The following is a 576,716-nucleotide window of genomic DNA, read 5'->3' on the forward strand; positions in this document are numbered from 1 at the left end:
TTTGGCGAGTCAAAAGTCCGTTGCAGCCCACACACGATCGAATAGTCTGACGGACTCAGTCCGTCGGACTTTGGATGTTGAAAAGTCCGCTCGTGTGTACGGGGCTTAAGACATTGGCAGAGCTCCTGACACTGTTAGAGGGTCACTTCCAGCCTAAACCACTAGATTGCAGAAAGATTTCGTTTTTATCAGAGGCAGCAGCAGCCAGGTGAAGAAATTAAAGCTTATGTGCTCGCCCTTCGCAGACTAGCCTCTACCTGTTCTTTTGGGGAGTACCTACCTACTGCAGTGAGAGATAAGTTTGTCATGGGACTGAATTGTGACTCTAGCCAAAAGAGACTGTTAACAGAGAAAGACCTTACCCTTGCAAAGGCAATTGATATAGCTTCAATGATGGAAATGGCTGTGAAAGATACAGAGGAATTGAACCCCCAGGGCAGAAGAGAAGAGGTGAAACAAGAAGTTTTCAGAACAGCAGTCAAGCCCACAGTCGCAAACTGGAAATACAGACCTCCACCAAGCCGGGGGTCAGCTTGCTACCGTTGTGGGAATACAGACCATGATCACAAAGTCTGCAGGTTTAAGGATCAGACCTGTCATAATTGTGGTAAAACAGGACATCTGAAACGAGTTTGCCGGAGCAAGAAGGTGCGAGATAAACAACCTCTGAACCCCAAGACAAAGACCTATATGGTGGGAAGATATACATCATCATCTGAGTCAGAGGATGAGGAAGTGCTCCACAGTTTAGACATACATCATATGCATTCAGCACCCTCTGCAATGACTGTAGAGGTAACCATTGAGGGAAAGAAACTAAAGATGGATGTAGACACAGGAGCAGCAGTTTCAGTTATCACTGAGAAACAATGGAGACAACTTCAGACCCGAACAACTGTCTGCCCAACGCCAATCAAACTGCAGACATACTCAAAGCAGATACTCCACCCACTGGGTTATGCAAAAGTGCAGGTATTGTACAAGGGTCAGACAAAGAGACTGCCATTATATATACTAGAGAATGGGGGACCCCCTCTCTTTGGGAGAGACTGGATTGCTCACTTTGGTATGCCAGACATCGCCATAAATCCCTGTAACACTGTGACAATTCCATTAGGAGATAATGAGGGATGGGTGGTGTCCCTGAAGCAGAGGTTCCCAAAGATCTTTGATGACCAGTTGGGGAAAATAAAGCATGACTGTGTGAGACTCAAGCTGAAACCCAACGCCCAGCCTAAGTTCTTCAAAGCTCGCACAGTACCTTTCGCACTCCGAGCAGGAGTGGAAGCAGAACTAAGTCGGCTGGAGGAACAAGGTGTCATCTCAAAGGTAGAGCACAGCGAGTGGGCATCACCTGTTGTACCAGTGAAGAAAGCGAATGGGGACTTGCGCATTTGTGGCGATTTCCACATGGCACTGAACTCCCAACTGGAAATAGACCTGTATCCTCTACCCAGAGTAGATGACATTTTTGCCTCTCTTGCAGGGGGTCAAAAGTTCACCAAGCTTGATCTCAAACAAGCATATTTACAGTTTGAGGTCCATCCTTCTTCCCGCAAGTTTCTGACCATCAACACCCACAAGGGACTGTATGAGTACAATCGGATGGTGTTTGGTGTAGCCTCTGCCCCAGCCATTTGGCAACGGAAGATGGATGAGATTTTGGCGGACATTCCTTTCACTCAGTGCCTGTTAGATGACATGCTCATCATGGGACGGACGGACCAGGAACACAAGCAAAACGTGGAGCTTGTGTTGGAAAGACTCCAAGAGCAGGGTCTGAAAGTGAACTTAGCAAAACGCCAATTCATGATGCCGAAATTGGAGTTTTGTGGCCACCTTGTGGATGCAGACGGTATACACACCACAGAAGCCAAGGTTGATGCCTTAGTCAAAGCTCCTGCCCCAACCAATGTCCAGCAGCTGCGATCATACCTTGGCTTGCTGAACTATTACCACAAATTTCTGCAAGATCTGGCACACACCTTGTTTCTGTTGAACAAGCTTTTGGAGAAACACTCCAGATGGGACTGGTCGGCTGCATGCCAACGCGCTTTTGAAGTCTCTAAGCGGAAGCTGTTGGCGTCACGCATGCTTGTTCACTATGACCTCCAGAAGCCTCTGACCTTGGCTTGTGATGCCTCACCCTATGGTCTGGGGGCGGTACTGTCTCACATCTTACCTGATGGGTCAGAAAAACCAGTGGCATTTGCCACCAGGTCTTTGACAAAAGCAGAAAGCAATTACTCTCACATTGACAAAGAGGCTCTTGCGCTGATATGGGCAATTAAGAAGTTTCATCTTTACCTGTATGGTAGGGAATTCACCATACTGACAGACCATAAACCACTCCTTCAGATCTTTAGCCCTGACAAAGGCATCTCTCAGACTACTGCGGCCCGCCTCCAACGCTATGCCCTGTTCTTGGGAGCGTACAGTTATAAAATCCAGTATCGCGGTCATGATGCCAATGCTAATGCGGACACAATGTCCCGACTGACAGGGAGGTCAATGGACTCCTCTCCACCGGTCAAGAGTTGTCGTTACACCAGCCTGTCCTTCTTGTCTTCTGGGGAGATAGCAGCCCATACAGCCAAGGATACCTTTCTGAAAACAATACTCTCCTGGGTACGGTCCGGTTGGCCTGCAACCGTCACACAGGATTATGAACCTTATTTCCGTAGGCGTATGGAATTAACTGTGGCTGGTAACTGTGTTTTATGGGGAGACCGAGTGATCATTCCACAGACCCTCCGGAGACACATTCTGGACTTGCTACATACTGGTCATCCCGGGGGCACACGTATGAAACAAAAGGCACGAGGCTATGTGTGGTGGCCAAACTTAGACTCGGATATCACAACATATGTGAATGCTTGTGCTGGATGTGCACAAACTGCAAGAGACCCTCCTCGAGGGTGCGTCCAGCCCTGGACTTGGCCCACGGTTCCTTGGTTTCGACCACACACGGACTTTGCAGGTCCGATCAGAGGACACACCTTCTTGATCATAGTGGACACCCATTCAAAGTGGTCTGAGGTCATTCCTGTTACTCAGCCAACAACTAAGGCAACAGTTTCCATACTGTTACATCTCGCTGCTACATTTGGATACCCCAGAGAAATCGTCACAGACAACGGTGCACAATTCACCAGTCAGGAGTTTGAGCGTTTCTTGACTGCCCACAACATCAAGCACAAGTTGACCGCACCTTACCACCCAGCTACAAATGGTCAAGCAGAGCGGTTTGTGCAGACTTAAACGCTATTTCAAAGCTACAGTGGCTACAAGTAAACAGCAGTCCCTGTCACCCCAGCAGCTGGACTCCTTCCTTTCTGCTTACAGAAACACACCACATGCAACCACTGGGAAAACTCCAGCAGAACTCCTTCTGGGTCGGCAGCCATGGACTGTTTTGGACATGCTCCGCCCACAAACAGTCCAGGAACATGTACTGCAGTCCCAAGACAAGATGGACAAACACCATGAGATCCCCCGATTCACAGCCCAACAAAAGGTATGGGCCCGATCTTATGGGGCTTCCAACACCCGTTGGCTTCCTGCTGTCATTGCAGAGACTTTGGGACCCAAGATGTATAGGGTCTGCCTGGAAGATGGTTCCATTTGCAGAAGGCATGCGGACCAACTGCGCCCTCGTTTTCAACTGCATGAATCCCTGACGCCGGCTGAACCACCAGTGTTGCAAGGAACTGCTCCCAGCGGATCAGGATGCATGGGAACTGATGATTGGGGGGACTCTGATCTTTTGAACTCAGCTCCAACAGAGCCCTCCAGCCCTGGTCCGGAGGTTGGTTCACCCACTGAGCTGGGGGATCCCTTCTTGGCACCGCCAGTGCCCATTCCAGTCGACCCTGTTTCCTCCGATCCCGAGTCGATGGGTGCCCGCCCTCAACGACACTGTCGCCATCCTGACCGGTTTCAGCTTCAAGACCGGTTACGAGACTTTCAACGGGGCCGCCGAAAGTGATCCAATGACATTGTATCCCCGCAACTGTCCCTGGAATCTTGCTCTCACATCTGGATGCAGGAAAAGTCCTGTGCATCTCCTGTGTTTGGAGGACTGTTATTGGACAGTTATTAGTTAATGTTTTGTGCCTTTTCTCGTTTTGTTTTGTTTTTTTTTTGTTTGTTTTTTTAGGGATGGATGGAAGGTGTTATACCTAAAGGGTTTCACATGTACTGCCACTTTAAGGCTGGCTCCACCCAGGAGTGATGCCAAGGGTCAAGGGGTATAGTAGCCATCTTGGACACATGTAAGCAGCCTAATAAGATGTACTGTCCTGAGATGCATGTTGCAGTGTACAGTGAGTACTGGAAATAAACTTCCATTGTTCCAGACCAGAGTCTTGTGTCTCTCACAACACAGAGGATATAACACACTGAGGGAGGTTGGGGGCAGTGTGGGGGAAGTAGGGGCACTGAGGGAGGTTGGGGGTCAGTGTGGGGAAGTAGGGGCACTGAGGGAGGTTGAGGGGGCAGTGTGGGGAAGTAGGGGCACTGAGGGAGGTTGGGGTCAGTGTGGGGAAGTAGGGGCACTGAGGGAGGTAGGGGCAGTGTGGGGAAGTAGGGGCACTGAGGGAGGTAGGGGGCAGTGTGGGGAAGTAGGGGCACTGAGGGAGGTTGGGGTCGTGTGGGGAAGTAGGGGCACTGAGGGAGGTTGGGGGCAGTGTGGGTAAGTAGAGGCACTGAGGAGGTTTTGAGTCAGTGTGGGAAGTAGGGGCACTGTGTTATACCTAAAGGGTGTCACACGTACTGCCAATTTAAGGTTGGCTCCACCCAGGAGTGAGGCCAAGGGTCAAGGGGTATAGTAGCCATCTTGGACACATGTAAGCAGCCTAATAAGATGTACTGTCCTGAGATGCATGTTGCAGTGTACAGTGAGTACTGGAAATAAACTTCCATTGTTCCAGACCAGAGTCTTGTGTCTCTCACAACACAGAGGATATAACAGTGGCGACGAGGGTGGGATTTACAAAGTGTCTATCAGTCTGAGAGAGAGACAAAGACATTGTGGATTGTTACCTGGATAAAAGCAATCACAGATCCCAGCAGGAAAATGTCATTGATCGGGACATTAAGTGAATTTGATGGAGAACAGACATCCTGGAGTTCCTGGGTGGAGAGACTGGAACAGTATTTCAGTGCAAATGCCATCCCAGGTGAAAGGCAAGTAGCAGTATTTCTGACAGTGGTCGGTGCTCAGACATATGACACTCTCAGGGATCTTCTTTTTCCTGTAAAACCAGCAACGAAAGCCCCGTACACACGAGAGGACTTATGTCCGACAGACTTCCGAAGGAGTTCCGTCGGAGTTCTGCCGGAGTTCCGACGGAGTTCTGACTGACTTTTCGGCTGAGCGGACTTGGCCACACACAATCACACTAAACTCCGACGGATTCGAACGTGATGACGTACGACTGGATTCGAATAAGGAAGTTCATAGCCAGTAGCCAATAGCTGCCCTAGCGTCGGTTTTAGTCCGTCAGAATAGCATACACACGAGCAAATTTTTCGAAGGGACCGGGTCCGGCGGAGTTCCTTCGGAAAAATTTGAAGCATGTTCCATATTCTAAAGTCCTTTGGACTTTGGCGAGTCAAAAGTCCGTTGCAGCCCACACACGATCGAATAGTCTGACGGACTCAGTCCGTCGGACTTTGGATGTTGAAAAGTCCGCTCGTGTGTACGGGGCTTAAGACATTGGCAGAGCTCCTGACACTGTTAGAGGGTCACTTCCAGCCTAAACCACTAGATTGCAGAAAGATTTCGTTTTTATCAGAGGCAGCAGCAGCCAGGTGAAGAAATTAAAGCTTATGTGCTCGCCCTTCGCAGACTAGCCTCTACCTGTTCTTTTGGGGAGTACCTACCTACTGCAGTGAGAGATAAGTTTGTCATGGGACTGAATTGTGACTCTAGCCAAAAGAGACTGTTAACAGAGAAAGACCTTACCCTTGCAAAGGCAATTGATATAGCTTCAATGATGGAAATGGCTGTGAAAGATACAGAGGAATTGAACCCCCAGGGCAGAAGAGAAGAGGTGAAACAAGAAGTTTTCAGAACAGCAGTCAAGCCCACAGTCGCAAACTGGAAATACAGACCTCCACCAAGCCGGGGGTCAGCTTGCTACCGTTGTGGGAATACAGACCATGATCACAAAGTCTGCAGGTTTAAGGATCAGACCTGTCATAATTGTGGTAAAACAGGACATCTGAAACGAGTTTGCCGGAGCAAGAAGGTGCGAGATAAACAACCTCTGAACCCCAAGACAAAGACCTATATGGTGGGAAGATATACATCATCATCTGAGTCAGAGGATGAGGAAGTGCTCCACAGTTTAGACATACATCATATGCATTCAGCACCCTCTGCAATGACTGTAGAGGTAACCATTGAGGGAAAGAAACTAAAGATGGATGTAGACACAGGAGCAGCAGTTTCAGTTATCACTGAGAAACAATGGAGACAACTTCAGACCCGAACAACTGTCTGCCCAACGCCAATCAAACTGCAGACATACTCAAAGCAGATACTCCACCCACTGGGTTATGCAAAAGTGCAGGTATTGTACAAGGGTCAGACAAAGAGACTGCCATTATATATACTAGAGAATGGGGGACCCCCTCTCTTTGGGAGAGACTGGATTGCTCACTTTGGTATGCCAGACATCGCCATAAATCCCTGTAACACTGTGACAATTCCATTAGGAGATAATGAGGGATGGGTGGTGTCCCTGAAGCAGAGGTTCCCAAAGATCTTTGATGACCAGTTGGGGAAAATAAAGCATGACTGTGTGAGACTCAAGCTGAAACCCAACGCCCAGCCTAAGTTCTTCAAAGCTCGCACAGTACCTTTCGCACTCCGAGCAGGAGTGGAAGCAGAACTAAGTCGGCTGGAGGAACAAGGTGTCATCTCAAAGGTAGAGCACAGCGAGTGGGCATCACCTGTTGTACCAGTGAAGAAAGCGAATGGGGACTTGCGCATTTGTGGCGATTTCCACATGGCACTGAACTCCCAACTGGAAATAGACCTGTATCCTCTACCCAGAGTAGATGACATTTTTGCCTCTCTTGCAGGGGGTCAAAAGTTCACCAAGCTTGATCTCAAACAAGCATATTTACAGTTTGAGGTCCATCCTTCTTCCCGCAAGTTTCTGACCATCAACACCCACAAGGGACTGTATGAGTACAATCGGATGGTGTTTGGTGTAGCCTCTGCCCCAGCCATTTGGCAACGGAAGATGGATGAGATTTTGGCGGACATTCCTTTCACTCAGTGCCTGTTAGATGACATGCTCATCATGGGACGGACGGACCAGGAACACAAGCAAAACGTGGAGCTTGTGTTGGAAAGACTCCAAGAGCAGGGTCTGAAAGTGAACTTAGCAAAACGCCAATTCATGATGCCGAAATTGGAGTTTTGTGGCCACCTTGTGGATGCAGACGGTATACACACCACAGAAGCCAAGGTTGATGCCTTAGTCAAAGCTCCTGCCCCAACCAATGTCCAGCAGCTGCGATCATACCTTGGCTTGCTGAACTATTACCACAAATTTCTGCAAGATCTGGCACACACCTTGTTTCTGTTGAACAAGCTTTTGGAGAAACACTCCAGATGGGACTGGTCGGCTGCATGCCAACGCGCTTTTGAAGTCTCTAAGCGGAAGCTGTTGGCGTCACGCATGCTTGTTCACTATGACCTCCAGAAGCCTCTGACCTTGGCTTGTGATGCCTCACCCTATGGTCTGGGGGCGGTACTGTCTCACATCTTACCTGATGGGTCAGAAAAACCAGTGGCATTTGCCACCAGGTCTTTGACAAAAGCAGAAAGCAATTACTCTCACATTGACAAAGAGGCTCTTGCGCTGATATGGGCAATTAAGAAGTTTCATCTTTACCTGTATGGTAGGGAATTCACCATACTGACAGACCATAAACCACTCCTTCAGATCTTTAGCCCTGACAAAGGCATCTCTCAGACTACTGCGGCCCGCCTCCAACGCTATGCCCTGTTCTTGGGAGCGTACAGTTATAAAATCCAGTATCGCGGTCATGATGCCAATGCTAATGCGGACACAATGTCCCGACTGACAGGGAGGTCAATGGACTCCTCTCCACCGGTCAAGAGTTGTCGTTACACCAGCCTGTCCTTCTTGTCTTCTGGGGAGATAGCAGCCCATACAGCCAAGGATACCTTTCTGAAAACAATACTCTCCTGGGTACGGTCCGGTTGGCCTGCAACCGTCACACAGGATTATGAACCTTATTTCCGTAGGCGTATGGAATTAACTGTGGCTGGTAACTGTGTTTTATGGGGAGACCGAGTGATCATTCCACAGACCCTCCGGAGACACATTCTGGACTTGCTACATACTGGTCATCCCGGGGGCACACGTATGAAACAAAAGGCACGAGGCTATGTGTGGTGGCCAAACTTAGACTCGGATATCACAACATATGTGAATGCTTGTGCTGGATGTGCACAAACTGCAAGAGACCCTCCTCGAGGGTGCGTCCAGCCCTGGACTTGGCCCACGGTTCCTTGGTTTCGACCACACACGGACTTTGCAGGTCCGATCAGAGGACACACCTTCTTGATCATAGTGGACACCCATTCAAAGTGGTCTGAGGTCATTCCTGTTACTCAGCCAACAACTAAGGCAACAGTTTCCATACTGTTACATCTCGCTGCTACATTTGGATACCCCAGAGAAATCGTCACAGACAACGGTGCACAATTCACCAGTCAGGAGTTTGAGCGTTTCTTGACTGCCCACAACATCAAGCACAAGTTGACCGCACCTTACCACCCAGCTACAAATGGTCAAGCAGAGCGGTTTGTGCAGACTTAAACGCTATTTCAAAGCTACAGTGGCTACAAGTAAACAGCAGTCCCTGTCACCCCAGCAGCTGGACTCCTTCCTTTCTGCTTACAGAAACACACCACATGCAACCACTGGGAAAACTCCAGCAGAACTCCTTCTGGGTCGGCAGCCATGGACTGTTTTGGACATGCTCCGCCCACAAACAGTCCAGGAACATGTACTGCAGTCCCAAGACAAGATGGACAAACACCATGAGATCCCCCGATTCACAGCCCAACAAAAGGTATGGGCCCGATCTTATGGGGCTTCCAACACCCGTTGGCTTCCTGCTGTCATTGCAGAGACTTTGGGACCCAAGATGTATAGGGTCTGCCTGGAAGATGGTTCCATTTGCAGAAGGCATGCGGACCAACTGCGCCCTCGTTTTCAACTGCATGAATCCCTGACGCCGGCTGAACCACCAGTGTTGCAAGGAACTGCTCCCAGCGGATCAGGATGCATGGGAACTGATGATTGGGGGGACTCTGATCTTTTGAACTCAGCTCCAACAGAGCCCTCCAGCCCTGGTCCGGAGGTTGGTTCACCCACTGAGCTGGGGGATCCCTTCTTGGCACCGCCAGTGCCCATTCCAGTCGACCCTGTTTCCTCCGATCCCGAGTCGATGGGTGCCCGCCCTCAACGACACTGTCGCCATCCTGACCGGTTTCAGCTTCAAGACCGGTTACGAGACTTTCAACGGGGCCGCCGAAAGTGATCCAATGACATTGTATCCCCGCAACTGTCCCTGGAATCTTGCTCTCACATCTGGATGCAGGAAAAGTCCTGTGCATCTCCTGTGTTTGGAGGACTGTTATTGGACAGTTATTAGTTAATGTTTTGTGCCTTTTCTCGTTTTGTTTTGTTTTTGTTTGTTTTTTTAGGGATGGATGGAAGGTGTTATACCTAAAGGGTTTCACATGTACTGCCACTTTAAGGCTGGCTCCACCCAGGAGTGATGCCAAGGGTCAAGGGGTATAGTAGCCATCTTGGACACATGTAAGCAGCCTAATAAGATGTACTGTCCTGAGATGCATGTTGCAGTGTACAGTGAGTACTGGAAATAAACTTCCATTGTTCCAGACCAGAGTCTTGTGTCTCTCACAACACAGAGGATATAACACACTGAGGGAGGTTGGGGGCAGTGTGGGGGAAGTAGGGGCACTGAGGGAGGTTGGGGGTCAGTGTGGGGAAGTAGGGGCACTGAGGGAGGTTGAGGGGGCAGTGTGGGGAAGTAGGGGCACTGAGGGAGGTTGGGGTAAGTGTGGGGAAGTAGGGGCACTGAGGGAGGTTGAGGGGGCAGTGTGGGGAAGTAGGGGCACTGAGGGAGGTTGGGGGTCAGTGTGGGAAGTAGGGGTCAGTGTGGGGAAGTAGGGGCACTGAGGGAGGTAGGGGGCAGTGTGGGGAAGTAGGGGCACTGAGGGAGGTTGGGGTCAGTGTGGGGAAGCAGGGGCACTGAGGGAGGTTGGGGTCAGTGTGGGGAAGTAGGGGTCAGTGTGGGGAAGTAGGGGCACTGAGGGAGGTTGGGGTCAGTGTGGGGAAGTAGGGGCACTGAGGGAGGTAGGGGCACTGAGGGAGGTAGGGGGAAGTGTGGGGAAGTAGGGGCACTGAGGGAGGTTGGGGTCAGTGTGGGGAAGTAGGGGCACTGAGGGAGGTAGGGGGCAGTGTGGGGAAGTAGGGGCACTGAGGGAGGTTGGGGTCAGTGTGGGGAAGTAGGGGCACTGAGGGAGGTTGGGGTCAGTGTGGGGAAGTAGGGGCACTGAGGATGGTAGGGGCACTGAGGGAGGTAGGGGGCAGTGTGGGGAAGTAGAGGCACTGAGGGAGGTTGGGGGTCAGTGTGGGGAAGTAGGGGCACTGAGGAAGGTTGGGGTCAGTGTGGGGAAGTAGGGGCACTGAGGGAGGTTGGGGGTCAGTGTGGGAAGTAGGGGCACTGAGGGAGGTTGAGGGGGCAGTGTGGGGAAGTAGGGGCACTGAGGGAGGTTGGGGTAAAAGTGGGGAAGTAGGGGCACTGAGGGAGGTTGGGGGGCAGTGTGGGGAAGTAGGGGCACTGAGAGAGGTTGGGGGGCAGTGTGGGGAAGTAGGGGCACTGAGAGAGGTAGGGGGCAGTGTGGGGAAGTAGAAGCACTGAGGGAGGTTGGGGGACAATGTGGGGAAGTAGGGGCACTGAGGGAGGTTGGGGGACAATGTGGGGAAGTAGGGGCACTGAGGGAGGTTGGGGGACAATGTGGGGAAGCAGGGGCACTGAGGGAGGTTGGGGGCAGTGTGGGGAAGTAGGGGCACTGAGGGAGATAGGGGGCAGTGTGGGGAAGTAGGGGCACTGAGGGAGGTAGGGGTCAGTGTGGGGAAGTAGGGGCACTGAGGGAGGTTGGGGTCAGTGTGGGGAAGTAGGGGCACTGAGGGAGGTAGGGGTCAGTGTGGGGAAGTAGGGGCACTGAGGGAGGTTGGGGGTCAATGTGGGGAAGTAGGGGCACTGAGGGAGGTTGGGGTCAGTGTGGGGAAGTAGGGGCACTGAGGGAGGCTGCGGGTCAGTGTGGGGAAGTAGGGGCACTGAGGGAGGTTGGGGGTCAGTGTGGGAAGTAGGGGCACTGAGGGAGGTTGGGGGTCAGTGTGGGAAGTAGGGGCACTGAGGGAGGTTGAGGGGGCAGTGTGGGGAAGTAGGGGCACTGAGGGAGGTAGGGGGCAGTGTGGGGAAGTAGGGGCACTGAGGGAGGTTGGGGTCAGTGTGGGGAAGCAGGGGCACTGAGGGAGGTTGGGGTCAGTGTGGGGAAGCAGGGGCACTGAGGGAGGTTGGGGTCAGTGTGGGGAAGCAGGGGCACTGAGGGAGGTTGGGGTCAGTGTGGGGAAGCAGGGGCACTGAGGGAGGTTGGGGTCAGTGTGGGGAAGCAGGGGCACTGAGGGAGGTTGGGGTCAGTGTGGGGAAGCAGGGGCACTGAGGGAGGTTGGGGTCAGTGTGGGGAGGCAGGGGCACTGAGGGAGGTTGGGGGCAGTGTGGGGAAGTAGGGGCACTGAGGGAGGTTGGGGTCAGTGTGGGGAAGTAGGGGCACTGAGGGAGGTAGGGGGCAGTGTGGGGAAGTAGGGGCACTGAGGGAGGTTGGGGTCAGTGTGGGGAAGTAGGGGCACTGAGGATGGTAGGGGCACTGAGGGAGGTAGGGGTCAGTGTGGGGAAGTAGGGGCACTGAGGGAGGTTGGGGTCAGTGTGGGGAAGTAGGGGCACTGAGGATGGTAGGGGCACTGAGGGAGGTAGGGGTCAGTGTGGGGAAGTAGGGGCACTGAGGGAGGTAGGGGGCAGTGTGGGGAAGTAGGGGCACTGAGGGAGGTAGGGGCAGTGTGGGGAAGTAGGGGCACTGAGGGAGGTTGGGGTCAGTGTGGGGAAGTAGAGGCACTGAGGGAGGTTGGGGGCAGTGTGGGTAAGTAGAGGCACTGAGGGAGGTTGTGAGTCAGTGTGGGAAGTAGGGGCACTGAGGGAGGTTGGGGGCAGTGTGGGGAAGTAGGGGCACTGAGGGAGGTTGGGGGTCAGTGTGGGGAAGCAGGGGCGCTGAGGGAGGTTGGGGGTCAGTGTGGGGAAGTAGGGGCACTGAGGGAGGTTGGGGGGCAGGGTGGGAAGTAGGGGTCAGTGTGGGGAAGTAGGGGCACTGAGGGAGTTTGGGGTCAGTGTGGGGAAGTAGGGGCACTGAGGGAGGTAGGGGGCAGTGTGGGGAAGCAGGGGCACTGAGGGAGCTTGGGGTCAGTGTGGGGAAGCAGGGGCACTGAGGGAGCTTGGGGTCAGTGTGGGGAAGCAGGGGCACTGAGGGAGCTTGGGGTCAGTGTGGGGAAGCAGGGGCACTGAGGGAGCTTGGGGTCAGTGTGGGGAAGCAGGGGCACTGAGGGAGGTTGGGGTCAGTGTGGGGAGGTAGGGGCACTGAGGGAGGTAGGGGGCAGTGTGGGGAAGTAGGGGCACTGAGGGAGGTAGGGGGCAGTGTGGGGAAGTAGGGGCACTGAGGGAGGTTGGGGTCAGTGTGGGGAAGTAGGGGCACTGAGGGAGGTTGGGGTCAGTGTGGGGAAGTAGGGGGAAGTGTGGGGAAGTAGGGGCACTGAGGGAGGTTGGGGTCAGTGTGGGGAAGTAGGGGCACTGAGGGAGGTAGGGGGCAGTGTGGGGAAGTAGGGGCACTGAGGGAGGTAGGGGGCAGTGTGGGGAAGTAGGGGCACTGAGGGAGGTTGGGGGTCAATGTGGGGAAGTAGGGGCACTGAGGGAGGTTGGGGTCAGTGTGGGGAAGTAGGGGCACTGAGGGAGGCTGCGGGTCAGTGTGGGGAAGTAGGGGCACTGAGGGAGGTTGGGGGTCAGTGTGGGAAGTAGGGGCACTGAGGGAGGTTGAGGGGGCAGTGTGGGGAAGTAGGGGCACTGAGGGAGGTTGGGGTAAAAGTGGGGAAGTAGGGGCACTGAGGGAGGTTGGGGGGCAGTGTGGGGAAGTAGGGGGCAGTGTGGGGAAGTAGGGGCACTGAGGGAGGTTGGGGGTCAATGTGGGAAAGTAGGGGCACTGAGGGGCAGTGTGGGGAAGTAGGGGCACTGAGGGAGGTTGGGGGTCAGTGTGGGAAGTAGGGGCACTGAGGGAGGTTGGGGGGGCAGTGTGGGGAAGTAGGGGCACTGAGGGAGGTTGGGCTCAGTGTGGGGAAGTAGGGGCACTGAGGGAGGCTGCGGGTCAGTGTGGGGAAGTAGGGGCACTGAGGGAGGTTGGGGGTCAGTGTGGGAAGTAGGGGCACTGAGGGAGGTTGGGGGTCAGTGTGGGAAGTAGGGGCACTGAGGGAGGTTGAGGGGGCAGTGTGGGGAAGTAGGGGCACTGAGGGAGGTTGGGGTAAAAGTGGGGAAGTAGGGGCACTGAGGGAGGTTGGGGGGCAGTGTGGGGAAGTAGGGGCACTGAGAGAGGTTGGGGGGCAGTGTGGGGAAGTAGGGGCACTGAGGGAGGTTGGGGGCAGTGTGGGGAAGTAGGGGCACTGAGGGAGGTTGGGGGCAGTGTGGGGAAGTAGGGGCACTGAGGGAGGTAGGGGGCAGTGTGGGGAAGTAGGGGTCAGTGTGGGGAAGTAGGGGCACTGAGGGAGGTTGGGGTCAGTGTGGGGAAGTAGGGGCACTGAGGGAGGTAGGGGCACTGAGGGAGGTAGGGGGCAGTGTGGGGAAGTAAGGGCACTGAGGGAGGTAGGGGGCAGTGTGGGGAAGTAGGGGCACTGAGGGAGGTTGGGGGCAGTGTGGGGGAAGTAGGGGCACTGAGGGAGGTTGGGGTCAGTGTGGGGAAGTAGGGGGCAGTGTGGGGAAGTAGGGGCACTGAGGGAGGTTGGGGGTCAATGTGGGGAAGTAGGGGCACTGAGGGGCAGTGTGGGGAAGTAGGGGCACTGAGGGAGGTTGGGGGTCAGTGTGGGAAGTAGGGGCACTGAGGGAGGTTGAGGGGGCAGTGTGGGGAAGTAGGGGCACTGAGGGAGGTTGGGCTCAGTGTGGGGAAGTAGGGGCACTGAGGGAGGCTGCGGGTCAGTGTGGGGAAGTAGGGGCACTGAGGGAGGTTGGGGGTCAGTGTGGGAAGTAGGGGCACTGAGGGAGGTTGGGGGTCAGTGTGGGAAGTAGGGGCACTGAGGGAGGTTGAGGGGGCAGTGTGGGGAAGTAGGGGCACTGAGGGAGGTTGGGGTAAAAGTGGGGAAGTAGGGGCACTGAGGGAGGTTGGGGGGCAGTGTGGGGAAGTAGGGGCACTGTGGGAGGTAGGGGGCAGTGTGGGGAAGTAGGAGCACTGAGGGAGGTTGGGGGACAATGTGGGGAAGTAGGGGCACTGAGGGAGGTTGGGGGACAATGTGGGGAAGTAGGGGCACTGAGGGAGGTTGGGGGACAATGTGGGGAAGTAGGGGCACTGAGGGAGGTTGGGGGTCAGTGTCGGGAAGTAGGGGTACTGAGGGAGGTTGGGGGTCAATGTCGGGAAGTAGGGGCACAGAGGGAGGTAGAGGGCAGTGTGGGGAAGTAGGGACACCCAGGGAGGTTGGGGGCAGTGTGGGGAAGTAGAGGCACAGAGGGAGGTTGTGAGTCAGTGTGGGAAGTAGGGGCACTGAGGGAGGTTGGGGGTCAGTGTGGGGAAGTAGGGGCACTGAGGGAGGTAGGGGGCAGGGTGGGGAAGTAGGGGCACTGAGGGAGGTAGGGGGCAGGGTGGGGAAGTAGGGGCACTGAGGGAGGTAGGGGGCAGTGTGGGGAAGTAGGAGCACTGAGGGAGGTAGGGGGCAGTGTGGGGAAGTAGGAGCACTGAGGGAGGTAGGGGGCAGTGTGGGGAAGTAGGAGCACTGAGGGAGGTTGGGGGCAGTGTGGGGAAGTAGGGGCACTGAGGGAGGTTGAGGGGGCAGTGTGGGGAAGTAGGGGCACTGAGGGAGGTTGGGGGTCAGTGTGGGAAGTAGGGGTCAGTGTGGGGAAGTAGGGGCACTGAGGGAGGTTGGGGTCAGTGTGGGGAAGTAGGGGCACTGAGGGAGGTAGGGGGCAGTGTGGGGAAGTAGGGGTCAGTGTGGGGAAGTAGGGGCACTGAGGGAGGTTGGGGTCAGTGTGGGGAAGTAGGGGCACTGAGGGAGGTTGGGGTCAGTGTGGGGAAGTAGGGGCACTGAGGGAGGTAGGGGGCAGTGTGGGGAAGTAGGGGCACTGAGGGAGGTTGGGGGTCAATGTGGGGAAGTAGGGGCACTGAGGGAGGTTGGGGTCAGTGTGGGGAAGTAGGGGCACTGAGGGAGGCTGTGGGTCAGTGTGGGGAAGTAGGGGCACTGAGGGAGGTTGGGGGTCAGTGTGGGAAGTAGGGGCACTGAGGGAGGTTGAGGGTCAGTGTGGGAAGTAGGGGCACTGAGGGAGGTTGAGGGGGCAGTGTGGGGAAGTAGGGGCACTGAGGGAGGTTGGGTTAAAAGTGGGGAAGTAGGGGCACTGAGGGAGGTTGGGAGGCAGTGTGGGGAAGTAGGGGCACAGAGAGGTTGGGGGGCAGTGTGGGGAAGTAGGGGCACTGAGGGAGGTTGGGGTCAGTGTGGGGAAGTAGGGGCACTGAGGGAGGTAGGGGGCAGTGTGGGGAAGTAGGGGCACTGAGGGAGGTAGGGGGCAGTGTGGGGAAGTAGGGGCACTGAGGGAGGTAGGGGCACTGAGGGAGGTAGGGGGCAGTGTGGGGAAGTAGGGGTCAGTGTGGGGGAAGTAGGGGCACTGAGGGAGTTTGGGGTCAGTGTGGGGAAGTAGGGGCACTGAGGGAGGTAGGGGGCAGTGTGGGGAAGTAGGGGTCAGTGTGGGGAAGTAGGGGCACTGAGGGAGGTTGGGGTCAGTGTGGGGAAGTAGGGGCACTGAGGGAGGTTGGGGTCAGTGTGGGGAAGTAGGGGCACTGAGGGAGGTTGGGGTCAGTGTGGGGAAGTAGGGGCACTGAGGGAGGTAGGGGGCAGTGTGGGGAAGTAGGGGCACTGAGGGAGGTTGGGGGTCAATGTGGGGAAGTAGGGGCACTGAGGGAGGTTGGGGTCAGTGTGGGGAAGTAGGGGCACTGAGGGAGGCTGTGGGTCAGTGTGGGGAAGTAGGGGCACTGAGGGAGGTTGGGGGTCAGTGTGGGAAGTAGGGGCACTGAGGGAGGTTGAGGGGGCAGTGTGGGGAAGTAGGGGCACTGAGGGAGGTTGGGTTAAAAGTGGGGAAGTAGGGGCACTGAGGGAGGTTGGGAGGCAGTGTGGGGAAGTAGGGGCACAGAGAGGTTGGGGGGCAGTGTGGGGAAGTAGGGGCACTGAGGGAGGTTGGGGTCAGTGTGGGGAAGTAGGGGCACTGAGGGAGGTAGGGGGCAGTGTGGGGAAGTAGGGGCACTGAGGGAGGTAGGGGCACTGAGGGAGGTAGGGGGCAGTGTGGGGAAGTAGGGGTCAGTGTGGGGGAAGTAGGGGCAGTGAGGGAGTTTGGGGTCAGTGTGGGGAAGTAGGGGCACTGAGGGAGGTAGGGGGCAGTGTGGGGAAGTAAGGGCACTGAGGGAGGTAGGGGGCAGTGTGGGGAAGTAGGGGCACTGAGGGAGGTTGGGGGCAGTGTGGGGAAGTAGGGGCACTGAGGGAGGTTGGGGTCAGTGTGGGGAAGTAGGGGCACTGAGGGAGGTAGGGGGTCAATGTGGGGAAGTAGGGGCACTGAGGGGCAGTGTGGGGAAGTAGGGGCACTGAGGGAGGTTGGGGGTCAATGTCGGGAAGTAGGGGCACTGAGGGAGGTTGGGGGCAGTGTGGGGAAGAAGGGACACTGAGGGAGGTAGGGGGCAGTGTGGGGAAGAAGGGACACTGAGGGAGGTAGGGGGCAGTGTGGGGAAGAAGGGACACTGAGGGAGGTAGGGGGCAGTGTGGGGAAGAAGGGGCACCGAGGGAGGTAGAGGGCAGTGTGGGGAAGTAGGGGCACCGAGGGAGGTAGGGGGCAGTGTGGGGAAGTAGGGACACCCAGGGAGGTTGGGGGCAGTGTGGGGAAGTAGAGGCACAGAGGGAGGTTGTGAGTCAGTGTGGGAAGTAGGGGCACTGAGGGAGGTTGGGGGTCAGTGTGGGGAAGTAGGGGCACTGAGGGAGGTTGGGGGTCAGTGTGGGAAGTAGGAACACTGAGGGAGGTTGAGGGGCAGTGTGGGGAAGTAGGGGCACTGAGGGAGGTTGGGGTAAAAGTGGGGAAGTAGGGGCACTGAGGGAGGTTGGGGGGCAGTGTGGGGAAGTAGGGGCACTGAGAGAGGTTGGGGGGCAGTGTGGGGAAGTAGGGGCACTGAGAGAGGTTGGGGGGCAGTGTGGGGAAGTAGGGGCACTGAGGGAGGTTGGGGGGCAGTGTGGGGAAGTAGGGGCACTGAGGGAGGTTGGGGGGCAGTGTGGGGAAGTAGGGGCTCTGAGAGGTTGGGGGGCAGTTTGGGGAAGTAGGGGCACTGGGGGAGGTTGGGGTCAGTGTGGGGAAGTAGGGGCACTGAGGGAGGTAGGGGTCAGGGTGGGGAAGTAGGGGCACTGAGGGAGGTAGGGGTCAGGGTGGGGAAGTAGGGGCACTGAGGGAGGTAGGGGGCAGTGTGGGGAAGTAGGGGCACTGAGGGAGGTAGGGGGCAGTGTGGGGAAGTAGGAGCACTGAGGGAGGTAGGGGGCAGTGTGGGGAAGTAGGAGCACTGAGGGAGGTAGGGGGCAGTGTGGGGAAGTAGGAGCACTGAGGGAGGTTGGGGGCAGTGTGGGGAAGTAGGGGCACTGAGGGAGGTTGGGGGTCAATGTGGGGAAGGAAGGGCACTGAGGGAGGTAGGGGGCAGTGTGGGGAAGTAGGGGCACTGAGGGAGGTTGGGGGTCAATGTGGGGAAGTAAGGGCACTGAGGGAGGTAGGGGGCAGTGTGGGGAAGTAGGGGCACTGAGGGAGGTAGGGGGCAGTGTGGGGAAGTAGGGGCACTGAGGGAGGCAGGGGGCAGTGTGGGGAAGTAGGGGCACTGTGGGAGGTAGGGGGCAGTGTGGGGAAGTAGGGGCACTGAGGGGGGCAGTGTGGGGAAGCAGGGGCACTGAGGGAGGTTGAGGGCAGTGTGGGAAGTAGTGAGGTCCACCATGGAAGGTTGGTGGGCACTATGGCAGCTGGGTGGAGGGGCCCCTGTTGGAGGCCGTTAGAAGCGAGGCAGGCCATGGTCCTGGTTCCGCTCATGTTGGAGATACGGTCGGGTCAGCCCAGGTGTATATTGATCCTCAGATCAGACCCGTGTCCCGCCTACATGCTCTCAGCCCCGGCCGGTGGACGTGTCTCGGTGGTCCATGGTGGGATCCGTATCCACACATCTCTAGATATTCACGGAGGACCCACCACACCTGGACAGAGGAGATCCATGGACCAGAAGTGGGCGGAGGAGATGGGCGGGGTCACAGGCAGATGATTTGTCCTTCCCGCCCCTCCGTATCGCCCCCGTTGGTCACATCTCAGAGTGCGCAGGCGTGGTGTGTGTACGCTCCATCTGCCCCCCCCCGCCCTGTCCTCTTCCTCCTGTGCTGGGGAAGTGTGGCTCCGTTCTTCGCCTCAGGCTGTGTCGGAGAGGGGGGGTAGCTCCTCTCACCGGTGCCGGAGATATCAGGATTGGACGGTAGGTGTGTGTTAGTGATGCCGGGCTGTGTGACGTGTTGGATACGGTCGGCTGGTTGTGGAGGGGAGTCCTCCTGACATCTGATCGGAGGAGGGATGTTGTCGGGGATCAGGCCGTGTGTATGATGTGTCCTCCCCATGGATGGACTGTGGTGTCTTCTATAGATGGTCAGTGACCGTTCTGGTGATGGGTATGTATTGGGCCAGCTTGGCCCGCCGTCATTCTCTATGTATTGTATGAGGGATCTGATCCCACCAGGAGCTGTCACTGCACTGGGCCAATCAGAGTAGGTGTTTTCATCCGGGTGTCATGTGAGGGTCATGCTACCCACATGGGGGGTGTACAGGTGGTCCAGGCATCCTGTCCCATTCATGTCCATTGGGGCATAGCGTCTGCCCAGAAACGACCACCCTGCCATTGTGACATCTGTAACCTGCGTGCGTCCGGGGATGTGCACCTGTATGGATGTCACATTGTGTCCCCATTGACATTCGTAGGTTGGGATGGACCAGCGGTGTGGACACACATGGGAGCCGGGCACACGTGTCCCATATGAATGAGGCCTCATCTGTATATGTGAGGCGAGGAGTCTCCGGGGCTCTTAGGATTGGCGGTGAAGTGATAGCTTGCAGGTGATCCGCGCAATTTAATAAAGCCAACACAACCGGTTGTCTTCCATGGATTGTGATCTTTATTGGCAACCTGGTAAGTTTCAGCACCAACTGCCTAACATGTTTTGGCTACAGAGTCTTTAAATGGAATTTAATATCAATTTTAATAGTTGGAAGGCAGTGTGGGAAAGTGGGGGGCACTGTGGGAAGTAGTGAGGTCCACCACGGAAGGTTGGTGGACAATATGGAAGCTGGGTGGAGGGTTCCCTGTGGGAGGTCAGGAAATGTACAGCTAATTGGAGGCCGGTAGGAGCGAGGCCATGGTCTGGTGGATGAGCTTCAATGGTTCAGCTTATGTTGGAGATGGAAAATATGGTTGGGGTCAGTCCAGGTTTATAGTGAGCTCCATCCTCAGCCCAGACTTTTGTGCACTCCTACACTCACTGCTAAGGGTGAGCTCAGGCCTCTTTGCAACTCCACGCGCCCGCCAGGAAGCTGACATTCTGCAGCGCTAATCACGGGCATTGAAACATTTCCGGCTTCCTGGTGGGCGAGGGCACGTGGACGCTTGAGCTCATCCCTACTCACTGCAGTCCCGACCATGTGGACATGTCTCGGTCTATGTACCATGGAGGGATCTCCATGTCCACCCATCCCTCTCTATCTATACACGCCAGACCCACCACACAGTTCTATTCCCAGCATGCCAGAAATGCTAACTGTCACATTGACTGAGCTCTCAACCAAATTGTTAAACCATCCAATGACTGTTGTCATAACTGATCACATGTGTAGCATCATGGCAGTTGAAGACTAAGAGGAGGCCAAGATTGTAGCTTCCTTGGCTGAAAACAATGAAAATCGCTTGATTCCCCATTAACACAGGGGTGATGAGGGATTGGCCCCCACAACTTTATTGCATTCTGCTAGTGCAGGGGGACAAAGGGAGCCTTCCTGGCCAGCAGAACCCAATTATTACTGTTAGTGGCTATAACCACCAGCAGTAATCAAATGTAAAAGAATCTGACAGGCTGGTTTTACTTGTACTTGGGTACAATCAGCCTGCCCATAGATGGATCAAGTCTTGGCTGGTCCCTGCTGAGCCAGTTGATTTTCAATCTATGTATATCTGGCTTTACTCAGGGCACTGTGCTATGTGTAATACCGTGTACGCACGGGCAGACTTTTCGACAGCAAAGGTCAGCCAGAACGAATCCGTCAGACAATTTGACGGTGTGTGGGCTTCATTGGACCTTTGCTGTCGAAAAATCAGACGGACTTTTGATTTAGAACATGTTTCAAATCTTTCTGACAGACTTGAGCCCGGTCAAAAAAATCTGTCTGTATGCTAGTCCGACGGACGAAAATCAACACTAGGGCAGCTATTGGCTACTAGCTATGAACTACCTTATTCTAGTCCGGCTGTATGTCATTACAGTCAAATCTGTCAGTCTTTGGAGTGATTGTGTGTGTGTGTGTGTGGCCAAGTCTGTTCATTCGGAAAGTCCGTCTGGAAGACCGTCGGACCTAGGCTGCCCGGCAAATCTGGTCGTGTGTACACAGAATAAGGCTCTGTAGTTGAAACGCGTTAGCATGTTTGTGTTGTCACCTTGTAGCCAATAAAGATTTTTGAGCCGACTTTACTAGGTTGCATGGAATACTGTCAGAGTGTGGAGGCACTTCAGCCAATGCACAGGTCTTTCCAACTCTGAGAGGTTCATATGGTTGAGTAGCTATTTTCTATATCCTTATTGGGATCACTCAGGTGGGTTTGGAAAATGGCTGTAGGAGGCACTGCTACTCCATTCATCTCAACTAGCTTCCAGGTCCCATGATAAGCATCTACATTCTGAACATAGTTAGTCTGGTTGAAAGAAGACGCTAGTCCATCTAGGTCCCTGGTGCCCAACCTGCGACCCTGTGGTATATGATGTGTGGTCCTCAAGCCTTAGCAGTCCGTGGTGGGAACATTGATCTCTATTAGCCTCATGTAACATGTTCCCAGTTTCTATTGTCTTCTCTAGCATATGCCCAATCGTAAAAGTAGCCTGTCCAAACCCTCGTTTCCTTTATCAGTTGCTGAAAGCCCTCTCAAGCATTATATAGATATATAACATTTTTGAGGGGCCTTTTGGTGACGCCAGGGGCTGAGTTTGAGGCCCCATGTAACGCATAAGTTGGCGACCACTGATCTAGGTCAACCAATAGGAAAAAATGAAACCTCAAATAAAAAACCGGATACTCAGTCCTCTTGGATACTCTTATGAACCCACATAGGTGAACTCGCCAGGAAGCTGTCGCTTATTATGGGCTAATCGCCTGCGGCGGGTCTCTCAAAACGCAGGTTCAGGTGTCAGTATTTTCCATGGCACTTGAAATGCAGTACGGTTTTTGCTGCAATTGTCACGTGATTTACTGCACAGCAAATCGCATTATGTGCAGCTTGTCATCTAAAGAGGTGCAGGAGCTTCTTTTTGGCGACAAGCTTCATGACGTGCGAGTTGCTGCATGACAATCACGGCAAAACCGCAGAATGTTTTAGGTGCCACCCGAACCTGCATTATGTGATCGTTGGTAAAATCACAGCAATTCTGCCACGATCCCAAAACGCGCAGGTGTAAATGGAGCCGACCTGGTTCACAAATATGCAATTCTGGATGCGGTTTCAAACTCAATTTGCATGACAGGCTAAATATCATTCAATATTCCAGACCTTTGTTTTCTTTTGGTTACTGTAAAATTGTGTGAATGCATCAATGCAGTGCATGTTATATCAGCTTGCAGAGCTTGGATTCATTGAAGGAGTTTACCAAAAATTTAAATATTGCAGAATATACAGCCTTATTTTACATAAGTAAGCGCTATTTCATGCTGAATAACCTAAATTATTAATGTATCTTAAACAGAAAACTATCTTTACATACATTTTTACTCCAAAAGCATTTTATTAAAATTTGATAAAAAAAAATAAAAAAAAAAAATCCTTTTTTAAATAAAAAAAAATCAGATTTAGCCACTTGCCGACCAGCCACCACAGTTATACTGTGGCAAGTTGGCTCTATTGCGCGAATCGCCCTACCAGTACAACACTTAATTTAATAGATACAGTGGGCGCACCCTGATGTGTGTGGCTGCGATGTCTGCTGGCCACCTGCGAGTGCTTCACAGAGAGGCATAATGGGGTTCTGCCAGTGTAAACAAAGCAGATCCCCATTCTGACAGGACAGTCAGTACACTCCCCTTACAGTTAGAAACGCCTCCTAGGACACAGTTAATGCTTTGATCGCCCCCTAGTGTTAACCCCTTCCCTGCCGGTGTTGTTTATACAGTAATTCGGAGCATTTTTAAAGCACTGATTGCTGTATAAATGTCACTGGTCCCAAAAAAGTGTCTGATCTGTCCGCCACAATGTTGCAGTTCCGCTAAAAATTGCTGATCACTGCCATTGCTAGTAAAAATTAAAAAAAAAAAAATGCCAGAAATCTATCCCCTATTTTGTAGACACTGTGACTTTTGTGCAGACCAATCAATATATGCTTATTGCGATTATTTTTGGTAAAAAAAAAAAAAAAAGAAAATGTAGAAGAATATATAAGTTGTTAAATTAAAAAAACTGATTTTCATTTTATTATCATTGCTTTTTATGCACCCTGCCTTCAAGTGATAGAGTAGAGTGGCATGTAGAGATAAGTGTTTACATAGAATTAGAGATAGATATCTATCACGCCTGTACTGAAATCTCACTGAAACTGGAATGGCTTTGCAATTTCAGTACACACAGGATGCAATTTCTAATCGGAATGGTGACCTGGTGCCTGGTGGGATTTGTCAAGCCCAAAGAAAGTGGATTGACTCTTTAAGTCTGGGTCCATTGCCACTTGGCAGATCTGTTTAGGTGTCTGTAAGAGGGGCATTCTGCTTTAACCCCCACACATGTTCGTTGAATGGGTTTTGTTCGATGGGGGTCTAATTTCTTCCATGGCTGTACATAGCATTGTGGCTGTGGCATGTGTACACCCCCCTATCCACTACCTTTGTTGCTAAAGGGCGGGGGGGGGGGGTTGTGGTTTAATTGGTGGTAAAAGCGCGGCTCAACTGTGCAGGTTTACCGTCTCCAACCTTGTTTGACTGAGTGGATTGTTCATGCGACTGGAGCTGCCTGTTACTCTAAGGCAGGGTTCTCCAAACTTTCTAAATAAAAGCCAGTTTACAGTTCTCCAGGCTTTACAAGGGCCACACTGTGGCCATTGGGAGTGTAAATTATTCTGTCATTAGTGGTATTAAAGAATGCATTGTTGGCGTCAGTGGGAGCAGTAGTGCCCCATTGTTGGCGTCAGTGGGAGCAGTAGTGCCCCATTGTTGGCGTCAGTGGGAGCAGTAGTGCCCCATTGTTGGCGTCAGTGGGAGCAGTAGTGCCCCATTGTTGGCGTCAGTGGGAGCAGTAGTGCCCCATTGTTGGCGTCAGTGGGAGCAGTAGTGCCCCATTGTTGGCGTCAGTGGGAGCAGTAGTGCCCCATTGTTGGCGTCAGTGGGAGCAGTAGTGCCCCATTGTTGGCGTCAGTGGGAGCAGTAGTGCCCCATTGTTGGCGTCAGTGGGAGCAGTAGTGCCCCATTGTTGGCGTCAGTGGGAGCAGTAGTGCCCCATTGTTGGCGTCAGTGGGAGCAGTAGTGCCCCATTGGCGTCAGTGGGAGCAGTAGTGCCCCATTGTTGGCGTCAGTGGGAGCAGTAGTGCCCCATTGGCGTCAGTGGGAGCAGTAGTGCCCCATTGGCGTCAGTGGGAGCAGTAGTGCCCCATTGTTGGAGTCAGTGGGGGGGGGGGGAAGAGTGGCCCATCGATGGCATCAGTGGAAGAAATAGTGTCTTGTATCAGTGGAAGGTGAAGTGCCCCAAGGGCCGGATAAAGGCAAGCAAAAGGCCATAGTTTGGAGAACCCTGCTTTTATGGGGAAGCAGCGTCTGTACAAACAGATGCAGGTCTTAATTTGACAGGTAGGTCTCATGAGGGGCCTTACACCTACACCCACATGCCTTTCAAATTAGGACCTGCGGCTGTGTTTGTAGAGTTGCTATGACCCCATAGTGTAATGTAGGCTGTCTGTACATCGCTCCAGCCACATACAAAACTGATTCCCATGGTACCCATGTGAATGAGCCCCAAGACCTCATTCACACACAGAGCTTTATTAACTCCGTACAGTTTAATCTTTTAGATCTATTTGCAGTTACCGTATATACTCGAGTATAAGCCGAGATTTTCAGCCTCTTTTTTGAGGCTGAAAGTGCCCCCTCGGCTTATACTCGAGTCGCCGCTGTCTGACTGCTCGATCAGCGTATCGAGCAGACAGACGGCGGACATTAATTTTCAAAAGCCGCGCCTCCTTCTCCGCCTCCGCCTGTGATAGGCGGAACACTGAATTTCCCAGCAGTCAGTGTTCCGCCTATCACGGACATCCGCTCATTCTCATACTACGGACGAGTATGAGAGGATGTCTGTGATAGGCGGAACACAGGCTGCTGGGAAATTGAGTGTTCCGCCTATCACAGGCGGAGGCGGAATTTTGAATTGTAGAATGGCCGCCGAGAAGAGCGGCGATCCATCGGCACGGGACGGAGGAGGCACGGCACGGCACGGGACGGAGGAGACACGGGACGGAGGAGGCACGGCACGGGGGAGGCACGGCACGGGACGGAGGAGGCACGGCACGGGACGGAGGAGGCTTGGGACGACGGCGGCTCGGGACGGAGGCTTGGGACACAGGTAGGCCGGACACACACACAAGGCTGCACGGACACACACACGGACACACACACACACACACACACACACACACACACACACACACACACACACACACACACACACACACACACACACACACACACACACACACACACACACACACACACACACACACACACACACACACGGATGGATGGATGGATGGATGGATGGATACACACACACACACACACACACACAGGGATGGATGGATGGATGGATACACACACACACACACACACACACAGGGATGGATGGATGGATGGACACACACACAGGGATGGATGGACGGACACACACACAGGGATGGACGGACACACAGGGATGGACAGCCATGTCTCACCCTCGGCTTATACACGAGTCAATAAGTTTTCCAGTTTTTTGGGGGTAAATTGGGGGCCTCGGCTTATACTCGGGTCGGCCTATACTCGAGTATATACGGTATGTTGTGCTTAGGCCTCATGCACACTGGACTTTATAAAAATGCTAGTAGCGTTGGCTGTAGAAAGCTGTAGCTGTAGAATGAATCTGTGGCCTTTTTTAGCTTTTGTTAATGAAATTATACTCCCACAAATGCTCACGGCATAAAAACGCTGATAAATGCCTAATAGCCAAGTTTTTCACTTTTTTTTTTTTTTTTGGTGCTTTTTTACAGCTGGAAAAAACTCCTTAAGATTAGTTCTCTTTTTTTTTTCCAGCCAAAAAACATCCCTGCAAAAACGATGATAATAGGATAACATGCTGGGGAGTTTACTGGCTGCAGAAACAATATGTCTGGAGCCAAAAACAGCAGCTGTAAAAATGCCCAGTGTGCTTGAGGCTAATGATTTTGGTGTACAGTGGTGTGAAAAAGTGTTTGCCCCCTTCCTCATTTCCCGTTCCTTTGCATGTTTGTCACACTTAAGTGTTTCGGAACATCAAACCAATTTAAACAATAGTCAAGGACAACACAAGTAAACACAAAATGCAATTTGTAAATGAAGGTGTTTATTATTAAAGGTGAAAAAAAATCCAAACCATCATGGCCCTGTGTGAAAAAGTGATTGCCCCCTAAACCTAATAACTGGTTGGGCCACCCTTAGCAGCAACAACTGCAACCAAGTGTTTGCGATAACGTGCAATGAGGCTTTTACAGCGTCCTGGAGGAATTTTGGCCCACTCATCTTTGCAGAATTGTCCTAATTCAGTTACATTAGAGGGTTTTCGAGCATGAACAGCCTTTTTAAGGTCATACCACAACATCTCAATAGGATTCAGGTCAGGACTTTGGCTAGGTCACTCCAAAGTCTTCATTTTGTTTTTCTTCAGCCATTCGGTGGTGGACTTGCTGGTGTGTTTAGGATCATTGTCCTGCTGCAGAACCCAAGTTCGTTTCAGCTTGAGTACACGAACAGATGGTCGGACATTCTCCTTCAGGATCTCTTGGTAGACAGCAGAATTCATAGTTCCTTTTATCACGGCAAGTCTTCCAGGTCCTGAAGCAGCAAAACAGCCCCAGACCATCACACTACCACCACCATATTTTACTGTTAGTATAATGTTCTTTTTATGAAATGCAGTGTTCCTTCTACGCCAGATATACTTGGACACACACCTTCCAAAGAGTTCCACTTTTGTCTCATCGGTCCACAGAATGTTGTCCCAAAAGTCTTGGGGATCATCAAGATGTGTTGTGGAGAAATTGAGACGAGCTTTGATGTTGTTTTTGCTCAGCAGTGGTTTTCTCCTTGGAACTCTGCCATGCAGGCCATTTTTGCCCAGTCTTTTCCTGATGGTGGAGGCATGAACGCTGACCTTAACTGAGGCAAGTGAGGCCTGCAGTTCCTTGGACGTTGTTGTGGGGTCTTTTGTGACCTCTTGGATGAGTCGTCGCTGCGCTCTTGGGGTAATTTTGGGCGGCCGGCCACTCCTGGGAAGGTTCACCACTGTTTCATGTCTTCGCCATTTGTGGATAATGGCTCTCACTGTGGTTCGCTGGATTCCCAAAGCTTTGGAAATGGCTTTATAACCCTTTCCAGACTGATAGATCTCAATTACTTTCTTTCTCAATTGTTCCTGAATTTCTTTGGGTCTCGGCATGATGTGTAGCTTTTAAGGATCTTCTGGTGGACCTTACTGTGTCAAGCAGCTCCTATTTAAGTGATGCCTTGATTGTGAACAGGTGTGGCAATAATCAGGCCTGGGTGTGGCTAGAGAAATTGAACTCAGGTGTGGACAACCACAGTTATAGTATGTTTTAAGAAGGGGGGCAATCACTTTTTCACACAGGGCCATGATGGTTTGGATTTTTTTTTCACCTTTTAATTATAAACACCTTCATTTACAAATTGCATTTTGTGTTTGTGTTGTCCTTGACTATTGTTTAAATTGGTTTGATGTTCCAAAACACTTAAATGTGACAAACATGCAAAGGAACAGGAAATGAGGAAGGGGGCAAACACTTTTTCACACCACTGTATATTTGGTGAAAATTTTTTTTTATATTTTTGGGGGGTGGTCAGGAAAGCTGTACGGGTTCCTGTGATTGCTTACAGTAGCCCTCATCACAGTCATTTGATATCTGTTCAGAAGACAATTCAGAATACGTCCATATCATAAATTCAGCTAGTATACGGTGAAAGATAGGGGGATACTTTACACATTTTCAGGAAAAAAGCCGCTTCATGTGCTTGATGGGTACAAACTATAACAATATAAATCTCAATAAAAAAAAAAAAACCTTGTAAATGTATACTTATATTGGCAATGTTCTTCATTGCAAACTAGGTCTCCTTTTTATAAGTCCATAGCAAGCTCCCATAAAAAGACAAGTGTCGGGACTTGCCTAATGTAACTTTAGTTAGCTTAGCTGCATTATAAATATGTATGACTGACCATTATTAAAATGGCTTATATCCATTTATATCCTGTGACTACTGGCTGGAGTGAAAGCCTCTGGTATGGATGCATCCCCTGGGGCCATAACTATGGAGAGCATCCTCCTCCACCTATGTCTACTTGACCAGAGCCTGTATAATGGCTTTTAGTCACCCTAACACATGGGTCTTCAAACTATGGCCCTCCAGTTGTTCAGGAACTAAAATTCCCATCATGCCTGTCTGTGAATGTCAGAGTTTTACAATGCCTCATGGGATGTGTAGTTTCGCAACAGCTGGAGGGCCGTAGTTTGAGGATCCCTGTCCTAACACACATTGCTCTACATCTCCTATAGAAAATTTGTGGATATCGTTATAAAGTATTTTCCATAAGTATCACTGTTAAGTAAATATCAGTATTTCTGTATAACTTCATAGTTTAGCATGTTGTTGCAAAAATCTTGGTATGAACTACAAATACTGTAGACTTTTCTCGAATCGGCTTTCCGGAGCTGCCACTGCCATCTTGGCTAAGGGAAACTGGCAGTGAGGCTTTGCGGCTTCACAGCCGGTTTACTTCTGTGCATGCATGAATCACACTGCGCTTTTTCAATGGACCGGCTGCTGGGGGTGTAGGGGGGGGGGGGTTAGAAGAGGGTCCGAACTTGTGGCGAACTGAGCCAGAAGTGGGAGCGGGTACCTGTCAAAAAACAGGTAACTGCTCTGCATGAAAAGGTGCCAAATGTGGCAGTGGAGGTGGAGAGGAGGCAGACAGGTGGAGCTTCCCCTTTTAGGTGGAGCTCCGCTTTAAATGGTATTGCACAGAGCAGCCCTGAACCTCCTTTTCTTTGGTCCTCCACCAACACTCGGCTACTCCTCTTTTCCGAGCACCCAATAGAATGTTGCTTCCTATAAGGGGGCACCTGTGGGCTCACTCCTTTTTTGTGCAGTTTCATTTCAATTTCAATAGAAATCTGCTTGGTTTTGCCTTGCAACACATGTTTATCAAAATCGCCTCCCCTGGAATCTTCATAACTAGTATCAAGAGCCATAAATGTAATCCAGGTTGTCTCATGATTATATCGAAGATCACTGGAGTGCTGAGTTTACCATTGCTGGTAAAAAAAATATGTGGAGCTGCGCTTTTTAAAAAAAAAAAATTATTTCACGTAACTTGTTATTTCCCCCGCAACCGCAGCTCATAAAATAGACAATCCCGGTTGTGTTGCAAATTAGGGTTAAATGGTACTCTGTTTCGTAGCATCGGAATTGAGGTATAGTGTATCCTTGTTCATTGTAGGCATTGTCAACAGTTAAAAGTTCCCTCCTATTTACTACATATTTCTCCTTCACTAGAACCTGTTTAATGGCTTTTAGTCCCCTTATCACATATGTATGTACAGCCGTGACCAAAAGGTGTGTGTGTTTTTTTTAAATTTTATTTTATTTTTTTATTTTTTTGATGAATGGCACAAATAATTTCACAAAGGCTTCTGCTTCAGTGTTTTTGATCTTTTTTGTAAGATGTTACTATTATATACTGAAGTATAATTACAAGTAATTCATAAGTTTCAAAGGCCGCCATTGACAATTATATTCAGTTTATGCAAAGAGTCAATATTTGCAGTGTTGACCCTTCCTTCTTTTTCAAGACCTCTATAATTCACCCCGGCATGCTGTCAACCAACTTTTGGGCCACATCCTGACTGATGACAGCCCATTATTGCATAATCCATGTTTGTCGTTTGTCAGAATTTTGTGGGGTTTTTAAAAAAAAAAATTTTTATTTTTTTTTAGTTCATCCACCTCTTGATTGATCACAAGTTCTCAACTGGTTTAAGGTCTGGGTCTGTTGCTCCACAACTATTTATTGTTTACATATGTTTTTTGACTTGATGTGTCTTTACATACACCTTGATGTCTTCATATAACATAATTTGTGCCCAATAATGGTGTATGTATGTATGTATGTATGTATATATGAATTTACTCTGTGTCCTATATTATTATGAATTCAATTAAATTACCTTTTTCTCCAGTCATCTTCCAGGACGGCACACCTGAGAGATGACTGGTCCACCTGACAGGAAACACAATCAACAACAACTTTAAAAGTCCCCACCCCTCCCTCAGACCCTCAGTTCTTGATTGTGTTTCCCACAGGATGGCAGCGAAACCAAGTTTCCTTTTTAATCTTTTCATTATGGGGTCTGGGACCCCGTTTTTTCCTGGTGAGGCTTTTTTCCTGGGACCCAGCAGACAGGGTCTGTGGTGCTCCCTTGTACCCCCAGGGAAAACCTGGGGGGTTACCCTCACTCAAGGCCTCCTTAGGGAGCCCTGTAAGAGCCTCGTGGGACAGGGGAGTTGTCCCAGTAGTGCTATTTCCCCTTTTGTCTTGTCTTAGTTCCTACCTTCAACCATTTCGTTGGTGGTGTGGGGTGAGCTGCTGTTTCCTGTAGTGCGGAACGCGAGTGGCGTGCGTTCCAGCACCACAGTGCATGTCCGGAAGTCCAAGGACGTCACTTCCGGGTATCGACTTCCGGAAGCCGGGGCGGCTGGATGCACTGGCGTGCGTTCCAGCCTCAGAGCGCAGGACCGGAAGAGGCCGTACGTCATTTCCGGACGACGGACCTCCTTAAAGATGGCGCCGATCGGCGCGTTTTTTAAACAGAGCGGGTGTAATGTATGCACCCAGTCTCTTCGGCCGGCAAAAAAAGTTTTTTTCCGCAGCACAGATAGAAAAGACAAGAAGGGGATGCTCAAGACTATACCTGATCCAGCGATCCTGCAGGGCAGCAAATCGCTATGGAAGAGGAAGGTCAGTCTGAGCAGACAACCGTTGAGGTCGCCACTGGGCGTGAGTGATCCAACTTTATTTAGGGGCAGGTTTCTCTGGGGAAGAGCTCCTGTGCCCCTTTTAGGACATGTCTAGCTAAATTGTCTAATTTTGTTTTTGACTATTCCCAGGGACCGAAAGCTCTGCCCAGGGGTCAGCTGCTAGGTCTAAGGGAAAGGCTACTTCAAAGTCCAGGCGTTGTGGTTACTGTAACTCTAAGTTAGCACAAGACCACACCAAACCTTTCTGCGATCGATGTATCATCAAGCTCGCAGGCAAGGAGACCACCCAGGTCGTGAAAGAATGTAGGGCCTTACAAGCAGAAATGTTGGCTACCCTTCAATCTTTTCAATCCACCCTAGTGAAGGGTTTGGAGGAAGTACCATCCGAGAGAAAGACTCCTCAGTTACAAGAGAATTTTTCCACATCTTATGCGGAAAGTTCTCAGGGCCAAGTCTCCCTTTTATCTGAGGTGGAGGAAGGTCAGGTCCCAGACTGTAGTTCTGGAGAGGAAGATTCAGACCAAGATAGCCAGGGGGAGGCTAAACTTGGGGGATTTTTGTTCTCGAGTGAGGACATGGAAGGTTTATTAAAAGCCATTTACACCTCAGAAGATATCCAGGTTCCCTCTGCTCAAGTCTCAGCACAGGATAGAGTATATAGAGGTTTAGGAAGGTTACAGACCAGAACCTTTCCCATCCACCAGTCTCTCAAGGAGATAATCCTCAGAGAATGGAAGGAACCTGAACGCAAGCTTCTCAGGCTGAAGGCTTGGAAAAGGAGGTGTCCCTTTAAAGATGAGGAGGAGGAAAAATTTTTTAAGGCTCCTCGCTTGGATGCAGCCTTAGCGCAGGTATCCAAGAGGTCCGATTTATCCTTTGAAGATTCTGGAAATATCCAGGATCAGATGGATAGAAAGTCGGAAACCTTACTCAAAAGAGCCTGGGAGGCGAATGCGGCAGCAATGGCGCCTGCTCTAGCTTCCGCCTGTGTAGCCAGGAATGCTGACACCTGGCTTGGCAAATTAATGGATCACGTTTCCCGCAGTAGGGAGACTAAAGAAATCGTAGACTCGCTGGAGGTAATCAGTCGAGCAGTAGCATATGTGGCAGATGCAGCGGTGGAGACTGTTAGGACCACAGCTAAAGCAGCAGCACTTTTGAACTCTGCCAGGAGGGCACTATGGGTCAAGACCTGGGATGGAGATAAGAAAGGGTAAGAAATTCCCGGTAAGGCCCAAGAAGGAAAGGGGTAAGAAATTTTTTCGAGGCCCCTATTCAAAGACCCATCATAAGGGGAAAGCTGAACAAAGGAGGAAATGGAACTTGGGAAAAGGAAAAGAAAAAAGTGTATTTCTTTTCTCCAGTTCTGGAGCCTCTCAGAAAGAAGGCAAATGACGCCACCGTAAAGGTAGGCGCAAGACTCAGCGACTTCCTTCCCCAGTGGGAAAGGATTACGCAGAGTCCATACATTTTAAACCTTTTAGAAGTGGGGTACAGACTGGAATTTCAGACTCATCCCCCACAGGAGTTTCTGGTTACTTTTCCTCCCAGGGACCCAACCAAGGCAGAAGGGTTACTGAAAAATCTAAGGGAGCTAGCAGAGCAAGGAGTCATTGGCCAGTACCAACCAATCAGCTTACACAGGGTTTTTACTCACACGTATTTGTGGTTCCAAAACCCTCAGGCAAATTTCGGTTGATAATAAATTTGAGAAGACTCAACCGTTACCTACTTCACAAAAAGTTCAGGATGGAGAGTATTTACTCATTAAGAAAACATCTGCAGAGAGGAGTCTTTATGGTCACCCTGGACCTAAAAGACGCTTATCTACACATACCCATTGCTCCCGAACACCAGAAGTACCTACGCTTCGCAGTTTGCATACAGCAGAAGGTACAACACTGGCAGTTCAGGGCTCTTCCCTTTGGGCTGGCGGCAAGTCCAAGGATATTCCCAAAGGTGTTAGCCGAAGTAGTAGCATATCTACATCTGCAGGGGATAGGGTTAATACCCTATCTGGACGACTTGCTGATCTACAGTGTGGATCAGAGGCAAGACAAGCAGTAAAAGACAGAGACATCGTGTTAGAAACTCTGAAGACCTTGGGCTGGATGGTCAGTCGGGAGAAGTCCTCACTGACTCCATCTCAGTCCAAACTATACCTAGGCTACCTGTTAGACTCGCAGGCACAGAAGGTATTCTTACCAACAGAGAAGGTAACGAAGGTCCAGAATGCGGTTGTCACCCTTCTCGAAGGAGGAGAGGCCTCTCTGAGATATATAATGAGACTGCTCGGTCTCATGACGGCCTGCATTCCGGCAGTAACCTGGGCACAACTCCATTCTCGGGAGCTTCAGTCTTTCCTACTTGCCTCATGGGGAGGAAGAAGAGAAACATTAGAGAACAGAGTACCCATCACAGAGGAGGTATCTCGTTCTCTGCGGTGGTGGCTCGACCCACAGAATTTGTTGAATGGTCGCCCCTGGTCTCAGGTAAACCCTTTGGTCTTAACCACGGACGCCAGCGCTTGGGGTTGGGGGGCTCATCTGGGAGACCGATATACCCAGGGGTCCTGGAACCACAGCCAAGCCAGGGAGTCTTCCAATTTCAGGGAGCTTCTGGCAGTAGGCAAAGCCCTAGACTATTTCCGAGAGGAACTACAGGACAGGGAGGTTCAGGTCCTCTCGGACAACCTGGTCACGGTGGCATACCTAAACCACCAAGGGGGGACAAGATCGGACAAACTAAGACGGTTAGCACTACAGATCCTTGTGAAAGCAGAAAAGAGGGTCCTTTCACTGTCAGCGATTCATATAAAGGGCTCACTCAATCTGCAAGCAGACTTTCTAAGCAGACAGCCCATCCTTCAAGGGGAATGGGGATTGAGCAAAGAAATCTTCTTCCTGGTGTGCAGTCATTTTGGCAAGCCAGAAATAGATTTGTTCGCTTCCCGGGAGAATGCGAAGGTTCTCAGGTTTTTCTCCCTTTACAAGGATCAAGAAGCAGAAGGGATAGACGCTCTGGTACAGGTGTGGGATTTCAGGCTGGCTTATGCCTTTCCCCCATTGGTGCTCCTTCCCAGAGTCCTACAGAAATGAACCTACTCAAGGTCAGACCTGATACTGATAGCACCCTGGTGGCCCAAGAGAGTTTGGTTTCCCACCATTCAGAGTCTCATGATAGCTCCCCCGCTGCGTCTGCCGGTACAACGAGACCTACTCAGTCAGGGTCCAATCTTTCACCCCGACCCGGGTCGTCTCTCTCTGACAGCATGGCTATTGAGAGGGAAATACTCCGAGGCAGGGGCTGTTCGGAAAGAGTGATAGATACTCTTCTCCTCAGTAGGAAGGGTGTCACCAGAAAAATTTATGCAAAGGTCTGGAAAGTCTTCTCCCACTGGTTACAGTCTAAGGAGGGAGCTCTCCAGATGATACCTACCATCCTAGACTTTCTTCAGGAGGGGGTGGACCAGGGTTTGGCAGTTAGCACCCTAAAGGTCCAGGTGGCAGCCCTGTCCGTGTTTTTTGATAAGAAGCTAGGACAGGAGCCGCTGATAAAAAGATTTTTGTCGGCCAGGGAAAGGGTAGTTCCAGTTAGGTCGGTCAGTTGCCCTCCATGGGACCTGTCCCTGGTATTAGATGCCCTAACAAGGGGGCCTTTTGAGCCGGTGGCTCAAACTTCGGTTAAACTCTTATCATTTAAGTTGGCCTTCCTCCTGGCTATCACTACGGCCAGAAGGGTGGGTGATATACAGGCTCTGTCGATTAAAGAGCCGTTTTTGCGCATCCTAGAGGATAGGGTAATCCTCACTCAGGATCCTCTTTATTTACCAAAGGTAGCTTCATTATTTCATAGAACACAGGAGATTATTCTCCCGTCCTTTTGCCAGAATCCTAAGAATAAGGAAGAGGAAAGATTCCATTTCTTAGATGTCAGGCGTTGTCTCCTAGTCTATCTAGAAAGGGTGAGAGACTTTAGGAGATCCAGTCATTTATTGATCACCTTCTCAGGGAAGAGAAAGGGTCTACAAGCTTCTAAAACAACGATAGCTAGATGGGTTAGACAAACCATATCCATCGCTTATAGACAGGCAGGTAAACCAGTACCAACCCGCCTTAAGGCGCATTCAGCCAGATCCCTAGCGACCTCCTGGGCAGAAAGGGCAGGCGCCTCAATGGACCAGATCTGCAGAGCAGCAACATGGACGAGCCATAGAACCTTTCTGAGGCACTACAGAGTGGAGCTGTTGTCCCCTCAGGATTTGGCATTTGGCAGGAAGGTCCTACCAGCGGTTGTCCCGCCCTAAAGGTAGGCCTGAACTTCTTGCTTATCCTCTCAGGTGTGCCGTCCTGGAAGATGACTGGAGAAAATGACCAGTTACACTTACCGGTAACGTCTTTTCTAGGAAATCTTCCAGGACGGCAGGCCTACTTCCCTACCCTTGTTTTATTGGTGTGGTATATTGATTCCTCACAGAATGTTCCCTCTGACACTGGTGTGGGATTTTCTTTACCATAACTGAGGGTCTGAGGGAGGGGTGGGGACTTTTAAAGTTGTTGTTGATTGTGTTTCCTGTCAGGTGGACCAGTCATCTCTCAGGTGTGCCGTCCTGGAAGATTTCCTAGAAAAGACGTTACCGGTAAGTGTAACTGGTCATTTTCTTGACCTCCACACTTCAGCCGCTTAATTTTAAAGTCCCAATTTCCTTTCTATTGTGCTAAGGTCTGGGGAGTTTCCTGGCCATTGACCCAATATTTTTCGATGTTTTGTTCCCCAAGCCACTTGGTTATCACCTTTTTCTTTATGGCAAGATGCTCCATCATGCTGGAAAAGGCGTTGTTCGTCACCAAGCTGTTCTTGGATGGTTGGGAGAAGTTGCTCTCAGAGGATTTCTCTGTACTATTCTTTATACATGGCTGTGTTTTTAGACAAAATTGTGAGTGAGACAGCTCCATTGGCTGAGAAGCATTCCCACACATGAATGGTCTCGGTAAACTTTACTGTTGGCATGACACAGGACTGATGGTAGCGCTCACCTTTTTTTCTCCGGGCAAGGTATTTTCCGGATGCCCCAAACAATTGGAAAGGGGATTTCTCAGAGAAAATTACTTTACTCCAGTTATCAGCAGTCCAATCCCTGTACCTTTTTCAGAATACCAGTCTGTTCTTGATGATTTTTCTGGAGAGAAGTGGCTTCTTTACTGCCCTTCATGTCATCAGGCCATCCTCCAAAAGTCTTCAGCTCACTGTGCATGAAGATGCACTTCACTCCTGCCTGCTGCCATTCCTGAGCAAGCTCTGCACTGTGCCCAGATCTCTCAGCTCAATCAACTCTAGTAGACAGTCCTAGAACTTGCTGGACTTTCTTGGGCACCCTGAATGAAGCCTTCTTCACAAATGCAATGGAAATATTTTTTTTATGGGGTTAAGTTAATTTTCATGGCAAAGAGGGACTTTGCAATTTATTGCAATTCATCTGATCACTCTTCATAACATTCTGGAGTATATGCAAATTGTCATCACAAAAACTGAGGTAGGCGACTTTGTGAAAATTTGTATTTGTGTCATTCTCAACTTTTGGCCACAGTTGTACATCTCATATCGACATTTTCCGGATATCTGTTTAACATATTTTCCAATAGTCTCATAATTGCTAAGTAAATACCAGTGTTTCTGTATAACCTTATGCACTTTAGCATGTTGTTGCGAAAATGTGCTTCTAAACTTACTGTAACTATCTCACTTAGTTCTTTACAACATTTATTAAAGCTCAAGCTAGTTCTTTCTAGTTCTTTTTTTTTTTTTTTTTTTTAACTATGGCCACATGCTAACAACCTGTCTCTGTTGCCTCTCTTGGTTAATCTTTGGTCTTTTGTGAGTTTAGTTTCAGGCTTAGGTATTGGCTGTATGGAATACTTCTGGTTATTGCCCGCGGATGGGCACTATTAGCATGTGGTATTGTACTTAATTTCCCTTACCGTTCCCCCCCCCCCCCTATAAAGTGTCGTAGCCAAGGAACCTTCATCCAATACAAAATTTGCACATCAAGGCAGGAAATCCTTTCTACATCAGATTTTTCATAGTGAACTTCAAATCAAATTGGTTATATCCCAAAGCGTCCTGAGGAGTACTGGTCACCGTAAAAAACAAAAAAAAAAAAAATCTTCTATGTACCTGTGCCACACAAGGATGTCAGAATTCATCTTTCTGGCCCTACCATACGTTTTAGGACAGGTTCATACTATTGCAAATTAAATGCGGGATCCTGGCATCCAATTCCCAAAAGCAGGAGGATGTGCCCGGCTCTCTTTGGAGCTGGTTCACATACCTCTGATGCGGCTCCTGTGTGAATTCGCAGAGAAGCCCTGTGCGTCTTTTGGTCTGTTTCAGGTCTGCAATCAGTCCAAAATTCTGATATTTTACGTTAAAAGGGTTAACCCAGGATGCACAGGACCCCTGCTGGGAGCCACATCGGTGTGAACCGAGTCTGAGGAATGTTATATAAAATGCCCATAGATATGCTGTTTTATTATAGGGGGACTTATTATTGTCCATGTTTATCTATTAAGGCCCTTACTCTAGGATTTGGTGTCTGTTGTTGGATATTGGACAGCTAATATTAATGTAATTTTAATATAATTATCATAGGTCCAGATAGTGGGATGACATTGCTACTGTTAAAGCAATATTAAAGCTTCATTAAAAAAAATTAAAAAAAATTAATTACAAATATGTTCTACTTGCTCTGTGCAATGGTTTTGCACAGAGCAACCCTGATCCTCTTCTCTTCTTTTTGGGTCCCCTGCCTGCGCTCCAGGCTCCTCCTGTTCAGCAGGTGCCCCCATGGAAAGCTGCTTTTCATGGCGGCACCTGTGTGGGTTGGATTCCAGGCCGCCCTGTCTGCACCTATTGACAGAGTAGGCAGCTCGACCCTGCCCCACACTTGCTCAGCGCAACATTTGATTAACAGCCAATAGCTATCAATCGGCTCAGAGAGCAGGGAGACAGTAGCGAGAACGGCTGCTTTCATGTATGTCACCGGATTGGTTTAGACTCATGTAAGAGTAAGTGGGGGCACAGAATGGCTTTCACCTTAATGTTTAACCACTTCCCGACCGCCGCACGACGATGTACGTCGACAGAATGGCACGGGCAGGCATAAGGGCTTACATGTACGTCCTTGCCTGCCCGCGGGTCGGGGGCCCGATCGGGCCCCCGCCCGGTGCCTGCGGCGGTCGGTATTCGTTTCGGGAGCGATCCCGGACGAGGGGACGGCCATTCATTCATGGCCACCCCCTCGCGATCGCTCCCGACGAATGAAAATGCTCCGTGACATCACTTCCTCTCCTGTAATGTAAACACAGGAGAGGAAGTGATGTAATCTCTCCTCCGTGTCGGTATTTTTCGTTCCGACACCGAGGAGAGAGGATCGGTGAGTTGCACCAACACGACACTACACAGTAGAACATGCCAGGCACACTCACACCCCCCGATCACCCCCCCCCAATTACCCCTGCCCCCCAGTCACAGTGACACCAATGTCATTTTTTTTTTATTTTTTTTTATTTTGCATTGGTGTCATTTGTGACTGTAATAACTGTTAGGGCAGTTAGGGTTAGCCCCCTTTAGTTCTAATGTACCCCCCCTAACCCCCCCAATAAAGGTTTAACCCCGTGATCACCCCCCGTCGCCAGTGTCACTAAGACCTGGGTTCACATTGCAGCGGTTTATGAGAACGAATGTGATTCGCACTGCAGTGCAAATCACATCCGATCTCTGTGCGATTCGAGATCAGCCATACAGATAGTATGGCTGAATTCGCATCGCACCCGCCGCAAATTCGCACGGGACCCTTTTTTTGGCCCGCAGCAGAATCGGATCAAATGGGTGTTCACACCATGCGATCCGAGTTTGCAGATCGCACTGCGATTTGCGAACTGATCTGGGGGTGTCATTAACATTTCACTGACACTCCCAGCAGTTCGCATAGGGCAGTGTGAACTGCCGCCGGGAGGCATGCGATGCGGGAACCCGCCGCGGATTCGTGGCGTTCCCGCATCGCTCCAGTGTGAACCCAGCCTAATAAGCGATCGTTTTTCTGATCGCTGTATTAGTGTCACAGGTGACGCTAGTTAGACAGGTAGGTATTTAGGTTCGCCGCAGCTTTTTATAGCGCCAGGGACCCCCATATACTACCGCATAAAGCCCCCTGATTGCCCCCTAGTTAACCCTTTCACCAGTGATCACCATATAACTGTTACAGGTGACGCTGGTTGGTTAGTTATTTTTTTATAGTTTCAGGGCACCCGCCATTTATTACCTAATAAAGGTTTAACCCCCTGATCACCCGGCGGGTGTCATTTGTGACTGTAATAACTGTTAGGGCAGTTAGGGTTAGCCCCCTTTAGTTCTAAGGTACCCCCCTAACCCCCCCAATAAAGGTTTAACCCCGTGATCACCCCCCGTCGCCAGTGTCACTAAGGCTGGGTTCACATTGCAGCAGTTTATGAGAACGGATGTGATTCGCACCGCACTGCAGTGCAAATCACATCCGATCTCTGTGCGATTCGAGTTCAGCCATACAGATAGTATGGCTGAATTTGTGTCGCACCCGCCGCAAACTCGCACGGGACCCTTTTTTTGGTCCGCAGCAGAATCGGATCGCATGGGTGTTCACACCATGCGATCCGAGTTTGCAGATCGCACTGCGATATGCGAACTGATCTGGGGGTGTCATTAACATTTCACTGACACTCCCAGCAGTTCGCATAGGGCAGTGTGAACTGCCGCCGGGAGGCATGTGATGCGGGAACCCGCCGCGGATTCGTGGCGTTCCCGCATCGCTCCAGTGTGAACCCAGCCTAATAAGCGATCGTTTTTCTGATCGCTGTATTAGTGTCACAGGTGACGCTAGTTAGGCAGGTAGGTATTTAGGTTCGCCGCAGCTTTTTATAGCGCCAGGTACCCCCATATACTACCGCATAAAGCCCCCTGATTGCCCCCTAGTTAACCCTTTCACCAGTGATCACCATATAACTGTTACAGGTGACGCTGGTTGGTTAGTTATTTTTTTATAGTTTGAGGGCACCCGCCATTTATTACCTAGTCTCACTAGTGTACCCCTAAATTTAGGGGTGTCTACTTTCCAAAATGGGGTCATTTGGGGGGGGGGGGTTTGTGCCATCTTGGCATTTTATGGCCTTCAAAACTGTAACGCCCTTAGAAAGCCTGAAGGCGGTGCTTGGTTTTCGGGGCCCCATACGCGGCTAGGCTCCCAAAAAGTCCCACATATGTGGTATCCCCGTACTCAGGAGAAGCAGCAGAATTTATTTTGGGGTGTCATTTCACATATGCCCATAGCATGTGTGAGCAATATATCATTTAGTGACAACTTTGTGTAAAAAAAAAAAAAAAAAAAAAAAAAAATTTTTTTTTTTTTTTTTTTTTGTCATTATTCAATCGCTTGAGGCAAAAAAATAAAATATTCAATGGGCTCAACATGCCACTTATCAATTTCCTTAGGGTGTCTACTTTCCAAAATGGGGTCATTTGGGGGGGTTTTGTACTGCCCTGCCATTTTAGCACCTCAAGAAATGAGATAGGCAGTCGTAAACTAAAAGCTGCGTAAATTCCAGAAAACGTACCTTAGTTTGTAGATGTGACAACTTTTGCGCAAACCAATAAATATACAATTATTGACTTTTTTTTTACCAAAGACATGTGGCTGAATACATTTTGGCCTAAATGTATGACTAAAATTGAGTTTATTGGATTTTTCTAATAACAAAAAGTAGAAAATATCATTTTTTTTTCAAAATTTTCGGTCTTTTTACGTTTATATCGCAAAAAATAAAAATCGCAGAGGCAATCAAATACCATCAAAAGAAAGCTCTATTTGTGGGAAGAAAAGGACGCAAATTTTGTTTGGGTACAACATTGCATGACCGCGCAATTACCAGTTAAAGCAGCGCAGTGCCGAATTGTAAAAAGACCTCTGGTCATTTACCAGCAAAATGGTCCGGTCTGAAAGTGGTTAAATGCAAACCTTAAAGCGGAGTTCCACCTTTTTTAGGGCTACAACTAGATTAGTTGGCCGATTTATTGTTTTGATTAATCGGTTAATAACCTTAAAAAAAATAAAAAATAAAAGTGGGTCAAATCTGACCATTTTCAACCACAGTTATGGGAAAATTTGGAAATAGAAAACTGCTTGGTCAAAGGAATTTTCAGACATTGTATGGGATTTTCATTCAGAAATTATATTAATTTTAAAAACCGAATGTTAAAAACAAGTGAAAATTTCAAACAAAGTTCTTTCAGCGAATGTACAAAGATTTTTTGTCTGAAGAGTCTCATCTGAAAGTTGATTTGTGTGGCCAGCATAAGGCTCGGTACACACCTATGCAGTTTTCTTTTGATCTGTTTCTACAGTGCTTTTTGCTGTGCATTTCTGCGCACGTGATTTTACTGAAATTTGCATTTTTGCTTTTGTGTTTTTTAATCTGCCCAAAAAAAAAATTGCTTCAAAAACGCAAAGTATATTGAACCAAAGAAGCACCATTTTGCGTTTAAAAGTCCCTGGCCCTTTCCAAATACGCAGCGGCTGAAAAAAAGCACAGATATGAATGTGTCCCATAGGAAACCATGTAAATTAACTGTAGTGCAGTTCTGCAAGAAGCACCAATAAACACATAGATGTGAACCAGGTCTAAGACATTTAGTAACATAATAGGGTTAAAAAGACTAAAATAAACCCTTTATAGTAAAAAAAAAAAAAAAAAAAAAAAAAGATAATCACTACTTTAAGGGGTTCATTTTTCTTACTGCAGAACTGTGAAAGTAATATTTACAGTAGCGATTATTTGCTCTTTTTATACTATAAAGGGCTAATTTTTTTTTTTTTTGTTTAACCCCATTATGTTACTGGCCGATTCATCGATTATGAAAATCGTAATTGATTAATTTCATTGTTGATTAATCGATTAGTTGTTTCAGCCCTACACCTTTTTAAAAGTCAGTAGCTACAAAAAGTGTAGCTACTGATTTCTAATAACCAGACACTCACCTGTACCACGGTCCAGTGATGTAGGCACATGAAATCTCGCTCCTCTCCACAGCGCCGCCTTTCTAACTGTAGGTGCTTGGCTGTGGCTTCACACACTGCGCATATGCGTGCTGTGCTGAGTGGCTGGGCAATCTTCTGGGACCTGTGACGTTTCCCAGAAGATGGGAGGGAGGGGGAGAGGTGAACTTCCTTCCAGTGCCGTGGAGCCAAAGGAGGAAGAGGGAGCTAGGTGCCCTTAAAAACTGGGTAACCCCTCCCAAAAAAAATAAAAAATAAAAATCGCAAGCCAAATGTGGGGGGTGTGGTGACTTAAAGGCGGAAGTTCAATTTTTGGGTGGAACTCCGCTTTAAGGCTTTGGAACCATTTTAAAGTCCTCTACGTCTGTGGATATATAATGGATATAACCCATGTTACATTGGGTCATGATTTTTTTTATTTTTTGGTGCTGTGTGTTTTTTGTTTATCTTTTTCATCTGCAGATGAAGCACCCAACTTTATGTTTAAGTGTTTTTTCACCTGGTCACCTTTTCCTCCTTTCCACCTTCTTTTTTTATTTTATTTTTTTATGTTCGCCTTACTTCTTCCTGTGAGTCTCGGCACTTTGATCTTTTGGGGGACATTCTGATGTGAGCATCCCCTTGGGGCCATAGCCACAAAAACTTGTTTGTGATGTTGAATACTGCTAATATGGAGATAAATGTATGAGGTTCTTATTGGTGTCTATTGTAATCTTTAGGCCTAAAATTATTTGTGTGCAGAAAATGCAAAAAAACAGCTCAAACAGCGAAAGAGTTTGTGATCTCTGGGTATGAGTATAGTAATAGCCTGGTATAGGAGTATAAGTGGGCAGAAGCTAAGGCCTTCTATAAAATGTTTGCATGATTGATGTTTTTGTCTGCCTGGAAGCATAGGGCCTTATGAGTGCATAGTCTGCCTGAGGAGTTGCCAGCTGTGTGCTTTAATTACTTGGCACTGGCCTCAGGCATTACCCAGTGTCTCTGTTTACTCCAGTTAAAGCTGTGTACATTACGTGCGTAAATTTATTTTTGCTCTATAAAATTTTTTTTTTTATTATTTTTTTTTTTTTGTTTCTTCATTGAAATTTTCTCATAGGTGTACATGGTAGCAAGTGTAAGTTCTGCATTTTGGAATTGCATGTAATGTTTGCATGGTAAATGTTACATAGTTGGTAAGGTTGGAAAAAAGACACATCCACAATTCCAACTAAATGTGATGGTTATCATTTTTATGTGTTTTACATAGAAATATAAATACTGATTAGTAAAGCATACAATGTATCAATTAACATTTTTTGTGAATAGCTGTCAATTGGTGGTGTAGAACTGATGGTACATCAAGAGGTTTGTACTTAACCATTTCAATACAGTGCAGTTACACCCCCTTCCTGACCAGACCAATTTTCAGCTATCAGCGCTCTCACAGTTTGAATGACAATTACTCAGTCATGCAACACTGTACCCATATGAAACTTGCATCCTTTTTGCCACACAAATAGAGCTTTCTTTTAGTGGTATTTAATCACTAGTGAGTTTTTATTTTTTGTGCTATAAATAAAATAAAACGTACATTTTGTGAAAAGAATGCCTTTTTCTTTGTTTTTGTCATAAATTTTTGCTAATTAGTAATTTTTCTTCATACATTTTGGCCAAAATTTATACTGCTACATATCTTTGGTAAAAATAACCCACATTAGTATATATTATTTGGTCTTTGTGAAAGTTATAGAGTCTACAAACTATGGTGCCAATCGCTGAAAATTGATCACATCTGATCAGGCCTTCAGTACATCAGGTGAGTCTCATTTCTTGAGACACTAAATACCCCCCAAATGACCCCTTTTTACAAAGTAGAAATTCGAAGGTATTAAGTAAGTAGCATGATGAGTTTTTTTTTTTTTAAGTTGTCATTTTTTTTTCCCCACAATTCTTTGCAAAATGAAGATATTTTTTTTTTTATTATTTTTTTTTTTTTTTTTTTTTTACAAAATTGTCATATTATCAGGTTATTTCTCACACACAGCATATGCATACAACAAATTACACCCCAAAATACATTCTGCTACTCTTGCCGAGTACGGCGATACCACATGTGTGAGACTTTTACACAGCCTGGCTGCATACAGAACACCAACATTGATGTAGTACCTTCAGACGTTCTACGAGCAAAAATGACGCATCTCATTTCTCAACCACCTATTACACTTTTGAAGGTCCTGGAGTACCAGGACAATGGAATTGCCCATAAAATTACCCCATTTTTGGAAAGCAAACACCCCAACGTATAATCTGTGAGGCATAATGAGTTGTTTTGAATGGTTAATTTTTTTCCAGAAGTTTTTGGAATATGTGGAAAAAAATTAACTCATTTTTTTTGTTATTTTTTTTTACACAAAATTGTCAATTTATGAGATATTTCTAACACATAGCATGTATATAGCAAAAATTACAACCCTAAACACATTCTGCTACTCCTCCCGAGTATGGCGATACCACATGTGTAGGACTTTTACACAGCCTGGCCACATAGAGAGGCCGAACATTGAAGTAGTACGTTCAGGCGTTCTAGGAGCATAAATGACACATCGCATTTCATTCCTACCTATCACACTTTTGAAGGTCCTGGACCACCAGGACAGTGAAATTACCCACAAAATGACCCCATTTTGGAAAGCAAACATCCCAACGTATATTCTATGAGACATGGGCTGCAAATAGGTACTGGGGTACTCTGATGGCCTGGTGACAGGTACTCTGGGGTACTCTGATGGCCTGGTGACAGGTACTCTGGGGTACTCTGATGGCCTGGTGACAGGTACTCTGGGGTACTCTGATGGCCTGGTGACAGGTACTCTGGGGTACTCTGATGGCCTGGTGACTGGTATTTGGGTACTCTGATGGCCTGGTGACTGGTATTTGGGTACTCTGAAGGGCTGTGACAGGTACTCGTATGGGCTGTGACAGGTATTCGTATGGGCTGTGACAGGTACTCGGGTACACTGTTGAACCGTGACAGGTACTCGGGTACTCTGATGTACTGTGATTGACAGGTACTATGAGGGGTGGTGACAGGTCCTCTTTATTGGGGGGGGGGGGCAATCGGTGTGATTGGTGTACACTAGGCGGTAACGAGATGTTACCGCAATCTCCTCCTCACACACGATCGGTGTGTGAGGAGGAGAACAACCCGGTAACATCTCGTTACCGCGGTTTGTTTACATTTTAGTGATCGGCTGTGAAAGGATCACAGCCGATCACGTGGGTAAACAGCCGGCCAATGGCTGTTTACCAGCGTCGGTGACAAGCAGTGTTCCCGGGGAACACGCCGCCATCGACGCGCACTCGCAGCGTGCTCGCGATCGCGCGCATGAGCCGTACACAGCCAGGGCGTGACCATCTGTGATCGGCTGTGACTTCATCACGGCTGACCATGTGGTAAACAGCCATAACTAATGGCTGTTCACCCCCTTCGGTGGCGAGTGGTGTCTCCGTGACACGCCGCCACCGAAGAAACAGGGATGCGCGCGCACAATCGTGCGCATTCCCTGTTTAAACGGGAGGCCGTCATATGACGGCCTCCCGCCATAATAGGTGTGCCGCCTGGCCGTCATTTGACGGCCGGCGGTCAGCAACTAGTTCAGGGCCTTGTGTGGCGTTTTATATAGGGTTTTACCGGTACTAGTATCTGTGCCGATACCGAGCATGCATTTCATTAAGGTGAAAAGAAATAAACCTCAGTATGCCTTAACCACTGTAATTGCAATATTTTTGTGGACGAAGTGGTGTGTTATTTGAGAGAAATGCAGGGGTGACTATATATTTGTCCGTGATTGTATAAGGAAATATTTAGGTACATTACCGTTTCACGTATTCACTTAGATTAAAAGAAATTTACGCCAACTCCCGCTAACGCTTTTTAAGCAGTTACTGCAACAGTTGGTTTAGTTTTTACTTAGATAAAATCTAATCATTGGAAGCGCCCCTGCCAGTGTTAAATGGTTTGTCACATAGTAGGTGAGGTTGAAAAAAGATACAAGTCCATCAAGTCCAACCTATGTGTGTGATTATGTGTCAGTATTACATTGTATATCCCTGTATGTTGCAGTCGTTCAGGTGCTTATCTAATAGTTTTTTTAAACTATTGATGCTCCCCGCTGAGACCACCGCCTGTGGAAGGGAATTCCACATCCTTGACCCTCTTTCCATAAAGAACCCTCTACGTAGTTTAAGGTTAAACCTCTTTTCTTATTTTAGTGAGTGGCCATGAGTCTTGTTAAACTCCCTTTTGCGAAAAAGGTTTATCCCTATTGTGGGGTCACCAGTACGGTATTTGTGTATTGAAATCGCATCCCTTCTCTAGAGAGAATAAGTTCAGTGCTCGCAACCTTTCCTCATAATTAATATTCAGATCCTTTTATTAGTTTTGCTGACCTTCTTTGTACCTTCTCCATTTCCAGTACATCCTCCCTGAGGACTGGTGCCCAGAACTGGACGGCATACTCCAGGTGCGGCCGGACCAGAGTCTTGTAGAGTTGGGAGAATTATCGTTTTATCTCTGGAGTTAATTCCCTTTTTAATGCATGCCAATATTCTGTTTGCTTTATTAGCAGCAGCTTGGCATTGCTTGGCATTGCATGCCATTGCTGAGCCTATCATCTACTAGGACCCCCCAGGTCCTTTTCCATCCTAGATTTATTTTTTTTATTTTTTTTAAAACATTTTTGGGGATGCTTATTATAGTAAAAAAAATATTGTTTTTTTTCTCTCAAAATTGTCGCTTATTTTTTGTACTATAAAACAAAAAAAAACAAAACAAAACGCAGAGGTGATCAAATACCACCAAAAGTAAGCTATTTGTGGGGGGAAAAAAAGGATTTTGTTTGGGTACAACGTCGCACTACCGTGCAGTTGTCCATTAAATTGACGCAAAAAAATGGCCTGTTCATTAAGCGGCCAAATCTTCCAGTCTGTAAGCAGTTAAAAAAAAATAATAAGTTAGCGGCTACAAGTATTAATAAAAGGACACTTGCCTGTCCGGATCCAGTGCTGTCCTCACTCGAGTCAGTTCTTTGCTGGTCTTTGGGTCCCTGGTGCTGCCAATGTTGACTTTGGTAAGCTGGCTGTGACTTCTTGCAGCTTCACAGTAGGCTTCTTCTGAAGTTCTGTTTAATTTATTTGGTGAGCTGCAGTAAAATAATTATTTGCTTTTGAGTTTAATACCACTTTAAGTTGTAGTTCTACAATTGCTGGCATATTTTCTAATATCCTTTGGTAACAACACAGTGATTTAGGGATTAGTAGCCTTCTGACTCATTCTTGTATACCTGAAGGGCAAAGAAATTGGTAGCAGATTTCTTGAAATGCAGGTAAAGCCCCGAGGCTAAAGGTGGGGAATTTGTAAAGGATATCCTACAGAGGAAAGACCTTTTATCTAAAATCTGTTCCAATTTGCTGCATAGTAGACCGCTTGTGACGTTGCTGCCCATTTATGTCAAAGTATTTAATGTACAGCTAAGGTCTTTACGTCCCATTGACAAATGATGTATTTTATAGCCCAGCTAAGCTTCATTGAAATACTTATACTAATAACATGCAAACGTTGCCCGCCTTGCTTTTTTGTGGAAAAACTATTGTATACCTTCATCCAATGCTTTCGCTGCTTGAAGTGTGCGATGGACGGGGGGTTTTGTTTTTGTAAGTCACAGTGCTTTCCATAAGCCTTATAAGCGAATTAGGAAACTACATTTCCCAGCATTCATTGGGGTATTTCTGTGCTGTCAGGTTTAGTGGAAAGTAGTAGATGCTGAGTGTGAACTGCCTGGCATGTGATGGGCAGGTTGATATGCACAGGGATATGATTTGCGACGATTACTGGTTTTATATTTCTTAACTTAAAGACCAGGCCTTCTTCTGACACTTGTCCCATACTGTAAAAGTCTATTTTTGCTAAAAATTTACGTAAAAAATAAATGTAAATACCTCTTTAGATGACAAGCTGCACATAATGCAATTTGTTGTGCCGTAAATCACGTGACAATTGCAGCAAAAACCGTACTGCATTTCAAGTGCCATGAAAAATACTGGCACCTGAACCTGCATTTTGAGAGACCCGCCGCAGGTGATTAGCCCATAACAAGGGACAGCTTCCTGGCGAGTTCACCTATGTGGGCTCATAAGAGTATCCAAGAGGACAGAGTATCCGGTTTTCTATTTGTTTTCATTTTTTTTTTCTATTAGTTGACCTAGATCAGTGGTCGCCAACTTATGCGTTACACGGGGCCTCAAATTCAGCCCCTGGCGTCACCAAAAGGCCCCACAAAAAATTGGTGTGTATAGATGATATATCTTTAGAGCAGCCTTTTTCAAGCAGGGTGCCTTTGGCAAAATGCCAAAAAATTGTATACCATCCAGTAGATGGTTTTGTTTTCCCTTCTCCGTCAGCACTGGGGTCAAAGTAGCTGAGTGAGGAAAAACTGAGGGAGAAGAGAAACACTGGCACACTAGTCGGTACCAGCGGGCAAAGCTTTAGAAGAATGAATAAATCACCTTTTGGGTGCTCTGTGTGTGGTTGTTGCTGCCTTATGTAAAACTATTCGTTTTTAAAATCTTAGAATGGAGTGCATCGAGATAGTACATCATTTTAAAGTCGCCCTGACGTAAAAGAGAGGTTGCGAAACATTGCCCTAGAGAATAAAATGGTGTTGCAATTGTTTGTCACGTGATATTTGCTCAGTGGTTTTTCAAACACACTTATTTTGGGTAAAAATACTTTAATCTTTAATGCACAAAAACACAATACCCAATTATTTGGAACAGTATAAAAGATGTTACGCTGAGTAACACGTCACGCTTTAAAACTACATGCATCGGTGGAACAGCAAAAAATGTACATTATATTCATAGGCAACGCTTTAAAAGCCTTTACAGGTTCCAACTTTCGTATTAGAGGAGGTCTGGTGCTAGAATTATTGCTCTGGCACTGATATTCGTGGTGATACCTCCCATGTGTGGTGCCATCACTGTTTACGTACCGACGCACGACTGATGACTGTTTTTAACTGTGTGTGTGTTGTGTTTTTTTTTTTTTTGTTCCCGATGACCTTTATGGTCAGGTGGGAGAAATGACAGCTGCAGTCCCACATTCCCTGGTTGGACGGGAGAGCTTGGGAAGGCAGTGTGGGGGTGTAAAAGCAATCCAGTAGCTATATAGCCACTAGGATTGATTTTACATGAGTGCTCCACTGGCCAAAAAATCAATACTAGGATGAAATCTGTATCTGCAGTCTCCAAGTCCTGCAATGTAGGGGTACGGCATGGGTCGGCAAGTAGTTAACAAAACAAACAGTCCTTTTCTATTTGGTCCATTGAGTATTTGCACTATTTTGAGTTTTTTGTTTTTATACAATGTAGTGGATGTTCCTTCCTGGATTTAGCAGGGAACCAGTTTGCAGTGGTAGCAGTAGGTAGCATTTTGATACACAGAATGAGCCATTGAGATACTTACTGGAGAGGGAGTTGTTTTAGGTTTGCAGAGAGGCTGATCTGTACCTAGAAAGGGAGTCCGTGTCCAACAGGCAGGGAGTGATCTGGGCAACGATGGATCTGGTGTCTAGTGGCAAGTCTGTTGGCTCCATATAGAATTCTTATTTGTAGAGTGAGTAATAGGGCTTTAAATCATAAGTGTGACTTGACCTCATATATTTGCTGGGGTCAGCAATCCCGGTGGTTTTGTTTGATAAGCTCTGATCACACAGCATTGGAAAGTCACATGTGCAGTTTCTTTGTGATCTTTCTTATCTCAATAGAAACCTTGCATATTGGGTGGTTTTTAATGTACTGGGAGGGTCATACTCCAAGGAACATGGGCAGGTTGTGCTCCCCTCAATGATTGGGGCCAGTGACTACATATGCTATCCAATCAAGCTGTGACAATAATGCATTTGGGGGGTTTAGGAAGTATATGTACCACAATGAAGCAAATAGAATAAACCTAGTTTGGAAGGAATTGTCAGGTTGATAGTAACACGTTACTGTAATTGTCATGTAAACAAACATTGCTGTAGACATTAAATGGTATTGCTGCATTACATTGAATTTGTGAATTTTATCCTTTTTAAGGCTTTAAATTAACCCCTTTTCCAGTGTTTACAGAAATCACTGCTATTCTGAGCAACTGACTAGAGCCTAATTTGACTTGCAGAAGCTCTTCTCCGGTTCATCCCCAGAGACGCATTCGTTCCTTTGGGTTCCTGCATATTGCATAGTGTAGAACAAGTGAGGCCAAGCTGTCAGTCTGTGTACAAATGCCTCTTCTTTTCCAATGATGTCAATAATATATTTGCATTTATCAGCAGTCAGGGGAAATGGCTTGAGAACAGGTATAGAGGATTTGATTAGGACTGTCTGAGAGCAGTGTTTTGGGGGGGGGGGGTGCATATAGAGCATAGTAGAATGGCAGGGGAGATCGCTGTACTAACATTGGATTGTTGGATCAGTGTCTCTTGTGGGAGCATTCGATAGGAGGGAAGGGGGCCAGGAGCAGAAAAGAGGGACCCAAGAAGAGGAGGATCTGGGCTGCCCTGTACAAAACCATCCCACAGAGCAGATGCGTATAATATGTTTGTTTAGAAAAAAGATACCTTACAATCACTTTATGACCCCTTGTACACCGGGGGTGCTTTTTCAGGCGTTTTACCTCTAAAAATAGTGCATATAAAGCACCTGAAAAGTGCCTCTCATGCCTCCCCCAGTGTGAAAGCCCAAGTGCTTTCACACTGGGTTAGTGCACTTGCAAGACAGGGAAAAAAGTCCTGCAAGCAGCACCTTGTATACCCCGCTCCCAAAACGCCCTGCCCATTGAAATGGATGGGCAGTGGTGCTGAAGTGCCTGCAAAGTGATTCAGCAACACGGGCGCTTTTAACCCTTTATTTGCACGCAAGTAGGGGGGGTTAGAAGCACCCCACTAGTGGTCAAAAAGTGTCTAAAACTAGCAGCGCTTTACCGCTAATGCGGGCACTGCCCCAGTGTGAAAGGGGGCTAAGTGTAGAAGAAAAGGGCTTAAAAAGAATAAATGCACTCCTATGTAATGCCTATAGGCACATCCTAAAAGCATTCCAAAGGAACACCACTAAGGGGACCTGAAGTTGGTAGATGGAGTGCGCCGAAAAAGCAACCAGATGATACTTAAGATGTGGAAGCGGCTAACGGTATGGCAGAGTTGTGCCAGGAAGCAGCTGTAGCCTTCCTAGGCTGCTTGTTTGGGCAAATATGGAGTTGTATCAGCTGATGGTGCATATTGTGATAGCATTACTATTTTTTAAATGCTTGGGCATTGGAAAGGTTTGCTTTAACAATGATAACTTGTCTTAGACATTTTAAAACTTTTATCCTTTTTAGCTGGTCATACATGGATCAACATTGTGCTGGTTCACAAGGTGCTGGGTAAGTTTTGATCCGTGTTCGTCAGAAGTTAGATAAACTTTTAACAGTAGATCCCTGTGTACCCAACTTTGTGTAGGAGTAATTGTTTCAAATGTCGCCTGATCCAGTCACTTCACTGGGAATATGTTGGGGTTTAAAGCCACTTAAAGGTGGAAGTCCAGCTGAGCTTCAGCCATACCTCGCTATTTGGTGATGACCAAAGACTTGCACCTTTTGAAAAACACGTTTAGCAATGGTTGCTCCCGTGTTTCTTTCCTGACCATTTTCTTTTTATGTCCTTTAACCACTTGACCACTGGGCACTTAAACCCCCTTCCTACCCAGACCAATTTTCAGCTTTCGGTGCTCTCACACTTTGACTTTTACTCAGTCATGCAACACTGTACCCATATGACTACCACGTGATCGCTCAAATGATGGCGCAAACGCCCGCTACCAGCGGCCATTTACCGTGATCTGTGATGCGCGCAAGAGCAACATTCTGGGAGGACGTGACGCCCCCCCTAGACACCCTCCCAGAATAAGCTGAACGGACCTTAAGCGGCTTTTGGCTATGGCCTGGTCGGCAAGTGGTTAAAGTATAAACCAAACGCAAAACTTTAAAAATTGTATAGAGCAGAGAAGGCCTGGAATGCTGGTCAGGTTTTTATTGCTGTCCATGCATCATTGTGAAGATTCACCCTATTTGTCAATTTTGCAATTAATTCAAAGTGAAGTAAAACCTCACATTTTGGGCTTTGCCCGGAACTTTAATAAAGGGGAAATCCTCCAGTGGGGACACTAATTCTGGTGAACTCGGTGACAACCGGGGATACCCTCCCTCAGTTTTTAGGGCTATCCCCCCACTTATTGTTTTGCAATGGGATAGAAAGTGATGAGAAATCTCTATAAGGGCTCGTTTACACTTGCTTCAAAACATGGCTTCGGACAGGCTTTGTTAAAGCTCTCTTAACGCCAGTCAAAGCCCCTATCACTAAAATGGTTAGCTTACAGTCCTGTTTATACCTTGTGTATGCTTTGCAAAAATAATTTCACTTTAGTGGTGCTTCAAAACCTCCATAGAAGTCTATAGCAAAGCTTGCTTTAAAGCACCTGCAGCTCTTAAAAGGCTTTAATTCAGCTTTAGCATCGCTTTGTTTTGTGGAAATTGCAGGTATGGGGTATAACACACACACACACACACACACACACACACACCTCCCAAGCTACAAAAGAGCTTAAAGGGGTTGTGAAGGTTCACGTTTTTTTCACCTTGCGTTAAGGTGAAAAAGCCTCCAACAATACTGCGCCCCCCCCCCTGTTTTACTTGCCTGAGCCCGTTCACCTGCTGCGCACGCTCCCCGATCTCCCCTTCGCCGCTCAGCCTGGCTGTTGATCGGTTAGAGTGGGTAGATTGAAAGCAGCGCAGCCATTGGCTCGCGCTGCTGTCAATCCCATGATGCGGTGCGCCTGGGGCGGGGCCGAGTGATACAGTGAGCAGCTGTTTTTACGGGAGTTCCCCCACAAGAACTAACCACCATGTGAGACAACTCGCATGAAGGTGCTTAGTCCTTAGTTCTTGCGGGGAGGACCCAAGACAGCTGCCGAGGGACCCCAGAAGAGCAGGTTTGGGACCACTCTGTGCAAAACGAGCTGCACAGTGGAGGTAAGTATAACATGTTTGTTATTTAAAAAAAATAAAAAAAAATAATTACCTTTACAACCCTTTTAATTGAAGCATCAAAAACGCATCATAAAAGCTTTTTGAAGCAGTAGGCGCTTTAATGTGCGTTTTTGAAGCTGAAGCAAGTGTAAATGAGCCCTAAAGGTGTACAAAAGCAAAAAAGTTCTGACTGGGTATAACCCTCCTTTGCTTTATCCAAAATGAAAAAAGCTCCAGCTTCATGAGTGGCCGGGGGGGGTGGGGGGCTGGTTGCTGTCATGCGGGACCTGCCGTTTACTGCTCGGGCTCTAAAGGTCCGTCCCTGTATGCAGTATGTACACATCTCCTAAACAGTACAAGTTTATACTCGCAGCACCTGTAGGTATAAGTTGTATAGCAGAGTTAACTACCACTTTAAAGCAGCAATAAATGCAAAAACTTACTATATGGCCACTTAGCAATTCTTATTTTTAATCTGGCTTTTTTCCGTTATTTTTACCTGTGGGTCTGGCCAGGAAATCTGTTATTTTTCAACTTCCTTCAAAGGGGACCTAAAGTCCGTATTGCTTACCTCTGTTTCAACAGACACCTGGGAGGTCCCTCTGAGTCCATCAGCTTCTCCCTAGTGGCCAGTCTTTGGCGATGTTGATTGACCGTTGCAGGATGATATTACTCAAACACATGCTTTGGAGTTCAGTCATCCCGACATACGGGCATTGTGCTGGATTGTAAACTGAGCTGCCCAACAGGGCTTCCCCTAGGCTATTTATTCCTACCTAACATATTACAAATGTAGGTGGCAATGGCCAACATCTAAAGATCTCAGCTGTGTTCTCCAATAAGCAGCATAGAGATTATTTTAGTGTCTGTGGTTTTGTGTGGCACCATTGGACATAAGCCATACTCTTCACAAGGCAACGTCTATATGTTACTGGGGCATGGGTTTTTTTTTTTCTTTTTGTAAAACCTCAAAAATTGTGAATGATCACTGGTTAATGATTTCTCTCTAGCATTGAAAGTGATGCTTTTGAAATCCAAGGTCTGTGTGAAGATTCTCCACATGTTATTTCAGTGGTTGGACGTCTGTGTGTTGTCATAATGGCGATCACAAAGCTGGAATATCTTGTGTTCTTTTGATTATCTTCCATGAGGGGTCACTTTTTTTCATGTTTCACATTCGGGGTAGACATCACTATGGTGGTTGGTAAGCGTAAGACCTTTTTATATTGTTTAACGGCAATACACTACCAAATAAAAAAAAACGTGATATCATTTAATTTTTTTTTTTTTTTCTGTTGCGTGTTTGGTTTTTTACTTTTTGCTATAGACTAACAAGGTGACAAAAAATAAAAAAATTATATTAGTGTGTGTATGTATGTATATGTGTGTGTATGTGTGTGTATGTATATATATATATATATATATATATATATATATATATATATATATATATATATATATATATATATATTTATAAAAAATTATTTTTCTTCTCTCTCACATGGTAAAAATTAGCATTTTGCACAAAACATTACATACGTTCTAAAATCAAAAACCCTGTAGACTAAGAAATGGCACTTGCTCCCCTTTATGTCACGCAATATTTAAAGTGGAATTAAAGCTCAACACTAACTATTCTTAAACATGTTTGTTCCCCTTCCTCCTCCCTTTTTTTTTCTTTTCCCCTTAGTCCACTCCAGACTTGCCATGTGACCCTGCAGCTCTTGCCTTACTGTGTCTGTGAGTGGCAGCTGCATGGGAGAGGAGATGGTGCCAACATTAGTTGGGCCATAATAGCCTATGGGGGATGTCATTGCTTCTGGAAGTCACAGATGTTAAGCGCTTCATGGCACAGGGAGGTTGAATTTGCAGGATTACATGACCAGATTAAAAAAAAGGTAAGTATACGTTTTATTTTTATTTTTTTCATAGGATGGACTGGTTGGGGCTTCCTTCGTTCCTTCCTTCCTTCCTTCCTTCCCTCCATCCTTCCTTCCAGACTAGTTTGTGTTAGGCTTTAATTCCAATTTAAGCAGTGTTGTTGATTTTATATTTTTGGTACAAAATGCTAATTCATTTTAGTGCAAATACTGTAGTATAATCTACATTTATTTTTATTTTAATTTTTTTTGTAAAGTATAAACTGTGAGCCTGTAGGGGTGGTTCACACCACGACCATACAGGGATGTGTTTTGCATTCCTGCACACGCCTCTGCAGTGCAATTTTTGCAGCCCTTTGATTTGAATAGACTGCAGATCACACCAGAACGCACACAAAGTAGTGTATGCACTACTTTTGAAAAATACACTGCACCAAATCGCTGTATTATGATGCAACCTGGTGCTCACGAATACAGTTTGCAGTCTGTATTTGGGGTGACAATAATAATGTATTGGCACCCACAGCAGATCGCAAAGGCAGTGCGTTATGAACACGATGCAGGAAATGTGAACAGAACATGCCTTTCCCACAACGTGTTCTGCTGTGAACCGGCCGTACATTACCAAAGATGCCAAGGCTAAAAAACTCTATGCATACATAAAACCGCAAAAAATACTGTATCCAAAAATGTAGATGCATCGCTTTTAAAAGCTTCACCAGTGTTTTTTTTTTTTTTTTTTTTTTTTTTACTTTATACTATATTGCTGTCACAAGGCGGACTGTCCACTCAATGATAATAATCTTTGCAGAGGGCACAGCACAGGCTCCTTTAAAATAACTTTGCTATTGTCGCTGGATACTGCTGCATGCACACTATTGATTTGTCCCATGTGCCTCAAATATTTTTCTGTGTTTTTGGCACCTGGGAGGAATAGGTACAGAGCCCAGTCCTGCTGTCAGTAGCCTGTTAAAATCTGACCGTCTGAAATATGCGGCGGCTGGATGGGGTGCAATGCAGAATTCCTGCAGCCCTGATGCACTTGGCTCAAAAGGCAGGTACTGAGAATCTATGAAAATCTTCTTATAGGAACCTGATAGCATGGACAACAGTGTAGCTGTATGGGGTCTGGGTCAGCAGAGGGGCCCAGGCAGCAGCGGGAGGGAATAGGAAATGGGCAGGGAGGGTGATCTTTGCGGCAGTGGGGCAAATACTGGAACCAATCCCCTGTATGGCTCTCTGCAGCAGCTGAAACTCTGCTTCTCCTCCTCTCCCTCCTGCTAGGTTTCCCCAGCTGCATAGAGACCCATACAAAGGATCAGTTCCAGTAATTGATCACCCTCCCTGCACACCATAAGTTTTCCCCTACTGCCCAGGCCCCCGTGTGTGCCCCCTACCCCTGCAGTGTTGCTGGGTTCCTTCCACTTCTTCCCCCTGGTAGCTGAAAGCACACAATAGGATCCTTCAAGATTGAGAGTGGGGGAAGGGTCCGGTAAATATGTCATATTTACCAACCTCCTTTTCCTGAATGAACACAATGGGTGATCAGTACCGCTCACATGTTGTCTGTATGGGGCCCCGTGGCTTCTAACGTTGGTATATATCAGAGGATGAAGGAAAAAGACAATATAAAATGTCCAGACAATGATGGTATCTAGAAATTATTAAAAAATATTTTTCATAGTAGTAATTGGATACAGATTAAATATGTATGTGCTTTGTATAGAAAGGTACAGAGATCCAAGATGTGTCACTGGGTCTAATATAAAGTATGCAATGAAAAGGGAAGGGTTTTATAAAAAAAAAAAGAATTGGCATGTTAATGAAGGGAAAGAGGAGCCAGGTTAGAATTAGCAGATAAAACATCACTTGTAAATTTAAATATCTTAAAACATGTTCCACAATTACCCTGTTAGTGGGTACATATTTTACTATTGCAAAGGCATTGGAGCAGTTGGCGTGCTTTGGGCCCCCAGGCATGCTAAAGTAATGCATCTTTCTCTGTACTGGTGTCAGTTCCAGCATGCCCCTCTGGCCTCCCTCACATTTCTGTACAAGTCCCAGCATACCATATTGGTGTCTTTGTAGATCTACAAGTTGCAGTATACTGCACTGACAGTTTTCTTGTTTTAGTAGAAAGACCAGTCCCTTTACCATACTGTTTTGTAGTATACCCTATAAAGAATGTCCACTGACCTTACTTCTGTGGAAATAAAGGTTTCACCATGACCACTGGTACCACTATCCTCCTTGTAAACCTAAAAAATCCCAACGTTACCACCGTCCTCACACTTTCTCTCTCCCTTCCAGCCTCTAGAATTCAAGTACAAGCATTCCACATTAGTTCTACAGAACCAAGAGAGATCAAATATCCCAGAAAGATCAACGGAAATGGTTTATTTCTATGTAACCGAGGTACTGAATTAATATTTAGAGGTCCGGCCAATAGAATTTTCTTCCAATTGAGGACCAAGTCTCATATTTGTGCTATGATTCAGTTCTTCACATAATATATTATTTTATATATATATATTTTTTTATTCAACTTTATTGAAATGTTGACATTACAATTTAATTCCTTTTTTATGGACCATGGCTCAGTTGTGATGCATAGAAACTGTGCTGGTTTTCTGGCTGTCGTGCTGATCATATGACTTGGTGGTGTTTAAACCACTGAGGAGAAAAATATAACGTGCAAGACAATGGCATAATGTGCTAGTATGCATCGCGCAATATGATATACTTGCCTTTTATAATGAAGCGCCTGGTCACGGCTGAGGGAGCTGACATGTTCCCTCGGCATGCCTTCCAGGAACACTGGCTCCAGCGCTGTGAGTGGCCAGAGCTGCGATGACTGACTGCATGTGCGGGGGTGCCCTTCATTTGCAAAGCCCATGCGCCACTGGTGTCAGCAGCTGCATGCAGGGACAATATCTTTTCTTTGTACCATAGGTAAAAGATTCTGGCCCCTCTTCTAGCCAGATTAAGATCCTAAGGTATAACAATTCTGGTTTACCTGGAGGATCTGTTCTTGATAGTCCAGGTGGTAGCCCGCTTAAACCAAAGTATAGTCCCCACATTCAACTACCTGGAATATCTAGGTCGGTTTCTCAGCCTAGGAGAAACCTTCTTTAAAACCATGAAAAGAGCTATGATACTTGGGTCTGATCATAGGTACACCCAGAAAATGGTATTCTTGCCCCAGGCAAAGATCAGCGCCATAACGAAACTGATTTAGGTGGTCGAAGCAAGAGGAGTTCTTCTATTCAACTTTCCATGAGGTTGTTGGGAATGATGGTGGCTTCATTCAAGGCCATTCCTTATGCTTAGTTTCATTTGAGACTGCTGTAAAACAGTGTCCTATCAGCTTGGAACAAAAGGTTCAAGCTCTAGATTCCCAATGTGTCTGACTCCAAAGCCTAAGGCCACATCACTACAATGTTGTCTCTGACATCCTTGGACAGCTCTTTGGTCTTGGTCATGGTGGGGAGATTGGAAATTGATTGTTTCTGTAGACAGGTGTCTTTTATACAGGTAACAAGCTGAGATTAGGAGCACACCCTTTAAGCCCCTGTACGCACGGTCGGACATTCTGCCAACCAAATCCGTCGGATTTTGTCCGACGGATTGTGTCCGAAACTGTTGCATACACACGGTCGGACCAAGTTGTCTGATTTTGCGGTTGACAAGAACGTGGTGATGTAAGCCGTGTACGGTGGGACTAGAAAAGGGAATTTCAGTACCACGTCCGGCACCCTTTTGCCTCCTTCTGCTGATCTCGTGTTAGTAGAAGTTTGTGGAGAGACGATTCGCGCTTTTCACATTAGTGATTCAGATCGCTACTCTTCTTCAGTTTGTGCTTGCGTATCTGATAATCAGTGCGTGCAGTCATTAAGTATTTGTTTCTCATTGTGGGCTATATCTTGGTATAGTACGCTTTGAAAGGCATTTTTTATTGTCTGCTTGCTTCTGCTATTCAGGTCGTTCTTTCAGGCCTTGCTGTTTATTGGTGCTTTCTGGTGTCCGTTCTGACCAGCCGACCGTTTTCAAACCATGTTTCGTCTACGTACTTGTCGTACAATTTGTGCTGTGCAGGGGCTTCATGTTGGGGTTCTTACTTTGACACAAGCCCGGTCCATGAACAGGGAAGGGAGGCGTTTGTGGACCAAGAATTGGTTGCGCCAGCGTCACCAGTTCTCACACATGCCTTTGCTCCGTGAGATCCGTGAGAATAATCCTGATCATTTCAGGAATTATCTCCGGATGATGGACCCCGTTTTTCACCATCTGCTGGCTTTGCTGACCCCTTATATCAGCAGGCAGGATACCTGCATGTGGCAAGCCATCACTCCGGAGCAAGGCTCATCGCCACGTTGCGCTACTTGGCGACAGGGAGAAGTCTTCAGGACCTTAAGTTCTGTACAGGTTCTGGGGATCATTATTCCAGAGACCTGTTCTGCCATCATTCAGCTCCTGCAGAAGGACTATATTATGTTAAGTTTTATCCTTAAACATCACATTCTATGTATTTCGTGATTGCTAATGTCTTGCATTTCTTTCCTCATTCCCTAATTACCATCATTGCAATATGCTCTAAATTCATATACTCTGACCCTTTGTCCTCATGCATATTTGCCTCACTAACTTCTCCACCATGCTCTTCTTGGCCCATAAAACTATAGTCTAGTCACTTAACAATGTTTTTTCTATTAGAATTTGTTCATTTCTGCCCTGGGGGCCAAAGGCTGCACCAAAGTTAAGTTAAGTTTCTCCAGTGCTGCGTTCCAATTTTTATTTTATAGCGACCAAAATGAAGGTTTTTTTTTTGTTTGCTGAAATACTTGTGTAATGTGTTTTCCTTCCAAAAGGCCAGTTTATTTGTGAGCAGGCAGGTAGATTTCAAAAATACAAAGTGAAATGAATAACAAGGGGTACCAATACTAAACAACCTCCTGTAAATTAAAAAATTGAAAAACCAAAGATAAAAAAATAAAATAATGTTGTTGTGCTAAGTTTACACACAAACACCCCAAAAAAAGGAGAAATGAGCAAACTGTCTTTAAAGGAGATTTTTAGGAATTTAAAAATAAAAAAGCATCCAAAAAAGAATAAACCAAATCTAAAATTGTGTAGATGTGACGCAAACTAAAATTGGATTGCTGAAATGGTTAAAAAAGAGTAATGAAATACGTTCGGGAGAAGTGTATGTGACTATGAGCATCAAAAGAAGTTCGTTCTTGCAGCATTGTAAAGAACAAGAGAATGCGCTTGATGAAAGAATTTTTAACATTGCAGCGTGACGAATGTGTTATATCGCTTACGAGCAGTAGTTTTACCTGAACGAGCGCTTCCGTGTCGGAATTTGAATGTGAGCATGCGTGGCACCTTATCCGTCGGAGTATTCTACACATGATCGGAGTATGTCCGATCGGCCCAGTTGGTCGGGAAATATTTCCAACATGTTGGAAAATTGGGTCCGACGGAATCAGTCCGATGCATACCACACAGTTTGATTATCCGACAACACGGTCCGATAGGACACATTCCGACGGATTCTCCGCCCGTGTATACAAGGGCTAAGAATGCTCCTAATTTTAGCTTGTTACCTGTGTAGAAGACACCTGGGAGCCAGAAATCTTGCTGATTGATAGTGGATCAAATACTTCTTTCACTCCATTAAAATGCAAATCAATTTTATAACTTTTTTGACATGCGTTTTTTTTTCTGGATATTTTTGTTTTATTCTGTCTCACTGTTAAAATAAACCTACCATTACAATTTTATAGACTGGTCATTTCTTTGTCAGTGGGCAAATGTGCAAATTATTCTGTTTTTAAAGTTGCAATAATATATACAACTGGAAAAAAAATAGGAAAATCGTCTGGGGTTTTTTTGCTAGAAAAGGACTTGGAACCCCCAAACATTATCTATATTTTAGCAGAGACCCTAGGGAATGTCAATTGCTGCAATATTTTATGTCACACTGTATTTGCCCAGCGGTCTTTCAAAAGCAATTTTTTGGGGAAAAAATACACTTCATTGAATTAAAAAAAAAACAGTAAAGTTGGCCCAATTTTTTTTCTTTTTTTTTATATGAAAGATGTTACGCCACGAGAATCGTGATCTATCTTCTAAGCAGAAAAATCGGGATTCTCATTTTAGCCAGAACTTGCAGCTCTATGGCTCGCCCGTGAGATCCGCAAACCGGAGAAGGAATCCACCGGTGCCGGAAAATGACCATAGAAATTTCCAGGGAACAGATGGTCTCCAGTCATCTCTGACTCTCAGAGGCCCGGGTGCAATGTTAAGACGTCACACCCAGCCTGGCAGTTGTAATTAATGCCATATACTTGGCTGAAAAGCAGATATCCTCCTGGGGTTATTTTTTTTCTGATCTCTGGCTTACCAGCCTGGAGGAACGATGTGGGGTCTTATTGACTCCGCATCTTTACATAAAGAGGACCTGTTGCGCACTGTTCCTATTACAAGGGATGTTTACATTCCTTTTAATAGGAATAAAAGTGATCAACATTTTTTTTAAAGGGAAAGTGTAAAAATAAAGACATGAAAGTAAAATAAATAATAAAAAAAAAAGTCCCTGCGAGCTCGCGCGCAGAAGCAAGCGCATACCAACATCATAACTGCATGTAAACGGAATTCAAACCACACATGTGAGGTATTGCCTTGAATGTTGGAGTGAGAGCAAAAATTCTATACCAGGACCTCCTCTGTAACACTCTAAACGGGTAATCTCTAAAACTTTTTAGAGCGTTGTCTATGGAGGATTTTGACTACCAAAGTTTGGCACCATTCCACGAGCACGTGAAATGTAAGGTATCTATTTAACATTATCTTTCACTTTATACAAAAAAAAAATTGGGCTAACTTAAGTGGTGGTGTTTCATTTTTTTGAGAAAAAAAAAGTTTGAAAAATTGCTGTGCAAATACCACATGGAATTAAAAGTTGCAACAACATTTTATTCCCTAGTGTCTCTGCTAAAGAAACATATAATGTTTGGGGGTCCTGAGTCAATTTGTACAAAAACATGTAGGAGCGAAGTGCCAGAATTGGCCTGGATGGGAAGTGGTTAATAAATGTTTCAAGGTTTTGTTAATGTAGATAAAATTATTTACAAGCCTAGAATTCTGGTACAAGGCAATGCAATGAAGCTACCTGCCGATGAAATTAATTTTTGTTTTTGTTTGTAATGCAACACAAAAAAAAAAATCAAATATTGTACTAAGCCCCCCCCCCGTACAGTTACTTAGCAAGACATCACGTACAGAGCATATGTTTGTAGCATGCCAAAGCATGCAACTGGTTAGATTCAGAATAGTAATGCAAAGCTATCCTAATCTATGCCTGTGCTTCTGCATTTAGACCCCCTTTCACACTGGAGACGTGAATGTGAAAGGGTTCCTAACGGTTTACTGTACGGATACACACCTCCTAACACTTTGCATTGTGGACAATATAGGAACGTGTCAACATATGTAGGTCTCTTAAAAATGGCGCCTGAAAAATGCCTCATCTGCAGTCCCAATGTAAAAGCCTGAGTGTTTTCACACTGGGACGCTGCTGCTGGCAGGACCTTAAAAAAAAAAAAAAAACTTGCGAGCAGTGTCTTTGGGGCAGTGGATATACACCGCTCCTGTCTATTGAAATGAATGGGCACCACTTCCAAAGCGTGGCTACATGGGTGGCATTAACCCTTTCCTCGGCTGCTAGTGGGGGTTAAAAGCACCCCACTAACTCCCGAAAAGCGCCGCTAAAACTTGCTGGACTTTACTGCAATGTGAAAGGGCTCCTAACTGTTTATTGCACGCGCACACACCTCTTAACACTTTGCATTTTAGGCAATATATGAACATGCAATCATATGTATGTCTTACTTTTTTCTTTTTTTTCTTTTTTTTTTTTTTTTTGTCACCAAACACTTGCTAAATCTATGCTCAATGCAACATACAACACTATATAGTCATGACAAGTCTTCAAAAGTTGCAAAAACTCATACTGTGTGTGTGTTTTTTTTTTTTTTTAGTTTACAAATTAAAAAAATTAAATAAAAAATATCTCGCCTCAGTGGCACCTCGTCCATTGAGGCTCCTTTCCGTTCCCGCCTATGGTTGCAAGAATTGCATGTATATTGTGGTCATGTGGACGGTGCTGTTGAGACAAAAAATCCCAGATGTCTTTGTGCCTGCCGAATCCACTCCACTTGCATCCCCTTATGGGATTAATCTCTGTTCTTTTAAGTGCAAGCTGTGGGTGCCTAGGCACGTATATATGTGTATGTGTGTGTATGTATGTATGTATATATAATATATATTTTATATATATTATATAATATCATATTTTTTTTTTCTTCTTTTTTTTTTCTTTTTTTCCCCCACTAGTGGCGCATAGGTAAAAGAGGACCTTAAGAATCTCTATAAAAGATGTTTTCAGCCAAAAGAAAAAAATGTACAGAAGACCTTTTACCCCGTTTTTATAAAAACGTTTAAGTTTTTTGTGTGTCCTGTTTTATGCTAGCTTCAGCTTTTATAAGAACTGTGTATAGCAAGCTTTTACAGAGCATTTGCAGTGCTTTAAGCAAGCTTAAAGCAGATTTGTTGAAGTCTTTGAAGCTTACCTAAGCTCCAATTTTGGGATGAGCATAGATCATAACCGTTAATACATGTTCCTTAATTCATTAAAGCCAAGCTGCTTCAGCTGAGACTTTTCCAAACAGGACACCTTCCTCAGGAGATGTTTTAAGAAACTTGAATATGTACACTCGTGAGAAGAAAAAAGTGGGGACGTTTTTTTAAATAAATTAACAGTATAGAACTAGTCCAGGAGGGCCGAGCTCATGGTGCCCTAACCTCAAATTAACCAGCTTGAGCTTGTTGTAGGAGTGTTGTGATTCAGCCAACAGCTGGCCAAAGTCCACTGTCGGCTGATGTCAGCCGGTCCAGACTGCAGGAATCCTGACAATAATGTTGGCATCCCCCCAGATGCCTGACTGGCAGCTGTCTCGGCCTCTCTGCTGGAACACTGAGCCAACCGCTTCCATTGAGCGCTGGAGGGACAGGTGAATGTCCGTCGCCGATCTGTGCTCTGAGAAGACCCCAAAACTGAACGATTAGCGGTCTTTGATCTTTCAGTTCGTGGTGTAGAGGTGGCGGGGGACAGATACTGCATTGCATCTATGCTGCGTCTACCTAGGTATATATAAATGTTAAATTTTTATTTTTTTTCAACATTTCAGTGCAAATATACACAAACACAAAACGAACCTACAAGAGTGAAATAAACCAGATGGCACCCACTCAGGGGAGTAAGGCAGGCGATTCAGCATACATGTACAGTAGCAGTTATTGGGAGTAGCGTGTAGAGCTCTAACAAGTATGGAAAAGGAAGAGCCCCGGGGATAACTCCATCAGACGCTTAAAGTCGTTTTTTTTTATTTTTTAAAGCCAGCAGCTACATTTACTGCAGCTGCTGACTTTTAAAATAATGTCACTTACCTGCCCAGCGCGCTCGCTATGTCGGCACCCGAAGCCGATCTCTTGATCGTCTCTCGGGTGCTGCCGCCACCATCTTGGGTATGGGAATCAGGAAGTGGAGCCTTGCGGCTTCATTTCCCGGTTCCCTACTGCGCATGCGCGAGTCGCGCTGCGCAATAAGGTTGTTCCCCGCTGTCTCTGGGATCCGTGTGTTTCCCAGCAGGCAGCGGGGGACCTTCGGAAAGGGGCCTAGATTTTGCGGAAAGGGACGTACCTTCTGCAGATATCTATGCCGGAAGTGGGTGCAGATACCTGTACTGTACAGGTATCTACACCCCCCTCCCCCCTGAAAGGTGCCAATTGTGGCGCCGGAGGGGGGGAGGGTTCCAATGAGTGGAAGCTCCACTTTAGGGTGGACCTCCTCTTTAAAATGATCACACAATCGGCAATACTAAAGGTAAATAGGATAACTATGCAGTGGAAGTTTTATTTATTTATTTTTTTATTTTTTTCAACCATCTTGACCAAATCTGTTCATATTTAGCAAGGCAACCCCTTTTGGCTTAAGTATCTTTATATAATTGGCGATTAATGCTTCCAAAAGTGGATGGATGGGGGGGACTGTGTTTTCCGGTGTAGCTTTATGGCCTTACTGGTATAAAATAACGGGAGACTCCGCTACTCTTGGAATGAGATTTTCTACTAGCCCATGTAGGCACATTTCAATGGTCACAGGAAGATGGGTAGACACCACAGAATTGACACTACAGAGTACCTCATTCCAGTGCCTGGCAATTATGGGACATGTCCAGAAAACGTGGGAGAAATCTCCCAGAACCTGCCCACATCTCCAGCAATCCTGAGAGGTGGGACTGGTTCATTTTATGGAGTCTTGAGGCAGTGTAGTAGGCTCTATGTACTATCTTAAATTGTATCAGTCTGTCACAGGGAAAAAATAGGGCACACAATGCAAAGTCCCAGATATCTTCCCAGTCATCATTGTCCAGTTGCAAAACATCTCTCTGCCACAAGCACTCGGAGACCCCAGATCAGGCAGTGATATAATAATTAGGTGTGTGTAAAGATGGGAGGTGGGCTTCAAAGCAATCTAATCTGAGTACCCGTTAGAGAGATGATTGTACCATTTGGAGAGATGTGGAAGGAAATAAACTGCTGAGGGCATGGGAAAGCTGCATAAAACTGATGTGAAACAAGAAGGGTATATTGAATTAAGAGACCAGTTGGGTAAAGGGCTTCAAGGTATTCCCAGATGAATGTTGGTGTTTTAGTTTTTTTTTTAATTTTTTTTTTTAATGGCACACTTCTTCACTTTTAAATGGCACAGCTACAGTGCCTTTGCGAAAGTATTCGGCCCCCTTGAACTTTTCAACCTTTTGCCACATTTCAGGCTTCAAACATAAAGATATAACATTTTTATTTTTTGTGAAGAATCACCAACAAGTGGGACACAATTGTGAAGTGGAACGAAATCTATTGGATTTTTGAAACTTTTTTAACTAATAAAAAAATGAAAAGTGGGGTGTGCAGAAATATTCGGCCCCCTTGCGTTAATACTTTGTAGAGCCACCTTTTGCTGCGATTACAGATGCAAGTCGATTGGGTTATGTCTCTATCAGTTTTGCACATCGAGAGACTGAAATTCTTGCCCATTCTTCCTTGCAAAACAGCTCGAGCTCACTAAGGTTGGATGGAGAGTGTTTGTGAACAGCAGTTTTCAGCTCTTTCCACAGATTCTCGATTGGATTCAGGTCTGGACTTTGACTTGGCCATTCTAACACCTGGATACGTTTATTTGTGAACCATTCCTTTGTAGATTTTGCTGTATGTTTGGGATCATTGTCTTGTTGGAAGATAAATCTCCGTCCCAGTTTCAGGTCTTTTGCAGACTCCAACAGGTTTTCATCCAGAATGGTCCTGTATTTGGCTGCATCCATCTTCCCCCTCAATTTTAACCATCTTCCCTGTCCCTGCTGAAGAAAAGCAGGCCCAAACCATGATGCTGCCACCACCATGTTTGACAGTGGGGATGGTGTGTTGAGGGTGATAAGCTGTGTTGCTTTTGCGCCAAACATATCGTTTTGCATTGTGGGCAAAAAGTTTGATTTTGGTTTCATCTGACCAGAGCACCTTCTTCCACATGTTTGGTGTGTCTCCCAGGTGGCTTGTGGCAAACTTTAGACGAGACTTTTTATGGATATCTTTGAGAAATGTCTTTATTCTTGCCACTCTTCCATAAAGGCCAGATTTGTGCAGTATACAACTGATTGTTGTCCTATGGACAGACTCTCCCACCTCAGCTGTAGTTCTCTGTAGTTCATCCAGAGTGATCATGGGCCTCTTGGCTGCATCTCTGATCAGTCTTCTCCTTGTCTGAGCTGAAACTTTAGAGGGGCGGCCAGGTCTTGGTAGATTTGCAGTGGTCTGATACTCCTTCCATTTCAAAATGATCCCTTGCACAGTGCTCCTTGGGATGTTTAAAGCTTGGGAAATCTTTTTGTATCCAAATCCGGCTTTAAACTTCTCCACAACAGTATTACGGACCTGCCTGGTGTGTTCCTTGGTCTTCATGATGATCTCTGCGCTTTCAACAGAACCCAGAAACTATCACAGAGCAGGTGCATTTATACAGAGACTTGATTACACACAGGTGGATTCTATTTATCACCATCAGTCATTTAGGACAACATTGGATCATTCAGAGATCCTCGCTGAACTTCTGGAGTGAGTTTGCTGCACTGAAAGTAAAGGGGCCGAATAATTTTGCACGCACTACTTTTCAGTTTTTTTATTTGCTAAAAAAGTTTAAAATATCCAATAGATTTCGTTCCACTTCACAATTGTGTCCCACTTGTTGGTGATTCTTCACAAAAAATAAAAATGTTATATCTTTATGTTTGAAGCCTGAAATGTGGCAAAAGGTTGAAAAGTTCAAGGGGGCCGAATACTTTCGCAAGGCACTGTAGATCTCAGAATCTGATCAGTTGCTTTGGTGGGAAGCAAGAATTTATCTGAATTCCGTGTTTGCTGAAGCTTAAGTCCAAAAGCAGGACTAATGAAAATTGCTAAAGCTCTATAGAAGCTGGTGACAGTACCAGAGATATACATACCCTCTATAAATTAACAGAAAAGGGTACTATTCACTCGCTTTTCCTTTGTTTCTCCAGAGAATTAGCAGAGGGGTTCTCAAATTTTTTTTTTTTTTTTTTTTTTTTTTTATCTATTTACTTGTGCATTTTGCTTTTCAATACAATTCCTAAACATTTTGCTTTTAAAAGTGGTTCTAAAGGTAGAAGGTTTCTTACCTTAATGCAGCCCCCGTTTAACCCTTATATTTACCTAAGCCCTGTCTCCATCCAGCGATGTGCATGGGAGCAGTGGCTCTCCCTGGTCTAGCTATCCTCATTGGCTCACAATATAGTGTGTGTGTGTGTGTGTGTGTGTGTGTGTGTGTGTGTGTGTGGACAATGTCCATTCACAGGAGCGTGGTTCGGACGTGAGCCTGCTCAAGTGCCCCCATTGCAAGAGACTTGCTATTAGGAACAGGATCGGGGCTGCTCTGTACAAAACCATTGTGCAGATGAAAGAAGGATAATGTAATAAAGTTGAATACCTGGGATAATCTGAAACCATAGGCAACCAATTTACAAGGGAGAGAAATCTCTCTATTAATACTTCAATTGTACCAACTGAGGATGATCAGAAATGTTTCCCTAGCCACTCCCCATAATCTTTGGAATCAATGCTATGATGTTCAGGAAACCAACTTCAAAATTAATCTAGCAAGTGTTGTATGCATTGTAGACAGACCAGAATATATTCTGTTTTAAGTAGAGGTCGACCGATATGGTTTTTTTTCTCTGGCCGATGCCGATATTTAGAAATCATGGCGGCCGATAGCCGATGTATAATGCTGATTTTTTTTATTTTTATTTTTTTGGGCCGATATGTTAGGCCGATTTTATTTTATTTTTTTCCTTTTTTATTTTTGAATCCCCCTTGATCTAACACACCTTTCCCACTGGGGCGTTTTTCAGGTGCTTTTGGGCTAAAAATAGCGCCTGTAAAGTGCCTGCAAAATGGCTCCCCTGCAGTCTGTGTGAAAGACGGAGTGCTTTCACACTGAGGCGATGCGCTGGCAGGATCTTAAAAAAAAAAAAAAAAAGTCCTGCAAGCAGCACGTTTGGTGTGGTGTATACCGCTCCTCCACCACTCCTGCCCATTGATATGAATGGGCACCACTGCCGAAGCGCATGCAATGCGATTTGGCAGCAGTGCTTCATGGGCGCATTTAACCTCTTCCATGGCCGCTAGCTGGGTTATATGTGCCCCACTAGCAGCCAAATAGCACAGCTAAAACTTGCGTTTTACCATCAACGCCTGCCCGCTCCAGTGTGAAAGCAGCCTTCATAAGTGATACATAAAATGTCTTATATTTAAACATTTATTAAACAAAACAAACCTCCAATCAGTTTACTTGGATGTATAATTTAGATTTAAAAAAAAAAAAACCTATATATTAAATAAAAACAGGTAGTTAAAACTTTTGGACGAAAAAAAAAATGGGCTAACTTTACTGTTTTTATTTTTATTTTTTAAATAGTGTATTTTTTTTCCCAAAAAAATGCATTTGAAAGACCTCTGTGCAAATGCCGTGTGACATAAAATATTGCAACAACCGCTATTTTATTCCCTAGGATCTCTGCTAAAAATATATATATAATTTTTGGGGGGGGTCTAAGTGATTTTCTGGCAGAAAATACAGGATTTTTACTTGTAAGCAACAAGTGTCAGAAAAGATTTAGTCTTTAAATGGTTAAACTGAGAACTCTACACACTGAGATGATTTCATTCATTCAAGTGTAAACATTGTATCTTTCTGTTCTTTTCTTGGCAGCCTGCCCAGAGAGGAGGAAGACGTTTCTATGAGGACTCAGGCAACTTACACTGACTTCTATTACAGAAGTCTTTCCAAGTCCCGCTGTAGTTCTAAATCGGCTTTTTATCAGCACAATCGGCCGATGCCGATTAATTAAAAAACTGCAAATATCGGCCGGCCGATATATCGGGCAACCTCTAGTTTTAAGTGTGTGATGCACCATATACTGTATAATCCCAGCAAGTAGTACCTTTTTTTTTTTTTTTTTTTTTTTTTTTCATTTTATTAAATGCATCAATGTAAAACATATATTTAAAATTTTTAGAACCATTTTAATTATATTCCACTTTAAAGGGGTTCTGAATAAAGGGAGGTAAAGTTCCTGGTCAGGTGACCACTTTGGCTGTCACATGATTGTGAGCCCCTCCCACCAGCTCTTGATTGTGATCAATGATTTGGACTTGCCAGTGATCTGTGCATGTGTGAGGCACATGGGTATCCATGTTCGCCTGTCCTCCTGCGGGCACATATGCATTAGGCGGTCAGCAACAGGTTAGTCACTCTTGGGCTTCATTCGCGTGACCATAAAAATTTTACTGATATTACATTTGTTTTCTAGGAGAAACGTTCCTGCATAATGATCAGTACAATACTTGTGTATAGATGCTTTTAAATGTGTAGATGCATTAAGATGTATATGCGTACATTTTATTTTTATTCCTATTTTATTTTATTTTTTTATGTATTTTTCCACTTTGTTTAGACTTCATTAATACGCATGCATAAATCTTGAGAGCTTTACCTTTTTAAAGAGTAACTTCAGTCTTTTTGTTTAAATATACGGTAAGTCCATGGCTACAAACTGTCTTCTGTACATTCCAGTGCCTGAGGGTTCAGCTCTGTCCTCCTCCAGCCAATTCCTCTTACTGCTACTACCTCTTCCTGAGGAATCGCAGCCGCCTCCTTGCTGCACATCTACTATTGGAGTAGTAACATGCTGTCTACATTCTATTCACTTCTGCTTTTTAAATGTCAGACAAAGTTGATTTCATGTTCTTTATTTATAACACGTCTTCTGATTCTCTGCCCACAAACCCTCCATGTGTTAACTTTTCAGAATTTAGCAAATATGATGGGCAAAAGGTGGAAACTTTTTTTTTTTTTTTTTTTTTTTTTTTTTTTTTTTTTTTTTTTTATATTGCAGTTTCTAAGTTTGACGTCCCTTGACTTACTATATACCATTGTAGTAAATACACCCCTTATATGTTGAGGCCCCTAGATCTATGATCATATACATATATATATAGATATATATAATATATATAGATATATATAATATATATAATTATATATAATATATATAGATATATATATATATATATATATATATATATATATATAATATATAATCTATCTCTCTTTTGCATTAAATTTGACATCCACTAATTTCAAGTGATCTTAAATGATTCATGTTGTAAAATTCACGTGTGCAAGAAGTTTTGATAGAATCCTGTGGCAGGAAATGTAATTGCCATCATCCCTTGGGATTTTTTAGGCAATACATTTTCAAAGAATGTTAATAAAATCCATTTATTTTACATGTATAGTAAAATATTATATCAATACATAGTGAGAAAAAGGCCTTTGCGCTACTACTCAAAAGTATAAAATTAGAAATAAAAATAAAAAGATCTAGATATCTATATATAGATATATAAGTGAAAAACCTCATACACAAATGCAAAATGAACGGATAATAAATAAACAAGTGTCGCTAAGAAGTGTACACGTGCAAATAGCAACTAAAGTGCTAATAGCTGCAGCTGGACCTAATAGTATTCACATAAAATCAATAATGGTCCTGCGCAAATACAATATGTAATAGTAAAAAGTGCTATGTGCTTAAAATATATAGAAAGCGAGTTCAAAATGTAGTCCATATAGAAAGTCTTTCAGTATAATTCAACGGCACCAGAGGTATTCAGATGGACTTAACTCGGAGGACAAGTAATTAAAAACGTATTTGTGTAAAAAGGAAAAATGGGCTCCCAGAACTCTCACCTCTACTTCAGGAAAAATCGGCACATCAAATAGAATAGGTAGCCTCCGTTCTCTCTTTAACCAGCAGGGGGTCCTCAACAGTGAATATCTCCCAAATTATGAACATTCACAACGGGCCACCAGAGGGCCATTCATTCCTGTAATAACTGTACTGTGGTATAGGCAGCAGTGTCCACAAACAAATGCCACTCCATATAATCACATAAAAGAGAAGAGAAAGCTCCAATAGTGGATGTTTATAATTTGGGAGATATTCACTGTTGAGGACCCCATGCTGGTTAAAGAGAGAACGGAGGCTACCTATTCTATTTGATGTGCCTATTTTTCCTGTAGTAGAGGTGAGAGTTCTGGGAGCCAATATTTTTTTCCTTTGTACACGAATATGTTTTTAATTACTACTTTGAGTTGAGTCCATCTGAATACCTCTGGTGCCGTTGAATTATACTGAAAGACTTGCTATATGGACTAAATTTTGAACTCGCTTTCTATATATTTATTTTAAGCACATAGCACTTTTTACTATTGCATATATGAAGAATTTTTTTTTATATAATTGATACAGCCTACTACAGTTTTTAGTAACCACTGATGTGCAAAAGTGGTGCTGAGTAGCGGTAATCCAACGTGTGTCAATATCTCATGCAAATAATTTTCATCAGGGATATTGTACAATTATCGACACAGAATTTCAGTTACAATGTTATATTATATTTCAGGTATGTTACTGCCTGGGGGAAATTAGAAATATTCAGCACAATAGGTCAGTTTATAACGCAACCCTTCAAACTGCTTGAGGATGCAATACATACTTTAGTGGATTTAGGTCATTCAGACACCAGTAAGACTAAACAATACTAAGAATGCAATGCCAACAGGGCGAGGCAAACGGGAGAGGGTGACTGATCTTTATTGCTGGCTATTTCTTTATTTTTTATTTCTTTCTTTATTTTTTATTTCTTTATTTTTATTTTGGGGGGGGGGGGGGGATTTATTTCCGTGATACCTTTTTAATCACATATGGGTGTTGGAAAATGCAGATTTATTTTGCCTACAACCATGCTTACTTGTCTAAATTGAGATTTTCCATTGTCACTTCAGTGGGTGCATGCAGCTAGACCTGTATATGTGTGTTGTGTTCCTTTATGGATTTTTTTATTTTTTTTTGTAAATTCAATTAAAAATGATATGCAAAAAAATCCTTTGCTTTTGCTGCATGACAAATTTTTAAATTTGGGTGTGAAGAACATTTTTAGCTTTTAGCTACTACAGTTCATAAGGGGGACCCAAAAAATGAAAGTGGGTAGCACAGGCTCCCTCTCTGCGCTGCCCTAGTCTATTTTTTCTATCTGTTCTATGGGGCTATATATTTCACTGTAAAGTAGCACAAGAACCTTTTCCTTGGTTGCATTGAGCTGAGTCTCATAATGAAGAACTGGCACCATGTTTTTTTTCTTTCCCCTCATGGAAAAGGTTAAGTCCTGGAATTCTCACATCTCTGAAAAACCCTGTAAGAAGGTGTATGACAGCCTCAGCCCGGGCTCCAATCGGGCCACGCACCTTAGACATGGCTGAGCTCCATGGGTGGAGTGAAATGCGTTTGGGGGCATGGCCTAGTTGGATCCCTAGCTGAGGCTGTCATACACCACCTCACAGGGTTTTGCAGAGATGTGACTCAGGACTTTTCCATTAGATAGTGAAGTGTGATGTGGGTTAGTGCAGCCTCACAAATACAAATTAAATGCAAATAATGTAAAATAAGTGAATAATAAAATGTAAATGTGAGTTCAATAAAGTAGCTGAACAAAATCCAATCTTCCAACGTGACCGTTGATAACTAAAGATTGGCTCAGGCGTGTCTGCAACTCCGCGTGCCCGCCAGGATGCTCACACTCTGCAGCGCTGATCACAGGTAGTGAGGCGTTTGCCAATCTGTGCGGGTGGGGAAATGTCCCACTTCCTGTGATTAGTGCTGCGGAGTCTCAGCTTCCTGGCAGGCGCCTGGAGTTGCAAACGGGCCTGAGCTCGTCCTTATTGCCAACCGCTTCATATACAAATTGTACATGCGTGTTGTAGTAAACGTAACAGCGCACTTAAACTACTGTGCGGCAATTCTGTGCTCACAGATCTCTCGCCTTTTGATGGATTACTGTAAGCCTTTGATAATAAAGTGAATCTGTTTCCAAGGTACTCCAGTAATCTCCACTTTCCATAGAAAGATACCCAGGGTAACAAGGTGCTGGTCTCTTTAAAACTCCTATGGTCCTTTTGGGGCATCCACATAGAAACATGTTTAAATAAAGCATAATGTGCATTAGATGTCTAGAGCTAGGACGAACTGTCCTTTTCTGCACACTAAATGGTCGCTACATAAAAGGACCCAGTGGAGCCTTGAGTGGTCCTGTCCTTTTTGAGTTTGGGTCACAATATGTTTTCCCTTAGCTTTCGACTTTGGGCTTGATTTACCAAAACCAGAGGGTACAAAATGTGGTACAGCTGTGAATGGTAGCCAATCAGCTTCTAACTTCTGCTTGTTCAATTAAGCTTTGACAATAAAACCTGGAAGATGATGGGTTTCTATACAGAGTTGCACCAGATTTTGCATTCTCAAATTTTAGTAAATCAATCCATATGTGACTCAAGTTACTTCAGAAGTCACACCATTGTGAACCAGCACTTAAATTGTATACGTTTTCTGAAAGCAGGGGCCCTGAAAATAAAATGGCGGTAAGGACTTTTTTCCTTGCCACATATTAACTAAGCTACAGCAGCTGGGAGTTTGAGTTTATTTTTTTTAAACTCTAATAGCGGCCATTTATACACTACACTGGTAGTCAAGTCTTAAAGATAAACCAATACATAGCCTTCACTACCACCCTTCATAGTACTCTATCAAAAAACTTAAAGCAAAGCTAAATGTGTGAATGAGCATATACCACAGTTGCTGATAAACACTGTCATGTATTCCCTCACCCCAATGGATGTAATGTAGAAATGGTGCAGTGCAACTAACGCTAACACACAAATTTGTGGATTGAATGTCAGCCTTGCCCAGCTGTCATTTGCTAAGTACTAAATACTTTTTCTCCTATCCACCAATCGTTTTCTATCTTTACAACTTAGGACACATTATTTTTTTAGTCCAAGATAAGAACTCGGAGGGCTAATTATGGTTAACCACTTGACCACTAGGCACTTAAACGCCCTTAATAACCAGACCAATTTTCAGCTTTCGGTGCTCTCGCATTTTGAATTACTCAGTCATACATCACTGTACCCATATGGATTTTTTGTCCTTCTTTTTTTTTTTTTTTTTTTCACACAAATAGCGCTTTCTTTTGGTGGTATTTAATCACCGCTGTTTTTTTTTTTTTTTATTTTTTTTTTATTTTTTTGTGCTATAAAAGAAAAGACCGAAAATTCTGTTAAAAAAAAAAAAAAAGTCCCTTGTTTCTGTTATAAAATTTAGCAGATTAGTAATTTTTTTCTTCAAGTGGCTGGAAACGTCCCTGGAACCGCAAGCCTGCGAACAAAAGTGCTACCGCATGAAGGTATGCCCCCACCCATTTCTCGGTTGGGTGGGTCGCCTTTGGGAGTTTGCAGCCCAGTGGTCCTCCCGGTTATCCGACCAATGGGTCTGCCATCTGATTTCCACAGGCTACAAGATAGTTTCTCTCTTGGCCGCCAAACAGATTCTTCCCCTCCAGCATACCCGTGTCCCTGGTTCGCCGGGAGGCCCTGTTGGGGGCAGTAAGGGACTTGATAACTCGAGGGGTGATTTTACCAGTTCCGGAATCGGACGCTTCCAGGGATTCTACTCAAATCTGTTCTCCTCCTGAGAGCATCTTCTGCCTCAGAATTAGAGGAGGATGTGGCGATCACCATGCAGACCCTGCAAGAATTCGGGTGGCTGATGAACCTAAAGAAGTCTGTGATTGTGCTGACCCAGCGCCTGGAGTACCTAGGTTTGCTGTTCGACTCCAGGGAAGTGAGAGTTTTTCTCCCTTCAGACAAATTGCAGACTCTCAGGTCCGCGGTAAAACTGCTGATGCACCGCAAGTGGTCGTTGCTCCAGTTTTTCATGCGAGTACTGGGACACATGGTAGCCTCCTTCGCCCAGTTCCACACCAGAATATTGCAGAAGGAGATCTTGTTGAAGTGGGACAAATCTCAGTTGTCCCTGGATCGACAGATCCAGGTGAGCGAGCCAGCCAGGTACTCTCTGATCTGGTGGTTGAGGTCCCCGGTCATTCAGTCCGGAAAATCATTCCTTCTTCTGGCGTCCATAGTGATCACCATCCATTTCAGTCTATCCGGCTGGGGTGGAGTGATGGGGATTCAGTCGGCTCAGGACCTCTGGCCGACGAATGATCGGCAACTCAGATTCTATCTGCTCTCTGAATTGAGAACGATCAGGCTATGCCTCCACGCATGGTCGATGTGTCTTCAAGGGCGTCCGATCAGGATACAGTCGGACAACGCCGCGGTGGTGGCGTAGATAAATCACCAAAGGGGAACAAGAATCTCAGCCGCTGCTTGGGTGGGCAGAACGACACGTATTGACCCTGTCGGCCATTTACATCCCGGGGGTGGAATATTGGCAGGTGGACTATCTGAGCCGACAGATGCTGTACCCAGGAGAATGGGTATTGCATCCGGAGATTTTCAGGCTGCTGTGCCTGAAGTGGGGCACACCAGATGTGGATCTATTGGCCTCCCGTCTCAATCGGAAGGTGCCAAGATTCGTGTCCAGGACAAGAGATCTGTGGGCAGATGGGTCAGACGCGCTGGTGGCTCCGTGGGATCAGTACCAGCTGATCTACACCTTTCCTCCACTGAAGCTGTTGCCACGTCTGCTTCGCTGAGTGGAACCTGAGGGGATTCCAGTAATCCTGGTTGCCCCAGATTGGCCTCAGCAGCCCTGATACGTGGACCTGGTGCGTCTGGTGGTAGACGCTCCCTGGCGATTGCCGTTGCGAGAGGACCTCCTATCTCAAGGTCCAATCTTTCATCCTGCTTTACCATCGACTGCATGGCTATTGAGAGCCAGGTGTTGAGGAACCAGTGTCTGTCGGGCTCGGTGATTCCAACTATGTTGAGGGCACGGAAGTCTTCTTCTAGGAAGATATACCATCGTACCTGGAAGGCCTACATTTCCATGTGTGAGGGGAAAGGGTGGCATCCGCATTCCTTTTCCATAGCAAGGATCCTGCTGTTTCTTCAGCAAGGAGTAGACCAGAGATTGGCATTGAGCACCATCAAGGGGCAGATCTCAGCCTTGGCTGTCTTTTTTTTTTTTTTTTTTTTTTTTTTTTTTTTCCCCCAACCACCCCTGGCATTGCTCTCCTTAGTGGGTACCTTTGTTCAGGGGTTACGACATGTTGTCCCTCTGGTGCGCCCACCGTTACCCCCATGGGATTTGAACCTGCTGTTGGCGCTTCAGAAACCACCATTTGAAAATATCAGGGAGATTGCCCTGTTGACTTTCCCAGAAAGTGGTCTTTCTAGTGGCCATCACATCGGCCAGGAGGGTTTCGGAATTGGCAGCCTTGTCTTGCAAGTCTCCTTATCTGGTCATACACAGGGATAAGGTGGTGTTGCATCCACAACCATCCTTTCTACCGAAGGTGGTCTCGGCTTTTCATATCAATGAGGACATTGTATTACTATCGTTTTGTCCTAAGCCGGAGCACCCCAAAGAGGTGGCCCTTCATGCTCTTGACTTGGTTAGGGCTCTGAAGGTGTATTTGTCTGCCTTGGCTCCCTTTTGGAAGTCAGACTCACGTTTTTTTTTTTTTTCGGTGGCCTGTCCAAAGAAGGGTATGGCGGTCTTGTCGACCAGTTTCCAGGTGGATCGGGCAGATTGTGGTACAAGCGTACCCCTTGAAGGGGCAGGTGCCCCCCTTTCCGGTCACGGCACGCTCTACAAGGGCAATCGGAACGTCTTGGGCCTTCCGACACCAGGCGTCAGTCGTATGGTCGTCTGTCATGCAAACGTTCAAAACTTCAAAAACAATAAACTATACCAGCAATAATATATACTATACCATTCACTGGTGTCGGCAAACGCATTGTTAATCCCCAGCACTGATGTCGGCAGACACATCATTAACCCCCAACGTTAACCCCCCCCCCCCCCCCGACACTGCACACATTTCTACCCCCGTCAGCCCACTAAGGACTTTGCCTCAGTGTGATGGCTCACTCACCTCTCCTGGCAGTCAGGATCATCTAAAAATAATAATAAAAAATCCGCGCTTAGTGAAATAAAATAAAATCAGCAGCTGAACACTAACCCAGATACTGGGCACACAAAAACAGAAAAAGTAAAAATTCAGCGCTTCGCCTATAAATATGAATGTGACTTAATAGAAAAAATATATATGTATAAATAGTGTGAAAAACCTAAATAATGTGAAAAATCATTAGTGAAGCATACTTTCAAAACCCAGATGTCCAATAAAGTCAAAAGACATTTATCTGTAACCCAAATGTCCAATGGAGTAAAAAACAAACTAAAAAGCCAAATAATCATAAAAAATGTGACACAATATAAAGTCCCATGTGAAATATGAAACAAAAAGTGATTAATCTTGTTTGTTCAAAACAACAATACTGATGCTTGACCACGTGGACCCTTCACCTCTGTAAACCAATAGTGAATGGAGGCTTACCAGATCACCAGTGACCCCCTGTTAAGGGAGGTCAATCTGCGCAGATACGATTACATAGACATTTCGATACAGGAAGCCGGAAAACGACCCAATCCTTCGGAAATCACGTAATCTCTAAATCCGCTCGGATCCTCTCATAGGCCTCAAAACATAATTTCACAAGGAAAAACAAAACAAAAATGCGCCCGATGGTGTAATATGGTTTGAGCAGATTTTTATTCAATCGAATAATTTGAGCGCTTAAAAATTTACTCCGAGTCACAAAAAGTAAACATAACGTTTAAAAACGAACAGATTGCTAGCAAAAAAATATATATAAAAAAACATCAACGTGAGTAAAGAACAAATATTAATGCACAAGGCTATGAGCGTGGCTACCCGACGATCGTTTCGTCAAAAGTCTGACGTCATCAGGGGTACCTAGTCGGGATCATCTGCCTCCCGAGTCCTCTCCTCTCCTCCTGGCTTCTACACAGGCCTAGTGACGGGGGACCCAGAGAACATAATCTCCTGCCCTGAGGTCAGTGCCTAGGTAGGCAGGGCGATGGGCGGATCCTTCCTTCTGCTCTGTTCTCTCTGGGCTGCAGCAGCGTGCAACGGAGAGGACAGAGCAGATGGCGAATTAAAGCTCTAAGGCGCCTCCCCCTCTGCGCTCAAGTGCAAAAAGACGTCCTGGATTGGCCCTGCCTGCTGCTGGCCATTTTTAACCGGTCTGTGGGCCGGTACTTTGAGACCCCTGAAGTACACTGTATATGCATATACACCTGTGTACCTCAATAGTTTTAATTTATATTGTATTCCAATTAAAGTATGTTCTTCTAAATAGAAACATTGAAGCTCCTGAAGAAGCGACATTTCAGGTCGCAAAACATGTAGCGCAGGCAATTCTTTTAATCTATAAGAACTTTGGGAACACTCGAGAGGAATACATGCGTCTCAGTGTGGGAATTTTCTTAATATGTCTAGCATTGCCCCACAGGAAGTGTAATGTTTAGTATTGCCTCCAAAAAAAACTGTCCCATATTTTTTTACAAATCGTGTGTGTGTGTGTGTGTGTGTGTGTGTGTGTGTGTATTTTATGTGAACTATTAAAAATGTACTTTTTTTTTTTTTTTTTTTTTTTTTTTTTTTTTTTTTTTTTTTTTGTGGGGGGTTTTATACATATATATTGTCACTGGGGACACCAGACCTTTTTCCTTTTTTCTCTTTTATACGTGCCTACAAAGTAAATTTTTGCTAATTTTAATGTTTAAAAACAAGGGAATGATTTTGTTTCCTGACTCATGGCTAGGGTTAAAAGGGAACTGGAAATGCATAAAGTATTTTATAGGTTTCATATTTGAAAAGAAGAGAGTTGATATGGTCCTCTCCGAGATTAAAGAATAGAGTTGATTAGGGCTGAAACAACTAATTAATTAATTATGAAATCGATTACTATTTTCATAATCGATTAATCGGCCAGTAACATAATGGGGTTTAAAAAAACTAAAATTAGCTCTTTATAGTACAAAAAGAGCAAATAATCACTACTGTAAATATTACTGTCACAGTTCTACAATAAAAATGAACCCCTTGGGGGGGGCGTGGCCTGACCTTGCATGGAGTAGGACGCGTGTCTCCGGAGCTCCGCCGAGGAATCCTGTCTCCCACGCTGATCCTGTGACACCACAGCACCGATACTCACCTAAACACGTCTGGCAGGCGTCCCTCCATTCCGGCACATATGTCTCCCTCGAAATCCCGACAATTGGCGGCGGCGCGGTTGTCACAATACCGCCGACATGTGAGTGAGGAGGGGGAGGAAAATGGCGGCGCGGAGGAGCCGGGAGGGCCGCGTGTGGTGGGAGACACGGACAGGCTTCTTGAAGCCATTACATTGTGCCGCACGTCCCTTACATCCCAAATTGAGGAAGTGCAAACGGACATATCTTTATTGAGGCAGGACTTTCAGAAACTGCGTTACCGGGTAAGGGAGACTGAGACCCGTATCAGTAATATAGAAGACGCTCTCCCACCACTGCAAAATGATGCTGACCACATGCAGAAGCAAATAGATCTCCTGATTACTAAACAGGACGAAATGGAAAATCGCATACGCAGATGCAACATCCGATTGATTGGTCTTCCGGAGGGGGCTGAAGGTAAGGACCCCACAACTTTTCCGGAACAATTGCTGATAAGTACCTATGGTCGAGAATCTTTTTCCCCCCATGCTGGCGGTTGAACGCGCGCATCGTATGCCTGCCAGGCCTCCACCTCAGGGTGCACCTCCACGCACCTTTATTGCAAAACTCCTGAATTATAAGGACAGACGCTGCCCTCCGCATGGCTCGGGAAAAGGGTAATATTCCTGTGGGCAATATTAAAGTTGCAATCTTTCCTGATTTTTCCACGGACGTCCAGAAACGCCGACAGTTTCATGGAGGCCAAAAGATTACTACGTGCACAGCAAGTGAAATACTCTATGCTATTCCCAGCACGCCTCAGGGTGGAGGCAGGAGACCGGGCGATCTTCTTTGAACAACCCAGAGAGGTCATAGCATGGCTGGAACGCAGAGGGCCCCAAGATGGAGCTGCCTGAGACCCTTTGGGACGTGTGAGCTAACAACTTTTTTTTCGTTTCTCCCCTGGTGTCCTGGAAATGTGGCTGGTTGCCTGATCTCTCTTTGCTGCTCTATTATCGCTAAGGTGCTTGCGTCTGAGGCGCATGTTACCTTTATGCCCTTTTCTACTTTGAGATCTGCTGAACTTTCCGATTCTGGGACATTTGCGCCTGCTGATGGTGTCAACGTTACTGGATCAACTTTTTCCCTTTTTTCTTAGTGTCCCTGTTGGGGGACCTTTTCTGCACTACATACCTGTTTGCTTTGTTTCAACAATTTTGGTTTTCCTTTTTTTTCTCTTTCTTCTTTTTTTCTCCCGGAGCAAGGGGAGACATGTTAGGCCTACGGTCTAATTGCACGGTGCAGCGGAACACTGCTCCATTGTCTGCTGGGACTTCTTCTTGTCATGAGGGAGCTGATCACTGGGACTGGACGGCAACTGACACTTTTGCCTATTTACCCGGGTCACCGCTGTGTGCTGTTATACAGGGGGCTCTGCTTTGCCTTGCCGTCTGGTACCGGTGGCCGCGACCTTCTTCCGGACTTATTGTTCTAACCCTTTTTATTGATTTAATGGAACTGGTTTTCCCAGCCAGACATGTTTGGTTTTTCAGGGAACATGCCCGCACAAGTTGGGGTTGGTGCAGGGTAGGGTGGGGGGAGGGGGATGGTTTGGTTAGGGTTTCTATGCAGAAGATTACTATAAATGTATCGAAGTATGTATCTGAACTAAGTGTTGCTTTTACTAAATGTTTTTTACCACTACTGCCTATGCAGCCCCTGTTTAGGCTTGCTCCAACACAACTGTGTTGGGGTGCGTTTATAGGAGGACTGTTGGGAGGTGAGCCGACTGCACCTATTGCTTTATATGAATCTTTATGGCATCTATACGGTTTCTTACCTGGAACGTGAGGGGCCTGCGCGATAAAATTAAGCGCGCGGCAGCCTTCACGTTCCTCAAAAAGCAAAGGGCGGAAGTGATGGTGCTAGTTGAGACGCATGTGGAGGGGGGATTGCAGATGGCCCTTAAACGCCCTTGGATTGGGTGGGCATTTCATTCCACCTACACGTCTCACTCGAGGGGGGTTTCGGTACTTGTAGCTAAGTCTGTCCAATTTGAACTCTGTGAAATTCTTACTGACCCACAGGGCAGGTTTGTTTTTCTACATGCTAAATTGTATGGGGAACCCTACCTTATTATGGCCTTTTATATCCCCCCTCCATTTACCATGACGCTAGTGGTAGAGGGACTGTCTTTTATGTCCAGACATCCGGCGGTTCCTGTTATCTGGCTGGGGGATTTCAACACTACGCTCAACCCTTCCCTGGATAGGCTCAAGCCCCCCGAGTTGATGATGGGGCAAGCTGGGACCACTAGGTTGTCCAGGCTTATAACTACCGTACATCTTGTGGACACTTGGAGACACAAATTCCCTCACAAGGAGTATTCATGCTTCTCACCCACACATGGTTCTCTCTCCCGTATTGATTTTATACTAATATCTAAGCAACTCACTCCCAGACTCAGGGAAGTATTGTTCTGCCCCAGACTACTTTCGGACCACAGCCCCTACTCTGTAGTGCTTGACGTACCCCTGGGTAGGCCTCCGTGGGCGTGGAGGCTAAATCCGTTCTGGCTGACATTATTACCCGAAGATGACACTATTGAGACGGAGTGGATAAAATCTTTTGAGGATAATGACCACACGGCCTCAGTTCCAGCAGTGTGGGATACATTTAAATTGCATGCTCGATCAGTGCTGACTGCCCACATCAATAGGCTCAAAGCTGACTCGGCTGCTGTCATTATGGAGGCTGAGGCAGATTTGAGCTCCAGGGAACGCACCTACGTAGATGACCCGTCTACGGCAAACGCTGACGCACTTAGACTACAGTCGAGAGTGGTTTCCCAGCTACACCAAGACCAGGCCCGACAAACTTTTTTTTACCAAACAAAAACATTTTGAATCTGGGGAGAGAGCTGGTAAGTTGCTAGCATATCTGGTATACAGGGAAGACAGGCCCCCGGTTGTTATTTCTTTGCGGGGTCAGGGTGATACAATGATCACGGACCCTTCCGAGGTGACAGCTAGATTTCGAGACTTTTTTGAGGACTTATACACCACTACAGTCTCAGACGACACCGCTCCGATGGACAGCTTTTTGGTGCAGGTTTCTCTCCCCCAAGTTACGGAGGAACAGGTGCAGGCTCTGGAGGCTCCCCTGACCACCGATGAAATAGTGGGTGCTATTGCGGAATTTGCAAAATCCAAGTCACCGGGGTCAGATGGGCTTCCCATTGAATTTTATTCCCGATACCAAGACGTGCTGGCGCCTAGGCTTCTCGCCCTCTACGGGAATCTTTTTGACACACTCACATTGCCTCCGTCCATTAGAGAGGCAACGATAGTTTTGATTACCAAACCTGGAAAAGATCCGGGTTTCCTGGAATCATACCGCCCAATCTCCCTATTGCAGGTAGATATTAAGATTTTAGCTAAAATACTCGCTACTAGGTTGAACGGAGTGATCCTTAGCCTGATTCAGGCTGACCAGGCGGGCTTTATGCCGGGGCGGAATACGTCGTTCAATCTACGCAGGCTTTACATAAATCTACAGGCAACACATGAGGCGGTGGGTGAGCGTGTGGTAGTGACACTTGACACAGCTAAGGCATTTGACTCAGTGGAATGGGAGTACTTGTGGAAGTGTCTAGCGGGATACGGCTTTGGCCCGAACTTTATCCGGTGGGTGAGGCTGTTGTATCATCGCCCAACGGCTAGGGTGGTGGCGAATGGGTGGTCTTCCCGGGCATTTGGCCTTGGTAGGGGTACCAGACAGGGGTGCCCACTGTCCCCGCTACTATATGCCTTGGCTGCTGAACCCTTAGCGATATCGATTCGTACGGACCCCGCGATTAGGGGACTGACGATGGGTCGACTAACCGAAAAAAATCAGTCAATACGCTGATGACACATTACTATACCTGGCGGACTCTGGCCCTTCCCTCGCAAAGGCCCTACACCTGATAGAGTGGTTTGGTAGCTTTTCCGGTCTCCGTATAAACTGGGAAAAATCCCAAATTTTACCTATTGATAGTTTTCCACAGTCAGAATCTCAGGCCAGCCTGCCTCTACAGCGAGTTGGCACTATTAAGTATCTGGGGGTATATGTCTCTAGGAATCCAGCAGATTACATTGCACTGAATGTAGAACCATTATTCTCCCTGGTGCGCACCAAGATTCAGGCCTGGTCTCGCCTCCCCCTTGGGGTTTGGGGGCGCGTTAATCTGATTAACCACTTAATAACCGCCCAATAGCCATAGCCGAATGACGGCTTTAGGGCGGTTTCTTAACTGTGGGAGGCTGTCATGACGTCCTCCCAGAATTCCGCTCTCGCGCGCCCCCTGGGGCGCGCACTCGAGAGCATCCGTGACCGCCGGGTCCACAGGACCCGGCGCATCACGGATCACGGTAAACGCCCGCTCGTCGCGGCCGTTTACCACGTGATCGCTCCGTCAAATGACGGAGTGATCACTTGTAAACAAACCGGCGTCATGTTATGACGCTGGTTCCTCCCTTCCCCTCTCTGTACCGATCGGAACAGCGGAGGGGGAGGAGATCGGTGTCAGCAGCGATGTGGGCTGCATCTGCAGTGCCCACATCGCTGCTCACCGAAAATTAACCCCTCAATTCCCTGCAAATACTCTGCAATACCCTGCCATTACTCTGCATTACTCTGCAATACCCTGCCATTACCCTGCATTACCCTGCAACGCTCTGCAACGCTCTGCAATGCTCTGCAACACCCACCAATACCCTGCAACACTCTGCAATGCTCTGCAACACCCGCCAATACCGTGCAATGCTCTGCAATGCTCTGCAACACCCTCCAATATCCTGCAACGCTCTGCAACACCCGCCAATACTCTGCAACACCCACCAATACCCTGCAACACTCTGCAATGCTCTGCAACACCCGCCAATACCGTGCAACACTCTGCAATGCTCTGCAACACCCGCCAATACCGTGCAACACTCTGCAATGCTCTGCAACACCCTCCAATATCCTGCAATGCTCTGCAACGCAATACTCTGCAACGCCATACTCTGAGATACCCAGCCATACTCTGATATACCCAGCCATAGTCGGTGATACCCTGCAATACCCAGCCATAGACACCCCCCCCCCCTCCCGCCGCCCTCTGGTGCTTCTACCGACTCGCCAATACTATCAAATCCAGAATCTTTATTTATTTTATTTTATTTTTTTTAATTTTTTTTCAGGCTTCCCAGCTTAGAGGTGAGATGCGGGTTCTTATTGACCCCACATCTCACTGTAAAGAGGACCTGTCATGCCATATTCCTATTACAAGGGATGTTTACATTCCTTGTAATAGGAATAAAAGTGATCAAAAAATTTATTTTTGGGGAAAAAAATGTCAAAGTAAAATGAACAATAAATTTTTTTATTTTTTTTTTAAAGCGCCCCTGTCCCCATGTGCTCGCATGCAGAAGCGAACGCATACGTAAGTCCCGCCCACATATGAAAACGGTGTTCAAACCACACATGTGAGGTATCGCTGCGTACGTTGGAGCGAGAGCAATAATTCTAGCCCTAGACCTCCTCTGTAACTCAAAACGTATCACCAGTAAAAAAAAAATTAAATCGCCGCCTATGGGGATTTTTAAGTAGCGACGTTTGGCGCCATTCCACGAGCCTGTGCAATTTTGAAGAGTGACATGTTAGGTATCGATTTACTCGGTGTAACTTCATCTTTCACATTATGCAAAAATTGGGCTAACTTTACTGTGTTTTTTTTTTTTTTTTTTTTTAAGCACAAAACAGTTTTTTTACCAAAAAAAAGCATTCGAAAAATTGCTGCGCAAATACCGTGCGAGATAAAAAGTTGTAACGACCACCATTGTATTCTCCAGGGTGTTTGCTAAAAAAACATATATAATGTTTTGGGATTCGATGTAATTTTCTAGCAAATAAATGATGATTTTTACATGTAGGAGAGAAATGTCAGAATTGTCCTGGGTGCTCCAGAACGCCTGATGGCGCTCCCTGCATGTTGGGCCTCTGTATGTGGCCACGCTGTGTAAAAGTCTCACATGTGGTATCGCCGTACACGGGAGTAATAGCAGAATGTGTTTTGGGGTGTAATTTGTGGTATGCATATGCTGTGTGAGAAATAAACTGATAACATGACAATTTTGTGAAAAAAAAAAGTAAAAAAAATCTTGATTTTGCAAAGAATTGTGGGAAAAAATGACAACTTCAAAAAACTCATCATGCCTCTTACTAAATACCTTGGAATGTCTTCTTTCCAAAAAGGGGTCATTTGGGGGGTATTTGTACTTTTCTGGCATGTTAGGCCGCGTACACACGCGCGGACTGTTCGCCCAACTTTGTCCGCTGAACAGTGTTTGGGCGGACAGTCCGCTCGTGTGTGGGCTTTCAGCGGACAGTTTCAGCGGACAGTTTGACGGACAAGGTTTTTCGGAAATTCCGTAAAACTGTCCGCTGAAACCTTGTTTCAGCGAACAGTCCGCTCGTGTGTAGGCTTGTTCGTCAAACAAAGTTGCGCGCATGCTCAGAAAGGATTTTCACGCCGAAAGCTATAATGCAGTGTATAGGACGTCGTATTTTTCGTCCCGTCGTACGTGCCGTTCACGTCATCGCGCACGGTTTCAGCAAACTGTTCGTCCGTCGTGTGTGGCCATGTCCGTCCATGCTAAGTTTGAGCGGACTGTTTGCCGAAACTGTTGGACGGACAAAGTTGGGCGAACAGTCCGCGCGTGTGTACGCGGCCTTAGGGTCTCAAGAATTGAAATAGGCCATCAGTACTTCAGGTGTGATCAATTTTCAGATATTGGCACCATAGCTTGTGGACTCTATAACTTTAACAAAGACCAAATAATATCCACCAATTTGTACTTATTTTTACCAAAGATATGTAGTGGTATAAATTTTGGCCAAAATTTATGAAGAAAAAATTACTAATCTGCTAAATTTTATAACAGAAATGAAGAAAAATTCATTTTTTTACAGAATTTTCTGTATTTTTTCTTTTATAGCACAAAAAATAAAAAACCCAGCGGTGATTAAATACCACCAAAAGAAAGCTCCATTTGTGTGAAAAAAAGGACAAAAATGTCATATAGGTCCAGTGTTGCATGACTGAGTAATTGTCATTCAAAATGTAAGAGCAACGAAAGCTGAAAATTGGTCTGGTTATTAACCTCCCTAGCGGTATCCCCGAGCGTGACTCGGGTTAGGTTTTCTATTGTACTATCGGTAACCCCGAGTCACGCTCGGGGTAACATTGCAGAGCGGCGAGCGGAGATCTTACCTTCTCCCTGCGCTCCAGCGATGTTCTCCGCTGTCCTCCGTGTCCTCCCCTGTGATCGCCGACGCGATCGCCGGCGAGGTCACGCCATCCTCACTTCCTGGTTCCGTTCTCTGCGAGCAGCAGCGGCGCACGGGAGCGGAACTGGGAGGGAAATTCAAAAAGTTACACAACACAAACACATAAATAGAGGTGATACATTGTAATCTGAGAGGATTACACTGTATCATCTCTATCTGACAGATAAACCATACAGTGCCCCTTGCCTCCAATAAAAGAATATCTAACATGGCATCAAAAAAGCGCCAATTCGCTAAAAAATCGCCATTGGACCAGCTGAGTGACAGCGATAGCGACACGGAGTTGCTCGCAGAAATTAGCGACAGCGAGTCGGTGGGAGATTTGTCGTCTGACACTGACACGGATCTGACAAGTGACAGCGGTGATGATCCTGCACCTGACCTCAGCGATGTGCGCAATTGGTGCCCTATCGACTGCGATACAGACCAGGTAGCGCCGCCAAGATTCCCTTTCACTGGATCACCTGGGATGAAGGTAGATGTCGAACGTGACAATCCCTGGCATACCCTGGCATACCTGCAATTATTTCTCACTGAGGATGTAATTGAAAAAATTGTCACAGAGACAAATCGCTACCAGGTACAGCAATCCGCTACACTGCATGCCAGGTTTTCCCGAAGCAGAAAGTGGGAACCAGTGACCAAAGAGGACATCTGGCAGTTCCTGGGACTCATCCTTCTTCAGGGAGTGGTGGGGAAACCGCTCCAAAAATGGTACTGGACCACCAATAAATTATTGGCCACTCCATTTTTTGGCACCGTGATGTCGGAATACCGTTTTTCCCTCATCATGAAATATTTTCATTTCACGAACAATGAGGAGTTTGATGAGGCCACGCATCCTGCACCCAAACTCAAAAAAATCTGGGAGGTATCGCAAATTATTGTGAGCAACTTCCAGCGGACCTACATGCCAGAAAGGGACGTCTGCGTGGACGAAAGCTTGATGGCCTACAAGGGACGCCTGAGCTGGATACAATTTATTGCGTCCAAAAGAGCGAGATTTGGAATAAAGTCCTACATGCTCTGCGAGTCATCCACCGGGTACATATGGAATGCGGTCATTTACACCGGTAAAGGCACAAAGTTCAACCCCAGGTACAGCGGCTATGGGATGGCCACATCATCAGTCCTCACACTGCTGGAGCCATTGCTGAACCAGGGATATTGTGTCACCCTGGACAATTTTTATACGTCTCCGGAACTTTTTGATGTTTTGCTAAGAAACAAGACCGATGCATATGGTACGGTTAGGCCCAATCGGCGTGACATGCCATCTCTGTTCTCCCGGAAAAATCTAAAAACCGGAGAAATGGTTGCCTGGCAGAAGGGTAAAATGATGGCAATGCGATGGCGAGATAAGAAGGACGTTTGTCTGATGAGTACCGTGCACAATACCGCCACTGCCATGGTCCACACCAAACGTGGGAAAGATGTGCTGAAGCCGCAAGTCGTCATAGACTACAATTGCACTATGGGAGGCGTGGACAGAGCCGATCAGGCAATGACATTTTATCCTGCTATGCGCAAGCAACAAAAAAAATATTATAAAAAGATTTTCCGGCATCTTCTGGAGCAATGCCTTTGGAACGCATATGTCCTATATAGAGCACAGAGTCGCAAGCCTCTTATTCATGCGGATTTTACCTGGAAGGTGGCGGAGCAGATTTTCCTCCAACACCAGACACCATCAGGATCTGGGATCAGACCTGGACGACATGCTGTTGACGTTGTCAACCCAGAGCGCCTTACAGGTCGTCACTTTGTGGACTATGTACCACCAACCACAAAAAAGGCAGCACCTACCAGGATGTGTGTGGTTTGCTGCTCAAATAGAGATGGCAGTGGGAAAAAAGTCCGAAAAGAAACCCGGTTCTATTGTCCGGATTGTGATGTTGGACTGTGTGCTGTACCCTGCTTCAAAGTGTATCACACTCAGGATGTTTATTGAATTTTCTTTGTTTGACAAATTTCATTATTTCACATTACTTTATTGAATAAAATTATATTATTTATAAGATTATAATTCATGATTTTGTGTTTCTAACTTTATCACATCTGGGATGTCTACTAGAGTCTTGTTTGGTCAGGTTTTAGTAAGTAATTACTAAGAATTACAGGCCTATGATACATAACACCAAATTTTCATGCAAAAGAATTGTACCGCTTTTGGAATGGAATTCCTGACAGAATCATACCGCCAGGGAGGTTAAGGGTGTTTAAGTGCCCAGTGGTCAAGTGGTTAAAATGGTCCTATTACCTAAACTACTGTATGTGTTGTGGCATGCCCCGGTATATTTGCCACTGAAATATTTTAAATCCCTTGAAAGTCTCCTTAGGCCCTTTGTATGGGGGAATAATAGACAAAAGCTTGCTTGGCAGGCTTTGAAAAGCCCGACTGACATGGGGGGCATGGCTCTTCCAGATCTAAATCATTACTATGTTGCCTCACAACTGTCTCAACTTTTTCATGTAGACAAGACTGATAAACAACGTTTTCTTACCCTTCTCTGCCCTACTTGGGCACAAATCGCAGATGATCCGATAGCTGCTGTCTCGACGGGGGCGGGGAGCTCTGTTGGGGAGCCAGGTAAACACTCTATGCTTTTTCATTACAGAAGGATTTGGGATCTGGCATCCACTAAACTGAATGTTACATCACCAAATGACTATACCCCACTTTGGCATAACAAACAACTGCCGGAACTTCAAAAGATCCGGGGTGTTCAGTTATGGGTATCGAGGGGAATATACTACCTGCATCACCTGATTCACCATGGCACTATTAAAACGTTTCACGCACTGCAGGAGGAATTTGATATTCCAAACATTATGCTATATCGATACCTACAGGTTCAGCATGCACTTGGAGCACAGTTTCCGCGGTCATTGCCTCGGCCTGCTCCCAATCCTATTGTCGCCATAGTGAAGGACACTGATCCCAAAAAGCTTATTTCATGCTTTTATGGTATGCTTGCGGCCCCCGTCTCGGCGAGACTAGCGTATGCTTTGAAGTCCCGCTGGGAGGGCGATGTAGGTGAACTGACGGATGAGGAGTGGGAGGAGGCTCTGGAGACGTGCAAGTTGGTGTCCCCTAGGCTCCAAGACAGGCTTTCTCAGATTTACATAGTACATAAAGCATACCTCACCCCCCTCAGGACCGCCAAATATAATACGAATCAATCTGTGCTCTGCCCGATGTGTACTCTGGAGACTGGGACGTTCTTCCATCTTATATGGTCTTGCCCCAAACTACAGGAACTTTGGAAACAAGTAGTATCATTTCTACATGATGTTATGGGCTCGCCCTTGGCTCTCGACCCCAAACCCTGTCTACTAGGGATATTTCCTGACGTATTAGATAAAATTACTAACACTTTCCTGCAGGAAACCTTGTTTTCTGTTCGAAAAGTGATAGCTAGACAGTGGATGAGGCCCCTTCCACCCCGGATAGAGGACTGGAAACGGGAAGTTAATTTTACGCTCCCATACAAAAAATTCTTATATAAAAATAGGGGTTGCCCAGCAAAATATCATAGTATATGGGACAAATGGCTGCAGGAGGCTGCCACGTGTGATGAGGGAATTTGATGTAATATTACAGTAAATAATATGTCAATGTTAGAACTTCTCTTGGCAGTGATACATAATGGCTACTGTAATGGAGAAATGTTTCTTATCTATTCTGGTTATGACGCAACACCTTTTGAATGTTCGGTGTATGCCACTGTGATTGTAATCTCTGCAATGATGTTCAATAAACATTACCTGTTTAAAGTAAAAAAAAAAAAAATGAACCCCTTAAAGTAGTGATTATCTGCTTTTTTTTTTTTTTTTTTTTTTTTTTTTTTTACTATAAAGGGCTCATTTTAGTCTTTTATGTTACTAAATGTCTTAGACCTGGTTCACATCTATATGTTTATTGGTGCATTTTGCAGAAACGCACTACAGTTCATTTACATGGGTTCCTGTGGGACATGTTCATATCTGTGCTTTTTTTTTTTTCAGCCGCTGCGTATTTGGAAAGGGTCAGGGACTTTTAAACGCAAAACAGTGCTTCTTGGAGTCCATATACCTCAATGGAGAAGTTGCAGAAAAGCATGCAATGCGTTTTTGAAGCAATTTGTGTTTTTTTTTTTTTATCTGCCCCCCAAAAAAATGCAAAACAGCAAATTGCAGTAAAATCACATGCACAGAAATTTCAAAACGCACAGCAAAAAAGCACTGCAGAAACCAATCAAAAGCCAACTGCATAGGTGTGTACTGAGCCTTATGCTGGCCACACAGATCAATTTTCAGATGAGAATATACAAACGAAAAATCTTTGTACATTCGCTGAATGAAAGAATTTGTTTGAAATTTTCACTTGTTTTTAAAATGTAATTTCTGAATGAAAACCACCTACTGTCTGAAAATTCCTTTGACCAAGCAGTTTTTTATGATTTGGAAATTTTCCCGTCACTGTGGTTGAAAATGAATGTCAAATTTGACCCCCCCCCCTTTTTTTTTTTTAACCGAAACAATAATCGATTATGAAAATAATCGTTAGTTGCAGCCCTAGAGTTGATCATTTGTTATCCATTACTATATTTGTCTATGGCAGTTGACAATGAAGGAATAGGATAATGCTTTTTTTCTGGGCAGTTTGCTCACTGTTTTATGGACTTTTATATCCAGATACAAATGTTTTTTAATTGGTTAAGCATGTTATATATCATACAAACTATATATATATATATATATATATATATATATATATATATATATATATCTCTATCTCTCTATCTCTCTATCTCTCTATCTCTCTATCTCTCTATCTCTCTATCTCTATATATATATATCTCTATATATATATCTCTATATATATATATATATATATATATATATATATATATATATATATATATATATATATATATATATATATATATATATATATATATATATCTCTATATATATATATCTCTATCTATATATATCTATTTATATATATCTATTTATATATATCTCTATCTATATCTCTATATATCTCTATATATATATATATATCTCTATATATATATATATCTCTATATCTCTATATATATATATATATATATATCTCTATATCTCTCTCTCTCTCTCTCTATATATATATATATATATATATATATATATATATATATATATATATATATATATATATATATATATATATATATATAAAAAAATTTTGCATACAGAGGGTCATTTCTGGTCAATAACTACAATTTTTTTTTTTTATGTCCATAATGTATGTATTGAGGATGGCCAAGCATTGTCTCTCTGCAGTGCTGGAAATTAGATGCATCACTACAATATGATTTTTAACCAGTGGCGGCTGGTGAGGTTTTTGGATGGGGGGGGGGGCGCAAGAACCCGCCTCTCCACATTTGCCCCCCCCACTTCTGATAAGCCACACCCCTTATAGAATCCACATCATATACCAGGCTCTGCGCATTATACACAGGGCTCTGCGCATCATATACCAGGCTGCACATTAAACGTCTGTAGCGCTGCTCAACGTCTGCGTCTGAGTCTATGCACTGCACTCGCTCGGCCAGCCCAAAGGGACATGTTTAAATATTTTTAAATTTTTTTTAACAGTTGATAAGGGGGGTGTGGGGGGAGGGAGGCGGTTGGGTTGGTTGTGTGCTGCTGTCCAAATACCAGGCTGCACTTGAAAAAATGTGAGTTTATAATGGGGTTGTATGCTACCAGGCTGCACATGAGAAAAATTCAAGAGTTGATCAGCTGGGAGGGGGTTGGCTAGTGGACGTGGGGCATGGAGGATTGTGTGCTGCTGTCCAACCTCCACAAATACCAGGCTGCACATGAACATGTAAGCGTTAAGAGGGGTGGGGTGCTGCTGTCCTACCGCCAAAAAAACATTACTGATATATTGATAAGCAGGGAGAGCTGCTGACGTCTAACCTCAAAAGTAGTCTGAAGTCTGTGAAGTCTGCATCAGTTCAGTTATGTACAGTTCGGCTCAGCTCAGCTTCCTCCTCTCATGCTGGACTGAGCAGATGAGTGCCAACGTCACTTCCTTGAGTGATGTCAGTAGCATAGACTCAATGCATCTGAGTCTATGCACTGCACTTGCCCAGCTATCGCCCCGGAAGCTGTGGCACGATCGACCGCGCCACAGAGCTAGTTTTTTGGGGGCGAATGAAGTGCCTCGTCTGCAATCTCATGATTGCATTTACGTGGCGCTTCCCATATTGCACTACGCCGGGACACAGTGCACATAAGGACATTTTTAACTTTATTTTTCTTTTTTAAAGGGACATGTTTAAAAAAAAAATATATATATATATATATATATATATATATATATATATATATATATATATATATATATATATATATATATATATATATATATATATATATATATATATATATATATATATATATATAATATTATAATTTTATAAAAAAAAAAAATTTTTACTGCCCGGGCGCCCTCTATGGACGGGCCGCCACTGATTTTTAACTACTTGTTACTTCAATAGGAAGCTTGTCAGTTCTACATAACAGAAGTGGAACCAAAAGATTTTGTGAAGTTTAGCTTGTTTGGACCTGTTTGGTTCAAACTATATGTAAAGGGTTCACCTTTAGAGAAAAAATATAAAGATGAACTTGCACTGGACACCCTCCCTGCTCCAGCTGTACTTGCCTCCAGGGCTGTCGGCATCCCTGTGGCCGGTCCAGCAGACTGGGGGTTTGAAACTTCCATTCTTCTCCCTGTGCAGTGCTTTCAGGATATGTACCCAATCAATTCACTGTGATGGTTCTGACCAATCCGAATCAGGGGGAGAAGAGCACAAATGTGGCATCCCTCAACAGCTAGATCAGTTGCAGGGGTGCTGACAGCCTGGGGGTAGTCCAGTGTTCACGTTTTACACTTTTTCTGTATAGAGGAACTAAAAACTCTTCAAACTTCACTAAAATCTGGAGATGTGCTTTAATATATTTGCTTGATTTGAATGAATGAAATATTTTTTTCTAAGATTTCAATCCTATGCCAACTATCGTTATACAGATAACGCTGATATTAGGCTCTGCTATTCTGTAATGATTCTAGGGCTAAAATTAACGATTATGAAAATAATAGATTAGTTGGCCAAATTTTTTTTCGATTAATCTGTTAATAACCTTAGAAATAACTGTGGTGTATAATTTAGTTAATATGTAAAGTTTAAAAAAATATATAAAAAAATATTCTTAACCATTTCGCTCCTACGTGTAAAAATCCATATTTTTTGCTAGAAAATTATATAGAACCTCCAAACATTGTTAATTTTTTATTTTCATTTTTATTTTTTATTTATTAATTTTTTTTAAGCAAAGACCCTAGAGAATACAATGGTGGTCATTGCAACTTTTTATCTCACACTGTATTTGTGCAGCAATTTTTCAAACCCTTTTTTTGGGGGAAAAAAACAGTTTCATGCTTTAAAAAAAACAGTAAAGTTGGCCTTTTTTTTTTTTTTTTCTTTACATAATGTGAAAGATGAAGTTACACCAAGTAAATGGATACCTAAGATGTCACGCTTCAAAATGGCACACGCTCTTGGAATAGCGCCAAACTTCAGGACTTCGAAATCCCTATAAGCAACGCTTTAATTTTTTTCTTTTACTTTTTATTCCTATTACAGGGAATGTAAACATCCCTTGTAATAGGAATATGACATGACAGGTCCTCTTTATAGTGAGATATGGGGCTTAATAAGACCCCACATCTCACCTCTAGGCTGGGAAGCCTGAAATGATAATAATAATAATAATAATAAAAAAAAAAAAAAAAAAAATGATCACGGCTTCCCGTGCTGTTTTTTTTTAAATGCAGAATGTAGCTACAGGCATCATTCAGATATCGGCATTTTCATAATCAATTACCTCACGCCCGGCCTCCGACGATCTTAGAGACTCCGGTGACCATCTGGTCAGCAGGAAATCTCTATGCTCAACATCCGGGGCCGGCGGATCCGTTCTGACTCGCCGATTGCAGCGATGAGTCGGTAGAAGCACGGGGGGCGTGTCACGGGACAGCTGCTATGATCGTTCTTATGGTGTAGGGAATCCACGGCTGAAAAAATGCCGATATCTGATGCCTGTAGCTACAGACATCATTCAGATATACCACCACAAAGCTGAGGATGTCCTCTGACGGCCTGCCAACGGCAAGTGGTTAAATATCTCTATGCAGTGGTAAATATAAATAACCAATTGTATGGTTAGGGAGCAAAATATCTAATCCACTCTGAGAATAAGACAGAAGAGATATACTGTATATACTATTAAAGGGTGAAGCTGGTAAATATATAATACTTGATTATGAAAATAGTTATTAATAATCTATTAGTAGTTTCAGCCCTAATTGATTTGATTTCTGTAGAATGGGTGTGTGTGTAAAAACATTACATTGTAATTATTTCTTGGTGACTACTGAGTGAGGTGACGGGGTTAAGTACTTTAGTCCTCCTCCCACACTGTAAATGGGCGTCCTCTGAGCTGTTATCTCAACTTGAGAAAGTGTTCAGGTACTTTTATCAGTTGTATATAATCAGCAGTAAAGGGAAGACAAGGGCGAGTGGTTTTGCGTTCTCTGTGGATGGGATTGTTGCTTATGGAAGTCGGTGAGCCGGTGGTTCAGATTGCACAAACTGTAGATGGTAAAGATCTTTTGTGTTCGCTGATTTTAGAATTTCATAGACCTCTTCCTTGAAAACATTGATATTTCCAGACGAGCCTCCCTCAAATACTTTGTAAGTGTCCTACAGCTTTCTTTATGTTGATATCCATGTCTCTGCTAATAATGCTAATGTTGGTCTGCTCCATCAAACTTCTTATATCTGTTTTCTACTTTACATCAAATAAGGACATCATTTATTTGTGCAGATGTTCTCCCTGCCTCTAATCCTACCTCTAAAATTCGTTTATATTCTGTTGGTTCCTTTATTCTAATCTAGGGCTGCACCTTGTTATAATATATTTTTTATAATTGTTTAGTTAGCCGTTTTTTTTTTTTTTTTTGTTTCGATTAATTGGATAATAACTTAAAAAAAACAAACAAAAACAAACAAACTGTGGCGTATAATTTAGTTTAACATGTAAAGTATAAAATAAAGGCAATTTTATTCTTAAATATAAGTGGTAAATATAAATAAGCAACTATATGGTTAGGGAGCAGAATTTAAGTAATGCTGAAGGCTTTATTTTTATTTTTTTTTCATGGATATACTGTATTGGCATATACTTTTTTCACCCTGAAAATTGGGTGCAAATATTATGTGCGTGTTATACACCAATACTGCAATTTGGGCTGCCTAGGAGGGAACAGGGAGGGGACGGGATGAGAGCTGTCGGATTACATACAGCGAGAATCTCCTGTTTACTCTGCGGCCTCTCCAATAGGAAGTCCCGTCTCCTGGGCCGCCATTGGACCAGTGTTCTGTCTATCATAGAACTTTGTATTAAAGAGGCTGCTGAGTAAATAGGAGATTTACACTGTATGTAATCTGGCGTCGCTCGTCCCGCCCCCCTCCCTGTCCCCTTCAAGGCAGCAGTAATCTGAGGTGAGGCTGCAGATGGGCACTGACCAGGCTGCATTCATGGCAAATGTGAGGCTGTATATGGGCATTGATTAAACTGCATTGATGGGCAATTGTGAGGCTGCAGATGGGCATTCATCAAGCTGCATTGATGGGCAATTGAGGCTAAAGATGGCATTGATCAGGCTATAGATGGGCAATGGTGAGGCTGCATTGATGGACACTGACCCTTATTTTGCTTCAAAGTTCTTCATTAAAAAAAAAAAAATTCCTGAAACTTCCCTCCTAAAATGAAGGTGCGTGTTATACGCCTGTGCATGTTATATGCCAATAAATACGGCAATCATTTTAAAAGGAATAGTCCAGCCAAAGCTCGTTTGGCTGGGCTTCTCCTTTGGCTCACAGGAGTGCAATTGGTTTTGCACTCCTGTGACCCGGTTTCAGCAGAGAGCACCTGGCTCAGCCACTTAGCGAGCCGCTGAGAGCCTGAGATGGTCGCTCCCCGCCCCTCCACAGCTCAGCGACTGACAGTCTACAGCTCTCTGCTCATGGAGCTCTGAAACCAAGTGATCAGCAGTGTTTGATCGCTCAGTTATCAGTGTGGAGGTGCCGGGGGACAGATGCAGCATCAGAACGATGCTATATCCACCTAGGTAAGCATGATTGGGGGGAAAAACAAATTGTCTCTTTTAAATATAATGCTGGTAAACCTTTTTTACTTTAAATGTAATTTTAGTGCCTGTTACCTCCAGTCTATCAGCCTCCAGCTTATCTGAGTTCAGATGCTGATCTTCCCTGCATAGAGTATTTTTAAAATATATATATATATTTTTAAATAAACCTTGTATTCTTGCCTGCTGTGTGTAATGGTTTTGCACAGAGCAGCCCTGATTCTTCTCTTCTGGGGTCCCCCAACAGCACTTCTGGCTCCTGCCTTCAGAGTGCCCCAACAGCAAGCTGCTAAGTGTACTGTAGAGCACCCTTATAGCAAGGTAAAAAAAAAACTGCCTTTAGAACCACTCACACCCAGGACTACATGTACCATGAGGCATTTCTCCTCACATTCACAACTTCTCAGGCACTTACTGACATGGATGGTGTACTGAGCTGTATGTGTGGTACACTGTATTTCCTGATATGTAATTAATGCATTCTGCATGCAGGCCAACTACTCGGCTGGCTGATTAATCAATTATGAAAATAGTTGACAACTATTGTCATAATCGATTAATCGATTAGTTGATTTGTCCCTATTCTAATCCAACCTGGCAGTTCTTATGCATCACAAGAAGCGTCCATGTTGACCTGTGCTGATTGCTATGAGGGTCCAACTTTTCCACTGCTGGGGTGGGGGGGGGCGTGGCTACCGCGCTGCTGGATGGACGTCTGCTAACACAGCTCCGCTCCAGCAACGGGAACCAAAGGACTTACAGACCACATTGCTGATCAGTCGGCCCTTCGCCGATCATCCGAAGCTCCGGCCACCTTAGAGAGATGTCCAGAAAGCGGAGGGGAGCGGCGGCTCCAAAGAAATTGGACGATTTCTTCCGACGGGAAGGCCGTGATCACGCGGCCTCCTCTTCGGACGGCTCTGCAGCATCCAGCCCTGAGAACCGCGAGACAGAATACCGACAATCCCCGGAGGCCTCCACACCACTCTCTCGCAGCCCGGCCAAATCTAAGCCAAGGATGGCTTCAGACACCACCCAGGTGAGCACAGGCCGGGATCCATTAGAGGACACGAGGGAGCTGATTATCCACCACAGATAAACCTATCTCTGACACAACGCTGAAAGAGATGCTTCTCTCCCTCCGCACCTCCCTGTATAATGATATGCTACATTGCCTTAATAATTTTAAGACTGAGATGGGAGAGTTGGGAACGAGAGTTGACCATATTGAATGTAAAATGGGGGAATTTGCCACCTCACACAATACCCTGATTGATGCCCATAGCGATCAAGCTGAGGAAGTCGCATGGCTTAAGGCTAAAGTCGCGGACTTAGAAGACAGGTCGCGAAGAAATGATATTAAGGTGAGGGGGTTCCCGGAAGATGTCCTCCCTGCACAACTTCAGCAGTATGCTCAAGACCTATTGAAGGCCTTTCTCCCCTCCCTGCCCCAAACAGAATTGCAAATTGACCGCATTCATAGGTTGCAAAAACCTACTTTTCTCCCTGATAACATCCCTCGTGATGTCTTAATGAAAGTTCACTTTTTTCAAACGAAGGAGCAACTCATGTCTGCTTTCCGCAAACACCAGAACCCGCCTGCAGAATATGCTCGCATCCAACTCTTTGCAGACCTCTCACAGTTTACCATGCAGAAGCGCAAATCCCTTCTATCTGTAACTAAGGCCCTGCGCAACCACCATGTCCCATACAGGTGGGGTTATCCAGTTAAATTAACGGTCACCCACGAGGGCAAAGCTACTGCTGTTACCTCCATTGAAGAGGGCCTCGCACTGTTGCCGTCATTGGACTTTCTCCCTGCCCTGACTTCAGAGGGTGCCTCCCCCTCCTCCAGTGGACACCTACAGATGGAGTGGCAAAAGGTGGTGCGCAAGAAGAAGCACAAGTAACGTCAGTAATGAATACACATCAGTAGATGCAATTGTATTTTTTTTTTTTTTTTTTTTACAATAATGTTCCTGTTGCACTGAGGACCCCGCTCAGTGTATCTGTTCCCCCCCCCCCCCCCTTACACTATGGGCAGCTATTATGCCTCTGAGTGCAGGATTGCACCTCTTTTTACAGAACTTTGCTTGTTTGTTTTTCGTTTTTTTTTTTTTTTTTTTCCTCTCTCCCCCTCTACAATCCTCTCCTAGAAGGTCTGGTCTTTCCGCACGCCTCCACACTCCTTACTCTGGAAGAATGTTTTCAAGCAGCACCAGGAGACAACCTACAGGAGATTTTGGAAATATACCCGAGGTACCCTCATTATCTTTTTTTCTTCAGTGATTACCTATGGCTATTAATATAGTCTCGTTTAATGTGGTCTCAATCATCCTGCCAAGAGGTCTTCTCTTTGGAAAGAAGCTGTTAAATTGCAGACTGATGTTCTCTGCATCCAGGAGACCCATTTTGCTGTTAACTGCACACCCCAATTTCGCCACAAACTTTCTGCATATTTTCGTGGCATCCTGCGCCAAGAAACAGGACGTACTTATCCCTATTAAAGACTCGGTTGCCTTTACCATGAAGGAACTACGTGCTGACCCGGAGGGTCGTTATCTTATTCTTCTATGTGAGCTTAACAACAAACCCTACACCTTGGTGAACTTGTAAGCACCCAATTCTCACCAACTGCGTTTCCTGAAATGCCTTCACAATACAATCTCTGCCAACAAATGGGGGTCGTTGGTGGTATGTGGAGACCATAATCTGACACCAGAATACATTATAGACACTACCTCTACAGCAAGACAACCACCTTCTCTTCAACCTCTCCTTCATGCAGAGGACTTATATGATGTCTGGAGATGTCAGCACGCAAACTAACGTGATTATACCTACCACTCCTTAAGGCATAACTCATACTCTAGAATTGACTTGATTTTGGTTGATAAACTTCTTCTGCAGGCAGTGTCCTCCTCCACCATACATGATATCACATGGTCTGACCATGCCCCTGTCTCTGTCACGGTGGTGGAGGGGCACACTCCAGGACCTGCATATATTTGGAGGGCTAATGCTCGTATTTTTCAAAATAACGCGCACTCTGCAAATATAGCTGCTAACCTTTTCTGAATTTTTCTCTTTAAATGACCAGTCGGTTTCTGATCCAATGATGTTGTGGTGTGAGCACAAGGCTTATATAAGAGGAGTAATATTACAAATATGTGCCAGAGAAAAAAGGCAGGGGGCACATAAACTCGACCAACTTCTCACTAAGATTAGATCATTAGAGACTCTTAATAAAAAAAAATGTGCTACTTTACAACTTGCTCAAAATCTTGCCCAATATCGCTCTGATCTCAGGCTTCTATTGATAGAACAATATGATAAACATGTCAGATATCTCAAATTGTTCCACTACGCCTCGGGTAATCGGGCAGGCAGATTTCTTGCTCAAAGGCTCAGGGCAGCAAGGATCAAATCAAAAATTTCATACCTTATACATCCTCCAACTAAAAGGAAGCTTTATAATCCCAAGGACATAGCGAACTCCTTTGCCGAGTACTATGCCTTGCTCTACAACCTAAAAACAGATTCTAACACACCTCAACCGAATGAGCAGAATATAAGGGAGTTCTTAGCAAAAATTAACTTACCCTCCCTTACCCCTGACCAACTTAACTCTTTGAACTCCCCTATTACGGAGCCTGAGATCAAAAAACTCATTAGGACCCTCCTTTTGGGAAGGTCTCCAGGCCCAGATGGGCTCCCCAATGATTACTATAGGTCTTTTCAAGAAAAACTTATACCAACACTTCAGCATGTTTATTCAGCAGCAATGTCCTCTGCCTCGTTTCCTGCAGAAATGCTTAAAGCTTATGTGGTCACCATTCCGAAACCAGGGAAAGAACCTACCTCACCAGCCAATTTTAGACCGATTTCCTTGCTTAATTCTGATGTTAAGCTGTTTGCGAAAATCCTTGCACATAGACTGCTCCCGATACTGCCTGGGCTGGTCAACTCTGACCAGGCAGGCTTTACTCCGGGTAGGCAGGCCTCCGATGCCACAAGAAGAGTTATTGGCAATATGCCAGGGCCTGTCGGGTGCCTTCTCTGCTCCTCTCCTTGGATGCGGAGAAGGCATTCGACAGGATCCATTGGGGTTACATGAGACTCACCTTGCAAAAAGTTTGGATTCTCAGGCCCTATCTACTCTGCTATAATGGCCCTCTACTCGTCCCCCTGCGCACAAGTCTATATGTCCAATATGCTGTCCACCACGTTTACTATATCCAATGGTACAAGACAGGGTTGCCCCCTCTCCCCCACCATCTTTAACTTACTCATTGAGCCCCTAGCAGAAAGAATTAGAACTCACCCCCATATTTGTGGCTTTGGCCTTCCAAATAGTTCACATGTTATAAATCTATTCGCAGATGATATCATTCTGTTTCTAACCTCACCACGGACCTCCCTCTCCCACACCCATAGTACACTTACAGAATTTAGCAATATATCCTACTATAAGGTAAATTGTATGAAATCGATTATTCTCCAACTAGGGCCCCCCCCCCTTTGTAAATCACTACAGAACGCCTTCCCCTATACCTGGAGCAAAGACAGTATAACATACATTGGCCTAAAAATTACTGATATTAAGCGGTTAGCAGATGCCAATTACGTGCCACTCATAGACAAACTTAACAAGGAAGCCAAACGATTAGCCAACACTGAACTGACTTGGTCGGGCAGACTTGCTACATTTAAAATGCTACTTCTCCCTCAAGTGCTGTATGTCTTCCGGACCCTACCAATCCCATTAAAATCGAAACATATCAAAGCTCTGAATTCTTTACTTAAGAACTTCATCTGGAAAAATTTGAGGCCTAGATGCGCAAAACCTTTACTAACCAAACACAGATCGGCCGGGGGGATGGGTCTGGGTGACATGCAGGACTATTATAGGGCCTCTATCCTTACACAACTTAAAAAGTGGCTCCATCACTCACTGGACACTCCCTGGTACAGCGTCGAACAAGCCTTAAGCCCGACCAAGGACCTCAAACATCTTTTGATGGTTGACGCTCTTCATCCAATCCCTATTCATAAACTACCTCCCACTCTCCATGCCTCCCTAGATGCCTGGAGAGCTTTTCAGAAGCTCCCTCTTCCATCTGATTAACTGCCATTCCAATACACTTATCGACCCTCCAACAGGCCATTCCCAATATTTCACTCATAAGCTGGCAGGAAAAAGGTATACCACTTATCACCGACTTTTATGATGGGAATTCCCTTATCCCATTTGATGTTCTCCAACTTCGTTTCAACTTACTGTCCTCCGATTAAATACAAATATAACCAAGTCCATCACTTTTGCAGATCCATTAAATCGCCCACCATTCATCTCCCCAGGGAAGCCTGGCAATTCTATAATCTGGCCCCTGCATCTTGCAAAGGTATCACTTTATTTTATAACCTATTCCAACAAAAAATGGAATTTGTCAAATCGCCCCCTTATCAAAAATGGGAAGCTGACCTTAAGACAACTTTTCCTATTTCACAGTGGAAGGAAGCTTTCAGGTGGTTATATAGAGCCTCAAAATGTGTTAACCATTGGGAATTGTCACAAGATTGCCCTTAGGTGGTATCTTACCCCGTATAGGATTGCCAAGTTCAGTAAGGATGGCTCCCCGCTGTGCTGGAGGAACTGTGGATAGGTGGGTAACTTACTACATATGTTTTGGACATGTAAAAATCTTACTAGCTACTGGAATCCCATATTCCGCTCGCTCTCCAGCATCACGGGCATCATCACACCCCCCAGCCCAAACCTGGCCATACTAAACATAGGCATAGACTCCTTCCCACCAGAATTTAGAGTGGTGGTCACGCACGTACTGCTAGTAGCCAGATCTCTGATCACAAGACATTGGAAGCTGGACAAGGCCCCTGCTGTGGCCGAAGTGTTTACTACTACGCAGACCCACTATATCCATGAGTCACTAATAGCGGCAGCAGGAGGAAACAAAAAATAACAAATGGAAATGTTGGACAACTTGGTATAAAAATATGGACTGATCAGTATCCCCATCATTCGGACCAGACCGGACCACCTACACCCTCCCCGCCCCCTCTCTGATCCCCTTCTCTTATAATTTTGCCCTTTATTGCTATTTCTTGTTCACACACTCCTCGATGGTGTACTTTTATAGTTAAATAATTATATGGTATTAGACCCTCTTTAATTGAGTCCTCTGCAGCCCAAGGGAGTCGGATTGACAGTTTTGCAGACTAGTTGATATCATGTATGATATACATCCTAATACTCCCTTGGCTGCTTCTTTGCCGCAATATGTACTTGTTAGTTTACCCACATTACTGTACCTATATCCCGACACTGCTGTTTTTTTGTTTTTTTTTGTTTTCTTTCCTTTTTTCCTTTCCTTTCTTTCCTTTTTTTCCTTTTCCCTTTCTTGCCAATGTGTCTAACTTGTTGTGGAGATGGAAACCTGTCATTTGCAAGAAAAGTGTATTTTCTTTTTCTTCCTATGTATCTTGTCCTTCTATGTATGTTAATACCTTAATAAAGACTATTTACAACTTTTCCACTGCTGGTGTGTGTGTGTTTGTGTTTGTGTGTTGTGTTTTTTTTTTTTATCCATTTCTTAATTATAACACCACTTTTTGTTCTTCGTATTTGACAGTTATATTTTCCCTTTTTTTTTTTTTTTTTTTTTTTTTTTTTTTTTAATCACTTTCTTACTGGGCACTTAAACCCCCTTCCTGCCCAGACCAATTTTCAGTTTTGAATGACAATTGCACGGTATCCAATTTAAAATTTTGATCCTTTATTTTTATTTTTATTTTTTCTCTACACAAATAGAGCTTTCTTTTGGTGGTATTTATTCACTGTTAGATTTTTCATTCTTTGCTGGAAAAAAAAACAAAACACTATTTTTTATTTTTTTTTGAAAAACAGTAATTTTTCTCCTTCATTGTTCTGCGCTGATGGGCACCGATAAGGCAACCGCAGCTTTCTGTGTGAGGGACCGATACTAATGATTTTCCCCTCACGCCTACAGGAAAAAATTATTACCGATCTTCTGTTTTACATCACGTGACCGGCTACCATTGGCTAACGGCTAATCACGTGGTACTAGGCCGGGATTACTCCGATCTGTGATCACAGGGGGCATGCTGGCAGCTCATGCACGGGAGGACGTCTATTGATGCCCTCCTGGCAATTGAAGCCATTGTTTGGCTATAGCGTGGGTGGGAGGTGGTTAAGCACCCTTTTAGTTTGAGCTTCAATTTCAGGTGTGGAGAGGTGTGTGTTTCTGTAACACTTACACGGTTTATTTTTTACACTAAAAACTTTTTTCTTTTTTGAAACTGACTTGGCTCTGTTGGTTACAGTTTTTTTTTTTTTTTATTTTTTTTCTGTACAATCCCTGTGCTCATTGTGTTCTTCCCTTTAAAATAAACCTGTAGTCCTTTACTGTAGAATTATCTTGTGCCATTATTCTATGCCATTTCTGTAGCATTGTTCTGAGACCTCTATAATAAAGTAGTAGACAATACAGTTTTTACAAATATCAGTTTTATTCTGACTTATTAGTTTTAGGTATTTTATCACATACACTTGACATACTTGAAGCTCTTTGCCACAACTACATTATTTAACATTTATTTTTTTTCTCTTTATTTTTCACTGAGGTCTAATAAGATGACAATAAAAAATAATAAAAATGCACTTATGGGGGTCTCTGTAAAATTGTTGTGCTTTTTTATTTTATTATTTTTTTTTTTTTTTAAAGCAATTGTCTGTTCCCTTCAGTTGGATTTCTATTATATAAAATTTTTTGATTTGAAGTCATCGATTTCAAGCAACAAGAAGTAGTTCTCCTGTCAGTTGGAGCCATGTGTCCCCAATTAACACAAAATATGCTTAGTGTTTTGTAAAGGCTCAAGATTTTTTTACCATTATGTATTCTATGCATGAAGGTAAAAAAAAAGCGGTGTGCAGCCCCCACTCCCCCCAAATACCTACTTGAGCCCCATCCAGATAAAGCAATGTGCATGAGAGCTTCGTCTTTCCCAGGTCTTCCCTCCTCATTGGCTGAGACAGCAGTGGGATCTGCTACTGTCATTCTTAGCCAGGGAGCCAGTTGGGAGAGAGCAGTGGACAAGGCCAAGCCCTGACTGTATGTGACTGGACATACAGAGCAGTGGCTTGGTAGCCCCCATAGCAAGCTGCTTCTGTGGGGGCACGTGGCAGGAGGGAGGGGCCAGGAGTGTTGGTGTGGCACCCCAGTAGAGATGAATTGATTCTCTGTGCATTACTTTTGAACAGAGCAGGTAAGTATAACATGTATAGCTATGAATTTACAGGTAAATGTACATTCATTTGACTACAATTCTTGTCATACTACTAACCTAAAGGGTAAAAGATGAGATTCAACTACATTTCCTGAATTCAGTGGCCAGTAATAATCATTGTGATGTATAAGTATTTAGCTACAAATTTAAAGTCTAAAGCAGGGATATGCAATTGGCGGACCTCCAGCTGTTGCAGAACTACAAGTCCCATGAGGCATAGCAAGACTCTGACAGCCACAAGCATGATGCCCAGTGGCAGAGGCATGATGGGACTTGTAGTTTTGCAACAGCTGGAGGTCCGTTAATTGCATATCCCTGGTCTAAAGGATAGAATGTTTAGAAAATAGATCATCCTAAAGTGCAATGGATACACATTATTTAGTAAAGTTGGTTTCACACAGGTGGTGTCCTTAATGGGTGTCCGTGACTTCTCCGTTACACAGAGTGGACACAGGCACAGCCCTGCTGTTCTCTATGGGGCTATTTGGTGGAAACGGTTTGCGTGTCCATTTCTACCTGACTGTCATCCAATCCACCAGACAGATGGAGAATGGTTCCCCTATCCGTCTTTGATATACAGGATCTGATCAGATATAATCTGATATTGGCGGATGTCTGTGGACATGTGTCCAATGACGACCACGACTCCATAAAGGGAAATGGCTGGTCTGATCAGGTCTGCCTGAAAAGCTGACAGTCGTACCTGTTCAGACCACCCATTTGAAACCAGCCTTGGGGAATTCTGCATCGCTGAAATGAAGGCTTCGTGTACACATAATCAAAAAATAAATAATGCCACTTTTACAGGCGTTTGACTTATTTTTTTATTTTCTCCAGCTTCCAAACGTCTGTAGACTTTTACAGGTTTATTAATTTCAATTGCCAGAATAAATGAATTTATTATTAAAATAATTAATAATTAAGGCTTGACCCACATAACTGCATCTGCAAAGCATGTTTTTAGGCACATTTTTAAATGCTTTTCTCCGGCCGGTACAAAAAGCATTCAGAGGAGCTGGGCCAACACCCTGTGTGCGTGAGGCCTAAGAAGTATATCTTGAAAACACATAAGATGTGATAGGATGAGGAAAGGTATAGTGAGGGAGGAGATTGGAAGGAAGACCAAGAAGAAAGGCAGGGAAGGTAGTTTGAAGGAATTTTGGAAGAGGTGACTGCAGGGACTGGGGTTTTTCCTACACCCCAAAGACAACATATTTCATCCAACCATCTGCCAGAATCTACAAAAGTGAAAATACTATTACAACAAGCAAAGACTTCACTGTCCCGAAGCTATTAGAGACAAACAAAGGTAAACCATATGGGAGTTTATTGGTCAGGCTTCAGGGGTGCCAACAGAGGCCTACAGTTGTGCCATTTACATTGCATTGTATTATGCAAAAAGGCACAATTTATTGTAATATACCAGGGCCCCCTGTCTGCATGGATTGCGTGCAGAGGGGGCCCCGGTATAATACAACGATTAATGGTCTGCGTGATCCTAAGTTGGACTGCCTTTAACTACACGTCTTGATCAAATGCAGAACAATAAATGACTTTATCCTTCAATTTCTAAAATGGAGCAAATATGTGTAATGCAAAGTTAACAATGATCTCTAAATATACTAAAGAGCCGCAGGAAATATTTGCCAACAAATTATATCTTCATAAGGAAGCCTTTAAAGCTTTTCACATTTGTACAGGCTCCTTTCATATCCTGAACTTGTTTACTCTAATAGCTCACCAAGCGCTAACCGGTAGATTAAATAAAGCGTAAATGCCCCTGTAAAACAAATAAATGGCTGTATGAAAAGTAATCTGTTAAGGGAAATCTTAGTATCCAACAAAAGCCTTTAAAACCATTTATCTAGTGGTGGAATAATCTGTTTTATAAACTTTTTTTTTTTTTTTTCCATTCCTACAAGGCTTTCTGAATGACATCATTTCGAACCACAAACTATAAAAAATAAAGAATTCATGACAACTTTTAAAATTCAGGTATTAGTGTATAATTTTCTTTTTAATTTCTCCTTTAAAAATAAATAAATAAATAAATATTACTGAATTGTTTTTAAATTCACTCAAAGAGCAACCCCACCGATCAACTGAGCAATACTTGCCTCTCTTCCAGCCACGTTAAGAGCTCCCAAGCCAGCGCTGGCATCTGTGCCTCTTGATTTTATTCTCTGCACTAAACAAAAATTCCTTCTTGCTTTCAAATCTTTTCCTTTAGCCAAAGTTCATGTTTTTCTATAATTAAATCTGACTAGGGCAGCTTAACAGAGGACACTAAGGGCTCATTTACACTTGCTTCGGCTTCAACACACATTAACGGCTAGTTTACACTTGCTTCAAAACAAGACTTCGAACGGGCTTTGTTAAAGCTCTCTGAACGCTATTCAAAGCTCCTGTTACTAAATAAAATGGTTAGCTTGTTTACACCTTGCTTTTGCTTTTTCTGCGTGGGTCGCTTCAAAATTTAAAACCCATGTCCCTTTAGTGGTGCTTCAAAGCGTCTACAAAGCCTTCATAGAAGTCATCAAAAACGCATCATAAAAGCATGTTGAAGCAGTAGGTGCTTTAATGTGTGTTGAAGCCGAAGCAAGTGTAAATGAGCCCTAAATGTTTTCTTCTGAAAGGCTAGAAATCCTTAAAATTTAATTTTAGTTTGATACTGTAGTCGCCAGCCGTGTGCCACGTCCTTGAAACTTTTTTAGACAGAGAGCATGTCACATTTCCCATTTTTCCTAGCGCCACTGCTCAGGCACCCCAATTGGTCATCTCTGGCTCCCTTTACATGTCAGCGCAGGCAGTCTGCTAACCCAGGCTTGTGGTTTCTCTAGCTGGAGTGTGCACACGAGGCAGGACAAGGTGGCTCCACAGCAATTTGTAAGATAAGAAAGCCACCCATGAAGGGGAAAATGCAATGACTTTCAGACCTGCTGATTTAAAAGATAGCAAAGCAAAGGAGACACAGTGGCAAACAAGATAAGTATCTATCTAGATTAGCTTTTGGAACTGCTTATAAAATATTTCAGTTTTAACACTTTAAAGGGTTTGTAACTCTACATTATTATTTTCTGCCAGCCACCCCTCTCTTTTAAGCTTCCATCCTGCGATATGCCATTGTTAGAAACAAAGCCACTAAAGGTGTTTTTTTTTTTTCCCTTGGTGAAGTATCTTCAGCCTATTGATATGCATTGAAAACCTGCCAAAAATGCACTAGTGTTGCATTTTTGATGCACGTTTTTCTGCGGCTATTATCTGTTCTTTATTCTAAACTGAACAGACTGATGACATTAGGTAAATCATATTAGTGAGGCACTGTAATTCACAGGTTCCATAGTTTACTCTGCTGAGCCTGGTGGAATGAATGACTATCTCTAACCCTTGAGCTCCTGGGGCTGGGCGGTGAGCCAAATGGATGCCAGATGGATGGTCATCGCCGCCAGCTGGGGGAAATGCCAGGAGCGGGCGGATGTGCTCCACTATGGGGACAGTACTGTGTGGGCATCCAACGAAGATGCCCGTCATTCCGAAAGTATCAGTTCCGTTATCGGGAGCATTTGAGCAAGTAACGATCTCTGCGCCTTGATAGCAACTGTGGGCACCCGGCCATGACGGCTTACGGCTGGACGGCTGGGCGTACACTGCTCATGCGTGAGTCGCACTGCGCTCTATTTGCCAGCCAATCTTCTGGGATCTGTGTTGTGTCCCAGAAGATCGCTGGCAGGGAGGGGCCACCTAGTGAGAGAGGAGGAGTTGCCTAGGCAGCTGAGAGCAGGAAGGAGAAAGTGGAACAGGAAGTCCTAGTAAAGAGGGTACACGCTCTCCTCCCAAAAAGACATTACAAATGTGGCATGTTGGGGCGAGGAGGGCTTAAAGTGGAAGTTCCACTTTTGAGTGGAACGCTGCTTTAAGGCAGCCCATTCATGTAAATTGTTTGATTACAGTCTAGAAAAAGGTGGGTTATCAACAATATCCCCAGAATGTGTGTTAACCTCTGTGGGGAGATCTCTTCAATTCTGTTGCATGTACTGGTGCCACCTGGGACCAGAAGTGAGTTCAAATCTCTCTAGTGGGGGCACAGCAATATCAACCCGGTGGACTGGTAGATGTAACTTGGCCACACACAATCCAAAGTTAAAAATGTATGTTTTCTATATAGACTGTTATTTTAAAAGTTGTCTGAGTCTCAACAACCATCTGCTAACTGAATTTGTCCTTTTTTTTTTCAGTCAATGCACCCTTTAAAATGATGCACACTCTCAAGACACCCCATTCTGAAATGTTAAAAATGAAACCACTAGCTTTCGGTAATGTCACCACCTCCACACGTGGGCCATCCAACATTGGAGGTGATTTTATTCTTCCGAAGGAAATACACCTTTGTACACTGGTAATAACCACTTGCCGACCGGCTCCTGTACGTATACGTTTGCACTTTGAAGATGGCTATCTCGGTAACGGCAGCAGCTTCTGTCACAACCGATATCCATCTTTGGAGCCGACGGTTCTGTGTACAATAATGGTGGTCTCTGCAGCGAATTTGCAGTGAGATCACTGTTGGCGACGGGAGAGGGGCCACCCCCCCTTTCCTGCCGCTCTCCCACTCCCTCCGACGCTTACCGGAGCTATCGGTGGAGGCAAGTGACCTGTCCGTGGCTGGGTATGGAGACGAGTGAGGCTAAGATGGCAACCACCCATCTCCATACCATAGCAGGGCCATACATCTTAAAGGCACATTTTTTTTTTTTTGTCCTTCTGCTTTATTTTTTTTATTTTTTTATGCCATTTGCCATTTAAGTACAAATATGAGATCTGAGGACTTTTACTTTTAGGCCCCTTTCACACTGACGTCCCGTTCAGGCCCGCCTGTCAGTTTTTCAGGCGGACCTGAACGGGTGCTCCATAGAGCTCTATGGAGCGTCGGATGTCAGCGGTGACATGTCCGCTGACATCCGATCCGAAAAAGTGTAACGGAGGAAAAAGCTATTTTTCCATCCGTCTGCGGATCGGATCGGGTGACGACGGGCACTGCGGTCCGTCGTCATCCGATCTCCCATAGGGGAGAGCGGCGCTGTGACAGGTCCGTCCCTGCGCAGTGTGCGGAGACAGACCCGTCATCTTCCTGCTCAGCGGGGATCGACGGAGTGATCCCCGCTGAGCAAACGGATATCCACGGGGCGGATCAGAACTGATCCGCCCCGTGTGAAAGGACCCTTACTGTGATTTTTGAATAAAAAAAAAGTTAACGTTTCCCCCAAAAAAGTGCACTTGTAAGACCGCTGTGAAAATATGGTGGGACAAAAAGTATTGCAATGACTGCCATTTTATTCTCTAGGGTGTTTAAAAAAAAAAAAAAGTGTAATGTTTGGGGGCTCTTAAGTAATCTTCTAGCAAAAGGAACGTGTTTTTAACTTGTAAACACTGAGTCTGAAGAGGCCTGGTCTTTAAGGATTCCAATGTTTCTTTTCCTGTTTCTCTCCCTAACACAGTATTTGACCCCAGTCCCGATAAAGAGGGACAGGGTAGGGGCAAACGTTGCTATGCAGGCCCCTAATGTTGTTCTTATCAACCGATGAGGTCAGTGTTAGGACACCAGTGGCAGGACGGTTGTAATGGTGCACAATGTAAACCTATGACTTTGTATAACTTAAAAGAAGGGATCCACCTGCGGCCTTGTATAAAAATTTGTGGGGATTTTTGGGCATTTTGCCAAGGCACCCCTAAAAGAATCCTGAAGGCACCACCCTGGTTGAAAGGCTACAGTACAGGTTTAAATTTGTTTTGTGGCTTTAATGCAAAGATGAGCAACAGAAAATTCATCTCAAATCTGCGGTTCTACCACAAAGCCAGTCGGGTTTCTGCAAGGGGTTCTTGGAAACGTAGAAGACCAACAGAACAGAGTTTGACTTTGGCATGTTTTGATTGTTACATGGTTATCATTTTGCATTTTACAGATGGTTCTCGCTTATTGCCTGAAGTTGCTTTTCAAGGCAGAAATTAATACTTGGTCAGGCCTCTGGGACATGCTTGATCATCATAATTACAGCTTGTAAAAAGGAACATTTATTTTTCATGTATCACAGGCACAAAGGGAAGATAGGACACAGCTGCTTTGTATTGCATAATCCTCTCAAGTGTATTTCATCCATTGGAAACTTGAAGTGGGAGCTACACTCAGGCACGTCAGCATCCTGGTAGGTAAGGTTTCTTTGTCTGGTATGTCAGGGTTTTTCTTTCTTTTTTTGTTTTGTGGGGCGATATACTATACTTCAAGTCTCAGTATTTGTTTCTGTGACTATCAGAAAATACTGTGGTGTTTTGTTTTACAAAGATAGTAAGTCGCATTGTAAATTGGCTCGAACACTTAAATGCGTGTACCCCAGTGGGAGGGTCCTGGTGATTAGTTGTGGTAGGCCGCCCCTTTGAAAGCATTTTGGCTGCTAGCTCCCGCAGTAAATGCAGCAATCACCTATGAATGATCAGCCCCCTATGCAGAAAGTCTGACTCCCTATGCCAGGTAATTGTATCAGCGTAGATTTGATTTAAAGTGGTTGTACACACGTACAGACCACTTTGACCTACAGATAAGCCGAGATTAATGGTTACCTGTAGGTGCAAGAAATATCTCCTCAACCTACACGGTTTAGGAGGTATTTGCAAGAGACGGGCACCGCAATGACACGCTCAGTGTGCCTGCTCGCCCAAAACCAATCAAACGCTTTTTGCGATTATTTTTTTATTTTATTTATTTTTTTTACCAAAAATATGTAGAAGAATACATATTGGCCTAAACTGAGGGGAAAAACATATTATTTTTTTAAATATATTTTTGGGGGATATATATTATAGCAAAATGTAAACAATAATGTGCTTTTTTTTTTTTTTTCAAAATGGTTGCTCTTTTTTTTTTTTTTTTTTTTTTTTTTTTGTTTATAGCGCAAAAAATAAAAACCGCAGAGGTGGTCAAATACCACCAAAAGAAAGCTCTATTTGTGAAGGGAAAAAAACATTGATTTTGTTTTGGAGCCACGTCGCACAACCGTGCAATTATTAGTTAAAGTGACGCAGTGCCGAATCGCAAAAAGGGGCTTGGTCCTTTAGCTGGAAAATGATCCGAGGATTAAGTGGTTAAATAGAAAACTAGACTTTTTATTTCAAAAGCATTTTTATTAAAATAAATTTGATAAAAAAAATCAAAATGATTTTAATTAAAATTTCGTTAAAAAAAAATAAAAATAAAAAAAACACTTATATCCACCCTGAATTGTATTCTGACAACACGGTCAGATTACATTGATCAATGGCTACAGCCACAGTCAACTTTGTCTGTTCTAACATTCGACTGGCCACATGGCAAACGTTTCCCTTTAAAATTGAAGCTCTACTATCTGCTAGCCCTAACAAGTTTCTTGACAACCTGCCTGCTGCCCTTTAATCTGCTGAAAGTACCCAGAAAGCAGGAAGCAGTTCTAGACTTTTTGTCTATCGGTGTCAAGGCAAAATCTAATTTTGGGGAGGTTTTTTCCCCAGACATAGAGTACAAAGGATGCTGATGCTGGATACATTTGTATGGGGGTGGTTTTAGAAGACTTACTGGAGAAATAAGTGTTTTTAGATGAATAATAAAGACTGTTACTATTGTGTGGAAATGTCAGTTTTGTCTGTTTTTAGATTGACTTGGCATTGGTGCAGAAAATAGGAACTGAAAGCTGCTGCGTGTTGCATGCCTGCACTTGATACTCACCAGCAGCATTTTGTTTTCCCAATATTATTGTTAAAATGGTTTCTTTTCTTTAAATTGTATATATTTTTTTTATTTTTTATATGAAATAATAATTTTCTCAGTTTTAAAACATTGTAAATCTTAAGCGGTTAATGACTCAAAAATTTGAATTAGAAAAATTTGTGAATCTTAAACCTTTTCTAAAGGTGTGTGTGTGTGTTTGTATTTTTTATTTTTATAAATTAGAGCTTCATTGTTTTTTATCATCTGATAAATCTCATCACACATTTTCTCTCAGAAGTATATCCTTGAAGGAAAAAGTGATAATGTTTCTAACGTGCAGGAAAAAAAATGTCAATGGTAACTTGCAACAAATATAACGTACTAAAAAAAGAATATATATAAAATATATATATATATAAAAAAAAAAAGCCACTCAGGCCAAAGAGAATGAGTTTTAGGATATTAAAGTGCTTAGAAACCCACATGGGGGGAGAGAAGACCTGTAAGACAAAGGCATAATGAGCTAGTATGCACAGCACCATGACCGTTGGGTCTCCCAGACCCGGCGTGTCACGGATTGGGGCAAAGGGCCAATGACAGCGGCCCTTTACCATGAGATCACTCCATCCCAATGATGTGTGAGGGGAGGAGAGAGACGGTGCAGCAGCGCTGTGGGCTGGATCTGAAGTGCCCACAGCGCTGATCTGTTCCCATCCCTGGCTCCTCCATCCATCCATCCCTGGCTCATACATCCACATTCATGCTCTGCCATGCTCCATCCCTGGCTCATCCATGGCTTATGCGTGCCACATCCATGCCACTACAGTGTAATGGGTAGTCAAATTAGGTTTGAAATGTGTTTCCCTAGAACACCTGATGGTGCTCCCTGCATGTTGGGCTTCTGTATGTGGCCAGGATAACAAGTCTCACATGTTATCGCCATTCTCAGGAGGAGTAGTAGAATGTATTTTAGGTTGTAATTTGGGATACGCATATGCTGTTTATGTGAAATAACTGTGGGAAGAAATTACAAGAAATTACAACTTGTAAAAACTCACTATGCCTCTTACTAAATACCTTGGATGGCCTACTTTCTACAAAAAAAAGTCATTTGGAGGGTATTTGTACTTTCCTGACTTGTTGGGATCTCAAAAAATGGTGTGATCAATTTCCAATGATTGGCCCCATAGCTTGTAGAATCTATAACTTTCGCTAAGACCAAATATTTTACGTTTGGGTTATTTTTACCAAAGAATGCTAGTTTGCTAAATTATAGAACGGAAATAAAGAAACATTTTTTTTTTTTTCTACAAAATTTTCTATATTTTTTTCATAGCGCAAAAAAATAAAAAAACACAGCCGTTTTTAAATTGCCACCAAAAGAAAGCTCTATTAGTGTGAAAAAAGGACTGGAATTTCATATGGTACAGTGTTGTATAACTGAGTAATTGTCACTCAAAATGTGAGAGCACTGAAAGCTGAAAATTGGTGTGGTTAAGAAAGGGTTTTAAGTGCCCAGTGGGCAACTGGTTGAAGACAAGCCTTTACTGACCTCTGTGGTTGCAGGCTCTATGGAGAGCATTTCATCCTCAAATTTCCTTTATCGTGAACAGGTGCTTTAAATCAATGTAATGGCTTGGCATTTTGGACAGCTTTTTTATCTAGGAGAAATTCCCAAAACATGGGCTGTTGGGGGTACTTGAGAACCACTGGTTTAGGAGATCTGCTTTGGTGAAACAGAGAATTTAAAACCAAGCAGATTTGTTAAATTGTAAATAAGCAAGTGGTGGAGCCCTTACTCAAGTACCCATTATAGAGGTTGCACTTCAAGCTAAAAATATGAAAAGTAGAAAAGAGTTTGCCTGAAACTGGGCTCAAAAGACAAAGTGCCCACCGTGATGTAATGCTCTGTAACACTGTTTGTGCGCTTCAGTGACAGAGCAGTTGCAGGAGGAGAATGGAGAGAATCAGTTCCTGTATATGCCATCCTTCCAATCACATTGTGTTTTACACTTGGAGAGGGAGGCCCCCTGGAGAATGGGGCAGTGTTGCCACTGCAACCTCTGATGCTACACCAGTGTTTGGGGGTGCCCCCAAACTGTAAATGTAAATATAGTCCTTACTGTCCTGAGCCCATATAAGGCTGCTTTCCCACTGATGCTCTGCCATTTACCCACACCGTGGATGTAGCGCAGTTCACTTGCTGCTTTCCTGCGAATCACCTGTGCTTTGCCATAGACTTCTATTATATCTGGCATGTGCGTGTGTGTATAAAACCACATGCCGACCGGGCCATAGCCGAAAGACGGCTACAGCGTGGTTGGCTTATTCTGGGTGGACGTCTGTGGGATGTCCTCACAGAATCGTGCTCCTGTGTGGCCCCTGGGGCATCAGGAACATCTGGGACCAGGGGACCCGGCGCATCACGGATTGCGGTCAACGGGCGCTGATAGCGGGTGTTTACCATGTGATAGCTCTGTCAAATGGCGGCACATCACTTGTAAACAAACCGGCGTCATGTCGACGCCGGTTCCTCCCCTCTCTGTACCGATCGGTACAGTGAGAGAGGGAGAGATAATTTGCAGTGCTGTGGGCACTACAGATCCAGCCCACAGTGCTGCTCAGTGCCCATATTCTGACACTGCCAGTACTGCCATACTCTGCAGCAATGCAATACTCGCCAATAAATCTTAACAAAAACACATTTTTAAAAGTTTTTTTTTTTACCGAATTTTCAGTCTTTTTTTTTTTTTTTGATTTATAGCACAAAAAATAAACCCAGCGGTGATTAAATACCACCAAAAGAAATCTCTATTTGTGTGAAAAATGGGCCAAACGTTTCATATGGGTACAGAGTTGTATGACATTCAAAGTGTGAGCGCACCGAAAGCTGAAAATTGGTCTGGTTAGGAAGGGGGTTTAAGTGTCCAGGGGGTAAGTGGATAATATATATGATGATATAATATTTTTTTTTAAATCCTCAAAGTATGTTATTCCTGCAGCACGGTTATGTTTTCACATGATCTTTCCCTGTTCTTTGGCATCTGCAGGGAAAGATCTTTGGGCGGAGCTTCTATTACTCTGCTGATGTATGCTCTCTACAGAGTCTGTGTCTGTCCAACCCTGATTCTTGCTGTGCCAGTCACATGACTTAAAGTTTCAAAAGATCCAAAAATGGTTTGATCAGATGCTTGTTTAAACCGGTAACGGCATGTTTAAATTAGACCAAAACCAGAAGTGCCATAATCCTCGGCGGTTTGAGGTGTTGCAGTGGAGGAACAACATAATTCCTTTCACTGTGTCCCAGTAACTGGATGCTGCTAGTCACTTCCTTATTAGACTTCCCAATCACACAGGAGAGCCCGGTAAAGGCAGCGGGAGTGGCGAAGCCCTCTTCGACTGCCTGTAAAAGTAATCCAATGGCTTCTTAGCCACTAGGACTACTTATACCAGGGATCTACGGCCCTCCAGCTGTTGCACAACTACACATCTCATGAGGGATTGTAAAACTCTGACATTTAGACATGACTAGGTATAATTGGAATTGTAGTTCATGAACAACTGGAGGTCCATGCTTTGAAGACCCTTCTACATTGAAGGGAATCGCCAACCCTGAAAAATATCTCGATCAATTCTGCAGTGATGACTAAGATTTCACCCATGCAATACAGTGACGTACGGATACGTCGCTGGTTGGCAAGTGGTTAAACTTCATGCTAATCAAATACTTATTCAATGGAGGACATCAACGATGACATGTGACTGCCCTCTCAAACACTTGTGTTTGGAAAGCTACAGAGGTCAGCGATGGCTTGTTTGAAAACTCATCAACTGCTTGCTAATATGTAAAACGATGGAATGCCAATCTCCTAGCCACAGGATGACTCTTAAAAGGGGGGGCTGACTCAACCCTTGACTGTGTTTAATTTTAAATGGTCCTTATTCTTGGCTCTAAGTCAATAAGGCCTCAACAGGTGGTTGAACTGTGGTTTCACTGCCCCTGGCTGCCTACCTAAAAACTACTATACAGCCAAAGGGGGTGTAAACATAGTTGCATAGGTTGAAAAAAGACACTAATAAACCTGCTTCAATAATTTGCACCAAAATATTTTTTTTAAATGGCTTGCCTCCCAGAACCTCTGATAGTGCTGCTTGAATCTCGGTTCACACAGGGGGCGATGCGAGGCGACACGACTTGCCTCGCCGCAACCTCAGCGGCGACTTGCAAATGACTTCTGTATAGAAGTCAATGCAAGTCGCCCCGAGGTCGCCCAAAAGTAGTACAGGAACCTTTTTTCTAAGTCGGAGCGACTCGAGTCGCTCCTCTTAGAACGGTTCCGTAGTACAGAACGGGGGCGACTTGTCAGGGCACGGCAAGTCGTGTTGCCTCGCGTCGCCCCCTGTGTGAACAGAGCCTAACAACCCTTTAAAATGCCACCCACTTCAGATTGCTTTCCAAGTGTAAACTTAGCCTAATGCTGCGTACACACGTAGCCGACTATCCAGCGGACTTAGTCCGGCGGACTTCCCGCCGGACTTTCCGAACGGGCTACTTGCCCACACACGGCACTTTTCAGCGGACTAATACGGCGTACTAAGTCCGCCGGACTATCCGCCGTACTTTTGAAATTAACAGACTCGCCCACACACGCGGAGGAAAGTCTGCTCATTTTGAGCGCGTCTCCAGGTAGACGGGGCCAGCAAAGGAGGCGTCGCAGGCCCCCGTCACCTAGTATGGACTTAAAGGGGAACCCCAACACTAAAAAAATCGGCGTGGAGGTCCCCCCAGGTCCACATCAGACCCTTGTCCGAGCACACTGGCCGGCCAGGAAAGGGGGGGACGAGCGCCCCCCTCCTCTCCTGAGCCGTACCAGGCCACGTACCCTCAACATGGGGGGTGCCTCTGGGAAGGGGGGCCGCGCGCCCCCCCCACCCCAAAGCACCTTGTCTCCATGTTGATGAGGACAAGGGCCTCTTCCCGACAACCCTGGCCGTTGGTTGTCAGGGTCTGCGGGTAGGGGGCTTATCGGAATCCGGGAGCCCCCTTTAATAAGGGGGCCCCCAGATACCGGCCCCCCACCCTATGTGAATGAGTATGGGGTACAATGCACCCCTACCCATTCACCTGTAAAAAAAAAAGTAAAAAAAAACACAACACACAAGGATTAAAATAGTTTATTGCACAGCTTCGGGGGTCTTCCGCCTTTTGGGGGTCTTCTCGCCGGACTCCTCTGCTATCTTCTGCTAGCTCTTTTGCTAGCGGAGGAGCCCGGCTTTCTTCTTCGCCGCCGCCCTCTTCTTCCGACTTCGAGGGTCTGGGCCACTCTGCCTTCTAGCTCTTTTACAGGAGGTGGCCCGGTCTTCTGTCGCCGCCGCTGTCAACGTCTTCTGTTCTTCTCTTCAGATGTTGCCTCGTCGCTCTCTGCTCACAATGACCGGGACACGGCGAGCGACGACTTATATAGGGACATCACTGGATGATGTCCCCGCCCATTATGATGTCCCAGAGGATATATATATATTTTTTTATAATATAATTTTATTTATTTATTTTTTTCTGTCTGTCGTCACTTTGTCTTGCGTGTAATGTTGTTATGCACATTAATAGCAGCTGCCGTGTTTTTTTTTTTTTTTTTTCCTTTTCTTAATCTTTACTCGCTTTTCTGCTCCCAGGTTGAAATCTATGCTGTAGACTGCTAAACAGAGGCCCCTTCCCTTCCTGGCTGCACAAAAGCTGACTTCCACCACGCCCATTCCTCACGTCTCCAAGCAAGTAGCACAATCCTGTTAAGGGAACAGGCTGTGTCACTTAGGTGAGCAAACAAGGGGTACCTTCAGTGATATGTACTTGTGATAAGATAGGGAGAGGAGCAAAAGTTCAAACCAAGACACAAAAAAAAGCTTCTTAATCTTATAGTACAGGACCCAGGCTTCCATTTAATAAAGACCATGGGTTACATGCTGCCAACTTCAGTTGAAGATGCTGGCAAACAAAGTTATTAGGATAGACAACATGACCCCTCCCAATTCCAGAATTTTATTTTTTTATGTGTCCTCCCTCTACTATAAGCAGGTTCTACCTTTATAACTAGATTTCCTGGATGATTGGCCACTCTCCAAACTGTCTTAATAAGATGTAATTTCTCCACCTAGCTGCATTCACAGCCACTGTGGCTGATTCTTGCTGCTTCTGGATTGATGACTCAAAAGGCTTCCGTTGGTCTTATTTTTTTATTTTTTTTCCATGCAAATAGTGGCCTCAGCTTATTTTGCTTGCTGCGTTGGACAAATTCCTTCAGTCTCTGAATTGGCCCATATGCTTGTCTACTAATGGTAGCACATTACTGACTCAATGGCTGGCGATGAACCAGAGTTGGGAAAGTCTTTTCTCACAGTAACCTAGACCATTTTGGTCTAGTAGGGGTGTGCATCTTCACTGGTCTCACGATTCTATTAAGATTATTTGGTCAACGTTTCGATTCTGCGATGTATCACGATTACCAACGAGCTCCCACTTCCGCTTGGGCCCAATCTTCTGGGACACCTCATGGTTCCCAAAAGATTGCCTGGCTATGCAGGACAGCGCAGTGAGACATGCGCACCCGGCTGTGAAGCTGCAAGCTGACACAGTCTGATGCCCACAGTAGTATTTCCAGCGCCGTGAATAGGCGAAGTAGAGAATGAAGGGTTTGGGTGGCCACGTCGCTTGATTGTGGGACTGAACTTCCCCCATCAAACGCAGCCACTTGTGACCATTAAATGCAGCCAGCGTGAGGTGTAAGTGTACAAACCCATTTGTACTCTACTTACTGTTACTTTCTTTTAATAAATGCCATGTTATAATGACTGATGTGCCCTACTGTATGTGCTTTTTAAAAAATGTCACTTCATATCGAATTTCACAGTAAATACTTCCTGATCATGTGACTGCTCGGCTCGCCACTTGCCTCTCTCCTCTCGAGTCCTGACGTCAGCAGGGAATTCTCGGCCCCTATATAGCTATAGTCGGCGGGAGGGGCTGAGAATTCCCCGCTGATGTCAGGACTCGAGACATGTGAAACGTGCGAAGAGAGAGGCAGGGCAGGGTGGGCCAAGCAGAGCAGTCACATGATCGGGATGTATTTACTGTGAAATTTGGTATGAAGTGACATATTTTTTTCAAAAAGCACATACAGCGGGCACATCAGTCATTGTTAAACAGCATTTATTAAAAGAAAGTAATTTTAAAAATACGCTCTGAGTGTTTTCCCGAGAGGGGCGGGGGAAGTCGGGATGGCATAAACCACAATCTCTTTTCCAGTCCCTATGCATCGCTGCTGCGTCGGGGACACCTGAATTGCAATCCATCAATTCAACGATTAATTTCAGCACCCCTAAATGGTAGTTTATTTATTATTATTTTTTTTTGTGGCCTAGGATACTCTTTCAGAGACCCCTAGATGCTAATTTTTTTGTAAAGGCCTATATTCTAGGAATGGCTCACATAGAGACCCCCCTTTTTACTCTGGAGGTTCATGATAGGAGTCAGCATGGCACATCTTGTCTTGGGAATCTTTGCTAACTTCCTTGCAAAAGAACTCCAAAATCGGTCAGATTGCTAGGCCATCTCCTGTGCGCAGCTCTTCAGGTCAACTCACAGATTTTCAAGTGGTTTCAGGTCTGTGCTCTGGTTAGGCCATTCCAAAACTTTTGATCTTCTGGTGAAGCCATTCTTTTGTCGAATTGTAGGTATACTTTGGGTCTTTGTCATGCTGAAAGGTGAAATTCTTCTTCATCTTAAGATTTGTTTTGTTTTTTATCGGAGACCTGTAGATTTTGTGCTAAACTTTACTGCTCTTTTGAACTTTTCATAAGTCCCTCCACCATTAAGTCGTCCCCTTTTCCAGCTGAAGAAAACTTGTGTTTGCCCTAATGTTGTAAAGCACCGCGTAAACTGTTGGCACTATCTAAATCCTGAATAATAAAGTTTAATACTACTACCACCACTGTGCTTCACTGTGGGTTTGGTATTTTTTGGGGTAACACGCAGTGTTGATATTGCAGCAAACATGCTTTTTGTCATTTATAGTGAAAAGTTCATTCTTGGTTTCATCAGCCATAACACGTTTTTTTTTTCCACAACATTTTCCCAGGACCACGCACCAATTTAATCACAAAATGTCTTTTAGCTGGCTCACCACCCATCAGGAACGACCCTCCAACATGTTTCACCTATATAGGGCTTAACTGCTTCCAGGCTGCCTGCTTGCAATGTACTGTGGATGGGTGGCCTGTGCAGGTACAGTGATGTACTGGTATGTCTCTGCCTGTTTCTGGGTTTAGGGCGCATGTATGCGTGTCCCCCCTCTAATACTTGCTGTGATTGTACACAGGCTGACAATCAACACAGGGTTCTGTACAGAGGGAAGGATTTCTGTTTCTTAACCCTGCAAATCTGGGATAACAAAGATTATTGGCAAAAACAGCACACAGTACGCACATTAGGACACAGTTAGGCACACAATTAACACGTTGCCCCAAGTGTTAACCCCTTGCAAGCCAGTGTCATTAGTACAGTAATAGTATTATCATTGTGTTGGTGATGTCAGTTCCCACCCACTGTAAGTTAGTGTCAGATTGCTTGCCGCACTCAGTCCCATTGTATGTCACTGAAATTCCATTATATATTCTAAAGTTTGTAGACGCTATAACCTTCGCACAAACTAAAGACATGTAACAGAATACATTTTTGATCTAAATTTGGTCCAATTTTTAAAGCAGAAAGTAAAAAATACTTTTTGGTCCGATTTTCATTAAATGAAAAATTTAAAACCCAGTGGTGAAGATCAAATACCACCAAAAGAAAGCTCTATTTTGTGTGGAAAAAAATATACCTTACTTGTTTTCTTTTTTGGAGTGAATACTGACCAGGCGCCACCGCGCCGAGCAGTATGGCTGCATAGATCCAGAGCTCTGCACCGGGGAATCGGCTTTAACATCACAGCCCAGGACCTCTCCAGCAGCGATCTAGCCTCCTGGCGTGCTCATACCTTGCTGCTCATACACTTCTGACCGTCCAGACATGTGGAGACGCCACCAAGAACCGAAATGATTGGCTTTCTACCTGACCATGCAGGACGGACTTCACCAAAATGGAGGTGGAAGTCACAATGTACCGCCAACTGATGGACCTCTAGAGCCTTCCTACTTGGCTCAAGCAGCAAGCACAGGCTCAGAAGAACCTGTTATAGGTGAGAAAATTTCAACCATGCCCTGGAGGTTAACCCCTTATTTTCCTCCAAGCCCAGTGAAATCTAGACCCCCAAATAGATTCTGGGGAGCCAGATGTATTGTCTCCTCTTATGGATGCCTCGCTCCCAGACCCTATTGCACAGTTTCCAACTACAGGCCAGCCCATCTAAGATGTGTCACTATGAAAGACATACTTGTACCATAAAAATCACTTAGATAAATAAATAACCGTATATGTGAACAAATAAATTAAATGTGATTTACATAAATCAATTCTCCATAAATCCACTTTGTACATTAAAATTCCTTAATTGGTACCTTCTGTGCATATATGTATAAATAAATATAAATACAAATTAATATAAATAAATAGTGTTTCTTAATGCCTTCCGTGCCAAAACTCTTCCTGATGGGATAAGTGGATCAGAGTCTGATCACATACAGCTCCTGTGTCTGCACTTTTAACAAAACACTCTCGTGCGCTGATCTCCACAAAACTTCAGATATAGTCTTTAGAATGACTGACTTATCACCCTCAGTCCTTTATATTATGTCCACAACACACTTCTATCCCACTGCAGCACATATAACACTTGTCTCCTTGCTTCTTATCTTTCATTTTGCCATAGGAGACAAAAAAGAGAAGAGAGACACGGGATAGTGTATTGCTGCGTTAAAGGATGAAATTAATATATGCACGTCAATCCACTCACAAAACCAGTTAAAGCATAGGGTATTGGCAGAAAGTCAGATTGTACTCCTCCTCACAGCCTCTCTGTGCTTCTGAACACTGAGCGCAGGTCACGTGACATTCTCAAGGGAAATTACATTGATCACCGCACGGGAGTGTTTTGTTTAAAGTGCAGACACAGGAGCTGTAGGTGATCAGACTCTGATCCACTTATCCCATCAGGAAGAGTTTTTGCACAGAAAGCATTAAGAAACACTATTTATGCATATATGCACAGAAGGTATCAATTAAGGAATTTTAATTTATGTACAAGGTGGATTTATTTATGTTGAATTGATTTATGTAAATCACATTTAATTTGTTTACATATACGGTTATTTATATATATATATATATATATTCACATAATTATTGATTTTTATGGCATAAGTATTATTTGAGTATTGATATTGGCGCACTAATTTTATATAGTTTTTTCACACTTGTACGAGTAAAGGGATCACTGACTTTTTGGTGCAGCTTTTATCATATTTTTTATTAATTTGAGTAATTCTTTGAGTATTTTTACCACACCAGCACTTGAGTATTTTGCACTGTACTATGAAAGACATGCCCATGTTGCAGAGGGCATGTCTTTCTTGCCACTATGTGGCATGTTCACCAATGCCAGGAGCCTGGCCGGTAAGATGGGTAAACTAGAGATACTATTGTACGAGGAGGATTTGGATTTTGTGGGAATTTCAGAGACCTGGTTCAACAGCTCTCATGATTGGCTGGCAAACATTCAAAGGTATACCCTTTATCGCAAAGATAGAGAGGGTAAAAAAGGGGGAGGGGTATGCCTATATATCAAGAATGTACCAGTGAATGTGAGAGATGACATCACTAAGGGAGCTAGGGAGGAGGTGGAATCCTTATGGGTCGAGCTCCAAAGGGATGAAGCTAATGGGGAAAATACTGGGATTATGCTATAGACCGACTAGCATGAGGGAAGAAGGGTTATAATGGGGGATTTTAATTAGATGTAGACTGGGCGGAGGGAACCACGCATTCATCTAAAGCTCACCAGTTCCTAAATGTCTTGCAGGTCAATTTTATGGGTCAGATGGTAGATGCACCAACTAGAAATAAAGTGTTACTGGATCTACTGATTACCAACATTACAGACCTGATCACAGATGTGGAAATATGGGGCAATTTAGGGAACAGCGATCACTGGTCCATTGGCTTCCGTATAAATCACACATATAGGAAACATAAGGGGAATACAAAGACACTGAATTGCAAAAGAGCCAACTTCCCTAAACTACGAACCTTACTAGAAGGCATACATTGGGATTAAATCTTAGGAACAAAGAACGTGAAGGAGAGATATAGGTTTGCTTTAAGAGCATATTAAACAAGGGCATTAGCCAGTGCATCCCATTGGGTAATAAATTTAAAAGGGCGAACAAAAGTCCGGGATGGCTTAACTCCGATGTAAAAATGCATATTAAAGCAAAGGAGAAGGCCTTCAAAAAATACAAGGTTGAGGGATCGTCGTCCGCATTCAGACTTTATAGAGAATGCAGCAAGATATGTAAGGGTGCAATAAGGATGGCTAAGATAGAACATGAGACACATAGCTGAGGAGAGCAAAAAAAAATCCCAAGAAATTCTTGATGTAAACAGTAAAAAAGGGAGGACGGACCATATTGGCCCCATAGAGAATGAGGAAGGACATCTGGTTACAAAGGATGGGGAGATGGCAAAGGTACTGAATTTGTTCTCAGTCTTCACAAGGGAATCGGGGGCGGGGGGGGGGCTTCAGTAACCAAAACTGCAGTGTTTATCCTCATGACCCATCACAGGAAGCACCTCCATGGTTAACAGAGGACAGAATTAAAATTAGGCTTGGGAAACTTAACATTAATAAATCACGGGAACCAGATGGCTTGCACCCGAGGGTACTTGCCGAACTCAGTCAAGTAATTGCCAGACCATTGTTCCTAATTTTTACTGACTGGAACGGTGCCAGCTGATTGGAGAAAAGCCAATGTAGCGCCAATATTTAAAAAGGGCCCAAAATACATCCCTGGGAATTACAGACCAGTTAGACTAACATCAATGGTATGTAAACTCTTGGAGGGGATAATATGGGACTATGTACAAGATTTTAGTAATGAGAACGGTATCATTAGCAGTAATCGGCGTGGATTCATCAAGAATCATTCTTGCCAACCCACTACTAACCTATGAGGAGGTGAGTTGCCTGCTAGATAACGGAAGGCCCGTAGATGTGGTGTATCTGGATTTTGCAAAAGCATTTGACACCGTTTCCCATAAACGTTTACTGTACACAATAAGGTCCGTTGGCATAGACCATAGGGTAAGTACATGGATTGAAAACTGGCTACAAGGAAGAGTTCAGAGGGTGGTGATAAATGGAGTGTACTCAGAATGGTCAGGGTTGGGTAGCGGGGTCCCTCAGGGTTCTGTGCTAGGACTGATCCTATTTAATTTGTCCACCTGGAGGATGGGGTAAACAGTTCAATCTCTGTATTTGCAGACAATACTAAGCTAAGCAGGGCAATAACTTCTCCGCAGGATGTGGAAACCTTGCAAAAAGATCTGAACAAATGAATGGGGTGGGCAACTACATGGCAAATGAGGTTCAATATAGAAAAATTAAAAATTATGCATTTGGGTGTCAAAAAAAATGAATGCAATCTATACACGGGGTGGGGGGGGGGGCCTCATGGGGAATCTAGGATGGAAAACGACCTGGGGGTCCTAGTAGATGGCATGCAATGCCAAGCTGCTGCTAACAAAGCAAACAGAATATTGGCATGCATTAAAAAGGGGATCAACTCCAGAGATAAAACGATAATTCTGCCGCTCTACAAGACACTGGTCCGGCACCTGGGGAATACTGTCCAGAGGGCGTGGCTACGCAACATGTCAATAGAGAATATAATGTAACACTTCCCTGATTGGATAACCCAGCATGTCACTCGCGCTCCAATGGTGAACTTCGGAGCTGTATTGGCACACACGGATTAGCAACCTTAGTGCGGGGGCTAGCAATTCCATGTTAATACATACAAATCTGCATATTGCAAATGCCGAACATACCTTCATGTGCAGTTAATATAAAATTCATATTAGCAGAATGAAAAAAAATGAGTAATATACACTTGATAGACTATTTATAAATTCTATCTAGATCATTATTCATGATCTAAAAGTGCATCAGTTAATATGGTAAAAAATGAAAATCAATAAAAATCTACATATATCTATCAAAATATATAGAAAATATATATTAAGAGCTGATACCAATTATAAATGAATCCTAAAAAGTGTGTGTGTGTGTGTGTGTGTGTATATATTTATAATTGTCAATAAAAGTTTTTATTGTTAACAATCTCAATAGCTGCTTATAAAACAATTGATATCAAGGTCGGCATTTAACCCTTTCGGCAATGTGTCAGCCTGGAAAATCCATTGGGTTTCCCGTTTTGGATAATTCCCTTACTAAATTGGAACCCCTCCACGCAGGCTCAAATGGTCTATCCCCCAAAATTTAAGACCAGAAGGGTCCTGATTGTGGAACATTTTAAAATGTAGGGACACAATGTGGTTCTTAAAGCCTATTTTATTTTATTTTTTTTAATTGTTTATTTATAGCAGGAAATGGGTCCACATAGACCAACAGGTTACATACTTTCCATATATCCTACAGAGAGAAAGGCAGTACAGGTAATACATCATCAATTCTCTGCTAGCCTTATCCTCAAGCGTAAAAAGAAAAAACATCAGCATGTGGAGACGTGAATTCTCGTCATCTCGTGGTCTCACTTCCCAGTTTCTTTTTAACTAACTTGGTATCTACATTGGAACGACTTCCAATATATGGAGGGGGAGATGAAGCATAGGAGTGGGAAAGACAGAGGGGAAAAGAGAAGGGGAAAAATCAGGTATGGGGAGGTACAGGGGGTGGGGGGGGGGGCAGCAAGGTGTGTTACTCGATCATGGAGTGCTCAGATAACCAGTCGGAGTTGCAGTTACGGGGCCTCTATCTATGGCCACCATACTCAACAAGTCTTTGTCCCTGCCTGCGGCATTATGTGTCCATGTCAGATCCTCTCAGGGCCTGGCCCTCAGCCGAGTATAGAAACCCATTTCAGCCCTGCCAGGTTTTAGTGAAGGTCTCCTCTCTTTTTTGTGCTGTGAGGATAAGGTCCTCCGTTTTCCTGATGTCCTCCACCTTACGAAGCCAGAGGTCAGCGGAAGGGGTGATTTCCACTGGAGTGGTATGCAGGCCTTAGCTGCATCAAGTAGGTGGCGAATCACTGATTTCTTGTAGTTCCTGTCAGGGATATCAGAGGCGTGTAAGAGAAAGAATGCTGGGTCGTCTGTGAGGGGCCGGGCCGTGAATTGTTGTACTGTCTCACGTACCACTTTCCAGAAGTGTGTAAGTTTAGGGCAAGACCAGAAAATATGTAGCATGGTCCCTTTGTCAGTGTGACATCTCCAACATAGGTCTGATGTATTCGGGTAGAGCTGGTGGAGTAGCGAAGGGGTCCTATACCACCGTGAGAGAATTTTGTAATTTGTCTTAAAGCCTATTTTTATATTTGCCACATGTTCCGCAATTCTAATCTTTAATGCCCTTTTCATTCGACATATATACATTAATTTGCACAGACGCTCCAATAGGTAAACTACATGAGCAGTGTTGCAATTTAGGAATTCTTCTGTGGTTAACTCTATTATTGAAAGTAGAGACAAAGCTTTCCAGTATAGCGAACTTGTTCATGGCCGAGCGGTAGGATAAAGCTATATTTGTGTAAAGAGAAAAGAATTGGTCCTATATAGAAGGTATATAGATGATCTCTTTCTAATTTGGGCAGGATTATCACTTTCCCTCCAACAATTTTTGAGTGAATTAAACGATAACACTCATAATATTACACTCACCTGTGAATATAATCGGCAAAGTATTCACTTTTTAGACGTTAAGGCTACTTTCGCACTGGGGCGTTGCGTGCACTGGCGGTAAAGTGGCGCTATATTTAGCGGAGCAGTTTAAACCCCCGCTAGCGGCCGAAAAAGGGTTAAAACCGCCCACAAAACACCACTTCAGCGGCGATTTGCAGACGGGTTTGCATCGCTTCCCCATTGTTTTCAATGGGAAGGGGCGCTTTAGGAGCGGTAAATACACTGCTCTTACAGCCCTCCAAAGATGCGGCTTTCAGGATTTTTTTTGACTGCCCTGCAAGCGCACCGCTCCAGTGTGAAAGCCCTTTACTAACAGTGTACATGGTAATGTGGGCTGTATTTGAGGGATTTTTTAAATAAAGCAGGATTACGCTATGTTTCTGCATTCCTGTGTTTTTATGAACACCTTTTTGGAGTACAACTCTTACCTGCCCTCTAATATGATTATGGGAGTTTGAAGGAAAAAGATGACATTAAGGCATAACCTTTTCCTCTGCTGGGGTGAGTTTGAACCCCACTGGGGTGAAGAGTGCTGCACGTGGTGAAAACTGGGAGTTGGTGTAAGGTACACATACAATCCACTGCCTAGGATCGCCCACCTTCATAGACTTTGATACCTCATCATTGTGTATTTATTATGATTGTGTAGTTGGACACTTATCCATCATCAGCTCTCTATACACACACACACTTATATAATTTTTTTTTTTTTTTTGAGACGTGCCCAATTAAGCTGCTCTTTAGGTTGGGAAACCTGTTGCTTGCTTTGGACTGTTGCCATTGTTTTCTGTGCTGCTCACTGTTCAGTTGTATTGCTTAGGGACATCCCATGGTCTTGATAGAAGTTTGTGTCCTGTATTGTATGATCATAAAACAAGGATTTTTTACTTAAATGTAAAATCCTGTACAGTACAGAACACCTCTTTCCACTGTCCTGATAATCTGAAAACTGCCAAAAGTGGGAGGTGTTGCACTAGATTGGCTGTCTGACACGTTTTGTTTGCCGGTAGCCTCACTTGAGGGTGGCTGCATATGACCCATGGCCTTGATTAATATAAGCCTGTGTCTGTGTACTGCACTGTACAGGCAAGCCAAAAAACTATTTTTTTCCCCTAATCTTTGTAACCAGATGTTGCCTCTTGTTTAAGCAGCCATGCAATTTAACCTTCTTCAATATCCATGCTATTCTGATTCTCTAAGGTCTGAGAACATTTTTCTGCAGGATATTTTATGAGCATTGCATACAAAAGGTCTTTTGTTTTTTTATTTTGCCTCAAAACGCAGCTACTATGATTCTACAAAAGTGTGCCCATTGTTGCTGGAGTTGTATATGGCATTCTCTGCACCATCCCACACTGTAAACTTGTAATGGCTCTAACGGCTGCTAGAGGGCATGTGGGAGGAGGCTCTTAGGAAGGCTGCTGTGGCAATTTCAACATATCTGTGTGACAATAACAGTTGCATCTCAGCTAAAACCTAACTATTCATATACATTTTCCTCCTTCTAACACCTTTGCTGACTGACGTGTTTAATAAAATGTATATACTTCTCTTTTCAGCTTGCTCTGGTCTGGTCATGTGATCCTCTACGTCAGCCAACGGCAGCTGCAGGGGAATGGAAAGAGCGCTCGACCATGGATGATTAGGCCTGGTAGCAGTGACATCACCTATAGGCTCCTATAGCCCATATGTTGGCTCTCCCTCCTCTTCCCTACAGCTGCCGCAAGGGAACTAGACCATGTGATTTTGGCCTGGAGTGGACTGAATCAGTACGTATATATTGTACATCTTTTTTACACTGGTTAGTCAGCGTAGATGTTAGGATGGGGGAGGGATCATTTTTAACCACTTGCCGACCATCTCCTGTACATATACGTTGGCACTTTGAAGATCTCGGTACCAACAGCAGCTGCTGCCACAACCGAGGTATCTATCTTTGGACCCGACGGTTCTGTGTATGATAATGATGGCCTCTGCGGCAAATGCGCCCGCAAGATCACCGTTATCAGCGGGGGGAGAGGGGCCGCCCCTCTGCAGCTTACCGGAGCCGTTGGCAGTGGCGGAAGTGAGCGGGACCTGTTCATGGCTGAGGCTAATATGGCCCCCACCCATCTCCATACCATAGCAGTGCGGTAGCGACGTCAAAACGTCACTTCAGCCCATACGTCTTAAAGGGCCATTTTTCTGTTATTTTTTTCAAATGAGAAATATTTTTTTATTTTTTGCATTTAAGTCCAAATATGAGATCTGAGGACTTTTTGACCCCAGATCTCATATTTAAGAGGTCCTGTCATGCTTTTTTTTTCTATTACGAGGGATTTTTACATTCCTTGTAATAGGAATAAAAGTGACCCAATTTTATTTATTTTTTTTAAACTGTGTAAAAATAAATAAAATCAAACAAGAAAAATTTGTATTTTTTTTTTAAAGCGCCCCATCCCGACGAGCTCGCGCGCAGAAGCAAACACATACGTGAGTAGTGCCCGCATATGAAAATGGTGCTCAAACCACACATGTGACATATCGCCGTGATCATTAGTGCAAGAACAATAATTCTAGCCCTAGACCTTCTCTGTAACTTAAAACATGCAACCTGTAGAATTTTTTTAAACGTCGCCTGTGGAGATTTTTAAGGGTAAGAGTTTGACCCCATTTCACGAGCGGGCGCTTTTTTGAAGCGTGACATTTTGTTTATCAATTTACTTGGCGTAACATTAACATAAAAAAATGGTCTAACGTTACTGTGGTCTGATTTTTTTTTTTTTTTTTTTTTTATTAAAAAAAGTGAATTTTTCCCCAAAAAGTAAAAGCGCTTGTAAGACCCCTGCACAAATACGGTGTGACAAAAAGCATTGCAATGACCGCCATTTTATTGTCTAGGGTGTTGGCATTTTTTTTTTTTTTTTTTTTTTTTTTTTTAATAATGTTTGGGGGTTCTAAGTAATTTTCTAGCAAAAAAAGTGTTTTAACTTGTAAACCCTGATTCTGAAAAAGAGGTCTGGTCCTTTTTTTTTCTTTTTATTAAACCTTTTTACCTTACAATATACAATATCCACTGGCTCATGTCAACATAACAGTAACCCAGTGAGACGCCACGCAGGGCCCAACAACATTGTCACAGCTCAGGTGGCCTGTCAGAAAAATTGTCACCTTGTCCTATGCAAACTCCCAAATGCCCAGATTGAAAGAATCTTTATGTATAAATCTATTTTACTCATTCGATTCCATTTGACCTTACTCAGTAGTGTTTTGTTCCACCTCTCATAGCATTTCTATGATGACCTGCCCTTCTGTTAGGTCAAACAAGTCTTCTATCCAACTGTTATGTCTTATCCAGGAGTCTCATACTCCCCCCCCCCCCCCCCCCCCCAACCCACTGTGTTATCGGAATCGCACCATGCCCTTCATACCTTATCAAATTTTCTCCCAGATCCCCCTGCCCTGAATGTTGCTTTGTAGGATGGAAGCATAGCGTTGACCAACTTTTTCCAATAACTAATGTCTGGGGGTTGTTTATTTTTCCATTTGAGCAGAATGGCCTTCTTGCCATAGAATAATAGGATGGTGAGTAGAGTTCTCAGTGCCCCTTGAAGGAACCACCTCCTCCACCAATCCCAGCAAGCACACTCGCACAGTCAGTGGGATAGGTACCACCAACAGGTCCGACATACAGGTCGTGACCTCCCTCCAGAAATAATGAAAGTGTGAGCACTGCCAAAAGATATGGTTGGCATCTGCCGGGGAGAAGGAGCATCTCCAACACTGCATTTCCACACACTCTGGCAAGTCTGGCTGTAGTATAGTAGGTTCTATGTAAAAATTTAAATTGTATCAGTTGGTCTCTGGCTGACACTAAATGCCTAAAAGGCTGGTTCCAGAGGTCATCCCAGCCCTCTCCCTGCAGATTGGGGACTACCATTTCCCATTTGGCTCTACATTTGGTTAATGCTTTCGGTGTGCTTTTAAATAGTTCCTTGTATGCCAAAGAGAGCGTTTTGGTCAGGACCTCGGTGAAAAGCAGAGATTCAAGCGTCAATGATAGACTCCACCCTCAACCCATCAAACTGTGCCTGAAAAGCGTGGCAAAGCTGAAAAAAAAATGAAAGAAATAGGAATTGGGAAGGTCATGTCTTTAGTTGGGGAAAGTTTGTAAGTCCCCCCCCCACCCCCCCCAGTGTGTAATGTCTTTTGAGAGTTTACCCCTTTTACCGCCCATACCACGGGAATCAGGCAAGTTATAGAAATGGGGCAACTTCCGGTTCATCCATAAAGGAGTGGGCGGGGACATTCCCATATAGCTAGGAGATGCTAATTTAACTGCCAGCTCCCACGCTCTAATCGTAGCCGACATTGTTAATGTTATGGGCAAATCTGACTTGGTACCCTAAACAGAGCAAGGTGTAGACTTTCGTAAGATCCAAGATGGGCTGCCTCCAGCACCATGGCCCGAGTCCCCTTCATCTGAAATTGTCCATCTATGGGCAAACACCATTTGCCCCGCAATATAATATTTATGCCAATCTGGCAGTGCTAGCCCTCCTCGATCAGTGGGTTCTTGTAGAACTTTGATCCCTATTCTAGGTGTTTTAGGTGCCCATAGGTATGAACTAATAATGCCGTCTAATTGCTTAAAAAAGGATTTTGGTATCCCTACCGGCGTATGTTTAAGAAAGTAAATTATTACTGGAAGGATTTTCATTTTAAGTAGTCAAATTCTACCTATCAACGATAGAGGTAATTTGACCCAGGCCTGCGTTTTTTGCTTAAGAAGTGACAGCAACGGGAGTAGGTTCAAGGTCCAGTAGTCCTGCACATTTGCTGTAATTTGTACACCCAGATACTTAAGGGAGTCAACCCACTGTAATGGTAGGTCTGGATCTGCTCTGTCCTTAGCCCCGTTATCTAGCCGAAGGATTGACGACTTGCTCCAGTTAAACCTGAGCCCAGAGTATGTGGTAAATTTTCCCAGAGATTTACAGTACCGTCCTTAGGGAGTCTGCCGGGTCATTTAGAAACAAGAGCATGTCGTCCGCATACAGTGCAAGTGTTTCCTTGATTGAGCCCACCCTAATGGCCCTAACCTCCTCTACCGACCTCAGTGCGATGGCCAGGGGCTCCATAACCAGGGTAAAGAGAAAAGGAGATAATGGGCAGCCCTGTCTGGTTCCCCTACCCACCGCAAAAAAAAATCTAACGTCCTTGACCCCATTCTAATGGCCACTTTGGGGTTCTTATATAACATGGAGATCCATTTTCGAAACTGAGGCCCGAAACTCATGACCTCCAGCACCTTAAGCATGTACCCCCAGTCCACGGAGTCTAACGCTTTTTCAATGTCTATGGACACAATTGTTCTGGAGTTCGAGTCTGTGGATGGTAGCTGTAAATGTGTAAAGAGTCTCCTCGAGTTTGTCAACTTCCCTGGCATGAACCCTGTTGGGTCTATATCAACTATCGTTGGTATAACTTTGGCAAGTCTGGTCGCTAGGATTTTGGTTAAAATCTTAAGGTCTTTATTCAAAAGGGCAATGGGGCGATATGATGCACATTCGGACGGGTCTTTCCCTGGTTTCAATATCAAAATCATGTATGCTTCCAACATTGAATTTGGTAGTGAAGAGCTGTTGGTGCAGTGCTCTAGAAGCCAATTGAATCTCTTGGCCAGTTCTACGTTGGCCTTGTAGAAAACCATCCGGTCCTAGAGCTTTGTTAGGTGGGAAGGCAAAAATTGCCGTCTGTATTTCTTTAAGAGTGATCTTGGCTTGCAGCTCACTGAAATCATCCTCAGACAGGTTTGGTATAAGTTCGCCAACAGAAAGTCTAGTGACCCAGGGACATAAACTGGGGTAGGTGAATATAGGGCTGAGAAGAAATCGATAAACTCCTGCATTATGAGTGCCGGATCAGTGACAAGATCGCCCGCTCCGTTATTAATTGCTGGGATATGAGCAACCGGGTTTTGATCTGCCTCTAGCATAGCCAAGAGCTTACCTTTTTCGCCCCCCTCTAGAACTGCACACACAGTGTTCGCAGTAAGTTCCGAGCTTGTCAACCCCTTAACATGGAGAGACAGGAGTCGCTGGGCCTCCAGCAGGGTCTTCGTTCTCATTAACTCGTGCAGTTTTTATCGCAGATATACATTCTCCTCTCATTACCGCCTTGAAGGCGTCCCATACCACTGGTGGTTCAGAGGCGTCTACGTTATCTGACCAGTATGTTCTTAATTCCGACCTCCAGTTGGACAGACACCTGCTCGTTTTGTAACCAGGCCATCCTCGCCATTTCTAAAACCAAAAAAAGGGTCCTGATATGCAGCTTCTTCCCCAAAAAAACTTACGGGGAGTTCCAACCGCATCAATCGAAAGTCTGGCATAGCTTCCTCTGGTATTTCCACATCTTTCCTATGCTCGGACCAATAAAAAACATGCTGGAGCAGTACGTAGGTGAGAAGGATAAAAAGAAGGGGCCTTCACTCTTTCCCTGGGGTCACTATGCAACATTATAACGTCAGGTAGGTAATTGTCGCTGACAAGAGGCATAGCGTCAGAAAATTAGCTGATGCCAGCAAACATCTTGCATGTGAGGGATGTGACCTCTCCAATAGGAAAAATGGTATCCCAGCGAGCAATCTGTAGATCCACAGAGTAGACCCATACCCTGTATTGGTTAATGGTAGGTTCCTGGAGACTCTATACTGGGGACTCAATTTCTAGCACTTTTTCGGTGTTCCTCTGGTACTTGCATCGCTGGATTTCATATGCCCTCAGGCCAGGAGGTTTCCCATCTGTGCCTGCTCACTCTGTGGAGTGGATCACTCAACTATTGTGTGTTGCTCTTATGGCAAATTCTGGATTGACCACCAACCAACCGAACCAGTACAACATTCGGGTAGACATTATTAGCCCGACGTCACTTTTAAGAGAAATGTGCAACAGGCACAACAGGCATTAACAGGAACATGGGTAGACATCCAATGAATTGCAGTTGTTTGTCCATCCAGTCACAGGCCTCTGCAGGGTTGTCAAAGAACTTCACTCTGCCCTTGTATTGAACCCTAAGCCTGCTTGGATAGCGCATGCTGTATTGAATCTCCTTGTCCCGGAGCAGTTTGCGGACATTAAATAAACAAACGGCGTTGTTTGGCAGCTGAAAAGTCTGGAAATAGCATCAACCGAATGTTTTCGTAGTGCAGATCTTGTTTCTTTATAGATTTGGCTAGTATCGTTTCCTTATCTCTGTAGTTCAAACATCTGACGAGGAATGGTCTGGGGAATGCACCTGGTGGTCTACGGCCCGTTTGGGAATCTGTGGGCTCTCTCCACCATTTAGGTGGGGGGTAAATCCTCCAAGGCGAGGAGGTTTTTGAAGAGGGCCTCCGCAAATAGTACTGGTTTATCACCTTCCTTCTGTGCCTTCTGGTAAGCCCACCACCCTAATGTTTCTCCTTTGGCGGTTTTCCGCATCATCAGCCCTCCGCTGAAGAGACTGCACCAGATCCCTGAGCTCAGCTACATGGGTGTCTTGGGAGTGCGTGACATCCTCAACCCCTGAAACTCTGTCCTCCACCGCATTGAGCCTTCCTCTTATTTTGTCCAGATCGTGTCTGATTAGTGTACATTCAGATGATAAAAGATCTATACGTCCCATGATTTCGTACTTTCTAGCATTAATGGCTTCCAGGATGGGTCTAGTGATTGCAGCTGTGTCCACCGTTAAATGCTGTTCATCCGTAGGATCCATGTCAGGGTTCTCCTCCGCCACATCGCCGGCCTGCGCCATCTCTGCTGTGATCATTTTGGCTCGCTGCTCAGCCTTCCGTGAAGAGAAGATGGCGGGGGCGGAGCCTTGATCCGCCTCTCGTGTAGAGCGGGTCTGGCGCTGCTCTTTTGCGGCTTTGTAGGGCTTTTTGGAAGCAGAGGGTGGCATGTCCGGACTCCTCTCACCTTCCTCCGGGAGAGGGGGTGTAATATAGCCGGATTGGTGAGCTCCAAACGAGCGGATCAGTTCAGGATGTATGGCAGACTCGTGTTGCCTCGATCACATCTGGCCACGCCCCTCGAGACCTGGTCTTTAAGTGGTTAACATAGTTGGGTTTGAGATGGAAGTCTTCTTTCGTTTTACCTTTCTACTGTCTGAAATACCTGCAGTGGTCTCAACTTTTTTTGTTTCATAGGTCCGAGTCGGCTAGTGTGAACTGAGCCTAAAGGTAATCTATCAGTTCATATTGATTGGTGCCCGCCACCTTAAAACTAGTTTGTTTCCAGTGCTCTTGAGTCCTGATCCTTATCCTTAGGGAGGTTGTCCCTACAACCAGATGGATGTACTTCAGGTTACAGGTGGGTAACATTGGATGTGGACCCCCCTGGTCTCCAGATCCATCAACATACTGAACAGATGCTTGTCTCCAGGAACAGGGATGCTCTGGGGACTCTGTGGGATCAGTAAAGCCTGCTCTATGCTTTTTCTCCTTTTGAAACTCCTTCCTCATTTACTCTGCGGGAGCACGATGAAGGGCATTCTGGTGATCACCATTGCTCTGAACTGGCCCAAAAACATGTGATCTCTCTCACCTGATCAAGCTTCTGGCAGATACCCTGTGGGCCCTTCCAGATCCTCTAGGTCTCTGGTCTCAAAAATTGGCTCACCAACCTTTTGCATGGTAGCTGTGGACAAGGTAGGATGGGGTTTCCTTGTACCTTTTTTACATGCCAGTTTGTTGCTTGGTGGATCGTTACTTGGATCTTTAGTATGCACAACATTATGTTTTTTGTCATGCAGGACAACATGCGGTGCTGAGCACAGAATGACCTTTGAAGGCATCGGTTATTTGTTCTACACATTGAGTGTTTTTTTTGTTTTTGTTTTTTTTCCCTCTAGCTGTTATTTTCTTGCTTAGTTTGAGCCTATGGGTAACTGTATAATGAAATTTACCTATTTTCTAATGATGTAGTTCTTCGTAGACATGTAACTGCGCACTTCTGGCCACAATTCTCCGGCTCCAACATAAGCTGATTGTTTGCCTAATCACCTGTTGCCTAATACCTCAGAGAAACAGCCACAGGAACTCTGTTAGGGCCTATGTTATTGCAATTCCTTCATACAAGACACACTTAGTTCTTTCAGTCTGCACCCATTCCACAAGTACCCAGCAGAGGTCCTTGCTTGGCACTGGTGGATTAAAGGTGCTTGGGAGTTGCAGCACATAAGACAAATAGAGTTCCTCTGCAGGCCCTGAGGAGTCGCAAAACTACCTCTCAGGTTGATAGCAGTTAATTTGTTTTGCAACAAGAGCTTGCACTGACACTGCTCCAGCCACCTGATTTCAGCTCTCACACAGACACACAACATGAACAGAGAATTCTGCTCTAGTCTCAAAGGCCATGTTTGCTGCATCTATTCCAAAGACTTTTGCCACTGCTGGAAACGGTAGGTGCCAGGAGGTAAAAATGCTCTTCTGCCTCTCCTCCCCCTACTTGCATCACAACCTGAATTTCCTGGCACATTTACATTCGGACCGGTCATTCTTGCACAAAATAATCAATCTACTGTTCTTTTGAGGACATTCCCTCTAAGGATTGGGTTGATGGGCATTGGGCGACATTTTTGTAGTCCTTTGCTCTGGCAGGTCCAGCCCTGTATCTGACTGTTGCCATATTGTCAGTTACCCATACTATGGCACACTGGACTGGAGAACTCAATAGTAAACTCCTCTCCTGATATAGATAATCCTATTCTTTATGCAAGATTACAGCTCTTGCCTTCAGTCCTACATTAATTCTACACGCCATGTCAAATCTCCAGAATATCTTTATTATCTGTTCCTATGCAGAATTGTATGACTTGTAGGTTGGTTAGCTAAACCTCTTTGAGAAAGGGTACCCTTTGCTTGAGATTAGCTCTTCTTTGGAAAACACATCAAGGAATCCACAAGCACAACTCTATTTATTTGTCCTCCTTTTTTACCTTTATTATTCAATCTTTTTTTCCCCCTGCAGCCATCCTCATTTACTGCATCTTTTTGTGGCATACTATCCACATCTAAGCCCGCCAGACCTGCCCAGAAGCCACCTTCTTATTCAATTTTGTCTTTACCTCTGCAGGTAGGAAGAATATGCATTGACGTTTGCCCCAGCTTAGAATAGAAACATCCCAGAATTTTATTTCACGCTATCTTTTGGAGTGGTACACAGAAATCTCTATTGCGCTCTTCTTTCGATTTCCTTTCTAATACACGTTGCTATTGCTGCTTCACGAAAAGCAGGCAGTTTTCATAGTATATCCTTAGAACCCCATGGGGTGGTCATCTCCTTCTCTTTTGTTTAGGGATGTTCAACCACTCCCCTAACAGATGTGTCCTAATTACTGCAGTTGCTAGGCTGCCTGGTCTCCTGTGGACCTGCCACTATATCCCTCATATGGAAGATTTTCTACTTTTGCTAGCAAATACAACATAACTTCTTAAAGTTCTCATTTACGCACACATCAATGTAGTCCTTACATCGCTCAAATCATCATATTATGTGGTGCTGTTTTTTTAGACCACTAATCCCACCCGGCAATTCATATTTTAGGGTGCCTTGGAGACCCTTTATACAGAGGTCTTTCCCTTTTCTATGGTCTTATTTGAAGGTAGCAGCATATAAACCATGGTCTTGGTGGAGGAGTTCTTGTGTCCTTAAAGCTCAGTGTGCAGGTCCCACTCCTCTGCGTTTGTGATCTGTTCCTAATACAAAACTAAAGCATGATTGTAGTGGACGGGTTTTTTTTTTTTTTTTTGCTGGCTTGCTTGTGGCTTTTCTGCTTACCAGTGTCTTATTTACTCCTGAAGGCAGCAATATAACCCTGGTGTATCAGACTGAGTCCTTCGTGCCCAATGAGCTCCAAGAAACTGATTTTATGGTAAGAAGGGCAATCTTGTTTTTTTCAGGGGTTTTTTTCCCCATCTTTGCATCTAGTGATTCTGCCAGTGACACAGTTCCTGCTGACCATGCTCACTCACCCTACTATGAAGAAGCAGAGTTGTCACTCCAAAACATGACTACAAAAGCTTCCACCTTTCCACTTCTCCAAAATATGAGGAGTAGGGGTTTTGTTGTCCTTGGAGATATCTGGGGAAAATGCAGAGTGCATAGGGAGAGGGGGAGGTTGTAAAAAAAAAAAAAAAATAGTGCACTTGTCCTTTAGCTTTTTATTAAAAATATTCTCTTGGGATATGATGTTCCTTAGGATGGTCATAAATCTAACTTTCTTTGAAATATGCAAAAATTATCAATGAAACTTCATAAAAACTCACTGTACTGTGAAGAAAGACAATTGTCACCTCTAGTAGCCTTCACTTCACATCTATGGAACGTGAGGAGCAAGGGTTTGGTTGTTGGCTGGAAACAATGTAAGTGATGATACTGCTGCATAGGCAGTGTTCACACGGAGGGGGAAGTGATGTAGAAAATGCCTACATGAGTTTTACATTTTACTCTTTAGAAAGTGAACTTGTTAGTGATTTCCACGTAGGAAGAGGAAGGAAGGAATGTGCTGTGACTAGACCAGCTCTCTGCTAATCTATTTATAGCACCCACCCTGACACAAATTTTCAGGCTGGTTTTATCTTTGTCGGAAAACTTGTCAAGTTATCATGCTGATTACAGAAGAACAGAGCAGCAGAAAGACATGAGGCTCAGGGCTTTGGAGAGAGATAAAAAAATACTACAGATATACTATGGGGCTTATTTACGAAAGGCAAATCCACTTTGCACGCAAATGCACTTGGAAGTGCAGTCGCTCTAAATCTAAAGGGGTAGATCTGAAATGAGTGGAAGATCTGCTGATTTTATCATCCAATCATGTGCAAGCTAAAATGCTGTTTTTTTTTAATTTTTTTTTTTTTTTTTTTTTTTTTTTTTTTAATTCTTCCTTGCATCTACAGTGACTTTACTTCCAAATGCACTTGCAGTGCAAAGTGTATTTTACTTTAGTAAATAACCCCCTATGTGCTTGGATAAAATTACATGAATCAGGTTTACATCCATTTTAAGTCTAAATATTATCCCAAACTCACACCTACTATTATGGATACAAGCATAGTATTCTAGTGAATATGAGAATAATACCAATGGTTATCATATTAACCACTTCATGAAAAACCTACCTGTAAGTCATTATGTTGAAGTGGTTGTACCGGGGTGATGCCTGCAGCCAGAGGCATCACAACGGTACCGTTTTGTTAGAGCTGGCGGTTGGCTTTCAAGTAATAACTGATGCAGCCAACAAGCCGCTCATTGTTATCACAAGCAGTGGGAGGAGACGACGTCCCCCCTACTCCCGCGACTCTGCCTGGGTCTCCTGTCCCACCAGGAGACCTGAGCGACCAGCCGCCACGTCCGAGGGCTGCCCAAAGACCCGAACAATGCTGGAATCTGCTTCGATCAGGTCTTCAATGTAGTAAAGCGCCTCAACCCAGAGTGCTTGTGCGCCAAAGAAACTGCATATGCAAGTTGTGTCTGCGAATGTAAACAGTGTTCGAATCACACATGTGAGGTATTGCCGCGATCATTGGAGCGAGAGCAATAATTCTGTTAAAAGACCTCCTCAGCAACTCCAAATGGGTAACTGTTACGTTTTTAAACATTGCCTATGGAGATTTTTAAGTACCGTAGTTTGTCTCCATTCCATGAGTGAGTGCAATTTAAAAGCACAACATGTTGAGTATCTGTAACCTCTTCATTCGCAATATGCAAAAAAAGGGATAACGTTAATGTGTTTTTTTAATTCAGACGTGTTTTTTTCCCCCAAAAAATTGTGTTTGAAAGACTGCTGTGCAAAGGCCATGCCACATAAAATATTGCAACGACCGCCATGTTGTTCTCTAGGGTCTTTGCAAAAAAATATATATATGTTTGGGGTTTCGAAGTAATTTTCTAGCAAAAAAAATAGTGATTTTAACTTGTAAACCACAATTGTCAGAAATAGGCTTGGTCTTGAAATGGTTAAAATGTATTTAAATGAAAGTTAGTGTGCAAAATTTCATAAAGAATTCTAAACAAAAACTTTTTCGTAAACTTATTTGATTTGTTGTGCAGAAATCCCTGTTAAGTACAATAAACCTTTACCTGCAGATTTCAAACTCCCACACTATAAAATAGCTAAACCTATTTTTCTTTTACTGTTTCCTTTAGACATATTGAGGGGTGACAGATTTCCTCCGAAGTATGTGGTGATCAGTGAAGGAGAGACAAACTGCCATGTTTTTTTCCTGAGACATCAGACTGTGGCTGGAAGCTGAAGATGCGGTCATGGACAGGCTCCTGGCGTTGGATAATGCTCATTCTTTGTGCCTGGGGCACATTGTTGTTTTACATTGGCGGGCATTTGGTACGAGACAATGATAGCCCTGACCACTCCAGTAGAGAACTGTCTAAAATACTGGCTAAGCTTGAACGATTAAAACAACAAAATGAAGACTTGAGGAGAATGGCGGAATCCCTTAGGTAAGCAGTCCAGAGCTTTAAAGTTGTTTAGGTTATGGCATTTTTAAAGTTTAAATCCTGCTATGAAATAAGCATGCGACTCCCCATGCTCAAATGTCTTTTAAAGGACTAGTTTGCTTTTAGTAATGTTACATGTTACACCCATATTTGGTAACACGTTAAAGGGTTACTAAAGGTTTGGTTTTTTATTTTATTTTTTATTTTTTTAATGACATATCATACTTGCCTCCACTGTGCAGTTGGTTAAGCAGGTTTTTGGTTTTTTACCTTAATACATAGAATACATTAAGGCGAAAAACCATAATGTGCACATCTCTCCACAACTCCTCTTATAGGGTCCCCGGCTGGTGATCTTGGCCTCTCCTCCTTGCTATGGTGGGCGCAGGTGCGTGCACGCTCCCCAGCTGTGTGTGTCTATAGAGCCTTGCCACTCCCACTTCCCCCTTACAGCATTTAATTGACAGCAGTAGGAGCTAATGGCTCCTGCTGCTGCCCAAGTTCCTGGGTGAAGAGACATGTGACAAGCATACAAAGCTTGACAGCAAAATTTTTAAGAGCTTATTTGGCACGTTGTACAATCGAACAGCCCATTGAAGTGAATGGGCTGCCTTATGCACGATGTGTGAAATTCATCATACATATACAATGATGGTACCCTCACTGCTGAGAAGTACAAGTAGTTCCAGACATTGCTTTTGCCAAAATTGAAGCATCACTTGACCCTCTGAGCTCTTAAATTGTAAGCTCTAACAAGCAGGGCCCTCTGATTCCTCCTCTATTGTATTGAATTCTATTGTAACTGTACTGTCTGTCCTCGTGTTGTAAAGCTCTGCTCAAACTATTGGTGCTATATAAATTCTGTATAATCATAATAATATAATAATATAAGAATAGAATGCTCTTAAAGAAATGAAACAAAAATAGTAATACAACTTTCGCCATTCAAAAATTGTAAGCATGCAGCTCAATACCTAAATTACATATAAGCCCAATTACTAACATTTCATATCTTTTAAATGTTCATGTGAAGGCATTTTCAATCTTTTTACACTTGTCATTAACCGCTTCCCGACCGCCTCACAAAGATATACTGCGGCAGAAGGGCATGTACAGGCGGATTAACATACCTGTACGTTGCCCTTTAAAGTGGAAGTAAACCCTCCAACTGTTTTCAGTCAAGGAAGCTGCCATCTTGGCCTCTAATAATTCTTCAACTGCCATAATTCTGCACATGTGATCAGTTATGACACCAGCCATTGGATGGTTTGAAAGTTTGGTTGAGAGCACAACCAATGTGAAAGTTAGCATTTCCGGCATGCCGGGAATGTAAGTGTTTTTTGAAACTGGGTTTACTCCCGCTTTAACCACTTCGCATCCAGGCCAATTCTGACATTTTTCTCCTACATGTAAAATTCATAATTTTTTTGCTAGAAAATTACATAGAACCCCCAAACATTATATATGTTTTTTTTTTTAAGCAAAGACCCTAGAGAATACAATGGTTGCAACTTTTTATCTCGCACAGTATTTGCGCAGCAATTTTTCGAACACGGTTTTTTCTGAAAAAAACTGTTTCATGCTTAAAAAAAAAAGTGTAGTTAGCCCAATTTTTTTTGCATAATGTGAAAGATGAAGATATGCCGAGTAAATACCCAACATTTCATTCTTCAAAATTGCACACGCTCATAGAATGGCGCCAAACTTTGGTATTTAAAAATCCTCATAGGCGACGCTTTAAATTTTTTTACTGGTTACATGTTTTGAGTTAGAGGAGGTCTAGGGCTAGAATTATTGCTCTCGCTCTTCGCAGTGATAACTCACATGTGTGGTTTGAACACCATTTTCATATGTGGGCGGGACTTGCGCATGCGTTAGCTTCTGCGTACGAGCTCATGGTGACAGGGGCGCTTTAAAATTATTTTTTATTTTTTTGTTTGACACTTTAAAAAAATAAAAATAAAAAGATTACTTTTATTCCTATTACAAGGAATGTAAACATCCCTTGTAATAGGAATATGGCATGATCTGACCTATTTACAGTGAGATATGGGGTCAAAAAGACCCCACATCTCACCTCTAGGCTGGGAAGCCTAAAAAAAATGATCACAGCTTCTCAGCCGAGAGCGGGGCCGTTATTTGAATGCAGAGGCCGGGCGTGACGTCATAACATTGCGCCCAGCCTCCGAATGATCATAGAGACTCTGGCGACCATCTGGTCCACCGTAAATCTCTGATTACCATCCGGGGGCCTGCGGATCCTGTGTCCGACCCACCGACGTAAGCGGTGAGTTGGTAGAAGCACCAGAGGGCTGTGGGAGGGGGGGAACGTCCCCTCCCACCGCCCGTAAGAACGATCAAGCAGTAGAACAGCCGCTATGATCATTCTTATGGTGCAGGGAATCGCCGGCTGAAAATGCCGATATCTGAATGATGTCTGTAGCCTCAGGCATCATTCAGATATAACACCACAAAGCCGAGGCCGTCATATGATGTACCTTGGGCGCCAAGTGGTTAAAGCGGGGTTCCACCCTAAAGTGGAACCTCCGCTGATCGGAACCCTCCCCCCCCCCCCCCTCCGGTGTCACAATTGGCACCTTTCAGGGGGGAGGGGGGTGGAGATACCTGTCAAAGACAGGTATTTACACCCACTTCCGGGCATAGACTCCCGTGGGAGTCTACGCCATTTCCTGTCCTGCCGCGCTGTCTGCTGGGACACACAAGGGTCACAGAGACAGCGCGGAGAATTCCTATTGGGCTGCGCGACTCGCGCATGCGCAGTAGGGAACCGGGAAGTGAAGCCGATTCTCTTCACTTCCTGATTCCCTCACCTAGAATGGTGACGGCAGCAGTCGAGAGCCGAGCGATCGATCGACCTCGGCTGCCGGCATCGCTGGAACCCGGGACAGGTGAGTGTCCATTTATTAAAAGTTAGCAGCTGTAGTATTTATATCTGCTGGCTTTTAATAATTTTTTTTTTTTTTTGGTGGAATCCCTCTTTAAGAAGCAACTTGCGATCCTCATGGTGAGGAAGAATGGGGAGGTGCTAATGTAAACAAACATCTCCCCGTTCTGTCTAATGACACTATCACTGATCAGCACTCCCTGTATTTGGGAGCGGTGATAAGTGACATGTCACACACACACAGCCCCCCCCCCAGTTAGAATCACTCCCTAGGACACTGTTAACCCCCGCAGTGCCACCTAGTAGTTAACCCCATCACTGCCAGTGACGTTTTTACAGTAATCAATGCAATTTTTTAGCATTGATCTCTGTATTGATGACAATGGTCCCGAAAATGTGTCAAAATTGTCCGATGTGTCCGCCATAATGTCGCAGTCCCAACTTCAATACAGGGCACTTTCGCCCCCTTCCTTCCCAGCCCAATTTTCAGCTTTCATCGCTCTAGCGCTTTCAGTGACAATTGCGCGGTCATGCTACACTGTACCCAAATGAAATTTTTATATTTTTGTTCGCACAAATTAGATTTATTTTGGTGGTATTTATTCACGACTCCATTTTTTATTTTTTGCGATATAAGCGCAAAAAAAGCGGAAATTTGGAAAAATAACAATATTTTCTTTTTTCTATTTTAAAAGAAATCCAATAAAATCTAATTTTGTCATAAATTTAAGCCAAAATGTATTCTGCTACATGTTTTTGGTAAAAAAAATTCCGTTAAGTGTATAATAATTGGTTTGTGTGATCACGGACATATGTACGCAAATGATCATGTACATATGTGTGCAGGTGATCACGTACATATGTGTGCAGATAATCATTGGGACATGTGATTTTAGTGGGACATATGTGGGGGACATGTTTTTATTATTAGGGACATGTGTATTTAATATTTGGGGACATGTATGTTTTGGGGACATGTGTGGGGACATTGTGTTTATACTGTGTGGTGTGTTTACACTGTGTGTGGTGATTTGTGTTTACACTAGACTGATGATCAGTGAGTAAAAAGCTGTAAAAAACAGCTCATACTCACTGATCATCAGCTGGCTGCAGCGATCTGCTCTCCTCTCCTCAGCGATGACTTCTGTGTGAGGAGAGGAGGAGCCTTGTTTGTTTACATCACATGACGGCCGTGATTGGACACGGCCGTCATGTGATCAGGAAGGCCAATCACAGAGCCCTCCTGCCGATCTGAGATGCGCCGTGTCTGGGTGACACGGGCGCATCGGGATCAGGCCGCTGCACGGGCACGCGCGCGATCCCGCTCCTTCTGATGGACGTTCCTGAACGTCCTATCAGAAGTAGACGGCTCCCACCTGGCCGTATATGTGCATTGGCTGGGTGGGAAGTGGATAAAGATCGCTGCCATTACTAGTAAAAAAAAAAAAAAAATTATAAAAATGCCATAAAACTATCCTCTATTTTGTAAACGCTATAACTTTTGCGCAAACCAATCAATCCCTTATTGCGATTTTTTTTTTTATTTTTTTTTATTTATTTTTTTGCTTTTTTAGCTTTTTTTTTACCCTTTTTAACCATTTTATATGTAGAAGAATATGTAGCGGCCTAAACTGAGGGGAAAAAAAATGTTTTGTATATTTTCTGGGGATATTTATTATAGCAAAAAGTAAGAAATGCTTTTTTTTTTTAATTCTTTAATAATTGTTTGTTTATAGCGAAAAAATAAAAACCGCAGAGATGATCAAATACCACCAAAAGAAAGCTTTATTTGTGGGCAAAAAAGGACATACAGTAAATTTTGTTTGGGAGCCATGTCGCAGGACCGCGCAATTGTCAGTTAAAGCGACGCAGTGCCGAATCACAAAAAGTGATCTGGTCAGGAAGGGGGTCAATTCTTCCAGGGCTGAAGTGGTTAAGGAACATGTTAGTTTTTCCATGAAAGTTCTTTATCAGGCATTTCTGTTAAAGGGTCACTGACTTCCATTTTTTATTTTTTGTTTTAGCCCTTTCTCAAACTTCTATGGGAAGGAAGCAGCACTGAGATGCAAAAAAAGAATAAAAAGATAATTTTCTGAAGCCAAACAGGCAGTTTAAAAAGGTTAGATTTACTCAAGCAAACATAGGGAATGATACTATATAGAAAAAAAATCTGCACTAGTGTGTTATCAAAATAAATACAGCATCTGTGCACTAAAACCTAAATAAAAGATTTAATCAAATATGTATGTCCTAAAAGTGCAGTGCTAAAAAAAATGACCATGTGCAAAACACCACATATGACCTAGTGCAAAACCTTTTTGAAGTGAACAGAAAATCCAATAAAATATTATTCAATCCAAAAATGTATGCTAAAGTAAAAAAGATATTCATATATTCATAAAGTGCAAAGTAAATATATTGATCACTAAAGTGCTCCTATGCAAACAGTTCATGCATGCCAGTGTCCCACACTGGATAGATTGATCCTGACAGACACCTTCACCATAAATCAGATGGGGGGCTTACCAGACCACCAGCGCTCTTACGTAGGAAGATCATTCAGTGCTTATTGGTCTCTGATCTTCAAATGGAAACCCCGAAATGTTCCCCCGCCAGCCTCACTGTGTTCCTCTTATGGTGACAGAATGATCCAGCTCAGTCTCAGATGAGATAGATGGATGAATCCTCAGAGTTAAAATTGGTAAAAAAAACAGGGAGACTCCTCATGGTGTAGTATGGTCTCAACTGTTTTATTTTAAAATCGGCGCACTTGCATATAAAACAAAGATGCTGCTGGCATGGATGCAGGGCTGTTTTTTTCAGTTAACCTATGGTGGAGCTTTTTCTTTCCCAGGAGAATTATCTAAAGTTCAGCCGTGAGCGTAACCCTGATGACGTTGCATATAATGAAACGATCGTAGGGACACGGCACACACTGCTGCACGAGTACTTTTTTTAATTTGACTGTTTGAAGGATAGCACTGGCCATGGTGGACAGATTTACAGCCAGCAGCATATTTGTTATATATGTAAGTGCACTGATTTTAAAATAAGAGACCATACTACACCATGAGGAGTCTCCCTGTTTAACTCTGAAGATTCAGCCATCCATCCCATCTGAGACTGTGAGCTGGATCATCTTGTCACCATAAGAGGAACACAGTGAGGCTGGCGGGGAAACATTTCCAGATTCCCATCTGAGGATCAGAGATCCCAATAAGCGCTGAATGATCTTCCCAAGTAAGGAAGAGCGCTGGTGGTCTGGTAAGCTCCCATCTGATTTATGGAGAAGGTGTCTGTCAGGATTGATTTATCCAGTTTGGGACACTAGCATGCATGAACTGTTCGAGCACTTTAGTGATCAATTTATGAACTTTTCACTTGATGAATACATTTTGCACAAGGACGTTTTTGGTTTGAATAATATTTTGTTTGGATTTTCTGTTCACTTTAAAGGTTTTGCATTAAGTGATGATCATAAATAGCTTAGAGAAATGTGGGTTTATCAAAAATACAAAACAAATCTTCTACTCTTTACAGTGAGAACCGAGTGATCAAGCACTGCTCATAACTCGGTTCTCTCCTCCGCTCTGAGCAAAGAGCTGTGACCCAGTCACCGGCTTTATTCTCTGCCCCTCCATCACTCAGTGGAGCACTGGGCTGGAGAGGGGCCAGCTGGCTGAGTCTCTTAGTGGCGATGCTGAGAGGCTGAGCCAGCTGGCAATCCAGGCATGTGGGTGGATCCCAACTGTAAAGTTGGGATCTTTCCCTAGCCTGAAACAGAGTGACGTGAGCCGACAGTAATCAGCAGTATATAGCAGTCCTATGACTTCTATTAGTGTCCAGCCGAGCATTTCTTAAAGCTTGTAGGAGTTTTCATTCTCCTCTGGCTATTTTATGAGGCAGCATGACCCCTGACCCTCTGTCTGGACAGTGCCCTTTGCTAATCACATGCACCCTCCACGGAAAAAATAAACACCTAGCAATACACACCAAACTGAGTAAGTGCCACCGACGGTTCTATACTATCAGGAGATGGATTTGGGACTATTACAGAAGGAGAGATTCAGAGAAGACAGGATCAAACAGCCTTTTTACCCAGTGCGCAGGATTAACCCCACCGTGAGTATAACAAGCATGCGTTACTGCATATACAGACTGATTTTACTGCTGTGGATTTAGTAACACTTTAAGGTAATTTTGATCTTGTGAAATGTATGGGGCTTGAGAGACAATTCTAAATACCTTGCAGAGCTTAATAGTAACAATCAATTATGATTTGCGCACACACAAGTCACATTTTGCTCTAGATACTGTTTCACGCTTGAATAAGTCATGGCTGGGTTAGGTTACCACTCCACCCTGACCCCTATTCATGTGGGTTAGTGTTACGTTTAGTTGTCTAGTTACTGTTTCACAGGTCTATGTCATTTGAATTCTCATACAACCCCAATTCTAAAAAAGGTTGGAGCATTGTTTGAAATCTACATAAAAACAGAATGCAATGATTTGCAAATCTTATAAACCCATGTTTTAGTCACAATAGAAAATATAAAACGCATCAAGTTTAAACTGAGAAAACTTACAATTTTAGTAAACGAAATAGGAGAATTTTGAAATGAATGGCACCAACATGTCTCAGAAAAGTTTGGACAGGGCAACAAAAAACTGTAAGTAGCACGAACAAAAAAGAGCATTTTGCAACTAATTAGGTTAACTTGCAAAATGTCGGTCACACGGGTATAAAAAGAGTATCTCGGAGAGTAGGAATGCATCAAAAGTAAAGGTGATTCACCAATCTGTGAAAAGCTGTGTCTAAAAATTGTCTAAGGATTTCAGAATATGTTCCTGAATGTAAAATTGCAAAGACTTTATATAATCTACAGTACATAATATCAAGATTCAGAGAAGCTGGAGAAATGTTGTGCGCAAGGGACAAGGCCAAAATACAATATTGGATGCCCATGATCTTTCAGGCCCTCAAACAGCAGTGCAATAAAAATGGGTATAATTCTGTGATCACTTAATCTGCTTAGGAATTCTGTCCACTGGGCCATCCAAAAATACAAAGTGAAGGTCTGTCACATGAAGCCATATCTCAACATGCTCCAGAAAACGCCTCTGTCTTCTCTAGGCCAAATCTCATTTAAAATGGTCTTTTGAAAAGTGGAATACTGTTCTGTGGGTGGATGAATCGAAATCTTACATTCTTTTTTGGTAACCATAGGCACCATATCCTCGGACTAAAGAGGAGATGGACCTTTTTTTTTCTTTTTGGCACTCAATTCAAAAGCCTGCATCTCTGATGAAATGGGGTTGCTGCATATGGAATTGGACAGCTTGCACATCTGCAAAGACACCATCAGAGCAGAAAGATATATCCAGGTTTTAGAGCAGCATATGCTCCTATCTAGATGATGACTTTTTCAGGGATGACATTGCATATTTCAGCAAGACCATGTTTTTTATCCACATACTGCATCTATGACAACAGCATGGCCTTGTAGTGGAACAGTTTGGGTGCTTAACTGACCTACTTGCAGTCCAGACCTTCTGCCAATTTAAAAATATTTGGTGCATATTGAAATGAAAAATATGACAATAAAGACTGAAGACTGTTGAGCAGTTAAAATCTTAGAACAACCTTTCTCCCCCAACACTGCGGCAACTGGTCTTCTCAGTTTCCAGACATTTGTAGAGTGTTAAGAAGGAATCCTATACCCTAGTAAGCATGGCCCTGTTCCAACTTTTTTGAGACCTGTTCCTGCCATCAATTTCAAAATTACCCCCCCCCCCCCCCCCCAAATGGTTTAAACTCAATTTTATCAGTTTAAGTTTTAAACAGTTTAGTAAACTTTTAATCTGTTTTCTCTTTTCTATTGTGAATAAAATATGAGATTTGAAAATCATTGCGTTTTTATTTAGTTTTTACAGAGCATTTCAACGTCTTTGGAATTGGGAGTTGTAGACTCAAATTGATGCAGCTTCAAGATAAAATTTTCTATATGTAAACTCATCTTTCATAGTAGCATACCGTTTCACAAGTGATTGAGGATAAACTAGAAAATCCCAGTTTTAAAGTTGTGGGCTATTAGTTGCTTTAGTAACCATTTCCCAACGAAACAACGTACCCGTACGTCGTTTAACCACTTGCTTACTGGGCACTTAAACCCCCCTCATGCCCAGACCAATTTTCAGCTTTCAGCGCTGATGCACTTTGAATGACAATTGCGCGGGCATACAACACTGTACCCAAATGAAATTTTTATCATTTTTTTTCCCACAAATAGAGCTTTCTTTTGGTGGTATTTAATTACAGCTGGGAGTTTTATTTTTTGCTAAACAAACAAAAAAAGATGCAAAAAATAAAAACAGGTCATTTTTCTCCTTCATTGAAGTGCGCTGATGAGCCGGCACTGATAGGCTGCACTGGTGGGCACTGATGGGCAAAGATGGGCACAGATAAGATGGCACGGATGGGTGGCACTAAGGGGCACTGATAGGTGGCACTGCTGGGCACTGGTAGATGACACTGATGGGCACAGATATGTGGCACTGGGGTGCAGCACTTTTGTTGAGGCAGATTTTGGGCACTGCTGGGTGGCACTGTGGGCACTGCTGGGTGGCACTGTGGGCACTGCTGGGTGGCACTGACAGGGGGGACACATTTTTTATTGATGTGGCACTGGCAGGTGGGCACTGGCAGGGGGCAGGTGGGCACTGGCAGGGCTGGCCGTTGTCGGCTCTTTTTTTTTTTTCTCCTCGCGCTGTCAGCACGAGGAGGAATAATAGCAGATTACCGGCTCGGTTGTATCACATGATCAGCTGTCATTGGCTGACAGCTGATCACGTGATAAGGGGTCGGGGTCGACCCCTTGCTCGGATCAATGATCAGGCGAGTCTCATAGACTCGCCGATCAGAGAGTGCGCCGCGAGGGGCGCGCAAGCCGCTCGTGCACGGGACGACGTCAATAGACGTAGTCCCGGCAAAGGAGATCCGTGATGTAGCCGTCATTCGGCTATAGCGCGGGTCTCAAGTGGTTAAGCATGTGGTTGTACTGGGTTGATGCCTGCATCTGCAGGCTTCACCCTGGTACCAGTTTTTAGAGCTGGCGGTCAGCTTTCTTGTGATAATGACCAATGCGGATTAGCCACTCGGCCATTATCAAAATAAGTGTGAGGGGATGTAGCCTGGAAGTGGCATCACAATGCCACTTTTGATATACTCTTCTGCAAACGGCAGCGATTTAAAAAAAATCCAAAGTATTCAAATGCACAGGTTTTGGCATTTTGAATACTTTTAAGTGCAGTGGAGGAGTTTGGGGTCTTTTAGACCCCAGATTCCTTCATAAAGAGTACCTGTCACTTCCTATTACTGTCGCAAGGGATATTTACATTCCTTGTGACAGCAATAAGTGATCCAATTTTTTCTTTTAACAGTATAATAAATGTAATTTAATAAAGGAAAAATTTCAAGCGCCCCACGTGCTTGCACCCCTAAATATAAACAGCGTTCAATTCACACATGTGAGGTATCGCAACGATCGTCAGAGGGAGAGCAATAATTGTAGCAAAAGACCTCCTCTGTAACTCTAAACTGGTAACCGTTAAAAATGTTTAAAACATCGCCTATGGAGATCTTTAGGTGCCTTCGTTTGTCACCGTTCCACAAGTGTGCGCAATTTTAACATGTTGGGTATCTATTTACTTGGCATGACATCTTTCACAATATACAAAAACATTTAAGTTAATTCAGTGAAGTTTATTTTTTCCAAAAAGTCTTAATATATATATATATATATATATATATATATATATATATATATATATATATATATATATATATATATATTAATATAAAATAATATATATAAAATGTGTGTGTAAATAATATGGACCTTGGGACAGGTAAGTGTGTAAGCCAGCAGTTACAATTTTTGTAGCTGCTGACCTTTAAAAAAAAAAAAATGGAGAAATCACTGTTGCGCTAATTTCTAACACTCCCACCGCATCCCATATTGACAGATTTGTAAAGAAAAGAATTCTCTGCGGGGGATTGTACGGGTGGTGGTATATTTGAGGGAAAAAAAGTGTGAGTATGTAAAAGTTAAAGATGTTATACAAATTGCAGTGTTAAATGTTCATAAAAACATAGGATATAAATTACAAATGCACTTGCTTTTACATTTGCTTTGTTTGTTGAATCACTCATAGACTCCAAAAGGGGTCATATACTAAATGTGATTGTACTAAATCCCAACATGTTTCAGGAAAATGGGGGCAACGGTATTCACTTCCTTCCCCAGGAGTTTAAGCAGCAAAGGCAAGCTGTATAGAGTCTAATAAAGAAAGATTATGTAAATGGATAATAAAATATACTTATTGTATATTATCTCTTTACATAATCTGAACATTTAACACTGTAATTTGTATAATGTGATGTTGTAATAATAAAAATTTAACTTTTACATACTCCAATACTTTTTTTTTTCCCCTCAAATATACCTCCACCCGTGCAATCCCCCGCAGGGCATTCTTTTCTGACTTTTAATAAACACCCATGACGAACTCCGCTTTAGGTGATTAAATTTGTAAAGGCTGAAGTTTTTTTTTTTTTTTTTCACTCTGATGATAAAATAAAGGTAAAAAATACCTTCTGTGTGCAGCCCCCCTCCCCAGCCTCCCAGTACTTACCTTATCCCGATCTCAATCCAGTGATGTGCACAAGAATAGCTACTTTTGTCATTGGCTCAGATACAGACTGGAACAAAGAGTGAACAAAAGAGTACCTGTGGTTGTAGGAATGCAGTTGTGCACAGATTAGACTTTCAGGAATGCAGTCAGTAGGGGACAATCCAGCCAGATGGGTCAGTTGAGGCAGTAGGCAGAGACATGGACAGCAAACAAGCAGTGTATCAGTGCAGGAAGCATACAGAGAGTTTGTCAGTATACAGGCAAAGGATCAGTCCAGGCGACAGGCAGAAGCAACACTGCACTGTTGTGGTAGCGATCAGAACACCGTTTCTGGCTTGCACTGGTGTGGCTAGTTATCAGGAACACTGACTTGCAGTGGTCTGGTGATACTGGAACTGGTGTGGTGCCAATCAAGAACGTTGTTGGTTTACACTAGTCTGGTGACACTTGGAACTGACAATCAGAGCATAGTTACTTACTCTACATTGGTCCGGGGACACAGACTGGTGTGGTGGCAATCGGGAATACTGTTGCTGGCTCACATTGGTCTAGTGACACTTGAGCTGGTGTGGCGGCTATCAGGCACATGGTTGCTTGCTTGCACTGGTGATACTCTACTGATGGGGCACTAATGAAGAACGTCGCTGGATGCACTGGTCTGGTTACACTGAAATGCATGTAGGGGCGATTAGGAACGCTGTGTTGCTGGCTTACACATGTTTGTGTTTTGTTAATTTTAACAGTGTAAAAGAAAAAGAAATCTATGTACTCTGGATGTTGCAGAGTTTTAAACAAAGACTCATACTACAATCTCTGTGATTTATTGCTTACAAAGCACACAAAAGGGTACAAAACCTTTTGTATCTAGTACTGATTCAGTCACTTGTGCTGCATTCACACCTGAGCGTTTTGTTTTCAGGCAGAAAGTCGTGCGTTTTATTTAATTCTTTTTACCATGATTTTGCACAGGTCAAAAGGTTGCCAATGTAAAAAGCAGAAAAATGCCTGTAATCTGCCCAAAAAGAAGCTCATGTACTCTTTTGCACTTCAGGCATTTTATTTCAGTCTACAAAACACTCAGATGTAATCTGGGGCCATTTAAATGAATGGGATTTTGCTTGTTGGGCATTTCACGCATCTTACTAGCTGAAAATGCTCAGATGTGAATGCGGCCTAACGCCTCATACACACGATCGGATTTCTGGCCAGAAAAAGACAGATGAGAGCTTTTCATCGGAAAATGCGACCGTGTGTATGCTCCATCGGAATTTAGCTGTCCGAATTTCTGCCAGCCAAAAATTGATGGCATGTACTCAATTTTCCCGACTGAGAAACTTTCTATCGGTAATTCTGATCATGTGTATGCAATTCCGACACGCCAAAAATCACACATGCTCAGATTCAACTACGAGACAGAAGCTATTGGCTACTGGGTATTGAACTTCCTTTTTCTAGTCCCGTCGTACGTGTTGTACGTCACCGTGTTATAAACTATTGGAATTTGATGTGACCGTGTGTAGGCAAGACAGCTTGAGCCGAATTCCATCGGAATTCCGTCGGGAAAACCATCAGAGCTTTTTCCAATGAGAATTTCGATCATGTGTACGTGGCATTAATCTCTGATAAAACTTTTGGATTTTTTGCAGTCCTTTTAAAGTACCGTATTTATCGGCGTATAACGCGCACCCCAAGTTTAGGAGGGAACTTTAAGGAAAAAAACTTGCATTTAAATGCTCGTCATTGCAGCCTTGTCCGTCATTGCAGCCTTGTCCGTCATTGCAGCCTTGCCATTTGAAAATGGCGCCGCCAAAATACAGAGCCGGATGTCCTGTGTATCTCGGTGGCTTTCGGCCATTATTGGCGGCATTTGCCGGCTCACGCGGGACTGTGAGAGTGGCCGAAAGCCTCCGAGAGCGGCCAAAAGCCGCCAAGAGGCTCACAATCGACGGGTGATAACACGCACCCAAAATTTCCCCCTGATTTTAAGGGGAAAAAAAGTGTGTGTTATACGCAGATAAATACGGTACTTAAAAAATGTATGTAGATACATTATTGATTTTTCTCTTTGAGAATTACAGAAACAAATGAATTTCAAATTGCTTGACATATGGCTACCATGATATGTTAGCTATATGCAAAATGCTTTCTCAAAACTCATTCTTTCACACACACTATATACAGTGCCTTGAAAAAGTATTCATATCACTTGAAAGTTTCCACATTTTGTCATGTTACAACCAAAAACGGAAATGTATTTTATTGGGATTTTATGTGATCAACCAGCACAAAGTGGCACGTCGTTGTGAAGTGGAAGGGAAATGATAAATGGCTTTCATTTTTTTTTTACAAATATCTGAAAAGTGTGGCGTGCATTTTGGTCTCATCTGACCAGAGCACCTCGTCTGTTCCCCAAGTGTTTTTTTGCAAACAGTACTTCTTATGGCTTTCTTTAAACAATGTCTTTCTTCTTGCCACTCCCATAAAGGCCAGATTTGTGGAGTGCATGACGAATAGTTGTCCTGTTGATAGATCCTCCACCTGAGCTGTGGCTCTCTGCAGTTCCTCCAGTTACCATGGGCCTCTTATCTGCTTTTCTGATTAATGCTCTCCTTGCCTGGCCTGTCAGTTTAGGTGGATGGCCATGTCTTGGTAGGTTTGCAGTTGTGTCACACTCTTTCCATTTTTGGATGATGTATTGAACAGGGCTCTTTGAAGGGGAAGGTTTGGGACTTCATATGAGGCGAGTGACAGACAATTGAATAAAAAGTTTGTTTATAAACGATTTATTTTATTTTAGACATGTTTATTGTCATAAATTGTAAACATGGCACATTGCGATAAATACATGTAAAATGCCGGAAAAAAATATGTATGTATGCATGTGTATATATGACACACAATATCTCACAAAAGTGAGTACACCCCTCACATTTTTGTAAATATTTTATTCTTTATCTTTTCACGTGAGAACACTGAAGAAATTACTTTGCTACAATGTAAAGTAGTGAGTGTACAGCCTTTATAACAGTGTAAATTTGCTGCCCCCTCAAAATAACTCCTCACACAACCATTAATGTCTATACCGCTGGCAACAAAAGTAAGTACACCCCTAAGTGAAAATGTCCAAATTGAGCCCAATTAGCCATTTTCCATCGCCAGTGTCATGTGACTTGTTAGTGTTACAAGGTCTCGGGTGTGAATGGGGAGTAGGTGTGTAAATTTGGTGTTATTGGTCTCTCTCTCATACTAGTTACTGGAAGTTCAACATGGCACCTCATGGCAAATTGTGCCCAAAGTGTCAATATTTTGTGTGATCACCATTATTTTCCAGCACTGCCTTAACCCCCTTGACACCGGGGATGAAAAATGGCTAATTGGATCCAATTTGGACATTTTCACTTTGGTACTCGCTTTTGTTGCTAGCAGTTTAGACATTATTGGCTGTGTGAGTTATTTTGAGAACAAATATCTAGCTCGGCATTACTGTGCGAATATGTTGTGCCACATCCTATAAAAACGACAAAAAGGGAGAAAACCCCATATTGGTGGACGTTAAAGGTACGTACAGCAATCGAATAACGTAAGAACTAGTTTTATTATAACAATTTATAAATGTAAAGCAACAAAGAAATATATATCGCAAAGCAATTGAAACACATGCAGCAAATTCTGTGATGCGATATATATAGTGGATATACGTGTCACCCATATAGAGTAAGGTGGACCGAGGTACTCATTATCCGTATTTCGGACATATTCTGGTCTCCATCAGGGGTGGGTATGGGGCATAGGACGTATTTCTAGTGAAGAACACAAATGGCAGGACGTTGGGATATAAAGATGACAGACAAGAAATAAAGATGCATCAACATTTTTTATTTTTTTTGTGACTGCAACATTATTGTGGACAAATCAGACATTTTTGGGACCATTGTCATTTTATACAGCAATCAGTACTATACAAATGCAGTGATTCCTGTGTAAATGACAGTGGCAGCGTAGGGGTTAAGTGTTCCTAGGGGAGTGTTACTAACTGTGGGGGGCTGAGCTTTGTGTTGGTGAACACTGATCTCTGCTCCAATCATATGGAGCAGAGATCAGCGTCACTTGTTGCTAGGCAGAATGGGGAAATGCTGTTTACAAGGGCATCTCCCCGTTCAGCCTCCCCGTGAGACGACCAGACTCACGGGGGTCCTGACCGGCACGCGAGCGCAGGGCGGCATATAAAAATGGACGTACCTGTATGCCAATATGCCTGCCCGTGCCATTCTGCCGACGTGCATCGGCGTGCGCTGATCGGGAACTGGTTAAAAACGCATGGATCAAGCAGGTCTCATATGTGGCTTTCCAGTATACAGGGCTCTCTTGTCTAGATGTATGTACATTAAGGTAGATTTGCTCCAAAAGTAATGGGGGGTCCAAAGGATCCCCTTTCCGATGAAGCGGGAGTGGCACTGGGTGAAAGTCGGGGGAAACACTGAGGCGTCAGTGGCAAAGGATCCTGAGAGAAAGGGAGAGACCGATATAAGCAATGATAAAAAAAAAAAGTACAGCCAGGTGATAGGCCGCACCAATACACGCAATTGGCAAGGAAGGACAGCCAACGGTGTGTAGCCATAGATGAAAGTACTGAGGGCAGTTACCTGAAGAGAGCAAAAGACCACAGAACTGTCCGCTTGGCGTCCCACAGCAATTGGCTGTGGAGTACCGGCGGGTGTTTGGTCTGGGGTTTAAGAAGGAACACCTCTCCAATCAGCTGGCGCAAAGCCGATTGCAGCAGCTGATGGAGAGGGAGGAGACAGAGGATCAGCTGCCGGCACCCCCCCCCCGAGCGGTGTGAGCGGGGCCCCGTCCCTGGCGCGCCTGTCAAAAACACCAGCGCCGGAACGGGGCCATGCCCACTCCACTCACCGACACACCACACCAAGCTTCTCGAGTGGACAGCGCATGTCCACTGGATTCACAAGATGGAGGGCAGTCGGCGCTGGATGCGTCGCCTGCAATCTCCACACACGCCGCAGGTAGAAAAACCCCAGCGGCTTTGTGTGCCGGGTGATCCCTCTGCAAAAACCCAGGCCAAGGGGGAAAAAAAACAATGGAAGACTGGAGCTAGATGGGAGCTAGGGCAATGGGGGGAATATATGCATGAAAGAAGTGCTTTCTAAATCGCAGAAGGGAGAAAAAGGAAGCCAGCAAACAGTACAGCAAAACCACAATACGTGGTTAAATGGAGAAGTAGAGGGAGAATTTCGAAATTAATACAGATGTTAATCAGGAGAGCCTGGGAAGCTGGAAACCCACAGTGCACAAATCCATACAAATACAAACAGACATTGGGAATATGGATATAGGGGCTTGCAATCTTATTAAGGTGAAAAAAAAATTATAATATAATTGGTTCATTTTTCCTGTTGAAAGGCCTTCGAGGAATGGTGTAAGACTTAGTGTTACAAGGTCTCGGGTGTGAATGGGGAGCAGGTGTGTAAATTTGGTGTTATTGGTCTCTCTCTCTCATTAGTCACTGGAAGTTCAACATGGCACCTCATGGCAAATTGTGCCCAAAGTGTCTATTTTGTGTGACCACCATTATTTTCCAGCACTGCCTTAACCCTCTTGACACCGGGGATGAAAAATGGCTAATTGGACCCAATTTGGATATTTTCACTTAGGGGTGTACTCGCTTTTGTATGAGAGAGACCAATAACACCAAATTTACACACCTGCTCCCCATTCACACCCGAGACCTTGTAACACTAACAAGTCACATGACACTGGCGATGGAAAATAGCTAATTGGGCTCAATTTGGACATTTTCACTTAGGGGTGTACTCACTTTTGTTGCCAGCAGTTTAGACAGTAATGGCTGTGTGTTGCCTTATTTTGAGGGGACAGCAAATTTACACTGTTACACAAGCTGTACACTCACTACTTTACATGGTAAGTGTAATTTCTTCAGTGTTGTCACATGAAGATATAATAAAATATTTAGGAAAATGTGAGGTGTGTGCGTGCACGTATCTATATATACACACATGAATATTGAAACGGCACATTCCAGTTACCAATCTGTTAGATAGTAAATGCTCCATGTTGTGGAGTTGTAGGTAATATCAGGAATTGTATGGCATAATCTGGACAGACAGTGATAGCGTGTTATAAACGTGACTGCATCCCATAACGCTCAACGTGTTTCATAGTTAAAGACCACTTCTTCAGGAGCTGGTGCCTCAACATGTCTGAAAAAGACATAAATACCAATAAATCTAGTGTTTGACTCGGACATCAAGAGGGGGATTAAATAAAAAAGCAAAGAAATATCCAATCCTAATCACTTACATAATGTTAGAATTAAATTACATGCGATATTGTAGAGCAGAGGCCACTGGATTAGTTCTCGCTGTGCTCTGTGATATGTTCAAAGCATGGGATATATTTTTTATAACCTAACCCTGCTTTAACCACTTCAATACAGGGCACTTATACACCTTCCTGCCAAGGTCATTTTTGAGCTTTCCGCGTTGTCGCACTGACAATTGCACAGTCATGCTGCACTGTACCCAAACTAATATTTTTTGTTTCCACAAATAGAGCTTTCTTTTGGTGGTATTTGATCACCTCTGCAGTTTTTATTTTTTGAAAAAAAATAAGTTTTGTTTGTTATAAAATTTTGTAAATACGTTTTCTCTTAAACTGATGGCCACTGATAAGGCAGCACCGATGAGCGGGCACCTACGGACACCAACGATGGGCACTGATATGCGGCACTGATGGGTAGCACTGATTGGAATTGATAAGCGGCACTGGTGGGCACTCATGGGTGGCACAGGTGGGCCCTTATTTTTGACACTGGGGCACTGAAAGGCTGAAAAGGTACGTATGGGTGGCACTGATAGGCGGCACTGATGGGCATTGATATGTGGCACAGATACATAGCACTGATATGAGGCACTGATGGGCATCCCTGGTGGCACTGGCAGTGGTAGGCATTGTCAGTGGGCACTGATTGGCAGCTGCCTGGGCACAGATGTGCATTTCTCTGGGGGTCCAGTGTGGATGGCCATCCTGGTGGTCCTGGGCGGCATGAAGGTGGTCCTGGGCAGGATCCGCTGATAAACAGCGCAGACCCCCTGTTAGTGGAGCTGCCGATCGGCTCACGTCTGTCCTATTTACATCGTTATCAGCCGTGATTGGACACTGCCGATCACGTGGTAAAGAGTCTCCGGGGGCGCGGAGGATGTCATGTGACGCCCAGTCAGGATATTGAAACCACTTTGCCAACGTCATTCTGCTATATGGCGGGCAGAAAGTGGTTAAACTTCTCCGCAACTCAGGGGGCTGAATACAAACGCACGCCGCACTTTTCAGATATTTGTAAACATTTTTGAAAACCATTTATCGTTTTCCTTCCACTTCACGATTATGTGCCACTTTGCGTTGGTCTATAACATAAAATCCAATAAAATACATTTCCGTTTTTGGTTGTAACTTGACAAAGTGTGGAAAACTTCAAGGGGTTTGAATACTTTGTCAAGGCACTGTACATATGTTTTTTTATAAACACATTTCTTTGTTGTTATGCTAATCTTTGTTACTCATCCCTAGTGGGTTTATTGCCAATGAAAGTGGAATGCTTACTCAGTATTAAGCTTCCCTGTGTGCTGAATATGTTGCTATGCTACCTAATTTGCACTCAAAGAGTTTGTAATGAGTTTTGATTTTTTGTTTTCTCCTTTCTACTGAGCACAATTTAAATTAATTGCAGCAACCGTAATCTAGAGGTTTCTTTTATTACACGATTTTCACAGGTTACCAGCTAATTCATTTCAACCAACTTAAATGAATTTGGATAAGAGGCATTTTCAACTGTATCCACAGAAAAGAGGCATGGCTTTTTTTTTTTTGTTTTTTTTTTTTTTCTCTCTACAAATGTATATGGGACAGCACAAAGGACTAAAATCGCTATACATAAAGATATAAAATAAAGAGAAACAAACACCATCTTTGTTTTTTGGCAAAAAATGGCCACGGCATTTATTAAGGGGTTACCCAACATAATAATCACTCATAACAAAATCTTTAAACTTAAAATTCATAACCATAAATTATTTAATTTATTAATCTCATAGTCCATCCAGAACTAAACTGGATGACAAACCCCAACCGCTGAAAGCCACTCACAAACTGAGTGGCTGAAGCCCCCAAAATGCCGTGGCCTGCTCAACCATATTCTTTAAACCTAAAAGAAATATATCTAGACCAACTTCGGAAAGATGCACCAAATCAAATCCATATAGACAAGGCAGGAAACCCTCAAGGTCTATATGGCGATAGGAAAAACCGCCCTGTGAAAGAACCAAATTGCGTATAGTTCTATTCACCCATTTCCTAATTTTGTCTAAATAGTGAAGATTGCTTACATCCGACCAAATCAGTCTTGGGACCATTTCGGAAAAAATTTGAACTGTGGAAAGAAAATAGTAACTTAAAGAGGAAGTAAACCCTGATGAGTTTACTTCCTCTTTCATTCCCTGCAAAGCATAATGGACTACTATGCATCGCATAGTAGCCCATTATGTGTCACTTACCTGACACAGGAGCCAGCAAAGTCGCCGCTGTCCCCTGTAGTCCGCCGCATCCATCTTGTTGGTGGGGTCTCGCAGCTCCGCCGCTGTCATTCGGCGAAGCCGCGATGACGTCACTCCCGCGCATGCGCACGGGAGCCGACATGCGCGGCAGCTCCGTCGCTGAGAATGCTCAGTGCGCCTGCGCGCCGCTGTCTACGGCGCATGCGCCGTAGACAGCGGTGCCCGTTTTCGGGCAAATATCTCCTAAACCATATAGGTTTAGGAGATATTGCTTGGACCTACAGGTAAGCCTTAATCTAGGCTTACCTGTAGGTCAAAGTGGTTTGTAAGGGTTTACAACCACTTTAAAGGCAGATAAATCTCTCTTCATCTCAAATAAGATCCCAAGTTTTTATTTTGCCCAGATCATTACCCCCCGGCATGAACTATAATCACGTCAGAAGAAAGCCACTGACCTAACGGATAAATGAATTGATCTTTTACATTTCTCCATCTCAGCCTCCTTATACCCCACCACAAAACCTGAAAACGTCTCTCATCCAAACCCAAATTGGTTCTGCCATTCTTGACGGAAGCTCTCCTTTTGGCCCAAATTATAAAGGAATGTCCTTTTATCCAAATTACACGCTTAGAAGGACCTAAGGAAAGATTAAACAATGATAAGATCAGGACGAACATACAATTTAAATCTATCACTATCCCAATGCCTCAATTGCTTTAAACCATCCTTAGAAAATCCAAGCAAGCGTGCCTCTGTAGCAGCCCCAATTCTAAAAGAATGTGAGGAAAATTGGGAACCAGATAGATTAAGCTGCTTAAGGCAAGAAGACAGGACAGACGAGAACTGAAATCTTGTTAATGGAGATAGAAAAAAAAAATTGGGGTCGAACAGAAAGATATTGAGAAACTCTAAAGATAGGACATATTATCTGAAAAGGGGCTCTATAAAGAGTTAAACAGTGACCCTTGCCTAATTGATCCATCTTAGATCTTCTGAGAAAAATCCTAATCGAATCTTCTGAAACAGTTGTCTGAGAAAACCAAAAAGGAAGAAGAAAATGTATTAGGTGCCGTGAATTCCCCCAACCTAAGAGCCCCAAAAAATGCAATGACAAACGCCGCTCTGAACGGCCAAGTCTCAAAAGGGGAAAAACAAACTGATTCCAAGGAAGACATACATTTTATCAGTAAATCTGAGGAAATGGGGCGTCTACTGTCAACAGCTGGAGAGGATCTTCTAAAACCTTTCAGCATTTGCCTAACTGGAAAAAAGGAATTGAGAGTGGGCTGTCCCGATTAATTTTAAAAAGAATGAGGCCCCTGCTAAGATTTTGCTAACTGAAGCAGGGCTAAGCTTAGCTCGAATCAGGAAAGAAACAAAACATAAAGCCATATTCACACTAACTGTATCAACTGAAAAATTATACTCTGCACAGAAATTACACCACTTAAACCAGGCTTGTGAGTATTCTTCCCAAGTTTTGGGAGCGATGGAATTCCTTCTATATTCTTCAATTACTCCCAAATCAGGCCCCAGAGAAAATCTGGGCAAGGGAAACCTTCTTGATCCACCTCTGGAGCGAGTTCCCGAAACCTTTGGAACTGCGAACGAGATAATGAATCGGCGATCTCATTAGTAATACCAGGAACATGCTTTGCTTTCAGCCAAATGTTAAACGTCATGCATTGCAAAACCAAGAACCGGAGCAATTTTATCACAAATTCTGACTTTGACAACAAACAATTTACTGCAAATAATACTCCTTTATTATCCGTATGCAATATGACTCTTTTTTATTTCTGAAGAATTCTTTCCAAATAGAAATAGCCGCCACTACTGGAAACCATTCTAATACTAAATTCCGGATAATATCCAGAGACCTCCAAGAATTAGGCCATTCCTTAGCACACCAATGGTCATTCAAGAAGGCGACAGAACCGGATGCATCAGTAAACAGGCGAATATCAAAATCTTCAATGAATTCGCTCTGCCACACTGCACATCCATTAAAATTGATCAAAAATTGGTCCCAGACTTTCAAGTCCTCTTTAATGGGTCGAGTAATATTGACATGTGAAAAGGGGTTTTTAAGACCCCTAGTAGCTAGAGCAAATCTACGAGAAAAAATTCTGGCTACTGGGTTTACTCTAGACGCAAAAGCAAAGAGACCCAACAAGGACTGAACCTCCCGTAACAAGACTTTTCTTTTTGACAAAAATGTTTTAATCTCATTTTGATTTTTTTTCCCTTAGCAGTCGGAATTCCATTGCAATTGAATCAATTGTGATGCCCAAGAATTCAATCACCGTCACCAGACCCACTGTTTTTTCATGTGCTAAGGGAATGCCAAAATACTCACACATGTTGAAAAAGCAATTCAACATTTTCATCATCTAAATAATGAATAACTCCACCCTGAGGGGCATTTTGTGACAAGACCCACTGCAAAAAGGTAGAAAATGCCTCAAAATAACTGCAAGACTTGGAAAAACCCATTGGTAAGCACTTATCAAAGTAAAATTGATCTTCAAAGTGGAAACCCAATGAATTAAAGCCTATAGGATTGACTGGCAAAAGTCGAAATGCAGATTTTATATCTGCTTTCGCCATATACGCTGCTTTGCCAAAATGTTTTAGAAGTCAAAGAGCATCATCAAAAAAAAGCATAAGACACTGTCGACTCAAATTCCGCTATCTCATCATTTTAAGAATTCCCATGCGGAAAAGATAAATGATGGATCAGCTGAAAGGAGCCTGGTTCCTTCTTTGGGACTAAGCCCAAAGGAGATAAGCGAAAGTTTAAAAAGGGAAGAGAAGGAAAAGGTCCAGCAATTCTGCCTTCTTGCATTTCCTTCGAAATTTTTTCTTTGACCTATATCCGGGCGTGCAAGAACTGAGCTTAAATTCTTAGTTGCAAGACAACCTTCACCAATAAAAGCAGGTACTAAAAAACCAAACTTAAAACCTTCATAAAGAAGGTCCGCCATCTTGCAGTCTGGATAATGATCTAGTCAGAACTGCATTTTTGACAACTTCACTGGCGTCGATGCCTTTTGAAATATTGTCCCTCGATTGAGATGCGTTAGCTGATTTTTTTGAAACAGCGGGCTGCTGTATGGGTACCTGCGCAAAATGAGTACTCATGTTTATATCTGCAGTTTGATAAGAACCTGCATTGTGAATCGTTGTATGCAAAGCACGCTCCTTTACGAAAAGTTGACTGAACATTCGGAATTGGTGGCCTCTGTGTATATTGAGGTCTTTGCGGCAGCATCGAATTCAGCCACAGACCCACATCCTTAACCCTCCAGCGGAGAGATGGGTGAACTGAAAGCTTCTGTCTGAAGCTCTCATCATAACTAAACCATGCAATGGCACCAAAGTGGCAGTAAGCTTTCGCAACTATATCAAGGTGTTGAAACAAACCTGAGCATTTATCAGGAAAACATTCACCCATGACAGAGGCAAAAATACAAAGCCTGAAGCCAGTTCTGGAAAGTCTGGGGGAATTGCCCTCCTCCTATCTTCTTCAGACCTGTCATCCATTCTTTTTTCAGATTTAAACAAAAATTCTTTAGATGACGGGAGCAATGACAAAATGTCTATGAATTCTCCCCGCCAATTTTTTTCTTTAACTGCTGTGGATAAATGATATTCCAGGGGAGATGATTCACAAGGGAGGGCTTCTTTAAGACAGGATTCAGAAACCATAGTTTTAATAGGTAAAGGTATAGTAGTATCAGACACACGGGTATAGATGAATTTAATAATGTTCTTAACAGGTAACTCATCAATAGAAACATTCTTACTCAAAGGGTTAATACTCACTGCAGTGGCAGGGTTATTCTGTGAAAAAACATCATTAAATGGTACATTCAAACCACTTGCCCCACCGCCACTCCATACATTCCCAATATTAATAGGCTCACCCATTCTTGCAAGTACATTGGCTAAAGAACCAACTACTTTACCCATTTCTAATAAATTCAAATCATTCCTCTCCCCAGAGTTATGGTCCACGCTAACAGGCTGCCCAGATGCTGGTACCTCATTTGATATGCCCGCGGAAGCTAGCTGAGGTGATTCCATCATGGCTCTGTTAGATGAGAGTGACCTTGCCTGTTTCACCTGTTCTCCCACAGGGGAAGAGGGAGAATCTTCCCTTCTCAACCTTTTTCCCTTGTTACCTTTGCGACCTCTCTTCTGGCCAGCAGGGGGGAGTCTTGTGACGGACAGACTCCATTACTTCAATGGGCACAGTCTGAGCATGCTCCATATCAGCCGAAGCTGACACAGAAGGGACAGCATCTTCTAAACACCGCGTCAACCACTCCGCCCCTCCACAGCTCTCCGCCTTGTGGATAAGACGGCACAGCAACTCCTCCATCTTCAGGTAACTGCTTAGAGCAGCGCAGGCTCCATCCTCAGCAGGGTCTCCTCAGGCGGTGAACTGAGCGGTAAAGCTGCCGGCTTATATAGCCACAGCCCGGCTCAATCCCACCCGATTCAGCCAATCGGGACCTGTTGCCATGCCGCTGCACATATCACATCACCTGGGGCAACCTAAAAGAATGAGGGGGGGGGGAACATTCTGTACTATTGCCCTATGTACTGTCCCATGGAGCCCCCCATAAGCGCTAGTGGCTCATTCATTCTGTAGGAGGATATTCTCATTGACATTCATGAAAATGTGTTTGATTTAATGATAATAATAAATGGTGCGCTTTTGCTAATTCTTTTGCCCTCTGTGGAAGCCAACAAAAACAAACTAAATATAAAAAATATGAGTAAGGAACATTAACAAATTGCACTAACCGTCCTTCCTATGCACCTATATACTTTTTTTTTTTTTCTCTCAATAGTGTTTATTCAAGTTTTCACAGTAGAGTAAAGGCCTGGGCATCATAATTTTTTATTTTTTTAAACAGTGTACAGTTTTCATAGTCCATTAAACATACAGTATAGGCAAGGACAATCCACCTCCTGCTCTTTTGAGGCTAGATATCAAAGGTTCTGGTGTCTACATTGCCTTATCTACATTGTCAGTTTTTTGATTTATAGCAGACTATTTGGTGGACTATCTACCTTGAGCTTTACACTATACTCCTATATCCTTATGTCAACGTCATAGTACAGGCCTCAGAGTACGTCCCCTATGTCAGACGCCTGCCCCCAACAATAAGTTTGGGGAAGCCCCGACCCCCAAGTCATGGAGGGACGCAGTCCAGACCCCACAATGCCAGGGTCCCAAAGAAGAAAAGGGAGATAGAAGATGAGAGGAAGAGAAGAGGGAATCGGAGAGTTTGAGGCAGGATTGGGAGAGGAAAGGAGAGAAAGGGGGGAGGAAGGACTCCACGCCCTTTGCTATGTCGTTCAGAAAAGGTCCTAGTTATTTTCCGGGTATCATATATGTATCTGATCCATGGGTCCCATACTTTATTAAACGACTTCATTTTATCCTGCATATTTGCTGTTAGTCTTTCATTTAGCATAAGCCAAAACAGTTTAAGTTGATCAAATGCTATGGCTGCTGACTTCTAGTTCTTAGCTATTGTGATTTTGGCTAATATGAACACAAGAAGCTGTCTATGGGTTTTGGAGGCTTCTTCAACCTTGCTACCCAAAAGTGGGGATTTGGTCAGGCTGATCTGGGTGAGAGTATATATGAAGTTATAGACCCTGATCCAGAATCTCTGTACCTTGGGACATTGTCACAATATATCGTATGCTGTCCCCACCTGACCGCAGCCCCAAAAGCACTCAGCCGTAGCCCCAGGTACAAAAGCAGCCAGTCTAGCCAGTATGAAATACCACCTCAATAAAACTTTATAATTTGCTTCTATAATTGAGGTGTTGGTAAGTGATCTAGAAGCTGTCATTGCTATCAAGTGCCATTCCTTGAGGTCCAGGGTTTCTTGTAAGTCTTGTTCACATTGAGTCATGTAAGTCAGTTTTACTGAGACATATGTTAAAATAGTGTATACTGCGGTATATGTGACCCCTAAGTTTATCATATTATCGACACCTGTTCCATAGGAGTCCTTGTCACAAGGTCACCTTTGCGTGATAGGGTTTGCATATAATAGTGTATTTGGGTGAATTTACAGAATTGAGTTCGTTAGTTGGCGTTTTTCTATCAGCAATCTTTTGGATAGCATGCCTTTTTTTTAGCACAAAGATCTGCAATCCATATGAAGCCCTTGTTGGACCACCATTCAAATGTGGGGCCCGGGTTGAACTCTCTATTTCTCAAGAGGGGTGCTAGTGAGTTTGTGGGGTGATTTTTAAATTACTGTGTCCGAGTTGACAAGGCCCAGGCCTAGGGCAGCACCTTTGCAGGGGGGGCAGCGCGGAAAGAGTCCCCGCCGACTTGCGCTACACTGTTATGCACTGTACACAGGGTCGGAAATTCAGACAGAAAAGGTCCGATCTGATTATATAAAAAAATCAGATCGTGTTTGGGCTCTATTGGACTTTTTCCGTCGGAAATTGCAATGGAAATAATTTGAGAGCAGGATCTAAAATTTTTCCGACAAAAAATCCGATCGGACTTTTCCGATTGTAGAGAATTCTGACCGACAGTGGCATGCATGTTTAGATCAAATTACAAGACCAAAGCTATTGGCTACTAGCCTGTCCAAACATCGCCTCGTTCAGAACGATCGGATTTTCCAACAACTTTGTCCGACCTTGTGTATGCAACACCTGTTTCGGACAAAATCCGTCAGAAAAATCTGATGTATTTTGTGGTCGAAATGTCCGACCGTGTGTACAGGGCATTAGTGTAGTGCCAGTCTTATGGGGCGGACTGGCCCGAGAGGCAAATTTAGTCTAGCGCCCCCATAAAGCAGCCACATTGCTTCTGGTATGCAGGCAGCTGGCATTCCGCAACTGTGGGGGGGGGGGGGGCTCTTCTAATTTTGACTATCCTCTCATCCTGGACCACAAACCTTCCTCAATGTGCTATGTTTTATGCTGCACCATTGTCATGGTTATATCTTAGTCCTCTCCATAAAATTATCAGAGATTTTTGCTTAAAGTAGAACTATAGGCAACACTTTTTTTTTTTTTTTTTTTTTTTTTTTTTTCAATTTGTATGGAGTAAGGGAGGGTTATAACCCCTATCAGGTTTTTTTGCCATCCCTGTCCCATTGCAGAGATTTCCCTTTACTTCCTGCCCCATAGCCAAGCAGGAAGTGAGAGGAAATCTATGCAAATTAAAGGAATCCACCCCCCGACCCTCAGAACTAGTGTCCCCCATGTGAAAATTTGAGGGAGGGTCTTAAACAGCAAGGGGTGTGACCTTGACAGGAAGGGGTGGGTCATACTTAAATTAAGGGGGCGAGAATTTAGTCAGGCCTGGGGCAGCACAAAACCCAAATGCACTACTGGTCTGTCCCAAATGTCTAGCTACAAGGAGAGATGAGGGCACAAAATAGTTGGCCTCTCTTCGGCAACCACATAATATGAGAAATTGGAAATTGTTTTGGGGTGACAGGAATAAGATTCCATGGTCATCCATAGTGCCTGGGGTTGTTGGGAGTGAAACTTAGTAAATTGGGCCGCATAGAAATATTTCTGCAGATCAGGCAGTCTGAGAAACCCCCCCCCCTTTTGTTTTGTATGCACCTATATGCTTTCTGACCATAATCCGTGTACCATGCTAATACATTAACTCCTAAACGAAATGTATAAATATTCAAGATAAAAAAACAATCAAATACATGTCCATATAGTGGCGAATAATATAATCCAATTGTGAAAGCAGATAAACAGGTGTTAATCCACATGCTCCACCACTGTTCCAGTCGGTGCCCAAAATTCAGATTTTTATTTATTTTTATTTTTTTTGGTGGAAAAAAAATAAAAAAAAATATATATATATATATATATATATATATATATATATATATATATATATATATAATCTCCAATTGTCATGTGAATTGGCCGATCACCTTGGGGAATGTACAGATTTGGTCAAACTGCACCTTCTATATCTGTCCATCTGATGTAATCTGTCTCACCACCAATTTCCTGGTAGGTAAGGTACTAGCTAGACAAACTCCTTGCATTTCCCATTTTCTTGCACAATGAGAGAGCACCAGAAACTGGTCTCTAATACGGAAAGCTCCTGCACAGAGCCAAAGGGGAGATTTATTAATACTGGAGCACATCTGCTTCTTCAGCTTGTTCAACTTGACCATAAAAACTAGATTACTACACATATCTGTTGGCAAAAGATGTGCTTCAAGACTGTATCTTGACAAAAGTAGACATTTAGTCTACTGTCATGGATAATGCATTTAAATACATTAATGTCTCCTCACGGCTTCATTTGAAATGGCCGCCTGTGCCTGACAACACAGGCGGTCTTTTCAAATGAAGCCATGAGGAGATGGGGAGGACATCTTTGAATATGTTTTCATACACCTTCCTGAATAAGTCACCATCCCTGCATCATGAATTGTTGTTGGTTTTTAATCACTTCAGCCCCGAAAGATTTGGCTGCTCAATGACCAGGCCGTTTTTTGCGATACGGCACTGCGTCGCTTTAACGGACGATTCTGTGGTTGTGCGACGCTTTATCCAAACAAAAATTTTTGGTGGTATTTGATCACCTCCTGTGGTTTTCATTTTTTCTTCTATAAACAAGAGTGACAATTTTGAAAAAAATCAACTTCTTTTACTGTTTGCTATAATAAATAGCCCAAATTTTTTTCAAAACAATTTTTTTCCCCAGTTTAGGCCAGGGGTCTCCAAACCTTGTAAAGAAAGGGCCAGTTTACTGTCCTATAGACTTTAGGGGGAGCAGACTGGTCAGTGGGAATAAAATAAAAATAAAAATCTGGCATCAGTGGGAGTAAAGAGTGCCCAATCCATTGTATTGGGGAGGAAATTCACCCCATCGTTGGTGTCAGTGGAAGAAATGGTGCCTCGTTGTCAGTGGCAGGAATTATGCCCCTTTTTTGGAGTCAGAGGGCAGATTAGTGTCTCATATTAGTGGAATGAATAGTGCCACAAGGGCTGGATAAAGGCAAGCAAAGGGCCGCAGTTTGGAGACCCCTGGTTTAAGCTGATATGTATTCTTCTTCTAGATATTTTTGGTAAAAAAAAACGCAATAAGCGTATATATTGATTTGCGCAAAAGTTAGTATCTACAAAATAGAGGATGGATTTATGGCATTTATTTTTTTTTTTTTTACTAGTAATGGCCCTAATCTGATTTTTATGGGGGCTGCGATATTGCGGCGTACAAATTGGACATCTGACACGTTTTTGGGACCATTGACAATTATACAGCGATTAGTGCTATAAAAATGCACCGACTACTGTATAAAGGTCACTGACAGGGAAGGGGTTAACACTAGGGGTGATCAAGGGGTTATCTGTGTTCCCTAACTGTAGGGGTGATGGGACTGTCTAGGGGGAGAGAGAGAGATGGGTGTTCCCCCTAAGAGAACCGGGATCTGTGTGTTTACACACACAGATCTTGGTTCTAGCTCTGTCACAAGCGAGTGCCCCTGGCAGTCATCACGGCTACTGGGCACTCGCATTGGCTCCAGGCACATGCTGTGGGCGTGCGCCCCTACTGCCCAAAAGGAAAAGCGATGCAAGGTAGCGTTGTTCAGCCCAGCCGTGCCATTCTGCCACAGTAAAACTGGGGTGTTCAGCAACTGGTTAATGCATTATCCATGATCGCTAAAAGTCTACTTTTGTGAAGATACATCAAAGCACATCTTTCGCCAACAGATCCATGTAGTAATTCAGTTTTTATGGTCAAGTTGAACAAGCTAAAGAAGCTGATTGGCTACCATTCACAGCTGTATCAGACTCTGAGTGCTCCAGTTTTAATAAATCCTCCCCCTTTGCCCTTGTGCAGGAGCTTTCTGGTGCTCTTTCTCTGCGTGCAAGAAAATGGGAAATGCTAGGCGCATATATAGCTAGTACCTTACCAGGAGATTGATGGTAAGACGGATTACATCAGACTGACAAATACATGATCTGAGCATCATTTAGAACAACAATAAAGGTGCTGTTTGATCAAATCTGGTCATGGGACAGCAGACGGCAAAATTTAACACAGGAAACCGCCACACACCTTTTATTGTTGGATAAGTATGACCTCGGCCTTTAATACTATTGTTTGTTTTTTTTTTTTTCTCTTCCGACTATTGGTTTTTACAATAAATGAATAAATAAATAGCTGTAAAATTTATTTTAAACACCTGCCATCAGTTCAGCCACTACGGCTCAAGCTAGAATACATAAAAGTGGGGGTGAAATCACCCAGAAGACAGGCAAACTGTCACCCAGACCCCCACAAGGCAGCCATTTTAATGCAGGTATGGAAACCTGTATTGAGATACCCAATCCAATATCGGATAAGTGGACCCCGTCAGGCCTATATTGCCCAGGGAGACCACCCTCCAATTCGGTGTGGTGGTATGAAAACCTTGCAAATGGATCTTTCATTGACAAATTTAACCTCCTCCTAATCTTTTCGAGTGGGGGTAGAGAAGCAGATGTCAACTTTAGTCTAGGAATTATTTCAGAAAAGACTAAAATCGTATTGGGGAGGACAAATGAAACCTCACAATATCATTACACATATAAAAAATTAAGGCAAGAGATTTGACCTTGCCCAAATCCTTACCACCTAAATGTAAAAGCAAAATGTCCGGAGGCCAACTCTGGTATAATTTACCCAAAGCTACAAATAGATCTGCCCAAATCATATCCCGCTTCCCATGCCAAAATACTCTAAACTTATCATGCTCTAAACCCAGGTTCTCAGTATAGATTTGGTGAGCTGCTCTCTGGCCCAATGAAGGAGTGTCCGACAAGCCACACTATATTTTCTGTAAACCTGCAAAAATTTAAATAAATTTGTTAGGGCGAACATATAAGCGAAAACTGTCTATCTGACTTCCATCTACCTATATTTGTTATTAAACCTTCGGAAAGACTTTATCTGCTTCCGTGGCAGCCCCTATTCTGAATGAGTGTGAGGTAATGTGTGAATTACTTAAATTTAACCTCCCTGTGCATTTGTTGAGAACACCAATGAATTGAAATGTACTCAGAGGTGTTCCATCAGAATGCAGAAAAGGATGTCCTGTACTATCCGGCCTCCCCTTTAATATAGGATTGTAACAATGGCACAGGGCATATTGCCTTATGTTTACAAGCTTTTAAGACAATCCAAGCTCCTTTCCCCCTCTGGTCCATTTTTGACTGTTTCAATAAAATCTTTACTTCCCCATCACTTTTCCTTTTTTGTGAGTGGAACTTGTTCAGAGATTCTGAGGGCTGCAAAAAAAGCCACTGATAATGCTGCCTTGAACATCCTTACCTCAAAATCTGACCAGCAGACAGATTCTGTAACCTTGAAAAGATTATCTAGAATTTCTGGAGTGATAGGAGTCCTGCTGTCTAACTTCTTCTTTTTTTTTTTTTTTTCCTATACCCTTTGAGTGCATGTTTTACAGTGAAAAAACTCAATAGATGGGAGATTGTTTAGTTTCATGAAGAATGAAATGCCCAAAACTATTTTATTAATGTGTGCCCATGAATAACCTTTGCTAAATGAGTCTAGAAATAACCCCAAGCCTTCAGAAACCAAATTGCAGTCAAAACCATACATATTTAGAAAATAAGTTCATAACCACCATGCTGACTGATATCCCACCCATGGTGAAGGGGGCAATTGCATTTTTTACATTTATAAACAAATGGTCAAATGAGCCGCCATAAACTTTCCAAGCAGGCTAAACCCACTGAATCCACGTTTGGCAAAAGGCAGTTGAAAGGCTCCATCTGAAAATGAGACCGTGCATCCAATTAATTTGCTTTGCCAGGGATATACCTAGCCTTAACCAAAATGTTCAGACTCTGGCATCTGAAAATCAAGTATCTTAGCAAAGCAATAACTGGCGGAGACCTTGAAGTTAGACAGTTTAAAGTGTATATTGCACCTTTATTATCCGTGCTCAACAGAATTTGTTTGTTTTTAAAATGATCCTCCCAAATTTCAATAGCATCCACTATTGAAAACCATTCTAAAAGAACACTATTCTTTAACCACTCGACCATTAAACCCCCTTCCTAACCAGACCAATTTTCAGTTTTCGCTGCTCTCACATTTTGACAATTAGTCATGCAACATTGTGTGTGTGTGTGTGTATATATATATATTATATACACATACACATACACACACACACCAGGCGTTCTTGGAGCATAAATTACACACATAATTTCTTGACTACCGCTTACACTTTTGAAGGCCCTGGATCACCAGGGCAATGGAAACACCCCTAAAATGACCCTATTTTTGAAAGCAGACAACCCAATGTATAATCTGTGAGGCATAATGAGTCTTTTGAACATGTTTTTTTTTCTTTTTTTTTTTTTTTACCTATGTGTTTTTGTAAAATGTGTAAAGAAAATAAAAAAAAAAAATTTTTTTTACACAAATTTGACCATTTTTTTTATACAATATTTCTAACGCATAGCATGTATATACCAAAAATGACACCTCAAAATAGATTCTCCTACTCCTCCTTAGTACAGCGATGCTACACGTGGGAGACTTTTACACAGCCTGGCCACATAGAAAGGCCCAACATGCAGGGAGCACCATCAGGTGTTCTAGGGGCATAAATTTCAAATCTAATTTGACTATTACACTTTTGTGAGGCACTGTAGTGGCATTGATGAGGATGGAAGAGCCATGGATGGGGGTGGCTGAGTATGGATGGGATGAATGAGTACGGCTGGGTGTGGATGGGATGGATTTGCATGGATGGATGAGTATTGCGGAGTATGAATAGATGGATGAGTATTGCTGATTAGGGATGGATGGCTCTCTCCTCTTCACTCACACTGTACCGATCGGTACAGAGAGGGGAGAGAGGAAGTGGACATGACGCCAGTTTGTTTACAAGTGATCGCTCCATCATTTACCATGATGCTGGTGGTCACGGATAATCTGGGGGGAGCACGATTCTGGGAGGACGTCAATGTAGAGTTATCGAGCCATGCTGTAGCTGTCATTTGGCTATAGCATGCTCGTTAACTGGTTAAATAACCTTTTTATATTTCCATGCCAGGTCCCAGCGTTCAGTACACTAACGTGTTATCCATATGGCAGCGAAACCCAGGGACCCTGCCGCATCTGTCTGAAGACAAAAATCCTGATCAGATATGAAGTCATGCTGCCAAACTGTCCTCCCATTTAAAATATTCTAGAGATCTCAGCCAAACCAATAAAACTTCCCTGATATCATGAGAAATGTGAATGTGTGAGTAAGTTGATTTCAACCCAGAAATAGCTAAATAAAGTCTACGAGAGAATTTTTCCAATGGGCATTATTCTGGTGACAAATGTTAACTGGCCTAAAAGCAATTGTACTTAAGTGTAACATTTTTTTCTTTCTGATTTATAATTCACAAACAACCCTGCAGTTTAAAGTTTTTTTTCCCTAGGTAACCTAAATTCTGTTCAGAGTGTCTATTGTTATGCCCAGGAATTCCAGACAGATCGGATAGACCGTCTTTTCTTGAGCGAACGGTACCCCAAATGATTCACATATATTAAAAAAAGTATTTTAAAAAATTTTAAGCATACGGGAGAACCAGCTGGGCCTAAAAACAAAAAAAAAATCTAAATAGTGAATCTTGGAACTGAAACCTACCACTTTGCAGGTTACCCATTCTAAAAATGAAGCAAAAGACTTGAAATAAAAACAAGATAGTGAGCAACCCATAGGCAGACACTTGTCAAAATAATAGTGACCTTTAAAGAAAACAAAAAAGAGAATTAAACTTTTTAGGGTTAATTGGTAATAGCCTAAAAGTGGCTTTTATGTCTGCTTTAGCTAGTAAAGTGCCCTGACCCAAAGTTCTCAGAATTGACAAAGCATCCTCAAATGAGGCATAGGACACTGAAGACAAGGCTTCCATAATTTGGTCATTGAGTGAGCTACCTGGTGGGTAAGATAAATGGTGGATCAAAAGAAAAGTATTTGGTCCTTTTTTGGGAACAATGGGGAAATCCTTAAGTCTTGGAATGGAGGGTCCCTAAAAGGGCCCTACACTCTGCCTAAGCTTAGTTCATTAAGTATTTTTTTTTATTTTCAACAACCTTGTCCATTGCCACTGTGGATTTAATTTTTTATTTTTTTTGGATAATACATCCTTTCTCTGTGAACCCGGGTAACATTGAGACATGAGAAACCCTTAATTAGTAGCAGGGCCTTCTGTTTGGGAAAACCTGAAGCCAAGGTGGTATTGCACTTTGTCTCACTGGTGTTTCCGCCTTTAGGAAAGAAATCCCAACCTGACTGGTTATTTGCAGGTGACATATTTTTAAAACATTTTGAGATAGGGTGTGTTCCACTGCAAAATGCGCATTCGTGCCTATATTTTGCATGTGTTAAGCCACCTACATATTGTGTCATTAAAGTTAAAACACAGCCCGTTTTTGTAAGCTGAGGTGTGTGACAATTCATTTGATGGTGCTGCGTGTCTGACAAATTGTTGTCTCTGGGGAAGAAAAAGATTCAACCATGATCCAACATCTTTTTTACCCCAGAGTAGGGACCACCATTTTCTGCTGAAAAGATTAGTCGTACGCAAACCAAGCAACACCTCCAAAATTTTTATATGCTTCTAAAACTATGGCTAAATGTTGAAAAATAACTATTTCTGGCTGTTTTTCACATAAAAAACTTGTGTATGAATTATTTGGATGGGGGAAGTAAGGACAATAAATCCAGAAATTCCCCCCGACAAATGTTTTCATTAATAGCAACATTAAGGTGCAAACCTAATGGAAACAAAATGCATGGCAAAGATTCTTTTCTGTGCGTTTCTGGTACATTCTGGTGCTTAGCCCTATTCTCATTGACAGAAGTAGAGATTTGTGTGCATAATGCATTAGGATTTGTGCAATTACCATTTTTGCCCCTAGAAGCCACAGAATCTTCTAATGTAAATGGAATAGAGCTGCTAGATTTCTCCACAGGCAAAGCAACATAGTTGGTTACACTATCTTTAACCATGCTAAGCTCTTGCTGTTTTCACTAGAACAGAAGAAAATAATTCCAGTAATTGAGGTGAGGACTCGCCAACTCCAGATAGAACAGAGGAAGGTCCCATCTGATCTCTCGATTGACAGATTACTGGGATGGGACTGCCTGTCAGCTGCTGTCCATGCTCTTGAGGGGATTGCTGGGCAGAAGCTGGTCCCCTTGTTTTCTTGGCGGGCGCGGATGCAGAGGTAGTGTAGTGGCTGGTGGTAGAGCGAGTGGAGACTATGGCGGCATACGAGAGGACAGACATCCCAGGGGTACTGCCGGTTCTTCCATCTGGTTCTTAACACCTTTGACAAATCCAGGCACCTCCACATCCAGTCATCCCTGCTTCTTCACCAACTCACTCGATCAGCTGCCTCAAAAGAGATATCTTCAGCCACAGTAAGCGCTGTTTGCTCAATGGAGTAAGCTCCTAGAATATACCACAGCTTGTGCTTACTGGGGCCACTGAACCACAGGGGCTTAGGACCCCTTTTTGTTTCAAATTCTTCCCCCTCTTTTTCCAAACTGCCTGGATACTAGATCACCTGACCTATCTAGGAAAAGGTGACCAATAGAGCACCTTCCCTCTTTTCTCAAACTGCCTGGATACTAGGTGACCTGACCTATACAATAGGCGGTGACTAATAGAACACCTTCCCACAATTTCCAAATTAAGGGGATACTTGAAACTCCCGCCACAATCTCATGAGGGAATGGGGGGTTGGAAACTGTTTTCCCCCCTTTCCCCCCCTTTCCCCCCCTTTTCCCCCCTTTCCCCCCCTTTTCCCCCCTTTTCCCTACTTTCCCTAAAGTGATTAGCCAATGCACATTAAGGTGGCTGGTGGAGGTTTTATATGTATTTCCACGAACAGATCACAATTTTGGGTGCCGATTGGAACAGGGGTGAACTGTGTGCGAATGAAACACCGGTTTACCTGCTTTCAGGAGTTTGTTTAGCACGGAACACTGATTATGGTCAAAAACTATATACCGTATTTATCGGCGTATAACACGCACTTTTTTCCCCTTAAAATCAGGGGAAAATCGTGGGTGCGTGTTATTCGGCGATCCCCCGAGATTCTGAGCCTCTGGGCGACTTTCAGCCGCCTTCGGCTTTTCAAGGCGACTTTCGGCCGCCTTCGGCTCTTCTTGGCAGTTTTCGGCCTTTCTCGGAAGCTTTCGGCCGCCTTTGGCCGTTCTCGGAAGCTTTCGGCCGTTCTCGGAAGCTTCTCCTCTCCTCGGCGGCCGAAAGCTTCCGGCCGCCTTCGGCTCTTCTCGGCGGCCGAAAGCTTTCGAGAACGGCTCTTGGCGGCCGAAAGCTGCCCGAGAAGAGCCGAAGGCCCGCCGAGATACACATCCGGCTCTGTATCTCGGCGGCGGCATTTTTTAAAAATTAAATAGACACTGCTGCAATGGGGGACACGGCTGCAATGGGGGACAAGACTGCATAAGACTACAATGGGGGATAAGGCTGCACTGGTGGATAAGGCTGCACTGGTGGACAAGGCTGCATAAGGCTGCAATGGTGGGCAAGGCTGCATAAGGCTGCAATGGTGGGCAAGGCTGCAATGGTGGACAAGGCTGCAGATGACACTGATGGGCATATAAATGTAAGTTTTTGTTTTTTTTCCCCTTAAACTTCCCTCCTAAAAGTTTTTTTTTCCTTAAAATTCCCTCCTAAACTTGGGGTGCGTGTTATACGCCGATAAATACAGTAAGTGCATAGTAAGAACGGTTGGCGAAATTTGTTACTGTTCCTTACTCATGATTTTTTTTTATACAGTCGTTCCCCAGGTTACAAACATCTGACTTGCATACGACTCGTATGTAAAAACGGAGGGAGACAACAGGAAGCTAGAGGAAATCATCCCCTAGGAAGGGAAATTCACTCTTGTAAAAGTTATTATGGGGAAAAAGGTGTCTCCACATAAGCTTCATCCCCAGTCCTCGTTTCCACAACCCCCTGATTTTCAAAATGCAATTGTTATAAGGACAGAAAGTAAGGTGAAATCTTAACAGCAAGCAAAATAAACATTACTGGAGTGTTGACCCTTTCCTATGCTATCCAAAAAACATAAGTTGTTTTTTTTTTTTTTTTTGTATTGGTCTGAAACTACACTTAGAAATGGTATCTGTTCCGACTTACAAACAAAATCAACTTAAGAACAAACCTACAGACCCTTTCTTGTTTGTAACCTGGGGACTGCCTGTATATATGTATTGTTGGTTGTCACAGAGGACAAAATTAGAATGAGCACACAATTTATTTACTATTATGTTTTATATTTTAGTGTAAGGCCACTAATCAATGGTCGCAGCTGTTCACAATTAGGGATAGTGGGAGTTTTCTTTATACACATAGCAGTGCACAAGTATTTCAAACGTGGGTAAACGCAGCAAAGTGGAAGTTTTTAACAGTCGGTTACGATCTGTCAAGTTAAATCATTCAGGGGAGGTTGTAAAACGCCACATGTAGATTAAGCTTTACACCGGGTGGATAAAAGCTAGGAATGAGCCGACTTGCAGCACTGAGTTTACAAGCAACAATTGGAGCTTCTTGCCACAAATCGGTTGATTCCAGGTTCTGCCTTTTGCATAGAAAAAACTGATGGGTGCAGGTCTTGGGTAAAGTTTTAATGGCGACTGATGCATAAAACCACTTACACGTAAGTATAATGTCAAGTTGTTGTCACAAGTTGCTTAGGGATACAGCGTCACTGGAGAGGTTGAGCTGTGTGAAGCAGTGGTTCTAAGTAAGCTAATGACCGTTGGTAAGTGGCATCTGCATTCAGAGACCTGCTTGCAGATGGTAGCCAGTGATGTCAATAACTTTTATTAAATGAATGTCATAAACTTTTATTCCCAAGACCTACACCCTGCTTTGTTTACTTTGTTGCCCGATGTTCAGGAGCTGCAGCACTTGATGTACTCCTTCCCTGATTCTTGCTTCTTTAGCAACTAGAAGGACCTGACCTGACCTGACCCATCCAGTCCATTGTTCACAGTACTGTGTGCTACGTATGTTTTATTACTAAAGTCTACCTTTTATTTTTTTATGTGCCATTTTCTTTTTTTCTTTCATTCAGTGTGATACCTTTTAAAAAGTATACAGAATGTTAATTGCACTTAAAAATCGTATAAACCCCCAAAAAATTGTGTGTGTTTTTTGTTTAAAACCAAAAAAAAAAAATCCTTTACAGTACAGAAACTCTCTAGTATAAGGCTACTTTCACACTGAAGCGTTGCGAGCGCTGGCAGTACAGCAGCGTTATATTTAGCTGCGATTTACAGTCATTTTAGCAGCCCTATTCACTTGCTAGTGGCCGAAAAAGGGTTAAAACCAGCTGCAAGACACTGCTGTAGTGGCGCTTTACAGGTGGCTTTGCAGCACAGCCCCATTGTTAACAATGGGAAGGGGCGCTTTAGGAGCAGTAAATACACCGCTCCTACAGCGATCCAAAGATGTGGCTTGCAGGACTTTTTTGACCATCCTGCAAGCGCACCGATCTAGTGTGAAAGCCCTCGGGCTGTCACACTGGAGAGACAGCAGCGGCTGTTTCAGGGCAGGTGATATTTTTAGTGCTGTAGTGTTCATTTTCTCAAAATACCCAATTTGATCCTCCCATTTCCATGTACTTTCTCACAATTTTTAGGAGCAACACTATCGGCACTGATAATGTGCCTGTTGTGTTGCCACTCTTACTGCACATAATTATACAATGAATGCATCATACTGCATTTATTGTATAAGGGCTAAAGGGGTAATGCGCACACACAGACCAAATCTAGCCATACAGTGTTAGGAAAGAAAGGAAAGAAAGCTAAAAGATTTCTGTAACCATGCTAAATTGTGTGGGTGAACAAATCCCTCTGCTGCACGGTTGTATTTCTGGCACTACCACCTGCTCAGTAGGCCAGCTTTAGTATATGTAACCCCTATCAATAAACGTATTTGGTTCCTTTTGGTTTGTTACATATACAATTAAAAGTATTTTGTATATCTGCTAGAAAATATCTGTTACTTGTATCAGGAATTTAGAGCTATTTTTCCTTTGCATGTTATCTTCTTCCGGCTCATGTCATGGACTACTAAATAATTCTCCCCATATTGTTAGAGATGAGAAGTGGGGATTAAATACTGATGGTGTCCTCTCTGCCCTATTGGCTGTTGTCAGTCACCAGGAAAGTTAGATACTGAGTGCATTTCTGGAAGAACTGTATTTTATTGCAGGGCCTTTAAAGGAGTAGAAAAGTCTGCTTGTTTGTTTATACTGACAGGTAAGCCTATAATAAGGCTTAATAGGTACAGTAAATATCAATTAAATGTCCACTGTTTAGGAGTTATTTACTTTAGTAGCAGCTGGCATGCCTACTGAACTCTGTGGATGGCATGCCAGGAGAGATGTCATCGAGGCTCGGTCAGTCAACCAGCTGGAGTCTACTAACCCAGAAGGAAAGACCAGTTGAAGATGGAAGCCCTGTCAGTGGTGACAGCATGGAGGGCTTAATTTTTTTTTTTTTTTTTTTACAAACAAAATGTTTATTGGGTTGAGAGAAAAAAACTACAGGCACAAAGTACAGAATACATACAGTACGTAAATAAAACGGAATTACATCAAAAAATAAACCATCATGCTGAGTGGGAACAGCTGGTAGCAGGAGCCAAACTAATGAAGAGGGTGCATTGTAATAACAATTAACATGGTCAAGTGGATAGGGGGTAAAGCAAAGCACTGAAACAGAACAGCGCAGGGGGTACAGAGCAACATTACGGACAGTCTTGGGGGAGATAGGGGAAGGGGGGAGACCAAGGTGGCCGGACCCTCCAAAGGACAAATATATTTGGGATCAGGGATCGACCTCTGTCATTACAAGTGGCTGCGTTACTTAACCATATATCCCATATCTTCCCATACTTAGCAGGGCAGCCCCTATGTGCATATATTTCCTTTTTATAAGGAAGGACACCATTGACGGTAGCTATCCATTCCTGTACACTCGGGGGTGTCCCTCTCATCCATTTCCTTGCCACCAACAACCTGGCAAGAAATAATACCTCCTGTAGAAAAGTGATATGGGGCTTGTCAAAGTCTGGATCTGGGAATATCCCCAGTAAGCACTGTTTGGGGCACATGGTCAAGGGGGATCCCATCTCATCATGTATAAATTTAACAATATGGGACCAGTAATCATGTATTACCGGGCAGGACCACAGCATGTGGAAGAAGGTACCGGGCGAGCCATTGCATCTGGGACAGCTAGGGTCTTGTACCGGATTAAACCGAGCAAGGCGGGATGGGGTGATGTAGGCCCTATGAACAATGTACATTTGGGTCAGGCGGTCAGAGAGTTTGGTAGACACCTTTTTACATGTAGTCAAAGCATCTTCCCACTCCTCATCCTCCAAGTGTCCTACGTCCCCGACCCATCTATCCCTCAGCTTGTATGCAGAGGTGGCCGCTACAGGACGGAGAAGATCATTATAAAAGAGGGAAATTAGTTTGGAGGGGTCCTGCCCCAGCAGGGTAGCTAAAATGCCCGTGCGGTCCAAACTCGGGGGATGATCACGAAACTGGGTCTGAAGGGCATGCCGGAGCTGGAGAAATCTGAAGAACATGTGGTTGGGGATATGGAATTCATCTTTAAGCTGTTGGAAAGATTTAAGAACCTGATTACTGTAAACATCTGAGAGATATGCCATGCCCTTAGATAACCACAGGCCACAGTCTGGTATCGACATCAGTTCCGGTAATCCCGGATTGTGCCAAAGGGGGGTGTGCGAGTGCATAGCGGGTCGTCCCAGCCTGCGTCCCACCAATTCCCATATCCTGCAGTGAGCATACAGCAGACCCCGGCGAGTACGCAGCGCCTCGGGGTCCATAGGAGTCTTAAATAGCACTTGGTAGGGGTGAGTGTACCCAGCAGACAGGGGTGAGCACACCAGGGTCAGATACCGCTCCCGGTCCTGTTTGTCCAAATGAAAAAAGTGAGAGAGTTGGGCAGCCAGATAGTACAGGTTGAAGTCGGGTAGCGCTGCGCCGCCCAAGTCGGTGGGACATTTCAATACCTGCCAGGACAGTTTATGTCGGTTCCGCCCCCACACGAAGGAGTTAAGGATCGCTTCAATGTCTTTAAAGGTTCGAAGGGGTAAATATATGGGGGCATGCCAGAGGACATACAAAAATTGAGGGAGTACAATCATTTTTATCAGGTTAATACGGCCCATTATTCCTAGGGGGAGTTTAGCCCATGTTTGTGTTTTTGGTTTTAAGGGTCGCAATTAATGGCTCTATATTAAGTTTAGTAAAGTCCGCGGGGGAGCGGGTAATCATAATACCCAGATACTTCAGGGAGCTCACCCGGATAAGGGGGGAGGAGGCTTGTTCCGCCGTGGGAGGGCCAAAGTCTATGGGAAGGATTTGGGACTTATCCCAGTTAATTCATAGCCCCGAGTAGTCACCGAATACACTAATGGTGTCCAGGGCTGCCTTCAGAGATGGGCCAGAGTCTGCGAGGTACAGCATCATGTCATCAGCGTAGAGACTAAGCTTGTCCTGTAGCCGACCATGTCGCAGTCCCCCTATTCCGGGGTGCGTACGCAACGCGGAGGCGAGGGGCTCCACCGCGATCGCATACGGGAGGGGCGATAATGGACACCCCTGACGCGTCCCCCTGAACAGGGGGAAAGCCTCCGAGACCCTACCATTAACAAGAACCTTAGCAGTAGGGCTCTGGTATAACAGGCGTATCCAATTGGTAAATTTGGGCCCAAAACCGAATCTCCCAAGGCAGCCCCATAGGTACCTCCACTCCACGGAGTCGAATGCCTTGGCGGCGTCCAACGACACCACCACCCTGGATCCCATCTGATCGTGGGTAGCCTGCAGGTGCATATGGAGTCTACGGAGGTTATGTGCAGTGTTGTAGGAGGGCATGAACCCTGTCTGGTCCGGGTGGATAAGGGTCAGAATCGCCCCATTTAGCCGAAGCGCCAGAATTTTGGCAAGGATTTTTATATCCAATTGGAGGAGAGATATCGGGCGATAGTTTTCCGGAAACTCTGGGTTCTTACCGGGTTTAGGTATCAGTACGATATATGCCTCGCGCATGGTCTGTGGTAAGACACCAGTGGAGTAGATGTGGGAGAATAATTCCTGCAGTCTAGGGAGAAGTGTCTCCCGGTATGTAGTGTAAAATTCAAGGGGCAGGCTGTCCGAGCCAGGGGCCTTAGAGGGCTTGATGTGAGATATGGCAGTGGATATGTCATCTTCAGTAATGGGGGCGTCGAGCAATTCTACTTGGGGTCCGGTCAAGGCGGATAGTTCTATACCGGCCAGGAACGTTTCAATGTCCTCCTGGGATTTGTCATTGGTAGAGGAGTATAGGGATGCAAAAAAGGAGCGCAACTCTCCCGCCACCGCGTCGGGATCTGTGATCAGGTCTCCAGTCTGGGAGCGAAGGGAGACCACCGTCGGTGGCCTGTGGTCTAGGTGTGCCAAATAAGCCAGTAGCCGCCCCACCCGCTCCCCAAATTCATACACTCTCTGCTTATTATAAAAAATCTTCCGTTCAGCTTTCTCAAATAAAAGATTGTTCACAATACGGGTCTGCAATTTTAGCTTATCGGCATTGAGGGGGGAGGGGTCGTTAGAAAACTCCAGCTCAGCCGCCGTCAGAGCCTGTTCCGCCTGGTGAACCGCTTGGGAGGAGGCCCTCCTGTACCTGGCTATGTGGCGGGCTAAGGTCATACGGGCATGAGATTTAAATGCGTCCCACACAATCCCAAAAGGGGCCGAGCCCATATTGGCCTGGAAAAACACATCCCACTCACCACCCACCCCCTCCAAATCAGGGACCACTGTCAACCAAAAGGGATTGAGTCTCCAACTATATGTTGAGGGTAGGGAAGCAATAGAAAGCTCGACCCAGTAGGGCGAGTGATCCGAGAGCACTCGGGGGCAGAAACCCACCCCCCCCAACAAGGGAAGAAGGGACCGAGAGATAAGGAGAAGGTCAATGCGAGACATACTGTCATACGTCGCGGAGAAACAAGAAAAAACCTTCTCAGTTGGGTGACAGTGCCTCCAAGTGTCTACCAGGGACAGCTCAGTAAGGAATTTCCCAAAACGGGTGCCCGAGTGTGCAGACGGGGTCAGCGGGATTGCCTGCAACCTATCCAGCACCCTGTCCATCACATTATTGAAATCCCCCAGCCAAATAACTGGTATGGTGGGGAATTGAGCCATAAACGCCAGCCCCTCTGTGAGGACAGCGAACTGGAAAGGCGGCGGTATGTATATCGCCAATATCAGCACCTCCAGACCACCCGCCCTAGCGTGTAAGAAAAGGAACCGGCCCTGTGGATCAGACTTGATAGTGAGCAAAGAAAACTGGACGGTCTTGGCCACCAACACCGCAATCCCTCTAGAGTTATAGGTGTATGGTGCCTGGTATACCCAGCCCACCCACGGTTTTTTGAGGGAGAGCATCAGTTGGCCAGTCAGGTGCGTCTCAACTAGTACCATCAAGTCAGCCTTTTGCGCCTTCAGATACGACAAGACTGCATTACGTTTGGGCTTGGCCCTAAGTCCCCTCACATTCCAAGTTAACCATTTCAGGACAGACATTTGCGAATAAGAACATAGGTAACATGCCCCCCCATCCCCCCGCCACCCTCCATCCCCCGTATCCATCCCCAAATAAAGGCCCGGGGCCCTCCCGCGACTGCGACACAGGGCACCCCTCCCAGATATCCACATCCAGCATCCCACATAAAATAATAGATATAAAACCATTGGTAACATATCACACTGTACTTTTGAGCACCAATAAAACAAATTAGAAAAAACGTGCAAAACTGATAGCAGAACAGAAACTGGAATTGTAACTCACTGTCCGGCTCGGAACGCCAATGCCCCCCAACTACAATCGGGGTGAGCCGCCAGGTCCGAGCAGTCCAGGGAAACATTGCTTGCGCTCTAGGACGAGCAGAACTAAAAAAAGTACAATAAGCAGGGCCAAAAACTGCACCCTCGCCTAGGGGGGGCGATTCGTCGCTGCAAAACAGGCAGCAGCACAGGGAGGGTGGTCTCCAAGCCAAGGACTCCAGGATGTTGCAGGATCAATGCACAGGAGAATGAAGAACATTGAGTCCAAGTCACGGATGCCACGGTGGGTATTAGCTTGCCAAGCAGGTGAGCGGGGGGGGAGAAAACAAGGGGGAAACAGCCGCAGTATTATGCAGAAGAAAAAGCCAAAGAAGACAAAAGGGAAGGGGGGGGGAAACCACAATTCACTGGTGGCGACATCAGAAGGCAAGGAGAAGACGTGCACAACAGCACCTGATTAACGTATAAAAGCAGTGTTCAGCGTGCGAAGGGGTCCTGAAGGTCGCCAGGAAAGTATGCCACAGAATCAGGGTTGGTCTCGTGCCCGTTCCACTCCCCCCTCAAGCCAGGCAAACACCGCTTCTGGTGTGTCAAAAAAATGCGTCTTGCCCTCCCCCACGACCCGGAGTCGAGCGGGAAAGAGCATTGCATATGAGTAGTGGCGGATGCGCAACTGTCGCTTGGCCTCCGTAAATTGTGCCCTCCTCTTCTGCACCTCAGCGGAGAAGTCAGGGAAAACACGAATTTCGCCATTTTGGAATGGTATGTTCCCCTTCAATCTAGTAAGGCGAAGGACCGAGTCCCGGTCACGAAAATTCAACAGCTTCGCAATGAACGTACGTGGAGGTAAGCCCTGGGGAGGCGTTCGTCCCGCCAGTCTGTGAGCCCTCTCCACCACGAACGACAAGGAGAATTCGGTCCTTCCGAACGTACGGGACAGAAGGTCTTCCAGGAACGAAGCGGGATCCGACCCTTCCGCACCTTCCGGCAAGCCCACGAACCGAAGGTTACACCGACGAAGACGATTCTCCATGTCGTCCTGTTTAGATAGGACCATGGTGAGCTGATGTTGTAGTCGTTCGGTGGTAGTCTGAAACGGTCGGACGTCGTCCTCCACCTGGGATATGCGGGCTTCCGTTTCCGTGACGCGGTCTCTAAGCTTCTGCATGTCTTGGCGGATCAGGGAGACATCGACCTTCACCTCATCGATCTTGCAGGTCAGGGTGCTCTTACAGTCGGAGATGGCTTCCAGCACCCGGGCAGTATCGGCAGCCGCCGAACCCTCGCGGGAGGCGCGCCGGCGCCATGTTCTTCTAGGCCTCCCGCCTCGCTGTGGCGGTATTTGGCCAGCTTGGCCGCCGAATCAGTCGCCCTCTTTGGCGGTGACATGTTCCCCCGCAGATCGCACACAAGGTGAGGCAAAAAAGGAATGTTTTAGTCCCCAGGATGAGTTAGAACGCAGTTTAGGCAAGCGGAGCTCCCTTCAAACACTCCCTACACCATGCTGGTTCAGGCCACGCCCCGGAGGGCTTAATTTTAAGGCAAGTCTTTAATAATGTGCTAAAGCAGGAACACAGGGGCGCCAGACTAAGTGCAGTATTAAAATCAGTCTGAAGAAGCCCCAGCTTCGAAATGCATTACCACCCCCTTTACGTCTGAAGGGCAATCATGTTCCACGTCCGGCCCGGCGCCATCCTGTGGTTCATGCTGGTCATGACTGTGATTAGCTGCTCTCTGATTCCTGGTTTGTGATTCTTGGATTCCCTGCAAATACCATCTGTGCTCGTTGCGGCCATAGGCCATACTGACACTGTTACATAGACTCCAGGACGGGCGATTCCATTACACATGCCTATTTGATTTTTCAATCTTGTGAGTTGCTATTTGTTTTTACCTATAAATCGGATTTTAATACTACTCTTAGTCTGGCGCCCCTCTGTACCTGCTTTACCGACAGTCTACTGCTTCACTCTAAGGGTGCTACCTCCAGGTGCTGACAGAACTACATCACTGGCTAATATGGACTTTATCATCTAGGGTGTAATTTTTTTTTTCTTATAGTTTGCATACATTTTATATAGATTTGTGTGTGCATTTTTTTTTTTTTTTAACACCTAATCACATCGGTCTAGCGCCACTGTTCATTATTATATATTTTTTATAATGTGCTAGTATGCTATGTGATGCATCGATATTGCAGAGATGCACTGCATTTGTCTTTTTTCATGTTATGATGTACACTAAAATGTACAACCTGAACTTGTGAAACAACTCATTCTGTTTGAAATAGCAATGAAAGTAAAAACATTTGTGTGTATGTATGTACAGTCGTATGTATGTTCAGTCATGCTCAAATTTTGAAATTTTGGCATTAATATTGAAAATATGGCCATGCCAAAAAAAACTTTATTTAAGGATAGTAATCGCATGAAGCCATTTACTATCAATTTTTTTTTTTTTTTAGATAATTAAAAAATCGCAGAAATCACCCAAATCGAACTGATAAAAAGTTTAAATAACCTAGAATGTTTGGCCTTGGTACAGACACAGAAGGTGGCGCTCACACAGGTTAAAATTGCAATTAAAAGGTTAATTTCCCACAGGTCGTGTCTGTGTATAAATAGTTAATGAGTTTGTTAGCTCACATGGATGCATTAAGCAGGCTAGACTGAGCCATGAGGAGATAGAAAAGAACAGTCAAACGACCTGTGCAACAAGGTAATGAAACTTTACAAAGATGGGAAAGGATATAAAAAGATATCCAAAGCTTTGAATATGCCAGTCAGTAGTGTTTAGTCACTTATTAAGATTTAGAAAATGAGGGGCTCTTTTGATACCAAGCCAAGGTCAGGTAGATCAAGAAAGTTTGCAGCCACAACTGGTGGAAGAATTGCTCAAGATACAAAGAAACTCACAGGTAACCACAGGAGAAATATAAGCTGCATGGTTGAGCTGCCAGACGGAAGCCTTTACTGCGCCAATGCCACAAAAAAGCCAATGAGGCATGTCAAGGTGGTGTTGGGCATTTTGTAACCAGGTTTTTTTGTGGAACTTGTACAGTAAAGACTTCTTTCTGGCAGCTTGACCATGCAGCTCATTTTTGTTTAAGTATTGTTGTATTGTGCTCCTTAAAAACAACCACAACCTCTTTTTTTCCAGAGCAGCTTGTATTTCTCCTGAGGTTACCTGTGGGTTTTTCTTTGTATCCCGAACAGTTCCTGTGGCAGTTGTGACTGAAATCTTTCATGATCTACCTGACCTTGGCTTGGTATCGAGATCCCCAAAATTTCCACTTATTAAGTGATTGAACAGTACTGACTGGCATATTCAAGGCTTTGGATATTTTTATATCCTTTTCCATCTTTGTAAAGTTTCGTTATCTTGTTACGCAGGTCTTGACTGTTCTTTTTTTACCTCCTCGTGGCTCAGTGTATAGCCTGCTTAGTGCATGCTTGTGAGCACTAAAAAACTGTACTATTTATACACAGATCTGAATTGTGATTTAAAAAGCCACAAATGTGGGAAATTAACCTTTTAATTGCTATTTTAAACTGTGTGTACCATCACCTGTGTCTGTACCTAGGCCAAACATTCCAGGGTATGTAAACATTTTAAATCCTAACAAAATCACCCAAATGGCCTTGATAAAAAGGATCCACAAAACTATGTGATCATAAATGGCTTAGGCCCCTTTTACACGGGACGGATCAGTGATGATCCGCTTGCTCAGCAGGGATCACTCCGTTGTCCCCGCTGAGCCGGCGGTGGATGGATGAAATATGGACATAATCTCCGCATGTGTGAAAGGGGCCTTAATGTGATTGCTATCCTTAAGACAGTTATTTATTAAATTTATTATCAATCAACTGTCTTTAAATCATAATGGCAACAGAAACTACCCAAATGACCCTGAACAAAAGTTTAATACCGTGTATTTCCCCCTTTAACATCAATGACAGCTTGAAGTCTTCTGTAGTATTTGGATGAGGTTCTTTATCTTCTCAAATGGTGAAGCTGCTAGGGCTGCAACTAACGATTATTTTCATAATCAATTAGTTGGGCGATTGTTTCTATTAATCGGATAATAACCTTAAAAAAAAGTGTGGTGTAGAATTTAATATGTAAACGTTAATAAAAAAAGGCAATTTATTCTTAAAAATCTATATGCAGTGGTAAATATAAATGACCAACTATATGGTTAAGGAGAAAAATCTCGAATCCACTCTGAGAGTAACTCAGAAGAGATATACTGTATATACTATTGGAGGTTGAATCTGGTAAATATCAGACTCAAAGATCACATTTTTTATTTAGATTCCTTTCACACTGGGGCATACGTATTGTGCCCTACCCCCACGCAATGTGCCCTGCCTCCATGTCAAAGTTTACTTTAAATGTAATAGTAATGCCTTCTATTACCTCCAGTCTATCGGCCTCCACCTTCTCTGGGTTCAGATGCTGATTTTCCCTGCACAGTCTTTAAAGTATTTTTTTTTTTAAACAACAAACATGTTATACTTGACTGCTCTGTGTAATGGTTTTGCACAGAGCAGCCCGAATCTTCTCTTCTGCGGTCCCCCGCCGATGCTTCTGGCTCCTCCTGCCTTCAGAGTGCCCCAAAAGCAAGCTGCAAATTATAGTATAGCATGCCCCTATAGTAAGGTAAAAAACAAATGCCTTTATACCCACTCACTTCCTGCCCATGACTACATGTTCCATGAGGAATTGCTCCTCACACACTCAAATTCACAAGTTCTCAGGCACTTACTGACATGTATGGTTGATGTACTGAGCTGTATGTGTGCTGCACTGTATTTCCTGATATGTAAACAAATAATGCATTCTGTATGTAGGCCAACTAATCGGCTGGCAGATTATTCGATTCTGAAAATAGTTAACAACTATTTTCATAATCTATTTGTTGTCTATTAATCGATTAGTTATTTCAGCCCTAAAAGCTGCCCATTCCTCTTGGAAAAAAGCCTCCAGTTTCTGTGAATTCTTGGGCTGTCTTGCACGAACTGCACGTTTTGAGATCTCCCCAGAGTGGCTCAATGATATTGAAGTCGGGAGACTGAGATGGCTATTCAAGAAACGTCAAACCGTTTATTCTGCTGTAGTCATTGACAGGTCAACTTGGCCTTGTGTTTTGGATCATTGTCATGTTGGAATGTCCAAGTACGTCCCATACGCAGATTCCTGGCTGATGAATTCAAATGTTCCTCCAGTGTTCTTTGATCACATACTGCATTCATCTTGCCATCAATTTTTACCAAATTTCCTTTGCCTTAGTAGCTCACGCATTCCCAAAACATCAGTGATCCACCTCCGTGTTTCACCGTAGCAATGGCGTACCTTTCATCATAGGCCTTGTTTAGTCCTCTCCAAATGAAACATTTATGGTTGTTGCCATTTTGGTCTCATCACTCCAAATGACTTTGTGCCAGAAGGTGTGAGGCTTGTCTCTGTGCTGTTTGGCCTATTGTAAGTGGGATACTTTGTGGCATTTGCATAGTAATGGCTTACTTCTGGCAACTCGACCATGCAGCCCATCTTTCTTCAAGTGCCTCCTTGTTGTGCATCTTGACACAACCACACCACATGTTTTCAGAGTCCTGTATTTCACCTGAAGTTTTGTGGTTCTTTTTTGCATTCCAAACAATTTTCCTGGCTGTTATGGCTGAAATTTTAGTTGGTCTACCTGACCATGGTTTGGTTTCAACAGAACCCCTCAGTTCTTCTTGATTGGAGTTTGAATACTGCTGATTGGTATTCTCAATTCCTTGGATATTTTCTTATATCCCTTTCCTGTTTTTATACAGTTCAACTACCTTTTCCCACAGATCCTTTGACAATTCTTTTGCTTTCCCCATGACTCAGAATCCAGAAATGTCAGTGCAGCACTGAATGAAAGATGCAAGGGTCTGTCAGTCCATAAACTCATTGACCTTTTATATACACACACTCACTCACACACTCTCACTCACTCTCACTCACTCTCACTCGCACCTCACTCGCACCTCACTCGCACCTCGCTCACACCTCGCTCGCTCACACCTCGCTCGCTCGCTCACACCTCGCTCGCTCACACCTCGCTCGCTCACACCTCGCTCGCTCACAGCTCGCTCGCTCACAGCTCGCTCGCTCACTCACAGCTCGCTCAAACCTCGCTCGCTCAAACCTCGCTCGCTCAATCTCTCGCTCGCTCCATCTCTCGCTCGCTCCATCTCTCGCTCGCTCCATCTCTCGCTCCATCTCTCGCTCGCTCCATCTCTCGCTCGCTCCATCTCTCGCTCGCTCCATCTCTCGCTCGCTCCATCTCTCGCACACACTCACTCACACTCACTCACTCACACTCACACACTCACTCACACACTCACTCACACACTCACTCACACTCACTCACTCACACACTCACTCACTCACTCACACACTCACTCACACACTCACACTCACTCACACTCACTCACACTCACTCACACTCACTCACACTCACTCACACTCACTCACACTCACTCACACACACACACACTCACTCACACACTCACTCACACTCTCACACACTCACTCACACTCTCACACTCTCACACACACTCTCACACACACTCACACACACTCACACACACTCACACACACTCTCACACTCTCACACTCTCACACTCTCACACTCTCACACTCTCACACTCTCACACTCTCACACTCTCACACTCTCACACTCTCACACTCTCACACTCTCACACTCTCACACTCTCACACTCTCACACTCTCACACACACTCACACACACACTCACACACACACACTCACACTCACACACTCACACTCACACACACTCACACACACACTCACACTCACACACACACTCACACTCACTTACACACACTCACACTCACACACACACTACAAGCAAACAGATCACAGGTGAGGATGGTTACCTTTTTAATAGCCATTCAAACCCCTTTGTGTCAACTTGTGTGCCATTTTAGCAGGCCAAAATCACTAGGGTATGGAAACTTTTGATCAGGGTAATTTGCGTAGTTTCTGTTGTGCTTATGATTTAAAAAGAGTAAACGTGGGACGTGGCTAAGAGCTGCGAGAGGACATGTCTCACGGAGATCCCTGCAGCTACCCTGTAATGCTCCCTCTCGTTCTGGCATCGGAACCCACTTGATCCCTCACTGGACACTACTGGACTCCTCAGGTCTCTCCGCTGTCTACACACAAAGCATGCTGACCCGAAAATAGTTCAAAGGAGACGAGATGCAGCACAACCTCCAAAATGGCGTATGTTATATTATACTAAGAAAGCTAAATGGCCTAGCAGAACGGCCCACAGATGAGGAGCTGGACGCTACCCCCCCCCCCCCCGACATTTTTCATGCCCTGCAGACAGGAGAGTCATCCACACAGGCCCCCCAGGCTACACGAGACCAGCATTTCCCTGGGATTGCAGAGGAGGAAGATACTGAACAGGCGACTTTGCCCTAAATACTAAGGGCATTACACAAGTGCGCGGCTTCTGTGCAGACCTTGCAGGATTGGTTTGGAGGCCTAAAGGAGGAGGTGGGGTTGATTTGCCATGACATACAAAAAAAATAAAAATCCGGGAACGCACTACAGCAGTGGAGGACAAAATTACTCCTCTTATAGGAGATGTGCAGATTACAGCTAGAATTGCAACAGCCAATGAACTTAAAAATTAGGACATTGAGAACCACCTCAGGTGAAATAACAAAAAAAGAAAAGAAGGGCAGGGACCCCACAGTTTGTGGAAAGCTGGCTGTTTGAGATTTTTGGCAAGGAGACATTATCCCCTTTTTACTCTGTGGAAAGAGCGCACAGAGACCCACCCAGACCTGTTCCACCAGCTCATCTTCCACGCACTCTCCTGGCCAAACCCCTTACCTATAAAGAGATTATACTTCGCCTAGCCAGGGAGCAGCGCAATATACAGTTTAATGGGCGAGGGTGTCCTACTCAGACTTCTTGGCAGAAGTATAATGTCATAGAGCTAAATTTGTAAAGAGGAGGCTCCAGCGCCTCTAGGCCAACTGTGCTATGCTATATCCTGCCAGATTCCAGTTGATAGCTGGGGGCTGGGCCCAATTCTTTGAATCGGCAGCAGAGGCCACTGCATGCATGGATGCAAATTACCACCTGCTTCGCCAAACGAGAAGACCTGTGGATGGGAAGGAATGATCATTCTGCCTGAGAACAGCCACCACTCTATTGATGTGAATCTACATGACTCACCCTTTCTGCAATACGGATGTTCGTTTACACAACCGGGAGACACATACCCCCCTTTTGTTTTTCTGTAAACTATGCGACCAAGGCTATCATTGGATTACAATTTATGTCTCAAGTTGCTGGTTTCTACCTGCTTGTTGCTGCAGAGACCAAGATGGATTACTTTTTACACCCACCAGTTGTTACTGTTGCTGTGTTTTCTTTTATTTTTTTCATTTACTGGGTATACTGAGCCCTTTAGGGAATAGGAGGCTCCAATGCCGTTTGAAAAGCTCTTAGGGGCAGAACTATCTGGCTGGCATGTCTCAGTGCGGCACTGACTGTGGCTCCCCCTTTGCAATTTGCTTCCTGTTTGATTTTTTACTTTCTTTGTTTCCAGCGTGTTATTTGTCCTTGCATGCCTTCATGGAAAAGATGTGAGATCTCGGTGCTCTTGACCTTGCTATGTACTTTAGTTTCTCCCGGACCCTCTTGAAACCCCTCGTTCTAACAATCTGTCGCATTCCTGGATTATGCAGAGTGTGGCCTGGAATGAGTATTTACAGTACCATTATTATGCGACCTCATGAGGATCCTATACTTCTATTGTCTCGTGGGACATTGAAGGCATGAATGACCCCCTTGTACCATGGTGTCCACCGCTCTCAGGAACGCCTCCCTGCGGTGTGTGTTTTGCAGGAAACTCATTTGATGCCACTGTCATATGTGGGTCTTGCATGGGTGGGATGGGTGTATCACTCTACTCATGTCTCCTATTCTAGGGGGGTGAGTATCTTGATACATCGGTCCTTAGATTTTCAATTAATAGACTGTGATTGACCAAGAGGGAAGATATGTGTTTTTGCTATGCAGAATTTCTCAGTTGACGTTTATCCTAGCAGCTGTATACATACCTCCTTCGTGACCTGTTGTCTTACCAGTTGGACAACCCTGATATTCCTTTACACTTAGTGGGGTGACCTTAACGGAATTTTAGATCCGAAGCTGGATGGACACCCCCTCCTATAGCGGGATTCCAAGGAGCAAGGTCTGCCTTGGCGAAATTTTAGAGGAAGTGGGTGGATAGATCCCTGGTGACTCCCCGGGAGAGAGGCAATTCTCGTGTTTCTCCAAAACTCACTTATCCTTTTCCAGAATTAATATGTGTCTATGTACAACATCTACCTCCCCCCGCTTATAAAGGAAGTGGAGTACTTAATTAGTATCTCAGCTACTTTGCGAAGAGCAGCATAGAAACTCAATGCCTTCTGGCTGAATCTCTTTCCCTCCCATACCAAAATTGCAACTTAAATCTCAGACTACTGGCAAAGAAATGCTAACTACTCTGATTTGAATGCCGCTTGGGACGCTTTTAAAGTGTTCCTGAGGGGTTTATTTATATCAGAGGTTAACGCATATAAAAAAAAAACTCTGCCCAAAGGGAGCAGGCTGCCCAGCTGGTGAGTTGTTTGGAGGTGGCATATATTCCCAATTCGGGAGATGATGCTAGGGAAGCATGGATGCCTTCATAACTATTAGGGAGATGCAACTAGCAACCAACTCCTTTGCTAACTCTAAAGCACCCCGGGATTATGGTATTCAGATTGAGGTATATAAATCATACTACCGCGATTGCTTGAAACTCAGCTAGGGAATCCCTGCACCTCCCAGACTCTGACACAAGCCAGTATAATTTTACCGTGTTACGAGCGATCACAGGAGTAGGCAGTCGGCAGTGGGCGCGCACCCCCAGTGGCCACCTTTTGGTAGCAACGGCGATTCACCTGCCTGTACCATTCTGAATAATAATGCAGGGCACATTTTTCAGATATTTATTTGTAAAAATGTTGAAAATCATTTTATCACTTTCCTTACACTTCACAATTATGTGCCACTTTGTGTTGGTCTATTACATAAAATCCCAATAAAATACATTTGTTTTTGGTGGTAACATGACAAAATGTGGAATGTGGAAAATGTTAATGGGTATGAACACGTTTTCAAGGGTGTGTGTGTGTGTGTGTGTGTGTGTATATATGTATATATAATAATTTTTGGAACAAAATGTAACACACTTTTCGTTACATGAAGAGTCAATACATACCCCCCTCTGCCATGATCTGCTGCTTGAGAGTTAACCAGTAGTTAGTTATGGGGCACATTTTACACTTTCATACCTACCCACAGTGCAGAGCTTCTTGCCTGGGCATCCAATGTTAGACCTAAGTGATGTCATGTGGAAGAGCTGAAGGATGCAGTGTTATTAGGGGTGCACCGAACTGTTTTTTTGGTGCCGAAAGCGGTACCGAAAATGACCGATTAACGAAACTTAAAAAAAAAAAATATTTTTATACAGGAGGTGGTCAGGGACTGGGGACATGGTACAGGAGATCAATGCAGCCTCACCAGTGCCCATCAGATGCAGCCAGCCAGTGTCCCCAGCCTGCGTCCCCATTGCAGCTTGCCTGTGCAGGGGAAGAGGGAGGAAAGCCGCTACCGCCTTGTTGATTTGAGCGTCGGGAACATCACAGCTTTCATTTCAATAGCTGTGTTCCCCGCTGCGTGCTCTCACATACAGCCCCTCCTCTTTGTTTGGGCACTTTGATAGACAGATCACCCATCCAGTCCTGGGACAGATGATCTGTCTATCAAAGTTCCCCAGACAAGGGGGAGGGGCTGTATGGGAAGACGCACAGCGGGGAACACACAGCTGTTGAAATGAAAGCTGTGATGTTCCCGGTGCTCAAATAAACAAGGCAGTGGCTCTCCCCTCTTCTGAGCTATAGGACACCCCAATGATGGGCAGCCCCAGGGGCAGGGGCGGAGCCCCGTCCCCACCCCATTTTCGGCTCCATTATCGGACGTTTTTCTCTTTCGGCAAATGGCCAAAAAGGCCATTTTCGGCTGATATGTTTCGGTGCATTCCTAATAGTTATGTTGGTTTTGGCTTGCTTAGCAAGTAAAAACTTACACAAAAACATTTTAGGTGGTCTGGCAGTTGATTAGGGCTGCAAGGGAGTACAGACAGGACAACAACCTGCTTTGTAGTCACTTATGTAAAGTGAGCCTGTTATTGAGTTTTTACATTTGAGTATGACACAATTTAGTAATATTCATAATTGGTTGCATATTGCAGGCAACGTACCATACAGCATATGGCTTTACATTGTGTAAAAAAAAAAAAAATAAGACTTGTGGTGTTAAACTTCAAATACTGCTGAATGGAGCAATATTTGCCAGGGAATTTCCTTGAGGATTTTAAGGTACATCTGCAAGTCAAGGACACTTCCCTTTTTTTCATGTTGGCCATGTTTTTTCTAGGATACCTGATGGTCCAGTCGAGCAAGGAGCTGCAGCAGGAAGGATACGAGCATTAGAGGAACAGCTGTTAAAAGCCAAAGAACAGATAGAAATGTACAAACAGCAATCCAGTAGTTCTGGTAAGTCATAATTAAGTTTACTAAAAAAATCTTGAGGCTCTGCTTTTCTGCACCTGGATTTATATTCGACATAACAAAACTTATTGCAGCATAGTGTACCATTTATCAATCAATCTTTAACCACTTGCCGCCTGCCATATAGCAAAACGACAGCGGCAAAGTGGTTTCAATTTTTTGACTGGATGTCATATGACGTCTTCAGGATATTAAGCCACCGCCTGCCCCCAGGGGTGCACATCACAACAGTCTGACACACCGCAACTCTGATCTAGGTGAAGAGTGTCTGACTGAGACTCTTTACCACGTGATCAGCCATTTCCAATCACGATGTAAACAGGAAGAGACGGTGATCGGCTTTTCCTCGCTGGCGTCTGTCAGATACGAGTAGAGGAGAGCCGATCGGCTGCTCCTCTGACGGAGGGGGGGGGAGGGATCTGTGCTGAATGATTATCAGCGCAGCCCCCCCCCCCCCAGGATTCCCACACTGGACCACCAGGGATGCCCACCACCAGATATGCTACCCTAGACCACCAGGGATGCCAGTCAGTGCCCACAATGGATGCCAATTAGTACCCACAATGGGCATCACTGGCAGGCATTGTTTGGCACTGATTGGCATCCATCAGTACAAAACATTAAGTACATCAGTGCCCATCAATGCTACCTCATCAGTGCCTCCTTATCAGTGCCTGTCAGGGCAGCCCCATCAGGGAAAGAGTAAACTTATTTACAAAGTTTTGTAAGTGAAACAAAAAAAAACTTTTTTTTTCAAAATTTTTGGTGTTTTTTTTTTATTTAGCAGAAAATAAAAATCCCAGAGGTGATCAAATACCGATTTAGGCTGGGTTCACACCGCTGCGGGGGGAGAACCGGATGTGATTCGCACAGCAAATCACATCCGATCTCCGTAGCGCTGCGAGTTCAGCCATACAGATAGTATGGCTGAACTCGCAGCGGTCCCGCAGCAAACTCGCACGGGACCCTTTTTTGGGTCCGCAACGGAATCGGATCGCATGGGGGTTCACACCATGCGATCCGATTCCTGTGCGAGTCGGCAGATCGCACTGCGATATGCCGACGGATCTGGGGGTGTCATTAACATAACATTGACACCCCCAGCCGTCCGCATAGGGCAGTGTGAACTGCCGGCGGGAGGTATGCGATGCGGGAAAACGCCGCGGATTCGCGGCGTTCCCGCATCGCAGCAATGTGAACCTAGCCTTAAGTAGATTACAGTCAAAGAGAGCTTGCAGTACTACACAAGCGCAGTTAAATCACAACAAGCGCTAAAGCAGCTCGGTTTGCTTCCCAGTAGATTCCAGCACGCTCCAACTTTTAAGTGTGGCATTACAAGTCACTTGGGAAAAAAGGAGGTGGGAATAGTAAAATAGCAGTTCCAATAGAACCCTGCCTGCCAGCGCTATCAAAAAGTACAGACCTACTGTAGAAACAAAATAAAAAGGAGGTGGTCTTACCCTTGTGAAAATAAAAAATGATAATTTAGGTTGGGTACAGTGTAGCATGACTGCATAATTGTCATTTAATGTGCGACAGTGCTGAAATATGAAAATTAGTCTGAGCAGGAGTATGCTCCTATTTATATAAAAAAAAAATAGTGAAAAAAGATGGGGAAAATTGGCAATATTGCACTTGCATTTAAATTATTTGGCTTTTTGTAAAATCTTAAAATGCATAATACAGTTGCTAAATATATCAAAACTGAGATGGTACATTGACCCACTTACTCTCCCTCTTACCAGACTTCTTTAATAGGCAATTCCTCCCTTTTGAAACTCTGTTTCATTAGGTTTAAAGAAGACACAAGTCCAGTTAGTTCAATCAAAATAAAAATAAATGAGAAGAAAACCTTCATAGACAGTCCTATAAACAGTTGATCTAGAAAAAGCCTCCCATCCACATAAAGCATGGTCTTTTTTGCTGCAGCAGGGGAAAACTAAATTCCTTCCTGCCACCCCCAGAAGACATTCCAGATATTCCCTAGATCAACAATCCCTGGTATTGTTGCTTATAAATGTCAATATCCAGTGAATGCAATGGCGCAGTGGGAGAGATCTCTGCAGCAACATTGCTTGCGTTGATGTGGGGACCTGTGCGTGTACTCGGCTTTACTGCAGTTCTTAGTCTTTCCTCATAGCTCAGCTTCTCCATACACCTTATCAGTGGGGCTTGCCTGTCTACTGTTATGTAATCTACAAGTTGGCCACAAGAGTAAGACCTCCTCCTTTTTATTTTTTCTACAGGAGGTCTGTACTTTTTGATAGCTCTGGCAGGCAGGGTTCTATTGGAACTGCTATTTTACTTTTCCCACCTCCCTTTTTCCAAGTGACTTGTAATGCTGCACTTAAAAGTTGGAGCGTGCTGGAATCTACTGGGAAGCAAACCGAGCTGCTTTAGAGCTTGTTGTGATTTAACTGCGCTTGTGTAGTACTGTAAGTTCTCTTTGCTGACTGTAGTCTACTTAAATCGACAAAAAGCATGGGTCCCCAAAGACAGGTGACCCCAAGGAAAGTGAGGCTCCAAAGAACCACTTGTACATAAATATTTAGAAAATTTAATTCATAAATGATTCTAAAAAGATACTATCTATCGTGTATTAAGTACAAAATTCATTAAATACCACTAAGACACGTGAGACAAAGTATATGGAAGGGCCACCATTAAAAAAAAAACCTATAAAGATAACTGCTGGGAATCAAAAAATGATTTTCAATCCCAACAGGCACTGACAAGGAAGGAACATGTACACACAAAAACAGTGCTTACAACAAACATAAAACACAAAATGTCTGGACGCCAGTGGGATCAGAGACTGGTCCCAAAAAAATATGCCAAGTGGCTGACTAACCAGCCTGCACCTGAAGCTGGCCAAAGAAGCAGTCATCAAATCAAAATTAAATCATATTCTCAAGTGCTGATAGTAACCCCACTGATCGAATCTACAAAATGGCTCAATGAAATGTCCAATGTAATTCTTTTCTTCGGTATATAGGTAATCACTGTAGTGTCATAGGACATAACACATCAATGTATCATGCAATAAGTCTGTGGGGGCACTGGAGATATATAAACTGAAAATGGCGCTATACATCTATATCGGAATTTCCTATGTGAATCACACTTCTTTTGTAAAAATTGATAGTCTATTGTCCGTTATTTAGCATCCGATATATGCACGTAGTCTGCGCTACAAGAAAATATAGTGTAAGTGTTAAGGACTTGGCTGCATTAAGATGTATGCGCTGGTTGGTTCAGCTGGTCCACTTTGCCTCGGTGTAACGTCCGTCTCATATGTGACCATGCAGCGGTACCTCAGCTGGTATGAAGTCCTGTGCGCCCTGGCTCCGGTATTGTCACACTCAAACTTCCGGGTTGCTTCTAATATGCTCCTGTGATTTCTTCCATGATACGCCGGCCGGCTCGCAGCCTAATGGAGGATCCCCGTCGCCGATCAGCAGCATGGTGTCCAGGCGGAAATGGCGTTAACGTGTTTCACAACAAACAGTGTGTAGCTTCATCTGGACGTAATGGGCATGCGCGGGCACTCCCTTTATATTCTGTTCACCTCCCGCACCTGCCCACTTGAAAATAATCTAAAGGAGTGCTCCCCGTCTGTGCAGAAAAAACGATCTTTGCTTTTAGAAGAAATAACTTCTTTAGATATTTTTCTGGGGTAAGTGAGCCATGTTCTGTACGGTCCAGATCTTTTTAAAGAGTCTTATATACAAATACAGTATAATCAATTTTAAAATCAAACATATGTATCGGGGATAGCGCAGAGAATGAAAACAAGGAAAAGACACAGTCAGACAAACCAACGAATATGACAATGACGGTGAACTATACAGTGATGCCTACCGTATTTGCCGACGTATAAGACGACCCCCTATTTTTCAAGTGAAAACATGGGTTTTGGGCAATACTCGCGGTATAAGGCTACCCCCCTTCTGAGGCAACACCATTTAAAAAAAACATTAGAACGATTAAAAAATACAAAGCAAGAATGCCAACTACTCATCTGCCATGCTGTGTTATGTCATAAAGTAAATCAAACAATAATAACACAAACAGAGATCTATTGAATCCCACAACTCTGGAAAGTAGAATTTTTCACTAACCAAACCTATATCACTTTTGGGTTACATTCTATGGGAATTGTCCACCAAAATGCATTTAATAAACCCCCTGTCATATGTCCCAGATTTACCTGTCCCTCTTGGGTGCCTGGGACCTCAAAGGCAAATAGCAGGATGTATAGTAGTAGGAGATCAGTGAATGGATTTACCCAGGGAAGTATGGTGAGCGGTGTATTATTTTAATGAATACAACACCTGCTTGGATTGGAAGAGGCTGTAGCATCATCAGCCCTTGCCTCTCTCTCTCTCTCTCAAAGCCAATCCGAGCAGGCTACTCTATGTAGCCTGCTCGGATTGGCAGAGGTTGTTACTCCAATCCAAGCAGGCTCTGTATTCATTAATAGAATACATCGCTCGCCGGGATTGGCTCAACGGCGTATACTGTTTGTAGCTGAAGCCACATACAGTATTAGCAGACATTTGGGGGCTGACATCCATCGGGCAGCATTGTATACCTGTATACCCGGCGTATAAGACGACCCCTGATTTTTGGGCATTTTTTTTAAGTGTAAAAGGTAGTCTTATACGCCAGCAAATACAGTATATCAATCTACACTGGGAAACATTATCCATGCATACGCATAAACATAAAATATGTAGTTATGCTTATAACAGTCCTTACAATAGTACGCTGGACATGTAGTGTAGTGAAATTATTCAAAAGGGGAAGAAGTTCACCATTTTATTACTTGGAGGACCAGATTTTTATAAACATTAATATATTGTTCATAAAATATAAACACGTAATTATAAACTAAAGGTCCTCTTACTTACATGCTCACCAGACCCATAACGGAATAACTGGGAATAGCATCACCGCGTGCGAATGGCCAAAAGGAACAATCTTGTTCTCCATGGATAGTCGCATGCCGTCATATTCAAAAGGTGGCCATTTATGTAGAAACAAATGGTTGTAAACTTAATTCCGTGTTCAAACCCCGCGGGGTGAGCGTACCTAGACGGAACATCCATTTCTTTTCTCTGTTGCAGTATCATACTTAAATCGGTAGTAAACCCGCGGATTTTTATTTTTTAAACCTGTAAGGCAAAAGGCTTAATGAGCTAGTATGCACTGCATACTAGCTCATTATGAAATGCCTTAGAATGAGGCATCGGCAGGTGATCTCGGTCCACGCCAAGGGAGCTGACATTTTCCCTCCGTGTGTCTTCCGGTTATTGTGGCTCCGGCGATGTGAGTGGCCGGAGCTGCGATGTCGTCACTTCTGCGCATGCGCGCGGAGACTTCTTTCCGGCGAGGTCAAGCGACTGCCGGACCTTTCAGCTGGCAAATTCAGAGCGCATGCATCGCTGAAGTTAGCGGCTGCATGCAAGGGGAATAGCTCCTAAACCGTACAGGTTTAGGGGATATTCTTTTTACCTACAGGTGAGCCTTATAGGCTTACCTCTTTTTCAAAGTAAAAACAATCACTTTACTACTGCTTTAAATTTAAATTTGATTTACTTAGTAGACAGGCCACTTTGAGGTAGTTACTCATCACTGTTGCCTGCAGACAAATTATTTTACCGCTCTCCACCCCTCCTGCTACAGCCAAATATTTCAAATTTTGACTCAATCCAGAGCACCTGCTGTCACTTTTCTGTGCCCCATTTGCTATATTTTGTATACATATATTAAGTATCATAGTTGAGTTGCTTTGCCTTGTTTCCACATCAGAGGCATGGTTTTTAGCTATAGTTCTTTCTTGAAGACCACTTCTGGCCTGACTTCTCTAGATAGCAGATGAGCATACCTGGATGCTACTGGGTTCTGCCAGTTCTGTGCTGCTTGCACTGCTGGACATCAACTGATATTGAAGGGAAGCAGTTAAAATCTGTGCCCAAGAGCCAATTTATCCGACTTAGATGGAATTGCACTATCAAGGATGAATTTTTTGAACAAGACTCTTTTGTGAACATGGTTTATTAACTGAAAGATCTAAACTGGATGAATAAAATTTATTTATTGTTGAGGTGGGTAGCATGGACAGAAATGTCATGTTGGGTGGCATTTTAAAATCTAAGGAGAATCAAAATGATCATACTTTTTCATTCGTAACCACATATTCCCACCAATATTGCGATATCAAAAAGATAATTAAAATTACCATGGGAAGGTTTCGGGTAAAATTGAAACCTCAGACTGTGTTGGAGATAAAGGAGTCAGTCTGAGGAATATCTGAAATGAGACTATACTGTCCACAAAAGTTCATCCTCCTCCAAGCAACCAATACGTTCCACTAACTCGATCTTGTCTAATTCACAAGCCCATTCAGCCATTGATGGAGCCTCATCTTGGTGCCAGCACTTGGGCATCATCGAACGAGCTGCTGTGAGAAAGTGCCTAATTACGTTTTTTTTTTTTTGTTTGTTTATAAGAGCCTGGCAACATGGATAACACTGTGATCTGAGGTGCATTTGGGCTGTTCTCTCCCACTAATCGATCAAACAAGTGTAATATTTTATCCCAAAATGTGATCATTTTCGGACATGTGCCCCAAATATGGTTTGTGGTGCCAGACTCCCGCAGATATCTACAGAAGGTATCGGGGATAGATGTATCAATTTTATGTAATGGGGTAGGGCAACAATACCACCTAGATGAGATTTGATAGCTGCGTTCATGCACATGAGAAGATATAGAGAGTTTGTATGAAACAGCCAATATTTTGTCCCAGTCTATCTTCTAGCGATATTTGCAATTCCTGTTTTCATTTCAAAAGAAATGGTGGGTGTGGATAGGACTCCCAGGATCTAGTATATCTGCAAAAGTATGTGGTTTGATCTAGAGGACTGAGAAAGCAGCAATTCAAGAGTAATGCAAGGTCGCTTTAGGAAGGCTATACAGGTGGTCCCCGGGTTACAAACAAGATGGGGACTGTAGATTTGTTTTAAGTTGAATCTGTTTTTAAGTTGGAACAGGTACATTTTTTTTTAAGTGTAGCTTCAGCCAAAAAAAATATTTTTACATTTTTGGATCGCATAGGGAAGGGTTAACACCCTTGTAACATTTGTTTTGCTGTCTGTGCCCCTGTTCAGAAGATTTCACCTCCCTTTCTGTCCCACTGACAATTGGATTTTGAAAATTTGGTTTTGTTGGGGAAACAAGGATTGGTGATGAAGCATCAGTGGAGACACATTTTACCTATAACTCTTACAGGAGTGAATTTCCCCTCCTAGGGGTAGATTTCCTCTCACTTCCAGTTTTCTCCCTCCGTTTGTAAGTAGGAGTCATTTGTAAATCGGATGTTTGTAATTAGGGGACCGCCTGTAAAGGGCCTTGTATTCAAGTGATGTTTCAGCTGAGTATATTCCAGTAATGCATGTGATGAGTTATGACAAGAGGGGGAGATATGATTCTGGCCACAGAGGGTATAACTCAAGAGGACCGTCTTGGCGATGCCAGCGAAGAAGCTTGGAACTGGTCGCGGTGGGGAAAAAAGAAAAACTTAGACCAAATAATGGGGTCAGAGGACTTGGTCTGGAGAAGAGTAAGCCCTTATGTTAATAAGTATCCCACGTCCATAAAGCAGCGAGTATGGTGAGAGGCAATAAATCTTTAGAGGGTCTCTGATAGGGTTCTAACCACAATAAGTATGTAAGGTCTGGGGAGATTAGATCATTCTCCAGACGAGTCCACAATTTGGTGGAATGGCTGTGACACTGGTCAACCACCCTTATCAAAGAAGCTGCATGAGAGTACAGCAATAAGTTGGAAAAAGAGACCCCGCCCCTGTGCTTAGGGAAGGTAAGGATAGTTTGTTGAATTCTGGGCTTTTTGAGTCGCCATATGAAGGTACGAATAGTCTTGTTTAGAGAAAAAAAAAACCTGGAGATGGAGGAGCAGGAATAGCCTGAAAGGCATACAGTTATTTTGGTAAAATATCTATCTTAATGGTGTTCATGCAACATTTAGCACAAATGCCTTTTCATAGAATTTAAGACTGGTACGAATCATTTGAGGAAGAGGCATATAATTAAGGTCTGCCATATTGGGCAAGATAGATAAAATTTTAATACCAAGACATTTGAAAGCTATAGGTTGCCATTTAAAGTAGAGCTGCATGATTATGGACAAAATGAGAATCACAATGTTTTTGCTTAGAATAAAGATCACGATTCTTGCGGCGTAAAATCTTTCGCATTATACAAAAAAAATTTGGGCTAACTTTACTATTTTATTTTTTATTTTTATTTTTTTTAATTCATTAAAGTAATTAAAAAATAAAAAATTGCATTTGAAAGACCGCTGCGCAAATACAGTATGACATAAAATATTGCAACAACCACCATTCTATTCTCTAGGGCAGTGATGGCAAACCTTGGCACCCCAGATGTTTTGGAACTACATGTGTTTGGGGGCTCTAAGTAATGTCTAGCAAAAAAATTATTTTAAACACCCTTAATAACCAGACCAATTTTCAGCTTTTGGTGCTCTCACATTTTGAATGACAATTACTCAGTCATGCAACACTGGACCTATATGAAATTTTTGTCCTTTTTTTCACACAAATGGAGCTTTCTTTTGGTGGTATTTAATCACCGCTGGGTTTTTTATTTTTTGTCCTATAAAAGAAAAAATACAGAAAAATCTGTAAAAAAAAAATGAATTTTTCTTCGTTTCTGTTATAAAATTTAGCAGATTAGTAATTTTTTCTTCATAAATTTTGGCCAAAATGTATACCACTACATATCTTTGGTAAAAATAAGTACAAATTGGTGGATATTATTTGGTCTTTGTGAAAGTTATAGAGTCCACAAGCTATGGTGCCAATATCTGAAAATTGATCACACCTGAAGTACTGACGGCCTATTTCAATTCTTCAGACCCTAACATGCCAGAAAAGTACAAATACCCCCCAAATGACCCCTTTTTGGAAAGAAGACATTCCAAGGTATTTAGTAAGAGGCATGATGAGTTTTTTGAAGTTGTCATTTTTTCCCACAATTCTTTGCAAAATCAAGATTTTTTTTTTACTTTTTTTTTTTTCACAAAATTGTCATATTATCAGTTTATTTCTCACACAGCATATGCATACCACAAATTACACCCCAAAACACATTCTGCTATTACTCCCGAGTACGGTGATACCACATGTGTGAGACTTTTACACAGTGTGGCCACATACAGAGGCCCAACATGCATGGAGCGCCATCAGGCGTTCTGGAGCACCTAGGACAATTCTGACATTTCTCTCCTACATGTAAAAATCAACATTTATTTGCTAGAAAATTACATCGAATCCCAAAACATTATATATGTTTTTTTAGGAAACCCCCTGGAGAATACAATGGTGGTCGTTGCAACTTTTTATCTCACACGGTATTTGCGCAGCAATTTTTCGAATGCTTTTTTTTGGGAAAAAGTTTTGTGCTAAAAAAAAAAAAAAAAACACAGTAAAGTTAGCCCAATTTTTGCAAAATGTGAAAGATGAAGTTACACCGAGTAAATCGATACCTAACAACATGTCACTCTTCAAAATTGCACAGGCTTGTGGAATGGCGCCAAACGTCGCTACTTAAAAATCCCCATAGGCGACGATTAAATTTTTTTTTACTGGTTATATGTTTTGAGTTACAGAGGAGGTCTAGGGCTAGAATTATTGCTCTCGCTCTAATGTTCGCAGCGATACCTCACATGTGTGGTTTGAACACGGTTTTCATATGTGGGCGGGACTTACGTATGCGCTCGCTTCTGCATGCGAGCACATGGGGACGGGCGCTTTCCCCAAAAATAAATTTTTTGATCACTTTTATTCCTATTACAAGGAATGTAAACATCCCTTGTAATAGGAATATGGCATGACAGGTCCTCTTTACAGTGAGATATGGGGTCAATAAGACCCCGGATCTCATCTCTAAGCTGGGAAGCCTGAAAAAAAATAAAAATTCTGGATTTGATCGTATTGGCAAGTCGGTAGAAGCACGGGAGGGGGGGGTGTCTATGGCTGGGTATTGCAGGGTATCACCGACTATGGCTGGGTATCTCAGAGTATTGCGTTGCAGAGCATTGCAGGATATTGGAGGGTGTTGCAGAGCATTGCAGAGTGTTGCACGGTATTGGCGGGTGTTGCACGGTATTGGCGGGTGTTGCACGGTATTGGCGGGTGTTGTAGGGTTAATTTTCGGTGAGCAGCGATGTGGGCTGCTGACACCGATCTCTTCCCCCTCCGCTGTTCCGATCGGTACAGAGAGGGGGAGGGAGGAACCGGCGTCGTAACATGACGCCGGTTTGTTTACAACTGATCACTCCGTCATTTGACGGAGCAATCACGTGGTAAACGACCACTATGAGCGGCCGTTTACTGTTTACAGGACCCGGTGGTCACGGATGCTCTCGAGTGCGCGCCCCAGGGGGTGCGCGAGAGCTGAATTCTGGGAGGACGTCATATGACGGCCTCCCAGAGTTAAAAAACCGCCCTGTAGCCGTCATTCGGCTATAGGGCGGTTATTAAGTGGTTAAAAGGTTTAGTGTTTAAGTGGTTAAACATTCCTAATTTACATACAGAAGTCTATTCCTGATGTAAAACACAAATTGCTACAATGTTTAGCCTTAACATGCCACTGATAGAATGTTTTAAAACTTGGCAGACTGCCCAGACTTTGGCTTTTGATGGCTGAGAGCAGAGAGAAAATTGCATACCTCTGGAAACCCTTTGTCAAGATCGCAGCAGGAAAAAAAAAATCGCGATAACGATTTTTGATGATTAATCGTGCAGCTCTAATTTAAAGACAAAAGTTTGTCAGAGGTGAGATACAGATGATTGTGATAGTGAAATATTCAAAACCTCCATCTTGTCATAGTTCAAAACTCATCGCACCAAAAGGTCATCTGCATAAGGGGAGAGTTTGTACTGATGGCAGCCCCCCGTAATGACTTGAATATCAGGGTGTTGACAAATTGCAATTGCCAGGTGTTCCATGGTGAGAATTTACAACAGTGGGGAGCGATTACACCCCTGCCACATACCGTTGTGGATCCATATAGGATCTGAAAGGAGGCAGTTGAAGCAGATCCTCACTGAGGGGCACGTAAAAAAGCCAATATTTTAGTCGGCAACTTGGGGCCAATACCAATCTGTTGAAGTGTTTGTTATAAAATGGACCAGTGGGCCTGGTCAAAGCCTTTTAGGCATCAACAGAAAGCAGGCAAGCTGGCACTTCTGGGCATATTCCATTAGGGTAAATGTTTTAAGGGTAATATCCCTGCCTGGGGTAAACCCCACCTGATCAAGATGTACAAGATCTGGAATCAAAGGCGTAAGTCGATTAGCTATAATTTTAGAATACAACTGAATGTGTACTTTGGTCAGAGACATAGGGTGGTAGCTGCCGCATGAAAAAGGGTCCTTACCTGGTTTGGGCAAGACTGTAATAGTCAGTGTAAACCGCATCAAATGATTTAGTCATGAAAGGGGTGAGGAGATCTTGAAAAGTCTTACAGATGTGGGCAGTATACCCATCTGGGCCAGGACTCTTATTATTCTTAAGAGAAGAGATCACTGTAGTGAGTTATTCCTCTGTGAAGGGTCCTTCAAGATCCTGTATGGTCACTGAAGAAATGGTAGGAAGGGCGGTTTTGGTACTATAGTCCGCTATTCTAGATAAATGGGCATCTAAGAATAAGGTAGTCAGACAAGAGGGTAAGCTGTATAAGCTGTTGTAGCATGAACGAAATTAAACATTAATTTCTTTAGGTAAGATGGGTAAATTTACCATCTGGCGTTTGCATTTCAAAATCGTAGTATTGCTGTTATTGGCATGCAATGCCCTAGCCAGGAGCTGCCCAGGTTTGTTGGCTTCTATATAATACATCTTACGCAGCTTGTCCCTGATAGCCAGAGTTTTTTCTGTTTCACTAAGTCTAGAAGTCGGAGTCTAGCGTCTGAAAGTGCCATCCTTGGTAGTGGGAGACTGGCTCCATTTATGAGGCTTGGAAATTGGAAATACAGATGGACAAGGTCAGCAATTTGAGCAAGGCGGTCCTTTTTTAAGTCTAGATCCATGTTTAATGAACGTGCCCTGAACCACACACTTTAGTGCTGCTCATTGAGTGGGAACAGGAGTATCATCATTCTGATGATCTGAAATAAAATTAGCTATGGTTTGTCTAATTTCAGTAGAACACACCTCATCTTGAAGAAGGGAGTCATTTAAGCGCCAAGCCCATTCCCCTTTTTGATAGGTCTGGTAAGGAGAGGGACAAATATACTGGGTCATGATCTGACCATAATATATTGCTAATACTACTCTGTGGATGGAAGGTCAGGGCAAAGTGACTTACTAGAAAAAAATCTATTTGTGAGTAGCTGAGTAAAAGGAGTAATCTTTTTATGTGGAATGGGAGATTCTCCACACATCCATCAAATTTGTGTTGCTGGAGGATTTTTTAAATGTTGTTGATTTGTGAGTATAAAATAGCTACAGCCCATGGAGGTGTACATAGAGGGGTTTAAGACAGTTAAAATCCCCTGCCAGAAGAATAGCTCCTTCAACCAAGTCTTGCATGTGAACCTTTTTAAATCTATGGCCCGCCTAAGTGTTAATAGGGGTTTCAAAGCAGAGCGGGACATGAACTGTCAAACTGATAGCTCCTGAAATTCCTGGAGATTACATAGGGGGAACCCTCATGGGAGCTCAGTGACAGCCAGACGCGTTCTGATTGTCAGAAGCCCTAAGAACTCCCAAATGAGCAGAGCAGGAGGCTGTCACACTGACGGCAGAGTAAAGTGCCTCTGGTTACAGAGAGAGCTGCAAACTCTCAATGTAATCTGCAGGACTGAGCTGTCAGGTTGACATCAAGGTCAAGCAGACCTACAAGTTTTCCATGAAACGGAAACGTCCTCACCCATCTATTAGCAAACCTTCCAACATTCAAGAATGTTTTTTCTGTAACTCTTTGCATTGTGCACATATTGTGTGTGTGTGTGTGTGTGTGTGTGTGTGTATATATATATATATATATATATAGAGATATAGATGGGAAACCACAGGAACCTTTCAAAGACACAGCAATCTTATTACATTTGACCTAGTTTTTGTGAAAGTATGAACAGGGAATGTGTATCATCAAAGCTTGATTAATAAAGATAAATTTGGGTTTCGAATGGACATTTTTTTTAAAGGTTGGGTTTAATGGACCAGGAAGTGAAAAAACAAAAAGATATCCCCTGAGTGGGGTTTTTAACAGCATATATTACCTGTGAGGGCTAATGTGTATATACACAGTAGGAATAACTACTGAAATAAAGCGGATAGTTTGTAATACAAATATTTATTGATAAAAAGGATTAAATGGGTGACACAATGGTCAAGAATTGAACTCCACTTGGTGAATAAAATGTATAATGGTACATGTATAGACAGAAAAATTACATCATATGAACCCTATTACATCTGTATACACAGTAAAACATAGATAAAAATAATCCTTTACGCGTTTCGACCCTCTCGGGGGTCTTCTTCAGAAGGTTTATCTATTGTAAAAGAGAGGACAAACATAAATATATATCCATACATTATACATTGTGATATATTGGAGGTAACCTACTATAAACAGAGTAAATATCTGATATAGTAATATTATACAAATATCGGTTACTATATATCACAGGTAAATACCTGTATAATCCACAGTGGAGATCCTCTTTAAAAGAAAGGAATATGCTTAAACACATCTCTCATATCAATCATTCATTGATGTGCCAAGGCTCATCTGGCTGGTATAGGTCGCTGTGTCCTACCATCAAAGGAGGGCAGGGAAACGGAATCCAACTAACGGGATGGCTTGCGAGGGATCACATCCTTGATTCCACCTCCTGTGTGTAAATTGGAGGGGAGTATAGACGTAGACAGCCAAGGGTCAGAGGCGACACCCTGCAGTAGGACAAAGTATAAAGGCAATAAAGAGATTATATATATATATATAAGTGTATATAAGGTACACTAATTGGGTACTATCCAGTCTATAAATAGAGCGCACGGGTCCCACCAAAATAGTGTATAAATACAGGAAGACTTGTATATGAATTCCCGGAAAGGTTAGCACACTATGGAGCAAAAAGAGTGAAAAACCATAAAAAGCCAATGGAAAAACCTGTGAATAAAACGACAGTGTGAAAAACAATAAACGTGGGGAAAGGAGAAAAAAAGAAAAAAGGGGAAGGGAAAGGAAAAGCCCAATACATCACATGCCACAGTGAGCACAGATCAGGAAAGACTATATCAAATAGTGAAGCTATCTGTGTAATTACCTATATAATCTTGCAATACGTGCACTTGTGTTGAATGAGCCCAAAAAAAGGCAATGTTATTAAAACAAATGGAAGAGGTCCTGCGAATTTTCGCAGGCGCACCCCTTTCTATTCAGGAACCGTGAAAAAACAGGGGGAGACTTTCGTCTACGAATAAATAGAAATAATAGAGTGAGCTATAAAACCACCCAATTGTATTAGAAAAAAGGTGCAGTGCCAGTGAAGGCAGACCAGTAGCTTACCCTTAAGCGCAGTGTCAATGTGTCTGGTATCCTGTCACAGATGGAATGAATTCCTTATCCATGAAGGTGAGGTATAAATACCTTGTATCCAATTAATTCAGCTGGCTCAATTACAATCCCAGCTGAATCGGTTGTATGGCTTATCAGGGAGTCCCGCCCGTCTGTCAGTCTAGTTAGTTCGGTTGCCATCTTGGTCGACCGGATGTGGTCCCCCCGGCGTTCCGGAAGTGACCCCTCCAACATGGCGGTAGGGTACACAGCTTCGTCGCACCGGCGTGACGTCGGCACGTCACGTCGCACGTGCTGGCCGCGCGTATGCGCGGTGAAGCGCCGCGTCCAAAGCTGTCCCGGAATGCCGCCGGCCAGATACAATCCCCCAGGGGGGCGGGTGGTACCTCCCCGCTCATACCTGGGACCACAGGGGAGGGGCATGCGCGCGCATATGCCTCGCCACTCCTCTGGCCGGGAAGCCATACCGAAGGGGTCCGCCCTATAAGCGACACCAAGAGAGCACAACAAGGGCACCATCTAGAGGAAAGAAGGGAGAGATGCGTCTGGACCTCCTGTCAGCAAGTAAAAAGAACACGTTTAATGAAAATGCATATCTCTCAAAGGAATTAAATATAAATGAAAAAATATAAAAATAAATCTAAATATAAATAAATGGGTGGTTTATATTTTTTTATTTTTATATTTATTTATATTTATTTACCCACCCATTTATTTATATTTAGATTTATTTTTATATTTTTTCATTTATATTTAATTCCTTTGAGAGATATATAACATTCCTTTGAGATTGTACCACATAAGAAACACTGTGTCATGTCCAGCTATACACCATTAAGTAGATGTTGTTCTCTTGTATGCTCAGATTACCTGTAATATATATTAATTATTTAGCGGTTGTCTTTATTTGATATAGTTTCATTAAACCTATTCTTTTTACTTGCTGACAGGAGGTCCAGACGCATCTCTCCCTTCTTTCCTCTAGATGGTGCCATTGTTGTGCTCTCTTGGTGTCGCTTATAGGGCGGACCCCTTCGGTATGGCTTCCCGGCCAGAGGAGGGGCGGGGCATATGCGCGCGCATGCCCCTCCCCTGTGGTCCCAGGTATGAGCGGGGAGGTACCACCCGCCCCCCTGGGGGATTGTATCTGGCCGGCGGCATTCCGGGACAGCTTTGGACGCGGTGCTTCACTGCGCACGCCGGTGCGACAAAGCTGTGTACCCTTCCGCCATGTTGGAGGGGTCACTTCCGGAACGCCGGGGGGACCACATCCGGTCGACCAAGATGGCGACCGAACTAACTAGACTGACAGACGGGCGGGACTCCCTGATAAGCCATACAACCGATTCAGCTGGGATTGTAATTGAGCCAGCTGAATTAATTGGATACAAGGTATTTATACCTCACCTTCATGGATAAGGAATTCATTCCATCTGTGACGATACCAGACACATTGACACTGCGCTTAAGGGTAAGCTACTGGTCTGCCTTCACTGGCACTGCACCTTTTTTCTAATACAATTTGGGTGGTTTTATAGCTCACTCTTTATTATTTCTATTTATTCGTAGACGAAAGTCTCCCCCTGTTTTTGCACGGTTCCTGAATAGAAAGGGGTGCGCCTGCGAAAATTCGCAGGACCTCTTCCATTTGTTTTAATAACATTGCCTTTTTTTGGGCTCATTCAACACAAGTGCACGTATTGCAAGATTATATAGGTAATTACACAGATAGCTTCACTATTTGATATAGTCTTTCCTGATCTGTGCTCACTGTGGCATGTGATGTATTGGGCTTTTCCTTTCCCTTCCCCTTTTTTCTTCCTTTTTTCTTTTTTTCTCCTTTCCCCCACGTTTATTGTTTTTCACACTGTCGTTTTATTCACAGGTTTTTCCATTGGCTTTTTATGGTTTTTCACTCTTTTTGCTCCATAGTGTGCTAACCTTTCCGGAAATTCATATTTTGGTGGGACCCGTGCTCTCTATTTATAGACTGGATAGTACCCAATTAGTGTACCTTATATACACTTATATATATATATAATCTCTTTATTGCCTTTATACTTTGTCCTACAGCAGGGTGTCGCCTCTGACCCTTGTCTGTCTACGTCTATACTCCCCTCCAATTTACACACAGGAGGTGGAATCAGGGATGTGATCCCTCGCAAGCCATCCCGTTTGTTGGATTCCGTTTCCCTGCCCTCCTTTGATGGTAGGACACAGCGACCTATACCAGCCAGATGAACCTTGGCACATCAATGAATGATTGATATGAGAGATGTGTTTAAGCATATTCCTTTCTTTTAAAGAGGATCTCCACTGTGGATTATACAGGTATTTGATATATAGTAACCGATATTTGTATAATATTACTATATCAGATATTTACCCTGTTTATAGTAGGTTACCTCCAATATATCACAATGTATAATGTATGGATATATATTTATGTTTGTCCTCTTATACAATAGATAAACCTTCTGAAGAAGACCCCCGAGAGGGTCGAAACGCGTAAAGGATTATTTTTATCTATGTTTTACTGTGTATACAGATGTAATAGGGTTCATATGATGTAATTTTTCTGTCTATACATGTACCATTATACATTTTATTCACCAAGTGGAGTTCAATTCTTGACCATTGTGTCACCCATTTAATCCTTTTTATCAATAAATATTTGTATTACAAACTATCCGCTTTATTTCAGTAGTTATTCCTACTGTGTATATACATTAGCCCTCACAGGTAATATATGCTGTTAAAAACCCCACTCAGGGGATATCTTTTTGTTTTTTCATATACATTAGGGGTGATCAGCGCCCTCTGACCCTTTATTGGGGTGTTACTGCCCTTTCTTTTTTCTAATGGACCAGGAAGTATCTAGGAGAGAGCTTGTTTTGTGTCACTTGGCCAGCTATAAACTTAAAGCTTTGGATAAGGAAAGGTTTATTTTAAAACCACAAGTATAGGTAATTGGATTCTTTCATAATGAGTAAGGAAATGTCTAGTTTGGAGGCAGCTTGAAATAAAAAAATTAAAATAAATAAAAAAATGGCAATCTATGTTTTGACCCCACAGGACAAACCTGAAATATCAGGATTTTTTTTTTTTTATAAGCAACTGATGGAGGCATACACTTTTTAATTCTGGCATATTGAAGGAAATGTAATCGTCTCTATGGTGCTGTCCCTAGCTTCCCTATTTTTAATGAACCTTACTTATTAAAAATGTATGTAGTTAAAAAAAAAATGCTTTTCTGTTAACTAGCAATTTTGCATACATTTTAAGATCAGTTTAGGGACAAAATGGGACAGTAATGTAGTAGATCCTTTGCATGCTTTTGATATTGAAGTAGATCTAGCCCCTAACTGTAGAACATATTGTTTGCCAAAGCACCCTGTGCCATAAATAATTGCTATTTAGTTTTTCTTAAAGGATTGTTTGTTTTTGTTACTTTTGTTCTCAGCTGTTTTTGTTTCTCTGTTTTGCTGATCTCTGCTAGCCACTTTCAGCCACTTCTTGTCTATCCGCACTTGCTTCAACTTCAGCAGCACATCAAATGGCCTTTTAGGCCCAGCAAGTAATCTGGAGTTTGAAGAGTTATGAAGAGATATGAACATTTTTTCGAACATAGGTTAACCAAATGGATACAGCAATTTGTATGCAATATTCCTCTTATAAGTTAGTGGCTGAAGTTGTGTTTTTTTTTTTTTTTTTTCTTTTTCTTTTCCAAAGGTTAAACTTAAAGGAGACATACTCCTATCGGTCTTATGCTGCAGCTGTCCCGCAGCAACTGTAAGCTGGACAATTGAGCGATCACATGATCGCTGATCACTCACATTTCCCAGTCTGCTCAGAGAGGAGCAGTCATTGCTCTCCACTCTGTGCCTCCGGGTGCTCGGTGTAATGCCCGGTTGGAGGGGGGATGATGCAGCTGATTTCAGCTCTCAGCTGCACATTGAGAGCCAGAGCCAGCTATCAATCAGGCACCTAGGTAGATTCCAACAGTATAGCCAGGATTCTTCCAGATCTTGAAGCAGCTCTGTGACGTCAGCTGATAGCAGGCAATATGACTTTGGGTCACGGGACAACAAAAGTAAGTACTGTCCTGAGACCCAAAAGAGAAGCAAAAAAAAGTGAGTGCTATAGTAATGGGATGAACTGCACTATCTATTCAAAGCCAACAACATTCTTCATCCGCGCCATCCTTGCTCCAGAGAAAAAATATTGGCATCAATATAACTATCAACAATAGAACTTCACGCTCGTAAACAGCAAGTACCTTTCTCGGGATTCTTTCACTAGCAATGACAAATCGCAGGCACAAGGAAGCTTGGACTTGAGGCCAGAAGGCCCCTTCACTGCCTTTTCGATTTCTCACAGTTTTAATTGGTTCTTACCTCCTTTCCTTTTGTCACCATTGACAACCTTCTGTGTTGTCCGCTCACTCCCTCCCATTGGTCCTTTCAGCTTGGGCTCTATGTCCTTCACTTTCACTTCTCAGCACCCCACTTCTTATTTGTGTGGTTCTTATCTTTTTCACTTTTCACCTCTCACCAGTGGCAACCTTGCCTCTCCTTTCACTTTTGGATTCACTACTACCGCCTCTCAGCCTTTTATTTTCACCCTCTTGCACCACTATTACATGTTGATGAATTAATCATCACCTCTTTCATAGATATGCCTCGGTTCCCATGCCGGCCTTGTTTGGCACCTGTCTCGTCTCTGCGGGGCCCCCTGCCGCAGCTCCCGGTTGGGGGTACCCTGGATGGCGTGCGGTGCCCCGCCACCACTCCCTCATTATATAGAACCCTAGTGAGTGTGTGTATATGTGTGTGTGTGTATGTGTGTGTGTGTGTATATATATATATATATATATATATATATATATATATATATATATATATATATATATATATATATATATATATATATATATATATATATATATATTTTTTTTTTTTTTAGTTGTGGGTTTTTTTTACGCCCCACCCCTGATTATATCTGCTCTTGCCCATCCCGTCTATGCTCAAATTTATATCTTTACAGATACCGATATGACATGTGCTTGCTCCTGACGAGTGGCATGAGAGCCACGAAACGCGTAGAGCCAATATTCGCTGTGTTTGTATACTCTTCTGATTCAGATTTTCTACAATTTGACCAACCATTCATCTTCACAGGCTTAGTGAGACCTTAGGTCCTGCAGGCTATATTGTTTAATTATGGTTGTATCCCACTCTGATTGTGGTGAACTAGGGAATTTTATTGAGGTTTCACCTTAAGTGATTATTGCTTTATTTTTTTGTTACTATTTTGTTTATCATTTTACCATTGATATGAATATTACAGTGTATATCTATCTATTTTATGACTCATTTGTGCATTTTATGTATGATTACACGTAATTTGTGATTATCACTTGTATGTTCTAGTATCATGTAAATAAAATTCCCTTATTATCACCCAACTACTCTTTTGCAGTCACGTGCTTCGTGTAAAGTCCCACCCCTTTTTTGGGGGGGATGAAAAAGCCCCCTCCCCATCACTTAAATTGGGATGGAAATTTATGACCTTACCAGGCCATTATTTCATTTAAAGTCCCTAGGGATGGAAATGTGTGACTTTACCAGGCCATGATTTCCTGAAAGTCCCTAAAAACCCTTCCTTCTCTCTTTGCATTAAGGCCAGAACAACATGCGTTGTGTTGATGCCCAAAAGAAACCACAGAACACTGCACAGGGTGATGGCTGTTCCCTTGTCAAAGAAGAATGTCCTATATTGACACTGCTGTGCCCTCATCTGACTCTCGCCTCTAAAGCGCACACTATGCTGCCTAACAAAAACAGATCTGTCGGACACTATGAATTCTATGGGAAGACTTTTCAGCTACATAGGATCTTCTTTTCTTTTTTTTTTTTTTTTTTTTCCCTTGACGCTGTTTGGGAATCAGAAGCTATTGGTTTAACCCTGAAAAGTTTATACTCCTAAGCTTTTTGATTATCTCTATCATCTGGAAAAGAATTTTAAAAGGAAGTGGACTATTCTGGTAGTGGATCCCTCCATTTCAGTTAGCAAAAGCCTTACAGTTCCTGTTGATGATTATTCCTTTTAAAGATTCTGTTGATAGGCGTTTGAAGCCCCTTTCAAGATCTTATTTGCTCCTGCAGGTCCAGCCCTGCAGCCAACAATTGCTATTATGTCTGTTTCTTTTTTTCTACACAAAGGTAGAGTTTCTTGTTTCATTATATGTCATGAACAGAGGGTAAGACCACCTGGGACTGTAACTCTTGATCTAGCTGACCAATGGACAACTAACCAGGTGTACCCAGGAATGAATCCTCACAGCTGCGGGAGGAGCAGTGTGACTGCACACAAACGGAGGCGTGCCAGAGCTGCAGTATCTAAGGAGCCACCCAGTCTTCGCCAGAGCCACTCAAGGCGTGGATGTTATGCTTCGAGGCAGCCCCCAGGTTGCAGCTCTCTAGCAAACCGGTGTGGGCACATTGCAACCAATTAGCACGCTTGAAGGACAACATGGTACACAGACACTATACTGAGAGAGACGAGCACACAGCAACACAAAATGAAGGGATCCCTGGATAGAAACTAAAGGAAATATAACTGCACAGCCATAGGGAAACGCAGAATAAGGGAATACTCAAATGGCAAATGCCAGAGGAATAGGAGAGTCTGGCTTCAGCTTGGAGACGCGTTGCTCAACCACTAAGCCATAGGTGCAAAGGCATAATAATACCTAGCTTTTGGGCAGATTGGCAGGAACCAGAATAGATAAAACCTGCTGCTGGATCAATGTACATGGAATCGTGACAGTATACGTACAAGATGCCTATCCCCATATTCCCATTTTCATACCAATTTTCTGCATTTTGCTGTGGAAGACAGGCACTTCCAGTTTGTGGTACTGCCATTTAGTCGCTCTCCCCTGCACCCTTAGTGTTCACAAAAGTGCTCGCCCTGCTTACAAACCCAGGGAATTCATGTCACAGGTTACCTGGATGACCTCTTGCTAAAGGACTCCCCAGCTAGGACCTTTTCTGCCATTGTCCAAAGAACCATCCAATTCCTTTAAACCTTTGTCTGGATATTAAACTTTTCAAAGTCTGCTTTACGGCCCTCACACCTTGGTCTAATCTTGGCCACAGCTCAACCCAGAATCTTCTCCCTCAGAAGTAAATTGCCTTGCTAAGGTCCAGATCTCAGGTCTTCAGGTCATGAGACTCCTCAATTCTTGCATGAGTTTTCTGAGCCTCATTTAGGCCTCTTTCAAGATGTTTCCTTTGCCCATTTTTATACCAGACCCTTGAATCTGGTTTATGCCCTCCAATGATCCTCCCTCAACTTCTGGGCAAGATAGAGGAGGACAGGATCCCAGTGTTTCTCATTATACCAGATTTGGCCCAGGAAACAATGAAACAATGGTACTCAGGCTTTTGGCGGACTAGCCTTTGTTTCTTTCAGACTTGCTTATCCTAGACCCCCTGCTTCATCCTGTTTCTCAGTCACTGGCTTCTTTGCGTTGTATGAGGGCAGAAGGCTCATCCCTAAGGAATGCCCTATTACTCGTATTTTGGCCTGCCTTCAATCTGATCTTGACCAGGGTCTGGCCCAGAGTGGCCATCAGGCAGTTTTCTGCCTTCTCTTGCAGAAACCTCTTCCTGGGTCTCAACCTGTCGCTCTCTGCTCTTCAGAGGCCCCCTTTTAATACTATTAGACATTCTTTTGAAAAACCTCATCTGTAAGGTTGATTTCTTGTTTGCCATCATTTCTGTTAGAGGTGTTTCCAGCACTCCCTTGTAGACACAAAGTATTCATAGACGCTGAAAACTTCAGTTATTTGTGCTAATGCATCACCTAATGAAAATAAAGCAAGTGCTATAATCACGTGTCAAACAATTTTCAAACCTAGATTTGTACAGCTCACTCTAAAGCAGGGGTAGGCAACCTTTTGAGTGCAGTGTGCTGAAAAATGTTTTCAAAGAAATTGAGCGTGCCGATTTTATAACAAAAAAAATGTCAACTTCACACTCTATCATGAAAAGGAATTTTTATAAAGTAAATGCTGTAAACTAGTAGTGAGAAATTAACATCCTGCACTCACACCTGAGATCAGCCCCGACTCCACACTTCAGATCAGATCACTGCCCCCCCCCCCCCCCCCTGCAAATCTGTTTCACCACTGTACCCCCCTCCTGCACATTTGCCCCGCCACTGCACCCTCCCCTGCTCATCTGCCCCGCCACTATACCACCCCCCTCTGCTCATATGCCCCGCCGCTGTACCCCCTTCTGCTCATCTGCCCCGCCACTGTACCCCCCTCTACTCATCTGCCCTGCCACTGTACCCCCCCCCCCTGCTCATCTGCCCCATTTCTGTAACCTCCTGCTCTTCTGTCCCACCGCTGTACCCTCTTCTCATCTATGATATATGTGAAATGCAGAGTGGAGAAAAGCAAACCTTCCCCATCTCTTACAATGTGTGGGGGCGCAGTGCCTCCCCCTCAGTGCAGGTGTGGCATGGGGAATTCTGAAATTGGAATGCATTCGTGTCTCACTGACACTTGCCTGCACTGTTCTGCTGATGAGGAGGGAGTCAAGTGCTGACAAAAGAGGGTCTGTTTGCCGCTTGCAGCACCAGTGCCAGGGGTTACCTACCCTTGCTCTAAAGTGAAAAATGTGACAAGTCATTGACTGTTAAATAAACTTAACACATTCAGAAACACTATAACAACAATTTGTCAAAAATTGTCCGAACAATATAATCTGTAGTATTCCATAGACTTCTATATTCAGTAGTGACTCAAAGCCATCCAGCTTCTAATCCGGCCATACCTTGTATTATACAAATGATCACTGCAACCGTTATCGACTGAAGTGGTGGACTCACTGAATTCATCAGACCATAATGACCTCTATTTTTTAAGAAAAACTGTCCTCTCTCCCATCTCCAATCTTCTCCTCCAATCTTTTAGATACTTCAGTGGTGAAATAGGTGGAAAGTGGGGTTATATTGCACAAACCAGCATTTATTTATTTTTTGAGCTTTGCTGCAGCTGTTTGTTTTTCTGCTTTTAATAAAATTTGTATGGTTGAACACTACATTGAGTTTTCTATTTGCTATGGCTTACAAGTGGTGGATTGTGAAGAGGAGATGTTTTAAAGTTGAAGGGGAGTAGTAGTATGTGCTGTGAATATTTCCCACAATTTAGTGGTGATTGCTGTTAGAATAAGATTTGGGAGTGGATGACTGTTTTAAGCATTTATGACCTTCTGAAATATAAATGTCTTTATGTTTGGTTGAATTTCCTGTTTGCATAAAGGTAGCTGAATCACTGGAGAAAGGGTGCATTGTTCTCCTGTATGGTTAACACAGGGTGTGACGTGCGTATAGGGTGTTTGAAAGTTGGATGGTTTTGAGTTACTACTGAATATAGAAAGTCTATGGAATACTGCATATTTTTTTTTGTCAAGAAACTTTGACACATTCATTTATCTTCTAATGTTTCTGAATTTAATTGAATTTAATTGTTTCTGAACATCAATTTCCTTAATTATAAGCTCTAACCCTCCATTGTTAGGATACTGGCAAAACTTTTGAGGATGTGCCCCCTGTGCATCTACCCTATAACCCTTCCCCACTGTGAGTCCTCAGTTTTTTCCTGGTGTCCTAAGGTGATAGGCCTCTTCTCCTATGCAGATATATCACTCTTAGCTTAACTAGTAGTTATAATTAAAATTGATGACTACTAATAATTTAATGTAACTATTAGGGCTAGTTTATACTTGCTTCAAAACATGGCTTCTGACAGGCTTTGTTAAAGCTCTCTGAACGCCAGTCAGAGCCCCTGTTAATAAATAAAATGGTTAGCTTGCAGTCCGGTTTACACCTTGCTTTTGCTTGGTGCTTCTATGGGGCTTCAGTGAGGCATCCTTGGGCTTCGATAAGGCTTTGTTGGGGCTTCAAGCGAGCTATGCCATTGACTTCTATGGAGGCTTTGAAGACACTTTAAAGCACCATGGAAGCTACATGGGGTATATTTTTTGAAGCGAAACCGAAGCAAAGCAAAAGCAGGTCTAAACAGGACTGGAAGCTAACCATTTTATTTAGTGACAGGAGCTTTGACTAGCGTTCAGAGAGCTTTAACAAAGCCCGTCCAAAGCCTTGTTTTGAAGCAAGTGTAAACTAGTCGTTAATGTGTGTTGAAGCCAAAGCAAGTGTAAATGAGCCCTTAGTGTTGTGGGAACAGAAGTTTGCAGACGGGTGTAGAACACAAACTTCCTCAATCCAAAAGAATTTCTATGCAGCAACTTAAATTTTACTTTTTTTTTTTTTTTTTTTTTTAAGAGACTAGTGTTTATTGAATCCCAAAATAGGTGAAAAAGTCCAATAGGGTACTTGCAAACTAATATAATGACCAGAAGCCTTCAGAGTCATTTTTCTTTTTTTTTTCTGTCATGTCATATCCTAACAAGCAGATACTCCACTTATCCAGAATGTGTGTGATATATATTTTGCACCTAGGTGGCTTCCATGCATGCAGTAATGAATACTATGTTTTTGACCAGCTTTTCTCAACCAGGGTGCTGCCTGAGGTCATCATGGGTGCCACTGCATCCTGGCGGAGAGAGGCTGTCAGATGAGACCTAGCTCCCGACCAAGCTCATGCTTTGGGGCTGTTTTTCTTCAGCTGGAACAGGGGCCTTAGTCAAGGTAGAAGCAATAATGAGCAGTTCAGCTCAGACCTGAATCCGATTGAAAATCTGTGGAATGTTCTGAAGAGGGCTGTGCACAGGACATGCCCTAGCAATCTAACAGATTTAGAGTGTTTTTGCAAGAAGAGTGGGCAAATCTTGCCAAGACTTAAAAAAGAAATATACAAATATAATCTATATATATATATATATATCTGTGTGTGTGTGTGTGTGTGTGTGTATGTATATGTGTGTGTGTGTGTGTGTGTGTGTGTGTATATATATATATATATATATATATATATATATATATATATATATATATATATATATATATATATGTGTATGTATATATATATATGTATATGTGTGTGTGTGTGTGTGTGTATACAGTATCTCACAAAAGTGAGTACACCCCTCAAATTTTTCAAATATTGTATTATATATTTTCATGTGACAGCACTGAAGAAATGGAACTTTGCTACATTTTGCTGTCCCCTCAAAATAACTCAACATACAGCTATTAATGTCTAAACCGCTGGCAACAAAAATGAGTACATCTGTAAATGAAAATATCCAAATTGGGCCCAATTAGCCATTTTCCTGCCCCACTGTCATGTGACTCGCTGGTGTCTCAGGTGTGAATGGGGAGCAGCTGTGTTAAATTTGGTGTTATCGCTCTCACTCTCATACTGGTCACTGGAAGTTCAACATGGCACCTCATGGCAAAGAACTCTGAGGATCTGAAAAAAATAATTTTTGGTCTACATAAAGAGGGCCTAGGCTATAAGAAGATTGCCAAGACCCTGAAACTGAGCTGCAGCATGATGTCCAAGACCATACAGGGGTTTAACAGGACAGGTTCCACTATGTACAGGCCTCGTCATGATCGACCAAAGGAGTTTAGTCCACGTGCTTACCGTCATATCCAGAGGTTGTCTTTGGGAAATAGATGTATGTGTCCTGCCAGCATTGCGGCAGAGGGGTGGGGGGGGGTCAACCTGTATGTGCTCAGACCCTATGCTGCACACTGCATTAAATTGGTCTGCATGGCTGTCGTCTGAGAAGGAAGCCTAGTCTAGAGATGATGCACAAGAAAGCCTACAAATAGTTTGCTGAAGGCAAGAAGTCTAAGGACATGTATTATTGGAACCATGTCCTGTGATCTGATGAGACCAAGATACTTATTTGGTCCAGATGGTGTGTGTGGCCTACAGTCAAGCATGGTGTTGGGAGTATTATGATCTGGGGCTACATGAGTGCTGCCGACACTGGAAAGCTACAGTTCATTGATGGAACCATGAATGCCAACATGTACTGTGACATACTGAAGCAGACCATGATCCCCTCCCTTTGGAGACTGAGCCGCAGTGCAGTATTCCAACAGAATGACCCCAAACACACCTCCAAGACAACCACTGCCTTGCTAAAGAAGCTGAGGGTACAGGTGATGGTCTGGCCAAGCATGTCTCCAGACCTAAACCCTGTTGAGCATCTGTGGGGCATCCTCAAAGCGCAAGGTCTCTAACATCTACCAGCTCCGTGATGTCGTCATAGAGGAGTGGAAGAGGACTCCAGTGACAACCTGTGAAGCTCTGGTGAACTCCATGCCCAACAGTGTTAGGAGTGCTGGAAAATGATGGTGGCCCAATTTGGTGTACTCACTTTTGTTGCCAGCGATTTAGACATTAACCGCTTGAGATCCGCGCTATAGCCGAATGACGGCTACAGCGCGGACCTGCTTTGCCGGGACTACGTCGCGCTCTCTGATCAGCGAGTCCGAGACTCGCCTGTTCATGGATCGGAGCAAGGTGTCGATCCCGACCCCTTACCACGTGATCAGCTGTCAGCCAATGACAGCTGATCATGTGACACAACAGAGCCGGTAATCGGCTATTTTTCCTCCTCGCACTATGCGCGAGGAGAAAAAAAAAGCCGATCACGGGCGGCCATGATCGGGACATTAGTCCCGATCACGGCCAGCTTATCAGTGCCCGCCTGCCCCTGCCAGTGCCACCCATCAGTGCCCACAATCTGCCTCAACAGTGCTGCACCCCAGTGCCACATATCCATGCCCATCAGTGTCATCTACCAGTGCCCATCAGTCCCATCTATCAGTGGTACCTATCAGTGCCCCTTAGTGTCACCCATCCGTGCCATCTTATCTGTGCCAATCTTTGGCCATCAGTACTGCCTTAACTGTGCCTATCGGTGCCGCCTTAACTGTGCCTATCAGTGCCCACCACTGCAGCTTATCAGTGCCCACCAGTGCCGCCTCATCAGCGCATTTTAATGAAGGAGAAAAATGACCTGTTTGCAAATTTTTATTTTGCATCTTTTTTTGTTTAGCAAAAAATAAAACTCCCAGCTGTAATTAACCACTTGCTTACTGGGCACTTAAACACCTTCCTGCCCAGACCAATTTTCAGCTTTCGGTGCTCTCACACTTTGAATGACAATTACTCAGTCATGCAACACTGTACCCAAATGAATTTTGTGTCCTTTTTTTCCCACAAATAGAGCTTTCTTTTGGTGGTATTTGATCACCTCTGGGGTTTTTATTTTTTGTGCTATAAATGAAAAAAGACCGAAAATTTTGAAAAAAAACGCATATTTCTTTGTTTCTGTGACAGAATTATGCAAATTATTAATTTTTCTTCATAAATTTTGGCCACAATTTATACTGCTACATATCTTTGGTAAAAATAACCCAAATTAGTGGATATTATTTGGTCTTTGTGAAAGTTATAGAGTCTACAAGCTGTGGTGCGAATCGCACAAAATTGATCACATCTGATGTACTGGTGGCCTATCTCGCTTCTTGTGACCCGAACAAGTCAGGAAAGTACAAATACCCCCCAAATCACCCCTTTTGGAAAGTAGACATTCCAAGGTATTTAGTAAGAGGCATAGTGAGCTTTTTGATGTTGTCATTTTTTTCCCACAATTCTTTGCAAAATGAAGATTTTTCATTTTTTTTTTCTCCACAAAATTGTCATTGTAATAGGTTATTTCTCTCACGTGGCATGTGTATACCACAAATGACACCCCCCAAAAAATTCTGCTACTCCTCCTGAGTATTACAATACCACATGTGTGGGACTTTTTCACAGCCTGGCCACATAGAGAGGCCCAACATGCAGGGAGCACCATCACGTGTTCTAGAAGCATAAATTACACATCTAACTTGTTGACTACTTATTACACTTTTGAAATACCAGGACAATGACACGTGACACTGATGACAGATGGCACTGATACGTGGCAATGATGACACTTATACGTGGCACTGATGACACGTGGCACTGATGACAGATGGCACTAATATGTGGCACTGATGACAGATGACACTAATATGTGGCACTGATGACACGTGGCACTAATACGTGGCACTGATGACACGTGGCGCTAATACGTGGCACTGATGACACGTGGCACTAATACGAGGCACTGATGACACGTGGCACTAATACGTGGCACTAATACGTGCCACCGGTGACAGATGGCACTAATACGTGGCACCAATGACGCGTGACACTGATGACAGATGGCACTGATAAGTGGCATTGATGACACGTGACACTGACAACAGATGGCATGTGACACTGACAGGTGGCACTGATGACAAATGGCACTGATACGTGGCACTGATGACAGATGGCACTAATACGTGGCACTGATGACAGATGGCACTATGTGGCACTAATAACACGTGGCACTGATGACAGATGCCACTTATACGTGGCACTGATGACAGATGGCAGTGGGGACAAATGGCACTGACAACAGGTGGCACTGGGGACAGATGGCACTGGGGACAAATGGCACTGACAACAGGTGGCACTGGGGACAGATAGCACTGCGGGCAGGTGGCACTGGGGTGGGGTGGATTGCACTGGGGCAGGACGGCACTGGGGCGGACGGCACTGGGGCGGACGGCACTGGGGCGGACGGCACTGGGGCGGACGGCACTGGGGCGGACGGCACTGGGGCGGACGGCACTGGGGCGGACGGCACTGGGGGAGGATGGCTCTGGGGGAGGATGGCACTTTTTTTTTTAAACTTTTTTTTTTTTTTGCTTCTGTACACTGACGGCTGCTGCAGCCGTTCTTCTCTCCCCTCTCACACGCTGTCTGTGTGAGGAGGGAGAGCGGCGCTGAGAGATGATCTCATATGTTTACATATGAGATCATCTCCCATTGGACACGCTGATCACGCTGTAAACGGCCGCTGTGATTGGCCGTTTACAGCGATCTGTGTTTGCCTGTCCCCGGGGGACACAGCAAACACAGAACTTCCGCGATGCGCGCCCGCGGCGGCGCGCATTGCGGAAGTAAACACCAGGCCGTCCAGGGACGGCCAGGCGAAGGAAGCCGCCCGCTCTAAGGCCGTCATTCGGCTATAGGGCAGGTGGGAAGCGGTTAAATACCACCAAAAGAAAGCTCTATTTGTGGGGGAAAAAAATGCTAAAAATTTTATTTGGGTACATTTTGTATGGCCGCGCAATTGTCATTCAAAGTGCATCAGCGCTGAAAGCTGAAAATTGGTCTGGGCAGGAGGGGGGTTTAAGTGCCCAGTAAGCAAGTGGTTAAGGGCTGTGTGTTGAGTTATTTTGAGGGAATAGCTCATTTACACTGTTATACAAGATGTACACTCGCTACTTTACATTGTAGCAAAGTGTAATTTCTTTAGTGTTGTCACATGAAAAGATATAATATATTTACAAAAATATGAGGAGTGTACTCACTTTTGTGAGATACTGTGTGTGTGTAAAATATATAATGTATACAACTTGAAACTGCCCTTCATTATCTGGATGTGATCAGGGCTATCAGTCTGCTGCAGCCATGGCCTCTTTTTTTGCAACACTGAATTCCTTTTTTTTTTTTGTTCTATCTGGAGGTCCTTGTAGGGGACACCCCGTTTCTTACTCCACTATTGCGCCCACGGAAAAGGATGCTTACTTTCCCATCAGAGCTTGTTCTACTAGGGCTGTTGGTGTCTCCAGGGCTTTCAGCATCAAGCATCCATATCCCAGATTTACAAAGCCTTGTCCGCTGTTTACGTGTTTTCTGCCAGGTGGACGTTTAGGATTCAGCTGATGTAAACTTTGACCGCAGGGTGCTTCATGCTTATCGGTGTTTTTTTTTTTTTTTTTTTTTTTTTTTGGGATTAAAAAACCCTTGTGTTTCGTGTGGGCCTGTTGGTGGTAATATGTTGCAGTGTTTTTGCCCACCCCTTCTTGTAATGCTTGGGTACATTCCATGGTCTATGTCAGAGCTTGACACATTTGTTTTGAGTCTAGGAGCCAGAAAAATTAGGAACCATTTTTTTTTCAAAAAAATCTAACAAAGCTTTATTTTCAACGACAAAACCCCTTCTCCTATGTAGCCCTGATGTGTATCTTTACAGATGCACGACACAGGTTTACGCATGGAGAGTACACAGAGGTGTCAGTATGTCAAAAAGAGAGAAAAAGAAATGTACAAGTTTTGTATGTATGCGGATGATGTTCTGATGTTTATAACCAATCCTCATGTTTCACTTCCCAACCTTTTTCTAACACTATCGAATTTTGCGAAGGTCTTTGGTCTTTCCATTAATATCTCCAAATCTTTGGCTCTTCCTATAGGTTTTGCTCCCACTGATTTAGCTCTTATTAAACAGAACTACTCCTTTACTTGGGCCACTTCCCACATTCCCTACTTGGGAGTAGGACTGCCCGGAAATTTCCGCAATCTCTTTGGGGTTAATTACCCCCCATTGATTAGAAAACTTAAAAATACTATTAAAAGCTGGCTTTCTTTACATATCCCCTTTATAGGAAGAATCACGGCGCTCAAAATGGTCATCCTCCCCAGGTTGTTATATCTGTTTCGCTCCCTACCGGTTAAGCTCTCCAAATCTTTTCTTCTCAGTCTTCAATCCCATTTTAACAGATTCATTTGGAATAACCGATTGCCCAGGTTTGCTAAGGGGGTTCTGTACAGCTCTGAGAAGTGGAGGCCTGGGGGTTCCTCAAATTTGGTTGTATTATCTTACCTGCAGATTCACGCAACAAGCGCAATGGTCGATCCCTAACTCCAGGGTCCCTTGGGTGAGGTTTGAGAGTGATTCGATAGCACCCTTCTATCTCCCTGGCCTTATGTGGTCGACACACCGACCTCCCTCTGCTTTACACACGCTTAATGTTATAGTTGCGGACAGTCTACTACTGTGGCACCGCTACAAACACAAATACAACCTCACCTCGGAGAGCTCTGTAGGTGCCTCTTTCCTGGGTGATCCTAGGTTCCCCCCAGCCTATCTCCATACTGAGTCTTTCAGATTGCGGGTCCAGTGCAAACTTACCCAGTTAAAGGACTTTGTGACAGGTTCTGACTTCATTCCCTTCTTGATATTACAGACCCAGCACCAACTCCCTGATGGAGAACGTTTCAGATACCTACCATTTTTGAGGATTTATGTTTAAACTTCCCGCGCCAAAAAGGCCTGATTTCCCTGATCTACAAAACTCTTGAAGGACATACAGTGGATCAGATTCCACGGTATAGATCACAATGGGAAAAGGAGCTTGCGCTGGGGACCGGTGTTGTGGACTGGGAAGAGGGATGGGACAACATGCGTAAATGCACTAGATCCTTAACAATCAGGGAAACAGCTATTAAAGTAATCACCAGATGGTACTACACTCCGGTACGTTTGCACCAGATTTATGTCCATACATCCCCCAATTGTTTTAGAGGTTGCAATCACCTGGGCACCTTTATTTACATCTTTTGGGACTGTGGTTTAATTCGTCCAATTTGGCAAGAGGTTTTAGGAATGATGGACAAGCTCGCTGGTCGGGCATTGTCCCTCACTTACTGCCACTGTCTTCTCTTCCAAACCCCGCCTGACACCCCAAAACACCTAGTGAGGCTCATTCACTCCATCTGTGTCTCTATGCTATGGACTATAGCACTTCATTGGAAATCCCCATCGATCCCTTTATCTCAGGTTCTCTCACGCATTGATCAAGTAATGCTGACTGAAAAGATTTTCCATACTCTGCAGGACACGACTCATATATATGACCTAAAGTGGAACCCATGGTTCCTATTCCGATTACTAAAGTGATCATGACCTTGGGTTTTTTCTCTTGGCTGTCTACAAATTTTTTCTTTCCTTTTCTTTTATTTCCTTTCTGAACTTTTCTCCTCTCTTTCTTAGTATAGTCTATTCTTATACATTATGAATATGAAGGTCAGAACATTGAATATTTTATCTTTCCCTTTCTTGCAGTCTTTTGTTGGATGTAAGATCTACACTAATGTTTGTTTTTTGTTTGGTCTGTAGAGTCCTATGGTCTGTTTACCACTTTATTACAATCTTGTCATCCAACTGCTTATGATGTATATGTCATCTGATCCTTTTTGCTGACACTGTTTTCTATTTATCGCTTTAATAAACTTTTTTGAAAACAAAAAAAAAAGAGAGAAAAAACTTTAGCTCTGCTGCAGGTAAGCAGCAGAGCTAAAGGTTTTTTTTTTTGTTTTTAGATATTAACCACTTGCCTGCAGGGCACTGTCACCCACTTCCTGTTCAGGCCAATTTTCTGCTTTCAGTAATGTGACTCTTTTGAGAATTGCACGTTAATGCAACGCTGTACTTATATGAAATAATTTGAGACAGAGCTTTCTTTTGGTGGTGGTGTGTGTGTGTGTGTATATATATATATATATATATATATATATATATATATATATATATATTATACACATTTAAAAAAATATTTATTTGAAGGTAGGCGCATTTAATCCATGTTCTTTTACTGTACTCCAAAATAAGAAATTTACAGCCAAGTCAAACTTCCTATGGTTTGCATTTGTGATGTTACTTGTAAAGGTTCGGTGAAAGTCCCTTACATGTTCTAGATAAGTATTTCATTGCCGTAAAGAAAAAGGGCCAGACAAATAGCATCTTATAAAAAGAGATTAGCAGTGGTCTCCTCTGCATTCCCCTTATTACAATTTTCTGTTAGGACTGAATGAATTTTAGGCAACATGGCGATGCTAGAAGCAAGACATACAGCTGCTGTAGTGCAGGGATTGCCCTTTTCTTGTTCATGCGACTAATGGAGGCTGTGGTTTTGTCATTTTAGCATGTAAATTACATTGCCCTCAGAGCCTGTACTCGGTTTTATAAACTTCTTTTTTTATTTTTTTAGGAGCACAGAAACATGTGCTTACCTGCTGCAGGGGACAGAGCTTTCTGTTGTAGAGGTCGGCCGATTTTTGTCATTTCTTAATTGGCTTCACCCGATTGTGCTACAGATTATGCCAAATTATTTATGCACTAGCTGGCTCACACGGGTGATCTAACTTGCAGGGTGACTCAGCGCGACCCCGCACAGCGCCACTTGCAAATTACTTCTGTAATAGAAGTCCATGCAAGTCGCCTCAAATCTCCCCGTCAGAGCGACTTGAGTCGCTCCTATCTGAGCAGCCTGCCAAGTCTGAGAACATCGCTGATAAAATAAGCAAAGAGATGCAATGTTTCTACTTATCAAAGGAATGAACTCTAGTGTATAGAAAAACTCAGTTTAACCATTTATAGACTAAATATTTTCTGACGTGTTGCTTACAAGTAAAAATCCAAGTATTTTCTGCTAGAAAATCACTTAGAACCACCAAACATTTTATATATAATCTATAATAAAAAATTTCAGCAGAGACCCTAGAGAATAAAATGGCAGTTGTTGCAATATTTTTTGGAAAAAATACGCTTTAGTGAATTAAAAAAAATAACTAAACAGTAAAGTTACCCCCTCCCCCCCCCCCCTCCTTCTTTATTTTTTTTTTTTTTTTTTTTTTTTTTTGTCCAAAAGGTTTGATTACCTGATTTTGTGTATTTAATATTTAAGATATATAGTTTGTTTTTAAATCTAAATTATACACACAAGTGCATGGATTGTTATGTTTAATTTAGCACATTTTCTGTATCACTTCTTATTACTTAACTGTTAGATTTTATGTGATGAAGGGAGGAAAAAAATAATAAATCTGCCTAATATATGGGTCCAGAAAAATATTGGCATATATCGGCTGTCACGGTTTCTAAAAATTGGCATCAGCCAGAGAAAAACCCATATCGGTCGACCTATATTCTGTTGTATGATATACATTTAGGAGTAGGACAGGGGTTGTGAAATATTTACGGCATGAAACAGCACATGGTCACCTGGGACATCTAGAGGAGAAAAATGAGGCTCACACATTTTAGAGGGAAGATAATTGCCTGGAGAAATACTCACCATCCATTTTATTAGGTACACCTGTTGAATTGCTTGATAACACAAATTGGTAATCAACCACATGGCAGCAATGCAATGCATTTAGGCATCTATATGTGGTGAAGACGACTTGTTAAGTTCAAACCCAGCATCAGAATGGGGAAGAAAGGGAATTTAAGTGACTGAACATGGCATGGTGGTTGGTGCCAGACGGGCTGGTCAGAGTATTTAAAAAAACGACTGATCTGCTAGGATTTTCATGTACAACAATCTCTCGGGTTTACAGAGAATGGTTTGAAAAAAGAGAAAATATCCAGTGAGAGCGGCAGTTGTGTGGACAAAAATGCCTTGTTGATGCCAGAGGAGAATGGGCAGACTGGTTTGAGATGATAGAAAGGCAGTAACTCGTATAACCAAGGTACAGTATACCATCTCTGAATGCACAACACATTGAACCTTGAATGGGGTTACAGCAGCAGAAAACTCACCGGGTGCTACTCCTGTCAGCTAAGAACAGGAAACTGAAGCTACGGTTTGCACAGACTCACAAAATTGCACAATAGAAGATTGGAAACAACGTTGCCTGGTCTGAGTCTTGATTTTCAGCTGCAACATTCAGATTGGTAGGGTCAGAATTTGGCATATACAACGTGAAAGCATGCGTCCATCCTGCCTTGTAGCAACGGTTCAGGCTGGTTGTAGTGGTGTAATGGTGTGGGGGATATTTTCTTGGCACGTTTTGGGCTCCTTGGTACTAGTTGAGCATTGTTTAAATGCCACGACTTACCTGAGTATTGTTAACCATGTCATCCCTATATGACTACAGCATATCCATTTTCTGATCGCTACTTCCAGCAGGATAATGCACCATGTCACAAAGCTCAAATAATCTCAAACAGTTTTTTTGAACATGACAATAAGTTCATTGTACTCCAATGGCCTCCACAGTCACCAGATCTCAATCCAATAGCACACATTTGAGATGTGGTGGAATGGGAGATTCGCATCATGGTCGTGCAGTAGATAAATCTGCGTTTAACCGTAATCTCTGAGGAATGTTTCCAACACCGTGTCGAATATATGCCATGAAGAGTTAAGGCAATTCTGAGGGCAAAAGGGTTCAATCCGGTACTAGGAAGGTGTAACTAATAAAGTGGCCGGTGAGTGTATTTTGAAGTGCAACTGTAGACAAAATAAAACTACACGTATGATGCAGTGTCAATGGTATTTCAATGGTATTTCAAAGGTGTTTCTGTTTTTTTGAGTCCATTCTATTTTTTATTTTTTTGCAATTTCCTGAAATAGATTGAGAATGCTGCAGTGAAATGACAGCAGCGTTTTCGCCTTAGGGGTCAGGGGTTGGAAAGGAGAATGAGGTAGCCGGATTAGGCCCTTTTCACGCTACGGAGACTTCAAAGTCGCATGATTTTACCGTTTTACCGGCCACGATTTTGGTGCGATTTCAGGGTATGCCTGTGTCTAGTTGAATGGTACTCTTCGGAAATCATGGGGGAACGACTTGTCATGCCACTTTGCAGTCCCAAGTCGCACAAGTGTGAAAGAGGCCTGCAGGGGGGCGGATGCCGTTGGTAAGATTGAGTAAAGGCACCAGTTCATCCAGTTCTCAACCTGTGTATGTGTGCATTTTCATAATTCTTTCCCTTATCCCTGTATACTTTGCTCGCTAAGATGCAAGTCCAAGAGTTTTTTAAATCTATCGATACTTCCTGCTGATACCACCGACTGGTGGAAGTGAATTCCACATCTTTCCCGCCCTGGCAGTGAATAAACGCAGTTTAAGGTTAAACCACTTCTCCTACAGTTTCGAGTGGCCCTGTGTCTTGCACTCTCTGAGACTGAATATTTTATTCCTAATGCAAGTATCACCGTTGAGGTATTTGTGTATTGCTATCATATCTTCTTTTAAGGGAATAAGTTTAGTGCTTGTAGTAGTTTATAAATGTTTTCACACAAGTTTCACCCTAAGTACACAGATTTTTCTAGTAGAGTTGGGGAAAAATGTGTGAATGTTCATTGAACGCATTTATAATAGAGACCTTGGTTTAACCACTTCAGTACTGGACACTTTAACCCCCTTCCTGCCCAGACCAATTTTCAGCTTTGGCGCACTTTGAATGACAATTGCAAAAGATTTACCCAAACAAAATGTATAATTTATTTGAGACAGATGAAGCTTTCTTTTGGTGCCATTTAATCGCCACTGGGTTTTTTTATTTTCTGTTCAACTAAAAAAGACCTGTGAAGCTACACTGATGAGGCGGCATTGATGTGCACTGAGGAGGAGGCACTAATGTGCAGCACTGATGGGCGGCACTAATGTGCAGCACTGACGGGCATTGAAAAGATCTCCCCTGTGAGGAAAGCTGTTTATCGCCTTTCCTCACACAAGGAGAGGAATGTCGATAACCAGCATTTTCTATTTACATAGTGATCAGCTGTGATTGGACATAGTTGATTACATGGTAAAGAGCCTACATCATTGGCTCTTTACTGAGATTGGTGATACGGTCTGAGGGACACACTGCACTATGGACCTCACAGGGCTGAACATTTCTAGTCCTGAGCTACTAGCCAGGCCTTGAGGGTTACACACTACCAGTTGCCCCACCCAACCCCTACCCTGCCCCGCCCCTAATTTTGGGCCTAAACACGCCCTCATAAATTCTCTCATGAAATTACACTTAAATGTTTTATGTAGAATTAAGTCATAAAAATATTAACAATAACTTTATCAGCGCTGCCTCACCTGTGACCACCAGTGCTGCCTCACCTGTGACCACCAGTGCTGCCTCACCTGTGACCACCAGTGCTGCCTCACCTGTGACCACCAGTGCTGCCTCACCTGTGATCACCAGTGCTGCCTACCTGTGCAGGGCAAGAGGAGAGGAATAGGATTGCCGGCCAGATCATCAGAGTACAGAGGAACATCGCCGTAACAGCTTTCATTTCAATTGCTTTGTGTTCCCCGTTCTTGCCATCACATAAAACTTTTGTACTAATTTATGAGTGAATGCTGCAACCTTTTTTACAGCCTTCATTTATAACGTAGCTGCTGTCCGCACTCTCGATACTTGGAAGACTCTGCTATCACACTGACAGCCCCAACCTGTTGTAATCTGGGGACTCCATTGTTATCTTGATATTTTTATCAGCCTGCTCCTTATAAAAGTGGTTCCAACTGTGGAAATGACGGCTCAGTTAAGCAGATTACACTGTGTCGGTGAAATTAGGCTGTACACTATGCACACAGCCATATGTCCTTATCTACTGTGCTCATAAGCACAGATTCCATCTAATGATATAATGCAACCTTTTGATCGTATGTCTCCCCTGGTTCCCCATTTAAGAGACATCGCCATCATTCCTTAGTTTCTCAGCTCCGTCAGCATCACTGCCTTTGAGCAGTTCCCTCGTTCTTTTATTCAGACAACAAAAGAAATTACAAAGAGGAGGGACTGCCTCCAACAGCCAATCACCTCCTACATCTATTGTGACTTCACAGGAAATTACCAAATAAGGACACGACCAAATAAGGACACGACTTTCAACACAGGAAATACATCAACCAATGAACGATGACTACAATTCCTCTGATAGGAATCCTTATACTACAGTTCCTTGTGGATGGGAGGCTATCTGCAGGTGTACATCAAGGCACCCCAAATATGTTGAGCAGGCATACAGGGGTGACAACAAGAGCACACATCCACTAAAACCGTTAATGTTTGCAGGATGAACAAATTACACCCCCCCCCCCCCCCCCGATGATCGTTCTGTGCATTGCACAGGGGCCCTTCGCTGGCGTACATGTCCTCACTTCGCAAACGCCTCTCTCCAAACAGGAAGTTTTCCACTACCTAACAGGTTTCAACCAGTGTCAGTCTGCCCCAGTCAGCTCTTTAGAGCGGGATGGGGGAGAAGGAACACTGGGGGACTCTTGTGACAATACATCTTCATAAAATTTTCCACAACAGCTGGAAGAATTGATTTTGTAGGTTCATTCTGCAGGACTGTGTCCTTGCGGAAAGATGAATCCACGAGGTTGCTGGAGTAACTAGAAGAGGTGGAGCCTAGTGGTGGAATCCTTTTACTATAGTTTCATAGTTAGGTTGAATAGACACCAGTCCATCCAAGTGAGATCTAAATGGAATTTGTATATATGCTTTAATTTAATAAATTAAGCTGGGTTGGTGAGGTTCTGTCAGTTTACCACCTTGGGTGCTGCACTATTAGAGGCATTTTTGTTTATCTCACTTCAGAGAGTAATGTAGACCCACGTTTTGAAGTAGCCATATTGAAAGGATACTGCACTTTGTGCAGACCATGTCTGACTCTCAAAGGGCATACCAGGAATTGCTGATGATCGTTGTGGAGCCATTCTTAAAGGAGAATTTCACTGTGTGCGAGTTGTGTTTGACTCCCTGCAGCGTCTAAAAGGAGGTGAGCGTTTATTGCACTCTGACGGGAGTCTCAGTGAAACCCGTTGCATTACAAAAGTCCCTTTTTGCACCTTTTTATAGGAAGATTTTTCACATATATGTCACAAATGGACTCCGATTGAACTTTGTGTACTTCGTGGACTTTATTGTTATTTATATTTTGATTTAGTTTATGTATTTGGTTTATCAGCAGTGCCATCGCATTTTATTACTTGTGTTAGTAGGAAAGGCATCCATCATAGTACCAAAGGTGGGAACCTCTAATGTCGCTGCATTGGCCTGGCCCCTACTGAAGCCATATATTTCAGCACATTTTTTCTCTGCAGAGAATCATACAGTGCCTGAATTTAGGCAGTTGTAAATAAAGAAGTCTTCTCTCACCAGCCTAAAAAAATTGTAGGTAGGAGCACCGAAAAATATAAACTTAACCACTTTAGCCCCGGACCAATTTTCAGCCTAAGGACCAGAGGTCTTTTTACAATTTCACACTGCACTGCTTTAACTGGTAATTGCGCGGTCATGCAATGTTGTACCCAAACGAAATTTTGCGTCTTTTTCTTCCCGCAAATAGAGCTTTCTTTTGATGGTATTTGCCTCTGCAATTTTTATTTTTTGCGATATAAATGGAAAAAGACCGAAAATTTTGAGAAAAAAATATATTTTCTACTTTTTTATTATAAGAAAAATCAAATAAACTCAATTTTAGTCATACGTTTAGGGCAAAATTTATTCAGCCACATGTCTTTAGTAAAAAAATATGTCAATAAGCGTATATTTATTGGTTTGCGCAAAAGTTATAGCGTCTACAAACTAGAGTACATTTTCTGGAATTTACACAGCTTTTAATTTGACTGCCTATCTCATTTCTTGAGGTGCTAAAATGGCAGGGCAGTACAAACCCCCCCCCCCCAAAGACCCCATTTCGGAAAGTAGACACCCCAAGGAAATTGCTGAGGGGCATGTTGAGCCCATTGAATTTTTTTTTTTTTGTTCCCAAGTGATTGAATAATGACACAAAAAAAAAAAAAGTTTACAAAAAGTTGTCACTAAATGATATATTGCTCACACATGCCATAGTTATATGTGGAATTGCACCCCAAAATATATTCTGCTGCTTCTCCTGAGTACGGGGATACCACATATGTGGGACTTTTTGGGAGTCTAGCCGCGTACGGCACCCCGAAATCCAATCACTGCCTTCAGGATTTCTAAGGGTGCAAATTTTTGATTTCACTCCTCACTACCTATCACAGCTTCGAAGACCATAAAATGCCAAAATAACACAAACCCCCCCCCCCCAAATGACCCCATTTTGGAAAGTAGACACCCCAAGCTATTTACTGAGAGGCATGTTGAGTCCATGAAATATTTTATAAGTTTCAGGAATATTACATTTTTTTTTTTATTTTTTTTTTTTTTTGCACAAAGTTGTCACTAAATGATATATTGCTCACACATGCTATGGGCATGAGTCAAATTACACCCCAAAATAAATTCTGCTGCTTCTCCCGAGTACGGGGATACCACATGTGGGGGACTTTTTGGGAGCCTAGCCATGTACGGGACCCCGAAAACCAAGCACTGCCTTCCGGATTTAAATATAAAACGCTACCAAAAAAAACTGTTAGCGATCGCAGGGATCAGGCCTGACTCTGCGATCGCTGCAGTTATGTGTTTAGTGTTTTGTAAGTGACAGCAATCGATCGATACTGCACTTGGGTGGGCTGGGCGGAGGGGCAAAACGCAGGTGCTAGCAGGTATCTGGGCTGATCCCGCTAACAATGCGTTTTTTTGGAACCCTAAACTGCTCGGGACGCTAGTATAGATCTGATCAGATATTGATCTGTTCAGATTCTATACCACTACGGGAGGTGTGTGCTTTGAGCGTGGGTGTTAGCGGTACTGGCACTAACCTAGCGCTGCCTGGGGCGACGCAGACCCTGACCCTAAAACCTAATTGATATCACCCGCCGGGTGATCAGGGGGTTAAACCTTTATTGGGTAATAAATGGTGGGTGCCCTGATGCTATAAAAAGCAAACTAATTAACCAGAGTCACCCGTAACACTTATACAGTGATCACTGGTGAAAGGGTTAACTAGGGGCAATCGGGGGTGCAAATTTTTATTAGGTAGTATATGGGGGTCCCTGGCGCTATATAAAAACCTGACTGGGAACCTAAATAACTAACTGGCTAACCAGCGTCACCAGTGACACTTATACGGTGATCGCTGGTTAAAGGGTTAACTAGGGGCAATCAGGGGGTTAAAACCATTATTGGGTAGTATATTGGGGTACCTAGCGCTATAAAAACCTGGCGGTGAACCTAAAAAAATAACTAGCGACACTAATGCAGCGATCAGAAACACGATCGCTTAGTGATACTGGCAAAAGGGGGTGAAAGGGTTAACTCTAAGGGCAATCAGGGGGTTAAACCTTTATTGGGGGGTGGTAGGGGGCTACCCTGGACCTAACACTAACTGCCCTGACAGTTTTTACTTTTACAACTGACGCTGAATGCAGTGATCAGTAAATAAATGATCACTGCAATCAGTGACACTGTGACTGGGAGGGGGGGGGGGGGGTTGTGTGCTTACATGTCAGGTTAGTGTTGGTGCACACTTACTTTTAGTCTTCTCCTCGTAGTCCGGTCAAAAAGACCGCCCCAAGGAGAATGACATCACTTCCTCCCTGCCTGTGTATACAATACACAGTGGGAGGAAGCTTCTCATTCGCCAGGAGCGATCGAGAGGGGATGGCCAGAAACCAACGGCCGTCCCCTCATCCTGGTTCGCTCCTGAAGCGAAACGGACCGCCACATCCAGCGGGAGGGGGTCCGATCGGACCCCACACCCGCTGGAAGGCAAGCACGTACATGTAGGTGCTTGTGCCTGTACATGCCATTGTGATGACGTACAATGGCATGCGGCGGTCGTTAAGTGGTTAAAGTGTTTGTAAGGGTTTGTTTAAAAAAAATATATATATATATATCATCATACTTGCCTCCACTGTGCAGCTGGTTTTGCACAGAGTGGCCCCAAACCTGCTCTTTTGAGGTCCCCCGGCGGCTCTCGCAAGGCCTCCCCACATCAGAAGGACTCTCCTAGAGGATTACCTTGTGGGCACGCTCCCAAGTCCAGCATTTGGCGTCTATAGAGGCTGAATGCAGGACTCTGCCCTGCCCCCCGGCGCCTGCGTCATTGGATTTGATTGACAGCAGCGGGAGCCAATGGCTGCGCTGCTATCAATCTATCCAATAAAGAGCTGAGAACCCTGGGCAGAGAGACAGCTGGTCCCTATGGGTCAAGTTCCAGGGCTCAGGTAAGTAAAACGGGGGGGCTGGCCAGTCACTGCCAGGTGTATTATCACCTTAATGCATAGGATGCAGGTTTACAACCCCTTTTAAATACTGGTATTTTTTCCATTTCTATTTTTTTCCCCCCTTTGCAACGTGCTTTTAAAATTGCTGAGAAAATCAACTCGTTGATTCCATCCCCTGACTTTACTTGGCTCCCTTTCCACCCTGCCAGGTCATAGCTTCCTCAACTCTTCCCTCTCCTTCCACATCCAATACATCATTCATTTTTAGACACCACTTCAAAAACAGCAGATGCCAGTGTAAAATCTGCAGATTGGAGGAGTGCTGTTGTATAAACCTTTACTGTCATTAATGTAAGCAAATGGAAGAAGTGCACAGCGGAGGAAGTGTCAGTCTCTTTGTAGCATTTCCCTCACTGCTGCTGTCTGTCTTGCTGTCTGCTCCAAAAGACAGCATCTGTGCTAAGACAACCAGTGCTGACTCCTGGAGCACAGATATCGGCAGTGAGGTCAATGAATAATGCCAGGACTGATATTTCTTTTGCCATTCACTGATTACTGAGGAAGTAAACCTTGATGGGTTTTTTAACTTTGTTTCCCTGCAAAGGTAAAGCATAATGGGCTACTATGCATTGCATAGTAGCCTGTTGTGTCACTTACCTGACACAGGAGCCAGCGATATCACCGCTGTCCCCTCTTCCACGGAGCGTCCATCTTCTTTCCAGGCATCATGGCTACAGCCAGTCAGACGTCACTCCCGCCCATGCGCACGGGTGCAGCCACTAACGCCATATCGCCGTTAGCAGCGCATGCGCCATAGACAGCGGTGACTGTCTTTTTGCAAATATCTCCTAAACCGTGTAGTGACTTGAGTTGCACAGAATCACATGACAAAGGAAATCACGTTGTTTTCAATGGTGTCTGTTCTTATCTTCATATCAATGCGACACAGCACAAAGATTTTGGAAAAGGTTCCTGTACTACTTTGTTGTGATCCCAGTCCAGGTTCTATTACCGCTTTTACTTTTACAGCATGGGTTATATGATTCCTTCTTCATTGATCTGACCAATCTGAAATGGCGGCAGGCTGATCTCTTCTGTGTGTTTTCTACCACTGTCAGCCTTTGCACTGTCAAATGACAAAGACTTCCCTGGGACCTAGCCAAATAAATAAATGATGAAGCAGTTGGGGGCAAAGAGGAATGCTCTACAGAGAGGCAATTGAGTGACAGCTGTGAGTCTGCTGGAGCGTCAAATACAAGATGGCGATGCCTAGGGCTTATTGCTGTCTATACAAGAGAGATTTTATGGGTAAATATCAAGCATAAAATATATATTTTAAGGCACATATAATCTTATGGAAAGATTATTGTTGAAATGCTTTGGAAAAAGTGTATCTTTAATAATTTTCATGTACTTGTCTACCTACCATTAGTCCCAAAAGAAAAAAACACTGAAAAACCTTGCAACCTGAAGATGTACCTGATTTAAAAAGTTCAGTCATCACTTCTTCCTTCTGTTCATCTAAATTCACACCTAGTTCCAAAACTTTGAATGGAAGGTCAAGTTTCAGTCCAAAAAACATTACTCTTGTTTGTTACATCGGAGGTGAGGTTGAAAAAAGACACAAGTCCATCAAGTCCAACCGTGTGTGATTATATGTCAGTATTACGTTGTTGAACTTGAAGTGATACTAAAGTTTTTGTTTTTTTTTGCCTAAAAATAACAAACCTGTTATACTTGCCTCCTCTGTGGAGTAGTTTTGCACAGAGCAGCCCGTTCCTCCTCTTCTCGGGTCCCTCTTCGACTCTTCTGCCCCCCCACTGATAGCAGCTTGCCATGGGGGTACCTGAGCCGCAGCTTTGTGTGTCCATTTAGATACGGAGCCTCTCTCCTAAATGGCTCACTAACTTTTACAGCCGTGAGAGCCAATGTTACATAGGTTGAAATAAGATACAAGTCCATCAAGTTCAAGCAAAAACAAAAAAAAAAACAATATACATAAACCTACACCTACAGTTGATCCCGAGGAAGACAAAAAGTTTGCTACAGCAGGAGAAAACAAATCCTCCCTGATCCCCCAAGAGGCAATCTGATTTTCCCTGGATCAACCTTACCTATAAATGTTAGTACCCAGTATTATTGTGTACATTTAGGAAAGAATTCAGGACTTTTTTTAAAGCAATCGACTGAACTTGCCGGAACCACCTCTGGAGGGAGTCTGTTCAAGATTATCACAGCTCTTACTGTGAAGAAACCTTTCCGTATTTGGAAATTAAATCTTTTTTCCTCTAGACATAAAGAGTGCCCCCGTGTCCTCTGTGATGACCTGCAAGTGAATAACTCAACACCAAGTTCACGATACAGACCACTTATGTATTTGTACATGTTGATCATGTGTATGTATGAATGAGTTGGGAACCTCACATTGTAAGCTCCTTGATGGCAGGGACTGATGTAAATATGTAAATTGTAATAAATTGCTTACATATTTTGAATTATGATAATGGCAAAAAAAGACATTTAATTTTAGATAGATAATTTAGACACAGTAGTTGCTGGCACATTAAAGAATATGTAAATCCAACATTCCCTTTTCATGATATGTGCCTGCTGTGCCATGTACTTGTATGAAGATATCCTGTTCTTTGTGTTGTTTCCTTTGTGTGAAATACCTGTTGTTCCCGCCAGTTCCTCTGGTTTCCTATTAAAACCAGACCACACTCGGCAGGAGAGCACACCATGGTCAGTTCTCTAGCTATGCTGGGAACTCCTCCTGTTCTCCAATGATCAGATATGTGCAGACACCCCCCCCTCACAGCCATTCACTGGGATGACCAGCGTGCTGCTGTTGTTGCTCCCCTGCTCTTTATGCAGCTGAGAACACAGGGTATGTGATCACTTATAAAAAGGGGAAACATATGTTAATAAAAAAATTTTTTTATACCTAACACACAAATATTTTGCCTTTTTATTTCTATTTTAAGCATTTCCCTATCAGTGCATTGTAAAATGACACCAGTAGGAACATTCCGTCCCTCCGGGCATTAGTCACATGATGTCCGCCAATTCTCGCCGCTTTTGCATTCCCCCGGGGGGCGCACGGCAATTGGGGATGAGCCGTGTCCTTTGGGGTCATGAAAATTGTGTTTTATCACGTGACCGGCTGTGTCCAATTACAGCCAGCCACATGCACTGTCTCTGTGCACACCGCTCATGTGCGCCCCCAGAGTCACGGACATGGGGGATGGGGTATGTCACTCTGACACAGCCCATCCCTGATTAGGGTAAAGAGCCAATGAAATTGCCTCTATACCACATCACCTGCTGTTTCCAATAACATCCAGTCACAAATGTCAGCAAACGACTGTAACTTATTGTTACTGGTTTATTTTCCTCACACACCGATCCTGTTAGTTACCGCTGACAGTGCACACTAAAACACACTGACCATAAATAGAGAACCTGTCACCATCCCGAGTATATCTATCTACAGCCCATATCTCATAGAATATACGTTGGGGTGTTTGCTTTCCAAAATGGGGTAATTTTGTTGGTGTTTCCATTGTCCTGGTACTCCATGGCAGTGTTTCTCAACTCCAGTCCTCAAGGCGCCCCAACAGGTCATGTTTTCAGGCTTTCCCTCAGATGAAATGCATGTGGTAATTACTAAGGCAGGGAAACTGATCAAATCACCTGTGCAAAATAATGAAAAACCTGAAAACATGACCTGTTGGGGTGCCTCGAGGACTGGAGTTGAGAAACCATGCTCCATGGCCTTCAAAAGTGTGATAGGTTGTCATGAAATTGGATGTGTAATTTATGCTCCTAGAACACTTGATGGAGCTCCTTGCATGTTGGGCCTCTGTATGTGGCCAGACTGTGTAAGTGTCTCACACATGTGACACATCGCCATACTCAGGAGTAGCAGAATGTATGTGGGTATCATTTTTGCTATGTACATGCTATGTGTTGAAAAATCTTTGACAACTTTTGCATAAAAAAATAAATATGTTTTCATTTTGTTTCCACGTTTTCCAAAAACTCGTGGAAAAAAGATACGTGGTCAAAAGACTCATAATGCCTTATAGAATATACGTTGGGGTGTTTGTTTTACAAAATGGGGTCATTTTGTGGGTAATTCCACTGCCTTGTGCCCTGGGGCCTTCACGAGTGTCATAGGACATGAGGATATTATGTGTAGTTTATGCTTCTAGAATGACTGACAGTGCTCCCTGCATGTTGGGCCTCTGTATGTGGCCAGGCTGTGCAACAGTCTCACATGTGGTATCGCCATACTCAGGAGGAGTAGTAGAACGTATTTTGGGGTGTAATTGGAAGTATGCATATGCTGTGTGTGAGACAGAACTTGTTATAATTTTGTGAAAAAAAAAACTATTTATTTTTCCAAAGAATTGTGTGGAAAAATTACAACTTCAAAAACCTCCCCATGCTTCTTACTAAATACCTTGGACTGTCTACTTTCTAAAAAGGGGACATTTGGGGCTATTTGTATTAGCCTGACATTTAAGGGTCTCAAGAAATGAGATAAGCCATCCGTATATGGTGTGATCGATTTTCAATGATTGACACTATAGCTTGTAGGCTCACTAACTAATATATCTACTAATTTGGGTTATTTTTACTAAAGTTAAGTAGGAGTATAAATTTTGCCCCAAATTTTTGAATAAAAACTACTTATTTGCAAAATTTTATAATAGAAACTAAAAAAATTGTGCTTTTTTCCAAAAGTGTGTGCTCTTTTTTTTTTTTTTTTTTTTTTCACTTATAGCGCAAAAAATAAAAAGCTCAGTGGTGATTAAATACCACCAAAAGAAAGCTCTTTTTGTGTGAAAAAAATAATTGTATTTGGTTACAGTGTAGCATGACACACTGTGCAGCACTGATAAATATAGAAACAATACTATATAAATATATGAATCCAGTAAATACTATATTTAACATAAATGTCTAAAGCATAGCAACATATATATTATATAGTGTTCCTGTTCCGTGATCCTGCACCCAGTCCTCAATTAGGTTATCAAACTAAACAGTCCATATATATGAAAATGAAGTGCTCGTGCTCCATGACTTTCAATTAATCTTTAAACTAAACAGCAAAAGTCCATATTAACATCAAACATGTGAGAATTGTCTTCAGGCGTTGTGCACCCACAACCCCCACCGGTTGTACCCTCACCTTTTAGGGGCTTAAAAAAATAAGCCTTTAATTGAGAGCAATAGCCTTCAGAGATCCTCCTTTGCTTCCTTTAGCCTATGCAGGTTTATGGGACACTTGTATGGAACACAGGCCATCTGCTACTTGCGATAATAATCCAGCTCAGAGGTCACTATTTTCTCCTGGTATGTTCAGACACGCCCCTCATATACATCACATGCAGGAAATGACAGAGGCATGCAATAGCGTGATAACATTTAAAAAAAAAAAAAAATTCTAAACAGAACTCCATATATACAACTCTCATTTCAAATAAATAAAAAAGCTTTTGTCTTTCGTTCTTTGGACACAGCATCTTCATCTTGACCTTAGGGTTATATAGACACCTTCAGGAGAGGACTAGGCAGAACATGTAAGAACAGCAAAACTGCATGGGGGGTTCCTACTGGCTATAAACTCCTCACACTGCATCCAGTAGCTCCGTTTTTTTCTGCCTAATGTAGGAGAAGGACCTGGTGGGGACCATTGGTCCTGGAAATTTAGTTTTTCTGCATTTTTGATTCCTGTGACCTACAATCAACTGCCAGGCTGGGTGTCAGGCTGTATAATATAGATTCTGGTAGTCTCCCCAGCCTGGCCATCAAGGGTGAGCGGACCTTAGCTACGTGCTGGGTCGGCCACGACATGCCCCTTTTGATCCAGGAGCGGCCGGTGAGCTATATGCTCCGGGGCACACATATGACCGGGCTACTGCTGTTGGTGTCAGTGTGCCGTGGCTGACAGCCACCCCGTACTGCCTTGGGTGATGGGTCTGTCCGTGGAATGCGTCCAGTCCCTGCAGGAGGGGTAAATATAGTTCCACCTGTATCGGCAGGATGGGCATTCCCTGAGAGGTCGACTAGGGGGTCTCTCACTCTCCCATTCTTCTCTCTCTGTTCTTTCCCTCCTCCCCATGCTATGGCCCTTGTGGGACTGGGCATATGGGAGTGTGGTGTACGTACCTGACTGGGGGTCCTTCAGGGGGGGGGGGGCTCCGAGTCTTGACAGGGGGCTTAGATGGGTGTTGGTGGTCTGCTCGTCCTTTTCTCTGTTTCTTGGTGGGGTGCTTTAGTGTGTACACCATGTGGGGTGGCCGCCACGTAGACTGCACCCATTTTTCTGTAGCCACAGACAGTTTTTTCCCTTTCGGACATTTTCTGGAAGTCCGGTGGCCATTTTCCCGGCAATGGCCACCGGAAGTTCAGGATTGAATCCGTTCACTCCGTTGTCGCTGCACTCCATCAGGGGGATTTCCTGGCGTCCCTGGACATCAAGGACGCATACTGGCGTGTCCCCATATGCGTCAGGCATCAGAGGTTTCTGCGATTTACATTACGGGACGAGCACTACCGATTTGCATCTCTCCCTTTTGGCCTGGTGTCAGCACCAAGGGTCTTTAGCAAGGTGTTAGCCCCAGTTCTGGATTTCCTAAGGCAGCGAGGGATCCCAATCGTGGGTTACCTGGATGACTTGAGAGCAGCTTCCGCCTCAGAATTAAGGCAGAATGTGGCAATCGCCATGCAAACTCCTTTGGGAGTTTGGTTGGGTACTGAACCTCCAGAAGTCAGTGTTAGGGCCGACTCAACGCCTGGAGTACCTGGGCTTGCTTCTTGACTCCTCGGAGGCGAGAGTCTTTCTCCCTTCGGACAATCTGCAGAATCTTCAAGCTGCGGTGAAGTTGGTGTTCCACAGGTGGTCATCGCTACGTTTCTGCATGCAAGTGCTGGGTCTCATTGTAGCCACTTTCGAGGCGGTACTGTATGCTCAATTCCACACTCGAGTCTTGCAAAAGGAGATCTTGTACAAATGGGACATATCTCTGTTATTTCTGGATTGTCAATTTTGGGTGAGCCAGCTAGTCAGGGATTCCCTGCTCTGGTGGCTGAGGTCTGCGGCCCTTCGGTCCAGGAAGTCGTCCATTCCTCTTCATTTGACGGTGATCACAACGGACGCTAGCCTGACTGGTTGAGGGGGAGTTTGGGGCATACAGTCAGCCCAGGGGTGCTGGACGTAGGAAGAATCCCGCCTGCCGATCAATGTGCTGGAAATTCGGACAATCAGGCGGTGCCTCTCCATATGGTCACAGAGGCTACAGGGCATCCAGTCGGACAACGACACGGCGATTGGTGTATGTCAACCATCAAGGAGGAGCAAGGAGCTCGGCTGCCGCACTGGAGGTCGCTCACATCCTGTGGTGTGCGGAGTGGCGCGTGCCGGCTCTATCAGCCGTGTACATTCCGGGCATAGAAAACTGGCAAGCGGACTACCTAAGCCATCAGATGCTGGACAAAGGGGAATGGTCGCTGCATCCGAATGTAATTCGGCTCCTTTGCCTAAGGTGGGGCACACCAGATGTGGATCTCCTGGCTTCTCGACTCAATCGGAAGGTACAGAGGTTTGTCGCCAGGTCAGAAGATCCCTGAGCGGATGCGTTGATGGCTCCATGGGGGCATTATTGGCTGATTTATGCCTTTGCCCCCCCCCCCCTCCACTCAAACTTCTACTACCACGTCTGCTTTGCAGAGTGGAGGCCGAGGGGATTCCGGTGATTCTGATTTCCCCAGATTGGCCTTGGTTTCCTCGGTACGCCGACATAAAAAGAATGGTGGCAGATGTTCCTTGGTGGCTGCCGATGCGAGGGGACCTTCTGTCACAAGGTCCCATACTTCATCCTGTTTTACAGTCGCTGGCTTTAACGGTATGGCTTTTGAAAGTCAGGTACTAAGGGACTGAGGACTGTCGGCATTGGTAATCTCCACTATGCTGAGGGCGTGGAAGTCCTCTTCTCGAAAGATTTATCATTGTACGTGGAAGGCCTACATCTTCATGTGAGGAGATGGGGTGGCATCCACATACATAGTCAGTCTCCAGGAGCCTGCTGTTTTTTTGCAGGGAGGAGTGGATCAGAAACTTGCCTTAAGCACCATTAAGGGGGCAGGTATCGGCTTTGGCTGTCTTTTTTTTTTTTCGCGGCCTTTGGCGACATATTCATTGAGTGTGTTTGTTCAGGGGGTTAGACATGTGGCCCCTCTGGTTCGACCACTGCGGGATTTGAATCTGGTGCTCTCGGTGCTTCAGAAACTGGCATTTGAAAACATTAGGGAGATCCCCTTATTGACACTCAATTAGAAAGTAGTCTTTCTAGTGGCGATTACATCTGCCAGGAGGGTTTCTGAGTTGGCGACCTTGTCATGCAAGTCTCCCTGCTTGGTCCACCACAAGGATAAAGCGGTGCTGCGCCCGCAGGTTTCTTTTCTTCCAAAGGTGGTTTCGGCCTTTTATCTAAATGAGGACATTGTGCTTCCATCCTTATGTCCTCGGCCGACACACCCCAAAGAGGTTTCTTTGTATTCCTTGGATGTGGTCTGGGCTCTTCGGGTGTATCTGTTTGCTATGGCTTCTTTTCGGAGGTCGGACTCGTTGTTTGTATCGGTGGCTGGTCCGAAGAAGGACCTGGCAGTCTCGTTGACCACCATTTCTCGGTGGATCAGACATATCGTGGTTCAGACTTATGCCAAAAGGGAGCGCCCCCCTTTCTTGTCACGGCGCATTCGACCAGGACAATTGGTGCCTCCTGGGCTTGCCGACATCAAGCGCCCGTTTCCCAGGTGTGTAAGGCGACGACTTGGTCGTCCGTTCACACTTTCACAAAATTTTACAAGGTTGATGTGAGCGCATCTTCGGGTGCTTGCTTCGGCTGCAAGGTTTTGCAGGCGGTTGTTTAAGGTTGCAACTCCTCTGTTGAGGAGCTCTGGTTGTTATTTCCTTGCTATTCCCACCCCTTTTGCTGTTTTTACATGTTCTGCCTAGTCCTCTTAAAGGTGGCTATATAACCCTAAGGTCAAGATGAAGAGGCTGTGTATTTTCTGAGAGTATTCCCACAGGAAGTCACAAGACTGAGACTAAATCAGTAGGGGGAGCTTGATCTACTGACGAGGGGTACCAGGAAGTGTTGCGGAGCTGGCATAGGACAGGGGGAACGCCATGTAAACCAGGGCTGCAGAACCAGACCACAGGTGACTCTATCACCCCTCAGCACTATAGCACTTTAAAAGGCGCTTTTTATTTATTTGATATGTGGGTTGTGCATATGTGGAGTTAAGTATTTTTTTTTATTTTTTTTTGCAAAACAGAATGTTTTACAAGTTGAGGGTTCATGCATAGTTTAAACTTGAACATTAGGTGCTAATTTGTGATTCCCTCCTCAGTTGACAAATGTTTTTACTTGATCTTTTTTTTCCCCCTTTTTAGTTGCTGGCATTGGAAAAGACCATGAAATCTTGAGACGGGCCATTGAAAATGGGGCAAAGGAATTTTGGTATTTTGTTCAAAGTGAACTAAAAAAGCTGAAAAATATGGGCAGAAATGAACTCCAAAGACACGTGGATGAATTATTGGTAGATATGGGTGATCAGCAAAGGTAAGATTTTTGTTTGATCACTTTTTTTGGCTTATTTTTACTATTAAAAAAGAGAAGTATTTCAGGATGTGTGTGACTATACTTTATAATCCCTGAACTGTTGTTACAATATAACGATGTAAGCATTTATCAGTTATGTTGATATGAAATTGAGTTGTGTAATTTATGTGTAATGTCATTTTATATTGTATACTAAAAGGTTACAGACCCAGGATTGGAGGTTTCTAAAATTTATCTGCCAGACATTTCTAATTACCTTAACGCTAGCTGCCAGTTTTTTTTTTTTTTTTTTTTTTTTTTTTTTTTATTCTGTCAAAAAGGTTCTATCACACATTTTCCATTGGAAAATCCTATTGTGTGTACAGGGCATTAGTGTATATGATCCAATGAATCTTCATAAAGAAGGATCTAATAGCTACTTGCACCTATACCTCACCTCTCTCATCCTCACCCCCCTTCCTTCCCCCACATCCAACATCTCCCATGTACCCCCTACTTCATTCCATCCCCTCATGACTTTGCACCTCCCGGGCTCTGTGTTCCACTGATCCAGGAACCTGAGTGCAGGGACTGTTCTAAACACGGGGGAAAATGTGCCACTTTATAGACTTGCTATAGACACCCCCAGGTCCCAAATTTAAAGGAGTATTTCACTTTTATTGTTTCACTTTAAGCATTATTAAAATCACTGCTCCCGAAAACACTTTTTTTTTAACTTTTTTTTTTTTTTTTTGCATTGATACGTTCCTGGGGTAGGACCCGGGTCCCCAAACACTTTTTATGACAATAACTTGTATATAAGCCTTTAAAATGAAAACTTTTGATTTTTCGTGTTAATGTCCCAGACTTTAACGGGGTTCCGGCGGCTTTCGAATTTGCCCCGAACACCGCATATTGTTTGGTATTCTGCAGAACATCCGAATAACCAAAGTTCGGCCTGAACTTGTGCTCGGGCTGAACCATTTGCCAATCCCTAATGCCTAATAGATAGGGGAAAGCAAAATTATACTAAGCATGAATTTTGGCTTCATTAGTGGTTATCATGCCAAGTACAAAGAAGTTGAAATGATTGTTAGGAAATATTGGCCGGTATTGGGCATGGATAAAATACCGATGGAGGCCATTCCGGAGAATCCAGTATTCATTTATAGGAAGGGACAGTCTTTTTTGGTGATAAAGTGGTCAAAAAAATCTTGGACCCACCCATAAAACCTATGTTCTGGGATAGGCCTGGATTTTACTCATGTCGCAGATGTTTATTATGTCGACAAGTACATTACACAATTAAGAAGATTAACAGAGTTTCAATCTACATCTAATGGCAAAGTGTTTAAGATAAAAGATTTTATCTCATGTAAATCGACTTATGTTGTATATGCGCTCCAATGCCGTGTGGTCTGATGTATGTCGGTCGCACGAAACGCACTTTAGGTAAGAGGGTAAAGGAGCACATTAATAACATTAAGATTGGTTTTAAAGACCACAGTGTATCAATGCACTTTCTTTGTAAGTACAATAAGGGACCCTTCAGGACTCAAATTTTGGGGAGTAGAAAAAATGTACCCCGAATAAACGTAGAATTGGATTTAAATTGTTTTATCAGTGATTATTGAATATGTCATTTTAGGGATGTTTTATAGTGAATTTCTTATTTATTATAATATTTATTATTATTATTATTATATATTCTATTTCTTTATTATACATGCAGTATTGTCTTTTTTTATGAAATGTTTTTGTGACGGTAGTCGCCTTTTAAAGCATGTAATCTGAGCATAAGTTGGAATATGTTTTGAAATTTTCAAACTAATTTTACTATATATTGGAGGTAGTAGTATAATAATATAATGTGTATGATATAAATAACAATCCAATATAGTGATAGGATAATTAAAACATGGAATATGGTTAGCAAGACATGTAGAGATGTTTATTTGCTTTCTTTGTTGAGCTGTGTGTCCATACATTGAACGATCGGTTAGAGACGGTTACAATGGCACGATCATTATTTTAATACGTGGTGATTGCCGGACATGCATATCCTAATATGGTAGCAGTGTCAGGTGGAGCTATCCAAGGATGGTGATCGATCACACTATTGGACTGATACATTGTGAACTTGGTGTCGGGTTATTCACTTTACAGTCAACAAAGAGGTCAAGGGGGCACTCTTTACGTCTTTTCATCTCAAAATACGGAAAGATTTCTTCACAGTAAGAGCTGTGAAAATGTGGAATAGACTCCCTGCAGAGGTGGTTATGGCCAGCTCAGTGGATTGCTTTAAGAAAGGCCTGGATTATTTCCTAAGTGTACATAATATAACTGGGTACTAACATTTATATGGAAAGTTGATCCGGGGAAAATCCGATTGCCTCTTGGGGGCTCAGGAAGGAATTTTTTCCCCTGCTTTAGCAAATTGGATCATGCTCTGCTGGGGTTTTTTGCCTTCCTCTGGATCAGCTGTGGGTATAGAATTGGATATATGGGCTGGTATGATATTATATATTATTATTATTATTTATTTATTTTTGTGGTTGAACTGGATGGACTTGTCTTTTTTTCAACCTGCCTAACTATGTAATTGTGGCACTGTGTAAATACACACTTTCTCCTGAGATGTAAATCCGCCCCTGCCCACGGGTACGCTGTGCTGCATCTACACTGTGGCAGTGTGAAAGCAACCTTTAACTCCTTTGCCTTGATCATTGTATGTGATATGTACTGGGCAATAGGCTCCTTCTTCAAAGTTGTAATTTCAGGTAGATATGTTGCATAGGTTTGACACAATAAAAACAAATTGTTAATACTTTGCATCTTACAGTATCAACAAACGATACAGTCTAGTCTTAGTCTATAATTTTCCTCTTTGGCAGATCCGTTATGACAGATCTCTACTACCTCAGTCAAACAGATGGCGCAGGAGAATGGCGAGAAAGAGAGGCCAAAGATTTAACAGAGTTTGTGCAAAGGAGGATTTCCTATATCCAGGTAATGATCCAACTTCTAGTTAAATATATTCCTTTTGATTTTTGATATAAAGCTGGGTGTATTTTCTCATATCTAAAACTATAAACATTAAATAACTTTGCGTTTTATAGGTTAAGTGGATTTAAATCTAACCGTACTTTTCTGTGCATGTTTCATATAATTCCAGACCGGTTTCAATACTTTTTTCAGAATACATGAAAGTTTTCATCATGTAACTTGAATTACGTGATTTCTTCAAACCATAATTATGCTTATGCAATGCTCCATTTCTAACTCTGCTTTCCTTCACAATCTCTGTTTGCCCATTTTTGGCTTCAATTTTAAAGTTGGTCATGCTCCTGTTGGCCAGTCCTCTTCCCACTTTTCTTACAGTCTGTGTCTTTTCCACTTTGAATACCTTCCTCTCGTTTTTTTTTTCTTCTTTTTTTTTCTAGATATGTATTTGCCTCGCTATTTTCAGTGTTTTTTTTACTCCCTTATACTGTGGCTTATTCCCCTGCTTTCACCTTCTTTTTTGCTTTGTGACTTTCTCTCCAAAGTCTACTCTGCAGGGTGTTGATTTTCTTGTTCACTTTTTCCATTTCCTTCCAAGGCACTAACCGGAGGTTAACCCACGAACCTTTAAATCAGGCTTGTAATTACACTACAATTTCTTTGCAATTCAATCATTGATGCCAAACCGTATCACACATATAGCAGTTACCAGATACCAGGATCCTAAAATATAACTAAAAGCAAACATTAAAAAAACAAAAATCTCAGGGCAAATATGTAAAAGAAATGGTGACTAAAATCACCTCTTCCATAATAAATATCAGTGAGTGATATTAAAAAATACCACACAAATTACACACCAAAATACCCCCCCACCTGGCTTCTGCATACACAGAAAATGCGTTCACTTGACATAAATAATACCAATAACAAAACAGTGTAGCGCTACCTAAATATCAACGTAACTAAACATAGAGTCTCATAGGAATATATAATTAACTTGCAGAACAGCAAGATAAGTGCACAGTCACATATATGTGTACCTTATTAACGAATAATAAACACTACAAAATGATCACAGTTAAAGTAACACCAGAAAAAATCAATCAATGGATCAAAAATCATGTGAAAAAAGTCGAAAAACAGTCCTCCAAAATCTTCTGAATGCAAGTGGCTTTCAGCCAACAAAACAATAGTGCAAAGATTTCAAAAGTGCAAGTGGTCTCCGCAACCTCAATATCCTAGCCGCTCACCTCAAAATCTGACCCATGTTTCACCAGTCAGAAATAGCAGGTTCCCTCTCTGGGATACAAACGGGTCAGCTGAACATGGAGCTCCTATATTATCCATACTGCCACAAGCTAATAGTATGGATGTCAGCTGGTATACACTCCTTCAGAACGATCTGGTGAACATAGGGATTAAAAAGGAAAATCGGTGCTCTCTGTATAACAAGCGGTTAATTTCATCATAAAAACATACACATGTTTGAGTCTGAGCAGTCTTCCCTGTCGGGGATATACAGATCCAAATCTGCACTAAAAATTTTGTGGCAGCCTGGAATGGTACCAAACTGTGGTGCAGCCTGTCTCAAACCAATCCCAGTGCCTTGCCACTCCAGACCCCCCAATACAACAGTCATTGTGAAAATAAAAACCGCAAATCTAGATAACTTAACTTGATTTGCCATTCTATCCATTGTTAGGATACAAACTTGAGAACCAGAGTCTCTTGACTGTAGTGGGTACGCATCATGACAACTAGATATATGATGTTGTTTAAAATCCCAATAGATGACACCCAGCGAGCATCTTGGTTGTGGAACTAGGCTTTGGAACAGGCCTTCAACTCTCAAACACCCCCTACACCCTAATACCGAAGTCACAAAAAAAGGAAAAAAATATAAACCTTAACTATAATATACCTTTGGCATAAACTGTGCCAAAAAGGGAAGACCACCCTAACATTCGGGTCTAAGCCCCAATAAAGGATAAAGGTGTCGTAACCAATGGTCAAGTGAGATGTGATGTCTAATGTTGGCCAGTTCTGTGACTAGTAGTATCAGTTTCCAGTAGATGCCCTTTGGACAATGTTCCAAGATTGTTGTAGTTCAGGCTAGTTAGTCCTCTCCTATGTGGAGTTATAGCTGTCCTGTGTCAGCCGGCGATAGCTGGGCATATGGGAATTGCATCTCTGAAAGGAATGAAAAGACCAGACAAGTCCACATAGTGTTGAAGGATAGCAGGGTTGGAGTGGAGGTTCTCACAGAATTTAATATAGTTCCAGTTGGACCTATTGTTATGCTAAAGCAGGGGTTGAGTTCCAGGGGGATAGCCTGGGATCCTAAATAAGTTGGAGGAAATTTAGGTTTTTCTAGAGTTACCGCTTTTGTTTCCTATCAAAATGCCAGTTTTTCATAGATGGAAAGTGAGCTGAAATTATATGTGCCACCCAAACAAGAAATGAGGATAAGTACTCCTTTTCTGCAGTACCCCGAAACATTTAGTTTAATTTGTGTTTTTGTTTGGTACATAGTTTCTATTATATGCAGTCAGTAATGTTTTGTTTTTAGTGTTTGCTAAAAACCGGGTTATTCTGCCCTTTCCTCTTGGTTGCTGTTTCAAACTGACTATGCTAGCCAGAGATGCAAATCCGTCCTAGCATGGTCAGTTTATGTCCCTTCTCCTGACTTGCTACAGGACATGCTGTCCGTGCGACACGTGCCTGTAGTCCTGCAATCGGTTCAGCTGCCATGCCTCCGTCTGGCCTCCACAGTTTGATAAACCAGCAGAGCATCTTAATATAAACATGTAGAATGCCGGTGGAAGCCGCGAAACATCTTCTGCAAGCTTTGCTCGAAGCCATCTGAGTGTGCAGAAGCCACGCGACTGCAGGAAAAACAAACATAAGATATCTGATAAATTTTTATTTTTTGTAATGAATATGGGCTAATTGTTATTGCTGTCACTGTGTGGTTTGTAAATCAGTTGGATTTGTATACACTGTAAATGCATTTGTCTTGGTATTTTTTTTTTTTTGTTCATTAATGCTTTTTTCAGAGTGCATCTGAAAATGATTTTCTCTAATTTAACTACAGAACCCTAAAGATTGCAGTAAAGCCAAGAAACTAGTATGTAACATCAACAAGGGCTGTGGATATGGTTGTCAATTACACCATGTTGTCTACTGTTTCATGATTGCCTTTGGCACCCAGAGAACTCTAATCCTGGAGTCACAGAGCTGGAGATATGCAACGGGTGGATGGGAAACTGTCTTTAAGCCAGTTAGCAACACATGTACAGATAGATCTGGCACGTCTACAGGGCATTGGTCGGGTGAGTACATTTTCTGCATTTGTATTTTATTGAGGTTGTTCTGATTTGCACTTGGCACACGGCTAATGTATTTCTAACATAGTGTAAGTGTAACCATTTTTTTCTGCTTTAAAAAATAGTTTTCCTTACTGCTGACTTTAGTGTAGTTTGATTTTTAGTTGGTTCCCAGGGATCCTTGACTTTTTTAAAAATGCATAAAGTACTTCAGTAAGGACTGTGCTATGATTTTTCCTGGTTGCCATCTGCCATGACAATGGCTTCTTTATGGATTACTCTCTTGCTTTGTACTTTAAACCCTTTAGTAAATTACCTGCACGTTAAATCTTGTAGGACAAATCTGAGGGCCTCAATTGGGGGACACCACTCAGTGAAACGCATTCTTGCGCAGGTTCCAGGTGAAGACTGGATCTACCTTTTTGTATGACCACCTTCAACATCTATCTCATGGAGTTGAGTATCAAGAAGCTAAACAAGAACAGATAATTCAGATACTTTGGGGCATACTGTGTATATTTGGTTAGACTTCAAGCTTCTGTAACTGTTAATACAGAGAATACAATTTGCCTGCAACTCGGCAGGGCCTTCAGGCATTACAACGTATGCATCCATTGTTTGTATAAGGGAAGCAAAGAAATTTCCCTTTTTGACCCAGACCGAATGACTTATTTTATGAATTTGTTGTCGGGGGCGGCTCATGTCTGGTCCTCCTATTATGTTAGAAGAGTAACTTCTGTGTCTGTGATCTGATTCCTGGCGAGTTTTAAGCAGGGCTTCAGTGCTTCTCAAATCTCAACACTATGCAGAACATTTCCTCATTATAGCGTTAGAGAGAGCTTGGCCCTAAATTTTAACCTTAACCATAACCCCTTAGCTTAACCACTTAGCCTTTGACCATGAAATTAACTGGTGTATCCTTTTATAATAAGAACATAAAGAATGATGCAAATACAAAAGAAATCCAGTTACATGAGAAAAACAAACATTCCTCTCGTGTTTTGTGGGCCAGTTCACACCAGAACATGCATTAGGTGATTTAAATGCATTCTGAGTATTAAATCAACTATCCAGAATACAGAGTATGTGGCATAATACATGGAAAAGCAAGCTGAACAGATATACTGCATAACCCCTGACCAAAGATTGGGTGAACAAAATTCCAGATACAGTGGATAAATATATCCTTGGCCGCTTGGCTGTTGAAACAACTGTTCTTGGTATAGGCGGTGAGAAGATAATGCACTCAAGCAAGAGCATACTCTGTAAACAGGACAAGATTGGGGAGTGCAGCCTTTCGTCAGAATTAAAAGAATTGGACAGGGCATGTTGTAGCACAGAATAAGCAGTTGACAGACTGGTAACAACGTGAACAAGACGAGATGGATTTATAACTAGACAGGATTGAAAGGTCAAATATGCCCACAAAGCATGACTGACATGTGCATGACTGACGTCTCACTAATATCCCAGTTTATCCCTATAGCACTTCCCTAAATTTGTACTGCAGTGACTTTGACTAATTAACTGTTTCCTGTAACTTTGTCCCATCTCCCTGTCTGAAACCATGTGCTTAGGAGATTTGAGAAGCATGTAAAGAAGAAATACCCTGCACAAAAAGTAAATACTCTTTTCTCTAGGTGTTCTTGCTATATATGGTTCTTGCTATATACGGTCTCCCTGCTAGGTACAGATCCTTGTGTGTAGCTGTCTGGACCTGTTGATTGGACAGCCAAGAGGTTATTTTCTGTGGCGTACATAATAGCTGCTTGCAACAGCTCCTGCAGCACTGATGAACAGGAACAGTTTGCCTGTCGGAGGTTCTTGAAATATATACACAACTTTGATGCTGCGCATTAGCTGCAGCTTACTACAACATATCATATATTTTTTTTGCTGAAGACTTGTTAGCATTTTTTATTTTATTAAATTAGTTTTTTTCCTGTTTAATGTCCGATTAACTCTTTATCGCTGATACCTGCTCTTTTTGTGTATTTTTTATTTTTATTTTTTTACTTTATAACATGCCCTTACTTTTTAATGGGTGGCACAGTGGTGTAGTGGGTAGCACTCTCACCTAGCATTAACCACTTGCTTACTGGGCACTTAAACCCCCCTCAGTCCCAGACCAATTTTCAGCTTTCAGCGCTGATGCACTTTGAGTGACAATTACGCGGTCATACAACACTGTACCCAAATGAAATTTTTATCATTTTTTTCCCACAAATAGAGCTTTCTTTTGGTGGTATTTAGTTACAGCTCAGAGTTTTATTTTTTGCTAAACAAACAAAAAAAGATGCAAAAAAAAAAAAAAAAATCATGTTTTAATAGTTTGTTATAAAATTTTGCAAACGGGTCATTTTTCTCCTTCATTGAAGTGCGCTAATTAGGCGGCACTGATAGGCTGCATTGGTGGGCACTGATGGGCTGCATTGGTGGGCACTGATGGGCTGCATTGGTGGGCACTGATGGGCTGCATTGGTGGGCACTGATGGGCTGCATTGGTGGGCACTGATGGGCTGCATTGGTGGGCACTGATGGGCTGCATTGGTGGGCACTGATAGGCTGCACTGATAGGCATAGTTAAGGCGGCACTAATAGGCACAGATAAGGCGGCACTGATGGGCAAAGATGGGCACAGATAAGATGGCACGGATGGGTGGCACGGATAAGTGGCACGGATGGGTGGCACGGATGGGCACTGATAGGTACCACAGATAGATGGGACTGATGGGCACTGATAGGTGGCACTGATAGGTGGCTCTGATAGGTGGCACTGCTGGGCACTGATGGGCGGCACTGCTGGGCACTGATGGGCGGCACTGCTGGGCACTGATGGGCGGCACTGGGGTGCAGCACCTTTGAGGCAGATTTTGGGTGGCACTGTGGGTGGCACTGCTGGGTGGCACTGTGGGTGGCACTGTGGGCACTGCTGGGTGGCACTGTGGGCACTGCTGGGTGGCACTGTGGGCACTGCTGGGTGGCACTGTGGGCACTATGGGCACTGCTGGGTGGCACTGACAGGGGGCACTTACTTTATTTCAGGATGGCACTGCGGGTGGCAGGTGGGCACTGGCAGGGGGCAGGTGTCCGCTTGAATTGCTGGCCGTGATCGGGACTGATGTCCCGAACACGGCCGCCGGCGATCGGCTTTTTTTTTTTCTCCTCGCGCTGTCAGCGCGAGGAGGAATACTAGCCGATTACCGGCTCCGTTTTATCACATGATCAGCTGTCATTGGCTGACAGCTGATCACGTGATAAGGGGTCGGGATCGACCCCTTACACGGATCGGTGATCAGGCGAGTCTCACGGACTCGCTGATCACAGAGCGCGCCGCGCGCGCCCCTCAGGGGGCGCGCAGGCCGCTCGTAACCGGGACGACGTCAATAGACGTATTCCCGGAAATGTAGGTCCGCGCTAATGCCGTCATTTGGCAATAGTGCGGATCTGAAGTGGTTAAAAAGGGTCGCTGGTTCAAATCGCAACCACAACACTTCCTGACTGGAGTTTGCATGTTCTCCCTGTGCCTGCGTGGGTTTCCGCCGGGTACTCTGGTTTCCACCCACACTCCAAAGACATGCTGGTAGGTTAATTTGCTTCTGTACAAAATTGGCCCTAGTGTATGAATGTGGGTTGGGGACCTTGGATTGTGGGCTCCTTGACGGTAAAGACCAATGCGAGTGTGCAATGTATGTGTATGGAGTGCTGTGTAAATTGAGAGCGCTATATGGGTACCTTAAATATTACTATAATAGATGAGCATCTTAATGAGACACAATGTACAGGGATGGGGACAATTGTAGACGTGAACCCACACTCAGGTTGAACTGGATGGACTAGTATCTTCATTCAACCTTACTATGTAACATACTAAATGCAAAAAAATTTTTTTGAGAGCATAAGCATGTTTTTTAATTTAAAAAGTTTGTTCGAAACAGTTTTGTTTAACCACTTGCTTACTGGGCACTTAAACCCCCCTCATGCCCAGACCAATTTTCAGCGCTGATGCACTTTGAATGACAATTGCGCGGGCATACAACACTGTACCCAAATGAAATTTTTATCATTTTTTTCCCACAAATAGAGCTTTTTTTTGGTGGTATTTAATTACAGCTGGGAGTTTTATTTTTTGCTAAACAAACAAAAAAAAAATGCAAAAAAAAATAAAAAAATCATGTTTAATAGTTTGTTATAAAAATTTGCAAACTGGTCATTTTTCTCCTTCATTGAAGTGCACTGATGAGGCGGCACTGATAGGCTGCACTGGTGGGCACTGATAGGCTGCACTGGTGGACACTGATAGGCATAGTTAAGGCGGCACTGATGGGCAAAGATGGGCACAGAGTGGCACGTATGGGTGGCACTAAGGGGCACTGATGGGTACCACTGATAGATGGGACTGATGGGCTCTGATAGGTTGCACTGATAGGTGGCACTGATGGGTGGCACTGATGGGCACTGGTAGATGACACTGATGGGCACGGATATGTGGCACTGGGGTGCAGCACCTATGTTGAGGCAGATTGTGGGCACTGCTGGGTGGCACTGTGGGCACTGCTGGATGGCACTGACGGGGGGCACTTATATTTTATTGAGGTGGCACTGGCAGGGGGCAGGTGGGCACTGGCAGGGGGCAGGTGGGCACTGGCAGGGCTGGCCGTGATCGGGACTGATGTCCCGATTACGGCCGCCAGTGATAGGCTCTTTTTTTCACGCTCCGTTGTATCACATGATCAGCTGTCATTGGCTGACAGCTGATCACGTGATAAGGGGTCGTTATCGACCCCTTGCTCGGATCGGTGATCAGGCGAGTCTCATAGACTCGCCGATCACAGAGCGCGCCGCGCGCGCCCCTCAGGGGGCGCGCAGGCCGCTCGTGCACGGGACGACGTCAATAGACGTAGTCCCGGTAAAGGAGGTCCGCGCTGTAGCCGTCATTCGTCATTTTTATACCGCTGCTTCAAAATTATCACTTGTCATTTTGAAAAATCACATATTTTTCAATATTTTATGCCTTTAAAATATACAGAATACAGAATTTTGGAAGACAAAAACAAAAAAGCACAATATAGGTGACGAATGGCGCAACTTGTGATAGATCCAGTAAGATGTATATGAATCTATCGCAGAAATGTCTAAGCCCTTGTACACACGGTCGGAGAATCCATCGGAATGTGTCCTATCGGAGCGTGTTGTCGGATAATCCGACTGTGTGTGGTCTGCATCGGACTGATTCCGTCGGACCCAATTGTCCAACTTGTTGGAAATATTTTCCGACAAACTGGTCCGATCGGACATACTCCGATCATGTGTAGAGAATTTTGATCGGACCAAGTGCCACGCATGCTCAGATCAAATTCCTACATCAAAGCTATTGGCTACTAGCCTGAATGTAGTCCCATCGTAACGAAATTACGATCGGATTTTTCGTCAACTTTGTCCGACCGTGTGTATGCAACAGTTTCGGACAAGATCCGACGGACAAAATCCGATGGATTTGGTTGTCGAAATCTCCGACCGTGTGTACAAGGGCTAAAAGGATTTTGACAGAATATAAAAGCGGAGAGATATTAGAAGATGGGAATAAAAATCTATACATAAAAATATACTGTATAGAAATTATATACAATGTTTGGGGGTTCCAAGTAATTTTCTAGCAAAAAATACAGATTTTACCTTTTTAATAAACAAATGTCAGAAAAAGTTTTAGGCCTCTTTTTCACATGGGCAGGGGTTCTGCCGCTGTTAAAAGCATGTTTTGTTATTTTGAAATGCCAAGACTCCAGGCACAGCGATCACTTGCAGTTTTACATTGCAATTAGCAGCATTTATGTGCGTTTAGCTGCAGTGGAACATTCTTGCCATTTCTGATATACTTCCTGTTTTTCTTTGCTCAATGCTGCTGCTATCTGCAGGTGAAATAGTACACTGCCGTTATGTTATGGTTAGATAGCTGTGCTAAAACAGTCAAGGACACAATCAAATTTTTTTTTTTTAACTGCACAAAACCCCATATAATGAAACCGTTGGTAAAAGCAGTGTGTGAATGAAGCCATAGGAAAGCATTGTGTGAGTTTAGGTGCAATATAGAATTCAGCTTTTAGCTGCGAATAGATGAAGTTATCTGCTCGTGTGAAAGGGGCCTTAGTCTTTAAGTGGGTAAACTTCCCTCGTTTACACACCAAAGTTAATCCCTTTTGATTTAAGAAAGAAAATGTACAATGTCTCTATCTACCAATGCCAACACTGCTGTGAAAAACTTGGCAGGATGCCCCTTTTTCTTTTTTTTTTGACAGTTGAGTGCGCAGAGAACGCTGCACTTATTACATTAGTTAATTGGGAAATTCTGCATAGAGATCGTGAGGGGTGTTGAATCAAGATCACAATTTTTTAACAATGGTGCAGCTCTAGGTTATAGTACAAGATACCACATAATAGAGCCACAGGGACATGGTATCATATGTGACTCTATTATGTGCTATCTTGTACTAAACCATGTATCTTGGTATGGTTCTCTTTTTTTCATATGCTTGTTTGGCCACTGAGCCCCATTCTTGATAGGAGTGCGTGGATAAGTATATACCTGTAGTGGTATTTTTGTACCCATACTCTTAATTGTTTTTTTTCTTTTTTCTTTTTTTTGCATTTGTTAGGACGCTCTTGGGCCAAAATGAAAATGCATACAATAAAACAACTGGAGATTTGCACTCATCAGTAGAGGTAGCACAAGAGATGCAATGTTGTACTTCAGTACTTTGCAATGAATAGACACCTGGTTTGCTGAAAAATGCCTAAAGAACAAAACTGTAGGAGCATAGCAGTGCAAATCGGTATGATAGATGCTTTTCCTGTAGGAGTAGGTGTAAATTTAGAGGAGGGTCTCTGAAGAAGTTAAAACTGGTAGGTCCTTTTGCATGTACCCTTAAATCCTTGTTTGGAGTACTGTATATGCAGATGCAGAATCCAGCAGTTAAATTTGGAGAAGATGGGAGCAACAAAAAAAGGACTCCAGTGCCGGGGTCATTCTGTGGGCACATCATTGGCTAACTGGGTTGCTGGAAGCCACCTGCATACAGTAATAATGACACTGTGCAGCAGGGACTGCCTGTAGCCTAACAAAGGATGCTGGTGGCTGGGCCCAAATGCCACCACTGAATGTATACCCATTCGAACAGATAAATCATCTGTTGTACCAACAGACATTTTGTTCCTGCAATTTTGTAGCTGCTGTAATGAAAGTTTGATGGACAAACCAAATTTCTAGTTACTCATTGCAAGCAATACTAAAGTGCAACATTGCAAATTGCTCTCACCATGAAAAAAGTCATATTTGCCTCCACTTTTCTGGTCACCAATATGTTGGTATTTTTTATGAACTTGACGCAACAATGGAGGCGTGATTTTGTTACATGAATTGGTACTAACAATGAAATTCACAGATTGCATGAATTTGGCACGAGGCCTCCAGCTACATCCACACACCCAGAAATGTTTTTAAATACTTTATTGAATCTACCAGAATATGTTATCATATGCTATAAAGGATTAGCGAAGCTATGTATAGCTGAAATGTGAAAATGGCAGTGAAGTGTTAACGGGAATCTGCCTCTTTTCCCATTCAAGACAAGTAGCAATGTCTTTTCCCAGTCTTCATCCCAACACACCTATACTTGCCTTCTCCACTGACGCTCCATTGTTCCATCTTAGCCACCACAGGTGGCCGGAGCTTCCAGGTATAAAGAAACATTTGACCTACTTGAATATGTTGCTAAAGCCTGTGGGGACAATCTTCAGGCCACCAAGCACATTTACCCGATGAGGAGAGGGGCATCCTCAACTCAATACATGTATATGCTCCAAAACTGAACTTGTATAGGTGTTGACTTCTGGATCATCAGAGAAGTGGGTCAATGGATAGTTTGCCCTAAACAAGCAAAATGACACAGACTGATTTGGTTAATCACACATTAGAATGTAGAATGAATAAAGGGCAACTCACATTTAAGTGTATAAAGCTGAAATCCATAGATTACAAATATTATGTTAATACAAGAGCCATACCATCATCTGCAACTTGGCTCTGTGCAGTATCTTACTATTATAGACGTTTCACTGCTACTTTCTCTTCTTGCACTGGGTAACTGATCTTGTATCTCAGTATCTTGCACTGAGTAACTGGTCTTTCCACAGCCAGTGGGTTTCCGATACCTTAACCACTTAAGGACCGCCTCACGCCGAAGTACACCGGCAGAATGGTACGGCTGAGTACAAGCACGTACCTGTACATTGCTTTTAAGTGCCCAGCCATGGGTCGGGAGCACTCCACCGGCAGCTCGCTCCCGACCTGGTCCTGAGCACCGTGGCCGCGAGACCAGCGGACCCGATCGCCTCTGGTGTCCCGCGATCAGGTCAGAGATGAAGAACGAGGAGAGGTCTGTGTAAACAAACCTCTCCCCGTGCTTCCTACTGTGGCTGTCACAGATCGTCTGTTCCCTTTTATAGGGAAAGACGATCAGTGATGTCACATGCCAGGCCACGCCCCCTACAATAAAAAAAAATGACAGACATAACACCTACACTGCCCCCTAGTGGTTAACTCCTTCACTGCCAGTGTCATTTTACACAGGAATCAGTGCATTTAAATAGCACTGATTGCTGTATAAATGACAATGGTCCCAAAAATGTCCAATGTGTCTGCCATAATGTCGCAGTCACAATAAAAATCGCTGATCGCCGCCATTGCTAGTAAAAAAAAAAAAAATATTATAAAAATGCTATAAAACTATCCCCTATTTTGTAAACGCAATAACTTTTGCACAAACCAATCAATAATCGCTAATTGAGATTTTTTTTTTTTTTTTTTTTTTTTAACCAAAAATATGTAGAATATGTTTCGGCCTAAACTGAGGAAATTTTTTTTTATATATTTTTGGGGGATATTTATTATAGCAAAAAGTAAAAAATATTGCATTTTTTTTTCAAAATTGTCACTCAATTTTTGTTTATAGCGCAAAAAATTAAAACCGCAGAGGTGATCAAATACGACCAAAAGAAAGCTCTATTTGTGAGAAAAAAAAGTACGCCAATTTTGTTTGGGAGCCACGTCGCACGACCGACAATTGTCAGTTAAAGCGACGCAGTGCCGAATCGCAAAAAGGGACTTGGTCCTTTGGCTGCAAATTGGTTCGGGGCTTAAGTGGTTAAAGTGATTTTAAAGGACGTTTTTTTTTCTAAATAAACATGTTCTACTTGCCTGTTCTATGCAAGTCTACACAGCATGATCCCCCAAGAACCCAAGTCATTAGAGGTAATTAAAGATTTGCTTCTAAATTACTAAAGCATTTCCAGCACCTCGCTTCTGCTATTCTTGCCCTGGTAAATTTACTGCAATTTTTTTTTTCTGTCACCAGATGAAAAGGTAAGGGTGAATCATCCAATGGGCACAAATGTTCTAGTGACAACAATCTAAGATGGCAGTTTCAACTTTGGGGGATTTTCTATCCTATCCTGTTTTTCCTGATGCATTTTTGGACCGAAAATGATGGCACATCAGATTGCAAAAATTACCCTGATCGGTCACGGTCTGGGATCAGGCTCGGAAGCCAGTGGCTGTAGCAGAAGTTCATAAGTGGTCAGCTGGAAATATACAAGCAGATTCCCCTAGTGGATGATTAGAGCTCGTCCAAGGTATGGGTTTTAAGCACTAGCCAGTATTCACTAGAGCTCATGATGGTGGAGATGGGTTTTGATACATGCTAGTACCAGGTCGCAGTCTTCAGGATCGCCCCACCATGAGGTGATCAAGCTGGGATCTGGTTGCATATGTAGAAGGTATGGTTCAAGCAGAAGCGTAATTGGTAAACAAGTCAAAAGTTGGTAACAAGTAGCAATTGGTTGGGATCAGATGAAACCAAAGTCCATTAATAAGCTAAGAGTCTATAACAAGTGGTAGCAAAGATCGGAACTGCAGCACGTATGCAAGGAGCAAGATATCCACTGGAGAATAGCAAAATAACCTGGAAAACCATACGTGTCTTTACATGGCTTAAATCAGGAAGCTCATGGGAGGAGAAAAGAATTCAAGGTTCATCAGAAACAAGATATAGGGCAAAGGTGTATAAAAGATTAGGCAGCGAGCTGTCCAGTGTCTCTGGTGGCACAGCGTGATGAGATACATTCAGACAACGCAGAGGTGCCAGAGGTGTTCAGATTTGAACGATAGGGGTTTTTCCCTTCCCTAATTTATAAAATAAAATTGCCTTTGCACACACTTTTAAGAGACAGTCCATCCAAAAGTAATTTCCGAATTGTGCAGTACAGGACATAGGCTCCATAGTCATATATTTAGCCACCTCTACATAATTGGCAAAGAGAATTTTGTTCTGTATAACATCATCAAAACATTATAATTTTTTTTTTCTCTTCACTTAACTGATTTATGCCTATAAATCGTATGTCAGAAGATTGTGACCGGCTCTATGGAGCCTGTTCACACATCTCCGCAACGACTCCGGTACCAATTGCACACGAGCCCTGTGCATCTTTTGATCCATTTCAGGTCCAAATTCAGCCCAAAATCCAGGCTGAAATCTGACCTGAAACGGTGAATGGAGATGCACCGGACACTGCGGTCTCCAGTTTGAACCCAGCCTTGGGTGCCGTGGCGCCATACGTAATTTCCAGCTTTGCATTGGCTCCTGGGAGATCTTGGTCAGCTTGACATAGCACTGCTCCTATAACAGTTGACATTGACATCTATGGCAAATCTTGTTCAGCTTGCTATGGCAAGCTGACCAAAATCGCACTGCACATGCACGAGTTCGACAGGTACTTGCTGGGTAGCCAGCATACACAGAAACCAGAAGGAAGGACACAGCGGCTCCAGATGCCCACACTGGAGATGGCCTCGCTGTGCAGGAACTTCAGAAAGTAAGAAAATGATGCTGCAAAAATAGAAAACTGGATATAGTTTACTGTAACGTAATGTATTTTAAGGGTATTTTTATCTTAAAACTGATATTTTGGCCGCAACTCCGCTTTAACCTGAAAGCTTTATACGGTAATGCCTGGTTTATATCAATTTGCTCACTGCTTTCTAATCAGTCTCTTTGGTACTATTGCCGTTTCTTCAGGAAAGGTATAATATGCACTATAAAATAGTTTACAGATATGGAATGGTACTGTTAAAACATTTTTTAGAACTATGAAAAGGCAATGAGGTATGAATTGCATGCCAAACTTCATGCAAAAGATTCATGTAAAATATGTGATCTGTTTAATTTGTTTGATTGTTCTCTGACTTTGTGATTCAGTCATTGCTGCCAGACAGCTGATAAGGTTATCCCTGTGCTAGGTTCTCCTTTAGGCAATAAGGGGGATTATTATTACAAGATAATATTAAGTCATATTAAAGTGCTTATTTTAGCTCTGTTAAAATGTTCAAATATAATATTGCACAATATAAAAGTGACTGTTCATCAATTCTGTGTTTTTCAGTAAAAAATTCCCTGAAATAAATTTTAGTGTGTGCAAACAGAATATAATACCCAATAAAAGATGAGGTTGTGTCAAGTGAAAAAAAAATGTCAGTCTTCAAAATTGTGATGCTTAAAATGCTATTACACCTCATCAGTTCACCATATTGCTCCGTCCATACATAAGCGCGATTCAAAACACCTGTGTGTGAACGGATTTCAAAACGTTCTGCAAAAATGCCAAATTAAATTGGTTCACACATAGGCGCTTTGAATCACAGGCCGAATCGCGATTCAAAAAGCCTGTGTGTGAACGGAGCCTTAGAGTGAACAGTTCTGAGGATTGACATACTTGGTATTTATTTACTTGACACAGCTTCATCCTTTGAAATCACAGGCAGAATCGCAGTGATTCCATCTGGGATTCGAAACGCCTTTGTGTGAACGGAGCATAAATGAGAGACTTTGAATTATTTATTCCACTCCAGAGTGCATGACATTACCTAATGGGTGTTGTTCAATCGTTGGTTACATACATGTTCTTAACCTGCACATGCATTTGTGTTTTAATGGGGGCGGGGGGGGGGGTTGTTTTAGTTATTGTAGTATTCTTACTCTGTACAAATATGCTGCAAGAATCTCCCTCCACTGAGTCTGGCTGCAACCTTATTAGCATTTGGAAGCTGAAGCTGCTGCCTGTTCACTTTTGGATTTACAGCCACACAGAGGCACACCTCCAGCTCTGCAGCCCTAAAGCTCTCATTGCCCCTCTTATGACTCACCCTCCCTCTTCCTGGCAAACTCAAGATTTTGTATGCTTGCAATGAATCAAAATTGTGTTTTTGTAAGATCTATTGATCTATTTTACATGTACCAATAAACATTTGTTTTTATTCTACATTGGTGTTAAAATTCCATTGAGGGGGTATCTCCTTGCTTTCTAGTGCTAAACGAACACCTGCTCCTTATCAAAAATCACAAAGATGAAACAATATTGCGTTGATAACAGACACTATAGAAAAAAATTTGATTTCTATTGACGTGCATTGCAGCGTGAACAGCAGGTACAGGACAAGTTACAATGATGCTAATGGAAAAGGATAATTGTGGAACAGAGAAGGGGGGGAACAAAACGTACATATACTGCGGCATATACCTGTACATGATTTTGTGCATGGGTTGTGCGCACCGCTTCACTGTGATTGGCTCGCGCTCTGTCCAGTCAGTGGGTCTGGTGGCCGCCTGATAGTTCTGTAAAGAGACGGATCAGGCCGTCATTCGGCTATAGGGCGAGCGGGAAGAGGTTACGGGGAAACATGTAAATGTGTTGGAATGGCCTAGTCAAAGCCCAGACCTTAATCCAGTAGAAAATCTGTGGTCAGACTTAAAGATTGCTGTTCACAAGCGCAAACCATCCAACTTTAAGGAGCTGGAGTAGTTTTGCAAGGAGGAATGGGCAAAAATCCCAGTGGTAAGCTCCTAGAGACTTATCCAAAGCGACTTGGAGCTGTGATAGCTGCAAAAGGTGGCTCTACAAAGTATTGACTTTAGGGGGGTGAATAGTTATGCACATTGACTTTTTCTGTTATTTTGTTCTATTTGCTTCACAATAAAAAAAAAAAAGCTTCAAAGTTGTGGGCATGGTCTGTAAATGGTGCAAATCCTCAATCCATGTTAATGCCAGCTTGTGAGGCAAAAAAACACAAATGCCAAGGGGGTTGAGTACTTTTGCAAGACACTGTGAAACAATGAAGTTCATAAATCAGCAGCAACATTTTAGCATTGAGTTATGCTTTAAAAACAATGGAGAAAAGAGACGGGGAACCAACAATTGGCTAGGCACCATACATTTACAACAATGAACTTGTAGAGTGCTTTAATTATGTGTGTGTGTGTTTTTTTTTTTTTTTTTTTTTTTTTTTTAATACAGTTTTAGTGTAAATTATATATTGGCAAAAGTCTTATTTCTCTTGTGTTAGCAGCTTATATACTAATTCTATACATCTCTAAACGTTCTAACAAAAGTTCTGGCTACCATGAACATGACTTCCAAATTCTAGGTTCTGCAAACATATTGTGAGAAGTGTGTGGATTTTTTTCAAACCTATTTTAATATACTAAGCAAGGTATGTTTGCAATTCAAATTATCCTAATGTACTAGCTGTGGTAAGATGATTTTCTCCAGCCTCCCAAAAATAGAATTTGACTTTAAGATATGGATTTCAAATCATAATTTTCTGATGCCATTACCATTAATGTTGATGGCCGCAGCAGTCTTTTATAGTTCTTCAACTCCAGGCAAGTGTCTGACTACCCAAATGAAATGCGTACAGTATATGTGAGCTGGTTTACCAGTCATGGGATTTTTATTTCTGTCCATCTAGCCTTAGGCCTCATTCAGACGAGGCATATCCGCTTGCTCGGAGTCCGCCTCTGTCCGCCGGCTCAGCGGGAGTTCTCTCCGCTGAGCCAGCGGATGATGGGTCCCTCTCTGCTCACTGAGCGGGAAGAAGCTTGTCGAGCGCTGCTGGATTCTATGGAGAGGTCGGATTAAAACAGACAGCATGTCCGTTTTCATCAGATCTCTCCTGATCCGGTCCAGTAGAGCCATCCGTTTGCTTTTGGCGGATTGGACCAGGTCGGATGTCAGCGGACATGTCACCGCTGACATCCATCGCTCCATAGACCAGAATGGAGCGCCCATTCAGGTCCGCCGTCAAAACTGACAGGCGGACCTGAATAGTCCGACAGTGTGAAAGGGGTCTTAAACTCTCTCAATGTTGACTATTTTTAATACGTATTCTGCTATTATTAATAAATACACAGGAAATAATATATATTTGCTTGTTTTGAAGGGGGGTGTTTTTCAAAGTGATTTCTCAGCAAAATAAACCCTGGAGACATGGATGGGTGTGTTTGCTTTGAATGGTAAAATTGAATGAAATACTGTATTTGGTTTGTGGTGCTCAGATACAATGTAGTTCTGCTTTTAGATTAACATATTACTGCCAGACAGCACGGGCAGGCTGGGGAGCTAATATTCTTCTCTTGGAGATAAAAAATAAAATAAAAAATCTAACAAGTGTAAAGCACAAATACATTATCCCACTTTCAATCTATTTACTGCCATTCAAATTGAGAAACATACTTGTTTAATTTGCAAATACCTAACAAATTGTAAGTGCTACATTCTGTAGCTGTCCTCTTTAATGTTATCTGCCTGGCGTTCAAGGAAGTTTTAAGGAAATGGAAACCCCTTCCATTGTTGCAGAGTTTTTGCTAAAATGTATTATGTTGCTCTACTACACTACAGACAAATCTGCTGCTTGCCAACTGCATAAGGGTCCGTGCACACTATGCTTATAAAAATTTTGCTTCTCCAGGAGTTTTGCGCTTTGCCTGTAGAAGCAGCTCCTATGCATCCATGCATGTTAGGATGTTTAGAGGCATATTTTAGGGGCAGAAAAAAAAACCCTCCTCGTTTGTGTTTTTTGAGAGGCATTTTCTAGCAGAAAAAAATACTAAACGCTCCTAAATGCTTGTACAAAAAACATTTTTTTTCTGATAAGAGAACTGGTGTTTTTAAGCCCAGTGTGCATGAACTCTTAAACTGTTTCTCTTTCGTTCATTGACAGACCCAGCATCTTCATCTTGACCTTAGGATTATATTTAGGAGAGGACTAGGCAAAAAGTGTTAAAAACAGCAACACTTGTACAGTACCACCCAGGGGGAGGTCCTACTGCCTATAACCCCTCGCACTGCATCCAGCACTGCATCCAGTTTTTTTCTGCTTAGTTTAGGAGAAGGGCCTGGCTCCCGATGGGACCATTGGTCCTGGGAATTTTTTTTTCTACATTTTTGATTCCTGTGATCTACAATCGACAGCCAGGCTGGGTGGCAGGCTGGATAATGTAGATCCCGGTAGTCTCCCAAGCCTGGCCATTGAGTGAGCAGGCCCTAGCTATGCACTGGGTCGGCCACGACATGGCCAGTCTGATCCAGGGGGGGCCGGAGAGCTATATGCTCCAGGGCATACATGACCGGGCTGCTACTGTCTGTCAGTTTGCCGTGGCCGACAGCCACCCTGTACTGCTCGGGTGATGGGTCTGTCTGTGGAATGCATCCAGCAGTCCCTGCGGTTAAGTGTGGTTCCACCTGTCTCAGCAGGATAGAGCAGCTGGGCATTCCCTGGGAGGTTGACTAGGGGGTCTCTCACTCTGCCTTTCTTCTCTCCCTGTCAACACCCTCCTCCCCATGCTATGGGCCGCTGTGTGACTGGGCACATGGGATTGCGGTGCACGTACCTGGCCAGGCATCCCCCGGGGGGGGGGGCTCTGGTTCCTGGCAGGGGGCTGCACTGGGTGTTAGGGGTCCACCCGTCCTCTTCCTTGTTTCTGGGCCACGGTGGGGAGGTTTGTGCTGTTTGACATGTGTCTGAGGCCGCCGCACACTCCGCGACCATTTTTTTTGTAGACATTTTGCGTGACTTCCCTTAGGTCCTTAAGTGGTGACAGGTGAGTGTGGGTCAGCCTGGTGTCGGAAACTGGTGCTTCTTCCCCAGACATCCCTGTTATTGCAATGGGTTCCCCTGAACCTGTGGTGCCTATGGACGCTCTGTCGGCAGTCCTGGAGGCTTTTGTTGCCACGGTGGAAGCGCCGTGCGGGCGCAAGAGGGGTAAAAAACACTCACTCCCTCCCGTACCGTCTTCTGGGGAAAGCTCTGATTCAGACTCGGGCCCCACTTTGACAGGTGGCCCCTGTTCCAGGACCGTTCGGAAGTGAGAATGACTTGGTGTCCGGGTCAGCGCAGGAAAAAGCGTTTTGTAGGAGCACTTATCACAGCAGTGCAGGATACCCTAAAGATGGAGGATACGGCAGGGGCATCTACAGAGGTGTTGGTGCCTTTAGGGTCCCACAAGCCGGCCCGCACGGCTAAGGTGTTTCCTTAACCAACTTATTTTGATACGTGTATTTACAATGAGTGGGGAAAACCGCAACGGCCCTTTTCAGCCCTGAAGCGCATGGCGGTGCGTTACCCCTTTGAGGAGAATTTCCTGAAGAAATGGACATCTCCAATTGTTGACCCCCCAGTATCCAGGTTAAATAAGGCAACCACAATTCCGGTGGAAGGGATTCCTGTTTTTAAGGACCCTGCCAAAAGAAGGGCTGAGGCGGTTGCCTGATGCTTGTTTATGGTGGTGGGGGTCAGCATTGCTGCCAGTGTTGGCCACGGCCCTGGTGTCAGACGCTTACTGAATGGGAAAAATTGTTGCACTGTGATTTGGAGAACAGGCTTCCCCGGGCTGCGTGGAGCTGGCGCACCAATTTTATTTTTGTGATGCGGCTTTAGATATGGCACCCTTGCTTTCTAGAGCCTCTGTAACAGCAGTACTGCTATGTCTCCTGATTTGGCTGAAATGCTAGTCTGCGGACCAGGCATCTAAGAAAGCACTGGCGTACGTGACCTTCCAGGGAGAGAGGCTGTTTGCAGCCTTGCTGGATGACATTAAGAATGTTACTAGGGGTAGGAGTACGTTGCTCCCACAGTCCAAAAAAGCCAAGGAGCCATGCCATAGGTAAGGGCCCTCCTTTTCCGCTCAGAAGCAGATTTTTCGTCCGCCCGGGTCGGCAGGTAAGCGTTCCCAGTCCGACAAGGTGCCTGCTGAGGGACAAAAGCGTCCCTGGTTTCACAAGCCTGCAAGCAAATCTGTTACCGCATGAAGGTTTGCCCCAGCCTGACTCTTGGGTGGGGGGGTTGCCTTCGGGAGTTTGCAGCCCGGTGGACCTATCTACTTTCTGACCAGTGGGTCTGCGAACTGGTTTCATCAGGATACAAGATAGTTTCTTGTCCGTCAGATTTTTTTTTTTTCTCCTCCAACCTTGATCTTCTTCCGGCTCGTCGAAGCCCTGTTCGGGGCAGTACAGGACCTGCTGTTGCGCAGGGTGATATTGCCGGAAAGGTTTCAGGGATTCTACTCCAATCTGTTTGTAGTCCCATGAATGAAGGGGTCCATCCGGTCCTGGATCTCAAGGCTTGCAACAGCTTTGTAAAGGTTCAAGATGGAATCAGTTCGCTTAGTGGTTGCTACACTCCATCAGGGGGATTTTCTAGCATCCCTGGACATCAAGGATGCATACTTGCATGTCCCCATATGCAACAAGCATCGGAGGTTTCTGAAATTTGTGGTCGGGGACGAGCACTACAAATTTGTAGCTCTCCCTTTTGGCCTGGCATTCACCAAGCTGCTGGCCCCTATTTTAGCTTTGCTAAGGCAGCGAAGGATGGCAATCGTGGGTTACCTGGACGACCTCCTACTGAGAGCAGCTTCCTCCTCAGAATTAAGGGAGGATGTGGCAATCGCCATGCAAACTCTTCAGGAGTTTGGTTGGGTACTGAACCTCCAGAAGTTTGTGTTGGTGCTGACTCAACATCTGGAGTACCTGGGCCTGCTTCTGGACTCCTCAGAGGCGAGAGTCTTTCTCCCTCAGACAAGCTGCAGACACTTCAAGCTATGGTGAAGTTTGTGTCTCGCAGGTAGTCCTCGCTGTGTTTTTGCATGCGAGTCCTGGGTCTCATGGTAGCCATTTTGAGGCGGTACCATATGCTCAATTCTACACTCGAGTTTTACAAAAGGAGATCCTGTCCAAATGGGACACATCTCCGTTGTTACTGGATTACATGGATCACAGGGATTCCCTGCTCTGGTGGCTGAGGTCGCTAGCCCTTTGGTTTGGGAAGTCGTTCCTTCCTCTTCATTGGACGGTGATCATAATGGACGCCAGCCTGACCGATTCAGGGGGGGGGAGTTTGGGGGCGTACAGTCAGCCCAGGGTCGCTGAACCCAGTAAGAATTCCACCTGGCAATCAATGTGCTGGAACTTCGGGCGATCAGGTGGTGCCTCTCCACATGGTCACAGAGGCTGCAGGGGTGTCCGATCAGGATCCAGTCGGACAATACCACAGCGGTGGCATATGTCAACCATCAAAGAGGAACAAGGAGCTTGGTTGCAGCTTTGGAGGTTGCTCACATCCTGCGGTGGGCAAAGCGGCACGTGGCGGCTCTGTCGGCCACGTACATTCCTGGCGTAGAAAACTGGCAAGTGGACTACCTAAGTCGTCAGATGCTGGACCAAGGGGAATGGTCGCTACATCTGGATGTTTTTTGGCTGTTTTGCCTAAGGTGGAGCACACCAGATGTGGATCTCCTGGCTTCTCGATTCAGTCGGAAGGTGCAGAGGTTTGTGGCCAGGTCAAAGGATCCCAGGGCGGACGCGGCAAACGTTGGTGGCTCCATGGGGCCATTATCGGCTGATATATGCTTTTCCCCCCCACTCAAACTTCTACCACGTCTGCTTGGCAGAGTGGAGGCCCGAGGGGATTCCGGTAATTCCGATTGCCCCAGGTTGGCCTTGGCATCCGTGGTACACCGACAGTGCGAATGATGGCGGATGTTCCTTGGCGGCTGCCAATGCTAGAGGACCTTCTGTCTCAATGTCCAATACTTCATCCTGCTTTACCGTCACTGGCTTTAACGGCATCGCTGTTGAAAGCCAGGTGCTAAGGGACAGAGGTTTTCGCTAGTATCCACTATGTTGAGGGCACAGAAGTCATCTTCTCCATGTGTGAGGAGATGGGGTGGCGTTCGTGCACATACTCTATTTCCAGAATCCTGCTGTTTTTGCAGCGAAGAGTAGATCAGAAACTTGCCTTAAGCACCATCAAGGGGGCAGATGACAGCTTTGGCTGTCTTTTTTTTTTTTTTTTTTTTTTTTTTTTTTCAGCGACCCTTGGTGACTCATTCATTGGCAAGTACGTTTGTTCAGAGGGTTCGACCACCGCTTCCTCCATGGGATTTGAATCTGATCCCCTTATTGACACTCTCTCAAAGTCTTTCTAGTGGCTATTACATCTGTCAGGAGGGAATCTGAGTTGGCGGACTTGTCTTGCAAGTCTCCCTATTTGTTCCTCCACAAGGATAAAGCGGTGCTGCGTTTGCAGCCTTTGTTTCTGCAAAAGGTTGTTTTTCAGCCTTTCATCTAAAGGAGGACTTTGTGCTTCCATCCTTATGTCCTCGGCCGTCACACCCCAAAGAGGTGGCTTTGCATTCCTTGGACGTAGTCCGGGCTATGCGGGTGTATCTGTCTACTAAGGCTCCTTTTTCAGAGGTTGGACTCGCTGTTTGTATTGGTGGCTGGTTCAAAGAAGGGACTGGTGGTCTGATCGGCCACCATTTCTCGGTGGCTCAGACAGATTGTGGTTCAGGCTTATGCCATAAGGGTGCAGGCGGCTCCCTTTACTCTCACGGAACATTGTACCAGGGCAATTGGTGCCTCTTGGGCTTTTCGACATCAAGCGTCCGTTTCCCAGGTGTGTAAGGCGGCGACCTGGTCGTCCGTTCACACTTTCACAAAATCTTACAAGGTTGATGTGAGTGCATCGGCCACAAGGTTTTGCAGGCGGCTGTTTAAGGTTGCAACTCCTCCGTTGAGGAGCTCTGGTTATGGGTGGACTTATTTTCTTGCTGTTCCCACCCCTCGTTTCTTTGACACTGCTTGGGGCGTCCCTAAAGTCAAGATGAAGATGCTGTGTCCATCAATGAATGAAAAAGAAAATAGAATTTTTGTACTATCCGTAAAATCCTTTTCTCTAAAGTTCATTGACGGACAGAGCACCCACCCCACCTATTTATGTTTGTATTGCTTTTGATAAACTGAGCTGTTGAATGTGAGGGGTATAGCCAGTAGGACTGCCCCCCTGGGCGGTACTGTGCAAGTGCTGCTGCTTTTAACACTTTCTGCCTAGTCCTCTCCTAAAGGGGCGATATAACCCTAAGGTCAAGGTGTAGATGCTGTGTCCATCAATGAACTTCAGAGAAAAGGATTTTACGGTGAGTACAAAAATCCTATTTTTTTTTTTTTCAGAATGGTTTTCTTATGCCAGCTTACTAAATGTATGTCAGTACATTCAACCTTTCTGTTCTTTTTCTTTAACAGTTTACTGCACAGGATCCACTAATCCCGTGAAGGCAGCATTCATGCAAACGTGTAATAATTGTCTTTCAGTTTTCTTATATTCATTTATTAGCTTTGTAGCTGAGGCTTGGGCTTTAAACATACATTTAAAGGTACAGTCTTTAATCAATATAAATACTACAATTTTTTATTTTTACTTGGCTATAAACGTGTACAATGTACCTCCCGTTGCCACTGAAACCCCTTTTAGAAGAATCAACATGTAATGGTGATGCATAGATATCGGTTTATGATCTTAGCAGCTTATGTTACCAAATTCTAAAACATGTACCAAATTGCATGAATCATTTTTATTTTCTGCTAAATATGTTTCACAAAGCATGTGACAGCAAGTCACCCTTTTATGTGAAAGTGTATAACTAGGTTTATGTACTATTTAATTAATAAGTAATATATTGAACAAAAAAAAACATTGTAATTAATTCTGTTGACAAACAGCCATCTCTTAGGCCCCATTCACAACTGCGTGATGCGTTGCATTTTTTGATATGGGACCACATAGTGCAGCCCATTCACCTGAATAAAGTAGAACCTTGCGCTTAGTTATATATAAGGATTGGAGCTTCTGCACTCAACTACACCTGAATACTAGATCTGAAGTGACCACCAATAATTAAAAAAAAATGTCTCCTTAAGGCTACATTCAAATTGGAGGCGGGTTTAAAATTAGTTTACTAATAGTTTATTACTAAGTTAGGGGACGATTTGAAAGACATCTGTGTGGGTTCATGCAGATGTCTATTGAAATCGACCCTCAAGTCGCCAAAAGTAGTGTAGAAACTACTTTTGTAATTCAGTGCGGCACGGCAAAGTCGGCATTGCAATGTTTCGAACGTTGCAATAGGCTGTGATTTGGTCAAATTCCCCCCGATGTGAATGGGGGCTGAATAATATTAATTGCAATCAACCCATGTGCTGATGAATCCTTTGTGTAAAAAAAAAAAAAAAAAAAAAAAAAAGTTACACCCACCATATAAACGATAAATTAATTCACACCCCCTCCCCCCCATGACAATGCTTCAATATCAACTAATTTAAAAAAATCATGTATAGACATTAATATTTAAAAATGAATTTGTAAATCCACATTCATAATGGACTCCATAAATGAGCAAAAAAGGGGTGTCAAAAATAATATATGAACATATCAAAAAACATAATATTTCATCAATACAGGATGAACAAAAACAGTCCTTGGAAAATCATAAAATTTTGCAAAAAATAAATAAAGTGCTCAAAACAAAAAGTGCAACGTGCTTGAGGTGAGCTATGCGAAACCTCAGGCGCAGTATCATCCGAACAGCTTTGGCGTGATGTCACAGAACCAACTCCACCCAGCGTGTTTCCCCATAAAAGGCGCCCTCTGTGATTGGCCCAGTAACCTATTAGGGCTGCCCTATGCAAGAGAGGTGAACTAAAGTAGCTCCTGCACCCTTATTGTAGTGAGCCTCATGTGTTTTTTGTAATGCGCATTTTGGCATGGTTTTCACATGAGATGTCTACCCATGTTTGTGGTGCTATTAGTGGCACCTCAAGTGCAACTCGCGCTTTTGTGTGTTTTTCGCACGTTTCCATGAATGCCCACAGAAACGCTATTGTGCGTGCATTCTCCAATCGTCAGTTTGTGAATGGGGTCTTAACTGGCCATTGTTTAAAACAGAAGTCCAGCATTGATTACAAACATTTCCATAATGAAAACAAAGGCAAATTTCTAATGGAAAAAAATAATATAAATATAACTGGTAAAGTCCATAAACTTGATGCAGAATTTGATTATGTGTAGAATTTCTCTAATTATCCACCACGCCCGAGTGTCAGTGTTTCCTCTCCCGTCAGATAAAACACTCACTAACTAGATGTGCCTCACACTTGTTCTCGGCAGACAGACGTGAAACAACCTCCCAGAACGGTAAACCAGATACTCCAAATTCCATCCGTGTAACAGGATCGCTCCACATGTAAATAAAAAATTGCACTAATAGTGTGCTAACATAAAAGCTAATTTAATAGCCACTGTGTACACTTCAACCATTACACTCACATGAATCTCTTTAAAAACCAACAATCAATAGCACAGCAAACTTCCAGTATATGCACAATATGGCCACAGCGGACCCAAGATGTGCGGATATAATCTCACCACCACTCGCTACTTGGATCTCTGCTTCCTGAATCTGCTCAGCACATCACACGCTAGCTCAAATAGTTGTCATACAGCCGCGCCCTGACATGTTTCGTTACACTGACTTAATCATGGTGTGACGCCGTGACCATATTGCACTGGTTTGGGCACATACTGGAATTTTGATGTGATAGTGATTGCTTGTTTTTAAAGAGATTCATGTGAGTGTAATGGTTGAAGTGTACACAGTGGCTATTAAATTTGCTTCTATGTTAGCACACTATTAATGCAATTTTATTTACATGTGGAGCGGCCCTGTTACACGGATGGAATTTGGAGTATCTGCTTAACCCCTCTGTGAGGTTGTTTCACGTCTGTTTGCCAAGCACAAGAGTGCGAGGCATATCTCGTTGGTGAGTGTTTTATCTGACGGGAGAGGAATCACTGACACTTGGGTGTAGTGTATAATTAGAGAAATTCTACACATAATCAACATCTGCATCAAGTTTATGGACTTTACCAGTTTATAGTTATATTATTTTTTTCACTACTGGCACAGGGTGATTTATGTGATTATAGTTTGTAGGTCTGTGCTAACAGGCATTCACTATATCACTTTTGAAGTGTTATTTAAGCGCCGCTTAAATTAATTTTGTTGCACTATTTAATAGAGTTTAAATTGAATATACTGTTTAACATTTTACTTATTTAAAGTGGCAGCTTCACCAAAATTCTTGTATCTGTAAGCGCAGTGGTGGGAACTCAAGAGGGCGGTTTTTGCTTGGTTACCATTCGTTTTTTTCACAACTCCAATGGAGGCCAGGATAGTAAAAATGCAACTGGATTCAAAACCATCCCCACACTTTCCAAACACACTTTGAAGTGTTTTATTAAGAACACTGTAAGGCTAGCCATACATTATATCATTTTTAATCCATTTCCTTTAGATTTACCATAAACTCTAATGTAAGGGCCTGCCTGATTGCATACAAATTGAAAGTGTTTAGGTTTGATATTATATTATATTGTTTTGGTAAATCTAAAGGAAATTTGTACAAGAAAATTGTATAACGTATGGCCAACCTTATTCTAAAGACTGTATCTTTAAATCTAATCCCCTGTAGTTGCTTTTTAATAGCCACACCTTTCACGTTAGCAACATCAGAATGTTGAAGCAACCAATCAATGTTTTTTTTGTTTTTTTTATCAGTTATTTTTAACAAGTCCTTTGTGGTATGCTTTCCTTGTTTTGGAAGAATATGTTTCCTTCTTAAAGTCCTGCTCCTATGTCTTTTTTGAATAGTCTGGCATGAACAAAAACTGCTCTGTTAATGCTATTGACAGACTGCATCATAAGTAAAAAATGTTACTCTGCTTATAGTTACTTTGAATTAGATGTAAACCTATTTAAATTTCATATACTCCAAAACTTAATAGAACTTCAAAAGTAATTAAATTTTTTATTAAATATGCAACTTAATTTAAGTTTTCCATGGTAATTGTGCCATAAAGTCATTGTTGGGGCACATCCAGTTATCAGGTAACAATGCTTTATCATTTCCCAAGGCTGTTCAAAGATACAGAATTGTACTTTTTTTCCAGTTTGGGGGTGGGGGGGGGCGATGCTAACTGAGCACCTTTTTAAGGCTTCTGTTTTCAAGACTCTAGATTCTGATGTACATCTTGTGCTGTCGTGTATCTGGATCTTCCACTTTTTGTCACCAGTTTCTTGGTGCATGGAATCATTTTTAATTTGGCAGAAAAATAAAAGGCATATGTGTTTTGGGAAAGTTTTTTTTGTGTTTTTCAGCATTTTTGAACCTGAAAACGTATGTTTACATTACTAGTATCTTTCACAGAATGAAAGACTATAAACATCTTTAAAACGTGGGTTTTGTCTCTGCTATCGATTACAAAAGATGACCACTTGCATAAATGTGGTTATTAAAGCTTGTGTTAAGAGTTTGCCATTGGGAAGCTGTCAGAAACCATGAAATCAGGCCAATACAGAAGTATAGTTAAATCACACTTTTTTTAATAAAAATATATATATATTCTAAAAGTAAAAGAACAAACTTAGTCAAAACATAGCCAATGTTCAGTAACCGGAATGGATAGGCAGCCAAGCCAGAAGTCAGGGATCAATGTAGTGGAACAGAAAGCAGGATCTGGAGCCAGAAGGGATGTCAGCAAAGCAAGTCTTGAACAGGATCGCAAGCGATAGTTTCTGTGATGTTGACCAAGGTGAGGGTAGAGATCCTCTGCACTAGACAGCTTAAGTAGGCAGGACTGGCAATTAGCTGACAACTGAACGGCCAGCTCAGAGAAGGAAGGACTGAGCCCAGCCCTGTCAGAAGCTGAGGGAAATGTCTTTGGAAATTGGGGCTTTACAGTGATATGTAAAAGATGAATTTTAAAAAGTCTGAAATGACGGGGCATTGCTAGCCATTGTGGTGAGCGGACATGAATAACGGAACTCAGTGCTCCCAGGACCCCTACAGTGGAGTTTTCAGTGTCCACCTGCCTTACAAGCCTATGCTAGAGCAGATAAAGTCGGTGTCTTCTAGGAAAGAATGTGTTGCAATAGCCATTTTGTGGTGATTTTTTTATAGCTTAGATGAGTTAATTGTTCGATTTTAAGATCATGTGTTTGTTTTTTGTTTTTTTGTTTTTTTAAAGCTAGGTCTACACATTAATATTCAAATGAACCCGTTGGACTGGTTTATGAGCTCAGCACAGGAAGTGAGGCTAAAGAATATTATGTAGCAGTAAATGGGGGGGGGGGGGGGGGAATAAGAGTTGGAACCATGTGATCAAGACAAAGGAGCAGTAGGACAGTTACTTTGAGGACTTTGAAGCAATAAGCAGTCTAGAAGATTCTGTATCCTAGAAGATACCTCCATTATATAGAAAGATCAAAGATGAGTAACTGTTTAATTTATGCCCATCACATACATTGTACTTTCTTCTTTACCAGGAAGATAATCTGTTTGTAGGCATATTTTGTTATACTTTGCATGCCATGATTTGTGTATCCTGCCAATATGGCACCTTTATTTGCTTCATAATACCATGCGGACCCGTGCTGTTCTTCACCGGAAGGAAGCCGCTTCTCTAGTCTACCTAGTCTGCCTGCAGGGGTAAGGGTACCTTCTCACATTGCTACTCATTTGAGCATCGTGGCATCTCCTGCTAGGTCGGAAAAATAATTGGCATTAGCCATATTCTGCACCTTCTGTTTTTTTCATTTGTTCTTTGGAATAAATGTATTTTTATTCGATCTCATAAATAAAGGAATATATTTATATATTTTATATTTTTTCTAATTGATGCCACACCTAATAAAGTCCCATTTCCATGTCTCTCCTCCTTTGTGGTGTCACTAAGGGGTTGCCCAGTAGTGGGTAAATCATGAGTTTGCTGAAAGAATTCAGTGGTGCCATTTTGTAATACATCTCCCCCTTCCTGTCCCCTGCATAAGTATGATTTGAGGAGCATCTCTGCGCCGTTTTCTGCAGGCTGTGCAGTGGAGTATTGCCCAAGGAGGAACGACTGCTATTGCTGAGAGAGAGAGAGGCAGGTTTGCGTTTGTCCTGTCTATCCCCTCGTGAGCTGCCTTGAGAGCCGCATTGCTGTGTGGAGGTTGTTGTGCCATCTTGAGACCTTGATGTGTTGGCTGACATAAAAAAAGTCTGTCAGTTTGTGGGGGCTGTTTTGGGGTTTTCGCTTACCCATGATGATCAGGAACCCGAGTGAGGTGTTTGTGTCATTCCGCATCGTTGCTGGGTTGCATGGAGCTCTCTCCTTACGTGGCCAGCTTCCTCGGCAGCTGGCCACGCCCCCCATCTAGTCACACCTTCATAGTAACTCTGTGATTCTCAGAACAGCACAAGGCAGACAAGGTATGATAGGGTAATGGTCTATATTGAATATGTTGATTATGATTATCAGATTAGTTAAGTTCCTTTATGCAAAAGTCCTAAATCTAAGATAACCATATTAGAGCAATGTGATACACAGCAGGCTCTTGTATCGAACCTGTTACAATTGGAGACAGCTAATGCTAGGCAGGTTACAGTTCCACATCCAGGGTATTGGCAAAGCAGCCAGATAACAACAAGGTCTAGGAGTATTGCTTGTCCTGAAAACCAGGTGTAACTGACCTATACCGGAAACTTAGTCTCTGCTGTTCCATCCTGCAGAAGTAGGTCCAGTCTTTAAGACAGGGGGTTAGTAATCTGCAGAGGCTGCCAGGAAGGATAACCAATTCATAGGGAGGGTGATCACCAGGGGATTTGAATAGAAAGGGTGCTTCAGCTCCACATAATCCCCTTGTCCAGCTATAGCAGCCAACATCTGACCATGTGAGCTTTCCCCTGGAGGTGTTCACAGTAAGTAGGGTCTGTGAATAAACAAGTTTGTTGCCTACCACCTAGCAGAAACTCCTTACTAAGCTCCAGAACAGTGGTTCTCAACGCCAGTCCTCAGGACCCACTAAGGCAGGGGTGTCCAAACTTTTTTCAAAGAGGGCCAGATTTGATGAAGTGAACATGCACAAGGGCCGACCATTTTGCCTGACATTCTTTGAACCATTAAAAATCGGTCTGCGTGTGTTCGTTCGAACACTAATACACGGCCCAACAAGAATTCTCTTGCCTTTGTGGCTGTGTGTGTTGAAGAGATTATTTGGATATACCGTATTTATTGGCGAATAAGAGGGAAGTTTCAGGAAAAAAAAAAAAATTAAATAAAAAACTCTGAAGCAAAATAAGGGTCGGTGCCCATCTGCGCTCCCACCATTGCCAGGATTTCAGCCACCATTAGCCAGGATTTCAGCCACCATTAGCCAGGATTTCAGCCACCATTAGCCAGGATTTCAGCCACCATTAGCCAGGATTTCAGCCACCATTAGCCAGGATTTCAGCCACCATTAGCCAGGAATTCACTCACTATTGCCAGGAATGCAGCCACCATTGCCAGGATTTCACTCACTTTTGCCAGGAATGCAGCCACCATTAGCCAGGATTTCACTCACTATTGCCAGGAATGCAGCCACCATTGCCAGGATTTCACTCACTATTAGCCAGGAATGCAGCCACCATTGCCAGGATTTCACATACTATTGCCAGGAATGCAGCCACCATTGCCAGGATTTCACTCACTATTGCCAGGAATGCAGCCACTCACAAAGTAAGTTTACAATCTTCAAGATTAAGATTGAAAATATATATATATATATAGCTGATGATAGCTGAGCTGATAGACAAAATGAAAATACACTTGTTAGTCGTGGGTAGGGTAGGCTTCTCTGAAGAGAAGAGTTTTTAGGGATCGTCTAAAAGCTAATAAAGTAGGAGATAAGCGGACACATTGGAGAGGCTTTGGAAAAATTCTGGAGGCGAGCATGGGAAGAGGTGACGAGGGAGCTAAAGAGCAGGAGGTCTTGAGAGGAACAAATAACGAGTGGGTTGGGTTTTAGAGACTAGGCTAGTGATGTAGCTGGGGGTGAAATTGTGAAATGGCTTTGTATGTAGTTGTTGGTATTTAGTGGGAATTCTTCAGCAGTCCCACTATTGTTTTTTTTATTTTATTAATCATCTTTTTATTCCGTACGTTTTTTGGCTCTGTGTAACTTCTGCATACTTTCAGCTATTAAAGCCATTAAACTTTTAAAATGTTCAGCTCTTTCAGTTTTTCAGATTTCTACTATTAATACTTTTTAAAATATTAAGCTTTTTAAAACTTCTTTTTTTTAAAAACATTGAAGTCAATGAGAGCATGCTTAAAATCCTTAAAATCTTCTTCCGCTGCCAAAAGTTTCAGCTCCTTCATACTTTCACCTACAGACGCCAAACTTTAAAATGTTCACAAAATATTAATCTTTCTGGCTATATCTTTTCAACTTGAGATCTTTTACAGTTTTTGTGAACAAGCTGTTAGTTTAGTGATCATTTCAGAAAATGTCATTACATTTAGGGCATCCAGGCTTTTGTTGTCTGTTTTTTTGTTTCCATGTTTATCAAAGCTTCTTATGCAGAGTAATGGGCGGTGGGGCAGAGCACAGACACACCATGTACTGATTTATAATAGAGGAATATGATGGGCAGTTTTGATGGGGGCAATATGATGGGGCAGTTTTGATGCTATTCAGCATTCCCACGCATTTTCTCCGGGAAGTGCATTTTCTTGTTTGAATTTAAATCTTTGGCGAAGCGGAAGCCAGTGGAGGGATTGACAGAGAGGAGTAGCAGACAACAGAGCGATTGGTAAGGTGGATGAGTCTGGCAGCAGCATTGATGATGGTCTGAAGAGATGAAAGTCTATGTAGAGGTAAGCCAATCAGATGAAAGTTCCAGCAGTCGAGGCAAGAGATGACCAGTGAGTGAATTAAGAGCTTTGTTCTTTCACTGGTTAGAAAGGGGCATATTTTTGAGATGTTTCGGAAGTTGAGGCAGCAGGATTTGGACAGTGATTGGACATGTTGCTTGAAGGAGAGTTCAGAGTCCAGGACTACACCTAGAACCCTGGCATGTGGGGATGGGCTTATAGTTGTGCCATCGATTTTGACAGAGATCAGGGGAAGGGGCATATGGTGGAGGAAAAATTATAAGTTTGGTTTTGGATAGATTGAGTTTGAGGAAGTGGTGTGACATCCAGACTAATATATCTGATAGTAAATGAGTGATATGTGAGGAGACGGAGGGAGTGAGCTGAGGGGTAGAGAAATAGATTTGGATGTCGTTAGTGTAAAGGTGGAATTTGAAGCCATGGGAAGCAGTGTAGATGTAGGTAGGGGGACCCAAACAGAGAAAGGAGGAAGTAGAGTTTTAAGAAACTCTAAGCCCTTGTACACACGGTCGGAGACTCCGATGGAATGTGTCCTGTCGGACCATTTTGTCGGATAATCCGACTGTGTGTGGTCTCCATTGGACTGTTTCCGCCGGAGTATCCGACGGACCAAGTTTTCCAACTTGTCCGTAAAATTTTCCGACAAAATGCTCCGATCGGACATACTCCGATCATGTGTAGCCTACTCCGACGGACAAAGTGCCACGCATGCTCAGATCAAATTCCTAGACCAAAGCTATTGGCTACTAGCCTGAAAGTAGTCCCGTCATAACTAATGTCATCACGCTATGTACAATCGGATTTTCCGACAACTTTGTCAGACCTTGTGTATGCAACAGTTTCTGACAAAATCCAACGGATTTGGTTATCAGAATGACCGTGTGTACAAGGGCTAAAGGTACAGCTGGATAAATAGGAAGAGAACCAGCGAAGAGTACAGTCACGGAGACCAAAGGCGTGGAGTTTTTTGAGGAGGAGGGGATGGTCAACCTTATCAAAGGCAGCGGAGAGGTCCAGAAGTAAGAGTACAGAATAGTGTCGATTGGTTTTGTCCATTAGTAGATCGTTTGTTAGTTTTAGGACAACAGTTTCTGTGGCGTGTTGAGGAGACTGAAGGGGATCAAGAAGGCTATTATAAGCAAGGTGGATGCTCATTCGGTTGTAGACCAGACGTTCAAGGAGCTTAAGAAAGGGGCAAGGGGGCGTGGCTTGACAATGAAGCTGTGAGGCCGCACATCCTCGGAGCTCCGTGACTCGGTCGGGCAGGGTGAGCTATACAGCGCACAGACCGTCATCCCGATCTATGTCCGCAACGGGCCAACATCCCAGCACACTGCCCGCACAAAAAAAAACGGACATTTCTGCATATTTTCTGCGCGGTCTCCCTTCACAGCCGAGGGCCGCCGGATCCAATATGGTGCCACCACGCACGCGGCGGCCACAGCTCAGGCCAGGAAAACATTGAAGGGCCTTATTCCTGCACTACAGGAACCATGCTCCTCGGGACACAAGGCCGACTCAACGATCCCCTCCCCAGACATCCCGCCAGCAGAGGACATTCAGAGGACCCTGACCCACTTGGCTGCCCGCCTATGGAGTCATGGCGGGAGATACTGGCACTGCTCCCCACCAAGCAGGACATCGCCGAATCCACCGCCACTATTGTGAGTACTCTCTCCAAGGAGATTAACAAACGTAATAATCGCATAGATTCAGTGGACTCCCGGGTGACAGAAGTGGAGGTAGTGACAGACACCCTGGAAACCAGGGTGTTAGCACTAGAGGGTGCCCAGCAAGGTTACAGACGCCATCTTAGCATGCTGCAGCTCTCCATCGATGATGGAGAAAACCGTAGCCGCAGAAACAATGTACGGTTACGCGGTCTCCCCGAAGCCACATCTGGGGGAGACCTTAGAGCTACCGTTACAGCCATCTTTAACAAATTGCTGGACAAACCTCCAACAGCGGAGCTGGAACTGAACCGGGTTCACAGGGTGCAGGGCCCCAGGGGTAGAGACGCTTCCGCACCTAGAGACGTTTTGACCAGGGTCCATTTTTACTCCATTAAGGAAGAAATCATGCGGCGTGCTTGGTCTGTGGGCCCGATAGACTTTGACGGGGCCATGGTGCAGGTGTTCCCGGACGTTTCCCGCCTCACGCTACGGATGAGGGGTATGTTGTGTCCCCTGTTGGAATTGTTAAGAGACGCCGGGCCACTTATCACTGGGGTCACCCATTCCACCTTATTGTCCTCAAGGGTGGTGACACCTTTACCTTGCGATGGCCAGACCAGCTCCCGGACCTGTTTGCTTTCCTTGGGGTGCCAGAGACCCCCATCCCGAACTGGCTGGATTTCCCGCTCACGACAGACTTCGCAAGACTCCCTCCGCCCAGACCCCAGAGACCCAGCAGAAGCAGGTACTGCTCCAGATCGACGGGAACCCAGAGATGCCCTCGTCTCGCCTGAACCGTGACCTACATGCCGAAGACCCTGCCCTTTGTGATAAGTAGACTTTTTGGTTTTGTCACCGCTGTCTAAGGGTATAACCTGCAGTTCAGACTAAGCAATATGCTGCTTTCAACACAACAGACAGTTGGTGAAATATTCTACCTAGTTTCACGGTGGGGGTTCTGACCTGTCAATTGCCTGCTAACTGTCCTGAATGCATGATACTTGGGGTGCCTGACTTGGGTCTCGGGGCGGAGGAGAGGACCGGCTTTTAGGCCTCCCGCTTTGCCTCCCCTATACCCCGTCCTGAGCCCATACCCCCCACAATTGACTTGCTAAGACTTGGTTGATTTGATGACGAACAAGGGGGTTGGGTGGGTGTAAAACACCCAGCTGGGGCCGGGGGACTCGGGGTCAGTGTACTGGTCTCGGGGATAGGGGGGGGGTTTACTGACTGGATCGGGTTCGCATCTAACTTGAACTCAAGGGCACAGTTAGCTGGTTCGCAGACAGCGACATAGGCTAGGCACAGTTGTGGGTTTTTTTTTTACTTTGTCATTTTCTTGTTTTTTTTTTTTTTTAGTTGATGTACAACTGTCGGTGGGGATGGGGACAGGTATTGGCTTCACATACGTTTTTCGGTCATAGTTTGAAGTGCTTTACCGGTTTAATGGGCTCCCTTGCTTGACCACACGGCTCCTATTGCTCTGACTACATTAGTCTTCCACGCACCATCCATAGGCTGCGCTAGAGTGCGCGTTGTTTAATTCGCAGTTTAGGGCACCCTCGCAGTTGCCCCTGCAACTGTACTTGCTTTGGTGCCACCTTTTTCTCTCCTCTATACCTCCATTTCCTTCTACCCTCCCCCTCTTTCTCTCTCTGCTCTGCACCTCTGTAACCCCCTACCCGATTCTCTCTACTTTTTTTACTGATATCGCGGCGGGGTCTTCTCCTATTCCTCTCCTTTTTTTTTTGTGTCCTCTCCTATGTGATCATGCCACCCTCGGGGGAAATTACATTTACGTCCCTCAACACCAGGGGCCTTTCCACTCCGGAAAAGCGGTCCAGGCTCCTCTCTGACCTTAAAAAATCCCGCACTCAAATAGCGTTCCTGCAGGAAACGCATTTTAAACAGCTGGCAGTGCTCAGGCTGAGTAACAGGTATTTTCCCACAGTGTACCACGCTCCCTCTCCTATTTCGAAATCCAAAGGGGTCAGTATACTGATCGCGAAAGCGCTTCCATTGACCTTAATAGAAGAAAGGGCTGACCCTCTAGGCCGGTTCCTTCTACTGAAGGGCATGCTTGGACATACCATTGTGACCCTACTGAATGTGTACTTCCCTAACTCAGGACATCTCCATTTCCTTAGGACACTAGCCCCCATCATCCTTGAAGCTAGGGAGGGGGTGTTCCTCATGGTTGGGGACTTTAATTATGCACAGGAGCCACTGCTGGATGTGTCCAGGGGGGCTTCGCACCTCTGTTTTTCCCTTCTCAAGAATTTGAAGGCGGAACTGCTGGGTTTGAATTTGGTCGATCCCTGGCGAGTTGCACACCCGGACAGTAGGGACTACACGTACTTCTCTACGGTGCACCATACGTACTCCAGGATCGACTACTTCCAAATTCAGCATAAGGACCTTCCTCTGGTCACCTCCACACTGATTGATTTATATCTCCTTTTCAGACCATGCTCCGATACACATCAGTTTAAACTGGGATCTGGGCGCCCGTGCATCACCCACCTGGAAACTTAACGAGTCCCTTTTGCAATCCCCTGAGATCCGTAAGGAGGTGGGGGAAGCAATTGCACAGTACTTTAGGGACAATGTTACGCCGTCTATGAACCCATTGTGTATTTGGGAGGCTCACAAGTGTGTGGTGTGGGGCGTGCTGATCCAGATCGGGGACGGAAAAAACAGGAAAGGAATAAGCCAACCGAGTCTCTGATCTGTAAGGTGCGCTCTCTTGAACTCCGTCATAAACGGTCCTTAGCGGCAGCCCTCCTGGAAGACCTTACCCAGGCCAGGAAAGAGCTGAGAGATCTTGTATTTCAGAAGACAATCCAAAGTCTGACGTGGGCGAGACGCACATTCTTTGAGTACTCCAACAAGCCAAGTACTATGCTTGCGAGGTCCCTGAGGGGTCCGAGACAGCGCACATTTATTCCGCATGTCACCACCGCTCTAGGAACCAGAGTCCATACCTCTAGGGACATTGCCCATGTATTCCATGACTACTACCAGAAGCTTTACAATCTTCGGGAGGGAGAATTGGGGGCGGTGACCAATGCCAAACTGACTGCGGCGGGCGAATGCATCCGGCATGCCTACTCTTCCCACTGATATCCGTACCTCATTAGAGTCGGATATCTCGGCCGATGAATTTCGGGCGGCAGTAGCTCAAACAAAACCTCATAAGGCACCGGGGCCGGATGGCTTCACCCTGACCTATTACACGACCTATATGGCCTCTTTGACCCAGCATTTTGTGATGGCCTACAATCACCTGAAAGGGACCGTGGCTACTCCGACAGACTCTCTGCGGGCATTTATATCATTGATCCCTAAGGAGGGGAAAGATCTGTTCCAATGCGGAAATTACCACCCCATAGCGCTTCTCAATGTCGACTTAAAGCTCTTTGCGAAAATACTCTCAAACAGGTTGATACCGTATATACCAAATTTAATCAATTTTGACCAGGTAGGGTTCGTTCCACAACGGGAAGCTAGAGACAATACGGTCCGAGTCCTCAATTTAATCCATGCGGCGCGTGTACAGGGAAGGCCCTTGTTTATGTTAACGGACACGGAGAAGGCCTTTGACAGGGTGGCCTGGCACTTTATGCAGGCCACCCTGGAACATATAGGTCTTGGCCCCAACATGATGAGCTGGGTAATGTCGCTTTACTCCACGCCGTCGGCAGCAGTACAGAACGAGTGGTGCTCGGACTCTTTCCCCATCACTAATGGGACGAGGCAGGGGTGCCCTCTGTCTCCCCTAATTTTTATTCTGACACTGGATCCACTTATGTGTCACGTTCGGAATTACCCGAATATTACTGGCATATCCAAACCCTCGGCACACCACAAAATTGCGGAGTACGCTGACTATCTAATTTTTTGTTGTCTCCAATCCACACATTTCGCTTCCCAATATACTCGCTGCTCTCCGGCGATACGGCAGCCTATCAAACTATAAAATCAATTGCGCCAAGTCGGCTGTATTGAATATATTGGTCCCGGATGGTGAGGCCAAGAGGCTACAGCTTTTCCATTCTACTGGGCTGAAAAATCTATAAGTTACCTGGGCGTTGACATCACAGCGAATTTGGCGCAATTGTACCCGCATAATTTTGTCCCTCTCCTGAATAGACTGAAATCTGATAAACTGGCATGCTTTAACACTGACCTGGTTCGGGCGCTGTAATGCATTCCAAATGACGGCCCTCCCGTGGATTTTATACTTGTTCCAGACATTACCAATCCGGTTACCCCCAATTTTTTTCAGACAACTGCAGGTGCTGCTCCGGGACTTTATTTGGGCGCACAAACTGCCCAGAGCCCGTTTGCAATTGCTTGCCAGACCAAAGGACAAGGGGGGTCTGGGTCTCCCAGATCTGAGACAATATTACAGATCGACTCCGATAGCGAAAGTCATTGATTGGCATTGTAATGGCCCACACAAACAGTGGGTGGAGATTGAGGATGGATCCATTCCCCTATTGACCTCCCTGTGGCTCCTGTCCTCCCTACCAAAAGACCTCAGAGATCACCCCGTAGTGGGAGCTACGTTGGCTGTTCTGCGGAGGTTGTTCCGCTGCACACACATTGCTCCCCTGCCGTCACCAATGACTCCGGTTATAGGTAATCCAGACTTCCCACCGGGATTTACCAACAAGAAACTGCGACAGTTGACGGTGGTGGGGAAACAGCGCCTGGGAGAGGTGTGGCCCTCGGGAGGGCTCCTGACCACGGAAACTGTCGCCGAGCTTTCTGACCCTCCGCTTGACTTGTTTGGTGCTTATCAACTTTGTCACTTTCTTCTGGCCATACAAAGGGCCCCTTACACTCCTAGAGACCTGACGCCCTATGAATCCATCTGTCACAAAAGGGAACCTGTGCGATACACCCTCTCCCTCCTGTACAACCTATTGAGTAGTCAGGAGGAGGAGTCGACCCCACCATTTATCCACCAATGGGAGAGGGACTTAGGCATCACATTTACCCCACAACAGATAGGGAAGATCCTGACCTTAGTACATAAAGCTTCCATCGCAAACCAATATCAAGAATCGGGATACAAGATAGTCTCACGCTGGTATAGAGTCCCATACTTTTTGAATAAAATGAATAGATCGATCCCGGATGTTTGTTGGAGGTGCAATTCAGATACAGGGACCATGGGCCACATTTTCTGGGCATGCTCTGCCTTGAGGAACTTTTGGGTGGAGGTGACCGGGACGATAAAGACTCACAAATGTAGATATCGCAGACAACCCAGCAGCGTGCCTTCTACACTTGACCAAACGGCCTGTTTGAAAATAGAAAAAAACCCTCACGATGCAACTCCAGAACGCCGCCCGGGCCTGCATTCCCGCACTGTGGAGGCAGCCTCAGCCCCCATCTAAGGTGCTGTGGTATTCCAAAGTCAATCATATTCGCCGGATGGTAGAATTGACTGCCACCCTTCACAACACTGATGAGGCATTTAGTGATAAGTGGAGGCCCTGGAGGTATTTTACTGGTACTCGAGACTACATTCAAGAGGTGAGCAGCGCCCCTGTCCCAGAAAATGACTGAACATCTAACGTTTACCTAAGTAGGCCATGTCTGCCCTGGGTGGCATTCACCCCCCCCCCCCCCCCCCTCCCTGTCTTTATTTTTCTTTTTTTTTCCTGCTGCCATCCCCCCCACCTCCCCTTTCTCTCTGTCTTTGCACTCTCTCCCCCCCCCCATACTCCCTTTTGACTATGCCTTGTCTCCTTACTAGCCTTCTGGACCCAGAAGAACCCCAGGGTTCTGGACACGACCGGCTCATATTTTACTCTGGTTCACATAGGTCATAAGCTGGCTCGCTGTGGTCCCAGTTGTTCTCCATTATTGCAGTTGTCCGAACGGAGCTGCACTAGTTATACTGTACTACTTGTCGGAGGTGGGGTTTCTCTTTTCTGCATGAAACTGTAGGACTCCCCTCTGAGAACCCAGAGTTATTTGGCTGCCTATTTTTTGTTACCATGTAATTGTGACCCTGGGTCATGCTGTATGGTTGACTGTTATATTTATGTTGTTCTACTTATACTTAATAAAATAATTTAAAAAGAAAGGGGGCAAGGAGATAGGGCATATATATATATGTTAAGATTGGATGGGCCCAGTGAGGGCTTTTTAAGTATGGGTCTGACAAGTTCATGTTTTAGAGAGTTGGTGAAGATGCCAGAAGAGAGGGAAAGATTGAAGATGTGGGTTAGAGTGTAGCATAGAGCCAGAGGGTGAACTTGGCATTTGTGAACATATAGCATTTCTATATATATGTGTGTGCACATATATATATGTATATATGTGTGTGTATATGTGTGAGATATATATATATAATTTATTATGTGTGTATATAGATATATCCTTGAAAAAGTATTAATACCCCTCAATTTTCCATATTTTGTCATTTTATTAGGATTTTATGTGCTAGACTAACACAAAGTGGCAACATCATTTAAAAATATCTGAAAAGTGTGGTGTGCATTTGTATTCAGCCCACCTGAGTAAATACTTTGTGGAACACTTTGCTGCAATTACAGCTGCAAGTGAACTGCAATTTTCAAATCTTGCCACAGATGGTCAATTGGATTTAGGTCTGGACTTTGACTGGCCGTTCTGAAACATGAATATGCTTAAATCAAAATCATTCCATTGTAGCTCTGGATGTATGTTTAGGGTTGTTGTCCTGCTGGAAGATGAACCTCCGCCCCAGTCTCAAGACTTTTGCAGACAGGTTTTTTTCTAAGATAGCCCTGTATTTGGCTCCATCCAGCTTCGCTGTCCCTGCTGAAGAAAAACATCCCCACAACATGATGCTGCCACTACCATGTTTGAGGGTGATATGCAGTGTTCGTTTTCCACCACACATAGCATTTTGCTTTTAGGCCAAAAAGTTAAATTTTGTTCTCATCTGACCAGAGCACCTTCTTCCATGGCATCTCGCAAGCTGCAAATGGGACTTCTTATGGCTTTCTTTTAACAATGGTTTTATTCTCGCTACTCTTAAAGGGCAGATCTTTGCCATGCGCGACAAATGGTTGTCCTATGGACAGATTTCCACACCTAAGCTGTGGCTCTCTGCCGCTCCTCCAGAGTTACCATGGGCTTCTTGGCTGCTTCTCTTACACCCCTTTCACACCAGGGCGTTTTGCAGGCGCTATAGCGTTAGAAATAGCGCCTGCAATCCGCCCTAAAGAAGCTGCACCATTGTGTGTAGTGTGAAAGCCAAGGGCTTTCACACTACAGCGGTGCGCTGGCAGGATATCAGAAAAAAGTCCTGCCAGCAGCTTCTTTGGAGCGGTGTGTTTACCGCTCCTCCACCGCTGCTCCCCATTGAAATCAATGGGGCAGTGCTGCAATACCGCCGGGAAAACTCCGCTATTGCGGCATATTGCCGGCGGTTTTAACCCTTTCGTGGCCGCTAGCGGGGGTAAAAGCGCCCCGCTAGCGGCCGAAATGCGCCGCTAATCTGGCGGTAAAACGCCGCTAAAAATAACGGCGTTTTACTGCCGACGCAATCGGCGGTGTGAAAGGGGGCTTATTAATGTTCTCCTTGCCCGGCCTGTCAGTTTTGGTGGACGGCCATGTCTTTATAGGTTTGCAGTTGTGTCATACTCTTTCCATTTTGACATGATGGATTTAACAGTGCTCCGTAAGATGTTCAAAGCTTGGAATATTGTTTTAAAGCCTAACTCTGCTTTAAACTTCACCACTTTATCTGTGACCTGCCTGGTGTGTTCATTGGCCTTCATGATGCTGTGTGTCCACTAAGGTTCTTTAACAAATCCGAGGGCTTCACAGAACAGCTGTATTTATAGAGATTAAACTACACACAGGTGGACTCTATTTACTAATTAGGTGACTTCTGAAGGCAATTGGTTCCACTAGATTTTAGTTAGGGGTAGTAGAGTAAAGGGGGCTTTATACAAATACACGCCTTACTTTTCAGATATTTATTTGTAAAAAAAAAAAAAATGAAAGCCATTTATCATTTTTCTTAAGCCGCGTACACACGGGCGGACTGTATGGCCAACTTAGTCCGTCGAAACACATTTCAGCGAACAGTCCGCTCGTGTGTGGGCTTCAGCAGACTTTTTCAGCGTGCAGTCTGGCGTACTAAGTATTTCGGAATTTCCGTAATACTGTCCGTCATACTTTGGTTTCAGCGGACAATCCGCTCGTCAGTAGGCTAGATCGACGGACTAAGAATGGCGCATGCTCAGAAAGGATTTACACGACGAAAGGTTGCATTGCTGTGTATTGGACTTCCTATTTCTAGTCCCGTCGTACGTGCTGTACACGTCAACGCGCAAGCTTTCGACGGACTGTTTGTGCATCCGTGTGTGGTCAAGTCTGTTCATTCGAAAGTATGACGGACTGTCCGTCGGATTGTATGACGGACTAAGTAGGCCATACAATCCGCCCGTGTGTACGCGGCTTTACACTTAAATTATGTACCACTTTTGTGTTGGTCTATCACATAAAATCCCATTTGGTTTTAGCATGACAAAATGTGCAAAATTTCAAGGGGAATGAATACTTTAAAGGGACTGTGTGTATGTATGTATAATGTGTGTGTTTATATATATATATATATATATATATATATATATATATATATATATATATATATATAAAAATATGTATATGTATGTATGTAACAGACACTGCTAAATTTGATGCAATGTTGACCTCTGATCGTTAAGCGCTCGAAATTTGTGACCTGAAATCAATATTCTTGTTTCGTTGGTAGGGAAACAAAGCAGTCGCAATGCAATTCATGAATAAATGCAATTAATGAAAACCGTTCTTTCTTGGCTTCCTACAAATATGTTTTGGCTCATAGATTTAATTAATTGGCTTCAAAATTGTATGATATTGTGTCCTCACTGGTTAGCTGTTTATATATGTTCAAGGGAAAGCATTTAATGATCTAAATATTGAGTAAAGCTAAATGTTATCTATGGAAAGTAGTTTTTGAACAGGCAAAGATGAAAGAATAAAATGTATTGCATTACCAGTCCTTGGATGTAGTACTTTATTCCTTTATTCTAAGCTGGTGATCCTGCCAGTAACACACTTCCTGTCCTAGGGTAATTAACGCTAAGTCACTGTACTGTATCTAGGGATGATCCAAATTATCAAGCTATCACGGGAAGAGTATTGAGACTACAGGAAATATCCCCCTCTCCACACATACAGAACATAGGGGGAAATGTCCTGTGGTCCATAGAGAGAACTGAGCAGGGATGATTCACTGCTTAATAATAGATGTTCAGTCCTTGCAAAGTGTACAGGCAGTTATAAGCTCACCGGATTTTAAAATGATAATTCAGATGTTAATATGTTTTTAGTGATGTATATTTGCAGACCAAAAGGGGACGCAAATAAATTAAGTTGATTGCAAAGATATTCACACACTTTTAAACTTTTTACATGTCTATGGATCTCTTAACGCCTTTTATGGTCCATGACATGTCATACAGCGGAGGGGTTTACACGTGCTTCAGTTGCTACAGGCTTTATGTAATGCTCTGAAAGTGTGTCTGAGAGACCTCTGATATCTCATTAAAGAGGACTACATACACATGAAAACGCACCCGACAAGGATGCCTATGCACGAAAACATCACTTGCACAACACACGACCTATCACTATGCACACCGGAGGGATAGTATTAATTCTAGGGCCAATATTCATGGTTCACTCTAAAGTAATAACCTGTTGGTGCTTTTAAAGTGTTGCCTATGGGAAAATATGGGATACCATAGTCCATCATCATTTTGCAGGCTCGTGCAATTTTAATGCTTTACGTGTTAACCATTTTCTTAGGCAACCTCATCCTTTATATTTTACCAAAATTGTTGCTGTTTATTGGCGTTTGTATGAATGGTAGTGTGTGTTTTTATTTTATTTTTTTATTTTTTTTACCTAAAACGTGCGCTTGATTGTGCAAATTAGAACTAACAATATTTCATTCTCCATGGTCTCTGCTTGTCTCCTTTCGGAAAATATTGTTTGGTGGTTTAACTAATCTTCAAGCCTTAAAATGATTTGTGTGTTTAATGCTGGCCATACACGGTTCGAATTTCGAAAGAATTTTCTTTCGAAAATCGTATCTAAGAATTTTCGTATAAATTTCGCACCATTAGTGGGCTGCAGCAACAACCGATTTTCGTGCGGAAATAAAATTTGAGGAATCGGACATGTTGGAAATTTTTTGAAAAACAAACGATTTTCTAATCAATGATGGGAGAATCGTGCGAGAAACGTAATAAGAAAAGAAAATGTACGGAGATAAAAGAAAATTTACGGAGAGAAAAGATTCCCAGCTAAGAAAATTCTTTTCTGTAGCAACATGAGGTGAAATTGAAGGCTTGGTCGGCCGAATTTCGAAAATCAATGGTGGCATCATCTGATCACAAAAAAAACGAATTTTATGATTTTAAAAAGAAAATTCGTTCGAAATTCGACCGTGTATGGCCTGCATAAGGGAAGGTTCCAATTTTTTTTTATTTTTTTTTTTTCATGGCAATGGATGTTTAAAGTTGATTTACTTTATACTTTAGATATTAAATACAAATTGGGGAACAGGCAGGATTTTTAATACAGAAAAGGCATGCTTTGTCTCTTCTGCATTAAAATTGCCTGTCCGTTGAGCTGCGCTCGCAATTGCTGAAGGAAACGGAGCTCCCGCACATGCGCGGAAGTGATGTTATCCCCATGCGGCTGGCATACCTGGAAGCTGGTTGAAGATGCCAGTAGGGAGCTACAGGATGTTGATTGCTAGAGCCAAGGTGAGTATAGTTCCGCTTTAAGGTGTTAAAATCCAAAGATTGTTAACTTCTCTGTTTATTTTGTGAGTGCCGCTCTTTTACACCATTTATAGTGACTTCATTTTCACTAGTTAATTGTTTGCTTTTTAACCACTTGAGCCCCAGAAGGATTTACCCCCTTCCTGGCCAGAGCATTTTTTGTGATTAGGCACTGCGTCAATTTAGCTGATAATTGCAGGGTCATGCAATGTTATACCCAAACAAAATTGAGGTACTTTTTTTTTTTCCCCACAAATAGAGCTTTCTTTTGGTGGTATTTGATCACCCCTGCAGTTTTTATTTTTTGTGCTATAAAGAAAAGTCTGACTATTTTGAAAAAAAGCATTTTTTTTTTACTTTTGCTCTAATATCCCCAAAAATTATATAAAAAAATAATTCTTCCACAGTTTAGGCCGATATGAATTCTTCTACATGTTTTTGGTTAAAAAATAAAAATAAAAAAAGCAATAAATGTATATTAATTTGGTTTACACAAAAGTAATAGCGTCTATAAAATAGGCGATAGATTTATGGCATTTGTATTATTATTTTTTACTAGTAATGGCGGCGATCTGCAATTTTTATCGGGACTGCAACATTATGATGGACAAATCTGACACTTTTGACACTATTTTGGGACCATTGACATTTATACAGCAATCAGAGCTACAAATAGCCACTGATTATTGTATAAATTACACTGGCAGAGAAAGAGTTAAACGCTAGGGGGCAATCAAGGGGTTAAGTGTATTCCCTAGATCATTGCTCCTGATGACATGGAGTAGTAGATCCCTGTCATGTCACTAGACAGAACAGTTAAATGCCTTGTTTACATAGGCATTTCCCTGTTCTGCCTCTCCTTGCATTCGCGCGCCGCTGGCGAACATTGGCGGCAAAAACAAAGGGACATACAGGTACGCACTTTTGGCTGCCTGTGCCATTCTCCTGATGTAAATCGGTCGGCAAGCGCTTAAGCAAGCAATGCTTTATTTGGGTTCATATTTTTTTTGTAATTGGGCATTGTTGCTAATGATAAGTTTTGAAGTCTCCTGAATTTTTTTGAGATTGCAAGCTTGTTTGGGCATTCCTTTCATTCTTATGACTGACAAATGTATGTTGAAATGTCATTTCTAAAAGACAAGTTTGGCCACAGCATTTTTTGGCAATACTTCTCTTGTAGGTTACAGGAGTGCAATTAATTTTCTTCTCCCATGACCTAGAGAACTGAAGCCAAAGAAAGCCAGGCAATTTGTACTGTTCGGGAATGGCAACATCCTTATTTCTTTTTATACAGGTTTTTTTCAAGTTTTAGCAAACACATTTAACCAGAGTTTCCCATATATGCAGCTACATGGAGTGGAGAACACTGTTGCCAGTTTCAGTGGAATAAATGTAGAGGGAAAAATACTGTTTTTTTTTTTTTTGTTTTTCTTCTTTTTTTTTTTTTACGATTTACCTTTTGCCAATATCAACTAGTGGGACAGGGTTTGGGGCAATAAATATTCAAATACAGCTACTGGGCCTATTTACCATGATTCTGCAGATAATGCAAGCTCAACCTGCAATCTCATAGAGCGAAGAGGGGAATTGGCATTTTGTCTGCTCTTTTGCAACTACAAGCGACTTGTTTACAAACAGTATTTCTTCAAATGGGAGGGCAATAAATAAAGATGTTGAAGCATTAAGGTTAAGTAATATACAAGCCATTAATTCATATAAAGAAAAGTTGTACCTCTAAATTTGGCAGCGATTGTTTCCTTTTAGTTTCGATTTGGAGATATCAATCCAATGTTTTTTGTCTTAGCCACTGATAGGTCCCGTTATGATTTTAGCAGATCTGGTGTGCACAGTCTAGGCTTTGAATTTTTTTATCCACAATGTTTGGCAGTTAAAAGGAGAAGTTCAGCCTAAGCTCGTTTGGCTGGGCTTCACCTATGAGTCACAGAAGTGCAATTTGTTTTGCACTGCTCTGACCCGCTTTCAGCAGAGAGCTGACTGAACTCCACTCTCTGCTGACATCACTGAAATCAGTCCAGGCACTGTGCCAGGCAGTGAAGTCTGGATCCGCCAAGTGACTGGACTGATGCCCATGTCAGCGTCTGAGACGGAAACTGCCACCCACCCCTCCACAGCTCCGTGCTCCAGTGAGCGTGGGGGGCACAGCGGAGAGCTGCTGACAGTCAATAGGCAAATCTCTGCTAGGGGAACTAAAAGAAATGAGCTGTCAGTGATGTTCAGTCGCTCGGTTCTCAGTGCAGGGGTCAGATGCAGCATCAGACCAATGCTGCATCCACCTAGGTAAGTATGAATATGGGAAAAAAAACATAAACATCTCTTTTAAAAAATACGTTTGAACTCTGAACCTTTTACAAAAACAAATAGTCCACTATGTCCTTTTCATATACTCTTCTAGATACCAAAGAAAATATAACTAGTTGCTCCAGTATCACACATTTGACTAAACAGAATGGACATTGCCCACTCCACTTGAGTTTCCCCAAAATTTTCCCTTGTGTCTTCTATTTTTATATCCTGTTGAATGAAATTCATTTTTCTCTGATACAGGTGAAGCAAATGACAAAGATGTTCAAGTTGTGGAGTTACCAATTGTTGACAGTCTCCATCCGAGGCCTCCTTACCTGCCACTTGGAGTACCGGAAGACCTTGCAGATCGATTGATGCGTTTACATGGCGACCCAGCTGTTTGGTGGGTGTCGCAGTTTGTCAAGTATTTGATCAGACCTCAGCCTTGGCTGGAAAAGGAAATTGAAGATGCCACGAAAAAACTGGGATTTAAGCATCCAGTAATTGGGTTAGTATATGAAGCACAGCCAATTGTCTGATATAAAATCATTGTTTAGAGCGCTGCTGAAACACAATCATTCGACTGTCGTATCACTAAAATAAACAAGTGTATTGTTGATCTTTTAATCCACCATTTGTTCATATCCCTGATGAGCTAAATTCTTGTTTTTTCCCCTCTATGGCTCAGTCAGCAAGTACATACTGGATATTCAAGAACCAATTCTGAAACCTACCTCAGTGCCATTTATACCTGGAATAGCCTCATTCATTTTGACATCAGTTTGCTTCTTGTCACATTTTTATCTTTATTTGAATTTATAATTAACAAATACTTTTATGCTTTTAAGTTTAGAAATGTGTGCTACATTAGCACCTTGCCTTGCTGCTTATACATGAACAGTGATGTTATAGTAATAGGATCCAGATAGTTTACCCTGCATGTTTTGGAAGCCCAGCTATTCAAGTAACTTATTTTATTGTTAGTAAAAAGCCACTTAAAACATAACTCCAAGTATTTTTTTATTTTTTTTTAGCTGTTTGTATGTTTCAGGTGTATGCCACTTTAAAGTAGAATTCTGGGAAAAACGCAATGAATCATAAAAATGCTTCCTCTTAACACCTATGCGGACTATTCTTTGAACAAAAGATCTTTATACTTTACCCATTTTTAGGCAGCTCTAGTCGGTTATGTTATCCAGCTCTCCTCTATCAGCCAGTGGCAGCTGCGGGGGAGAAGATGGAGAGCAGACAGCAGATGGGCCGTAGTGAGCCTGTGGGTGACTTCACCACTCCCAGGCACTGACCGCCATTGTTGAGTGGGCTCTCCTGCAGCCAACTCTGGCTGAGACCTGGGAGATCACATGACCAGACCAAAGTGGTACTGAAAATAATGAAGTACACATGGGTGGAGGGAAAATTTTTAAGATTAGTTAGGTTTATCCTGGAATTTTTTTCTAAGTATCAGTGTCAGGTTAATTTCTTTTAATATTTGTATTTTCAGGCCAGATAGTTTAGCTCCTGCTATACCTCCAGCACTGCTTCTGTGAGGGCTGTGGGTCTCCTATACAGACGCTGCAGTGTTATTACTCATGCTGATCTGGACAGGATTCTCTAGCAGATAACAGGCTTATACCTAGGTTTTTGAAATACACAGTCTGCTTTCTAAAAACAGACACTTCTACCTGCAGGGCTATTGCAGACAAGTTTAGAAACAGGGTCATTCTGACTTCTGAATTCCTGTAGCTTTAATGCAATCAAAAAGTTGAATTTCAGACTTTAATTGATCATCATAGAACATTTGCTGGCTCATAACTCTCTTGTTAGATGCGAGGCACTATCTGTTGTATCCTACATTGTTTCCATCTCAATGTTTGGAATTGGTAATGAGTTTTAAACCCATTGATGTGCGGATTTTTACCTTGATCGTGATTCATGCTTGGATTCTTTTCTAGTACCTGCATCCTGTACCCTGCTTTTTCAGATCAGCTTCCCTTGTTACTGATCCCAGTTCTGGCCTCATTCTTGATCAATCTCCTTGCATGTCCTGTCTTACCTGGTTTATCAATGTTCCCCTTTTGTAGATATTGTATTATAGTTGGGTTGCTAGTTGGGTATTTTGTCACTTGGTCTTTGGTTCATGTATAGTATCTCTTGTTTTGCTGTGGATTTTGTTTGCAGGTGTTTGGGTGGTGGGTTTTTGTTTCATTAATAATAAATCTTACTCTAATCTTACACAGCCTGTTTTCAGTTTCCTAAGTGCAGCTACAGTAAGCTGATCACCCCTGCTGTCTCTGGATACCGGCACTTAGTATACCTTACATATGCAGATATTTAGTTATGCTCACTCATTTATCTGAGATGCCAAGCACCAATAAAAAAAAACAATTTTTTTCTGTCTCACAACAGTGCAGCTTTGAAATTTCACTACTTTAGCATGTGTTTAAAGCCACAAATCGGTACGATTTGCCCTTGGGGGATTGGGAAGGATTTTTTTTCCCCCGCTGGAGCAATTTGGATCATGCTTTGGTGGCGGGGGGGGGGGGGTGTTTCCCTTCCTCTGGATCAAATGTGGATTTGGGATTGTGTATATAACATCGTTGGATTATTTTTATTTAATTTTTTCCCTCCCATTTTATTGGTTGTATTAGATGGACTTTTTTTTTCAACTACTAACTATGTAACCTTTTTCATAATCGCGTTGTTTCTTTTCATCTAGAGTCCATGTTAGGAGGACCGATAAAGTTGGGACAGAGGCAGCATTCCACCCAATTGAAGAATACATGACACATGTTGAGGAGCACTTTCAGCTTCTTGCTAGAAAGATGCACATAGACAAGAAACGGGTCTACCTGGCAACTGATGACCCAGGACTGCTCCAAGAGGCAAAGTCAAAGTACGTTTCATGGTACACATTTTATCTATGAAAGTGGATTTAATTTTTCTTTTGTGGCTACCTCTGTCATTTAGCAGTGATAACTTTTCATTAGAGTAATTTGGAGATGAGCAAAATTTTCATTCTGTGCAAGTTTGTAAGTCTGCACATTTATTAGTTTTCATGTATGCTTGGTGTGAAGGGCCTAAGGGCCCATTCACACTACAATGAACACAAAAGGAACCTGCAGCATGTGGAAACACATGGGTCCTGGCACGTAGTTTTAATGGGACCTTTGGACTTGTTCACACCATGTGTTTTTCTAGCATAGTTATCTCTAAGAGGACATGAAGAAAACAGTTGTTTTTGTGTGTCCTGTTAACAGCATAATACAGCAGTCATATGAGTTTTTTGTTTTCTGTGCAGAATTGTACAATATAAATTCTTAAAGGCACAGAGATAATAATTGTTTTCTATGTGTCTAGTTCACACTACAATGTTGATGTTGTGATATATTTTTTTTCTCCGCAAAAAACTCCATAAGTTTTGAAGATTTCGGTTTAATTTTACAAATGTTTTATTCGAAATTCTAACAAGGAAATACTGTGCAAACAAAGCTGAAGTACACAAAAAGCTCAGGATGGAGTAATGACCACGTGAAATGCAGCATTTTACCATAAGCTTGAAGATGTTATCACAAAAGGAAAATTCAATCCTAGATATGGCTAGTGAATTGGTTTTACATATCAAGCAAGTGTGTGGGGGGAAAAGGGGAAATGACAACGACCTTCAAGCAAAAAAGGGGGGGGGGATATTTGCCCAAACCCTATGTATCCTGCTACTTGGAACATAAAACCTGAGAGTGCTGTGGTGATGAAAAGAGTAGGAGAGAGAAAGCGAAGAGACACCAGCATGGGGGGAGGCTAATAAGGCTAGGGAGGGTACACGTTGCAGATTTCTGCACAGAAAAAAATGTGCACGATCCCAGTGTTGTAGTGTGAGCAGGGTACATAGAAAACAATTGTTTTCTTTGTGCCTTGCAAAGACTGGTACAGAAAACCTCACATCTCTGCAGGTGGTGAGAACAAGGCCTTAGATTTACTGTTTCAAAGCAGCAACAGTGCAAGCAACATTGGTGTGTAGTAAAGTACAAAATCCAGTTAAAGCGGTTATAAAGGCTTCATTATTTATTTTTTTCCTATTAGGCTAGGTTCACACTTGTGTGTTTCTGCGAGCCGCATCTTGTGGATTGGCTGTTGTGCCTCCTGTAAATACAGGGAAAGGGTTTCTGCTCCATTTTTGAAAATGCAGCCCGCACAGAAACCACAAATGCAGTGTTTCCAGTGCGGAAAGGCGCACTGCGGTTTCCAGTGTGTGGGGGTGCTATTAGGATTAATGACACCCCACACATCTCCTGAGCGGCAGCATGTTTTGCTGTACAGCTGAGGGAAAAGGCAATCACCCACACAGGTCTTCTAAAAAAAAAAAAAAAAAAAAAATTTCTTGTTAAATATTGCTATCCTCCTCATCACCCTCAAACACTTAAGATACCTGCTTTGAAGGGCTCCTCTGAAGATTGTGCTCTTATTAGGCTAAGTAGACTCAAATAAACCTCCACGACAAACAGACACTATAGCAAGAGAACCTCCCTTACGTTTACTCTACAACTAAAATAACTCATTATAAACCACCTCCAATCAAATGTACCATTTAAACATACAATTCTGAACATCTATATGATACTGAAGATTCACAAACCAGGAAAGTGAGATAGACCAATTCTATATGTTGAAGATCAGTGGGGTAGCCATTAGCACATTCATCTAGCAGCAAAAGGGGTCACTGGTTCGAATCCCGACCACGTCACTACCTGCACGGAGTTTGCATGTTTTTCCCTGTGCCTGGGTTTCCACTGGGTACTCTGGTTTCCTCTCACATTACAAATACATGCTGGTAGGTTAATTGGATCTTCTTTAAATTGGCCCTAGTATGTGTATTGTGAATGTGAGCTATGGACCTTAGATTGTAAGCTCCTTGAGGGTAGGGATGGATATCAATGTACAATGTATATGTAAAGCACTGTGTAAATTGATGACACCATACAAGTACTTGAAATAAATATAGAATGTCTTCAGTGCATGCAGACTGATGTGGGATGTAAAATGGTGCTTTTACAGCAGATCTAGAGAACAGATTCTCCATACCACACAGGGAGAAGGATCCGATTACCTCTGGTAAGCGGTGGAGGGCACCGGTAAGCAGCGGGGGGCCCTCTACCGCCTCCGATAAAAGTGATCTTGCTGCGAATCTGCCGCAGAGACCACTTTTATCTGAAAGCTGACCACCCGTTGAAAAAGAGGATACCAGGGTTATAGCAGCTAGCTGCTGCCATAACAATATTCCTCTTCAAAGTACCAGCGTATAATGACGTGCATCATATAAAATGCATTTCATAAAAAGTTAAATGTTGATTTGCATTTTAATGAGTGCAATAAGTATTTGACTCCTTCGCGAAACAGTACTTGGTGGCAAAGCCCTTGTTGGCAATCAAGTCAGATTTTTCTTGTAGTTGGCCACAGGGTTTTCACACATCTCGAGAGGGATTTTGTCCCACTCCTCTTTGCAGATCCCTCTCCAAGTCATTAAGGTTTTGAGGCTGATGTTTGGTAACTCAAACCTTCAGCTCCCTCCACATATTTTCTATGGGATTAAAGTCTGGAGACTGGCTAGGCCACTCCAGGACCTTAATGTGCTTCTTCTTGAGCCACTCCTATGTTGCCTTGGCCGTGTGTTCTGGGTTGTTGTCATGCTGGAATACGCATCCACAACCCATTTTCAATTTCCTGAATGAAGGAGGAAGGTTCTCACCAAAGATTTGATGGTACGTGGCCCCATCCATCATCCTTTTTGATGTGGTAAAGTTGTCCTATCCCTTTAGCAGAAAAATGCCCCCAAATCATAATGTTTCCACCTCCATGTTTGACGTTGGGGATGGTGTTCTTGATGTCATACGCAGCATTCCTCCTCCTCCTCCAAACAGGGCAGAGTTGAGTTGATGCCAAAGAGCTAGATTTTGGTCTCATTTGACCATAACACTTTCATCAAGTTCTCTGAATCATTCAGATGTTCATTAGCAAGCATCAGACAGGCCTGTACAGGTGCTCTCTTGAGCAGAGGCTCTTGCGGGCTCTGCAGTCCTTCACGGCATAGTGTGCTACCATTTTTTTTTTCTTGGTGACTATAGTCCCAGCTGCCTTGAGATCATTGACAAGATTCTCCTGTGTAGTTCTGTACTGATTCGGCACAGTTCCCATGATCATTGAAACTCCACAAAGTAAAATCTTGCGTGGAGCCCCAGACCAAGGGAGATTGACAATTATTTTGTGTCTCTTCCATTAACGAATAATTGCACCAACTGTTGTCACCCTCTCACCAAGCTGCTTGGCGGTGGTCAGGCTGTGTACCAAAACCTTTATCTGCACCTTAAAACCAGTCTTGGTGGTGGGGGGGTCATCATTGCAGCTCTGGAATCAGGGGCATCTTTACTGCACCTCTGCTGGAAGGTCCTAACAATGGATTTCAGGCTGTTAGGCTCAACAGAATTTGGAGCTTTCCAGAGTTTAGAAGGATTCAGTTATCCCTTCAGTGCTGGACCTCTCTACTGCAAGGCCATCTGACCTGGATTTACTTGGACAGTGTCACAGCAGAGGCGTACATTAACCTCACAATGTATGTTTTTTTTTTTTGCTCCTCTAAAACCCCTTCCTCTTCTGCTACAGAGGATAGAAACAAAAGGCATTCTGGCATCTCTCATAGCGTTGAAATGGCCAAGACTGACATGGTACTTTTTATTTCCTTTATAAACATATCTTGCACATAAGCGTCCATAGACCATCACTTCTTCTTTGAACACACATGTTCGCACACACCGCAGATCTCATCTCAATGCTCTATTCTTCACTGGTCTCCAAATACTTGCCTCTGCCCCCATCTCATGCCAATAAATGGACCAACAACTTCTGTATCAGCTTACCGTACTTAGAGGAGGTGGCAGCATTACTTTCTGACAACCAAATCAATTTTTGCAGTGGAATTACAATAAATCTAATTTGTTGACATAATTTGTACCCTTGTCATGTTTTTCTGTTTTCATCGTTATCCATGTTTTTACTACTTTGAATGTTTTACTGTTATGGGATCTTTTCAAAAAGTATAGGGTCCAAATGAAACTTGTAGGTTACAATGTACATATGTTGTTATGTCATTTTTTCTATTTTTCTCAGATATTCACAGTACGAGTTTATTAGCGACAACTCCATATCGTGGTCTGCAGGTCTACATAACCGGTACACTGAAAATTCTTTACGAGGTGTCATTCTCGATATCCATTTTTTATCCCAGGCCGACTTTCTTGTGTGTACGTTTTCTTCCCAGGTTAGTAGTTTGCGTAAAGAATACACCATCACCATCGGCAAAATCAAAATTGAATAGATGTCCAGAGCAAACTGAAAGTATTCATGGATAACAAACTGATGATTTCACGTTGCCATTATGGGTTATTTGTAGAATTTTGAGGAAATAATGAATTTAATCTTTTTGGAATAAGGCTGTACCATAATAAAATGTGTCAATACTTTCTGGATGCACTGTATACAGTGCGGAAAATTATTATTTGATCCCCTGTAGATTTTGCAAGTTTGCCCATTTACAAAGAAATAGTGTCTATAATTTTTATCATAGGTGTATTTAAATGATAGAGAATGAATATCAACCAAAAATCCAGAATAAACACCTAAACAAAATACTATAAATTAAGTTGCAGTTCAGTGAAGTTCAGTGAATAAAATAAGTATTTGATCCCCAAGCAAAACATGACTTGGTGGAGAAACCCTTGTTAGCAAGCACAAAGGTAAGATGTTTCTTGTAGTTGGTGACCAGGATTGCACACATATCAGGAGGGATTTGGGTCCACTCTTTACAGATCTTCTCTAAATCCTTAAAGTTTCGTGACTGACACTTGGTAACTAGAAGTTTCGGCTCCCTCCATAAATTTTCTATAGGATTAAGGTCTGGAGATTGACTAGGCCACTCCAGGACCGTAATGTGCTTCTTGAGCCATTTTGTTGCCTTGGAGGTATGTTTTGGGTCATTATGCTGGGAAACACATCCACGACCCATCTTCAGTGTTCTGGCTGAGGGAAGAAGGTTCTCATCCAAGATTTTACAATATATGGCCCCATCCATTGGCCCCTCAATGCGGAAAAGTCAGCCTGTACCTTTAGCAGAGAAACCGCCCCAAAGCAAAATGTTTTCACCTCCTTACTTGACTGTAGGGATGGTGTTGTTAGGGTCATAGTCAGCATTTTACTTCCTACTAACACTGCGAATTAAGGTCTGCAATCTTGTTCTGGGTATCCTTTGACATGATGATGAGGTTTGAATGGAAAAAGATTCTGTGGACAGGTGTCTGTTATACACATAATGAGTTGTAATTAGGAGAACCTTCTTAAATTGACAGGTCTAATTTGTGTACCATATGAGCAGATACTGTAGCCAGTCTGTGGGAGGCAGAATTATTGTTGGTTGGTAGGGGATTGAATACTTAAATTACTAACTGAACTGCAACTTAAAGTGGTTGTAAACCCTTACAAGCCACTTCGACCTACAGGTAAGCCTAGATTAAGGCTTACCTGTAGGTCCAAGAAATATCTCCTAAACCTATACAGTTTAGGAGATATTTACAAAAAGACAGCGGCGCGCATGCGCACTGGGCAGGCGGCAGATCGCGGAGATATGCTGCTCTTGTCGGCTCCCATGTGCATGCGCTGGAGTGACGTCAGCAGTGAGACCCGGAAGTCACTCCAGGATACATGGCAGCGGCGAACATGAAGACGGAGGACCACTTCGGGTGCTTCGTTCTCAGGTAAGTTATTCATAATGAGCTAGTATGCTATGCTATGCTATGCATACTAGCTCATTATGCCTTTGCCTTTCAGGTTGCATTTTTTTTTTTTTTTTTTTTTTAACTGCCTTTACTTCCTCTTTAATTTATAACATTTGACTCATGTGCGTTTTTGGATTTTTGATTGAAATTCTGTCTCTATCGTGTAAAATACACCTATGATAAAAATTATAGACCCTTCATTTCTTTTTTAGTGGCAAATGTACAGTATCTGCACGGGATTAAATTTCTCCCACTTTGTATTGATCTCCAAAAATACATACAGTATCTCATAAAAGTGAGTACACGCCTCGCATTTTGGTAAATATTTTATTATATCTTTTTTCATGTGACAACACTGAAGAAATTACACTTTGCTACAATGTAAAGTAGTGAGTATCCAGCTTGTAGAACAGTGTAAATTTGCTGTCCCCTCAAAATAACGAAACGGCCATTAACTACTTGCCAAACCGCCGCTGCATTTGTACTGCGGCAGGTTGGCACAGCTGTGCGAATCTGTCATTTGTACGTCAGCTCTTTAAGTCGATATGGCGGGTGCGCACGCAGCGTGTCCCCGGAGCTAATGCGCGTGACCGGCGGGCACGATGTCCACTGGGCACCCGCGATCACTTCTTACATAGCCAGAATGGGGATCTGTGTGTGTAGGATATAAGTAGGAACAGTGATGAGTCTCCTCCCCCAGTCAGTCCTATCCAACGCCCAGTTAGAACGCACACTGAGGGAACACATTTTACCCCTTGATCGCCCCCTTCCCTGCCAGTGACATTTTCGGGCTATTTTTAGCTCTGATCGCTGTATAAAAGTCACTGGTCCCAAAAAAGTGTCCGATCAATGTTGCAGTCCCGATTAAAAATTGCAGATCACCACCATTACTAGTAGAAAAAACAATGATAATACTAAAAATGCCATAAATCTATCCCCTATTTTGTAGACGCTATATATTTTGTGCAAACCAATCAATATACACGAGAGTTTTATTTTATTTTTTTCTTTAACAAAAATATGTAGAAGAATATATATCGGCCTAAACTGATGAAGAAATATTTTTTTTATTCTTTTTAAATAATTTTGGGATATTTTCTTATAGCAAAAAGTACAAAATTTGTGTGTTTTCAAAATTGTTGCTCTTTTTTTGTTTATAGCTCAAAAATAAAAACCGCAGAGGTGATCAAATACCACCAAAAGAGTTCTATTTGTGGGGGAAAAAGGACAAAATTGTGTTTTGAGTACAACATCACACAACTGCACAATTGTCAGTTAAAGAGACGCAGTGCCGTATCGCAAAAAATGTCCTGGTCATTAAGGGGGCAAATCCTTCCAGGGCTTAAGTGGTTAATGTCTAAACCACTAGCAACAAAAGTGAGTACACTCCTAAGTGAAAACATCCAAATTGGGCCCAATTAGCAGTTTTCCCTCCCCCGTGTCATGTGACCTGTTAGTGTTACAGGGTCTCAGGTGTGAATGGTGAACAGGTGTGTTTAAATTTTGTGTTATTGCTCTCGCTCTCTCATACTGGTCACTGGGCGTTCAACATGGCCCCCCATGGCAAAGAACTCTGCGGATCTGAACAAAAAGAATTGTTGCTCTATATAAAGATGGCCTAGGCTATAAGAATGCCAAGACCCAGGAAAAGTGGGCTGCAGCACGGTGACCAAGAGCATACAGCGGTGTAATAGGACAGGTTCCATTCAGAACAGGCCTTGCCATGGTCGACCAAAGAAGTTGAGTGCATGTGCACATTGTTATATCCAGAGGTTGTCTTTGAGAAATAGACACATGAGTGCTGTCAGCATTGCTGCAGAGATTGAAGGGGTGGGGGGTCAGCCTGTCACTGCTCAGACCATACACCGCATACTGGATGAAATTGGTCTGTATGGCTGTTATCCCAGAAGAAAGCCTCTTAAGATGATGCACAAGAATACCCACAAACAGTTTAATGAAGACAAGCAGACTAAGGACATGGATTACTGGAACCATGCCTTTTGGTCTGATGAGACCAAGATAAAAATATTTGGTTCAGGTGGGGTTGAGCGTGTGTGGCGGCAACCAGTTGAGGAGTACAAAGACAAGCTTGTCTTGCCTACAATCAAGCTTGGTGTCATGGTCTGGGGCTGCATGAGTGCTATTGGCACTGGTGCGCTACAGTTCATTGAGGGAACCATGAATGCCAACGTGTACTGTGACATACTGAAGCAGAGCATGATCCCCTCCCTTCGGAGACTGGGCTGCAGAACAGTATTCCAACATAAGGGCCCCAAACACACCTCCAAGATGACTGATGCCTTGCTAAAGAAGCTGAAGGTAAATGTAATGGACTGGCCAAGTATGTCTCCAGACCTAAACGTTATTGAGCATCTGTTGGGAATCTTCAAACGGAAAGTGGAGGAGCGCAAGGTCTCGAACATTCGCCAGCTCCGTGATGTCATCATGGAGGAGTAGAAGAGGACTCGAGTGGCAACCTGTAAAGCTCTGGTGAACTTCATGCCCAAGAGGGTTAAGGCAGTGCTGGAAAATAATGGCGGCCACAAAAAATATTGACACTTTGGGCCCAATTTGGACATTTTCACTTAGGGGTGTACTCACTTTTGTTGCCAGCGGTTTACACATTAATGGCTGTGTGTTTAGTTATTTTGAGGGGAACAGAAAATTTACACAGTTATACAAGCTGTACACTCTCACTACTTTACACTGTAGCGAAGTGTAATTTCTTCAGTGTTGTCACATGAAAAGATATAATAAAAAAATTTACAAAAATGTGAGGGGTGTACTCACTTTTGTGAGATACTGTGTGCGTGTGTGTAGATATAGATATCTATGGATAGAGAGAGCAATGTCTCTATCAAGCAATATATTTAGCTGGGTGTTTAGTCCTTGGTTTTAAAGAGTGGCATTTGACAATGTGCCTGTGAACTCACTCTTGGTCTTTGGATCACTCGCCGCTGCTGCAGTGTCCTTTCCTTCTTGCTTTTTGTCCATTGCCTTTGCCTGTGGCCAGAGCGTATGCAGTAGAGGCTAGAAGGTTTGCTGATTTGCAGTCAGTGCATGCTGTAAATGCTCTACTGCTGGAACCTGTCCACATTTCTGCACATACAAAGCAATACAAAGTAGCTGCAGCATTCGTCTTTATTCATCCATCAAGAGCAACATGTTTTCAAATCTGATCATTGTATCTCTAGCACATGTTCATAAAACTTTATCCATTACCAAAATTGATCCATCCTTGTTGCCAGGCTTGACAATAAAGTCCTGTCTAGCCAACAAGAATGTCAATGCTTCCCTGCCTTGTCTGGTAAGATTACTGGTATAATCCACAGACCTGCTTTGCAAAAGTTCAGCAATAACCTTGTCGACTCTTTTAACAAATCTCCACTGGAGCAATAGTAGTTGGTGTGGGTGTATTACGCTTTACCCTCAAAATTATAGCTAACCCAGTGTATGTCGTCATCCGTCAGATCTGTGGACGCATTGCATACAATGTCCTTAAAATCTAGAATGATAGAAGCAGTGTAAATCTTGTTTTAAGTTAATTTTGTAGTGGGACAACATTCTAAACCTTTGTTTATTACAGATATCTCTTGTGATGTTAATTTTACAGAGAAAAAGTTGGGCACTACACTCCAGGTTTTATTTGTGCGCCAACGTGCTCTTCTGATGTCTTCTACGATATCTCTGACTACCTCTTCTGATACTAGATCAGCTGATGTTTGTTGTGTACTTTAAAAAGGCGATGATGTGTCTGAGTATATAGAAGAGGGGGTGTGTGTGTGTGTGTGTGTGTGTGTGTGTGTGTGTGTGTGTGTGTGTGTGTGTGTGTGTGTGTATTAGAGCTGCACAATTATTTAAGAATCAAAATCGCAGTTCTTTTACCTTCCCGATCTTCAAAACAGCATTTCATGATTCTTTCTAACAAATGCAGAGTGTTCTTACAGCTGTAAAAAATCCAGGCAGCCTGCCAAGTTTTATCACATCATGGATAAGTATAAACAAGTAGCTCAAAGGAATGGACTTCTGCCTGTAGATGAGAGAAGCTTAACCACAAACTAAACCTTTTCATGGCACTTGCTGCTTACAAGTTAAAAATCAATATTTATTGGTAGAAAATTACTCAGAACCCCTAAACATTATATATATATATATATATATATATATATATATATATATATATATATATATATATATATATATATATATATATATATATATATATATATATAGCGCAGAGACCCTAGAGAATAAAATGGTGTGTTTGTTGCAATATTTTATGTCACACAGTATTTGCGCAGTGGTCTTTCAAATTGGGCAGCTCTAGTGTATGTATGTGTATATTTATACAGTACTGTGCTAAAGTCTTAGGCAGGTGTGAAAAAATGCTGTAAATTAATAATGCTTTCAGAAATAGAAGTGTTAATTTATTTTCCATTTTGTTATTTGATAAAAATTAACGAATAGAAGAGAAATCCAAATCAAATCAGTATTTGGTTTTGCCTTCAAAACCGCATTGATTCTTCTAGGTACACGTTCACACAGTTTTTGAAGGAACGTGGCAGACAGGTTGTTCCAAACATCTTGGAGAACGAACCAAAGATATTTTGTGGATGTAGGCTGCCTCAAATCCTTCTGTCTTTGTTAGCCCAGATAGACTCAATGTTGAGATCAGGGTTTTGTGAAGCTACTAGGAAAATAGAGCTGTGTTAAATCATCCACCTAAATGACGGGCACTGGCCCAGAATGCTGGCATTGGCTGGGAGATGGGCGCCCGCTCAGAAGGCTGGAAAACGGGCACCGGAACTTCAGGCTGGGCCGTGGGCACCGGAACTTCAGGCTGGGCCGTGGGCACCGGAACTTCAGGCTGGACCGTGGGCGCTGGAACATGGGCTCCGGAACATCAGGCTGAACAGCAAATACTGGAGCATCAGGCCGGACAGCTGGCAGAAGATTGGCAGGGTTAGGTGGGTCATCGGGTTCAGGACCATCAGAGGCTAGCCTGACCCTATTGGTAAATATGTTGGCAGGTTGGAGTGGATCGGCTGGGGTAGAGGCAGGCTGGAGTAGATCGGTTGGCGTGGAGGCAGACTGGAGCGGATCGGTTGGCGGGGAGGAAGGCTAGAGCGGATCGGTTGGCGAGGAGGAAGGCTAGAGCGGATGGGCTGGCGTAGAAGCTGGCTGGAGCGGATGGGCTGGCGTGGAAGCTGGCTGGAGCGGATGGGCTGGCGTGGAAGCTGGCTGGAGCGGATGGGCTGGCGTGGAAGCTGGCTGGAGCGGATGGGCTGGCGTGGAGGCTGGCTGGAGCGGATGGGCTGGCGTGGAGGCTGGCTGGAGCGGATGGGCTGGCGTGGAGGCTGGCTGGAGCGGTTTATTAAAAGGATAAATCATAAACAATAAAGCAAACCAGCAAACAACCACAGTGGCACACAATAACTCTCCAAACCAAACATGAATACAGGAGTAAGATATAATCATAAACTTAATCAATCCAGGGGGAAGGGATAAGTCTGCAAGACACGGGTCCAAGGATGGGTGCAGGTTTCAGGAAAACAGGACACAAGGTACAGGTACAGGATTTAGGAATACAGGTCAAGGCTCAATGAAAATCCCAAGGCAAATTTGTAAGCATCTGCTTGATAGATATATATATATATATATATATATATATATATATATATATATATATATATATATATATATATATATATATATATATATATATATATACACACACACACCTCCTGCAAACAGTCTCAGGTGACACCTGATTGCAGGAGATGTCTGCTCCAGACTGCTGGAAAACGCCCTATGGTAGACACCAGTACTGTGGCCTAAAGATCTGACAGAAGGTCTAAGCCCTTTACCAAGAGCAGAGGGAGCCAGTTTCTTTTGCAAAAGGTATGGTCAAAAGGATAACCCAGATACGAGAACTCGCCATAGTGTAAAACCTAAAGTTTAATAAAAGCAATGCACTTACATTCAAAAGCATATAAAACCGCATTGGTAAAAGGGAAGCTGGCCAGCTAGCATAAACGCCTGTCCTTCTGGGATCATAACAGCATGGTGACGTCGGCATGTTTCTCCTCCTGATGCGTTTCAAAACAATCTGCTGCTTAAATACACCTACAGCGAAAACCATACCTCGATCTGAGTCTCGGGTGGGCAGCCAAGAAATCCTCCATATTTAAAGAGGGAATCTCGCCCTACTAAAGGGAAATGGTCATATGTAGGGGTGTATATATGTGTGTGTAAAAAAAAAAATATATATATATGTGTGTGTGTGTGTGTGTGTGTATGTATGTGTGTATATATCTCTATATATATATATATATATATATATATATATAGATATATACACACACACACACACACACACACACACACACACACACACACACACACACACACACACACACACACACACACACACACACACACACACACACACACAGTGCCTTGCGAAAGTATTCGGCCCCCTTGAACTTTTCAACCTTTTGCCACATTTCAGGCTTCAAACATAAAGATATAAAATTTTAATTTTTTGTGAAGAATCACCAACAAGTGGGATACAATTGTGAAGTGGAACGAAATCTATTGGATATTTTAAACTTTTTTAGCAAATAAAAAACTGAAAAGTGGTGCGTGCAAAATTATTCGGCCCCTTGACTTTCAGTGCAGCAAACTCACTCCAGAAGTTCAGCGAGGATCTCTGAATGATCCACTGTTGTGCTAAATGACTGATGGTGATAAATAGAATCCACCTGTGTGTAATCAAGTCTCTATATAAATGCACCTGCTCTGTGATAGTCTCAGGGTTCTGTTGAAAGTGCAGAGAGCATCATGAAGACCAAGGAACACACCAGGCAGGTCCGTAATACTGTTGTGGAGAAGTTTAAAGCCAGATTTGGATACAAAAAGATTTCCCAAGCTTTAAACATCCCAAGGAGCACTGTGCAAGCGATCATTTTGAAATGGAAGGAGTATCAGACCACTGCAAATCTACCAAGACCTGGCCGTCCCTCTAAACTTTCAGCTCAGACAAGGAGAAGACTGATCAGAGATGCAGCCAAGAGGCCCATGATCACTCTGGATGAACTGCAGAGAACTACAGCTGAGGTGGGAGAGTCTGTCCATAGGACAACAATCAGTTGTACACTGCACAAATCTGGCCTTTATGGAAGAGTGGCAAGAAGAAAGCCATTTCTCAAAGATATCCATAAAAAGTCTCGTCTAAAGTTTGCCACAAGCCACCTGGGAGACGCACCAAACATGTGGAAGAAGATGCTCTGGTCAGATGAAACCAAAATCAAACTTTTTGCCCACAATGCAAAACGATATGTTTGGCGTAAAAGCAACACAGCTCATCACCCTCAACACACCATCCCCACTGTCAAACATGGTGGTGGCAGCATCATGGTTTGGGCCTGCTTTTCTTCAGCAGGGACAGGGAAGATGGTAAAAATTGAGGGGAAGATGGATGTAGCCAAATACAGGACCATTCTGGATGAAAACCTGTTGGAGTCTGCAAAAGACCTGAAACTGGGACGGAGATTTATCTTCCAACAAGACAATGATCCCAAACATACAGCAAAATCTACAAAGGAATGGTTCACAAATAAATGTATCCAGGGGTTAGAATGGCCAAGTCAAAGTCCAGACCTGAATCCAATCGAGAATCTGTGGAAAGAGCTCTAAACTGCTGTTCACAAACGCTCTCCATCCAACCTCACTGAGCTTGAGCTGTTTTGCAAGGAAGAATGGGCAAGAATTTCAGTCTCTCGATGTGCAAAACTGATAGAGACATACCCCAAGCGACTTGCCACTGTAATCGCAGCAAAAGGTGGCTCTACAAAGTATTAACGCAAGGGGGCCGAATAATTTTGCACGCCCCACTTTTCATTTTTTTATTAGTTAAAAAAGTTTCAAAAATCCAATAGATTTCGTTCCAGTTCACAATTGTGCCACTTGTTGGTGATTCTTCAAAAATATAAAAATGTTATATCTTTATGTTTGAAGCCTGAAATGTGGCAAAAGGTTGAAAAGTTAAAGGGGGCCGAATACTTTCGCAAGGCACTGTGTATATGTGTGTATGTGTATATATATGTGTGTGTGTGTGTGTGTGTGTGTGTATATATATACGATCCCAAAGTCTGTAACAATAATTAACAGTGGGAAACACAATTGAGGGAAAAGGATGACAAATTCTCACCCTAATTTTATATAGGGGCTCAAATGTTACCCAAACTTTAAAGGCTTTAGCCAAAGCTCCTAGTTATTAATTGTGGAACCTTCTTAATAGACTAACAGGCTAAAAAAAAACAATATCTAATTCTATTAAACACTGACAACTTTAGCATGGGATTCAATTTGTATAGACAAACACAGAGTTTGAAGACATTCTCTGTTATCTGCAGCAGCCACTAGTGGTCTACATAAACTTAACACCCAGATAGAAAGGATGACTAACCAAGCAACAAACTCGTTTGGAAGATCCTAGTTATACCCACTCCCGAGATGAACCATCACATAATGTGTCTGAGTGAAGATATAGAAAAAGGCATCCCCCTTTGTCAGGGCACTCATAGCTTACTGCAGTAGCTCCCAATCATCTATGTTAAGAACACCCAAATAACAAATATTAAGCGACTATCTACACAAATTAGGGGATCCTAAGTATACCCAAAAGCTTGATATAACATCTAATATATTTCTATTAGTAAAAATATTCTGGAACGCTATTGTGATATAGGCTCAATCTGGTCACTAACACCATAAATTTACTAACACAGTGGACCGCTAATCTAATTACGTAAAGCATTGAAAAAATTAATAGATCAGCCTATATAAAGTATTAACAAACATATAAGTAATATATGGTTAATTATAAGCTGCTATACCCCAAAGTCCAGTCCTCAGGAATTGTCAATAAAGGAATTAACGTCAACAATCAAACCATATGGGATATATGACTTGATCCTATGAATCCATGACATTTCAAGCTTGGAAATATCCCTCACCATAAAGCTATCCCTTCAATGGGGACTATAATTGTTTATCCCTAGAAAAATAAGGAAAGGGGTTAACATTGGGGTGATAAAGGGGATGAATGTTTTCCCTCAGTGCGTTTCTGGCTGTGTGGGGCGATGGACTGCCTTTAGCAGAAAGACAGGATCTCTGAGATCCACTATCAGAACGGAGATCTGCCTTTTTACTATGGCAGATCCCCATTCTGTCTCTGCAGGGAATGATCAAGGATGGCCAGCGGACTTAGAGTCTGACGGACGCGCTGATTGGCTGCTCTGCTGACCAATGGGCATGCGCCCACAGAACCTCATGCACAAACCAAAGTACACCTACGGCCATTCACGCAGCCGAGCCAACTTCGTTTTAGCTATTAATTTTCTAATAAATATATGTGTGTATATATTACGAGAAACTTTCTTGATACGAGCTGTCATTTGACTCCTCCTCTGAAGATCAAGTCCCTGGCTGGGTATTGAGCCACAAGTGGTATAACGCTTGCTATCTGGTAAGCATGCACTCTATGTAGTAGAGGAATTTTTCATGTCGTGCTGTGAATCACTAGTATCACGAGAGGATTTTACAAATGACACTCGCGTTTCTCCACGATTTTATTTGTTACCTTCCTTTTTACATTTAAGGGAATGATTTAGCGCAGCTCTATTTTCCTGTTTGTGTTTATGACTGTGTCTTGCAGCAGAGCTGCTGCTTTGTGGATATTGAGGGATATTCAGCACAGTTTGTTCTTTTATATTTTTTTGTGGCGCTGTACCATCACTTCCAGGACTCCTTGTTCTTTACACTAAAAGTAGATCTTAATAACATTGGCTGTATGTTTGGGGACGTTGTCCTACTGCAGAATAAATTTAAGGCCAATCACACCCCTCCCTGATGGTATGGCATGATGAAGAAAAATGCTTCTCTGTTAGCTATAGATCCCTATTTTTGTACCACTCTCCAACCCTTCATGAAAAGACTGCCTTTTTCCACAGCCAAATATTTCCAACTTTGACTCAACAGTCCAAATCAGTCTGCCATTTTTCTGCACCCCAGTTCCTATGTTTTTGTGCATAGTTGAGCCACTTAGCCTTGTTTCCATGTCCTGTGAATTAAAACGTAGGAACATTTGTGTGTATGTATACAATATATACTGTGCCTTGCAAAAGTATTCACCCCCTTGGCATTTTTCAATTTTTGTTGCCTCACAACCTGGAATTAACATCTATTGTTTGAGGATTTGCATCATTTAATTTACAGAACATGCCCACAACTTTTTTTCCATGATTTTATTTTTATTGTGAAGCAAACAACAAATAGGACAAAATGACAGAAAAAGTTAATTTGAATTTCTATTGACCCCCCTTAAGTCAATACTTTGTAGGCCACCTTTTGCGGCTATCACCGCTCGAAGTCACTTTGGATAAGTCTCTATGAGCTTGCCACATCTTACCACTGGGATTTTTGCCCATTCCTTCTTGTAAAACTGCTCCAGCTCCTTCAAGTTGGATGGTTTGCACTTGTGAAAAGCAATCTTTAAGTCTGACCACAGATTTTTTTATTGGATTGAGGTCTGGGATTTGACTAGGCCATTCGGACACATTTACATGTTTCCCCTTAAACCACTCAATTGTTGATTTATTAGTGTGTTTGGGGTCATTGGGGACCTCCATCCTAGCCTCAAATCACACAGAGTGGTACAAGTTTTTCTCAAAAATATCCCTGTATTTAGCACCATCCCTCTTTCCCTCAACTCCGACCAGTTTCCCAGTACCGACTGTTGAAAAACATCCCCACAGCATGATGCTGCTCCCACTATGTTTCACTGTGGGGATGGTATTATTTGGGTGATGTGTTGGGTTTGCGCCAGACAGCGTTTTCTTTGATGTGCAAAAAGTTCAATTTTAATCTCATCAGACCAGAGCAACTCCCTCCATACATTTTGGGAGTCTCCCACATGCTTTTTTTTTGCAAAAGTAGTGGCTTTCTTCTGGCCACTCCACCATAAAGCCCAACTCGATGGAGCGTCCGGCTTATTGCCGTCCTATTTACAGATATTCCAGGCTCTGCTGTGGAACTCTGCAGCTCCTACAGGATTACCTTAGGTCTCTGCGCTGCCTCTCTGATGCTCTCCTTGCCTGGTTCATGAGTTTTGGTGTGCGGCCGTCTCTTGGCAGGTTTGCTGTTGTGCCATGTTCTTTCCTTTTGGTTATGATAGATTTGATGGTGCTCCTAGGGATCGTCCAAAATCTGGATATTTTTTTTTTATGACCTAACCCTGACTTGTAATTTTCAATAACATTGTCCCTCACTTGCTTTTTTAGAGTTTCTTGGTCTTCATGGCAGTGTTTGGTTAGTGGTGCCTCTTGCTTAGGTGTTAAAGCCTCTGGGGCCTTTTAAAAAGGTGTATATATGTAATGACAGATCATGTGACACTTGTGATTGCACACAGGTGGACATAATTTCACTAATTATGACTTCTGAAGGTAATTGGTTGCACCAGAGCTTTTTATGGGCTTCATAACAAAGGGGGTGAATACATATGCACATGCCAATTATAATTTTTTTTTATTTCTGAAAAATAGTACAATGTATATATTTTTCAAATTTTACTTCACCAACTTAGACCAACTTAGAGCAATCACATATAATTCAGATTAAAAAAATATTGAGCTATAGGCTGTAATGTAACAAAATAGGTAAAAAGCCAAGGGGGTGAATACTTTTGCAAGTCACTGTGTATGTATGTGTGTGTGTGTGTGTGTGTGTGTGTGTGTGTGTGTGTATGTATGTATGTGGTGAGGGTGTTTCATAGGGGACATTCATATAGTAGTTGGCATTTGTAGGCCCAAATGCTTTTAACGTTACCAAGTGAAGGAAAGTCCTAAAAGCAATTGGGTAAATAGTTTGGATATAAGACATGTGGCAGAGGAACTAGTACCAAAAACAACAATGTACACTTTCTATTTGTCCAGTGACCAAGAACCTTGCTTTTACTGTCTAAAATGTCATACTTTGTTTAACTAGTACTGACATTTGATCATTTATTGTGAAAGAGCTGAGAAACCAGAGTTGACTTGCATCTCTTCATGTGAAGTGCTGCCTCATTCCTCTATCTTCATGCGTCACTTCTGATAAGTTTTCCTGACACCAAGAGGGAAAAAGCTGACAGGGAGCTCCAGCACATGGCCTGTAACTGACAGCTTTCCCTCCATTTGGCTCTCGGAGCTCTCCTTACTGAGCTCTGCACAGTGTAATTTTAGCTCCCCACCCCTTTTTTCTGACATCTCAAACAAGCTTTATAAATTATGAATGTTGAACAGCTGTAGAGGTAAAGATGGCTACAAATAAGCAGATACAATTTATGTAGGAGGGTTTGTTTAATCTCTGTGTATCACCTAAGGCTAGTCAGTTCACAGGGCATATGTAAGGGTTTACAACCACTTTAATCTCATCTTGAGGTAAGTGTTAAAAAAATCTATCAATCTTCGTTCTCTTCTAAGGGAAAGGATGACTTGAACAAGATGCTAGTGGTAAATAAGGGAACTCTAGCTCTCCAGAGTACTTGACAATTAAAAAAAACATTATTTTCAGGTACATTTTCTTTATAAATACATGAAAGTGTTTACTGCTATGGCGCTGAATACATATAAATTAGGCTAACTTAAAGAATATTTTATATGTGAATGAATGCAAAATAAGCTATTTACCACTTCTTAACTACTGAGTGTGAGGATGTTCCTGCTTTTGGCATATGATCGATCCAGTGTCAATATGGGAGAAAAACTGGGAGTAGCAGTGAGTCAATCATATTTGTAAGAAGTAAAATTTCTGAGAATTCTGTAGAACAGCAGTTCTACAAAACAGAATTTTAAAAATGTAAAATGCAATAGCTGGTGGCGTATCTATTTTATTTCCATTTTTTGTGATCTTTTTTTTTGTATAGGTCTGTCGAGTTGCCTATGAAATCATGCAAACACTTCATCCAGATGCTTCAGCCAACTTTCACTCCTTGGATGATATTTATTATTTTGGAGGACAGAATGCTCACAACCAAATTGCGATATATCCCCACCATCCTCGAAACCCTGAAGAAATCCCTATGGAACCTGGGGACATTATTGGAGTAGCTGGAAATCACTGGGATGGCTATTCAAAAGGCATTAACCGCAAACTAGGAAGAACTGGTCTATATCCCTCATATAAAGTTAAGGAAAAAATTGAGACAGTGAAATATCCCACTTACCCAGAAGCCAATAAATAGGAGCAGATGACTTATTCTTAAAAATGATGTGCCATTGCAGCTGTTCAAAGAGAAACTGCCATTTTAATTTATATGGGAATAAAGCAGCTGTTTCACATGAAATATGACGAAGGGAATTTTAATTCATGTTGTTCCTTGACTATGTTGAGAGATCTTTTATTAAGAGAATCTATAATCATCATACAAGTTTGATGAGGATACTCACGGGTCTGCTTTGTGGATGAGCATAGAACATGATGCTCACCTCCTGTTCATAACAGAGTGACTCACAAATAGGACCACCATGTTGGACAGAGTGGTGTGAAGATGTTTTATGCGTGCAAGTTTTTAAAAGGTGCCTGTGACCAGTAAGTTACTTGCCATTGAGAATCGGGCACAGGATGAACTGCTGTGCATTTTGAACACCAGATTTACTCCTATCCAAGATTCATACTGGAATTTGATTATTTTACTCAAGAACATTTGCTGAAAGGAGCCCCCTTGATAATACGTCACTTCATTGTTTAGTAAAATGAATGGTCCATCAGACAAACAAAACCATTCATTGTTTGTTACTGTAGGAGGATTATTTTTTGTACAAAAACTTGAGCTGATTCTTAAATAAGTGTTCTTGGCATTCATTGTCTTTGATAACAATTAAATAATACCAAATTGATATATTTTTATTGTTTTCAAACTGTTTGGGAACTAATGAATTTTGCCTATGTTAAATACTTGTGTAATGTTACACAAAGTATTTGCAAAGTACATATTACTGTTTTCATATTTTTACCATATGTGGAATATAGAATTTGATAGACTGTGTGGAAGCCATTGTTGATGGGGAAGTAGCTGTCCTTTTCTAAGTGGTAGTAATCCAAAACCTAAGGGAGCATGAACTAAAATTGTCCACTTGGACCGTGCAATTATTTAAGTAGAAAAAATGTTTCACCAATGTTCTCTCCTTGATCACAAAGAGTACTTTAATATGTAAACCTACATTTTGGCCTTTCTTTTATGTTTGTAGCCTATAATATAATATCAATATATTGCATAATATTGACCTCTGAAGGATTTAGCTCTGTTCTCTAGAAAAATCACAATCTCCAGATATAGCAGTTTTATCTGTATATGTCATAAAGGGGGTGGACAAAATGATGGCATCGCCAGTATTATGGGACATTAGTTTATTTGTTTAGGCAACATTTGAAAAAAAAACCTTTTCTTTGTGTATGCCTGCTAGGCTGATGCCATTGTATTACATGGTTTGTTTAGCAACATGCACACTGGATGTTTGGCCATCTCTCCTAGACTCCTTTTCACCTGAAAGAAGCGTTTTGGCAAAAAAAAACACGTGTAAATTCGTTAGTCATTTCAAGTGCTCGGGCTTTTATTCATTTCATTGGCCAGAATAATTTATCCTAGTCATTGAAATTAACACTAAATGCGCCTAGTGTTAACAAGCATTTATGGTGCTTCAAGCGTTTTTCTACCAAAACGGTACTGCTACTGCTGGGAGTGTTTTTTTTTTTTTTTCTGCCTCTAAACGCTCCTGTCTCTAAACTCCTCTTAGAAGCAAAATAAACATCCAATGTGCATGAGGCTTTACAAGGTCTGTAAAATTGAAAAAAAAACGCAAGCATTTTGGCCTTCAGAAAAGTTGGTATGTTTCTGGTAAGTGCTGGTTCTGATGGGTATAGCATGATGCTAGAGTACTATTATAGTTATTTGGTAACCCAGGCATGGATGAATGAGCTGCTGATGAATATCAATATATACTAGAGCGGTGTAATTTTGAACTAAAAACTAAAATAGGTGGCTTAGGGGCAAATTATTGATGCCTTTTTAGCTTAAGCTTCTGTAAGGCTAACGGCCAAAATGTTTTGAGTTTCAAGAGCAACAGTGGTCAAAAGCTGAAATCAAATGACAAGAACCTTCAGAATAAGGATTGTGGCCAAACAACAAAGAACTACTGATACCAAATACCACCTTGAAGAACCTTTTTTCACAGAACCAGTCTGTAGAGAAATTTAGAAAGCCAATATCCGTGCAAGAGCTTAAACCAAAGATAAAATATTTTCAGTTTTCAGCCACTGTCCTTGCTTTGTGTACGCGGTCAATATACTGGAGACTGTTGCCCTAGAACAGGGGTATTGAATTAAAATACATAGATGTCCGGTCCGTAAATTATTTTTTCCAGTAGAGGTCCGATCTCCTATTTTGAGCTATTACACAGTCCCCCTTCATAACACAGCCCCTCCCCCATCCCATTTACATCACAGTGCAATCTTCTATTGTACATCACAGCCCCCTTTACAATACAGTAAAGACATTGCTTCCCTCTTTACATCACAGCCTCTGTCGCATCATAGCTTCCCTTTACAATATTGGGCCCCCCACCTTTCACAGTCCCCCCATCGCATCAGTCTCCTACCTTTAGATTGCAGTCCCCCATTGTTACATCACAGTCCCCATATTTACAGTATGGTTCCACTCCCTTCACATCATAGTCCCCCATCTTTATTTGGCAGCCCCCCCTTTTACATTGCAGGCCCTATTTAAAACGTAGGTGACCCTTTGCATTACAGCCCCCTTAACATAAAAGTCCCCACCTTTTATACAATACAGTGCCCCCTTCACATTATAGAACCACTTTTACATCAGACATCCTTTTACTTTGCCGCCTCCTTCAACTCAAAGCCCCCCCCCCTCCCCGTTTACATTGCAGCACCTTTGTTCCATCTCAGTCCCCCTTTCCATAGCTTTACACTATTTACATAGCCCGCCTTAACAATACAGCCCCTTTAACCTTTATATCGGTGTGATCATCCCTCCCCCTCCCCTTCCAGTCCTACTATCTTTCATAGCAGGGGGTGGGAGCGGTCGGTCTGGATGAAGGGCGGAAGCTTCTTAACTTCTTATAAATAGTTGCTAGGACATCCCCCTGTAAAAGCCCCCCCCCCCCCCACAAATCCATACCGATCGCTCCTCCCGCCCTCTGCCTTGCCATTAAGATAATGGCAGTGGCAAGCGGAGGAGAGAACACACAGGCAGCTAATTGCCATGGTGGTCCAGACCAGACTTTTACTCAGTCCGGGTCTGGACCACGGTCCACCATTTAGTGATGCCTGCCCTAGAAGAACAAAACAACTAGGCTATATTGTTAGACACTCCAGCTAAATAGGCACCAACAGTTTGTCCTCTTTGGGTCGGATAAGTCACCTATTTTACTAACCACTCATGCTAAGTGCTGATGAATGAATGTGTAACACACTCATACAACTTAGAGTATAGACAACAAAAATAAACTAAAGATAACGATTTTTTTCAGTGTATCCTACAGCTCTGTAAGACTGGTGTTCCCAATATTTGTTACCCCCCCCCCCCCCATATGTTTTCTGAGGACATTGCTTTCAGTTTTCAGTGCTCCATTAAAAAATCATTCACATTTTAAAGGAAAAAACTTTTCTGGTTTAACTTAAAATCTATGCATAGCCAAAGATTTGTTTTTGGTTGTGGCTGCATGCATGAAGGAATGGTTAAAACCTTTATCAGGTTATGTTTCTTAGTCCTGCTGGGAAGTTTTTCTTCACTTCCTGTCTTGAAGATGCAACACTGAGATGAATACCTCTCTTAGTTGTTAAAGTGGTTTGTAAAAACTGAAGGTAATAATATAGCCTTCAATATGCAGCTTCCCCCGCAGCCCCCCTAATAACCAAGCCTGATATAGATTCAGCTATGTGCACGAAAGCAGCTGCTGTTCCAGCTCTACACCAGTGGGGGACCTGAGAAGAGGATGATTAAGGCTGCTCTGTTCAAACCACTACACAGAGCAGCTAAGTATAACATGTTTGTTTAAAGAAAAAATAAGTCTTTATCACTTTGACTCCCTTTTTTCGGGGAGTTTTTCAGGCGCTTTAGCATTAAAAAAAAAGCGTCTGTAAAGCGCTTGAAAGAAGCTGCTACTGCAATCCCAATGTAAAAGCCCGAGTGCTTTCACACCGAGATCCCTTTCACACTGGAGCGTTTTCAGGCGCTTTAGCTTTAAAAAATGCCTGTAAATCGCCTGAAAGAAGCCGTAACTGCAATCCCAATGTAAAAGCCAGAGTGCTTTCACACCGAGGCGCTGCGCTGGCAAGGCGTCAAAAAAAAGTCCTGCAAGCAGCTTCTTTGCAGCGCTTTTGGAGCGGTGAATGCAACGCTCCTAAAGCGCCCCTTCCCACTGAAATCAATGGGAAGCGCCTGTAAAACGCCTGAAAAGCGCTATTGACAGCCGCCTGTTGTGGGCGCTTTTAACCCTTTGGCCACTAGCAGGGGTTAAAAGCACCCCAATAACGCTCGAAAAACGCTGGTAAAGCGCTGCTACGCTTTACAAGCGTTTTTCAGGCGCTGACATTGTGAAAGGGCTCTTAAAGCACTTGGGCTTTCACATTGGGACTGCAGATGAGGCTTCTCTCAAGCACTTTACAGGCGCTTTTTTTGTTAACGCTAAAGCGCCTGAAAAACGCCCCAGTGTGAAAGGGGTCTAAAAGCACATTTGTTCCCATTGAAATATTTTCTCTCACACTAGTGACAACTCCCACCTTTCTGTCTCTGGGACAGTGGTCACCAGAACAAACAGATTCAGTCCCCCAATGGGGACTCCAGACTGCAGTTAAAACTTGACAAATGGTGTAACTGTACCACTCCAAAACTAAAAGAACAAAATGTTTTCCTTTACATACAGTACAGTACAATGTAATCATCTATTGCAATAGTCAAAGGACTATTGGGTCATATAGGAGTTGAGCAGAGGATGATGAGCTGTTTTTTTTAAGTGTCTCAAGCTTTCTTATTGCTCACGGAGATTTCATAACATGTTGTAAATGCTTTAAATGAGTGCCAATGATATTTAGAAGCTGCCTGGTTATTACTAGTGATGCCTGGAGCATTGCTTTTGATTATCATTTCTATTATGGCCACCCTTGGATGATGGACAAATGTAATGTCTTATTTATAACTAGTAAAATAAGTAGATAATAGCAACACTCCATTTGTTTGAGTCCAAAAGCATAATTTCATTTAAGAAATACAAAGTAACAAGCTGACAGGTAAAATTTGTATATTTCTTACATTAAGGCTTACAATACTCGATGGAGGAAAATAGATTTAGTTAGAACTATAAATGACGAGGTATGTATTTGTTAGTGGAAACCCTTCAGCAGCTAGTGTTTTTTCTTAAAGTAATTATTCCAGAAAAGTAATTTTTTGTTTAACTTTTACAGTATTGTAAGCCCTGATGACAAGGGTATGTGTTGACTTGTTACTGTGTATATCTGCAAATGAATAAATGCCTTCAGATTCTAGTATCATTGGTGTGGCTTTGTTCAATCACTTTCCTTGTTTATCTGAGTTCTCCAAATTGGTTAACTCATGCTTGAAAGCAGCCAGACCGGGTGCCATATTTAATATAACCCCAATTCCCAAAAAGTTGGAGCGCTGTGTAAAATCTACATAAAAATGGAATGCAATGATTTACAAATTTCATAAATCTATATTTTATTCACAATAGAAACCATGTCAAATGTATAAACTGAGAAAATTTCCAAGTTTAATAAAAAAAAAAAAAGGTAATTTTGAAATTGGTGGCAGCAACATGCCTCAAAAAAGTTAGTACAGGGGAATATAAAGCTTAGAAAGTAAGTTGCACTAACAAGAACGTGCTGGAATAACATTTACAACTAATTGGGTTACCTGGCAACAAGTCCATAACATGATTGGGTATAAAAAAGAGCATCTTGGAGAGTAAGTAAAGACGGGCAGAGGTTTACCAGTATGTGAAAAGATGTGTCTAAAAATTGTTGCACAATTTCAGAATAATGTTCTTCAATGTAAGCTTGCAAAGGCTTTACAGTGCATAATATCAAAATAATTAGAGAATCTGCATAAATCTGTGCGCAAGGGACAAGGCCGAAATGCAATATTGGATCATGACTGCAAAGGTTTAGAAATACTTACATAAATCGCTGTTGTGCCCCGTTCATCATGCCATCCAATAATGCAAGTTAAAGCTTGATCTTGGAATGAAGCAGCCTTATATGAACATGATCCAGAAACACCTGTCTTCTCTGGACCAAAGCTAATTTAAAATGGTCTGTGCAAAGTGGAAAACGATTTTGTGGTCAGACGAATTAAAATTTCACATTCTTTTCGGCAACCATGGTCACTGCAACGTTTGGACTAAAGAGAAGAGGGACCTTCCAGCTTGTTATCGGTGCTCAGTTCAAAAGCCTGCCTCTCTGATGGTATGGGGTGCAATTGTGTGTATGGAGTGGGCAGCTTGAACTTCTGGAAAAGCACCATCAATGCTGAAAGATATATCCAGGTTTTAGACCAGCATATGCTCCAATCCAGATAACATATTTTTCAGGGAAGGCCTGGCAAATTATAAGCAGCAGAGTGCTTAACTGCATGCTGCATCTATGACAATCGCGTGGCTTTGTAGTAGGTGAATTGGGGTGCTTAACTGGTCAGCCTGCTTTTCAAGCGCATTTCAGATTTGAAATAATAACATTACAAAGAAGACCCAGAACTTTTGAGCAGTTAGACTCCTATATCAGGCAAGAATAAGACAACATTCTTCTCGAACTCCAGCAAGAGGGGATGCTGCATAGTGGTAAATATGGTCCTGTTCCAACTTTTTTGAGACGTGTTGCTGCCATCAATTTTAAAAATGACCTTATTTTTTTCTTAAAATTGTAAAATGTCTCTTGTCTTTTCTATTGTGAATACAATTTGGGTTTGAGATTTGCAAATCATTGCATTCTGTTTTTTATGTTGGTCTTACACAGCATCCCATTGTTTTTGAAATTGGGGTTGTGAAAGACTATTTTGCATGCTTGAATGAAGTAACCTTAGACCTAGCTCCTCTTATCCACATGTACATATAATTTTACCCTACCAAAACACTGTAAACGTTCGAAACATGGCACTACATGTATAAAAAAAAATATTGCTTTTTGAGACATTGAGAAATTGTTATTGTTAAAGGATGACATCTTAAATTCTAACTACATTCATTGTGTAAATAAAATTTTATTTTGCTTTTCTGTACCTTTAGTGCACATATTTCAGGCCATGATAGATCTACTTCTACTTTTACATTATTTATTGTGCTTCCACCTGTAAGGTAAATGAGGTAAAGAATGCCTGTACATTTTATTAACTTAATGTAATCACCTGTACTCCTTAAGCGATAGTCACATGCCCTAAAAGTTTAATTTGTTCTAGCTGACCACAAAACTGTGTGTTAAAAAATATTGCCTTTAACACTGTCTATAATGTATGTTGTGACTAAATTCAATTGCTTCACACAACATTTCATTCTGCAGCCACTTATTTCATTAGCAGTTTTATTGGCATTATATTCAGTAGACAAATGTGTATCGACGACACTAAATTAAATGTGGATGTCTTTTATTACATTGTTGTGCTACACTAATGGTGCAGTGGTCATAATAGGGTATTTGACTTAAACGAAACTGGCCATTAGGGTTCATGCCACATGAACCTACACTGGCCCTACTCTGTTTTTAGAGATTTGGCCTACACAATTATGACCATATTTTTATCTGTTTAGGTTTTCCCAATTCTGGAGGGAACAAAAGTCAGCTTTACCTTTTTATTTTCTATGGGAAAAAGGCAAAAGGACTATCTTAATTTTTTTGTGTCTGAAGTAATAACTGTTTTCTAAATAGATTTAAGACAGCACTAAGAGTATATTCATTTAGATGTAAGGGTTATTTAACTGTTCACTGCACATACATAAATATTGCACAAGTGAGGAATTGTTTTGTTTTTGGTTTTTTCACATTTGTACTGCAAGTAATGCAAATATGGGCTTAAAAGAATATGTAAACCCAACATTTCATATTTCTGATATGTGCCTGCTATACCATATAAGTGTATGAAAAAGTATCCTGTTTTCTTTGTAATGCTTCCTTTGTGTGAAATTCCTGGTGTTCCTGCCAGTCCCTCTGCTTTCCCAATAAAAACTGACCACTCTAAGGCGAAGACATCGTGGTCAGTTCTCTAGCTGTGTTAGAAACTTTGTGTGCCCTCCAATGATCAGTCTTCTGCAGACACGACAAAAAAAAGCACAGCTATTCACTGCGATGGCTCAGTGCACTGTTGCTTCTCCTTACCCCCCCCCCAGCTCTTATGCAACTGAGGACAGAGGCTATATGATTAGTTATAAAAAAGGGGAGAAAAAGGGTATTACAAATGTTATGCCTTTTTCATTCCTATTTTAAACTGAATGGGTTGGTTTACAAGGAGAGGGTTTAAAGTGGATGTAAACCCGATTCATGCCCCCTTCCTGATTTTTATTTATTTGCATATTTCTCACACTTAAATTATTTAGATAATCAAACACATTTTAATATTACACAAAGATAACGCGGGTAAATCTAAGATGCAGTTTTTAAATTAATATTTAATTTACTAAGGGAAAAAGGCTGTTCAAACCTGCCTCACCCTATGTGTAAAAGTAATTGGCCCTCCCCATGCTGAATCATGAATGAACTGTGATTAACCAAATTTTTGTGGAAAGGTGAGTTAAGTTAAATTTCATTTGCCACACCCAGGCCTGGTTACTGCCAGACCTGTTAAATCAATAACTCACATAAATAGAAGCTGTCTGACAAAGTGAAGCACACTAATGGATCACAAAAAGGCACACATCATGCCACATAAAAAAAATAAAAAATCAAGAACAGATTAGAAACAAAGTAATGTACGTGTATTGGCCTAGGAAGGGTTTCAAAGCCATTTCTATAGCTTTGGTACTCCAGTGAACAATAGGGAGATCCATTATCCATGAATTGAGATAACCTAGAAAAATGGTGAACATTCCCAGGAGTGGCCGGCCTTCAAAAATTACACCAAGGACATGACGGCTCTCCCAGGAGGTCATAAAAGAACACACAACAACATCTAAAGAACTGCAAGCCTCACTTGCCTCAGGTAAGATCAGTGTTCATGAGTCCACAATAAGAAAGAGACTGGGCATAAATGGCATCCATGGGAGAGTTCCAAGGCCAAAGCCACTGCTCACCAAAAACACACAACGGCTTATCTCACATCTGCCAAAAAAACATCTTGATTATCCCTAAGACTTTTAGACAAATATTCTGTGGACTGATGAGACAAAAATTAAACTTTTTGGAAGCTGTGAATTCTGCTATATGTGGCATAATACAAATACAGAATTTTATAACAAGAACATTATACCAACAGTCAGACATGGTGGTGGTAGCGTGATGGTTTGGTGCTGCTTTGCAGCTTCAGGACCTGAACGACTTGCCATAATTGATGGAACCATAAGTTCTGAGCTCTACCAGAAAATCCTAAAGGAAAATGTCCAGACATCAGTTTGTGACCTCAAGCTCAAGTGCCACTTGGGTTATGCAGCAGGACAACGATCAGAAACACAACAGCAAGTCCACCTCCAAATGGTTCAAACAAAACAAAATTTAGGTTTTGAAGTGGTCTAGTTGAGATGCTGTATCATGACCTTACACAGGCTGTTCATGCTGGAAAACCCTCCAATGTGTTGCTTCACAGCAATGTGAAAGACTCATTGCCAGTTATCGAAAATTCTTGATTGCACCAATGACAAGAAATTTCTCCCATCAACGGTGTCCTCTCTTTAAACATTCTGTAGCCTTCTGTGGATGCTTGCTCAGCCTGCTCTCTTCACTTGTCAAGAACTCAATGACAGTACAATGCTTCTGCCTGGAATCCATTATTTACCTACTGTGAAAAAACAAAAGAAGAGTGTTACTTTACCAACATGTTAAATTTGCCCTACCTATGTATTTTGTGGGGGGGGGGGGGGAGAATGTGCCCATTTTGCATTACTTTTGGTACAGTCCTTGTAGGTTGTGAAGGTTACCATTGGGGGACCTTTATTTTGCCTGATTTCATCTTATATCGTGAAGTGTGTGGTACCTCTAACTCAAATGGCTCCATGTTTCTATTCTCCTCAAACAATTTATGCCAGTTTGTTATTTTAAAGAGTGATAACCTAAACAATAGTTTTTATTTATTAATTTTTAAAAACGTTTAATATCCAGTGAATGTTAAGTTCCCTGTTCAATTAAATATTTTTTGGATTGAATACATAATTAAATTGTAAAAATTATCAATTCGGCTATGATGAAGAAACTAACATATTCTCTTTGTGTTTAGCCAAGTCACTCTGATGACGCTTGGAGAATGAAAATTAAAAATGGTTGATGTGTGAATCCAACAACAGTTCTTATTTCAGACAATTTTGTAAATCATGTTTCATGACTACTCCACAAATCTGTGCCTTTTTATTATTTTCTGAAAAAAAGAAAACCAAGCCGTTTTTATATGTATCTAAATAATTGTGAAGACTATTGTCCCTCTCCTAAGATTGTCTCTAGGTAGAAGGTGGTTTTACTTTTATTTTTACTGAAGAATGGCAATTTTGATGTGGGTGAAATGAATCCATTATCAACAGATTAATGTAAGAGCTGTCATTAAATGAATACACACATTTATTGCCTGTTTATATTTCTACATTTGTTGCAGTGGATGTTCTTGATGAAAGGCTGGTTATGACCATCTGTAACTCACAAACGCTACCATTTACCCTTTGGGCCCTTTCACACAGGCTTTCTGATTTTGCCTGTCTGTCTTTTAGGCAGACATGATCAGAAGCTCCAAGCTGCGGACAAGTGGATATAAACGGACGTGTGTCCGTCCAGGTCCAGGAAAAATAAATAAATGAAAAAGGGCCTTTTCACGTGATTAATTGGAGGTAGCCTGATGTAAACAGATACCGGAGGCCAGTTACATCTGGCCACCCTTAGAACTATCATGGTTCCATCCATGTCTGCTGGGCAGCAACTAATCAGCCCAGATGTGAAAAAAGAAAAACTGACATCTGTGATATTCAGCGCCCATTCAGCAGGGGATCTGCTCATGGATCCCATGCTGATCGGACCAGACCGAAAAAGAGCTCTTAGGGTTAAATCTTAAATCTATTGGAAAACCATACATGTTTTTGAGGAAATCTAAGATTCTTATTTTCACATAGCATCTTCCTTGAAGGAAGGACTCATCATAGACTATCTGTTTTTGGGACCGTTTTTAAATTAGCTCTATAAGTCAAGGTTTTTGAATCATACACAACTTTACACTCCCGTGGCTGGGTTTCCTGAAATTATGACCAGTGATGGCTGGGAGTGAAGACTTATGACAATTAACAGCTGGTGTGACTACTATTGTACTATACAGCAAGTCAAGACACAAGAGGCACGGTCACTCCCTGTAGAGAGGGCAGGATTATGGGCATGTCAGCCTGTGACAAAAAAAAGACAGAGTAAGAAACTAGACTTATCATGCAAAAGTCCGCCCCTCCTTTGGAGGTAAAGGATGCATGTCTGCCAATGCTAACATGGTTCTGAACCCGTGAAAAAAATTGACCAAATGCAGCAGACTTGCAGTTATTTGTAAATCTTTTAAAGTATAAGAAAAAATGGCATACTAAAGATACAAATAAGTTTTACAGTAAAAAAAAAAAAAGTTTTTTTTTTTTTTTTTGCATTAACACACACTTTAAGGATCCAGTAGAAGTTTGTCAGGGTACTGTGACTCTACTTGCCTTGCTACCGCTTTTTTATATTTGACATGTCCTGGTAAAATCATTCACTGTTATCACTGACAATGCTGAGATTGTCAGACAGTCCACAGCCGTTATTAAAGGAGAAGTCCAGCCTGAGCTAGTTTGGCTGGGCTTCTCCTAAGGGTCACAGGAGTGCAATTCGTTTTACACTCTTGTGACCCGTTTCCAGCAGAGAATGGTCTGAAGTCTGCTCTCTGCTGACGTCTCCAAGATCCGGCGCAGGCACCGCATCATCCCGACTCAGGGAGCTTGGATCTGCCAGATCAGCGCTCCAGTGAGCATGGAGGAACAGAGCAGGAGAGCTGCTGATTGACGGGCAGCAGCTCTCTGGTCGGGAGCCGAGAGAACTGAGCCATCGGCAATGTTCGATTGCTGATTTCTCAGTGCAGAGACACCAGGGGGACAGATGCAGCATCGGTTCGATGCTGCATACACCTAGGCAAGTATAAATCTGAAATAGCCCCAAACCCATACTTCTCTTTTAATTTCATCCTAATTTGGACTTGTTTTCGACTTCTGCAGATTACGCACTATTTCACAATATTTACTTTGACTTCCCAGAAATTGTTTGCAGGCACTTTTCCAGTGATTGCCATGCAGATCTTTGACTTTACTTAACTGTGTCTAGTTTGTTTTATCTACAACTTTCAATTACAAGTTTACTTTTGCTAATTGTTCTTTAGGTAAACCCATATCCACTCGAGAGCAGCCTGTCTGGTAAAATACCTTCCTCCCTGTTCCTGCAATCTTCACTGCCCAACACCTTGCAGCCTTTGCAAGAAAAACATTCTGACTGGTATCTCTGGCCCCATTATGGATGTATCATACGCCACTTTAGCATAGAGGACAAAAGTCCAAGTTTAGGGGCTCGTTCACACTTGACTAAATTTCTAACGCTTGACAAACATTTCTATAGCGTTATAGGCATTAGGTTCATGTTAATGAGCTTTAGTATGGGCGCAAGACTGGTGTCAGTGAGCTTTAGTAGACTGACTGTCTTGAAGCGCTTGATGAGCGTTAAGGCACATTAAAACGGCTCAACAAATTCCTATTTTTAAATGGGAGATTACAGGAAATTAACTAATTCTAATGCACCGCAAACTCCTGCCAGAGCGTTTGTGTTATGTATAGACTTGAATAGGAGACATTAAGGCATCAAACGCCTCCTGACTCGACATGAGGCTTTAATTTTGAAGCAACGCTAACTTTTCATGTTTTGATAATGTGAACAGCACTGTGTGCTGTCAAATGCATAATTTGCATAGGGGTTTGAGGGGAATTTTTGAACGCCTTTAAAACAACAGTGTGAACTTAGCCTTATTGACAAAGAAGGAAGGTAAGATTTTCAAGTTTGATAAGTGAACTTTTTAACCACCTAGAACAAGTGATGTATGTTTTGGTTATTTGTCCTGAATGTATTGGGTTTTTTTTTTTTGGTCCCACTATTCAAAAAACATTGTTTTATATATCCAAGCTGGGTAGAAATGCAGTAACATTTAGATGTCAACATAAATTCCATTTTATGTTTTTTTATGATTTTAGAGAACAATTGAATAGATTAAAAAAAAAAAAATGATATACACACAACTGATAGTGAGACAAAAAAAAACAATTCAAATAATAATAAAGTGCTCATGTGACGCAATGTGATCAATATGCTAGTATGATCCAATGGGGTATATAAATCCCCTCTTACGTACTAGCGGAAAAAATGCTTCCGTGACCAAACTAATTCTGTGGCGATCTTAATAAATCGTGACATTCTTAATATGTAACAGTTATATTTCAACACTGTGCCAAAAGTGCATGTGCACAAATCAATTCCACACACGTGTTTCTGTATCACAGTTCTTATCGAGAAAAGTCCTTTAGGAGATTTATGAAGGTCCTGCTGTCAGTGCATATATGTGATATCCAGTGACACTCTTAATGACCTGCTTCTAAATCCATCCGTGCTGCAAATCATGCATTGGTGCACTCCGGTGAGCCCCTAGATAATATGTTCACCTTAGAGCTTGTGACTCAGCTGTTAAACTTGGTCAAATCACACGTATTAACCTCTACAGGGTTCTAAGCTGTTAACTGGATCACAGATTCCCAATGCCATATCTCACAGGTATAGGAGAGAAAAAGACCCAATAGTGCAATATCGTTTTTAAAAATTTACTTAAAATAAAACACACTCCCCTGGCAGGGTACTCACATGTATAAGGTGCGTTAGTGCACCTCTCTTAGTAAGGCGTATAAAATACCAGATAGGTAAGGGTATGGCGTGTATCGCATACTAGGCAGACAAACTACCTCTTGTTCTGTCCTGGCCCCTCCCCTACACGTGTTGATATTAGGGATGACATTTCTTCCTAAGGGGTTCCAGGGGAGGGGTCAGGATGGAACGAGAGGTAGTTTGTCTGCCTAGGATGTGATGCACACCATACCCTTACCTATCTGGTACCTAATTGATACGAGTTGTTTTTTAGTGTCACTATCAGTTGTGTGTATATTGTTTTTGATTTATATATATTTACACTTTTTTTTTTATATATGTGTACATGTGTCTGGGTTTATGGAAATAGACTATGATGCAGACTCACATGGTGTCACGCTTTTAGAGCAGCGTAATATATATTCGTTTTTTCTTGTGCACAAATTTATGAGACGTGTTTAACGCATGCAGCTTAATAGTGGTGTAAGTTTGGCATAGGGAGACATTGAGGCTCACAGGACTTTGTTTCTGTTTTTAATTGAATAGATTTCTCAGGGATTATTGTTTTTTTTTTTAATGAGAAGTAACTACCACAGTCTCTGCTTTATATACTCTACTTTTACAAATTTTTAGTAAATACCAGTTTATTGCTCATGTTTGTTCAACCTCCAGTTAACCCGTCTTAACTGTTGGGCTTAAAGACTAGCTTTGGTCTTCTCATAAGCAGTGAAGATTATCAGCAAATAAAGGATTTTAATGCATAGAAAGCAGAGAAACCAAAACTAGTCCTACAGTAAACAAAATATCTGTTTCCCACAATTTGTCCTTTTTTTTTTTTTTTCCTTTTATGTATGCTGCAATGTACATTCTGGCTCACTCTTGAATGACAAAAATAGAATGTGGTGTCAGGGATTATGTTGGGATTTGGATCATCAATGGATGACGAGAAGCTTTACTGGGATCCTGTGAAGTGGCAGGGGTACAGCATCAACATCTAATGTCCGCTAAAGTTAAAGTTATTGTTATACCTGTTATTGTGAGAGGAGGGCAACCCTTAGGCATTAAGTGGGCCATAATATGCAAGTAAATTAGGAGATATAGCTTGTTCTAGAATTGTAAATCTTTTTATGTTTATCCTTGGGACCTCCCCCAGCCTTGTGTCCTTTCCTACCTTATGGTTTAGTCAGTATTGCTTTCTCATATGTCATGAAACTTAAATATTTGTGTCCACCCATTTCCCATATAACACTGAATGTATTGATCTGGTCAGGAGAATTGTCTTAATGGGACTCTTTTGGCCTCCTTGGGGTTAGGAAGGTAACAAATAAAAAATTAATTTTAGGGGTTTTGGGCTGTAGTAGCAAGGAGTGAGATGAGTGGTATAAGCTTGTAGTGAAATTTTCTTCAATAGATGTATTAAGACCCACATACCCTAAAGGCACTGTTTACCTCCTTGCACAACACAATTGGGTTAGTTTATCAATAGCACATAGACTGGAGGTTTCTTATTTACTTTAAAGCTATCTTTCCAGACTCTGTTAGCTGCTGAGGGCTTTTCAGACCGAGAGCCACTGGCATCCTCTCTGTCTCTGAGTACTGACTGATTAGTCTGATTGGGTCAAGCATTGAGAGCTCCCTCATTTTTGTTGATCCTTTTTTTTGCTGCAGGCCTTGCCATAGAAGGGGTAAATGCTAAGGGACTAAGTGCTGACAACATACGCTGGGTGAATTCCTTGCTCTCTCTTCCTTTAAAACCAGCCAATAGGAGGACGCATCTCTCTTCTGCTGCTCCTGTTGCAGAGTCATGTGGTGCTTCAATGTATTCCTGCTGTCCTCTCCAACAATTCATCATTCTGTCATTGACCCTTACTAGTGACCAGCTGTTTGTGTTTCATGTGTACTTGAGGCCTTGCCAGTTACCGTGAGCCTGTACATTAGCTATCTGCTTTGTGATCACACGTCTGATTCTAGACACAGGCTGGGACAATTGGAGGGCAGTCTGACAGTCAGGTGACCACCTCTGGCCTTGTATCCATTTAGTGGAGATTTCATTAGTAAGTGGTCTATTATTTCTGTTAATTTGGCCTAGTCTTTCCTTTACCAGGCAACTACTTTTCGGGTTTAGGCTGCACCTACTTTTAAAGACCCATACCGAGAAGCGGTTGGAGGAGCTTTCCTGAAGGGCTATTTTACACAGGCATTGAAAATAGTCATATAAAGTAGAACAAAAATATATTCCTGCGCCAAAATGGGAAAATTATTGTATAAATAAAATTCAAATGAAACCAACGAGGGTAAATATAGTAAATGAAAAAAGCGTATATGCAGGTAAGTGGATGATAGCTAGTAATACATCAAATATATGACAGAGGTAAAATGTAATAATCATATGATACCATGGATCAGTGATTTAGCATACACATCAATACACAGAGGTAAAAATAATTCATAACAGTTGATGATATAATGGAAGGTGCAACAGTTAATCGAAAAACGTAAAAAATAACGTAAAAAAAAAAAAATATTTTAAAAAATAAACGACAAGGTGCAATAGTGCTGAGGGCTGAATTCAACTGAAAAAAATAGTTTGAACAGTCGTCTAAATTGACGGAAAATTTATATCAAATGTCCATATAAAGGTGCATATAGTGAAGTAAAGTGCTAATTATACAAAGTCGCATAAGGTGCAAATAAGTTGTGTAGCGACTATAACATAAGTCGCATAAAGCATAAGTGAACTTCAAATCAAACAATCGCATGAAGTAAACTACAGGTGTAAATAACGTGCTGAGTGTTCTTCAGTACAATAGGTGATGGTTAGGGTGATCCAACGGAGTTCAGTGTGATCCTAGGTGGTCAATTTATGGATGTCCCCTTACCTTACTGCTGTAAGGTTACAGCATATATTAAGTATGTCTTTAGGTGTTCCTGGAGGTCTTTCCCTTTATGGATCCTAATATGGCAATTCCTGTTTGGCGTCCCTCTCCTACTCCCTATATGGTGCGTGGCCTCTTTAAGAGTCACTTTGGGGTGTTCGCCGTAGGTAGTCTCATGCCGAGTATATAGGATTAAAGCATAAAGGAAGGATGCCCCATAGTGTAGTATTTTAAAAAGTGCAATATTTATTAAAGAAAATAGACTTCAGGTACTCACAAACATAGGATGACAAAAGGCAATGTAAAAACGAGCAGCGAGCTCGACCAACGTCACTTCCGGTAGCGGTAATTCCTGATGTGTGTTTATCACGGGTCACGTGACTTCATCAGGGGAAGTTCCCTGATGAAGTCACGTAAATGCTAATATATTGCACTTTTTTAAAATACTACACTATGGGGCATCCTTCCTTCCACACCTAAAGACATACTTAATATATGCTGTAACCTTACAGCAGTAAGGTAAGGGGACATCCATAAATTGACCACCTAGGATCACACTGAACTCCGTTGGATCACCCTAACCATCACCTATTGTACTGAAGAACACTCAGCACGTTATTTACACCTGTAGTTTACTTCATGCGATTGTTTGATTTGAAGTTCACTTATGCTTTATGCGACTTATGTTATAGTCGCTACACAACTTATTTGCACCTTATGCGACTTTGTATAATTAGCACTTTACTTCACTATATGCACCTTTATATGGACATTTGATATAAATAAAGTTCAAACTATTTTTTTCACTTGAATTCAGCCCTCAGCACTATTGCACCTTGTCGTTTATTTTTTAAAATATTTTAATATTTTATTTTTTTTACGTTATTTTTTACGTTTTTCTATTAACTGTTGCACCTTCCATTATAATATCATCAACTGTTATGAATTATTTTTACCTCTGTGTATTTATGTGTATGCTAAATCACTGATCCATGGTATCATATGATTATTACATTTTACCTCTGTCATATATTTGATGTATTACTAGCTATCATCCACTTACCTGCATATACGCTTTTTTCATTTACTATATTCACCCTCGTTGGTTTCATTTGAATTTTATTTATACAAGTTTACATAATACACAACTATTTTAAATTTACATATCCTCTAGTACAGCGCACCACTATTCCTGTACCAATTGAAAATAGTCAGTTGAGTCGCATTTTTACCATAGTATCAAAGACACTTAAATACTTCCCAACCAATGTACTGCAACCATGATCCTGATATTCTTTTCAGGCAGCGCTACTCTACAAGGTAAAAGTGATCCAAGTGGCTATATATACAGCCACTCAATTACCTTTACAGGTGCAGAAGAGGGCCCCTCCCTCCTGTTGCTGCCTTTCCCACTGAGGAGCCCTGTACATGCTACCTGTTTGTTACTTCAATCTTGTTGGTTTACAAGCTGTTACCAGCTTGGGAAGCATCTGATCAAACCAATCTTGGTTTGATTGGATGCTTTGGAGGGCAGATGAAGAAATATGGGGTCTAATAGACCCCAGATCTCTCCATAAAGAGGCCCTGTCATGGCCCATGATATCACAAGAAATTATGTTCATCCCTTGTGATAGCAATGAAGTTCACTTAAAAAAAAAAAAAAAAAAAAGAAAAAGAAAAGTAAATGTTCACTCGCTCCAAACATCTCACCACACATGTGAGATATCAGGAATTTCAGGGTGAGAGTGAGGTGCCAGAACCCTGTGTAACACTAAACTGCTCACATGTAAAGGCTTATAAAGCATCCCGTATGGAGATTTTTAGGTAACATAATTTGTCGTTCCATGGGTGTAGGTAATTTTAAAGTGTCACTTGTTAGGTATTTTACTCAATATAGTATCATCCTTTATATTTTACCAAAAATATTTATGCTTATATTGTGCTTGGGTTCACTAAAATTCATTGGTGAACCCTTTGATTTTTATATGCATTGAAAAAAATTGTTGTGACCGTGAATTTCAGCTGTGATGGCTTACTGGAAGCCTCCCATCTAGTTTATCGCATTGAATCTCCTGCCAGTACATATGGGTAAAGGCGCATTGGCTGAAGTGCTGGACTGCGGAACCGACTTCTAAGAAACCTTTGATATGTATGCTTTTAAAGAACTGGACTGGCCCTAGATATTTCTGTTAAGGAGGTTTTTGGTGGTAAGAGCCTTAGTGAAAAGAAATTTTGTTCCCTTTTTCTTTCTCCATTCCCTTCAACGTCAAGGCACTGTAGATTTTGGCTCCAAAATATGGCACTCCAAGCCTGCCAAATACTCAGACAAGCCTTCCTCAACATGGCGTTCCTCAATTTCCAGAGTTGGTGAGGGGGTGTCTATTGGCCTTTATGTGTGTGTGTGTGTGTGTGTGTGTGTGTGTGTGTGTGAGGAGGTGATTTCCCAGGGCTACAAACTTGATTTTAATTTCCTACTTCATCCTTGCCTTCTCCCTTCAAACTTATGGTGTGTCCTGGCAGACTGACAAATCTTCATCAAAACCTTTTTGGGCCTTCTGGACTGTGGTGTCAGCTCATGTCACTGTGCAAGTGGTCCAGGGGTTTTCCTCAAAGCTGTTTATCATTCTAAAACCCAAAGGAACAATCGCCCCATCTTGGATTGCAAAGCCTTCAATTTTGGTTCACACATTCACCAGAATAGACCGTTGCTCTATCGGTTTGTGGCCCTGCCATATAGGCCATCGTCAGCATCTTGGTTGTTCATCAACATGTTGGCTTATTTCTCTTCATCAGGAGAAGCTTCAGAGTCTCTGGCCTCAAGTGCAAGCTCTTTAGTCCTGAAGATGCCAACTCCTTCACTTGTGTGAGAGTCTTGAGGTTGTTTGTAGCCTCCTTCCATTTTCAATGCAATGTTCTGTCATTGTGGGACAATTCGATCCTATTTTTGTAGTTGAGATGTCAGTGCAGACACTTGGTCTTCGGAGGAATCTCCTCTCCTGATAAAAATCTTTGACCTTTAAGCAATTCTTTTGTCTCTTCAGCGTTGAACCAACCTGTTGTAGGGCAATCTAATCTGGATTTAGTCGACAAAGGCAGTGGCATACATCCATCATCCAGGACAAGTTTGTTGTGGCAAGGTAGAACTTTATAACTTTGTCAGCCATGTACATTCCAGGCATACACAATTGGCTGGTCTGAGGACATCAGAATTGATTAAATGCATTGTATGATGTTAGCGTTGTGATGTCATCGCACTTGGGAAGCGGCTGCATGTACTTTTAGTCTGTGGTTTCTGCTGGTGCTGCAGCTCCTATATATGTTCATGTAGGGGTGAAGAAATTAATCGTTGCATCGTGATCCGTGTGTCCCTGATGCAGCATCAATGCATGAGAACCGGAAAATCGATTGCGGGTGACTTCATCCTGACTTGCCCCACCCCTCCCGGGGAAGCGATCCAAGTTGATTTTTAAAAGGACTTCCCTTTCATAAATGCCGTGTTACAATGGCCCCGCTGTATGTGCTTTTAAAAAAATATATCACTTCATACTGAATTTAACAGTAGTAAGTACAATACATCCCGATCATGTGACTCCCGGCCTGTCCCGCCTCTCCTCTCACGTTTCACATCTGAGTCCTGACATTAGCGGGGAGTTCTCAGCCTCACCTGCTGATTATAGCTATCCTATCAGAAGAGAGGCGGATGGGGCTGAGAATTCCACGCTGATGTCAGGACTCAGAGGCGTGAAACGTTAGAGGAGAGGCGGGAGAGGCTGGGAGTCACATGATCGGGATGCATTGTACTTACTACTGTGAAATTCGGTAAGAAGTGATGTATATTTTTTTAAAAGCACATACAGCGGGGCCATTGTGACATGCCATTTATTAAAAGGAAGTCACAACCGTAAGAGTACAAATGCGGTTGTACACTACTTACATCTCAAGCTCCATGCTGACTGGTCCCTGGGCTTCCTGTTGCACATTCCACTGTTAACTCCTAGTGTGCTGGAAGGTGCAAAGGAACTGTCAGCACCAGTGCATTGTGGGGGGGGTTAGTGAAGTGATGGCTACATTTAACGGGCACAGGTGGCTGCATTTGATGGGCAATCTTTTGGGAACTGTGATGTGTCCCAGAAGATTGCAGGGTGGAAGGGCCACCTAGGTGGCCCAAGCAGGAGTGGGAGCTCGTCGGTAAAAGTGATGCATCGTGACCAGATCATCGTAATTGAATTATGAGACCAGTGAAGATGCGCACCCATATGTTCATGTGAATAATTCTTCTAACTGGGCAAGTACTATATCATGTGAAGCTGATTCCTGTTTTTTTATGATTTTAAGTAAAACGAAAAAAGTTTTATGCTACAAATTTTCTCTTTCCTCTCTGCTGTCTTTAGTGGGATTGAAAAGATTGATTTGGAGTTTTTAAAGGAAGCATTTTCAGAAAGAACTGGGGAGTTTTCCACTCTGCACTTTCAGACCTTCAAACATGTCATAATTAACCTGCTCTGTGCAGTGGTTTTGCACAGAGCAGCCCAGATCCTCTTCTCAGGTCATGCACTGGCACCCTGGCTCCACCCTCCTGCTGGAGCAAGCAGCTAACTGGGGGCACCCAAGCAGGCGCACTACCAAGCCACAGCTCTGTGTGACCACACATGGAGCCACAGCTTGGCCCCACACTCTTCGTCTCCTGATTGACTTACTGGCTGTGATTAATGGCAATGGGAGCCAGTGTCCAATCCGGAGTGTGAGTCCCCAGAGAGGCAAGGCTTCTGTGGACATTGCTGGATCAATAGTGGGCTCAGGTAAGTATTTGGGGGGGGGGGCTGCTACACACAAGTTTTGTTTATATATTTTTTTTTACCTTCATGCGTAGAATGCATGAAGGTAAAAAACCTTGTGCCTTTACAACCACTTTAAGCTATAGACTATAAACTATTATATATTTGAATGTTTTTTGTACTGCACATGCATTTGTTAAGCAGTTTTGCACTATTTTATTTATTGTTTAGTATCTTTACATTTTATGTGTAGCGCTACTCCTGTTTTAGGAATGACGGTCAGGTCGTCCCAACTTCAGCCCCACAGCCAGGCACACAACAGGCCCCTTCACTCTTTCTCCATAGACCAGCCTAGCGAATGTTTTTTTTTTTGTTTTGTTTTTTTTGAGAACGTGGCTAGGGATGAGAGAAGTGGTGGGATACTCCAAGAATAAAAACTATGTGCAATTGAGGACTTAATCTTCCTTTTTTTTTTTTTTTTTTCTTTTTTTTGTAGTAGTCAGTAGAGAAAAGTCCTTTTATGTAGTAAAGTGTACGGATAAAGTTCTTCAGAAGACTAACCAGTGTCTCCTTTAGGTCCACAGCTGACTATAACCATGCGCCAGAGGGGTAGCTAGAGCACAAAGTACCCAAGATCGTTCCACTGTCTGTACTCGCAAGGACAGATGGATGCCTCCTTCCATTCTTCCAAGCGATGCCCTCCAGTGATACCAAATAGATCTGTGGCAGACAGTCCCCTCTCAGTCGGCTTCCTCTAAGTAGTCTGGTCTCCTTCAGGTAGCCCACCCATCTGAGGCCTCCACATGGCAACCTGTGCCTGAGAGGGCAGTGTGCCCCCCTCAGGCTGAACTCATCCACTCTTGGACAAGACCCAGAACTCTGTGTGCTCCAAGAATAAATACAGTCTCTCAGCCCAGCTTTAGTACCTGCCTCTGTAAAATAGGCCGAGGGTGGATCATATTCATGCCATATCTCCATAGCTCCACACCTATTGTTCAGAAACTTCTCAAGTTGGCTGGATACAGAGGGAGCTATCCAGCAGACTAGCAGCAGCAGGGCACACAGATCAGGCCTAACAAAACAATTGCAGCTCACTAAGTAAGTACAGTGATCCGAACTATACTCAACCAAAACCACAGCCACCCTGACTACAGTGTGGCACATACATTTTCCCATCAAACAATAAACACTACCTAGGAGGGTGCTACATATGGCTTTATTCATTTTTTTTTTCCATCTGTTTTTTTTCTATGTTTTTTCTTTGTTTATATTGATATATATTGGTAATATAGTTAATCAGTTTTCCTACACTTTTTTGGGGGGGTTTAGTTAAAATACTGAATTTACTTTTTAAGTTACTGTGGGGATTTTCGTGACTATAGAAGTATTTTGGGAGGTTCAACTGTAACATTATTTGAACCACCTTAACCATTTCCCAAATGAGCATAGGTAAGCCTGAATTCCCATGTTTCAATTTTAACTAATGATATGGATGGACTTTTAAACTCTAGGACAGAAGCTGTTAAAATACACTGTTAATACACTGTTGTAGTGCATGCATGTGAATCAATTCATTAGTTAAAAGATTTGTAATTCTGTTCTAGTGATTTTGACATCCAAGCTAGCATCTTGGCATAGAGGGATTGAAATTCAATCCCTCTATAGGCAGGTTGATCAACTTTAGTACAACCAGCCTGTTTTTTTTTTTTTTTTTTTCATACGATAACTGCCAGTAGCTATAGCCACCAGCAGTAATCATATTCTGATGGTAGGGAATACAATAATGCAGCAGGAACGGTTCCCCCGTCAACACTCACTGTATTGATGGGGAATTGAGATACTTTCTCTTCTTCAACCTATGGTTGAAGGAAAGAAAATTGCTTAAAACTGAGTTCCACTCAAAAATCGAACTTCCGCTTTAAGGGAGGTGACCCCCTTACATGCCACATTTGGCCTGTCATTTCTTTGGGAGGTGAGCCGGTACACTCTTTTCAGCATGTCCCAGCTCCCAATTCCTCCTGGCGCAACGCGTAACCGGAAGTGAGATCACCTCCCTCTTGGCAATCATCTGGGATATGTCACAGGTCCCAGATGATTTAAAACCACGGAGAGGAGGGGGGATACAAGTGTGGTTTCGTACACCCATATCGCTGGACCCTGGGACAGGTAAGTGTCCGATTATTATGTCAGTAGCTGCATGCAGAATTTGTAGTAATCTTATTTTTTTTTTTTTTTTTTTTTTTTTAGGATATATTGCAAGCAGAGCATGCTCTCCCATTTCTCTTTCCTACTATGATACTAAAGGAGTCTGGCCACGCTTACGCTGATAAAATATCCATTATGACACAGATATAGTTTTAAACCTTCCATCTGCTCAAACCTTAAAAAAAATAAAATAAAAAAAGTTTAAATATCTGTCGGGCTAGAACTGTTCTCTTATCACTCGGCAAGCCTCAATCATTCATGAAATGTTTTTGTTTAGCAAGCTGCGAGTTTGAATTTCAGATTTATAATTTCCTTGCAGATATATAATAAAAAAATAATAATTTGAATTGTTCATATGTTGTGTTGGTACCTAGGAATACAACATCCATTTAGGATGTGCAAAGCTGGTGCAATGAGATAAGCTGTATTCTTAGTTTATTTCAGCCTCTCACGGGGAACAAATATAGTTACACTTCAGTGTCTACATTCTATTATCATTACAAAAGCTGCTGACACAGAATCATTTAGTATAGATCCTTAGAGAACAATTAAATCATTGGCTTCTTTTACCACAATCTCCTACACCATCTATTAAAAAATTAGACCAGGTTATTTAAAAAAGCAACCACGATTTTGAAATTGGAAGCACATTGGTTCTAGGTGAGATGCTTTTACTTTATCAAATGGGTTTTTTGTAATAAGAGAAAACCTGTCAACCCCTTAATAGTACTTTTCAAGAGCAGCACCATTTGATATTAGTTAAGATTTTCATTTTTGCATATTTTTGTATGTCTGAAGCGGTTTCTTTAAACTACTGCAGAACTTGAAAGCTGAACTCCAGGCAACAGTTACAGTGCTGTGAAAAAAAATTTTTTTTTGGTGCTTTTCCAGCATGAATTGCCTGTTTAAGGTCATGCCACAGCATCTCAATTGGATTTAAATAACCATTCACAGGTGGACTTAAGATGATAATTAATGTTTTTGGGCAAATGTGAGACAAGGCTTTGTGATATTTTTGGTCAGCAGGGGCTTTCGCCTTGGAACTCTCCCATGGATGCCATTTTTGCCCAGTCTTTCTAAAGCTGTGTACACACAATTGGATTTTCTGACGGGAATTTTTGGATGTGACCTTGTTGGCTGATACAAATGTTTGTTGTCGGACTTTCCGATCATGTGTACACAAGTCCGTCAGACAAAAGTCCAGAGTACAAACACGCATGCTCGGAAGCAAGGGCGAGCCGGAAGCAATCGTCTTGTAAAACTAGCATTTATAATGAAGATATCACGTACGTCTTGTATGTCACTACGTTCATAATTGTTGGCCAACATTTGTGTGGCCGTGTGTATACAAGACAAATTGGAGCCAACACCCTGCTAGCAAAAGTCCACAGTTTTGTCGCAAAGTCCGATCATGTGTACAGGGCATTATTGTTGAATCATGAACACTGATCTTATCTGAGGCAAGTGAGGCCTGCAGTTTTTAGATGTTGTTCTGGGTTCTTTTATGACCTCCTGGGTGAGATGTTGTTGTGCTTTTTGAGTAATTTTAGTAGGCCAGCCACTAAACTGTTCCAAGTTTTCTCCATTTGTGGATAATGGATCTCATTGTGCTTCACTGGAGTCCAAAAGGCTTAGAAATGGCTTTGTAACCCTTTCCAGACTGATACATGTCAATTACTTTGTTTCTCATCTGTTCTTGAATTGCTTTAGAGTGTGGCATGATGTGTTGCTTTTTGAGATCTTTTAACATGCTTCACTTTGTCAGACAGCTTCTATTTAAGTGGTTAATGGATTCAACAGGTCTGGCAGTAATCAGTTCTGGGGGTGGCAAGTGGAATTTAACTCCGCTTTCCAGTAAATGTAGTTAGTCACAGTTCATTCATGATTTAGCAATTACTTTTTCACATAGGGCCAGGCAGGTTTGGACAGCTTTTTCTATTAATAAATTTATTATTTTAAAAACTGCATTTTATATGTATTATGATTATCTTTGTGTAAATTTAAAATAAGTTTGATCTGAAACATTTAGGTGTGACAAAATATGCAAAAAAATAAAAAATCAGGAGGGGGCAAATACTTTTTCACAGCACTATAAATACAAAGATAAAATGCTTACTGTATATGGAAGCATATTGACAATTTGTATTCACTTCTGAGATTTACGCAGCCCTGTGACACATTGCAGCCCAGATTTGGGAGACCTGGATTTTCTCTACTGCAGTTAAGTAACACTTAGAGGTCTTGTTCATCCCCCCCCCCCCCCAAACCGGTTGTGACTGGGCAGTAAAATGAGAAGCAGCTCACTATTGCGCTCATCCGTACATTCCATGTTAGTAATAGAACACTAAAGATTGTCATCTAGTGCTGTTGTTTCTCAATTTCTCCCTCTCCAGTGAGAGATAGAATAACAACAAAAATAACCAGAAAAACGCATTTCAAAAACATTGATTTGCATTTTAATGAGTGAAATAAGTATTTGATCCCCTATCAATCATCAAGATTTCTGGCTCCTGGGTGTCTTCTATACAGGTAACAAGATGAGATTAGGAGTACTCTCAAAGGGAGTGCACCTAATCTCAGCTTGTTACCTGTATAAATGACACCTGTCCTCAGAAGCAATCTGATTCCAAACTCTCCACCATGGCCAAGAACAAAGAGCTGTCCAAGGATGTCAAGGACAAGATTGTAGACCTACATAATGGTATGCTGTGAAGACGTCCTGCTTGTGACAGAACACATAAAGAGGAGGAGTGACCCACTGGCGTCAACGCTACACGCTGTAGTCCAAGAAGTATCAGACTTTTTCGAGGCCGGCCGACTCTTTTTTTTTTATTTTTTTATGCTATTTTCCTTTCATTTCAATGTAAGTGCATTTGTCTTTTGTTCAACTTCATAAACGCTAAGGTTTTTATACTATTGAGAGCTTTTTTTTGCTGCACTTGGTTTGATCTGCAAGGGGATCATCTCCGTGGAGTTTTGGGGAGTCCTGTACACTCCAGTGCATCTCTTAAAGACCCCCGGCTGGGGTGATAGCCACCTGCATATTGTAGTCCCCTGTAATAAGGGACCGCTACCATCTGGTAAGCGGCAGTGTTTGCTGTGGTGTAGGCACTCTCCATCATTCATCAATCTGGAAGAAACCGCCCTTTTTTTTTTTTTCCTGTCAAATATATATTGTGTTCATTTATTAACCCTGTTTTGGGTTATCATTTTTCTATTGGACTCAAGTCACTTAATCTTTATATGTATATATATTTGTAGTGTGATGTATCAATGTATGTGTGAATTTTTATCAATATTCAGTTTTTGAGTACCTTCTAGTGTTTCATAAGCACACACTACATATTTTGTTTGCACATTTTTTTATTATTGAGTGCACTTTATTGGGTGATCTGTGAACCTTTTTTTTTTTCTTTTTTGCTTTCACGGCTTCACTTGTTGCAATATACCGTTGCCTTTAGCAGTGGTCTCTATTTTGCTTAATGTTGTATAACATTTGGGAGTTGCAGCTTGATATCCATTACAGAATAGTGCAGTTTTTTCTTTTTAACCTACATAAGGCTGGAATGGGCTACAAGATCATCACCAGGCAGGTTGGTGAGAGGGTGACAACAGTTGGTGTGATTATTTGCAAAGAGTTAAGAAGAAGAAGAAACACAAAATAACTGTCTCCCTCAGTCTTGGGCTCTATGCAAGATCTCACCTCGTGGAGTTTCAATGATCATACGAACATTGAGGAATCAGCCCAGAACTACACGGGACAATCTTTTCATTGATCTCAAAGCAGCTGGGACCATAGTCACCAAGAAAACAATTGGTAACACATTACGCCATGCAGGACTGAAATCCTGCAGCAATCGCAAGGTCCCCCTTTTTAAGAACAGGCCCATCTGAAGTTTGCTAATGAACAGATTATTAAACAGAATAATTCAGAGGAGAACTGAGTGAAAGTGTTTTGGTCAGATGAGACCAAAATCAAGCTCTTTGACATCAACACAACTCACCGTGTTTGGAGGAGTAGCAATGCTACCTATGACTCCAAGAGCACCATCCCCACCGTCAGACATGGAGGTGGAAACGTCCTTTTAGAGTGTTTTTCTGTTAAAGGGACAGGACGTGCAGGAAATTTTTTTTTTGGGATATGTTATTTAACTAAATTCGTTCAGTTAAATTAGTTTATTTTATTTTTGGAATTGGTTTCATATTCTAATTCAGCCGCATTCAACAAAATTGGATCGCATTCGAACAAATTCAACCAAATTCGAAAAAACTCATCTGATTTGGATAAAATTCTGTGGCATTCAAAACAATTCGACTAAATTTGAAAAAAAAATCACCCAAATTAGAAAAAATAAAAAATTTAGCAAAGATTAGAATACTAAAGAATACAACAGACAAACAAAAATAATAGATTAAAATAAAATAAAAATATGATGTTTAACCATCTTCCAAAATTCTAATTTTGAACAGAACAAATTAGAATAAAAAAGATTAGAAAAAAAATAGAATAAAAAAATAAGAATAGAATAAAAAAGAAGATAATGGAAAATCAATAGAAAAGAATAAAATAAAATAGAAATAATAAAAAATATAACCATCTTCCGAAATTCAAATAGAAAAGATTAGAATAGAAAAGAATACAATGGAAAAAGAATGGAAAATAATAGATTAAAATAAAAAGAATACACTATATCACCATCTTCTGAAATTCAAATAGAATGAATTTGAATATTTAAGATTATAATCGAAAATAAGAATAGAATAGAAAATAAGAATAGAATAGAAAATAATAAACTAAAATATAACGATTATATTCTTTCTATTTTATTCTATGCTGTATTGTTTTTCTATTCTATTAGGCGGCACAGTGGTGTAGTGGGTATCACTCTCGCCTAGCAGTAAAATGGGTCACTGGGGCGAATCCCAACCACGACACGACCTGCCTGGAGTTTGCATGTTCTCCCTGTGCCTGCGTGGGTTTCCCCTGGGCACTCCGGTTTCCTCCCACACTCCAAAGACATGCAGGTAGGTTAATTGGCTTCTGTCCAAAATTGGCCCTAGTATATGATTGTGGGCTCCTTGAGGGTAGGGACCAATGTATGTGTGGAGTGCTGCAAAAATTGACAACGCTATATGGGTACCTTTTTAAATAAGGATAATTGTAGATGCACACTCTCACTCAGGTTGAACTGGATGGACTGGTGTCTTTATTCAACCTTACTATGTAACTATATTTTCTTTTCTATTCTATTATTGCCTAATCTATTCTAATATTTTCTATACAAATTCATTCTATTCAAAATTAGAATTTCTGAAGTTGGTATATTCTTTCTATTCTAATCTATTGTTTTCTATTCCATTATTTTCTATTCCATTCTCCTTATTTTCTATTCTAATCTTTATTATTTTGGATTACATTTTATTCAATTTTTTTTCTATTGTTTTGTTTTTCTATTATATTATTTTCTATTCTCTTATTTTCCAATTCTATTTTCAATTCTAATCTCTTTTTTTATTTTTTTTATTCAAATTTAGATTCATTGTATGCAAATTTTGGAAGATGGTTATATTATTATTTCTATTTTATTCTGTTCTTTTCTATTGTTTTTCTATCCTATTCTAATATTTTCTATTCAAATATTAAAATTCTATTCAAATTTCAGAAGATGGTTTTATTATATTCTTTCTATTTTTTATTGTTTTTCTATTGTATTATTTTCTATTTTATTCAAATCTTTTCTATTCTAATCTTTTCTATAATGATTCACATTCATTCTATATGAAATTCTAATTTCAGAAGATGGTTATATAATATATATTCTTTTCTATCATTTTTATATTCTGTTCTGTTCTTTTCTGTTCTATTCTCTTGTTTCCTATTCTATTTTCTACTATTTTCTGTTTTATTATTGTATTTCCTATTCAAATTATATTTTTTATATTTTATTCTATTTTCTTCTATTGATTTTTCTATTATAATTTTATTCAAATTCATTCTATTCTAAGTTTGAATTTCAAAAGATGGTTATATATTATATTCTATTTTATTCTATTATTTGCTATTGTTTTTCTATTCTATTGAATTCTCTTATTTTCTATTCTACTCTTTTCTATTCAAATTCATTATACACAAAATTCACATTTCGGAAGATGGTTATATATTATATTTTATTCTATTCTGTTCTATTGTTTTTCTATTCTAATCTTTTCTATTCCAATTCAAATTCATTCAATTCAAATTTTAGAAGATTATATATTTTTTCTATTTTTATTTTATTCTGTTTTTATTCTATTATATTATATTATTTTCTCATTTTCTTTTCAAATTCATTCTATTTGAAGTTTGAATTTGGGAAAATGGTTTATATATTCTTTCTATCTTATTATATTCTGTTCTTTTTTGTATTCTATTATTCTCTATTATTTTGTATTTCATTATTTTTGATTATATTTTAATCTATTCTATTTGCATTAATTTTGAAAATGGAATTTCAGAAAACAGCCATATTCTTTCTATTTTATTCTATTCTATTGCTTTTCTATTCTAGTCTTATTCTCTATTCTATTCTATTTTCTATTATGGTGGATTCTATTCCAATCTATCGAATTCGAATTTAAATTTATTCTATTCGATTTTCAGAAGACAGACATGTTTTATTTTATTCTATTCTTTACAATTCTTTTATTTTTATTCTATTCCTTTTTTTATTTTTATATTTTATTGTATAACTTTTTATAAAATCGATTTCTATTTTTTCTAATTAGATTCAAATGTGTTTTCGAATTGAATTTGTCTGATTCTAATTTGGTTTCTGAATTTGGTTCAAATTGTTTTTTAAATTCCATTTGTATTGTTTTCTAAGTTGTTTCGCATTAGTTTTTTTAATTCAAAACTAATTTCGTCCATTTTCTTCTATTCAAATCATTATTCCAGATTCATTTAAATTCATAACTATTATAATTCGGATGCATCTGAATTCCCGAATAATATAAAATTTGTCCTAATTTTGTTTTGGAACAAAGCAAACTGCATATGTCTAAAAGGGACGATGGAGGGGACCATGTACAATCAAATCTTGGGTGAGAACCTCCTTTCCTCAGCCAGGGCATTGAAAATGGGTCGTGAATGGGTATTCCAGCATGACAATGACCCAAATTGCGCAACCAAGGCAACAAAGGAGTGGCTCAGCCAGTCTCCAGACTTAAATTCCATAGAAAATATGTGGAGGAAGCTGAAGGTTCGAGTTACCAAACATCAGTCTCAAAATCCCTCTCCCTCTCTCATTATAGACTGATCATTTTTGTCAGTGGGCAAACGTACAAAATCAGCAGATATCAAATACATTTTTCCCCTCACTGAATGTATGTGTGTAATGTTAGAACATGTCATCTTCTATGTGATCATTGTAAACCAGGGGTCCTCCAACTTTTTAAACAAGGGGCCAGTTCACTGTCCCTCAAACTGTTGGGGGGCCAGACTATAGTTTGAAAAAAAATGAACGCATTTCTATGCACACTGCACATATCTTATTATGCAGAATCAGGGTTCAGGAGTGTGTTGGGTTAGGAATGCAGGGATCAGCAGTGTGTTAGCCTAAGAATGCTGGGATCAGGAGTGAGTTAGGCTCAGAATGCATGCATCAGGAGTGAGTTAGTCTCAGAACGCAGGGATCAGGAGTGAGTTAGTCTCAGAACGCAGGGATCAGGAGTGAGTTAGGCTCAGAATGCAGGGATCAAGAGTGAGTTAGGCTAAGAAATCAGGGATCAGGAGTGAGGCTCAGAATGCAGGGATCAGGAGTGCATTAGGGTCAAAACGCAAGGATTAGAAGTGAGGCTCAGAACGCAGGCATCAGGAGTGAGTTAGGCTCAGAACGCAGGCATCAGGAGTGAGTTAGGCTCAGAACACAGGGATTAGGAGTGAGTTAGGCTCAGAACGCAGGGATCAGGAGTGTGTTAGGCTCAGAACGCAGGGATCAGGAGTGAGTTGGGCTCAGGAAGCGGGGATCAGGAGTGAGTTTAGCTCAGAGCGCATGGATCATGAGTGATTTAGGCTCAACGCAGGGATCAGGAGTGAGTTAGGCTCAGAATGCATGCATCAGGAGTGAGTTAGGCTCAGAATGCATGCATCAGGAGTGAGTTAGGCTCAGAACGCAGGGATCAGGAGTGAGTTAGGCTCAGAACGCAGGGATCAGGAGTGAGTTAGGCTCAGAATGCAGGGATCAAGAGTGAGTTAGGCTAAGAAAGCAGGGATCAGGAGTGAGGCTCAGAATGCAGGGATCAGGAGTGAGTTAGGCTCAGAACGCATGGATCAGAAGTGAGTTAGGCTCCGGAAGCAGGGATCAGGAGTAAGTTTAGCTCAGAGCGCATGGATCATGAGTGAGTTAGGCTCAGAATGCAGGGATCAGAAGTGAGTTAGGCTCAGAACGCAGGGATCAGGAGTGGGTTAGTGTCAGTACTAGAATCCCTTTAGGACCCAGCACAACTCACCTGACACAGCCTGTGTCTGGGAAACAACAGTGATTGGTCAGCTCACGTTTAACCACTTCCCACCCGGCCAATGCACATATACGGCCGGGTGGGAGCCATCTACTCCTGATAGGACGTTCAGGAACGTCCATCAGAAGGAGCGGGATCGCGCGCGCGTGTGCTCGCGCAGCGGCGCGATCCAGATGTGCCAGTGTCACCTGGACACGGCGCATCTCAGATCGGCAGGAGGGCTCTGTGATTGGCCCTCCTGATCACGACGGCCGTGTCCAATCACGGCCGTCATGTGATGTAAACAAACAGCCGATTGCTAGGCAATCGGCTCCTCCTCTCCTCACACAGAAGTCATCGCTGAGGAGAGGAGAGCAGATCGCTGCAGCCGGATGATGATCAGTGAGTATGAGCTGTTTTTACAGCTTTTTACTTACTGATCACCAGTCTAGTGTACACACAAATCACTACACAGTAAACACACCACACAGTATAAACACAATGTCCCCACACATGTCCCCAAATAATAAAAACATGTCCCTAATAATAAAAACATGTCCCCCACATATGTCCCACTAAAATCACATGTCCCAATGATTATCTGCACACATATGTATGTGATCACCTGCACACATATGTACATGATCATTTGCGTACATATGTCCGTGATCACACAGACCAATTATTATACACTTAACGGAATTTATTTACCAAAAACATGTAGCAGAATACATTTTGGCTTAAATTTATGACAAAATTTGATTTTATTGGATTTCTTTTAAAATAGAAAAATGAAAATATTGTTTTTTTTTTCAAAATTTACGCTTTTTTGCGCTTATATCGCAAAAAAAAAAAAACGGAGTCGTGAATAAATACCACCAAAATAAAGCTCTATTTGTGCGAACAAAATGATAAAAATGTCATTTGGGTACAGTGTAGCATGACTGCGCAATTGTCACTGAAAGCTGAAAATTGGGCTGGGAAGGAAGGGGGCGAAAGTGCCCTGTGTTGACGTGGTTAAATCACCTGTATCAGCATTCAGTCAGTGCTCATGTTAGAGTTCACTTGTGTTTGATCCAGCTGATATTTTCTCTGTGTCTTTCGTGTTTGACCCTGCTTGTTTGACCCTCCTTGCTTGCTTCTGATTCGGTACCATTTGGATTCTGATCTACCTGTGTATGACCCAGCTTGCCTAGACTACGCTTTCCTGATTCTACTAGTACCCTCATCTGCAGCAGTGAACCACAAGGTCCAGCAATCATCTATCCTCATCTACAGCAGTGAACTACAAGGTCCAGCAATCATCTATCCTCATTTACAACAGTGAACTACAAGGTCCAGCAATCGTCTACCTTCGTCTGCAGCGGTGTACTACAAGTCCCAGCTGACCTGCTCTGCTTAGACCTGCTCATGGTACGTGCTTTGAACTCTTGTATAATCAGCACACCTGAACTGTTACTTGTTATCTGCTCCTAGCCTGACATTAACACGAGCCAATACATAAAGGGAAACCTATCATGAATCCTGAACAGGCTCAGTTGTTTACACAAGAACTTTGCCGTTTATCACATCAAGTTCAGGAAATGGCCACAGAGCTCACCAAGGTGCAATCTCCTTCTACTACCACCATTACAAAAACTCCATCTGAACCAAAAATTCCTTTGCCTGACCGGTTTTCTGGTGACCGTAAAGGGTTTTGCAACTTTAAAAACAGCTGCAAATTAGATTTCTAGTTCTTCCCAATGCCCACAAATGTAAGAAGCAGCTTTCCTATTAACGATATGAGACTTGAACGTAATTTCAAGGATTCTTCCTCTGTTAAAAAGGTTGATTTCAATGGCAGCGGAGGTTTAGGAGCGGTGTATACAACACCCCAAATACACTGCCCCAAATACGCTGCTTGCAGGACTACTTTTTTTTTTCTGTCCTGCAAGCGCACCACCCCAGTGTGAAAGCTGATTGGGCTTTCACACTGGGGAGGCTTGGGAGGCAGTTTAGAGGTGTTATTTTTTTAGTGCTAAATTGCCTGTAAAGAGCCTTTTAGTGTGAAAGAGGTCTAACTGTCATGTCGTTTTGAGGGCTGCATTCCTTTCTAAATCACTAATCTGAAATGAGCATGAAGAAACAAGTCACTGTAAAGTTAGAGTATATTATTGGCATATTTGTTCTAGGACTTAGATACAGGATATGCAAAGGATTAACATGACAGCCAACAAAAGTGCATTTTTATCTGGATACGTCGGCTATGTGTATCCCACGTCTTTTCTCATTTCAAGTTACCTTGGATATTTTTATATTTTCAGTAAATATAGTACAGGATCAGCGAGTGCTTAGAAGATGGAGCAGCTAGCACAAAAGGTGACTAGCCTAGTGAACAACAATAGAAGTCAAAGTGCAGCGCTAAATTATCTAGCGATCATATGACAAAGCTAGATCTATAAAGGGAAACTAAACATCTATTACATATCATGCACATACTAATATCGTGATCATATATGATCTCCTAATGATCCAAAAATCCACAAAGCGCAAAAATATATCAAGGAGGTCCATAGAGTGAAAAAAAAACAAATCAAAAGTCCTCTAAAGATGACACTTCGCAGTGTGACAATATAAATGTGTAAAGTGACTCCATTGCTTTTCCTTAGTAAATGTCATGATGTTTATCATTCCAGGGTTTACCACTGTATGAATATGGAACTCTCTGCCTTAAATGTGATATACTTTGGCATATACCCTTGCTTGTCTTCCCATTGTGATTCTTGCCATTCATCTGGCCCTGAAACTCAGAGGGTTCAAATCATTATCTCTCTACTACAGGGTGACCCCCAGGCTTGGGCCTTTAACCTGGAACCAAACCATCCAGCCCTGCTAACAGTAGATGCCTTCTTTGAAGCCCTTGGGTTGCTATATGATGATCCAGATTGTGCTGCTACTGCAGAATCGACCCTGCGTAACTTAAAACAAGGAACTACCACAGCTGAAATGTATTGCTCAGAGTTTCGCAGGTGGGCCCTGGAATCTAGCTGGAATGATGCAGCTCTCTGCAGCCAGTTTAGAATTGGCCTTTCAGGTGCTATTAAAGACGCTCTGGTCAACTTCTCCTACCCAGCTTCACTGGAGGAGGCTATGTGTCTAGCCATTAGAATTGACCACAGCCAGCGAGAGAGGAGGCGAGAACAAACAATGGCTGTGGCAAACTATATACCTTCCTTACCACCTGATTATTCCATCTCCAGTGCCAAATCTGAGGAAGAGCCTATGCAGTTAGGCTCCACCCGGTTATCTGCCCAGGAACACAAATGCCGGCATAATATGGGACTCTGCTTATACTGTGGCCTCAAGGGTCATATGCTCCGTTCGTGCCCTACACGTCCAGGAAACTCCAGGACCTAGGTGATTGCGGGGAGGTCACCTTAGGTCTACTCTCATCTCCCAGTGGGACAATCGTATACTTTTACCCTCTGTCATTCACTTTGGGACAGGGGCTCATGAACTGCTGGCCTTGGTGGATTCTGGAGCAGCTGAGAATTTTATTGATAAAACTCTGATCACCACTTTGTCCCTGGAAACTCATGCTCTAGATTGCCCAGTCCGCCTGATCTCCATGGATAATCGGCCTCTCACAAGACCTAGTGCTCCAATCCACCAACCCTTTCCAGTTACAATTAGGGGCTTTGCATTGGGAGAAGATTTCATGTCTTGTCATTGACTCTTCATCCACTCCTTTGATGCTAGGCCTTCTTTGGCTTCAGAAGCACAATCCTGTAATTGACTGGCCAACAGGAGATATTCTGGCTTGGTCCAATCAGTGTAAAAAGAGCTGCACCCAGCACCTTGTTCGACTTGATACCTGTCAAGTGGGAATGGAACAGATTCAGCTTTGTTATAAGGACTTTCGGGATGTGTTTTCTAAAGGAATTGCTGACACTTTACCTCATCATCGCAGTTATGATTGTCCCATTGACCTCTTGCCTGACACTACACCTCGAGGGAGAGTCTTTCCACTGTCTGAACCAGAGAATCTTGCTTTGCAAGAATACATTCAGGAAAACCTAGCTAAGGGTTTCATCCGTCCCTCCACTTCTCCCTCAGGAGCAGGATGCTTCTTTGTCCTGAAGAAGGATGGAGGACTGAGACTTTGTGTTGATTACAGAGGTCTAAATAAAATAACTGTTCCCAATCGGTATCCTCTCCCTCTCATCAGAGTTGTTCTCTCAAATCCAGGGAGCCAAAATCTTCTCCAAACTGGACTCAAGGGGAGCCTATAATCTGGTGCGAATCCGTGCAGGCGATGAATGGAAGACGGCCTTTAACACCAAGGATGGTCATTACGAATGTCTTGTCATGCCTTTTGGCCTCAGGAATGCACCAGCCGTCTTTCAGAACTTCATGAATGACATTTTCCGTGACATGTTGGGTCGCTTCATGCTTGTATATTTTTTTTTTTTTTTTTTTACAAACCAGAATGTTCCTTTATTGCAATCAATTAAGACACAGTACAGATGGTAGACCAACATGGACCACATCCAAAACATTATAAGTAAACATAAGGCAAACGGTACAAGACATCGTGTAACAGTTTAACCGGTAACAAGCCATATTGTAAGTGCCGGCGTGGCCAATCCACGCCACCCACCGACATCCATTATTCCACCACCTACAATGAGGTGAGACTGGGGAAGCATAGGAGGCAGAAAAGTACCCAGGGATCCCACCACCCCCCGTGAGCCCCACCCCTTAATCCATCCACAACCCCCAAACCTTACGGAATTTCTGGGGGCAGTTCCTATTCATATAGGTAAGTTTGTACAATGGAAGCACCGCAGCAATAGATTTTTCCCACATGCCGATCGTAGGGGGGGAGGAGGCATTCCACTTCAGCACAATTTCCCTTTTAGCATAAAACAGAAGATACGTCAACAGCAGTTTAGTGTATCTGGGGCTTTGGTCATCATCCTGGATCCCCAGTAAGGCTAGCTCCGGCGACAGGGGGAGCTCCAACTGGAGACGCCCGTTAATGGTGTCAAACACTTGAGCCCAATAATCAGCGATCTTAGGACAGCCCCAGAACATATGCAGGTATGTGCCTATCGACTGTTTACATCTGGGGCAGTCCCTCGACCGCTGGGGGTAAACCTGATGGAGCCTCTGGGGAGTGTAATACACCCTATGCAAAAATGTAACCTGTATCAGCCTTTCCCGGGAGGATATAAGGGTAGTTGCACTATCAGCCAGACAGTCTTCCCAATCCGATCTATCCAGCCCAGGTAGATCTGCCTTCCATAGATCCCATAATTTGTGTACCTTCACAGAGTCTGTCCGTAATAAAGTCAGGTATAAAGCAGACAGGGGCTTATCCAGTTTCTCCTGCACTAACTGCTCCTCAATCGGGTCCATACGCAGCCGAATCGGATTCGGGAATTGGGCCCTGACAGCATGGCGCAGCTGGAGGTATCGAAAGGCCATCCAAGCCGGTAAATGATATGTAGCCTGTAGGGCCGCGTATGAGAGCCAGACTCCAGCAACAAATAATTTGTGTACCTTCACAGAGTCTGTCCGTAATAAAGTCAGGTATAAAGCAGACAGGGGCTTATCCAGTTTCTCCTGCACTAACTGCTCCTCAATCGGGTCCATACGCAGCCGAATCGGATTCGGGAATTGGGCCCTGACAGCATGGCGCAGCTGGAGGTATCGAAAGGCCATCCAAGCCGGTAAATGATATTTTGGGGCAGCACAGTGGTGTAGTGGTTAGCACTCTCACCTAGCAGTAACAAGGGTTGTTGGATCAAATCCAAACCACGACACTACCTGCCTAGAGTTTGCATGTTCTCCCTGTGCCTGCGTGGGTTTCCTCCGGGTGCTCCAGTTTCCTCCCACACTCCAAAGACATGCAGGTAGGTTAATTAGCTTCTGTACAAAATTGGCCCTAGTATATGAATGGGGACCTTGGATTGTGGGCTCCTTGAGGGTAGGGACCGTGTGCAGTGCAGTGGAGTGTGCAGTGTACAGGGATAGGGACTATTGTAGACACACACTCAGGTTGAACTGGATGGACTGGTGTCTTTATTCAACCTTACTAACTATGTAACTATATATATATGTAGCCTGTAGGGCCGCGTATGAGAGCCAGACTCCAGCAACAAATATATTGCCCAAGGTCACGATCCCATACCTGGCCCACACCTGCGGGTCTGGTACCATTCTCATATGAGGGAGACTATAGTTATCCCAGAGCGGGCAGTGCGGAGACCAGTCCTGTGGGACAATCATCCCCCGCCTGGCCACCGCCCACGCCCTAAGGGTAGTTTTGGTAGGCGTCGGGAGCCCTCTCTTTGCCCGTCGCGCCCCATACACCAGGCCAGTCCATGCTTGTATATTTAGACGATATTTTGATATACTCTCCCAATCTTGAAACACATCAGAAGCATGTCTGCTCGGTATTAGCCCGACTAAAGACTCACTCCCTTTTTGTAAAGCCTGAAAAATGTATTTTCCGTGTTGAACAAGTACCTTTCCTGGGTTACCTAATTTCTGACACAGGTCTCACCATGGACCCAGCCAAGGTTCAAGCCATTTTAGACTGGGCACCACCTTCAGACCTGAAGGCAGTTCATTGCTTCCTGAGCTTTGCAAATTTCTATCGAAAATTCATTAAGAACTTTGCCACCATTGCACATCCCATCACCTCTCTCACCAGGAAGACTCCTAGTACATTTAAATGGTCTACTGAAGCCCAGGCAGCCTTCACTCAGTTAAAGAAAGCCTTTACCTCTGCACCAATTCTACGCCATCCTGTTCCTGAGCTACCTTTTATTGTAGAGGTAGATGCATCTGAAGTAGGAGTGGGGGCGCTTTTGTCACAGAAAGATCCTGTAAATGCTGCCATCCACCCTTGTGCCTTCTTGTCCCGTAAATATTCCCCAGCAGAGCGCAATTATGATATAGGCAACAGAGAACTTTTAGCCATAAAGCTAGCTTTGGAGGAGTGGAGACATTGGCTGGAGGGAGCTCGCTATCCATTCATTGTTCTGACTGACCACAAAAACCTTGAATATATCCGTTCTGCTAAAAGACTAAACTCGCGTCAAGCCAGGTGGTCATTGTTCTTCTCCAGATTTGACTTCACAATTTCTTATTTACCAGGTCCAAAAAACATTAAGGCTGATGCCTTGTCTCGCAGCTTTTTATCAGAGTCTCCTCCTCCGCTTCCTCCACAACCCATTATCTCTAAGGATAGGATTTTGGCTTTTACCCAGACTGGCATCTCTGAGACCTTGTTACCAGCACAGGCTGAAGCCCCTCCCTCCACTCCCTCTGGGATGCTCTTTGTGCCCCTGGCTCTTTGTTTGCAGGTATTGCAACAAGTACATGCATCAAAACCTGCAGCACATCCAGGGTTTAGACAAACTTTTGAGATTGTCTCTCGCAACCTCTGGTGGCCATCGCTTAGGCAGGATGTGTTAGCCTTCGTCCAGGCCTGTGAAGTTTGTGCCAGAAGCAAGAGCAGTACCTCTAAGCCCCCCGGTCTCCTTCGTCCTCTACCAATACCTACCTGTCCCTGGACCCATTTATCTATGGACTTTATCACAGACTTGCCTCTGTCCCAGGGATGTTCCATGATCTGGGTGGTGGTAGACAGATTCAGTAAGATGGCCCACTTTGTTCCACTTCCAAAGCTTCCATCTGCTAAAGAACTGGCATCTTTATTCATTAAGCATATTTTCAGGCTCCATGGGGCACCAGTTAACATTGTCTGACCGTTTCTCTCAGTTTATAGCCCAGTTTTGGAAGGCCCTTTGCTCTCAGCTGGGGATTAAATTATCATATTCTTCAGCATATCATCCTGAGACAAAAGGTCAAACAGGACTAATCGGACTCTAGAGAAGATGGTATGTTGTCTGATGGCCAAAGATGAGGTGGAGTGGGTCAACATCCTTCCATGGGCAGAGTTTGCCTTTAATAATTGTGCCAGCACATCTACAGGGACCTCTCCTTTCTTTTGTGTTTACGGGTTGCATCTTCGTGTGTGCTCCTTTGATCTTCCGCCCTCTGATGTTCCAGATGCCAACACCACGATTGAACATTTCTCCAAAATCTGGTCCGATGTAAATCGTGCTCTCTCGCTCTGTGCAGGCTTTAAAGAAAACTGCTGACAAGAAGCGCTCAAAGGCACCAGGCTATAAAGTTGGTGACAAAGTGTGGTTATCATCTCGGAATCTGTCCCTGCATATTCCATCTAAAAAGCTTGGCCCAAAATTCATCGGGCCTTATGAAATTTCGGAGAAAGTTAATCCTGTGTCCTACAGATTAAAACTTCCCCCATCCATGCACATTCCAAACGTCTTTCATGTTTCATTGTTGAAACCTGTTCATTCCAGCCTCCTAGTAAATGAACCAGAGCCTGTGGATGTGTTGGACAGTCAAGAATATGAAGTGGCATTTATTCTTGATTCCAATTCCTTACAATATCTCGTTCATTGGAAAGGGTTCGGCCCAGAGGATCGATCTTTGGTACCAGCTCGTGATCTTCATGCTGATCGACTTAAGAAGAAGTTCCATTTCCGTTATCCAAGTAAGCGTGGGGGTGCAGGAGCAACCCCTCAAGAAAGGGGGGGTACTGTCAGTACTAGAATCCCTTTAGGACCCAGCACAACTCACCTGACACAGCCTGTGTCTGGGAAACAACAGTGATTGGCCAGCTCACGTTTAAATCACCTGTATCAGCATTCAGTCAGTGCTCATGTTAGAGTTCACTTGTGTTTGATCCAGCTGATATTTTCTCTGTGTCTTTCGTGTTTGACCTGGCTTGTTTGACCCTCCTTGCTTGCTTCTGATTCGGTACCGTTTGAATTCTGATCTACCTGTGTATGACCCAGCTTGCCTAGACTACGCTTTTACCTGATTCTACTAGTACCCTCATCTGCAGCAGTGAACCACAAGGTCCAGCAATCATCTATCCTCATCTACAGCAGTGAACTACAAGGTCCAGCAATCATCTACCTTCGTCTGCAGCGGTGTACTACAAGTCCCAGCTGACCTGCTCTGCTTAGACCTGCTCATGGTATGTGCTTTGAACTCTTGTATAATCAGCACACCTGAACTGTTACTTGTTATCTGCTCCTAGCCTGACAGTTAGGCTCAGAACGCAGGGATCAGGAGTGAGGAGTGTCTAAAACAGATGTAAAGCTGTTGAGAAAGGTGTATTGTCCACAACTCAAAGAAAATATTAGATTGTTATCCCAGTCATCTACTTTACCTCTGAGTGCTTACCAGGGGCCAGAGGACATCACTGTGTGTATGTGTACTGGGGGGAGGTGATGTGAGGGGGGCAGGGGACACTGTTATGGTCAGGGCCACCCTCATAGATGTGTCCTCTACCACCCTTCACATAACCCCCACTCCCCGATCCCTGCGTTCTGAGCCCAACCCACTGCCTATTGCACTCCTGATCCATGCATTCTGAGCCAAACTCACCTCTGAGCCTAACTCACTCCTGATCCATGCATTCTGAGCCTAATTCACCCCTGATCCATGTGTTCTGAGCCTCTCTCACTCCTGATCCCTGCATTCTGAGCCTCACTCCTGATCCCTGCTTTCTGAGCCTAACTCACTCCTGATCCCTGCTTTCTGAGCCTAACTCACCCCTGATCCCAGCATTCTGAGCCTAATGCACTCCTGACCCCTGCGTTCTGAGCCTAACTCATCCCTGATCTCACCATTCTGAGCCTAATGCACTCCCGATCCCTGTGTTCTGAGCCTAACTCGGCCCCCGATCCCTGTGTTCTGAGCCTAACTCGGCCCCCGATCCCTGTGTTCTGAGCCTAACTCGGCCCCCGATCCCTGTGTTCTGAGCCTAACTCGGCCCCCGATCCCTGTGTTCTGAGCCTAACTCGGCCCCCGATCCCTGTGTTCTGAGCCTAACTCGCCACAGTGCAATCCAGCTCGACTGGTACTGAAACCATAATTTGGTATAATTAAACCCAAAACCAAACTGCGGTTTTAGGAACTTTAAATAGAGAAAAACACATAGCGAGTGCTCTTCAGGACCTGGTGCTATTTTTTGTTTTGTGAACATATAGGGTTAGTTAAGTTTGGTAAATAATATGCAATTGAATACGTTTAATATCGTTCACTGGTGACATTGATGATTGAAATAAACAAATGTCATTGTAGTCATCTTAATGTGGGAATTAACTACAGGCATACCCCACTTTTAAATACACAGTGGGGTTTATTTTCTAAAGCTGAAAAGTGCAAAATCAGGCTCACTTCTGCATAGAAACCAAAGCTATTATAACCCCAGCTTGTTCAATTAAGCTTTGGTAATAAATCCTGGCAGCTCATTGATTTCTATGCAGAAGTAAGTGATCCTGATTTTGCACTTTGCAGCTTTAGTAAATAAACCCCATTGTGTACTTAAAAGTGGGATAAGCCTGTATGTAACAGTTTCCAGTGATTGTGAATTCTGTTTGGTAGGGAAACTTTGACTGTTTGAGAGTGGATAAGATGGGAGTGCAGTGTGGAGATCTTTAGGGCCCTTGGACGCAAGGATGACAGTTAAAGGGTAAATGGATATTGGTAGGTTAGAATTGTGTGTCTAATCTATGACGGCTGCAACAACTGCACAAAGAAAATGCACAACAATGTCTATGGTTTAAGGAGATAAGTGGTATTGTCAGCAGTAAAATCTGTCTCCTGTAGTATGTCAGTTGAGGTTGGTCTGAGTAAAGAGATTTGCTTTATTCATAGCTGGGAAGCACTCAATTCGCACACATTCTGGGATATAAATTTAAAATAAAAATATGCAGTCATAAACATTAAAGTGATATTATGTAGATTGGGTTGCATGCTCTCTCTCCACAGTGAGATGAATATACCAAAATTTTGGGGATGAAAGTTTATAAAAGTAGAAAATTGTGAAAAATAAATGCAAATAGCAAACAAAACCAACTTGACATCCAAAACCCAGATGAATTCACCTACAAATCTAGAACTGTGAATAGGGTAATTACCCACCTATATAGGTGTCAGAGCTGGACTCTCTCAGCCCTTCGTTCTCTGTGCTGAGTTTGCTCAGCTGTCGGTTAATTGCCAGTACTCCTCATTCCACAGTGGCTCACCTAATGATCATCTCCTGCTCGTCAGTCAAGCCCACAGCCAGCCCCTTCTGGCTTTTTAAACTGCCTGGTTCATTTTGTCAGTGCCTTCGCCTTGGTCAACATATCTAGAGACTTGCCTGGCTGATGTCCCTTCTGGTTCCTGATCCTGTCCGTTTCCTCAGACTATGAGGTATATGGCTTCATGATTTCCTGGCTTGTTCTGACTACCCAATTTGACTACCGAATCCTGGCTATGTTTTGACTACATTTACCAGTTGTACCATTTTTAAAAAAAATTTTTTTTGAAAAGTTTGATTTATTGCTTTTTTAACAGGTACATGCAAGACCCAAGGGGCCACACGAAAAAAAAAATTGATATCTCTTCAGCATTGACTCTTCCTCCTCCTTCCATCCCCCGCTCAGGAAAAAAAAAATCAAAATAATAATAAGGCCACCTTTTCTCAACAGTCAATGGTACATTCATTTATGTCAGATAATTACATGTTAAAAAGCCCCTCGCAAGTGCATACTATTATGTATCACTCAATCTGCCACCGTGGTTTCACTATTCAGCCAACTGCCCCACACCAAATTTTTGTGGTATGCCCCTGCTACTGTATGTAGCCTTGTATAAGGGTGCAGCCCTATTAACCAAACCCTTCCATGCTGATACAGCTGGAGGATTAGGCTTTTTCCATGATAACAGTATCATTTTTCTAGCATAATAGATTAGGATCGTCAGCAAAGTACGAGTTACTCTTCTTGGGGCTAGATTGTCCACCAGTCCCAAAAGGCACACCTCTATCGTAGGCTGTATAGGAATAGCTGTTACTTCTGCTATACATTCCGTGACCCCCTTCCAAAATACTTGAATGTTCGAGCAATTCCAAAATATGTGCATGATATCGGCAGTGAGGGAACCGCACCACCAGCAACCAGGTGACTGGGTAGGGAACATCTTAGCCAATCTAGCTGGAGTAAGATATATGTGATGCAGGAATTTAAATTGTATGAGTTGGTCTCTAGCAGAGACCAATCGAGTAAATTTAATGTCCCATACATCGTCCCAGTCATCCCCATCCATCTGGGGGAACACCTCACCCCACGCCGCCCTACACTTTGCAAGGAGATCTCCTCTCTCACCAAACATGTATGCATGTCTGAGCTGAAGATAACGAAACAAGTGAGTGTTGGGAAGATTAAACTTCGTTTTCAGGGCGTCAAACTGCAGACATTTCCCACCATCCGCTATGTCTTTCAGCGTCTTAATACCAAATTTAGTCCAAATGATTGGATCAGGGTACTCGTAGAAGTGTGTTAATGTAGGATTCTTCCAAAGTGCTGTGTGAGGAGAAATCTTAGAAGCGTTACCCATCTTGGTCACTGCTGCCCATGGCCTACTGGCTGCACGCATGGATATCGTGAGTCTATATGGAGCCCTGACACCCGGATACGGGAAATGTGTCAGTGCCTTATACAAACTGACAACAGCCACCTCTAGTGTATTGGCAGTGTCATCCTCAGGTATAGTAAACCACCTATGTATGAATACTAGCTGACCCCCTAAGAAATAACGGTGAAAGTCTGGGACCGCCAATCCACCTTGTTTCCACGGCAGTTGTAACACCCGGAGTTCAGGGGTGCCGCCCCACCACAGAAAATGAATTATGAGCTGATCTATTCTCTTGTGCTGCCCCACCACAGAAAATTCATTATGAGCTGATCTATTCTCTTGTGCCGCCCCTCCACAGAAAATTCGTTATGAGTTAATCTATTCTCTTGAATACATATTTCAGTATCCAAACAGCGGAATTCCGAAATATATATAGAAACAGAGGTAAAAATTTAATTTTCACTAAGTTCACTCTACCAGAGGTAAATTATGTCATGCCTGCAGTCTGGATTTTTGTGTAGTCAAAAGTGGATCGACATTCAAAGCAACAAAGTCTGATACGGACTTGGAGATACGTAGCCCCAGATATTTGATCACCTCCAACCTCTGCAAGGGACAATCGAAGGGGATCTCACATCTGGGGGATGGCGTCTTGAGTGAGAGAATCTGGGATTTTCCCCAGTTGACCCTCAGACCCGAAAAGTGAGAAAAGGAATTGAGGATGTCTAAAGTGATCGACAGGGAATTCTTGGAGTCTCGCAAAAAAAGAACCATATCTGCGTACAGTGCTTTTTTTTCGGTTAAGCTACCCACCGTTATGGCTGCTGTGGGGCAATGGTATAGAATGTCAATCCACTTCTGGAACCGAGGACCAAAAACCAACACCTCCAGTACCACCCCCATGTAATTCCAATCTACGGAATCAAAGGCCTTTTGCAAATCTAGAAAGACCCAGTTGTACCATTTTTACCATTTTATTAAAAGGTGTGATTTTTACTGCAGTTTCCGTCTCCATCTGTTTCATAGTTCCTGACAGTAGGCGAAGGCCATGATTTCAGAAGATGCAGGCAATCCACCTATTGGTAATATTTATTCAAGGTTGAATGAGCAGGACCACCGCATGGATCAGTTTGCCATAGCTTTACAGAGTCTCCTGATTCACACTGCTCACCTGGATCCTCCCACTGTGGCTGTTCTGGTACAACCTGTGCTGCAGGCCATCCCTGCTGCTTCTCCAGTCTCTGTGCAGGCACCTGCCTTGAATATTACCTCTATAAGAGGTATGTCTGGTTCCACTCTGCTTTCCAGTGATTTGGGGGTGATCCAGTTCAATGCAGCGGGTTTCTCAACCAGGTTGGGATATATTTTGAGATGCTGCCCCAGGCATTCCTCATGGAAAGAAGCAAAGTAGGCTTAATTATTTCTTTGCTTTCTGATAGAGCCTTGGCCTGGGAAAGCCCTCTATGGGAGACACAAACGTTACCCAGAGTTTGCGGCTTCCTTTAAAAGGTAATTTGATGTTCCTGCACGCTCCACTTCTGCTGCCAGGAGCCTCATGTTCATCAGAGTAGAAGAACTGTTGCCGATTAAGCCATTGAATTCTATACTCTGGCAGCAGAGGTCGCTTGGAACAATGAGGCCCTTGTGGCTGCTTTTTCTTATGGTCTCTCGGATAACATTAAAGATGAGATGGCAGCCCGAGACATACCTACAGATATTGAAAAGTTGATCACATTTGCCATTCTCATTGACTCCAGACTCCTAGGAAGACCTTCCTTTAAGTTGGGTTCACACTAGTGCAAATTGGATGCGGCTTTCACGTTATCCAATTTCGCACAGCAGGAGATTGTGACCGACTCTCTATGGAGCCGGTTAACATGTCTCTGCTGCGGCCCTGGTGCAATTTGTACAGGAGCCCTGTGCGTCTTTTGGTCCATATCAGGTCTGAATTCAACCAAAAAATTTGGGCTTAAATTGTGAACGGACCTATACCAGACTCCTGTTGTGAGCCAATGCGTGCTCATATGTGAACCCGGCCTCAAGGAGCGCTTGCAGAAGCTTCATGTATGTTACGCTCCGAGGTTTGCAGTCCCACCCTTGCCTCCCTCACCTCCCATGCCTCCTGGTACCGAGTCTCTCAGTAATGTGGAGTCCATGCAGTTGGGCTTCAAATTTCTCTGCAGATGAGAAGGCCTTTAGGAGGAGGAGAGTTTGTGCCTTTATTGTCGCCAGGCAGGTCACTTCTTGAAGTCTTGACTTGTCCTAAACTCTTGCACCTGAGGTCCTGTATGGGACAGACCCTAGGTGGTGTTGTTACATCCTCAGTTACGTAGAAGGATAAGCTTCTAGTTTTATTTACCCTTTCTTGCTCTGAGTCTTTCATTGATTCTGCTGCAGCTTTGTGCCACTCCACTTGCCATTGAGGCTATTGATGGGAGACCTCTACAGCCTGCCTATGTGACTCATGAGACTGCTCCATTGACCATGGCAGTAGGGACTCTTCACCATGAGATAATCCAATTCCAAGTAATTTCCTCTCCTCATTATCTGGTGGTTATTGGTTATCCTTGGTTACAGAGGCACAACCCCTCTTTTGATTAGCTTTGTGCTGAGGTTCTTTCCTGGTCGCCACAATGCATTAAGACCTATTGTTAGAAATTGGCTAAGGCCTTGTGCACCTCTTCCCTCTCCTCCTTGCCAAAGGAGTACCGCAAATTTAGCAATGTTTTTGACAAGGATCAACCCGGTAGTTTGCCGTATGATTGCACATTTGACCTTCAACCTGGTGCTATGCCTCCCCATGGCCGGGTTTACCCTTTCTCTGAGGATAAAGCTATGGAGGACTATGTTGCTGATGCACTTTCTCGAGGGTTCATCCACAAATCCTCGTCTCCTGCTGGTGCTGGCTTCTTCTTTGTGAAAAAGAACAGTGGTGAACTGAGACCTTGTATCGATAATAGGGGTCTCAATTGCATCATGATTAGGAACGCCTATCTGATTCCGTTTATTATGGGATTATTTGACCACCTCAAGGGAGCTATGGTTTTCACAAAGTTCGATCTAAGAGGGGCATACAATCTTGTGAGGTCCAAGGAGGGCGATGAAACACGTCTTGCATTTAATACAAGGAAAAGGACATTAGGAATACCTTGTAATGCCGTTTAGTCTTTGCAACACTCCTGCAGTTTTTCATGTGTGGTGGTTTATCTCGAGGATATTCTCATATATTGTAAATCCCTAGAGAGCCACCATGCAGATGTCTCCCGTGTGCTACAGAGGCTGAGGGTAAATAACCTGTATTGTAAGTTGGAGAAGTGCAAGTTCCATCGTGAACAGGCTACATTTCTGGGTTTTGGCATTTCTGCCAGTTTTTCGATGGACCCAGAAAAATTATTTGCAGTTCTACAGTGGCCTCGGAATGTAAGTCTATTATTATTGTTATTATTATTATACAGGTTTTATATAGCGCCAACAGTTTGCTCAGCACTTTACAACATGAGGGCAGACAGTATTACAGTTACATTACAATTTGGTACAAGAGGAATCAGAGGACCCTGCTCTTTAGAGCTTTCAATCTAAAAAGGAAGGGTCAATTGATACAAAAGGTAATAGCTGTGGGAGGATGAGCTGATGGAGGAAGTAAAACGGTGTTAAAAGCAGGATAGGCTTCTTTAAAGAGAAGAGTTTTCAGGGATCGTCTAAAGATGGATAGATTAGGGGACAGTTGGACAGATTGGGGTAGGGAGTTCCAAAGGATGGGAGAAGCTCTGGAGAAGAGGTCTATGTCCATTAAAACATTTTATTGGCTTTGCCAATTATTATCGGAAATTTATTCAGAACCACTCTTCTCTGGTCAAACCCCTAACTAAATATGACTAGAAGGGACGGTAACCCACAGAATTGGTCTGCGGATTCCATTAAAGCCTTACAGTCACTCAAGGCTGCCTTTGTTTTAGCTCCTGTGTTGGCACGTGCTGGTCCTACGGTACCCTTCATTCTTGAGGTTGATGCATTCGGGACTAGAGTTGGCACCCTTCTGTCTCAATGTCCTACCTCTGAGAGTGATATGCATCCTTGTTGCTACTTTTCTAAGAAATTGTCTCCTGCACAATGCAATTACAAGATTGGGAACAGAGAATTATTTGCTATAATTTTAGCTCTTAAAGAATGGATGCATCTCCTCGAAGGTACCACTGTGCTGGTCCTCATTTTGACTGACCATATGAATCTCATATGCTTGTCTGAGGCTGAACACTTATCTCCCAGAAGAGCGCGGTGGGCTCTTTTTCTGTCATTCTTACCCAGTACTAAGATAGTAAGGGCTGACACATTGTTGCAACAGTTTTCCTCCACTTCCAAGATTTGAGTCGTTGCCTGTTCCTGTAATACCTCCTGATCGCATTGTGGCTACTGTACGTATCAGTTTAACCTCACCTTAAGGTAAAAGAATTTGTGCCGCTCAGAGCCAGTCTCCTCCCGAGAAACCTGGTGAACGCTGCTTTGTCCCTGAGAATCTCCACACTGCTTTGCTTCAGACTTACCATTCTCCCGAGGCGGCTGGCCACTCAGGGAAGAATCAACTGATTTGGGCTATTTCTCAACAATTCGGGTGGTTCTAGTCTCTCCGCTGAGGTAACCGCCTTTGTAGCCGCTTGTTCCGTGTGCGCACAGAGTAAGACACCACAACACTTTCCATTCGGCATCCTACAACCCATACCCAATGGAGAGAGGCCTTGGACCCAACTCTCAGGGGAACACAGTAGTTATTATGGTGGTTGACCAGTTCTCAAAAATGTCACATTGTATTCCACTAAAGAAGTTGCCCACATACAAAGAACTGGCATCCATTTTTTCTCAGGAGATCTTTCGGTTACATGGGCTACCCAAGGTTCTCATCTCTGCCAGGGGTAGCCAGTTTATCTCCAGGTTTTGGCAAGCCTTTTGTGCACAGTTGGGAATTCAGCTTTCCTTCTCCTCTGCATATCACCCGCAGTCCAATGGGGCCGCAGAACGAGCCAACTAAGCCTGACTGCCAACACCTACCTGTGCCTTCCTACCAGGTTGGGTAGAGAGTCTGGCTGTCATCTCATAACCTCTGAGTCCTTGTTCCCTCACTGAAACTGGCACATGATTTGTATTCTCTGTAAGTTCAACCCAGTGCCTAAAGTATTAGACCTTCCTTCCCCTTCTGGCTATTTAAACTGCCTGGTTCATTCCTTCAATGCCTTTGCCTTGGTCAACATAGCCAGAGATTCTCTGCTGTGTTCATGTTGAAGACTTGCCTGGCTGACATCCCTTCTGGTTCCTGATCCTGTCTGCTGCCTCTGACTACGGTGATCTCTGGCTTCCTGATTTTCCTGGCTTGTTCTGGCTACCCAATTTGGCTACCAAGTTCAGGCTATGTTTTGACTACATTTACCAGGTGTACCATTTTATTAAAAAGTGTGTTTTTTACTGCATTTTTTGTCTCCGTCTGTTTCATGGTTCCTGGTAATAGGTAACAACATATCTATCAGAGCCAATGTGTCTATGTATTGTACCAATAAATTAGTGCTAGATCCCTCCCTTCCACCATCTGGTAACCTGTTATCAGAAGAGCTCAAAACTATAAACAGAACTATAATCCCTGTCCAGCCAAATTGGACAAAAAGAAAGCCCTATCGGCTAAACAGAGTGCATGGAGTATGAATAAGAATTAACGACTTAAGCCCCGTCCAATATGCAGCTAAAGGACCAAGCCTCTTTTTGCGATTTGGCACTGCGTCGCTTTAACTGACAATTGTGCGATCATGCGACGTGGCTCCCAAACAAAATTGGCGTGCTTTTTTTCCCACAAATAGAGCTTTCTTTTGGTGGTAGTTGATCACCTCTGCGGTTTTTATTTTTTGTGCTATAAACAAAAATAGTGACAAATTTGAAAAAAATGATTTATTTTTTCTTTTTGCTATAATAAATATCCCCCCAAAAAAAATTTTTCCTCAGTTTAGGCCTATACATATTTTTCTACATATTTTTGGTAAAAAAAATCGCAATAAGCGTTTAATTTTTGGCTTGTGCAAAAGTTACAGCGTCTACAAAATAGGGGATAGTTTATGGCATTTTTTTTTTTTTACTAGTAACGGCGGCGATCAGCGATTTTTCCTCTTCAGTAAGGAGTGATCCAAACTGACAGGAGTGCCCAACTGCCAGTAAATGTAAAATGGAACACTGAAGGTACCATCATAGTGGAGTGGAGGTTCACACCATCCCTTTGAGAGGATTGCTGTTCATTACAGCTTGACGCCTGACTGACTCACCACTAAGGTGTGTGGGTCCACACCTTCAGGTAAGAGTACCCATTACTTATCTCTGTTTATCCAGTACGCTGTATTACCTGCATGAGGAGCTTTGGAAGGGTGTCGCTATGATGGTACCTACAGTGTTCCATTTTGCATTGACTCCTGTCAATTTGGATCACTCCTTACTGAAGAGGAACTATTTGTTGCTTAAGGGGATGATTATTTTTCTACGTGTCAGGATAATTTTTTGTTTTTCACATTATTTGTTTGATCTACGTGCTACGGTTCACGTGGGATCTCTTCATTATTTATCCACATATATTGTGGGGATCTTTATACATTGTTCACATGGATTTTTGTATTGTTTATCTATACATATTGCATTTGTGTTATTTTTATTATGCTTGGCTTATGCTATGCCACTGTGCAAAACATTTTTCACCCTTTTCACAAGTAGGTGATTTTTTTCACTGTTAGCGCTGCATTTTTTTTTGTTTTCTTTGCAATTGTATCATTGTTGATGCTGGCTGCTTTATACATTGTTTCTATTTGGTAGCACAATTATATATATATATATATATATATATATATTGAGAATTATGGCAGACACGTCGGACAATTTTGACACATTTTTGGGACCATTGTCATTAATAAAGCGATCACTGATTACTATAAAAATGTCACTGGCAGTGAAGGGGTTAAGCACTAAGGGGCAGTGTAGGGTTTGTGTGTGTGTGTGTGTGTGTGTTTTTTTTTTTTTTTTTACGGTAGGGGGCATGGCTTGGCGTGTGATGCCACTGATAGTCTTTCCCTATAACAGGGAACAGACGATCAGTGACAACCTCACTAGGAAGCACGGGGAGAGGTTTGTTTACACTTACCTCTCCCCGTTCTTCAGCTCTGTGACCCGATCGCGGGACACCGATGGTGATCGGGTCCGTGGGTCCCACGGTCACGGAGCTCAGGACCGGGTCGCAAGTGTGCTGCCAGCGGCGCACGCCACCCACGGCTGGGCACTTAAAGGGCAACGTACCTGTACATGCTTGTGCCCAGTCGTGCCATTCTGCCGACGTATATCTGTGTGAGGTGGTCCTTAAGTGGTTAAGTCATATCCAGAAACATTCCTTATCCTTACATATACACAAAGTATACGCCATGCAGTTTTTTTTAACAGATGCTGACAGGCAGGCCCTTTATGACAGAAGAGACAGTTTCTTCTGTTATGGATTCTTCTACCTGCCTGACTGCATTTCTTTCTGTTCATCTACAGTCTGTACCGTACAGAGGAATGTACTGTTCAAAAGGGAAACTCCTTGACCCAGCTTTCCAGGACATTCCTCCTAGGACAAATTTAGAGTCTAATGTATGTACCTCTCAGGAGAATAACTACCTTTCCTAAAAACTAAAGGGAACTGGTGGACATATACCTCTCCCAGCAATCCCAATAGTAATCAGTCACCGGGATCTTGCACAGAGCAGTGCTCACAAGGCCAGAGGAGTAGCTATGCTGGCTGTTCTGACACCCAGACTTTTTATATACTACTTAGCCACCTTCTGGGCACACCACCCCAGGGATTGGATGCAGCACCATAAATATTCATGCTGCCCATTTGCTTTTCTCCACTCCTATGTTCCAGATCTTTCTGCAGGGCTGGAGAGAGCAATCAAACTTGTAGACTGTGAAACCAGAACAGCCTATTTAGGAGCGTGCTACATTTTCATATCACAGTATCAAGAGGTGGAATTTATGGCTTTGCTAACATTTTTAGTGATTTTTGTTGCCATTTGTTGTATTTAAATAAGCATCTTCAATCCAAAAGCAGAGGCCTATAAAAATGTTTTTTTATGCATTTGTGAATGCACTTGAAGTAGTCTGGAAACTGAGAAAAGGAATCCGCTTACCAATAGCCATTACTGCTGACAAAGTTCCAGTCATCTTTGATTAAGGACATAGATGGAAGAATTGCTTTGTAAGGTCATAGTGAGGGATGTAATTAGTTTTGTGTGTGTGTGGTGTAAACTATTTTTTTACTTTTATACACAAGAATAGATTTTTTTATGTACTAAGCATATTTAACTTCCGTTAAATCAGTAAAGACCTCTTTTTATGTGCTATCTAGAAATCGTGGAACAACTTTCAAACAATGACCCGAGCTTGACATTTGAGATATACAGATATCCCATAAAAGCACTTCAGTAACTATTAAGGACATATTTATTGGATAGGGAGTAGGGAAGAGGTTGACCCTTATACCAGAATTCAGGGAATTTAAACTCTTAGGCCGCGTACATGCGATCGGATTATCCGGCGGACTTGTCCTCATCAACATGGGGACAAGGTGCTTTGGGGTTGGGGGGCCCCCCTTGCCCAAAGCACCCCCTATGTTGAGGGCACGCGGCCTGGTACGGCTCAGGAGGGGGGCCGCTCGCTCGTCCCCACCCTCTTTCCTGACTGGCCGGGCTGCATTCCCAGATAAGGGTCTGCTATGGACTTCAGGGGAACCCCTCAGGCCGTTTTTTTCGCGTAGGGGTTCCCCTTTAAATCTATACCAGGTGACGGGGCTCACGAGGTGTCAATCTTGCCAATGGAGGCGGCAACATTGTCTTCCTTTGCTAGTTCCATCTACCTGGAGTCACGTTCAAAATGAACGGACTTTACTCCATTTGTGGGCAAGTCCATTCATTTCAAAAGTCCGGGTATGTGTGGGCAGGTCCGCTTGTTGGGAAAGTCCGGCGGGTTGTCCGCCAGATAGTGTGATCGTGTGTATGTGGCATTAGAAACAAAGCATGGTCAAATCGGGGGGGGGGGGGGGGGGGAATGTTTGACTTTGGCGCAACATCAAGTCCTGTATAGAAATGTATCAATACCATGTACATAATTAGAGAAAAATGAATATTACAAACTCTTCCACACAGGCCATGTAGTTTTTTTTTTTTATGGGTCCAGGTCCAGGTGCACTGCTGTCTATGGGACAATGCACATAGATGGGTTAAGATCTGTAACGCAGCCATATGTTCTGAGCTGTAAAAAAAGAAAAAAATTATTACTTTGGGTTCAGTGACAGCTGGTGTTTTTTTTCTTTTGGGGGTTGAGCCCCCAAAAAAGTACTTCTGGAGGTGGCAAGCCCAAGCTGCCATTCTGGAGTCCTCGGTAGAACTCTGTCTGGGGGAGGACTCCACCATCCGACATCCGGCCATTCTTCCCCACGTCCACATAGAGGAATTGATAAGTCGCCGACACCACCGCTAACAACAAAGCGATATTACTATAACCCTTAAAGTTATAATACGATCCCAAGTTGGGGGTAGGATTATGTGGACACTGGCAAAGTCCCACTGCTGGGCAAATTGGGAGGCCACAGTCTGCCATTCCTGTGGTTTGGAGTCAAACAAGAAAAAAAATTGTACTTTTGCACATAACATTGCAAGCAGATTAGACACAAACATTCTTGGCCAACATAAGTAGAACATTTATTGAAATTAGTATTTAAAGACAAAAGTATAAAGGTATTCCTCACCCCCTCTGATGGCCTATTGCAAAAATGTTATGGTGGGGGAAAATGTTTTGAACCGGTAACCCTCTCCACTTCATTGAGAGCTGAATGCATAAATAATGTGTATTACTTTGGCCAGCACCTCCTTACTTACAGCCCACTGGACAGGTAAGAAGTTTCATATTCCAAAAATATGAATACACACTGTACAAATTGAAGCCCATTTTTTTACATTCTGCAATTAACTATCAAGAAATAGGAGTAAAAAACTTGAAACAGTGCCATTTGAAAGTATTCAAGCAGACCCTTGCACTACATGTTTTGGTGAATTCATCCATAAATATGACAACAAAAGAGGTAGGTATAGTGTGTATGGGTTTGGAAATGTCAGCAGATAGAGTATTGTATCGGTTAACTTAGCAGTTGGGAAAAGGGAGGGTTCAAAATTTGTTTTGGGCCCCCAATAAAAGCCTCTTACATTTGGACACATTTTTGTGGGTGTTTAGGATAAGCATTACAATGGAGGTGACAAAATAAAATGTTACGTGAGTAGGCTAGATGTGTATGGGCCCAGGGTAGCATGCCGGGGAGGTTGGTGAAGGCAAATATGCATGCATGAAGGACAAAAAAGGAGCATTAAAAGCTTACAGCATACGAGGACAAAGAGGACATTCACAGCATATTATAATCATGGAATGATGAAATAAATACAATACATTAGCAAACATTAAATACATAGAATGTGATGTTAAAGGATAAAACTTACCTTAATATAGGCCTTCTGCAGGACCTGAATTATGGCAGAACAGGTCTCTGGAATAATAATTCCCAGAGACTGGGTGGGGGGAGATTTCGGTAGTGAACTTAATATCCTGGAGACTTCTCCCCGTCGCCAAGTACCGCAAGGTGGCGGGGAGCCTTTGCTCGCCATGTTCATGGACTGGACTTGGGTCAAAGCAAGAACTCCAACACCAAGCCCAACAATGGCATGAGCTCTTCGACACGAACGTAACCGCAACATGGCGAGAAAACGGTCAGCTAGTCAGAATGAACTAACAGAACGCACTGAAAATCAGAAAGGACCTGAGAAGAACAAGCTGAAATTCAGAAACAAGCGGACAAGAACACACTAAAAAACAGAAGCAAACTATAAATAGAACGCACTGAAAGACAGCAATGATCTGACAACATGCACAGAAGAACAGACACAAGCCCACAAGCACAAACTGAAAAGCACAAGGCTGAAAATCGCAAACTCGTCTCTCACCAAACTTTTACTAACACGAGATAAACACGAGATTAGCAGAAGGAGCCCAAAAGGTGGTGCACTGTCTATTGAACTTCCTTTTTATAGTCCCATCATACATGTTGTACGTCACCGCATTCTCCCGTTCAGAATTATGAGCCAACATTTGTGTGACGGGGTGTATGCAAGACAAGTTTGAGCCAACATCCTTTGGAAAAAAAATCCATGGTTTTGTTGTCTGAAAATCCGATTGTGTGTACGCGGTATAAGCCCGATATGCCAGCACACCCAGATCCTTCTCCACTGACTCTCCTAGCTGCCCTCCTCCTAGTGTTTGACACATGCATGTTTTTTGCCCCCAAGTGCATATCTTTACATTTATCAGCATTAAACCTCATTTGCCATGGAGGTTGCCCATGCGTTGAAGTCAACTTGTAAGTTGGAGATATCCCGTAAAGACATCATTTTACTGCATATCTTCTTGTCATTTGCGCACACTGAAATTGCACTCTTAATTCTAGACCCTATATTATTTATAAATATGTTAAAAAGTATAGGTCCCAACACAGAGCCTTGGGTTACAACACTAACAACCTTAGACCATTCAGAGTATGAATCATTTAACACTATGCTCTGAAAATGGTCTTTTAGACCGTTTTCTTACCATTTACAAACTGAATTTTCTAAGCCTGTAGACTTTAATTCATATATTAGTCGCGTGTGGCGAACTGTGTCAAAATCTTTGGCAAAATCCAACTATAATACGTCCACAGACGCTCCTTTGTCTATGTTTTTTGCTCACCCCCTCATAAAAAGAAATTGCATTTGTTTGACAACCTCGGTCTTTCATGAATTCACGCTGAAAAAAAAAACTCCTTATTAAACTTGAGAATCTTGAGGTAAAACTAACTAGTCTGTACTTACATGGTAAAGACTTTGATTCCTTTTTAAATATAGGCACCACAGTAGCTTTACCAGTGTTGTGTTTTGGTTTTGTGCTGCCCTAGGCAAGACTAAAATCGGGTGCCTCCCCATCTAAATTTGTCCCACCCCAGCAACGGTATACTGTTCTTGTTTCAGGGTCTGATGAGGAAGTTGCAGTCTTTCACAGTGACCACCTGCGGCTTCCTCACCAGATGCTGAGACATGATTCGTCCAAGTGCCACACACACTCACCAGACACTTTATTAGGGGATTGATAAATATAAGCCTCACTGGCGGGGCAGCTCTTTAGTAAGAGAAATTTCTAAACTGGAAATGTCTTGGGTCCACCGTCTCAAAACTTATACCCCTTTTGGGCTTAATATCGACACCGATGTCAACGCCTTCATTGATAACTCTTAGTTAAACCTCTCTTTTTATCTGTTTGGTTTAGATTCTTTATTCATATATATTTTTTATACATTTAATTTATGTATTTTTTGTACTTCGAATGTTATACTAGTTTTTTATATACAATATCTTTTTGGCCTTGCCTGTTGTGAGATGCTAGACTGGTCCATAGATTCTAGATATGTGCGCCATTTCTGGATATACATTTTAGGTATATGTATTATAATTTTTTTTTTTATATATGGATCCTTTTATTATAGACGATCCATTGATCGTACAGATTAGGCTATTTTTATTTTTATTTATTTTTATTTTTATTTTTATGTTGTTATGGGGTTTGGCCCATGTGCGGGTATCCAACTCGTATTATTTACGGTTGGATCTATGCGCATTGACTACTCCATAGTATATATATATATATTCTTTATTAACATCTATTTCATTTGTCTTTTCTATTTAGATAAACACTATACCCATGGATTTGTGTGAAATAATTTTCTCCAATAATCCTTTTGTATTTACTTATTTTCTTTTGATTTTCTATCTCTATTCGTGTATTGCGAAGGGTATGCGATTTCTTCATACTGTCAGCATACTATTTGGCATATGACACCATATATGCAGACGTCTTTTTCGCGCCAATCCCGTTAGAAGGACTGGATATAATTCCTTCGTTTCACGTTTTAACTGATTTTTTTCGTTCGTGTTTCACGGAGGGATATGCGATAATGAAGTGTTACGCGATTTAGATATTGCCAACTTTCTATTCGTGTTACACGAGCACATTTATTTATTTACTTTTTAATGTTTTTTTATTTTTTTTTATTTTTAAACACACAATATTTCTGTTGGATGTGATTTTCATCTATGATGTTCTATTTAACAGACGTTAAGTGTATTCGTTACGGGTTGCTATAATATTTCAATTCTGGATAGATAGCGCTCGTATTGGGGTTATTTGCCATTTTCCGTAATGGCGTATGTTGACTAAGTCTTGCATCTCAAAACGAGGCTTGGTTCCCTTCGTTAGTCCTATTAGGCGGAGCGTTACTGAGCCTCGTATTTCAATACGAGGCTTGGTTCCCTTCGTTAGCTTTATTAGGCGGAGCGTCACTGCGCTGCCCGTTCCCCATTGACAACGTCAGGTATGACGAAACGCGTCTGGGAAGGCACGCAGTGACGCCACCACGTTGTAGGAGAGGAGGACGGGCTCCTGTTTGCCGGCCGGCTTTTTACATTGCTTCTATATGCTGTATTTTATCTACGTACTTGTAAGTGCATTACTTTTATTTATTAAACTGTTCCTACGTTATTACGCTATGTCAGTCCCTTTCTTTTCTGGGGGTCTCTGAGTGCTTCATATCGAGACCACTGAACAGACCATTATCTTGGAAACACCGCTAAGAGATGGAGTGCTGACCCAGCTGAGGAAGGTTAACCTGGATGTCATCCACTTATCATTTGTATATGCTTCATTCCATATATTTTCTGGTAAGCGCATTCAACATATGGTGATGGGTATCTCACGCGCCTTGGAAAGTGTTGAACCACTGTGGTGTTGTCATTTAAGAACACTTACGTCCGTCATTTGGATTCACTTATGAACTTTTCTTTAATTGGACTTTTTTCACTTTAATGTCATGTTTGACTTTTTTGGTCATCTACACATTATTTGAGGTCTTTTTGCATAATTGTATCAGTATTTATTTTCATATTTAATTTTATTTATTTGTTTAATCTTATTTTTATATTATATGTAGTGGAGGGTTGGCGCGGCTTTGTATATACTTTATTACTGTTGGGTGCCATATCACATTTATTGCTGCAGCCTATTTTGTTAGTTTGTTAATTTCACATTATTTTTCCTAGCGCGGTTTACATTTTTCCTACTTTATTAGGTACACCTGTTCAATTGCTTGGTAAAACCATTTGATAATCAGTCAATCACATGGCAGCAACTGAATGCATTTTAGACATCTAGATGTAGTGAAGATGACTTGCTGAAGTTCAAACTGAATATCAGAATGGGGTACAAAGGGAATTTAAGTGACTTTAAACATGGCATGGTTGTTGGTGCCATACAGGCTGGTCTGAGTATTTCAAAAACTGCTGATCTACTGGGATTTTAATGCACAACCATCTCTAGGGTTTACAGAGAATGTTCCAAAAATTATAAAATATCCAGTAAGCGACAGTTGTGTGGATGAAAATGCCTTGTTGATGTCAGAGGAGAATGTGCAGACGTTTGAGATGATAGAAAGGCAACAGTAACTCATATAGCCACTTGTTACAACCAAGGTATGCAGAATACCATCTCTGAACACACAACACATCGAACCTACAGCATCAGATGTCCACACCGGGTGCCACTCCTTTTAGCTAAGAACAGGAAACCGAGCCCACAATTCCCACAGGTTCACCAAAATTGGACAATAGAAGATTACAAAAACATTGCCTGGTCTGATGAGTCTCGATTTTGGCTGTGACATTCAGATGGTAGGGTCAAGATTTTGCATAAACCTCATGAAAGCTTGGATCCATCCTCGCTCGTATCAATGGTTCAAGCTGGTGGTGGTGGTGTAATTGTGTGGCGGATATTTTCTTGCCACACTTTGGGCCCCTTAGTACTAATTGAGCCTCGTTTAAACACCACAACCTGCCTGAATGTTGTTACTGACCATGTCCATCCCTTTATGCCTACAGTGTACCCTTCTTCTAATGGCTACAGGGATAATGCACAATGTCACAAAGCTTAAATCATCTCAATACAATGAGCACCTTTGAGATGTGGTAGAACCGGACAAATCTGCAGCAACTGCATGATGCTATCATGTCAATATGGACCAAAATCTCGGAGGAATGTTTCCAACACCTTGTTGAATCTATGCCATGAAGAATTAAGGCAGTTCTGAAGGCAAAAGGAGGTCCAACCCGGTACTAGCAAGCTGTATCTAATAAAGTGGCCAGTGAGTGTATGCGGTCAATGGGGCAAAGGACGGGGTCAGCAGGGCAGGGGATGGGGTCAGCGGGGCAGAGGGCAGGGTCAGTAGGAGATGTGAAGGAATCTCTGCATGGATCAAAAACAAAACATAGAGTGCCACTCTAAGTGATGCATCAAAATGAAACAACCAATTTATTAGACAAATGGCAACTTACACGTACAGAAAAGGATTGTGCTTGTCAGACTCATCTGGGGTTGGTAGTATCACAGCACAGAAAAGATCTGTAGATTCCAGAGCATAAGCTACTCAGAAGCAGGGCTGCCAGACAGATCACTGTGTTCTGGGGAGCCTGGTGCCTCCTGTAGTCATGGGAAACCGAACACAGATGACTGGGAGTGACATCTGTGCCTGAAGCAGGAAGGGGTTTTGGCTCGCAATTCTGAGACTCCCACGGCTCTTTTGTCAAAACACTACAGGAGGCTCTGGGCTCCGCAGGATCATGGTGATCTGTCTCCCGACTAATTAAAGAGCCGCTTCGGGCTGGGGGTGGCGCCACCCCCCTGAAAATGCCACCCAAGGCAAATGCCTTGTTTGGCTCACAGTAGATATGCCCCTTGGCTTTACGCCAATCCAGTGGTACCATGCCAGTCATTAAATAGTCTCTAAAATATAGAAACCATGGCTTAAATATAGCAGAGCTTAGCTCTTTGGGGACCCATCTGCTCCAGGTGCTTTATTCACCTTTATTTTGTCTAAATGTTTCTGGAGCATCCCAATTTTGAGCAATTGTAGATCATTTGTCAATACTATCCCAATTAAGGACATGAGCTTTCCCATTTTTCTTTGCATACACAGAACTGAAGAAGGTATTTATTTGCACTCCTGTGACCCATTTTCAGCGGAGAGCGGTGTGAAGTACGCTCTTCGCTGACGTCACTGGAATCAGTCCAGGCTTAGAAAGTCTGGATCCGCCAGCTGCATGGCTGTCTCAGGCTTTCAGAGAGCCGCTGAAATGGCTGCTCCTCCACGCTCAATGGAGCACTGAGCTGTGGAGGGGCTGTGGAGGGGCGGGGCAGGCAGCAGCAGCTCTCCGCTCAAGAACGGGAGAAAACCGAGCCATCGGCGATGTTCGGTGGCTCAATTCTCAGTGCACAAATGTAGCATCAGACCCAGGTAAGTTTGAATAGGCAAAAAAACATAATTCTCTTTTAATAAGTTTGCTTTCTGTATGTCCCCAGTAAACAAACTCAAATTTATCTGTTAAAGGGTTTACATGCTCAAACCTGACCTTTTATACTGTTAATATATTTGAAACGTTTGTCCTACTCTCTTTTACAACCTTTCAAACATTTTCAGTTTTTGCCTTTATACATATTCTGTTATATTCTTTGCAAAGTTTAAATAATGATCCTATTCCTTCATTTTTATATTTTTTAAATGCATTTTCCTATTTATAGCTTTTTTTTTTTTTTTTTACTTTGGACATAGGATATAGATCACATCTTTTATTTTTAGCCTTTTCTGGTACAATATTTTTATTGAAATGTAAAAAGGATACAGATGCAACATTCCCATGCAGGGGATACCAACAGCAGGCTCAAAACAAAACAGTGTAAACAAGTACACATATGGAATGTGTTTTAAAGGATATACTGTCAATCAGCAGGAACCCTATGACCAAAGCTGAGGGGTCAACACAGCATGCCTGAGCTTTGGGGCATAAGGACTGAGGTGTGGAGCAATCCACAAACATTTATGAAAATGACTAAACTGGACATACAGTCAAGATGGGGGTGAGGGGAGGCTAGATAAATAAAATAAAAAAGGAGGGTGGGTCCAAGGAACAGAAGAGGAAGAGAAAGATAAAAGGGAAGAGAAGAAAGGGGCAGGGAGATGAGTGGGGTCAATTAGACAGGTCCATGCTGGTCGGATTAAGGGTAGGGGGAGCGTAAGACCACCACAATCCTTGAGAAATTTAGTCATGGAGGCTACTACTCTTCTCATTGATCATGAGAGTCATTAGGATGCTCTTCACCTCCGCAAACGAAACAGCTGTTTTTTTTTTTTTTTTTTTTTACCAGGCCCTGGCTACTGCATGTTTAGGGGCTATAAATAGATAGGTGGCCAGCTTCTGTTGGTAGGAGAAGAGGGCAGGGACTGGGCAGTGGAGCAGTGCTAACTTTGCGTCCTTGCGAATAGATACATGAAAGATGTGAACACCAGTCCAAAGACCCTTGACCAAAATCCCACCAGGGAGGCTGTTTTTCTGGTACAGTAAGTATCATGGCGTCTGAGTGAAGTTATCCAGTGTCGCGATTGGAGATAGAGATAAAGCTCAACTGAAGGAGCTTCATCAGTCTATTGGATCAAGGGCCATGAGGGAAACGTGCGAGATCCAAGAAAGTGCCGAACCTGTGAGAACCCCTGAGTGGGCCACCATGAGAAAACATCTAGTTGTTCTAAGCCAGGAGGAAACACGGGATTATGGAAGAAATGGGCACATAAGCCTGCCAGTGCCCCAGAGCTTTAGGCTATGAGTCATTAGGGGGCTAATAGAGGGGGGCAAGTTTGGGGGGAAGCCAAAGCAGGGCAGAGACAGAGACCGCTGCACAGCTAAGAATCTTCAGAAGAACCCAGAGAGCTAAGTCAGATGTAGCCTGGAGCAGGGTGAACTGGGAGATTTGTGCTGCTTGGTAATATTTTGTATTATTTGGAACTACAAGCTCTCCTCGCAACCTGTGGGCATATAGGGTAGAGCGTGAGATCCTGGGGCGCTTGTGGGTCCAAATAAAGGAGATGATTCTATACTGAAGGAGGTGCAGGTAAAATGCAGCGACTCTAACTGGCAGGACCCGAAAATATAAAAATATAAGATCTTTGGGAGGACAGTCATCTTGACTGCGTGAATGCGGCCAATCCAGGATAAGGTGGGAAATCTCCAGGATTCTGTAAGAGCTGTGATGGAACATAGGTCAGTCACAAGGGATACATCCAAGAAAAAGGGTGTAGACCTCCCTGTGAAAAATAAATTTAACAATATGAATTTTTGAATACCTTTAGATTGTAAGTTCCATGATCAGGGCCCTTGTGTTGCTTCTATATTGAACTCTATTACAGTTGTACTGTCTCCCTTTATATTGTAAAGCGTGGTGCAAACTGTTGGCGTTATACAAATCCTGTAATATAATAATAATCAGATCATAAATAAAATAAGATGTTTTTGTAGTTAGTATTTTTTGTATTGTTACTTTAGATTTGTAATGAATTTTTTAGACCAGCATATCAGACACACAGCTAGAATTCTCAAAAGGAGAATTCAGAAATTGCATTTTTTATGTATTCCCTCATTTCTTTAATGTTTCAGCCAAGATATGATGCATAATTAACTAAAGTCTATGCTTTAGCGTGTGCTGCCTTTTCAAGGACTCATAACACCTCATTGTTTCCTTGCCCTAGATACCTAGTCTAATTATGGACTCATTAAATGATATATTTCAAAATCAGTTTTGCACCTTCAATTTACTCAAATTTATATTTATTAGGTAATTAACAAAGATAGTAAATCATATTTTCTGAGCAAAACAAACTTGCTCTGCAGCTTTTGCCTGTTACATGAGGTAAATTACATGGTCTACACTTATATTGATGACCTTGATAGCCTGTACCAATACTTTCCTCATAAATCTATCTAATGTTACTATAACTATGGTGCTGGCTGACCACACATAAATAAAAGTTCACTCAATAACTAAAATTCCTGCTGAAGATTGCTGCTCCCCTATACCAGGTCCTGAGTATACCAAATAAAAGCAAGCAAAAGAGGGTACCAACAACTAAGCATAAGCTGGTAATAAAATAATGCACTCACTGCTTTAAGTGTAGAATAGGTATATCAATAGTTTAGAGTGTATCATCACTGGGGCGACTTGCAGAGATCAGCAAGCAAGTGGCTGGTTGATCCAAAGTCTGACAAGGGAGCTGCTGGTGAGATGGAAAAAAATGCTGTCAAGGCTGCAAGATGGAATGCCAAGTGTCGGCTCAGCAGCTTCCGGTATCATCCACTGGCCTGAATCAGATCAGCTCTAACTAGCTCACTCCAAGAATGCCCGAGGATGACATCACTACGTCAGGGGGGTATTGCATAACGCTGGTATTGCAGAGATCATTCATTTTTAAAGAAATTATGGAACATTGATTATAAAAAAATCCTACAGGGACATGAAACCATTTTGCCCCAAAGGCAACTACCCTATGTGAAAAATTCCACTATTATTTTATTGAAGATAAGACATTGATTATACAGTACATGTATTGTCTTAAAAGTAAAAAGGTAAATTAATAAAACAAATGGAATAAAATGAATAGTGATGGGCTTGATGTACAGTATATGAAAATTACATATTATAAAATATAAATTCTGTTTTCACATTTTATGTCAAACTGTATAAATGGAAGAAAAAGGGAAAGACGGGTATTATTAATATTTGTCGTCCTAATAAATTCAGATAACTGTATTTAGCCAGGACAAGTCAGATTATTCAGGGGAAATATAAAGTAGGTTTCCCTTTCATAATGCCTTTGAAATGTCAGCTTTCATACGATCATCTGGAATGATCTCAATTATCCACACCCTGAAACTGGCCCTGAGGGCTCTGTTTTCCCACCCAATATACAGTAGGGCACATGGGCATTGCAAAAAATAAATTGCATATTGAGTAGAACAACTGAAAAACTTGATTGAAATCAAATGGGATTTACCATTTGCTGTAAAGGATTTTTGCCTATGGTGAACAAATGGGCATGTCAAGCACTTTAGTTTGCAACATTGGAATCCAAGAGGCTGCAATAAAAATGAAAGGTACCTGTGGATTTTTTCTTGGTATTGGTTTTCAATTTAGTTGTATGTTACTTCTATGTTTAATACAGTGAGTGCATGCTATATGCTTTTATTTGATTACTGATGTGAGTGCATTTATATTGGTCTTAATTAAATATATACTTGGTGGTGCTTCTTGTTCCTTTTTGTTTTTCATTATTTTATTGCCTCTTCATTTTAATAAACACCTTATGCTTGGATGGTGGCACCCTCTTTTGTTTGCTTTTATCAAAGTATCTAACTTTTCTAAGAGAACGTGTCATTCATTGAAATCTGTTTTTAAGATTATTCATAGTATGCAGTCAATGGGTTGAGATTTTTTATGATTGATAAAGTGTGCTTGTATTATTCACAATCATTATGGCGCATACAGTGCATTCAAGAAGTAAATGTTGCAATGTCCTTCCCTTCATAAACATACTCGGTGTCAACAATTTTACTTGTTTTTTTGATAAACTAAGTAGGTTTTACTTAAAGTACATGTAAACTCAACAGAGGCAGACTGAGAGCCTTCAGTTTAGTGGGCAAACCCAATAAAGTACCCTTTCATGGTACTGACAGATTTTTCTTCATTACAAACATGTACATTCAAAGTATGCCATGCTATCTCATCATTTGGTGGTCAAACTGGGTGTTCCTAAAGAATATGGATTAGTGTGACATGTTTTCACATCCCTATTCAAAATCTATAATTTTTCAATTTTTTTCTAGGATAGAAGAAGGAATCTGTTTGAGTTCCAACAAGACATGCATGCACTCGAACAGTAGGCTATAAGAGCATCTGTTAAGAAGTTGCGTTGGTGACAGAAAATCAGTCAGACCATCTGTGATGTGCTTGCATACCCTAGCAACCCCCAGGTAGTGATGTGCTGCAGCAGCCCTGTAACGCTTGAAGGTCTCTTTGCTGAGGGTGATCTGCAGGCCTCAGATGACATATTTAGTTGGCCTTCAGATCTAGCATGCACACCTACCCACCCTACCCCCTCCTTCCTTCCCTTTTTACTACTCATTCCTTTGTCCAACCTCTATCCCCCAGCCCCTCTGTGACACAGGTCTTTGTTGACCTTTCCCTGCTCTATGATCCCTCAGGTCTCATTAACCCCACAATCTTTGATTTTTATAAGAACTTTTCCTTTAAACTGGGAAATGCTGTCTTTTTTGTTATTCAAATAAAACATAACCTATAATTTAATCTGTTGAGTGGGTCGGCACAAATCTAGGAAAAGTGTATGTGCCTGCCTCAACTATTTGAAGAATTGTGGGGACAAACTTTCTCCCGATGGCCAGTGACTGGCTACTGATGATCGTACAGGGGTTTGAATTCCATTTGAATAGGCGCCTTACCCCATATACTCACCAGGAGGCATTGGGTAGCATGCAGTGTTAAGGTCCCAGTTATTGTAAATGGGAACCTTAAAACACCTAACAGACAATGGCTGCATCAATGGTAAAAAAAGCACATCGATGGCAGATGGCAAGCAACAAATATGAAGCAGTTAGGAAATATTGTATTTTGGTGGAACACATGTGTACCTTCTGTACACTTGTCATGGTTATGCAGTGATATTCCTCTGGTTGCTTACCTCCCCTCGTGTTCTGACTAAGAGGCCAGCCACTTCCACCTGGTGGTTTTTATAACCTCTCCTCTAAGCATGGCTCCACGCCAGGCCCTATCAGGGAACCCTATATTAACCTGTGCACTGCAAGCTAACAGTACTGATCAACCATTGTGTATTCGTTGTGTGTTTGGCTTCCTGTTTCCTGCTTGCCGTGTGCTCTTTGTTTGTCTGTTACCATCCTAGGCGTGTTCTCTATGATTCCTGTCTGCCTGTGACCCTGAACCTTTGGCGTCTACTCTGTTGTTCCTGTCTGCTAGTTGCCCTGACCTCTGCCTTATCCCCTTACTATTCTTGTTGTTCCAGCCTGCTTCCTTCTCCTCTAGTCTACTGTGAGTGTGAGCTGTGAGACCCTAGGGGCCGCGACCTGGAGCCAGACTGCAGCCAAGTCCATCCTCACCACTGGAGGCGCTGGTGAACACCTGCTGGCTCTTAGACTCCGCGCCCTGGGGAATCTATGCTCTTGCTCCTACTGAGATTTGTGTTGGTGATCCAGTAGACCTGTGTCCTGAATCTCCCTGGGTACAATCCGCAGTAGTCAGTCCTAAGGTCCACTACCTAGCGGTGCACTTCCGACTCCTACGGAGTGCATCTGTCTCCTTGTCTCAGGTGACCTGACAACACTATACAATCTTTTGCAAAGTCATTTTATCTCTCTGGACTTTGATCACCTGCTGGTGGCACTTGCGGTTCCTAGAGCTTCAGGGGGTAGTTCCAGGGGCCACCAGCAGGTGTCTGCCAGCAGACCCCAGTAATTAGGCTCCACCTGATGCTGGCTGCTATAAATATATAAAATCCCTCCCTTGACATTCATGAGTACTTCAGTGTTTTGCCTGTTCACCACCTGCCTGCTTTATGGTTTATCCTGACCCTGATTCCTGCAATGAACCTGTTCACGTTCCTGCACAGTACCTACATCTTGTACCCTGCTACCTCATATCTGCTTCCCTTGTTCCTGATTCCAGTCCTGTTTCCCCCCTTCCTGACTGTTCCCTGCACCTCCTGCCTTACTCTGTTAACCACTTGACCACTAGGCACTTAAACACCCTTAATAACCAGACCAATTTTCAGCTTTCGGTGCTCTCACATTTTGAATGGCAATTACTCAGTCATGCAACACTGGACCTATATGACATTTTTGTCCTTTTTTTTCACACAAATGGAGCTTTCTTTTGGTGGTATTTAATCACTGCTCGGTTTTTTATTTTTTGTGCTATAAAAGAAAAAATACAGAAAATCCTGTAAAAAAAATGAATTTTTCTGTTTCTGTTATAAAATTTAGCAGATTAGTAATTTTTTCTTCATAAATTTTGGCCAAAATTTATACTACTACATATCTTTGGTAAAAATAAGTACAAACTGGTGGATATTATTTGGTCTTTGTGAAAGTTATAGAGTCCACAAGTTATGGTGCCAATATCTGAAAATTGATCACACCTGAAGTACTGTCGGCCTATTTCAATTCTTGAGACCCTAACATGCCAGAAAAGTACAAATACCCCCCAAATGACCCCTTTTTGGAAAGAAGACATTCCAAGGTATTTAGTAAGAGGCATGATGAGTTTTTTGAAGTTGTCATTTTTTTCCCACAATTCTTTGCAAAATCAAGATTTCTTTTACTTTTTTTATTTTTTTCACAAAATTGTCATATTATCAGTTTATTTCTCACACACAGCATATGCATACCACAAATTACACCCCAAAACACATTCTGCTATTACTCCCGAGTACGGCGATACCACATGTGTGAGACTTTTACACAGTGTGGCCACATACAGAGGCCCAACATGCAGGGAGCGCCATCAGGCGTTCTGGAGCACCCAGGACAATTCTGACATTTCTCTCCTACATGTAAAAATCATCATTTATTTGCTAGAAAATTACATAGAATCCCAAAACATTATATATATTTTTTTAGCAAACACCCTGGAGAATACAATGGTGGTCGTTGCAACTTATTATCTCACACGGTATTTGCGCAGCAATTTTTCGAATGCTTTTTTTTTTGGAAAAAAAAAGTTTTGTGCTTAAAAAAAAATAACACAGTAAAGTTAGCCCAATTTTTGCATAATGTGAAAGATGAAGTTATGCTAAGTAAATAGATACCTAACATGTCACTCTTCAAAATTGCACACGCTCATGGAATGGCGCCAAACGTTGCTACTTAAAAATCCCCATAGGCTTCGATTTAATTTTTTTTTACTGGTTATATGTTTTGAGTTACAGAGGAGGTCTAGGGCTAGAATTATTGCTCTCGCTCTAACGTTCGCAGCAATACCTCACATGTGTGGTTTAAACACCGTTTTCATATGTGGGCGGGACTTACGTATGCGTTCGCTTCTGCATGTGAGCACATGGGGACAGGGGTGCTTTAAAAAAAAAAATATATATTTTATCGTTCATTTTACTTTATTTTAGTTTGATATTTTTTTCTCCAAAAATACATTTTTTGATCACTTTTATTCCTATTACAAGGAATGTAAACATCCCTTGTAATAGGAATATGGCATGACAGGTCCTCTTTACAGTGAGATATGGGGTCAATAAGACCCCGCACCTCACCTCTAAGCTGGGAAGCCTGAAAAAAATAAAAAAAAGATTCTGGCTTTGATCGTATTGGCGAGTCGGTAGAAGCACCAGAGGGCGGCGGGAGGGGGGGGGGGGGATGTCTATGGCTGGGTATTGCAGGGTATAACTGAGTATGGCTGGGTATCTCCGAGTATGGCTGGGTATCTCCGAGTATGGCTGGGTATCTCAGAGTATGGCGTTGCAGAGTATTGCGTTGCAGAGCATTGCAGGGTATTGGCGGGTGTTGCAGAGCATTGCAGGGTATTGGCGGGTGTTGCAGAGCATTGCAGGGTATTGGCAGGTGTTGCAGAGCATTGCAGAGTGTTGCAGGGTATTGGCGGGTGTTGCAGAGCATTTCAGAGTGTTGCAGGGTATTGGGTGTTGCAGAGCATTGCAGAGTGTTGCAGAGCATTGGCGGGTGTTGCAGAGCATTGCAGGGTGTTGTAGAGTAATGACAGGGAATTGAGGGGTTACATTTCGGTGAGCAGCGATGTGGGCACTGCAGATGCAGCCCACAGCGCTGCTGACATCGATCTCTTCCCCCTCCGCTGTACCGATCGGTACAGAGAGGGGGAGGGAGGAACCGGCGTCATGTTATGTTTACAAGTGGTCACTCCGTCATTTGACGGAGCGATCACGTGGTAAACGGCCACGATGAGCGGCCGTTTACCGTGATCCGTGATGCGCCGGGTCCTGTGGACCCGGCGGTCACGGATGCTCTTGAGTGTGCGCACCCGGGGGCGCACGAGAGCGAAATTCAGGGAAGACGTCATGTGATGGCCTCCCAGAGTTATTCGGCTATGGGCCGGTTGTTAAGTGGTTAATCCATACCCTGTTAATCCATTTGTTTGTATATATTTGTAGCACCCTCCAATTATAGGCTAGGCAGTGATCATTTGGCTGCTTATGGTTTCAGAGCTGGGGGGTTTGACTGATGACTAGGCTGAATATTTACTGTCCTGGCCAATCCCCGTGGAGCTGTGCCCAGAAGGTAGTATTGGGGGGGGGGGGGTAAATTGAAGCCTTGAGGAGATGGTATTTACCCTACCAGGGATGGATCTGTTAGCTGCTTGCCCCTGAAGCACCTCTGGACTGAATGCTGGACCTCTACATCAAGGGATCAAGTCTGAGGATGTAACTGCTCTAGGACTTGAGTAGAAACCCTGACTGACTCTCTAAAATGGTATAATCAGAGAGACCTGCCTTATGGTCCCCAGCTATGGGGAAATAGACTGTTCTGTAAACTAGCTTATTGTTTATTTAGTCAGGGATCCGTAGTAGGCATTGTTTTGAGTCTAAGGTGAGGGTGGAGCCCATAGTTTCATGTAGAAAATCCACAATCTGCTTCCAGAAACCCTATAGTAGTAGGCAGGCTCATATTAAATGAAAAGACATACCTACTTCTTGATTGCATATCAAACAAAAGGGGTAGACTTTCCTTTCCAAAATCTAGCTACTCTCAATGGGGTAAGATATGCTTGAAGAGATGTAGAATATAAATTTGAGACAATCTGTCAGAAAGTTTAGGGGAGACATCTCTGCAGGAGTCTAGAGCCTCACTCCATTCATCATCCTCCAATGCTCCCACCTCCCTCTCCAAATTAGCTTATTGTTACCAGTTGTGAGAGTTAGACTGTGCTACCGTTACCAAGAGAATAGTATCCTCTGCTAACTGTTATTAAGCATTTTGGAGTATTTCTTGCTTCTTTACCTTCTCCTGTGAAAATTCGCAAGCAGACATCCTAAAAAGACATTCCCTTGACTGTTTAATGTAACGGCATTGAATACACTGTTGCTTGTTTGACTGGTTTGGAAAATAATTTGTTAAATACAGCAGCAAACAGCAGAGGATCAAGAGCTGGGGCATTGTATGGACTGTCTGGATTATGTACAAGGGCATTTTCATGAGGGCAGCAGAGAGTTAATCTTCTGGTGGAGGAATTTGTCTACAGAGCGGGAGAGACATTAGTGCCAAAACGAAGGGTGGAGCAAGGCACTGCATATCTGAAGAGAGATATATGGAGAAATTAAAGGGAAACCTATGGTAGACGAGTGTCAGACAGCCACTGTGGATAGTGAAGACAGGAGCTCAGAGATCAGCATAATTTGTAGGCAGACCGGGCAGGGCTAGTGTCAGTATAAATACTCCAGGGACAGGCTGAGGTTAGGGCAGGGACTGAGGTCAGGGCTGGTGAAACGCAGAGAGTATTACAATGATAGGTTGCAATCAGAGTGCGCAGCAGACAGAGCATTTCGGGGAAGGGCAAGATGCAGAAAGGATAAATGAGCCAGGTAACGAGCACCATTACATGCCCCAAGCCCTGGAATTGTGATTTAAAAAATACATCTGTAGGGTGTCAAAGGTCTAAAAAGGGTGCTGGGTGGGGGTTGACCCTCATCGTAGTTGCAGCAAATAACCACCAGGAGGAGCTGGGAATGCTGTGTTTTTTTCCAGCAAAAGGACGCAAGCCGCAGAGACAGGTGGGGGTTACAATGGCTAAACAATGAGCATAGGAGCAGCGGCGTCAGGCAAAGGAGCATTATACACACTCTTAACGACTACTTTTCCTTTTTCCATTGCATCTTAGAGAAATGATGATAAGCTGATCACATAGACAACAAGAAGATTTATTTTATAAATATACTTAATTCCACCCTGTATCTATAGAATACGCACCAGTTGCATATCCTTTAATTTGTGCAGTGTGTTCAGTGAATGTTCAGTGCATATGGACCTCAATGGTGATGGGGCCCACTGTGTACTCCTTCATTGTACATATTGCTTGTGGTTGCAATCATGCTTTGACCTGCAGCGGCCCCTATCACTTGAGGCTGCACTGTGCTATATAGTGCACTATACACTATTAAGAGATTGCAGATAAATACATATAGACTATGTTTCATTTACAACATACAGTACCTGAGTGTGACCAATACTTGCTCCCCTGCTGACACAGTTCTTCGCATGTTTGTATCAATACAAGGGAGCTGCGGCAGCAGCGTGTGGAGATTAACATGATTGTAAAATTGAAGATGTTTTCAGGAAACTTCCAAAGGTTTCTATACCTACTGGTGAAGAATCCATGTGCCAGATGCTGAGATACCAATTGATGTGCCCAGTAGCAACACTTTCTCTTCTCCAACTCCCTCAAACTTTATTTTCCCCATAATGATAGTTTGTAAAATCAAACTGACAACTGGGTCAATACCTGCCAAAGACTGACACTCTGAACAATGCAAGCTAGTACAAGCAGCAAAGCATGTCATGAACATATTTGAAAAAAAAATCAAGCATCAAGGCATTGAAAACAATGGAGAAGATATTTAGGCATGCAAAAGCACATTCTATATATATATATATATATATATATATATATATATATACAGAATTTCTGCATCTTTATTATATTGAAAGGTTCATTGTAAAGGATCTGTTGTTCCCTATTAAAGCTGTAATGTTCTGTAAAATCCTAGTTACATTAAGATTCAACATCAATACAAAATGTATGGAGGTCATCGTATTTCTTGTAATTGCCAAAATGTAGCCCCTAACATTCCCAGAAACATTTAAAACATTTCCATAATCATTAAAAACATTTCCATAATCATTAAAAACCAAGTTCATTTCCATTCTCTGTTTTTATTTTTGTGTTAATTTAAAATGTTTGGTGAAAACAAAAGTTTTATAAGAGGTTCATATTTCAGTTAGTAAAAGTTTACATTTAGCGATTGCTAAAAATTACAGTTCCTCTTTCAAATGTTGGAAATAATTTAACTTAAATAAACAAAGCAATTACAATTCTATGAACAATGTACTCAGCATTTTCAGCAATGCATTCTGCATTTTTAATGGTTTAGAAACCCAGTAGCTATAACACCCTCAACCACATACTTTAGTGGGGTTCCTTTGACTGCTTTTATTGAAGTGATTCTACATCCAAAATGTTTTTTTTTTTCCATTTGTCTCTGTCACTGCTGAGCAGATTATTCCTTTCTATAAGTCTTGGTGACCAAAAACAGACATAGAGGGATATATTCCAATGTTCTGGTGACAACTGTCGGAACGGAAATGTTTTCTTTCTCGTCAAATATGTTTATTATTTTTTTTAAATATAACAAAGATTTACAAATTGAGTACATATTGGTGGTACAATATTCAAATGGCAATAAAGCTAAACATATCAATTTATGAACAGGGTGAGTACATACATAACAATGTAAAAATGTAATGAGTAGAGCAACGAATAAACCAATAAAGTATTACATCGAAAGCATTCGAAAATTCCAACAGAAGGAAAAAAGTAAGCTAGTGACTATTGGTTCATTTTTCAAGAGCAGTATAAAGGAGATCAATCTAATAGGTATATATTAACCACTTCAGCCCTGGAAGATTTGGCTGCTGAATGACTGGGACATTTTTTGCGATTCGGCACTGCGTCGCTTTAACTGACAATTGCAGTTGGCATTTATACAGCGATCAGTGCTATAAAATGCATTGATTCACCTGGAACTACAGGAGGCATAGGATTCCACGCTCTGTATTGCAGGCGGCCCAACTGGATGGCGGCCTGGCCTTCCCTACCCTCACTAAGTACTACTATCAGACAGCACAACTGAGGGCAATAACTTCTTGGTTTACACTTTGTTCATATAATAAATGGACCAAGATAGAAAAGTTATGGCTAGCCCCAATACATCCCAACAAATTGTTGTGGAATGCGAATGTGGAGGTGGAACTTCTAGGCCCAATGGCGCTGCTCTGGAAGCTCTGGCGCACACTGTCACAACAACATATGCTGTCATCGGAGAGCTCGCTCCTGACCTCGTTTGCCTGTAACCCCAAAATGCCAGATAGTCTGACCCATCAGATGTCCTCCCCTTGGACCACCAGAAACCTTTTCCATTACAGACATCTGGTTGATCCTTGCACCCGTAAACTGCGTTCCTTTGCAGAACTACAGTCCAAATTTGATCTCCCAAAGCAGGTTTTCTATGGGTATCTCCAAATCCGACATTATGCCTTAACATTTGCGCCGAATCTGCAATTCTCCACTCCAACCCCTTTTGAAAACCTCATCCTGGCAGGCTTGGCTCAAAAAGGTCTGATCTCGGACATCTACAAAATACTGAATGACAGGCCCGCTGTTTCCATGGGCAAGCATAAATATATGATTAAATGGGAAAAGGCACTGGGTGAGGAGATAGCCGTGGACCAATGGAAGGTCATATGGATCCAGGCATCCAAGACTTCAATTTGCATGCTCTATAAAGAAAATATTTATAAAATGCTCTATTTCTGGTACATGACCCCTGACGTGCTCCATGCCATCCACCCGACCAGTTCCGACCACTGCTGGAGATGCCTGGGAGCCAGGGGAACACTGTACCATGTCTACCGGGCATGCCCTTTGATAGTACCTTACTGGGATTCTGTTCAGCAACTCCTGACTCACCTCCTTGAGAAGGAGATCCCCTTCACCCCTACATTTTTTTCTTTTTGTCGCCTTTGAAAACCCCAGCCCCACAGGGGAAACTAGTTAGGCATGTCCTCACGGCAGCTCGCTGCCTAGTGGCATTGAACTGGAAGAGCCGCTTCCCTCCTCCAGAGGGAGCGCTGTATGCTAGGATCAGAGAAGTAGAGATAATGGAGAAGTTGACAGCGCAGATGCAGGATCGCCTGTACGCGCACAACCTGGTTTGGGAACTATGGCACCACCGGGAGGAACCTACCAGTCTGGAATCGGGTACTGGCTGAGATTGGCCGAGCCGTCCTTCTCTCCCCCCCTCTTTCCCCCCATCCCTTTTTTTTCCTCCCTCTTCCTTTTTTCTTTTTTCCCTTTCTTTGGGTGCCCTTTAGGGACCTATGTACCCACTTACTACACCAGCTGGATGGTATGTTTAACAGCATTTGCATTAGTTGTTTGTATAACCTGAGATTTCAGACGCGGTGCTTCATTTGGGCTTTTGTCCTGCCTTGCAGCGCTTTCTGAAGAGCTGAGTAGCTTCTGCCCGGCACTCATAGTATCTATTACTATGGCTGGGCGGTTTGATTGACATCTGAGTTAGATGTCACTTCCTGGTTTCTCTCTCCCATTGCGCTCGAGAGAGAGAAAACCGGGAGTATGAGGAGCGGACTCTTTCATTGCCGCTGCCAGTGGAAAGAGACACCGCAGGAGAGGACAACACAGCAAAGTAAGTACCGCTGTGCTCCTGCAAAGAAGATGGGGGTTTGATGTGACACATGCTGCATTTAATGGGACACAGGCTGCATTTTATGTGACACAAGCTGCATTTAATGTGACAAAGGCTACAATTGATGTGACGCAGGCTGCATTTGATGGGACGCGGGCTGCATTTGATGGGACGCGGGCTGCATTTGATGGGACGCGGGCTGCATTTGATGGGACGCGGGCTGCATTTGATGGGACACAGGCTGCATTTCATGGGATACAGGCTGCATGTAAGGAGGGACTACGGATGGTCTTCCAGAGTCCATGGGGGAGGCAACCATTGTTTTGATCCCCAAGCCGGGTAAGGACCCTAGGGAGTGTGGGTCTTATCGCCCTATCTCCCTATTGAACGTGGATGCCAAATTGTTAGCCAAGATTCTGGCCACTCGCTTAAGTTCTGTGATATCCACCCTGGTGCATGCTGACCAAACGGGCTTTATGCCCGGGAAAGGCACGGACATTAACATCAGACGCCTCTTCCTGAATCTCTCCACTGATCATGACGAGGTGGGCACCAGAGCGATTGCCTCCTTAGATGCCGAGAAGGCATTTGATTAAGTGGAGTGGGAGTTCCTTTGGGGGGTGCTCCGGGGTTTTGGGTTCGGCCCTAGATTCCTGAGGTGGGTGAGATTGCTCTATGCGGCTCCTAGGGCCAGGGTGCGCACCAATAGTTGGATATTGGAACCCTTCTCTTTGCAGAGGGGGCACGCGACAAGGGTGTCCTCTATCACCTGGGTTGTTCGCCCTGGCCTTGGAGCCTCTTGCAATATTAATTAGAGCGTCGCCTGTACGGGGTCTGCGGAGGGGTGCTACGGAAGAAAAGATCTCTCTGTACGCCGACGATGCCCTGCTTTACCTGAACGATACGGGCCCGTCCCTCTCGGTAGCGCTTGAGATTTTTGACCGATTCGGGTCCTCCTCCGGTATATGCATTAATTGGTCCAAATCTATCCTTTTTCCCTTGGACGTTGGTATGCCTCCGTCTCCTGATAGGTCGCCACTACAATGGGCCCCTGAATTTACGTATCTCGGGGTAAGGGTGGCCAGGGACCCTAATGAGTATTACACGCTAAATGTACTCCCCCCTTCTCCGACTGCTGCGAGAGAGGTGCCGGTCCTGGTCTGGACTTCCGTTGAACTTGGTGGGACGTATAAATATTTTGAAGATGGTGCTTCTCCCCAAGTTTAATTATATATTTAGGAATTGTCCGGGATGGATTCCAGGCTCCTTTTTCCGGGAGGCGGACAAATGTATTGGCTCCTTTTTATGGAACGGCTCTGCCCCCAGGTTGGCTAAATCTACGCTTCAGTCCCCGGTGAGGGTGGGAGGTCTTGCCCTCCCTAACCTGCGAGTCTATTACTGGGCTGCTATGTTGGTCACTGTCTCCTGGTGGCTTGCGGCGCGGAATTCTAATGCGGCGGTGCACTTGGAGGCAGCAATAGTGGGTTCTATGCAAGACCTGCAGGGCCTGGTTTACAGGGGGGTTGGGGCATATGCGGCTCTTCCTGGGCCGACAAAGGCCTCTCTTCGGGTGTGGAAGATGGCGGGGCGCAGGTTCATGCAGCCGGGTGGCTGGTCTTCGGCCCAACCCCTTTGGAATAATCCTAACCTTCCCCATTTTAGGACAATTCCAGACCCGCAGGTCTGGGTGCGCGATTCGGGGTTAAGACACTGGGGGATGTTATGCCTGCGGGTACCCTGTTAACGTTTGGCCAACTGACTCGCTCCCATGCGTTGCCTGGCTGGATGTTCTTTCGATATGCGCAGCTGCGTCATGCAGCTAGGGCCCAGTTCCCTGAACCCCCGAATCTATGGACTAACCTGCTGGAGGAGCTGTTTGAGGGGGAGGGCCCAAAAAACCCTTATCGGATGTCTACCGGATTATATTTCCGATAGACTCTCATAAGTTAGACTCTCTCTGGGGCAAATGGAAGGAAGATATCCCATCTCTGGAGCGGGAGGATTGGGAGGAATGCTTGGAGAGGGGCCCCCAATTGGTCATTTCTGCGGGTGATAAACTTATCCAAACAAAGTTTTTGCACAGGGTATATCACACCCCTGTGCGACTTGCAAGAATCTACCCTAACAGAGACCCACACTGTCTTAGATGTGGGGCGGAGCTTGGAACTTACCTCCATATGTTCTGGGACTGCCGCCGCTTGCATAGATACTGGTCTGAGGTGTTTGATCATCTCAATACCCGGCTAGGGTTGGAGGTCCCCAGGACTCCCGAGATGGCATTGTTGGGCATTCACGCAGATGAACATAAACCCTACCACACCAAGTTGCTGATTTCCTATCTACTTTTTTATGCCAAAAAATAAATTATCTGTAAGTGGTTTTCGTCTGCTCCTCCTAGTGTGACTAAGTGGGAGAACAGTGTGAACAATATTTTGCCTCTATATAAGCTAACGTATCTCAATCGAGGCTGTCCGTGGAAATTTGATAGAATCTGGCTCCCATGGACATCAGGGTAGTCGTCGTTGCTGGATCTCTGTAGAGCCCCCTATATTTGAGTTTGTATCCTCATCTTACTGAGTGAAATGTACTGATGTATGTAATGTGTTTTGCACCCTAATATACTCCGGCTGCACCGGTAGTTTGACCCCTTGTCTTTTTTTCATTTTATATTGTATATGTACGACTGACAATAAAGCACTCCTGTTGTTTAAAAAAAGGAGGGACTACGCTGGGGGCACCTGATGGCATTTGGTGGCAGGCGACCTGGCTAGTGACACACTCAGGGCTCCCACTGATTCTGCATTATGAGTTGAATGATTTAATTTTTTATTACAATTTAATAATAGAAATAATGGGCTTCAATCATTCTGACACCATAACAACCATGGTGCCAGGATAATTGAAGTGCTAACACCAGGTGTTTGGAGTATCTTTATCTGCTGATTGTTAAACTTTCTAGAATGCACATATTTATATTATTGTGTAGGATTTGGGCCTGCTGTCCCTCTATCCCTCTCTCTGTCTCCCTCCATCCCTCTCTCCATCTCCTTCCATCTAATTGCTAATTAGAAAATGTATCTCACACAGAGTGGTGCTGTGGATACATGGAAGTATAACAAGTGCCACGTCCCAATTAATATTTTACAAAAAAGACAAAAGATGGGGCTTCTGGACTTTTTAGGCACCATATATAAAATAACAATCATAGAATAAAGATAAAAATCAACATTTTATTAAGAACATATTATTTTTTCATTATACTAGACAACAGAGATTGCTAAAAGAACATCTAATCACAGCAGGACTCATATCCTCCATAATATACAGACTATACCGCCATTTCACATTTTCACTTTTGAAAATAGACAGTAAACATTTGATACATAATCTTCAGAAATATGATTATTCTACTCGCGGTATTAGGTGTACTGCTTGAGAAGGAGAAAGCTCTACATGTTTTGCGTGTTTTAGCACGCTTCTTCTGGAGCGAGAGATTTGTGTGACTAGTAAACTAACAAAGAAACAAAAAAAATTATTATTAATCAATCATACAAAAATATTAACATAATAGGTACTAAACAACATAAGTCAACATATGATATATTGCAGATTAATAGCAGGAATGGGGATCACATTGTCAAAACCAGGGGGAGGCCAACAGCGTATATATAGGTCACCATGGGGACATGTAAAACATAATAACTAAATTTAAATAGTAAAAAAGGGTAAAACAAGAAAAACACGAAAACTCACTCAAAAGAGTAGGTTCAAAAAGAGGGACCCCACAAGGCTGATTCCCAATCCTATAGAAGACTGCTGCAGTTTCAATGTTCAAATGGTTAATAGCACCTAAAAGCAAGCATCAATGCCTCCAGTTCAGGAGAGAGGTTTTTTATTTTATCTTGTTTTTCTTTTTGGCCATGATGTCCTAAAAGTAAGAGAGCCACCAATTATTTAATAAATCACAAGGGCAATCATAATAAAATAAAATATGTTGTATTAGGAGCACTCACCACACCATAAAGTATGGCCTCTCCTGCAAACATCTAGTGTTTGTAAGCCTGAAATCAGGAGACTGTATAAATCAGTAGTTGTCTCAAACCGTGTGGAACATCCAATTCAGACAAGAAGGTTTCCCTGTGTAGTTGCACCAGAGCCAGTAATCTGTAACAGTGGTGTAATAAGGTTAAAAACTTGGAGGCTCTCTCCAGGTATTAAAGGAAAAAATAGAGATGTGGCCAGAAGCTTACCTCTGCAGTCCTCTAAAGGTTTCAGCCTAGTGTTTGTTTCCCAGATCAGCTGTGCGAAGTAAGTGCAGAGCATGCTAGTTAACCACTTGCCGCCCGCTCTATAGGCAATTGACGGTGGCAAAGTGGTTGCATAATCCTGATCAGGCGTCATATGACGTGATCAGGATTATGAGCCGCTGCGCGCCCCCGGGGGCGCGCATCGCGGCGATCGTTGTTGCGGGGTGTCAGTCTGACACCCGGCAACTACGATCTCGGTAAAGAGTCTCCGACGGAGACTCTTTACCATGTGATCAGCCGTGTCCAATCACGGCTGATCACAGTGTAAATAGGAAGAGCCGGTGATCGGCTTTTCCTCACTCGCGTCTGTCAGACGCGAGTAGAGGAGAGCCGATCGGCTGCTCCTCTGACAGGGGGGGGGTCTGTGCTGATCGATTTATCAGCACAGCCCCCCCGAGGAAGCCCACACTGGACCACCAGGGACGCCACCAGACCACCAGGGATGCCCAGCAAAAGGTAATCCTCCCTAGACCACCAGGGATGCCAGTCAGCACAATGGATGCCAATCAGTGCCCACAATGGGCATCACTGATTGGCATGCATTATTGTTTGGCACTGATTGGCATCCATTAGTACAGTATAACACCAATGCCGCCTATGAGTGCCCACCTGTGCCGCCTATGAGTGCCCACCTGTGCCGCCTATGAGTGCCCACCTGTGCCGCCTATGAGTGCCCACCTGTGCCGCCTATGAGTGCCCACCTGTGCCGCCTATCAGTGCCCACCCATGCCCACCTGTGCCGCCTATCCGTGCCCATCTGTGCCGCCTATCCATGCCCATCTGTGCCGCCCATCCATGCCAATCCGTGCCAGCTATCAGTGCCAATTTGTGCCACCTATCAGTGTCCATCCGTGTCGCCCATCCGTGTCGCCCATCTGTGCTGCCTATCAGTGCCACATATCGGTGTCCATCAATGCCACCTCATCAGTGCCACTTCATTGGTGCCACATCATTGGTGCCCATCAGTGCCGCCTTATCAGTGCCCATCAGTGTAGCCCCATCAGTGCCCATCAGTGAAGGAGAAAACGTACTTATTTACAAAGTTTTGAAACAAACAAAAAAAAACATTTTTTTTTTCAAAATTTTCGGTATTTTTTTATTTGTAGCGCAAAAAATAAAAACCGTAGAGGTGATCAAATCCCACCAAAAGAAAGCTCTATTTGTGGGAAAAAAAATGATAAAAATTTCATTTGGGTACAGTGTAGCATGACCGCGCAATTGTCATTCAAAGTGCGACAGCGCTGAAAGCTCAAAATTGGTCTGGGCAGGAAGGTGTTTAAGTGCCCTGTATTGAAGTGGTTAATAAACCGTTTTAATTGTCTCATCATTCAACAGCTGTGCCGAGCTTGCACAGGGCCTGCTGGTAAGAATAAATGCCCCACCTTGTGGTCATCAATCGAATCTCATTCGACGTGACGTCATTCAAGTCGGCCGAATGGACGCTGTGCAGATTCGTTGCGCGCAAGCGCACAACACGCTAGGTCGAAAAATCCGCCGAGCGTCCTATGATTGGCCAGTGAAGAGATACAGCAGACCGCTCCCCCTCCCCGCAGGCCAGCGGAAGCCTAGGCAACGCACCTTCCCCAGCGTGTAATACACGTCGAGGAGCCAGGCAGCCATAGCCAAACAGGGCAAACGAGGGACCGGAGTCCGATGCATCCCCTCAGACAATAAAAGCGCTGTGGCTGACACGGGAAAACTCTTTAGTTAGTCATGGCGCGAGCGGCCGCATGGTGCCAAAACGCTGTGTCCCCACCCAAAGTCGGACAGCGACCCCCCAACCCCGACCCTCTGCAATCACCATAACCCAAAAAAAAGGAAAAGAAAGTATATAATAACATAACAGCATCATAAATATAAGATCTAAATCAATCATCAAATCAATACTCCTGAATGGAATATTAATACTGACCCTAAGCTTACTAGGGTATTCGAATCGCATTCGATTGTTGTTTTTTATTTGTTTTTATTTTTATTTTCACTTTTACTGAATTAACATTACAATAGGTGGTAATGTTAATGTATGGACAGTTGGAAAACGGGTAATGTCAGAAGATTTTACATCTTTATAGTTATTATTCCAATGGCAAAAATAGGTTAGCTACTTCCAAAACTACACCTAGCTGTCTACTTATGTATTTACCTGAAAAAACAGACAAGGAGGTCACTATAGAAAGGGTTTATAAGACTGGGTCTCGTTGATACCTGGAGGCTGTGTTGCATTTAGATGTTCTATCCATATAGTCTCCTTACGCAAAATTTGTCTATCCCAGTCCCCTCCCCGGGGGTTTCGAGGGATTACAGCCAGAGCTATAAATGATACCATTGAAGTGTCAAATTTGTGATATAGGTCTAAATGCCTACTCACTGAGGTAACCATCTTGCCTTCTGAAGAGTAGTAAACATGATCCTTTATCCGCGCACGGAAGCATCTGATGGTCTTGCCAACGTAGAATACACCACATTGGCAGAGCATCAGATACACTACCCCTTTTGTATTGCAGTCAGCATGAAATTTGTTGATAAACAGTTCCCCATTAGGAAGATAGAATCGAGTGCCCACATTAATCCAAGGACAAAATGCACAGTTGCCACATATCGTTATCCCCCAAGGTTTGTGATCCATTCCCAGATTGACAGAATAGTGACTGGAAGTTAGTTTATCTCGTAACGAGTACGAACGTCTAAACGTAATATCCGGTCGTGGATTCAAATATTTGGCCAGTATGGGGTCTCTATAAAGTAATGACCAATGGTCAGTAAGAATGTTTCGTATTTCCTGATGTTGTTTTGAATACCTTGTAATGTATCTAACAGTTACCTTATCATTAGACATTTTGGTTTTGTACAATACAGCATTACGAGGTTGGCGAAGGGCTTTATTGAAAGCACTCCGCAGTACAGTCTTACTATAGCCTCTTGCTTTTAGTCGATCGCAGAAAAGGTTAGCCTGCAATTTAAAATCGGTAGTAAATGTACAGTTTCGTCTAAGTCTTAAATATTGTGCATACGGAATACTTCGTATTAGAGAAGTTGAATGGGCACTAGCAGCATGTAGGAGCGTATTGCCTGCTGTATCTTTTCTAAACAATGTAGACAGGATATGGTCAGTGTCATCCTTGTTGATCACAAGGTCCAAAAAGGTGACACTGGATGAGTCACTAGAAACTGTAAATTTCAAGTTAAATGCATTATTATTGAGGTCATCAATAAATGTAATTAGGGAGATTAAAGTCCCCGACCATATGATGAAAATATCATCAATAAAGCGTAACCAGCATAGCACCTGGTCCGTAAATGTAGTTAATGCATCATCGGAAAAAATTGCTCGTTCCCACCCCCCCAGGTACAGGTTTGCGTAGGCCAGCGCACAACAAGTGCCCATGGCCACCCCCTGTACCTGGAGGAAGTGGGATTCCTTGAAAACGAAACCGTTTCGAGTCAATACAAATTTAAGGAGGTCAAGAATAAACTCACAGTATTCCCATTTGTGATGATCCTGTTCACGAAGGAAGGTCCGTACAGTCCCGATGCCCTGCTCGTGAGGGATGCTAGAATACAAAGCTTCCACATCCAAAGTCACGTGCAGAGCATCGGGAGGCACGACCATACCCTCGATGTGTTTTAGAAGGTCTGCTGTATCTTTTATAAAAGATGGTAAAGCCATAACGTGGCATCAAAATGGAGTCGATTAAACGACTCGCCTTCTCAGTGAGAGAGCCTATACCTGACACTATGGGTCTACCCGGAGGTTTAGTCGGATGTTTATGTATCTTAGGTAATGCATAGAACGTCGCCAGACGTGGATTTTTTACATTCAGATAGTTGTAGAGATCCTGATTAATGAGGCCTTGTTGATAGGCCCCTCCAATAATGGCCAAATATTCCTTCCTATAGTTTTCAATCTTACTGACATTAATACGTTCATACCAGTCACGGTTACGTGGGATATTCATTACCATTGTCTCATAGGACTGTTTGGTCATTAAAACAACATTACCACCCTTATCGGAGGCCTTAATTTCCAAATCTGAGTTTCTCTTGAGGGTTTGGATAGCTTGCAACTGAGAGGATGATAGATTATTGGGTTTCGGATCAACAATAAGGCTTTTGATTTCACTAATGGTACCCATTAGAAAGGCCCAGATGTTTGGATTCGTCATTAGGTCTGGGAAACACTGTGACTTAAGTTTGAACTGTTTTGATATAAGGCATCTAGAAGCTGTCGTACCACCGGAATCAATCAATTGACCAGTAGATTTAGTATTTGGCTTGCTTTTTTCAAGAAGTAGCATTAAGTCTCTAAGGGCTCGAAAGTCCTCCATGGTGTAGTTTTTTACTTGCTCAGAAATATTCTTATCTTGCAAAGATCGTTGTCGACCCTCATCAAATAAAAATTTATAGGTCAAATTTCGGGAAAACCGGTAAAGATCTTTTATAACTTCATATTTGTCCATTTCCATTGATGGACAGAAGCTGAGGCCTAGCCGGAGGACATCGATCTCATCCTTATTTAAAGTGTATGGTGTGAGGTTAATAACATCTAGATCAGATCTTATGTTTGAAGGGGAGTGTTGGAGGGTGTGTGAAAATTTAGGGTAGAAGTAGATATGCAGGGAGCAATATGTGCATCTAAAGTGCTCTGACGTGTACAAGATTGTAATTGAGAAGATGGCGTGGCATTGCCAAGTGAATTACCCGTCGGTATATGATCACTCCCATTTGGGCCTGTACTTGTTGGAATCAGCCGATTCCCACTATTTTCTATTGAAGTGTTTGGAACTAGTGAAGTGTGGGTTTGTGTTTGTGTGTTCAAAATTTTGGATGGCTTGCAGGGCAGTAGCCCCCAAATATTTGCCCTGTGAGCCAGTGATGCCACCTTGTGGCTGTTGATGATCTTGTGAAGGTCTGTGTGATATTAGAGTGGTGTCCGTGGTCGGGGGACGTCTCTTGAAGGGTGTATGGGAACCCCCTCCAAAATCCCGTTTACGTGCGCCAGTGTGATTATGATGTCCTTGCAAGTTCCCTTTCCGGGATGTGGTCTGTGAAGGAAATAATGTCGAATCTGACTCTGTGTCCTCATCTGTAGTAGAATAAACATTGCTTCTAGCTCTAAAACTACGAGCATTTAGTCTAGGGTGGCTAGCTTGATTAGTAGGATGCCACCTGTAGGCGAAGCTCTCAGTAAAGGCCAGTCTATCTTTAATCAATTTCTGTTGTTTTTTAAAAATAATGTCCTTAGTAATTTTTGTCACAAAGTCTTTCACCTCTTGCCACCTTTTTAAATAGAGTGCGTGGGTTTGTATTCTTTCATTCGTTGATTGTAATAACAGAATATCCTGATCCAACGAGTTTAATTCTCGTTGATAGTGTGAAATGAATAGTGTCATTAAATTTAGGCTACAGGATGTAAGGATACTTTCCCATGCAGCCCTAAATTCAGGTGTAACATTTTGAAATGAGGGGTAGACCTGTACCCAAACATATTTATTTAGAAACTCTATATGCCAATATAAGTTTTCTTTCTTTTTTAATAACCGCTTCATTTTTGCCATATACTGATTGATATTAGATTCTTGCTCTGAGTCAACATTGCAAGCAGTCTGTATTTCTGACCTGTAACCCGTCCAAGCTGTCCCTACTGCCCTGCAAGCCATCCAAAATTTTGAACACACAAACCCACACTTCACTAGTTCCAAATACTTCAATAGAAAATAGTGGGAATCGGCTGATTCCAACAAGTACAGGCCCAAATGGGAGTGATCATATACCGACAGGTAATTCACTTGGCAATGCCACGCCATCTTCTCAATTACAATCTTGTACACGTCAGAGCACTTTAGATGCACATATTGCTCCCTGCATATCTACTTCTACCCTAAATTTTCACACACCCTCCAACACTCCCCTTCCAACATAAGATCTGATCTAGATGTTATTAACCTCACACCATACACTTTAAATAAGGATGAGATCGATGTCCTCCGGCTAGGCCTCAGCTTCTGTCCATCAATGGAAATGGACAAATATGAAGTTATAAAAGATCTTTACCTGTTTTCCCGAAATTTGACCTATAAATTTTTATTTGATGAGGATCGACAACGATCTTTGCAAGATAAGAATATTTCTGAGCAAGTAAAAAACTACACCATGGAGGACTTTCGAGCCCTTAGAGACTTAATGCTACTTCTTGAAAAAAGCGAGCCAAATACTAAATCTACTGGTCAATTGATTGATTCCGGTGGTACGACAGCTTCTAGATGCCTTATATCAAAACAGTTCAAACTTAAGTCACAGCGTTTCCCAGACCTAATGACGAATCCAAACATCTGGGCCTTTCTAATGGGTACCATTTGTGAAATCAAAAGCCTTATTGTTGATCCGAAACCCAATAATCTATCATCCTCTCAGTTGCAAGCTATCCAAACCCTCAAGAGAAACTCAGATTTGGAAATTAAGGCCTCCGATAAGGGTGGTAATGTTGTTTTAATGACCAAACAGTCCTATGAGACAATGGTAATGAATATCCTACGTAACCGTGACTGGTATGAACGTATTAATGTCAGTAAGATTGAAAACTATAGGAAGGAATATTTGGCCATTTTTGGAGGGGCCTATCAACAAGCTCTCATTAATCAGGATCTCTAACTATCTGAATGTAAAAAATCCACGTCTGGTGACGTTCTATGCATTACCTAAGATACATAAACATCCGACTAAACCTCCGGGTAGACCCATAGTGTCAGGTATAGGCTCTCTCACTGAGAAGGTGAGTCGTTTAATTGACTCCATTTTGATGCCACATGTTATGGCTTTACCATCTTTTATAAAAGATACAGCAGACCTTCTAAAACACATCGAGGGTATGGTCGTGCCTCCCGATGCTCTGCTCGTGACTTTGGATGTGGAAGCTTTGTATTCTAGCATCCCTCACGAGCAGGGCATCGGGACTGTACGGACCTTCCTTCGTGAACAGGATCATCACAAATGGGAATACTGTGAGTTTATTCTTGACCTCCTTAAATTTGTATTGACTTGAAACTGTTTTGTTTTCAAGGAATCCCACTTCCTCCAGGTACAGGGGGTGTCCATGGGCACTTGTTGTGCACCGGCCTACGCAAACCTGTACTTGGGGGGGGGGGGGACGAGCAATTTTTTCCGATGATGCATTAACTACATTGACGGACCAGGTGCTATGCTGGCTACGCTTTATTGATGATATTTTCATCATATGGTCGGGGACTTTAATCTCCCTAATTACATTTATTGATGACCTCAATAATGCATTTAACTTGAAATTTACAGTTTCTAGTGACTCATCCAGTGTCACCTTTTTGGACCTTGTGATCAACAAGGATGACACTGGCCATATCTTGTCTACATTGTTTAGAAAAGATACAGCGGGCAATACGCTCCTACATGCTGCTAGTGCCCATTCAACTTCTCTAATACGAAGTATTCCGTATGCACAATATTTAAGACTTAGACGAAACTGTACATTTACTGCCGATTTTAAATTGCAGGCTAACCTTCTCTGCGATCGACTAAAAGCAAGATAGTAAGACTGTACTGCGGAGTGCTTTCAATAAAGCGCTTCGCCAACCTCGTAATGTTGTATTGTACAAAACCAAAATGTCTAATGATAAGGTAACTGTTAGATACATTACAAGGTATTCAAAACAACATCAGGAAATTCGAAACATTCTTACTGACCATTGGTCATTACTTTATAGAGACCCCATACTGGCCAAATATTTGAATCCACGACCAGATATTACGTTTAGACGTTCATACTCGTTACGAGATAAACTAACTTCCAGTCACTATTCTGTCAATCTGGGAATGGATCACAAACCTTGGGGCATAACGATATGTGGCAACTGTGCATTTTGTCCTTGGATTAATGTGGGCACTTGATTCCATCTTCCTAATGGGGAACTGTTTATCAACAAATTTCATGCTGACTGCAATACACAAGGGGTAGTGTATCTGATGCTCTGCCAATGTGGTGTATTCTACATTGGCAAGACCATCAGATTCTTCCGTGCGCGGATAAAGGATCATGTTTACTACTCTTCAGAAGGCAAGATGGTTACCTCAGTGAGTAGGCATTTAGACCTATATCACAAATTTGACACTTCAATGGTATCGTTTATAGCTCTGGCTGTAATCCCTCGAAACCCCCGGGGAGGGGACTGGGATAGACAAATTTTGCGTAAGGAGACTATATGGATAGAACATCTAAATGCAACACAGCCTCCAGGTATCGACGAGACCCAGTCTTATAAACCCTTTCTATAGTGACCTCCTTGTCTGTGTTTTCAGGTAAATACATAAGTAGACAGCTAGGTGTAGTTTTGGAAGTGCTAACCTATTTTTGCTATTGGAATAATAACTATAAAGATGTAAAATCTTCTGACATTACCCGTTTTCCAACTGTCCATACATTAACATTACCACCTATTGTAATGTTAACCACTTGCTTACTGGGCACTTAAACACCCTTCCTGCCCAGACCAATTTTCAGCTTTCGGTGCTCTCACAATTTGAATGACAATTACTCAGTAATGCAACACTGTACCCAAATGAATTTTTTGTCCTTTTTTTTCCACAAATAGAGCTTTCTTTTGGTGGTATTTGATCACCTCTGGGGTTTTTATTTTTTGCGCTATAAATGAAAAAAGACCGAAAATTTTGAAAAAAACGCATATTTCTTTGTTTCTGTGAAAGAATTATGCAAATTATTAATTTTTCTTCATAAATTTTGGCCACAATTTATACTGCTACATATCTTTGGTAAAAATAACCCAAATTAGTGGATATTATTTGGTCTTTGTGAAAGTTAGAGAGTCTACAAGCTGTGGTGCGAATCGCACAAAATTGATCACATCTGATGTACTGGTGGCCTATCTCGCTTCTTGTGACCCGAACAAGTCAGGAAAGTACAAATACCCCCCAAATGACCCCTTTTTGGAAAGTAGACATTCCAAGGTATTTAGTAAGAGGCATAGTGAGCTTTTTGATGTTGTCATTTTTTCCCCACAATTCTTTGCAAAATTAAGATTTTTAATTTTTTTTTTCTCCACAAAATTGTCATTGCAATAGGTTATTTCTCTCACGTGGCATGTGTATACCACAAATGACACCCCCCAAAAAATTCTGCTACTCCTCCTGAGTATTACAATACCACATGTGTGGGACTTTTTCACAGCCTGGCCACATAGAGAGGCCCAACATGCAGGTAGCGCCATCATGTGTTCTAGGAACATAAATTACACATCTAACTTGTTGACTATTTATTACACTTTTGAAGCACCAGGACAATGACACGTGACACTGATGACAGATGGCACTGATACGTGGCAATGATGACACTTATACGTGGCACTGATGACAGGTGGCACTGATGACAGATGGCACTAATATGTGGCACTGATGACAGATGGCACTAATATGTGGCACTGATGACACGTGGCACTGATGACACGTGGCACTAATACGTGGCACTGATGACAGATGGCACTAATACGTGGCACTAATACGTGCCACCGATGACAGATGGCACTAATACATGGCACCGATGACGCGTGACACTGATGACAGATGGCACTGATAAGTGGCATTGATGACACGTGACACTGACAACAGATGGCACGTGACACTGGCAGGTGGCACTGATGACAAATGGCACTGATACGTGGCACTGATGACAGATGCCACTATGTGGCACTGATGACACGTGGCACTGATGACAGATGGCACTTATACGTGGCACTGATGACAGATGGCACTGACGACAGGTGGCACTGACAACAGGTGGCACTGGGGGCAGGTAGCACTGGGGGCAGGTAGCACTGGGGTGGATGGCACTGGGGCAGATGGCACTGGGGCGGATGGCACTATTGGGGGAGGATGGCACTGCTAGGGGAGGATGGCACTGCTGGGGGAGGATGGCACTTTTTATTTTATTTTTTTACTTTTTTTTTTTTTTTTTTTTACTAGAGGCAGAACGGCTGCCGCTGCAGCCGTTCATCTCTCCCCTCTCACACTGTCTGTGCGAGGAGGGAGAGCGGTGCTGAGAGATGATCTCATATGTTTACATATGAGATCATCTCCCATTGGACACGCCAATCACGCTGTAAACGGCCGCTGTGATTGGCCGTTTACAGCGATCTGTGTTTGCCTGTCCCCGGGGGACACGGCGAACACAGAACTTCCGCGATGCGCGCCCGCGGCGGCGTGCATTGCGGAAGTAAACATCAGGACGTCCAGGGACGACCACCCGGACGAACGCGCCTGCTCTACGGCCGTCATTCAGCTATAGGGCGGGCGCGAGGTGGTTAATTCAGTAAAAGTGAAAATAAAAATAAAAACAAATAAAAAACAACAATCGAATGCGATTCGAATACCCTAGTAAGCTTAGGGTCAGTATTAATATTCCATTCAGGAGTATTGATTTGATGATTGATTTAGAACTTATATTTATGATGCTGTTATGTTATTATATACTTTCTTTTCCTTTTTTTTGGGGTTATGGTGATTGTAGAGGGTCGGGGTTGGGGGTCGCTGTCCGGGGGTGGGGACACAGCGTTTTGGCACCATGCGGCCGCTCGCGACATGACTGACTGGGTAAAAAGTTTTCCCGTGTCAGCCACAGCGCTTTGATTGTCTGGGGGGATGCATCGGACTCCGGTCCCTCGTTTGCCCTGTTTGGCTATGGCTGCCTGGCTCCCCGATGTGTATTACACGCTGGGGAAGGTGCGTTGCCTAGGCTTCCGCTGGCCTGCGGGGAGGGGGAGCGGTCTGCTGTATCTCTTCGCCGGCCAATCATAGGACGCTCGGCGGATTTTTAGACCTAGCGTGTTGTGCGCTTGTGCGCGATGAATCTGCACAGTGTCCATTCGGCTGACTTGAATGACGTCACGTCGAATGAGATTCGATTGATGACCACAAGGTGGGGCATGTATTCTTAGCAGCAGGCCCTGTGCAAGCTCGGCACAGCTGTTGAATGATGAGACAATTAAAACGGTTTATTAACTAGCATGCTCTGCACTTACTTCGCACAGCTGATCTGGGAAACAAACACTAGGCTGAAACCTAAGTGCCCGTTCACACTACCGCGACTTGGGACGCGACTTGTCAGACCGCAAGTCGCCCCAAGTCGCTTGACATTAGTAATTCCATTAAAGTGAATGAGAGCCATCTTAATGACCGCTACTCAAGTCGGAGCGACTTCCAAAAAGGTTCCTGTACTACTTCAAGGCGACTTATAGGCGACTTGTACCCATAGATTTCAATACAAGTCGCCTACAAGTCGGATCACCGTCTGTAAGCAAGCGACTTAACAGGAAGAAGAACACAATTATGGCATCCCTCCCCCTTCCCATACACTGATCACTTCCTGTGTGAAGTGTGGGTAGGTGTGAGGTGAAGTGAAGAAAATAAGTGATTGAAGAATTGAGAGAACATGTCATCCCGAGGCCGCAGAGAAGTGCAGCACAGGGAGCCAGTGGATAATGAGTCCCTAATCAGACATGTGAGGCAGCGACCCTGCATATATAATAAGCAAGATCCCAACTACAAGGATCAATCCAAGAGGGATAGTGCTTGGTTGGAAATATGCAGACTAACTATTGAAGATTGGGAAACAATGCTGCCGACCGATCGTAGTGACAAATGTAAGTTTAACCTTTTTATTAAATTCATGGTGTTATTTATTATGCATGTGTTCTGCCACGTCACTTGCCACGTCACCTGCCACGTCACTTGCCACGTCACCTGCCACGTCACTTGCCACGTCACCTGCCACGTCACTTGCCACGTCACTTGCCACGTCACCTGCCACGTCACTTGCCACGTCACCTGCCACGTCACTTGCCACGTCACTTGCCACGTCACCTGCCACGTCACTTGCCACGTCACTTGCCACGTCACCTGCCACGTCACTTGCCACGTCACCTGCCACGTCACTTGCCACGTCACCTGCCACGTCACTTGCCACGTCACCTGCCACGTCACTTGCCACGTCACTTGCCACGTCACCTGCCACGTCACCTGCCACGTCACCTGCCACGTCACCTGCCACGTCACCTGCCACGTCACTTGCCACGTCACTTGCCACGTCACCTGCCACGTCACCTGCCACGTCACCTGCCACGTCACCTGCCACGTCACCTGCCACGTCACCTGCCACGTCACCTGCCACGTCACTTGCCACGTCACCTGCCACGTCACCTGCCACGTCACCTGCCACGTCACCTGCCACGTCACCTGCCACGTCACCTGCCACGTCACTTGCCACGTCACCTGCCACGTCACTTGCCACGTCACTTGCCACGTCACCTGCCACGTCACTTGCCACGTCACTTGCCACGTCACCTGCCACGTCACCTGCCACGTCACCTGCCACGTCACTTGCCACGTCACCTGCCACGTCACTTGCCACGTCACCTGCCACGTCACCTGCCACGTCACCTGCCACGTCACCTGCCACGTCACTTGCCACGTCACCTGCCACGTCACCTGCCACGTCACCTGCCACGTCACCTGCCACGTCACCTGCCACGTCACTTGAAACGTCACTTTTGTGTATTCTTTCACTGATGCTAACTGCTAGTGTTTAATAAATGTTAATAATGAATGATCATGAATGAATGATTCTTTTATTATTACATTATAGAAAAAAAAATAACCAACATATCATTTTTATTACATGAAATAAAGATTACATAGCATGAAAACATTATAACCGTAATAACACATTAGCAAATTCTAGATGTAAAGCAGTGAGCAATGCAGTTAGGAAATGGCATCCAATTGCCATTCTAAGTCACCGGCCGGTGAAATAAAGTATGATGCAAACTTTGCACGAACAGTGGCACCATCGCAGGATCCCCTTGCAGCAGTGATATGTGCACTTTCCAAGTCATGCATAAGGGAATCCTCAAAACGGTACCCGTCACGTACCCGTACAAAATTGTGCAGCACGCAAGCTGCTTTGACAGCAGTAATTGCATTTTCAATGTTTAATGCAATAGGCGTATGTAACAAACGCCATTTATTGGCAAGAATTCCAAACGTGCACTCAACCATCCTTCTTGCCCTTGTCAGCCGGTAATTAAAGACTTTCTTGGGGGTTGTCAGATTTCTATTGGAGTAAGGCCTCATTAGGTGTTGTGACAATGCAAAAGCCTCATCTGCGACAAACACATAGGGTATTGGGGGTTCAGTTGTGCCCGGAAGAGGACAGTTCTCAGGAATATCTAACTGATTAGATCGTAGCCTTTCACCAAATGAGGAATTTGCAAAAATACGCGAATCGCAGCTACTTCCGTAGGATCCTATATCGATATAGGTGAAGCAGTAGTTTGCATCGACAACAGGAAGAAGTACAAAAGAACAATATTTTTTGTAATTGTAGAACATACTTCCACTACCAACAGGCTTAACGACACGCACATGCTTCCCATCTATAGCTCCAAGGCAATTTGGGAAATTGCACCGACGCCAAAATATTTGTGCTATATCACGCCAATTATCTTGTGTAGGCCGCTTCATAACCATGCTGTTAAGCACATCCCATATGACTTGGCAGGTGTCTTGGATAATGTAGCTGATCGTTGATCTGCCCAACATGAACTCATAATGTAGACTAACTAGGGAATGACCGGTTGCCAGGTATCTGAAAGACAAAAGACATAAACCATTTTATGTTCCTATTTATGTTTTGCAGTATCAATATTACAAATCCGGTGGAAGGGTTTGCGCGACTGCTTTACTCGCTACCTTCGCAAATTGAATGAGGCCAGGAGTGGGTCTGGAGGAAAGCGTATCGTCCCCTATGTGCACGCAGACGAACTAGAGTTTCTGCGGCCTTTCCTGGAGCTGAGAGAGTAAGATAACATCTTACATAGTTGTAAAGTGATACTATACAATTCTACTAAGAAGGGGGTAACTGTTCTTTTATATGTTTATTGCAGAACACAATCCAGTTGGGAAGTTGCTGGTGAACGGCAGGATGCAGCACAGGAGGCAGCATTTCAAGAAGTGGAAGGCTCGTTGTCGCTTTCCTTGGATCATCCTTTGCTGCTGGAAGAACAGCAAGGTGAAGAACCAGACCGCAACCAGGGAGAGGCTTCCAATAGTCAGCAGCCGGCTCAGCCTATCCGACTCCGTCAACAACGAAGTAGACCAGCGAGGGGAAGTAACTCTCAAAACATAGAGCGATTTTCCGAACTGGTTGATCGTATGAACCAAAAATTGGATGAGCTGCATTCTGAAGACCATGGTTTTGGACTCATGGTTGCCGGAATGCTAAAAAGAGTTCCGCAGGAGAGGAAAAATGACGTAAAGAAGGCAGTGATGGATCTCATGGAAGCGAGCATTAGAAATGATCCTATTCCATCCGCTTCCATGTTTGGACCACCACCACCATCCGGACCCTACTATACATACTCAACCCCACCACCACCCAGAACCCATCCCTACTATCCCCCTCACTTCCGTCCCTACTCCGATGAGTATGGAAATGCCCTTAATCCTGCCCATCCACTTATACCCTATCCCTCTCCATCCCCACTGACATCAGCAACTTCAGCTAATGTTCCACCAACACCATCCCCAAGGCCTTCCACCAGCTCCTCACCATATGAGCCAGTTTACCATAACCTGTAAGATTTTAAAAATAAAAATATATTCTGTTTTGTTGATATATGGTTATATATTGTTCTAATAATTAAAGTTTTTTTCAAAAAAAAAGGATGTTGGTGTGATAAATTTTGCAATATTTCTTCAACAATATGTTTCTTTGGAAGAAGTACCTAGGTGGATGCAACATCGCAGCAATGATGCATCTGTCCACTGCTGTTTCTTCACACAGAACTGAGTCAACATACATCGTCTATGTCTCTGTTCTGTCCTCTCCCCAAGATGGGAGGTGCTGTCTCTCAGCTGCTCTGCTCCCCCACGCTCAATGTGGAGGGGTGGATAGCAGCTTGCTGAGAGGCTGACACTGTCATCAGTCCAGCCAGCTGCTGGCAAATGAAGGATGATGCGCTGTCTCAACTAATCTTCGTGATATTTGCACAAAGTGGACTTCTGCTCACTCTGCACTGAAAAGGGGCACAGGATTGCAAAATAATTGCACTCATATGACCCGTAGGAGAAGCCAAGACAAATGAGCTCAGGCTAGATTGTTGCACATATAATAACAATGTGATAATGGTAATGTGCATCAAAAAAATAGATAGTTTACCTGAGCGTAATAATCAATCTTTCAGTAGGTGAGATGCTCCTCCTATATGAGGTGTTCTGTCACTCCAGATGGTTGTAAACTAGACGAAGCAATTCATCAAAACTGTAAAATGAATAAAAAATGTAATTTGCTATATTCTACATGAGAAATATCTGACATTTGTAGCTACACTATTACCGATGTAATAACATATGCAAATCTGATGCCTCTAGGACCCCTTTCACACTGGGCTGGTGCGGCCGTCGGCGGTAAAAGGCTGCTATTTTTAGCGGCGTTTTACAGTCGTTTTAGCGGTGGTCTGGGGGCACTTGCGGGGTGGTTTTAACACCCACTAGCGCCCGAAAAAGGGTTAAAAGCGCCGATGCAGAGGCGCTTTGCCAGCGGTTGTGCGGCCCTGTCCCATTGATTTTGATGGGTAGGAGCGGTTAGGAGTGGTGAATACACTGCTCCTTCACTGCTCCAAAGATGCGGCTAGCAGGACTTTTTTCACCTTCCAGCCAGCGCACCGCTTTAATGTGATACATGCAAGCTTGCCGATCACCCCAGTTGATGTTTAGCATAGGTAGATGACAAACAATTCTGCTAAATATCAATCTTCGCCATTTTATTCTCTACGTTAAATGCTACAAAATATATCTTTCAAAAAAAAAAAATTAAATGGGACAAAATAGTCTATTAGCATATGTACTTGCCTTGCAATTGACATCCGGGTATAGTTGTGAAACTTGTCCTCAAAAACACGCAAATTTTCATAGATGGCCCAAAATTGGCCTCTACTGTTTCTACTTGCAATAATTGGATGGATCCAGTAGCGGCGTCGTCTTCTCATCCTCATCCTTCGCTTCCTCTCTTCCTCCTCTTCCATTAACACTGCCACACCAGCAGTTACTACAGCTGTCATCAAATAAGGCAATGACAACATTGTGGTGACAGGACAAGACACACGACAGGAAGCAGGAAGCGACAGGAACAACAATGATGTCACAAGAGCTGAGTAGCGCTGATTGGCCACAGGCAAAGTCGCCTGTGCTTGAGGCGACTTTTAAGTCGCGCGAAGTCGCGTCGAAGTCGCGCTAAGTCGCGTCGAAGTCGCGTCTAAGTCGCGTCAAGTCGCGCGCAAGTCGTGTCGCGGTAGTGTGAACGGGCCCTTAGAGGACTGCAGAGGTAAGCTTCTGGCCACATCTCTATTTTTTCCTTTAATACCTGGAGAGAGCCTCCAAGTTTTTAACCTTATTACACCACTGTTACAGATTACTGGCTCTGGTGCAACTACACAGGGAAACCTTCTTGTCTGAATTGGATGTTCCACAAGGTTTGAGACAACTACTGATTTATACAGTCTCCTGATTTCAGGCTTACAAACACTAGATGTGTGCAGGAGAGGCCATACTTTATGGTGTGGTGAGTGCTCCTAATACAACATATTTTATTTTTTTATGATTGCCCTTGTGATTTATTAACCACTTAAGGACCGCCGTATTGCCATTGTACGTCAGCACAATGGCACAGGCAGGCACAATCACGTACATCTACGTGATTGCCTTCCAGCGGGTGGGGGGTCCGATCGGACCCCCTCCCGCTGTTTACGGCGGTCCGATTCGGTCCAGGAGCGCTCCGTGATGAGGGGATGGCCGTTGGTTTTCGGCCACCCCCTCTGGATCGCTCCTGGCCAATGAGAAGCTTCCTCCCCTGTGTATTGTTTACACAGGAAGGAGGAAGTGATGTCATTCTCCTCGGGGCGGTCTTTTTGACCGGACTACGAGGAGAAGAGTAAAAGTAAGTGTGCACCAACACTACACTGACATGTAGGTACACACAGGCACACAAACCCCCCCCGATCCCCCCCCCGATCCCCCCCCCGATCGCCCCCCGATCCCCCCCCCGCCCCCCCTCCCCCCCCAGTCACAGTGTCACTGATTGCATTGATCATTTCTTTACTGATCAATGCATTCAGTGTCAGTTGTGACAGTAAAAACTGTCAGGACAGTTAGTGTTAGGTCCAGGGTAGCCCCCTATCACCCCCCAATAAAGATTTAACCCCCTGATTGCCCCTAGAGTTAACCCTTTCACCCCCTTTTGCCAGTGTCACTAAGCGATCATTTTTCTGATCGCTGCATGTGTCGCTAGGTAGCTAGTTATTTTTTTAGGTTCACCGCCAGGTTTTTATATCGCTAGGTACCCCGATATACTACCCAATAATGGTTTTAACCCCCAGATTGCCGCTAGTTAACCCTTTCACCCCCTTTTGCCAGTGTCACTAAGCGATCGTTTTTCTGATCGCTGCATTAGTGTCGCTACAGTCGCTAGGTAGCTAGTTATTTTTTTAGGTTCACCGCCAGGTTTTTATATCGCTAGGTACCCCGATATACTACCCAATAATGGTTTTAACCCCCTGATTGCCGCTAGTTAACCCTTTCACCCCCTTTTGCCAGTGTCACTAAGCGATCGTTTTTCTGATCGCTGCATTAGTGTCGCTACAGTCGCTAGGTAGCTAGTTATTTTTTTAGGTTCACCGCCAGGTTTTTATAGCGCTAGGTACCCCGATATACTACCCAATAATGGTTTTAACCCCCTGATTTCCGCTAGTTAACCCTTTCACCCCCTTTTGCCAGTGTCACTAAGCGATAATTTTTCTGAACGCTGCATCAGTGTCGCTAGTGTCGCTAGGTAGCTAGTTATTTTTTTAGGTTCACCGCCAGGTTTTTATAGCGCTAGGTACCCCGATATACTACCCAATAATGGTTTTAACCCCCTGATTGCTGCTAGTTAACCCTTTCACCCCCTTTCACCAGCGATCACAGTATAAGTGTCACTGGTGACGCTGGTTAGCCAGTTAGTTATTTAGGTTCCCCGTCAGGTTTTTATATAGCGCCAGGGACCCCCATATACTACCTAATAAAAATTTGAACCCCCTGATTGCCCCTAGTTAACCCTTTCACCACTGATCACCGTATAAGTGTTACGGGTGACTCTGGTTAGTTTGTTTTTTATAGCATTTTATATTCAAATCCGGAAGGCAGTGCTTGGTTTTCGGGGTCCCGTACGTGGCTAGGCTCCCAAAAAGTCCCCCACATGTGGTATCCCCGTACTCGGGAGAAGCAGCAGAATTTATTTTGGGGTGTAATTTGACTTCTGCCCATAGCATGTGTGAGCAATATATAATTTAGTGACAACTTTGTGCAAAAAAAAAAAAAGTTTGTAATATTCCCGCAACTTTTGGCAAAATATAAAATATTCCATGGACTCAACATGCCTCTCAATAAATAGCTTGGGGTGTCTACTTTCCAAAATGGGGTCATTTGGGGGGGTTTTGTGCTATTTTGGCATTTTATGGCCTTCGAAACTGTGATAGGTAGTGAGGAGTTAAATCAAAAATTTGCACCCTTAGAAATCCTGAAGGTGGTGATTGGTTTTCGGGGTGCCGTGCGCGACTAGACTCCCAAAAAGTCCCACACATGTGGTATCCCCGTACTCGGGAGAAGCAGCAGAATGTATTTTGGGGTGTCATTTCCCATATGCCCATAGCATGTGTGAGCAATATATCATTTAGTGACAACTTGGTGCAAAAAAAAAAAAGTTTGTAATATTCCCGCAACTTGTGGCAAAATATAAAATATTCCATGGACTCAACATGCCTCTCAGTAAATAGCTTGGGGTGTCTACTTTCCAAAATGGGGTCATTTTGGGGGGGTTTTGTGCTATTTTGGCATTTTATGGCCTTCGAAACTGTGATAGGTAGTGAGGAGTTAAATCAAAAATTTGCACCCTTAGAAATCCTGAAGGTGGTGATTGGTTTTCGGGGTGCCGTGCGCGACTAGACTCCCAAAAAGTCCCACACACGTGGTATCCCCATACTCGGGAGAAGTAGCGGAATATATTTTGGGGTGCAATTCCACATATAACCATGGCATGTGTGAGCAATATATCATTTAGTGACAACTTTTTGTAAAAAAAATTTTTTTTTTTTTTTTTTGTCATTATTCAATCCCTTAGGACAAAAAAAATAAATATTCAATGGGCTCAACATACCCATCAGCAATTTCCTTGGGGTGTCTACTTTCCAAAATGGGGTCATTTGGGGGGGATTTGTACTGCCCTGCCATTTTAGCACCTCAAGAAATGAGATAGGCAGTCATAAATTAAAAGCTGTGTAAATTCCAGAAAATGTACTCTAGTTTGTAGACGCTATAACTTTTGCGCAAACCAAAAAATATACGCTTATTGACATTTTTTTTACTAAAGACATGTGGCTGAATAAATTTTGCCCTCAATGTATGACTAAAATTTAGTTTATTCGATTTTTCTTATAACAAAAAGAAGAAAATATCCTTTTTTTTCAAAATTTTCGCTCTTTTTCCATTTATATCGCAAAAAAAAAAAATCGCAGAGGCAATCAAATACCATCAAAAGAAAGCTCTATTTGTGGGAAGAAAAGGACGCAAATTTCGTTTGGGTGCAATATTGCATGACCGCGCAATTACCAGTTAAAGCAGCGCAGTGCGAAATTGCAAAAAGACCTCTGGTCCTTAAGGTGTTTATTGGTCCGGAGCTGAAGTGGTTAAATAATTGGTGGCTCTCTTACTTTTAGGATCTCATGGCCAAAAAGCAAAACAAGATAAAATAAAAAACCTCTCTCCTGAACTGGAGGCATTGATGCTTGCTTTTAGGTGCTATTAACCATTTGAACATTGAAACTGCAGCAGTCTTCTATAGGATTGGGAATCAGCCTTGTGGGGTCCCTCTTTTTGAACCTACTCTTTTGAGTGAGTTTTCATTTTTTTCTTTTTTTACCCTTTTTTACTATTTAAATTTAGTTATTATGTTTTACATGTCCCCATGGTGACCTATATATACGCTGTTGGCCTCCCCCTGGTTTTGACAATGTGATCCCCATTCCTGCTATTAATCTGCAATATATCATATGTTGACTTATGTTGTTTAGTACCTATTCTGTTAATATTTTTGTATGATTGATTAATAATAATTTTTTTGTTTCTTTGTTAGTTTACTAGTCACACAAATCTCTCGCTCCAGAAGAAGCGTGTTAAAACACGCAAAACATGTAGAGCTTTCTCCTTCTCAAGCAGTACACCTAATACCGCGAGTAGAATAATCATATTTCTGAAGATTATGTATCAAATGTTTACTGTCTATTTTCAAAAGTGAAAATGTGAAATGGCGGTATAGTCTGTATATTATGGAGGATATGAGTCCTGCTGTGATTAGATGTTCCTTTAGCAATCTCTTTTTTATAGTATAATGAAAAAATATATGTTCTTAATAAAATGTTGATTTTTATCTTTATTCTATGAATGTTATTTTATATATGGTGCCTAAAAAGTCCAGAAGCCCCATCTTTTGTCTTTTTTGTAAAATCTCCCTCCATCTCTCGTTCATCTCAGATGCTAACCACACCACCTTAGAGCCACACCCACTATTTTGCTATAACCACACCCATTTTTACCAAATGGGAGGGGTCAAAAAGGAAGGGCAAGGTCTGGCACCCCCCATCCTAAACTTCACCAGCTGCCACTGTTACACACACACTTCCATGTTCTGTCCCTTGTGCTTGTGATTGCTAGTGGCCCAGCAGTCATCGTGACCATCGTCCACAAGCATTGGCACCCTCGCTGTGCAGCGTACGTACGCCTGCTATCCAGATCCCGTGAGCCAACGTATAGCTACGACAGTTTGTGGGATCGTGCTGACCTGCCGCCGTAAAATGACGGTGGCTTGTCGGCAAGCGGTTAAAAACAGAAGATATAATGTGTATAGAAGTACCACACAATATTAAAAGAAAGGTAGAAAACAAAAATTAGGAGTAGAGAGAAAAGGGTAGAGAAAAGGGGAGAAGGGAATGAGGGGGTTAACAAGTGGTGGTGCAATCCCAAATTAATAGAAATTATAGTCAAGGTAAATAGAGTAAAATGACCAAGGCAATAATTGTGTGTCATCAAAGTCTGGAGCTAAATGATGCATAACTGTCAGAAACCATGAAACAGACAAAGACAGAAGTACAATTAAATCACACTTGTTTATTAATAAAAAATAAAAAGGTAAATAGAGTAAGCATAGTCAAAGCATAGCCAGAGTCCAGTAACCACTTCGAGTAGTCAGCCAGGCCAGAGTTTGATAACCAGATCAGGTAATCAGCCAGGCCAGAAGTCAGGGATCCAAGTAGAGCAACAACAAGCAGCATAAGGAGCCAGAAGGGATGTCAGCAAGCCAGTCTTTAAACAGAACCGCAGAAGATGGTTTCTTGTGATTTGACCAAGGCGAAGGCAGAGGTGAAGTGAGCTGGACAGCTTTAAGTAGGCAGGTCAGACGAGCAGGATCAGGAACAGCTGGTAACCAGTAATTCAGTAACCAGATCCAGTAGTCAGCCAGTCCAGAGTTCAATAACCAGATCGGCTCATCAGCCAGGCCACAAGTCAGGGATCTAAGTGGAGCAACAGCAACAGCAGGATAAGGATAAAGAGGATGATTTCATGTGATGTGACCAAGGCAAAGGCAGAGATGAAGTGAACTGCACAGCTTTAAGTAGGCAGGTCAGACGAGCAAGATCAGGAACAGCTGGGTAACTGTGGAGCGAGATGAGAGCTGGCAATTAGCAGACAGCTGAGCAACCAGCCCAGAGAAGGAAGGGCTAAGCCAGCCCTGACAATAACCCAAGGAAGCCAAAGTTTCTCAAATCAATCAGTTCGATGCTTCCATTTTTGCATGCAAAAGAGCTTTTGAGTTCTGTGTATGGATTTAGCTAGAATTAAATATTTTGTTTTCCATGCCTTAGCAATGGTTTGTTTTTTGGCTGTTAGGAGCTGTAATAGAAGGTAAAATTTTAGGTTTAATAGGGCTATAGCAGGATTGTGCTGTATAGGTGTATCAAAGATTTTGGCTAAGTCAAAAATTGCCTTCCAGAATTTTTGGTCAATTGGGCAATCCCACCAAATATGAAGTTGAGTGGAAGACTCTGAACAGCCGCTAAAACAAGCTCCAGGGTAATCAGGAGCATATTTTGATATTCGAGCGGGGACCAAATACCAACAGGTTAGCACCTTAAAGTTAGTTTCCACAGCAACAACATTGGAAGAAACAGACTTAGTGGCGGACCATATGCTAGACAATTCAGTTGCATTAAATGAGCAATTAAAGTCTAGTTCCCATTTGAAGACATGTGAGGGGGAAAGTGTTAGTACTAGCTAAAATTTGCATAGAGAAATGAAACCTGACCCTCATGTTAGAGGACTTAAGTACATATGCGCTCAAAACGTGACATCTGGGATAGTTGGAAGTTGGAATTGAGATGAGATTGGAAAAAAATTAATTTACAAACATCGGAACCATTCCGATTGAGGAAGTCCAAATGTATCACACAAAGTAGGAAAATAATTTATGGAGGAGGCAGATACCAAATTATATGAATGGGATAAATTAGCTATATTCAATGCTTTGAAAGAATTGGAAGCAAACCAGGCAGGGTAAAAAGTGGGATTTTTTACAAAAGCAAGGAGAGGTAAATGAGAAGATTGATGGCCAAGAGAATGTTTGAATCTGTCCCAGATGGATAAAGAATATTTTGTGATAGGATTGTGAATAAAAGTACAATCGGTCTTGACCATAACATGTTAGATGCTGAAATAGAGTCACAGTCAATAGACTCAATTGTTACCCATTTCTTTGATTGCATGGTATTTTGGTAAATGTGCAAGGTGTGCAGCATGATAGTAAGCATAAATATTTGGGAGACCTAAACATTTGCAGCATTGTGTGAGACAGAGAGTGAATTTAGAGGTCTGAGGTTTCGTTTTACCCCGGATAAACGAGATAATTCTGCTCTATATAAGTCGTAAAAAATGAGACTGAACTGGGATGGCCAAGACTCTAAAAACATATAAAAACTTGGTTAATATAGTCATCTTAATTGCAGAAATGTTTCCTATCCAGGATAGAGGACCATTGTGATAATTCAGAAAGGTGTGTTGGTAATGGAGGGAAGTTATCTGTGTACAGGTCAGTTATCTTAGAACTGAGTTGTATTGCTAGGTAGCACTTTCTGAGCAGTTGATACCCCCAGCAGTTGCAGGGGATCCTTCCCATACCCACACTAACACCACATCCCATAATCCTATTAAAACCTCCACTGACATTATCTCTAACGACCCGTCTTTTTTAGAACGCATTCTAGCAGGCACTCCCTCAGTACTGGACAGTCTGAACACATATACCCAATTAGCTCTCTAACACCTCCTTTGGAGGCAGTACCTGACCTAACTATAGTTAATCTATCTTCTTATGAACTTTCCAGTGATGAAATTGAGGTCCTCGGAAAGGGCCTCAACTTCTGCCCCAATCAAGATATGGATGTGTTTGAGATATACAAGGATCTCCAGCTCTTTGTTCGTAAACTATTACTTAAAAAACTTTTTTCTACCAAGGTAACTCCATCTACATTTACTTCACAGGAGACACAAGCTCTTAATCAATTAGTAACTCTTTTAGAAGAAAATCACCCCGTTGATCTTATCGATCAACTGGATCTATCCTTATTGCTGACAGACTCCGAGAACTCTCAAGACACTAATACCCAACCAATGAAGTCCATGCTTAGGAAAAAATCTGATTTCTGCCCCCCGCCAAGTACTTGCCCTAATGCTGCTGCATTTTTTAAATCGATTCATAACGATTTAGAAGCACTCAAAATTAGGACATCCACTCCATCTAATCTGAGCAAACAAGAACATAGCGCTCTTCAGCAGCTTCGTCGCAATAAAAGCATTACAATAATAACATCTGACAAGGGGGGCAATATTGTCCTTATGGACAATACAACATATGTAGATATGTGCAATAAGATACTTAATAATGTTGACTGGTACCGTCGAGTCCCAGCCGACATTATAAGAAAGTATACTTTGAAATTCTATGCCATCATAGATGCAGCTTTTCAAATCAAATTATTACCCAACAAACTAGAGATTTCATTAGAACTAAATTTCCACGTGTGCCTGTCTTTTATGCTCTACCGAAAATCCACAAGAATGCAATCAACCCCCCAGGTAGACCGATTATATCAGGGGTGGGCTCACTCAGCGATAATGCTAGTAAATTGGTGGACGATTTTTTTAAAACCATTTGTTCTGTCCCTCCCCTCTTTTGTTAAGGATACCCTGCACTTTTTGCAAATTATTGATACTCTAACCATCTCTGATCATGCTGTCTTCGTTACGGTAGATGCGGAATCCCTCTATAATACTATCCCCCACGATAAAGGGATATCTGTTATTCAACATTTTCTATCTAAGAACTCTGGAGTCGACCCCAAATATGGGGAATTTATGGTCTCACTATTGGACTTTATTCTACAGCAGGGGTGTCCAAACTTTTTTCAAAGAGGGCCAGATTTGATGAAGTGAACATGCTCGAGGGCCGACCATTTTGTCTGACATTCTTTAAACCATTAAAATTCGGTCTAAGTGTGTTCATCTGAGCACTAATACACGGCCCAACAAGAATTCTCTTGCCTTTGTGCTGTGTGTGGTGAACAGATGAGCTCGGGTGTGTTATTTGGATATACTGTATTTAATCGGCTTATACCACGCACCTTAACTTTAAAAAGGAAGTCTCAGGAAAAAAATAAAAATAAAAAAAATCTTACATTTTAAATAAAGACATGTGAAGCAAAATAAGGGTCAGTGCCCATCTGCAGCCCCCAGCGTATTGCCATGAATGCAGCCCCCAGCGTATTGCCATGAATGCAGCCCCCAGCGTATTGCCATGAATGCAGCCCCCAGCGTATTGCCATGAATGCAGCCCCCAGCGTATTGCCATGAATGCAGCCCCCAGCGTATTGCCATGAATGCAGCCCCCAATGAATGCAGCCCCCAATGAATGCAGCCCCCACATTGCCAGGAATGCAGCCCCCATATTGCCACACATTGCCATGAATGCAGCCCCCATATTGCCATGAATGCAGCCCACACATTTTCATGAATGCAGACTCACCATTACCATCAGTGCAGCCTGATTCATGTCCTCTGCAGCCTTGGAGGAGACAGGGAGGGGGGCGGGATGAGCGCCGACAGACATACAGGAGAAACTCCTGTTTCTATCGACGGCCTCTTTAATTGAAAGTCCCGCCTCCTGTGATGGACAAAACGGTTGTCCAATGGCACCGCAGGACGGGACTTCCTTTTACACAGGACGCTGTCCTGTATCCAAGGCACTCGTCCCGCCCCCTCCATGGCAGCCAGCACATCTATCTTTTGTGGCCCCCGGCGATCGGGGATTCGTTGGGGGCCACAAAAGATATATATGGGAACATGACCAGACGGGCCGACCGAAACCGGAATGCGGGCCGCGATTGGCCCGCGGGCCGGACTTTGGACATGCCTGTTCTACAGCATAACGTGTTTACTTTTAATGGCTCCCATTTCCTCCAGATACAAGGGGTGGCAATGGGGACATGTTGTGCCCCGTCCTATGCCAACCTGTATCTGGGGGAATGGGAGGCAAGTGTCCTGGATGATGAAGACTTGTCGATGTACTCGGACCACATTATATGTTGGTACCGGTACATCGACGACATCTTCATCATCTGGGACGGTCCCCAAGATCTGCTGGAACAGTGGCTTTTGAGAATCAACAAGAATAATTTCAACTTACAGTTCACTATGAATTTTGACCAGAATCGAATTACTTTTCTCGATGTGGAGATCTATAGAGGGGAGTCGGGCACTGTGCTAAGCAAACTTTTTAGAAAGCCAACTGCGGGTAATTCTATTCTGTTTGCATCAAATTTTCATCCAAAGCCGTTACTTGACTCTATCCCATATAGCCAATACCTGCGGGTAAGGCGCAACTGCTCCGAGGAGGCCGTATTCCGGGAGGAGGCCAATCCGCTCCGCTGTAGATTACTCCAACGAGGCTACTCTCACACCTCCCTGAAGCGAGCCTTCAAACGAGCTAACTCTAATAACACTAACACTAATATACGAGAGAGGACCTGATCTACCGCAAAAAAACAAAAAAGGAAACTGACCAGGTTAGAATTATTACCAAATATAGCACCCAGCATCAACAGGTCCAAAAAATAATTGCCAAATACTGGCATTTACTTACGTGTGACCCTATTTTGGGAAAAATAGTGACTGCCCAACCCTCATACACCTTTAAACATGCTACTTCCCTTAGGGACACGCTTATGCAAAGTGAATTCCGTTATGCCACTCTTCCTGCACACTGTAAATACAAAGGTACCTACATGTGTGGCAAATGCCACTACTGTAGATATATGATGATACAAAAGAACCCGCTTTTACCTAATGGCAAAATATTTCATCCCAAACACTTTGCGAATTGTCGCACCAGCGGGGTAATCTACCTGCTATCGTGTGAATGTGGTTGTTTTTATGTCGGTAAAACAAAATAGGAGTTCTGGAAACGGGCATATAGACACATCAATAGCATGCGTACATGCGACCCAGATCTTCCTCTGGGCCGCCATACTATCATAGTTCATGGGGGGAAATTTCCAAAAATTTAATTTCTTATTTTAGACAGGGTTCATCCTAACCCCAGAGGTGGTGATTGGAATAAAAATCTCTTGCAGATTGAATCAAGATGGATTCATTATCTAAAAGCTACTCAGGCCCCTGGCCTCAATGACGCCATCTGGTTCAAACCCTTCCTGGAGGGCTTTGTATCAGGGGGGAGGGAACAATGATATATAGGCCATTAAATAAATATTTCTTGTAATACCCCTTTATTTAGAGGGTACCTTTGTGTTTCTACAAAACTTTGTATTTTCCTATTCTGGTCCACTAAATTTGAAGTAGTGGATTCTGTATATTTAATGTTATAATTTTTTTGTTTTTTTTTTGTTTATTGTTTTCAAAAAAATGTTCATCTCTTTTCTGATTGTACTTGACCCTGCCTATGCTCACGGTTACTACCCTTTGTCTTAAGCTATTATATCAGCTTTTATAAATATTACCATTACCATCAGTAAAGTTCATCTTCTCTTTTTTTTTTTTTTTCCTCCATGGTGGTTGTGCAATTAGCATCACCTGTTGATAGTTAAAGGGGCCTTTATTATCAGAGCCGCCCTGACCGGTGTCTGCAGACCTTATTGGCAGGACGCCGGCTGGACGGATCTCTCATTCTCTCCCACAACTCCATATGGTGAAGTAAGTTATCAAAGTGCGGTTCACCCTGCGTTTTTTACTCCTATGCAATATTGATCACAGCAGGTATAGTTTTTCCCTGTTTTATACTTCTAAGGTGATTTTCTGCTTGTGCTATTCAGTGTATATTTGTTTATTTATACAGATGATATCTGATATCTCAATACTCCTTACTCCATTACATAATAAGTAGAATTGTCTGATACACATAATATATAGGGAGGCCCCTTTTGCAGCACTGTCAGTGCCGAACCTTTAGTTACTACATTGCTGACTGTCATTTTTTAGTTTACTTAGATGCAACTTATACTTTATTTTTTTTTATTTTTTTTATTTTTTTCTTTTGTTCCTCTCCATAGTGGTTGTGCGGTTGCAGGTGGGGTTCGCCTGGCACATCCGGCCGCCCAGGAATTTTTTCCTACGGGTGGCTGAAAAGATGGCGATGGGGCTGCCTGTGCTCTTGGGCTGCCTATCGCCGATCTTGTTTCTCCTGCGGACACCCCTGCCCGCTGGAGTTTTTTGTGCCGTGCGGGGAGTGGGCGGGGCCTCGCTCCGGCGCTTTCGGGCCTCTCTGGCGGCGTCGTGGGCGCGGTCTCGCGTCCTGTATGCCGGCGCCGTCTTGCTAGTCCCTGGGGGCGTGCGCTGTCCACCGGGGGTGGCGTCTTGATGGCGCCGGGTGTGGTGGGCATGCCCCCTGCCCGGCGCTATCTTGCTACTTCCGGGGGAAAGTGCGTTGTCCCCAGGATGGATGCTCTGATGGCGCCGGGTGTGGTGGGCCTGTCCTCAGCCCGACGCAGTTTTGCCACTCCCGGGGCACTTGTCTTGTCCCCGGGATAGGCGTTTCAGTGGCGCCGGGTGCAGGGGGCGGGTCCCCGGTCCGGCGCCATTTGTGGATTGGTCTGGGTGGCGTGGGGGGCTTGGCTCCGCGCACACCGCCCAGGGGGCTGACCTGTAGCAGGGAGATACGTGCTCACCAACAGCTGATGCACTGCAATCAGCATCAGCTGTTGATAGTTAAAGGGGCCTTTATTATCAGAGCCGCCCTGATCGGTGTCTGCAGACCTTATTTGCAGGACGCCGGCTGGACGGACCTCTCATCCTCTCCCATAACTCCACATGGTGAAGTAAGTTATCAAAGTGCGGTTCACCCTGCGTTTCTTACTCCTATGTAATATTGATCATAGCAGGTATAGTTTTTCCCTGTTCTATACTTCTAAGGTGAATTCTGCTTGTGTTATTCAGTGTATATTTGTTTGTTTATACAGATATCTGATATCTCAACACTTTTTACTCTATTACATAATAAGCAGATTCGTCTGATACACATAATATATAGGGAGGCCCCCTTTTGCAGCACTGTCAGTGCCGAACATTTTGTTACTACATTGCTGGCTGTCATCTTTTAATTTACTCAGATGCAACCTATACTTTAATTAATTTTTTTATTTGTACTTTTTAAATGACGCGCTAGTTTCTGCCCTGCACTGTAATTGTCTGCCCCAGTGTTTCCCAACTTGCACCGCTCACCCGGTGGGGTCAAATCTTTTATTTTTATTTTATTTATTTTTTATTTAATTATTATTATTATTATTTTTTTTTTTTTTGTTAACATTGTTTAATGTTTAACTTTCAGTCTTTATTTATATATATTCTTACCCCATTCAAATTACTATCATTACTTTTTATTTCTCATTTTTTCCTATCCAGGTGGTGTTCTGGGTAAAACAACTATAAAAGTCCCAGTTTATATGAAAAAAATCTTCTTCCCCCAATAGGGGACTGCAGACCTGTTTTCACACCACTCCTGCAGGATCTCTACAACACTTTATTGAATAGAGATAGACTGGGGCATATACCTCGAGCATTGGCGGAGTCAAATATACCCATATGGTCCTGTACAATTGTTTGTTCTTTTATCAAATGGTGGCCAGCGGCTATTGTCATATATGTTAACAGTTTTGTAAGTATTTTGAAATTGTGTCTGTTTAACTATTTTTTGTACCCGTGTGTCACCACCTGTGTAAATACTATATAACTGTGCTACCCTGTTCCTTGCCATTTATTAGATTCTACAGAAACTTTGTATCCACACACCCCTGAAGAAGGACACGCTTTTCTAAGCTCCGAAACGCGTAGGGTGTTTCTGTTCAAATGAATGATACGACATAGCATCAATACTGGTTGTTTATATACCTGTTGGTGTACTTTTTAATGTATACTGCATATTCAATTACCTTTTGTTGGTTTTATGTAATAAAATAATTTGTATACTATTATAATTTGTACGTGCCTTAAAAGTCCACCCCCAGGGGACCCCCTCTCTTTTTTTGTTGTGATGTTTTAGGATGTGGCACAACAAATTTACGTGACCCTGTCATACCCTCTCTTTTTTATTGCTAGGTATGGAAGTTTATGAGGTGTCCAAGAGAAGGGAAGTGAATCTTTTGCAAACTGAAGGTCTAAAAGAGGCAAGGAAATGTTGAGTGCAGTCGAGTTAACTGTTAAGCCTGAAATGTGTGCAAAACGGTTTAGGACAGAGAGGACATTAGGTATGGGGAGATGACATTAAGACTAAGATGTCATCTGCAAAAAGACATACTTTATGATGACATCCAGCTAATTCAATACCTTTTATGTTTGGATCAGATCTAATTAAATGGGCCAAGGGTTCAATGAGGAGCAGTGGTGGCCCGTCCATAGGGGGTGCTCGGGCGCCGCCCCCCCCTGCTGTAGTCAGAAAAAAAAAAAAAAAAAGTGCCACGTCAATGCCATCACGAGATTGCAGACGTGGCGCTTCATTGGCGGGGTTTGGAGATGCTTTGTGGCACAATTGATCGCGCCAGAAAGCATCCGCTCGGCCGAGTGCTTTGTTCTCTGTGTGAGAACAAAGTTACTTCCGACGGGCTACAAAAACATGGCCGCCGTGAGGACTAATCCTGGTGTGTTCAATGGAGAAGGGAGGCCCCTCCCCTCTCCAATTAGCACATGAAAACAAGGAAGTAATGGACTGGCCACCGCTGCATTGGTAAGATGCACTGGTAAGATTATTCCTATCTGACAAAGTGGAGTGTATAGGCTTTACTGAGCAGAGCCTAGTAATTACATTATTATTAGTTGTTACATTTTTATCAGATAACAGCTACGATCTCATCAGCACTGAAAAAATGTAATGAACGGGTGTCCTGCTTCACAGAGTGAGACATGTGCCTGGCAGGAGAGGAGAGGGGGGTGGGGGAGTGCTGATCAGAGCAATGCTTCTCCTGTTCACCACTAAATCCCTCTCTCATCTGTCCTGTTCTATCTATCTATCTATCTATCTATCTATCTATCTATCTATCTATCTATCTATCCCACTATCCATCTATCTATCCCACTGTCTGTCTGTCTATCCCACCATCCATCCATCCCACTGTCTGTCTGTCTATCCCACCATCCATCCATCCCACTGTCTGTCTGTCTATCCCACCATCCATCCATCTCACTGTCTGTCTATCCCACCATCCATACATCCATCCATCTATCCCACTGTCTGTCTGTCTATCCCTCCATCCATCTATACCTCTGTCTGTCTGTCCCACCATCCATCCATCCATCCATCCATCCCTCTGTCTGTCTATCCCACCATCCAACTAGCTATCCGACTGTCTGTCTATCCCACCATCCATCCATCCATCCATCCATCCATCCATCCATCCATCCATCCCACTGTCTGTCTGTCTATCCCACTGCCTGTCTGTCTATCCCACCATCTATCTATCTATCCTATCCTATCCTATCTATCTATCTATCTATCTATCTATCTATCTATCTATCTATCTATCTATCTATCCCACTGTCTGTCTTTCTATCCCACCATCCATCCATCCATCTATCCCACTGCCTGTCTATCTATCCCACCATCCATCTATCTATCCCACTGTCTGTCTGTCCCACCATCCATCCATCTTTCTATCCCACCATCCATCTATTCCACCATCCATCCATCTATATCTCCCACCCTCTATCTATCTATCGATCTATCTATCTATCCATCTGTCTGTCCCACCATCCATCCATCTATCTATATCTATCTCTCCCACCCAATATCTGTTTGTCTGGCTGTCTATCCCACCCAATGTCTATCTGTCTATCTATGTGTCTATCTGTAGGCCCTATTGCGGGCGAGCGACAGCGGGGGGGGTGGTCTTGGTTGGGGTTTTGTTTGCGCCCCCCCCCAAAAATAGATCACCAGCCGCCACTGATGAGGAGTGTAAATAGGAGGTGGGAGAGAGGACATCCTTGAGAGTGCCTCTTCCAATAGGTAAAAGGTCGGATTTAAAACCAGCATATTTGATAAATGCATTCAGCTTGTCATATAAGGATGAAAAAAATGTGGTCCAAACCCCTATTTTTGAAGTATATATTGTAAGTATGGCCATGAGACAGTGTCAAATGTTTTTCTTCTATTAAGCGATAAAAAACATGCAGGTAGATGTCTGAATTTAGCAACATGGGCGAGTAAAGAAGCTCTATGACTATTATCACTTGCTTGGTGCGAGGGGATAAACCCAACTTGATCTCGATGAACAAGTTCGCCTATTACATGAGTCAAGCGGGTCGCAAGAATTTTATCTAAAAGTGTAATCTCAATATTAAGAAGCGAAATAGGATGGTAATTTGTCCAAGTGGTTGTATTGGGTTTAAATTTGGGAAGCATGGAAATTATGGCCATTAAGGATTTTGACCGAAAAGAGTATCCCCTCAACAACGTATTGAAGGCATCAGTTAGGATAGGAGATAGTATATCAGAGAATTTTTTGTAGTAGGAAGCAGAAAATCCATCTGGGCCAGGGTGTTTATTAAGTTTTAAAACCTTAAGCCCCATACATACTATCCGTTTTTCTGCTGAGTTTTCCTTCAGATTTACCAAAACCATATAATAGGAAGTCAAACCTTAGGAGTTTCAATTTGTATGCAATCAGGCAGGCCCTTGCGCTACATGGTTTTGGTAAACCTGAAGGGAAAACTCAGCAGAAACAAAAATTAGCTACTTTTATTCTACTAGCAGCAAAAAGGGCGATCCCTCTAAAATGGTTATCTACCTCCCCACCCACACTCCCGCAGGTTCTGCAAATACTGGAACAGATCCGTAGAATGGAAAATCTTATTGCAGTGATCCATGATTCACTTCCTCAATTTTTGCTAATTTGGAGTTTATGGGATCACTCTAAGCTTAACCCAGGAGCCATACCCTTAACCTCCTCTGTTTAACGCATGTTCACGTAATACTGTTAATCTATTCCTCATAACAAAATTTCCTGGACCTCCCCATGTCAGCCTACTATGGGTCAGCTCCACCCCTCTGGCCCCTCCTGGGTCACCTTTTTTCTAGCCAATAAAGGGTGGCTGTCTGTCCACACCAGTGTTCTTTTTTCGTCCTCGCTCCGGACGCCTTTTAAAGTTTATTTATTATTATTTATTTTATTTTATTTTTTCTCCATCCACCATCCATCCTGTTCGGGTTCATCCTCTCCCCCGTATCAGAAGACCCCCCCCCATAGAGGCAGTAAATCTCCTGAGGAGTGTGGGTTCCCTTGGTGCTGGGATAAAAAGGTGCAGTATAAATGACTGTGTATTACTGGCAAAGGTCACTGGCAGTATAAATGACTGTATATACCTTTGTTAGGCAGGTGCTGGCACTCTCTCCTTCCATGTTTGGTGTGTTCAGGCAGTGATTTGGCTCCCTGGGACTTGTAGTTCACCACCTCCACATGTATTCCTTTCAGGAAGCTCAGTTGAGCAGGTGAGGTCAGAGGTAGCTTCCTCTTGGATTGCCTAGCAAACACCAGAATGCTCACTGCTGATTTGCAGCAGGTTCTGTCCTCTAGGGCTAATCACAGTCTTCAGCTGAGCAATCTGCTACTCTGCTCTGGTAAGCCTGGTTTCCAGGACTCTCATTTCTTAGTGCTGTGTTACTTGTCTGAGTGTTTTTATTATCCTGTGCCTTTATAGATCTGGGGAGTTTTGCCTGCCTGCCTAGCTGCCTTAGCACTGAAGATTCAGATGAAGTTTATTTTATTTATTTTATTTATTGATTTGTTTGTTTATTTCAAAGAGAGCACATCCTCTGTTTTACAGAGAGAAGGGCCCAGTGTCCGCTAAACGCCTGCAAAGAGATTCCTAGTCAGCATTCCAGCCTCAAAGGAGTAAAAAGGCTAGACATGACAAGTCGCAGAGTCGCATGCAACTGGATAGATGCCTGTTGTCACAGCATTCCAGATCTCCCTCGCCCTTACCTCACTTTAGTCGCTCGGACCTGAGCCACGAGAGGTCAAGACATCAGAAAGCCTCTAGAAAGAGGAAATCTGGGTGCAGACAGAGAAGATCCTCTTCTTCAGATAGGTCTTCATCGCCGGCCCAGGTCGAAGAAGGATCCTGTTGGGCTTGCTCAGTTGAGGTCATCAGAGGAAAGCGGGTATGTGCATCTTGCTTCAAGGAGGCGGCTCAGGACAATGCTGCGAATGCATGCCAGGTTAAATCCTACATTAAGCACGCAGTCAAGGAAGGGTTGAACAGTGTTTCAAGGAATCCTGCTCATCCTGCTGTATCTTTAGCATCTGCAGACTCAGATCATGTGTTTTCAGTGCGTTTTAACTTTGACGTCGATAGCGATTCAGATCCATCTGAGGCTGAGATGGTCTCGGAATCGCATACGTTTGATTTTTGCACTGATTCCCCCTTTGGATGCCTCAAAGAAACAGCAGAGATACTACCCGTATTTAAAGAAATCTTTACCTTCCTTCCCATTCATTTCTGAAATTAAAGTGGCTGGGTGGGGCCTGAGAAGCTCAATGTGCATAATACAGTATCGAAGCTGTATCCTTTGGGACACTATGCCTAAGGTGGATGCTTCATTACCTAGATTCGCCTGCCACATTCCGCTTCTGCTGGAGGATTCGGTCTCCTTTAGGGATCCTATGGCTCGCAGAATAAACGCAGACCTAAATAGGTTGTATAGTTTGGCCGAAGCAGCCTGCAGGCTGGCGGTAGTGCTCACTTCTGTGGCAGCAGCACTTGGCTTAGCACCTGTGCGTTTTTGGTGCTTTTGCGGTTTTGCGCTACTGTTCATTTACCATGGTCTCCTATGGGGCATGTTCGGTAGTGTGTATCTGCGGAATGCAGGGAGAGTGCATGAGTCTGAATCCAGCCTTAGGCTGTGGGTAGCAGAGCTGGTGCATGGATGTTCAGATGAAAGTCTGGGAAGTGGTAGTTCTTCTCTTTTGCAGTTTTCAGGACTGCTGTAGAGTTTGTGGCTGAAGTGGCTGTTGACCAGGTCAGGGAACCAGTTCAAGAGATGACAGCGATTGATGAGGCGATTCAGTTTGCATTGTGCGCTATACAAATTATTCATTCATTCATTCATTACTTCATTCACAGCAAAGATAATGGCTCATTCCATCACAGCAGCAGAGCCTTATGGCTGAAGCATTGGTTGGCTGACAAGGCTTCCAAGCACAGTCTGTTTGATTCCATTCAATGGGAAGATACTCTTCAGGAAGACTTAGAATCAGCAATTCAGTGGCTTTCTGGCAGCACATCTTGCCTAATCCTGCAGAAGAGAAAAAGACAACAGCAGCCCTTTCGGTTTAACAAGAGATCCAAAGTAGGGTCCAGCGAGGCCAGTACTTAGAGACAGTTTTTCATGGAAGGGAGCCGGTTCAACCTTCCAGAAACCTTCCAAGCCCAGGGCCAACGAAGCTTCTAATGCCGCATACACACGACCGGACTTTTCGAGGGACTAGGTCTGGCGGTCTTTCCGACTGACTTTCCGAATGAACGGACTTGGCCACACACAATCACACCAAAGTCTGACGGATTCTAACGTGATGACGTATGACTGGACTAGAATAAGGAAGTTCATAGCCAGTAGCCAATAGCTGCCCTAGCGTCAGTTTTTGTCCGTCGGACTAGCATACACACGAACGGATTTCTCGGTCCGGCGGAGTTCCGGTGGAAAAATGTAAAACATGTTCTATTTCTAAAGTCCACCGGATTTTTGGCAAGCAAAGGTCCGATGGAGCCCACACAAGATTGAATTGTCCGACGGACTCGTTCCGTCCGACCTTTGCTGTCAAAAAGTCCGGTCATGTGTACTCGGCATCAAATAAGTACTTCTGAAGGTGTCTCCACCTAAACCTCTCAACTAGGAGCAAGACTAGCCTAATTCGGGGGGATTTGGGTAGTCAAATTACAGGATGTCTGTATTGAATTATTGTCTCGAGTTCATAACAAGGCCCCATCAGACCTTGTTCGTAGAAACTGGGCTTCCTACAGATGTTTGAAATAATATATAGGGGAGCTGTTGGCAGCAAGAGCCATCCTTCCGGTTCCAAGGCACGAATTCTGTCAAAGACTATGTTCCCCTCTGTTTTTGGTCCCAAAGGCTTCAGGGGGCTTCGGACCAGTTTTTTGGCCTCAAAGTCCTGGATTCTTTCATGAAGGTTCCACCATTCAAAATGGAGTCAGGGGAAACGATCATTTCCGTTGTGGACTTAGGAAACTGGATGGTTTCTATTGATTTGGTGGATGCGTATCTGGTTTCCATAGATGCATCTCAGCATCGCTTTCTCAGGTTTTCCGTGGAAGGCTCTCATTTTCACTTTTAATGTCTCCCATTCAGTCTCTGCACAGCTCTGAGAATGTTCTCAAAGCTACTGTCTGCTGTCGTCACGACTTTCAGGGCCAAGGGAGTGCAAATATTCCATTATCTAGTCGACATGCTACTTCTGGGTCCGTCAAATGAGCTCCCTCTACTTCATGTGAATTTCACCTGCAAACACTAGCTTGTTTTGCTTGGTTGGAAGAGCCAGATGTATCCGACCCAAATGTTGGAGTATTTAGGAGTACAATTCAACACTGATCAGGGTGGTGTTTCTCTTCCTCAGAGGAAGGTCCAGGAAATCCAGTCTTAGTCAAAATCAGTGATAGCAAGGTCTTCGATGATGGTGAAGGAATGCATGCAGTATCTGGGGGTTCTATCAGCCACAGTTCCAGTAGTCCCATGGGTCAGGTGGCGCAGAATGAGGTTTCAATGCAACTTTCTTCTTCAGTGGGATTGTCACTCCTTCTACCAGAAATTCTATCTGCCAATTCAGATAATCTGGTCCCTGGTTTGGTGGTCAGTAGCTTGCAATCTTTCCCGCGGAGTTCCGTTGAAGGCCTCAGAACCAATAGTGGTGACGACCAATGACAGTCTGGCAGGCTGTAGGGCACACTGCCTGGGATGGCAGGTTTAAGGCCAATGAAACTTTTGTGAATTTCCTAGGATTGGATGCTGTCAGACGCACTCTTAGCGTTCCAACCTATGTTGCAAGGTCGAGCTGTCTAGATTCTTGGGCAACAATTACGGTGGCTTATGTGTCTCAATGGAGCACAAGAAGTCGCCCTCTCCTTCAAGTGACATGTCAATCTTCCTATGCACAGAGATGAATCTTGGCTCTTACAGCATCTTATCTCCCAGGGCCTGGGAATGGTTTTAACAGATCACTTGAATCAAGGCTTTGAGGATCACAACGAATGGGGCCTTAATCGATAGATCTTATGGCATTGGAGGAGAATTGTCAACTGCCTTGCTTCTTCTCCCGGACCTGGCATCCACAGGCATTGGGTCAGGGTGCTCTGTCCAGGTCTTGGAACTTCTCTTTGGTTTATGTGTTCCTGCTGTTTCCATTGGCTCTCAAAATCCTGCTGAAGATTCAGCGAGAAGGATCACAGCAATAGTAGTCTTACCTTACTGGCTCAGGGAGCCGTGGTTTCCTCTGGCTTGGAGGATAAATTTGGGCTCGCCAATCCCACTGCCTCCTTGTCAAAATCTCCTTCTGCGGAGTGGTGCTATCAGCAAGCCAGTCTTGAAACAACACCGGGAGACGGTTCCTATTGATGTGACCAACGCAAAGGCAAATGAAAAAGTGAGCAGGAAGGCTTTAAATAGGCAGGTCAGACGAGCATCATCGGGAACAGCTGGTAACTGTGGAAAGAGAAGATAGCTGACAATTAGCCGACAGCTGAGCGGCCAGCCCAGAGGAGGAAGGGCTAAGCCATCCCTGACACTAGGCCACCCTAGAGAGAAGACGCAAAATGAAGGAAATAACCTCGGTGCTACAATCGGCTCACATAAGATACAGATGGGGATTTCCATTTAAATTAACAGTGCCCCACAATGGCACTACCTAAATTGTCTTTAATGTCTCAGAAGGTAAAGACCTCCTGGTGAAGTTGGGACTTTTGGTTGCGGAAGCAAGACCTACTACGCCCCATGCCTCACCTATCTGGGCTACCCCTGCAACACGTCAAGACCAAAGAAGATGGCGACAATCCTTCAGAAATTTGGACGCATGATTAACCACTACAATACAGGGTACTTTCGCCCCCTTCCTTCCCAGTCCAATTTCAGATTTCAGCGCGCTCGCAATTTCAATGAAAATTTGCGCGGTCATGCTACGCTGTACCCAAATGAAATTTGTATCATTTTGTTTGCACAAATAGAGCTTTATTTTGGTGGTATTTATTCACGACTCCATTTTTTTTTCTGCGATATAAGCGAAAAAAGAGCGGAAATTTGGGAAAAAAATATTTCCTTCTATCCATTTTAAAAGAAATCCAATAAAATTGAATTTTGTCATAAATTTAAGCCAAAATGTATTCTTCTACTTGTCTTTGGTAAAAAAAAAATTGGTAAAGTGTATAATAATTGGTTTGTGTGATCACGAACATATGTACGCAAATGATCATGTACATATGTGTGCAGATAATCATTGGGACATGTGATTTTAGTGGGACATATGTGGGGGACATGTGTTTTTATAATTGCGGACATGTGTTTTTATTATTTGGGGACATTGTGTTTACACTGTGTGGGGATGTGTGTTTTCACTAGACTGGTGATCAGTGAGTAAAAAGCTGTAAAAAACAGCTCATACTCGCTGATCACCAGCTTGCTGCAGCGATCCGCTCTCCTCTCCTCAGCGATGACTTCCGTGTGAGGAGAGGAGAGGAGAGCCGATTGCCTAGCAACCGGCTGTTTGTTTACGTCACATGACGGCCGTGATTGGACACTGTCACGTACCTTAAGGCAGAGCCCAGAATGCAGGGAGTGGCTTCTCGTAGACCTCTGACTCGGGAGACCCTGGTAGTGATGACAGGGGCTCGGGAGCACAGAGGGGCACAAGTGCCTGACTGGATGGTTGATGTAAGAAGCAGCAGACCGATGATGGTGGAAGTGTCCTGTAGTCCAGCAGCGGAATGTAGGCAATGGGAAGGTTCAGCAGACAGCAGAAGGATTCCTGTAGTCCGGCAACGGGATGCAAGTGGTCGGAGGGTACAGCAAACAACGGGAGGAGTTCTGTAGTCCGGCAGCGAATGCTGGTGCAAACTGGATACAGCAGGAAGTGGGAAGAGTCCAGTAGTCCGCAGAAAGAGGTAGAAGGCAACAGGGCGCAGAGGGAGTAACAGCCGGGTACGGTGGTGGACTGGGAGGTGTCCTGTAGTACAGCAGCGGTAAACAGGCAACTGACAGATAACGGATGGTGTAACAGTCCAGGTCAGGCACAGGTGAGCAGATCAGGTACAGAAACGGAATCCAGAAGAGTAGTCGGGTACAAAGCCAAAGTCGGGGGCAGGCAGCAAACAGCGGAGTTGGGAACAAGCCGGGTTCAATACGGATCAGGATACGGATGCAGATTCAGGTTCAGATACAGGATACCAGGGTACACGGGAACACTGTTGATCGGGCAGCAAGGCAGTGAAGCAAGGATCCACTTTAAATAGCGCTATTGGCGCCAATTGCGTCAAACGGCCGCGCGTGCTGCCGCGCGCACCGCCGACCGCGGTAACGCTCTTCAAACCGCACAGATCTTCTGCGACTTACGCCGCTCGGATGCCTGTGAGAAGGATCTTCCTGACAGACACGGCCGTCATGTGATCAGAGCCCTCCTGCCGATCCGAGATGCGCCGTGTCCGGGTGACACGAGCGCATTGGTATCACGCCGCTGCGCGGGCACGCTCGCACGTGATCCCCTACTTCTGAAGGACGTTCAGGAACGTCCAGTCAGAAGTAGAGCGCTCCCACCCGACGGTATATATACATTGGCCGGGTGGGAAGTAGTTAAGTTGTCTCATTCCCTCAGTTACCTTTTTAAATACATCTAAGAAGAGACAGGAACTAAAACGAGATAATGATCAAGGATTTCTACTTACTCTATCAAGTTGAAAGAAAGGTTATTAAAATTTTGTAAGGTTTGCAAGTTAATATAGCAGTTAATATAGCAGTTAAACATTTGATATACCCCTCTGAGGGGACACTTGTTGGTATTTTATATTACCTTTTATATAAAGTTATACATTTTTTTATTTTTCACTCTTTCAATATATGATTGATGATCAAAATAAGATTGAGACGATTCGTCTCGAGATCTCCGCTCTACAGACATCTCCCTCACCTTACACTCCCTGTCCTCCTGCACAATAAATACTTTCCTCTTTTGACCCAGCTACTATAGAGGAAGTCGCTAAACTTTTTTCTAAAGCCCACCTAACCTCCTGCCCCCTGGACCCTGTTCCTTCTCAAATACTACGGTCACCATCTGACTCAATCCTACACTCCTTAACTCATATCTTCAACCTCTCACTCTCTACTGGCATCATCCCCAACCCTCTAAAACATGCACTAGTCACTCCCATACCAAAAAAGGCCTCAGACCCCACCAATCTTAACAACTTAAGACCCATCTCTTTACTCCCTTTTGCCTCCAAACTCCTTGAACGATTAATCTACAACCGACTGAGCAACCACCTCATTGAAAATAACCTTCTCGATCCTTTTCAGTCTGGATTTCGCCCACAGCACTCCACAGAAACTGCCCTTCTAAAACTCACTAACGACTTACTAACAGCCAAAACCAATGGTCATTATTCCATACTCTTACTCTTGGACCTTTCTGCTGCCTTTGATACAGTTGACCACCCCCTCATCCTCAAAAAACTCAATTTGCTTGGTCTCCATGGCTGCACTCTCCGTTGGTTTGAATCTTACCTATCTCATCGCACCTTCAGTGTCACTTACAACTCCACTTCCTCTTCTCCAACTCCTCTTAACGTTGGGGTCCCCCAAGGTTCTGTCCTTGGACCTCTACTATTCTCGATCTACACGTCCTCCCTGGGTCAGCTGACCATTACCATTTATATGCTGATGACACCCAAATCTATCTCTCTACCCCTCAGCTCACCCCATCAATCTCCTCACGCATCGCTGATCTACTAACAGACATATCAGCCTGGATGTCACACCACTTCCTCAAACTTAATCGATCTAAAACCGAGCTCTTAATATTTCCTCCCCCACGTACTCCTTCGCCTGACTTCTCTGTCAAGATCAATGGCACATCTATCAGTCCATCCCCACATGCCAGAGTGCTAGGGGTAACCTTAGACTCCCAACTGTCCTTTCAGGCCCACATACAAGCCCTGTCCAAATCATGCCGCATTAGCCTCCACAAAATTTCCAGAATACGCCCCTTTTTAACTAATGACACCACCAAGCTTCTAATTCACTCCCTGGTCATCTCTCGCCTTGACTACTGCAACTCCCTCCTCGTTGGATTACCTTTACACAGACTATCCCCCCTCCAGTCCATAATGAATGCCGCTGCCAGACTTATCCACCTTACCAGCCATTCAGTGTCCTCCACCCCTCTCTGCCAATCCCTGCACTGGCTTCCACTCACCCAACGAATAAAATTCAAAGTACTAACAATAATTTACAAAGCCATCCATAACTCTGCCCCCAGCTACATCACTAACCTAGTCCCAAAATACCAACCAAACCGCCCTCTTCGGTCATCCCAAGACCTCCTGCTCTCTAGCTCCCTTGTCACCTCCTCTCATGCTCGCCTCCAGGATTTCTCCAGAGCTTCTCCCATCCTTTGGAACTCCCTACCCCAATCTGTCCGACATTCCCCTAATCTATCCATCTTTAGACGATCCCTGAAAACCCTTCTCTTCAAAGAAGCCTATCCTGCTTCTAACTAACACTGTTTTACTTCCTCCACAGCTCATCCCCCACAGCTATTACCTTTTGTATCAATTGCCCCTTCCTTTTTAGATTGTAAGCTCTAACGAGCAGGGCCCTCTGATTCCTCTTGTACCAAATTGTAATGTAAATGTAATGTCTGCCCTCATGTTGTAAAGCTCTGAGCAAACTGTTGGCGCTATATAAAACCTGTATAATAATGATGCAATGCACGCACATACTTCTTCTGTTTTATAGTATCTTCGCTGAGGCTGGTCTGGTCCATCTCAGTTAGTTTGTCCCCCTACTCACATTGGGTTCCCAAATTATGGTTCAGTCCGCAGCATTTTTTACGCAACTGATCATATTATCTGTTATTTTTATAGATAGGGCTCCCTTTGTGAGTTATGGACAATTTTGTCCACACCAAAATTATTTTTGGTCAGGTGGTGTCCCACACCCTGACTCCCTACCCTATAGAAAATGTTCTTACAAGTTATCTTATAAAAGAAGGTCAACCATAGTAAACCCACAATTAAGTTTATTATATTTAATAATGTTGTACACAAGTGACAGGTCACACCTAATCATAAAAAATAATAGTTTGATCTCTTTCACAGGTCCTATTGTAACCCTTAGTCCTTGTACACACGATCGGAGATTCCATCGGAATGTGTCCGATCGGAGCGGTTTGTCAGATATTCCGACTGTGTGTGGTATGCATCGGACTGTTTCCGTCGGACCAAATTTTCTAACTTGCTGGAAATATTTTCCGACAAACTGCTCCGATCGGACATACTCCAATCATGTGTAGAGAATTCCGATCGGACAAAGTGCCACGCATGCTCAGATCAAGTTCCTACATCAAAGCTATTGGCTACTAGCCTAAACGTAGTCCCATCGTAACGAAATAACATCCTCACATTCCAAACGATCTGATTTTCAGACAACTTTGTGCCCTGGACCTCGTGAGCCTTTTCTTTCACCCTACAACTACTACAGTCTCCCACCATCTATCCAATGGGGCTTAGGGTGATATCTCACAATGCCCAGGGCATTAACTCTCCTCAACAGAGGAAAAAGGCTTTCCGTCACTACAAAAGATTAGGGGCTGACATTATTCTGTTGCAGGAAACTCATTTTGCAACAGATAAACATCCTAATTTTTTTTACAAGGGTTACAGTCAATTATATTGCACATCATACAACACTAAATCTAGAGGTGTAGCAATCTTTGTAAGGAACTCAGTCATTTTTGAAACCCAAAGTGTTTTTAAAGACCCAGACAGTTGATATTTGATTTTAAAAGGCTCAATAAAAGGTTGCTCGGTCACCATTGCCTCAATATATGTCCCTAATGACGCACAAACAAGCTTTTTGAAACCTTAGATAGATTTCATTCCACAGACTTAATGGTGGGGGGTGATTTTAACCTAGCTGCACATTCAGCACTAGATAGAAGTAGAGTAGTTCCATCCTCTAAAGCATTCCCTAAATCACTAAATCGATCATTACACAACCACCAGCTAGTAGATACAATGTAAGTATCAAAGCCTACACATTCTACTCTCACCCATACGATAGCTATGTACGGCTGGATTATATTTTTTGTACCCCAATCTTATTAGCCAATTCCTCAAAAGCAGAGATCCACCCATATCGCTGGTCAGACTACCATATAGTCTCCTTCAACACCCCACATATAGGCCTAGTAACCACAATGCACAAATGGCGAACAAATGATTCCCTGCTAACTGACCCAACAATCACTCAAGAAATCCTATCTCACCTTGAGCAATACTTTACACTTAACTTGCACCAGACATGCCACCCACAACTTTATGGATGGCACATAAGGTGGTCATGAGAGACCATTTGATAAATATTGCCTCATCCAAAAACATATCTAAACTCCCTGATATAAGATCTCTTACCAGAGATCTAGATCTCTTATATCATAGCAACAACCAAAACCCCTCTAGCGATCTCTTTAAACAAATTCAAGAAAAACGCACAGCCTTAGACTCATTACTTACATCAGATACAGAAAAAGCCCTTACATGGTCTAAAGCTAGATTTTTGCTTAATAGCAATTTATACTCAACTATGTTTGCCAGAAAACTAAATCAAACAACAAAACTTCCTCACACCTATAAATTACGGAACTCATCAGGTAACTTAGTATCCCATCCCAAAGAAGTTATGAACATATTTTTAGACTTCTACAAAAAACTTCTCTCTACTCCTCCATCTCTACCTAAACAATCTTCCCTGAACTGGCTTAATGATATTACACTGTCCATTCTATCTAACCAACAAATAGATATGCTCAATGCTCCCTGCACGGACATAGAAATTATTAGAATTATAAGCTCGTTAAAAACCTCTACAGCTCCAGGCCCTGATGGATACTCTTCATCATATTATAAAAACTTTACCTCCACGTTGGCGTGCGTGTTCCTGTGGGCATCGACTCGTGTGCTTTTGGGGCCGCGCGTGTGCGGGTTTGTAAACGCCTGTGCGCGTTGATGCATGCACGTGCACGTTGGAGACGCACGTATGTGCTGTTTGGTGCCGGTTGGCCTATTTAGTCTGGCTGAACCCATTGATCGGTGCTGCCTGATCAACAGCTCCCCGTGACCTTGTTCCCTGGACCTGAATTCTGGCTTGACTACCTATTGACTCGGCTTGCCCTTCTGACCTTCCTGGATATCTGCTCACACCTGACCTCTGGCTCATTTTTGACCTTGCTTCTGTCTGCTCCCTTGTACCTCACTGCCTGCACGTTGCTGAACCCAGCCTGTACCTGGACTCCCCTTACCGGCTCCTGCTCAGTACCCGCTGCCTGCATTCCTCTTCCAGCATCAGGACTCACCTTCCAGGCTCTCATACTCCTCTGCACTCCTGAGCCACCTGTCTTCTCTACCAGGGGCCACCCTCTGCCCAAGTGGACTCACCGGTCAGGTACATAGGCTCTGATAGTATCAGGCAGCCATGACCGAGTCCGGGCAGGGGGCCTCCCCTATGGATGAACCCTGTAGGCACTTAGCGGGCCTCACCCAAGCAGTCAAGAGCCTACAGGATGGCTACTTGAGATTGGAAGAACAAGTCCAGGCTCTGTCCTCATCTGCTTCTCCCCAAGGTGCAGCTTCTGCCGGTCTCACCCAAGCACCCTCAGTAGTGATGCTCCCTCCCAAACCCCGGGTACCCACGCCCGAAAGGTTCTCTGGTGAACAAAGCAAGTGCCACACTTTCCGCAATGCCTGGGAGCTCTATTTCGCTCTCTAACCCCGTAGTTTTTCCCCGGAGGCTACAAAAGTTGGATTCGTCATCTCCCTCCTGTCTGGCGAGCCTCAAACCTGGGCCCACCCCCTGTTGGAGCAAAAATCGGAGTCTCTGGATTCTCTTGACAGTTTCTTCACAGCTATGTCACAGCTCTATTAGGATCCCCAGTTAACCGCAGCGGCCGAGGCTGCGCTGCATTCCTTGCAGCAGGATCGCAGAGCGGCTGAGGATTATGCAGTTGAATTTACATGCTGGAGCTCTGATACCAAGTGGAAAGACGCGGCCCTGCGTCATCAATTCCGCATGGGCCTGTCTGACCCCCTGAAGGATGGGCTGGCACGTGTCAGTGTGCCTCAGACCCTGGATGCACTCATTAATCTGTCAATTCAGACTGATCGCTGCCTGAGAGAGAGACATTCAGAAAGATCTTCTGGTCACCCTCGCCCCATCTGGATGCTGCCAAGGGTGCCCAGTCCACCCAGTCCTGTGCCTCCCGTCTCTTCTAACACAGCTACTGAGACCCCAGAGCCCATGCAACTTGGCCTGCTCCGCCCATCTCTTACCCCGGAAGAAAAGATGCGCAGACGGGCCCACAACCTGTGCCTGTACTGTGGAGAACCTGGACACTATGCAAGATCTTTTTCCAACAAGACACGTAAGTGCCTGCCTCTCTCTTCCTTGAATGCACCTTTCTTGTCTAAAACTGGTTCTCACCTGGCTCTTGTTGTTGTCTTACAGCTTTCTGGAAGGACTATTCAAGTGTCAGTCATCGGGGGGGACTGTTTCATAGACCTGGCCTTCGCTACCAACCATGGCATTCCCCTTCGACAAGAACCTGAAGAAGGGGTTCAACCACCCCTCCACCTCCCCGGCCGGTGCAGGCATCTTCTTCGTCGAAAAAAACTATCACTCTCTGTCCTTGCATCGACTACCGGGAGTTAAACGAGATCACCATTAAGAACAGATATTCGCTACCACTGGTGCCAGAACTTTTTCAGAGATTGGGAACGGCCGCTATCTTTACTAAGCTGGATCTTTGCAGAGTGTATAATCTGATCTGCATCCGAAAAGGAGACGAGTGGAAGAGGACCTTCCGTACTCGATTCGGTCATTACGAGTATCTTGTTATGCTGTTTGGACTATGTAACGCTCCAGGGACTTTCCAGCACTTTGTCAATGACATTTTTCATGACTACCTGGACCTGTATGTCATTGTCTACCTGGATGACATTTTGGTGTTCTCCTCATCCGATCACCGCAGGCATGTGCAGAACATACTGGCTTGTCTAAGGCAACACAGGCTTTACGCCAAACCAGAGAAATGCGAACTTGAGATCCAATGTGTGCAATTCCTGGGCCTGGTCATTTCGGCTGAAGGCATTAAGATGGACCCCGAGAAAGTTGTCGCTATCTTGGACTGGCCCGCACCCGCTGACAAAAAAGGGGTACAGTGCTTCATTGGCTTCGCCAACTTCTACAGGAAGTTTATTAAAGTTTTTTTTTTCCATAATTGCTCCCATAACTGAGCTAACTAAACAAGGAATCTGATTCTGCTGGACCCCCGAAGCACAGGTGGCCTTTGAAAAGCTCAAGGGGCTTTTTACATCAGCAACCATTCTCAAGCATCCAGATCCGGCATTGGCCTTCGTCCTGGAGATTGACGCATCTGAAATCGCAGTGGGCGTGGTACTCTCCCAGCATCAGGGTGCTAAAGCTCTCCTTTATCCAGAGGGATTCTTCTCCCATAAACTGTCCTCTTCTGAGAGGAATTATGATGTTGGAGACCGAGAGCTTCTGGCCATCAAAATGGTGCTAGAGGAATGGCGTTATCTACTAGAGGGTGCCGCACATCCTGTTCTGGTGTACACGGATCATAAGAACTTGGAGTGTCTGAGGACAGCCAAGAGACTGAAACCCCGGCAGGCCAGATGGGCACTTTCCTTTTCGCACTTCCAGTTCCACATAACCTACAGACCCGGCTCCAAGAAAGTCAAACCTGACGCCCTTTCTTGAATGTTCCATGACACTGAGGAAATTCAACCCCTGAACACCATCCTACCTCCTGGAAATGTTTTACTCCTGCAAGGGGATCTTGTGTCTCGGATAAAACAGGCTTCTATTGGAATGACTCCATCTGATAAAATTTGTGCCAAGGATGGCCTTTTCTGGCATAACGGCAAGATTGTGGTCCTAGAAGCTCTAAGGGTACACGTGCTTGAACTGTCATGACCATAAGCTTGCTGGTCACGTTGAGACGTCAAAAATGATCGACCTGGTACAGCGTACCTTCTGGTGGCCTCACCTGACCAAGGATTGTAGGGACTATGTTGAGTCATGCGGTACTTGTGCCCGAAACAAGGTCAGCCGAGAAAGGGCATGGGGTCTGTTGAAACCTTTACCGGTCCCGGAAAGGCCATGCAGTATGATTTCAATGCATTTCATCGTTGAGCTTCCCCCATCAGAAGATTTCTTGTCCATCTTCGTGGTAGTGGACAGGTTATCTAAGATGGCACACTTCCTGCCCATGAAGGGCACCCCTTCAGCTTTGGAAACAGCAAACATTTTTATCAAGGAAGTTCTAAGACTGGATGGAGTCCCAACGAACGTCGTATCGGATCATGATGTCCAGTTCCCCTCTAGGTTTTGGAAAGCCCTTTGTGGTTCCATGGAAATCGAGCTGGCATTCTCCTCTGCATACCACCCGCACACGAACGGCCAAACTGAAAGAACCAATCAAACTTTAGAACAGTATCTCCAGTGTTTCTCTACCTTCTCGCAGAATGATTGGGCCTCTCTGCTCCCTTTGGCCAAGTTATTGAACAACAACTCCTTGCACTCATCCATCAACCAGACACCATTCTTCGCCAATTACGGCTTTCACCCGTCTTTATTACCAAGTTCGGTACCTGAATGTACTGTGCCATCAGTCTCTGAAACCCTGGACTTTTTCTCTGTCAACAACAAGTTGCTTCAGGAAACCATGACCAAATCCCAGGAATATTATAAAAAGTTTTATGATGAGAAGAGGCGTGGGGAACTTGTCTTGGAAAACGACAACCAGGTTTGGCTATCCCCGACCAATTTGAAGCTGTCGTGCCTCTCTAAGAATATGGGTCTCAAGTTTTTGGGTCCTTTCTCTGTGAAAAGGTTTAACAACGTAACCTTTGAATTTGACCTACCTGCTTCTTTAAAAGTCCACCCAGTTTTCCACGTGTTTCTCTTGAAACCTGTGGTCCCGAATTCCTTTGCTGGCCATAGCGTCGGCCCCCCAAGTCCTGTTATTTTTGACAACGAGGAGGAATTTGAGGTTGAAGCCATCTTGGACCATAGAAGATGTCGCAACCTAATTGAGTTCCTCATTAAGTGGAAAGGGTATGGGCCCGAAGATAACTCATGGGAACCCGAAAACAATTTACATGCCGAAGAACTCTTACGGGAGTTCAAGAATTCACATGCTTCCAAACTGGCTCGTCTGGGTATCCTGAGTCTGCCCTTGAGGGGGGGCACTGTCAGAGAGGTTACCTGACTGGACATTGGCGCTCGTGTTCCTGTGCGTGTGGCTGTGCGCTTCTGTGGGCATTCGTGCGCGTGTGCTGGCTGACCCTGATGCGCATGTTGGTGCGCGGATGCGCGTTGGCGTGTATCGACTCGTGTGCTTCTGGGACGCCGATGCACATGGGTTTGCATGCGCCTGTGCATGTTGGCGCATTCACATGGGCACTGTTTGGCACCGGCTGGCCTATTTAGTCTGGCTGAACCCATTGATTGGTGCTGCCTGATCAACAGCTCCCCATGACCTTATTCCCTGGACCTGAATTCTGGCTTGACTACCTATTGACTCGGCTTGCCCTTCTGACCTTCCTGGATATCTGCTCACACCTGACCTCTGGCTCGTTTTTGACCTTGCTTCTGTCTGCTCCCTTGTACCTCGCTGCCTGTACGTTGCTGAACCCGGCCTGTACCTGGACTCACCTTACTGGCTCCTTCTCAGCACCCACTGCCTGCGTTCCTGCTCTCCACCTTGCTGTCTGAAGACCCTTCTCTTCCAGCATCAGGACTCACCTTCCAGGCTCTCATACCCCTCCGCACTCCTGAGCCACCTGTCTTCTCTACCAGGGGCCGCAAGTCGGATACGTAAGGGAGACCACCCTCTGCCCAAGTGGACTCACTGGTCAGGTATGTAGGCACTGATACAGATATTAAAAGATACACTAAAGGGTTCAAGGAATTTAAACTAAGCCTCTATGCCGATGACGTCCTTCTCTTTCTAACAGATCCCCTCATCTCCTTACCGAATCTGACCAAAACACTGGACATTTTTCATGACCTGAAAAGTGAAATCCAATAGTGTGGAAACACAAATAAGAGTCCACAAAAGGTCCCTCCTAAACCGTGATGGGCCACCAGGGCTCAGAAAGAAATTGTGGAGAAAGGGAATTGGTAGTCAGCTTCTGCTAGATGGAATAGTGACATCCACAACAATCGAGGAGGATGAAATGCTCTTACCAGAGTTGGTGGACCTGTATGTCAGTGACACCAGATCTTAAAGGCATGGAGCGATAATCGCTTGGAATGGTCTAGTTGTATAGGATCTCTCGACGTCAGAAGTCATCTGGATGATTCTACAGTACACAGCTCAGGCTCCTGGTAACTTGAGATGTATGTTTCTCTGGCCACTCAAAAAGCCCAAAGGGCAAGTAGCATATAATAAACAGGGCTGCTTTGTACGCTTCCCATATTGCATTTAATTTATGTGATCACTGTTTTTATTTCCATTTTATTACTATTTGTATATTTTTGCATTTTTTTGCTTAGTCCCTTCCAAGCGATTATCGCTCCATGCCTTTAAGATCTGGTGTCGCTGACATACAGGTCCACCAACTCTCGTAAGAGTATTTCATCCTCCTCGATTGTTGTGGCCGTCACTATTCCATTTAGCAGAAGCTGACTACTGATTCCCTTTCTCCAGGATTGCTTTCTGAGCCCTGGTGTTTAGTTAATGTTTAGGCCCCAACTAAAGGGAGGTCTAAATATCCCAAATTTATAGATATACTATCTGTCAGCCAGATTCAATAAACTAGCACAATGGTATGCTCCAGCCTCCCAAATTCCCTGGCTCCTGTTCGAAAAAAAAATTAGTCCTCCCATACCACCTACAAGGACTACTCTGGTCCATGTCTATCTCGCCACAAAAAATAAGACTGTTGAATATATTTGTTACACATACCTTACAACTGTGGAACAGACAAAATACCAAATTGAACATGTCCTCCGACATCCCTCCCCTAGCATCCTTTCTAGGAGACCCTCACTTCGTTCTTTAGATAATAACCAAAACTCATTAATAATATGGAAACAACACAATCTAACAAATTTAAAAGCACTTACCCATAACAATACATTTTACTCCTTGTAAAACAATTCTACCAAAAATACTACTCACTCACTTTACACACCCCCCTCTCACAATTCGAACAGATTTGTATTTCCTCCCCACGAGACAAAGGATTAATCTCCAAAATGTATAAAAAATCTAAACAAATTCAATATGCCTAAAAAAATCACACCCCATGCTTCAATGGGAATCCGACCTAAACGTCCCATTCTCCCCCGAACAATGGGATACCATATTTGAAAACCTACACAAATCCACCAAAACTACCACCATCAGGGAATCTGCCACCAAACTGCTCTATAGGTGCAACATCCCCACTCTGTTTCAGAGGCTGCCCTACACATGGGACACTACTACATATATTTTGGGATTGCCCCCACATTTGGCACAATGCTAATCTAATGACCGATCGAATTTCAGGCAGAAAGATCCCACTAATACCGCAAATGTGCCTTTTATTCTTCCCCATACAAGATATTCCAATAGCAGGTTCTTGACTAATCCATACTCTATTCAGCTCTATCCACTGGACCATCACCTTCAACTGGCGTTCATGCAACATTCCATGGCCTCAGGTTCTCAACCGTATGGCAAACATCAATTTATCAGAAAGAATACACCACACGTTATATGACACAATGCATATATACCAAAAAAAAAAAAAAAATGGACTCTATGGGAAACCTCACTATTGGTGTAATATTCACTACTGTTATTTTACTTAAGCACATCTACAGATTCTTCTCTGCAAATATTATATAGATTTATAATCCAATGTGTGTATCTTGTCTTTTGATTTGTCTTTACTCAAGTTATAATGTATTACCCAAATTAATCTTTCACTTGTACATCTCATACCACTGTCAAAATCTTGTACTATGACCTTACCCATATTAAAAACCGTTTGTAAACAAAAAAGAAACTGAATGTCATTAAAGTAATTCTCCACAGTTCGGTTCCCAAGGGATTAACCACTTTATTTCCTGAACCAACAGACACTGAAGACCCAGTCTATCTCCTCTATATGCATTAGCATGTGAGGACAGGAATGCTCCCTTGACATTCGTGTCCATTCTTTACATATGACCCTCGAACATTAATTATTACAATGTGGACCATTTGTGGACTCTTCCTATGTAGGTATGCTGGGGCAGCCACAGTTAGGGTTAGTTAGGAAGAACACTCCTGCCTGCTAGGCTGAGTTTTATCAGTAAAGTCTTTGGACCATCATGGGCCTGGTCTGAAGGTATTCAAAAGGGATGCATGTTGGGGTTTGGTGTATCAAAAGAACATGGGTCTATAAATGCACTATGGAGTATGAAGTAACACCAAGGCAAAGGTTTAACTTGGCAAGACAAGGAAGAGGAGGTTGTTGCCATGGGTAATCAAAGGGGAGAACATGCTAAAAGCAACCAGTTTTTAGGCGTGGTACCTGGCAAAGGTGACAGGTTCTCCGGTAGCGAGGGGCTCGATGTCTGGCTCCCTCCTAGCGGTCTGTTTCCAATAGTAACAAGAACGGAAACCGCTTTTTGGAGATCCATGGCCTGATTACATAGGTGCGGAAGTAAAGAAGTTAACAAGTGCATGCATGAATTATATGCTTGGTGGGACCCCATTCTGTTACTGGGAGTGGTATAACAGAGGTACGCTGGACTGGTGGAGTGGGCGCAGGATCAGCACGTCCCTCCTAATACAACATCTACAAATTTACAGTGTGTTGTGGCATGGGACAAGAGACTTCACAATTGAACTCTGTATGCTATTGTACTGCACACAATGAAGGCTCATCTCTAAGTTGGGGAAAGGCCTTAATGTTAGATTTTTCACATAACCACAGACTCTGCCTGGTCCTGGGCATGGATGAACACGCTCCGCGTGAAAGGAACCCCCACGTGCAGGGCGAGTAGGCCCTCGCTCACATACAAATAAAAAAGCAGTTTTCTACATATACTGTATAGTAAATGAAATTACATTTGTAATGAGTATAAAGGTTTAAAGCTGGTTGAGTGACAGGTAGAGCTTTGTACAGTGCTGAGAGTACATCTACTAAGATTAAGATATAAATTATGGGCAAACAGTATAATAATCAAAAAGTAAGTAAGGAGCATCCTCATGGGTTAGGGTTACGTTTTAATCTTCAATGGAGAGATTTTTCTCCCTGCTTCTTGCTGAGTGTCGAAACAGGTGCACAATATTTTTTTTTTTGGTTTAGATCAGTGGTTCTCAATCATGGAGTCGAATAAGAGAAAGAGCAAGAAAGATGGCTAGAGCGAGGGATGGGTGAAAAAAAAAACAATAAATTAGGATAGAGGGAAATAAAAGGGAAAAAAAGGAGAACAAAGAGTGAGAGTGGTACATCCTAAAATATACCATAAGGGGTTTTAATACTGTACGAGTGGAAGGGACTCAGGGAGAGCTAAATGTCCATGGGTTAAGTAAGGGTGCAAAAAACTTGTCTTGCATTGGGTACTGACAATCCACGCTACGAAAATAATTTTATTGTTGGGGATCCCCACAACTTGGGCAATTTTATCAAGGGGTCATGGCACTAGTAAGGTTAAGAACCCCTGGTTTAGAGTGAAGAGAGATTAGAATCCATGTCTGTTTTTTTATTGCTGTCTGTGTCCTTGTTATGGGGAATCCTCCTCTCTGTCTGGTTGTCTTGTTTTTGTTTCTAAAATACAAAGGTGCTTTATTGTTATACAGAATAAATGCAGTATACCAGTTTACAGAACACATCATGCCAAGGAAACACTTCAAGTAAGGGAATAGAGTTATTGTGAACATTGCATGCAGTGATTTGTCAGGTACCCATAGTACAGTGTAGAGAGAGCAGGGTTACCTGTAGGTACATTTCAGGCTTATATAACTTAGTAACTATAATGAAAGCAAAATATCAATGGAAACTTAGTTAGAGGTCCAAGGTGCCCACACTTTATCGTATTTCCACTGACAACCCCTATTGATTTAAGTAATCCTATACATAGGCAGGGCCGCATCTATCTGTGTCTCCCAAGAAGAAAGGGCCGAAGGGGAGGGCGATATCCACTTCAGCAGAATCTCATACTTTGCATAAAATAAGAGGTAGGAGATTAATAATTTAGAATGAGAGCACTGAGCATCCTCATGAACCCCCAGCAGGGCCAGTTCTGGTAGAAACGGAAAGGACAGTTGTAGCGTCGAGTTTATTTCTCTGAATACCGCAGACCAGTAGGTCAATATAATTGGGCATTCCCAGAATATATAAATAAATGTACACATGTGAGTTTTACATCTGGAGCATATGGGATGTTTGGGAAAAATGTGATGGAGTATGGGGTATATAATAGATTCTGTGCAGGAATTTCACCTGGGTGAGCTTGTCATTGGAAGAGATGACCAGTATGAGGCCGAGTTCAAGGCAGTCCTCCCAATCCTCCCATTCCAGTGAAGGTATGTCCCTGTTTCACGGTCGTTCTATCTTGGGGGAGTCGGTGCCCAGGGGTGCCCCATACAGAAGGGAGAGGGGTTTACAAAGGTCTCCCAGTGACAAAGTTGTTTAATGGGGTCAGCCTGGAGGAGAGGCAACCGGGGAAACTGGGCCCTAGCAGTGTGGCATAGTTGTAAGTACCTAAATCGCATCCAAGAGGGTAGTTTGTATTTTCTCAGTAAGTCTTGAAGCGACATTAACACACCCTGGGGCATAATATGGCTCAAAGTTGTAATACCTTATCTGGCCCATATGTGGGGGTCCAGGATGGTACCGAACTGTTACTATGGTGACCCTGAACTACTCTGATGTCAGTATGTAAAAAAATAAAATAAAAATGTTTACAACAAGTTTATAAAATCAAATAAAAATGAGTGGCCATTTGGGGGGTATTTGTACTTTTCTGGCATTTTAGGGCATCAAGAAGCAAGATAGGTCGTCAGTACATCAGGAATGATCTATTTTCAAATATTTATACCAAAGCTTGTAGACTCTGACTGTTACACAGGTTAAATAAAATACACTGATTTGGGTTATTTTTACCAAAGAAATGTAGCATACTACATTTTGGCCTAAATTTATGAAGAAATATTATTTGTTTGCAAAATAATAGAAAAAAAGAAAAATGTGCTGCTGTTCAAAATGTTTTGAATTTTTTTTGTTTATACAGCAAAAAATAAAATAAGCACAGTGGTGATTAAATACCATCAAAAGAAAGCTCTTGTAGTTGTCTGATGCTTAGTGAAAGGCACAATACACATTGAGTGAAATGGATCTGTAAGCAAAATAAAACCTAATAAATGCCCATGCCATTTAAAAAAAAATAAAAAAGAGTCAATTTGCCAATAGGTGAAAGAAATTGAGACTCTTATGCCGTGTACACATGATCGGACATTCCAACAACAAAACCGTGGATTTTTTTCCAAAGGATGTTGTTTCAAACTTCAGTCCAGAACGCGGTGATGTACAACACGTACGACAGGACTATAAAAAGGAAGTTTAGTAGCCAGTGCGCCACCCTTTGGGCTCCTTCTGCTAATCTCATGTTTATCTTGTGTTAGTAGAAGTTTGGTGAGAGATGATTCATGCTTTTCAGCCTCGTGCTTTTCAGTTCGTTACTGCTTGTCAGCTTGTGCTTGTGGGTTCGCATCTGTTCAGTGTGTGTTGTCAGTTCGTTCCTGTCCTTTAGTATGTTCTATTTAATAGAGCGTATCTGTTTTTCAGTGCGTTCTTGTCCGCTCGTTTCAGATCGTTCCTCTCAGGTCCTTTCTGATTTTCAGTTCGTTCTGACCAGCCGTTGCAGGTGCCAGTCAATATCTAAAACATGTTTTACATTTTTTATTTTCATTTTAAACTGAACTATATTATAATATAATATTTCATTTGATTTACTGCTTGTGTTTCTTTTAGCTGTCTCCTCGGTTCTCCAATGTCCTTTTATTTTAGGCCATTTTCTTCAATAGTGCAAACGTAATTTATTTTATATGTGAGGTGATGATCTCTTCTTCAGCTAACAATTATGTTGTGGGTCTGCTACACACACACACACACACACACATTGTTTTTGTTGTTAATGTATGTAATGCATTAATGATAAAAATGATCATCCTTTTCAGCTCCATTAATGAATTGCTTTGAGTCCCTAAAATGTTCTGATTGGGGCAAATTGAAAGTGCACTGAAACTGCACTTGTAGGGCACTTGTAGTGCAAAGTTAATTTGCATTTAAATACCCCCATTGTCACTGTAACTACACCAACTTTCTCCAAAAACTGGTATTGAACATTGAAAGAAGAAGCCACACATTGTTGAGTATAAAACATTCACATGTGCGTTAGAAAAGTTTTTTTTTAACAAACTAGCATTGGTTTTGTAACATTTATGTGTGACAGTATATAGCCTTTTTTTGGTTAAACAGGCATGTTTAAAACTGGAACATACACAACTCAGGAACTTACAAAGTTCAACTTTGATAAATTGAAGGCAGTATGTGTTGATCTTGCCTTCATCAGATGGGGTGATGTCATCCCTGTAAAAGCCAAATTTTGAAGATGCACACAAATTGGGAGTCAAAATGTGGATTTCCCTTGCCTAAGGTCAACATGTACTATCTCCCATCATGGGGGATCAATGGACATGTTTCGGGGGTGAAACCCCTTCCTCTCATCTACTTTAGTTGTGAGGAAGAGGTTGCACCCACAAAACACGTACCGTATATACTCGAGTATAGGCCGACCCGAATATAAGCCGAGGCACCTACTTTTACCACAAAAAACTGGAAAAAGTTATTGACTCGAGTATAAGCCTAGGGTGGGAAATGCAGCAGCTACCGGTAAATTTCAAAAATAAAAATAGATACCAATAATGTTTTTGAATATTTATTTCAAAGAAAAACAGTAAACTATCTCTGTAAAAAAATATAAAAGTGTAAAGAGGGTCAATAAAACAATATGGTATCAACAATAACTTTAAAAGTACAAAAACCTTAGCTCATTCAGCAACCAAGCTAAAACACAAGAGTTAAAATCCTTCAAAACTGGATTCCTCATCATCTGTATGTCCAAACAGAGCTTCAGCATTAGCTGGTGTGAGATTATCAGCGTAGACATTGTCATCATCACTGAGTTCGCAGTCATCACTATCACTGCTGTCGTTCTCATACAAAGCGCTGTCTTCACTGCCATCCATAGCATTACTAATGCCACATTTCTTGAAGGCGCGTTGCACCATGTCCTCCGGAATCTCTTCCCATGCATCACGAACCCACTTTGCTATCAATTCTATGTCGGGCTTCATCAGATTTCCACCTTTTGTCAGTCGGGCTTGACCAGATGACATCCATTCATGCCACATCTTTCTCACACGGTCTTTAAAAGGTTTATTTAAACACACATCTAGCGGTTGCAATACAGATGTAAGCCCACCTGGAATAACGGCCAAAGTAACTTGAGAAGATTTTGCCATTTCTTTTATGCCATCAGATGTGTGGGCTCTGAACATATCCCAAACTAGCAATGATGGTTTTTTCTTTAAGGCTGCTCCTGGTCGTTCTTTCCAAATTTCTTCCAGCCATTTTTTTGTTCCGTCTTCATCCATCCAGCCTTTCACATGTGCGCGCACTGTAATTCGTGGTGGGAATTTGACCTTTTTAGGCAAGGTCTTTCTTTTAAAAATAATGACAGGCCGCAGCTTTGTTCCATTAGCCAAACATGACAGAACAACTGTGAAATGATTTTTTTCATTTCCTGTGGTTCTGAGAAAAATAGTTTTGTCTCCCAAACTTGCCACAGTTCTGTTGCTTGGAAGATCAAAGGTCATCGGTGTTTCATCCATATTTCCAATATCTCCCAGGTCATAGTTATGGATCCTTCTTTGTTTTATGATGAATGAATGGAATGACATCACTTTTTCATCAAGGTCTTTTGGCAACTTCTGTGAAATCTTTGTTCTTTGCCGCAAACATAGGCCAAACCTATTCATGAAGCGGGTACACCATCCTGCTGACGCAACAAATTTTTCAATGCCTGGTGCTTTTAATTTGTCATCTTTAGCCATCTGAAGGGCACGTAAGCGAATTCCCATGCGTGTTACGCAGTAACCATTTTGACGACACTCCATAACCCATTTATGCAATTCAGTCTCTAGAGCCCCATATGAAGTTGTTAAACCACGTTGAGCTTTTTTTGCCTTTGGAATCTTTTCCAAGTCAGCTTTCTTTTTCCGCCATTCCCTCACTTGTTTTTCATCAACACAAAATTCCCTACTTGCAATACTGTTATTGCTTTCTTCTGCTCTTGACACAACCTTAAGTTTGAAACCAGCTTCGAATGACCTGCGTTTTTCTTTTGGTCCAGGATTACCGGTAGAAGTGTTGGGATCCATTTCTAACAGGATAAAAAAAAAAAAGACTTGTTTGGGTACCTTTTGAGGCCTAATGCAGGCTGATATTACAGAAAGTGATGACATGACTGTTTGCATAGAGCAGCCTGTGTTAGGGCTCATAATATACGGTACCGTACATTCTACCAGTGTCCTGCCTGTGCCCATTAAATATACAGCCTGCCTGTGTCCATTAAATATACCGTCCAGCCTGCCTGTGTCCATTAAATATACCGTCCAGCCTGCCTGTGTCCATTAAATATACCGTCCAGCCTGCCTGTGTCCATTAAATATACCGTCCAGCCTGCCTGTGTCCATTAAATATACCTAAATAGGTGAACAAAATGAGCTGCGCTAAAAACAAATTAAAAATTAAAAATAAATCAAACACCTAAAACCTAATCAAAACCTATACAAAATAAGCATGAAAAACAATATTAAATAAACAAAAAATGTGATTAGTAAATAGTATACATGAATACTATCATATCATCATAGAGTGAATAAAGTGTATACTAGATCTGAAATGAAATTAGTATAAATAATATAGAAAACACCCACAATAATTAATGTAAATTGAAACAAAAATAATAATGTGTGCTAAATCTAAACGAATAATATTAACAAAAATAATATTCAAAAACCATAAAGAGTTCATATGTGATAAAGGAAAAAAATAATTTTTTTAGTCCAAAAATATTATTGATTCTTCAAACTTGATATTAAGGTGCAAAAAAAAATCCCCTTCCTGGGGTGAGTAAGATCATCCTCTATCCTGCCTCCCACTGTGAATTCTGTAGTAATTTAATACCCCCCAAGGCATCTTATTTAAAGAATGTGTGTATTTCTAATGTTGCCATTTGTGCCACATGAAAAAACTGCTCTCTGCTGAGAGAATTTTTTTTGTTAGCTTTCCATTGGTACATGCTGTTTCATTTCAGTGCCCAGCTACCCATGTGTTTTTTTTCAACAACATCTTAAAACCGGCCAGAAAGAAAACAGATATGATCCACGATACCCTCGTTCCCTGACTGGAGGCTTCGTACTGGAGATAGAGACAGCGTGGTGTCAGCAATCTACGACACCTTCGTTCCTCGATTGGAGCCTTCGTATTGGAGCCTTCGTATTGGAGATGTAGATGGTGGGATGCCTGTGACGGTTCACCCAGAAACCCCTGTGCTGTTGCCTTATTGATCTCACTAACACTGGGATCTAAAGCTCTGGTAAGCGGCCCCTCTTCTCACTGGTGGAGGATTGTTTTGAATATTTTCTACATACACGCATTTGTGGATATTTTTGCACCTTAATATCAAGTTTGAAGAATCAATAATATTTTTGGACTAAAAAAATTATTTTTTTCCTTTATCACATATGAACTCTTTATGGTTTTTGAATATTATTTTTGTTAATATTATTCGTTTAGATTTAGCACACATTATTATTTTTGTTTCAATTTACATTAATTATTGTGGGTGTTTTCTATATTATTTATACTAATTTCATTTCAGATCTAGTATACACTTTATTCACTCTATGATGATATGATAGTATTCATGTATACTATTTACTAATCACATTTTTTGTTTATTTAATATTGTTTTTCATGCTTATTTTGTATAGGTTTTGATTAGGTTTTAGGTGTTTGATTTATTTTTAATTTTTAATTTGTTTTTAGCGCAGCTCATTTTGTTCACCTATTTAGTTTGATATCGGAGTATTACGATTAGGGTTGCTGCTTATAGGTTGCTTTCTTTTGTTGTTTGAGTAGCGCGGTTTACCCTTTGTACCACCATTAAATATACCGTCCAGCCTGCCTGTGTCCATTAAATATACCGTCCAGCCTGCCTGTGTCCATTAAATATACCGTCCAGCCTGCCTGTGTCCATTAAATATACAGTAGCCATTGTAATAATGCTCTGGATAACACATTAGACACATACCGGTATACAGCCTGCCCAATAAATATACAGTAGCCATTGTAATAATGCTCTGGATAACACATTAGACACATACCGGTATACAGCCTGCCCAATAAATATACAGTAGCCATTGTAATAATGCTCTGGATAACACATTAGACACATACCGGTATACAGCCTGCCCAATAAATATACAGTAGCCATTGTAATAATGCTCTGGATAACACATTAGACACATACCGGTATACAGCCTGCCCAATAAATATACAGTAGCCATTGTAATAATGCTCTGGATAACACATTAGACACATACCGGTATACAGCCTGCCCAATAAATATACAGTAGCCATTGTAATAATGCTCTGGATAACACATTAGACACATACCGGTATACAGCCTGCCCAATAAATATACAGTAGCCATTGTAATAATGCTCTGGATAACACATTAGACACATACCGGTATACAGCCTGCCCAATAAATATACAGTAGCCATTGTAATAATGCTCTGGATAACACATTAGACACATACCGGTATACAGCCTGCCCAATAAATATACAGTAGCCATTGTAATAATGCTCTGGATAACACATTAGACACATACCGGTATACAGCCTGCCCAATAAATATACAGTAGCCATTGTAATAATGCTCTGGATAACACATTAGACACATACCGGTATACAGCCTGCCCAATAAATATACAGTAGCCATTGTAATAATGCTCTGGATAACACATTAGACACATACCGGTATACAGCCTGCCCAATAAATATACAGTAGCCATTGTAATAATGCTCTGGATAACACATTAGACACATTTTTTTTGCGGCGCCTCGCCACGATTTCTTCAGATGTGGTCCACTGCAGTGCAAATCACATGCGGTCTCTGTGCGATGCGAGTTCATCCATACAGATAGTATGGCTGAATTGGCATCGCACGTGGCCCAAACTCACACAGGACCCTTTTTTGGTCCGCAGCAGAATCGGATCGCATGGGTGTTCACACCATGCGATCCGATTCCTGTCCGAGTTTGCAGATCGCACTGCGATATGCGAACTGATCTGGGGGTGTCATTAACATTTCATTGACACTCCCAGCAGTTCGCATAGTGCAGTGTGAAGTGCCGCTGGGAGGTATGCGATGCGGGAAAACACTGCGGATTCACGGCGTTCCCGCTGCAGTGTGAACCCAGCCTAAAGTGCAATTATTAAAATTATGTTTAAAAAGGCTGGGTTCACACTGCAGCGATGCGGGAACACCGCAAATCCGCGGCGGGTTCCCGCATCGCATACCTCCCAGCGGCACTTCACACTGCCCTATGCGAACTGCTGGGAGTGTCAATGAAATGTTAATGACACCCCCAGATCAGTTCGCATATCGCAGTGCGATCTGCAAACTCGGACAGGAATCGGATCGCATGGTGTGAACACCCATGCGATCCGATTCTGCTGCGGACCAAAAAAAGGGTCCTGTGTGAGTTTGGGCCACGTGCGATGCCAATTCAGCCATACTATCTGTATGGCTGAACTCGCATCGCACAGAGACCGCATGTGATTTGCACTGCAGTGCAGTGCGAATCACATCCGGTTCTCGTAACCTCTGCAGTGTGAACCCAGCCTTTAAGTACCGTACAAAATTGCTTAAGATTTTAAATTTTTTTTTAAAGATTTTAAAAAAACAATTACGGTACAAAAAAATTACAGGATTCTAATCTACAGTATCTACAGTATGACAGTATGACACAGTATGAGACAAAAGCAGGTTTTTTTTTTTCCATAATTTATCGTATGCCTCGTGAATTCACCTCACCTTTACTTCCTTACACTGGATTGCCCGGCCCCTGCTCTCTCTGCTTCTTTCTATGGTAGTCCTGTGTAGAGAGAGAGAGAGGGGATTGGGCATATCACTCCGCAGCACACAGTATCCTATGCTAATACTGTGTGGTGTGCGGAGCGCGTGCAGAGATTCCTCCGCGCCCGAAATAAAAGAAAGAGTCCCCCCACTGCAGTAACGATGTGCGGTCTGCGGAGCGGGTGCAGAGGCTGTATTCCTCCGCGCCCGAAACAGAGGAAAGAGTCCCCTCCCCGCTGCAGACATAGAGCACATCGAAGGAAAAAAAAAAAATATAACGAAGGGAATCGAAAGATGAGGGGATTGTGCTGACCGGCAAACTGACAGGCCATTCACCAGCGTCAGCCAGCGACATGGCCCCGCCCCTTTTTCTCCTCCAGCTCGGGCAAATTTTCAGTGACTCGAGTATAAGCCGAGGCGGCTTTTTTCAGCCCAAAAAGTGGACTGAAAAACTCGGCTTATACTCGAGTATATACGGTACATTGATATCCCGTGATGCCAGATAGCACATGTTGACACGCTGTGTGCATCTTCAAAATCTGGCTTTCAAATTACCTTCAAGCATTAAAAATATAACCACAAAGTGTCAACATTTTTGTGTGTTTTAGATTATTCCTAAAACATTTTTTCAACATCATTGATGTTTTCCTTGATCTTCTCTAATTCCCGATTGCACACCATTATCTCCCCGATGAGGATCTGTGCATTTGCAATGTTGAAATTTAATTTCTTCTTCCACAACATCCACAACATCCACATCACCTTAAAAAAAAGAAGAAAAAAAAAAACACGCCATATATTATAAATATGCATGCATACATCTATTACCTGAAGCTGTGGTCTCAGACACTGACCTGTTGTGGTCACTATTTTCCCACTTCCTGAACCTCTCCCCCTCCTCATCTTCTTCCGGTTGTGTTGGGATTTCCCCTTCTTAACAAGGTATGGAGTTCTGTCCTCAGATGTCCCGATTCTTTTCTCCCCTATATGAATAAAAAAAAAGGTATACTTAGCACACAGATATTTGAGGCAAGAAATAGGAATATGAAACATTGCTTGGAAGTGACGTACAATTGTCTGTTTTGGCAGAGTTCTAAGCTGAAGGCATAATTTTTTTCCCTTTCTTAAAGCTGGAATACTTATCTTTTTTTTAAAGTTTCACACATGGAGAGACCCCTAGTATCCACTGGAGCACCTGTGTGGGACACCCTAAAAAGCGTGTTTTGGTGTCCTACACTAGTGCTCCTGCGTCCAGATGTGTAAACAGTGCTAAGTGTCCTCTCCTTTCACTGAATCAAGTTTACATTTCATTCTAGTTTCAAACCCATCTAGACAACAATGTACTAAACGCCTTTTAATACAAATAGGCATGAACAAATGTAGTTAACCTGTATCTGCCAAAAACATTGTATCAGTGGTCGAACGAACAATGTTTACTACGAACGATTACTGTCCCCACGAACATGAACTTGCCATTTTAAACGCCATTTTAAACTGTACAACAGTAAAGAAAGCTCATGGAGCAGCACTAAAATACTAATAATAATAGGAACACACGACAAATACTTTTTTTGCAGCACTCTCTTGATGCTTCTGTACTGATCCTGCTCCCTCAATTTCAGGTCTGACCAGCGTTTCCTCAATTGCTCCTTGGATCAGCGTACCCCAAAATTCCTGTGCAGACTTCTCACACCTTTTTTTTTTAACAGAAGGAATATTTAATTGAAATAACAAAAAAACAGTACACATGAGAACAATGTATTGACAGTAACTTGTCAACCGTGCTGGCAATTGTGGTACTTCTTCTAAAAGTATAGGCAATTGTGGTACTTCTTCTAAAAGTATAGTAGTAGATTGACATCATCTCTACTCAATATCCAACACAGTTATCAACTTCTCATTCTCCTGAAATGAACAACAATGGTAGTTTTAAAGCGGTCAAGGGTTATATCCACTCAGCATTCTTGTACTCCCACTGAGTAGTCCAGTAATCTTTAACTAAGAAGAGGGAGAAGGGTAGGAGAGAGAGGGCGAAGGGAGGGGCGAAAGAAGTAGAGAAAGGGGAGGGGAGAGACACAATACCAGAAATAAAGAGCACACGTGTCTCCAGAGGTGACAAAAACGAATAAGGGCAATCTACAGTGGGGGCCCTCTATGTTGCTATCGTCCCTTCTATCCTCAGGGTGAGCCATATACTAATCACAACTTTAGTCATGATCTTGGCCTTTCTCAGATTTGGGTTGCTGTACAGTCCATGCTTCCCATCATAGTCGGCCCTCTTCAAGATGTCCACCATCTCCACAATTTCTACAAAGGACATATTTGAGACCTTATATCTTCTCCTGGATCGGCACTTTTCTGGCTCTGGGCTTTCTCGTCGTTGGTACTATTATCACGCACCTGTTGTCTCTCCGCCATGTGCTCTCCCACTGCACCAAAAGAGAAAGGGCGGGGAATACACTAGAAAGAAGGTCAGGGGCGGAGTTTCATACATACGCAGTGTAGATAAAGCATAACACGTGTGCGTACGATCTGTCAACGGAGGACGGAGTAGCGTAAGCGCTGATTGTGCAGACAAAGGTAAGATTTTAACTTGGGGCATCAGGGGTTAGTGGCCTATACTGCTTATAGATTGAGGCTTATATTGGGATAGGATTAGGAGAGTTTAGTCTGACATTAGGGTTTGTCTTGTTTTGTGTCTTGCAGGGAAAATGGATACATTTAATGACCATGACTTTCTCCCCAACTTTATTGATAAGTACAGGGAGCTGCCCTGTCTGTGGCAAGTGAAACACCCATTTTATAACAGATTAAAAAGGAAGGCAGCGCTGGATCAACTGTTGGAATTGGTGAAGCCAGTGATTCCCACGGCAGACATAAACTATTTGAAGTGCAAAATTGGTGGCCTGAGGAGCACATATAATAGGGAGCGCATAAAGGTCCATGATTCCATGAGATCAGGAGCAGCGGCAGATGACGTTTGTGTCCCCAGACTCTGGTACTACGACAGACTGCGTTTTTTGTCAGACCAAAGTGAACCCAGGCCATCACTCTCAACTCTTCCTTCCACTCTTCCTTCCGCCCCGACCAACAACCTGGGCCTTCTACCCAGGAAGATGCAGAGGAGCCCAGCTTGAGCCAGGTATAGCATTGTTCAACATATTTCTTGTCAAAAAAATTATGATGTTAACTAGATGTTATTATTGATCAACCATTTCTCATTTAACAAAGTGGTTTACATATCAATAGACAATAGTAGCCAAAAATGATTGGGACAAGAATGAAAAATGCTGGGGTCAGCATAAATGATAGTCTTTTCTATTTGTTAACATTCAATTTGCAACAGTTATGAGCTCAAAATTGTGTGTAATTGATGACCAAAAATCTAAAACTATGTACCATTTTCATACACAGGAAAGTTTCAGCCAGGAGGAGGCCGTGGAAAGTGGCAACCAGGAGGCAGCCGTGCTCAGTAGCCTGACTGAATCCCAGGTTTCTCCCCTCCGCCTTCCAACAAAAAGGACCAGGAAGTAAGGAACCTGGAGGAGTCAGTGACTAATTTGATTCGGCAGGCTACTGCGGTCCTCACAACCACCCCCAGTGTTTAGGAGTCCTTTGCGTGTATGACGGCCAGTAAAATGCAAGTAATAGAAGAAGGCCGACGCCTCATCTGTGATGAGGTCATATTTTAGCAACACTTCCAAAGCCACAGCCTGGAAGGAAACATGCAAGGAAGTGTTGAGAGTGATGGCCTGAGTTTGGTGTGGTCTGGCAAAAGACGCAGGCTGTTGTAAGACATACATGTCATCTGCTGCTGCTCCCGATCTCTCAGAGTCCTGTGCCGTATTGTGTTCCCTATTAAATGGACTCCTCAGGCTACCAATTTTGCCAGTCAAATAATTGATGTCTGCCCTGGGGTACAAAGGCTTCACTAATAACTGTTTTTCCAGCGTTTTCTTCCTCTTTATTTTGTTCTGACCCCTAATAAATTTAAAATTTTTGTTTGGACAAATAATTGGCTGTGTTTTACTTTAAAAGGACAGTTTATTTGTGAGTAGGCAGGTACATTTCAAAAATACAATGTCAAATTAACAAGGGACACCAACCAACCTCTCCAAGGTTAATAAATAAAAGATAATAATGGTGTTGTGGTAACCTGACAAAAATATTATGGAGATCACTATAAAAATATTTTTCAGGAGATTTTGAGAAAAAAACAAAGTAGATCACTATAAAAAAAAATATATATATTATTCTGGAGAGCTTGCGACAAAAAAAACAAACAAACAAAAACAAAGATTATTCATGAGATCACGATAAATAATAAGAAATCCGTTTGTCAGAACTCTGTGTGAATATCAGCAGCAAAGCAACTTCGCTATTCTAGCATTATAAATAATAAGAGAATGCACTGCATTGAAGATTTAAAAATTTGTAGTGTGACAAATGTGCTATCTCCATTACGAATGCTAGTTTTACGAGACCAAGCGTTTCCGTCTCGTACTTGAATCCAAGTAATTTGGTGCGTTGGACTTGTGTACACATGCTCGGCATTTCCGACAAAAACATTTTTTGGACGGAATATTTGAGAACCTGCTCTTACATTTGTGAGCAGAAATTCCAACAGCAAATGTCCGATGGAGCATACACATGGCTGGACTTTCTGACAACAAGCTAACATCAAACATTTCCCATTGGAAATTCTGACCGTGTGTACGCAGCATATGTATAGCATTTTATCATTAACTAGTTAGTATGCGTTAAGCATTTTGCATGTTATCCATGCACTTCCTTGCTGAATAAGACTCAAAATATAGAACCATTTTAAAGTCATTGTAGATGTCCTATTAAAAATTAAATATTTTAGATTTATGCTTTCAACTATGTTTAAAATTTTAAGTAATATTTCACTTGCAAACTACAGCTTGTCTGAATAGAAAGGTAGAGACATATATTTTTCCAATTAGATGCCACGATAATTTTGTGAAAATAACTGGATATATGCCGCCACCTACAGGATATTTGTATAATTTCTGCAAGAGGCTTTAAATTCTTTGTAGAGTGAAATGAAAGTATAGTATATGGACTACAATTAAAATCTTATTAGTATTTACAAATGCACATAGGAATTTTATTTTATTACAATTTGTGATTAGGAAAATGCTAGATAACATAGTTAAAGATTTTGTTCAGTACAATGTGTGCTATATTTATGTGAGACTAAAGCACCAGTTCTGATCTGATGACCTTTACAGCAAATGCTAACACTTTGCCCCTTTGGATGTACTTTAGGGATCTTGGCGAGTAACACACACCACTGAGGGAAATGGACAACCGTGAGAGAAATCGAATGCCCAACAGTTACTATAGTTACCGTAAAGGAGAAAAAAAGACTCAGGAAGATCAGGTGAGGCACTACATTGGTGTAAATAGTGTGGGTAGTAGAAGGTTTTCAGGAAAGGAATACCAGTCTTTTACTGGAGCATCCATTCTCAAAAGTTTAATCCAAATAGGTATGGAAGGAACAGGGGTGCAACAGTATGGATGTTGAGGCAATGTTTGAGGAAAAGAAAGTGAAAAACCAGGGCATGGTTGACAAAAGGCAGAGCTAGAGAAGGAATTTGGGTAGAACCATAGCTGTGTTTTGGAAATTGGGAGTAGAGACTGAGGTTGACAGACAGCAAAACAAGGGTTAAACCATACATCCCAACTTTTGAACTTGAGAACAGTGGCGGCTGGTGTGTTTTTTTTTAGGAGGGCGGCAAACAACCCCCCCTGGTCTGCTGCCAAACCCTGAGCAAATTCTCCACATGTGGTCGGTCAGTCATCCAGCCCTGCACTTACCCCATCTAGGTCACGGGCGGGCGGCGTTCCTATGGGCGGCAGCTTCCATCACGTCTCCTCCTCCTCTGCATCACAGCGGCTTCCGCTGTGTGTCCACTTTCTCCTCCTAGGTGCCAAATAGGATAATCTGTCCTTTCAGCCAATCAGGTAAAGGGTCTCAAGACCCGCTTTCTGATTGGGCGGGAGGAAAATCAATGTGACAACAGCGAATATTCATTCGCTATTGTAACACAAATGGGTGTGCTCGAGGCGTAGTGCGATCGGATCGTGTTGTCGGAAAATCCGATCGTGTGTGGACTCCATCACACTTTTTCTATCGGAATTTCTGACACACAAAGTTTGAGAGCCGAATCTAAAATTTTCCTACAACAAAATCTGATTGTTTAAATCCAATGCATTTTGTTGTCAGAATGTCTGATCGTGTGTACAGGGCATATTAGTGCCTCTGGCTTTAATCACGTGCTTAAAAAAACAAGCATTGGAATTCATGCATCCGGCACCCCGCCTGTAGATTAGGGGGCTGGACGCATGGATGGGGGGGTGGCACCCCTTCTCTCCTTATGGATGGATCGCCACGGCTTGAGAATGGGGGTAATTTTAGGGATATAGTTGCCTGCGGCACACAAAACGTGGTCGGAAAAGCGCCTGAGGCAGCCCTTGCTCTGCAGCCGCACATATACAAGAGGTGTGCATATGTATGCATATATTATCATAATGGTGATCACAGTACAGCAGGTGCTGTATGGCTGGTTGTACTGACTTGCCACTTGCAGTTGTAGTCTACAGCTGCTGTGTTTGCACCTTCAATAAAGCGCTGTGCTGTTTAGTTGTGCCTCCTGCCCATGCACCATGATCATTCTGCTGCTCCCTCAGCAACTTTCCCCACTCTGCCACCTCCCACTGCCTGGCCACATCCTCACCCTCATTCTTCCACAAGACAGCAGGTAGATCACTCCACCTAGGAAAGGCAGTGAGCAGCCGGCCAGGCTTCAATTTCAGTATCTCAAAGGCAGTGCCTGCTTTATCTGCCTGTGTGCCGAAAATGAAAAAAAATAGTCCCTCTCTGCTCCTGCCTACTGGACCCTATCAGTCCATCAGAGTGGAATATGTATTTCATGTCCTGGCAATCCTCTGAACCTGACTTCACTCAGTTATCTATGTAAAACTGCTGCACCACATAGATTAGCAATAACGTTTCCCAGGTCCCTCTGCTGAGCTGATGAAGCCTGTGCCCGGTACAAGAGGATCGGTTGTACTGCCTTACCAGCGATTAATGGCACCCATGTCTGTGTCACATAGGGATGAGCCAAACACCCCCCGGTTCGGTTCGCAGCTGAACATGCAAACAGGCAAAAAATGTGTTTGAATGCGCAAACACTGTTAAAGTCTATGGGACATGAACATAAATAATCAAAAGTGCTATATGCAAGTTATTGTCATGAAAAGTGTTTGAGGACCTGGGTCCTGCCCCAGGAGACATGTATCAATGCAAAAAAAGTTTTAAAAATTCATGTTTTTTCGGGAGCAGTGATTTTAATAATGCTTAAAGTGAAACAATAAAAGTGAAATATTCCTTTAAATTTCATACCTGGGGGGTGACTATAGTATGCCTGTAAAGTGGCACATGTTACTTTTGTGTACAACAGTCCCTGCACAAAATGACATTTCTTAAGGAAAAAAAAACAGAAAATTATATTATACTTACCTTAATTTTCCTTTCCTGGTGCCTATCCATGGCAGCATACCTGTGATAAGCCCTGCCCCGGAGTTCCCCCCCTCAGAATAGTTAATATGTTATAAAAGTGACAACTCTCCCCTCCACCAGCATTCTCCTATTATATTGAATACTGTGGAAGGGCATGTATGCTGTCATGGATAGGCACCAGGAAAGGAAAATTACGGTAAGTATGATCCAATTTTCCATTTTCCTGGTGCCTCCATGGCAGCATACCTGTGATAAAATAAATAGCTAACAGGGTGGGTAATGCTTCACAAAAAAATTTTTTATTGTGGTATCGCGAAGGCCTCCTGTATTGCCCTCCTTCCAATATCTACCATAGTAAGAACGCCAGGATTGATTCTGTAATGCCGTATAAACGTGTTTGGGGATGCCCAAGTGGCTGCCCTGCAAATGGTCTCCAAAGAAACACTCACTCTTGCCGCCCATGATGACGACACTGCTCTTGTGGAATGGGCTTTCACCACCGGAGGCTCCAACCCTCTCGCCCTATACGCCTTTTGGATCAACTTGCAAATCCAGGAAGCAATGGTTCTTGAAGTGGCTTCTTTACCTTTATTCCCGCCCCAGGGCAGTATAAACAGTCTGTTTGATACCCTAAAATAACTTGTGGCTTGTAGGTAACACTTTAAGATGTAATGAACCTGACAGTGGATGTCAGACTAGCACTTACCAGACCAGTGAGTCCGCTTGGGCATAGGGTGGTCTCCCGTACATGTCCGACATACAACCCCTGATAGAGTGGACAGGTGGCTGAGAGTGCGGAGTGGTAAGAGAAAAAACGATCAAAAACAGCGCATCAAAGGGACTAGTAGATTGATGTGAAAAAGACTTTAAAATGTCATTTATTAAATGTAAAAAATAAACACAGACATCTGATCCCTGCAGGATCTCAAACACATAAAAAACACCAATCATAAAACGGACAGATGTTTGATAATGAAAAGCTCCTCAGATCTCTCAATTATAACTTTGGAAAGGTCAAAACCAACGACCAATGTGCACAGCTTTCGAATGCCTAATGAATGCAATCAATCATCTGAAAGAACCCAAAAAGTCAGTGTAAACGAATGGAACAACGTTTCTAGGGACACTCACTTCATAGGTGTTCAATGGGCTGCAGAGCTGATGAGTCCAGTCTGATGACCGAGGGGGAGGTGTTTATTTCAGCTCCATCTGAAGCGTTCGGCTTGGAGGCAGAGGTGTAATGCTGCACGCTAGGTGGTAAGGATCAAGCTTAGTCACCAGATGATATCAGCTGTACACATAGGCAGCTTGGAGAACGCTGCACTGCCTGCAGTGCGGCTTGTCCGAGCGGCTGTGGATCACATGAGAGGCTTGTCACGTGGAAGGCTGTGAAGGGGAAGGTTGCTATGCCGACTCTCCTGCTTACATGTTTCGCGCTCCTGCGCTTTGTCAAAGCTGGAGCGGCATACAGCAACCAGAAAGATAAAGGCATCGGGTAGTGTGTAGGGGCGGGGACTGTCGAAGTCTCTCAGGTTAACCCCTAATGTGTCACTAAGCCTCCTGCAGTTAAAACCTTATTAGACAGGGGTCTGTGTCAGTGAAAGAACTGTTAGAAAACATCTAATAGGAAATGTGGATTGAAACATATGGTTGACACAGTGGTGTAGTGGTTAGCACTCTCACCTAGCAGCAAGCAGGACGCTGGTTCGATTCCCAACCACGCCACCACCCGCCTGAAGCTTGTATGTTCTCCCTGTGCCTGTGTGGGTTTCCATGGGGATATTAAAGGATATACAGAAGGGAGAAGAATGCTATGGATAAAAGGACACTGTAAGTTAAAAAAACACTGTAAGTTAAAAAAAAAACTCAAGGGGGGGAAAAAATGCGGAGACCAAGGGCAAAAAAACAAATTATTTAAAAGATATATTTTATATTATTATTATTAAGTCCTTTCCTATAGGATAGTTAGAATAAATATATTAGCTACTCTTCGTTCATAAAAAAAAAAAAAAAAAAAAAAAAAAAAAAAAAAAAAAAAGGAAAATGAAAGAAAATGAAAATATATTTTCTATAAAAAATGTAGGGTGGCGGTCATGAACGATGAGTAGCGACTATATCTGAGTAACCTATATCAAGAGGTTATGCTGAGGATGTCAATGTCTTCATTGAGGCCATCAGGCGAGAGAGACCCCATAAGATATATCCAGAAGGTCTCCCTGCGACAAAGGTGGGAGAATCTTTCGTTGGCCGTTAGGGTACCCTTGGGGATAGCCTCAATTGCAAGGACCTCCATTTCTTTAAAGTTTTTATCATGACAATGGCGAAAATGGCGTGGCACGCTGTGTTGAATGCAGCCCTCTTTAATCAGGCGGCGATGTTCGCCCACCCTGACTCGTAGGGCCCGCATAGTGCGGCCTACATAAAGGAGGCCACAGGGACAACGTAAAACATATATTACGTATTCTGTAGAACACGTGATGAATTGTTTAATCTCAAAGGTTTTTCCTTTGGATGTAGTGATGGTGGATTGGCCATTGGGGATGGACTGACAAGTATAACAACCTCTTTTACGACATTTAAAAATCCCACATCTATTATCAAAGTACATCCTAATATCAGGGAATATATTATTATCCTTTCTATTGGATTTTATAAGTTTATTGGGAGCAATAATATTTTTGATTGTACGAGAGCGTCTAAAAGTGATTTGGGGTCTGACCGGAAGGAGTGGTGCTAAAATCGGATCCAGCTTTAGGATATCGTAATGTTTAAGAATTATTTTAGACATATGTTTATATTGTGTGTTAAAGGTAGAAATAAACCTAATTGTAGTATAGTCATTAGTGGAATTTTTGGGACGTTTTTTCGTAGGTGAATGCTTGGTTGCGTGTTCCATAAAGGCCTGTGTAACTAAATCATCTGGGTATTCTTTTTCTAAGAATTTTTTTGCCATCTGCTGGCCTTGTTGTGTATAGTCCTCAGTTGAGGTACAGTTTCTGCGTAACCTTTGGAACTGACCGCTAGGAATATTTTTCTTCCAAGCAGGGTGATGGCAACTCTTATAATGAAGGTAAGAGTTGCCAGCTGTGGGTTTAATATGGTTGCTAGTGGTGACACTATGCTCATTATGAGAAAGTACAAGGTCCAAAAAGACCAGATGGTTTTGGTCGATGACCGATGTGAAAGATAGACCCATAGAATTGTTGTTGCAATAAGTGACGAAGGAGGAAAAAGTCTCAACTCCGCCACTCCATATGAGCAAAATGTCATCTATATAACGACCATAAAATACGATAAACTCAGCAAAAGGATTGTTTCTCCAGATTTTTTGTTCCTCCCAAAAGCCCATGGTGAGGTTCGCATATACCGGGGCAAAACTGGCTCCCATGGCTGTACCTTGGCGCTGGAGGAAAAATTGGTCTAAAAAGGTGAAGTAGTTATGTTTCAAGCAGAACTCTATGCTCAATAATAAAAATTCAGACTGTTTGGAGTTCATGCTTTCATCAATGCTCAAAAAGTGTTGTATTGCATTCAGTCCCACTTCGTGGGGTATAGAAGTATAAAGCGAGTTGACGTCTAAAGAGGCCCACATATATTCGTCAGACCATCTGTAGTTTTCCATAACCTCAATCACCTGACTGGAGTCCTTAATATAGGAAGGAAGTTGCACCACCAATGGCTGTAAGATGTGATCTATATAGGCCGAAAGGCCGCTAGTGAAACTATTAGTAGTGGCCACTATTGGTCTACCCGGAGGGTTAGTAAGGGACTTGTGAACCTTGGGGAGATGATAAAAGTAAGGGGTGCTGCAGACTTTGGGGAGGAGGAATCGTTTTTCTTGGGGATTTAACACCCCATCTTTTTGAGCTTTGTCTACCAACGTAATTAAATCACCTGACAGTGGATGTCAGACTAGCACTTACCAGACCAGTGAGTCCGCTTGGGCATAGGGTGGTCTCCCGTACATGTCCGACATACAACCCCTGATAGAGTGGACAGGTGGCTGAGAGTGCGGAGTGGTAAGAGAGCCTGTGATGTGGATCCAGGAGCAAGAAACAGCAGGAAGTCCGAAGCAGCAGGTATTTAGGCAGGACACAGGCAAACTAGATGCGGAGCAGGAACTGAGCAGGCAGGTCCGGGTACAGGCAGGGTTCAGCAACAGGCGGGCAGCAATGGTACAGAAGGAGCAGGCAGGAGCGAGGTCAGAACAGGCCGAGGTCAGGTGCAGGCAGAGGTCAGGGGTGCCCAGGAGAAAGCCAGGTCGTCAGGAGATCGAGAAGCAGAAACACAGATATGGGCAACGGAACAGGAACTGGGGAGCTGATTATCAGGCAGCACCTGAGTGGAATATGCAGCAGACCTAAATAGGCCGATTGGCGCCAAGCACCGCGCACAGGCGCGTGCATAGGCGCTGGCGCGCATACCTGAGTGCCAGCACACACACCAGCATCACCCGAAGCGCACACAACAGCGAGCATCGACGCGCACCGGCGCCAGCAGGGGCGCGCATGGGCGCGCATGGGCGCACACCGGTGCGCACTAGCGCCCGCAGGACAGGAACACGCACACCAACTTGCACCGCCGCACATCGGCGCGCACCAGCATGGGCAGCACCGCGACCATCCAGGTAACGTCTCTGACAGTAGATCTGTAAACGTGGGCAAATTTCTGCAAGAGTCATATGGCATGAGACTTTTGAAACAAAATCTTGTACTGTCCGTAATTCTACTCGGGAAAGAAGGCTATGTGTTCTTCCTCTGCCCCTAGGGCATGTAATTCTGATGCTCTTCTTCCTGACGTTATTGCCACCAGAAACGCTGTCTTGGGCGTCAGGTTCCATAATGAAACAGAATCTAGTGGAACAAACGGATGCGCCATTAGACAGTCCAAGATAAAAGGGAGATCCCAAGCTGGAAATGAAAGCCTTGTTGGCGGCCTGATTTTCTTCACTGCCCTAAGGAATTGAATAACGAGTGAATCTTCCACCCATTTCCTCTGAGTTGCCACAGATATAGCTGCCACCTGAACCTTTAGCCAACTGGGACTAAGACCAAGGTCAAGGCCTATTTGCAGAAACTCCAGCAGAAGTGTCATGGATGGTCTTGCAGGCTCCAGGCCTTGATCTACTGAAAACAATTTGAATTTATTCCACATCTTTGAATAGACATAATTTGTAGATGGCTTTCTGGTTCTTAATAAGGTTGATATCACATTTTCTGAACAACCTAATGACTGAAACTTCTCCCTCTCAACATCCAGACATGCAGATTGAGTTTGTGTGGTTCTGGATGCAGAAAGTTCCCTTGCAAGCGAAGTTGCGGAAACGCCTGAATTTTGCATGGCCGACATGAGGTCCATTGCCCAGGCGAACCACGGCCTCCTCGGCCATTAAGGGAGGATCGCCACCACACTGACTGGTTCCCTCATCAGCCTGATCAGGAATCTCGGGATTAATGGTTTGGGTGGAAACGCATAAGCAGTTCTGCAACGCCATGGGCTTGATAGGGTATCTACTGATTCCGCTCGAGGGTGAGGCAGACGTGAGATGAACCTCAGAAGCTTGTCATTCGTTGGTGAAGCAAACAGGTCGATTTCCGGTGGTTCTTGGAGCTCCCTGATCCAATTGAATACCGAGGGATGAAGTCACCACTCGTTGTCCTGAAATTGATGGGACAGGTGATCTGCCTCTCTGTTTAAATGACCCGGAAGGTACACCGCCTTTAGCCCTCAGTAAAGAGATACTGTGTGTTCCCCCTTGCCTTTGGATATACGATACTGCCGTCCTGTTGTCTATGTCTAGGACTTTCTTCTGGTGTAGGTGCTCTTTCAGATTCACTAGGGCTAGATAGACTGCCTGTAGCTCCAGGATATTTAAAACCACTCCTTTTGTCGAGAAATCCCACCTTCCTTGAATTGCCAGGTGATCGCAATGTGCTCTCCAGCCTTTCGCACTTGCATCGGTGGTCAGGATGGTCCAAGGGTGGGAATGAAGCTGACGAGGTCTTGAAATCAACTCCCTCTTCAAACACCAGAGGAGACCCCTCTTCATGGATGCTGAAATTGTAATCAGTTGACTCAGTGACTTCCTCTTCCACTGGGTTAGGAAGCCCACTTGGAAACTCCTAAGATGCCAATGTGCCCAGGCTAACATTGGAATGCAGGCCGACATGGTTCCGATTAGACTTAAACAATCCAACGCTGACAGGTGAGACAGCGTTCTTAAATGACACATTTTTTGGACAATTGCTTTGACCTTCTGGGGGGGGGGGGGGGGGAGGGAGACACTGTTTTCCGACCGAAGTGTTGAAAAGAGCATCAAGGTAGATCATTACCTGGGTTGGCATCAGGCAACTCTTTTCCACGTTCACCGACCATCCAAACTCCTCTAGGGGGGACAAAAGAATTTCTCTGTGTTTCAGCAGCTTCTCCGGGTTTGAAGCCAACAGTAAAATATTGTCTAAAAAATTAAAAACTCATAACCCTCTTTCCCGGAGGGGAGCCAGGACTGCAATTAATACTTTTGAGAAAATTCTTGGGGATGTGCATAGCCCGAAGGCCAGGCATTGAAATTAAAGGTGTATGGTCCCTACTGCGATTCTTAGACATTTCTGAAAGGCTGGGAGAATGGGAACATGAAAATATGTGTCTTGCAAATCCACCGATATCATCCAGTCTCCTGGTTGGACCATCTGGATGATCATCTGTAGAGATTCAATTTTGAAAGAGTCCACCTGGATGAAGCGATTTAATCTCTTCAGGTCCACTACCAGTCTCCATTCTCCACTCTTCTTGGGGATGAGGACGAGAGGAGAATAGAAACCTGTGAACCTTTCGGAGTGAGAGACAGGCACTACTGCTTGCTGTTCTTGCAATAGGTGCAGATATCTCTGCATAGCCTTCGCCTTTTGTACCGAAGATGACTGCTTTGTGAGAATGAAAGTATCTTGTGGCGGACGACCTATGAATGTCCAAAAATGACCAAAACGGATCTTCGACACCACCCAAGGATCCCTGCCTCTGCTGGACCAAATCTTGCCAAACTTCTTCAACCAAAAGGTTTTCGTCACCTCCTGGGGGTTGGCGAGACTTCTCTGTTTGTTTGATTTTAGAAAGGTGGCTTGTGTACTTCTCCAATTCTTTTTAATGTCTCTGCTCTGCCAGAACTGAGAGAAGTTCCTATTCCTAGAGGACTGAAACTTAGAAGAAACAACTCTCGAGCGTCTGACTCTATCTTGGGGAAGTAGCCCCGACTTTCCACTTGTCACTCGAGAAATTGCTTTCTCTAGTCTATCCCCAAACAGAGCCTTCACATCAAAAGAACCTGCACCAATTCTGTTTTGATGCTGCATCTGCTGCCCATGGTTTCAGCCACAAAGCCTGTTTTGCCATAATAGTGTGTAACATAGCTCTAGCTGAGTATCTCACTGTATCAATTGCTGCTTCCCGTACAAAGTCCGTGGACAGTTTTAGTACTGTCAGGAACCATGAAACAGGCTGAGACAGAAGTACAATCAGATCACACTTGTTTATTAATAAAAATAAAATGGTAAATAGAAAAAAGCATAGTCAAGCATAGCCAGAGTCCAGTAGCCAGATCGGGTAGTCAGCCAGTCCAAAGTTCATAAACCAGATCGGGTAATCAGCCAGTCCAGAAGTCAGGGATCCAAGGAGAGCAACTGCAAGCAGGATAAGAAGCCAGGAGGGATGTCAGCAAGCCAGTCTAGAAACAAACAGCAGGAGATGGTTCCTTGTGATGTGACCAACGCAAAGGCAAAGGAAAGAGTGAGCTGGAAGGCTTAAATAAGCAGGTCAGACGAGCATCATAGGGAACAGCTGGTAACTGTGGAAAGAGAAGAGAGCTGGCAATTAGCCGACAGCTGAGCGGCCAGCCCATAGGAGGAAGAGCTAAGCCAGCCCTGACAAGTTCCTCCAGGGCCTTGATGATGTCATCTTTAGGCACCTCCCGATGAATGGATACTTATATATTCTCTGCCCACACCTTGATAGCGTTGAATACTGAGGCTAGAGCTGCTGCTGGCCTGCAAGCTCCTCCTGCCAACTGATAAGCCTTCCTTAGGTCTGAATTGATGCGCCTATCCAATGGTTCTTTAAAGGAAGCTGAGTCCTCCATCAGTAGTGTTATGTTTTTTTGCTAAATGCACCACTGTGGCATCGACCACTGGAGGCGTGTCCAGAAAGGCCGCGTCCGTTTCTGCCAACAGGTATAGCTTTTGGAGCCTGTTTACAGTAAAACGTTTATCCGTTTTCTTCAATGAGATCCCTTATCTCTTCCATTAAGGGAAAAGGCAAGTTTTGTCTTCAGAAAGGGGAAAAGGGATTTAGATCTCTCTGGAGGCTCTTCAGTCTCCTCCCAACCAATTGCCTGCTTGACTGCAGCCACGAAAGGTTGTAGCAGAGAAAAATGAAAGCCTGAAGGCTCTAGTTCTTCCGCAGAATCCTCCGATTCCTCCTTGTCTCCTACGGAAAGGGGCAGTGACCCTGAGGCGCCCACTACAGCCCCAACCGTTGATGGGCCTGGAAGAACCTGATCCGCAGGTTTTTGAGCCAGTGATGAATGCATTAGCTCTGCTAATGAGTCCTTGACCACCTTCTTTATTAAGTCAGTCGCTTGCTTTACTTCTGTCTGCTCCTACATACCTCTTAAAGTGGTTGTAAACCCTTACAAACCACTTTGACCTACATATAAGCCTAGATTAAGGCTTACCTGTAGGTCCGAGAAATATCTCCCAAACCTATATGGTTTAGGAGATATTTACCCGAAGACGGGCACCGCTCTCTACAGCGCATGCGCCGTAGACAGCGGTGCACAGGCGCACTGAGCGTGGCATCCTCGATAACGAAGATGCCGCGCGTCTCAGCTCCCATGTGCATGCGCGGGAGTGACGTCATCGCGGCTTCGCTTCGGCTGTGAGACCCCACGAGAAGATGGATGCGCCGAACTACAGGGGACAGCAGTGACTTCGCTGGCTCCTGTGTCAGGTAAGTGACACATAATGGGCTACTATGCGATGCATAGTAGTCCATTATGCTTTGCCTTTGCAGGGAATGAAAGAGGAAGTAAACTCATCAGGGTTTACTTCCTCTTTAAAACAGTCATTGCAGAGCAGTTTATCTGCCATGGGGTTTGCTCCACATGCCCGGCATTTTTTGGACCTTTCACATCTTGGCGGACTGGGAGAGTGATGTCTTTTAGAGGCTGACTTCCAGTCCAAAAGGTGTCTCTAGCTATTCGATCTACTGTGATCCAATCTTGGCAGGGAATGGCTGCTGCGGTGACCAGAAGTCCTGCTACACATCTCTTGGCATATAGAGCTGTAACAAAGTAACAGTAAAAGGCACTCTTTTGTTTGAAAAAAAAATTCAAATATTTTTTTTTCGGTGTGTGACTTTACCTAAGAAAACAAGGGTCTTGATCGGACGGAGGCTGGCTCATAACTGTGGGACAGGCAAGGATCGAAAGACAGCAAAATAGAAACTGGAGCAAAGAAAGGGATGTTTGAAAGAAAATTTTAACACCAACGTATGCTAATGTAAAAAAGGCAATTGCATTTCCCTGCAACAAGGTAAAGAAAATATATATATATATTTTTAATGTACCTCTCTGCTTTCCCCTATTCCTCTCTTTTTATATATATATATATATATATATATATATATATATATATATATATATATATATATATATATTGAACATAAATATACCAGTATATATAAACAACATTATCCCCTCCCTCTCCTTCCTTTTCCCCCTTTTTTTTTTTTTTTTTTTATATAAAAGTTAGCAAAAGAAAACTTAAGACCATGACATATTGATCAAAAGCTCCTTACCCAAAATAGCAGCGATTACCAGCTCAAGGGAGGACCTGAAAAAAACTACAGCCTGCCTATTCCTCCCTCTCCAGCTCTCTAAATATGCATACGCCGCCCGCCCTTGTTTATTTGCTCTGCCCCCCCAGTTCCTCCACCAGAAAGGGAAAGCTGTGATATGTTTTCCCATAAGCAAGATGGCGGGACTGGCCTCCGCATACTGCGTCCTTACCTGTCCCACTGTCACTGCTAGCTTAGCCTATCATGCAGGACAATAGTTCGAAAATTGGATACTTGCTGCCAGTGGCGTAACTAGAACCTTCAGGGCCCCGATGCAGGAAACCATGGCGGGCCCCCCCCCCGACCTCCGGATAGGGCTCTTTTCTCTGAGCCCGATGGTGGAACACCAGGGCCCAGTCCCAAGTGGGTGGCTGCATATAAAGGAACCGATTTAAAAAACATCAATTACAGCCACTGTGCCCATCAAATGTCACTACTGTGCCCATCAAATGTCACTACTGTGCCCATGAAACTCTGCCGCTGTGCCCATCAAATGCCGCCACTGTGCCCATCAAATGCTGTTGGTGTGCCCATCAAATGCTGCCACTGTGAATCCCCACCGCCCGCTCGCTGTCTGCCCGCCACTTACCCTGTCTTGGTGGGGCAGCGGGTAACGGCCATGAGCGGGGTCCTCCATGCATCTCCTGCCATCCTCATCTCCCGTCCTCTCCTCCTGATGGGCGTCCAATAGCTGTGTCTATCGTTTCAGCCAATCGGGTGATGGGTAACAGACCCGCACACCTGATTGGTGGAGAGGCGGTTCAGTGTTAGGAAAGTGAATATTAATTCACTTTTCTAACACACCTGGGTGGACTGTGAGCATCAAGCATGGCGCTCGCAGTTCATCTATTTTGAAGCCTATTAGAGCCCATGGCTCTAATCAGGTGCTGCAAAAACAACCCCCGCCCCCCCCCCCGCCGCTCTAATTCAGGCGCCCAGCACCCGAAAAGGGGCCAGACACCTAAATATGGGGGTGACAGCGGTGGCCATGGATAGATTCATGCTATGCATGAATCTATCCATTGGTCATAGAGGGGGTGGAACCTGTGCACCGCCACTGATAAACACATGCATACATGCACACTCACATACATGCTCACACACACGCACATACAAGCATGCTCACACACACACATACAAGCATGCTCACACACACACATACAAGCATGCTCACACACACGCATGCTCACACACACGCACATACAAGCATGCTCACACACACGCACATACAAGCATGCTCACACACACGCACATACAAGCATGCTCACACACACGCACATACAAGCATGCTCACACATACACACATGCACATACAAGCATGCTCAGACACACACATGCACATACAAGCATGCACACACACACAAGCATGCTCACACACACACACGCACATACAAGCATGCTCACACACATGCACATACAAGCATGCTCACACACACACACACACACGCACATACAAGCATGCTCACACACACGCACATACAAGCATGCTCACACACACGCACATACAAGCATGCTCACACACACGCACATACAAGCATGCTCACACATACACACATGCACATACAAGCATGCTCAGACACACACATGCACATACAAGCATGCACACACACACACAAGCATGCTCACACACACACACGCACATACAAGCATGCTCACACACATGCACATACAAGCATATTCACACACACACGCACATACAAGCATGTTCACACGCACATACAAGCATGCTCACACACATGCACATACAAGCATGCTCACACACATGCACATACAAGCATGCTCACACATACACACATGCACATACAAGCATGCTCAGACACACACATGGGGGTGACAGCGGTGGCCATGGATAGATTCATGCTATGCATGAATCTATCCATTGGTCATAGAGGGGGTGGAACCTGTGCACCCTTTTGGATGCACCGCCACTGATAAACACATGCATACATGCACACTCACATACATGCACACTCACATACAAGCATGCACACTCACACATACAAGCATGCACACTCACACATACAAGCATGCACACTCACACACACGCACATACAAGCATGTTCACACACACACAAGCATGTTTACACACACACGCACATACAAGCATGCACACACACACACACACGCACATACAAGCATGCACACACACACACGCACATACAAGCATGCTCACACATACACACATGCACATACAAGCATGCTCACACATACACACATGCACATACAAGCATGCTCACACACATGCACATACAAGCATGCTCACACATACACACATACAAGCATGCTCACACATACACACATGCACATACAAGCATGCTCAGACACACACATGCACATACAAGCATGCGCACGCACACACACACACACACACACACACACACACACACACACACGCACACACATACAAATACAGTAGCTAGTGGGCTGGTGGCACTGGAGGGCAGGTGGTGGCACTGGAGGGGGGCTGGTGGCACTGGAGGGTGTGTGGTGGCACTGGAGGGGGGTGGCACAGTCTGGAGGGGGGCTGGTGGCACTGGAGGGTGTGTGGTGGCACTGGAGGGGGGCACAATCTGGAGGGGGGTGGTGACTTACCGCCAATCAATCGATGATCGATCAATTCCCCCTCCTCAGAATCCTGCAGATGCAAAGTTCCTCCACAAAGCGTGTCTCCTCCAGGAATGCCTGGCTTCAGAGAGCTCCTCCCCCGCCTTCACTGAATTGGCTGAAGTTTTTTCTGTGTCCGCCCCGCCTCCCTTACAGTTGCTCTGGATAGGCGGGGGCGGAGCCCACAAAGCACTTCTCTCACGCTGCTCTCTTCACTGTAGTGGGTGAAAGGAAGCTCCCCCCTCCCCACGGCATGAACCGCAGCACCAGTGAATCACACCGGGTCCGTCACCACACACCCCCGGCCGGACAGTCAGGTGGGCCCCTCGGGCGGCGGGCGGGCGGGCTGCCGGTGGGCCCCCTGAAGTGGCAGAGAATTACAGGGCCCAGTCGCACTTGCGACTGTTGCGACCCTGATAATTCCGCCACTGCTTGCTGCTGCCCCAAAAGACCTTCAGAAGGGGCTCCCCTCTTATCAGCTCTGTTAGCAGCCCAAGATAGGGGACTGCGTCTGGGAGAGGCTTGAACCCAGACGGAAGCTGCACATGGCAGAGGTAAGCACACCACAAACTATCCATCAGGTATGAGGAAAAAAAAGGAGAATGCTGGTGGAGGGGAGAGTTGTCACTTTTATAACATATTAACTATCCTGAGGGGGGGAACTCTGGGGCAGAGCTTATCACAGGTATGCTGCCATGGAGGCACCAGGAAAGTAATTTAAAAGTACTCACAGCTATATTGAATTGTCGGTCCTGGCAATACACATAAAAGTCATTGACAAAAACGGCATGGGATTACCACAGTCCATTACCAGGCCCTTTGGGTCTGGAATGAATATTTAGGGGAACCCCGAACCAACATTTAAAAAAAATTGCATGGGGGTCCCCCAAATTCCATACCAGGCCCTTCAGGTCTGGTATGGATATTAAGGGGAACCCTGCGCCAAAATAAAAAAAAATGGCGTGGGGGTTCCCCCCAAAAATCCATACCAGACCTTTATCCGAGCACTCAACCTGGCAGGTCGCAGGAAAAGAGGGGGGAAAGAGACTGCCTTAGGGTTCTTGGCCATTTGGCAGGTGGTGGCTGGTGGTTGCGGGCATACGTCCACTGCCCAGCACGCGGGAGGCCCCCAGGATGCGACCATATCCTTAGCCACTGTCGGGGAACCACTTACCCGCAGCAAGTTCTGCAGGTAAGACTCATTCCTGTTTGTGTCTCATCATGAGGCGCAGACATATGGGATGTACACGCACCAGTGACGTCACAACGCGGGCCGCTGCTTTGCCCTAATGGGAGGGCGGCGCCACACGCCATCCAATCAGAGAACACCATTTCACAATGCTGTGGCCAGTTACTGGCACAGCATGTGTTTATTTTGGCCTCAGCTGATTTTGGTTGCTTATTATTGTCAGCTGTTCTTACCTGCTCTTATAATCACTCTTCCAGCTTGGACAGTCACATCAATTGTGTAACGCTGTAGGGCACACTCCCACACAGGCAAACTTTTCAGAGGTACATTATGAGCACATTAAGTACTATCAGTTTTTTATCTGCCTACCTTCCTTACTATTATACTGACTGATCTGTCAATTATTGTTCATTACTATCACCAGTTATATCTGGCTGTATCTGTATTACAACATACATAGTGCTCTTCAGTGTCCTGACTGTTGCCTTTTGTTTGTTTTGTCTCTTGTTCAATTTTAGAGACATATATACCGACCAACTGTGATACATATACATATTTATGGCTAGTTAGCTGTGGTTGGATCTTCCACCTTTATCAGCTGGGTGTTCTTGTAGTGGATCTCCTGCTCCGTCTGCCTTGCCTCACCGCTGACAGTTAATCTTTTTGCCCTGGGTTGCCTCACTGGGTCTGTCCCTGGCTGGTTTGTTGACTTGGGAGGAATGTAGACAAACTTCCATCTCCCTGTGTCTTCAGCATCGATTGGCCTGCCCGTGTAAGTACTCAGACCCACTGTCATATTGTCATAAACTATGTTCTAGCATGTCAATATATGTTGAAGGCATGAGTCTAATGAGAAATCTCTTTTCTATGTTGTATCTTTATACTAATATTTGTTATATTTATAGAACAAAAATGCAATAAATACGATTGTCCATATTTATTACATTTTCATCGTAAATTACACTAAGCCTCTGAGTAAGGACGTCATCGTCCGAAACATGTCAGGTGTCATTTGTAGCATGCACTTTTGCTAGCCTAACCTTCTAAGGTGGCTAAGTTTCATGCCTATTTTTTTGTATATTCAGTATATATGTGTTGCTACTTTTACATGTTAACTCTTTGACATTTGTAATTTTATCAATTGTGATTATGTAATAAACATTATTTACTTCATACGTGGTCTGTCATTCAAAAATCCTGAGGGGTTATACTGTGCCTTGTGCACTAGTTTTTTTTTCACTTCTGCACATGCAGGTTTGCTATCTCCTATGACAACAGTATCTCAGCTCTCTTAGCATCACTACAATGTCCACTTGTAGCTCTTCAGCCCCTTGAGCTCCTAGTCTCTTACTGGACTCTCTGATTCACTGACTCTGAAACCCGTGCACTCCTCAAGCCTTTTGCAGGGGTATCTCCCTCAAGCGTCACGCACACTTTCCTGCTGGGTCCCTAGCTTGGCACTCCAGATACCTTTCAAGTTTCACCCCTGCTAACCGGCTCAGTCCCTGGCTTGACACACAAAGCTGCTCTGCAAGTGTCACCTCCACTGGTTGGGTCCCTGACTTGATCACCGCCTGAAGTTTCCCGATTCTCCACTGTGCCCCACTCGGGAATACTGCTCTGGTACTTGCTTCAGTTACTCACTGTGGTCCCTGGTAAAGGTGGTTGGTCACTTTGTGGTGACAGCTTCCCTTCTACCTCCGACCATGACAGGTTCTCCGTTCGGCAGAACTGTCACCGTTGGTTGGACTGCAAGTTGCAATCCCAACCCTGCACTGCCCTCTTAATTCTGGATAGGCCCTCACACAGCCTTGCAGCCAGATGCCCCAAGGATAGGCCCAATCTCCGACCTAGCAGCCTGGGGCAAACAACACACATCCACCCAGACAGCAGTGGCACAGAACATAGATCACCTGACCTCACCCATATATATATAGGTTCTCCCAGCAGGCCAGGGGATTCAATGAAACCCCTGCCCATTGGCTGAGATACCCCATATACCAATAACCTGACCTTGGGTTGCCCTTCTCATATGTAGTACCACCGAGTTCCCAGCTACCTAGTGGTAGAAGAGAAAAGTGCAACAAGGCCAAAATTAGGGAGAAATCAATAGATCTCTAACAATTATCTACAGTAGATACTTCTGACAACGAATTTGGTGAAGAGCTCTCTGACTAAACCTCGGAGTGCTACATTCTTATTATGAGGTATAAGAAAATTTCCTAAACTACTATGGTCTTGCAATCCTAGTCTAATATTGTACCAGTGTTTGTTGAGCCTTTGATGGAATGTTTGTATAGTTCTAATTAATGTATTGTAAAGAAAGGGGGGGGGGGATGGGTTAAATGAGGTGAGAACACATGGCTAGAAGATGAGTTGATATCAAAAACATGTTTTTATTGTTGAAACAAGGAACATGGCAAAATCACATGATGCATGCAGCAATTCAAAAAATTGTCAATCAGATATTACAGACCATATATAGAAACAAACATTAGTAGCAACCAGCCAACAACTGTGTGGTATGGAATGAATCCTGGATGTAGTAAAAACACTTAAAATGACACGGTAGATGGAGAACTCAAGATAATGAATTGAATAGGGGCATCTGCATGAGAATAAGTGCATCCAAATTAGTCCAACACATTTTGTGGATAATTCCACTCTTCAGGGGCAGGTGCACACAAATCTATAAATAACAAAACATGGTGACACCAGATGGAAAAATTCAAACACGCCAGCACCAGAAAGCCCTGTGGGGACATCATGAGCATGGCGTGGAAGTGTGACACCGATTCTCAGTAGAGGCAAGCCTCCCCATCATCTGATGCAAACATGGGGGGGGGGGGGGGAGGCGCTCACACCACAAATTGCAGCTCCCGGACATAAAACAAATGAAAGAACAGCACACAAAATCCCGGCCCCATAATTAACCAGACCTACACACATATGGAAATGCTGGTGCTAAATGGATGTAAAATGGATAATTAGTTAAGTCTGATAGGTCCAATGCGAGCAAAAAAAGCAAAAAACAAAGTAACCCTAGATCAAATGGGAACAAAATGATCATGGGCTCCCTAATAGCCAGTTAAATACCTCCATCCCCACACACTATTTCCCTTTACGCTCACTTGTTCACCTGCACCTTGGTGTTGGGCTCTAGAAACTTGCCACAATATAGAGTATTTACAGTATACCCAATATATAGTTTTAGATGTGAAGCCTACTCACCAGACTATATGGATCTTTGTCCTTCATTTTCTTGGGGATTATGTTTATGCGCCTGGTCCCTCTTCTGCGAGTTCCTTCCACAGGTTGCGGTACAGACAATTTGGACAGCCTCTGACTCCTCGTCCCTAATTTTCCAGACTTATTATGATGTAAGTTCTCTAGGGATTAGTAACTCTATCCCTTTCTTTTTGTACATATCCCCCCCATTGAGGGGTACAACATTGGATCATACTGGTCTACTCATGTTTTGTTTTTTATTGATTTGTGTGCACCTGTCCCTGAAGAGTGGTATTATCCACAAAATGTGTCAGGCTAATTTGAATGCACTTATTTTCATGCAGACGCCCCTACTGAATACATTATCTTGAGTTTTCCATCTACCATGTCATTTTAGGTATTTTTACTACATCAAGTATTCGTTCCATACCACACAGTGGTTGGCTGTTTGCTACTAATGTTTGCTACTAATGTTTGCTACTAATGTTTGTTTTTACATATGGTCTGTAATATGTGATTGACAATTTTATGAATTGCTGCATGTATCATGTAATTTTGCCATGTTCCTTGTTTCACCAATAAAAACATGTTTTTGATATCTACTCACATTCTAGCCATGTGTACTCACCTCATTTAAAGTCCCAAAAAAAACTTTCTTTACACAGATTTAGGGATGAAGACATGTGACACATATGTCTCATTTAAAGTTCAAAACTCCCCCTTATTAGTTCATACTTACTGTATTGTAGGTGGTGGGGGAAGGTTAAAACATATACAGTATACATATACTGCAAGTAACAATTAAATAATTATTTGATGGACCGACTGGACCCTGTACTAGTAGAGATGTTAGTCATAGTTGAGAGCTTGACAACTGAGGCGTTTGGGAATACCACATTTAAAAGGTGGATATTAATCTGTGTTTCATTTCTTTTTTTGGGTGTTGAAGTGTTTCTCAGGGTATTGGTTCTGCAAAATTAGATTATGTGATTTGTTGTTAAATTCATTTTAAAATGACATCAGACATGAGTATGTTTCAGTGTCTATAAATGGCTTAGTAGCAGTCTGTGAGAGAGAGAGGTTTCCATGCATTGTATATTGTCGATGTTACAGTCATTCCCCCGAGCAGCTTTCGAATGGTTTTAAATTGATATTGGTGATTTTATTTAGTTATGATGTGCATGCATTTTTTTTCTTTCTTTTCTTAATAAAAATACCTCAGTGAGCACTATGTCAGTTTTTGTATCTTTGAGCACTGATCCATGCACTGAGCACTAAAAGGATTGCTGGATTTACTAAATGACAGTGGGGGAGGGGAGACTGGGAAGGATTGCTTAAGCCCTGGGAGAGTTCAGCTGGGTTTATGGGGTTTGCAGATTTTATTAAAAGCAAAAAAAGACTTTTGTATTGAGGGTCAGTCCATAAAGTGAGCATATGCCCAAAAGCAGTTTGATGGAGGTGTCTACTTTTACACAATACGGGCTCATCAAATTGAACTGTCTATGTGGACAATCGCGATTGGTAGATTGTATCAGTTTTATTCACAGACATTTGTATGCAGGACTGTTATGTGGTGATGTTGGAACTTAATTATATACATGTCTATAGTTAGCACAATTCAGATTCATGTTAATTTGGTATTATATGGTAATTTTTTTGGTATATGAATCAGCATATTTTTATACACATATGTTGAGTTATTTTTCACTTTCACGCTTGCAGCTTTAGTTTAGTAACGCTACTGGTGTGCGGAGTCACATTTTTCATTTAGTTTCAGTGTCTGAATAAAATATTTGTAGCCTTCTTGCGTTGTCTGTTGTATTTGGTGATGAAATCTGGGCCTTGCGGGACTCCAATTGTTGGTTGTTTTGAAGCTGGCAGGGTTAAATGACATGCTCCCTTTATGGTTTCCTGATCATCGTCTTTGGAATGTATTGGCCTGTTCCAAAAATATATGTTGTGAGCAATTTCTTCTTAATCACCTGACTTGACTGTTCAAAATCTTCCTTAGCCATGGTTTGAAATGACAGCTGTTGAAGTTTAAAAAAACACTTTGTCAACACTTTTGAAAAAAGTTTTGATGGTAATGCTCCTTTATATGACCCTTCAGAACTACATCTAGATATTCAAAGGTTAAAGAGTGCTTGTAAAGCTGGGTATACATGTACAGTTTTTTTTTTTTTTGATCAACCAGTGGCTTTAAAGAAAAAAACAACAACTCACAGATCCCTGTACCCACACAAGCGATGGATGCAGGGATTTCTTCCGCTGGACCATTGTATTTTGACAGCAGGGGCTCCTCTCCTGTCAGAATACATATATCAAAGCTGCAGCCCATTGGCTGCAGGGGCTATGCTGATTTTCCAACAGGGCCGTTCAACAGAAGTCGGGCGTTATTAACCACTTAAGGACCGCCGCATGGCAATGTACGTCGGTGCAATGGCACCGACAGGCACAAGCACGTGCATGTACGTGCTCGCCTTCCAGCGGGTGGGAGGTCCGATCGGACCCCCTCCCGCTGCATGCGGCGGTCCATTTCGCTGCAGGAGCGATCCGGGATGAGGGGATGGCCGTTGGTTTCTGGCCATCCCCTCTCAATCGCTCCTGGGGAATGAGAAGCTTCCCCCGCTGTGTATAGTAAACACAGGCAGGAAGTGATGTCATTCTCCTCGGGGCGGTCTTTTTGACCGGACTACGAGGAGAACAGTGAAAGTAAGTGTGCACCAACACTACACTGACATGTAGGCACACAATCCCCCCCCCCATCACCCCCCAATCACCCCCTCCCCCTCCCAGTCACAGTGTCACTGATTGCAGTGATCATTTATTTACTGATCACTGCATTTAGTGTCTGTGACTGTAAAGTGTCAGGGCAGTTAGTGCTAGGTCCAGCGTAGCCCCCTACCCCCCATAAAGGTTTAACCCTTTGATTTCCCCGCAGGTAACCCTTTCACCCCCTTTTGCCAGTGTCACTAAGCGATCGTTTTTCTGATCGCTGCATTAGTGTCACTGGTGCCGCTAAGTAGCTAGTTATTTTTTTAGGTTCACTGCCAGGTTTTAATAGCGCTAGGTACCCCGATATACTAACCAATAATGGTTTTAACCCCCTGATTGCCCCTAGTTAGTTTCACCAGCGATCACCGTATAAGTGTCACTGGGGACGCTGTTAGCCAGTTAGTTATTTAGGTTCCCCGTCAGGTTTTTATATAGCGCCAGGGACCCCCATATACTACCTAATAAAAATTTGAACCCCCTGATTGCCCCTAGTTAACCCTTTCACCAGTGATCACCGTATAAGTGTTACGGGTGACTCTGGTTAGTTAGTTTGCTTTTTATAGCATCAGGGCACCCGCTATTTATTACCCAATAAAGGTTTAACCCCCTGATCACCCGGTGGGTGATATCAATTAGGTTTTAGGGTCAGGGTCTGCGTCGCCCCAGGCAGCGCTAGGTTAGTGCCAGTACCGCTAACACGCAAAGCATAAACCTCCCGTAGTGGTAAAGAATCTGAACAGATCAATATCTGATCTGATCTATACTAGCGTCCCCAGCAGTTTAGGGTTCCAAAAAAACGCATTGTTAGCGGGATCAGCCCAGATACCTGCTATCACCTGCGTTTTGCCCCTCCGCCCAGCCCACCCAAGTGCAGTATCGATCGATTACTGTCACTTAAAAAGCACTAAACACATAACTGCAGCGTTCACAGAGTCAGGCCTGATCCCTGAGATCGCTAACAGTTTTTTTTTTGGTAGCGTTTTATATTTAAATCCGGAAGGCAGTGCTTGGATTTCGGGGTCCCGTAAGTGGCTAGGCTCCCAAAAAGTCCCCCACATGTGGTATCCCCATACTCGGGAGAAGCAGCAGAATTTTTATTTTGGGGTGTAATTTCACTTATGCCCATAGCATGTGTCAGCAATATATCATTTAGTGACAACTTTGTGCAAAAAAAAAAAAAATTTTAATTCCTGCAACTTGTGGCAAAATATAAAATATTTCATGGACTCAACATGCCTCTCAGTAAATAGCTTGGGGTGTCTACTTTCCAAAATGGGGTCATTTGGGGGGGTTTTGTGCTATTTTGGCATTTTATGGCCTTCGAAACTGTGATAGGTAGTGAGGAGTGAAATCAAAAATTTGCACCCTTAGAAACCCTGAAGGCAGTGATTGGTTTTCGGGGTGCCGTACGCAGCTAGACTCCCAAAAAGTCCCACATATGTGGTATCCTTGTACTCAGGAGAAGCAGCAGAATATATTTTGGGGTGCAATTCCACATTTAACTATGGCATGTGTGAGCAATATATCATTTAGTGACAACTTTTTGTAAACTTTTTTTTTTTTGTGTGTCATTATTCAATCACTTGGGACAAAAAAAAATATTCAATGGTCTCAATATGCCTCTCCACAACTTCCTTGGGGTGTCTACTTTCCAAAATGGGGTCATTTGGGGGGGGGGGGTTTGTACTGCTCTGCCATTTTAGCACCTCAAGAAATGAGATAGGTAGTCGTAAATTAAAAGCTGTGTAAATTCCAGAAAATGTACTCTAGTTTGTAGACACTATAACTTTTGCGCAAACCAATAAATATACGCTTATTGACATTTTTTTTTACTAAAGACATGTGGCTGAATAAATTTTGCCCTAAATGTTTGACTAAAATTGAGTTTATTCGATTTTCCTTATAACAAAAAGTAGAAAATATCATTTTTTTCTCAAAATTTTTGGTCTTTTTCCATTTATATCGCAAAAAATAAAACGCAAAGGCAATCAAATACCATCAAAAGAAAGCTCTATTTGTGGGAAGAAAAGGACGCAAATTTCGTTTGGGTGCAATATTGCATGATCGCACAACTTACCAGTTAAATCAGCGCAGTGTGAAATTGTAAAAAGACCTCTGGTCCTTAGGGTGTTTATTGGTCCGGGGCTGAAGTGGTTAAACAGCAAAGAAACCAAGCAGTAACACGTTGTTAATTAAATAATTTAAAGCCATACACATCTAAGTCAAATAGCTAGAAAAATAAAAAGAATTAGCATATGTAGCGCTACCCCCGAAGGAGCCAGTTAAGTTTGTTCAGTCCGTTACTCTGCCTCTTAACCCCAGCAACACTCTCTGCCCCCTCTGGCACAACTGGTAATAGTGTAAGTGCAATAACCAATGAAAAACACACACATTATGATAAAACACAGAAATTGTCTTTACTAATATTTCTGTGGAAAAGTAACAAACAGTAACAATATATGTGCTCAAGGAATGCAATGGGAGAGCAATAACTGAGGTTAGGAGCAATATAGTGCAATACTATATTCAGGTCGCATTCAGGGGACCCAGAACCTAAAGCCGCGTACACACGTAGCCGTCTGTCCGACGTACTTAGTCTGGCAGACGTCCGCCAAACTGTCCGTCGGAATTTTCGAAAGGGCTACTTGCCCACACACGGCACTTTTTCAGCGTACTAATACGGCGTACTAAGTCCGCCGTACTTTCGAAATGAACGGACTCGCCCACACACGCGGAGGAAAGTCCGCTCATTTCGAGCGCGTCTCCAGGTAGGTGGGGCCCGCGAAGGAGATGTCGCTGGCCCCGCCGCCTGGTATGGACTTAAAGGGGAACCCCCAACGCCGAAAAAAATCGGTGTGGGGGTCCCCCCCAAGTCCTCAACGGACCCTTGTCCGAGCACGCTACCCGACCGGCCAGGAAAGGGGGGCGAGCGAGCGCCCCCCCCCTCCTTAGCCGTACCAGGCCGCGTGCCCTCAACATGGGGGGTGCCTTGGGGAAGGGGGGGCCGCGCGGCCCCCCCACCCCAAAGCACCTTATCCCCATGTTGATGAGGACAAGGGCCTCTTCCCGACAACCCTGGCCGTTGGTTGTCGGGGTCTGCGGGCGGGGGGCTTATCGGAATCCGGGAGCCCCCTTTAATAAGGGGGCCCCGGATACCGGCCCCCCACCCTATGTGAATGAGTATGGAGTACAATGTACCCCTACCCATTCACCTGTAAAATAAAAGTACAAAAAAAAACACAACACACGAGATAAAATACTTTATTGCACAGCTCCGGGGGTCTTCCGTCTTCAGGGGTCTTCTCGCCGGACTCCTCCGCTATCTTCTTGTAGCTCTTTTGCTAGCGGAGGAGTCCGGCTTTCTTCCTCGCCGCCGGCCTCTTCTCCGGACTTTGGGGGTCTTGTCCCCCTCTTCGGTTCTTCTGCCGGGCCACCGTGCCTTCTTATAGCTCTTTTACAGGCGGTGGCCCGGTCTTCTGTCGCCACCGCCTTCCGTTCTTCTTCTTCTTCTTCTTACCATCATTGCAATATGCTCGAAATCATATACTCTGACCCTTTGTCCTCAGGCATATTTGCCTCACTAACTTCCCCACCATGCTCTTCTTGGCCCATAAAACGATAGTCTAGTCACTTACCAATGTCTTTTGTCAGCTCCATAGTATTGCTTTCCCCCTAAACACCCCCTAAAATGTCTCCAAATGTGATGTGTATGCTTCACTTCATGAGAGTGACATTTTTTTTGGTGGGGCCAAACTCATTAAGAACCCCCCTCCCCCAACTGCTAGCTCAGCTGATAGCAATCCTCTATCTACTGACTTTACCAAACCCAATACACACTCTACCTACCTTTTTGATGCTCACATTTATGGATGAATTCACCAAAGCATGTAGTGCAAGGGCCTGCCTCAATACTTTCAAATGCTATATATATATATTTTTTTAACCTATTAATTATATGGATATGTAATAGCAGAATGTCAAAAAATGCTTCCATTTTGGTTTCTTTTTGTTATTATGACACTTCTTACCTGTCCGGCGGGCTGCCAATAGTGTAACTAAGGAGGGGCTTCTCAAAGTAGCACACATTATTTAGCCATTCAGCTCTCAATCAAGTGGAGAGGGTTACCTGTCCTAAACATCCCCTCTCATTTTTTTAGCAAGGGCCCATCAGATGGGGGATATGGGGGGGTGGGGGTGGGGGAGGGATGGGGGGGTGATGACTCTCATAAGGGGACATTAGACTTTAGGCTTTAAATACTCAGTTCCCAAAATGTTATACTAATTTTGTCCAAAAATGTTGGTGTCTAATCTGCTTGTAATGTTGATTTGTCAAATTACTAATTTTTGTTCTTGTTTCACTCCACAGTGTCCTTCAACGCCACAGGAATGGCAGACTGTGGCCTCCCACTTTGCCAGTCGTTGGGACTTTCCCAATTGTGGAGAAGCAATAGATGGGAAGCACGTCCGCATCGTCCCACCACCCAACTCGGGGTCGTACTATTATAACTACAAGGGGTTTCATAGTATCGTGATGTTGGCGGTGGTGTCTGCGACATAGGAGTTTTTGTATGTGGACGTGGGGCAAAATGGACGGATGTCGGATGGTGGAGTGTTCTCACGGACGGAGTTCTACTGGCGTCTCCAGAGTGGCAGTCCAGAGTGGCAGTCTTGGCTTGCCACCTCCAGAGGAGAATCAGGAAGGACTCCCGTTCGTCTTCGTCGCGGATGAGGCGTTTGCCCTGACGAACCATCTGATGCGGGCTTTCCCCCAGAGGACCCTCACCCCAGACCAGAGGATTTTAAATTTCCGCCTGTCCAGAGCCCGAAGAGTGGTGAACACTTTTGGTATACTGGCCAGCCGGTTCTGCCTTTTTCTTACGCCTATTCACATGGCGGAATACAAACTCAATCATATAGTGCTGGCGTGCTGTGTTCTGCACAATTATTTGAAAAAAGTTTCTTCAAACTATGCGGTCTCAGTTGGCCAACAAGAAGCAGACTTGATGGACAATGCAGATAACCTCACGGGCCTTCAACATGCTCATCCTGGCTTGTCCCCCCCAAAGCGCCCGTGAGGTTAGAACCCAATACATGGACTACTTTGTGGGTAGGGGGGCCATTGATATGCCAGACAATGACTGAGCAGCATTTTAAAATTAAATTTTTATATGAAACGCCTTCATTTACTGCTTGGCTTGGTTTTATGTGTCTCCTAGGTATAATTATGTTTGATAAAGTTGTGCCTTTTTCACCAACAGTGCAAACCCAAGTTCTGTGCGAGATGAGGGGACAGTCTCTTCTTCAGATAATGTTATTATGTTGTGGGTCTTCTACACACACACACCTTCTTTTTTGTTAACTAATGTATGTAGTGCATTAGTGACCCAAATCGTGCTCATTTTCAGAACCATGGCAGGAAAATGGCATGATTGACCAAATTTACACATCACTGTGGGTGTTTTTTAGTAAAGGCACATCCACTATGCACTACAATTGCACTGCAAAAGTACACCTGAAACTGCCCTGGGAGTGCAAAGTGGAGTTGCCTTTAGTAAATCACACTCCTTCTCAGCACAAATTTAAATTGTACTCCAAATACATTTTTGGTGCCATGAAAAAAAAAGCCACACATTGTTGCTAATTGAACTGTTTAATCCAACCACATTCACATGTGCGTTTTGAAAAGGTTTGTACAACCAACCTAGAAATTGTGTTTTTTTTAAAAAAGAGTTTTTGAAAAATTTGTTTTAATTATTGTTTTGGTGTAAACAGGCATATATCTAACTGTAAAATACAGAACACAGAAACATACAAAGTTCCACTTTGAAAAATGAAGAAAATATCAGACATGAGTATGTACAAACTGGGCTGATATTGCCTTCATCACATGGGGTGTCACCCCTGAAAAATCCAAATTTGGAAGATGCACACAGTGTGTCAACATGTGCTAGCTCCCATCATGGGGGATCAATGTACATGCTTTGGGGCTGCAACCCCTTCATCTCAGACACTAAACACAAAACACATACAATGATCCCCCATGATGGGAGATAATGCATGTTTCCACACTCTGTGCATCTTCCAAAAGTCTAATTTGGAGAACTACAACATTTTGGTCTTAAAATTCCAAAAATAAGACCCTATCTAGTTTGGGGTGTTTCACACTCTCCCCAAAACATCAATGATGTTTTTCCAATTTAAATTAACATCATTGATGTTTTGCAGGATATGTTCCCAATACCCATTGCACCCCATTATCTCCCTGATCTGGGCACTTTCACTGGTAAAACGGAAATCTTCTTCCACGTCACCTATAAAACAAAAGAAAAAAAAACGTAATTTAAATATGGGGACATACATTGATGAGCTTACCGGAAGCTGTGTTCTCCGACACTCACCTGTTGTGGTGACAATTTGCACATCCTGCACAATCTCTCCTTCCTCCTCCTTCTGCTTCTCTGTTTGTTCTTTTGGAAGTTGTCCTTCTTTGTGAGGGGTGGGGTCCCTGGTGTCCTCATACTTGCCGAGTCTTCTCTCCCCTATGAGATTTGTAAAAATTAAATAATTATCACACAGAGGGCATAATTAACAATATGAAACATTGTTTGGAAGTGTTGTTCAATTGTTTATTTTGGCCGAGCTTCAAGGTCATAACATTATTGGGGACACTGTGTTCAGCTAGAATACTTATCTGCATAACGATGTTTCCTACGAACGAATGAAACCATGAACTTGAAAGTGGCCATTTTAAAATGCACAACATGAACTCAAAGCACATGGAGCAGTATGCAAGCAATAATAATCATATGAACACACAACTACTTACTTTTGTCCAGAACACGCTTGATCCTTATGTACTGCTCGTGCTCCCTCAGTTTCAGGTCTGACCAGCGTTTTCTCAGTTGATCCATGGATCGGTGTACCCCAAAATTAGGCAGAAGACACTTCACAACTTTATTCATGATCTTGGTCTTTCTGATATTTGGGTTTGGGTAAGGTCCATATTTCCCATCAATATGTCGACCATCTCCAACATCTCTCCAAAAGACATATTTGCGGCCTTAAATCTTGTCTTCCTGGATCGGGACGTTTCAAGCTCCGGCCTTTCCTCACCCTCCTCCTCGTTTAGTGTAATTATTATTGCGCACCTGTGTGCTCTGCCCACTGCGCCGGAAGCGAACTGGCGGGGAATAGTCTGGAAAGAACATCAGGGGCGGGCGGAGTTGCACGCATGCACACTGTAAATAAAACGTAACACGCGTGTGTTGTCCGTACGATCTGTGAACAGAGGGAGAAGCTGAGGCAACGAACGCACAAACAAAGGTACAATCTTGAACTTGGCACATCACTAGGCTACACTAATTCTAGATTGAGGCCTGCATTAGTGGAGTTTAGCCTGACATTAGTGTTTGTCTTGTGTTGTGTCTTGCAGACATGGACGGCTTTAATGACTACAGCTTTCTCCCTCTATTCATCGATAAATATCGAGACCTGCCAGTCCTGTGGCAAAACACCCATCCTTTTTACAGTAGCAGAGCAAAGAGGCAGGCAGCAATAATGGAACTGGTTGAGTTTGTGAAGCCGGTGGTCCCCAGGGCAGATGAGAAATATATCAAAAAGAAAATTGGGAACCTCAGGAGTACATATCTGAAGGAGAGGAATAAGGTGGTGAAGTCCATGAAATCAGGAACTTCAGCAGCTGAGGTTTATGTTCCCACCCTGTGGTATTATGACTTGATGAATTTTCTGTCAGACCAGGCTGAGGCCAGACAATCACTCTCTACTCTTCCTTCCACGCGTCCTATGCTCCATTCCACACCCGCTGAGTCTTCCGACGCACAACCTGGGCCTTCCACTCAGGAAGAACTGGAGGAGCCCAGCTTGAGCCAGGTATAGTATTGTTGTACATATTTGTGGAGTCAAAATGAATGATGTTAACTTGATTTCTGCTCCCTAATTGGTGAGTTTTGAAAGTGTTTCACATATCAATAGACAGTAGTGGCCAAAACCTTTGGGACAAGAAAGAAAAATGCTGGGCTCAGAATGACAGTCTTTTCTATTGGTTAACAATTTGCAACAGTGTTGATATAAAAATTGTGTGTGTTTGATGAACCAAAAACTCAAACGATGTCCCTTTTTCATACACAGGAAGAACTCAGCCAGGACCAGGAGGGTGTGGAATGCAGCAGCCAGGAGGTGGCTGTGGAAAGTGGCAGCCAGGAGGAGGCGGGGGTAAGCGGCAGCCAGGCGGTGGGCAGCCAAAGGAGCCTCACCGAATGCCAGGTCCCTCCCCTCCACCTTCCACACAAAAGGACGAGAAAGGGGGGGAATGTGGAGGAGTCGGCCCTGAGGCTGATTGGTGAGGCTTCTGCGGCACTACAAGCAAAACCAACACACCAAGAGGCCTTGGCTGCCTTGATTGTGTGCAAGCTGGAGAAAATGGAGCAGGGGCAACAGAAATGGTGTGAGCAGGTTATTCTCCAACCCTCAACACGGGTCTGTTGGGCCAAATGACACGAGAATCACACTTGTGTCATTTGGCCCATGCCCCTGCTCCTCCTCCTCCTTCTGCCACACCTCCAGCACCACAGCCACAGCCTGGAAGGAAGCGTGTAAGGAAGACCAGAGTGTGATTACCTGGGTTCAGTCTGGTCTGCCAGAAGATTCATCCTGTTGTAGTACCACAGCCTGGGAACATAGATGTCATCTGCTGCTGTTCCAGGTTTCATGGACTTCAAGACCAGACTTCTCTCCCTCAGATATGTACTCCTCAGGCCACCAATTTTTGCTTTGAAATATTTGATGTGTGCCCTGGGGGCCAAAGGCTTCACAAATCTCCCCAGTTTCAACATTGCTGCCTCCCTCTTTATCTGTTACTGACACCGAAATAAAGGTCATTTTTGTTTGGATGAAATACTTGCGTATGTGTTTTCCTTCCAAAAGGCCAGTTTATTTGTGAGCAGGCAGGTACATTTCCAAAAAACAAAGTGAAATAAATAACAAGGGGTGTTAACACTAAACAACCTCCTATAGATTAAGGCCCCTTTCACACATGCGGATGGTATGTCCGTATTTCATCCATCCGTTTGCGGATGAAATACGGGCCATACATTCATCCCTATGGGATAGCTGGTGTCTGCGGATGAGCATCCGCAGACACCCGCTATTGTCCGCCTCCGCAACTGTCCGATTCTGCAGACGGAGGAAAATCCTATTTTTCTGTCCGTCTGCAGAGCGGATCGGATGAACACGGACACACGGTCCGTGCTCGTCCGATCCCCATAGAGGAGAGCGGAGAGCTGACAGGGCGGTCCCCGCACAGTGTGCGGAGACCGCCCTGTCCGCAGCCGGCTCAGCGGGGACAACGGAGCGATCCCCGCTGAGCGAGCGGATCATCACGGGGCGGATCTTTACTGATCCCCCCCGTGTGAAAGAGGCCTAAAAAAAGAAAAACAAAATCTCAAAAATCAAATAATGTTGTTGTAAGTTTTCACAAAAAAAATAAAAAAATAAGGATAAATGAGCAAAGTGTCTTTAAAGGAGATTTTTAGGGAATCCCCCCCCCCCCCCAAAAAAAACATCCCAAAAATAAAAAAAACAAATCAAACATTGTGTAGATGTGACGCAAACTAAAATTGTATTACTGAAATGGTTAAAAAAGAGTAATGAAATCCGTTCGGGAGAAGTGTGTGTGACTATAAGCATCAAAAGAAGTTGGTTCTTGCAGCATTGTAAAGAACAAAAGAATGCGCTTGATGAATGATTTTTTAACATTGCAGCGTGACGTATGTGCTATATCGCTTACGAGCAGTAGTTTTACCTGAACGAGCGCTTCCGTGTCGGAATTTGAATGTGAGCATGCGTGGCACTTGGTCCGATGAAAATGCTCTACACATGATCGGATTAGGTCCGTCCGGCCCAGTTGGTCAGGAAATCTTTCCAACATGTTGGAAAATTGGGTCGGACGGAGATTCGGACGGAATCAGTCCGATGCATACCACACACAGTTGGATTATCTGACGACACGGTCCGATAAGACTCATTCCGACAGATTCTCCGACCGTGTGTACAAGGGCTTAGAGGGGAATTTAGCCCCCTGTTCGGGAATGCTTCCATGTTTAGTTTAAGCCTAAGTTGGGGGTGATCTCTATATCTCCCACCCGGGTGCAACCGAAAGGTTTATGTTTTGAAATTCTGTATGTTTTATTAATGTTGTCCATGCGTCTGTTATTTCTTCTGGCATTCAATAAAGGAATTAGAAAAAAAAGAAAAAAAAAATACTTGGGTTTGTACTATGCATGTTAGTGCTGTATATGATCTATATGTATGACTCTGTCCCCTCTTCTTTTTTTATATATGTATTTATTTTGTAATGATAAAAAATTGGATATAAATAAAGAATAAAAAAAAAAACTTTCAATAAATGGGATTACACTATTCCAATTTTTGTATTCCTTTTCACATACATCTCCGGTCATCCATGTTGGTGGAGAGGAGGGGGTTTTTCCTACACAGCTCATTCTGTTAATTGCAGTCATTTCTTGCAAAAGGCTGTATTTGACCTTCTTTTAATTAAAAAGGTCAACAACTTCTGGTAAGCAGACATCCATTACAGAGCACTTTTGGGTGTACAGTGCAGTCAGTGAAGGTGGCTCATCTCTATAGTGGAAGCCACACTTTTTGATGCTTATTTTGCACACTGGACTGTGATTTTGCACATTGGACCTTTTTCTATGATTGAGCATTAGCCCTTTTTAGCACATGCAGAGCATTTATGGTTGATTCATAAATTTTGATGTATGCACTATTTGTATATATATATGTTTTGCAATATATATGGGCTCATGGTTCTGGGTGGTCTAGTCCCACTCAAGGCAACACATTTTTGATATTTGTTGTGACTTTGGTCAAATTATATAGATGTGTTTTATTATTTATATAGTTATTTAGCGCCCCCCATCACATTTGATTCATATAAATTTTATTATTTTAAAATGTGGTAGTTTGCTTATACCTAAAAGACAAACTACATCCAAGATAGTCAAACAAAATATCAGTTGATATTTTCACAAACAAATATGATATAGATGAGAATTATCCCAAAAATTGTATGTACTGATTGTAAAAAGAAAATCTTAAAACATAGTTACATAGTTAGCCAGGTTGAAAAAAGACACAAGTCTATCCAGTTCAACCTTAAAAACAAATAAATAAAATAAAAAATCGTACAATCTAAATACCCAATGTTATGCCCACAATTGATCCAGAGGAAGGCGAAAAAAAAACCCAGCAGAGCATGCTCCAATTTGCTACAGCAGGGGAAAAAAATTCCTTCCTGATCCCCCAAGAGGCAATCGGATTTTCCCTGGATCCACTTTACCTATGTTAGTACCCAGTTATATTATGTACATTCAGGAAAGTATCCAGGCCTTAATTAAAGCAATCTACTGAGCTGGCCAGAACCACCTCTGCCGGGAGTCTATTCCACATTTTCACAGCTCTAACTGTGAAGAAACCTTTCAGTACTTGAAGATGAAATCTCTTTTCTTCTAGACGTAAAGAGTGCCTCCTTGTCCTCTGGGTTGACCGTACAGAGAACAACTCAACACCAAGTTCACTATATGGACCCCTAATATATTTGAACATGTTGATCATATCCCCCCTTATTCTCTTCTCAAGAGTGAATAAATTCAGTTCCTCTAATCTTTCCTCATAGCTGAGTTCCTCCATGCCTCTTATCAGTTTGGTTGCCCTTCTCTGCACTTTCTCCAGTTCCCCGATATCCTTTTTGAGAACTGGTGCCCAAAACTGAACTGCATATTCCAGATGAGGTCTTACTAATGATTTGAACAGGGGCAAAATGATATCTCTCTCTCTGGAGTACATACCTCTCTTAATACAAGAAAGGACTTTGCTCGCTTTGGAAACAGCAGCTTGGCATTGCATGCTATTATTGAGCTTATGATCTAAACCCCCAGATCCTTCTCCACTATGGATCCCCCCAGTTGTACTCCCCCTAGCATGTATGATGCATGCATATTCTTAGCCCCCAAGTGCATAACTTTACATTTATCAACATTAAACCTCATCTGCCACATAGTCGCCCAATTAGACAGTGTATTGAGGTCGGCTTGTAAATTGGAGACATCCTGTAAGGACATTATTCCACTGCATATCTTGGTGTCATCTGCAAACACAGAAATGTTACTTTTGATCCCAGACCCAATATCATTTATAAAGATGTTAAAAAGTAAGGGTCCCAGCACTGAACCTTGGGGTACACCACTGATAACCTTAGACCATTCAGAGTAAAGCCGCGTACACACGTAGCCGTCTGTCCGACGTACTTAGTCTGGCGGACTTCCCGCCAGACTGTCCGTCGGACTTTCCGAACGGGCTACTTGCCCACACACGGCACTTTTTCAGCGGACTAATACGGCGTACTAAGTCCGCCGTACTATCCGCCCTACTTTTGAAATGAACGGACTCGCCCACACGCGGAGGAAAGTCCGCTAATTTCGAGCGCGTCTCCAGGTAGGCGGGGCCTGCGAAGGATACGTTGCTGGCCCCGCCGCCTGGTATGGACTTAAAGGGGAACCCCAACACCGAAAAAAATCGACGTGGGGGTCCCCCCCAGGTCCACATCAGACCCTTGTCCTAGCACGCTACCCGGCCGGCCAGGAAAGGGGGGGCGAGCGAGCGCCCCCCCTCCTGAGCCGTACCAGGCTGCGTGCCCTCAACATGGGGGGTGCCTTGGGGAAGGGGGGGCCGCGCGGCCCCCCACCCCAAAGCACCTTGTCTCCATGTTGATGAGGACAAGGGCCTCTTCCCGACAACCCTGGCCGTTGGTTGTCGGGGTCTGCAGGCGGGGGGCTTATCGGAATCTGGGAGCCCCCTTTAATAAGGGGGCCCCGGATACCGGCCCCCCACTCTATGTGAATGAGTATGGGGTACAATGTACCCCTACCCATTCACCTGTAAAATAAAGTACAAAAAAAACACAACACACAAGGGTTAAAATAGTTTATTGCACAGCTCCGGGGGTCTTCCGTCTTTGGGGGTCTTCTCGCCGGACTCCTCCGCTATCTTCTTGTTGCTCTTTTACTAGCGGAGGAGCCCAGCTTTCTTCCTCGCCGCCGCCCTTCTTCCGACTTCGGGGGTCTTGTCCCCCTCTTCGGTTCTTCTGCCGGGCCACCGCGCCTTCTTCTAGCTCTTTTACAGGTGGTGGCCCGGTCTTCTGCCGCCGTCGCCGTCACCTTCCGTTCTTCTGTCCTTCTCTTCTTCTTCTTCAGATGTTGCCTCGCTGAGTCCTCCGCTCACAATGACGGGGACCGGGCACGCGGCGACTTATATAGGGACAAGGGGCGGGGTCTTCGGTTGATGTCACAGTCCCAGAGGATGCTGGGACTGTCGCCATGTGACATCAACCCATGTGACATCACCGAAGACCCCGCCCCTTGTCCCTATATAAGTCGCCGCGTGCCCGGTCCCCGTCATTGTGAGCGGAGGACTCGACGAGGCAACATCTGAAGAAGAAGAAAAGGACAGAAGAACGGAAGGCGGCAGCGGCCGCGGCGGCAGAAGACCGGGCCACCGCCTGTAAAAGAGCTAGAAGAAGGCACGGTGGCCCGGCAGAAGAACCGAAGAGGGGGACAAGATCCCTGAAGTCGGAAGAAGGGCGGCGGCGAGGAAGAAAGCCGGGCTCCTCCGCTAGTAAAAGAGCTACAAGAAGATAGCGGAGGAGTCCGGCGAGAAGATCCCCGAAGACGGAAGACCCCCGGAGCTGTGCAATAAACTATTTTAACCCTTGTGTGTTGTGTTTTTTTGTAATTTATTTTACAGGTGAATGGGTAGGGGTACATTGTACCCCATACTCATTCACATAGGGTGGGGGGCCGGTATCCGGGGGCCCCCTTATTAAAGGGGGCTCCCGGATTCCGATAAGCCCCCCGCCCGCAGACCCCGACAACCAAAGGCCAGGGTTGTCGGGAAGAGGACCTTGTCCTCATCAACATGGGCACAAGGTGCTTTGGGGTGGGGGGGCCGCGCGGCCCCCCCTTCCCCAAGGCACCCCCCATGTTGAGGGCACGCGGCCTGGTACAGCTCAGGAGGGGGGGGGCGCTCAGGGCCAGGTGCTTTATCCACCTTTATTCTGTCTAAATATTTCTGGACCATATCACTTTTGAGCCATTGTGGATCATTTGGGGCTGTGTCACTATCACCCCATTATGGACATGCGCTCCCCCATGCTCTTTTGTGTACACAGAGCTGAAGAAAGTATTTAATAAATTAGCCTTCTATTTGTCACCAGTCACCCACTTGTAAAGGGCCTACATGCTCAGACTTGACCTTTTTACTATTAATATATTTGAAGAATTTTTTGGGGTTTGTCCTACTATCTTTTGCAATCTGTCGTTCGTTTTGAATTTTTGCATCCTTGATTTCCTTTTTACATATTCTGTTAAATTCTTTGTAACATTTAAATGACACTAGTGATCCTTCATTTTTATATTTTTTAAAAGCTCTTCTCTTATAGTTTATAGCTTTTTTAACTTTGGCTGTGAGCCACATAGGTTTTGTTTTTAGCCTTTTAAACGTATTGCCCATGGGATTATTCTTTGCCGTGAGGTCCCAAACAGTCTTTTTGAAGAATTCCCATTTCTGTTCTGTGCCCATTGAAGCAAATATTCTCTCCCAGTCTAAGTCCTGGAGAGCAGCCCTCATCCTTGGAAAATGTGCTCTCTTGAAGTTAAGTGTTTTTATCTTATCCGTATGTATTTCTTGTTTAGCACTAACATCAAAGGAAATCATGTTATGATCACTGCTACCCAGATGTTCCTTTATCTGGACATTAGTAATAAGCTCTGCATGGTTTGAGATTACCAGGTCCAACAGAGCTTCATTCCTAGTTGGGGCCTCAATAAACTGGACCATAAAATTGTCCTGTAATAGGTTTAGAATTTTTTGCCCTTTTAACTGTGCCAGCAGTGCCATTACTCCAAAACGCTCATTTAGTTATTTTTTATGAACTAAACCTTAAACATTACAACTTTTAGATGCATTTTAGTATTTGAAACAATAACAAATATTTTAATAAAGTATTCAATGGTTAGAATTATGTGAATTAGGCATTAACTCCTTGGTGCCAGCAGTACGCTGCCTCTCAGTGCCTTCCCTTAACACAGAGGCGGCTGCATATTTGCGTTAATTGTCCCCAATACGCCTGTGTCGAGAGCGTGTGTGCAGCTCGCTCCTAGCACAGTTACCATCGCTTTACCGAAAGCTCTCAATCGCTCCTTGCAATCAGGAGTTTTCAGACCATGTGATCGTCGTGACAGCCCATCACGGCCGTGCCCCACTTCCCGGTGTCACAAACCTCTTAAAGGGCCAGGAGGTGTCAGCGCCAAGTCTTTAAAGATAAAATGTAATGTGAAAAACCTGCAGGCACAGCTGAATTTACTGTCAGAGCAACATTTTAGGCATACTCTAACACTTCCAGTTTTGGAACTTGCCCCTAAGTCCTGCAACCACACATTTCTATTTGTCAGTCATTATGATGGGCAGCCTCACTGGCCAATAGGAATTTGCAGGATGCAGAAAGAGGAGAGCCAACTGCAACACTTTTAAGAAATGCTGCAGCTTTGTTTTCCAGAATGCCCCAGAATTTGGGATTCAGGGTTCAGGAGGCTGCAGCACTTACTTGCACATTATACCTAAGACAGTTTAATTTTTTTCCTTATGACAGAGTCATTTTAAATGCAAAACATGAGAAAAAAAGCAAATAGCGGTAGCCAGGTACAGGGCTACTAGAATATGGAGAAGAAAACATTATTGTCTTTATTTACTTCTCTTCCCTTTTGTGACATTAACATTGTACTCGCAACTATATTCTGCCCAGCAGCAGAGATCCAAGAAAAGTGAACCCATATGCTGCATACTTGCGACCAGACTTTCCAGTAGGAAAGGTCCAAAGGAATCATTTCATTGGATATTCCGATCCTGTGTGGGCTTCATCTGACTTTTTTTTTTCAAAAATTCTGACGGACCTAGAAATAGAACATGTTTTAAATCTTTCCGATGGAATCAATTCCTATCGGGAAAACTTTTTGTCTGTATGCTATTCCGACGGACCAGATACAACGCAAGGGCAGCTATTGGCTACTGGCTATTCAACTTCCTTTTCTAGTCCCGTTGTATGTCATTGCTAGGGATGAGCTTCGTGTTCGAGTCGAACGTACGTTCGACTCGAACATTGGCTGTTCGTCAGTTCGGCGAAATCCGAACATTTTGGTCCGTTCGCGTCGAATTCGTGTGGCGCTCACGGCCCACAATGCACTGCGATGGCGCAGTGCATTGCTGGCTCATGATTGGCCAAGCATGCACTGTGACCCCGCATGCTTGGCCAATCGCAGCGCCAGCAGCGAGGAGAGCCATGATTGGCCACAGGCATCCAATCATAGCTCAGGCTGTGTAGTGCACGCCCCACACTATATAAGGCCGCCATCGCGGCGGCCTCGTGTAGTGTGTTGGCGTCTGAAGCAGTGGGTGTTCTGTGTACCTTCAACACAGTACACACTGATCGTTTTCGGACGATTTTCTATCTTGCTGTTGTGTAGTGGTTATTGTCTGCGTGCCCTGACCACAGTATACACCGCTATATTCACCTCACCTATATAGCTAGTGATCTATCTTTAATAATAGAGCTTGCAGTCAGTAGTGTTAGGAGATAGTGCGTGCTGTCTGCGTGCTCTGTACCCAGTACATACCGCTATATCCACCTACATAGCTGTTCTCTATTTGAGCCCACTTGCCATCTGCATGAGTTATTGGAAGTTGTGTGTGCCTCCAGCACAGCACAGTATACATCTGTATATACCCCTTTATCTCTGGTGTTCTCTGGTTATTGTCTGCGTGCCCTGACCGCAGTATACACCGCTATATTCACCTCACCTATATAGCTAGTAGTAGTGATCTATCTTTTATAATAGAGCTTGCAGTCAGTAGTGTTAGGAGATAGTGCGTGCTGTCTGCGTGCTCTATACCCAGTAGTGTTAGGAGATAGTGCGTGCTGTCTGCATGCTCTGTACCCAGTACATACCGCTATATCCACCTACATAGCTGTTCTCTATTTGAGCCCACTTGCCATCTGCAGGAGTTATTGGAAGTTGTGTGTGCCTCCAGCACAGCACAGTATACATCTGTATATACCCCTTTATCTCTGGTGTTCTCTGGTTATTGTCTGTGTGCCCTGACCGCAGTATACACCGCTATATTCACCTCACCTATATAGCTAGTGATCTATCTTTAATAATAGAGCTTGCAGTCAGTAGTGTTAGGAGATAGTGCGTGCTGTCTGCGTGCTCTGTACCCACTACATACCGCTATATCCACCTACATAGCTGTTCTCTATTTGAGACCACTTGCCATCTGCAGGAGTTATTGGAAGTTGTGTGTGCCTCCAGCACAGCACAGTATACATCTGTATATACCCCTTTATCTCTGGTGTTCTATAATAAAGGCATCTGCAGGAGGTAGTGGGTGTTGTGTGCCTCCAGCACAATATACACTACCCAACTGCTGTTTTACCCAACTCCCTTCAGGCCATTACCATGTCTGGAAGGCCAGCAAGGAGAGGCAGACAGGCGCGAGCCGATAAAAGAGGGCAAGCAGGCTCTGTGTCTAGAGACAACAGTGCTGGTCGTGGACGCGGTGCATTGTCATCAGCACGTGGCCATGGGACATGCTTGTCCTTCTTTTCGGCAGCTGGACATGTTGAACCGCAACATGCCAACGACTTGGTAGAGTGGATGACCAAGCCCTCTTCATCCTCCTCATCCTCTCTCACCCAGTCTCAGGGTAGTAGCAAAGCAGCTGCCAACGCATCGTCTTCCCTCCTCTCAATGTCATCATCAGTGACTCTTTCCCTAGACCCACCACGTCCTCCTGAGGAGTCTCCTGAACTCTTTGAGCACAGTGTTGTGTACATGCTCCAGGAGGATGCCCAGTGTTTTGTGGGCTCTGATGATGACACTCAGCTAGAGGAAGGCAGTAGCGTGAGCGCAGAGAGAGGGGATGCTCAAGAAGGACAGCAATCTGGCAGTCATGTTCCACAAGCTGCAGCATACTGCCAGGTTTGCTACAGCGATGAAGAGGGAGGGGATGATGAGGGCACTGACTCCACGTGGGTGCCTGGAAGGAGGGGGGAGGAGGAGGAGGAGGAGGAGGAGGAGGAGGAGGCACATGTCCAACGAGGCAGGATGCCCTCCGGGGGCCAGCTTAGGGGCAGCACACCGACTGAATCACACCGCAGAGCTCCGCCTGTGCAGAGCGCTGCCTCTGCGCGTTATTCTAAAAGTTCTTTGGTGTGGGCCTTTTTTGAGACGAGTGCATCAGATCGCACCGCTGCTATTTGCAACATATGTCTCAAGCGTATCTCACGTGGCCAAAACATCAGCCGCTTGGGAACCACATGCTTGACCAGACATATGTTGACCTGCCATGCAGCTCGTTGGCAAGCGTACCTCAAAGACCCACACCAAAGAACAAAGCGGACCTCTCCTTGCTCCTCATCAGCTGGCATCTCCAACCCCACTAGACCGTCAGTCCTCTCTGAAACCTGCTCTGAGAGGAATGAAGGTGTAGAATTAGGTGTGTCACAGCCAAGTGCTTCCGGGAACTCTGCTAGCGGTACACCCACGTCCGATTATAGCAGGCAAATGTCCCTGCCCCAGCTGCTGGACCGGCGGAAGAAGTTCACTCCCAGCCATCCACATGCCCAGCGGTTGAATGCTAGCTTGGCTAAATTGCTAGCACTTCAACTGCTGCCTTTTCAGTTGGTAGACTCGGCCCCCTTCCGTGAGTTTGTACAATGTGCGGTTCCTCAGTGGCAGGTCCCCAAACACGGAAGGTGATTCCGGCTCTCTACCGGCATGTGGAAGGCAATGTCCTTGCCTCACTGGACAGGGCAGTCAGCGGTAAGGTGCATATTACCGCTGACTCATGGTCCAGCAGGCATGGACAGGGACGTTACCTGTCTTTCACGGCCCATTGGGTCACTCTTCTGGCAGCTGGGAAGGATGCAGGACAAGGTGCAGTAGTGTTGGAGGTTGTTCCGCCACCACGCCTCCAAAATGCTACTATTGGTTGTGACACACCTCTCTCCTCCACCCCCTCCTCTTCTTCTTCCTCCATGGCCTCTTCCAGTGCTCTGTCCTCAGAACCAGCGGTGCTCCGTAGGCGTTCCAGGGGCTACGCAAGTACGCAGGCAAAACTATGCCATGCCGTGCTTGCGCTGGTTTGTTTGGGGGACAGGAGCCACACTGGGGCGGATGTTTTGTCAGCTCTGCAGGGGCAGGCCGAGAGGTGGTTGACGCCACGCCAGCTTAAGCCAGGAATGGTGGTTTGCGACAATGGCACCAACCTCCTCTCCGCCCTCTGACAGGGACAACTGACCCATGTGCCCTGTGTAGCTCACGTCCTTAACCTGGTGGTGCAGCGGTTCTTGGGCAGGTACCCCGGCTTACAGGATGTCCTGAAGCAGGCCAGGAAAGTCTGTGCGCATTTCCGCCGATCATTTAATGCCTGTGCTCGGCTGGCCGAGCTCCAAAAGGAGTTGAACCTGCCCAAGAACCGCCTTATATGTGACATGCCCACCAGATGGAACTCAACATTGGCCATGCTGCAGCGGCTGCACACGCAGCAGAGGGCCATCAATGAGTACCTGTGCGACTACGGCACCAGGACAGGGTCAAGGGAGCTCGGTTTTTTCTCACCACGCCAGTGGGGCATGATCAGGGATGCATACACTGTCCTGTCACCATTTGAGGAGGCCACAAGGATGGTGAGCAGTGACAGTGCATGCATCAGTGACACTGTACCTCTTGTCCACCTCTTGGAGCATACGCTGCGTGGAATAATGGACAGGGCACTTGAGGCAGAACAGAGGCAGGAAGAGGAGGACTTCCTTGCCTCTCAAGGCCCCCTTTATCCAGACAGTGTTCCTGCTGTGCCACCCATCACACAGGAAGAGGATGAGGAGGAGGAAGAGGAGGAGGAGGATGATTGTGTCAGCATGGAGGTGGAGGCTGGCACTCAGCATCAGCAGCAGCAGCAGCAGTCTTGTAGGGATGATTTACAGTCCCAAGAAACACGTGGACTTGTACGTGGCTGGGAGGAGGTAGCTGCGGATCATGTTGTCCTTAGTGACCTAGAGGACTCCGGACCGAATGCCTCAGCTAACCTACGCTGCATGGCCTCCCTGATCCTGCAAAGCCTGCGGAAGGATCCTCGTATTCTTCGGATCAAGGAGAGGGACCATTACTGGCTGGCCACTCTCCTTGATCCACGGTACAAGGGTAAGGTTGCCGACCTTATCGTGCCATCGCAGAGGGAGCAGAGGATGAGACATCTCCGGGAGGCCTTGCAGAAAGGTCTGTGCAACGCGTTCCCAGAGACTGGGAGGTTACAAACTCCTGGTCCTGGACAACGTGTTGCTGAGGCATCGGTCAGAAGGAGCGGTGGAGAAGGTGGCAGTCTGACTGATGCTTTCAGACAATTTTTTAGTCCGCAGCCCCAAGGTATGATCGGTTCCAGCACCCATCGCCAAGGTCAGACTTGGACACCTTTCCCACCGAAAATCCTCTGGCTTACTGGGTCTTGAGGATGGATCACTGGCCAGAGCTTGCACAGTATGCAATTGAGCTACTGGCCTGTCCTGCATCCAGCGTTCTTTCGGAACGCACCTTCAGTGCTGCTGGTGGCTTTGTTACCGATCACAGGGTGCGCCTGTCCACCGAATCAGTTGATCGACTGACCTTCATCAAGATGAATCAGTCTTGGATCACCCACAGCTACCAAGCACCTGAAGCTGATGTAACCGAATAATTTTTTTTGAAATGCCACATCCCTTCAAGACTGCCTATGCTGATGCTGAGTGACTGTCCTGTTATGTTGATTGTCTATCCTCTTCCTCCTCCGCTGATATGTTGGAAGAACATTTCTGGTTCTGGTTGATGCCATCAGCCCAATTTTTCTGCCCCTGTTTAACAGGGGCGTTTAAGTAAAATTTTTGATGCAATGCTTTGCAGCAAGGCTAATTCCTGCATTAAAACTAGAGTATATGGCAGAGGTTGCAGTGTGGTGGCACCAGCACCAGTGCCTAAGGCCCAATTTTTCTGCCCCTGTTTAACAGGGGCGTTTAAGTACAATTTGTGATGCAATGCTTTGCAGCAGGGCTAATTCCTGCAATAAAACTAGAGTATATGGCAGAGGTTGCAGTGTGGTGGCACCAGCACCAGTGCCTAAGGCCCAATTTTTCTGCCCCTGTTTAACAGGGACATGTAATTACAATTCTTGATATAATATTTCACAGGAGGGCCCCTTCCTGTGCCCACCCAGAGTAACGGTGAGGACTTATAGTGTTGTGGCACCAGCACCACAACCACCAAAGGTCAATTTTTCTACCACTGTTCAACAATGGCATGTAATTACAATTCTTGATATAATCGTTCACAGCAGGGTGCTCCAGCACCCACCAAGAGTCACTTTGAGGGCTTACAATGTTGTGGCAAAACCAACACCTTGTTCCGCCATTTCTGCAGAGCATATAGGGCAGGCCCCTACTTTCAAACATCCAACTTACAAACATCTCCTACTTGCAAACGGAAGGAGACAACAGCAAGTGAGATGAAAAAAGATGGACGACAAAACAAATTATACAGGGGTGATAACCCTTCCCTATGTTTTCCAAAAAGCTTAAAAATTGTTTTTTTTGACTGGAGCTACACTTTAAAAATGTACCAGTTGAAAATTACAAACAGATTCAACTTAACACAACAAACCTACACAGTCCCTGTCTTGTTTGCACCACCTGTATACTGCTGTTCTGAGTATATAGGGCCTGGGGGCCACACGCATTTCTTTTTTTTAATATGGGTACAGGGTTCCCCTTAATATGCGTACAAGACCCAAATAGGCTGGTAATGGACAGGGAGGGCTACCCATGCCATTTTTCTCAATGATTTTCAACCATATTGCAGGAACCAGATATAACATTAAAACCGCAAGCAGTTTTAAATGGTGTTATTTCAGTTTAATGTCATTTTGTGCAGGGACTGTTCTAAACACGGGAAACACGTGGCACTTCACAGGCATACTACAGACACCCCCCAGGCACCATATTTAAAGGAATATTTCACTTTTTTTTACTTTAATCGTCATTAAAATCAGTGTTCCCACCAAAACGGCCATTTTAAAAAACATTTTAGGCATTGACCCATGTCCCCTGGGGCAGGAGCCAGGTCCCCAAACCCTTTTTAGGACAGTATCTTGCATATTAGCCGTTAAAATTAGCACTTTTCATTTCGAACGTTCGAGTCCCATAGACTTCAATGGGGTTCTAACGTTCGTTCGAATTTGGGGTCCGTTCGAAAGTTCTGGTGCGAACCGAACCGGGGGGTGTTCGGCTCATCCCTAGTCATTGCATTCTTAACGAACAGACTTTGGTGTGATCATGTGTATGCAAGTCCGTTTCAGCGGAACTTTGTCGAAAAGACCGCCAGAGTTTATTCATGTGTACTCAGCAATAGACTTTAATGCAGAGCACCTGGAATTCTAGTGGTGTAGTCCAAGACTACAGCCATGTATTTGTAAAACTGACTCTCTGATCTACAGGCCCCAATAGATTGTGTAAACAGAGGGAACCTTGAGGAGCTTTTAATTCAATTGCCCAGCAAAAACCCACACTCCTAGCCCCGTAGGCTGCAGGAGTCCAAGCATAGAGAACTGTCAGTGGCAGCAGATGACAGAGTCAGCCCTAAAGAGCCTGAGGTTCAGAGTGAGATCACTGGAGATCCAGAAGCACTGTCAGCATTGTGGGATTGCTGCCAAAAGACCAGAGTGTTTTTTTAGCTTCTTGAGTTGCAGTCAAAACAGGACTAAAGGGGCCCCTTCCACCCCAAGAGCCTATTGCCACCTCTGGGAGCCAGTTAGAAGGCCGCTGGGACACCTTGTACTGTTATAAAAACCGGTAGGTCAAACCGCCATTAACTCCTTGAAGGATAATGCCAGACAAGTGGTGATGGCTCCGCCAGGAGAGGAATGGGCCACACTGGAGTATGTCAATAACAATAGGACCTGTTAAGGGAAAATGCAATGGGCCCGAAGCTAAGGCTATTCTTTGTTCAGAGGCAGCAAGAGGATGAGAGTCTCATGCGCTTGCTGCTCTACCACCTCTGAAAATAGCTGGAGAAGAGGGATGCATGTGACTGTGCAGAAATCATGGACTCTGGCCACATACTGAGGGTGCAGTATGTGGCAAGAATAAAGGCTGGCCCAGTCAGTAGGTCCCAACTGGAGAGAATTAAAGTGCAACCTGCCATATCTTTACATGATGTGGTGGTGGACGTGACTGCGTGTGAACAGGAAGATGGCGGAGGCAACTGTGGCAGTGGGACAAACATATGATCCACTCCATATGAAAGAAGAGGCCTTGGCCCCCTCACCTCTGTCCACCATACAAACAACACTAAGGGAACTCTCCTTGGACATGGCTTTCCTGAAACAGCAGGTGTCCGCACTCAAATGGGATTCCGCCCCTCCCTCTAAGGGCAAGGCAAGTGCTGGCATTGTGGTCTTTTGGGCATGCAAGCAAGAACTCTGGCAGGTATAAAATTAAAAGCACACACAGGGCTTGTGCAGCTCCTGGGCAGAGGAACTACCCCCTGGACTGGCAAAACAAATTCCCAGGAAACCACAGTCTATTGTTGCCCAAGCCCAGTGGTAAATGCCATTGTCAATGGACTGGAGGTCCTATGCCTAATTGACACTGTGGCTGAAGTCACAGTGTTGGGTACCTGGTGATGAGCCCGACTTGATGGGAAAAGACTTCTCTTACAGCTCTGGTTCAGGGACCACTGGAATGGAGACAGTGGCCCCGTTAGCGCAGCGGGGTAGGAGTGTCTGGAAGCAGCGGCTGGTTACTTCTGGATGCTGGAACTGCAGAGAAGATGGTAGACAGGCAGGCAGCGATCAGCAGGCAAGGCAGCGGCAGCAGTGACCGGGTGCAGCACACTTGAACAGCAGAAGAATAGTCAGGCAAGCCGGGTCACAATGGATAAGCAGACAGGTAAGTACAGCAGGCAGAAGAGAAGTCCAGGCAGGCAGAGGTTCGGCAACAGAGGTACAGTCCAAAGCAAGGTCAGGCAGGCCGGGGTCAGAGCAGGAGAGGTCAGCAAGGTTGGACAGTAGCCGCGTCAGATATCACAACAGCAGGCAGATAGCAGGTAGTTCGGGTACAGAGCTGCAGACAAAAAGCACCGAGTAGATGCAGCAGCCTCCTTTAATAGGCCCACTGGCACCAAACCACGCGCACGCGCGTGCACGTGAGCGTCGCGTACACGCACCCGTGCATCCGCCTATTCCGTGCGGGAGAAACCCTGACATTGCCCCCCCACAAGGGGCAACCCCCGGGTGCCCACAAGGTGCCTCTTTTCCGGATGAGCAGAGAAAAAGGCATGGACCAGTCTTTTGGCATGTAAATTACCATCGGGCTCCACAAATTACTTTCTGGACCGTACCCCTTCCACTTGACCAAAAACTGTCTCTGACCTTGTCTCCTTCTACAATCGAGGATAGCCTCCACCTCATACTCTTCGCTACCATCGATAAAAACGGGTTGAGGTGGTCTGGAACTTCTACCCGGAAAGGGATCGGGCACCGAGGGCTTCAGCAAGGACAAATGAAAGACTGGGTGGATTTTCATTGAATCAGGCAAGACCAACTCATACGACACCTCATTAATCCTTCTATTTACAGGAAAGGGTCACAAAAATTTGGGCGCAAGTTTCTTAAGCCCCGTACACACGAGAGGACTTATCTCCGACAGACCTCCAAAGGAGTTCCGCCGGAGTTCCGCCGGAATTCCGACGGAGTTCTGGCGGACTTTTCGACCGAACGGACTTGGACACACACCATCACACCAAACTCCGACGGAGTCGAACGTGATGACGTACGACTGGATTCGAATAAGGAAGTTCATAGCCAGTAGCCAATAGCTGCCCTAGCGTCGGTTTTAGTCCGTCGGAGTAGCATACACACGAGCGGATTTTTCGACGGGGACCGGGTCCAGCGGAGTTCCGTCTGGAAAATTTGAAGCATGCTTCATTTCTAAAGTCCGTCAGACTTTGGCGAATCAAAAGTCCGTTGCAGCCCACACACGATCGGATAGTCTGACGGACTCAGTCCGTCGGAGTTTGGATGTCGAAAAGTCCGCTCGTGTGTACGGGGCTTTAGAAGGACAGGCTAATTTAAGATTGTTCGTGGAAAGCCATACCTGATCTCCGACCTGCAGGTTCAATTCCCCTCTTCTCTTACGATCAAAGGTCTTCTTGCTGTCTGCTTGAGCTTTGGATACCGCCTCTTGTAACACCCGATTGTTATGACTAAGGAAGGTCACAGTGTCCTGGACAGCTGGAACTGGTGACTCTGGAAGAAAGTCAGGCAGAAAGGTTAAGTGAAACCCGTAATTAGCAAAAAACGGGGACTGCCCTGTGGCTGAGTGACTAGCGTTGTTGTAGGCAAACTCCGCAAGGGGCAGCAGAGATACCCAATCATCCTGGACAAAGGACGTGAAGCATCTGATGTACTGCTCCAGGGTCTGGTTGGTACGCTCAGTCTGTCCATTGGTCTGAGGGTGGTAGGCAGATGACAGAGCCAGCTCGATCTTCAAACACTCACACAGGGCCCTCCAGAACCGGGAGTTGAATTGGACCCCCCTGTCAGACACGATGTTAGCAGGTACTCCATGCAGTCTGACTATCTCCTTTATGAAGACACGGGCCGTCTCTGGAGCAGATGGAGTCCCTTTCAAGGGCAAGAAATGGGCCATCTTAGTCAGTCTATCTACAACCACAAAAATGGTCGTGCAACCTTCAGAGCAGGGAAGCTCGACAATAAAGTCCATCGTAATCATCCTCCAAGGCCGATCAGGTGCAGGAAGAGGCTTCAGAAGTCCCCAGGCCCGATTCCTTGTTGCCTTGCTCCGGATGCACACAGGACAGGAGTCGACATACTTCTTGCCGAATTCCTTCAGGCCAGGCCACCAGAAGGTACGCTGTACCAATTCCAAGGTCTTACGGGGCCCAAAGTGTCCTGCTAACGGGTGATCATGGAGGAGGGCTAGAACTTTAATCCGGATGCTTTCAGGCACAAAAACTTGGCTCTCCTTCCATAGAAGACCCCCTCTGGAAATCAGTGTGACCTCTGGTGGTGCAGGTGAATTAGTGGATACCTCCCTGATCTGCGCCAGCAAGTGTGGTTGCACAAGTAGAAAGGTACTCGCAGGTAGTATAGTGTCCGGAGCAGCAAGGTCTTTGGGATAATCGTACATACGCGAGAGCGCGTCTGGTTTCACATTTTTAGATCCGGGACGGTAAGTATTGTGGAAACAGAAACGTGAGAAAAACAGGGCCCAACGGGCCTGTCGGGGCTTCAGACGCTTGGCAGTCCTCAGGTATTCGAGGTTCTTGTGGTCGGTGTAGATCAGCACTGGATAAACTGCACCTTCCAACAAGTACCTCCATTCCTCCAAGGCAGATTTGATAGCGAGTAATTCTCGGTCACCGATAGGGATGAGCCGAACACCCCCCGGTTCGGTTCGCACCAGAACTTTCGAACGGACCCCAAATTCGTACGAACTTTAGAACCCCCATTGAAGTCTATGGGACTCGAACGTTCGAAATTAAAAGTGCTAATTTTAACGGCTAATATGCAAGATGCTGTCCTAAAAAGGGTTTGGGGACCTGGCTCCTGCCCCAGGGGACATGGGTCAATGCCTAAAATGTTTTTAAAAATGGCCATTTTGGCGGGAGCACTGATTTTAATGACGATTAAAGTGAAAAAAAGTGAAATATTCCTTTAAATATCGTGTCTGGGAGGTGTCTGTAGTATGCCTGTGAAGTGCCACATGTTTCCCATGTTTAGAACAGTCCCTGCACAAAATGACATTTAACGGAAATAACATCATTTAAAACTGCTTGCGGTTTTAATGTTATATCTGGTTCCTGCAATATGGTTGAAAATCATTGAGAAAAATGGCATGGGTAGCCCTCCCTGCCCATTACCAGCCCCTTTGGGTCTTGTACGCATATTAAGGGGAACCCCGTACCCATATTAAAAAAAGGAAATGCGTGTGGCCCCCAGGCCCTATATATTCAGAACAACAGTATACAGGCGGTGCAAACAAGACAGGGACTGTGTAGGTTTGTTGTGTTAAGTTGAATCTGTTTGTAATTTTCAACTGGTACATTTTTAAAGTGTAGCTCCAGTCAAAAAAACTATTTTTAAGCTTTTTGGAAAACATAGGGAAGGGTTATCACCCCTGTATAATTTGTTTTGTCGTCCATCTTTTTTCATCTCACTTGCTGTGGATGTTTGAAAGTAAGGGCCTGCCCTATATGCTCTGCAGAAATGGCGGAACAAGGTGTTGGTTTTGCCACAACATTGTAAGCCCTCAAAGTGACTCCTGGTGGGCGCTGGAGCTCCCTGCTGTGAACGATTATATCAAGAATTGTAATTACATGCCATTGTTGAACAGTGGTAGAAAAACTGACTATTGGTGGTTGTGGTGCTGGTGCCACAACACTGTAAGTCCTCACAGTTACTCAGGGTGGGCACAGGAATGGGCCCTCCTGTGAAATATTATATCAAAAATTGTAATTAAACGCCCCTGTTAATTATTAAAGATACACACACGCCGAACCCTTTACCAAGTGTATCACCACAGCGCTTAAATGACACGAATTCTACACCTTAGCTGCCACTTCTTACAAACTATCAAAATATATAAAGGTGCATACAAACTAGTGCTAAAGATACAATTAACTAATTGGTTGCACGTGGCGCTGTTACCTGTGTGCCTTTCAGTCAACACTCCCTAATCTTCTAAAAAATCCTATCCCACATCATACAAAATGTGATAATTAATAAACACTTAAATAAATACCCAAATTTTCATTTAGATTAAGTGTACAGTGACAAAAATGAACAAACGTGAATATAGTCCATCCACCGAATATAAGAAAATCTAGAGTATATATAAAAAAATTTATATATAAAGATAAAGCAAAAAAAAGATATATAATATCAAATAGAGAGTCTTTTTATAGAAGCGTGAACAAATCTCCAGTGTTTAAATCTCCTTATACACGTGACTCCTTCACCACACCATCCTGCTTAATGGCCCCCCTTCGTGAAAAAACTCACCAGATGCTAAGCCTTACACTCTCGTGTGAGGCAAAAGGGCTTGCAACAGATCTCTCAAGATGTAATTCAGATATCAGCACATCCGATTTAATCTTCTCCAATTGCGTACTTCAATGTGTATATATAAATACCTCAAAGAAAAATCACAGAGGGAGACCCCAATAGTGTAATACTGCAATCACTCTTTAATATAAAAAATCGCACTCTTTATGCACTCACATGAACTTAAAAGGGTAAAATCACTTCAAAAGGATAAAGAAACTTGCTTCACAAATCCACTCCACAACAACATTCTGAATACGTCGGGGCATTGGTGGTCACAGCGGACTTATTAGATACTGGATCGCTAGATCTCACCCCTCCTCGTGCGTCCCGCCTGGTCCCACACAGCAGGTCCGTTCGAAAAAGGCACCTTCAGATCAGATGATTCAGTCCACTTAGTCCTGTACCTCCTTCCCAGCTCCGTGTATGTCAGCTCAATATTCACCAGATAGCCACGCCCCCGACATGTTTCGTCATATCAGACTTATTCATGGGATTGGCTATCTGGCCTAGCACCCCACCTTATATTCCCCCATCGTCCAATCAGCTCATCTCACTGTCAGTCTCACATCCATATTGCTGGGATGTGTCCTGTCGTACACATTAAGCGCCGAAGCCAGAGCTATGATTCGCGCATGCTCAAATCGCAGTATTCGATATCCCCCTTTTTTCGAAAACTGGTGATCGAAATATTCGATCCGCCAATACGCTACGGTCTCCGGTGCATGTGTCAAAGTATACTAGGTACGTCGAAGCATTCGACCATAGTTGTAATATTCGACATACGGTAAATTCCGCTCAGATGTTCACACAGGCTGCGTCCCACCAGGTCGCGCATGCGCCGAGATCGAAACCGCATGTCCCCGTCTCCACAATACTCAAGTATGAGAATCCGTGTCACCGTCTTCTGGAACCAAATAAAGTGCGAAACCAATCACAATACCTATGGTGGTGTCAGTCCCCATCTATAGTATCTCTCCATCTATGAGGCGATATCTTTCTCCATAACACCCTGTACCCAGTACACACTGCTTAATCGATGTGTTCTCACACAGTAGATGAACCAGTCTGTCTCCAAATACAGACTGTTGCACTTATCTACCGCTGTGTCACCAATGCGCCAACGTTTACACCAATGATTAACATATAATATAGACTAACCCATTAGTGCACATTTTCATTATTAACCTGGAACATTCGATATACAGCTTCAATTAAAAATCAAAATGGAGATGTATATATATCTGAAGCAACATCTAAAGTGTAAATACACAAATAAAACTCCAAATAAAAATCATTTTAAAACAAATAGAACATCGCTTTAAAACAAATAGAACAGGAAACTACTACTATTAGCCCTAAAAGAGACATAATAGGTATTCTCATAATAATCTCAGAACTCCCCCATCAATAACTTCACACCTATTATACAGACATGAAGATTAATGATCGGCAGCCTCATAAACACTTCCATATCGGAGTGACACCCTTCCCTCTATAATGTTTAAAAGACAATACTTATGGCCTATTAGTGACTACAAGTCACTAATATAGCAGTTCAGGTCCAGTTCTACATTCATACCTCTCGGATGAAGGCTCTTCAGCGAGAAGATCCACCTGGTTTCCCTCTGCGACAGATCTCTAACTCGATTAGAGCCCCTCCAAGAGGGATGAACATGGTCTATTCCACAGAACTGCAATAAATTTGGATTTTGTTGGTGATATTCTTTGAAATGTAATGATACGCTATGATACTGGTAACCTTTACGGATATTAGTCAAATGTTCTGAGATTCGTACTCTCAATAATCTCTTGGTGCATCCTACATACAGTAAGTTACAGGGGCACCACAGTAGGTACACGACATGTGTCATATTACACGTCATGAATTCCTTAATGTCAAATGTTTCACCCTCACTGTTCGTTATTGAGGTGACTCCCCTGTTTACCTGCTGTACAGTCCTACAACAGATACACCTCCTACAAGCATAAAAGCCTTTCAGTTCCCCCGAAATAGTTGCTCGCTGAGGAGGGTCCAGGATCTTTTTTACGACTCGATCACCGATGTTAGGTGCCCGTCTGTAGATGAACCCTGGAGTTTTGGGTATCACACTCCCCAGATGTTTGTCCCTTCCCAAAATATGCCAATGTGTCCTGAAAATTTGCTCTACCTCTCTAAATTGATGATGGAAATGATGGAAGAGGAGGAAGACATTACAGGTCTTTTGAAAACCTTAGACCACCTGTTAGAGAAACAGGTTAAAACCTGGTGGGATGTACTCACATTTGAACAATACTTAAAAGGGTCTCATCTTCAGAAGTTTAAGATGGGATGTTTGCCCACAAGATGGTCTAAATGACCAGCTTTTTATGGATGAGTGGCTCACTTTTTTTAATAAAATGGGGATGGAACTACAAGCTTTAGTCCTAAAAAGGAAAGAGATTAAATTAGCTAAATTAAAGGAACAGATTGAACTAATGAAAATAAAACTGGAACCTCTGGGAGACAATAACCAAATGAAAGAGTTTAATGAGACAATGAAGAAAAAACTAGAAAAATGGGATAAGGATATTCAGAAAAAGAAGGTTAAGAAATATAATAGAGATGTAACTGATTTTAGAAACAACAAAATCTACACTTGGCAGTCAAATGGAGGGCAGACTATAAACATTCAAGGATCTACCGATGTTAATGAACCCCCAAGTAAGGAAATTTATAACTCCAAGCACGGAAATAAAGGGGAAGCAGGTAAGAGTAAGATGAATAATAAGAAAACCCCCCTAATTCAGACCCCTAGCCAAGGGTATAACAACACACAACAGGGCAGAGTAAATTCCTATGGCGAGTATTATTCACCTGGTCCATATTTAAGGGAAAGGGGTAATGATCATCAAGGGAATTACTATGATTACCCACCACCCTATGGAGATAGGAATCTCTACCCAGCACAATTTGCACCTCAAAGTAATCAAAGATGGGGACAGGAATATGGATATGATGGTAATCGAGGAAGGGGTAATTCGATACCATTATATAACAGGTTTATGCCTTTGGCATATGATGATGGAAATGGAAGGATGAATGAACCTGGGTTCCCACCTCGGACTCTTCCACCCCCCCCTTTTTTAAATCAGAGGGGGAGAGGAGGGAGAGGGGGAGGGACAACCCCGAGAGGACACACTCCAGCTGTGCCCAATGGACAGAGAAATTGGCCCATTCAACAAGAAGGTCCAATGGGGAGAGGAGGAGGGGGTGCAGGGCAGGATGGAGGAAACAATCCAAGAAAAAGACTGAGGGACACTTAGATAATGGTATCTTTAATTTAAGTAAGGCAACATTGAATAAGAGTGAATTAAATATTCTGAATATGGGACTTAAATGTGCTCCACGACAGAGTATGAACAAGTTTGATTTGTATATTGATGCACATAAATATTTTCGTACCTTAAATATTAAGAAATATTTTTTGTCACACCCCAATACTTCGAAAGTAGTGATTGATAATCCTAGTAGTCAAACGGGTAGTGGACTGAGAAATCGGTCACTATTTAATCCGCAGCTAACTGGTAATCATTTTGTTGAGGTTTTTAAAAACTTGGTGTTAAATGATTTGGAAAAACTCCCCGTGAGCAAGGGCGTGAACCCAAGGTATATTAAAGAGGGGATTAAATCCCTAGAGGAGAATAATGATATTATCATACGCCCGGCAGACAAAGGGGGGGGGGGGTGGTGATACTCGACAGATCATTTTATCATGACCAGCTGAATGATCTGTTGGGGGACACCACCACTTACAAAAAATTAAACTTTGACCCTACAGATGAATATAAGAACCAATTAGAGGCTTTGGTGGAGTGGGGATATGGGAAGGGAGTACTCTGTTTAAAAGAAAAGAAATATCTGGTCCCTAGCAGCTGCAGGATACCGGTGATCTACACCTTGCCCAAAATTCACAAGGATGTGGTGGCTCCTCCACCACGCCCTATCGTGAATGGGATAGGATCGGTCACCTCCAGACTGGGAGAATATTTAGATAGATCACTCCAACCCAGTGTGAAAAACACAAGAGCATATCTGAAGGACACAACAGATTTGCTGAAATCCCTCAATATGATCTCCATCCCCTCGTCTATGGAAGTGTATTTGGTTACGGCTGATGTAGCTAGCCTATACACTATCATTCAACATCAAGATGCCCTATTGGCACTTAACTGGGCTATGAGCAGAAGGGAGGATATCCCACATGCCCGGAAGGTGTTTGTGGGCCAGGCACTTGAGTTTTGCATGACCCACAGCTACTTCTGGTTCGATGGGACCTTCTATGCCCAGAGAGTTGGCGTGGCAATGGGGGCTAAATATGCCCCTAGCCTTGCCAACTTATTTATGGCCGAGTGGGAGGATAGATATGTGTTTGGTATTGAATGCCCACAGCTAATTTTCTATCGCAGGTTCATAGATGACCTGTTTTTCATATGGGGGGGCACTAAGGCTTCTGTTTTAAACTTTTTGGAGAGATTGAACTCCAACTCGAACGACATTAAGTTGGAGTTCAATATTAATCCCACGGTGGTAAATTTCCTTGACCTCTTAATAGAGAGAAAGGATGATAGATTTAACACCACAGTGTATTTTAAAAATACAGACAGGAACAGCTATCTAACAACGAAGAGCGGACATCATCCATCTTGGATTAGAAATATCCCTAAGGGACAATTTTTAAGGGTCCGCAGGAACTGTACAACTAGAGAAGATTTCGTGGCCCAATCCCAAATTTTAAAAGAAAGGTTCATACAGAAAGGGTATTCAGAGACCACCTTGGATGAAACCATTGGGACAGTTGCGAATATTCCAAGGGAAGCTTGCCTGGAGGGTAGGAGAAAGGGAGAAGGGGGGACACAACATCAACTAAGATTCCTATCCAATTTCCATCATCAATTTAGAGAGGTAGAGCAAATTTTCAGGACACATTGGCATATTTTGGGAAGGGACAAACATCTGGGGAGTGTGATACCCAAAACTCCAGGGTTCATCTACAGACGGGCACCTAACATCGGTGATCGAGTCGTAAAAAAGATCCTGGACCCTCCTCAGCGAGCAACTATTTCGGGGGAACTGAAAGGCTTTTATGCTTGTAGGAGGTGTATCTGTTGTAGGACTGTACAGCAGGTAAACAGGGGAGTCACCTCAATAACGAACAGTGAGGGTGAAACATTTGACATTAAGGAATTCATGACGTGTAATATGACACATGTCGTGTACCTACTGTGGTGCCCCTGTAACTTACTGTATGTAGGACGCACCAAGAGATTATTGAGAGTACGAATCTCAGAACATTTGACTAATATCCGTAAAGGTTACCAGTATCATAGCGTATCATTACATTTCAAAGAATATCACCAACAAAATCCAAATTTATTGCAGTTCTGTGGAATAGACCATGTTCATCCCTCTTGGAGGGGCTCTAATCGAGTTAGAGATCTGTCGCAGAGGGAAACCAGGTGGATCTTCTCGCTGAAGAGCCTTCATCCGAGAGGTATGAATGTAGAACTGGACCTGAACTGCTATATTAGTGACTTGTAGTCACTAATAGGCCATAAGTATTGTCTTTTAAACATTATAGAGGGAAGGGTGTCACTCCGATATGGAAGTGTTTATGAGGCTGCCGATCATTAATCTTCATGTCTGTATAATAGGTGTGAAGTTATTGATGGGGGAGTTCTGAGATTATTATGAGAATACCTATTATGTCTCTTTTAGGGCTAATAGTAGTAGTTTCCTGTTCTATTTGTTTTAAAGCGATGTTCTATTTGTTTTAAAAAGATTTTTATTTGGAGTTTTATTTGTGTATTTACACTTTAGATGTTGCTTCAGATATATATACATCTCCATTTTGATTTTTAATTGAAGCTGTATATCGAATGTTCCAGGTTAATAATGAAAATGTGCACTAATGGGTTAGTCTATATTATATGTTAATCATTGGTGTAAACGTTGGCGCATTGGTGACACAGCGGTAGATAAGTGCAACAGTCTGTATTTGGAGACAGACTGGTTCATCTAATGTGTGAGAACACATCGATTAAGCAGTGTGTACTGGGTACAGGGTGTTATGGAGAAAGATATCGCCTCATAGATGGAGAGATACTATAGATGGGGACTGACACCACCATAGGTATTGTGATTGGTTTCGCACTTTATTTGGTTCCAGAAGACGGTGACACGGATTCTCATACTTGAGTATTGTGGAGACGGGGACATGCGGTTTCGATCTCGGCGCATGCGCGACCTGGTGGGACGCAGCCTGTGTGAACATCTGAGCGGAATTTACCGTATGTCGAATATTACAACTATGGTCGAATGCTTCGACGTACCTAGTATACTTTGACACATGCACCGGAGACCGTAGCGTATTGGCGGATCGAATATTTCGATCACCAGTTTTCGAAAAAAGGGGGATATCGAATACTGCGATTTGAGCATGCGCGAATCATAGCTCTGGCTTCGGCGCTTAATGTGTACGACAGGACACATCCCAGCAATATGGATGTGAGACTGACAGTGAGATGAGCTGATTGGACGATGGGGGAATATAAGGTGGGGTGCTAGGCCAGATAGCCAATCCCATGAATAAGTCTGATATGACGAAACATGTCGGGGGCGTGGCTATCTGGTGAATATTGAGCTGACATACACGGAGCTGGGAAGGAGGTACAGGACTAAGTGGACTGAATCATCTGATCTGAAGGCGCCTTTTTCGAACGGACCTGCTGTGTGGGACCAGGCGGGACGCACGAGGAGGGGTGAGATCTAGCGATCCAGTATCTAATAAGTCCGCTGTGACCACCAATGCCCCGACGTATTCAGAATGTTGTTGTGGAGTGGATTTGTGAAGCAAGTTTCTTTATCCTTTTGAAGTGATTTTACCCTTTTAAGTTCATGTGAGTGCATAAAGAGTGCGATTTTTTATATTAAAGAGTGATTGCAGTATTACACTATTGGGGTCTCCCTCTGTGATTTTTCTTTGAGGTATTTATATATACACATTGAAGTACGCAATTGGAGAAGATTAAATCGGATGTGCTGATATCTGAATTACATCTTGAGAGATCTGTTGCAAGCCCTTTTGCCTCACACGAGAGTGTAAGGCTTAGCATCTGGTGAGTTTTTTCACGAAGGGGGGCCATTAAGCACGGATGGTGTGGTGAAGGAGTCACGTGTATAAGGAGATTTAAACACTGGAGATTTGTTCACGCTTCTATAAAAAGACTCTCTATTTGATATTATATATCTTTTTTTTGCTTTATCTTTATATATAAATTTTTTTATATATACTCTAGATTTTCTTATATTCGGTGGATGGACTATATTCACGTTTGTTCATTTTTGTCACTGTACACTTAATCTAAATGAAAATTTGGGTATTTATTTAAGTGTTTATTAATTATCACATTTTGTATGATGTGGGATAGGATTTTTTAGAAGATTAGGGAGTGTTGACTGAAAGGCACACAGGTAACAGCGCCACGTGCAACCAATTAGTTAATTGTATCTTTAGCACTAGTTTGTATGCACCTTTATATATTTTGATAGTTTGTAAGAAGTGGCAGCTAAGGTGTAGAATTCGTGTCATTTAAGCGCTGTGGTGATACACTTGGTAAAGGGTTCGGCGTGTGTGTATCTTTAATAATTTATAGCATTTAGATAACCACAAGCAGCTTGAAGGGGGGTGTTGTTTCCTGCACGCATTAGTGAAGGGATGGAAGCCATTAATTATCTAGCCTCACGGCAGATCAATCCAGCCAATATTTTCTCCAACAACCATGAAATGATGGAAGAGGAGGAAGACATTACAGGTCTTTTGAAAACCTTAGACCACCTGTTAGAGAAACAGGTTAAAACCTGGTGGGATGTACTCACATTTGAACAATACTTAAAAGAGGGTCTCATCTTCAGAAGTTTAAGATGGGATGTTTGCCCACAAGATGGTCTAAATGACCAGCTTTTTATGGATGAGTGGCTCACTTTTTTTAATAAAATGGGGATGGAACTACAAGCTTTAGTCCTAAAAAGGAAAGAGATTAAATTAGCTAAATTAAAGGAACAGATTGAACTAATGAAAATAAAACTGGAACCTCTGGGAGACAATAACCAAATGAAAGAGTTTAATGAGACAATGAAGAAAAAACTAGAAAAATGGGATAAGGATATTCAGAAAAAGAAGGTTAAGAAATATAATAGAGATGTAACTGATTTTAGAAACAACATAATCTACGCTTGGCAGTCAAATGGAGGGCAGACTATAAACATTCAAGGATCTACCGATGTTAATGAACCCCCAAGTAAGGAAATTTATAACTCCAAGCACGGAAATAAAGGGGAAGCAGGTAAGAGTAAGATGAATAATAAGAAAACCCCCCTAATTCAGACCCCTAGCCAAGGGTATAACAACACACAACAGGGCAGAGTAAATTCCTATGGCGAGTATTATTCACCTGGTCCATATTTAAGGGAAAGGGGTAATGATCATCAAGGGAATTACTATGATTACCCACCACCCTATGGAGATAGGAATCTCTACCCAGCACAATTTGCACCTCAAAGTAATCAAAGATGGGGACAGGAATATGGATATGATGGTAATCGAGGAAGGGGTAATTCGATACCATTATATAACAGGTTTATGCCTTTGGCATATGATGATGGAAATGGAAGGATGAATGAACCTGGGTTCCCACCTCGGACTCTTCCACCCCCCCCTTTTTTAAATCAGAGGGGGAGAGGAGGGAGAGGGGGAGGGACAACCCCGAGAGGACACACTCCAGCTGTGCCCAATGGACAGAGAAATTGGCCCATTCAACAAGAAGGTCCAATGGGGAGAGGAGGAGGGGGTGCAGGGCAGGATGGAGGAAACAATCCAAGAAAAAGACTGAGGGACACTTAGATAATGGTATCTTTAATTTAAGTAAGGCAACATTGAATAAGAGTGAATTAAATATTCTGAATATGGGACTTAAATGTGCTCCACGACAGAGTATGAACAAGTTTGATTTGTATATTGATGCACATAAATATTTTCGTACCTTAAATATTAAGAAATATTTTTTGTCACACCCCAATACTTCGAAAGTAGTGATTGATAATCCTAGTAGTCAAACGGGTAGTGGACTGAGAAATCGGTCACTATTTAATCCGCAGCTAACTGGTAATCATTTTGTTGAGGTTTTTAAAAACTTGGTGTTAAATGATTTGGAAAAACTCCCCGTGAGCAAGGGCGTGAACCCAAGGTATATTAAAGAGGGGATTAAATCCCTAGAGGAGAATAATGATATTATCATACGCCCGGCAGACAAAGGGGGGGGGGTGGTGATACTCGACAGATCATTTTATCATGACCAGCTGAATGATCTGTTGGGGGACACCACCACTTACAAAAAATTAAACTTTGACCCTACAGATGAATATAAGAACCAATTAGAGGCTTTGGTGGAGTGGGGATATGGGAAGGGAGTACTCTGTTTAAAAGAAAAGAAATATCTGGTCCCTAGCAGCTGCAGGATACCGGTGATCTACACCTTGCCCAAAATTCACAAGGATGTGGTGGCTCCTCCACCACGCCCTATCGTGAATGGGATAGGATCGGTCACCTCCAGACTGGGAGAATATTTAGATAGATCACTCCAACCCAGTGTGAAAAACACAAGAGCATATCTGAAGGACACAACAGATTTGCTGAAATCCCTCAATATGATCTCCATCCCCTCGTCTATGGAAGTGTATTTGGTTACGGCTGATGTAGCTAGCCTATACACTATCATTCAACATCAAGATGCCCTATTGGCACTTAACTGGGCTATGAGCAGAAGGGAGGATATCCCACATGCCCGGAAGGTGTTTGTGGGCCAGGCACTTGAGTTTTGCATGACCCACAGCTACTTCTGGTTCGATGGGACCTTCTATGCCCAGAGAGTTGGCGTGGCAATGGGGGCTAAATATGCCCCTAGCCTTGCCAACTTATTTATGGCCGAGTGGGAGGATAGATATGTGTTTGGTATTGAATGCCCACAGCTAATTTTCTATCGCAGGTTCATAGATGACCTGTTTTTCATATGGGGGGGCACTAAGGCTTCTGTTTTAAACTTTTTGGAGAGATTGAACTCCAACTCGAACGACATTAAGTTGGAGTTCAATATTAATCCCACGGTGGTAAATTTCCTTGACCTCTTAATAGAGAGAAAGGATGATAGATTTAACACCACAGTGTATTTTAAAAATACAGACAGGAACAGCTATCTAACAACGAAGAGCGGACATCATCCATCTTGGATTAGAAATATCCCTAAGGGACAATTTTTAAGGGTCCGCAGGAACTGTACAACTAGAGAAGATTTCGTGGCCCAATCCCAAATTTTAAAAGAAAGGTTCATACAGAAAGGGTATTCAGAGACCACCTTGGATGAAACCATTGGGACAGTTGCGAATATTCCAAGGGAAGCTTGCCTGGAGGGTAGGAGAAAGGGAGAAGGGGGGACACAACATCAACTAAGATTCCTATCCAATTTCCATCATCAATTTAGAGAGGTAGAGCAAATTTTCAGGACACATTGGCATATTTTGGGAAGGGACAAACATCTGGGGAGTGTGATACCCAAAACTCCAGGGTTCATCTACAGACGGGCACCTAACATCGGTGATCGAGTCGTAAAAAAGATCCTGGACCCTCCTCAGCGAGCAACTATTTCGGGGGAACTGAAAGGCTTTTATGCTTGTAGGAGGTGTATCTGTTGTAGGACTGTACAGCAGGTAAACAGGGGAGTCACCTCAATAACGAACAGTGAGGGTGAAACATTTGACATTAAGGAATTCATGACGTGTAATATGACACATGTCGTGTACCTACTGTGGTGCCCCTGTAACTTACTGTATGTAGGACGCACCAAGAGATTATTGAGAGTACGAATCTCAGAACATTTGACTAATATCCGTAAAGGTTACCAGTATCATAGCGTATCATTACATTTCAAAGAATATCACCAACAAAATCCAAATTTATTGCAGTTCTGTGGAATAGACCATGTTCATCCCTCTTGGAGGGGCTCTAATCGAGTTAGAGATCTGTCGCAGAGGGAAACCAGGTGGATCTTCTCGCTGAAGAGCCTTCATCCGAGAGGTATGAATGTAGAACTGGACCTGAACTGCTATATTAGTGACTTGTAGTCACTAATAGGCCATAAGTATTGTCTTTTAAACATTATAGAGGGAAGGGTGTCACTCCGATATGGAAGTGTTTATGAGGCTGCCGATCATTAATCTTCATGTCTGTATAATAGGTGTGAAGTTATTGATGGGGGAGTTCTGAGATTATTATGAGAATACCTATTATGTCTCTTTTAGGGCTAATAGTAGTAGTTTCCTGTTCTATTTGTTTTAAAGCGATGTTCTATTTGTTTTAAAATGATTTTTATTTGGAGTTTTATTTGTGTATTTACACTTTAGATGTTGCTTCAGATATATATACATCTCCATTTTGATTTTTAATTGAAGCTGTATATCGAATGTTCCAGGTTAATAATGAAAATGTGCACTAATGGGTTAGTCTATATTATATGTTAATCATTGGTGTAAACGTTGGCGCATTGGTGACACAGCGGTAGATAAGTGCAACAGTCTGTATTTGGAGACAGACTGGTTCATCTACTGTGTGAGAACACATCGATTAAGCAGTGTGTACTGGGTACAGGGTGTTATGGAGAAAGATATCGCCTCATAGATGGAGAGATACTATAGATGGGGACTGACACCACCATAGGTATTGTGATTGGTTTCGCACTTTATTTGGTTCCAGAAGACGGTGACACGGATTCTCATACTTGAGTATTGTGGAGACGGGGACATGCGGTTTCGATCTCGGCGCATGCGCGACCTGGTGGGACGCAGCCTGTGTGAACATCTGAGCGGAATTTACCGTATGTCGAATATTACAACTATGGTCGAATGCTTCGACGTACCTAGTATACTTTGACACATGCACCGGAGACCGTAGCGTATTGGCGGATCGAATATTTCGATCACCAGTTTTCGAAAAAAGGGGGATATCGAATACTGCGATTTGAGCATGCGCGAATCATAGCTCTGGCTTCGGCGCTTAATGTGTACGACAGGACACATCCCAGCAATATGGATGTGAGACTGACAGTGAGATGAGCTGATTGGACGATGGGGGAATATAAGGTGGGGTGCTAGGCCAGATAGCCAATCCCATGAATAAGTCTGATATGACGAAACATGTCGGGGGCGTGGCTATCTGGTGAATATTGAGCTGACATACACGGAGCTGGGAAGGAGGTACAGGACTAAGTGGACTGAATCATCTGATCTGAAGGCGCCTTTTTCGAACGGACCTGCTGTGTGGGACCAGGCGGGACGCACGAGGAGGGGTGAGATCTAGCGATCCAGTATCTAATAAGTCCGCTGTGACCACCAATGCCCCGACGTATTCAGAATGTTGTTGTGGAGTGGATTTGTGAAGCAAGTTTCTTTATCCTTTTGAAGTGATTTTACCCTTTTAAGTTCATGTGAGTGCATAAAGAGTGCGATTTTTTATATTAAAGAGTGATTGCAGTATTACACTATTGGGGTCTCCCTCTGTGATTTTTCTTTGAGGTATTTATATATACACATTGAAGTACGCAATTGGAGAAGATTAAATCGGATGTGCTGATATCTGAATTACATCTTGAGAGATCTGTTGCAAGCCCTTTTGCCTCACACGAGAGTGTAAGGCTTAGCATCTGGTGAGTTTTTTCACGAAGGGGGGCCATTAAGCACGGATGGTGTGGTGAAGGAGTCACGTGTATAAGGAGATTTAAACACTGGAGATTTGTTCACGCTTCTATAAAAAGACTCTCTATTTGATATTATATATCTTTTTTTTGCTTTATCTTTATATATAAATTTTTTTATATATACTCTAGATTTTCTTATATTCGGTGGATGGACTATATTCACGTTTGTTCATTTTTGTCACTGTACACTTAATCTAAATGAAAATTTGGGTATTTATTTAAGTGTTTATTAATTATCACATTTTGTATGATGTGGGATAGGATTTTTTAGAAGATTAGGGAGTGTTGACTGAAAGGCACACAGGTAACAGCGCCACGTGCAACCAATTAGTTAATTGTATCTTTAGCACTAGTTTGTATGCACCTTTATATATTTTGATAGTTTGTAAGAAGTGGCAGCTAAGGTGTAGAATTCGTGTCATTTAAGCGCTGTGGTGATACACTTGGTAAAGGGTTCGGCGTGTGTGTATCTTTAATAATTTATAGCATTTAGATAACCACAAGCAGCTTGAAGGGGGGTGTTGTTTCCTGCACGCATTAGTGAAGGGATGGAAGCCATTAATTATCTAGCCTCACGGCAGATCAATCCAGCCAATATTTTCTCCAACAACCATGAAATGATGGAAGAGGAGGAAGACATTACAGGTCTTTTGAAAACCTTAGACCACCTGTTAGAGAAACAGGTTAAAACCTGGTGGGATGTACTCACATTTGAACAATACTTAAAAGAGGGTCTCATCTTCAGAAGTTTAAGATGGGATGTTTGCCCACAAGATGGTCTAAATGACCAGCTTTTTATGGATGAGTGGCTCACTTTTTTTAATAAAATGGGGATGGAACTACAAGCTTTAGTCCTAAAAAGGAAAGAGATTAAATTAGCTAAATTAAAGGAACAGATTGAACTAATGAAAATAAAACTGGAACCTCTGGGAGACAATAACCAAATGAAAGAGTTTAATGAGACAATGAAGAAAAAACTAGAAAAATGGGATAAGGATATTCAGAAAAAGAAGGTTAAGAAATATAATAGAGATGTAACTGATTTTAGAAACAACATAATCTACGCTTGGCAGTCAAATGGAGGGCAGACTATAAACATTCAAGGATCTACCGATGTTAATGAACCCCCAAGTAAGGAAATTTATAACTCCAAGCACGGAAATAAAGGGGAAGCAGGTAAGAGTAAGATGAATAATAAGAAAACCCCCCTAATTCAGACCCCTAGCCAAGGGTATAACAACACACAACAGGGCAGAGTAAATTCCTATGGCGAGTATTATTCACCTGGTCCATATTTAAGGGAAAGGGGTAATGATCATCAAGGGAATTACTATGATTACCCACCACCCTATGGAGATAGGAATCTCTACCCAGCACAATTTGCACCTCAAAGTAATCAAAGATGGGGACAGGAATATGGATATGATGGTAATCGAGGAAGGGGTAATTCGATACCATTATATAACAGGTTTATGCCTTTGGCATATGATGATGGAAATGGAAGGATGAATGAACCTGGGTTCCCACCTCGGACTCTTCCACCCCCCCCTTTTTTAAATCAGAGGGGGAGAGGAGGGAGAGGGGGAGGGACAACCCCGAGAGGACACACTCCAGCTGTGCCCAATGGACAGAGAAATTGGCCCATTCAACAAGAAGGTCCAATGGGGAGAGGAGGAGGGGGTGCAGGGCAGGATGGAGGAAACAATCCAAGAAAAAGACTGAGGGACACTTAGATAATGGTATCTTTAATTTAAGTAAGGCAACATTGAATAAGAGTGAATTAAATATTCTGAATATGGGACTTAAATGTGCTCCACGACAGAGTATGAACAAGTTTGATTTGTATATTGATGCACATAAATATTTTCGTACCTTAAATATTAAGAAATATTTTTTGTCACACCCCAATACTTCGAAAGTAGTGATTGATAATCCTAGTAGTCAAACGGGTAGTGGACTGAGAAATCGGTCACTATTTAATCCGCAGCTAACTGGTAATCATTTTGTTGAGGTTTTTAAAAACTTGGTGTTAAATGATTTGGAAAAACTCCCCGTGAGCAAGGGCGTGAACCCAAGGTATATTAAAGAGGGGATTAAATCCCTAGAGGAGAATAATGATATTATCATACGCCCGGCAGACAAAGGGGGGGGGGGGTGGTGATACTCGACAGATCATTTTATCATGACCAGCTGAATGATCTGTTGGGGGACACCACCACTTACAAAAAATTAAACTTTGACCCTACAGATGAATATAAGAACCAATTAGAGGCTTTGGTGGAGTGGGGATATGGGAAGGGAGTACTCTGTTTAAAAGAAAATAAATATCTGGTCCCTAGCAGCTGCAGGATACCGGTGATCTACACCTTGCCCAAAATTCACAAGGATGTGGTGGCTCCTCCACCACGCCCTATCGTGAATGGGATAGGATCGGTCACCTCCAGACTGGGAGAATATTTAGATAGATCACTCCAACCCAGTGTGAAAAACACAAGAGCATATCTGAAGGACACAACAGATTTGCTGAAATCCCTCAATATGATCTCCATCCCCTCGTCTATGGAAGTGTATTTGGTTACGGCTGATGTAGCTAGCCTATACACTATCATTCAACATCAAGATGCCCTATTGGCACTTAACTGGGCTATGAGCAGAAGGGAGGATATCCCACATGCCCGGAAGGTGTTTGTGGGCCAGGCACTTGAGTTTTGCATGACCCACAGCTACTTCTGGTTCGATGGGACCTTCTATGCCCAGAGAGTTGGCGTGGCAATGGGGGCTAAATATGCCCCTAGCCTTGCCAACTTATTTATGGCCGAGTGGGAGGATAGATATGTGTTTGGTATTGAATGCCCACAGCTAATTTTCTATCGCAGGTTCATAGATGACCTGTTTTTCATATGGGGGGGCACTAAGGCTTCTGTTTTAAACTTTTTGGAGAGATTGAACTCCAACTCGAACGACATTAAGTTGGAGTTCAATATTAATCCCACGGTGGTAAATTTCCTTGACCTCTTAATAGAGAGAAAGGATGATAGATTTAACACCACAGTGTATTTTAAAAATACAGACAGGAACAGCTATCTAACAACGAAGAGCGGACATCATCCATCTTGGATTAGAAATATCCCTAAGGGACAATTTTTAAGGGTCCGCAGGAACTGTACAACTAGAGAAGATTTCGTGGCCCAATCCCAAATTTTAAAAGAAAGGTTCATACAGAAAGGGTATTCAGAGACCACCTTGGATGAAACCATTGGGACAGTTGCGAATATTCCAAGGGAAGCTTGCCTGGAGGGTAGGAGAAAGGGAGAAGGGGGGACACAACATCAACTAAGATTCCTATCCAATTTCCATCATCAATTTAGAGAGGTAGAGCAAATTTTCAGGGCACATTGGCATATTTTGGGAAGGGACAAACATCTGGGGAGTGTGATACCCAAAACTCCAGGGTTCATCTACAGACGGGCACCTAACATCGGTGATCGAGTCGTAAAAAAGATCCTGGACCCTCCTCAGCGAGCAACTATTTCGGGGGAACTGAAAGGCTTTTATGCTTGTAGGAGGTGTATCTGTTGTAGGACTGTACAGCAGGTAAACAGGGGAGTCACCTCAATAACGAACAGTGAGGGTGAAACATTTGACATTAAGGAATTCATGACGTGTAATATGACACATGTCGTGTACCTACTGTGGTGCCCCTGTAACTTACTGTATGTAGGACGCACCAAGAGATTATTGAGAGTACGAATCTCAGAACATTTGACTAATATCCGTAAAGGTTACCAGTATCATAGCGTATCATTACATTTCAAAGAATATCACCAACAAAATCCAAATTTATTGCAGTTCTGTGGAATAGACCATGTTCATCCCTCTTGGAGGGGCTCTAATCGAGTTAGAGATCTGTCGCAGAGGGAAACCAGGTGGATCTTCTCGCTGAAGAGCCTTCATCCGAGAGGTATGAATGTAGAACTGGACCTGAACTGCTATATTAGTGACTTGTAGTCACTAATAGGCCATAAGTATTGTCTTTTAAACATTATAGAGGGAAGGGTGTCACTCCGATATGGAAGTGTTTATGAGGCTGCCGATCATTAATCTTCATGTCTGTATAATAGGTGTGAAGTTATTGATGGGGGAGTTCTGAGATTATTATGAGAATACCTATTATGTCTCTTTTAGGGCTAATAGTAGTAGTTTCCTGTTCTATTTGTTTTAAAGCGATGTTCTATTTGTTTTAAAATGATTTTTATTTGGAGTTTTATTTGTGTATTTACACTTTAGATGTTGCTTCAGATATATATACATCTCCATTTTGATTTTTAATTGAAGCTGTATATCGAATGTTCCAGGTTAATAATGAAAATGTGCACTAATGGGTTAGTCTATATTATATGTTAATCATTGGTGTAAACGTTGGCGCATTGGTGACACAGCGGTAGATAAGTGCAACAGTCTGTATTTGGAGACAGACTGGTTCATCTACTGTGTGAGAACACATCGATTAAGCAGTGTGTACTGGGTACAGGGTGTTATGGAGAAAGATATCGCCTCATAGATGGAGAGATACTATAGATGGGGACTGACACCACCATAGGTATTGTGATTGGTTTCGCACTTTATTTGGTTCCAGAAGACGGTGACACGGATTCTCATACTTGAGTATTGTGGAGACGGGGACATGCGGTTTCGATCTCGGCGCATGCGCGACCTGGTGGGACGCAGCCTGTGTGAACATCTGAGCGGAATTTACCGTATGTCGAATATTACAACTATGGTCGAATGCTTCGACGTACCTAGTATACTTTGACACATGCACCGGAGACCGTAGCGTATTGGCGGATCGAATATTTCGATCACCAGTTTTCGAAAAAAGGGGGATATCGAATACTGCGATTTGAGCATGCGCGAATCATAGCTCTGGCTTCGGCGCTTAATGTGTACGACAGGACACATCCCAGCAATATGGATGTGAGACTGACAGTGAGATGAGCTGATTGGACGATGGGGGAATATAAGGTGGGGTGCTAGGCCAGATAGCCAATCCCATGAATAAGTCTGATATGACGAAACATGTCGGGGGCGTGGCTATCTGGTGAATATTGAGCTGACATACACGGAGCTGGGAAGGAGGTACAGGACTAAGTGGACTGAATCATCTGATCTGAAGGCGCCTTTTTCGAACGGACCTGCTGTGTGGGACCAGGCGGGACGCACGAGGAGGGGTGAGATCTAGCGATCCAGTATCTAATAAGTCCGCTGTGACCACCAATGCCCCGACGTATTCAGAATGTTGTTGTGGAGTGGATTTGTGAAGCAAGTTTCTTTATCCTTTTGAAGTGATTTTACCCTTTTAAGTTCATGTGAGTGCATAAAGAGTGCGATTTTTTATATTAAAGAGTGATTGCAGTATTACACTATTGGGGTCTCCCTCTGTGATTTTTCTTTGAGGTATTTATATATACACATTGAAGTACGCAATTGGAGAAGATTAAATCGGATGTGCTGATATCTGAATTACATCTTGAGAGATCTGTTGCAAGCCCTTTTGCCTCACACGAGAGTGTAAGGCTTAGCATCTGGTGAGTTTTTTCACGAAGGGGGGCCATTAAGCACGGATGGTGTGGTGAAGGAGTCACGTGTATAAGGAGATTTAAACACTGGAGATTTGTTCACGCTTCTATAAAAAGACTCTCTATTTGATATTATATATCTTTTTTTTGCTTTATCTTTATATATAAATTTTTTTATATATACTCTAGATTTTCTTATATTCGGTGGATGGACTATATTCACGTTTGTTCATTTTTGTCACTGTACACTTAATCTAAATGAAAATTTGGGTATTTATTTAAGTGTTTATTAATTATCACATTTTGTATGATGTGGGATAGGATTTTTTAGAAGATTAGGGAGTGTTGACTGAAAGGCACACAGGTAACAGCGCCACGTGCAACCAATTAGTTAATTGTATCTTTAGCACTAGTTTGTATGCACCTTTATATATTTTGATAGTTTGTAAGAAGTGGCAGCTAAGGTGTAGAATTCGTGTCATTTAAGCGCTGTGGTGATACACTTGGTAAAGGGTTCGGCGTGTGTGTATCTTTAATAATTTATAGCATTTAGATAACCACAAGCAGCTTGAAGGGGGGTGTTGTTTCCTGCACGCATTAGTGAAGGGATGGAAGCCATTAATTATCTAGCCTCACGGCAGATCAATCCAGCCAATATTTTCTCCAACAACCATGAAATGATGGAAGAGGAGGAAGACATTACAGGTCTTTTGAAAACCTTAGACCACCTGTTAGAGAAACAGGTTAAAACCTGGTGGGATGTACTCACATTTGAACAATACTTAAAAGAGGGTCTCATCTTCAGAAGTTTAAGATGGGATGTTTGCCCACAAGATGGTCTAAATGACCAGCTTTTTATGGATGAGTGGCTCACTTTTTTTAATAAAATGGGGATGGAACTACAAGCTTTAGTCCTAAAAAGGAAAGAGATTAAATTAGCTAAATTAAAGGAACAGATTGAACTAATGAAAATAAAACTGGAACCTCTGGGAGACAATAACCAAATGAAAGAGTTTAATGAGACAATGAAGAAAAAACTAGAAAAATGGGATAAGGATATTCAGAAAAAGAAGGTTAAGAAATATAATAGAGATGTAACTGATTTTAGAAACAACATAATCTACGCTTGGCAGTCAAATGGAGGGCAGACTATAAACATTCAAGGATCTACCGATGTTAATGAACCCCCAAGTAAGGAAATTTATAACTCCAAGCACGGAAATAAAGGGGAAGCAGGTAAGAGTAAGATGAATAATAAGAAAACCCCCCTAATTCAGACCCCTAGCCAAGGGTATAACAACACACAACAGGGCAGAGTAAATTCCTATGGCGAGTATTATTCACCTGGTCCATATTTAAGGGAAAGGGGTAATGATCATCAAGGGAATTACTATGATTACCCACCACCCTATGGAGATAGGAATCTCTACCCAGCACAATTTGCACCTCAAAGTAATCAAAGATGGGGACAGGAATATGGATATGATGGTAATCGAGGAAGGGGTAATTCGATACCATTATATAACAGGTTTATGCCTTTGGCATATGATGATGGAAATGGAAGGATGAATGAACCTGGGTTCCCACCTCGGACTCTTCCACCCCCCCCTTTTTTAAATCAGAGGGGGAGAGGAGGGAGAGGGGGAGGGACAACCCCGAGAGGACACACTCCAGCTGTGCCCAATGGACAGAGAAATTGGCCCATTCAACAAGAAGGTCCAATGGGGAGAGGAGGAGGGGGTGCAGGGCAGGATGGAGGAAACAATCCAAGAAAAAGACTGAGGGACACTTAGATAATGGTATCTTTAATTTAAGTAAGGCAACATTGAATAAGAGTGAATTAAATATTCTGAATATGGGACTTAAATGTGCTCCACGACAGAGTATGAACAAGTTTGATTTGTATATTGATGCACATAAATATTTTCGTACCTTAAATATTAAGAAATATTTTTTGTCACACCCCAATACTTCGAAAGTAGTGATTGATAATCCTAGTAGTCAAACGGGTAGTGGACTGAGAAATCGGTCACTATTTAATCCGCAGCTAACTGGTAATCATTTTGTTGAGGTTTTTAAAAACTTGGTGTTAAATGATTTGGAAAAACTCCCCGTGAGCAAGGGCGTGAACCCAAGGTATATTAAAGAGGGGATTAAATCCCTAGAGGAGAATAATGATATTATCATACGCCCGGCAGACAAAGGGGGGGGGGGTGGTGATACTCGACAGATCATTTTATCATGACCAGCTGAATGATCTGTTGGGGGACACCACCACTTACAAAAAATTAAACTTTGACCCTACAGATGAATATAAGAACCAATTAGAGGCTTTGGTGGAGTGGGGATATGGGAAGGGAGTACTCTGTTTAAAAGAAAAGAAATATCTGGTCCCTAGCAGCTGCAGGATACCGGTGATCTACACCTTGCCCAAAATTCACAAGGATGTGGTGGCTCCTCCACCAAGCCCTATCGTGAATGGGATAGGATCGGTCACCTCCAGACTGGGAGAATATTTAGATAGATCACTCCAACCCAGTGTGAAAAACACAAGAGCATATCTGAAGGACACAACAGATTTGCTGAAATCCCTCAATATGATCTCCATCCCCTCGTCTATGGAAGTGTATTTGGTTACGGCTGATGTAGCTAGCCTATACACTATCATTCAACATCAAGATGCCCTATTGGCACTTAACTGGGCTATGAGCAGAAGGGAGGATATCCCACATGCCTGGAAGGTGTTTGTGGGCCAGGCACTTGAGTTTTGCATGACCCACAGCTACTTCTGGTTCGATGGGACCTTCTATGCCCAGAGAGTTGGCGTGGCAATGGGGGCTAAATATGCCCCTAGCCTTGCCAACTTATTTATGGCCGAGTGGGAGGATAGATATGTGTTTGGTATTGAATGCCCACAGCTAATTTTCTATCGCAGGTTCATAGATGACCTGTTTTTCATATGGGGGGGCACTAAGGCTTCTGTTTTAAACTTTTTGGAGAGATTGAACTCCAACTCGAACGACATTAAGTTGGAGTTCAATATTAATCCCACGGTGGTAAATTTCCTTGACCTCTTAATAGAGAGAAAGGATGATAGATTTAACACCACAGTGTATTTTAAAAATACAGACAGGAACAGCTATCTAACAACGAAGAGCGGACATCATCCATCTTGGATTAGAAATATCCCTAAGGGACAATTTTTAAGGGTCCGCAGGAACTGTACAACTAGAGAAGATTTCGTGGCCCAATCCCAAATTTTAAAAGAAAGGTTCATACAGAAAGGGTATTCAGAGACCACCTTGGATGAAACCATTGGGACAGTTGCGAATATTCCAAGGGAAGCTTGCCTGGAGGGTAGGAGAAAGGGAGAAGGGGGGACACAACATCAACTAAGATTCCTATCCAATTTCCATCATCAATTTAGAGAGGTAGAGCAAATTTTCAGGACACATTGGCATATTTTGGGAAGGGACAAACATCTGGGGAGTGTGATACCCAAAACTCCAGGGTTCATCTACAGACGGGCACCTAACATCGGTGATCGAGTCGTAAAAAAGATCCTGGACCCTCCTCAGCGAGCAACTATTTCGGGGGAACTGAAAGGCTTTTATGCTTGTAGGAGGTGTATCTGTTGTAGGACTGTACAGCAGGTAAACAGGGGAGTCACCTCAATAACGAACAGTGAGGGTGAAACATTTGACATTAAGGAATTCATGACGTGTAATATGACACATGTCGTGTACCTACTGTGGTGCCCCTGTAACTTACTGTATGTAGGACGCACCAAGAGATTATTGAGAGTACGAATCTCAGAACATTTGACTAATATCCGTAAAGGTTACCAGTATCATAGCGTATCATTACATTTCAAAGAATATCACCAACAAAATCCAAATTTATTGCAGTTCTGTGGAATAGACCATGTTCATCCCTCTTGGAGGGGCTCTAATCGAGTTAGAGATCTGTCGCAGAGGGAAACCAGGTGGATCTTCTCGCTGAAGAGCCTTCATCCGAGAGGTATGAATGTAGAACTGGACCTGAACTGCTATATTAGTGACTTGTAGTCACTAATAGGCCATAAGTATTGTCTTTTAAACATTATAGAGGGAAGGGTGTCACTCCGATATGGAAGTGTTTATGAGGCTGCCGATCATTAATCTTCATGTCTGTATAATAGGTGTGAAGTTATTGATGGGGGAGTTCTGAGATTATTATGAGAATACCTATTATGTCTCTTTTAGGGCTAATAGTAGTAGTTTCCTGTTCTATTTGTTTTAAAGCGATGTTCTATTTGTTTTAAAATGATTTTTATTTGGAGTTTTATTTGTGTATTTACACTTTAGATGTTGCTTCAGATATATATACATCTCCATTTTGATTTTTAATTGAAGCTGTATATCGAATGTTCCAGGTTAATAATGAAAATGTGCACTAATGGGTTAGTCTATATTATATGTTAATCATTGGTGTAAACGTTGGCGCATTGGTGACACAGCGGTAGATAAGTGCAACAGTCTGTATTTGGAGACAGACTGGTTCATCTACTGTGTGAGAACACATCGATTAAGCAGTGTGTACTGGGTACAGGGTGTTATGGAGAAAGATATCGCCTCATAGATGGAGAGATACTATAGATGGGGACTGACACCACCATAGGTATTGTGATTGGTTTCGCACTTTATTTGGTTCCAGAAGACGGTGACACGGATTCTCATACTTGAGTATTGTGGAGACGGGGACATGCGGTTTCGATCTCGGCGCATGCGCGACCTGGTGGGACGCAGCCTGTGTGAACATCTGAGCGGAATTTACCGTATGTCGAATATTACAACTATGGTCGAATGCTTCGACGTACCTAGTATACTTTGACACATGCACCGGAGACCGTAGCGTATTGGCGGATCGAATATTTCGATCACCAGTTTTCGAAAAAAGGGGGATATCGAATACTGCGATTTGAGCATGCGCGAATCATAGCTCTGGCTTCGGCGCTTAATGTGTACGACAGGACACATCCCAGCAATATGGATGTGAGACTGACAGTGAGATGAGCTGATTGGACGATGGGGGAATATAAGGTGGGGTGCTAGGCCAGATAGCCAATCCCATGAATAAGTCTGATATGACGAAACATGTCGGGGGCGTGGCTATCTGGTGAATATTGAGCTGACATACACGGAGCTGGGAAGGAGGTACAGGACTAAGTGGACTGAATCATCTGATCTGAAGGCGCCTTTTTCGAACGGACCTGCTGTGTGGGACCAGGCGGGACGCACGAGGAGGGGTGAGATCTAGCGATCCAGTATCTAATAAGTCCGCTGTGACCACCAATGCCCCGACGTATTCAGAATGTTGTTGTGGAGTGGATTTGTGAAGCAAGTTTCTTTATCCTTTTGAAGTGATTTTACCCTTTTAAGTTCATGTGAGTGCATAAAGAGTGCGATTTTTTATATTAAAGAGTGATTGCAGTATTACACTATTGGGGTCTCCCTCTGTGATTTTTCTTTGAGGTATTTATATATACACATTGAAGTACGCAATTGGAGAAGATTAAATCGGATGTGCTGATATCTGAATTACATCTTGAGAGATCTGTTGCAAGCCCTTTTGCCTCACACGAGAGTGTAAGGCTTAGCATCTGGTGAGTTTTTTCACGAAGGGGGGCCATTAAGCACGGATGGTGTGGTGAAGGAGTCACGTGTATAAGGAGATTTAAACACTGGAGATTTGTTCACGCTTCTATAAAAAGACTCTCTATTTGATATTATATATCTTTTTTTTGCTTTATCTTTATATATAAATTTTTTTATATATACTCTAGATTTTCTTATATTCGGTGGATGGACTATATTCACGTTTGTTCATTTTTGTCACTGTACACTTAATCTAAATGAAAATTTGGGTATTTATTTAAGTGTTTATTAATTATCACATTTTGTATGATGTGGGATAGGATTTTTTAGAAGATTAGGGAGTGTTGACTGAAAGGCACACAGGTAACAGCGCCACGTGCAACCAATTAGTTAATTGTATCTTTAGCACTAGTTTGTATGCACCTTTATATATTTTGATAGTTTGTAAGAAGTGGCAGCTAAGGTGTAGAATTCGTGTCATTTAAGCGCTGTGGTGATACACTTGGTAAAGGGTTCGGCGTGTGTGTATCTTTAATAATTTATAGCATTTAGATAACCACAAGCAGCTTGAAGGGGGGTGTTGTTTCCTGCACGCATTAGTGAAGGGATGGAAGCCATTAATTATCTAGCCTCACGGCAGATCAATCCAGCCAATATTTTCTCCAACAACCATGAAATGATGGAAGAGGAGGAAGACATTACAGGTCTTTTGAAAACCTTAGACCACCTGTTAGAGAAACAGGTTAAAACCTGGTGGGATGTACTCACATTTGAACAATACTTAAAAGAGGGTCTCATCTTCAGAAGTTTAAGATGGGATGTTTGCCCACAAGATGGTCTAAATGACCAGCTTTTTATGGATGAGTGGCTCACTTTTTTTAATAAAATGGGGATGGAACTACAAGCTTTAGTCCTAAAAAGGAAAGAGATTAAATTAGCTAAATTAAAGGAACAGATTGAACTAATGAAAATAAAACTGGAACCTCTGGGAGACAATAACCAAATGAAAGAGTTTAATGAGACAATGAAGAAAAAACTAGAAAAATGGGATAAGGATATTCAGAAAAAGAAGGTTAAGAAATATAATAGAGATGTAACTGATTTTAGAAACAACATAATCTACGCTTGGCAGTCAAATGGAGGGCAGACTATAAACATTCAAGGATCTACCGATGTTAATGAACCCCCAAGTAAGGAAATTTATAACTCCAAGCACGGAAATAAAGGGGAAGCAGGTAAGAGTAAGATGAATAATAAGAAAACCCCCCTAATTCAGACCCCTAGCCAAGGGTATAACAACACACAACAGGGCAGAGTAAATTCCTATGGCGAGTATTATTCACCTGGTCCATATTTAAGGGAAAGGGGTAATGATCATCAAGGGAATTACTATGATTACCCACCACCCTATGGAGATAGGAATCTCTACCCAGCACAATTTGCACCTCAAAGTAATCAAAGATGGGGACAGGAATATGGATATGATGGTAATCGAGGAAGGGGTAATTCGATACCATTATATAACAGGTTTATGCCTTTGGCATATGATGATGGAAATGGAAGGATGAATGAACCTGGGTTCCCACCTCGGACTCTTCCACCCCCCCCTTTTTTAAATCAGAGGGGGAGAGGAGGGAGAGGGGGAGGGACAACCCCGAGAGGACACACTCCAGCTGTGCCCAATGGACAGAGAAATTGGCCCATTCAACAAGAAGGTCCAATGGGGAGAGGAGGAGGGGGTGCAGGGCAGGATGGAGGAAACAATCCAAGAAAAAGACTGAGGGACACTTAGATAATGGTATCTTTAATTTAAGTAAGGCAACATTGAATAAGAGTGAATTAAATATTCTGAATATGGGACTTAAATGTGCTCCACGACAGAGTATGAACAAGTTTGATTTGTATATTGATGCACATAAATATTTTCGTACCTTAAATATTAAGAAATATTTTTTGTCACACCCCAATACTTCGAAAGTAGTGATTGATAATCCTAGTAGTCAAACGGGTAGTGGACTGAGAAATCGGTCACTATTTAATCCGCAGCTAACTGGTAATCATTTTGTTGAGGTTTTTAAAAACTTGGTGTTAAATGATTTGGAAAAACTCCCCGTGAGCAAGGGCGTGAACCCAAGGTATATTAAAGAGGGGATTAAATCCCTAGAGGAGAATAATGATATTATCATACGCCCGGCAGACAAAGGGGGGGGGGGGTGGTGATACTCGACAGATCATTTTATCATGACCAGCTGAATGATCTGTTGGGGGACACCACCACTTACAAAAAATTAAACTTTGACCCTACAGATGAATATAAGAACCAATTAGAGGCTTTGGTGGAGTGGGGATATGGGAAGGGAGTACTCTGTTTAAAAGAAAAGAAATATCTGGTCCCTAGCAGCTGCAGGATACCGGTGATCTACACCTTGCCCAAAATTCACAAGGATGTGGTGGCTCCTCCACCACGCCCTATCGTGAATGGGATAGGATCGGTCACCTCCAGACTGGGAGAATATTTAGATAGATCACTCCAACCCAGTGTGAAAAACACAAGAGCATATCTGAAGGACACAACAGATTTGCTGAAATCCCTCAATATGATCTCCATCCCCTCGTCTATGGAAGTGTATTTGGTTACGGCTGATGTAGCTAGCCTATACACTATCATTCAACATCAAGATGCCCTATTGGCACTTAACTGGGCTATGAGCAGAAGGGAGGATATCCCACATGCCCGGAAGGTGTTTGTGGGCCAGGCACTTGAGTTTTGCATGACCCACAGCTACTTCTGGTTCGATGGGACCTTCTATGCCCAGAGAGTTGGCGTGGCAATGGGGGCTAAATATGCCCCTAGCCTTGCCAACTTATTTATGGCCGAGTGGGAGGATAGATATGTGTTTGGTATTGAATGCCCACAGCTAATTTTCTATCGCAGGTTCATAGATGACCTGTTTTTCATATGGGGGGGCACTAAGGCTTCTGTTTTAAACTTTTTGGAGAGATTGAACTCCAACTCGAACGACATTAAGTTGGAGTTCAATATTAATCCCACGGTGGTAAATTTCCTTGACCTCTTAATAGAGAGAAAGGATGATAGATTTAACACCACAGTGTATTTTAAAAATACAGACAGGAACAGCTATCTAACAACGAAGAGCGGACATCATCCATCTTGGATTAGAAATATCCCTAAGGGACAATTTTTAAGGGTCCGCAGGAACTGTACAACTAGAGAAGATTTCGTGGCCCAATCCCAAATTTTAAAAGAAAGGTTCATACAGAAAGGGTATTCAGAGACCACCTTGGATGAAACCATTGGGACAGTTGCGAATATTCCAAGGGAAGCTTGCCTGGAGGGTAGGAGAAAGGGAGAAGGGGGGACACAACATCAACTAAGATTCCTATCCAATTTCCATCATCAATTTAGAGAGGTAGAGCAAATTTTCAGGACACATTGGCATATTTTGGGAAGGGACAAACATCTGGGGAGTGTGATACCCAAAACTCCAGGGTTCATCTACAGACGGGCACCTAACATCGGTGATCGAGTCGTAAAAAAGATCCTGGACCCTCCTCAGCGAGCAACTATTTCGGGGGAACTGAAAGGCTTTTATGCTTGTAGGAGGTGTATCTGTTGTAGGACTGTACAGCAGGTAAACAGGGGAGTCACCTCAATAACGAACAGTGAGGGTGAAACATTTGACATTAAGGAATTCATGACGTGTAATATGACACATGTCGTGTACCTACTGTGGTGCCCCTGTAACTTACTGTATGTAGGACGCACCAAGAGATTATTGAGAGTACGAATCTCAGAACATTTGACTAATATCCGTAAAGGTTACCAGTATCATAGCGTATCATTACATTTCAAAGAATATCACCAACAAAATCCAAATTTATTGCAGTTCTGTGGAATAGACCATGTTCATCCCTCTTGGAGGGGCTCTAATCGAGTTAGAGATCTGTCGCAGAGGGAAACCAGGTGGATCTTCTCGCTGAAGAGCCTTCATCCGAGAGGTATGAATGTAGAACTGGACCTGAACTGCTATATTAGTGACTTGTAGTCACTAATAGGCCATAAGTATTGTCTTTTAAACATTATAGAGGGAAGGGTGTCACTCCGATATGGAAGTGTTTATGAGGCTGCCGATCATTAATCTTCATGTCTGTATAATAGGTGTGAAGTTATTGATGGGGGAGTTCTGAGATTATTATGAGAATACCTATTATGTCTCTTTTAGGGCTAATAGTAGTAGTTTCCTGTTCTATTTGTTTTAAAGCGATGTTCTATTTGTTTTAAAATGATTTTTATTTGGAGTTTTATTTGTGTATTTACACTTTAGATGTTGCTTCAGATATATATACATCTCCATTTTGATTTTTAATTGAAGCTGTATATCGAATGTTCCAGGTTAATAATGAAAATGTGCACTAATGGGTTAGTCTATATTATATGTTAATCATTGGTGTAAACGTTGGCGCATTGGTGACACAGCGGTAGATAAGTGCAACAGTCTGTATTTGGAGACAGACTGGTTCATCTACTGTGTGAGAACACATCGATTAAGCAGTGTGTACTGGGTACAGGGTGTTATGGAGAAAGATATCGCCTCATAGATGGAGAGATACTATAGATGGGGACTGACACCACCATAGGTATTGTGATTGGTTTCGCACTTTATTTGGTTCCAGAAGACGGTGACACGGATTCTCATACTTGAGTATTGTGGAGACGGGGACATGCGGTTTCGATCTCGGCGCATGCGCGACCTGGTGGGACGCAGCCTGTGTGAACATCTGAGCGGAATTTACCGTATGTCGAATATTACAACTATGGTCGAATGCTTCGACGTACCTAGTATACTTTGACACATGCACCGGAGACCGTAGCGTATTGGCGGATCGAATATTTCGATCACCAGTTTTCGAAAAAAGGGGGATATCGAATACTGCGATTTGAGCATGCGCGAATCATAGCTCTGGCTTCGGCGCTTAATGTGTACGACAGGACACATCCCAGCAATATGGATGTGAGACTGACAGTGAGATGAGCTGATTGGACGATGGGGGAATATAAGGTGGGGTGCTAGGCCAGATAGCCAATCCCATGAATAAGTCTGATATGACGAAACATGTCGGGGGCGTGGCTATCTGGTGAATATTGAGCTGACATACACGGAGCTGGGAAGGAGGTACAGGACTAAGTGGACTGAATCATCTGATCTGAAGGCGCCTTTTTCGAACGGACCTGCTGTGTGGGACCAGGCGGGACGCACGAGGAGGGGTGAGATCTAGCGATCCAGTATCTAATAAGTCCGCTGTGACCACCAATGCCCCGACGTATTCAGAATGTTGTTGTGGAGTGGATTTGTGAAGCAAGTTTCTTTATCCTTTTGAAGTGATTTTACCCTTTTAAGTTCATGTGAGTGCATAAAGAGTGCGATTTTTTATATTAAAGAGTGATTGCAGTATTACACTATTGGGGTCTCCCTCTGTGATTTTTCTTTGAGGTATTTATATATACACATTGAAGTACGCAATTGGAGAAGATTAAATCGGATGTGCTGATATCTGAATTACATCTTGAGAGATCTGTTGCAAGCCCTTTTGCCTCACACGAGAGTGTAAGGCTTAGCATCTGGTGAGTTTTTTCACGAAGGGGGGCCATTAAGCACGGATGGTGTGGTGAAGGAGTCACGTGTATAAGGAGATTTAAACACTGGAGATTTGTTCACGCTTCTATAAAAAGACTCTCTATTTGATATTATATATCTTTTTTTTGCTTTATCTTTATATATAAATTTTTTTATATATACTCTAGATTTTCTTATATTCGGTGGATGGACTATATTCACGTTTGTTCATTTTTGTCACTGTACACTTAATCTAAATGAAAATTTGGGTATTTATTTAAGTGTTTATTAATTATCACATTTTGTATGATGTGGGATAGGATTTTTTAGAAGATTAGGGAGTGTTGACTGAAAGGCACACAGGAAACGCCCCTGTTAAACAGGGGCAGAAAAATTGGGCCTTAGGCACTGGTACTGGTGCCACGACACTGCAACCTCTCCCATATACTCTAGTCTTATTGCAGGAATTAGCCCTGCTGCAAAGCATTGCATCAAAAATTGTAATTAAATGCCCCTGTTAAACAGGGGCAGAAAAATTGGGCTGATGGCACTGGTGCTGGTGCCACCACACTGCAACCTCTCCCATATACTCTAGTTTTATTGCAGGAATTAGCCCTGCTGCAAAGCATTGCATCAAAAATTGTAATTAAATGCCCCTGTTAAACGGGCAGAAAAATTGGGCTGATGGCATCACCCAGAACCAGAAATGTTCTTCCAACATATCAGGAGGAAGAGGATAGACAATCAACATAACAGGACAGCCACTCAGCATCAGCATAGGCAGTCTTGAAGGGATGTTATATTTCAAAAAAAATTATTCGGTTACATCAGCTTCAGGTGCTTGGTAGCTTATCCAAGACTGATTCATCTTGATGAATGTCAGTTGATCAACTAATTCGGTGGACAGGCGCACCCTGTGATCGGTAACAAAGCCACCAGAAGCACTAAAGGTGCATTCCGAAAGAACGCTGGATGCAGGACAGGCCAGTAGCTCAATTGCATACTGCGCAAGCTCTGGCCAGTGATCCATCCTCAAGACCCAGTAAGCCAGAGGATTTTCGGTGGGAAAGGTGTCCAAGTCTGACCTTGCCCCTAGGTATTCCTGCACCATGTAAATCAGACGCTGGCGATGGGTGCTGGAACCGATCATACCTTGGGGCTGCAGACTAAAAAATTGTCTGAAAGCATCAGTCAGACGGCCACCTTCTCCGCCGCTCCTTCTGACCGATGCCTCAGCAACACGTCCAGGACCAGGAGTTTGTAACCTCCCAGTCTCTGGGAACGCATTGCACAGACCTTTCTGCAAGGCCTCCCGGAGATGTCTCATCCTCTGCTCCCTCTGTGATGGCAAGATAAGGTCGGCAACCTTACCCTTATACCGTGGATCAAGGAGAGTGGCCAGCCAGTAATGGTCCCTCTCCCTGATCCGAAGAATACGAGGATCCTTCCGCAGGCTTTGCAGGATCAGGGAGGCCATGCAGCGTAGGTTAGCTGAGGCATATGGTCCGGAGTCCTCTGGGTCACTAAGGACAACATGATCCGCAGATACCTCCTCCCAGCCACGTACGAGTCCACGGGTTTCTTGGGACTGTAAATCATCCCTACAAGACTGCTGCTGCTGATGCTGAGTGCCAGCCTCCACCTCCATGCTGACACAATCATCATCCTCCTCCTCCTCTTCCTCCTCCTCATCCTCTTCCTGTGTAATGGGTGGCACAGCGGGAACACTGTCTGGATAAAGGGGGCCTTGAGAGGCAAGGAAGTCCTCCTCTTCCTGCCTCTGTTCTGCCTCAAGTGCCCTGTCCATTATTCCACGCAGCGTATGCTCCAAGAGGTGGACAAGAGGTACAGTGTCACTGATGCATGCACGGTCACTGCTCACCATCCTTGTGGCCTCCTCAAACGGTGACAGGACAGTGCATGCATCCCTGATCATGCCCCACTGGCGTGGTGAGAAAAAACAGAGCTCCCCTGACCCTGTCCTTGTGCCGTAGTCGCACAGGTACTCATTGATGGCCCTCTGCTGCGTGTGCAGCCGCTGCAGCATGGCCAACGTTGAGTTCCACCTGGTGGGCATGTCACATATAAGGCTGTTCTTGGGCAGGTTCAACTCCTTTTTGAGCTCAGCCAGCCGAGCACAGGCATTAAATGATCGGCGGAAATGCACACAGACTTTCCTGGCCTGCTTCAGGACATCCTGTAAGCCAGGGTACCTGCCCAAGAACCGCTGCACCACCAGGTTAAGGACGTGAGCTACACAGGGCACATGGGTCAGTTGTCCCTGTCGGAGGGCGGAGAGGAGGTTGGTGCCATTGTCGCAAACCACCATTCCTGGCTTAAGCTGGCGTGGCGTCAACCACCTCTCGGCCTGCCCCTGCAGAGCTGACAAAACATCCGCCCCAGTGTGGCTCCTGTCCCCCAAACAAACCAGCGCAAGCACGGCATGGCATCGTTTTGCCTGCATACTTGTGTAGCCCCTGGAACGCCTATGCAGCACCGCTGTTTCTGAGGACAGAGCACTGGAAGAGGCCATGGAGGAAGAAGAAGAGGAGGGGGTGGAGGAGAGAGGTGTGTCACAACCAAAAGTAGCATTTTGGAGGCGTGGTGGCGGAACAACCTCCAACACTACTGCACCTTGTCCTGCATCCTTCCCAGCTGCCAGAAGAGTGAACCAATGGGCCATGAAAGACAGGTAACGTCCCTGTCCATGCCTGCTGGACCATGAGTCAGCGGTAATATGCACCTTACCACTGACCGCCCTGTCCAGCGAGGCAAGGACATTGCCTTCCACATGCCGGTAGAAAGCCGGAATTGCCTTCCGTGAGAAAAAGTGGCGTTTGGGGACCTGCCACTGAGGAACTGCACATTGTACAAACTCACGAAAGGGGGCCGAGTCTACCAACTGAAAAGGCAGCAGTTGAAGTGCTTGCAATTTAGCCAAGCTAGCATTCAACCGCTGGGCATGTGGATGGCTGGGAGTGAACTTCTTTCGCCGGTCCAGCAGCTGGGGCAGGGACATTTGCCTGCTATAATCGGACATGGGTGTACTGCTAGCAGAGTGCCCGGAAGCACTTGGCTGTGACACACCTAATTCTACACCTTCATTCCTCTCAGAGCAGGTTTCAGAGAGGACTGAAGGTCTAGTGGGGTTGGAGATGCCAGCTGATGAGGAGCAAGGAGAGGTCCGCTTTGTTCTTTGGTGTGGGTCTTTGAGGTACGCTTGCCAACGAGCTGCATGGCAGGTCAACATATGTCTGGTCAAGCATGTGGTGCCCAAGCGGCTGATGTTTTGGCCACGCGAGATACGCTTGAGACATATGTTGCAAATAGCAGCGGTGCGATCTGATGCACTAGTCTCAAAAAAGGCCCACACCAAAGAACTTTTAGAATAACGTGCAGAGGCAGCGCCCTGCACAGGCGGAGCTCTGCGGTGTGATTCAGTCGGTGTGCTGCCCCTAAGCTGGCCCCTGAAGGGCATCCTGCCTCGTTGGACATGTGCCTCCTCCTCCTCCTCCTCCTCCTCCTCTCTCCTACCAGGCACCCACGTGGAGTCAGTGCCCTCATCATCCCCTCCCTCTTCATCGCTGTAGCAAACCTGGCAGTATGCTGCAGCTTGTGGAACATGACTGCCAGATTGGTGTCCTTCTTGAGCATCCCCTCTCTCTGCATTCACGCTACTGCCTTCCTCTAGCTGAGTATCATCATCAGAGCCTACAAAACACTGGGCATCCTCCTGGAGCATGTACCCAACACTGTGCTCAAAGAGTTCAGGAGACTCCTCAGGAGGACGTGGTGGGTCTAGGGAAGGAGTCACTGATGATGACATTGAGACGAGGGAAGACGATGCGTTGGTAGCTGCTTTGCTAGTACCCTGAGACTGGGCGAGAGAGGATGAGGAGGATGAAGAGGGCTTGGTCATCCACTCTACCAAGTCATTGGCATGTTGCGGCTCAACATGTCCAGCTGCCGAAAAGAAGGACAAGCGTGTCCCATGGCCACGTGCTGATGATGACGATGCACCGCATCCACGACCAGCACTGTTGTCTCTAGACACAGAGCCTGCTTGCCCTCTTTTATCGGCTTGCGCCTGTCTGCCTCTCCTTGCTGGCCTTCCAGACATGGTAATGGCCTGAAGGGAATTGGGTAAAACAGCAATTGGGTAGTGTATATTGTGCTGGAGGCACACAACACCCACTAACTCCTGCAGATGCCTTTATTATAGAACACCAGCAATAAAGGGTAGATAAAGGGGTATACTGTACTGGAGGCACACAACACCCACTAAGCCCTGCAGATGGCTCTATTAGAGAACAGCAATAAAGGGTAGATACAGGTGTATATTGTGCTGGAGGCACACAACACCCACTAACTCCTGCAGATGCCTTTATTATAGAACACCAGCAATAAAGGGTAAATACAGATGTATACTGTGCTGTGCTGGAGGCACACACAACTTCCAATAACTCTTGCAGATGGCAGATGGCTCAAATAGAGAAGAGCTATGTAGGTGGATATAGCGGTGTGTACTGGGTACAGAGCACGCAGACAGCACGCACAAGCTCCTAACACTGACTGCAAGCTCTATTATAAAAGATAGATATATCGCTAGCTATATAGGTGAGGTGAATATAGCGGTGTATACTGTGGTCAGGGCACGCAGACCACAACCAATACAGAAGAGCAAGATCGAAAAATCGTTGTATACTGTGTTGAAGGTACACAGAACACCCACTAACTGCTTCCGACGCCAACACACGACACAAGGCTGCCGCGCTGGCGGCCTTATATAGTGTGGGGCGTGTACTACACAGCCTGAGCTGTGGCCTGCCTGTGGCCAATCATGGCTCTCCTCGCTGCCGGCGCTGTGATTGGCCAAGCATGCGGGGTCACAGTGCATGCTTGGCCAATCATGAGCCAGCAATGCACTGCGCCATCGCAGTGCATTGTGGGCCGTGAGCGCCACACGAATTTGGCGCGAACGGCTCATAACGTTCGTAATTCGCCGAACAGCCGATGTTCGAGTCGAACACGAAGCTCATCCCTAGTCACCGACATCATAGTTATTCTCGGCAGGGGAAAGCTTTCTGGAGAAGAACCCTACGGGATGCATCAAATCGTTACCACCTTGCCTCTGGGACACAACTGCCCCCACAGCTACTAAGGAAGCTTCCACTTCAAGAATATATGGTAGGGAAGGATCTGGGTGGCTGAGGATGGGGGCTGAGGTGAACAGTCTTTTGAGTCTCTCAAAGGCCTCCTGGGCTTCCGTCCCCCAGTGGAAGCGTACACACTGTTTTGTCAACTGGGTAATGGGGGCAATTATGGCGGAAAATCCCTTAATAAATTTTCTGTAAAAATTTTCAAAGCCCACAAAACGTTGTACCCCCTTTTTATCCGTAGGTGCAGGCCAGTCCAGAACAGCGGAAACCTACTGAGGATCCATCTTAATGCCAGCCGGGGAGATCTCAAGCCCGAGGAATTGGATGTTCCGTTGCTCAAAGCTACACTTCTCAGCCTTAGCATACAGTCCATGCTGACGGAGCCGGAGTAACACCCTGCCCACGTGACCCCGATGCTGTTCGAGAGACCCCCAAAAAATCAAAATGTCGTCCAAGTAGACGATCACAAAAATGTCCAGGAAGTCCTTGAACACGTCATTAATGAGATGCTGGAAGGTGGCAGGAGCATTACAAAGGCCAAAGGGCATGACCAGGTATTCGTAATGCCGAAACGGGTCCTGAATGCTGTCTTCCACTCGTCCCCAGCCCGAATGCGGACCAGGTTGTAAGCCCCCCTTAAGTCCAACTTTGAGAAAATCGTAGCTGATCTCAGTTTCTGAAAGAGCTCCGGAATCAGAGGAAGAGGGTAACGGTTCTTGACCGTGATCTTGTTAAGCTCACGATAGTCCACATAGGGCCGGAGCGACTGGTCTTTCTTGGTCACAAAAAATATTCCAGCGCCTGCTGGGGAGGTGGAATGACGAATGAACCCCTTCTCCAAGTTTTCTGTAATATAAACCTTTAAGGCCTCCTGCTCCTTTTCAGACAGGGGGAAGATACGCCCAAACGGGATCTCAGCTCCTGGAAGAAGTTCAATGGGGCAGTCCTAGGGGCGGTGAGGTGGAAGTGTGTCTGCTCCTCGCTTGCTGAAAACATCTAAAAATTCATGGTATGGTTCAGGCACCAGCTGGCATAAGTCCTGATCAGAATCAAGGCAAAGAAGGGTAGAGGGCACAACAGAATTCACATGAAGACAGTGCTCTTGGCAGTAGCTGGACTGGAACTTGATCTCCCCTGTAGCCCAGTTGATGCAGGGATTATGGGCCTGAAGCCAGGGGATGCCCAGGTTTACAGGAAACAGAGGGGAAGAAATCACATCAAGAGTGAGGAGCTCCTTGTGCTGGGAAGGGGTACAAGCCATCAGGGGTAGCGTCTCTTGTGTTACTTGTCCCGATTTGATGCGGGACCTATCAGCCAAGAACACAGACAGTCCACAGGTTTTCTTCTGAAGGGGCAAGGCTTGCAGACTGGCAAAGGTGGTATCGACAAAACAACTGCAAGCCCCAGAATCAATGATGGCGCTGGTGGAGACCGTCCTTCCCTGGAACTGCAATGAGAGAGGGAGAGCAAGGTGGGTTGTACTGGCTGGCAGGGAAACAGGAACAGGAGACACAGAGGAAAGGCACTTACGTGTCTCAACAGGGCAGTTGTTAACATAATGTCTGGACCCCCCGCAGTAAAGACACAAGTTCAGCTGGCGGCAACGGGCACGTTCCTCTGGAGACAAGGTGGGACGCATCAATCCCAGCTGCATTGGCTCAGGAGTGTCAGGAGCAGGACTGGCAGGGTCCCTTTGCGGAGCAGGCTGAGGACAGAAGGCGGGAATAGGAATCCTTGCAGTCATCCAATTCGAGCGATGGGGCTGAGTTGAGTGCTCGGCCCGCCGTTCCCGAAGTCGACGGTCAATTTGTATGGCCATGGTGATCAACTCCTCCAAAGAGTCCGGGATACCGACACGGGCCAGTTCATATTTCAGTCCCTCAGAGGGGCCCATGCGGAACTGATGTCTTAGAGCAGAGTCATTCCATTGGGTGTCTGCGCTCCAGCACCGAAAGTCAGAAACATAGTCCTCGGCCGCACGGCGGCCTTGCTGGAGCGTAGACAGTGTGGATTCGGCTGTGGCAGTTCGCTGAGGATCTTCATAAAGCTGTGCCATAGCCTCAAAGAATGAAGAAAGGGAATGGGTAATAGCACTGTCACCCTCCAGGAGACGGTGGGCCCACGTCTGGGGTTCTCTCTGTAGTAGCGATATTACAAAGCCCACCTTGGTAGCTTCAAGTGAAAAAGTCCTGGGTGAGAGGGCGAAGTATAGCTGACAGGCATTACGAAAGGCCCGGAACTTGGATCGGTCTCCCAAGAACCTTTCTGGAACAGGTACTCTCGGTTCAGGAGGGAGCATCACCACTGCAGGCTAGGTAGCAGGCTGAGTAGGAAGAGGAGGTGATGCTGAGGTGGAAGGACTGGTACCGGAAAGGTGTTGAACTTGCTCTTCCAGTCTGGTATATCCCTCTTGGAGCGACTTCACAGCCTGTTTAAGGGCCGCTAAGTGGGTGCAGATCTCCTTCATGGCAGAAGCTTCTCCCGCAGGCTCAGTCATGGGTGTTTGTACTGTTAGGTACCTGGTGATGAGCCCGACTTGATAGGAAAAGACTTCTCTTACAGCTCTGGTTCAGGGACCACTGGAATGGAGACAGTGGCCCCGTGAGCGCAGCGGGGTAGGAGTGTCTAACTGGAAGCAGCGGCTGGTTACTTCTGGATGCTGGAACTGCAGAGAAGATGGTAGACAGGCAGGCAGCGATCAGCAGGCAAGGCAGCGGCAGCAGGGACCGGGTGCAGCACACTTGAACAGCAGAAGAATAGTCAGGCAGGCCGGGTCACAATGGATAAGCAGACAGGTAAGTACAGCAGGCAGAAGAGAAGTGCAGGCAGGCAGAGGTTCGGCAACAGAGGTACAGTCCAAAGCAAGGTCAGGCAGGCCGGGGTCAGAGCAGGAGAGGTCAGCAAGGTTGGACGGTAGCCGGGTCAGATATCACAACAGCAGGCAGATAGCAGGTAGTTCGGGTACAGAGCTGCAGACAAACAGCACCGAGTAGATGCAGCAGCCTCTTTTAATAGGCCCACTGGCACAAAACCGCGCGCACGCCGCACACACGCAAACCGCACGCCACGCGTGTTTACGCGAGCGTCGCGATCGCGTACGCGCACATCGTGCACGGGCACCCGCACATCTGCCCGTTCCGTGCGGGAGAAACCCTGACACACAGTCATGAAGTATGACTTCTATGTCCATCGGTTTTGGATGCAAGACCAGCTGGGTCCCTCCCTTAAAGCAGCCAATAACTTGTCCATCTTGGTGGAAGGTATCTGGGTGAAGATCCACATAGACAACCAAGTGGTGGAATAGGTAGCAGTGGTGGTAACTCATGGCCCAGTCCAGTCAGTCAGTACTCATTGTTTTGGGCATGAACTTGTTAAAATAATTGGACTTGCCCCACTTGCTATCCAAGTTTGAGCCTTCTGGCCAGAGGGCACAGGGCTGCAGTTTGCGAGATGTGTGACTGAACATCATATGGGCCTGTGAAGCTTGCCGGAGGGCGGCCAGGAGACAGCCCAAACAGTTTGGGGTTGTCTTGACAACCCCCAAGCAGAAGCTTGTACTGGCACCCCTACTTGATGTAGATTAGTCCCTCCCCACAAGAGCTTCAAGTGCCTCCATGATGATAGAACCCCGCAAGGACTTCAAGTGGCACCTGGAGAACAGCTGGATGCATGCACCCTTTCCAAGATTCACAATGGGAAGGTCCTGGTACAAATTATCACCCTGGGGACCACCCCAATTGCACTCCCTAATCATGCCACCCTAGCAGACCTGTATGTAATACCCCATCACTGCATCTCGGAGGTTCAGCCTTGGGTACTGGCAATATGATCTTGGTGGATAAGTTACAATACAAGCTACTGCTGGAACAGCTGGACATTTCTTTCCAGGACTATCCCCTACCACATCAAAGGTTGCTACACCAACTGTTAGAGAAGCACCATTTGGTCTTTGCCACCAGCCTGGACGACTATGGGTACACAGAGGGCATTGGCCACCCAATACATATGGGAGATGTATCACCAATCCAGGAGTGGTACGGCAACATTCCCCCACCCCTGTGCCAGGAGGTCAGGGACTTTCTCCACAACATACTACAAAGTGGGTTAATTTTGAGTGAATGGCAGCCCCTGGGCTGCTTCCATGGTCCTGGTGAGGAAGAAAGATGGAAGCCTGCAGTTCTGTGCGAAATATTGCAAGTTGTACTCCTGTACCCACCAGGATGCCTATCTGTTACCCCGGGTGGAGGAATCACTAATGGCCTTGGAACAGGCCAAGTACTTCTCTACCCTTGACTTTGTGAGTGACTATTGGCAAGTCCAGGTAAGAGATCAGGATCGTGAACACACTGCCTTTATCACACCCTTGGGACTGTTCGAGTTTAATCGCATGCCCTTTGGGCGGAGCAATGCCCCCCGCACTTTTCCATGCATAATGGAAAGGTGCATGGGAGACTTTAATTTCAAGACTGTGCTAGTTTATCTGGATGATATCATCGTCTTCTCTAAAACTTTTGAGGTCCATGTCCAACACTTGGACTGGGTGTTGGTGAAAAATTCCAAGAATGAGAGAGGCAGTAAATTGGAACCTAAATAGGAGCGTACCCCCTATCGGATGGAGAAGCAGCCCTTCCCTCCAACTCTGGTGTTTGAAGTAGTCTCAGAAGGGCCTAATCCCATCAACAGATGTCTCCACCATAACTTGCTGTGGCCTTTTGTGCTGAGTGGCAACTACTCTACTAGACTGGCTGGAGACAGGGAGTCATCCAACTACACAAATATTTCACCAATACAGGAGGTGCCCGATGAATGGTACCTGTCTCTTGTCCTCCTTGAGCCTCCAGCTCCTGACGCTCCAAAGGCAAAGAGCCCCAGCCCAGTGATTGCTAACAGTCTAGCTACCCCAGAGAATACCATAGGCTGTCTTGATCTGTCTGAGGAATCATTTCTGGGTGAAGAAGAGAGTATGGTGGATGCAGACAGTCCTCACCCTCCTCCCAGAACCTCGACCAGAAACTGATTACTTACAGCCTGACTCCCCAGAGGACACTATGGCCCGTTGGCCTTTGCGGTCTAACCACAGCCAGATTCCTGCAGGATACTCTGATTATGTTGTATGAACTTGTACCTGTCATCAGGGCCAGATTAAGAACATCATGGGCCTGGTGCTGAGGATTTTGGTAGGGCTTTTTATAAACAATAAGTAAATAAAAATGCAAACATTTTTTTGTTATAACAAATTAAATTAAAGAGAGAGAGGGAGGATGAGAGAGAAAGGGGATGAAAGAGGTGTGAGGGGTAAGGGATCGAGGATGAGAGAGAAAGGGGGGGGGTGAGAGAAAGAGGATGCACATGAGCATGTGTGGGAATGACATCAATGCAGCCTGGCCAAGGCAAGTGACCGAAGGCACAGAACCCAGAAGGAAGACCGGGTGAAGATGTTAGTGCCCAGGCCCCACCGGATTGATCACAGCACAGCACTGGAGGGCTCAGTCTGACAATTTAAGTGTACCCTAATGTGCTAATATGCTGGGCATACTTGTACATTATGGCATAACCTACCCCAGGGCCTCTAAAAAGTAGTAATGTTCGAAAAGTTTACTACTGCTTTAATATCACGAGCCTCTCATGGGGCCCCCTACTGACCCTGTGGCCCTTGGGCAGTGCCTAAGGGCATAGTTGTCAACATTTCAAAAATATTTTCAGGAACGCTTTTTTACAATTGCTATATTTAGAGTAGCTGACATCCCCTATGTTCCTCTATACATCACAATAGTAATTACAAAATTAAATAAATACTAATAATGGGGCAGAACAAATATGAGGACTGTGAGATTTCCTTTAGTTGAACTGACAAAAGTGTGCCCATTCTAGAGCTGGTAACATTGAGGATATTCAGTATAATTTTAAAGAACAGTTTTTGTGGGTAAGAGGCATAGGGGAGGAGTATGGATGGTATAAAAGTGGGAAGTATGTGCAGGTGAGGGAGAGGAATGTGGAGGGTCTAACAGTGGGCACTATGTACATGAGGAGTGCAGAGGGTATGGCAGAAGGCACTATGTACAGGAGAGGAGTGTGAAGGGTATGACATTGGGCAGTATGCACAGCAGAGGAGTGTAGAGGGTATGACATTGGGCACTATGTATAAGAGAACAGTGTGGAGGGTATAACAGTGGGCACTATGTACAGGAGAGAAGTGTGGAGAGTAGGACAGTAAGCAGTAATTACAGGAGAGGGGTGTGGAGGGAGGGTATGACGCTGGGCACTATGTATAGGAGAGGAGTATGGAGGGAATGACAGTGAGTAGTATGTACAGGAGAGGAGTGTGGAGGGTGTGACAGTGGGCACTATGTATAGGAGAGAAGTGTGGAGAGTATGACAGTGGGCACTATGTATGGGAGAGGAGGATGAAGTAATCTGGGAAGGAAAAATTTAAAGGTTTGTGGAAGGATGTTTAGGGACTGCGTAGTGGTTAATCGGGCCATACATGGATTGAAATTACACCAATTAAGCAGAGACCAGCCATAGTCGATCTATGTATGGGCTAGCTGGTTTTACACAAGTCAACCTATTAACCGACTTGAGTACAACCAGCCTGTCAGGTTTTCCCCAAAACAATCAGTGCTGCCAGCTATAGTTAGCAACACTAATCATTGTATTCACTGGCAGAACACAATAACACTGCGGGAGTGATTGCCCCATTCACAGGTCAGCAGGTGAGAGGGTGTGTGGGGACAGGCTGGGGAGATATACTAGTCAGTCCCTGGGTAGGCACTGGTTAGTATCAGAGCCAGATACACACAGGTTACATACGCCACAATCGTTAGAACGAGAGCAATAATTCTAGCACTAGACCTCCTCTGTAACGCTAAACGTGTAACCTGTAAAAAAATTTAAAGCATCGCTTAGTACACAACAAAAAATAGTGCTAACTTTAGTGGGTTTTTTTAATGAATGAAACTGTTTCTTTCCAAAAAAAAAGTTTGAAAAATTGCTGCGCAAATGTCATGTAACATAAAAAGTTGCAAAGACCACAATTTTATTCCATAGAGTGTCTGCTAAAACAATATATAATGCTTGAGGGTTCTGAGTAATTTTCTAGCATAAAAAAATGATGATTTTTACATGTAGGAGAGAAGTCTCAGAATGGGCCTGGGTGGCAAGGGGTTAATTATAAGTAATATACAAATAATTATTATAAGCACTGTGAGTTCATCCTCTCAGTCTGCTGCAGAGTGTTCCAGATTGTGTTTAAACTGGCCGCTCTGTATGTAGCTTCTGACAGGCTGTGCAAGGAACCCTGTATCTCCGGAACCATAGATGATAGCAGCCCCATATTTTAACCAATGCTGGAGTGGGTCTTTAGCTACCTATCCCCCAAATGTGGGGTCTCTGTGACTCCTGATCGCCGAGCTACAATTCTCAAAGTCAATCTTTTTTTTTTTTTTGGGCAAATGGGCCTATCTTGAGAAAGGGGCCTGGAGCTGCAGCTCCAATAGCCCCTATGTTAATCCGGCCCTGCCTGTCATGCTTTAATTATGTTCATTGCATTTTTCTTGTTTCTCCTTATGTCGCGTACACACGATCAGAATTCCAGACAAAAAAAGACAGATGAGAGCTTTTCATTGGAAAATGCTACCGTGTGTATGCTCCATCGGAATTTAGCTGTCCAAATTTCCGCCAGCCAAAAACTGATAGCATGTTCTCAATTTTCCCAACAGAAAAACTTTCTTTTTTTTTTTTTGGGAGGGACACATTTTTATTCAGTAACTTTCCAGAACTTATCAAATGTAATTATTGTATAATGATAATACTAACATCAACGTTTCTTTCTAAAATAATCACAGGAAAAAAAAAGGGACCATCGAAGTGTGACTAAACTCACAGAGATTTGTTACAAAATATAAAATAATATAAACTCTCTCATAGAATAATTATTTTCTATAATTCTCCAGAACCCAATTGGCTCTGTGACCTGAACAAACTTTTTTTTTTTTTAAAACAGCACAAGTTTATTGAACATCTCAGTTATAACAAGGCATTACAGTAGATACAAACATTAGCCACTTCATAGGTGACGGACAGTAATACATCTTACATTAAGGACAATGATAATATAAACTCCAACACAGCTCACTCCACACATGTATGTAAATTTTCCACCCACCTATCCCATATTTTGTGGTATTTGGCTGGACACCCACGATGTCTATATACCAGTTTAACCAAGGGTAGCTTACTATTAATGTCCATTACCCATTCCCGCATGGTAGGCATGGTTGGACGCATCCAGTATTTAGCCACTAGCTTTCGTGCAGTAAACAGCGTAGAGTGCAAAAATGTAGCCAAGTATTTATCAACAGAGGTATCAGGAAATATGCTGAGTAGGCAACTTTTAGGGTCAAGTTGAAGGGGTGAACCCATGTGGTCGTGTAGAAACCTTACAATCTGCCCCCAATACTCCTGGACCATTGGGCATTGCCAGAGAAGATGGTAGAAAGTACCAGTCGTACAAGAGCATCTGGGACACTTCGGGTCATAGTCAGGATGATACTTAGCTATCCGGACAGGGGTGAGATAGGACTTGTGCATCACATAGTACTGCGTTAGTCGGTCAGGTAGGTTAAGCGAAGCCTGTTTAATGTTCTCAAGGGCATCCTCCCATTCCTCCCCATCAAAGGGACCTATATCCTCTTCCCATCTCAACCTAGCCCGTTCAGTGACTTGCGCCACCAAGCGGGCCCGGAGTAGGCTGTATAGAGTCGAGATCAATTTAGTCAGTTCGTCCCCCATAATTACATCTGTCAAAGCCAACGACTGTACATTCGGGAAGTCCTGAGCAAATTGCGCACGGAGCGCGTGTCGCAATTGCAAGTAGCGAAAGTGCATATGAGGGGGTATGTTAAATTCCACTTGTAGGGAGGGAAAATCCCTTACGCCCATAGGATACACCACCTGGTGCAGATAAAGTATCCCCCTAGAAGCCCACAAGTCTACATCTGGTAAGCCAAACAACTCACGAAGTAGGGGGTTGCGCCATAACGGTGTATGTGAGTGGTGATAGTCAGCTCCCAGTAATCTAAGGGCTAGCTTCCAAATACTCCAGTGGTGTGGCAGGATCCAGAACCGGGCATCCCTAACACCACCACCCCGAAAAATCATCTGAAGTGGAGTGTCAACAGGGGATTCAGCCCTCCCACCCACCAAGGCCTGGTATCTGTGACTATCCGCTCTATGGAGGTGATAAAAATGGGAAACCTGGGCTGCTATGTAGTATGTGTGGAAATCAGGGAGAGCCAATCCCCCCATAGAGGTCGGGTTTTTAAGTGTGTTCCATGCCAACTTATGTCTAGATGGGCCCCAGATAAAGGTGTTTAAGACACCGTCTAATGTTTTAAAGAACGCCACAGGGACCATGACAGGGGAATGCCAAAGTACATAAAGGAGTTTCGGCAGGAGGATCATTTTAGTAATATTGATCCGTCCCATAACCCCAATGGGGAGACGGGACCATGCCTTAGTCTTCTCCCGCACATACAGAAGCAGTGGTTCAAGATTGAGATGAATATACTCCCTGGGCTCCCTCGTAACCTGCACTCCCAGATACTGGATGGAGGATACCCTGGAGAGCGGGAGAGAAGACGCACTCCGGTCCGGGGGGAACAAGTCAATGGGTAAAACCTGTGACTTGGTCCAATTAATACGCAGACTGGAATGACCACCAAACTCCTCTATGACCCCCAGGGCAGCTCCCAACGACTGACCCGAGTCCTCTAAATACAGTAAAGTATCATCCGCATACATACTCACCGACTCCACCAGAGAGCCGCGTCGGAGGCCTACTACAGCCGGGTGTGCCCGAAGTGCAGCAGCCAACGGTTCTGCCGCCAAAGCATATAGCATAGGAGAGAGCAGACAACCCAACTGAAAGGGGTCCAACACCCATCCATTAACCGCTACTCTAGCCATTGGGCGATAGTATAGGAGAGTAATCCATTTATTAAAATTGGGGCCAAACCCAAATTTACCCAAGCATTCCCAAAGATAATTCCACTCAATGGAATCAAATGCCTTAGCGGCATCCAGTGACACCACCACCCTCGATCCCACTCTGTCATGCTCAGCCTGGATATTCATATATAACCGACGGATATTAATGGCCGTGTTTTTCCCGGGCATAAATCCCGTTTGATCAGGGTGAATAAGTGATAGGATGATGCCACTCAAACGGGTGGCAAGCACTTTAGCCAAAATTTTAATATCTGCTTGGAGCAGCGAGATGGGGCGGTAGGAATCTGGGGAGTGGGGATCCTTTCCTGGCTTGGGTATCACTATAATAACTGCCTGCCTTAGAGTATCAGGTAGGGACTCAGATTCAAATATGTGTGTATATAATCTCAACAATTCTGGCACTAGTATCTCAGAGTAGTGAGCATAGAAATCCAGAGGAATACCATCCAGTCCAGGGGCCTTAGCCGCTGCAAGGGATGCCACCGCTAGCCTAATCTCATCTGCCGATATCGGGGCCTCAAGAGACTCAACCTGAGCCTCGGACAGGTGGGGAAGAGAGACATCTCGGAGGTATGCCCCCGTCTCAGTCCTCGGCCTATGTACCTGCGACTCATAGAGGGCAGCATAGTAAGCACGAAACATGGTGGCCACTGTTGGCGGATCAGTCACCTCCGCACCCCCATTGTCAGTCAACGAAACCACCACCGGGGGCTTGGAGTCCCGATGCGCCAAGTAGGCCAACAACTTTCCCGCCCTCTCTCCCTGTTCAAACACCCGTTGCTTAACAAAAAACAACTTTTGCTTAGCCTGTTCAGTGTGGAGGTGATCTACTATCCTTGTGTGGTGTCTTAATATCTGGGCCTTAGCAGGTGTGGGGTCAGTGGTGAAGTCAGTGGTCACCGAGTCCAGCTCCCGTAGGGCATTCGACAGCAAAGTCTTGGAGGTACGCTTCAACCAGTTAATCCGGTGTGTTAAAGTGGAGTGTACGTGCAGTTTAAAAGCCTCCCAGGTACAATCAACCGGAGCCGTTCCCTGATTAGCAGTAAAGAAAAACCGCCATTCATCCCGTAAGTCTTCACTGTCACTCAAGGCGGTTAACCAGAAGGGGTGAAGCCGCCATGGTTTTGGTCCAGTAGGCCGGGTCAAGAAAAAAGTTGCCCAGCAAGGTGCGTGGTCTGACAATGATCTAGCATAATAGCCCGTGTCTACTAGCCTGGGTAACAACTGGGCGGACACAGCAATATAATCAATGCGTGACATGGTGGAGTGAGTTGCAGAGAAACAGGAGTAAACACGTTTAGCCTGATATTTAAATCGCCATAGATCTGTAAGAGCGAATTCCTGAAACGTGCGACCTAGGCCAGTGTCCCCCTGTGGATGGTCCCCTCGAGTAGAGCTCATTCTATCCACCCCTGGATTCAAAACCATATTAAAATCTCCCAGCCAAATCGCTGGGACATTAGGGTGTTGAGCCATAAAAAATAATCCCTCTGTAATTAATCTATGATTGTAGGGCGGGGGTACGTAATAGGCGAGAATAATGTACTGTTCGCCGTGCAATAAGCAGTGTATAAATATATATCTGCCCTGTGGGTCTGTCTGTAAAGAAACCAAGGAAAACTGTGCCGTCTTAGATATCAATACAGACACCCCGCGAGAATAGGACGTATGGGTGGCGTGGTAGGCCCAGCCAATCCACGGGCGACGCAAAGCTATTTGCAATCTCCCAGTTACACGCGTCTCCACCAGAACTGTGATATCCGCTCTATAAGTTTTAAGACACCCAAACACTGCCGCCCTCTTAATTTTATCCCGAATTCCCCTGACATGCCACGTCAGTAACTTAAGGGTACCCATGGCATGGTCTCAGCCAATATCACAAGGAGAAAAATAGTACCCACACCACCTGACAAAACAGTATCCATCCCCATATTTATCAGAGTAGACATAAAAAAGAGACATTTGTCTGTTCCATAACCAAATAAAGCTTGTGCCATAAACTAAGCATAGAACATAACATACTGTAACATAACAACTACAACCCATCCCCACCCTCCCTGCTCTCAGCCACCCCAACTTGGCTGGAGCTCCCTTCCCAAAACAAACCATATAACACTAGGCAATGTCAGTAACAATAAGCCACGGGGGTGGACTTTGCCAGATATGGACCCAGTGACAAGACCAAGTCCTCTCTCGTCATAACCCGGCTTGTAGGCCGGAGCCGGACCATGCGTCCATTTCCCACCCCACTCCCATTGGTGCGGTGCCCAGTTCAGCAGCGGGACATAGCAGTCCAGTAAAGGGCATGTATCAAGAGAAAGTCAAAGTTCTGCAGTCCCATGCAGCAAGTCCAGATGACCCGCAACCCCACCACCCACTCAGGGAAAGGGCCCAATAAAGCCCGCCAAGCGGGCCCCCCAAACTAACAGGGAGGGGGAAGGGGTACTGTGTAACGAACCAGGGGGATGCCCGCAGAGCGTGGCCATAGGCAGCAGCAAATGTTCAGTCCACAAGAGTAACGGCCATCCATGGTAGAGAGGGGGAACATAAGTATCAATTCAGGGACTGAGGTTAGTGAACCACGCATAGGCAGTCCAACAGCGATCTGCTTGCACACGGGCAAATAGAAAGGGGGGAGCAGATAGATTACTCACAAATCCTCCAACGATTTTAGTCCCGAGGTGGCCGATTTCGAGCCGCGTCTCTCTGGTCCAACCAGGATACCGCCATCTCAGGATCTTCAAAAAAGTAGGCCCTATCTTCCCCCACAACGCGGAGTCTGGCCGGGTACAACATGGCGTATTTGAGGTGATGTGCCCTGAGGCGCCTCTTGACTTCCACGAATCGGGAACGACGCTTTTGAACTTCTGCGGAGAAGTGTTGCATTTTTCTCGGGTAAGGCGAAGGATGGCATCCCTATCTCGGTAATTTAGCAGCTTAGCAATGCACGTGCGGGGAGGTGCCCCCCTCCGGTGGCGGGCAGGCAGGCATTCTGTGGGCCCTTTTAATGATAAAGGAGGTAGAGAACGCCTCCCTACCATAGGCCTTAATCAGGAGAGATTCCAAAAATGTCGCCGGGTCAGCCCCCTCGGAGCCCTCCGGTAGGCCGATAAACCGGAGGTTAGATCTACGGGCCCTATTCTCGAGGTCGTCCTGTTTCTGGGCCAGCTGCTGGAGTTGTCTTTGCACATCCTCCTGGGCATGCTGCAGAGGGAACAGGACATCCTCGGCCTGACTGATCCGGGTTTCAGTTTCCTTCACTCTGTCATGCAGTTTAGCCATGTCCTGTCGGATAAGTGAGACGTCCACCTTAACCTCCTCAAGCTTAGTTGTCAGTGTGGCCTGGCAGGTAGAAATCGCCTCAAGCACCTTCACCGTGTCTGAGGTAGCAGGTTCTGCAGCCAGAGGGGACTGTTCGCCATGTTGGTCCTCGTGGTCCCGCCGGAATTTTTCAAGAGATGCCGCCGCTGCAGACTGCTTCTTCGTCGGAGACATCGTCCCAAGGTATACACGGGAAAGTAGTGGGTATTACACCGGTAAAGTCGCAGGTAAAACAGTCAGTGGGCACCCAGGATTACTACAGGAGATCGCGGTAGGAGCGGAGCTCAGGTCACAAGCGTCCTACTCCATTGCTGTCCAGGCCACGCCCCAACAGAAAAACGTTCTATCGGTAATTCCGATCATGTGTATGCAATTCCGACACGCCAAAAATAACACATGCTCAGATTCAACTACGAGACAGAAGCTATTGGCTACTGGCTATTGAACTTCCTTTTTCTAGTCACGTCGTATGTGTTGTACGTCACCGCATTATAAACATTCGGAATTTGATGTGACCGTGTATAGGCAAGACAGCTTGAGCCTAATTCCGTCGGAATTCCATCGGGAAAACCATCAGAGCTTTTTCCGACGAGAATTCCAATCGTGTGTATGCGGCACTACTGTGTTGCAATGCCAAGGACAGCATCTGTCAGAGAGGGGTGGAGTGTAAGCAGGTGCAGTCTATTTTCTCCACTGCAGTTGGTGCTAGACCAGACACTCTTCCTGGAATCCTCCCTGCTTGGGCAAGGACAGTCCAGGCTGCATTCTGCCCCTCAAGATAAGTTCTGTCAGTTTGGATAAGATCTGCACTGCTACAATCTGCTGTTCATCCATGTGTGTTCCCTGTCTGGCATCATTACGGTCTCTGACCCACTTCTACTCCACCTTGCACTTAACTTACTCTTTGCTATCTCACTGCATGCAGATTTAGGATTATCATAAGTGCAGCAATGTTTACTTAAAGGGCCCCAACATTAGCCAGCAGAAGATTAAATTTAGGGATTCCCCCATCATCCATTTTGCAAGTTCCCCTGATTCCTCTTCACTGTTTGTCTCGCTCCGTTCCAACAGTGACTTCCCAGTTTTTTTTTTCGTTTTTTTCCATCCTCCTTCCCTCCTTCCCCATTCCTCCCCCTTTCTTTTTGTTTTTGCTTTTGTTGTTTTGTTAAAAATAGAAAAATGCTCTATAAGCAGAGATATTAATATTTAAATAATATATCTGTTGTTTTTTTTAAATTTTTTCCTTTTTTTTCCTTTTTTTTTTCTTTCTGTAGGAGCTAAAATGCCTGATTATATTTTTCTGTTCTTTTTGTATTTGTGTTTGAAATGGCAATAAAAAGTACTAAAAAAAAATTAAAGGACTTCCCAGTTGGTTTATAAACGCACTATAAACAAAAAAAGAGCGACAATTTTGAAAAAAAAAACGCATTCTTTTTTACATTTTACTATAATATTTATCCCCCAAAAATATACATAAATTTTTTTTTTCCCCCTCAGTTTAGGCCGATACGTAATCTTCTACATATTTTTGGTAAAAAAAAAAAAATCACAATAAGCGTTTATTGATTGGTTTGTGCAAAAGTTATAGCGTTTACAAAATAAGGGATAGTTTTATGGCATTTTTATTAATATTTTTTTTTTTACTAGTAATAGCGGTGATCAGTGACACATCGGACATTTTTGACACATTTTTTGGGACCATTGTCATTTATACGGCAATCAGTGCTATACAAATGCACTGATTCCTGTGTAAATGACACTGATGGGGAAGGGGTTAACCAATAGGGGGCAGTGTAGGGGTTAAATATGTCCTGGGGACTGATTCTACCTGTGGGGGGGTGTGGCTACATGTGACATGTCACTGATCTCTGCTCCCGATCACAGGGAGCAGTGATTAGTGACACTGTCACTAGGCAGAATGGGGAGATGCTTATTTACATTAGCGTCTCCTCGTTCTTCCTCTCCGTGAGACGATTGCAACCCAACTCACGGAGCTTGCCGCGCGCGTGCCCACAGGCTGCCTCTTAAAGGGCAATGTACAGGTACATTAGTTTGCCTGCACGAGCCCTTCTGCCAACGGCGTGAGGTGGTCGGCAAGCAGTTAATACACTGATAATATATAATGGAAGGACAGTTATACCACACTAGTTCACCGAAATATGTAAAATATAAATCATCAACAAACAATCCATATAAGCAGCAGAATAATTTCCAGCAAGTAAACCCTAGGTCCAATCAGCACCTTAAGTACCACTTGGAGTATCTGGTGATAAGTTAGTTTAGGCTTAGCATAGCTACCATTATTGTACAATACACACTGGCAGTATAGCTCCAGCATTGTTAGATCAATTTGTATTACTACTCACTGTTGCATTTTAGGTGGCATTGCTATTGTTAATGCTTATTTGGGTGTTCCATGCCATTTATGCTTAGTTCTCAATGTTATTCATTCTGTATGATAAACTGTGTTATCACAATTACACATTTGTATTTGCTTGGGTATCAACATTACTGCATAATAATACATTACCTTTGCCTTTGCTATTATTGGGTCATAGGAATTATTTGCTGTGTTTCACTGTGTTTACTTGCTTTTACACTCAACCCAGTGAGTCAGAGGTGCTGAGGCCCTTGAGGTGGTTATGGCAGTCAACCTAGGACCATCTTACTCAGTGGCTCCTTTGGTGGTGGTGGCTCTACAGAGATACATATCAACCACTTGCCGACCGGCTCATGCCGATATACGCCGGCAAAGTGGTTCGTTCCCACAAATCGCCATATGGGTACCGTTAAGGGTGATAGCAGGAGCTGTGCGGCTGGCCACCCACGATCACATGTACGAAAGCAGGAACAGGGATTTGTGTGTGTAAACACACATATCCCTGTTCTGTTAGGGGAGAGGAGACATAGCAATTGTTCCTACTAAGTAGGAACAACAATATGTCTGCTCCCCCAGTCAGTCCTCATACTGTTAGAAACACTAACTAGGGAACAGTAATCAGTGCATTTTTATAGCACTGATCGCTGTATAAATGTCAATGGACCCAAAAATGTGTCAAAAGTGTCAGATCTGTCCTCCGCAATGTCTCAGTACTGCTAAAAATCAAAAAATAAGCAGATCATCGCCATTACTAATAAAAATGGCATACATCTTTTTCATAGTTTGTAGATGCTATAACTTTTGCACAAACCAATCAAGATACACTTATTGCGATTTTTTTTTACCAAAAATATGTAAAAGAATATATATTTGCCTAAATTGAGGAAGAAATTCGTTTTTTAAAAATATTTTGGGGATATTTATTATAGCAAAAAGTAAAATTTTTTTATTTTTTTAAATTGTCATTCCTTTTTGTTTATAACGCAGAAAAATAAAAACCGCAGAGGTAATCACATACCACCAAAAGAAAGCTCTATTTGTGTTAAAAAAAAGGATGTCAATTTTGGTTGGGTACAGTGTCGCACGACCACGCAATTGTCAGTTAAAGCGACGCAGCGCCATATTGCAAACAATGGCCTGGTCATTAAGCAGCCAAATCTTCCAGTCTGTAAGTGGTTAATAATGATAAATCATTGATTGTTAGAGTTAAAAAAAAATCAACTAGTAGAACTTAAAAGCAAAAAATAGTTGTTATTATTATGTTTTAATGTAGACACGTGTCTCTGTGTTTTAATTTGTATTAGGATATAATTGTTCTCTCGTTACCAAATAAAGCCAAGAAATGTGTTTGTTTTAATTTCCCCTGGTTAGGATGTTCACTTGCAGCATTTATCTATTTAATTCATATTGTAAAGCGCTGCGCAAACTGTTGGCGCTATATAAATCCTGAATAATAATAATAATAGCAGAAATTTGTTGCAATCAGCTTATTTCAGTCACCTATTGCATTAATGCATTTAATGCATATCTCATTTGCTCCTAACCACTCACATACTTAAACAAGTACCTCATTTCCGTATGCCTAAAATGTTAACATATTGTACGTGATGGAATCCAGACACCCTGACTGTGTATCTCCACCAAAAAGCTGCTTCCCAATGCTTTGGAACACGAGATCAGTAAATCTGGCTTTAATTACCTCAAGAACTAGGCAACACCAGTTTTGGAGTAAACCAGAATAAGAACTGTTTATTTGAACCCAGACACAAAGAGATATACACTCAGAGGACAATCCCCCCTCCTTTGCATAATGACACAGGGCGGGGTAGACTATACCTCCTCCAGTAATATGTAAGCCAATCCACATACACATAATACTTTGCTCCCAAGGCATACAGAAACAACAGAACAATGGGATACAGACACTTAACAAACACATAACAACCCCCACCCCACCTCAAATGATCTAGCAGTCTGAAAGGTGAAATGAATTATCTTCATATATTCCTTGAGGGTTATTGTTCAGAAATATTACTATCCCAAGTGAAAGAACCCCTTTATTCATTCAGCACACACCACACAAATAGAACCATGGATAACAGGGATAAAACTAAATGTTGAGTCTGGTGTGGTTGTACTGGGAGTCTGGTCCAGACTGGGCTTCTCTGTCCCCCTGTGCCCCTAATAGACACAGGGTAACTTACACATAGGAGGGGCTGAGGGAACTGGACAAGGAGTTTCTTGACTTCTCTAAGGTAAGCTGGGTTCCACAAGTAACTCCCATCACATTGTATATCTAGGTCTATAAAGTAGTAAATGAGAAAAGTGCTCAGTTATTACATAATTGTTGAAATTGGTTTTCAAGGAAAGCAAAGGAAAGAAATCTTCTGGAGTAATTGCATTTCTATTTTTCCAAAGTTTATAGGTTGCCAAACTATTTTTAGATTTTGCTTTTGCTATTTATAACCAATCTTTATTTTGTGCACCTATGACACTGGTTTCATATGGCTTTATTTAAGTTAAAAGAAACCCTAACAATAGTTTTTTTTTTAAGTGCCTCAGAGATGTACAGAGCAGGAAGAAGTGTACATAGTCAGCTTGGGCAGGGTTAAGAGAGGGTTAACTGAAGAGGGCAGGTACTCCTGTTCAGGCCTGTTTATTAAGCAGCTGGTTAGAGAGGCTGATTGATGTCAGTTTTCCTTTCTGTAGTGAGGAGACCTGGATGCTGCCTGGAAGTCTCCATAATCTGACTTTGACCTGCTGGGTGAGCTTGCCTTGACCAGAGACTTTTGAAATACTGTGTACAATGTGACTGGGACACTGAAAGTTATTCACGTAAGACTTTTGTTTTCAGATATATTAAGCAGATTTTTTTTTTTTTAATTTAAAAGGATTTTATTGAACACAGCAATCCAAACACCAAACATCCATAATAAACCATATACAGCTTTTACATTGGCTGAAACATTAACGTTGCACAGCATTTTACCGGCACCACAACCTTCACGTAATCAAGGGGAGAATGTTACCGGCATCCCCGGGTTAATTGCCGCTCCCAATAGGGAACCAACACCGCTGATCTAAACGCCATACAGGAAGCTGTCCCAGACTGCTGAGGTCCAAGTCTATTTTTTTTAAAGTTAAATATAGGTAGAAAATAAAGCTAGCAGAATAAAAAAGTGCATAGGAATGCAGAAAAAGAAAGCATAGAGAGTTTTGGACCGACTCCGGTCCTGAACAAGGGAAAACAGAGAAAAAGAAAAAACCCAGAGAAGAGAAAGGGGGGGGGGGAGGGAGGAGAGAGAAAAAAAGGGGGGAGTAAATACTTCCCCCCAACAGCCAACCACCATAATTCACTCTAGGGGGCACTCTAAACCACCCGGTCCGCCCTAGGGGTCACCATGTCCTTGTATTCTTGCGAAAACCGGAATTGGTACCAATAACACCACGTTTTATTGTGTTTCTTCTCCTTCCGGGGGACCGCCGCAGTCAGTTGCTCCATCAGGCCTATTTCGCTCACCACAGCTAGCCACTGACCCATTGAAGGGGGGTCTTCCCTTTTCCAATTTTGAGGCACACAGATTCTGCCCGCATTCAACAGGTGAATCATGAGATAGTTCCTATATCGCCTTCTCGGCATTGGGGAGAGAAGGAGAAGACATTGGGCTGGATCATCTGCTAAGGCTATATCCGTTAGCTTTTGGATCACTCGACGCACATTCTCCCAGAAAGGTCGGATGCGCTGGCAGGACCAGAATACATGTAGCAGTGAACCCTCCGCCTGGTGGCATCTCCAGCAAGTGGCGAACACGGATGGGTATATTCTATGTAGGAGCGTGGGGACCCTGTACCACCTAGCCAACAGCTTATACCCTGCCTCCTGAAATCTCGTGGCGATCAAGGAGCGCTGGGCAAAAAACAGGACCCTCTCTCAAAAACAGAAAGAGAGTGGACTCGATCAGGTTGGAAATGCGAGGAGGTCAAAAAATGTGTAATCTGGATGGCTCTCCATCTGTCCAGGGGAGGGTCTAGCATCGACTGTATTTCTTCAATCGAGAGCCATCGTCCCCCATGACAAAAGTCTTGCAACCTATATCTGTTGGACTATGTGAACTCCCTAAATCTCCTGCTTGATATACTAGCGGGGAAGCCCTGAGCACCAATCACCGGGGACAGCGGGGAGGGTTCCTGGGCACTCACTTTCACCAACTTCGAGTTGGCTATAACTGATAATGTGTTCCCAATCAACTGATGTTTTTTTAAAGTTGCCAGGAGGCTCAATGTTTGTCATACCAGGGTCGACAATGGGAACTGAGACGACACCTGCTCCACCCACCTCCACCCACTCCTTTTCCATGGAATGTTTGACCCAATCTAGGGCTCTGGTACAGTGCACCGCCTGGTGATATTTTACCGGGTCCAGGAAGCCTATGCCTCCTTGATCCTTCGGCAGGGTCAGGGTTCTATACGCTATTCTTTTTATTCTGTAACCCCACAGGAAACAAAAAAATTCCCCCCTCACTGTCCTAAGAAAATGGGGGGGGGGGCAGCCCCACCGGTAGCCTTTGTAGAAGATACAATAGTCTCGGCAGGACGACCATCTTAAGGATGCCGTTCCTGCTGAACCAAGAATGCGCAGTTTTAGGCCAATGTTGTAGATCACGACGCAGGGTGGTTAGCCAGGGAACATAGTTTTCCTGAAAGGTCGAAGCCTGTGAGGGGGTCAGATAAATCCCCAGGTATTTTATTTTATATTTGGCCCATGCAAAGGGAAAATTCCGCCGTACGATATGCAGGGTTTCACTAGGGAGGTTAACATTTAGTGCTTCCGATTTGTGTACATTAATTTTATAATTGGACAGGGCAGAATACGTCAATAAGTTTGGTATAGATGTGACCGGATTGGATACAAGAAATAAAAGGTCGTCGGCATAAGCCGCTACTTTATGGTGACTATTTCCGCACCCTATGCCCTGGATATTCTGATCTTGTCTAATATGCCCCAATAGAGGTTCCAATGTCAAGATGAAAATCAGGGGTGAGAGTGGGCACCCCTGCCGTGTCCCATTGCTGAGGCTAAAAGGCTTGGAGATTGCCTCATTGGCCCTGACCGACGCCGAGGGATGTGAGTATATTGCCTCCACCCACCTGCACATGTGCGGACCCAGACCCAGGTATGCCAATGCACGACGCATAAAGTGCCAGTTGACCCGGTCAAAGGCCTTCTCCGGATCCGCTGAAATCAGCAACAGGGGAGTATTCCTCCCCCGGGCCAAGTGGATAAGGTTTAAGGCTCTTACCGTATCGTCCCTCTCCTCTCTGGATGGCACGAAGCCAACCTGGTCGAAGTGGACTAGTTTGGGTATAAAGGCGATCAAACGATTTGCCAAGGTCTTAGTAAAAATCTTGAGGTCCACATTCAACAAGGATATAGGGCGGTAGTTTGCGCAGTCCGTCACATCTTTACCCTCCTTAGGGATCAGAACCACATGTGCAAAAAGGGAGTCCCTCGGCAAGGGAGTACCATCTAAGAGCGCATTATAGGCGTGGAGGAACCTGGGGATCAACAAAGGAGCAAAAGTCTTGTAGTACAGGAGCGGGAAACCGTCCAGACCCAGGGTCTTCCGCACCTCCATACTACGAATCGCGGTCGTGACTTCCAACTCCGTAATAGGACCCTCCATTTCCTCCCTCTCCTGCTGCGAGAACTTGGGGATGCCTGATGTGTCTAAATACTCATCTATCAAGGAAGTTTGAGACGAATTTGCTGCCTCCTGACTCCCTGGCTGTAGGTTATACAACTTGTCGTAGTAGCCACGGAAACACTCGGCTATCTCCTGGGATCGAAACACCTTTTGACCCAAGTGTGAGGTAATAGTGGGAATGTAAGAGCTCGTTGTCGGGTCCCTCAAGGATCTAGCTAATGGCCTACCCGGTTTCCCTCCTAATTCGTAAAACTGTCTGCGTGAATACATCAATTTTGTTTTCGCTTTGGCCACTAGTAGGGAGTTCACAGAGTCCCGCAGGGTTTGTAGCTGCACGGCCACCTCTCTCGCCAGTGATCGTTTGTGTTTTCTCTCCAACTCCCCTATCCGTCCCAACAAGGCATCTAGTTCTAGCTGTCTGTCGCACTTGAGTTTGGCCCCTAGTTTAATTAGTACCCCTCTGACAACGCACTTGTGCGCCTCCCAGATCTGGCATGGGGAAGTGGCGGTCCCTGCATTCAGCTCAAAGTATGATTTGATCTCCTCCTCCACCAACCCCGCGTATTGCGGTGTACCCCCACCTCGCCCAGCTTGAGGGTCAGCGCCACCGGAGCGTGGTCCGAGAAGGTCCGTACCCCTATAGCGCAGGAAGTTACCATGGGGAGGGCCGACTGGTGAATCAAAAAGTAATCCAGCCTAGAGTAGGAGTTATAAATGGCCGAAAAATAAGTGTAGTCTCTGGCATCACTGTGCATGATTCTCCATACGTCCACCAAACGCATGGCGGTCAGGGCCTTTTTAAGCCGCCTCAGAGCCACATAGGACTGATGTGAGGAGCCAGAGGAGGTATCCAACAATGGCTCCAGAGCTACATTAAGATCACCCCCCATTAGTATTTGACCCTCCGCAAAATCCTGAAGTCTAGCTAGGCAGCTCTCTAAAAAACCCACCTGGCCACTGTTGGGGGCATACACATTAGCAATGGTCACCATTTGCCCATACACCAGACCCTTGACAAAAACATAATGCCCCGGATCGTCACATAAGACCTCTGTCATCTTCCATCCCACCGCTCTAGAAATAAGAATGCTTACCCCTCGAGACTGAGTCTGGAGAGCAGCTGTGGTAAGCAAAAGGGTACCTGTAGTTACCAAATTTGGGTGTTTTCTTAGCTTGAAAGTGTGTCTCCTGCAGCAACGCCACATGTATACGGAGCCTCCAAAGTTCTCCCAGCACCTGAGACCTCTTCTCCAGAACATTCAACCCCCGAACGTTCAGGGACAGCAGCGATACAGGAGGCATAGTCCTAGTTGGCGAGAGACAACAAAAAAGAAAAAAAAAGGGGGGGGGGGACTCCAGAAAGAGAACGAGAAGAGAGAGAAGTTAGTAGAGAAAGAAAAGAAGCCAGATGAAAGGAGAAATAAGAATAGAAGCACGGAGGCCCCCACCCGAGGCGGGGAGAACCCCACACCAGGTGGCCTCCATTAAAGGCTTGGGTGCCCACCAGATGAAGCCGGTGGACGCCCACACTACTAAAGTCCCACACCTGCACCCAAGTGCGGAACAGGGCCTATGTGGGGTGGAGTGTCGACCACAACGGACTCTCCTTTCTACCCAAGCCCACGCCTATAAAAACATAAGCATTGGTCTTCATCTATAAAAGAAACCCCTGATGAAAAAACCTTTTACAATCCCAACTTTAACTAATGACCCCCCGAAACAAATAACATGTCAAACCAGAGGATTGTATGCAACCCCCATCAAGAGTCCCCTGAGCAGCCTGGAGAAGGGAGGGAGAGGGGGAGGGGAAAAGAGGTGGGAGGGAGAATAACAGGGGGGGTAGCAAGACAAGGTGGGTGATCCATAAAGTAAACAAAGTCCCAACAGGATCACATCGAGTCCCAAATGCTGCCCCCGGTAGGACAGGGTACCCATCCCCAGAAAGTCCAAAGTTTCCCGTCTCCCCAGCCTCATTGAAAATTCTATGGCCATCCCCCCCCCCCCCCCCGGGAAGAGAGGGACTGCTGGGGGGAAACATTACCTGGCCCCAACCCAAGTCATTAGCATTCAAATCCGCAACTGTGTGAGTCCAGCA

The 576,716-nt window shown here is 43.7% G+C and overlaps 1 protein-coding gene and 1 long non-coding RNA gene across 18 annotated transcripts; both read left to right on the plus strand.

Annotated features, from left to right (window-relative positions):
- Window positions 1-18,751: 18,751 nt before the first annotated feature.
- On the plus strand, window positions 18,752-327,317 carry FUT8 (fucosyltransferase 8). 17 transcript variants are annotated; one of them, XM_077464961.1, is made up of 14 exons: window positions 18,752-18,910; window positions 111,862-111,972; window positions 119,178-119,317; window positions 139,238-139,308; window positions 141,582-141,893; window positions 197,596-197,714; window positions 249,602-249,770; window positions 252,644-252,758; window positions 255,850-256,087; window positions 276,551-276,601; window positions 300,148-300,394; window positions 302,603-302,779; window positions 307,042-307,192; window positions 321,670-327,317. In XM_077464961.1, the coding sequence occupies exons 5-14, from the start codon at window positions 141,691-141,693 to the stop codon at window positions 321,985-321,987; spliced, it is 1,788 nt and encodes a 595-aa protein (XP_077321087.1). In that variant the 5' UTR covers window positions 18,752-18,910; window positions 111,862-111,972; window positions 119,178-119,317; window positions 139,238-139,308; window positions 141,582-141,690; the 3' UTR covers window positions 321,988-327,317. The 17 variants fall into 17 exon arrangements, with proteins under 17 accessions (XP_077321087.1, XP_077321088.1, XP_077321086.1 ...); XM_077464962.1 differs by lacking the exon at window positions 139,238-139,308 and having other exon boundaries at window positions 111,862-111,976; XM_077464960.1 differs by lacking the exon at window positions 139,238-139,308.
- A 140,796-nt stretch (window positions 327,318-468,113) lies between these two features.
- On the plus strand, window positions 468,114-500,388 carry LOC143943306 (uncharacterized). The gene is made up of 3 exons (XR_013264907.1): window positions 468,114-468,229; window positions 484,571-484,824; window positions 494,422-500,388. It is a non-coding gene; the product is annotated as an uncharacterized LOC143943306 (long non-coding RNA).
- The last annotated feature ends 76,328 nt before the right edge of the window (window positions 500,389-576,716 follow it).

This window comes from Lithobates pipiens, unplaced genomic scaffold (assembly GCF_037356315.1).
Source record: "Lithobates pipiens isolate NorthernLeopardFrog02 unplaced genomic scaffold, aLitPip1_a1.2 Scaffold_30, whole genome shotgun sequence".
NCBI lineage: Eukaryota > Metazoa > Chordata > Amphibia > Anura > Ranidae > Lithobates > Lithobates pipiens.

Bases quoted from the DNA above. Each gene is read 5' to 3' on its own strand.
- FUT8 (XM_077464962.1), top strand. From the start codon at position 141,691: ATGCGGTCATGGACAGGCTCCTGGCGTTGGATAATGCTCATTCTTTGT. The intron at 249,771-252,643 runs GTAAGATTTTTG...CCTCTTTGGCAG, and splicing joins GATATGGGTGATCAGCAAAG to ATCCGTTATGACAGATCTCT. The intron at 300,395-302,602 runs GTTAGTATATGA...CTTTTCATCTAG, and splicing joins TTTAAGCATCCAGTAATTGG to AGTCCATGTTAGGAGGACCG.